The 576,716-nt window shown below is 39.8% G+C and overlaps 1 protein-coding gene across 1 annotated transcript; it reads left to right on the top strand.

Moving 5' to 3' along the window:
* Positions 1–91,801: 91,801 nt before the first annotated feature.
* LOC136678359 (interleukin-1 receptor accessory protein-like 1-B) lies at positions 91,802–570,945 on the top strand. Its single transcript, XM_066656394.1, has 12 exons — positions 91,802–92,409; positions 130,300–130,401; positions 290,300–290,579; positions 326,484–326,670; positions 328,008–328,161; positions 399,657–399,731; positions 516,961–517,093; positions 528,154–528,299; positions 548,540–548,686; positions 561,290–561,460; positions 564,275–564,319; positions 567,101–570,945. Exons 2-12 carry the CDS (start codon positions 130,320–130,322, stop codon positions 567,841–567,843), a joined length of 2,163 nt encoding a protein of 720 aa, XP_066512491.1. The 5' UTR covers positions 91,802–92,409; positions 130,300–130,319; the 3' UTR covers positions 567,844–570,945.
* The last annotated feature ends 5,771 nt before the right edge of the window (positions 570,946–576,716 follow it).

Genomic DNA, 576,716 nt, shown 5'->3' with positions numbered 1-576,716 from the left:
AAAAAAAAAAACTTTTTTTCTGGTTTTACACAGATGAAAACAACAGAAAGAGTAGGGTCTTCTTTTGAATAAATGACAGATGATCTCTTCTTATTTAGGCCTTCTTTGAGCAAACAGCTCCAAGCGCAGCTTTGCTATTAAGCTTCTTATTGTAGGGAACTGGTGCAACAGGCTTGAAAGAGGGCCAGAATCAAACCTACAGTAATGAGATAATCAGCAAGCTCTTTGAAGATAGGATCATTAAGCAGTGGGTCCTCAACTACCCCGCGAGGGCCACTTTGTCTGGGTCATGCACATACGAGGAGTAGTGTTGTTTTGATACTAGGACTTATGGGTTTGTGATAGAGTTTAAGGGCTGTTTTGCACCTGCACTTTTGGTTAAATCAGGGTCTGGTTCGTTTACACCTTTGGTGCGGTTCATTTGTGCAGGTGTGAATGCAGTAATCGTTGTTGGATGCATAACTGCCTAGAATCACTGACCACATGAAAAAAAAAAAAATATATATATATATATCATTCAAATGAAATGTAGTTCGAACAATAATTATTTTAATAATTTCAGAGTAATATTTTTTTTTATCTACCTGCAAACCTCCAGGGATGAACCAGGTCTGAGAGTCTCACTGCCTGTTGCAGCCATCACATTTTTTAATTTGTTCATATTCACAGCAACCAATTTGATCATGAAATAATTGAAATTTATTTCTTTTTACTTTCTTAAAAAATATCCTATTTATTTTTTAAATGTGGTTCCTAATTTAGCTAAAGGCTGTACCTTACATTTTTTTTTTACTCAAAATCACAAGCAGTTAATAGCTAGGACCTACAATGCATTCCGGTCTAATTGTATTAAACTTAACTAGAATGGCAGTTTTCCAAATCCAAATTCTATATATTTGACAGTGACCTTTAGATGCAGGTTTGGACATTAATGATTCCGATTCTTTGCTAGTGGACAGCATTTGGATCTGTTCCCAATGGGACCCATGCTGTTCAGTTACTTTTAGAATTTTCAGCTCAACACACTGAACAATGTGTACCTGAGGTCATGAGTGTGTTTAGACAATTAAGTGTCTGTCATTTTCTAAGTGAACACACAACCCTAACCCAGCTGCCACACCCCCTTCTCAAAACTCATTCCCACGGCAATGCATAGGACATCTGCCAAGAGGAGGTCTTCTTGGATGGGGGAACATTTTAAAAAATTAATTAAGAGAGGTTTTAAAATTAATCAAGATATTCTGAATTAATCAAAAAATCTATTAATATACTAATTAGTTCAATTTAATTACACAGTTCTGGGGTAGATACAGGGTATTCATTAGTTATTCATTAATTAATCTGATACAATTAAAAACACTAATCTTAATGTTAAAAGCTTCATAGTTAAATGATGAGCAATCAAAGTTACTGTAACTGAGCACTGACAATGACACACATTCCTTTAGGAATATGACTATAATGCTGGCTTCAGTTTCACTGTAAAGATGGAGCAAATACTTTAAATGTAGATCAGCTAGTTTTGTCATTGACAGACTGGGTACCTGGACAGGAATATTGTAGTGGTCATTTAAAACCATGTCCCTTTATACTGTCTATGTCATGTGTATAACAAAATAAGTCATATTTTTTTATACACATACACATCTCAGTCATAATTTATTGTTGAGACACTAGTGTCTGGGTGCTCAAACTCCAATTTTATGTACATACACATTAGACTATGATGCACAGATTTTTATTGAAAATTATGGAAAAATAAAATATATTTAAAAGGCACACACTATGTTTTATACATATTGTCACTGTCCATTTATTTCCAAAAATAATAACTTTATAGGAGAAGGAAAATCTTTCTCAAATGTTGGTGGAAATCAATGTAAAAAGTCTTTATTCCAAATAATTTTGGAGCATTTCTAATGGTTCAATCATCATGAAATTTTACACTATGTGAAGGACAGCTGCTGTGATCAAATGTTGGAAAATCAGGAGAATAGAGATGCATGTTTTTAAATTGACAATATACAGTCTTTGTTCATCTGTGAAAATTAATGTTCTTATGTTTAATCCTTCTGATGTTATTTATAAAAAGTGCATTTTTAATGTTTGTTTATTAGGCTGTTGCTTTAGGATTTTTGTAAGTGAAGTTATATTTTTGTGCATTGATAATGTAAAATGTGTCCTGTGCAACATGTATGGCCTATTTATTTCTTCACTGAAGGGGATGCATTAATTTCATTTGACTTCTGTGCAAAATATGTTTATGACTGTATGAGTGTAGATGTGATAGTGTAATACCTGGGATCACCGTAGTGTAGATCAGTTGAAGCCAAGAAATAATCTTTTCTAGGGCTGTGATCATCCTCTTAGGGACTATTTGGTAGCATTGAACATGACAACAAAGCATCCATCGAACTTCTGCACAACAGCTTTCAACAAGTTTCTTCAAATTTATTTCAACACTCAGGTTAATCTTTGTTACATGTTTTGCATCTAAGCAAAGCCAAATGGCACCTACAATATCTGGAGCATCCACGGCCAAGATTTAGAGTCTCTCAAGTGATCATTCACTGGGGTAGATGTACATGATATAGTGAAGGGCAAACACATTTCAACCCATGGTAAGTCAGGCATAAATCAGACAAAATCTGTCATGAACTTTAGTCAGATATAAGGTATTTCTTGCAAGAAAACTTGTAGATTACCATAAAAATATTGGCTCAGTGAATAACGTTTTACTTTTGAATAAACAGACCTTTTGAAAAAACTTTAAATGACTCAGTGTTTGCTAAGCATCACAACTAAATCACTAGAACAGGTTTGCATGATCAGATGAAACTGGTACCAGATTTTTAGGCAACAATATTAAAGTACTAGTATTGATAAAAAAGGGTCACGCTCATGCAGAAATAACCTTCTCAATTACCCATTGTCAAACAATGTGTAGGGTTATTGTCTAAATGAGGTGGGGGAAAATCAAGTTTCCCATGTTTGAGTGTAGAGTTTTAAAGACTTAAAAAATTCCAATTACAATTCCCAAACTTTGATCATTTAGCAAAGTGATACTCACTATTTTTGAAACTACCATTGGTCTACAATTGAGCTGCAGTAGAAGACTCATATGACTGAGACAAGTGAAGATGTGATAAAAAACTTAAGCATTTAATTCTCAAACAATCCAGCAAAACAAATTCAGGATGGAAATTAATCATTCATAGGCCCTAGTCACATACGTAATCAGATTATGTAGGCCAAATATTCTCTGTGCACCAAGAGTACAGGGGGTAAAAGAGGGCACAATGAGCCATTGCTGTGTCTCTGGTTTAGCATCCTTCACCTAATTAGGTCAAAGAATATTTGACTGCTTCACATCAACCTGTCTTACGAACTATAGCATAAAGCTTTGAGGTGCACACGTGCACATTGGCTCAGAATTTCTTTCTGAATACTTATTAGAAATTATAAGTCACATCAAAGACTTGCAGTGTAGTATAACATCTAACACATGACACTCACATCTTCAAACACAGCGGTTATGCTAATGTGTCTATGAAGGAAAACCTTAGTTAGACTAATGATGCTTAAGTCTAGCCTAAATCACTGCTCTCGTATCAGCATGACAAAAGAGCAGATGTGTGGTGTTATAAAAGGCTCCTGCACAGTGAGCTTTTTAATGTAGTTCTGGGAAGTGTGCAGAAAGCCAGGCCTTCCATAGCTCTACAATGCTCAGTCATAGAACATCTAACACAGCATGTCCATCGGTGCAATGCAAAAATTTGACGTTGACTGAATTGCAAAGCTCTGAAGATTACTTTAGATAAAGATTACTTTATCTTCAACAAGGGACTATTTTTAGGCAAAATGTGTATGTTTTGAATATTCTTTAAGAAGCATTTCATTTGGTGAAGACTCTTGACCTGTAGGGCTACTCATGTGCAGTACTTTTTTTTCTATATTTAGATATCAGATTTCTGGAAAAATATGGCCCTTTTGGCCAACATATTTTTCACAGTGGCATTCTCTGTCAGTGTAGATGAGGTATGTGTGACTTCCACCTCCAGTTCTGTAGTCTGCAGAATTAAAAGACACCTCAACACAGTACGTCTTGACATTTGGGTTGTTTACAATCATGACATGCACAACTTCAACTTGGGCAACCTGTCAATCAATGTCGGAAACATCCAGGAATCACAAAGCGAAATAAATGGAGACAACTTAAGAAACAGGAGTTTGGTCGATCAAAATATGTGGCAGAGGCTTTCTATGATCTATCTGACTGTAGAAGAGGATCCCTACAGGTTATATGGCATATAAATTATAGATTACTGCCAGCATACACTGGCCAGACCTTGTGCAGAACATCAAAGTAGATCTCTACCGCTCAACTGATTATGGAGATAAAGCAGGGTGCTTCCCTGCAGTGAACTAGAGGTGTGGAAGACGGAGCAGATGAAAAGAGTGACAGCAATTACTGGGTGGCCCAAAGTGAGACAAGAAACAGAAGGATGAGGTTAGAGAGATTTGAAGAGAGGCTTGGATGGAATCATATGGAAAGTCTCAGGGATAGGGCATTGTGACATCTAGATAAAGTATTTATGGTATGTGTTAAGGCCTACCTTAAAAAATAACTGCAGGTGCCATCCCAGGTTCTGATATGGCAGTTACATACAGTACAGTACATTGCCACTCCCTGCAGTGTACAAACATCAGAGATATATCTACCACAAGCCAGTGGGTCTCAGAATTGGAGCTCTACATTATTTCTAAATGGTATACTTACATGGACTGCTAGAGGGACCTTGAGAACTGGTTCGAAGACGACTGCGATATGCAATATTCAGCATATTGTCACAGCAACGTGGGTGTTTTAAGAGACGAGGAGGCCGATACACATGCAGGGATGGATGCTTATTGAAAAGATGGGACAACTAACATGAACAAACACTGAGAAATCTATAAACATAGAGACATAGAAGTAACCTAAAAACATGGAATAGCTAGACCATCTAAGCTTCATGAGACAAGAACATCTAGAATATCTAAGGATAACTATGTCTTAGTTTCACAAAAACAAAGATGAGGAGCTTACATAGGGGAGCACAGTAGGAAGCACCTGTAAGCTCTGTCACATGACTCTGTCACACAACTAGAGCATATACCTATGAAAACACAATGGGCCAATACACAGCTACAAATTTGGATATGATCTAGAATAGGAATATTTTATGACACATATACAGTATGCACCATGGTCCTTGTTCATAAAATTCAGGACTACATTTGTCAGTTTTATTAACATCACCTGATTGATTGGGGTGATCTGTTCATTTACTAAATAAGTGTATCTAGAATACACCAATAGTATCCGTGATATTTTATTTTCATGCTATATTTGAAGCTACCATTGTAGGCTTTTGTTGTTTATAAAATTTTTTTGATTGTTTAAATCTCCTACTCTAAACAATAAATATAAATATGTTTTCTGTGATATGGCCCATTTAACCTTATATACAGAGTGAATGTGTGAAGTGACCCAGTCCACCACTCTCATTCTTTGTTTTTTTTTTTTTTCAACCCCATCTGCCTGTCTGTGTCTCTTATTTGTTGCTTTTTCTTCCTCTCTCTCTGTCATTCTCCAAGTACCCATTTGATGTCCTCAAGATGCACTAGATTTAAAAGGCATGCCTGCAGGCTGGCAGTGACTATGGTGCTCTTCGAGTGATCGGTGCTGGCTTTGGAATAGAGCGGCTCTGCCAAACTGTGATACAGCAAAACTCACGGCAACGGGTCAGGGAAGATGAAGAAGGATGTGACTCTTCATCCTCATATCAGTGCCGTCAGGAAAGAGTACATGAGAAGCAATCTGTATCTGTACCACTCACAGTCTACAGCTATGTAGAGCTTTCTCAGGCAGCTGGTCGCATAGCATTAAGGAGCTGGATTGATATACAATCAAACAGCTGTGCTGGAGAGAGCTGCAGCTCATAAGCCAGTAGTGTTGTTGGACTGCAGTGATTAAATCATTTACTGGGTAAACACAGTTGGGTAGAAGCCAACTGTGCGCCCCCCCCCCCCCCCCCCACCATTGCAGTCAAATCCTACTGCTTCCAAATTAACACTGAAATACTAGTAAGCTTTTAATTAATAAACAGTAATCATTTTCTTTCCCAAATATGGGAATATTATCAGCTTGTACTCCCCTGTCTTGTTTATTGTTGAACTGTTTTTGAGGTATCATTGGGTCAGTCACTGTAAAAACTACACTATAAAACAGAGGCCTTCAAATCCGGGCCTTTGATCCAGGTTCCAGGTCAATCAGCTACATTAGCAGTTGCAGTTACACCTTGAGTTTTGATAATGATTTTCACTTGCCCTCACCCAATTCCACTGGCCATTTGCCAGTCCATAGCACCTAAGTCACACAAATGGCCACTCAGTACAAAAGGAGCAGGAGGCGATAAAGGAGGAGCTTCTCAGACATAACACACTCATCCTTTGGAACAAACTTGTCCAGCTGAACTGATCTCTTTGATGATTTGTACAGTGAGTTTGTTATGGACTGTCTACACTGTCATATCAACAGAAAGGCAAAGATTTAAATTAGTGATAACAACATCTGAATGTTTTTTTTTTAATGTTTAGAACCGAACCATAGTGTTTTGGTTTACACTTATACATTGCTTTGTCCAACAATGTTTTTGCTGTGGAAATTACATCACGTTGCAATGCATTCTGGGTTCTGATTTTGAAGTGGACATCAGTGTTGACTCATTCACTCATGCCACTGAGGGCTCATATTTCACAGTTCCGTTCATACAGAAATGGAACAACCCTTAACATGGCAACAGAAGGGACGTGGTGAGGCAAAGTGTGCGAGGGCATTTTAAACCACAATTGAAACACGAATGCCATTTTAAAAATCCAGCCTGGAATCTTCATCCAAGGTCTGGATTTGCAGACCCCTGCTATAAAATCGGGCATGTGCTTATTCAACATTTGTCTAATAAGTTGATCAATGAAATAAATCTCTGCTCCTCTGGGAAGTCTATATACTATATCCTAGGAACATGTCAGTAAGAGTTTGATGGCATTTAGGTCATGAGAGAATCAGCTCCTGATGTTGAATAATTAGTTCTGAATCACAAACAACACTCCAGCTCATCCCAAACATACTTGATGGAGCACGAGTTCCACCTCTTCACAGCCCATTACTCAGGTTTTATTACCCTCTAGCCCATCCTTGGCATTTAAAATGATGAACTTAGATTTTATGCAGCTGCTCCAGAGAATCCCATATTGTTACAAGCTTTTCTATGGCTATTATACAAAAGGTGTATGCACTACTGAAGGTGAGTTCACAATTGGTACAACAATACCTGAATTCATATCTATAAGGGATGTCATCATACTTTGCATATACTGTAACTGGGAGTTCACTGTTGTTTTTGTTGAATCATCAGATGATGTAAAGGCTCAGTTTCCATTCCTAGCGAGCATGACCATTCATGCTTTCCAGTTCTGTAAACCTACTCCTGCAAACAGAAGCAATCATTTAACTGGAACATTCAGAGAGAAAGACATACTATGTGGATATTAATGCATATTTGAAGTAGATGGTCATTAGTCAAGGCTTTTTCTTTATGCCAAAAATGGCAGTCAAACAGTCAGTATCCCTAAGGATAGCAATTTTTCATGCAACAAGGTTTTGGAAAACCAGTGATTAGCAAACCTGTAATGGAATAGATTAGTGAAGGGAGACAGCTTTAATCATGTCCAAATTATTCACAGTCTAGAAAACCCTGTTAATTTATGTATTATGTGTTATTTTTGTTTTGTTAATGGCAGAGAGAGAGAGAGACAGGCAGAGAGAGAGAGAGAGAGAGAGACAGGCAGAGAGAGAGAGACAGAGAGAGAGAGAGAGAGAGAGAGAGAGAGAGAGACCCTTACAAGCACAAAGTATCAAACTGATCAATGAAGAAAAGCAAGAAAATGCAAGAAAAACAACAGCTAAAATACAACAAGCACAGACCTAACAGAACTTTTTCCCTTTTTTTTTTTTGACCCAAGACCTCAAGAGGGTGAGGACTAGCTTTTGTTTCCTTATGCATGAATCCAGCTGCCAAATCTTTTTAACTCCTGCTAATGTGACATGTTGGGCAGCTCAGAGACTGCTAAATGTCGAGTACAGTTATGTCAGATAAGTAATGCCTGCATTGACTAGCATCATGCTGCACAATGGGGAGTGGGAGGGCCAGTCAAAGAGCATATTATATTGTTTTGGACTTCAGATTACAGTCAGTCAGTGACGGTTTAGTTGGTAACACTGCTCCCTTCCATGTGGCAGACTAAGGTTCAACTCTACACCAATAAGTCCTTGGGCAAAACATCTAATGTTTACTCATTGTGTAAAGCTCTACACTTACCATCCTTGTAAAACTTTGCAATGCATTATTCCCTTAGCCAGCTTTCTTTCTGAGCTATGTGAACACACAAATGCAGTCGCTATGCAACAGAAATATTCCTGAAATTCCCCTGACGTAAACGTTGGATTTACCAAGATTGCGGCTTATTATGCAAACTGCACATAAAAACCGAACAGCTGTGTCCTGTTCGTGTAGATTGCTAACCATTTGTTTTATTTTTGGCCTTAACCATTAAATATGTGTTCTAAAAGTACACATATTTAGTAAAAGAAATTATGTAGTTTAATAGAGTGGCCTGATAGTTATACTGCAAACATCTTCATCTCTTTCAGCTTTGTTTAACTACAGATGAGAACACGTTCTTCACAAAGAATGCTTCTGCACATTTTAATGCTCATTTACCATTTATTTGTTAGCATTAGCATATTGGAAAGTTTTTTTTACATAAAATATATCCTGTGCAAAACATATGTTTTATGCTTTATTTATTCCAATCTTTTAAACCTCTACAACTGTTGAAAATGTGCAGGCTTTTAGACCCCTTTTAAATATGCTGCCACCTCAGTGACGCTCAGCACTTATGGAGGAGCATGCTGACTGCCCAATTCTGTTATGGTAGTTAACAGACACGAGTGTTGGCATTGTGCTGAAAAATGAGGGTAAATGGAATGCAGTCCTATCCACTCAGTTAGAGCAATGTCTATTATAATAACGTAGGCTTCCTGCTTGGCTGTCTAAATCATCAAACTTGTGGTGTTAGCTAAGGATAGGCTTCCATTCTGAATCATTGCTTTATTTTTGTTTAAAACACACATTTTCAATCATGATCCCGTAGTCTCCAAAGTCTGTATATTTTAACCAAAATATTATCTATAAGCAACATTTATTCTGCCCAAAGTCTAAAAGACTACTGACTACTGACGTGCAGACTGACCAATTAAATGTTTACAGAGAATGTTATCGACCAATAACGGTAGCTCTACAGTCAGACCGTGCAATCTGAAGATTTTAGGCTACTTCACTACTACTCCCCCTTCTCACTCAAGTGAACCTAACGGAGTAGGGGAGGGTGGGACTAGTTTGTGAACGAAACACTTCTCGAAATTCTATGTAAGCTCTAGAAAAACAAAATCCCGGACGTTTGTAAAATTCCACCCGGACATTTTTTTTAAATCTAAAAAAGAGGACATGTCCGAGTAAAACAAGACATCTGATCACCCTAGGTAAGGTGACTTAAAAAAAATGACACTGATGATCACAGGTCACGTCAATTAAATGATTTATCAAATAAAAAGTAAGGATCTGCCCTGTGGATAAGTGAAAACAAAGGCATAGATTTGCTCTAGATATTGGTGGGGACCTATGAATCCACCCCTTGGGTGTTTTTCTTTCTTTTTTATTTTCCTTTTTTTAAGTTTGGTTTTTTCCTTTGTTCCGTGATAAAATGGCAATGTAAAAGATCTGACAAATGGCAGTTTGTTGTGCCTGGAAAGTTTTCCTTACGGTTTTGGCACTGCTAACAACTAAACTACAGAGACTCACATGACAGCAGGTAAAGGCACAGCCAATCACTCTGGCTATATGTGTTACGGGGAGGTATTTATTTATTTATTTTTTGCCAGACAGATTACCTACATGAACAGTACATATTATTTTTATGTTTTTAAGTTTTAGGTTTAAGTAATAAGTAATATCACAAAGTTTAGTCTACTTCCAGGCAAAATATGCGTAGCACTGGTACTGGGAAAATTATCATAGCAACCCATGAAATTTCTCTCATCTAAACATGTAAATACATAAATACATATCAAAAAATTAGATATCCATTCACTTATATAACTGCATATTTCCATTATAAGCACAAACGTTTAAAAATTGTTTCGCCTTCATTTTGCGCACTCTCTGTCTCTTTCTCTCTATCTCTCTCTCTTCTCTCTCTCTCTCTCTCTCTCTCTCTCTCTCTCTTCTCTCTCTCTCTCTTCTCTCTCTCTCTCTCTCTCTCTCTCTCTCTCTCTCTCTCTCTCTCTCTCTCTCTCTCTCTCTCTCTCTCTTTCTTTCTCATGCTCGCTCACTCACTAGACTTCAATGCAGTGCCATATGAGGAGTAATCATGCTTCACAGATCTCCAATACATTTGTGCATCACTGGGTCCCCTGGGCTGTCTTACTGCCAGACATCACTGACCTTCACAAAGCATCAGACTTGCACTCCTTTCTTTGCTTCTTCATCACACCATCCCTCATCCCTTCCTCTATCTGCACATCTATACATCCTTCTCTCTTTCCCTGGCTTTGTGAGTGTCTCTATGTTAGTGAAGGCTTTTCTCTCATGTTTTATGAGCTTATCTCTCTGCAGTTTGACTGCTGAAAACAGATGAAACGGAATGCTATGATATTTGCAGTAGGCAAAATACTGCTATAACTGCTCGCAAAATGTATTGAATCTGTTATTAAGGGAGATGAATGGATTTTCTCATTTGGCTTGAGGCTTTTTGACACAAACCTCACCTATGCCAGTTGTTATCTGATACAGGGAAGAAGACAACTCATTTTGTATGCTTGCTTCATGCCCACGATAAATGCGTTGGAGGCATTTCTTTGCATGAAGTGGTCCAGACTGTTAAAAAAAAAGTTTTTTTACAAACATGTTGTACCCTGAGGGCTCATAGCCAAGCTAGGAATGAATATGATTAAAAATGATATGCAACGATTTTTGCCATAAACAATGTTAAAAATGTGGCTGTTTATAATTTAAATTTAATACAAGTTATCTGGCAAGTTCTCTGCAAATATATAGATAATTAAACTAATTTAATTAATCTAGCTTTTTTGATTTCCATTGTTTTTTGTTATATTTGTCCTGCCAATATGATTTAAGGAAAAATGTATGTAACATGTAGTAAACTCTTATGTTGGGCCTCAGTGCATCTTGGTATAGGAACTTCAGTAGGGCGATAGAATTCAATTCTTACAACAGATATATCAATGGCTTGGTTGTTCATCTTTTGTAGTCTGGAGGCTGGCCAGGACTCAAAGGGGTCACTGCCATCATGCTGTAGCTTTTTTGCAGTGATTCTACAAATTCCTTGCCAAAATGTTAGTGTGCTGGCAGCCATGTCTCAGCACCTCACTGCTAAGCTGTGAGGTAACATTAGTTAATTTAATAATCTTATTAATAATCATTTTAGATTCTGAATGAAGCTATTTGACTGTGGCATGAGCTGATACAACGCAGCATGGTGGCACAAAAGGTTGTGTTGCTGTCACATAGCTCCAGGGTCCTAGGGTTGTGGGTTTTCCTTCTCAAGTGTTCAGATTCCAAATAAAGAGCAAAGTTACTATGGTTTCTGGTGTAATGTCACCCAACAGATGTTAGCAGAGAAGTCACATTTTGTACCACTTACCCATTGTGTGGATCCTTTGTTTTTATTTGATAAACCAATTAATAGACTGTGAGGAGATTGGTGTGTTCTCTCCATGTCCTTTAGGTTTCCTTTGAGTGCTTTGGTCCGTTGGTAGGTGGGTTGGCTACTCAAAAGCATCCCTAGGTTTGAGTGAATGTGTGTCACCCTGCGAAGGACTGCATTTTTTTTTTTCTGAAATGAAGAGTATTGTTTCTGTATCATAAATGCCACTCCAAATCATTCTAAAGGCATTTAAAGGTATTTCATCATTGAAGAAAGCATTTTCACTGCTCAGCAGACCAGGAGACTTTATGGCCCCTAGCCCAAGTTTCGTATTCAACATAACAAACTTAAACTCATGTAAAGCATAAACTACAATTAAATGACTTTTGCCAGAATCTGAACATTATGATTGTTGGAAACTGTCCAAATAAAAAAAAAAGCCTAAAGCTGGGTAGAACTTCAGAAATATTATGCTTGGACAGTTGACCACTCAATTGTATGTTTTGTTCACATGTCAAACAGATTTGTCTCACTCAGTGAACACCCACGGATGAGCCTGTTAAAAGTTTGTTTAAGAGATGTGAATGTGAAGAACTTTTAAAGGTTTAAAATCCCATCACTCATTCTTAAGTTTCTTTAACTTTTTAAACATTTTTGCAAAAAAGTTTTTTATGGAACCACAAGTGGTTCTTCTATGGCATCGCTCAAATAACCCTGTGTAGCACCTTAATTCTGTGGTCATAGGAGATTGCATTGTACTGCATGACGTGAAATTAGCCACAGTTAATTGTTTGAGCCAGAGCACCAGCTATTAATGCCAAACTTAAGCTATTCTTTACGAATAGTTATTTGAGGGTAGTGATTTATGTAATTGATAGTGATATCCATCTGTGGCAGTAACTAAGCAAAATTTTAAAGTGGTGCTTAAATTGTACCAGATGATTTCTAATGCTTTAATATGCTCTGGCCCTATTCAAATGTGATGTGGTGCTATAGCATACAGCAGGCTTTGGGCACTACACTGCTTTATGTCCAAGTTGTCTTTAGGAAATCATGTGGGGTTTATAGACAATTGACACACATTTCAGAGGAAAAGTCAAGACAAACAGGCTAAGTCAACCATCTTGCACACTGCCTTGAGACTTCACCTAGGTACTACCTTATTGTATCTGTTCCCTGAATGAAAGATAAAAAAAAATTGGAAAAAGTGTCATGAAGGACTGGCGCCCCGCCTTGTATTCCCGCCTTGCGCCCAAAGATTCCAGGTGGGCTCTGGACCCTCCACGACCCTGAACTGGATAAGCCGTTACAGATAATGAATGAAAAAATCTCATTGTTTCCAACAATAGCACTTCTGATCTAAAGTTTAGTGTGCTTAATATAAGACACCTTAATTCTAAAAATAATTTGTCATGAGTTTGATGTTTTATGTCTCACCGAATCTTGGATTATACTTCATGAAAATTCATTCATTGTCTGTAATCGCGTATCCAGTTCAGAATCGCGGTGGGTCCGGAGCCTACCCGGAATCAATGAACGCAAGATAGGATCACACTCTTGGGGGGTCGACACATTCACTCACACCTATGGACACTTATGAGTCACCAATCCACCTACCAACGTGTGATTTTCGACTGTGGGAGGAAAACGGAGCACCTGGACACAGACCCAGAGTGGGACTTGAACCCACAAACTCCAGGTCCCTGGAGCTGTGTGAATGTGACACTACCTGCTGCACCACCGTGACACCCACCTGATTTCACATTAAATTAAGCAACCCCTGTAGGTTCTAATTATGTGCATAGCCCAAGGTAGTGTAATTTACCAAAAAACCTTAGGCATTTCATAACATAAGCAGTCCTCTTACAAAGAAATGCTTGGTTTCATTGTTTAATTTTATGGGCCACTACAGCAGTATTCTGAATATTAATTCAGTGGCTTTATTGCAAACTTACTAGTGGGACATGATAAAGAAATAACTGTAGGAGATTTTAATATTCATTTTGAGAATGGAGGTGATCCAAGCAAAAATAATAATTTTCTAGTAATAATATAATAATAATAATAATCCTAGGCTCAGTCAGCTTTGCAAAAAATGTAATGAGGCCTCTACATTATTGTAATCACACCCTTGATTTAGTTTTGACCATGGGTGTTAGCATAGATAACATAACATTTAACATAACATTCCATTACCCGGAATCACTGGGCACAAAGTGGGAGCGCACCCTGGAGGGGACGCCAGTCCTTCACAGGGTGGCACACACTCACACATTTGCTCACATTTATGGACACATCTGAGTCACCAATCCACCTACCAACGTATGTTTTTAGACCATGGGAGGAACCCAGAGCACCCAGAGGAAACCCATGCGGACTCAGAGAAAACACCAAACTCCTCACAGACAGTCGCCTGGATGGGACTTGAACCCACAACCTCCAGGTCCCTGTGTGACTGCTGTGCCACTGTGCTGCCCATAATTGACTCACTGATGAACAATCAATGAACACATCTGAGATGGAAACCTACTTATTTAGTGTAGCTTTTGCTAATTAACTTTTCCTTTAGATCAAGGTTGTAGGTCTAGGGTTTTCATTAACATAGGGTATCGTGGTAAATAGAGACATTGGTGCTATTGTCCCATTGCTCATATGCAATCATTCAGGTTTAATGACAGTGGAGTCAGAGGATACCAGGATGTCTTTGTTTCATTCTGGTTTTCCCTGTTCAGTTAGGCTGTTATAGATAGATCTCATGCAGTTACTATCCACGCTCTTGACATTATTTTTATTTTCTATAGTCCATCCAGAATGAATGCCTTTTCTAAGTTAATGACTGCCCTCCTGTACGGTATGACTCTGATGGAAGATTGACCATTGGGGCCTCCTGCTCACCAGCTTTGAGACCAAGTTTTTCCCACCATCCCTGGCATCTGCTACACTCCACAGCTTCACTCCACTCCACAAAGGCAACTTCTTATATGAGGCATCTGTCAAGCTGATGCAACAATGTTTAGATATCTAATGGCACACATTCAACAAAGACTTTTACTAAAGGCCTTTATAACTCCTACAGACTCCAAGCATGCTTGTATCTTTGCAGTTTTAAATAAAGCCTCAATTGTTTATAATTTGCTTGACCACAGGAGGATGTGCATCCTTGTAAGTCTTGGATTCTCCCAAGGTTTCTTCCTCCATTTGGAGTTTTTCCTTTTACCTGTTGCCCTTGACTTGCTCACATGGGATTATTCATGTTTTTTTGTTTTACTTTTGGAAGTAAAGCCGCTGAAACGTTGTACAAAGAGCCATACAAATACATTAGATTTTACTTAAATCACACACGGTGGGCAGCATGGTTGTGCAGCAGGTAATGTGGCAGTCACACAGTTCCAGGGACCTGGAGGTTGTGCGTTTGAGTCCCGCTCCAGGTGACTGTCTGTGAGGAGTTTGGTGTGTTCTCCCTATGTCTGCATGGGTTTCCTCCGGGTGCTCTGGTTTCTTCCCACGGTCCAAAAACACACATTGGTAGGTGGATTGGTGACTCAAAAGTGTCCATAGATGTGAGTGTGTGACGGACTGCGAAGGACTGGCGTCCCCTCCAGGGTGTGTTTCTGCCTTACACCCATTGATTCCGGATAGGCTCCGGACCCACTGTGACCCTGAACTGGATAAGCGATTTCAGACAAGGAATGAATGAATGAATAGACCACACATTTCCATTGCTACTGAGCCCAGTGCTAGGAAGCTTTTGAGGAGACATTTGGCAATGAGCATGGCCATCCTAAGCTCATGGGATTTGCTCCTAAATGTCTTATTTAATTTTAGGATCTTCTCTGAATATTTTACTGTGAACAATGAAGTGTCTATTTCCACATTTAGTGTAAATTAAAGGAGCTGATTTATCTTATTATTAAGTGTGAATGACTACAAAGCTTTGGATATATCATTATCATTATCTGTAACCGCTTATCCAGTTCAGGGTCACAGTGGGTCCGGAGCCTACCTGGAATCATTGGGCGCAAGGCAGGAACACACCCTGGAGGGGGCCTATTTTTTGAGTCGCCAATCCATCTATCAACGTGAGTTTTTAAACCGTGGGAACGGGACTTGAACCCTCAACTTCCAGGTCCCTGGGGCTGTATGACTACGACACTACCTGCTGTGCCACTATGCCACACGCTTTGGATGTAATATATTTGAAAAGCTTTTTTTTTTAACTTGGTAGAAAACTGCCTAACCGAACACTTTGTTGTGGACACACAACATGATTGATGGACAGGTAAATCTGTTTCTTTGTCTTGACTGGTTGAATGTTGGAAGTTCATGTCATTGTTTCTTTCTCTTGTGTGCAAAGAGCCTGGGGCAGCAACAGAGGCTAGATTTTCTATATATTTTATTGAATGTGAAGAATGTGAAAAATATTTAATATTTTTTGTTTTCCAATATGAGAATATTATGAGATTATTTCGTTTTTTCTAGATATTATTTTGCTTGTTATAATTGTATGTAAATGTATTAAGTAAACTGTATATAAATCTATGAAGTTAAATAAATTGACCATTTGGATTGTTTCAAGCATATGAGCAAATTTCAAATAAGCAAAATCATCTGTCCTCTGTAAGATAATAGATGATTTTCAGTGCTGGTTTACTATTCCCTCACACAAATCTCCTGACTATTTCCTTTTAGTGGAATCCCTGATGCCATAATTGGGCTGGGAATTAAGCAATGAAATGAGTAAACAAAGGTGTCCACTTAAGCAGCAGTACTGGCTCAGACAGCACTGCAGCCTAATGCAGTTTCCATTTCGGCAGTGAAAACAACGACAGGGAAAACGGTTTTTAAGTGTAAACAGAAAGCAGCAAATCATCAGTGCTTCAAATTTCCTAAATTTACATAAATATACAACGCCATTTCCAGAATTGTTGGGACACTGATTACAATGTAAATAAAAACAAAATGCAGTAATGTGCAAATTAAACCCTATATTTAATTGGAAACAGAACAAAAACCAGATTTCAGATCATCTCAGAGAGACCAAGTCTCACTTTCAGAGAATCTGGAGAAATCTCAAAAGCAGTATTAGCTGGCTGTGGTCTTCTGGCTTTCAGTGAAGTAAAACTGTAGTGGAAAGCACTGCATGGGCTCAGAAACACTTCCAAAAACCATTGTCTGTGAGCACAGTTCACTGCTCCATCCACAAACTCACAAATGCAAGAAGAAACAATATATAAACTGGATCCAGACATGCCACTTCTTCTCTGGGCTGGAGCTTAGTAATATAGTCTTATACTTTAGCTGGAGCTAAACTAGTCATATTCTGTCACCCAGTGAAAACAACTGGTGCATTAGGAAACAAAAACCCCTGTTGAGCAGCTGAAATCCTATAACAAGCAAAAGATCAGAAAATGTTCCATTTCAAAACTACAAAAGTGATGGGTCTCCTCAGTTCCCAAATGCTTACAGTGTATTGTAAAAAAAGAAATGAAAAGTTAATGAATGTTTAAAAAGTTAAGTATGCCCCTGTCCCAACTTTTTTGGAATGTGTTACCAGCATCAAATTCCAAATGGGCAAATATTTAAATAAATTAAAACATGATAAGCATTTTCTCAATATCAAATATTCTAAATTAAATCTAGGTTTATATCATTTGCACATCATTGCATTTAATTTTTATATACATTGTGCCTCGACTTGTTTTGAAATGGCATTGTATTCTACATTGTTTATGTACATTTGAATTTGGCTTCATGTTTGTTATGTTACATTTCTGTCAATATTTGTTAAATTAGCGTGGAGTAAGATTACTGTCAAAAAATAAACGTGTACATGCTCATCTACATTCGTACATAAATATTTGATTTGTACACAATAGTCCGTTTTGTGTGTGTTTTGTTAAAATACAACATCAAAAATGTACAATAATAAAGATTTACGCGAACGACTTGAATTATTACAGGTACTACTCTTTTTTTTACAAACACGAATTGGGAATTGAAAAAACACTGTCAAAAATACATCACAGGACTCACAGGCAAAATGCAATGAGACACACAGCTCCAGGGTCCTGAAGTTGTGGGTTTGAGCCCTGCTCCAGGTGACTTTCTCTGAGGAGTTTGATGTGTTCTCCCTGTGTCTGTTTGGGTTTCAAAACAAAAAGTGTGAGTTAATCCATAGGTGTGATTGTGTGAGTGAATTTATCAGTGTGTTTCGTTGGTGCACCCTCCAGGGTGTGGACCTAATTTTGGGCCCAGTGATTCCTGGGAAGGCTCCAGACCCACTGCGATGCTGAATTGGATAAACGGTTACATTTCTTGTAATGATTATATTTTTACCTCCTTTCTTTTTACCATGAGCATAATTGTATGAGCAAAGTCTGCTGGAGCCAACATCCCAAGCAACATCATAAATAGTTAGAGTTAAGTATACATTTGTCCTCTGTCTTAGATGAATGGCAGGAAGATGGGGTCACACCGTGCTTTTCTGAAGGAGAAAAGTGAGATGCAATAAGCTTTTTTTTCTATGTGTTTTTCTTTCTTTTTGCATTTTTGAAGGTGTGCTGGGCTATGCTTTTCTCTGTTGCTAAGCAACAGCTAGAAATAGCTAACTGGTTAACCCAGACCCCAGCTGTGCTAACAATCTATAGCTTCAATATGCAGGCAAAAAGGTCAACTAACTAATAACCATATATTGGTGTAAAATAAAAATCATCATTTTCCATCCTTTTTTTATGTTACGATTCCAATATGTAAAGGATGTTGATAACTTAATTCTCCACCAAAAGCCTACCTTATTGGCCAGCCTATATATATATATATAAACACTAGCTTGAACACCATCTATAGTTTGAATGTGGGCAAGTCCAGGGATAACCAGAGATCTGGACTGTGCCCTACCATACATAAATATGCTGATAAAATTCTTTATAAGCAGCTGATGAGTGTATGTACTGGAGATACTACAGCAGGGAAATGGTAAGTACAGATTGCAAATTTACATTTGTCCACTGCTGCAATTTTATATAAACCCAACTGCCCCTGTATTATTTCCACTCACCACTGAGCAAACCTTTCCTTAATTACTCCTGGAACATTTTCTGTGAAACTGTGAGAAGAATCGAAGAGTGTGGAAATACTTAATTGAGTAGGGTATGGCTGAAGACTCGTGGTTACTCTTGCTGACCACTTTCACGTGAATGAAGGGATTAGTTGAGATTAATGCCTCAGACAGGAATTTCAGTGCAACAGCAGCCTCCAGTTCTGGGATTACAAGCTGACACAAAGTGTATGGTGCTGCATGTTCTAGTGGGTTTCGTCTTCCTAAAGCCTCTTATTCTGTCATCCTAAAAGGTGGAATGCTGCTGGAACTTTGGCCCTTAAGACACTTGCACTTATTCTTTAAAGCTGCACAAAATGGGTGCAGATTTGACTGCACAGAATGATGTGCAATTTATACATTGTCTGATTCAAGAAACAAACAGAGGTATGAACACAGTTTGTGAATCAGCTTTAGCGTGTAAAATTAAGAGCCGCCTACCAGTGACAAATTTATATATCACTTATATGAAGCATGCCCTAATTCATGGAGATTTTTCGGTGTGAGCCAATGACAAGATGGAATTCAGAGGCTGGTGATCCAATTGCTTACTTGTAGGTGGATTTATTTTAAGTAGTAGAATAAAGTGAGTGTATAGGGTGATTATATATATATATATATATATATATATATATATATATATATATATATATATATATATATATATATATAATCCAGGACAAGTCTGGATTGTCTAAAAAACATGAAATGGGTTCCTAAACTGGCGTTAAATACCTCCTCAGAGGTCCTGAAATTGTTGAAAATGTACTAATGCTAAAAAATACTAACAAGACAATCATAGATCATCAGCAGATAAGCAGAAAATGTTTATGATAAGTGCATTGCAAATTTAACCAAATGGCTCCAACTACCAGGCACAAAAGAAAAGGCGAATGCCAGTTAGATTTGTAGCACGTAAGAGTTGTTAATCACTTAAGTTTGGGAAAAATGCTAATTAAGCAATGTAGGCCCAGCCATCCCATTTAATAAGCATACTTAGTATTTTGGTGTACTTAGTACTTAGGAGTTTGGTGTGTTCTCCCTGTGTCTGCGTGGGTTTCCTTCAGGTGCTCCGGTTTCCTCCCACAGTCCAAAAACACATGTTGGTAGGTGGACTGGCGACTCAAAAAGTGTCCATAGGAGTGTATGTGTCACCTTTTGAAGGATGGTTTTGAAGCGGTTAAAGACAATAAATGAATGAATGAGACTCTCTTGTTTCTAACCCCCGCCCCTTGATTTCAGGACATTCCTGTAAAAGTGAATTACAATCTGCAACTGTAGAGGTCCTAGTATTACTTAACCTATTTCAGTATTTTTATTTTTAATTAGTATTTCAGTTAGATTTAACTTGACTGTAGCATATATGTATCATCAAATCCATTTTACTGCCTAATCTGTTTAGTGATATTCAGTGCAGAAATGTTCAGAAAACAATTTGTATCTGATTTGGAAATGTGATTTGACTTTAGGATTTAACAGCTGCAATTTCCAAAATTAAATTCATTTTTGTCATAGAAAAATCCAGTCTAGATACAGGTTCCTAATGTGAGCAACTATAAAATGACTCACAAATGTAGTGGTCTGCTGAAGAGATTTTTTAATAGGTTGTGAAAAGAAACATTGTTTGTGTCATCAGCAGAATTTCAGTGCAAATGCAGAGACCAAACGTAGACTACATGCACATACTGTGCAGATGGTAACTTCAAGCATTTTAACACTTTAAGACATGACATGTATATTTAAATTTTTCTTGACGTCTCGGGTGTAGGTTTAAACACTCCTGTCAGTTGAGCCTTTTCCTACACCAAGTAGTGGTAACTAATCCTCTGTGTAATATGTCTGTATAATCGCTACCTACAGAAAAAAAGCCTGCACATGCCTGTAGTGATAAGTATAAAGCCCACTACTCTGTATTTTCTAAGCAGTGGAAGAATATTGGAAGAGCAGTTCAGTATGCTTGAAGGAAAACTGAGCAGCTAACACCCTCTTTATCCGGGTTTACAGACAACCAATTGGTTAGTCTTCTTCCCCAGCCCAGAAGTGACAAGAGTGCACTGGTAAACAGTGCTTTTCCAAATGCTCAGTAAACTGCTTAATGTGAGTGTTTTGCTTTGGTTCACATTGGAGTCAAAGGTTTAATTTTGGGGCAAAATGTTTGATGAATTATTAGTTGCAACATTACCTAGTCCCTGACTAGAGCAATTAAATAAATAAATAAAACACAAAAGAAACATAAAAACTCTATTCCACTTTTTCATCTTCCTTCACCCCCCTACCCTCCACCCACTTTTTAATCTTTTGGCAGACTGTGCCAGATAGTGGAAAGCTTTTCTCTTCCCTTTTCTCACTGTCTTCGAGTGATTACTTGGACTATGCGGTGGATATATTTTCTGCTCATTAAAATCTCCAGGCATCCCTCCCAATCCCTGTGGTTCACCGCTCAAAGGTTTAACAATACTCAAGAATAAAATCCACATATCACTGAGTGATACTTCATAAGCCATCATTGAATTTCCCTGTTATTGTGGTTCATAATTTGCAACAGATATAGGCCAAACAATCAATGTCTGCTGAATCAGATGCAATTGAAGCATATCAAATATTTAAATATTTTAACCAATCAAGTGTGTTCTCTTTGAGTGTGCTACAGTATTTTAAAAAATATTGATCCATTAAAAGTGATTTTCCACAAAACCTTTCCACAGATGACATTTAATAATTCATCGAAGGAAACGCTTTCTGTGGAGTTTCAAAAGCAATTGTCAGGAACAGGACTCTGACATGCAAGCTAACACTGCTGCTGAAATAAGCCACAAACTACACTAAACTCTGAGGGTCAGCTGCATTCGAATATTTCGAATATTCGAAGATTTTCAACATTTGCTGCAGCCCTAAGCGTAAGTATTGTAATGTCATCACACAAAGTAGAGACTAAAGGCAAAATTATTTCTCGTTTATAGAAATACTGTTAGACTTCAACGCATGCCCCTCTTAATCTCACACCCAGCCTTCTGGAAGAAATCATTTCTTTAACCGGTCTCCATTATAATAATGTAATGTAATGTAATGTAATATGTTGATTCATTAATAATCTGAACATGTGCTTTTGACACTGACAGTAAAGCATGAGCTGTTGTTTTTTTTCAAGTATATTCATCTGTAGGGTGAGTTTTACATAACTCAATCTTCTCTTTAAATTGTGTTGGCAAGAGTTTCCTGCGGAGAAGCATGGCATTGTGCACTGTATCATTAGCATGCGCACTTCATAGCTGCCCTTTTGCTGATGTGGCCTGCTGCACTTTGAAAAGTCTCTGTTGTTTCTGGACTCTGTTTGATTACATTCTGTGCCTGTGCTTCTGACACCCAAGTGGAGTTAAGAGCACAGATGTAGCAAATGGGCAGATGGCCTTTGTCAGCCCATGCGAGCACATTGCTGCTGTGTTTTCTGAATACACTTCACCTCACCTTGCGGGACACTGTGACATTACTTTAAGCAACCAAAGCATTAGACAAAGGAGGGTGAAGGGAAAAGTGAGGCCAGTGTTAATGTGATGCTGATCGCTGTTGATGCTACTTTGATCTCTCTTATCAAGGCATCTCAGTGGTTTGAATTAATTAATTATAACTGTTGTTTTGTCGTTGCTTTTAATCTTTATTATGAGTGTGTGTATGTTTTCTACTCATTTGCTGTGTGTTTGCTTTCCCTTTTTCATTTTTCAGCATCATTAAACCCCATTATTAATAGGAATATTAAGAACTAGCACTGGTAATGTTACACATTTTGTATGCATTGTAAGTGAGTGGACTGTCTGTTAACAACAACAAATGTAGAAAAGCAAATAATTAAGAGAACTGGCAAGCTGGAATCCCAGGGGCACGAAAGATGATGCTTGATAAATTTAATTAAGAAAAAAAGCAAAAAAAAAAAAAAAAAAACATAATCCAACAATTGCGAACTACTGCCAATTTATTATCCACGCCTCATGCAGACTTCAAAGTGAGTACCCAGCCTGTTTGCCCTAAGTATCTAGAACAGTTTGGCTTATTAACAAGGTCACAGATAGGGCTATTTCATAATCTGTTCTGTGTTAGATTTTCAAGTGCTTGACTGACTGAAGAAGAAGCACAGGCTTGCGTTTATGTGTAATGAAAATATTCTGCTGTAGTAAAATATGTGTACAAGATAAGGGACTACTGTGCACTTGCAAATCACTTTAAATGTGTCAAATGGAATTTTGTATTAGAGATTGAATGTTTTTTTGTTTGTTTGTTTGTTTGTTTGTTTTTGCAATACTGAAACTGAATTTTTCAGTACCAGCTGATCCTGGTACTGATTCTATATTTTCTTTAATAACTAATTGCATTGTAAAATGAGCATGACAATTATGCTATCATGTTTAAACTACTCAAGCATTCTACTACCTCACAGAAATTGATGTGCATTTTATTTCAGGCTAAATTTGTTGCTGGACTCTGCATCTTCTGCGTAGAATGACACAGTACCTGTACTTCTGTCAGATCAGTGCCATCTTTAGTTTGCATCACTCACTGGATTACACTGATTGTGAATCTCTCTAAAGTTGACATTTTTGTTTGATTAAAAAACATGCATTTGCTTCAAGTGTGTTTTATACTTGTATATTGTCGCTGTCCAATTAAGAACATGTATCTCCATTTAAGTCAATTTTCTTTTTACTTTGCTATATCATTTGAGCACAACAGCTGTCCTTTACATTGTGTGAAACGTTCATGATGAATGGACCAAGAGAAATGCTTCAAAATTACTTGAAATAAAACATGTTTACAGTGATATACATTGAATGTTAAGAAGGTTTTTTCCTTCTTCTGTAAAGTTACTAATAATATAGGAGATACATATTTTAATGGGCAATATATAAGGGACATTAGGCGAGTGATTTTAAATTTGTATTCAATTTCAGTGTCATGAGGTACAAGAACATTTCTGCGATAGGTTTATTACCATTTAAAGACATAGCACCCTGGATTCTCTACAGGCAGAAAGGAAAGTTCCTGCAAGCACATAGATGTTATCTGTAGCCACATTTCTACTTAAAGACTAAAACATTAATTACAAAGCCAGTGTGCAAATATAAACTTACTTTAGCTGTATTAAAAATGAAATTGATTACCTTTTATTTAGTGTTGTCAAAGACACTGTATTTTATTACACATACTGTAGCTTATATTGAAATTTAATGTAGTTTAGTTTTGTCAGTTAATCTCAGATTTTGGATATAGTTGTTAGTTAATTGTATGCCGAGTTTTGGATTTTGGTTTCAGACATAAATTCCAATAATTGCTACCCCATGTAATTTACAGAGGGCTAAGCACAGCAGAGTGGTCTGCTTGGCATGTATGTCATGTTGCAGATGGCAGTGGGCTGATCCCCCTCATGGAGGTGGCCTGCGGGATCCTAGCCGATTCTCCTTGGAAGATCAGAGGACCCTGCCAAAGCCCCCAGGGTTTACTGGGGGTTACAGGGGAGCAGCTGTCAATGAATTGGAACAGAAGTCATTGAGAAAGAGGACCCCACTTAAAGGGAGAGATGATAAACCAGGCAGAGAATATAAAGGGCAGACTATATAGTGACACTTGGAATTGGGGTCATTAGGATTACTCTTTTATGGTTTACACTGAAGACTGAGAGTTTGGTAAACCTTAATACCATAATCTCTTATATTTCTGCATAAATGAGACTGAAACATAATGCAGTTACCATATAAGTGTTAAGATTAAATAAACAAAACCTAAGTAAACAAATTAATCATAGAATATTATATTTTGCCAATTACTAATTGAGGAAAATGATTGAGTATTTTTCTGTATGTCAAATGATGGACGTACTAACCCGTGTATGAGGGCACAATTTATTTTATTTAAAGAACAGTGGAAGTGTGGAAGTTTATCATCAAACAAGTTTCTCAGAAAAGAATTGTTGTTACTCATCAGGCTGGAAAAGATTACAAAACAAGCTCTAATATTTGTACTCCAGCAAACCACATTTACAGTATCCTTGCCCCTCGTATTAGGTTGCCCAAGAAATATCACTCCAGAGCGAATAGTGTCAAAGTCACTTAAGTCATAAAGGAACTTAGGGTACCATTTAGGCAACTAATGAATAGCTAGTTTATTTGTAAAGGTCCCTTCCCTTTTGATTTGGTATATTTTTCCCCCCAATATAGTCGTATGCAAATTACAATTTAAAGGTGTTAATATAGCTTTGAAATTTGTACAAATTTGACAGGATTTCTATTTATTTGGATTTTTTAACATGTGGGAAAACATTAACATTAAAAATTTAAAAAAATAATATACGTGTTGTAACCCTTGCCATATTATTTATCCATAATATGTTAAAGTCATCAAATAAACAAATAATGAATGTTTGATGCATATTTAATTTTTTGTATATATATATATAATCCATAGAGGATGTGGACTCTTTTGTGGACCTACAAGTATACATTTTTCATTCTCTCAGAAACAATGTTATGACTTCGGTTCAAGCATTGCAAATAAAATCTTTGTAGATGCTGTGTGTGTGTCCATGTACCAGGTTTGCGCACGGGTGTTTGTGGGTTTGCATTTGTATGTGTGTGCTACTTACCAGAGAGCTATGGCCCCTGCTGAGTCCTGTTTGATAAATGTGCTATAAAATCCACAGGAATGTGATGTTGTGTGGTTTTCCTGGGTGCAGACCATGCTGAGCACCCTGCTGAGGGATTTCTATAGTGCTACTAAAGGTCAAGATCCCATTATGCAACTCAGCCTGAGCCCTGCAGTTCAACCGACAGAACAAACAGCGACTTACTGCACCTTTTTAGATGTGAAGCATGTAATGGAACTGCCCTGTAACTCATTCAATCACACACATTTAGTGGGATGAAGATTCTCAAGGGGATTCACATCACATTAACAACACTGTGTGTCCTTGTTCACATGGTTGTCCTGTGGTGCTTGATACAGTGCTTATTTTAGACAATATATAACATGTATGAGTTTATATGGTGATATGAGTTTGTAGAAATGCATGGGCTATGCATCTTTTCTGTATTATTTAATCAATATTTCAAACTGAAATATCAGGACATTTCCAAACCAACACAGTCTGTGTTTTTGTTGCTGATTATATTATAGAATTACACAATATCATGCAAATATCAATATATATTTATATTGATATAATATAAATATAAATCAATATATAATTTATATATGTACAGGGGTTGAACAATGAAACTGAAACACCTGGTTTTAGATCACAATAATTTATTAGTATGGTGTAGGGCCTCCTTTTGCGGCCGATACAGCGTCAGTTCGTCTTGGGAATGACATACACAAGTCCTGCACAGTGGTCAGAGGAATTTGAAGCCAATCTTCTTGCAGGATAGTGGCCAGGTCTCTACGTGATGCTGGTGGAGGAAAACGTTTCCTGACTCGCTCCTCCAAAACACCCCAAAGTGGCTCAAAAATATTTAGATCTGGTGACTGTGCAGGCCATGGGAGATGTTCAACTTCACTTTCATGTTCATCAAACCAGTCTTTCACCAGTCTCGCTGTGTGTATTGGTGCATTGTCGTCCTGATACACGGCACCGCCTTCAGGACACAATGTTTGAACCATTGGATGCACATGGCCCTCCAGAATGGTTCAGTAGTCCTTGGCAGTGATGCACCCATCTAGCACAAGTATTGGGCCAAGGGAATGCCATGATATGGCAGCCCAAACCATCACTGATCCACCCCAATGCTTCACTCTGGGCATGCAACAGTCTGGGTGGTACGCTCCTTTGGTGCTCTTACCTTGCTAATTGAACCTTCACACTCTGCTCTTACTGGTGCAATGGGCAATTAATGAAGATTGGCCACCAGGCTGCTCCAATTTAGCCATGAAACCTCCCACACTAAAATGACAGGTGTTTCAGTTTCATTGTACAACCTCTGTATATATATATATAATATATATAACATGGATTTAGCTTTCAGTGCATATCAGCAAAAGTTGTTATTCACATTACCTAACTTTCTAAATTTTAAATCAAACAGTCATTTATTAATTAGTTTATTTTTTAAATATTTTTGCACAATCTAAGATTCTAATTGTAGTGTTATAGTAATACAGCACTTATTACCACATAGTGGGTCTGAAATTAACATTCCTACACTTTGTGCTGTCACAGTTAGTCATGGACAGGAAGGAGAGCATTACATACAAGCATTTATTTATTTAAAAAAAATATAATAATAATAATAATAATAATATCTGAAACTAAACAAAAGCAGGACACTGTCTACATGACCTAAAACAAACCTCGCTTAACTTGGTATAAACAAACTGAAGGTAACCATGAACTGATGAGAGACAAACAATAACATAATACACCAGACAAAGGAACACAGAGTATATATATAGACAAGAAACTCCTGGCAGGACCACATATGAGACACAGGTGAGAACACTAATGGCAAGGCGGGGCAAAGACAAAGACAACAGAGGAGACAAGTAAAAAAAAAAAAAAACAGCCATGTGCTAAAGAGCATGTGGCAAACAACTAACAGTCAGGAGAAAACAGAGTAGGACACGCGCAAAATAAGGAAAAAGCATGACAGGCACTTAGTCAAACAATTGCAAGAAATCCAATATAGAAAATAGAACTGTAAATATTAAACCAATGAAATATTAACAATTATCATAAATATTACCACTTAAAATATAATTGTCCTCTGTATACAATTGTGTGTTTTATTATTATTATTATTATTATTTATTTATTTATTTATTTATTTTATAGCTATATAAGTAGTTGATGTGATTTGATGCAGAGCTTTACAATTGTTTTACTGTGGAACTTGTCAAGATCTACCTCTACTGTGTTTCTGTTTTTATTTATCTATCCATGTGCTTTTGTTGTGTTTTGATCCTGTTTCCTTGTGCAATACCCCACACGTGAGAAATCCATGGTCATGTGAAATAGAATTAACAGGTATTCTCTGTCCTGCCCATGTTTTAAAGCTTTGGTGTTATGAGATTTACTGTGTGTAAAGGTTTTTGTGCATACTCATGAATCAGTTCTACACTTTTATCATTTATGGAGAAAAGCATTGGGACAGATTTCCAACTCATTGGATACAGCTGCATACAATCAAACATCTAGTTATGCAGCCTACCTTTAACATTTGTGAAATGATGGGTCATTTTTAAGAGCTCACTGAATACGAGTGTGGTACTGTATTATGGTGCTGCTGTTGCAAGTCTGTCTGTAAAAAATCTTATCCTAAATATTCCACAATCAGCTGTGGTATTATCAAAAAATGGAAGTATTTAGGAACCAATGCTTTCCCGACTCAACAACTGCAGAGTTCCAAACTTCCTCTGGCTTTAACATCAGCACAAAACTGAGTGTTCTAAGAGCTGCATGGCATGGGTTTCCTAACTAAGCAGCTGCATTCAAGCTTTAGCATCAGATGGAGTGGTATAAAGCATATTGCCACTGGACTCTGGAGCACTGGAATTGTGTTATGTGGAGTGGTAAACCACACTTCTCCATCTGGCAGAAGAAAGAGTCTGGGTTTGGCAAATGCCAATAGAATGTTACCTGCCTGACTGGTGTCAACTGTAAACTGTGGTGGAGCAGGGATAATGCTGTGGGGTTGTTTTCCAGGGGTTGGCCTAGGTCCCTTCATTCAAGTTCAAGGGAAATCTTTATACTTTAGCATACCAAGATATTTTGGACAACTGTATGAGTTTAATATGGAAGAAGACGGCTGGCCCACGCAAAGATCTAGCTTCAACCCCATTGAACACCTTTGGGATGAACAAGAACAGTTGCCAGTGCCTTCCTCAACAAGGAGCCAGTGCCTTCCTCAGTGGACATCAACGCAGGTCCTCCTGTCACTGTGGATATCATCCCTGATGCCACTGCCCCTCCAAAGCTGGTCCCTTGTGCAGCTTCTTTTCCAGTGCCAGCTACTTGTGCAGCTGCTCCTCCAGTGCTGGTCACTCATGCAGCTGCTGATCCCTGGTGCAGCTGCTCTTCCAATACTCACCGATCATGCAGCTGATTATCTTTATGTAGCTGCTCCTTCAGTGCTGGACCCTTGTGCTGCTGCTCCTCTAGTACCAGCATGTGCAGCTGCTACTCCAGTGCCAGCATCTCATGCTGATGCTTCTGTGATGGATTCCCCAGCAGCTCAGCCAGCATTCCTGTTTCCAACATACACCTGCCCTTTGACCCTGTAATCTGACTCACCTCTGTTGTCTAAGTCAAGGCCATAGCCCCCCTGCTACACAAAACATGATTTCTTCTGTATTTTGTCATTGTTTAACAAAAGACACATTTCCATTTGCATTCAGTCCCCTTAACCCAACAGTTACCTAGAAACATTTTGTGTAGATACTATGTAATTCATGTTTAAGAAATGTTAATATAACTATACATTTTCTCAATTGTTTTCTTCACTATTGTTTGGTTCTCAAGAACAACAATTCACTCATTGTCTGTAACCGCTAATCAAGTTCAGGGTCACGGTGGGTCCTGGGAGTACCTGGAATCACTGGATGCAAGGTGGGAACACACCCTGGAGGGGGTGCCAGTCCTTCACTGGGTGACACACACACACCCAAACCTATGGACATTTTTGAGTCACCAATCCACCTACAAATGTGTTTTTGGTCCACAAAAATTGTCGACCAAAAGTGTCCATAGTTGTGAGTGTGTGAGTGAATGTGTGAGTGTGTTGCCCTGTGAAGGACAAGCGCCCCTTCCAGGGTGTGTTTCTGTTTTGCACTCTGTCAGAACATAACAATGACTCGTTTAACATGGTTTTATTAAACAGAACAACAACAACCACGATCCTTGACACGCCCAGGCTCTGGACACACTGTGATAAGCGGTTACAGACATTACTAATGAAGTTGGAAATATATTTAGCATAGGTTATGATCAGGTGTAAAACCTTGCATAAAAGGCCATTTAACAAATTAGTATCATTTTTAAATACCGATCGACCAGAATGAAAAAGGTTAAATTCCGTCAACCATCTCATAATTAAAAGGTAGTGTCACAGTCACACAGCTCCAGGGACCTGGAGGTTGTGAGTTCGATTCCCGCTCCGGGTGACATTGGTAGGTGTGTGTGCGTGTGTTTTTTGCTCTGTGAAAGACTGGCGCCCCCTCCAGGGTGTATACTTGTCTTTTGCCCAATGATTCTAGGTAGGCTCTGGACCCACCGCAACCCTGAACTGGATAAACGATTACAGATAATGAATGCAAAGCAATTAAGTCTTACTACTGCATGTACCTGGTTGAATATACCTTATGCAAAATCACAATCTCACACACAGATATAGCACTTATATTAATATTACATTAAAATGTAAGAATGGTAATTCCTTCTCCAGTAATTTTTGTTTTTTTAACAGTGACAGCATTTTAATCTGACTGGTTTATTTTGGCCTAATGTGCTGACTTAAAAAAAGTAAATAAATAACAATAATAATAATAATAATAATAATAATAATAATAATTAAAAAAAAAAAACCTTCAAGACTGTGTATGGCCTCTGCTCTGTGGATACGGATGCTCATCGCTCCCTTCCCTGTAATGAGGCTTTTGTGCATAACAAGATAGGAAGTAATGAAAGGTTTGATTGTGTAGTGCAGGTACTTCACGCTAGCCCTCACATTCAATTAACAGGGAGATGAATGCTACTCTCAAACTCATTCCATAATTATACATCCATTTGCTTTTATTTATTTATTTATTTGCTTACTTAGTTATTTATATATTTACCCATTCACTCAGAGGCAATGCAGAGAGCCTTTATTAATAAACAAGTTACTTGATCTTTTAATTGACACTACTAGCCTTGTGGGAGTGAAAGACAAGGTGGAGGGGAACTGATGATTTATGTTCTCAGTGCTGTGTAATAATGGTTTCATTAGGCCAAAATTCAATCAGGAGACATTGGCATTTTCTACTGGTTTTAATTGCCTTATTTGAAGCCCACGTCAGCAGCAGTCTGGCATGGAAAAGAAGTGAGGAGGGTGTCCTCTGATGTCATGCGCTAACATGATGTTATTTTAATGAAAGGTCATCTTCATTTTCTCTTTCTGTCTGTGAGTTCTAACTCTTCATATTTAAAAGCATTTGAGTAAGCTAGTTAACACGCAGGGAGATCAGATACCACATCCAACATTGGTAGGATTTATTTTAAAAATACAGGTGCAAAATACCTTGAAAATACATTTTATATTAATTACTTGCAAATTGATATATTTCAATCGTTTTTGTTTAAGCAAGGATGTTATAGCATGTTAATGCGAATGGTGTACGAGCAACAGGGATAACCACAGCCTTGAGAGGTTTGTCACAAAAAAACTTTCAAGAACTCAAGATTCAAGAATTTGGGAGTTTCACATGCAGTGGACTGAGGCTTCTTACAGTGCATCAAGAGCCACCACAATCAGGCGTCTCCAGGAAAGGAACAACAGCCATAGCAGAACCAGAGGCAACCTCAGAAGCGTCACGCCTGGGCTCGGGAGAAGGAGATCAGTGATCCAAAGTCCATATTTATAGATGAAAGTAAATGTTGCATTTCAAGGTCCTAGAGTCTGGAGTAAGAGTGGAGAGACATAGAATCCAAGAGGTCTTAAGTCCAGTGTGAAGTTTTCCCAGTCTGTGGTGCTTTGCGGTGCCATGTCACCTGCTGGTGTTGGTTCACTGTGTTTTATCAAGTCCAAAGTCAACACAGCTATCTACCAGGAGATTTTAGAACACTCCATGCTTCCATCTAAAGGTCTGCATTCACACGGGTTGTGCACAGGAGCGGGAGCTTAATTTCAGTGTCCTGCACGGGAGCAGGTGCTTAATCATCCCTGTGTCCATGGGAGAGGAACAACATGTAGAAACATCCCTCGGATAAATAGCACTCTCTAAAAATACCACAAAAAATAATTTAATAAAATAAAAATCACACAATAATTGACATGCACAATCGACATACTAATAAATAACTACATAATCATTGGGCACAAGGCGGGAACACACCCTGGAGGGGGCACTCAATAATAAATAAGAAAGCAATACTTTTATTTTAAATGTTTGTGAAGCAACCAAAGAATTAAACGCCTCATGAAATGTGCATTACGGTGCTCCAGTCACTAACTCGTTCATTTATTCACTCACATTTACTAAATAGTCCACAAGGGGTGCCATTCTATGCTTCATAAAAACTACACTGTGGTGTTATTTCTCAGTGATGCTGGTGTGACAGCCTGGCCTCATGATTTTGTGCATATGTAACTAAAAGTGTAGCTCTAGTTACATTATAATATGTACCAAATGAGACTTCTCTTATGTCCGTTTTGATGTACATCACACAAGGTAAAAACATATGCCTGCAACCATGATTAATTGAGATAGCTTGCTTGTTTTCCCTGTCATTTAATAGTACCTCTGAAAAAAAAAAAAACACAGATATTCTTTTGCCCTACTACATCCAGCAAAGCTTAAAATAGTTTTTAATGAAGCTAACACAGTGTGATATTTTGAAAGGTATAGCAAGGTCAGGTTAATAAACAAATATTGCTGAAAATACCCAGCTAACAACTTCCTCCCAACAAATGTTTACAGTTTTCTTCCTCTTTTCATGGAATGCTTGAGAGACAACAATAAAAACTAAGATTTATTGTGTTTGCACAAGTATTGTGAACAGTTTGGTTGGTCTTTTAGTCACATGTTATTTGTTGAATCATGGTTTGCATTGGATCAATTGTAGCCTTTTGTTTACCATCTAGATCACCAGTGAAAAGACAAGTGCATGTGTATTTTTCAGGGAGGGTGTCTAAGCTGGGAGGCAGCAATACTTAAATATGGGAAAGCCAGGGTGGATAATAATGAAAGGAGAATATGAGACAGTCTCAAAGTCTTTGGTGGGGGCCTATGTCTGTCTTGCGTCAGGTTCCAGCAGGGAAGGTAGCAATGGGAATGGGCCTCTGCTACAGGTCTCCCTGCTGAGCTAGGGGAAAGAGGTTCCTCCATCCATATCAGGCTTTGAGCTTGTGACTGGGAAACAAAGCACAGAGAGTGAGAGAGATTAGTGTTTTTCCTCACTCCAAAGCTCCTACTCCTCATTGGCCGACACAAGGCCCTATTATTCCTTTCATGCAGAGCCTCAAGGCTTGCTTCATCATGAAGTGCCAGCTGTGAAAGCTGTCCCTAGCCATTTCAGCCTACTAGAGGATGGTCGCTAGATCTGGAGTGGCTCATATTATGTACCTGGTTGGTGGTGTTTGAGAACCTTAAAATTCATTAATTGCCTGTAACTGCTTATCCAATTCAGGGTCGCGAGCCTACCCGGAATCACTGGGGGCAAGGCGGGAACACATCCTGGAGGGTGACACACACTCACAAATTAACTCACACACTTAAACCTATGAACACTTTTGAGTCACCAATCCACCTACCAATGTGTGTTTTTGGACCGTGGGAGGAAACCGGAGTAACCCGGAGGAAACCCACGCAGACACGGGGAGAACACACCACACTCCTCACAGACAGTCACCCAGAGCAGGACTCAAACCCACAACCTCAGGACTCTGGAGCTGTGTGACAGTGACACGGTTGTGTTTTACTGTTATGCCATTGTGCTGCTCATATTTCTAATATATATTATTGAGTTCCCTGAGAGTCTGCATTGTTGTAGAAGTTATTGATGAAGTTGGGTATTGATGAAGTCTCTGAGAGGCCTTTGTGGATTTTCTTCCTGATCCAAAGCCCATGAAACTTCTATGTAAAACACAGATTAATGTAGCAGGCATTTTATCCCATTTGCCAATATTTTCATGGTAGCATCTAGAGGTCTTAGCCAGTTGGCGTTTGAAAACTGATTATATTCACTGAAAATAGGATATACTGAATGAATAAAAAAAAAGTTTTATATGTAGATTACCCAATCTGTTTTTATGTTTTCATAACTCTGTTTACATTTTTAGGGCAGCACAATGGTGCAGCAGGTAGTGTCGCAGTCACACAGCTCCAGGGACCTGGAGGTTGGGGGTTCGAATCCTGCTCCGGGTGACTGTCAGTGAGGAGTTGGTGTGTTCTCCCTGTGTCTGCGTGGGTTTCCTCCGGGTGCTTGGTTTCCTCCCAGAGTCCAAAAACACACATTGGTAGGTGGATTGGTGACTTAAAAATGTGAGTGAATGTGTGTGTGTGTGTTGCCCTGTGAAGGACTGACGCTCCCTCCAGGGTGTATTCCCGCCTCCAAATCCCAAGAAACATCTTGCCTGTCCAAAATTTGTGAAGAACTCAAATTGGCTGTTTACCACTTCCCAAAGGGATGAGAAGAACAAGACCAAGTACCGTAACAAAATGGATGCTGAGCCAGATTTGTTTTTAAAGCTTACTGATCTATCCTATCCACTGCAACTCAGCCTTTTCACTAAAATTTCAAGCTGCAAATCTATATGTATTCCTACAGCGCACACATTTTGCGTTTATATGTATGTGTTTGTGTGTGTGTGCCCCCTCCAGGGTGTGTTCCTGCCTTGCGCCCAGTGATTCTGGGTAGGCTCTAGACCCACCACGATCCTGAACTTGATAAGCAGTTACAGACAATTAATGAATGAATGAATGTTGTAAAGCAATTGCACATATTATAAAAATGTGTTATTGTCAGATGACATTAGAAGGCAATTACATAGTACTCCACCTTGTACATTATGTGAATCATTAATATTTCCACTCACATCCTGATTTACCAAACATCTATTTTGGACATTTAAGTTTGTACTCAGTTTATATTGCATACCTAACCAAGTACAAAATTAAGCCCTGACATTGGAATTGTTCACAAATCACTGCAGTGCTGATGAAACCCCGTAGAGTGCATGCTCTACATGTGTGTGTGTGTGTGCGCGCATGGCAGAGAGCTGCCACCACACTCATGACAGTAATTTAGACATGAAAAATGTTCAATCCTCCATCAGGGCCTTTCTCTCAGCAGGTCCCCTAGCAAATATTCCAGTTTACCTTTCTTCTCTCTCTCTCTCTCTCTCTCTCTCTCTCTCTCTCTCTCTCTCTCTCTGTGTGTGTGTGTCCAGTCCTATTTTTTAATCACATTTTGTTCAAACAATGCCATGTAACTCATCAATAGAAATATCTTCAATATATTCCTTATAATTGCCTGTAATTATGTAATTGTTTTATTGTTATAAGTGTTGATTAAAAGGAGAAAAAATATGTCTCCCATCCTGCTCATCCATCATTCAGGGGGCTTCTAGGGAGTTCCCTCCTAGATTAGTGTTTGTTTCTCCAGATGATTTAATCAGCCCCTATTATTCATTTCTCCCAAAGACATCTTTTAAAACTGTCTACATCCTCTGTGTATTCTTGACTGTTTAAAACTTTAAGAGCCATTTGTCAGATTAAAAAACTTTGCAATTTTATATGGTGTTATAATTTTATGATGTAGATTTAACTAGATTGTGAAATATCATTTAGTTAAATTCATTATTTTCAGTTGGGAACAACAAGGACCTCGCATTAAATTATTTTCATATTTTGTTTCATCATTGCTTTTTGGGCAGGCAAATACATTTAGATATTGTAATGTATTTTTTCCTCCACTAAACGTTTCAATCTATTTACTTTATGCTATGCATTGTTTTGTACAAAAATAACTGAAAACCTGGGAGAGACCTTCTGATTTTGTGCTTTAAATCAGGTGCAGACAGTTGAATTGTCCCATGATGTCTAGCTTTTGAGTATCTTTTGGTCTACGTCGCTTTGTCAGGCAGATCCTATTTAAGTGATTTCTTGACAGAGAACAGGTGTGGCAGTAAACAGGCCTGGGTGTGGCTAGAGAAATTGAACTCAGGTGTGATAAACCACAGTTATGTTTAAACTGGGGGGCAAACACTTTTTAGGTTTGGATTTTTTTTCTTCCATAATAATAAAAACCTTCAAGTAAAAACGCATTTTGTGTTTACTTGTGTTGACTAATATTTAAATTTGTTTGATGATCTGAAACATTTAAGAGTGACAAACATGCAAAACAATAAGAAATCATGAAGGGGGCAAACACTTTTTCACACCACTGTATATGTTTTACTGTTTCTCATTTTGGACACAAGTAACGTTAACTGATTTTATATCGTTTACTGTCCTCCTCCCTTTTCCAACACGGGCAGAACATCGTCAGTCAAAAATACCTCCAGAAGTTGCATAGTGCAGTTTCTGCAGCTTGACTTAGCAGTTCTCCCTATTAAAGGGCTGTGAAGCATCACAAGGATAATTTTAAGGTAAATATATGACCCGATGTTTCATTAATAGCATGTGGTGCACACTAAGCAGTATCTGGTTTTCACTTCATAGAATGTGTCTAGTGTTTACTTAGTAGTGCTCAATGCATCTGCTGTTCCTGTAATATTATCTGCTGCTCTCTACACCATGTCTTTATAGTTTTGTTATACATTTATCTGCAAGGCTGGTTCATATTATTTAAAAAATCCAATTCAAATTTTAGAAATACATCTGACGTTGTTCGCCTGAGGCTGATTCACCTGCAGCAATGCCCTGTGTAATTACTCTGTAGTGCAGTTGTGTCACTAGATACACTTGCTGCCTGTCGTTCATATCCACAGAAGTTATTTGACAGAGATTGAGGGGGAGGATGCTGTATGTGGCACTTTTTGAAGACACTTTCAACGTGTTTTCCTGCTTACTTTTTAAGTTAATGATGAAAGGTCAATGGAAAAAATTGTGATTGTAAACTTAGAGAAAAATAATCCACATGCAGATAAAAAGTGCCTGCCTGATATTGACATAAGTAAGGCTTTTTATCTCAGCTTTCTCTCCTCTGTTTTTGTTTGGATTTGAACTTTCACAGCTGATATGGGGTTTAGTCATTATCTGAGGACACTTGTTCGCTACTAATTTTGTAAATGTCGATATCAGTTTATTTATCTTAATTGTTGATGTATTGCAATCACCAAGGCTCTTTCAGTAACTAAGTGAGTTTGCTAGACCAGCATAAGCTCATTTTATTTGAAAAGTAAATGCTGAATGACTACACAAGCTGGGCTGAGCTGGCCACTAGAGATTGCTGTGTTTACCCTCTCTGTGGTTGTTGATAATTATGGGGTGGACTCAATTAAAAGGTGCCAATTTTGGTCTCTTACTATTGCCTTGGCGTTGTCACCATGCAGTGACATTCAAACGGGCAAAGTGACATTCTGTATAACTTAATGTCTGTTTCTGAAGACCCCTACATTGTATGATGAGCTCCATTTTGTTTAATAGCTATCATCATGATTCCTCCCTATCTGCAATACATAAATGATTCATTGCATACATGTTGTCTCTATGTTGCACAGTGCACAGGTTTCTCAAAGCTAACATCTATTATATTCTGATTTATCCAGTCCTTTCCCTAGTTTATCTGTGGTCTCTTCAGCCAAACTCAAGGGGCCATGGCCTTTGTGTAGATGCTGTGGAATCTTACACATATTCAGGGAAACATATCCTCCATAATATATTATCTTTTCAAATTATTACATACATATATTAAGAGTGATTTAGCCTTTTTTCTTTTTTTAATCTGTGCTATAGGAACCGCGTATAAGAGCTTTCACTCTTTTAAAGTAACTACAAAAAAGGGTCTGCTGAATACATCTCAGCTTAAGCATTACAGCCAATTCAGTTCTTGTGAAGTATAATTTCAGTGGGCTCCACCTATCCAGGCTTTGCTCCACCAGCTGTTAGATTTGTTTTGTTGGCTTAATATTCAAGTTATCTGCACCAACTTGAATAGTGAGGCAGGAGGCAGTTACATCAAGAACTTGAGTGAATCTTGTAAAAATTCAAAAAGAGAGATTTTGCTCCCTCCTGATTGTTCTTAATCATTTTTATTATCTTCATAAAAATGATGTTGGACAAACTTTCATTAATAACAGTCAGTTAAAAACATCTTTGTTGTTGTTGTTGTTGTTTGCTTGTTTTGTTCATTTGCTTTTTTTTTGCTTTAGCAATAAAGGATGCCCATAGTATAAATATGCTATTATTTTAACATCAGAAATGTGCTAGACTTAAATATTTACCAGTGGATTATAAAACAAAAGTGCTAAGTTAAATTTTAAGGTATTTTTCATGTAAAATATATAATCAGCCACAAAAAAAGGACTATACAATAGGATTTCCCCTATAAGCCTCCGCCTATAACATCTAACACATTCTTTGGAACTGGAAATAAATAATAATAATAGCCTTTATAAAATATTTCTTAAGACCAAATAGAAGATGTCTTCATTAATATTTAGACTTTGAGTTAATTTTTTAAGTCCTATCAGCTCATTTTCATATTTTTTCTAACAATTATTCTTTATATTTGATGATAAATGTGGTCCAAAGTGGAGCAGAAAGAATGATGCAGATTTTTTTCTTTTTTAGATTTATTTTTTCAGGGTTTTTTATTTCTCATGAAGTTTTAGTTGGGACTGACTAACCTTGGCTAATAAGATGTCAGTCAAATCACAGTTAAAATATAATACTCATATCTGTCATGTTGTCATTACCTACAGTATATTTCTGTTATACGCAGCAGGTAGTGTTGTTGTCACACAGCTCCAGGGTCCTGGGACTGTGGGTTCAAGTCCCACTCTGGGTGATTGTCCAGGTGTCAAGTTTGGTGTGTTCACCCTGTGGCCGCATGGGTTTCCTCCCACGGTCCAAAAATTGGTGGATTGGCAACTCAAAAGTGTCCGTAGGTGTGAGTTTGTGAGTGAATGTGAGTTGCCATGTGAAGGAATGGTGCCCCCTCCAGGGTGTATTCCTGCCTTTTGCCCAGTGATTCCAGGTAGGCTCTGGACCCACCGCGACCTTGAACTGAATAAGTGGTTACAAACAATGAATGAATGAACAAATCTATTACAGAATAAAAATGTAAAATATTTTAAAAATTACATTTCCATTCCTCTGCTTTTTAAAATTGTTCAAATATCCATCCAACTCAGTCACAATGTCAGCCACAATTTGGGATTTAACAACACAACACTAATTACATTAGCTCAGAGAGCTGGTTACATGTCTCCAGGCCTTGTTAAATGTGTCTAGTTATTGGCCAGTCAAATTATAGAAGTGTGTGCTATAGCATAGTATAGCACAAAATTATACAGATTCCAGGATGTCTATATTACATTTGCAATAATGCACTTTATTTAAGTAATATAGGGATCTCATAGGATCCTGGCAAAAACTGTTGACAAATAATTAATGTAATCTTCCGATATGAATCTTCCACTATGAAGAAACGTGTTTAATAGTAGCTTTATGAATGATGTCTCTGGAGATTTAGGCCTTGCAATGTTAAATTTGTAGTGGAAAATAATCAAGATCATCAGGTGCATCTGAATTGGTAACTTACTGTAGAACTGGAACCAAATCATGCAGGCTTACATAATCCTCACTTGGCTTGTCTTAATTAGTGCATCTTTCACCATCTGTATAATGACCTACGCTAACTAGCTTGCTTATCCGGCTCATCTCTATTTGTAAATCCAAAGCATTTGTCATGATAATAGTCTAAAATGGCTTGTCTCGTTTAAAATACAACTGGAGCAGCGATTCCCACTTCTCCTGAGTATTCTCGTCATTTCAGCATGTTCTCTGCCCATCAATCCTTATAGCACTCGGCCATAATTAAGCTTTATATCTGGCCTTGGCAGCCTGACGCGTCCACAAATTGTGCACTGAGACAAAAAGCTGTTGTTTACCATTTTAAGGAGCACTGCCTCATCCTGTTAGTGAATCAGACGGTGGTGTCTGCCTTGCTTTCCTGGCAGCATGAATCAGTTTTATTCAGGCACTGCAGACAGGCAGTGACGCGCGCTATGTGCCATCCCCATCTGGAGCCAAACAGCCCATTGCTTATTTGTCCCTCGCTCATCACAGGTGGAGAAAGAGCTCCACTGGGTGAAGCAAACTTGAAGAGTCACATTAACACACGCACCTGTCGGAGAATGAGACTAAGCGCTGATGAGCTGGGAGGGCCACATGATGCTGGCAAATCACAGATATTCCACTGGAGCAAAATATTGCTCAGACTGCAGTTATATGAAAGGCCTCCATGGTATGACCATCATCTTGTATATGCAACGAGCGCACCGACTAAAAATGCAGAGTAGAAATACAACATACCTGAACACACCAGACTTTTCTTTCTGTTTTCTGTTTCGGCAAAAAGAGCGATAAAAAGAGACGGAGAGCCTTCTCAATTCCAGAGAGTAAACAAATTCAAATTGGAGATGGCATTTCAGTCTTTGATGAAAATGTGCAGTTCTTTATGAGTTATGACTCGCCTGAGTTTCAGATGAGGCAAACATTGAATCATTGCACTTCAAACAAGATTCAGGAGCATCTGTAATCCCTGGGAGTTTGATTTTTGGCTTCGGTGCTATACCCTTGAAAAGTGGAGATGAAAGATCTTCTTGTTTCTCTGATATATTTACGTCTTTCTGTCTATTTCTCTTCCTCTGCCTCTATCTCCTTTTGTCTTTCGCTCTCTCTAACCATCTCTCTCTCTTTTTCGCTCCTTTTCTCCCTTCCATTAACTTATGCATTACCTTGAGTAACAAACATTGGATGTTAATATAGCGTATAATTTGACACTAAATATGCAGATTTGTTTGGGCAAACAGCTGATTTTGTATACCCGTGTCACAACGCCATCTGTGCAGGGTCAGATGGTAGCTCTGTATTCACAACAGCAGAGAGAGAGAGGAAAAAAAAAAAAAAGAGAGAGAGAGAGAGAGAGAGAGAGAGAGAGAGAGAGAGAGAGAGAGAGAGAGAGACATCAGTGCGCAGTACTGTGCGAAATCACTCTTCATTTATTCTATTTGCTGTCACAAAAGCCATTTTGCAGATGTTATTTATGAGATAAAAGATATAAGATAATTTGTTTGCATAAGAATCAAAGGTAAAATGGGTGTCCAAACAAACTTGTAGACCACTGAAACTGTGACCATCAGGTGAACTGTGCTTAAACAGTACTCAGACCTCAGCTAACATACCCCTTATAGGTCTCAGTTGGGTATCAACAAGTTTTGTCTATGAGTTAAATGCTGGTTCCACATATGGATGCACCCCCCAGGTACACAATGGGTTAAACCCAAGGTCCATCTGAGCAGACTGCTTGAAAACACACAGTCTCTCTAAATGAAACCACTATGAGCCTGTATGGGCCCCATTTATAGAGAGTTACTAGCCTACTAGGGTTATAGGCAGCTCACCTGGTTTGTGAGAACTTAACACTATGGGTCTCAAAGGATGTGTAGCTGTCAAGAAGCTGTTAAATTTATTCATTCTTTCAATGTTCAGTGTAACCACATCTTTTTCCTTATCCATAGTCAAAAGGCAGGAATACACCCTGGGCAGGGTGCTGGTCCATCAGAGGGCATCACCTCATCACCCATCACAACCTCACACCTATGGACAATTTTGAACAGCCAATCTACATACAAGTGTGTGTTTATGGACTGTGGGAAGAAACCAGAGCACCTAGAGGAAACCCACACAGACATGTGGAGAACATACCAAACTCCTCACAGACAGTGTCCCGAGGTGGGGTTTGAACCCACAGCTCTACTACCTGTTGTGACCACAGTGTAAATCATGAAATTTTATGGTAAAGATGTGTTAAGGGTATTATAAGTTTAGGGAAAGATTCGAGTTAGAGGAAATTTAACCCAAGTTTAAGCTATTAGTACTTAAGGTATATCTCCCACAAAATGAATTAAAGTCTGTGTAATATCTCCTGAAACCATGGAGACAAGACTGTGTGTGTGTGTGTGTGTGTGTGTGTGTGTGTGTGTTTACTTCTTAGTTCAAGAGTATTTTTTAAGCTCCTCCAACAGAGCCTGTACCTCCATCCCCCTAAACCACACACACTCCCTCACAGTCTATCCCCCTCTCCAATCTAAGAAGCTCTAAACAGAAATAGATGAGTGCATAACGTTGGGAGAGGAGCTCCGTAGGCAGCTTCCTTCCCTCTCCCACTCAGTTCAGCACTGGTCAAGTTTGTGTGTGTCCCATTGGAGATCTGGCGGCTAAAATTACTGCCTCTGAGACACACACACACACATGCACTAGCACCTATGCCTGACAATGTAGCATCCTCCACTATGAGCAAGTTGTCAAAAAAAGTGTGGAGGTAGAAAATGCGTGTAGCTTCCTGTGGGTTTGTAAGAATTTGAAGTGAGAAAATGCAGAGGCTCACAAACTAAACTGCAGGAAGCGGTGTGGAGAGGGGAAAAAAAGGAGCGAGAATGTGAGAGAGAGAGAAGAGAGCGCAGTGGAAACTGGAGCTTTCTCCATCTCTTTATTAAGCCCTAATCTTGTATTCTCAGGCCCCTAATGGAAAGGATTCACCCAGCTTTGTGCTCCTTTTTTGGCTCCAGAAGGAAAAAGACAGCACCAGCAGACTTACCGCTCACAGTGACACACACACTAACAAACAGCACACACAAAAACACACTGGTATACACAATGAAAGGCCCAAAAGCTCTCAAACTTCAGTAGACATTTTTCCCCATTTTTATACATGCGGTGACTCACTGTAATGTTTAGAAGTGCTAAGCTCGAGTAGAGAAGGATATATTTACATGAATGTCAGCCCACGGCAAGAGAAAAACAGAGAAGTACTAGACAGAGACACACTGTACCTAGCTGTGAAAGGCATTTATAACCTTACATAAGGAGATTATGGAACACCTCACAGTGGAAGGAGATCCAGAACGTCTTGCTAACATTTTAGCATGATAGCATGCTGTATGCCAGGTTTACCTAACTATAGTATAAAGTAATATGGGCCTTCTGGCCCTCATTCTTTAAAGCTGAAAAAAGTCAACTATCCTGACCATTTTCATATTCATCAGTTTTGTCTTTGGCCAATTTAATTCTCATCAGGTACAAATCTGTAACAGTTTGAAGAATTAAAAAAAAAAAAAAAAAAAAAAAAAACAACCTGTAAAAAAATAGCACACATATAATACACATATATTTTAAAGCAAATATGCACAGTACACATTTGCATTATGTTGCTAAATCTAATACATTGTTTATTTATAATTTACCCAACTGACTAAACAATGTTTATATTTGGCTGGAAATTAAAGGTGAAAAATCATCTACAAAAATGACATACCTCTACATATGAAATTGGTTGATATGTGGCAAATGGTCTGAAAAAAAAAAAACGCATTTTGGGCTAAATTTGGACAAAATCAGACAGATCAAACAAAGCTCATATTTTAGCACTTAATTCTGAACAAAAACTCATTTTTGTGAACAAAAAACAATGTTCATATGATGCGTGGGGTTTGTTGAGTAGTTTTTAAACTGAGTTTTAACACTGCAAACTTCGGTCAGCAGAGAAAGCAATGCAGTCCCTGATGTTCCAGGTTAACTGACGAAGCTGCCAGCTGGACAGTGTCATACAGAAGCTACAAATGCTGAGATTGCGATGGTAAATCTTCAGTTCCCAAGAACCTGTGAACCCATAAATATTGCTTTATATATATTTATTTTTTACTTAAAACATTGGAAATGTTCTAATATGCTACCCCTGGGAAGGACATTCAGGAAGGAACATTCTAGTTAGAAGTGCCACAAATGCATGTATTATGTTGCAGAAAGATACCACACAGACAGCAGGGCAAAACATTTATTGGATACCTTTGGGGCGTTTTCTTTATTCACAAGACACAGATGTCACAAAAATCACAAATTATTTTTGAATTTCGGGGTGAATTTCATAGTATAAATCTGGGTACAGTTGATGAATCCACTTCACTGTGTGAAATCAAACACCAGTCCACCAGGCCTTGTTTAAATATCATTTACATAAATCATAAACTAATTCATGCAGATATTTCAGTAGAGAGAGAATAAATACTGTAGATGGAATCCTGAGGTTTGAGGCCTGAGGGTCTGGGGTGAGTGCACTGCTTGCCCTACTGACCAAACTACAGCATTTAAATTATAACAAAATGTGAAATAAATATATATAAATCTTAGATATATTTAAGATTGTAGAATGATGGGATTGTGTAGTGAGTTTATGTTCCTAAAGTAATTTATTTAAACTATGTATTATTGATATTTTTGATAATTGAATAGCAAATAAAGCTATTTGATAAATGAGGGCCATTAACAGCTTCTCGGGAAAATGTTTTTCTCTGGCTCAAACTCAATACACACACACACACACACACTTGTATCTACACTCACTGTCCATTTTATCAGCTCCACTGACCATACAGCACTTTATAGTTTTTCAATTACAGATTTTGTTTCTCTGCATGCTTCTTATTCCCATTTAACCCTGCTTTTCAGTACTCAGGACCACAAAAGACCATCGCAGTGTAGGTATGATTTGGGTGATGGACAGTGGTAGACAGTAACAAAGTAAATGTAATTTGTTACTGTACTTAAGTAATTATTTTTTTTTTTTTGTGGTGGAATTACAGGTAATAAGAAGGCCGTTTTTTTTTAACTGTAGTCCCTATTTGAGCCTGTAAGTAATCACTTGTTTCAGTTCTTAGAACCATTATGAATTAACAAAATGATTTGTAACAGTTCTATTCATTCTGTGATGTCCAAACCCATGCCTCAGAAAATCTCTGGTGGTGAATTGGCTTCTGCCTGCTGCCTCTGTAGTGTGGAGGAGTTCATATTTTTTGGACTTCCTCAGTTCAGCTTGACCTATGTTTGTTTGACTGCGGACCAGCCACATTGTGGTCTGTGTCGATGCGATGCTTATTTAGTTATATTTCTGGAGAGGTGCGAGTAAGGCTGTGGCGTAGGGTTTGGTTCGATGTGTACCCTAAGGTTGAGGTAGAATTTTAAACTGTACTTAATACTCAAGACAGCTACTTCTGTTGGTTTGGAGGGGAAACACATCGGGTGTATAGTTGATATAACATTCATTGTAATAAATCTTTGGCTGTTTCTGTTGTGTATAAAAGTATTTAGTCTGGCAAGGGCCAAATTGTCATGGTCATATGGCTTTGGTCAAAGCATCTCTAAAAAAGCAGATCTTGTGGGGTATTGTTGGAGTTGAAAGTTGGAACCTCCCAAACATTGGAGGAGAAAGGACAACTGTTGGACAATTAATGGTGGTTGGTGATTAATTAACGAATATCAAAGGCCCACTCTAGTACAAGGTGACTGAAGGCTAGCATGTCTGGTTCAATACCACAGCAAAGATTCAGTAGAACAAGCACTGATGCATTGTGTGTTCTAATACCTTTCTACCACAGCCAATACTAATATTTTCACCAATTATTGCTAGCAGTAGCTTGTCTACTGGATCAGAACAGATGGGCTAGCCTTCCTTCTTTTCATGCATCACTGAGCCTTGGGCACCTCTGACCCTGTAGCCGTTTGTCCTTTTTTGGACCATTTTTCTTGTGTCACTGGATCTGGAGCTGAATGCATGTGTCATTTTTACTTTGATTTATTTCTTCACATTCCAATAAGAGTATGGAATTAAATTAAATATTTAAAAAGTTAAACATTAATTGTGTTAACATCCGTTCACCATCTATTACACCCCTGCCTGTTATGACCTTTTAAAGACATACTTTGAAAATAATTTCCCACTTTAAACTCTAGACTTAAACTTTCAGACATAAACTGCCTGCACTGTTATTTTCCATCAGGTTTAGAGGGATCTCCGCACAAACTGCACAAAGTGCTTCATGCCTGTTAAGACCAAATTTATTTAGTCCCTTCGTTCAGATTAACACTGTTTACTAAGCGGGTTTTCATTGATTCAAACATGAATGTTTACAGCTTCTGCATAATGTTAGCTGCATGCCAGTGGCTGAGGCTTTATTTTAGAGAGTTGTTTTGAGCTAGAGAACCCACAGAGCAGGGCAGAGTGCAAAAAAAAAAAAAAAAAACACACACACACAACACAAAGACGCATTTCTAATCACCATCTACAGGAGGCCAGAGAGGCTGAGCTGTGACTGCCTCTCTCTGGCTGTTACACACCGCTGGGTGCTTGCAGCTGGTGGAATTTCTGATGGCAGAGTATGCACAACACACACACACACACACACATACACACACACAAACACATAGTTACATGCCCCATGCAGGTTGCACTCAATGACTGTATCTCAAACCCAAATTAAACTTAAAAAATATACTATATTATACTATATATATATATATATATATAGTATATTATATATACTGTGTACAAAATAATAATAATAATAATAATTATATATATATATATATATAATGTTATAAAACTGATAATGTAACAAAAAATAAATAAATAAATAAAATTCTTAATTAATTTTCCAAGTAGGAGCTTGGAGCTCTGCTGCAACTGTACTATAACACTCTTATTAAAATAAAGCTTTTTACAACTTAGACTTGTACTTAGGAAATAAACCCCCTCCTGGAAGGGACACTCATGCCCTTAAACATAAATTTTTATGGTAATTTATTATAATATTAATATTTGGGGGCTGTGACACACAAACTTTTAAATCTCTGCTCTTTTACTAAACCAAATCATCTCATCTCTCCCTGTGAGAGATATGAGGGGAGCAAGGGCGCAAGTGCATGTTAAGAGAGTAAGAGTATATCTCCTTCCCAATCACATTGCGAGGTCAAAATGAAACCCCCCCCCCCCCCAAAATCAAATTTAAATTTACCTTGTTAACATGTGTGTGTGTGTGTATGTGTGTATGTTTTTTCATCAAATTGAGGAAATAAATAACATGATTAATTATTTACATTGTATTACAGCCCTGTAATTCCACATGTTGGGAATTACTTTTCTTTAAATAATTTTACTGTTATTCTACATTAGGGAGGGGAAGAGTTGCTGCTTTTTTCTGTGTTTTTAGATGTTTCTCCAGTCACGTTGGATCTATAACCACATTTTTGCACAGTTACAGTAAGGCTACCCAGGGACTACAGGGATCAAAGACAAAAGAGAATTAATTACTATTTCCCATTGGTATAGAATATTAAATATTAATATACACAGTTAAACTCAGCAGTTACATGAATCAGGCCAGTAACGAGTGTATCTCTCCTCCTCATTAATCGGAGCTGGCAACACAGTGGTGCTGTACAGCAGGTTCCTTACCCCTACCATGAGAAGCTGAGCTGTTCTTTCTTTATGGTCACTTACAAACAACCCTTTACCACAAAACCCAGAGGTTTTTAAAAAGAATATCTATCGTCTTGTTTTAAGAATATTGAAAATCAAAGGGTAGCAGCTTTTCAACAGACATTCAGGGCCGTTTTCATGAAAAGATTTTAGAGGACTTCTCTGAGCTGTTTGCCTTTGAAAATATAATCCACTATATATTGTAGAGCAAGAGGAAGAGAACCATCCCCCCACCCTATTTCCTTATGTTCTTCAAGTGGACCATTTAAAATTCAAATATGTTTTCATCATAAAGAACAAATCCCAAAATTCCACTAAACATGAAAACCAATTAGTCATGTTTAATATAATTCACTTTATGGAATTACTTTGTATGCGAAAGATATTCCTCTTGTTGACTTGGTAAGAAAAGCAGAAAGCTAGAGGGGGGAGAGAAAGAGAGAGAGAGAGAGAGAGAGAGAGAGAGAGAGAGAGAGAGAGAGAGAGAGAGAGAGAGAGAGAGAGAGAGAGAGAGGGAAAGAGAGAGAGAGACCCGAATAGCTCATCTCATATTCATGTAATGGCATGAAATTATTCATATTTTTTAAGAGAGATACAGAGTGAACCTGTCTGCTATCAGTGTGATGCATTTAGTCTTGGGTCAGCTTATAATGAGACAGGCAGCCATTTCAGACCAGTATGAAGGGCAAATGAAATCATTTTGGCGTGTGCACAGACATGTGTGCGTGTGTGTTTGAGGTTTCACTCATGTTGTGGGGACCAAAATCTGTTTACACACTCACTGGATTGTCTTTCTTGTGGGAAGGTCAATCATAAAATTTTTAATACGTAGACAGGTTTTAATGTTAGGCTGAGGGTTAAGCTAGTAGTAGAGTAAGCGTAAAGCAATCTCTCTACAAAATAAAGGTATATCAATGTAATGTGCCCACAATCCACACAAATGTGTGTGTGTGTTTAAAGTCTGCAGTCATTGCTCTCATTTTGCTGTATTATTTAAATTTTAAATTGAATTACAAATGAACTAGTTTATATTCTGTTCCTTATTTGTTCTTTATTTTGAGACTAAAAAAATGACATAAAACATGAAAAAACATGGCTTTTTGCTTGCAACAAATGTGAAAGATTAGAATGCAAATGCCACCGCGACCCAGAAGTGGATGAAGTGGAAAAGAAGATGAAGTAGGAACCCAGAGGAAACCCACGAGGACAACTCCTAACAGACACTCACCCAGAGTGGGACTCAAACCCACAACCTCCAGGTCCCTGGAGCTCTGTGACTGTGACACTATCTGTTGCACCACCATGCCGCCCCAAAATAATTTTTCTATCAGTAAATTGTAACCTGAAAACAAATAAATAAATAAATAAATTAATTAATTAATTAATTAATAAAAGTCAGTCTGAAACAAAATCTGATTTAATTCAGTTGGTGTCTCTAATGATTTTGACCCCAAATATTATATTTGGTATTTGGAAGACAATTTTATTTATTTACCTTTAAAATATGTTTATATTTATTCAAATAAGCATTTCATAGCATATTATTCTATTGCCAGTAGTTATGAAGATTGTACAAACTGTGTCTGCACAATTAAAAAGCTGTGACAGCAATGGTTGCCTCCTAAAATAGCAGAAATCAGTCATTAGTAGGAGTGTCTACAAACTATTGGACACAGTGTGAGATCAGTCTTAGTGTGTTCCGGCAGAGAGCCTCACAGACTTGGAAGTACATCAAAGGTAAATGAAATGAAAGGATTTTACCTCGCCTCTTACTTAAAGGCTTATTTTTGGGATGGTCACACAGCACTATCTACTTTCTTCCTTCTGGCTGATTTTATTCATATTGATTTAGAACAAACAGCTATTTGTCAAAAGCCACTTACAAGCAGTATGCAAAATTGCTTTAAAACTCAGATCTGCTGAAACCAAAGCTCGAGCCGCCCTTCTGCTCAGAAAATCTGGAAGGTGAACTTAATTAAGTTGTGTAGAGGAAGAGTTAGCAGGGAACATCTTCAGTGAACTCAGAGGCCCTGTCATTCTGCTCTTGGCAAGGTTTGTTGTTCTTGCAGCTTTTTTCCCTGCTTTTAATCTATTTTTCATCTTCTCTTTAATCACTCTTTCCAGGAACTTTATGGCAAATCTAAAAAGCAGAACACTTGAGCCCTATTAATAGTGGATATCTGCTATGCAGAGCCAATAATGAGCTTATATCTGAGGAACTTATAGGTACTAGGTATGATTTCACTGTGAACACAGCAGACTGCACAGTTTTGTACATTTTAAATATATTGTTTCTTAGAGCTCAGCTCTGAAATCAGAAAACGCTTAATCACAGAAATTATGGGCAGCATGTTAGCAATGTAGGCACTGTTGTCGCCACACAGCTCTAGGGTCATGTGATACTGGTTTTGATTCCCACCTTGGGTCACGGTCTGTGAGGAGTTTAATGTGTGGTGCCCAGTGATTCCAGGTAGGCTTCTGAATGACCTAACAGACACACTGGATGTGTTAGTCCTGTGCTCTACACAGAGAGAGGAACTAAAACATTGTGTATGAGATATGGCTGATTGTTCTGGGTTTCATTATAATCAGACTCTCACCTACAACCCTGGAAGCATCTCCCAAGAGTAAGGAATTAATTATAAGGAATTAATTCAACAATTTTAAGGTGCATACACCGTGGACAAAAACATTTGGTAGAGCACACAGCTTTTAGAATCTCCAATCAAAGGTATGGAATGACGAGGGTCATTTAAAACAGGCTGTAGTTATCTTTGATGGTCCCTTTGCATAGATAATACGGGCTAAATAAATAACAGTGAATTAAAATAAATTGTATGTGATTTTATTTAGGGAAGTATAGGCCAAAGGAAGGGTCATAACTAAGTAAGGATAAGGCAGATGACAAGTAATGGATAATTATACTAGACTGATTTAAATTATAAGCATATTATCCATGTTACTAATAAACAAAGCATTTTCTTTGAACAAATAAATACGTTCTGTAATTTAGACCTCCTGCAACTTATCAAAAATTACATTTTTGTTCAGTAATGCTTCCAGAACTTGAAATCCCATTTGGGAGTAGAATCATAGATTACGGCAAAACACTAGGAATGTTGTAGGTATAACACCTAATATTACAGAAATATGAACAATAAACGTCCATAATTACAGCAAAATTGTTAAGAGCTGTTGGTGGAGGGGAGAAGGTTAGTTTGGATGTGCAGCCTTCTTCAGTAAAATGAATATCACCTAAGTGAAACTTACTCATTCACTCACTTATATACATTGCATTTCAACAATGACACCATGCATCGTGCTTCAAAAAATTCCAATAAAATATGAATTCACAAGTAAACACTACAAAATTGAACCTTTTGAAATGTACATGTGTTTTTATGTGCATTCACCCTTTCAAGCGGGGTGTCCCATCCCACTTGGGTGTCTCAATGTGGTCTCAGGGTGGCTCTACAAATCTATATTAATTTAAGCTGATGTGCAGCCTTCCTGGAGTATGTGGTGAATGTTGTTTGATGCCAGGAGGCATATAATTAATTGTATTGTGCAGATCCACTATCCAATATTTATTTCTCACTGAACTCACTATTTACACACATTTCTATAACAGCAACAGACAGAAATGAGAGTTAAATTAAACTGAGTGTGCACGTTTCTGGTTCTCCTTTGCTACACACACAGTGTATTCAATTCCATCACAGAAAGGTTTGTGTGTTTCACTTTGTATCGACTGCATTTTGGCCTGTCATAATCAGTTTCACATGATGTGTTAATTTCACATGATTTTTTTTTTATTGAATTGATAGATTTTTATCGGAATGATGGTTTCTGTTTCAGTCTTACAGCCCCAATTAAACAGATGCAATACAGTTAGCTGCTTACAGTCACTGCTGCTGTAGACCTACAATAGCAGATTTCAGCAGGTTCACACTGGGAAAAAGGCTAAGAATACCTGCTCAAATACAATCCTGTCAGTAGGGATGTCAGGAGTGGTATAAAATCCTAGTTATCATAGGCAAACTAGTGTGGTTATGGCTGTTACACCACTGACAAGGTAAGCCTTGCTACTGAACTCGAACATGAAGAGGAAGAGGGAATGTATCATTTTTGATCATTCAGGAAGCCTGGTTAATGCATTATTCTCATATTCATTTTAGTTAGTGCACCTGTGACATAGAATGATCTTCAGAAACATTTGACCTCAAAGCAGTTTATTTCTTTGAATGAATTTATATTATCTGCCACACATTTTTATACATCAGCTTATGTCAGTTAATGTATATGGGTATGGCTAATGTATTTTTGATTGTGTAATATTTTGGTTTATGTGCTGCTGTCCTGGCCAACACTTATTTGTAAAAGAAATGTTTAACCTCAATATGAAAACCATGGTAACATATATATATATATTGATTCACAGCATGTAGCCTGATACACACAGCTACATGCTGGGTCTCTTCACACTGCCCTCGTTCCAGTGCAGCCCAGCTTTTTACTCTGTTCTGCTTTATCTGTATTTCCTCTATACAGTGTAGCAGTAGGGCTACCTCCAACTCCCCGGCCCCCTCAAATATATACATACACACGAACCGGGCATTTGAATATTTTTTGCCTCCAACAACAAACCACGACTCTAGAAACGAACCCGAGCCTTCTCCGAGCCGGCGGCTGGAAATGGCCACTGACCCCAATAGGCGAGTCTCCCAGCGCCCAGACTTGAGTGAGCTTTTAAGATTAGCACATTGCAGCTTTAGCAATTTAGCATTAGTGTAAATAGCAGACATCGAAATTCGTGCTAAGTTAAGCCGTATCTACGCTTCGTCTCCCCACATTCACCGCCTACTCTCCGTTATTCCACCCACCCCCCACCTCCCGTCATACAGCCAGTGTTACAACTTCATTTTTTCTTTTTTATTACTGTTACCACTGTATTTCTCTTTTATTTTTAATAACGCTACATGTATTCTTTTACTAATTTGAGAGTGTTGTAAACATATATCAGTGCAAAAAGCGTGACTTTCGGGGTGGGGGCTGGAACGCATTAATTGCTTTTCCATTATTTTAAATGGGGAAAATTGACTCGAGAAACGAACTTTTCCACTTACGAACCGGGTCACGGAACGGATCAAGTTCGTAAGTAGAGGTTCCACTGTGTGTGTGTGTGTGTGTGTGTGTGTGTGTGTGTGTGTATTTATATATATAGTGTGTGTGTGTGTGTAAAATAAATATTTAAATACATGTTTTATATAAAGGTGTATTCTCATCTAAACCTTATCATAGAAACACCACATACTTAAAGTCATTTATTTGGATTTGAAAAGGTTACAGAAGCAAGTTATTTTGCCAATGATATATAACCCATATTTTGTGAACAATATGATAATGCGTGTGCGTTTGAACTTTTACAAGGTAGTATCTAGAAAATGAAAAACGAATGTTCAGGATACATTCCGCTGATATGCTGAAACTGTGACTTAATGGCCTTAATAGCTCTTTATAAATCCATTTGTTATTATGTGTTGCCTGCTGTCCTGAATAAAAAATACTGCACTTGTGAGGCTCTCTGATGAATGATCATGAACGAGCACCTTTCCTGTGTTCTATTCTTCCTTGATGTATTACTGCATGAATTATCAATGTATCTATCTATCTAACTATCTATTATATAATGGCTGTAGGCAGAGGCGGGCAGTGCTGATCATGTGTTGTCTGGTCGTAGGAGGCTGTTAAAAAACGCTGCATAATTTTTGCAGCTGAATGTGCTCTTTACAAGGTCACTGAATCAACGCTCACTGCTCTGTTGTCTGTGTAATATTAGAAAAGCCCCTCGTGATCAGACCTCTTGCCCCAATGAAAGTGCAATGATTTTTAGAACGCTTTACTGCGTCTGTGTGATTCTAGTAGAAATATTCTGAAATATACTGTCTGCTAGGATCACACCGTTTTTTTTTCCATCTGGTATATGGAAATTAGTCAAGTTTTGCTAAAGGGATAATTTCCTGACCTTTTCATCATCTTTCTCTGAGGGATGATGGAGGAAAAAAACATCTTCAGTTGCAAGTCGTAATCTTAAATTTATGCAAACAGCTTTTGGCCAGTAATTAAGTGATTCAAAAAGGGAAAGGTGTAGGATATCAACGATGGCAAGTGTCACTTTACTCTTCTCTTTGGTCTCAGAGCCCTTCTGGCCTCTGGCTGATGCATCAACTCATCTCTATTGTTGAACACGAATCCTTTCGTCTTTCATTAAAGCCTAATTAGCAGCAGATGACTGGCTTTAGCTGAGCAGCCAGCCTGGGCTTGGCTGTGTTGTCTGTGGTGCAGAGGTGCCGACAGGCCTGCCTCATTCCCCTCGTCTCCATAGGCTTGTTAAAATTTGTTTGCGAGTGATGGTGATTCAGCATGGATGAAACTGAATTCTGCCCAAAGAGATCTGCTCTAGCCAGCTGTTTGGACTGAGCTCAGTGGCACTTAAACAGTTTAGTGTAGGAGATATTCTCATTCCAGTTTGTTTTAGTTTGAATTGTGCACTAAAACAGGACGAGTACTGCCATATTAGCCAACTCTATGCTAACAACATATTTAGACATTTACTCGACTTGAATCATTTCCCATACATCAGTAAAAGTTTAAAATGTAATGTTACTATTTTTTTTTCTTTTAGACCTGCATTTAAATTGAAAAAAGGTTTTTTGTTTTAGTTTTTTTTCTCTCAGCAGTGCTAGCTTTCCTCATAGCTTGGTCAGGCCCAAAGTTTAAATAGCGGAAGTTCCAGTGAAGTTCCAACATATTTACAGCTAGTCCAATAGTGAATTTGTTTACTACTAAAATATGATGAGCCCAAAGTATTATGTACGAGCAAAACAAGCTAAACAACCCCTGATGCAATACCAGTAAAATCAGTTACGCTAGCTTACAGAGGACTCCTTCAGCAGGCTACATGCAAGAGACATGGATAAATCAATGCAGAGTGAACTAAGAAAAGCAACAGCAAAGTGGCATGTTTCTCTTCCTTATTGCAACAAGATGAAGTAGTACATAAGTTATAGAGCACCATGCAGTCATTCGTAGCCAATCTCCCTCTCAATGAACTGTGATGAAACCTGGAAATGGCCTCCATCTGATTTTCATGTTTATTGAAAATTGTACCTACGTGAAGGGAATTATGTCATTAAAATAGGGTGATCATATTTGAGTTTTTTAAAAAAAGAGGACACCTGGGGCAGGTTGGCAGCACAAATGCTTCCATAACCATGCAACTCTGCTGCTGAAATTTAATACATAAACAGATACTCGTTAACAAGATTAAAAACAAATGCCTTTTTGGACAGATTCCTTTCCATTCAACATTTGGCCCTAAGCAAAAAATAATAAAATAATATTTTTGTCATTTCCTGACAGTTTATTATCACTGAAACCTGTCATTTTCTGTTTAAACCAAACTTCAAAACTGAAGCCCTGTATTAAAGCGAATTGTTTACGTCAGAAAACTCATGATCGTGACATAAACGGACGCGTTTACTTTTTAACTGTGTTCAGATTTGTAAAATTTAGAGCAGGACGTGAAAGGCTCGTGTGACACAGAAACGCTTCCAAATACGAAGAAAAGTCTATGATAAATGACCTTAACGACTTTCAACACATTTCTGTTCGAGGCTCCAGTAAAACACTGAGATGTGGAGTGGAGCTCAGCTGAAAGTGATGTAAGCGCAAGAAGGTGCGCGCGGCGAAGTGTGTCCCCTTTCTGCTCTGAACTCTGACCCCTTGAACACTGGATGCCCGCGCGCCCCTTTTGCTCATCTAAAACAACGTCATCATACGTTATCGAAGTGCACACTTCAAGAAAGGGATTAGGGCTTATTGTAAGAATTGGGACGGGGGAAGACTGTGGACGGCAAAATCCCGGACATTTTTTAGGTCCCGGAAAGAGGGACATGTCCGACGAAAAGAGGACGTCTGGTCACCCTAATTAAAATTAACATAACATTTAAATGAAGCTGCTTTTGAAATTATTGGGAAGGAAATTGGGAATAATACATTTTTTTTCGATTTTTAGTTATTGCCAGTTCCACCCACTAGCTAGACCTTCACCAATCACATAATTCAAACAAGCTGGAAGGATGAAAGCTAACCCTTACTTCTGAAACCTCTAAAGCCACTTTCCAAAATGCTGCTATTAGAGGAGAATGCAAACTACTGAATTCTGTTTGGCCATAACATTTTACTCCAGAACTCTTCTGGCTTGATGCATGGAGTAGTGTGGAGCAATAGAGTAGTGGTTTGTTGTGTTAGTCACGTGTTTGTTTATCATTTGGAATCTTCCTCCATTTTTTAAGTCACAAAATTCCTTAAATAAATGCAGTCAGGAAAGGTGTTAAGATTTAACCATGTTGGTTAATATATGGAAAATGTTCTAAAATAAATGAATATTAGCTGGTTTGGTTGAAAGCATGGTAAATTGCATCAACAATTTGCACCTCATTCCTCCTACCAGAAGCCTCCAAAATAATTAATGTGTTGAAGCACATCAACAACATGTGATAATAAAAAAAAATGTATTGCAAATCTTTTAGAAGGAGATTAGGGTTTTCTGGGTGCATGCCCCAGGGGGGCGAGCCAGTAGAGTGCTCTTGTGAGCAGTTATAAATAAACCTACGCATGGCAAAATAAATAAATAAATAAAATTGGCCAATTATAATCCTGACTTTCTGCTATCAGTTTTTAGCAGTGATTTTTATTCTTTTTTATTTTTTCTGTTTGGGGCGATGGGTGTTAGCTCTAGATATCCAGGGGATGTGTCTGGGGAACCTGAAAGATCTGAGCAATGATCAAACAACAAATAATTATCCAAATTATCCATTACTTTTGTTGAAAGTGGTCTGTCTACTTACATGTCAACAATGAAAACCCGTCTGAAATTATTTTTACTACTGAGAGATTTTAAAGCTGGTGTAGTTTTCTTAATGTTCATTGTGTACAGATCAGCAGTCAGAGTCATGTTGTCTTTATTAGGGTAAAGGTGCCTGCTGTGAGCAGTTGCATGCTTAACTGCCAAGGGTTTATTCCTTTTTATTGATGGATTCATATTCATGCTTTTGTTTTATCTTTGTACCACTGTATGGTGTTGACAACACTACTGTTAGCAAGTAGAAAATGTACTGTCATGTCTTAAAAATGGCTGATGCATATATGAAATTAGCATCAAGACCAACAAAGCCTTAAGATAATAAGAAGATAATAATAAAAATGTTTTAATCCCACAAGAGTCTCTTTTTGGTGTCACTTTTTGGAAGACTTAAAATGGATGATGAATAATGTCATTTTAATAGTGTTTATACTTCAGGCGTGCATAAATAAAAAAAATGAATGCAACCATTGTGAACTGTAACGTGATTTAAAAGGGAAGATTAAAACTAAAATGCATTCAATCAGTAGTGGTTTTAAGTGTAATTTTGAGTATTTTCAAGTGTTCAAAGACTAACTCATTTCACGTCATTGTTACATAATTACTGGGGTGTATTATGCAGGCATATGCATGTGTGTAGGTGTTAACATATGTGTACTGATGTGTATAAATATGTTTCTGTATATATATATATATATATATATATATATATATATATATATATATATGTATGTATGTATGTGGGTGGGGTGGATTTAAGGGGGCCGGGGAGTTGGAGGTAGCCCTACTGCTACACTGTATAGAGGAAATATAGATGAAGCAGAACAGAGTAAAAAGCTGGGCTGCACTGAAACGAAGGCAGTGTGAAGAGACCCAGCATGTAGCTGTGTGTATCAGGCTGATGATCAATGGCAGATTAGGTCCACTGGAAGCAGAGGAGAAGTTTAGCCGTGTTGGGCTTATCTCCTCCATCGGTGAGGGGAAAGTGATGTATTTCTCTTTAGGCTGCCTTTAATCTGGGCTCAATCTCACCCAGTGTGACTCTTTATCACCTCCTCTGATTCACCACAGACCAACCACATTCTATACTACTCAGCTTTAAGCTGTCCCACAGCCAAGGAGCTAGTGATGGGTCTCCCTGACTCATTCTTTGGTTACAAAAGGCCTTTCCGAAATGGTTGTACACTTGAAAAATATAAAAGCTAGGCTCAAGTCACGGAACAGTGTCACAGAAGGTAGTAATCATACCTGTCAGGCTTCTGCCCCCCCTCTTTGTTTGCCCTGTTCTCTGTCTTGGTTTGATGGTACTTCCATGTTCTGTTCTGTCTTTATGTCCTTCTGTTTGTTTGCGCTCCCCATGTTCCCATCTGCATCTCTGACCCTCATGGTTTTCTGGCCACACCCCTGTGACGTCTTGTTTCGTGTTTATGTTTAAACCTTGGTTTCTTGATTTTAGTGTTTTCTAGTGTCTCATGATCCTAGCTTCATATGTCTTTTTCATTTGCTTCTGGTTCTCCTTGTTGTAGTTTGTCTTAGTTGTTTATTTTCTTTATATACTCCAGTTTTTTAATTGTTTTTCTTGTTGGTTTCCTAAGTTAGTTATAGTTTGCCATTTAAAATGTGCTGTTAGTTTCAGTTTTATTTTGTGTTAATCTGGTGTCTTATATTACAATTTATTCTCTTTATCAGTATTATTCCTGTCTCTGGTTCCCTCCTATGTCTATCTATGAACTTTGGTTTTCTGTGTATCCTATTAGCTTTATTTTCTCATCTTGTCTTCATCTTTGTTTAGTGTTTTAATTCTTAGATCTCTTTAGTTCAGTGTGTTTAGCTTTGTTTTGCTGTCTTATTAGTTCTCGGTAGGTTACAATACTCTGTGTTTATTTCAGTTTTTATCTCTGCATCCTCATTCCTCAAATCCCTCATGACAATACCTCAATATACCCATTACTTCTTTCATATGCTTCTAGGGTGTAGATGACAAATTAACAATCAAAGTGGAGCCTCTGCTTGTTGCATGCACCTATTGAATGCAACACTCTGCATGGGCTGCACTAAAACATGCACTATATGTTGATTTAAGGTAGTAACTCCTTATATGATGACCGAATATCAAACTATTAAAGTTGTATTTATTTTAACATTTTAACCTTCTAACATGGTGTCCGTGAAAAAGAAATATTACTGAAGAATACACACTGGCCTGTTTAGGGCTCCCTGTCTTGACTTGGGGTTTGTCTAGGGACTTGAGCGTTAAGATGTGAGACTTACTTGTTACTCTCAACTTAGTAATTTGTTCCCACCTCTGACAGATACAAAAACATTGCCAAGCATCAGTACCCACTAGGCCAAACACCTTTTTAGCAATACATATTTGAACCTTGGAGTGAGCACTCAGCCTAGTGTCTCAGGTGTGCATGTACGTTCTGCGACTGGTAATCCCCAAGGAGGCAGCTGGCTTTGTTCTCGACAAGAAAACAAGACAACTGGGGGCTTTTCTGTCCTGATGCTGTGTGATGCATATAGTGTGGAGCACACTGGTGTGGGTGGAAATATCTCTATTATATGAGTGAACAATATCAAAGTAATAAGCATCACCTTTGGGAGGAGAGGTCTGGCATAGTGGGCTACACACAGGGGCCACCATATAGGGGGAGTTTGGAATGATTTTAAGGGCCTGTGACTGACAGGGGCCCTAACAAAATATGAGAACTGTTTTCAGTATTAAATAATAAACCTTTAATCATTTAAAAAATATATTATTTAAAACCTTTCTTTCATTTTTCTTGTTTGGCAAATATTAAAAGTGCAGAGCCTCTGCACTGCTTTATTTGCCTCCTACTTGTATTTACATGAAATTGTTGAGTCCACTCTCAAAACAGATACAAATTGTACTTGCAAGCAGTGCACTGTGACTTGGGAGGAAAGCATTATGCTGCATTTGAAAGAAAATAATTGGTTAGAAAACAGAAAAGAAAAAGATGTTGAGAGGAAGTAGTGGTCTATGATTTTTTTTTCATGAAGTGCCTGGCTATTGTTTTAAATAGCCCTTATCAACTGTGTGTATGTGTGTTTGTGTTTTCACTGCCACAGTTGGGTTAAAAGCCAAGGTCAAATTTCATCACACTGTTGAACAAAGACAATAAAGGACAGCCCCCCCCCCCCCCACTTCATTTCAGAGTCTTGCAATTACCAAAAGAGGCATGGTGAGCCTCCATTTAAAAGAGAGGTGTGCTGTCAAGGTAGTGCATGAGAAATGAGCACATAGAGATCAAAGTTAGTAATGCCATGGATCCACAATCTAGCGATGACAGAGTGAACTATTTTTTATTAAGTTGATTTTATGCAGTTACACAATTAATGATCTGAGAACCTGAGACCAAGGGTCCTGACAAATCTTCCAATTTCAAGAATGATACAATTTTTCATGTACTGTAGGTGTGTTCCTGCCTTGAACCAAGTGATTCTGGGTAGGCTTCAAGAAATTAATGAATAAATAAATGAACCTATCAATCAATCAATCAATCAGTGTCCCTGGAACAACTTGTCCCTCTATATTCGCACAAATCCCACCAACCAGCTAACCAAAAATATAAATAATATTTCTATAACCAACCATTGTTAAGATTTTAAACATGAAATCATTCATTCATCTATTCATTCATTCATTCATTCAGTCAGTCAGTCAGTCATTGTCTGTAACTGCTTATCCAGTTCAGAGTCGTGGTTGGTCCGGAGCCTACTCGGAATCATTGGGCGCAAGGCAGGAATACACCCTGGAGGGGGAGCACACACACACACACACACACACACACATTCAAAATAAAAATTGTACAGAGGGAAATTTAGGCACTGTGGCTAGCAGTTGATCAAAGGATGCTGTTTTCTGTTGATATACCTTAATATTTACTGATTAGTATATTTAATAATACTAAGTATAATACTAAGTATCTCAGCTTGACATTTTCAATCTTTCACCTCAAGATCTTAAACATGCAGAGCACGGTATAAAAAAATGTAGAAAAATCTATTTCATATAATGTGCGCAAGTGAGTTTGGTTCAGAGTACGCATTTAACAGTACCAATATGGCCTCGACAGGTCAAGGTTAGACTTCAACGTCCTGCCCATTCAGGCCACTAGAACAAATGAATGCGCAGCACATTGTCTATGTCCAAAGAAAACCATGTTTCATCATGTTCTTTGATTCTAATATTTATATACGAACTGCTCTTTACATTGTGTGAAACTCTTTAAAAAATGGATCAATAGAGAAAGTGCTGTAAATTGATATGACATAAATTATACATTAGATAAACTTGATCTGGAGGTTATTTCTCCAGTAGCTTTCTCCTGTAACACCACAATTTTTTAGATAAAATTGCAATGTGTTAAGTGTCTAGGGTTAGGATAATAAATTTATAGCAAGAACATATGAGTGAAACAGATGTGAATTGCGTACAGTGATAGGCTAGTGAAAGGTCTGTGACCCACATTAAAAAATCTAAAACCTATGTGACCCACCCCCATTCTGTGGTTATGGGTTGATATATGTGCCAGTTGAGTGAACACATGGATGTGTGACTGAGTTGAGAATAGTGTTTTCATCCTAGTGTAATGGAGACTCCATAGCTTTGTATGGCCAGTAATATGAAAAAAAAATGCATGTAATGAACCTCTCAGAAGGGCATTTGTTCATGAAAGAGAATCATATTGCTTTAGAAACTGATTTTGATTAAATTGGTATTTTATCTCTAATAGTCTGACTGGGCCACTATTTTGAAGTCAGGGTTTGCTCTGATAGCTGTGGTGTACAAGGATGATGAAATTTCCAGTTCATTTTGTAAGGTTTGTTGTCCTGTGAAATGCTCAGAATGTTTTGTTTTCCACAAAAGAATCCAGGGGCTCCAAAGCAAAGATGGAACTAAACAGCCATGAAATATCATCAGCTACAAAGCAATTCGCAGGAAGTCTTTGACATGACATGAAGTCACTGCAGTGTTTTGAGCAGTTAGCAACAGAGTAGGCTACTATTTTCTGTCCTCTATTCTCAGACAATAAATAAACTAATAAATCAACATGAAGATGATTAATTCCACTGATTTGTCTCAGAAGTGTTTCCAGTGGAACATTTTGTCCTAAAATTTTTTCCAACCATCACACAGACACACACCTACACACATACGTGGAGACCTGTTTTTCCTTGATATTCGAATCCTATTGAACCCAATTATCATGCCTTGGTTTCTTTTGAGATACTTTTCTTCTTCATTAAAGAGACAGGATGTCAAGGCATTTCACGTTTCACCTGAGAAAAATGAAAGACTTATGAAAGTCAAATGTATGCAAAGTCATCAGGAAAGCCAGCTGGCTTTGATCACTGAAAAATGGAATGGCATAATGGGACTTGAAAGAGTCATCATTACACTACAATGAATCAAGGCCTCACTTCAATTACAATTGCTATTTAACTGGGACTTGCTCTATTTATTGTGATGCTTAAGTGTATGTGGAGAATTCCAATTTGGGCCACAAACTGAAAACAGAAAATCCTAATGATAAAATAAGTCCGGTGATGTAGTGGTTAAAAATACATTTCAGTATGCCCACTGTCTCAAGCACTTTCTAAAAAAACAGACTGATCTGTTAAGGGCAGCTGGTCTGCATTTGTATCCCCAGCAATTTTCAAAAGGCAGTTGCACAGATGGTACAAGGCGCATTAATGTATGAGCTACCTTTCATGCTTCCTACTCAAGGTAATTTATGTTGGGAAAAACACAAAGCAATCCTTCAGTCCAGAACTGGAAATATTAACCGTGGCAACACATTTTCTATACACTGACCACTGGATTGGGAACACCTACCTTTTATCTACTTTCATTGTCCATTTTATCAGCTCCTCTGATCATACAGGAGCAGTTTGTAGTTCTACAGTTACAGAATGTAGACTACCTGTTTCTCAGTATACTTTCTTATCCCCATTTCACCCTGTTCTTCAATGGAAGGACCCCCACAGATCCCCCACAGAGCAGGTATGATTTGAGTGGTTGATCATTCTCTGCACTGACATGGTGGTGGTGTGTTAGTGTTCTGTGCTGATATGAGTGGATCAGACACAGCAGTACTGCTGGAGGTTTTGCACACTATGTCCGCCCACGCTCCACTTCATTAGACATACTGGAATTTATGTACTAAACAGTTCCAAAAGAGAACTATTTACAGCTCTTCTGTTGATATCATATAATAGCAATTAGTGAGGATTATTTTTGTGGCAGATGTGTTTTAAAGAGAATGGAGGAATGAATATTTGCAGAAATGTGTTTATTTCATGCACAGATATGACAACTGTGTATGGCTTCCTTCAGTGTTGCCCAGAGTTTGCCCTCACACACATACAGAGAGACACAGTCACACACACACACACACATACATTATCTTGTTCTGCTAGGCTGAAGGTGCCCTGTCAGAGAGTTTGAGTTGGCACAGTGGACGCTTGATGTCACAATTGTTCTGTTGTTTGTTTGAGATTTTTTTGTGTGTTTTGGATGTACACATTTCAAAACCAGACTCTGCCACCTTGTCTGACTTTGGTTGCCTCCTTTTCTAGCTCCCAATGCTGCAAGGTCAAGTGCTGTAACTCATGGATGATTCAAGTATTTTTGTGAGAGAAACTTGAATAAATGAATAAATCAAAAAAGAACAGTGTAAAGTGATATTCAGATCCGTAAATGTTGAATGTCTTTATTTGTGAAATGAATATTCAGGCATATTTTGTAGTATGGCTCATATTTAAGTTTCCCACCAAATATATTATTATTATTATTATTATTCATTTATTCATTCATTATCTGTAAGCGCTTATCCAGTTCAGGGTCGCGGTGGGTCCAGAGCCTACCTGGAATCATTGAGCGCAAGGCAGGAATACACCCTGGAGGGGGCGCCAGTCCTTCACAGGGCAACACACACACACATTCACTCACACACTCACTTGAGTCGCCAATCCACCTACATGTGTTTTTGGACGGTGCGAGGAAACCGGAGCACCCGGAGGAAACCCACGAGGACACGGGGAGAACACACCATCTCACAGACAGTCAACTGGAGCGGGAATCGAACCCACAACCTCCAGATCCCTGTAGCTGTGTGACTGCGACACAACCTGCTGTGCATAGGCGATTGCTCTAAGACTGCAAGGGAAGCTCAGCTTCCCCTAAAATGTCAAAAAATAAGTGATCAAATATATACTGTTGTGTGTACATGTCATTGAATAAATATGCACTACAACGCGATTAACTTTTGTTCAGAATCAGCTTCTTATCACTGGTAAAGACGCGGCTTTCCTCTCAATCATTCCCGCAGCTTCACAGTGCTTTAAACAGTGTGGATGATGAGCGAAACGAGACGAGTCATTGGATAAATGCTGGGCTTTGTCCCGCCCATCGGACGCTCAGCGTCTCTGGGGGTCTATGGGGCAGTGGGCTGGCCTCGGCAGGCCTGGACGCTCAGCTTCTGCATGATGATTGGATGATCTGTCTGAGGCTAAATCCCTGTTTGATTGACAGCGAAATGAGCGAATCAGCGATCCTTTGGTGTAAAGATCCGTCGGAGCATTACATTTTCATTCTGTTCTGAGTTGAACCTGAGACTTTCTTAATCCTCTTAGCAGCATTTTCTTTGTTAAAAACGACTAGCGACAAATCGAGCTTCTATTTCTGGTGGGTTTTTGTAGCTGCTTGTGTTTGGAGACTGACTTCTATCACTCTTCTGACTTCTATCGCAGTTTCTGTCCAGCGGGTGCTGCTGAGCCCCTCCACCATCACAAAGCACTCACAGGCGGACACACTTCACATGAGCCAAGGCCGTTTAAGCAGCCTAGCTCTGCTGGCCATTGAGAGGACACTAGTCAAGTCCCTGGAAAAGACGCCTTGTTGGTACGACAGGGTCACAGATCATTTTCTTGAAAAGGAACGGAAGGTAGATTTTACGTATAAATAAACTTTTTATGATGTAGGCCGAAATTGAGCTTCCCCTCCTTGAAAGACCAGCATCCGCCACTGCTGCTGCGCCACCAATTATTATTGTTATTATTATTATTATTATTATTATTATTATTATTATTATTATTAGTGAAGTAATGTTGAACAAGAAGGCCTCTTCTCTAATCTCTCTAGTTGAGGTCAGAACTCTGTGCAGGACAGTCATGTTCTTCCACACCCAACCTCTCTCATCCATGTCATTATGGACTTTGCTTTGTGCACTGGTGCATAGTCATGTTGGAACAGGAAGGGGCCATCCCCAAAATTTTCCCACAAAGTTGGGAGCATGAAATCAACCCATCATTTCACAAATGTTTGTAGAAGCCGTCTGCATGCCTAGGTGCTTGGTTTTATACAACGATGGCAATGGAAGTGATTGGAATGGTGAGTGAATATGTTTGGCAATATAGAATATGTGTATAACTCAGCAACAAGAGCAACAAAGATGGCCTTACTTGGTTACCCTATTTCATTTATCTGTTCTGCAGTTTAGTAACTGATGCTTGTCAAGTTCAGTAATTCAGGGGCTCACTGCATACCTACACATTCACATTTATTATTTAACTTCATCACCCCATCATTTATCCTCAGTGCCTGAACAGTAAACACAATTTTTGATTTGTCAGGCCACAAGACATTTTTCCACTTCACTTCAGTCCATTTTAAGTGAGCTCAGGCCTAGAGAAGAGCTCAGGCCCAGTGTTTCTGAATCCTCTTCATATATGTTTTCTTCTTTGAATGAGATTTTTTTGCATCTGTGAATGCAGCAATGAACCTGAGCCCATGCTGCCATTTCTGCTACAAAATCATGTCTGTTATTAATACTCTGCAACCTGAGGGCCTGAATTGCACAGTCAGCCAATATAGGGTCCTTTTCTTTACATATAGAGATATTTTAATGATATTATGTACAGTAGGTGAAGAAATCCTCAGGATCCTTGTTATTTTAAGTTGAGAAATGTTCTTCTTGAATTGTTGCACTATTTACCCACTCAGTCTTTCACAGAATGTTAAACTACCTCCACATTTTAACTCCTGAGGTGTTCCTTTTAAACATAGTCATGTCATGCTGCAAATTAACCTAATTAGTTTAATGGTTTTTAACAATTTTATGGAACATGTTGCTGGCATCAAATTAAAAACAAAAACAAACAGTACAAGGCAAAGAAATGGGGTTTTTAAAAATATATGGAATAAAAAATAAACCCAAAACTGTGCACTCAGTCACATTTTAAAACATGGCTTAGAGGTGAGGGAAACCTCAGAGACGAGAAAAAAAAACCATGTTTAAATTACCTACTAATTACTGGGTAAGTACAGAGTAAGGACCTGGTAAGTAAGCCGTAAGATAAAATAAGTACTGAGTAAGTAAAGGGATGATAGTAGAAATATGTGGTTATTACTTGGTATATCTTTCAAACATTTTACTGGAATCTTACAACATTTTACAAATAAGGCACACTTTAAGTACAGAGTAAGTACCTATTAAGTAAAGTGTAAGATAAAAAAAAAATACAAAGTATGTAAAGGGTAAGATGTTTGAAATATGTGGTTATTACTTGGTATATATTTCAAACATTTTACATATAAGGCACGTAACTATGTTCTAAATTCATCGTACTTCTAAGCATAATTATAGATTAACAATTGAATTAAAATTATGACAGTTTACGCAAGAGACTGTTATTGTCATTTTTTATAAATAAGGAATGCAGCTTATATTTTGACTTCACTGTATTTCTGAATCCCTTCCTGGATCAGGGCCTTGTCGTGGCGGAAGGGCTTGTGTGGTCTCATGACCTCCAGGGCTATGTCGTCGGGAGCTGTTAGCTCCCAGTAGGGTCTCCCATGGCGAAAAGGTCTGGAGTGAAGATCCAGACAAACATGATCCAAAAGCATTCCTATGAGTACACACATTAAAATTCAGTGTACCCTGCCCGGGAAAGGGTTACCGGGACCTACCCCTGGAGCCAGGCCTGGGGGTAGTGTCCGACGGCGAGCGCCTGGTGGCTGGGCAGCCCACGTAACCCGGCCGGGCTCAGCCCGAAATGGCAACGTGGGAGGATCATGTAGGCTCACCACCCGCAAGATCCAGAGTAGGGGTGCGGTGCAATGCCCATCGGGCACAGAGCGGGGGCAAGGGGGCCCCTGGCGTCGTGGAACTTGTCAGCGGAAACTGGTTCTTGGTACGTGGAACATAACCTCACTGGGGGGGAAAGAGCCAGAGCTGGTGCGTGAGGTTGAGAGATACCAGCTAGATATAGTTGGGCTCACCTCTACACACAGTGTAGGCTCTGGAACCAAACTCCTCGATAGGGGTTGGTCTCTCTCTTACTCAGGAGTTGCACAGGGTGAGAGGCGCCGGGCGGGTGTGGGGATACTCACAAGTCCCCGGCTGGCGCCTGTACAGCTGGAGTTTGTCCCAGTAAACGAGAGGGTCGCCTCAATGCGGCTCCGGCTTGCAGAGAGGAAAACTTTGACTGTTGTGTGTGCGTATGCACCGAACAGCAGCTCAGAGTATTCGGCCTTCTTGGAGGCAGTGACTGGAGTTCTAGAGGGGATTCCATGCACTGACTCTGTTGTTTTGCTGGGGGACTTCAATGCTCACGTTGGCAATGACTGGGAAACCTGGAGAGGAGTGATTGGGAGGAACGGACTGCCTGATCTAAACCCGAGTGGTGTGATGTTGTTGGACTTCTGTGCTAGCCATGGTTTGTCCATAACGAACACCATGTTCGAACATAAGATTGCTCATAAGTGTACTTGGTACCAGAGCACTCTGGGCCAAAGGTCAATGATCGACTTTGTGGTTGTGTCTTCTGACCTGAGGCCGTATGTTTTGGACACTCGGGTAAAGAGAGGGGCTGAGCTGTCAACCGATCACCATCTGGTGGTGAGTTGGATCCGATGGCGGGGAAAGCTGCCGGACAGACCTGGTAAACCCAAACGTATTGTGAGGGTGTGCTGGGAAAAGCTGGCAGATGACTCTGTCCGGATGGATTTCAACTCTCACCTCCGAGAGAACTTCTCACATGTTCCGGAGGAGGTAGGGGGAATGGAGTCTGAATGGACACTGTTCCGGACCTCCATCGTGGAAGCGGCTGCATGTAGCTGTGGTCAAAAGCTTGTCGGTGCCTGTTATGGCGGCAACCCAAGAACCCGTTGGTGGACACCAGGGGTGAGGGAAGCTGTCAAGCGGAAGAAGGAGGCTTTTCGAGATTGGCTAGCTCGGGGAACTTCCGATTCTGCGGATGGGTACCGGCAGGCGAAAAAGGCTGCAGCTGTGGCAGTTGCTGAAGCAAAATCCAGAGCATGGGAGGAGTTTGGAGAGGCCATGGAGAATGACTTCCGGGCGGCCTCAAAGAGGTTCTGGAAAACACTCCGACAGCTCAGGAGGGGGAGGGGGGACACTGTCCAAGCTGTGCTCAGCAAGGATGGTGAAACTCTGAACTCGACTGAGCGTATTGTTGGGCGTTGGAAGGAGCACTTTGAGGAACTCCTTAACCCGAGAGACATGCCTCCTGTACAGGAGGTAGGGCCAGAAGTGTCTGGGGGGTCAGATTCCATTTCCTTGGCTGAAGTCACTGAGGTGGTGAAAAAGCTTCGCAGTGGCAAAGCTCCAGGAGTGGATGAGATTCGCCCAGAGTTACTGAAGGCACTCGATACTGTGGGGCTGTCTTGGATGACACGCCTATACAATATCGCATGGACCTCGGGAACGGTGCCTTTGGATTGGCAAACCGGGGTGGTGGTTCCTATTTTCAAAAAAGGGGACCGGAGAAAGTGTGCCAATTATCGTGGCATTACACTTCTCAGCCTCCCGGGGAAAGTCTATGCCAAGGTGCTGGAAAGGAGAATCCGTCCGATAGTCGAACCTAGGATATTGGAGGAACAATGCGGATTTCGTCCTGGCCGTGGAACTATGGACCAACTCTTTACTTTTGCACAGATGATTGAGGGGGCGTGGGAATTTGCTACTCCACTTTACACATGCTTTGTGGATTTGGAGAAGGCATATGACCGTGTTCCCCGAGAGATTCTGTGGGAGGTGCTCCAGGAGTATGGGGTGCCAGGGTCGCTCCGGCGAGCCGTACGGTCCTTGTACTCTCAGAGTTTGAGTTGTGTTCGCATCCTTGGTAGTAAGTCAGGCTTGTTCAGTGTGGGCATTGGACTCCGTCAGGGCTGTGCCTTATCTCCACTCCTGTTCCTGATATTCATGGACAGGGTGGCGCGGCGTAGCCTGGGGCAGGAGGGCTTCCGTCGAGGATCTCGGGAGGTGGCATCTCTGCTTTTTGCGGATGATGTTGTTCTTCTGGCTTCTTCGCACGGAGGCCTCCAGCGTTCACTTGAGCAGTTTGCAGCCGAGTGTGAAGCGGTCGGTATGCGGATCAGCACCTCCAAGTCTGAGGCCATGGTTATCTCCCGGAAACAGATGGCATGCTCCCTTCAGGTAAGGGGTGAGAACCTGCCCCAAGTGAAGGAGTTCAAGTATCTCGGGTTCTTGTTCACGAGTGATGGGAAGAGGGATGGTGAGATTGACCGTAGGATAGGTGCAGCGTCTGCAGTAATGCGGTCACTGTACCGCACCGTTGTGGTGAAGAGAGAGCTGAGCCATAAAGCAAAGCTCTCAATTTACCGGTCAGTCTACGTTCCCACTCTCACCTATGGTCATGAGCTCTGGGTAATGACCGAAAGAACAAGATCGCAGATACAAGCGGCCGAAATGAGCTTTCTCCGACGGGTCGCTGGGCGTACTCTCCGTGATCGGGTGAGGAGCTCAGTGACTAGGGAGGAGCTCGGAGTAGAGTCGCTGCTCCTTCGCATTGAGAGAAGTCAGCTGAGGTGGTTTGGGCATTTGATCAGGATGCCTCCTGGACGCCTCCCACTGGAGGTATACCAGGCACGTCCAACTGGAAGGAGGCCCCGGGGTAGACCCAGGACACGCTGGAGGGATTATATCTCCCGGCTGTCCTGGGAACGCCTTGGGATCCCCCAGGAGGAATTGGTGGATGTTGCAAGGGACAGAGACGTCTGGGCTTCTTTGCTCGCCCTGTTGCCACCGCGACCCTGAAATGGAGAAGCGGAGAAGAAAATGATGATGATGATGATGATGTATTTCTGAATGTAATTATAGAACCTTTAAAATTATTTACTGTGCACCTACAGAGAAGGACATGGTCAGATGCTTTCATTACAGGCACTAGCAGAGTTTCAAGGTGCTTTGTACTCATTAGGTTCAGGACATGTGATTTACCACAGTGATCATAATCACATACTTCGGAGATATTTTACACTGTTTTCTTATATGTATTAAGGCATTATATGAACATAGCTGACTAACGATAAAATGGGTGTTTCTCTTCTGCTCTTCTTCCTTATTTGTAAAATATAAGATACCCGGTAATAACCACATATTTCTAGTATCATACACTTTATTTACTTAGTACTTATTTTATCTTACAGCTTACTTAACAATTACTTACTCTATACTTACCCAGTATTTAGCGGGCTGTAATCTAAAGTCTAACTGCTTTTTGTATTAGACATGTTCCGACATGAGAAACTCTCTGGTTCTCTGGTTTCCTGCCCTCTTCTAAAAGTTAAATTGTGCAGTTTCTGCAGTGCTGAGCCCAGAGTAGTGATGAAAAGGGCTCTATTCTATTCTATTACATGTCAGTGAAATGTCACAAAAATTTTAAAGCTGTAATTTTAAGGTATTAAAATTACATAGTGTTCCTTTAACACTTTGAAAACATGACAGAAATTTTATTTGAAAATGTATAATCCATACATTGACAAACAACTATGGAATGGGGCATTAAAAATAGTGCATACAACTATAGCACACAGTCAGAATCTAGAACATGCAGATCCTCTCTCTCTCTCTCTCTCTCTCTCTCTCTCTCTCTCACTCTCTCTCTCACTCTCTATCTCTCTCTCTCTCTCACTCTCTCTCTCTCTCTCTCTCTCTCTCTCTCTCTCTCACTCTCTCTCTCACTCTCTATCTCTCTCTCTCTCTCACTCTCTCTCTCTCTCTCTCTCTCTCTATCTCTCTCTCTCTCTATCTCTCTCTCTCTCTCTCTTTCTCATATTCAGCATATTTCTGTCTTATTTTCATGGCCAGACTGGCCTCTATGTGCACATATGCTAGTTGTATGTCAAGAGGAGAAAAAGATAGAGAGGATGCTGCCACAGGGACATCCTGAAGCAAGCTGGAACTGGAGAGAGAGAGAGAGAGAGAGAGAGAGAGAGAGAGAGAGAGAGAAAGAGAGAGAGAGAGTTTTCTGTAGGGATGCAGAAGCCTTGTCTCTCTGCCAAATGTTCCAGGGCCAGACTGACACGCTTAAGAGCATGCAGGACTGATATCTAGGTCATCGCCAATCACGCATCACTAACCGCGAATGAACTTCAAACCAACCTGGCCTTCCTCTCTGCCACTCACTTCTTTAAGTCTGCTGCACATTCGCACACACTGTGCCCTTGTGGCCTCTAGAGGGAACAAGCTAAAAATCACGTAATTGTTTCATCTCAATGACGTCATGCAGTGGGGCCCATTTCTGTCTCTCTTCCCTCTCCTCCTTTTGAAATTATATTTAGTTGTTGAAGATTCAGTGTATTTTCTATTACTATAAGGTCGCAGCTTTATTCTTGACACTGAAAATGTATAAATTGTATTTAATTGTTGCTGTGAAAGAACATGAAATGGTACCATTTTAGAATAAGACTACATTTACAAAGGTTTATAAAAGAGTTGGTTTGTTTTGAATGGTTATTAGTTAGGTTGTATACACCTTAAAAGTTACTAATAACCATTAAGAACACATAGATAGAAAGTGACCAATTATTTGCCAAATAGTGAACCAACATCCATCTCCACTCTTAAACTTCAGATCTTGCAGAATACTGACCTACTTTGTTTACTCTCCATCAGTCAATATTAAGCCTGTCAGCTTCATCAGATATTTCGTAATATGTTTAACTATTTAGCTACGAGGTTTAATCAATTAACGACTGATAATGTGGTGTGTAACAAATAAAATGTCTAAATTCACATTCTCTTATTGTTATAAACTATTTCTTTACCTTGACATTTTCTGTAAGTTATCTGTCCTTTATCTGTTGCCTTTTCTATCCTTATGTTCAAAATGATTCTTAATGTACCTTAAAGTGTTTACAGCCTAATTAATAGCCATGTAATATTTTAAACCATTTATAAACCTTTATAAGTGTAGCCTTATTTTAAAGTGGTATTCAAATAAAAGGTGAGTGATCTCTGACTTTTCTGATCTCTGACAAAATAATCAGCTAACACCTGTCGATATGGCACAAATAGAGTGTTTATGGAAAAGGCCAGCCTACCCTACAAATAAGCTTATTACAGATGTGATGCCAGTTGTCTACAGAAAAATGAGCAGCCTATTTTGTACCCCTAAAAGGTGGGGGTATCTAAATAAAAAGTGGTGAATGAGGGTACATCTGATTGTTATTTATTAGCCGAGCAGATGACCTGTCTAAACTGGCTGCCATCACTTTGTGTTTTATGGAGCCATACGGAGATGAAGACAGCTGGCGTAGTTAAGGAGCATCAAGGTCACTTCAAACTTCTGTTTTAGTTTCAAACAGCTCTGGCCAAACTCAATCAAAGCAGCATAAAAATGATACACTGAGGTATCCCCTTAAAGCCTCATTGCTGCATATAGCCTAGTGTACACTCACTGACTCATGGACAGTTGCCAATGCAAAGTAAATAACAAGTATTCTACCTTGTCACAAGAAAAACTAACAATTGCTGTTGATTCTACCAGAAATGAAAGTACAAACAAAGTAATTAGTAAAGAGTTTTGCTTCAAAATTGGTGGGAACTAGTCTCAAGAGCCAAATATTTGCATTGAGCTAGGCATATATCAGTGTAGCTATCAGTGGAGAACACAACCCATTTATATGCCATTGCATTCCTAAAGTTTTATAGCAAGTCATGCTGCAGACTCACTACTTCATTCTTCAAAAACTATAACACACAATGGCTATTTGCGCAAGCAGCAATGACCTTGGATAAAAAAATCATATATAATCGAAAGTATGTGTACCCCAGTTATCTAAAACATTAAAAATAAACTCCTTGTTTCTATACTCTTTTTTCTTTTTAATCAGCTCCACTCCACTCCATGTAGATTGCATTTTGTAGTTCTTCAAACACACACTAGTCCATATGCTGACATGCATACTTTGTTAGCCCTCTTTCACCCTGTTCTTCAATGGTCAGAAACCACATAGAACCACCAGAGAGCAGGCGTAATTTGGGTGGTGAATCCGTGAATTCTTTCTAAGCTCTTATGTGAAAATGGCATGATGTTGCTATGTTAATTTGTGTGTCACTGTTAGTAATGGATCAGACAAAGCAGTGCTGCTGGAGTTTTTAAAACACCTCAGTGTCACTCCTGGTTTGAGAAAGAGTTTCCTGTGTTCACTGATAAAGACTAGAGGATGACCAATGCAAACTATGCAGCAACAAATAAGCAACGGTCTCTGTCTTTACATCTACAAGGTAGACCAAAGTGAGAGATGGGTGTAATTGAGGATACAGTAAAAAGGAAGGGTTAAAAAGCTACAGTAGCACCAGCCCAACACACACTAACTCATCACCAACATATCAGTTTTCACTGCAGTGATGATCCATTGCTTGAATAATACCTGTCCCACCCCCCAGTGTCTAATGTTCAGACACAATGACAGTGATGAGAAACTCTAGCAAAAAAAGAAGAAATGAGAGACACAACCATAGAGAACATGAAGAGAAAGAAGCTGAAACAACAAAAACAAGAGTTTCTGTGTTCTTGCTAGACATTATGTAACTTATCCATCCATTATCTGTAACCGCTTATCCAATTTTAGGGTATTATGTAACTTATTATCATTTAAAAGAACAGGCACTGAAACCTGTTGTTCTGAAAAGGGCTTTGTAGGTTGAGTGAGAATTGCACTGTAGTGTTTGGTCCTTGTGGCTTTTTAACCAGACCACGTCACAAACTTTTAAATAGAACCCCAGTAAAATTTCTAGAAAAGAGCTATAATTTTTAACATTTCAAGGGGACTTTTATATGAAAAAAAAAACAATTCTGGATCATAAAAATGTGAGAGCATCCAACAGAGCAAAACAAACACAAGAAGTGTTAAATATGGCCAAAACAAGAACAGAAAAGAAAGAGAACATAGTGAAAATGGCTAAAACGGCTTGTCTGCTCCTTACCTCTCACTCATGGGTGCCTCTCCTTTACAGTAAACAAAGGCTTGTTCTCAACAGGTGCTGAAACAAGTTGTTCAGAGCAGGGCTGTATAGACAGGGGAGAATGGTGCTGTGTTGTGTGGTTCTTGTGGGCTTTTGATAAAATAATGTAACAGGTGTTTATATTAGAAAACCGATAGGACAGATAATTGTTCAACAACAAATAATGTTTTACACCAAAGCTAATTGCCAAGCAAAACTATAATTCACTTATTTTATGTATCTTTGCTTACCAATGAAAAACACGTGTTTCTTAAAATAGTAACTTTTCAGAAGAAGGAAAAATCCTTATTAAATTTAAATGGAGGTCAAGGTAAAACAATTATATTCCAAATAATATGCAAGCATTTCTATAGGTTCATTCACCAAGAAATTTTTAATGTAAAGTATTATTTACGTAGTAAACTTAAAATCCTCAAAAATGCAAATACATGTTTTTCATTGGACAGCAACAATATTCATTTATTCATTCATTGTCTGTAACCACGTATCCAGTGCAGGGTTGTGGTGGGTCCAGAGCCTACCTGGAATCATTGGGCGCAAGGCAGGAACACACCTGGAGTGATACACACACACACACACACCTACAGACACTTTTGAGTCGCCAATCCATCTACCAACGTGTCTTTTTGGACCATGGGAGGAAACCAGAGAATTCAGTGGAAACCCATGCGAACACAGGGAGGACACACCAAACTCCCGACAGACATTCACCCAGAGCGGGACTTGAACCCACAACCTCCAGGTCCCTGGATCTGTGTGACTGCGACACTACCTGCTGCACCACTGTGCCACCCTCAGCGACAATATGTACTCTTCAGTTATCATTAGCTTACTGAAACTAAGTGCAAGTGCATTTCAGATTAAAAATTCAGTAGTTGATGTCCTCACCTTTTCTTCTGCCATAAGGGGCCATTTTTGATCTGTGTAAAATGACTGTGACATACATCCCAATCATTTCATAAAGCTGGCAAAAAATATTGAAATTGGATTAATAAATTATTTATAAAGCCCCTGGGGACGCAGAATCACATATTTCATTTTTTGCCAGAGACAAACAGTGAGTTTCATATTAAATATCCATTAATATTGGAATTTAAAGTATTTGTTGAAAATGCAGTCATTTTTTCATTTCAGCCCGGTTGATTTTTTGTGTTCTGTGTTGATCTTAGCTGTTAACATGGCTGTAGTAAAACAAATGTGCGTTGAGATGGTGGCAGAACACATCATTTTGCTTGATGTAGAGCTTAAAAGCTTTTAACTGTTTATCTGCAGTTATTTTATTCTATTTCTTTCCCTAGTTCATCAGCTAATTATTAAACCCTGAGACGATCAGCTGTGTTGTGGGAACAAAATACTTGGCAATCTGAAAATACCAGGACAAAGAATAAAACACACCCTCTTACTTCTCTTATACTTTCATTGCTCTATGTATTTCTGCACAGTGACATATGCTGACTATTCTAGTATTCTATATGCAGTTTTGTCTGAAACAGTGCCCTATTCCCTCATGCACTAAATTGGGGTTCACCCATTTCATTTTTTTTTTCATTATTCTATGAACAATATCAATTTCACAATTGCACTGCAATTGTGTAGTGTACCTACAATGTACCATTGGACACAGAATACACTGCATTGTTTGGTTTAATGATACCTGCATAACTCTCAGGAGATTATTAAGAGGAACAATGATGGTTACATATGTAAATTACACATTAATTGAAGACATATATTAAGGCTTTCGAAGGCCTTTCCAGTGGCAGGGTACTGACTCACAAAGTAATGACCCAACCAAGGGGTGGACTGGGACAAAAAAATCAGCTCTAGCATTTTGGACCAAACTGGCCCACCACATTCGATGATGCACACCTTTTCTGTCTTTTCGGTCTTTTGAATGTGTATACAAACTGTGCAACTCTTTAAAACCATGTTGGTGAGTGGTGGCTTTACAAATATGCCTAAAATTTTTGGATTCTCTTGAAAAGAGACATACAGCTGCATTGGCAATAGACAAAATTATATAATTTAAAAAGTGTGATTTTCTTTCATTTCTGGACATTGTCCCAAACCACCTACATAAAAACTGCTTAACACATTTTTCCAGGGCCAAAAAGTAGCTTAACCTTGGCCAAGCCTACTACTCACCCCACAAACAATAATTGTGTAATAAGGAAATTAGAATGCTGCCCACTGACTTGCTGTTATTGTTGGTCAATGGTGGTTTTAAAAAGTGTTCTCACATTTAAATCTATTTAAGGTATAAAAGTACTTACCTAGGCTTATTTTCTCAACCAGTCAGTGTACACAATATCTTGTAAATAGCTGCTAGTGGTAAGGACATTATTAGCTCATTTCACCTGCATGTACAATACCAACAAACTTGGCCATAGAACATTAGCTAAAATTATTTTATTGATGTTTTATCATTTTATCAGATTTACCAAGGTGTACTTGGGTTGCCTACTCATTACATATCCTAAATGTTCTGAAAGCAGTCCAGCTTACTGCAGGTTCTACTACATGTTCCTGTTCACAGTGAGTGCCACTGCTAGAACTGCAGTCGCCTCCACCACAGGCATCAGCCTTGGGAGCTGATGAAGGCCCTGCTATAGAATGTCTGTAATTTTGGCATATTTGGCAGCGTTTGCTTGAAGAACAAGTTTCTTTTTTTCTTGCAGTTTCTCTGTGCCTCCTTTGTGTTTTCTCTCCATCTCAGAATATCCTAACAGATAATATACGTTCATCCTACATTGCACTGCCGAACGCATTACGCAGGCAGGACCAGTGCAAAAGGGGTGGGTGTTTAACAATGCACAGTAAATTCACCAGTATTAAATCAACACTATTAGTGTTAACTTTCCACTGAGAATGGTAAATTATTACACTAACAGTGTTACTTTAAGACTAATAGTGTTGATTTAACACTGGTGAATTTACTGTGTGTGACTGGGCCAACCCAGTGTCAATCGGGCCGCTGATCTACTGGTTTTATGGGCCGGTCAGATATAAATAAAAAACATGTCGGACTGTCGGCCCAAATAGCATTTTGGCCCACTGGGAAAATGCCAGATGGCCAGTCCGTCCCTGACCCAAACCATATAAGTATGTAGTCTCTGAAATTGTTCAATAACTTCACATACGGTGTTCCATAGTGCACTATATACTGATCCCAGTTTTCAAATTTTGGACACAACCTAGGGCTGTGAATACTCATTCATCATTTTAATATTCAGAGGATACAAAGGCCGTCATATAACATGCATCATGCAATCTCTTTCATCACATACATCCAACAGGCATCAGGAGGTGAGGCAGTAATGTTCCAGCTCAGTTAATTACCACAGGAAGTCCTAACAGTCCATGTGGGATTCCAGTATTGTCTCATGATGTGCAGATGAACACCTTGGTTGACTTGCTTGATGTTTAATTCAAATTTGATGTGTGTGCCTTGGAGAATGACTTACTAATGATGTTAACAACAGCTCGAAAAACCCTTCACTAACTGATTAGTGTTTCTAGACCCCTGTCCCTTCCTGTATGACTGTAGGAAATGCTGTTTGGTGGATCGTGTGAAGCCATTTCCATCATAAGAGAGAATTTCAAAAAGACTGGGAATGATGATGGCACAGGAGAGTGGAGTTGGTTGGCATAGTTTTTACTGTGTGCTGCATTTCTCAGGCATAACATACACTATACTGGCAAACATATTCACTTACCCATACAAATCATTGGATTCTAGCGTTCACTTCCATGGCCAAAGGTGTATAAAACCAAGCACCTAAGCATACAGACTGCTTCTACAAACATCCAGTTCAAGAAAGGGTCTCTCTCTAAGGATGCCGTCTTTGCAGCAAGTCCAGTCATGAAATTTCCGGCTAATAAATATTACACAGTCAACTGTCAGTGATATTATAACAAATTGGAAGCAATTGAAAACCACAGAAACTCATCTACAAAGTAGTAAGCCACATAAAATAACAGGGACAGCAGATGCTGAAGCACATGCGCAGAGGTCACCTGCTTTCTGCAGAGTCAATTGCTACAGACCTCAAAACTTTATGTGGCCTTCAGATTAGCTCTAGAACAATGCATAGAGAGCTTCATGGGAAGGGTTTCAATGGCTGGGCAGCTGAAGCCAAGCCTTACCATCCAAGCCAAATGCAAAGTATTGGATGCAGTGGTATAAAGAGACATGTTCTCTTGAGTGATGAATCATGATTCTCCGTTTGGCAATTTGATGGATGAGTTTGGGTTTGGCCGTTGCCAGGAGAACAGTACTTGTCTGACTGCATTGTGCCAAGTTTAAAGTTTGGTGGAGGAGAGATTATGGTGTGTTCTGTTGAGTTGTTTTTCAGGGCTTGGGCTCAGCCCCTAAGTTCTAGTGAAAGCAACTCTTAATTCTTCACCATACCAGGAGATTCTGGACAATTTCATGCTCCCAGTTTTGTGGGAAAAGATTGGGTATGACCCCTTCCTGTTTCAACATTACTGTGCAACTGTGCACAAAGCAAGGCCCATAAAGACATGGATGAGCGAGTTTGTGAAGCTATTATAGCTGCAAAGGATGGGCCAACATCATATTCAACCCTATGCAGACAAGCAAATATTTTGGCAATTTAGTGTACATTGGGATAAACCAACCAGCAGCAAATGAAAGTTAAACATCTCAGCGTCAAAGGCGTTAAAAAAATTCCACCAGTCACAGCATAGGGTTCATTAGTTTGTATTATTATTATAGAGGTTGGCACAAAAGAATTAATGAAAGTAAAGTCTCAATATAAACCCCCCTAATTTTTATTATATATATAAATAATATGTTAGGTATGTTTTTTATTATTATTTAATTTTATATTAATAAGGAAATGAGCCCCTATATTGATATATAGGCTAATTATGAATTAAAAAATATTTTATTCTATTAACAAATATAAAACATTACCTTGTAACACATTGTAACATTCATAGCTTCTGACAATATTCTTGGTCAGGGCTACCTGTTTTGGATCATTTTTTAATTGTTATTTGTGTATATATAGCATCAATGAATGAGAGAATGGACAATGAGCATAGAAACAAGGATATATATGTATACACAAAATCAACCATTATTATTATCACCATTATCATTATCATTATCATCCTTGCATCTACATTATTTGTCCATTTTTAAAGCTTCATTGACCCTACAGGAGGATGCTTTTATTCTACAATTTGCAAACTTTTTTGTCCCCATTCACCCTGCTCTTCAGTGATCAGGAACCCTAAAGATGAATGGTATGAATTGATCAGACAAAGCAGTGCTGCTGGAGTTTTTAAACACTGTGTCCACTCATTACACCCACCTTTCTGTCCTCTGTTCTTCACACCTATGGCCGCTCTGTATAAACTCTGATCCTCTGATTCAGGTCTTCTGACCATTTCTAAGTTTAGGCTTTCTTCTATGGCTAGCAGGTCCTTTAGTCCTTTTGCCCTTGTATATATATATATATATCTTGTTCTGCAAGTGTCAGATGAATATCTCCAAAATAACAACTTTACAGGAGAAGGAAAAAAGCGTTCTTAACCTTTAGTCATCTGAAAAACATTTTATTCCAAGTAATTCTCTAGTATTGCTTTTGGTCTATTCTTCCTGAATGTATCACACAATATGAAGTACAGCTGCAGTACTCAAATGATGTAGTAAGGTAAAAATTGACCTAAATCGAGATGCATGTTTTTTCATTGGACAGTGACGATATGTAAGATACATGAACCTGTTACAGACATCAGAACGCTTTTCTGTCAGAGGAGAAGCATGCTATAAATTTTGTCTAAAACATTATCAATAGGATCAGGATAAACTAACCATGTTTTTCCATAAAGCAAAAAAAAAAAAAAAAACCACAAAAAACACTTGAGTATTTAATATAAAGCACCATACAGATTTCCTATTTATGTGCCTGAAATGTCTGAAAAGTGATCTTTAGAAAATTGAGAGCTTAAACAGAGTTCTCTCTCACTCTCCATCACCTGCTATTGTTTGTGTCTCTGACCCTCTCTTATCCCGCCTCTTCTCTCCTGAGCCTCTTCTATCTTCTCTCCTCTTAGTCTTCTGCCACTTGCCGTCCCTCTCTGATGTTTTCTCTTTCAGCAACAGCCATCAATGTTCCGCTGTTTTTACAGGGACAACATTTCTTTAAAGAACTATCCTCTGAAAGGTTCTTAAGGAAACTGAAAGTGGTTCTCCTGTGGCATCATTCTGAAGCCACCTTTATATTTAAGAGTGCTGCTGGCTCAAGCACTGGGAGAGTTCAACTGACAGCTCAGAAGAGAAACTGAGGGAATATACTGAACTGTTTCCACTGAAATGTACTATAAGAAAGTTCAAATTGCTTTAAACAGTTACTGCAATGAATGTTCTACATTAGGTTTTATCCTCTTGAACTTTCAGACCCTGTGTTTTTCCTACTGAGAAGAAATAAAAAAAAATGAACAAAGAGGAGCCTTCTGACTTTAACAGAATACTAATATTATATAATAAGAGCTGCAGTTCTGGGTTTCACTCTGTCTGGGTTCCTATTAAGTATATATTGGAAGGTTTTTTTCTTTTTTTTTTTTTTTACTGAAGTGCATGGTCTAGGGACTCCAGCTTCAGTCCTCAGAAGGAGCTAAATGTGTGTCCGTCTCTGGGGAGTGAGCCACTGTGCTCTGTTAATGATGGTTTGTAATTAGATAGTGTGATGCCTTGTGTATTGGCATCAGAGCTGGTGCCAAGCAGATAAGCAGAAGAGGGGCACTGTTCTGTATAATCATCCAAGTGGTTGTGTCCTCCCATCATTCTAACAGCTTGATACCTCTGACCCATAGATTAAATAAGCCTGTAATTAGGGCCAAGGGCACTCTCTAGCCCTTTGTGTTTCATCATGCAACACATGTACATGTATGTGTATGACCCACATGAAAGTACTGCTGCACACATTATCCATATGCTTGCTTGAGCATGGCCACTAAACCAGATCTCCTGTGACTCCATCAGCCTTTTCATATTTGTTCCAACATTTCAAACACCAGGTTTCACTAAAGAGGTGAGCAGAACTGTGGAATAAAATGAGCCTTTGGAGGGTTGATATAAATATATATGCATATCTATGAATATTTTTTACTTAGACATGATCATGCTGTTGAATCTTTAAATCATTGTGAGCTTTCAGGAAATTCCAAGAAGACCCTGGTGGCATGAACTCCCCCAAAAGAAATATAAGAATACACATTATGTCTCCAAAATAAAAGTTCATTTGCAAATTCAGTGTTTTTGTGTTGACTGTTTTACTGTAGATTTAAAGCATATACTCTATATATTTTATTTATATGTTAATGGGACAGGACTAGACTTATGAAGAATGAAACTGGTGGGGAAATTATATATATACAGTGCCCTCCATAAAAAGCCTTAAAATAAATTATTTTTTTATTGCAGAAACATAATCTCATAATTTAGAATAAAGCAACCTTCAACTCCTTTAACTCAAGTGAAAAAAAAAAAAAAGAAAAAATCCTGACTAAGAAATAATTATTTCCCATTTAATGACCTGTTCCACAATTATTGGCACCCTTAACAATTTCTTGGAAATAAATGTATTTGAACCATTTATGTCATGTCTACTGTAGTGTATAAAGTGGATCAAAGTATCTAGGAACCTTTAACTAGTAATCCATCACTTCCTGTTTACCTGGGGTATAAACATGGTGTTACAGAGAGGCCTGTTTCTCTTACTCACTCTTCAAAATGGCAGATGTGTGTCGACCTTCATAAATCAGGCAATGGCTACAAGAAAATAGCCACTCACGCAATTATCAAAAAGTTCAAAACATCTGGAATTGTGACAAACAAGCCTGGAAGAGGACACAAGTGTATCTTGCCACCACACACAGTGAGAAGGATGGTAAGAGAAGTAAAAAGTTCTCCAAAGAACTTTCTCACTGTAAGAGAATTGAATCAAAAATGGTAGCATCTTGGGGTTAAGAGGTCTCCCAAACAACCATCAGGCGCTATCTACATGCCAACAAGCTGTTTGGGAGGCATGCACAGAGAAAGCCTTTTCCGAGTTATACTCATAAGCATAAACATGTGGAGTTTGCCCAGCAGTACTGGCATTTTAACTGGGATCATTTGCTTTGGTCAGATGAAACCAAGATAGAGCTTTTTGGCAACAAAAAAGATGGCATAACACCAAGGATGAGTACGCAGAAAAACATCTCATACCCACTTTTAAGTATGGGGAGGATCAGTGATGCTGTGGGCCTGTTTCTCCTCCAAAGGACCTGGGAACCTTGTAAGGTTACATGGGATCATGAACTCTTTGAAATATCAGGACATTTTGAATCAGAATCTGGTGGCCTCTGCCCGAAAGCTGAAGATGGGTCGTCACTGGGACTTTCAGCAAGATAATGACCCTAAACATGTGGCCAAATCTATTCAAAAATGGTTCACAAAGCACAGAATCAAGCTCCTCTCATGGCCATCTCAGTCCCCAGACCTCAATCCAATAGAAAACCTGTGGGGTGAGCTGAAGAGGAGAGTGCATAGGAGAAGACCCAGGACTCTGGATTATTTAAAGAGGTTGTGCAAAGAGGAATGATCGAATTTCCCTCTTTCTGTATTCTCCCATCTTGTGAAGAGTTATAGGAGAAGATTAAGTGCTGTCTTGTTGGCAAAAGGAGGTTGTACAAAGTTCTTACACCAGGGGTGCCAATAATTGTGGCACATATGATTTCATTCAAATGATATATTTCTTAATGTGTGATTATTTTCCCACCAAATAAAGGCACTTGAAATAAAGCTTCTATTTTTTTCTTTTTTGCATTGTTGTCCTATATTATTAAAAAAATGTATTATTATAATAATATATTATAATTAGGAATATTCTATTGCCTTTTTCTTGCAAATATAAAGCAAGTAATAATTAAGCTTTGACAGATTAACATATGGAGTCTATATCTACACACACACACACACAAGCAACATCACTATAATCACTACTGTTGCTAAACCCATGGTAGTAACCCTTTTACTACAAATTGTCTACAGCAAAACAATATAAATGCAGTAGTTGTTGATAGGCTGCTGAGTACAGTAGTAGTTAACAGCTCTTACATATTTGTTAAACTGTTACAAATATGGTGCAAGGTTCAGCAGGGTTATACTTCCCCTGGGATCCAGTATTAGTCGCCATATTTCACCAAATGTTCCATGTCTATCAGCAAACTGTATCATAAATGTGCCACATGGAACATAGTACCAAAATCTCTGATCCATGTTTCATATGTTCTAATACTCACACATATGTGTTTCTCAACCCTAGTCTTGGAGGCACCCTGCCCTGCACATTTATTACTTTCCCTTCTCCCAACACACCTGATTCGAACAATCAGGTAATGAACAAGTCCTTTCACAGTTGCAGTGGCTGTGTTAAAGCAGGGCAAACACTAAAACATGCAGGACAATATGCCTCCAGAACCAGGGTTGAGAAGCAATGGTACTGCTGAAATATTAGCCAAGAGAACACCAAGAGGAAGCGCATGTCTCTGAAACATATTCATGCAAAAATTAGTATTTTATTCCCAGCATTTAGACAAAGGGGTTTGGCAAGCAGGTTCTACCAAATACTTTTGAGGGAAAAAATGTAATACATTTTCCCAGAACATACAGAGCTTAGGGCATGACCAGAATTGATGAGCCTATGTCTTTTTTTTCCAATTTTTTTCTTAGTGCCCAACAGAGAGAGCTCAGTGAAAACCTTAAGTATTTTAGCCTTTGATTAATTAAGTCTTTGAACTACTTTAAACTGTATCAAAGCAGGTTTTATATGTATTGAACATTGGTTAATATTCTCAAAACATTTATATAAATCTCATAAAGAATAGCTCAAAAAATGTTAAAGTGGAACAAATTGATTTCAAAAAGCATAATAAAATGTATATGCCAACATAATAATTTACAGTTGTTTGATGTGGAATGTTTCAGAGCAGTAAAAATTCCCCAGTGCTTAAGCTTTTTCACCTTTTGTTCCCAACCAACTTGCTTAAAAACAAGGCTATAATAGATCCACTATTGAACGGCTACAGCAGCAGTGATTGTGGTGCGTGTATAAGTACATTGCTCAGCAACTGGAAATATTGCACTTGTTTTAGCAGTGCTGAAAAACAGAAATAACATGGATAACTGGAACAAAACCCATCACTCAGGTATAGATATCTCTATCCAAAGAAAAGGACCAAATAGTAACTTTAGAAGAAGGAAACAATCTTCTTATCTTTCAGTTGAAGTCAATGTAAAAACATGGAATGCCTAGTAATTTTGGAGCATTTCTTTTGATCCAGTCATCATGAAATTTTCACACAATGTGAAGGACAGGAACTGTGTTCAAATGATGTAGTAAACTAAAAATAATGTAGATACATTTTTTGGACATACTCCCCAAGCAGAATTAACAAAGGAAAATATGAGGTGTGAGATCTAGGGTAGATCTGTCCATATGAGCCAAGTGTTTGGAGTTAATCAGTTAAAATACCAATAAATGTGTCCCTCACGCAACTCTCACACACACACACATTCACTCACACCTATGGACACTGTTGACTACCTAACAGCTAAACAGAGCTCCCAGAAGAAACCCACACAGACACGGGGAGAACACACCGAACCCTTCACAGACAGTAGCACAAGGTGGGGTTTGAACCCACAACCTCAGGAATCTGGGGCTGGGTTGCGCCACCATGCTGCCCTCTTTTGGGCATATAGTTTAAGCTTTATTCATTTACTGCTGACATAGTGTCCCACTAATGTTATCAGTTTCAGACACAGATCTCTGTATTTCTTCTATAAATGTCTGCTATCGATTAACTTTTTCAGCATGTGATCAGCATTGATATACATCTATTGTGACATGTTCTGGCTTGTGCTTGTCGACTGTGAGAAGAGCCAGACTGAAGAGCAGCCATTTTTTTTTCTTTAAATCAAAGCCTTGTTTGTCCCTTTCCCATTCATTAAGAAGTCATGTTTGTCCTGGGCCTGTGTGACAGAGAGGGTACACAGGGAGGACTCGTGCTCTGAGGGGCCTTTTCTTCCTTGCAGGAGCCCTTCATCGATATTCCCCTCACAGAGGTGAGATTCAGAGGCCTCTGACAGTCCAGTGCAGCCCTGCAGAAATAAAACAAGAGTCATTCAGGCCCTACTCCAGCAAGTGCTCAACCTTTAAAGTCAATACACACCCACACACACACATACACATGGCAAAGGACTTACCACTTCCACAAATGTCATTTCAATATCCACATTTTCAAAAGTTCAGCTTCTGTGGATACTACGTGAATGAGTCTTAAAGCAATGCCTATCCACTCATTAAGATATGCAAGTGTTTGGGCATTGCTGGGCAAATGACATGCTTTGTTAACATTCTAATTGCAAATAACACATCCTCTACAGAGAACATATAAAATATAGAATTTCCCTGCAAATTTTACTTGTATAAAATATTGGGATATTATACATATCATCATCATCATCACCATTCAAATACACTGAATGATCCCTGGATTAGGAACACCTACCTTGTCTCTACACTTGTTGTCCATGTTATCAGCTCCACTGACCATACAGAAGCACTTTTTAGTTCTACAATTACAGACTGTAGTCCATCTGTTTCTCTGCATAGTTTCTTCTCCCCATTTCATCCTGTTCTTCAACTGTCATATCTATCACAGAGCCAAACTCTAGGAGCACTCCTATGTCTGATCCATATGTAATAGCACACAACACATACTCACCACCACGTCAGTGTCACTATAGTGCTGAGAATGATCCACAGCCCAGTCATTCCTGACTGCACTTAGTCTTTTACACTACTGAGTGCCCTTCTAATAATGAAGTAGTATTTTTCTTATACCCTATGTAGTGAGCTAGTGTGCAGTTTAGGATACAGCAGAATCAATGCCCTGTGAAGTTTTTTTTTTAATGTTAGACATTATTTATGATTACTACTTACAAAGACACTGACATTGGTTTTATAGATTATTGTCCTTCATGTTTACAACGCTGAATGTTAAAACACTCATAGTTACAGGTCTTTTATTCTTTCTTTCTTCTTATTTTTACTGGGTGATGAAAGTCTGTCTCAACTTCAGGTAATTGGTCAGGATGTCTGAATCATCCAAAGAAATTTGGTTTGGTTTGGTATGAGGCTCCTTTTACACATACTATTTTGGTTCAAACCAAAGCAAAAAGTCTAACGGTTCAGACCAAACATTGTAGGTGTGAAACTATCCATACTTGTAGGCATAACAAAACTGAAAATATGGATATATCATGGATCATGCATCATGGATTTACAGCATTCTGTGAATCTGTACCTTTATTTTGAAGTTGTTTGGTTGGTGTATAATGGTTTCTTCAAAAAAGGGAGCAGATTCCCAACAGAGTCTGGCCATTAAAAAAAATCCTTTGTTTTTTAGATTTACTGCTGAGGATTTGTGTGCTGGTCTTTTCAAACAGGGATCAAGAAAACACAACACAACCATCAAACATTTTTTCGGGTAAAGCTTGCCACACTAACAGGTGTTTTAAACAGGAAATGTAATTAAATTACAAGAGCCCTGGCTGAATAACACACATTATGTGCCACATTTTATCCTAACATGGCACATTGGGTTTATCCAATCAGGAGGGAGCAGACCACACCTCAAATGGTTCTGGATTGTGTGCACCAAAACATTAACATTCTTTGCATTCATAACAATAGTCAAATGTTCATGCAGAGAGCAAAGCCTGGAGAAATATGCTGAAAAGGCTGAGATTCTCCAATAGCAACATAATATAACCCCTGGAGAATGTTCTCTAAAAAAACTTTAAATGGACGTATTATGGGTGGTTCACTGGGAAAACTTAAGAAAATGTATTAATGGCATTAAGAAATGCTCAGCTTCATTTCCATACATTAAGGCCTGTTTAGACTTTCACTTGTCTAGTATAAATTCTATTCATTTTATAGGTTAAATTGTTAAATAATTTATACAAAATGTATAATTTGAGTAAGAGTGCAAAAATATTTTCACAAGACTGCATTCTTAGCTATCGAAATATAAAAATTGTAAAATGCATTTCAGTAAGTTCACTTTCCTTCAAGTCTTTAATTTTTTGCAGTGATATATAATTAAATTTCAGAAGAATATGATCACTATGCATTAAAAATACACATTTACATGTTTAGTTTTTTTTTTTTTTTTTTTTTATTTTGTTTTATTTCATAAAAACAGCTTAGCACACATCACTAGCAATCCATCATGTTTGTTTGTGGGTTTGTGTGTGTGTGTGTGGTCTTTGGTTTGATGTGCAAAATTATAATTGAAGAGAGCTAGTAAAACAAAAGAGAGTGCAACGGAGACTTGGAAAAACCAGGATTAACACTGTCAAACAGTCATACTGAGTATAACTATTTTCAAAGTTATACTGAATTGCCTTCGGTGTGTTCCTGCCTTGCACCCAGTGATTCATGAATTGGACCCTGAATTGGATAATGGTTACAGACAATGAATTAATTAATTAATGTACTGCCTTTTGTAGCAGGCCGATTGACTTGCGTACTTGTTAAAATTCTGAGGGGAAAAAAATCAAAGATTCTCGAGTGTGTGCTAATGATTTACAAATAAAAGCAGCCTCAGTAGACTGTAGTATATGTAACAAATTTGTCAAGGCTCCTCCAGGGAAATTCAAGTTTTTAACCTCATTATCATGTCCTTTTTTATGTTAGTTATTGTTTATTTGTTTATAATCATGTAAAAAAATGAGCAGTCGATGCTATGAAACTGAAGTGTCCCAAAAATGAGTCTCTTTCACACATGAATGCCAGAGAATTTTTAGAGAAACTCCGGAATATCGGAGATGTCCCAGAGTGTTGTTCACACATGCAGGGCATAGTGGGAGATTTTCTCCGTCGGGCTTGTTCTCGCAGAGGGAGATGAAACATATACTTTAGGCATGCAGGAGAAACTCCGAAACATTTTGCACTCTGACACAGACTTTACCCGGAGTCTTTACTAGGGCACAAGGAGGATAAAGTCTGGGTAAGGTCCAGAATGAATTTTGCGGGTGGTCGTGTTCACGCATACAATCTCCGGATTCTGGATTACCATGCATGTGGGAAAGGGGCAGATTCAGACAGCCAGGGATTCTCATGACATAAACCTATAGAACCAATCCTATGAACTAATGCGATGGGGCTTCTGAGCTGCAGGCCAGCAGTAGAGGTGTGTTTGCATTTTCATTTACATTGAAGGCATTTAGCACACGCTGTTATGCAGAGCAACTTACAAAATTGCTTCACTCTACTCAGAATATATCCTACCTCAAGCTTAGATGTTGTCAAATACAAAAGTCAGTATGGTAATCCTACATACACAATTCTTATATAATACACTTTTCCTCAATGTCATAATCAAGTAACACATGAGTGCACTTGTAAGCCTTAAATAAGGGCTGATTTAAGAACTCTTGATAGGTGAAAGAGAAAAATCTTCATTTGGTGCTTGAAGACAACTCTACAGTTCAGGCACCTAGGGGAGGTTAATTCCACCGCTTAGGTGCCAGGACACATAAAAGTTTGGATGTGTCTTTCATGCATCTTGATGGATGTTGGATCATGTCAAGCTGTACTTGAATTTCAAAGGGCTCTTGGTACAGATTGAGATTTGACAACTACTATAAAATATGGAGGGAGTGGTTAATATTTGGTTTTGTAGGCCAACGTCAGAGTTTGGAATCTGATACTGGCAACTTCAGGAAGCCAGTGAAGAGAACACAGCAGAGAAGTTACAGGGCCAAACTTATGAATATTGAGCCACCATTTTCTGAATCAGTTGCACAGGCCTGATGGTATGCATTGGAAGACCAGCAAGAAGGGTGTCGGAGTAGTCAAGTTTGAAATGGCAAGGGACTGAACAAGAACTTGACTGTTCTCTCTTGAGAGAAAAGTTGAAATCGTCCAGATGCTCTAAAGGAGATCTGGAGATCCAGCTCGTTCTTGCTGGTTTGAGTTTCAGGTGATGGGCCAACATTCATGATGAATCATCAATGAGACTTGCCAAGATGCGAGTTGAAACCTCGGTGTCATAACGTGAAGGTAAAGGAAAAGAAGGGATCAACAAATGAAGAGTATTACTTCACCAAGGGATCAAGGTTAGAGTGAGAAAAAGAGAGGACAAAGTGCCAAGCCTTGTAGAACACCAGAGGAGAGTCAACATGTTACCTGGCAATAGCGTTCCTCCAGGTAGGATGCAAACCACTGCCATGCACAGCCGGTGATTCCAAGACTGGTGATGACTGTATTGAAAGCTGCAGAGAGGTCAGGGAGAATCAGGACTAATGACAGTGTGGCTGATCTCGCAGCATAGTGTTTCTGTGTAACTACACTGAGGGCAGTCCCTGTATAGTGTGCCAGTTTGAAGCCAGACTTTAGATTGTTCTGAGCAGGAAAGAGAAGCTGCCAATTGCAGACAGAATGTTCAAGGACCTTTGAGAGCAAAGCATGAAGTGATACTGGTCTGCAGTTGCTCATGTGCATGCTGTCAGGAGTTGGTTTCTTTTATATGGGGACCACTCTGGCAGTCAGTCTTGAAGGTGGATGGTACATAAATTGATGAGAAGGAGCTGTTTCTTTAAAATTGAGGCAAGAAAGGAGGTCTGGAGCACTCAACTGAAATAGAGTGGATACAGATGCAGAAACTAATGGTGCTTTTCCACTGCATGGAACCTATTCTACTCAACTTAACATGAAAGCAGAAATGGACTCTAATTAGTAAACCTTAGATTGATGCCTCCAGCATCATTATTATTATAGGCATATTGATATAACCCTAATTACTTCAATCATTCTTATACCAGTAGTATAATTATATCAGTACACTGGAGTTCCTCCAAAGGTTTGTTCCTCCAGAATTTTTCCTTGCCACTGTTGCCTTTGTCTTGCTCACCTGGGACTTTCAGATTCACATCATTGGTCTCATTTTCTGATTATTGATTCTGTAGAACAGTTTTTTGAAAACACTGGTTAGTTCCTTGCCCCCCCCCCCCCCCCCCCCCCCCCCAAAAAAAAAAAAAAAATAAAATAATAATACATGGTCACCTACATGAATGGCTTTAGAAACCACAGCACAATGGCAGTTACTGGTTGTTGTTTGCTCACTGTGAATTCATGTTCTGTTGTTTTTTGAGTCTGAACACAGCTCTGCCCATCAATCCAGTAGTTTTTTTGTTGTTGTTTGCTGCACCATCCAGCTCTCGCTGAAATCTTGTGTTGGCCACCAATCCAAATATATTTGAACCTCTTCAAAAACCACAGCGTAATTCTACAAGCTGCCATTGTGGGTTGGTTTAAAAAAACAGATGTGATCACTGCCATAGCTTGAAGATTTTACAAACAGCTAGTTTTTTAAATCTGGCAAATCAGAGTCCTGCAAGGTATACACATAATGGCTTAGTTCCTACTTGGATTGCATGGAACCACAAGCAATCAGGTACTAAAATGTTTCCAGGTACCAGATATCAAGTTTGCCTAAAGGAAAAGTAAGAAAGCCAAGCAGCACCAAATAAAGTGGCATAGGTAAAGGTACGGCAGAGGTAAATGTACCTTTAACATGTACCTTAAACAGTACAGCAGTGGTGTTAAAGTCCAGTTTCTGAAGGTATACCTTCCCTTCTCTAGAAGGAGGGGTGAATATTTTGTACATTTTCTTTATTGAACTGTGTAAAATGAAAAAAAAATAATCGAAGTACAGAAATGAAATGAATACAACACAATTTCCAAAACACATTCATTCATTATCTGTAACCCTTATCCAGTTCAGAATTGCGGTGGGTCCAGAGCCTACCTGGAATCATTGGGAGCAAGGCGGGAACACACGCTGGAGGAGAGGCGCCAATCCTTCACAGGGCAACACACACACTCACACACCTACGGACACTTTTGAGTCGCCAATCCACCTACCAATGTGTGTTTTTGGACCGTGGGAGGAAACCGGAGCACCCAGAGAAAACCCACGTGGACACAGGGAGAACACATCAACTCCTCACAGACAGTCACCTGGAGTGGGACTCGAACCCACAACCTCCAGGTCCCTGGAGCTGTGTGACTTCAACACTACCTGCTGCACCATCGTGCCGCCCTTTACAAAATACAATAAATAATAAAATAAAGTACAGTTAAGTTCCCTAATTAAAAGTACAAATACGTACCCATGATGGAACCATGACAGTCACAGCAAAAGGGACCAGTGACAGTTTTTCTAACAGTGAACCACGCAGAGCACCATTATTTCTGAAAGAAAGTGTGAAGCCACTTTTAAGGTATTTTTCCTGGGAATAAAATATTTTAAATGTGTCATTTAGAAGAACAGAGATGATGCTTTAGAAGTTTACTGGATGATCAGAGGAGGACTTTGAGAGAGTAGCTTGACAGAAGCTTAGCTACATTTCATCACGAGTTGCTTGTAGCTTAAAAGGCTACTGTGGACCTTGCGCAATCTCAAACACTGATGTGATTATTTTGACCTGAATGTGCCAGGTTCGGTCCAGGAAGCAGTTTACACTGAGCACTGGCAACAGTAAAGAAATGGATATTCACTCATAAGCCTTCAGATATCTGCTAATTTATGATTCATAAAGCCTCACAGGCTACAGTACTCTTAGTCGGTTTCTGTTAGAGAAAGCGAGAAAGAAAGAGATGTGGGAGAGAGGGTGAGGAGGGAGAAAACGAGAGAGGAGAGGGGGATATTGAGACCGAGATACTAAGAGGCGGAGAGAGAGAGAGAGAGAGAGAGAGAGAGAGAGAGAGAGAGAGAGAGAGAGAGAGAGAGAGAGATACTGATAGACGGGGAGAGCGACGGAGTTATAGAGAGAGAGAGAGAGAGAGAGAGAGAGAGAGAGAGAGAGAGAGAGACCCGTCGCTGTTTCCTCACCTGCGCTAACGTGCTAACGGCGACTCGCGTGAGTGATGGAGGTGTAGACGGAGCGCGCGCTCTCGTTGCCTTAACCGACGCGCGAGCCTTCTCCGCTGATTCCATTGGGCGGCAGTGCGTGTATCCTTTCGCCCGGACTACAGCGCTGCTGCTCACTGAAAAGAAGGAGGAGGAGGAAGAGGAGGAGGAGGAGGAGGATGGAGTCGACATCTCGACACCTTCAACTTTCATCAGCCGCAGCCGCAGCCGCCGTACGGGACGCGACCCCCGGCCAGAAGACGGCGTTCCAGCCTTGATTTTCTTTTTCGTTTGTTTTTTGTTTTATTTTTATTTGTAATTGTTTTTATTTTGGTTGTTGTTGTTGCTGCTGTTTTGTTTTTCTCCCTCATCTTCTCACCTTCCCTTTTCCGCTCGCGATGGATGCTGGCCGCACGCTTTTGACGTCCGCGCGCTCGAGGCTTTAGGACCGCGGGGACCGCACGGGGGTCTGCGAGTGTGCACACAGCTCGAGAAAAAAAGAAAAGAAAAAAAGCCCCCTCCACTACCCACCACCCTCCTTCAAGGGTCGGATGTGCTAGCGCAGGAGGAATACTTGTGAAAGACCCCACAGCGGCGGGAGATGGCTGGGCTCCGCGGCCGCGGCGGGGGGCGTCCGTGACACGCGCCGCGCGCACCCACTTACTTCTTCACTGAGGAAAGACCCATTCCGTCGTATCTCATCCCATTCTTACTCATCCCTTCAGTTTTCCTGCTCAAGTTGCCCCCCCCCCTTGTCCTCCCTGAGAGAGAGACCCCCGCGCCTTGTGAACACTTTAACTGCGGCCAGCATGCGTCTCTACCCCGGATTAATTCACCCTGGTGAAAACACGAGCTCGTCTGGATAGTTCACTGCTCCATCGCTCCTTCTCTCCCTGCTCTCCCTGCTTTTGACTGGAAGACGAGGGGGGTGTTTAGCGCGCGCTCCGGCGGTGTGATGCTCCCTCTCATCGGGCTCTGATCTGCTCGGATCTGTTTCAGGAGCTTGGTGATTTGGGGGGTAAGCTCATCTTTCATCTTCTCACTTTCTCTGCCTTAAAAAAAACGTGCACTATGTTGAAGTTCAGGGACTCGTTCTGGGGGGCGTCTGAACAGGCACAGCTCTGGCACGGTGCTCTTGCTCCAGCCTCTCCTGCAGTGTCTAGCAAGTTGGCTTCACTCCTTCACCCTATCTCTAACACCACGGGTCTGAGGCTAGTGGAACTTCCAGAGCTTGTTTCTCGGGACCAGTTTTACGCCTAAACCTAGATCATACGGCTGCGTCCCAAACCACATTCGCGTAGCAGCTGCACCAGTGAATAATGCACTTCAGCGGAACCGTGCTGGTGACATCCCAGAATAATGGATTAAAGGCATGCGAGCGACTTCGCCGGGCGTGGGAATGACTTCATAAGGCGTAGGGAAAAAGAAATAGTTCCATATCTAGATCCCTCGCTTCAGTAACTGCTCCATTCGCCTTAATTGCATCATGAAGGGATGGCACCAATCACCAGCCGGTCTCACTTCACTTCTGACAGTGGTGCACTATTTCCTTACAGTCTGTGTGGTATGTGTGTGTGTGTGTGTGCGGTGTGGGACGCAGCCTCAGTGACTTGGTGGTAATAGTGGAACACAACGGGTATTGCAGTTTAGTCTAAGACAGGGTTTAATCCATAGGCAGCAGCGTTTTTTTTAATTTTTTTTTTTCTATTGGAGCAGTGCTGCAGTCATTCCCCAAGTAAATCTCACGCGCTCGGGGTGTTTGGGGCTGGGGGCATTGAAGGGGGAGTCATTAAGATAACGCGATGCATTCATTAGCGCAAGTGTGTGTGTGTGAGAGAGAGAGAGAGAAGAGAGAGAGAGAGAGAGAGAGAGAGAGAGAGAGAGAGAGAGAGAGAGAGAGAGAGAGAGAGAGAGAGAGAGAGAGAGAGAGAGAGAGAGAGAGAAGCAGGGGGAGGGGGCTGTGCATCACTCTCTGACAGCGGTCTGAATGTGTGGCACTGAGTGGTACGTTTATGACAGAAATGCCTTCGGCAGTGTGTGTGTGTGTGTGTGTGCTTCACACCGCGCTGCAAACTTAACGCAGCTCACAAAAGCACACTTATACACAGGTATGCTTCCATGCATTGTGGGGACTTACATTCATTTCGTTGAGGCTTAACCATAACGACTACTACTTTGTGGGGACCAACTTAAATCATGGTGCCCTAAATGAAGACAAGTCCTCTCAATGTGAGTGTATACGCAGGTTTCGGTCCCTACAACTACACACACACACACACACACACACACTAAATCTCCCGTTAGCCCGCGTTGCAGTATTCGAGGTTTAGACTGCATTCTATGGCAAGTCTAAGGCATTACGCACTTAGCTACAGTAAAACACCAGCAGAGACAGAGAGAGGGAGAGAGAGAGAGAGAGAGAGAGAGAGAGAGAGAGGAAAAGGAGTCACGACGCTTGGAGATGAAGATGAAAAATTTCTCTGTCAGAACAATACAGAAGTCAAAATAGATAGTCAAAATACAGCTGGCAAAATAGCCATGTTTTGGTTATTTGGTGCAAAATTCAGAGACCACCCTTCATTTATCTAAACTTATAGAGGGTTTCCAAACACTCAGAGTACTTTACAGTCTCAACCACCACCAACGTGCAGCATCCACCTGCAGGATGTGATGGTAGCCAGTCCGCAGCAGTACACTCATAGCACATCAGCTGTTTTGTTGGAGAGGCAACAGTGTGAGGCTGGGATTGGATCCAGGCCTTCAAGACCCGGAAGCTTTGTGGTGGCAAGACTACCTGTTGCCCCTCCGTGAGAGTTCCAGTCATTAAGTTCATACATTTGAGAGCATCAGGAGAACTCTGCAGGGATATTGCAATTCCAAATCCCATCTGAACAAGAAATTCCACTCTTGCTCCAGCATCTTTGATGGATAGAAGGCTGGAAGTCACTGAAAACTCATTTCAGAAGCAGCTCCCGGTGCATCCTGGTCTTCCAGTTGTTTCGGTGAGGATTACAGTAATGAGGATGAAGGGGTGCTACTACATGCTGGTGAAAGGCTAAGAAACACAAAGATCTGAGACAACCTACATCGAAGCTGCTCATTAGAGTGCACTTCAGCATGGGTTCCCTGGAGACTCAATTCAAACCCCATTTACTGCTGAACTTTAGTGTCCCCCAAGCTGCATTTAGGCTAGATACTGACCCTGACTATCTTTGCCTCAGCACAATTCTTTAGTCCGATCACATTAAGCCCTTTTATCGCCTCCAGTGAACCTGACTGGCCTGATAAAAGCCTTTATATTTCGGAGTGGAACATTCTTCAAATACAAGTCCAATAACCTTCATTGAGTGAGACGAAATTAAAGGACATGCCTCCGAAATGACTCAACGCATCTCTGCCAATATCCATTTTTCTTTAATGTCTCTGCTATTTAGAGGGCACATCTGAAGGATTGTGTGTGTGTCAGGGCTCAGGTATGTATGTGGGATTTTAATGCACTGAGCTCTGATGAATCAGATTCTATTCTCAGTGAAAACGAGGCAAATGTGGACACATTTGCCAAGTTCAAGACCACTAGACTTAAAGCACAATTTAAAATAAAACAGAAAAAAACAGCACAGCTTATATGATGAAATCTTATTATTTCAAATCTACCAGGTGGCACTGACAACTCAGAGTTCATCTGCTAGTCCTTTAAAGCAATGTATAGCGCACATTACTTCTGTTATAGACACACTGCAGTGACTCCAACTGTATTTTAGAATTGATTTTAAAGTCTTTCTACTTGTAGAGAAAGCTCTTAACAGTTTAGCACCCTCTTATATCACCGTTTCTGTCATTTTATGTCCCTTCACGAGCCCTTAGGTCTTCTACAGCAAGTCTGTTAGATATTCCAAACGTCCCCTAAATAAAACTGGGGAGCCTTCGTCCACTACATTCCTCTTTATTTGTGCTTATGTGTAATGCATGCTTTTATTATTGTATCATGTTTTAAATTGATCCATTTTTTTTTATGTGACCTTTCATGTGCCTTGGATTGAATGAGTTGTCTTTGTCCGTTATTTTGTGGTTCTTCTATTTTTGTTGCTCAAACGTAAAGCTGTATGAACAGTATGACATATATAACTTTATCAAAATATTATACTATACTATATTATTATAATTAATAGAGTGAATGTAAGTAATTCATTCAGTCTTTTGGAAACAACCTATCACTCATTCATGCTTCCACAGTTTTAATTTATTACCTAATCTTAATTTTCAGACAATGGTTTTAAACTGTCTAAACTTCACTCCATTGTGTAATGTGTCATCTGAGGGGCAATCTTTTTATTTCTGTCTGGTGTAGTTAAGCCACACAACTCTAGGGACCTGGAGGTTGTGGGTTTGATTCCCGCTCCGGGTGACTGTCTGTGAGGAGTGTGGTGTGTTCTCCCTGTGTCCGTGTGGGTTTCCTCCGGGTGCTCCGGTTTCCTCCCACAGTCCAAAAACACACGTTGGTAGGTGGATTGGGGACTCAAAAGTGTTCGTAGGTGTGAGTGGATGTGTGAGTGTGTGTCACCCTGTGAAGGACTGGCACACCCTCAAGGGGGTGTTCCTACCTTGCACCCTGTGATTCCGTGTAGGCTCCTGCCCCACCGCGACCCTGTACTAGATAAGCGGTTACAGACCATGAATGAATGAATGATCTAGTTTATAAATCTATTCAAATCTCTCATTCCCAAGCACCACTTTATCAGCTGTCATTTCTCTTTAGGTGCAAACTGAAATGTATATATCACACCCCTTTTTCCAGACCTTAATTAAACGCCACTCTGGAATATTCCCCAGTGTATGATAACAGTGTCCCCAGGGCATTGTGTTCTGACCTCACTCATATGCTATGTTGACCTCCTTCTAATATCAAAGTGATTTAGGATCGCCTATAAATGCTATTATGAACGTTTTATAAGCATTTACAAGTATAAGAAGTCATTACAATCAAAGAATGCAAATCTAGTCCGTTAAAGTGCTTAATGAGCTCTTATTTATATGGACAATTTGCTGGAATGATCTCTTACACAAAATGTGAAAACGGGGAGAAGGAATTGAGAAGTGAAAAATGGAGAGGAAACAGAAATAAGGTGTGTACAACAGCATCCTACTTTTGAAATGGTTTTTATTCTGTTGGTGTAGAAGAGAGTTTTTACGGGAACAGGAGAGAGTGAGATAGGAAAAAAGAGAAAGAGAGTAAGAGGGGCAAAAGGACAGCATAATGAAGAGAATATGCTCTGGGAGTGCAGAGCTTAAACAACAGCTTGTTCGCCTTTGGTGCTTAAGCCTGTTTGTTCCATCCCTCAGGCCACTGAAAGATACAGCACCCCAATAACAGCTCACTGATCTCGCAACAGGCCTGGGATTCTAACAAGCCCAAAAGTTCATTCTCTATTATTCTCTGCTGGGCTGCATTATAGAGAACCTGCAAAAATGAAACCCAGGCAAAATATAATCGCTGTGGTACAAGCAAAATAATATACCACACTGTGCAAATGGCAAAGACCATCCTTCATTTATTTTCATTCCCATTGGCTGAGCTGTTTATCAGCACAGGGATAGATTAGAAGTTGGTTGTAGATTCTTTTCAATTCCAGGTATTCCCAATCCCAATTTACAAATTAATTCTGGACTCCTGGGTGGCCAGTTCATTATTTTAAAAACACAAGAATGTGTCTAAACATTATTATTTATTTGATCTGTATTTTTTTTTCTTTTGTCAGTAACGTCTTGTACTTGACTGCTGCACATCCTCTCAGACTCATAGCATTAAGCTGTCTTCTCACTTTGGAAGAATAGAGAGAGTCTGCTGTGTTATTATTATTATTATTAAATTTTTTCATAGATTATTGAATGGTTTTTGTTAACTAAATTATTCAGAACCATCTCCGGAAACATAAATAACTTGTACATAACTGCATGTAGGAGTGGAAAGTAAATAAAAGAAAGAACACATAGTAGTTATTACAACATCAATTAATTAGTATTGTAAAATTAACTTCATCTAAATGGAGTCAATGAAAAACTATATATTCTTTCCATAATAGCACTTATGATCCCATGTTTATGGCTATCAATAGATTCTACCTCTGTCTTGTACAGTGTTAAAAATGATGGTCCTTCAAGGGTTCTTTAGTAACGAAAACGGTTCCATATAGAACCATGAACACTAGAAGATCTCTTTGTATGATTAAAGTGCCCTTTGCATTGTAAAAGCCTTCTTCATATTCATGGAAAATGTGCTAAAACTTATTACAACAACCTTTGGTATGGTGCCATACCAAAACCCCTTTTCTAAATGGTGCTGAATAGAACAATCCATACCACATTATCTATCAATCTAAAGAACCCTTTCACTGGGCAAAGTTTAAGTGTTCAGGGTTCTGTATAAATCCATTTTCTTTACCAAAGAACCCTTAAAGAAGCATCATTTTGAAGTGTGAAATCAATGTAGGTGTATACAATGCAAATAAAAATTTAAGGCATCCCTAGTTATTGTTAGTAACCAAATCACCTGAACATGGAATCTGAGCTGTTAAAGACTTGTCAAATTATCTGCAAAGTTTATTTATTTATTTTGGATGAATCTAAATTAGACTGTACAGGCTGCAGAGAACTCAGCAGCATAGTCTAGCCTCCATCTTCAAACAAGTTCATTAGAGGGACTGTAGTAATTGGTTTATATGTGTGCGAGCCTGTTCGTTCGGACTTTTGTGCGCACATATGTGTGCATGTCTGTGAGTAAATGGAAATGAGGATTTGCGGCCCACTGCGGAACACCATGTGTTGAGAAGAGAGTGATTGGACCAATTGCTGGGGATTTGCGAGTGCAGCACTGCCATGGGGACTCTTTAGATGTCTCTTTATCTTCTCTGTTATATTTGTAATTATTGTGAAAGGCGCTGATGGTGCTGGCATTTCATGAAGAGCATGGGCTTTGGGGATAGGGAAGCCTGCCTGCCTGTGCGTCACAAGGCACGATGAGATGGAATATGTGCAGGAGTGAAGCAAAGCCAACCCAAGTGCTCTCGATGCTCATATAGATTTGATTTTAAGCTCTCTATGGGAAGGAGGCAGATTTCAAATAATCATCCTTTGGCTGTTTGAGGGGCACTTAGTGCTGTGTTTAAGATTTATATACACACTTATAGATAAGAACATAATTACTGCCATGAAGCAAAGAAATGATGTTCTGAAATAATAATTACATCTGAAAGAAAACAATAATTATTATTATTATTTTAAAAATCAGGCTGCTATCTAGCAATAGTTTGCTATCACTAAGTCACAGAAATAATTCAAAAGCATTTACTCAAGCTGACATATACGCTCCTGGCTGTAGGTTGCTGATACTGGACTAGTCTTGTTTCTTGTGTACTCGCTGTGAATTTCTGGTCTGCTAAATGTTCTGGAATTACCTGTCCAAATCGGTGAGGTAGTACACAGCTGCTCGATATGAGGCAGAGGTTTTATGGCCCCTGTCTACCACATGCCAGTTCCTTAGATGCAGTCGAAATTTCAGCGCTGTCTTTTTGAACTCCTGTAGCCCGAACAAAGCTGACTCATTCTTTGTCAAAAAGGAAATGCAAAAGAAATACACAGGGATAGTGCTGATCTATTCATTTGTAACTCCAAAGCTGTTAGAGAGAATGCATATAGTGGGTGTGCACAATGGCATCATTTTAAATTATGGCATTTGGCAGGTGATCTTATCCAGCATGACCTCATTTTTTAAAATCATGTTTCAGAGGTAGGTGTTAGAAGTAGTGCTGTGTAAGGAGGTGTGGAATTTAGGTTTATTTCTTACTTGCTGGGTTGTGTTCTTTTGTCTGTGTCTGTCATGAGCAGAAAATATTTGAGATGTGGAGACAAGTGGTATGCCACACCAACAGCTAGTGGATATATACAAATATATAAATTGCAGTTATTTGCTTCTCTCCAGTCTGTTTGCATGTTGGAACCAGTCTAATTTGTTTATGAAGCCCTGGTGTCAGTAAACAAGTAAAAAAACAAAGTGACTCAGTCAGACATGCTAGGCTTACTCTCTCCCTGCTCACTGCAGTGAAATGGCAAAGCTACCTCCAAACTTTGAAAGAGATGAGGATATTGCTTTCAAATTATTTAGGTAGGAACCCACTCTACATTTTGGAGACTGCTAACTGCATGTCATAAAACTAAACAACTCGATTTACAAGTTTCTGTGGTAATTCAAACAGCAAATAAAAACTTAAATTAAGCTTCGGCCAAATACAAACACCAGTAATGTTTTCACTTCTAACATAACATTCCGCCCTAAAAGAGCTTCTGAACGTAAACAAGCCAGAGAGAACTGCAGTTCCCACAATTGTTGAGGTTCCCTTTAAGACAAAGGAGATTAAAGAGACAGTATACATGGAATTACACAAAACTAGAGCACCATTTACCATTTGTACTCAAGCCCATTATAACATGTTCACCTATTTCACCGGCTCCACTCATGTTGAAAATCGGTGGATGAAAGCTCCCAGAGGATGGAAGCACAGGTCTATCTACAGCCATCACTGGATGTGGTCAGAGAGATAACAGTGATTGATTGTGTGGTTAAGTAAGGGTCACGTTAACCCTGTAGCTACAGGACTATGAATGAAGGATTCCTGTTACTATTTCAGCCTTAAGCAAAGCATTTATCCCAAAGTTACTTTCAAGGGAACTACCTGGTAATTACCGTCTGTAGGTTTCTCTTGAGATCCTGCTAAAAGAATAAGTGCGAGCTTAGAGGAGGTTCACCGTGGTTTGTGAGCAGCTCTGGTAATTACAATAATAATCAAAGAGATCAGAGGGCAGCCGTGTAGACAATGGCTCTAATGGAACACATCAAGTGCTGTATCTTAGTCATCTGAACGGTATTTGGGAAGGAATGAAAGTGCAATAATATATGGAAAAGGAATGCCAGTGTTGTGCTGCAGTGATAGCACTGTGGTGAGCTGTAAGCAGGGCTTTGGTTAACATTACAGGACTGAATTAGAATTTAGCTAATTAATTGCTTGCCATGCCATGCAATTTAGGACAGAATCTTCAGGACATTGTGTGGGTTTAAGAAAACACAGTTTGGTTTATTAAAAGAGACCAATAGAGACATTTACCTGCTACAATGTATGACAGGAAAACATGGGGAAGACTGAGCTTCAGGATGTGGCTCTATAGGAAAGCATACAAACACCTGTCTCAGGATTCTTACATCCTGATCTTGAAAAGCTGACATTGTGTATACAGAGATATGCTACTACTAACCAATCAAAATGACCACACGATAAAAAAGTATCCCACGACAAGAACCAATCTTGCAATCTCTGCAGGTATTACAATAGGAGTTTAAACCCAGCAGAACACTGATAGCAACCATCCATTTGTTTTGGGAGTAATACAGTCGTCCTCTGACACAGGATGAGAATCCTGTAGAGTGAGAAATCACACAGCAAGTTTTCATCTACAGATCATGAAATCACTATATATCAACCTACCGATTTTGCTCAACAATAGACAAAGAGAGATCACTTGGTTAGAATGTGTTCACATCACTGGAGCTTACTGATTTACTTTTAAAGGGAGTCATACTGTTCAATTCAATACAGCTTTATTTACTTAATGCTTTTTTGAATGCAGCAGTACTGGCACAAAGCAGCTTTGCAGGGGTCCTAGCCTCAAGTGAGCGTCACTAAGGCGATAGTGGCAGAAAAAAAAAACTCCTTCAGAACTAGATAAAGAAACCTTAAGAGGAACCAGGTCTCAAAAGGGGGACTCTTCCTCTTCTGGTTGACACGGGGGCAAAGCAACCAACCAAAAGCAGATTTAATCACACAGAAAACCCTCTTAACTGTAATTCAAAATTGACCTTTCTAGCCCCACTGGCACTGTTAACGCATGCTTACTGTCACCAGTTCAATATAGACTTGACACATTACCACAGTACACATTACAAACCTGCATTACATCAATATCTACTATAAAATCATCTCCGGTATAGCTGAGATATGAGGATACCAATGGAAACCTTTTTGCTACTTGATCCAGTTCATCACATCTATGGTCAAACATCTAGGAGAAGAGGCGAGAAGGGTAGTCAAATGGAAAACAAGAGCTCAGGGGCATTATTCTGTACACTTACACACCATCCACTCATACAGAATAGCACAGATCACAGAAGATGTAGGTGAACATTTGGGTTTCGAGACTTCAGCTTCTTTCAGAGACTAAGAATTGCAAAAAAATAGGAAAGGAGCCGGCAGAGAGCCTGGTGATTGTGAGCTGCTGCAGTAAGAATGACGCTGGTAATGGGCTGTCTCCTCAGCGGCCTCCGGCCCTCCTCTTAGAACCTCTCACTGACCGTCATTTAGAGGAGTCTGCAAAATGTGCACTCACTTTTACCAAGCCATTTTCATGGACCAGTTGTTTTTCAGTTCAGGGCATTAGAGAGGAAATATAGGCCAGTGGTGTCATCTTGATTCCTTGCATTATTCCTTTCATATACTCTATAGCTTGTTTATATACAGACCTTTTAAAAGTAATTTTCTCAAGAAAAGAAATTCTGTAGTCTCTGATATTGAGATGAGGGCATTCCAAACCACTGACTGGCCTGAGATTTTTTTTTTCCTCTCTGTCTTTCTTAGTGGCTCTGTTCTAGTAGAAGCAAGCTAGTGTTATGGCGTAAGTGTTATATCTAAATCTTTTCCCCACTCTCAGCTTACATGGCTTACTTTTGAAAAACATAAGAGTTCATCCCAAGACAGTGGAAAAATGAAATGCTGGTCAATTGTTTCACACAGAAATAAAGATTGAGGTGATGAAAGTGTTATACTACTGCCCAGATGAAATTGCATTCAAAGGTGTAATCAAATCTTTTTCTTATTTTTTTCCACCTTTCTTTTCCCTGAGGCTTGGAGGGCTAAAGTGGATGGGTGGATGGTTTTGTCAGTGATGAAACTAGCCAACCATTGCTCAAGAGAACAATGAAATTATCATTTTCATTCTTTTAGCTTCCACACAAAGCTCACTTTTTGTAACATCCACCTGTACATGGCTCCCTGATTAAAAAATGAAGTTGTCGTATGTGCTGTATTCTGACAGACACATTGCACACGTGCGGAAAGATCATAGAAAGTTTATAGGCTATAAGTTTAAACAAGAAAAATGGGGAAATCTGTTGAAGGATTTTTCCACCTGCTCACAATTGCCGCTGGCAGCTCTGGTTACTCATTCATGAAGGTTTTCTGTTTGATACACAGCACATTACAAGAGAAAGATAAACCTCCTCCCTTTTGGAAAGCATCCTTGGATTTATTGTGGAATCAGCTGAAGTCTATAGCTGCCCCTGCAGTACAGATAACTCAGCATTGACCAGCACATCTTGTCTATCAGAGTGATGTTTCACAATGGAGAGAGCAAGATGAGAGAGAGAGGGACAGTTTGACACAGAGAGAAGCAGAAGAAGATGATAATGAAGAAGAAGAAGCAAGAGAGGGTGAGAGAGGGAGAATCTATAGCAACTACCAACAGAATATGCTTTGTAAATCATTAAGGTGTTCCTGAATGCAGTGCAGTGAATAATGGGTTATGGAGTCACGCTTTTGATGTATGTTTCTAGAACATTTGATAAATGGTAAGGCATCTTATAACACCAGCGGCAGCCTCAGCTTAAGTCTGCTATCACTGTATTTTGAGGATTCATTGTAAATGGTGTGTAGATGCTCACTTGAACCCTTGCCTAATCTATATTCAAGGCCCTTAGGCTTTAGGACTTCAGAAGTGGCCTAATGATTACTGGAAACTAAAAATATATACAGCAGGTCCTCTGTATCTATGGGTGGTTTCAAACAACCACAGATAGAAAAGTACTACAAAAAAATCCAGAAAGCTCAAAATCTCTGAATGTGGAGCGCTACTCTGTCATTGTATAACTGTAGGTGCCCAACATTTCACAGGTTCTAAGTCACTCAATATTTGAACAATGTTTGCCTCACATATCATTGGTTCGTTTCCTCATTTGCTCAATATGTACTATGTAGTTAAGCCTATGGTGGTTTCAGTGGCGGATGCTGGTCTTTCAAGGAGGGGAAGTTCAATTTCGGCCTACATAATAAAATGTGTCGGTTTATTTATACGTAAATTCTACCCTCCGTTCCTTTTCAAGAAAATGATCTGTGACCCTGTCGTACCAAAAAGGCGTCTTTTCCAGGGACTTGACTAGTGTCCTCTCAAAGGCCAGCAGAGCTAGGCTGCTTAAACGGCCTTGGCTCATGTGAAGTGTGTCCGCCTGTGAGTGCTTTGTGACGGTGGGGGGGCTCAGCAGCACCCGCTGGACAGAAACTGCGATAGAAGTCAGAAAGAGTGATAGAAGTCAGTCTCCAAACACAAGCAGCTACAAAAAACCCACCAGAAATAGAAGCTCGATTTGTCACTAGTCGTTTTTAACAAAGAAAATGCCGCTAAGGGGATTAAGAAAGTCTCCGGTTCAACTCAGAACAGAATGAAAATGTAATGCTCCCACGAATCTAAAGGATCGCTGATTCGCTCATTTCACTGTCAAGCCCCCCAGAGACGCTGAGTGTCCGATGGGCGGGACAAAGCCCAGCATTTATCCAATGACTCGTCTCGTTTCGCTGCACTTCGCTGCTTCACTATTGAACTCTGTGGACGCTCAGCGTCCTCACTATTTAAAGCACTGTGAAGCTGCGGGAATGATTGAGAGGAAAGCCGCATCTTTACCAGTGATAAGAAGCTGATTCTGAACAAAAGTTGAGTGCGTTGTAGTGTATATTTATTCAATGACGTACACACAACAGTATATATTTGATCACTTATTTTTTGACATTTTAGGGGAAGCTGAGCTTCACTTGCAGTCTTAGAGCAATCACCTCTGGGTGGTTTGTACTTAAACACACAAACTGATTTTTCTCATCATTATTCCCTAAACAATACAATACATACATTATATATATATATATATATATATATATATATATATATATATATATATTTTTTTTTTTTTACATTGTATAAGATATTAATTATAAGGAATCTAAGGGTAATTTAAAGTATATTGGAGGATGTGCGTGAGTTATATGTAAATGCTACCCTGCATTGTATAAATGACTTAACTGTCTGTGGATTTTGGTATCTGTAGGGGGTCCTGGAACATATCCCCCATGGATACTGAGGAATGACTCTATTACCAATTATTACAAGACTTAAACTCTGCAAACTATTGTAGTGATTGTCTTATTTCATTACATTATTTTTGGAAACCAAAATAATATAATTTCGAATTGCACAGTCATGTATTTTCCACCATGGCATCTTCATTTGAATATATATAATCATTCCCATTAATAAGGATCGAGAGATGGACAGGAGGCTTTTAACATTATAGTGTTCCTGCGTTAATTCCGTATTTGCAATCATAACTCATAAATCTGAATTTCCAACCTCGGACTTGAAACATACTAAAAAAAACACCCTGTCAAATATGACATCCCCAAGTTCAGCAAATGATGTAATGTTAACACGATAGGTCCCAACAGTATGAAATTAGAACTCTCTACATTTAAATGAGATATTTAAGCTTAAACAGTTGAATTTACAAAGAGGGGAAATTGAAAATAACTATTTTAAAATGGTATAATTCCAAGCTGTAATGTCCTGCTTCTAGCATAACTGATTTGGGTCAAGCATCCAGTGTTTTGATTTCCAATGAAAGGGATCAAATTCATGAGAAATAATCTCATTTTTGACCATTGGGAAACTACTAACTTTGAATAACAGTTGTTAGCCTCAAAGTTTGTTACTAAATTCAAATGTCTGTATTTAATCTAAAATAGCCAATGGTTCTGGACATGCTTGCAGTAGGTAGCCTTATCATGAAGAGCGTGTGTTTGTCCTATTGTTCCCCAGAAGACACATTCATGTCCACACTGGGCAGTAAAATGTATCAGAATTAAAATTTTCTGTATGCCCATGCTTTTAGTTACTACATAAAGACTCATGGGTATCACCAGAGTAATGCAGTGTGAGTATTAATAAGATTAGTAGATTAATATCAGGATTTTTATTTACTTATTTATTTTTTCTTCCATTGAAAAGTTAACAGAAATTCAACTAAATATACATACAATTCAAATACATTTTTCCACATCCTTACACCTAGACCTCAGGCTAACACTACAGATAGTCAACATGTAGTTTATTAACAATTCGAGAGTTTGTAGAAAAGCTGCAGGGAAATATCAGAGCAACGGATGACCCAATTTTACAGTGACTACATCGCCTGAAAAAGTAATGTCAGTGCAATCATCTCTCTCTTTTGGTGGATGGGGGGGAGGGTGTTTCAAGGCAGCCATTTTCAGCTTGTGAATCAAATAACCAGAGAGAAATCAAATAACCAGACACACTACTGTGAGTCATGCCTTATTCTTGATTTGTCACACATAAAACATGCAACCAATCAGACACCCCTTCATTCCACACTGAAACTGTACCTAATCCAGACATAATTGGTGGGCATTGTTGAAAGACGAAGAGAAGGGATGGATATGTTATGAATAGATATATGTGTTTCTTTCGAGAACTGAGAAAGTTTTATTCTGCATGTATACAGTGATCTCTCCAAGGTTATGGCCCCATTGTAGCATTCTCCCTGTAGATTTCACTGTAGCTGCATTTCGGTTCACCACATTTATGAAGAGTTTATATTTAGTTTCTGGAGACCCCTAACCCCTTGGTAGACAAGCTTAGAACTATATATTGTGCCCTCATCTGCATCCCCTGACATTGTGTTTGTTGTGAGACCATACAGAGTACATATGAGTAGTCCTACAGAATTAGATACAGAATTTCTGCATTGTAGTTTTGTGAACATTTCCTAACAAATGTATTCACAGAAATGATAACTGTCCATTTTCAGATATATCATTCATTACAATATGACCACCTCCTACACCTTTCTACACAAACTGTCCATTCTCTCAGCTCCACTGACCATACAGGAGCACCTGTTGCTCTGCATACTTCATTTCCCCCCTTTCACCCTGTCCTTCAGTGATAGGGATCTCCACAAGACCACCACTGAGGAGGTATGTTTTGAGTAGTGGATCTTTCTCAGCACTGCAGTGACATTGATGTGGAGGTGCTGTGTTAATAATCTGTGTTTCTTTGACACAAGTGGATCAGGCACAGCAATGCTGCTGAAGTTTTTAACCCTGTGTCTACACACTGTCCATTCTATTGGACAAACTTAACTTTTGGCTCCGCCCTGTACATGTAATATTTGTCACCCTCAGGTTCTTCATCAGTGAACACAGAACGTTGCTCACAGGATGCTATTGGCTGGATACTTTTGGTCGGTGGGCTGTTCTCATATCAGGAGGTGTTTGACACCATGGATAGTTTCTACAGCAGCAATATATTTATATAATTGTCAGTTGCTGATCAGTGCACTGAACAGCTCCTTTTAAAGCCAATGCAATTAGACATCAAAATTCTATCCAATAGAAATATTGCATGCGAATGGGAAATTCATAGACACACTGTGTACACACTCACACTTATATACAAATCCATTCACAAGTGTGTCACTCTCTGAGCACTGGAGCAGTACAGGAGGTGGTGCATATGAGAAACAACATCTATTGGGTAGCTACCTGGTGCTGCTTTCAAAGGGAGAAGGAGTAGTCGCATCAACGGCTCCACACAGCCGCCGTTTGACACTTCTCTATCCTGCAGGGAAAGCATGCTGACTGGAAAGAGGCAGCCTAGAAGACGAGTGGAGAGGCACTGATGTGGAATGGCTGATGTTAGGACAGCTGAGGGGTCAGTTCGTGCAGAAGAATGTGGTGAAGTGACCACGACAGTTCAGTTTAAGCCAAAGTGAAAAAGTGCTGACAAATCCGAGAACATTGATTTTATGGCAAGCATGAGTGATATCAAATCCATGCATATAACCAATTATTACAGAGAACAATAAGCACAGCATTCCGAAACACAAATTAAGTAGAACTCTTTGTGAGCGCAAAAGCAGTCCCAGCAGGTTGTCTTAGCCTTTTCTTGTGATTGTTGCAGGCTTTTTGAGCTTTGTATTATTTGCATAAATATTTGCACAGTGGGGAATTAGCTCGGCCAAACTTAGCTTATAAATGTCCTGTTAACATGAATAACCATAAAATTGAATTTAGCAGGAAACATATAGGTACAATATTTAATGTCATTTAGCTATTTTGTTTAAATCTAAATTAACACACAGAGACTTTCATCTTTTAAACACCTTCATTGAACTACTTGTATTTTTCTCTTATATGGCCTAAATGACGAGGCAACACTGGAAGCTTCTGCAAATATTTTGTGTGTTGATTGCATTCATGTTGGGAATTCAGTTGTGCACACCCAGCTAATAAAATCTTCAGAGAAAAAAATGATAAAATGGGATATTCTGTATGAGCTGCAGGCCCAAGGTCACAATTCCCAAAGCCAAGCTTTAGTTAGAATTGGTTAGGTTGTACTGCTGCTAAGTTCAGAAAAAAACTTTTGCTGTAAGTTCAGGTGTTCTCATATATTATAACCTGTACTGTTTCTTGAAACCTTGTTTGATCTTGCTTTGGATTAAGAGGGAATTTCCAGTGGAAAACCTTTCCAGTGAAGAAGTAATCTTAAGCTGTGTCAGGAACATCAACTTATGCTGTATTAGAAGTAGTGCTAAATCTAGCACATCATTCATAGCACACCCACCCACTAAGAGGGTGATACCTTACACAGTCAGAAATGGTATGGCATTATATAATACATGATTTTCATATTAAAATTTCATACTTACTTTTGGGCTTTTGTTCACACCTGCAGCTTGGGTGGTCCAATCACAAGGGACTGCCAAAAGTCTTAGCTGTTTAGCTGTTTACACCTGGCATTTTGAATGCATCTGAAGTGAGCATTCGTAATTGGATTTCTTACATGAGTTCCTCTGATGGAAGTGCTGAGAACATTTACAGTGTCACTCTTTTGCTGAACTTGTTTCAGGACAGATATGTCCTGAGAAACACATTCCTACATGGGCCGTTACATTCTTTTCAGTTGTTTTGCTAGGCCAACTTCTGAATGAATAGGAGAGGAGATATCAACAGAAAACAGGGCAATGAAACAAACTTCATTTGGGCAATACTCTGGTGCTGTCGAGGATGCATCACTACACATTACCATTCACACTAATTCACTGATGTGATGTAGCCAGATGCTTTAAAAACCACTAATGAAAGCAGTTTGAGTTATTACATTGTATCAGCGTAATGCGGTTCAGTCTATTCACAACTGTACTTAGTGCTGACCACTTAGGGTTCGATCACGACACCAGGGCGCATGCTAATGGCACATGTGAACAGGGTTTTGGTTATGATTGCATTCATGTGATTTATTTCATTATCCTTGAAATAATGTGCACATTTGAATGAGAGATTGACTGATAATATGAACCGATATGGGGGAACATAATCATGTTCCTCATGTTTTAAGCTTGAGGCGAACCCTTACACGGTCGTGCCTCCTGGGACGACACAGGGCAAAACAGACACACACACATTCACTCACACCTACGGACACTTTGGAGTTGCCAATCCACCTACCAACGTGTGTTTTTGGACTGTGGGAGGAAACCGGAGCACCCGGAGGAAACCCACGCAGACACAGAGAGAACACACCACACTCCTCACAGACAGTCACCCGGAGGAAACCCACATGGACACGGGGAGAACACACCAACTCCTCACAGAGAGTCACCCGGAGCGGGAATCGAACCCACAACCTCCAGGCCCCTGGAGCTGTGTGACTGCGACACTAACCTGCTGCACCACCGTGCCGCCCCAGTGTAAAACATTGTAGCTTAAAAATAATGTATTACAAACATAATCTGTGAAAATAACTGCTATTGGTCTTTCTGGCATGAAATGTTCACACTATGTAAATCTGGTTATGAGATTTTAATGCAGCAGTTATAATATGCAGTTGTATTCCAGCACTTGTTTTTTTTGTTTTTTTTTTTGTTTGTTTCTCTGTGTGTGTGTGAATGAAAAAAAGGAATGATTAATAAGATTTTCTTCAGGGAATTATTCCCATTTGAATACCCATTTACTGTTTACCTGCTGAGTTTATTATATTAGGGAATATAAAACACAATATATGGCCTGTGTTTAAGTTTTAAGTGCTAAAATTAGCCCAAAAATAAAAGTCAGCAGCAATGTGTGCGTGTGTATGATTGTTCTGTTTAATTAAAAAGCCTATAGCTAGAAGCTAGATGTCATCCTTACCTCAGTTCACATTAAAATTTCGTTTTTTTCGCTAAGAATAATAAACTAAACATGTAATATTCCCCAATGTGTTCAAATTGTCATATTCGGCTCTTAAAAATGTGGAACATATGTGTGACAAAGTTTAAAACCAAGTGTGTATACAATCTATGCATTATTCCTCCGCCCTCTCTAGAATGGGCTTCAATTGACTTCATGGATGTGTGGATTTCTCTACCAATCTTTTTTCAATTAAAAAGGTGTTATAGTTTCCTTTCCCAGGGGCTCTTGGGACACCGGTGTTCCGTATATTGTTGTTTTTCAACTGATTTGGCTGATTAAACATGAGTGCCACAGTGGCAGTTCATCCAGGCTGTGCTTCTCCTCAGAGATTTCTCTCACTCTGGGAGCTGCTTTTGTGCTCGCATGTTTGTGCAGAAAACTCCATTTTGATTTACCATCTAATAAAGACCAGGGAGCCCTACCTGTCAATCAAATCACCCAAAGAGGGATGTGGAGATGAAAAAATGTGGTGACATTTTTCTTCTTCTTCTTTTTTATTATTATTATTTTCCCCTCATCTCTATTATTTTTACCAACTCACAGCCTTAACAGGGAAAACCGAACACCTCGTTAGTAAAGATGGAAAAATATAACTTGAACATACTTCTGTCTTGCCTTGTGACATGGTGCATGCAGAGGCCTGCAGGAAAGAGCATTTGCGGAAATGGACATATGCTATTCAGCAGTATTAGTGACCATTAGGTCCTCTTGTATTCTAATAACAAAGTCATGTCTTATGTAACAAGCTGATTTGCAATTATTCACAGTGGCCCAACCACAGCCATCCACATGCAGTCGTCTGCATGAGCATCGTTTGTACTAACAGTAGGAGAGGGAGTCCGTTTCACGCTCCATTGACTGATGTGGTTAACTTCTCCCAGATCTGGCCCCGCCATGATGGATGATGGAATAACGCACCAGTGCTGTGGGTGCGGCCGTTATAAATCACAGGAGCCCCACATCCCACTCAGAGCCTGCCCTGTGCAGCAGTACCTGTGTGTGTGTGTGTGTGGCAGCCGTGTACCAGGCCTCTATGTCACTCTGCACTAATGAGTCAATGGGAGTCTGTCTGCTCAGCTGACTCTCAGCAAGGGGCTGGTGTTAAGTCACACTTACTCTTGTGTAGGAAGTTGCGCTTAGTTGATTTACATAAGGAGGCCATTTTTTTTTTTTGCTTTGGCTCATGAAGCATGAGGTAATATAAAGGTTAAAAAATGGAAATCAAACTTTAAAGAATGTACACTGGTGCAGTAGAATCACAGCTTACACTCAGGTTTGGAGTGGCCAGTGGATACGAGTACAGTCATGCACCCATATGCTCAAGTCATATGACCTACTTTAAAATAAGTTAAACAGCCCCTCCACTGAAAAATACGTTTTTAACCTTATAAACATAATTTGGGATGTTTTTGTATATTGTCACTCGCCAAGAAAAAAAACATGTATCTAGTTTTTTACTGATTTACTACAGCGCTTACTACAGGGTGGGCCATTTATATGAATACACCTTAATAAAATGGGAATGGTTAATGGTGATATTAACTTCCTGTTTGTGGCACATTAGTATATGGGAGGGGGGAAACATTTCAAGATGGGTGGTGACAATGGCGGCCATTTTGAAGTCAGCCGTTTTGGATCCAACTTTTGTTTTTTCAATGTGAAGAGGGTCATGTCACACATCAGACTTATTGGGAATTTCACAAGAAAAACAATGGTGTGCTTGGTTTTAACGTAACTTTATTCTTTCATGAGTTATTTAAAAGATTCTGACCACTTATAAATGTGTTCAAAGTGCTGCCCATTGTGTTGGATTGTCAATGCAACCCTCTTCTGCCACTCTTCACACACTGATAGCAACACCACAGGAGAAATGCTAGCACAGGCTTCCAGTATCCGTAGTTTCAGGTGTTGCACATCTTGATGGTATGATGTGGTATATGGGGTACAAAGACAGTGGGAAGAGAGACAGTGTGGTTTATGGGGTACAAAGACAGAGGTTTCATCAATGGAAACCTCAAGGCTACTGGATATGGAAAATTGCTACATGATGATGTTTTTTTCCTCTTTATGCACTGAAGCTGGCTCGTTCCATAAGTTTTTCCAGCAAGATGATGCACCACCACATTATGGGTGTCAGGTCCAAGCATTCCTAGATGATGAACAGTTTCCTGGAAAGTGGATTGGTCGTCGTGGACCAATTGAATGGCCCCCAAGGTCTCTCGATCTGACCCCCTTAGACTTTTATCTTTGGGGTCATCTGAAGACAATTGTGTATGCTGTGAAGGTACGAGACGTGCAGCACCTGAAACTACGGATACTGGAAGCCTGGGCTAGCATTTCTCCTGCGGTGTTGCTATCAGTGTGTGAAGAGTGGGAGAAGAAGGTTGCATTGACAATCCAACACAATGGGCAGCACTTTGAACACATTTATAAGTGGTCAGAATCTTGTAAATAACTCACGAAAGAATAAAGTTACGTTAAAACCAAGCACACCATTGTTTTTCTTGTGAAATTCCCAATAAGTCTGATGTTGACATGACCCTCTTCACATTGAAAAAAACAAAAGTTGGATCCAAAATGGCCGACTTCAAAACGGCAACCATGGTCTCCACCCATCTTGAAAAGTTTCCCCCCTCCCATATACTAATGTGCCACAAACAGGAAGTTAATATCACCAACCATTCCCATTTTATTAAGGTGTATCCATATAAATGGCCCACCCTGTACATCATTTGAACACAGCAGATGCACTTTAAATTGTGTGAAAATTTCATAATGAATGAACTAATAGAAATGCTTCAAAATTACTTGGAATAAAACCTTTTTTCTCCTTCTCTTATAAGTTACAATTTTGGAGATTTATTCCTTTGGATAGCAACAGTATGCTGAAAGATGTATCAGGAGCTAAATGATTATTCAAAGCCACAGCCAAGCATTTCAGCTTCAAACCTGCAGTGTTTCAAAGGCAGTCTCAGAAACAGATTTAGACAGCCAGGTTTTCCTAAGTCACAAAGCTAAAAGACCAATCTTGTCAACTTGTGAGATTTTTCAGCTGCAGGCAAGCAGTAAATGGGTAAGTGGACACAGAGTCAGAATTAGTTGCATATTGATTCACGCATATGGGTTTAAAGTGTGGATTTACCTCTAAACAAGGTTTAAGATATTAGGGTTTGTTTATATATATATAACTTATAAATATGTTTTTCCCCAGATGAACAGATGAGTTTTAGGGGGTTAAAAATTAAGTTCATGATTCAAAATTCAAAAAACACTTTTTATAAAATTCTGAGGATGTTTCCTTGCCATCTGCTCAATCTCTTTTCTGTTTGCATGCTTGAAACTGGTCTAATGTTTTTACAAATCCCAAGTGTCTGAAAATGGGTTAAAAAAAACAAACAAAAAAAAAAACCTTTGTCCGATATATTAGGCTTTCCCTCTCTCTGCTCATGGCAGAGCAAAGGCATCTGAAGAATTTAGGTAACGGAGAGAACTCTGAAATTAAAAAGCATGAACTGAGATAAGAATATTGCTCTATTACTGCTGTATAGGTGGGTAATATTGACTAATTATTGCTGTTTTGAATTACTGAAGGTGAAATGTCTCCAAACCCCTGGAGACGGCTAACTACATTACAAAACTAAACAACTTGAGTTACAAATGAGTTTCTGTGTTAATTCATTCATTCATTATCTGTAACCCTTGTCCAGTTCAGGGTCGCGGTGGGTCCAGAGCCTACCTGGAATCATTGGGCGCAAGGCAGGAATACACCCTGGAGGGGGCGCCAGTCCTTCACAGGGCAACAAACACATTCACACATTCACTCACACCTATGGACAATTCTCCAATCCACCTACCAACATCTGTTTTTGGACTGTGGGAGGAAAACCGGAGCACCCGGAGGAAACCCACGCGGACACGGGGAGAACACACCAACTCCTCACTGACAGTCACCTGGAGCGGGAATCGAACCCACAACCTCCAGGCCCCCGGAGCTGTGTGACTGCAACACTACCTGCTGCGCCACCGTGCCACCCTGTGTTAATTCAAGCAGTGAATATAAACTTACAGACAAATTAAACTTCAGCCATGTACAAACAACAGTCCTTTCTTTTTCCCCTCCACCGACGTGGAGCTTCTTAACATAAACAAACCAGAAAGAACAGCATTTCCCCACAATCTTAGACATCCCCTTTAAATAATGACTGGAAGGGGGATGCATTTGTGATTTTCTCCTGCTATGTTTACCACCATTTCTGCATATTGAAACAACATTATATTAAGTATGTATATATATATATATATATATATATATATATATATATATATATATATATATATATATATATATATATATAAAGTGTATATATATAAGTATGTCCAGTTATACTTGCATGAAACAGGTTTTGTTTTGCTCCAAAATTCAACTCATAAAAATGAATGTGTCCATTATTAATATTCAGAAATGTGTTCCCTGTAAGAAAAATATACTTAATTGATTGAAAAAAAGTAATTTGACCAGGGGCATCTAAACTATTGCTTACCGATGTTTATTAAGGCTGTCACAAGTAATAGATCAAACTTGTTTACTTGGCTAAACAAACAGTCAATTAAAACCAACCTCCTTGATGAGAGTGATTAGTTGGCAAATTGAATTAGTTTGTTTTTATATAATTTTTATAGGCTACCTCATTCATCTATGACTGATGAAGCACTTCCGTCTTGTTTTTATTTATTTATTTACACCCCCCCCCCCCCTCACAAATTTAAATATGATGCCCTTTGTTCAGATTTACAATGTGCTTTAAAATTATTTACAAAAAATTATTTCCATCAGTGTTGCGACACGTATTTCTTCCAAACTTGCTGGACATTTTAACATCCCTGCATGATCACTATAGACCTCGCTTGCCAAAGCATTTACAAGAGTTTTGGCTGTTTTTGTATAATTTTTTTTTTTTTTTTTTTTTTGTAGGAACATTTTAACAACCTTCTGGTGAGAGCCTAGAATAAAATGTAGCCTTCCTCATAAAAAGTGAAATGGAGAATGGCAAGGAAAAAGATCTGGGCACCAGTGTCACCCACATGTAAGAAGCTGAGCAGAATCTTGCTCAACAAGGGAGCATAATGGGCCATAAAACAGCGAACGGACTGAATAATTCACGTATTGAATTTCAATACTGCAGTGCTTGTTTGGAGAGATTTGGGCTGGATTCGCTTATCTTTTATTAAACACACGTTCGGCAGCAGAGGAGGAGACACTCTCACTGTCCCCCAGCTCCTCGTTCCTGCTACATATTTTGCTCTCTCACAGCAGTGAGTAGTTATGGGGTTGCAGCTGATGGCCTCCCTCATGCCCTCCCCCCAGGCCTGGAATACATATCGAATCAGCGCTCTTGATTAGGTTTAACTTTATTTCTGCCTTGCTCAGATACCTTACTGAGGCTAGGACTGCCTTCTGATGAGAAATGAGTTGGGCTTGGTGTGTGTGTGTGTCTGTGTATTCACTTTATTGAGCTGAGATTATGAGGGATTTGAGGTGAAAATAGATTACAGAAAAGAGATGTGTCTATAAGTGGATGTTAACTGAATTTTGATAAGTAATGGTACAGTGTTTATACAGCTTTTCCGCAAAGAGCTACTTTATGTGTGTGGCACTATGTAGCATGACTGATCTCTTTAAACTGAGCTTAAACTGAGATATGATATAAAAACAAAAAAAATAATAAAAAATCTAGTTGGATTTAATGCTAAGGTTCTGAGAAGATTTGAAAAGGGCTAAATTATGATAAAATAAAATTTTGGTCACAGCATTTCCAATTCCATTTCCTTGAAGAGGGTCTAAGGAAAGGTCACAGGTGAACTGGGAACAGGGGCTAGCCTATATGTTCCATTTAGCTGAATTGGTCTGTGATAGAAAGGTGTCAGAACATGGGGCTCTCTCTTGCATCAGTGGTTGACTGATTGTGTTCCTTGGACCACTTCAGACTTTTATTTATTTTTTTAATTTTTTTTTTTTTAATTTATTTTTTTTAAAGATTTGCCACACAAAAGCGAGACACTCTCCCTTTAAATGTGCTAAGAACGACACAGTTCTATGATATTTAATCTTAGAAATAAAGGTATCTAAACCTTTCTTGGTCTGAATATGCGGTTTCAAGCAACTTAAATTGATTTACGCTTTTAACATATAGTTTTACATGTTTTTTAGGCTTTAAATATGGTTTTTTTTTAAACACTCACCTACATTAGAGGAAATCATCCTTTAAAAATCCTTTTCTATTTAAAGATTCTTTGAGTAACTGAAAGTAGCTCTCCTAAAGCATGCATTTAAAGTACTTACTTGTAAGTACATCTGCTCTAGGACCAGAAATCTAACTCTCAGAAGGAAGGTGATGGACCATGAGATTGATTAGCTACAAGTCTGTTAGAACTTGACCTTCACCAGTCAGGGAAAGAATTACCTCAGCACCTTAGGGTGTTAGGAGATATAAATAATTGGCCATTTTAGAAGTTTGAACTGGTGTATATATCAATGGACCTTGGAAGAGCTTGTAAATAGATGAAGCCCAGTCTGTATTTCATACTTCATCTTCTATGATGTTACACTGTGGTTCTTGGTACTGAATATCCATGCTTATCATATTCAGGCTGAGTCAAATCTTTCAGAATACTGTTTACTTTTTCAATAACGCCTTTGTGAAGACTAGCTTTTAAAACAGGGATTACAGGAGGCTCATGCTGGGAATATGCAGCACTTTTTAACCCAGGACAGTTATAACCTCCAAGAATGAGAAATTACCAGTCTTAACTAGCTGTTCCAATGATTTCCAAAATATTTAGTCTGCTGTTTTATGACATCAATAATTATTTTTGAATGGTATATTTGTAGCAATAGCTTTCTCGATAACAAAATATTACTACGGTCTAATACTAATAAACAACAGTGCTGTTGATCAATGAAAAAAGCAAAACTAAATCACATAATTTGCTGCCATTAATCGTGATTAATTGCATCATCCATTCTTAAGACTGAAGCCTTTAATAAAGAATATTTAAACGTAAAATAATGTAATGTAGCGTAGTTGAAGCCTCTAAATAGGTAGATAAATCAGTTTTTCTAAGCTTTGGTTCAGTCATATCTCATCTAAGAACCACATGCTGTCATTACATTGTGAAGACACAGTGACAGGCTTAGAAGGGTTGATATGATGACACCCAAATATAATCCAGCCACACAGACATGGATTTAACAAATGCTTTGGGAAATTAAGGCAATAAGTGAAGCTATGTTCAATTTATAATTACACAGCTGCCAATCATGGAGACACATCTTGGCACATAGCTTTGATAATTTATTGTCAGAGATTTTCTAGGTGCGATGCAATTTAAAATCAATTATGCTACAACAGCTCCATCATGTAACTGCTATTGTAGAAAAAGCGAAAACTACAGCTGAGGTCTAAACATAATAGGTATCGTCTTTGCAATGAGCATTTTGTATTTAGTGCAGGGTTTTCCAGCACACTGTCTGAATAAATGTTAGCCATAGTCAAACTCAAATAGCTCTTCAGAAGAAGCAGTCGAAAGCAATATAACAGCCTTTTCTCTGAGCTGTTGAGAGCCGAGTAGACGAATGGACCCGTTTGTTCCTGGGGTTCTCTTCCATAATGGATTTTGCTCTTTGATCCGTGAGAAGGGACCCGGCAGCCCCATGTGTGGGTGAGTGAAGTGGGGGTGCCAGTCTCCAGGTAATTTATCAAAATGAAGCAGGGTACACGTGCTGGGCTAGTGGCAGGTGGCCTTGGCATGCTGAGCAGCTCCTCTCTCATTAGAACTGACCTCCAGTGGCCTGGAGACCATGACCAGCCAGCCGCGGGGGCAGCAGGGCAAGTAAACTTGAATACCCAGTGGCATGCATCATTCACCCACAATAAAAGCATCTCCCTCTGTGCTTCCATCCTGAGTTCACAGTGCTGTGACTACCTTTGGAGGGAGGAAGAGAGAGAGAGAGAGAGAAATTGTGTTAAATTATTGTACTGTCTGACTAATTTTTAAGGATTTTGGGTCATGTTTGTGCAAAGTCAATTTCGTTCTTTTACATTTCTAAAAGAATTGCAATATTTAAAGCCTCCTTTGGAAGAGCCCTCATACTTCTCTCTGCATACATTTCTAAGGAGCAGAACAAGACACTGAGTACAAAATCACTTCACCATGAATATAGCTTTTATGACTGGGTGAGAATCATCCATTTAGCCTAGTTCATTTTCTCTGTCTTTGTGCCTACAAGGACATGTTTCAAAATATGCAGGATGTATAGCCAGTGGCAGGTTTGTTTTGAGGTAAGTCATATGCATGCTAAGTTAGAATGTTTACATTACAATTCCCAGGAAAAAGAGAGTAGGTTGAGGGGCACACTACAGTTTTAGTGTTTACTTAAAGAGAACATGGTGAATATTGCACTAAACAAAATGGTGAAAGATTATTATTAATGGTGGAGTATTATGGTATGACTAAAGCATAAACTGGTGATATGTGTGATATTATTTCATTTAAGTAGAAATGTTCAACAGAATTACATATAAATGTGTACCTTATGAATGCGTAGTAACGCTCAGCCATATATTTGATCAACAGTGAAATAAGTAAAGATTTATATGACGTAAAGGTAACAGCATAATTAATGTCATGTTTTCTTAGACGCAAGAAATACTCGATACTAACATGTACAGCTTCTAAACCTTATTTTGTGACAAGGAACAGTACAGAGGTTTAAGGAAAATATAGGCCTAATATACAGATAGGAAACCACTGCTACAAAAAAATAGAAGATAATTCCTTATAGTAGCAATAAGGCTACATGTTTATAAGCACGCATTCCTGAGTGAATACATTTGTTTATGCTCAGGATGGTCCCTCACTGTTTCTTGGATGGTGGAAGCCAAGGACATATTATACTGCCACTGTACAACACTCCTTCTGTTCCTCTAAACACATGGCAGTTCCCCATTTTGTGTGAGACTTCTAAATTCGGACTTGTTATTATTCATTTTTATTTGGAATTTTTTATGAATTCCACAGATTTTTGAGCAGTCAATGAGGGATCTGTTTGTAGTGCATGAAGTACTGCATGTGCTATGTCTACTGTTAAGATACGCAATATGAAGTGTTATTCATTTGTATTATTTATAATAATTTTCATGTTATTTTTCGTATTTTATTTGTGCTATTGCTTTTTCATGCTTATTTAATTATTTTCAGTAATACTTCATGTATAAATGTTTGTCATGGTCCACTAAAATATATATTGTTCTTTACTCTTTACATACTTTGGCAAAATTGCACTTAAACAGTCATGTCAACAAATTTATTCTGAACTTAAATTACATTGAGAGAGAGAGAGAGAGAGAGAGAGAGAGAGAGAGAGAGAGAGAGAGAGAGAGAGAGATCTTAATCTTAAAACCAGCTAAAAATGTTGCCAGTTTTTTTAATTAAATGCATGCCAGTGAAATGTACAGCACGTACAAACTGGTGCTCCATTTAAGGTGGAATGACAAAATCAAATAAGAAACTGGTGAATAAGGAGCCAACTTAACCTTAAACTTTATCCAAACACTCATTTGACCTGTGCTTCCCTGGTGCTGTCTCAGTGAATGAGAATTAACTTCTGCTGTTTGCTGAGGACTATGCTCCATCAGCTAAAGCCTGAGACCCTATCACAGACGTGATATTAATGGTGGTAATTCCCTTGCTCATGTTTACATGTGTTGTTCAGTAAAACCTGCATAATTTAAACATTGCCTCCCATAATACCATTCTGTTACACTTATTTTTGTGCCATTTTGTATAACAGGAGGAAACTGCATCTAAAGGAATAATAATAATAATAAATAAATGAATAAAAAAATGTTTTGTGTACTAAGCCTTACTTCTAGGCTAATAATCTTGCCATTAAATTTAGCTCTGTGGCTCCCAGTCCTAGTCCTGTCTACTGCCCTGTATAGTTTTCTCCTCGCTCCATCACACCCACTTCAACATCAGAAGGGGTTGTTAATTAGCATTTTAGTTGCATCAGGTGTGCTGGGAGTCTCTAAAATGTGCAGGGCACAAGCGCACCATGACTTAGAACGACTGCGTTAGTGTGACCATATGGCCTCTATTCTCTGTAGCTGTGTTTCAGAGCCTAGGCTGCAGCCGAGGTAAGACGTGTCCTCAGTAGGACTGTCCTGTATATTGTGGCGCATGCACGGCTGGCTCTCCTTTTTAATTTAAGTTGCAGTTACAGCTGTATTTACTGATCAGTGTTGTTAAATTTGAACAGCAAGTTATTATTTATGTAATGTTGGTGCATTTATGTCAAGTTTGGTGTAGCGTACTCAGACTTCGTGTGGTTCACCGTGAATCAGGGTCTTAGTATTGATAGTTGGCTTCCAGTTTTTTCTCATTGGTGGAGAGAATTGGTTTCATCCACCTAGTACTTTTAAGTGCTATAAGTACGTGATAAGCCAATAAAAGAGCATTTTGCTGGTTAAAAATTCTGCCTTCTGCCAAGTCTTCCCTGTGCACGCCACAAAATGTCCTTTTTTGGGACCTAAAAATGAGTCTGTCCAAGATTTCTAAACCACCAAAAATGTCCAGGATTCGGCTTTAGCTGTATGCAGATTGTACTCCGTCTCACTTCTTCCCCTAAGCCCTAAATAGTCCCTTAAAATGTGCACTTTAACTACTTTTGATGACTTTGAAGGGTGAGCAAAATGGGCAATATAGAAGGGCCCAAGTGTTCAAAGAGTTGTGAATAGAATTGGGACACAATTCGACTCACGTTCTTTCAGCTGTGTACATCACTACTCGTTAAACACCATTCATCCCGGTCTGCTGCCAAACGTTTTACTCAACACTCCCACATCAATGTATTGAAAGTTGTTGAGATAATTTATCAGTCTCTTGTTTGCGTGTGGAGGCATCTTTGACCCATGAGCCTTTGTTTTTGTGCACTATATTTGACAAAACCGAAAGTCAGTCCCTAATACACACGGATACACTGGAAAAACTGACTTTCTGAGGAGTTTATCTGCTTGCTTTTTTTTTTCAGGAAAACAGGAGAAAATCTCATTTTAAAGCCAGAAGGCCAGAGGGTTACTCAGTACGTCAAAAGAGGCTGTGAATTACATTATATATGGCACCATTTTATCATTCAGGCCCTATAGAATTTATAGAAATGTCAGTGATATCCTGTTGCTTAATCAAGTACATATTACTTATAATTAATACAATTTAATAGGTCTGCTTTCAGAAATGTAAAGAAAAACAAGTTTAGCCTGTTTCTGCGATAGTGAATAAATTGTGTGTTCAGTTTTGTAGTTTGGTATGAACAGAAAATAAGAGACTTTCCACAGACACAAAGTTCAAACTATTTTTCATAGTTTATTTGTTATTATTTTTGTTGTCCATTGGAAAGGAATATGATCATCTGGCCATAAAGCCACCTGCTAGTTGTCTTCTTAAAGAGTATGCGTTTGTGTTTACATTTATCAACCTAGTTATTCTGTACAGTGCAGGTGTTTGTCTGCCCTTTGCTGCCATCCTGCCCCAAGTGTCCTCTTTTTTGAAAACTAAAATATGGCATAGGAGTATGACTTGTGGAAGAAGAAACATAGCCCAGCTTCCAGAAAAGGGAGTTGAAAGAACAAATGTAGCTTATATTTTTGATTTGCATTTCAAATAATATATCCTATATTAATTATAAGCTGGCTTATACAATTTTCTATGTTTTAGGCCTTTCTTCACTGAGCTGTAGTCTGGCTGTGTGAATAAACCGCTAGCATACACTCTGCAGTGCACAAAACTATAGTTATATCAGTTTAAGGTGAAAAGACATCTATTTTGCACAAATTAAAACTAAACACAAAATGGCAATAGGGTTTACTGGTGTTTAGCCAGGTTGTTTTAATCTTGCTTTAATATGAGTGTGTCCAGATCCTTGTAAGCTGCCTTATTACTCACTGCCGCAGAGGCAGCTGTCTTGGTCAGTGCTCCAGCTTACATGCAAGAGAGATTATTGAGACACTGTAGTTAGACAGTGATGATGTTGCTGCCCATTCCTCTTACTTGCAAATCAGTCACTGAGCATTTCCTACAGCTCACAGTCATCTGAGAGTTTACTCCCTTTACCTCACATTCACCTCAGAAGTAACACCCTTTACTTCACTGTCACTAGAGTTTCCAGTTAACTTCACAATAGAGTTTACTCCCTTTACCGCAGTCACCCCAAATGTTGCTCCCTCTACCTTATTATCACCTCAATTTACCTCACAATCATCCGAGTTTCCCAATTTACCTCATAGTAATCTCAGAGTTTACAACCTGTGCCTCACAGTCACTTCAAAGTTCACACTGCTTTTACTTCAGTCATCTCAAAGGTTACTCCTTAACTCATTATCACCTTTACCCTACAATCCCCTCAGAGTTTACTCCTTTTACCTCACAGTCACCTTAGTTTGCCCCTTACCACATAATCACCTGAGAGTTGAACCCATTTACCCCATAATCTCCTGAGTTTCCTCCCTTTCCCTCAGTCACCTCAGAATGTAATCCCTTTACTTCACAATCACCTCAGATTACTCCCTTTACCTCAAAATGTGGTATTTTACTCCCTTCACCTTAGTTACCTTAGAGTTTACCCGTTACCTCAGAGTCACCTCAGTTTTTACCCCATTTACCTCACAATCACTTCAGATTTTACCACATTTTCAGCTCACAGTCACCTCAGATTAATCCGTTGCCCAGCTCAGAGTCACCCAGGATTATTATTATTTTTATTTCTTTATTTGAGTTGGGGTGGGATATATTGATTAAAAAAAATCTTTCAACATTAGTACCTAACTGTAAACCAAGATGGTGTTTTTTATATCTCATTTAGTATCTCAGCAGGTCCAGATGTCTCTTTGGATTTAAGGCCAAAGAGAATTTAATCTTCAGTTACCTACTCAGTAATTGTAAAGTCTAATGGGTTCTGATCATGTTTAATAGCTAATTCTGATCTGTGATTTTTTTGATCAGACTAAATTTTAAATTAGCGTCCATGGGTTGTGAGTGTACTGTACTTGTTCTGTGTGCATATATATATATATATATATATATATATATATATATATATATATATATAATAGATATATACTGCATCGGATTTACTGTTTTACAGTAAAGGAAGTGTATGTTTTATGTTCTCTCTCTCTCCCTCTCTGTCTCTATCTCTCTCTCTGTGGAGCGCTTCCTCTGCATTCTGGAGACACAGCTGCTGATAATCCTAAATAGAATAATTCAGCAAGTGGGGGGCTGCTTGTGCTGCATGCACGTGGGAGTGGTGTAAAGGGGGTTGGGGGCGGAATTTCAGCATGGGTGTATGTGTGTTCTTGAAGTGTGAGTAGTGAATCTTCCACACAGTTTCTCACAAATAGAAATGTTAATAACTTGCAAAGGCAGTGGGAACATCAATTTATCACCATGCTCCAAAGAAAGGAGGCATGGGGAGAGAAACCTAGGAGAAAGGAGGTGAGACTGGCAGTTGTGGGGAAGGAGAAAAGGGTGTGTAAGCGAGGTAAAATCATGTATGAAACTATACGGAATATTCCTCAGGGCTCAAGGTCTCTCTCGCCACTTTTTCTGACAGACGCTGCAACTGTGTAATTGAATTGAGCAGATTTCAACGGGAAGAACGAAGGGGGAGGGGGAGAGATGCTAAGACAAGCTAGAGAAAGGAGGGACGACCAGAACAACCTGCATAACAGCACAGACACATACAAAGCATTGTGGGATATTTTCCTTGTGCTGGAGCCAAACAGGGATTGCGGAAGCTCCTTCCTCATTTTTCAATTATAGCAGATTGTTTGTGTGCAGGTTTCACAGTCTGGAAATTGCAAAATGGAGGTTTAGATTTGAGATTTTCTTTATTTATTCGGGTATAAAACCCATAGGAGCTATTGTCAATTGCCAATTAAACCATATCAGCCTGCTCAGTTTTATACACTCAGGCAATATGGCACAAACATACGAGCTTGGTTCTGTTCTCAATACACAATATGCATCACAATATTTAATGATTTTTATTAAACATATCTTATACTGCGTTGCACTAAATTAAACAGGCCTCAACATGCTCTATTGTAATTAAACAGGCATTAAATACTGACAGTACCTGTGCAGAGATCAGCTCTATATATATATATAGATAGATTGTGTGAAAGGTTGTTTGCTAGCACAAAATATTGGTTTGAAATGGTGTTATACATTGCTCATGCTCAAGACGAAATTAATAACATATCTTTTGAATACTAAAAAAAATAATAACAATTCAGTACAATGAATGGACATTTATATGATTTGGGCCAGTGCTTGAATCCGTGATCATGTAAAATCTACAGTAACAGTATGTAAACATCTTTGGAATAGTTTAAGTTTGGCAAAATATTACAAAGTTCACTCTATCTACTTTTCAGCTAACGGCACTTGCTACAGTCTGTACCACCTGTGCTTAAAGGCTAAAAGTTTGGGTAGCACAGAGAATTATTTTGCAGCATGCAGGGGACTACAAGCTGCATATGTGTGTGCAAATGGTGTTCCAGAGTAAGGAAAGCTGAGGTATACATTTCTTTAAATTTATTTTGCAAAAAGCAGCAACTGCTTTTCATAACACTAATTTTGTCAGATGTTTCAAAATGTGCTACAGTTAGCACTTGTATTCGCAGGTTAATCACAAATAAATATGGGAATATAGCAGGAAGGTAAGAAAATGTTGTCAGCCACACTGGGACTTCCTACAGACTTGCCAAGGAAGAATGCTGGTCATGCACAAACATGTGAAGCATGGTTCAAAGAGTCTTGTGAGCAATTTGCCCCTTGATAAACATCTCACTTCAGCGTGTAGTAAAAGCTGCGCATGGTCACTGACCATTTCCTCACAAAGAGATGTGAATTCATTGGTCGAGCTTTTATAAAGTTCACTATTCTGACGGAAGAGTCTAGGACAGTGTCGGTGCCTCAGGATGAACGCTGCAGTGCATCCATTCTATATCAGGAACCACACCAGTATGTTGTAATGTCATTGCTCTGGCACCATCTGCACAAACTCCCATTGATGCCATTTCTTTTCAGTCCTGTACGTCTGAAGCTGAAGTATGTTCTCTTCTGTAGTTTATATTGGTAGAGATTTATAGAACAAAACGTCTTCATACGTCATACCATCAAACTCATCTCAAGTAAACAAGCAAATTGGCTCAATCTGAGACATTTGTAAACTGCAGGGAAAAGTAGTGACTTATTTTAATTTGCTTTATCAGTGTTTGTCTGATATTATCTGCTATATTAGCAATTCTGAGAATGACTTGTTTCATTTGATATGGGCACCATTTGGAGCTGTTTAGCACTCATAATAGAAGTCCTCCTTTTCGCAAGTGGTAAACAAGGTTTTTCACCAATTGTTTGGGGATTACCCACTTTCACAATCGGCAAGCCAACATGGTAGGATGCTTTTGGGCTTTGGAAACCCGGGTGGCACTATTACGTATTGTTTTAATTTTCTACTGAAAAAAGCCTACAGGTTTATCCTTCAGATGAGCACGTTCAGTGTTCAAATGAGTGCCATAATTTTATGCTGTTGTTGGGCACAAGGCATTGTGGTCTGGGTTTTTCCTCCGTTCCACTCTAGGGGACAGCGCCGTCTATCTCTAAATTAGCATCAGCTCTAGCAAAAGGGAGATGAATTTTCTGCCTCGCATTCAACATGTGCGTTTGACTTACCAGCGATTGGCTCATTATCTGTTGTATTTGCCACTTGATACCATGTAGGAAAAACTGTGTCTCTGTGGTGGTACCCTCAATGGTTCATACTCTGTGCCTTTAATTAGGTAACCTTATTGTATCTTATTCTATTATAATTGTACATTTTACATTGTACACCACGCTTCATCTCCAGGACTTATGTTATGTTCTTTTACTTTACACAGTTCTATAATGAAAACTTATAAATATTCACCTTTCCTTCTAGAGAAGAGAATGTAATAGAAATTTTAGGGAACAAAACTGGACTCTAAAACCACTGCTGTATCTTTTAAATGTCCATTACACTGCTTATTGCAGTTTGTGGAGTTCGCTATTTGCTCAGTTCGTCCAAAGTGACCTAGTAACAGGCCTTTATTGGCTAACATAGATATGTTTTGTTTACATCCATTCTGTCTAAAGCACCTTGAGAACCACCTGGTCCTAGATGTATGTCAGGATGTATGTTGAAGGACAGCCTTTCAAGTCAGTCTTTTGTCCATCTGTATTTTATTGCAGAGTACTGGAGGAGATATACCATGCAAGTTCAAATATAGATATTAATTTCCATATTTAAAAAAAAAATCTGTATTTGACCCTGCACAGCATATGTCTAACAGTAGTCAGCAACAAGCTACAGATGGACAAAAGACTGACTTGGAAAGGCAGTCCTTCACCATACATCTAGACGTCACCATACATCTCTCTCTCTCTCTCTCTCTCTCTCTCTAACCCCTCTCTTCCTGCACTCTCTCCCTCCCCGACCTCCAGCACTGTAACTCCCATCTCTACAATTAACAGCAAGATCGGTTTCCTTGGAAACAACAGCACGGTGTCTTGCATATTCAAACTGAACTCCAGCACAAGCGCTAGCTTGCAGTTCGGCAAATTTTGAATTCTATCATATTACAAAGCCTTTAATCCTTGTTTATGCATTCCACATCAGCGATTCCAGCACATGATTCCTGTCCTAACTCTGTTTGCTTCATATTAGAGATGGCATTAGTGATTGAATCAGTAAAAATAAAAAAAAAAACATCTATACACTGACACACGCTGCAGAGGATTGTTTTATTTTTCTTTTTTTTTTGTAAATGTCATAGATTTTTGCTTTGTAAAGTTGGAAATAGTGTGGCTGTGTGATTAGAGCATTTGTCTGTCATTCTGTGTGTCTCTAATCACCAGAGAGCGAAAGCAAGGGGAAATGAAGGAGCCTCAGCCCCCTTTTCAGATGTGCTTTTGTTCAAATGTTTGCACCCTGCCAGAGGGGCAGCTAATTAGGAGACGATTCAGAGTGCTGAGGGTGAGTGAGTGGGCGAGAGGGGTGGAATTGGTGAAGCAGGCCTTGCACAATGGCCCACTCATAGAGGACTGTGCCTGTGCTGTCATTCTTGGATGCTGGCCAGTTCTGGAATGGCACCACCGCTGTCCCCTGAGGCTAACTTTGACTGAAGGGGTCCCGCCCCCCCTCCCCACCTCCACCCACCAAGCATCCTCGTTTTCCCCTGTCACAAGCGCCCAAGCACACTCTCAATGCACTTTGTATGAGTAAAGTCTTTGTCAGGCTGAAATGTCAAGTCAAAGTTTTGTAACATGGTGGCGGATGTGTCAATTAAGGTGACAGGTTCTTTTAAAACGCCTGTTTGCAAGTCTTAGTGCTCTTTCAATTAAATTCTCTTTCTCTGTCTTTCCCTGTCTCTCTGGTTCACTTTCTCACACTCACTCACGTATCTGTCTAGGCTAAATTTAATTGGGTTTGGTTTCTGTTAATGGTTTATTAAATGCTCATTTACCCCAACCAGTCAAAGCATTAAAACATCCTCCTTCTTTCTGCTTTCCTTGTACATTACAGCAGCCTCCCTTACCATGAAGGTGCACTTCGAAAGTTCTGTAATTGCAGAAAGGAGTCCATCTGTTGCTCTGCATAACTTGATAGACCCGTTTCAACCAGTTTTAAAGGTCAGGACACCCATAGGACCAGTACAGAGCAGGTGTTATCTGAGGTGGACCAATAGGTCTGTCCCAAAACCTAGTGAGCTGCGTAAGTAGGCACTGACTACGTAGACCACTGTTTAAAGGCCTCAGCATACTTCTCTCGAAACGAAATTCGCGATATTTGCAAGGTCGCATACTTTCTGCGGGTTCGTTTTGCGCGCGCTCTCCTCTACTGCAGATGCTCTGAGAACCGCTCCTCAATGTCTTCCATGTTTGTGTTGTGACATGCCTATTTGTACTGACCAATGAAAAGCTTTGTCGCGTGGCGTTTTTGCCGCGGAGTTCGCCCAGCTTCAGTGCGCGACACGGTGAGCGAAACCCTTGTACGTTTTCTCCTATTTTTTTTTTTCTCATATTTTTTGTCGAAGCCAGGCGAACGTCGTCTCCGCAAGAAGTATGCAGAGGCCTTAAATCGGCCGCGTTCTAACAGTTATCTGACCGCTTTAGGTAGATTATTGAGACACTGTAGTTAGAGAGTGATTGCGTCACGGCTTATTCCCGCCCACAGCACGCGACCGGTGTTTATTTACCTGAGCGGCTAGCGTCGCCTCAGCGTGTCAGCACGATTATTTCTAGTCTTCCCGTTTTTTAGGGTTAGGGTTCTCATAAATTTATCCCAGTATTCAGCATATTTAATCTTTTTAAGAATTGGGACAGGCTACTTTTAGGGAGCACCCACACTATGACGTAAAATGTAGTCAGCTCACTAGGTTCTGGGACAGACCCAATATCACCTGCAGATACCAGCATACATGGCATGTTAACAGATTAGTGGACCCAGAGTTTTAAACACAATGTCACTGCTGGACTGAGAATAGTCTACCAACTAGAGCTATCCAGCCAAAATGTCCTGTGGGCAGAGTTCTTTGTCTGCTGATGAAGTGCTAGATGAACACTGTGTGGCACCAAAGTGGAATAACAAGGCAGGTGTGTCTAGAAACATGTCAGGGTTGCTGCAGCACTATGAATGATCCACCATCTTAAAAAAAATATACAGAGCAACTGATGAACTGATGGTCTACAGTATGCAATGTCAGTGGAGCTGATAAAAGGACAGTGAGTGTAGAAACGAGGTCAATTAATGTTATGGCTGACCGTTGTACTTCCTTCATGGCTTCAGAAAGTTTGTGGTCTGTTGTCAGTTAATCTGTCTAAACAGTATCTACTTTGGAAATGAAAAATTACTAAAGAAATGCCACTTGGACACTCAGAAACAAAGCTGCAATCCATAGTCATTCTCTCTATCAAGTGTTATTAGACTCAAATGATAATCGGGTGTTATGTGATCTGTTGTTTATGTCAAATAATAGCAACATGGTTTCTGACACTGTTGTTTCAAAGGGTCCTAGTATTGAACTGTTAGGTGTGGAGACATAACCCTAGTTTGAAAACAGGCCTGAAAGAGTAATGGCCTAGTCGAAGATGGCATCAGGCTCATTACATGTCCTTTCAGTCCACATGTATATGGCAATCTGCATTTATTTTTATGACTGTATGCATACAGTATAAACACTGATCAACCCTAACATGATGATCACCTCCTTGTTTCTACACGCACTGTCCATTCTCTCAGCTCCAATGACCATACAGGAGCATTTTGTAGTTCTACAATTACAGGCTGTACTCCATCTTTTACTCTTCAACGGTCAGGACTCGGGACCCCCACAGGACCACTACAGAGCAGATATGATTTGGCTGGTGGAACATTCTCAGTGATTATATGTGTTATTGTGATTTGTGCTGTTATGAGTGGATCATACACAGCAGTGTTGGTGGAGTATTTAAAAACCTCTGTGTCATTGCTGCCAGAACTATCCAGCCAACAGTACCAGTGACCACTGATGAAGGACTAGAAGATGACACAAACTGTGCAGGGATATAAGGCCTACTCTGAAAAAAAACAAACAAAAAAACAACAAAAACAAAAAAAAAACCTTCAGCAGCACCACTGTATCTGATTCACTTTTACCCTTGTAACAAACACTAACACATTGTCATCGCCATGTCAGTGTTACTGCAGCGCAGAGAATGATCCACCCCCCAAAATCATACCTGCTCTGTGGTGGTCCTTTTAGGGTCCTCACCATTAAAGAGCAGGGTTAAAAGTATGCGGAGCAACTACAAAATGCTTCTGTGTGGTCAGTGAGTGTAGAAACAAAGTGTTTATAATGTTATGTTGCTTGGTGTATATGAAATTGCATTTAGCTATGTTGGAAAAGCATTGCAAATTGACAGTATGAAGTACATTGTTGTAATGGAGAAAATAATCAGTCTGTGCCTTTGTTTCTCACAGATGCTTTTGGCAGGGGGTGGATATTCCTGGAAAAATGTATAGCACAAAAGCATATGGAAATGTTTGCGTTGGCATACAGACATGGGTTTTTATGTTTTGTGACTCAAAATACTGCCTGAGGAAATGTATATAGTCATTACCTAATTTTCTCTTTGATTGTGCGTGGTCGAATTTTTTGACTGTGATATTGAATCAATTAAAACAGTAAAAGTTATTGTAGCTTATACTGACATGCAATGTGTAAAATGTCATTAAAATAGCATTTTATAAATTTAACTGATTAAACTTTGGTATAGTGTTGATAGGGTGTTTGAATATTTTTTGAGTTCCAGTTATTCATAAAATATTACATTTACACATCAGAATCCATATCAGATTTTGAGTTTAACTGTACTTTTTCTTTTTTGTTTCTCTGCAGGACATTGAGACGGGGAAAAAATGAAAGCACCCATCCCTCTCCAGTTTCTTCTCTATGCTACAGTAATTAGGAGCTTAAAGGTGGTGTCCAAGCGAGGCTCAGGTAGGACCAGTGTGACTCTCTTTAAGACCAGAAACACATTAAGATAAACTCTTAAATTGCAGACACAAGTGTCAGGTCTTAAAATGTCTATGTATGGTTTGGCAGAGAAACATAACATTTGTAATACCCTTTTGAAATAGAATGCTTGCCTCGTGTATGAACAGTTCAGAAGTATTATAGAGTAAGGGTGTGGAATTAGCATGTACGGAGGTGACGTGTCCCCAGCAATATCCAGCGATTATTGAATTGCCCCCACCAATAATCTGATCCCCTCTAAAAAATAAAAAAAAATCTGCCAACGTCTCATTAACCTAGAAGTGAAGAAAGGGTTAAATCACATTCTCTGCTCGAGTCCTACCTCCCTGTAATTGGTGGGGCTGTCCCCACCAATGTCAAGAGCAGATCTACACCATTGCTATAGAGAGCATGGAATAAAACGAAGAAAAAATGTGTGAGTGAATCTCTGTGTCAATAATGTGTGGTGGTATAATCTATGATCATAGGCCACCTATGTATTCTGGCTTGGTATGAGTTTGTTTGTGTATCATTAGCAGAAGTTCTGTTGCAGGTGTAGGTGAAACCTTAAGTAATCTTGCTGCTATCACACACTGAGTGAAAATATCGTTTGTCTTCTGTGCTGCTACTCCAGATACAAAAGTGTATGTATGTATGTGTGTGTGTGTGTGTGTGTGTGTGTGTATGTGTGTATGTGGGTGGGTGAATGTGATTTAATAGTGTGTTTAGCTGCTAGCAGACACTGTAGCATATCACTTAATAGCAAGAGATTCCTCTCAAGCGCCTCTTTTGTTTGCGCAATTTCCTACTTCAGCTCCTTCGGAGGTCTTTAACTATGTTAAATCGAAGTGTAATAACACTTCTGACAACACTGTCTGAGCCATCTACAATTAATCTCTGCCATTAATTGATTATTAGTAGCTGATTAAATATGGTCCACGCTGCCTTTATAAAAGTAACCTCATGAGGTTATAAGTAGTCTGCTGCTTTTGTGATTCAATTATGACAATCCATGTACTGTTCAGACTTGGCTTGAGTAATTTGAATATTCATGTATTTTTTCTATACGCCAGAATTTGTTTCCTGTTTTCTGACAAAAATCATTGCATTTATGTAATCACTTTTAAACAAAAGGTTTTATCAGTAAAACTAGAGAATTAAGAATTATTTAATGATGAGTGAGGCATTAGTCTGTAAAACAAGAATGTCAGACCCTTAAAATAAAATATAAACACAGTCTCATTTCACTGTATGATTATTATAAAGTAAACTTTTAATTATTTTTTTTTAAGTCTGAAGCAAAGGAAGTTTTTCAACAAAAAACATTAAAACACCATTGGCTATTGTTTTGACGGTCACTAGTTTAGCCCTAGCTATTCACAGTAGCTGAGAGACTAAGGCTGAATCTCTGATGGCTCCCTGCTCCCTACATAGGGAACTTCATAGGTCATACATTTTGGCTGATGTATCCACATAGAGGGTTGTGGAGCTTAAGGTTGAATTCATGATGTTCATAGTGGAATATGTAGGGAGTATGGATTCAAAGACAATGGTAGGCTAGGTAATGGTTTAGCTAATTCCTACTAGTACAGTGGTTATTAATCCTGGTCCTGTTGGGCCACTGCCCTGCATTATGTAGTTTTTACCTCAGTACATCACAGCCACTTTAATGCTGGAAGAGCTTGTTAATTAGCTCTTAGGTGCATCAAATATGTTGGGAGCAGTGGAATATCTAAAATGTGAAGGCCAGTGGCTCACCAGGACCAGGATTTAAACCACTGCACTAGTATATGTCCTTGGGAATGGTTGTAAATTTCAATCAGTGGTGGACAACCTATCAGACACAAAGAGCCAGGGGAAAATTATTAACACAAGCTGACACAAGCTGTGTATTTACACAAATATGTGTGCACACAAGTCCCATCCTACAGCGGCCACAATCGCAAACTGAGACAATTCCAAGAGTTTCAGTTCCAGACGAATCAATTCTTTGGGAGTCGACTCCTCTTCACTGTCTCTGTTTACTCTGAGTTTATTCCACTGCTCTCAATGTGAATGGCTTTAGAACCAGATATTCCAGAGCGATATCTGCATGTCACAGGACTATGAGGGATGAAGAGAGTTTTTTCTTTTTTCTTTTTAATAAAGAGTGACGACACAATCCACTTTAAACCACAATCTCCTCCTACTCATAAAGGAAAACCCTTGTTCTTCCCCAGAATCCTGTGACACAGTGGCAGATACTGTGGGGGCTTCTTTTTGCCTTTGTAAAATGATTTCAAAGTGTGGTTCTAGGGCTTTTCTGCTGAGAGAGAGAACAATGGGAAAAGGTGAAAGTGAACACAGACAGTGTTCCTTACCACAGCCCCAGAAACAAACAAAAATATTTTCCTGTTTTATTTCTATCTATCTATCTATCTATCTATCTATCTATCTATCTATCATTACACTTATATAGCGCCTTTCTAGATACCCAAGGACGCTTCACAATCCACACTGCTCAGAACGCTCAATCCACACACTGGCGAGAAGCGGCAGCCAAACGCGCACAGCGTACTCTCAACCAGGAACGACCGTCCACCTGGAGGACTGCATCGGGCATTAGGATTTCACCCAGGACAGAGTGCCAATCCATATCTGGGCTCACACACATTCACTCACACATACACACTTATTAACTCACAAACCAGGACAGTTATTAGACAGAAGCCAATTCACCTACCCTCCATGTTTTTTGGACTGTGGGAGGAAACCGGAGACCCCGGAGGAAACCCACGCAGACACGGGGAGAACATGGAAACTCCACCCAGATGGGACTTGAACCCAAGATCCCAGCGCTGGGAGGCGAACGTGCTCACCACTATTTCCTTGCGATATTCTGTTTAAAAGTCAGAAAATGGATTAATTCCCATTTTCCAATTTCTAAATTAAAATCAAATGACCCAAAGGTTCATGCACCAAACAGCTAGGCCTGTATTTGTAATTATGAATGGGAGAGAAGCATTTGTACAATTAAAGAGCTGCAGGTGGCTCGCAGGCTGAGGGCTGGCCAAACATGTCTATATGAATTTAATATAAAACACAATACCTCACTGAGTTCTCAGTCCTGAATGGCATTTATGTTTCTTCTATAGTTGTTATTTTATTCACAGTATAATTTAATATGTAGACGTTAGCAGAATCAAAACATGTCTCCATTTATTAAAGCAGCTACACAGACTTTGCAAACAAATCTTTTATTGCCACTAAGCAAAAACAAAACAAAAAATGGTCAGATCCGTCTCTGTCAGGTTACAGTACGTCTGTTTCAGCAGCTTTTGTACTTTCTTTGTAAAATGACTTTATTTGTAAAATGATGTTTTTTTGGGGTTTTTTTTTTACAAGTGTATTTACTGATTTACAGAATTCTTGTCTTTTGTGTGGCCTTTTCCAACCCTAGCTTTATACATTTGCACGTGATGCTTCAAATAACTCTACAATGTTTTTTCCTGTTGTGGCTAAACAGTTAATGAGATGGCGGTTCTGATGACAGCTACAGCATATACATGTGCACACAAGCCTGTGTGTGTGGATTTGTGTGTGTCCTTACTCATACACGTACAGAGGTACAGAGAGGTGTCCCGCCTCACGCAGAGGTCCAGATGGCCTCTCTCCTGGTACAGAGCGGCACGCGCCTCCACTGTCATTATCAGGACTAATCTGGGGCAGCGGGGTGTGTCGCCGCGCCATATTGGAGTTGTCGCGTGGGAACACATTCAACGAGGAGCCAGGGGAACATATTGGACGTGGCACCATAAGGGTATCGCATCAGATATGGTGAATGCTGCCTCTGATGATCCGATCCCACAGGATGTAAAGTTGGAAACCACTCTCTTTAAAACACATGTTCATTTTTCTCATCAAGTTGACTTTAGTTAGTCTTGATGGCACTGGGGTCGATATCTGCAAAAGTCCTTTTAAATTTGAAAGATTTGGGAAAAAGTGTATCTTAAAATATAATATAAAATATATAGTAAATATATCATGACTTTTACACAAGTCTTAACCTGTACATTTAACATTTAATGTTCTGTGTAGAGGATATGTATTTAAAAGGTTTTTTTGACCAGACCTGCTAAATTTTTGCAGAGGGCTGTTTATTTTCCATTTTTGTAACTAAGGTGAAGACAGATATATAAAACACTTAATCATTTACAGCTTGTCAGGAAATCCTCTATATATTATGTATTAAATGCTGTGGCAATAAAACTCTCAGAGGTCATATAATGACCTTTTTTTACAACGTCCTCGTCTTTTTATATGTACTCAGAAAGGTCAGGGTAACATTGAGTCCATTGATCATGTGGCCAGCACTAGACATAATCACTCTCTCTCTCTCTCTCTCTCTCTCTCTCTCTTTCTTTCTTTATACTACACTTACCTGCAAAGTCTTACATTGAGATGGATAGAACCATTTTTTTCTGAACAGTTTTATGGATATTTGGGATATTGCATGTATATAGAGGCATAACTATTGTATATCCTTAAATTATGAATGAAAGATGATGTCTGTAAGAGATTAGCTCTGCTGGGAGATGTCAATGTAATGCAAACCTATAACAAGTATTAATTGTAGTCAGCTCCAATAATAATTTGTTATAATATTTTAATATTCTACATTGTTCCGCATGTAAAGGAAATAGTTAGGTGCTGACATGTAGAAATGATGTTATTCATTTTCCTGGTGGGAAATCAGAATGAAACTGGGCAGTATGATTTGTTGAAATCACAGCGTCTTCTGAAGCTTTTGACCTCACAGACAGCACAGTGGGATTTTCACAAACCTAAAACATCCCTGACTCAGACATTTAGCTAAATGAGAAAACTTTAGATTATTTGTTGCATACTGATGTAAAATCTTGAACAAATCTCTGGCTTTATGATGAATTTTAATGGATGTAATTAACATGTGTATTGCCCAGGACTAATTATAGTTCAATTTGGCAATCATGATCAGAGACGTGCAGCTTCAGTTGAGTTGAGACTAACACTTAGACTGATTGCAGTCTGATTCAGCTGAATGCGGTATCCATAAATGGATCACTTTAACTCTTTGAAAATTGTAAATATTTTGGCTGCTGTTCTTTTAGTTTGCACATTGGCAGCCCTGGAAAACAATAATCCTGTTTTTGCTGCGCTGACATTTTCTGTCAGTTTGCTGGATCATCACGTGTAGAAGATACTGCAAGATGTCTGAATGACTGGCTGCGTCTTTCTTGGCTGTGATTTATGAGAACTTATTTTCAGTCCGGGCTGCGTCTGTTGAACTCTCAAATATTATTTTAAATGTTCAAATATTGTATAAAAATTTGATCAAGGTTTTAACCAGGTTTAAACTGTTATATACTGGTGCCTGCTTCAGCACATGATCCCAAACATCAGGTCATGGACTGGTACTGAGCTGTGAGTCAGTGGGTACCACAACGCAAAAGCTGCCCACTTACAGGGAAGTAGCAGCATGAACATCCCTTTTTAAAACAAATTGCCATTAATATTTTTATTAGGTGTACAAGTAAGTTTAAAGCATTTTTGTGTAACATATAATTGTAAAATAAAATTCAATTAATCTCTATTTTGTCTTTTAATAGTAACACGTTCATAATATTAAAAATGGCAACTGTCATTTTGTTAAATGAATAAATAAATAAGTAATAATACGCTTATTAATTAATCTTGGTTGACATTTTCAAACTGCAACTTAATTTTTGTTGAATAAAATGACAATTGTTTGAACAACATCTGAATATTACACACACACACACACACACACACACACACAAGAAGCTTTAAAACTTATTTGTACACCTAATCCTAATGATATTTTTAAGAAGACTATATAAGTCTATATTGTAACGCCTTTTGAATTAAAACATACACAGAACCAGCTGCAATGGCCCCATTTTTGCACTGTGCACTGTTCATGTAAGACTCTCATGCAAGATGTTGTGCTCATGCTTGGATATTCAATGCAGTTATTATTTGTCTCTGCTTATGCTCCTCGTTACTGGAGATGTGAGACCAGGAGATCAGGCCTGAGATTGGCTGAGGACTAATTGGCTGTGACCTATTGGCTTACACCCCCACCCAGTCTCCTGGACTCTCTAAAATGCCAGGGTGTTTTCATCCGTTCTGCAGTCGTGAAAAGATTGGGAACCAATGAACAACTTGCAAGTACTCGCTAATTTATTCTCTGTAACAAATACCACTGGTAACACAGCAATCCACAGATTTGAGAAGTTTTTAATGTGCTGCATCTGGAGTTTAGCCCAATGCTGTCGCCCCAAACCATTGAGAGTCTCACAAGCTGTGGCAAATCTCCATCTTAAATGAGTCCGGTGTGCAGAGCTGGCAACTGCACTCTGCTGATGACATGTTACTCATTGGCTTGGTAAACAACAAGTTTTGCCATTGCCGTGCGTGGGTTCATAAATATGGTAATTGTGCTGGTTATTCAAATGCCGTTTCCCCCCCCAAAAAAATAGTTTTAATGATCAGATTTAATAAATTTTACTGAATATTTGTAGCAGCGCTTCCAGTGCAAGAGATAATGGGTATTTTCTCTGCATCTGTCTTTGTAGGTTGCGTGTTGAATGTTTGCTGCAGTCGTTTGCCTATTGTAGCTGTGTTCTGTTTTTTTTTTTTTGGGGTTGTTTTTTTCTGTTTTTTCCCCCCCTTCAGTTTCTAAATTCCCTCAGGTTCTTTTCCAGGTGTTGGCTGAACAGAAGAATCGGAGTCTGGGGACAGGAATAGGGAGCTGGTGTGTAATGAAATGGAGGTTGGGGAGGGGAAGGACAGAAAAAGGAAGTGGAGAGGAATAGGATAGAAGGCATCACTGTCGTGAGGTAGAAGTTGTAATGAAAGAGGGGAAAAATATGAAATAAAACAGAGTAAGACACTGCAGGAAGAGAGAGAAAGACTGGTGGTGGGAGAATGAAAGCGTGTCAGGGAAAAAGAAGGCAGGATGTTGTAGAGTGAGAGCAAGAGATGCAGATGGGAGTTAGTTAGGTAGAGAACGAGTGATAACACTGGAAAAACAAGAGAGAGGAAAAGGATGAGACAATGATATGGAGATATGTAGAGAGTGAGATATTATTTTAGATTAGCTTTTTTGTTCTTGCTCCTATTACAGAGTCTCCCATAAATAAACAGATATGGTTATATACAATGTATCTATTTTCGACTCCAGGAAGTTATAATTTTCTCACATTTTATTATGATTATTCCTGTAAGGCCAGGCTTTGATGCTAAATTTACATTTTATAACCCCCTTTCTTTTCCCTTCAAAGTGTTTGGGCACTGTTCCTCGCAGGTAGAGCTCAAAATTGTAAGTGCCTCCCTCTGAATTCCAAACAAACAGTGCTAGTCCTCAGTAAGATGTATTTTCTTCTAATTTAATGCTATAAAATGGCACTGTGGAGGCAGCGAACAAGGCAGGGATTTTACATAATCGTTCATATTCTTGAATCACAGTGGTATGCATCAAAACAGTTTTGAAAGGCCTTGTCAATATAAGAAATGGCTCACATGGATGCACTGTAAATTATGATCCGATAGGGTTCTGCAACTCATGCATTAAACATAGACAGAATGGTCTTTTGTGGCTTCCCTTACTTAGAAACAGTATTTGATAGCACATTATTTTAGGGTTCATTCTTAAGAATTTAAGAAAAATGCTACAGAAAATGCAAAGTAAACAAATAAAATAAACATATTAGTTTGAGTCTGTTCCTGCTGCAACACTTCGAACTATTTGCAGTATGTGATGTTGCAAAATCATCAGGGATAAAGTTGATTGGTTTATAGAGAAACAAGCATCATTTTAATATATTTCACATTTGTATGTCCAAATTTTGATGAATTTCTACACAATTATTATTTGGCATTTTCGTCCATCAGTGAGTCACTCCTGATCACCTTCAGTGCCAGTAGCCTCAAGGCCAAGTTATGCTTCTGCATCAAATCTACACCAACAATCTAAACAATGCATAGGTCCCGCACACAACAACTGTGATTGGCCCGCAGTCGGACCAACATGGAAAAAGTTGAGGATAGAAGCCCAGGAATGTGATCTCCTCCACACTAGAGAGACTGTAGACAGCAGCAAACTCATGGTGCGAGATTTTCTCAGAAAAAATGTGGAACAAGAGAAAAATACGATGCCTCCAAAAAAACTAAACAAATTAAATAAAAATGCTCGCTACGAGGAGCAGAAAAACACAGTAAAAAAAGTGCCAGCTTTGTATTTTTTTGCTTTCTTGCAGATTATGCACTGTTCCAATTGGAAACCCTACCCCCTAAATAGTGCACTTTACAGATTTCTTAAACTAAAACTATTACAGCACTATATTGTTTAATACAAAGGTTTCATTCCTCAATACATTCATTCATTATCTGTATCTGTAAATTATGCAGATCAGGGTCACGGTGGGTCCTGTCGCCCATACAAAGGGTTGAGGAAGATATCTGTGATTCAGCCCTAGTGGATTGGCAGTGTAATTACAGAGTGACACAGACACCAATGCACAAGTATATAGTATAAACAGCGTAGGCTCTGCATTGAGTCAGTGCAGAAATATAAATCAGTCTTCAGCAGGAAGTGGTTCAGCATGTACTTCTTCCGAGATATGTGAAGCCAATCCACTTCTTCTTTTTGAGCTGCTTCTAATTCAGTGCCACTGACAGGTGCCAGTGCTGGCTAGCACCGATGAGCAGAGAGAAGGGAAGGGAAGAGTCTGCTCACCCAGAGAGTGAGGGTCAGTGTGCTCTCCAGAGCCCCTTTTCAGAGATGCACTACAAGGCTGAACTTTTCTGGACATTACCTGGGGGAGCTGTATGTAAGAATGCAAATGTATGAATCAGCTGTACCCGACATTAAACAGACTTGAACATTAATCTCCTTAGTACAAAACCTGAGCTATGTCTAATTGAGCCCATGTGTGAGAGAATGTCATTGTCCAGAGTTTTCACAACACAGATGAAGACACTTCTACCATTGCTGTGTGAGCACAAAGACATGAAAAAAAGAATGACTTTGGGGGTCCATTAGATGATTAAACTTCCACTACACTCACTAGAAGTTTTTAATAGGCTACATCGTTCATTGTCATATACAGGATGCCTCTTTTGACCATGGAAATCATGGTACGGAAAATACATATTTGATTGACGTGGAAAGATGGCTATATTTCTAGGGAACTCTGACCAAGGGCAATGTTTTTTATGGCCTAATATAAGTCAGGCCAGATTGTCTCTGTAATGTATGTCTTTGGACATTTCTGGTCCATGCATGCTCACTGGGCTCCGGCATGCTCTACTCACGCTGCACACTAACCCTCCCCCCAACCAAACAGAGCATTTCCAGTAGGTGAGAACATGTCTGACACAGACAATCTCCTGCTGTGCGCTACATGCTTGAAAGGGCAGTTCCAGACAATGTCGGGACCTGGTTCTCTGGATGTTGTCAGGAGTTCATATGTAAAAACAGCTACTCTTGGCCTCGGATGGCTGAGGTGTCACAAGGGATAGAGCTTGAATTCTGTTGATGATAGAGCCAGCACTCAGACGGTTTCAATACTCTGAGCCCCCTGTAGAAGGCTCTTTGAAATGGCCGATACAAGTGATATACTGGACTTTACATATGATTTTATTCATGTATTTTTCCTCAGTACTTGAAGCGGTTTTGTCTGATTTCTGGTCTGTCATAAAATAAATTGTAATACATGGACCGATCACTGGATTAGGAACACTTACCGTGTATCTACACTCATTGTCCGTTATATCAGATACACAGATCATACAGGAACACTATGTACAATAATTCTACAATTACAGACTGTAATCCTCTTGTTTCTCTGCATACTTTCTCATCCCCATTTCGCCGTGCTCTTCAATTGTCAGGACGTCCCACAGGACCACCAGAAAGCAGATATGATTTGGTTGGTGGATCATTTTCAGCTCTGCAGTGACACTGATGCGGTGGTGTGCTAGTGTGTGTTGCACTGGTATGAGAGGGTCAGATACAGCGGTGTTGTTTTTAAGTTTTTAAACACTGCGTCCACTCCCTGTCCACTCTGTTGGACACATCTACCTCATCGGTTCCACACTGCAGATGTAAAGTCAGAGACAGTGCTATGTGCTATTAAGTATAGATAATATGGTATTACATAATTTAAATCAAACCTGTGCAGGTTAATATTCTCTCAACGTTTTTGTCATTTGCACACACTGACCTGCTCAGCATTTTAATTCATTTTTTTTGGTCAGTCTCTCCTTCTTTCTTCTCCTTACCAGTCATGTTCCCTCCTCTCTTATTCCCTCATCTTCGCTCCTTTTTCCCTAACCTCCCTCCTATCAATTGTTTAGAATGCTGATGCTGAATACGTGCTTGATCAAGCAACACATTTTTTTTTTTTTTGTGCTTATTGCAGCAAAGACCACCAGGAGAGAGAGGGAAAAGAAGCCTTTCTTCCTCACTGATTTTCTTTGAGAGAAAGAGAGAAAGACTCTACATTTATAGCCTGTGAAGCACAACGGCTTAAAGAATACATTAGAAAGATCAGAATTATGCTCCACCTGCGTATATGTGGTCATGCAGAGCTTGGTCAGTGCTTGCTGTTCAAATCCAAGCTACCTTTGAGTCCAGTGGATAAGAGGGAGACTGCGTGAGTGCAGAGCCAATTCCTATGGGTAGGCAAGCATTCGCATAAAGGGAAAGAGCTCCTTTGACACCAGTACAAAGAGCACTTTTTCACCTCACTGTAAGAAGACAGACACATTTCAGGTTCATGGTGTACTTTTAGAAATAATTTCTACAAAAATGTACAATTTCTGCATGAAAAATTACACTTTCTTTTTTTAATTATAATTTCATTTATTCTTTTTTGCTGTTTACCTCACTGTGGAAAAATAGTATTGTGCTGAAATTCTTGATTTAAATATGCACACCATTTACTTTTAGCCCTCCTTACAAAGCCACTTTCCACTCCAAAACAAAAGAACACGCACTGCCTGACTACAGCTGGAGAAGTCTGCACCAGAGAAAGAGCACTGGAGAGAGGACCTTTGCCAGCACTTTCTACTTATGCCGTTATTTTCTTTCTTTGTTAAGCATTGAAAGCTGACTCTGCTTTTTGCAATGTGCATGTAGTGTGTGCTGTGTGAAGGATTCTGTTCATGCACTAATGAGTACACAGGCAGACTACAGAGCCTGCATGTGGACACGTCGTGAAGAAGGCAGGTAGTCCATCCAGTCATTTAATTCAGATCAGGGTTTTATACAGTCCTGCAGCCCCCAGAGGTCACCATCACTAGTAACATCATCATCATCATCATTGTGATTTCCACAGAAATCATGAAATAGGTGCAGGTATTAGGATTATAATTATCTCCTGGCTGAATGCCATCATTTCCTCACAACAGAATTCCAATATCTAGCATAAAACCTTCACAATAGATTAGACACTGTTACTGCAGCAAAGAGGAACAAAATCCCAAGTGTAAATACTTGGTTCTTCTCAGTGGTTATTCCTGGTTTCCCATTTGAGGCTTGGTTCTTTTGGTTCTTCTCAGTGGTTATTTGTCTTGTTCTAAAGGAGGTTTTTGTTTAAGGCTTGGTTCCTCTTTGTGGATTTCAATGTAGTGTGTTGTCAAGGTTATCAATGTTTAGATGCTATTCCAGTGGTGGCAGAAATAATCTATGAATTATTATTATTTTATTTGTTTGTTTGTTTGTTTATTTTACATAAATATTTAACTGTTGCCACCAGCTAGGCCACAGAACGCATGCATCTCCTTGTACAAAATTGTAATTTAATATCTATGCTCAAGTGATGTTCATAAAGCTTATTGGATCATTTACATGTGTCAACAAGTTTGTTGTGTAAGACTGCTTTATTACTAACATTAAATATCATTCACTAGAAAGCATATAATGCAAATCATCCAACTTAAATGTTTCAGGCAACAATCTTGTTGATTTAATACATGTTGTTTGTGTGGGATGATGTACACATTTAAATGGAGTGAGTTCATTGCATTAGTTTCTTCAGTGTTCAGGATGTTCTCTCAACTGAAAAGTTATCCACTATACGCTGTGGATGGTTTGGCACACACTTTGTCACATTCTGTGATTTGAATTGGTTGCCGTACATTATGAACAGGTTACACTCTGTCCCATTTACTTGAATGCATTGGAAATTGATAGGCACACAATAGCTTATTTCCCACAATAGCCCCTGTATTGGAACACTATGCTGCGGCCCAGCCAGAGCAACAACACAAACCCATTTATCTTCTTAATCAGTTCAGATCCATATCTTAATCAGATCAGATTCCAGGAGCTTCCAGGAGATCGTTCAGCAGAACAGCAACCAAACACGAAAGAGTGAGCTCGCAAAGGTTTTTCATGGTCATACAAGTTTAAGAAAGTGGCCATTAAATACAAGGTTTTATTTTTATTATTTTATCAGCACCAGGAAGGATGCATGAAACACGGATTCGACAGAGAATTAAACAAAAGCCTCCAGCAGAATGTGATATATCAGTTCTTGTATTACTGTATATACGGCCACTCTATTTTGTGCAGCCGACTTCACCTTTAACTCCTCAGTCCTTCCAATCTTAAAACCAACCAGCTGCAGCTGTGTCCCAAAGGCAGTTATTCCCAAAGATGTCACTGACATTGTTATCCTTCAAAGAGACACTAACAATCTTACAAGCAACTGCCCATACAGACCTTAGTTGCTTTGCTCAATCTCTTTCTCATGTGAATTTAAGAGAGTGGAAAGAGGTATTTCTGAGGTGATTAGATATAAGAAAATAGTCAAGAGAAACTAAGTGAGCCTGCAGGAGTTTTTCTCTATTTAAAGACATATAAAAGTAAGCAATAGTTTTAATCAACACCTCTACAACACCCAGTAGCCCTCCAAAACTCTCACTGTTATATAAGCTTAGAGAGAAAGTCAAGCTGAGCTCTTATTCATATTATAAATCAGCATCTGTCAAAGGTTAGAATATATTACGCAGCAAGTAATGATCTGTTTTTGAAGTTCATGTGTTGGAAGAAGACAAGATTTGATTGGGGCCAGATTATGATAGTCATATTGTTTTCATCTCCAAAACATGTCCAGAACGACAGGTCTTGTGAAGTGTTCCCGGTGAGCAGTAGTCAAATTGTACCCAAAAACAGGTAGCACAGATGAACCACATACACGGTCATGAGCACCCATGCGCAAGTGAGTGAAGGTCTCAGCATGGGCACACAGCCTCATACACAGCAAGCTGCAATGCGCTGTGTGTTCTGACACCTTTCTGTCAGAGCCAGCATGAACTTTTTTAGCAATTTGTGCTGCTGTAGCTTTCCTGTACAGTCAGACCAGGTGGGCTAGCCTTCACTCCCCTTGCACATCACTGAGCCGTGGGCACCTATGACGCTGCTGTTGGGTTCACAAACATTTTTTGTTGCTCACAGCAAATGCTGGTTATTTATAGTGAGTGAACATTTTAAAGTGAATGGACCAATCAATGTTTTGCAGTGATGTAACGTGAAGTGCCATTTTGAAAGATGGATACATCTCATACAAAGCTCCCCTTCCTGTGCTGGAGAGAGTTTCACAACACCTAGAAGGACAGAAGGCCAATGCCTCTTCGCGTCGGTGGGTAGAGGATTCCACTGTTGTGCATAATGAAGAGAAAAAGACCATTATATTCTGTGAGATACATTAGCACTTTCATCATCAGATCTAAAGGAAAACTGTTAGCACATTAGACTCTAGTACATTTCTCTGCTCTTGTGACTGCATCTGAGTGAGGTATTCATACATAGATTATATACAAGCTTTAGTACTCGTCTTATTTCACTTATGCTTTGTTGTAGCATGTTAGAGACTACAGACACAAGCCACATTATTTTATCCCTGTGCTCTGAGAATGTGACAGATTCTTGGAGCATGTTTTATGGCCTAAATTATTTCTCTAGTTTGGTTTAATATTCAATAAATCAGTCTTCCGTGTCTGAAAATATGAGTGATCAGTGAGAGATTTTTCCACGCCAGTGAAGCCAAGGGAGAGTCCCAAATGTATCCCTACACCCTCCGTAGGGCATAGTGTTGGTCATAAAATAACGTAGTAGCATTTTATGTCAAAAATCATTTTTAGTCAGCTATAAGTATCATGTTTCCCTGTCAAATTAGTGTCTAATTACCGTCTGGGTGCTGTATTATTAGTTTTAATATCTGTGATGTGCACTATGTAGGGAGTGTGGCACTATTTGGGACATGGCCTCTACTTACTGACACAGACAAACAGCTCTGTTTACAAACGTGACGTGGATAGATGGGTCAGGATTCGATACTTTTGCCATCTATATGAGGACTAAAAGTGTTGACAGAAACAATAAAACCATTTACACAGCACAGTTTTTGTATTAGTGTTTTTAAGTAATAGAAAGTGAAATCAACCCTAAGTAGGAATTGTCTTAATTCAGTTAGTGTAAAAATCTTTAAATTTTATAACCATTTCTTCTTTTTTTCTCATATTCTTATATTTAGAAGAGACCACGTATTGTTATGTTACAATGTATGGTACCAGTCAACAGTTTGGACACATCTTATTATTAGTCATTGGTGGAATAAGGCTATTCGCTGTATACAAGAACTGTGTACCAGCCCTAACTCTATACAACCCAAGTTATGGTCTCAGACACATTAAGAAGGCGTGCAGTTCTACAAATTAACTCTTGATGAGGCCACAGCTGTTCACTGAAAACCATTCCAGGTGACTTCCTCATGAAGCTGATTGAGAAAACACCAAGAGTGTGCAAAGCTGTCATCAAAGCAAAAGGTGGCTACTTTGAAGAATCTAAAGTATAAAACATATTCAGGTTTGTTTAACACTTTTTTGTTTACTACATAATTCCATATGTTTACATACATTTAATGTCTTCCATATTCATTTACAATGAAAGTAATAAATAATAAAGAATACCCATTGAATGAGAAACTGTCCAAATTGTGACTGGTACTGTACATTGACAATATGTGGAAAATGGCCCAAAACAAAGGAAAGCCTCCCTGAGTGGGCGTCTCCAAACATTTGACTGGCACTGTATTTTCTGAGTCTACTCCCTGCAGCTGATGCCACTAAAAGTTTCCTGAAACTGTCCATTTAGGCTACTGCAATTTAATCTCAGCCATGACTCCAGCTGTATTTAGGCACCCAAGTCTCAGAGTGTGTTTCAGTGAGTACTGTTATGTTCTGATCCCATCCTACAGTAAACACCATACCTACAGCTCTTCTTATTACGTTTACTGCTGTGTGGTGATGCCGCAGGCTAGATCATGTTGCCGCTGCTCAAATGTCATTTGCTTTTCCACCGCAATATTTACCCACTCTGTTCAAATAGTGTTTGCAGTGGGCAGTAATGCTCCCGGTTACAGCGTCTGTGCTGTCACGCCTGATGGAGAGGAGCTCTCAGCAACGCTGATGGGAAGAGCCAGGCCTGCTTCCCATTAAAGCGCTTGGAAATAGAGCTCTGGACGTCTGTTCATTCAGCCTCGCCGCTCGCTGGCTTCCGATTTTTACGCTCTGCCATAATTTTGCAGGAATCGTCAAGGGCGTCGCTGACACTCCATTTAAAATGACGGCATCAAGACAACAGAGGACCCCCCCCCCCCCAAACCTCTTTCTCTTTCATGGCGGAAGAGGATGTCAGGATCGATACTTCAGTTAAAAATGGATTCCACTTCTGACCCGAGTAGGGCCACTCATGGTCTGACCAATAAAACGGCAGGCGCTAATTGGAAGAGACAGTGATTTTTAACAAGGGGCATCAGCAGCGCACAAATTCAATTAGGGCTGTTCACTTGACTTTGTAATTGATATTAAAGGATGTTAAATATGGCGCAGAACTGTCAGCATTGACAAGGGGAGGTTATTTCCCGTGAGGAGAGGAGATGCCCTTGGTGTTAGGTCTGCAGCTGTGAATGTGGGTGTACTGCTTGACCATTGTGTGTGTGTGTGTGTGTGTGTGTGTGTGTGTGTGCGTGTGTGTGTGTGTGTGTGTTTGAAAGGCAAAGACAGAGACAGAGAAAAGTAAAAAATGGAAACTGCTGCATTACTTCACTGCTCTTGGTAACATGATTGAAGGGAAAACAAGCTAAGGGCTGCGGCAGTGTCTCTGTAACTGTTAGGGATTAAAGCAATGGCTTCACACTTCTTCTTATCCCTTACATTGGTGGGAAGAAAGAAGGTGATGTGTTACAGAATAGTCTGTGAGCACAGGAAAAAAGTTAGTAGAGGAGTTTGAGAATTTGGCTTCAAGTTTGAATTGTAGTGTCTCTAACCCTTTGGCGCACTTCCAGTTTTTGGGAAAGCGAATGGTAGAAGCCCTGAGGGACGGCACAGAATATGCCTGCCTGTAACCCACATACTGCAGCCCTTACTGAGACAGTGCAGGGGAGGGTGTTGCAAGCATATGGTGACACAATTGGAACAAATAAAATTTGTGTGCGCCAGTTTTAGAAGCTGGGGGATCTATTCCACAGATTAATATATAATTAGATTCCCCCCTGGGTCAATTCTCTCAATTCCCCACCAGTTGCCATATTGATTGCATCTTTGCACGGAAGTTGCCTATATATCTCCTCTTTGTGGAGCACTAATTTTCAGGGGCTTACTTTCAGCAGCTGACGGTGAGGACTTTAAAGGGGATTGCTGCTCCGGGGTAGTTTTTGTGCTGTGATGCGATTGACTTTGATGCATTTAGGCTGTGTAAAATTTACAGTGTCTCCTCGTGTCCTATTGATTGGGGCTCTCTAGATGCTAATAGCGGGTAATGCTAATGACTTTAATGGTAATAATTGCTAAATAGGATCAGGTGAAATCACGTCGAACCAGCTGTTTTGGGGTTTAGCTTTGAGCGATTATACACAGTTATGTACAAATCACAGCACACAGGCAGAGAGAGTGAGAGAGAGAGAGAGAGAAAGAAGAGAGAGAGAGAGAGAGAGAGAGAGAGAGAGAGAGAGAGAGAGAGAGAGAGAGAGAGACTGTGTGAGAGTGTGTCCTCTCTCATCCTCCTAGTCGATATTTCCGATTCTCTCAGTGGTGATCATCGGGACTGCGAGGAGAGAGGGAGAGAGAGAGAGAGAGAGACAAAAGGAGAAATTGATCTCATGATACTGGAAATTAAATGGCGGATGCTGTGTCTATGCTTTCCTTTCGACCACTGCTCACTTTGCCAAGAAGCTACTGCCCACTGCCAGCCAGCTGCAGAGGAGGGGCTGGAGGGGTGGGGGGGGTGGGGTGAGGTAAAAGAGAGGGGGGTGGAGGAGGATTCCGGGGAGAAGAGAGCAGAAGTAGGAAAGAGGGGAGTGAGGCTCTGGCAACCAAGAGAGAGAGGCATGTGAGAAAGGCTGAAAGAGGCGAGAGAGAGAGAGAGAGAGAGAGAGAGAGAGAGAGAGAGAGAGAGAGAGAGAGAGAGAGAGAGAGAGAGAGAATAGGAAAGAAGATGAATGAAGGAGCAGAGAATGAGAGAGAAAGAGAGCGAGAGAGAGGAAGGAAGGAGTGAGACAGAGGTTGAGTAGAGGCATGTGATAGACCGAAATGCTGAAAGAGTGAAAAGTGGAGAGCGAGAATAGGAGAGAAGGTAAGATGAATGAGAAAGGTAAAGTGAGAGAGCAAGAGAAAGAGGGGAAAGGAGAAGAGTGTGAGAGGGATGGTAAAAGAGGATAGAGAGATAGGCTAGGGAAAGAGGCTGAGTAGAGGCATTTTATATAGAGAAAGGCTGAGAGAGAGAGAATTGGTGAAGAGGTAAGATGATTGAAAGAGACTGGAAAATGAGAGAGAACAATAAGGGAAAAAGAGAGATAGGCAGGCAAGAAAGGAGAAAAGGATGAGAGCGAGATAGGAAAAAATGGGGAGAGAGAGAGAGGGAAAGTGGCAAGGTAGAGAAGAATGAGAGAGGGACAGAGAAAAAGAGAGAAGGGAGATGGGTGGCAGGGAGAGAGTGTGATGGTGAAAGAAGGTAGAGAGAGAAAGAGGCACACAGAGAGAGAGAATCTTGAGATGCTTGGTTTTTTCATAGCTGCAAAAGGTGATCAGTCTGTAGATTTATTGTGATGTGGTGGTCCCAGAGGACTGGTTTTGTGCGTTCCAGCACAGACGCTGTGCTAATTTGGTTGGGAAGAGGCCTATAGGGAGCACTGTAACAGACTGGCAAAGATTATCTGTAAACTTGTGAAGAGGAGATGTTATTAGGCACTCCACACACACCAGATGCCATGGGACTGATGCAGTGGCTCTGAGTAGTTAACTGTGAGGGGAGTCCTTAGACACATTTAACACATTCATAGCCCTCTTCAACCTGTGGTACAGCCACGTTTATTGAAGTTTTTCTTTAATTACTAACCGAAGATTTTGATGTTGTGTCCTTTTTGGTGGTGAACAAAATAAGCACAAATCACTCTGTAAGCACTTAATCTCTATCAGGGTTGCGAAGCCTACCCAGAATCATTGGAAGAAGGGCAGGGGCACCCTTGGATGACATATGCAGTGTGAGTATATGGAATTTGCCATAGCCAATCATCCTATCAACATTCTTTGATGTGGGAGAACAACCAGAGTAAACCCAAACAGACAGAGAGAGAACACCCAGAACTCCTTACAGACAATAATGCAGGGTGAGGATTTTTAAAAAATCTGATTCATAAATTCAAATCTTAAAAATGAATATCTCAAAAATATGAATCAGGCCAGAGGTCAAGCCTCCGGGTTTCTCCGTAAAATTAAACTTCCACAGAGTGATCAAAGGCAACATTACCCAATCACAGCAACCTCTTCTCACAGCTGCCAATCAGAGTGCTATATCACCCTGTGTGCACTTCGACGTGGTAGAACTGTGAGCAAAAGGGGCACAAGTGTTCAAGAGATCAAGCAGTTGGAGAGCTGAGAGTAGAAATGGGGCAGTGATTTAGCTCAATTTTCTTTTTTTTTTTTTGCTAGAATAACATAACGTTATAGTTAGTTATCTCAAATCTAGATAAGCAAACGTCTCAATACAGAACACCTAGGAGTTTCTCTTCTCCTGGTGGCTGTACAGATAAATTGCCTTTACCTTTTAAAGAACATCTGACAGGAAATCGTGGCTGACATGCTTAGGGGAGGTTGACAGTTTGCTGTGAAGAGCAGGCTGGGAACTGGAATGCACCACAGATTTTGTGGTTGGAGGAGCGTGTCCCATAATCAATACGGAAGTGTGTCTTCTTTTAGGGGAGAAAAGCAGCTTTCAAACAAGGTCTTCATCCCCAAACTTTCCCACCCCTCTTATCTCTCTTTTCCTTGAGGAAGATGAGCAACATGTCTGGATGAGTGGTTTGGGAGTAATGGCCCAGTCTGACAACGTGTTACTCAAATGAGCCCGAGGGAAGATTGCTACACAGTGCAAACTCATTTCTCTCTGCACACGTCCAGTTTAGTGGGTTTAGGAGACGATGGGCGGTACGTCACCATGCCCTTTTCTCGGATGCATCGCCTTTCTGTTTTCATTATTTAGTATTTAGATTCGATCATAAATGTGTAGCGTAACAATAAAACAGCATTAATAACGTTCTTATGAATTGCTAGTTTGGCTATTACAGCTATAACATTAACACTAATGCGAATATATATATGGACTTAAATAAACACTAGGTAGTATATTTCCCTTAAAACTACAGCTTCAAAATCACTGCGATGCTCCACTGACTTGTAATAGGAAGAACAAGTAGTAATAACAACTAATGACAACATTAGTTGATTAGCCAGATTAGTCAGATTAGCAGTTTAGTTTTTGGTTGTTTTCTGTCTTTATTTATTTCCTAAGTACTGATGTACAGGCTCAGAGAAGCTTCCTAACAACCTCCACCAGCCTGCTTGTACTTCCAAAATCTAACTAATTAGCTGTTTCTTAATGGAGCTTGATTATCTCTCTAATTAGATATGGGGCTCACATTCTGGTGTGGCCTAGAACGCCCTATCTCAGTTGCTCCTATTTATTTTGTTCCCAGTGTTCCTTGATTCTTTCTCTGACCGGCTGGCTTTTTGTAAGGCGGGAACACTTTGTCTTATGTGCTGTCCTGTCATCTCTGCCTTGCTGTTGAATTCATGTTCTAAAGAGTGTTTGAGCTATGATCACAGCCCTACAGTAAATGTCAGTGGGTGAATGTGCACATACATACACATTTGTGTGTGTGTATGTGTGTGTCACACACCAGACTTCATGTGTGGTGGGGGATATTGTGCTAAGAGAACTATTTTTACACCTGGTTGGCAGGTCCATTGGCTTGTGATTCATAAGGGCAGAATCGAATTGAACCTGTTGACTCTTGGTGTCTGATCCTTGGGATAAAGCTGTCTGTTACACAGGGCTGGAAGCCTGCTCTTATCCTCCCCGTATACTTCCATTTTCTGTAAGCCACAACAAAGCACCAACATACACCGTGACTTAGACTCAAGTGATTAATCACTTGAAATGCAAATTTATTCAACTGGTATTGTTCAGCCTGATCTGACAAAGAATATGTAATAACGAGTGTGATTTCATCAGGTTTCATACGAATGAGGTTGGAAGAAATGCCATGAATGTTAAACCTGTCCCCCAGCTGTAATCCTAACCGCATTTCATAAGAGTTGGTTTGGGGGAAAAGATATAAATGCGGAGTCATGGGATTCTGTGGTGGCATTTCTTTATAAAGACTTAACAATGTTAAGGGTCACTAAATCTTAGATAAAGCCAAAAAGGCAGCTATTGACTCTTGAAAGCTTGCTTACAGCTTCACATATAGCTAACAACTCTCAAGGAAGTTTCTAATGACTTTAAAACCTACAGACTCTCAGGGCTATTTGAGACCACATTTTGCTGGGCAGAGACGCAGAGGGCAAATTCTAAACATAAGGTTTAAGTCATATCAAGGATTTTTGTATTTATTTAAATTTTTGTTTAACAAAATTAGACAATAATGGCTTTAAAAAACACTGGGTAACATTAGTATTTTTACTCGTGGGCTCTTCCAACATTTGTAGTGGGAGGTGTAGAGGTTGGTTTCCTTCCATCCTCCAAAAGTTACATAGTGCATTTTATTCAAAAATCAATATTAATGCAAAAAAATACCATTCAATTTAAGCCAGCATCATTCTACATCTAGCTATATATGCCTTGGCAAGTGGCAAGCTTGGGGGGGTGGGGGGAAGGTGGCAGCATGGGACGACATCAGACCTCATTTGATTTGCATTTGATTGGAAATTCAGTTTGTCAGCACAGTGCTAAGCAGCTGGTAAACATGTCAAAGCAGCAAAATCTGCTGGTTGGTTGCCATTGTTGCACTGTGGTGATGTCTAATGGCTGCATGGGACTGTGAAAAATAAGACAATCAAAACATTCCCCCATTGGCTAATGACAGGCCCTACTTGAATTTGAAATGGCTGTATGATATATTTGAATTCTCCATACACGTAGAGTGATCAGTCACAAGATTAAAACCTCTCATGGGTGACGTGAATGACATTGATTATTTGGTTACAGTGGCACCTGTCAAAGTGTGGGATGTATTAGGCAGCAAGTGAACTGTCGATACTTGAAGTTGATGTGCTGGAAGCAGGGTAAGCCTAAGTGTCTGAGCCACTTTGACAAGGGCCAAATTGTGAGGGTCATTTGGTTTTGTCAGAGCATGTCCAAAACGGCAGCTCTTGTGAGGAGTTCCCAGTGGTCAGAACCAAAGGTGGTCCAAGAAAGGATAATTATATATTGGTGACAAAGTCATGAGCACCCAAGGGTCACTGCTGCGTGTAAGAATTGAAGGCCAGCCCATGTGAGCTATGGCAAAAAGGTGCCAAAGGTGTGTTCTGACACCTTTCTATCATATCCTGTATTTATTTTTTCAGGCCTGATGGATTTGCCTTGGCTCCTCTCATGCATCAGTGAACCTTGGGTGTCCATAACCCTGGTCCATTAGTCGCCCTTGCTTGGGCTAATTTTGGTAGGTACTGACCACTGCAAACTAGTAATATCCCACATTTAACCCCTCTGGGGTTGAAGAACACGCCGGTTTGCGATGTTTCTATTAATATCTTAGCGATAGCACAGCGCAGAAATACAGTTCAAACACTCGATTGCATGTTATCACAACTGTACGTGATACTGTACATCCCGAGTTATGAGCCTATGAATAAGCTTGAGACACGCCTCCTCTGCCTCTCGCCGTGTCTAACTGGTGGATTCGCTTGTTTTTAAGACTCTGATAAAACTATTTCAATCGCCAAAACAATTCATCCACATGTTTTCATAAGAAATATAAAGATTATCTAAAATCGAATTTAAGTTTTTCAGGGTTAGAGACAGATTATCTCTTCAAAATATACTCTAGGTCACTTGGGCCTCTCTTAACGAGAGATTGTTCTGAACATTTTTATATAAAACGTGGGCAATATATTATAATGCAAGTACTTTAAAGACGAATTTCAGAAAATTGAGAAAAATTTGATCCTTCTCAAAGTCACTCATCCTCACACATGTCCATTTTTCCATGCTTCCAAAACCTCAGCCTACGGACTGACGGTAGTCTTCCTGTCTGATGTATCCCTCTCCTTGACAGGTGCTTTTGTAACAAGACGATGATTGTTACTTATGTCGGTGGTTTTAATCCTGTGGCCGGTCAGTTGCAGAATGTAAATCAGTTTTACAGCACCATCCTGAAATCAAGTGGGAAGCAAAGAGATGTTGGGTAGTTTCCTACCTTCCTCCAAATGTACATAGCGCATAGTGCAGAACCTGGACCAGCAATGGCAGAAGGTCTATTCTCCCTGTTGTGTCAGTGAAGCTTCACAACGATTTTGAAGCTGTAATTGTAATGTAAATATACCACCTAGTGTTCCTTTAAGAGAGCACGTTTTCTTTTATTTTGTGTTTTGTTTGGTTTTGCTGAACGTCTGCTCATTTTCACCACCTTAATTTACTCAGCCTAGTTCCTATTTAGGGCTCAAAGCTGCACTGCGGCCTCCACTCTTAAAACTGCAGATAAATGAGGAATCATTCAAGCCTCCTAAATATATTCACAGTAGAGAGCAAGAGAGGGACTGAGAGAGAGAGCGAGAGACAGAGACAGAGAGGCAGAGACTGTTTCTCTGGCCAATTCCGAGGATTATGTGTGTTGTTGATAATGAGCTTTCGACAGGGAAAGGATTCAAATATGGAGGAGGCCATTACTGCCTTCCCTTGTCGCCTAATTGCAGAAAATCCAGTCCAGCTTTCAACAATCAGAGAGGTTTGAAAACCAAGAAATGCTGGAGCACCGGTACAGAAGGAAGCTTTGCCCTCTTTCTTTAATGTGGCAGAGGAGAAAAGGAAGTGGCAGATTTTCTGGGCCTTTTGCTGCTGGCTCGTCTAGGTGAGCTGACACAAACCTGCTGGCATTCTGAGACTAGCAGGAGGTGAAATGGAATGCTGGGCCGGAGAGGGAGGCTTGCACTTTCTTTCACAAATTTCATGTAAGGCTCTTTCTTTACCAAAGCGCTCTTTCTCTCTCTCTCTCTCTCTGTCTCTCGTTTTCACCCTGCGTGGGTGTCTCTGACAGTGATGTGTGGGGCCATTGATTACTCCAGCAATGTTACTGATGGCCATGGGGTGGGATAAGGCCGGAGGGGCGGCTGTGAAAATAATTACCCACTAAATCCCTAATCTCATTCACCCACTGATAACTTTCATACCCCGTCCCTTTTTTCTCTGCTTTGCTCTACTTCCCTCACTCGTGCAGACATGTTCTCTCACTTGCTCAGTCATACATGCTTGCCTTTTTCACTTGTTCACTTATTCGCTAGCGCTCTCTCTTTGTCGGCTTTAGTAAGACTATGATTTTCATTTGTCTTTATCACGCTATAGAAAGGACCTGAAAAGCCAATTGAAACTGTCTCGTTTAAGAAAATATGGCATTGCTTTACTGCTGTCATTCCGTGCTCTTGATCATTTCCTTTTACGCTTACATTGATTGTTGTACTGACGTTTCTGTGGGAAGCCGGTGTTTATTTCCCTGCTCTGTTTGGCTCCATCGAAACAGCATTCCGGCCCACAATAGGGCTACAGGAGCCATATGAACTGCAGTGCCTAATCAAGGATTGATCCATTGGCATCTCAATTATGCAGTCAACTCCTGCAGGTTTGGCTGCTGTGAAACTTAATTCAGCCTTCTTGGGCTGTGCGGGAATTTGAAATGAGGTTAGTTTCTTATTGATTCAGGTAGAGGCATTTTCTATTGTTATGGCAATCTGCTGAAGGATGTAGTGTAATTGAAATCAGCATAATGACATCAGCCATTAACGCAGGGCAATGTCATAGGCGGTGTTCCGCAACTGTTACGGAGTAGCATTTCAAATTGCTTTCATACATTATGTTTGTAGGAACTGCAGTCAGTAAGGCTTTTTTTTTTAAACATTGTAAAACATGTGAAAGTGTTATTGAAGTAGGAAATTATTTAAATGTTTCTTCAGTTCAAATAAACAAATTAAAAAAAAATAAAAATAAATAACAATACATTTTTTGGGTTGAGCTGACTTAAATTATAATTATATGTTACAAAGGCTTTAAAACCTGTTCTTACAGCAAATTTGTATATGTTTATTTATTTATTTTGTAATCATAAGTAACAGTACTTACATCCAGTGTAAAATAGGCAGGGAGAGGGGGTTAAGGGACAATATTATGCTTTTAAATTTACTTAAGTGATTGGCTTCGTTTATAAATCAAGTATTAACTCTAGGGGTTGAGATTTGGAGTTTTGTTTTATTTAAACAAATCTATGTACTATAAAACTCCAGAGCTCCGTGAAGTAACTACAACAGAAGAATTATCAAAATCTGATGAAATTTTGACTTTAGAACTGGATCTTGTATAGAACCTGAAATACATAATGGGAAATATGTAGGGATTGTAATGCCCTTTGCTCATGTTAGCTGAGTACATGCTTAAAGCATTGAAAGGCACATAGTTGAGTGCTGTTGTAATTACAACTACCTCATCAACATCTTACATTTTAAATTAAGAAATTTCATTCAGAAATGTACAGCTCATGAACTGCCTGTAGAAACACTCCCCCATGTTCTGTGACATCACAAACACAGTCAAGCTGGGACCTTAATTTGCAGCTGTAATATTGATTTGGAAAATTACTATTTGATATTTTCCCCCAAATTTTTCAACCATTTATCATATTAATACAACAGCACAAAGTTTAGATTCAGGCACTACCTGTTTTTGCTGCATTGCAAAATATATCCTAAATATGTCACTAAAAAATTCAGTCAGACTTGAATATTTTTGTTTGGTTCTGTTTTGTGACACCCCCAGGGCCAACCCCTTATTCTCTGATTATCAAAACTCTCAATTATGTATTGAATGGTCAGTAAAAGATTAAGGCCTCAGACCCTGGGTTTTGCATTCATTCATTCGTTTATTTGTTTATTTATTTATCATTTACCATTGTAGTTTACTGATTGCAAATGGAAATTCCAGTATGTACCCTGCTATTAATTCCATTATAATTTTGTATGACCATAGATGTCATAACAGCCTGAGATTTTCTTTATTAACTTCCACAATGAGACACAGACAAAGACTTCCAGAAAATACCAAAACCAGTAGAAGCACACCATAATTACGCAATTCCATTACACATTTACAACACAATTTGAAGTGGCACCATTTTGATAAGGCCGCAACACTGTGCCAGCATTGTGATAACCCGCCATAATCCTCCCCTTTCTTTTCTTTCTCATTGCTCAGCCTTGACAACTCATTGGCTTTTTTCCTGCTTGATGTTTATCGCCATAACAACCATAATCAGCAGAGCAACGGATGACTGGAAGCTGGGTGCTTTGCACATCTTGGGAGGAGATTGAACACGTTTTTTTTTTTAACTAAATGTGACATAACATTTGTAGAGTATCGAAAATTCCATGAAAGTAGTGGCCTTAAATCTTAATTCAGTGACCCGGACTTAATGAAACCCAGCTCATCTTGTTAGGTTTGGTGTGGTCTGGACATCTTTATTTAAGTATTAGTTTGGTTTTGGTTCAGGACCATATTATTAAGGATGTCAAAGCGCATTTGTGGCGTTTAATATATATTTAACCCTGCTTTTTCTGCATCGTTGCCTTGTATCTTTATGTGGTTATAAATTTAACAGGTGTTATGAGAAGGAATGTTGAGTTTCATTTAATCTCAGGTCAGTTGTAGTTTGGCTCAGGTCTGATTCAGCCAAATTTTTGCCGAATTTGCTTTCAAATTTCATTCTTTGTGCTTTGATTCCGATTGGATCAACTGCCTTACATATTAATGGTATTATTAACCTTTACACATGTTTACATCTCCATCAGTATCCACTATCAGGGATGCAATTTGCTGATGTAAAGCAAATTTAAATGAAAGGTGCACAGGAAGGCTGTAACATAAAAGCAAGCAGGAACACACACTGCTTGATCTTATTTGTAACAGGGATATAGCCTCATTCACTGTAGAGTGGCCGAAAGGCATTGTAATGGCTTATTGAGTGTAACCAAGAGTTGCAATGAAGTGAGTGGAGCACAAAACAAATGGGACAAACTTATTATACCCTGATGAAAATGCACAAAGAACACAGAAGCTGTCATTACAGACAAGTGTAAGCAGCTTATGAATGGCAGATCACATACAAGGACGTTTCCAGTCACAAGTGAATGCAGCCACCTATAGTGTTTAAGACCTTTAGCCATGTAGGTCAATGACATTTAGGGGTGAACTGAAATCAGCCAAGACTGGAGTCCAGAGCCCACCTGGATACATACGGTACAAGGCAAGAATACAACCTGGAACAGGCACCAGTTCCAGGGAACCACCAGGGCATCACACACTCATGCACTCACTCTCTTCCACCCACCCACCCACACCTATGGGAAATTTTAAACAGTCAATCCACCCTTTCTATGGGAGGAAACAAGATCACCCATGCACACACTGGGAGAATACACCAAATACTATTCCTAGACAGCCCTATAATATTGCATGAGCAGAACTGCTCTCGATCTTTGAAGAAGCACAAGGTGTCCCTCGCAAATTCTCCCTCCAAGGCTGGCAGCTGTGGTGGCATACAGAGAGACAGACAGTGGCTGGAAATGGGCAAAAACGTGCTGGGCCGATAACTGAAGTAACAGAATAAATATAAATAACTACTCTGAATTACATACTATTCACAAAATAGTAATAATTTATACTGACACTGTAAATTAAAAATAGATATCTCCCAAAATAGCTAGTTTACAGGAGAAACAAAAAACCTTCTTAGCTTTAAATGGAAGTCAATGTAAAAATATTTTATTCCAAGTAAATTTTGGAGCATTTCTACTGGCCCATTTAATCTGACGTTTTACCACAGTGTGAAGGGCAGCTGCTGTGTTCAAGTGATATAGTAAACTAAAAATCCACAAAAATAGAAATACACGGTTTTAATTGAACAGCAATGATTTTCCAATGAGTTCATAGCTGTGGAGCTGCATTGTCAAATTTAATGAAGCCTAGTAAGCTTGTTTTTTTTTTTTTTTTTTTAACATTATCATGTGAACCATGTTTTTTTTAAAAGGCTGCTTAGCAGGGCGTGGATAGCTTGACATTCACATTTGAGTCTGATTCATGTGGGATTTGATGGAGTGCTGTTTCAGTGGCACCATGCAGGCAGTTTATAAAGTCTTTACAGCAGTGTGTGTGTGAGAGAGAGAGAGAGAGAGACAGAGAGAGAGAGAGAGAGACAGAGAGAGAGAGAGAGAGAGAGAGAGAGAGAGAGAGAGAGAGAGAGAGAGAGAGAGAAGTGAAAGAGAGATAAACAAGGCCATGAATTATGGGGCTAAAATGACTGCCACAATAAACCTGTTTTGTTCCAAAAGCACCAATGAGCAGCAGGCTTTTTTTTTTAACTTCTTTGTCTTACAGTTACTGGGCCTTTGATGTTATGATAACACTGTTATGAAAATGAAGTGTTTGCATACGTTTACATATATTTGCATAGGTTTAAGCAGCATTAACATGGGCACAAATGGAACTTTATTCGTTAGCAGCAAGTACATTAATATCAGCTGTACATATATTTAGAATACATTTGAATAGGATACATTTAAATTATACAGGCTTTATATTTTTGTATTAGTCTTCTCTTAGATTCCTTTTTTTTTTTTTTGGTGAAGTGTTTCCACATTAAATTACAAAATCTGCACCCGCATTTTCAGCAGAGAACAATGTATTGCCTCTTTATTGTAAGAGACCCCACTACCCCAAACATCAGAATATCTTCTCAAATGTGCCAGTTGACTTGTGTTTATGACAACATCGATTTCGTATTGGTTTACAGATTTTTGTATGTTTGAAAGCCTGATGGATTATTGCATTATTTTTGCATTATTTTTCAAGGGGTAAAATCACAGGCAATGATATAAGACAGATGGAATTGCTTGAGATTGCTAAAATCACAGAAGAAAAGTAATAAGCTGCTTCTTGTTAACTTGATGAAGCAAGGGGCCTAAAATGATATGACTTTGCACCATCAGAATGAATAACAGTCATGCTTCTGCACAGGCTGCGGGCTGGCTTTATTTGTTTGGCCCGTCAGGAATTGAGGTCTCACAGAGGAAAGCGAAGCAAAGCCCGTCGTAGGAGTCTCAAGACAAGACAAAGATACACAATCACGGTCATTATGCTGCTTTTGTTGTTTTATTGTGAGTAAACAGCAATGGCTCGTATTTCACATATCTGACACCTTAGTTATGTACTGCTTGTACAGACGAGTAAGTCCAAGTGTATTTGAGATCTGTTTATGCTGAGCGTGCCAGTGATGCACATAAATATCTTTTAATTGTGGATCTGTATTCACTTCATAGGCCAAGGTTTTGGTTGTCAAGAAGCTATTCTCCTGAAGAAACAGAATTACATAAATGCGTGTGTGATTTTTTTTTTGTGCCTAGTGCTTGTGTGTGCAGGCCCCTGTCTGTTTCTGCCTCCATGTGCATGGTTGCGCTAAGCAGTGTATCTACTCGCGAGTGTGTCTCCTATTCTGTTTAAAGTGAGTTAGCTCTGAGTCATCAGCCACCCTAAGCAGCACTGCTAAAGAAGCCCGCTGTTATTTGGCTGTCAGTGCACTATCATTTAGCATTCAGCTCGCGTCCGCCCGCTAGCACTGTACTTTACAGCTAGAATTCCACTGCTGCCTTTTCTTTCCCTGTTCTGCACACACACACACACACACACACACACACACATATATATTCTGACGCATTGCCTATCATTTACCGATTAGATCTTTATACTTTTGTTCTCAAAATACCACTGTATCCTGCCGCTGATTCTCTCTTTACACATACAGAGCTCCTATAAGACAGTCACCTTCTCTAACAGCAGGGACACTGCAGACTTTTGTATGTTCTGTATATAATTTAATAACATTTTAAGTTTTTTTTAAAAAACTATACATTCATTCATTGTCTGGGACCACTTATCCAATTCAGGGTCACAGATGCTCCGGATGGAAGGTAGGAACACACCCTGGAGGGGGCGCCAGTCCTTGCAGGGTGACACACGCTCACACATTCACTCACACATTCTCACATATGACATTTTTGAGCCAGTAGCCAGTCCACCTACCAACGTGTGTTTTGGACTGTGGGAGGAACCCGAGAACCTGTAGGAAACCCACACAGACATGAGGAGAATACACAAAACCCCTCACAAAGGACCCTTCAGGACCCTGGGGCTGTGTGATGCGACATTGCCTGTGGCTCCACTGTGCCACCCTTTTTTAAGCCCGAAGTTATGCATTTCCCTTATTTTTAACTAACAAAGCAAATCCATTTTTATCTTACTGTGATTTGGCTTAATTAGGGATGCACCAGTAGGGGAATTGTGGGCTAATGTGGGCTAATACTGGTAGTGATACATAATACTGTATAAAATCTGGAAAATGAGATTAGATCAACCTGAATTAGCTTTGTTATTTAATTTATAAAATACTCTTTTTAAGTAATCAACCCTAGCTGAAAGTTACGTTTAAGGCTTTTAAAATATTTGTTTATTTAACCTAAACAAAAAATAAATAAATAAAAGTAAATCTCAGGCCTGTACTGTCGACTCCTCAGGGTCACATCTCAGCTCAGGTATGCTGCTGTGATTTTAAACCTTGTGCTCACTCACTGTCCACTCTATTAGACACACCTACCTTGTTGGACCACCTTGTAGATATAAAGTCAGAGACAGTAGCTCATCTGCCGCCGCATGGGATGCTGGGTAATTGAATGTTGTTGAATAGATATGTTTGGGTGGTGAACTAAGCCCAGTCCAGCAATAACACTGAGGGGTTTAAAATGTCCAACAGCCCTGCTGTGACTGATCCACTTGTACCAGCACAACACACACTAAGACCACCACCAGGTAAATGTGACTGCAGCGCTGAGAATGATCCTCCAGCCAATTCATATCTGATTTTTGGTGGTCATGTGGGGGCAAAAAAACAGGATTAAAGGGGCAAACAAAATATGCAGAGCAACAGATTATCTACAGTAGGGATGGGTGGTATCCACATTTTTCATACTGTCAGTGCACACCGACACACGTGTTGACAGTAAAAACCCATTTCTGAGAGAGAGCAAATTTCAGCAACTGGTGCTGAAAGAACAGAAAAATTCAGAAAAAAGCGAAATAAGACGGTTTTACAATGTTTAGAAGCACAGCTGGCGCTAAAAGGCACTTGTGATTTAGCACACCACAGCAGATTTTTCAGCAAACTGAGGCTCAAAACACACATATTTAGAGGATAAAGCCTTATACCTGTGAGCACAAAGTCGAGTGAAGGATTTTCTGAGAATTTCTTCCTTTCTCTTTTAACCCAAATTCAGCGCTAAACTTACAACTGCAGTGGGCTCCTGGGCTTGTGTTTTTCTCCACCGTTTTCAGACCTTGAAATCAGCCGTCATTGAGCTCCCACAGCGCCCACTCCCTGTAGCTCTCTTAAATACACATGACCATTTTAGCCGACACAGAACCGAAATTTGACCCACCACACACACATCATAAATACCACCCTCATTTTTAGATACCGTCCACGTTTTAAAATACCGTGGTATACGTTATTATCGTTATACCGCCCAACCCTAATCAGTGTGCTCCTGTGTGGTCAGTGGAGCTGACAGAATGGATCATAAAGTTATCGCTGATGGGTGTATGATCGTTTATTATTGTTTTATGTATCTGTAGTATATGAGACATGCCAGAGACAGCAATTGATATGTGTTTCTCTGACTGACACTGAAATCGATGCAGATTGGACTGCATTAAAGTCGGGAAACTGTTAGTCAGGCATCCAGACGAACTTCAGGGTAATCGCTCTTCCAGGATTAAGGAAAGAAGCCTTCGAACTGAAGAGACAGTTACATAATTAAAGGATCTTTATGCGCATCCCTGGCACATTCAGAATAAACAGAATTTTAAATCCACTCCTCTGGGCAGGGGCAGTGACCCACTACAGAGCTAGTGTGTCAAATCTGTGATTTGTGTTTTTCCCAATACAAAAAAAGGGAGCAGAAAAAATGAACAAGGTTTAGTGCCAATGCTACATAGTTTCTGCATGAATTTTACCTGATAGACCTTAAAGCAGGTGTGCTCGGTGGGTCGATCGCAACTGACCAGTCGATTGTACCATGTAATTTATTTGATGGCACCTCATTTATATATCTGCCTTTTCCCACATGAAAACAATTAAGTCCTAAGTCGGTCCTAAGTTCCTGCAGCAGTGTTGAGCCCTGCGTAGCGACAACAGAGGCTCTATTCTCCATAATACAGTTCAGTGGAGCATCACAATGATTTTAAGCTTTAATATTAAGGCAGAAATACTACCTAGTGTTCATCCAAAGTGTCTGAAGTATCCTAGTTATTCATTCTGATGGTGCAAATTTATCTTAATGTTTTTTAAAAATTACGTTTACTTATAGATTCACATGTAATTACCTGAATGTTCATTAGAGGAGGTCACTTTCTGAACCTAGAACATAGAAGAAAAAATGTGCCTTAAATATTCTTCCTTGATGTAATGCCCTGGATGATCGTTTGCAGTGATGTGGATGAGGTAATGCAGAGGAAGCAGAAAGTAACTAACTTGCGCACACACAACAGGGATAAATAAGCAATTTATTTTTCTGTTTTTTATGTTAAAACAACCCTCATAATAAGGAGTGTTTCCACAAAAAAGATTAAATGAATAAAAAAATAAAACACAAGCGACAGTTTTGCTCAATTGCCTCTTCAGCACAAGCGAATTACTGAAATAGCAATTTCCAAGCAGCCCTTTCAGTTTAGTATATTATCATTGGTGGCTTATGGACAGCAGATATGTGTGAAGCAGTCCCTTATTGCTTTTTCCACAGACATAATAATGGCGAGAATTGTGTTTACTCATTATGTGCAACGTTACTTTAAACTGTATTTCAGTACCCCGCGCTAATGTCTGTCACAGGTTTATACAGCACAATGCTTAATACCATGCACGCTCAACTGGGGTTCTATAATGCATCTTGGGGTAGGGGTGGGGTGAATAAACGATAAATGCTTGTCTGGCACTTCATCAGAGACTGCAATGTGATTGTAAATTCTTTGATATAGAACATTCTGTATGATCTGAAGCTGTAGTTCCAGTGTACAGTTTCTGGGGAACCCTTATATCCTTTGTGTGTTTATGTGTGTGTGTTTGGGAGAAAGCCACCAGGGACACAGGGAGCTCTATAATTCCCCCATTTAAGGGTTGGTGAATGGAGGAAGTTGGTGAGCATGGAGAATGATGAGTTGTCAGCCTTCGTCAGGTCTGTCAAACTCGCAGCATGTGGCCCTTTTCATCTCTTTTTTACACACTTGCTCTCACACACACAAACACACAAAAGTTAAACCAGTTTGCTTCCTTGCCTCCTGCTCTTGCTCGTTTGCCATCGCCTTGTGTTTGCCATGGCAGAACAGTGTGTTCTTGTTCTCTTTATGATGCTCGTTTTAAATAGACTGGGCTGCCTGAGAGAGAGACAGAGAGAGAGAGAGAGAAAGAGATAGAGAGAGATAGAGAGAGAGAGAGAGGAGAGATAGAAGAGAGGAGAGAGAGAGAGAGAGAGAGAGAGAGAAGAGAGGAGAGAGAGAGAGAGAGAGAGAGAGAAAAGAGAGAGAGAGAGAAAAAGAGAGAGAGAGAGAGAGAGAGAGAAAGAGAGAGAGAGTGAGAGAGAGAGAGAGAGAGAGAGAGAGAGAGAGAGAGAGAATGAGAACAATGGCAGTGCTAATACTTAAGTAATACATAAACTTATAAAGTATTTGTTGATTAATGACATTAAATGACATCTTGCTGCTTGGTGATTGTTGACTCGTACCCCGTGTCCAACACTATGCCCCATTCATTAGTGCATTATTTTGGGGTTCTGTGTAGTAGTGTCTGAAAACATAGTGATCCATAGTGCACTTAAATGATCCCACAATACACTGCAAAATGTAATTTTTAATTTTTTTCGGACACTACTACAAAACGTTGGAATCCTAAAATAGAGCATTCTATAGTTAATAGGGACACAGTTTAGGACACAGCACCAGAGAACAGTCATTCATGAACTTCCTGAATTCAGTTTCCTATAATAGTGCACTCTAGAGTGAGTAATACAGGGAATAGTGGATAGGGAGCCTGTCTTAGTCTTCATTAGCCATATTGGCGTGTTTGGTTGATCTACTACTTTAATGTGAGAGGAAGCCACTTCCAAACATATTAATAAACCTACTCTGGTCCACAAAAACAGATGGATACAACAACTCTGTTAAACAAATCTGCAGTTGGAAAAGCTCATATTGCTAACAGAGAATAATATTTATAGCTGCTGATAAACATAATTTAACAGCCATCACATTCTTTGTTATCCATGTTAGCATGTTTGGATAAGCTGCTACTTTATTGTGAGAGGGAGCTGCTTCCAAGCATAATAAACCTGCTCTGTTCTGTGCAAGTGAGAGAAACTGAAACACACGCCGACTGTATTAAAGAAATACTGCAGTCAACAGTATATAAACTGAGTGAACATTTATAGCTGCTGATTAACATTATGCAAATGGACCCATGCTAATTGGTGATAGCTGGTTCTCATTCTTTGTTAGTCATTTTGTTTATTTCCAGACAGCCAGCATATACGGATCCACAGGCTTAAAACTGTCGGCACACCACTGACTGTAGGCTACTTCTGGCCCTCTATCCCACCACTAAGTCTATTATTGTCTTGGTTTGAGCAAGCGAACTAGTTTTTAATGACTACAAACTGATTTTAAATTTTACACTGTTTTTCTTGAAAAGAAACCAATACAAATATTAGCAACAACTCCGGGAGATACAGTAATGAGTGGGCCTGATATAAAATGATTACACTGAAAATGTTAACACTGCGCTACATTAAACTTATTTACTAATCTGATTTACAAAGCTAACGAGAAATAAATAAAGAAAAAAAAATTCAATTGGACTGTGAATGGAATAATGTCTAACTGTGTAATTTTGTCTAAAATTCTCTTTAACGATCGTTGTCCAAAAAAAATGCTTTGCTAAACAACAATAGACCACCACATTCTACTCAATAAACCAACCGTTGTCTTCTTACTATAAGGGTTTAACTGAGATGATGTTTTTAATATTAAAGGGAGCTGTTTCCAGACAGAGTCATTCTGCTCATGCAAAAGTAAAAGACCAAGAGACCTATTTCACACTTTAATTAAAGCCATAGGTCACTAAAGCTAATACTGCTAACAATCAGTGAACGTGAATGGCTACTGATTAGCATTATGCAAAGTTGCAGGTTGTGTGTAGTTATTTCATGTAAAAAGGAGTCAGGGTGTGGGCCCTTTAGTGTTTTTTTTCTTTGGCCTTCATTTACTTGTTGTTTTCTCTGGTTGAGAATGAGCTGGGGCTGTACAAGCAAGCAGAAGCCAGGTTTGGAGAGTTGTAGCAGGGCAGAGACGGCACACTGTGGACCTCCAGCACACCTCCCCTCTCTTTTCTTCATTTACTGGAGCGGGATGGGAGAATGCCATTCAGCTGCTAATTCAGTCACTGCCTTTTCTAATGAAAAGAAAAGTGCCTGGGATTTCCCTTGCTTTCAGAAAGACCTTTCTCGGGTCAGCTGCCCCGTCTCCCTTTCTCTCTCCGCTCTATTGTTCCAGCTCTTTCTGTGGCACTTTTTTAAATTGCGCTCTGCACTGTCTAATTGGATTGGTCATTTTTACTTCCTCTAAGAATCTAGGGCTGTTATTTGGGGAGTAGCACCAATGGGTTTGCATCGTTGCACACTGCATTTGAATGGAGTTGATTTATTCGGATGGCCGTGTTGTGTATTTCTGTGTCAAATTTACTGCAGTGCATTTTTTTTTCCTTCTCCCATGCAGCAGGAATGTTTATCGCCCTCTGTTTCCCATGATTCCCTCCATCGTTTAAAATAGCTGAAGATGCTAGATGATTTCCCCACAGTGCTCAGATCAATAAATTCTGCATATTCATTAAGTTCCTCTGTCAGATTCAAGGCCTCTCATTGGGTAGGCCAATCTCTTCGCATCTTCCTCCGCCTCCGCCTCCTCTCTCTCTTCCCTTCTCTTCCATGGCCTGAATTTACAGGACACTCCTTCATTTCATCCGTCTGTTTATGTGACGCTGAGTGACAGAACATTACAGGACTGTAAAATTGAATTAGAGGTAAAGTTCCCACTTGCTGGGTTTTGATGGCTGTGAAAGTCTTTACGGCCCTCACTGGTCTTTTTAACTGATTAGATTCCATTAATGTGGAAAACATAAATAATAGAAGAGCTGCTCATGCGTTCTCCAGTTTCTGCTTATAACCCTATCATCTCCTATATTGCTGCCCAAGCCAAAGAAGAACATGAAACAGGCTCATGAGACGAAACATGCCTTTAAAATGAACTCAGCTTTTCTCGAGTCACCCCAATCTGAAAACACTGCCCCCATACAAACACACACACAATAATTTGCTTAACCAATACTGACTAAATCCCTCGGTGTGAATTGTTAGATGCTGAGAAACAGAATATTCTGATTTGTCTCAAAATATTCTGACATTATTCTCAGAGTATTCTTACTTTACCTCTTGAAATATTCTGACTTTATGTTTGGAAAATTGTGACTCTGGGTGTGGCCACATGTCTAAATGGTCCAAACTGAGTCAAGGCAGACACTGTTAATTCACTGCGAGTAGGAGCCGGCACGCGAATAAGGCAAGGCGAGACACACAAGACCCTGCCGCAGCCCGATCTAAAAAACGGAATTAAACCACACCCCACCATCGACAAACTAAACTGAACAGCCACTTTCACCTACGCTGTGGAGTTGAATTTTTTCAGCATCAATTGTCACTGTTCTGATGTTGTAGCTTTATTTTCGTGATGAAGTTTTGTAAGTATCATTTCCATTTGAATGCCTGCAACATCAGAATAGTTTTGACTGCACCCTGTTTGAGAAAAGCTGACCCAACACTACAGAGGATGGGATATCCCCTTTGTTAACTCTCGTGAGACCCAGACTTGACTGTTTAATACTATACTGATGCACCACTGTGATGCCTTTGCAGGCATTTGCTACATAACCTATTGATAGGAAGCTTATCTATGAAATGAAATGAGAATCCTCCATCTGTCTCATCTCAGTGTTAAGTGGCTATATTAATCCATCACATCAGTGTGGGCTGATTTAGACCAGTCATTTTTAGCCTTGGTTTCACCCGTCTTGCAATTATTTAGCTAAGCATTCTAAGTATATCTGGCTCCAGAGTCATCTGAGATTGTGATTAATGTTTCCACTCAGTTCTGTTTAAAGGGAATAGCCATTATATTCTTGTTCATGCAACACAAACACATTATAATATCAGCCAAGCGCTGTTATCCACCCACATTCCTTTAAAAGGTATCAGTAGAGAGTGCATTAACTAGCCATGTGAAAAGCATAGTTTTAAATAAATGCTTCAGTTTCTCCTGATGTTATTGTTTTCTTCTTCTACACCCACCCGGCCCTCCCCTCAACCCCCAACCATCTGAGCCTATGCTGTCGTTTAGTAATGCTTAGTATTGATCTGCAAACAAGCAGAGGTCACAAGAGACAAGACACGTCCAGAGCTCAATGCAAAGAGAACATCAGTCTATTGAAGATGTAGGCTTTCTTTATCTTTCTCTCTCACTCTTTCTCTCCATCATTCTGTGTGTCTCTCTTTTCTCTCTCTGCAACATAACATTCAGTGCCTCAAGGATAAGTATTTCACAGTTAAAGAAGCTGCTCCAAGTGGTGCAAGGCCAGGTCACTTCTACAAAAACGGTGGGCGCATTCTGCAGACTTTGTGGGCCGTGACTTCTAGCACTCTTAGACTTAAACGCACTGTTAACATGGTTCACTGACTTATCTTATAGATCTTTCCTCTGATCATTCCCTCAGAATTAATTTTGCATTGCTAAGCTTTTCAGGTATTGCTATATTAAACTGCCTTATAATATTCCCTATCAATTACTTTTACATTCATTTGACAGCTTTAAGTCTGAAATTAGAAATTCAGATTTTTAAAAAAAAATTATTTATTGTTTTATTTTGATTATTTATCTTCTGAGTAGGTTAATTATCACACTTATGAAGAATGGGATAATTGACCATATTGTTTAGTTTTTTTCAGTCTATTTGCATTTTTTCCGCCGTCTGTTTAAAGTTTTTACCTCATATATATGTTATATTAATATATTAATAGGGCGGCACGGTGGCGCAGCAGGTAGTGTCGCAGTCACACAGCTCCAGGGGCCTGGAGGTTGTGGGTTTGATTCTCGCTCCGGGTGACTGTCTGTGAGGAGTGTGGTGTGTTCTCTCTGTGTCTGCGTGGGTTTCCTCCGGGTGACTGTCTGTGAGGAGTGTGGTGTGTTCTCTCTGTGTCTGTGTGGGTTTCCTCCGGGTGCTCCGGTTTCCTCCCACAGTCCAAAAACACATGTTGGTAGGTGGATTGGAGACTCAAAAGTGTCCGTAGGTGTGAGTGAATGTCTGTGTTGCCCTGTGAAGGACTGTCGCCCCCTCCAGGGTGTATTCCTGCCTTGCGCCCAATGATTCCAGGTAGGCTCTGGATCCACCGCGACCCTGAATTTGATAAGGGTTACAGATAATGAATGAATGAATATATTAATATATTTTTTATATATTATATCTACAGGGGTTGGACAATGAAAGTGAAACACCTGGTTTTAGACCACAGTAATTTATTAGTATGGTGTAGGGCCTCCTTTTGCGGCCGATACATTGTCAATTCATCTTGTGAATGACATATACAAGTCCTGCACAGTGGTCAGAGGGATTTGAAGCCATTCTTCTTGCAGGATAGTGGCCAGGTCTCTACGTGATGCTTGTGGAGGAAAACGTTTCCTGACTCGCTCCTCCAAAACACCCCAAAGTGGCTCAATAATATTTAGATCTGGTGACTGTGCAGGCCATGGGAGATGTTCAACTTCACTTTCATGTTCATCAAACCAGTCTTTCACCAGTCTTGCTGTGTGTATTGGTGCATTGTCGTCCTGATACACGGCACCGCCTTCAGGACACAGTGTTTGAACCATTGGATGCACATGGTCTTACTGGTGCAGTGTGGAGTTAATGAAGATTGGCCACCAGGCTGCTCCAATTTAGCCCTGAAACCTCCCACACTACAATGACAGGTTTCAGTTTCATTGTCTAACCCCTGTATGTGTGTGTTATTTATTTATTTATTTATTTATTTTTATTATTATTTTTTTTTATGCTGTGATATGGGTTTTATCCACTGTGAATTGGGTTTTTCTTACATTTGTATTATTCCCTCCAGGGACCTGATTTTTTTCCCTCCATACTTGATGAATACTTTATTTTTGTGTAAATTTTCAACATTGTGTCTCTTTTTTGCTGGTTGTGGAGTTGAAAAAATGTACTAGCACTGCTAATGTTCATGTGGTTAACTCAGTCTGCACCATCTTTGATTTTGTAAGTCTTGTAAATTTGAATTGAAGTGGCGAGGAGAACCAGGGCAACTTTTCTTCTGAACAAGGGACCACCTTGCAACCTGCGGAACCTGAGCAGGTTATCCCAAGAAACAGCCAATTCTGAACAGGCGCTCTAACAGAGTGAAAAGCATGGCTCGTGCACCTCCTCTTGTACCGCAGAGTTGATGTTTGTCTCTTGGGAGTCTCTTGGGAGTTTGGGTTCAACCGGGTGCAAGCCATGCACTTGATTAAGGTAGAGACCACCTTGCTTGCCTGGTTAGGAAGTTTCATTTGCCAGACATTCCCACCTTTTGGGTTTTTGAGTTTCTTTGAGAGTCCATCAGGCTTGGTCTTTGGTGGTGCAAGCAGACCAGTGATATCACCTTTGACAGATTCTCTGTATGCTTTTTCAAAAGATGAAAGTTATGATTACAGTGTCCATGCTGTGTTGTCATGGTTAAAATAGTGCGGTGAGCCATGCTTTCTGATGTACCTCCCTTACCTTCATATACGCTGCAATCTCTATTAGTTCCTTCTAGATTATTATGCATCAAACTTTGACATGGTGCATTGATATTGTGTCAGTCATGGCTGGTATCCAGTAACATTGCCCTATTGCCCAGACCTAGTTTACAATCTTTATTTAAGTTGAATTAAAGCTGTTATATCCGTTGTTTCCACATAGAGCTATTTTATTATGTTATACTGACAAGTCAATCTCAGTTTGTCAGTATAACCTTGTGTTTGTTTGTTGTCTTGCTCCAGTGTTGACCAGAGGAGGATGTGTTCCCCATTGGAGTCTTGATTTTCTCAAGGTTTCTTCCTGATGTAGGTTCCTGAGGGAGATTTTTTTTTCCTACCACAGTTGCCTCTGGTTGCTCTCTTGGGGCTAGGACACAGAATTCAGTGAAGCTGCTTTGTGAAAACAGCAGTTGTATAAAGTGCTCTATAAATAAAATGGAATTTAATTTAATTAATCCTTTACTGTGAGTACAGCTCCTTTGTGAGAAAGTCTGCTGTAATGAGGTCTCTGCAAATGCAATTGAACAGATTTGAATTGAACGGAAATTGTTGCAAGCAAATGGAAAAAATGGAATAAGTCACCTATTCATAAGCAGTGTGAGAACATCACTGATTGTTTTTTTGTTTGTTTGTTTATTTGTTTTCTTTTCTTTTCATTTCATTTTTATATAGCTGCATCTTGAAAAGTATAGGAAAGAATATGCTACATTCCCAAAGGTTTGTGGACATCCATCATTTTTTCTGAAATTAAGATATTAATTGGTGGTGTGTCCTTCCATTTGCTGCAGAGAATCCCAGAATTATTGCTTATGTGAACAATGAGTGCATTTTAAGAAGTTGAATTCGCATGTTAAATGAGGTATGTTTGATACTAGGGCTGTACCATATCGTATTGATGGCAATAATATTGTTATATTTTTTTAAACTAAAAAAAAAAAAATCATGATAATCGTGATATTCTGACTTTTTTACATAAATTATTATTATAATACATATATATATTATACACAACATTATTCTGTGTTTGTTTTGATATTTATTATGAAACTTTAAGGTTACTTTTTGTATAAATATTTTCTTTTGCTGTTTATACACACACACACACACACACACATACACAATTTTCTGCACTTTGGTTTTGTGGTAGATTTTTATGCTACATTATTTTATACAAAATCAGAATTCACTGATTTATTTTGTCCCTTCTTTATATTTTAATATTTGAAACTGTTACATTTGTAGTAAAATACATGTTTCAATAAATCAATTAATTATATTGATATATATTAAATATAATTTGATGTGATTAATATTAATATAACATTTATTTAGTTGCATTAGTGTGTTCTTTAAATTAATAAAAGTATTTTCAGTGTTTTGTTCATTTTGCCAAGAATATCATTATCGCCAAAAAACCCTAAAATATTTTGATGTTATTTTAGGGTCATATCACGCACCCCTATTTGATACTGATGGATATTTCAATATAGTACAGTAAAAATTATAATCTAATGTCTCTGTTGTTTCTCATTTAATGTTCCACCCTGGACAGATTTGTTGTAGTTGTAGTGTAAAGGGACACTACTCCATTTTGGAGATTTGACCCCCAGCTTTCTGTTATTTTCAAAACTGATCAGTGGTGTAATGCCAAATATAGTAATTCTAGTGTGCTTGTGTATAGTTGCTTAGTTTTTATTGCGTCATGAGCATTCAGAATACAAATACTGCAGAAATATGCAATAGGCTGTATATATTTCTATGTTATTGGGATACTTGGATAAATCAAAACATTGACATGCTTCATTTTCATGATCCATGCTTCAGTTTCTTCACATCTTCAATCTTGTTACAGTTCACAGTTTCATGTAAATGGACCTCTATCACATTCTCAGACTGGATCAAATTCCTGAATGAATAGGGTAAATGCAACATTAGAGCTATCTGAAACCTGCCGGCATAAATCAAGTACTTTCAAGACAATGCTTATCATGAATGACTGAGCCCAGTTATGACATGTAGTAGTCCCTAGAAAACTATAGATGAAGTGTATGCATAGCACATTCTCTTCCAACAGAGTCTGCTTTGGAGACGAAAATGTATGAGAGAATTACTAAGAAAGGGAAGAAATATCAAACAAAAATAATTTCAAAGAGTGGGTGCATTGAAAGCTAAAAATAATTAAGAGAAACTAATCCCATAAGAGGTTATTGTCAGAAACAGGCCTTAGGATATGCTATTTTGACTTTCTTCAGACATCTTTGACAAAGCAAATAAGTTGCAAGGTAATTGCAATTATGAAGCAATTATCCTCAGGTTCTGTGTCTCTCAGCTTGCCCGTTGGCTAGTGAAGCGTTTCAAGTGAAGAGGACACGGATAGCCCAGAGTTAATCAGACCAGAGCAGTCGAGCACTGCTCACATCCCCCCCACAATTAAATGCTTCTTAAGAGGTGAGGAAAAAGGAGTTCATTTCCGACTCTCCCAATTATGTGTGTTTACATCATCAGCACGTTGTACATCTCCGCATAACACACACAGTTTCACGGATGTGAACATGCTGTAATCTGTTCGCATTGGCCCGCCCTGCTCTGTTTTTTTTTTCCTTTCTTTTTTTTCCCTCCTCTACTAGATCAAACGACATGGCAGAATTGCTTCCCATGCTACATTTCTAAACACTTTTGTGAGTCCCTGATATGGGTAATAATACATCAAACTGCATTCGTATGCTGATGACTTGTGTGTAAGCATTTTCATGCCAGAATGTCATAATAATACTGTATAAGTGGTGATAAGGCCTCCTACCACCTGCAAATCATCATGTGGTGACTTATACCTTACAACAAAAGAACATTACGCTGCATACTGAACCTGCAATCTACAATAGTGGGGATTTTTCCATATCTTGGAAGCTATATATTCTGAGTATCCCATTATTTTCTATGCCTAAAACATTGAGTATCTTAATATGTTGTGAACATTTTTAGTCTGTGAATTTAAAAAAAAATGTCCTATAGACTGGCAGCATATCATTTTTTAAAATGTCTTGGTGTACTGTAGCATGTATTTATAAGAACTAGTCTTTATAGGAATTAGTCTTTATAGGAACTAAGAGGGCTAGTTTAAAACAACAATCCCTGACTAGTATCCTTTGAGGCAATGGTGGCAGCTCATTACATTTAAGTCGCAGAACTCTTCGTTATGACACATTTTACTACCAATGATTGTCTATGGAGAAGGCATGGATGTGTGGGTGATTTCATAGACCTGTGAGGGATGTTTGTGGCTCTAAAACCTGAATTCAATAAGTAGGTGTGGTGTCCACATATTCTTCACCATATTCATGAGTGGCAGTGATTGTCTTTTTTCAGAGAGCAGCACTGATGTTAATGAATGGGAAAAACAGATGAACTTATCTGTTAGATGGACAGAGTTTTACCACACCCACAAACCCACCTCCTCTCTATGTCAGTGGTATAAAGATTGCACTGTGTGTTATTACGAGGAGAAAAGGACTGTTAAAATTGGTTAGGCACATTAGAATTTTCGTCATAGGATCTAATGGGAAGCTGTTAGCCGTCAGACTCTAATGCATTTCTTTGCTCTTTTGTCAGAATCTGAGTGAGTATTCATACACAGAGAATAATGTTTTATCACCACTATCTACCTAAATTATTCCTCTGGTTTGGCATAAAATTTAATATAGTCGTTCATGTCTTAAAGTGTGCATGATCAGTGATGTCGCAAAGCCAAGGCCAAACCCCAAATGTCTCCCTACACCCTTCGCAGGGCACAGTTGGTCATAAAATAATGGGTTGTACACTCAGGTAGTGTGTTGTATGTCCAAAATAATTCTTAGTGTGTGTATAAGGATCGGGTCTCCCTGCCGATCAAGCATCTAATTGCTGTCTGTATTGTTAGTTGTTACCTTTGATGTGCACTATGTAGGGACTATGGCACTACATTGTGACGTGGCCTGAGCTACTCAACTGACTGACAGACAAACAGAGCTCAGACATGACGTGGATGAATTGGTCAAGATCTATACTTACTATTTGAGTTGTGCGTTTGAATAATGAGTAGGTCCCCAGTATGGCGGCTACTATGTACGGTGACATAAGCTGCAAACCATGATTAGTGTACCTACAGTAGGCAACTTTAGCCTGTCCATTTTCTAATGGTTATCATTTCTGTCTCAAGTGGCTTTTGAACCCTGATTTCACATGTAATCTGCAACACTGAAGGCAGAGCAGGTTATGACTGGAGAACTGTGTAACTCTGGGAAATGTAACTATGATAGTAGTTCAGCAAACTGAGTTGAATAAAAAATATATAAGTTAAGATTAATGTTAAATTATCAACAGATTTGTGATATGTTAAACTTAAACTAAGGTTCATTTTCTAACCCTTAAATTCAGCTCCACACTTGCCCTAATGGCAGTTGTGAGCATCAACAACATATTCACATGACACAAATTTCAGTTTGACTGAACCCTAAGCAAAACACTAGGAACGCCACCAAACCTGAAATATATCAAGACATCTGTCAGATAAACCAGACTACCTTTCATGAAAGTAATGGCCCTTCAAATGCAGATACACTCTGAATATATCTTAAGATGTTTATGGGACAAGGATGTATTGCTGAGGATCAATAAAGAGCAGTCAGCTTTTCTTTGGGAAAGCAGGAAATGAGTGAAAGGGAATGAAGATTAAATAAGTAGCATCCTTTCCTGCTAGGACTGGCCTATACCAACATGGTCCGGCAGAGCCCAGGCACCAGTCTATTAATTGCATAATAATGTAAAAGTAAGGGTAATGATCCTGCATTCCACTCTATGCTTGTCATATGACACTCACTGAATGTCAGAGAAAGGATTTTGCAGAAGCAGTATGGGAAATGCCTGATGGCAAAGCCTATTTAGCACATAGCAGGCCTTCAAATATTGTAAGGTTGTGGCTGTGTGGGGGTTCTCCAATATGGCCAGTGGAGCTGATAAATAGATGATGAGTGTAGAAACAAATATTTTACTATTTAGATTGACTGGTATATGACTGGGTATGCTTGTTTATAAATATCCTGTGAAATTCCCAGTTGAAAGCAGTTAATAGAAAGTTGAACATTGTGCAGCTGTGAAAGCTCTTGCTTGGTTTACGGACAAGTGCTGTGCCCTGTTCACTATATAGTGCACTATTTTGGAGTTCGGCCGTTTTGTACTGGTGTCAGGAAACACAGTGAATGATTTTCAGTGCAATTCAACAACCCCACAGTGCACTGCGGTATTAACAAATGTACAAATGTTGTACCATGTGGACAGTAGATACCCATAATACACTGCAGCGTTTAGTATAAAACCCACATTAGGTAGTACCCGAAATCATACACTACCCTCATGAATTCAGTTCCCTATAACAGTGCACTGCATAGTGAGTAATGCAGGGAATAGTAAGTAAGGAGCCATTTTGTATTCACTGTAGGTCCCTTTGGCTTAAGCTCTGAAATGATGAAAATTTTATCGATCTTGAATTTAAACACCATTTTAAAATGGCTGATGTTTAATGTTGTGCATTATTTCTCTAAAGGGCAGCTAGTTTATATAAAATAATTTCTCAGTCACTTGGTAAGTTACAGGAGGAACAGCATGTGTGGAACAATACATCATCCATAAATAATTGCTATCAGCACTCCATAAATTCCATTGACAGGAAGGAAAACTGGAAGGTCATCACCCTTTCAAATAAAGCGCAAATCACTTTAAGGCAATTTTGTCCCACGTTTGTTTACACCATTTGCTTGTCATCTGGAAACTATCATTCTCATGTAAAAGTGCCTTAGCATATCAAAACCAAGGACAAATGAAACAGAGAGACTGCATTTGACATGACCAGCATTAAGAGTGAGCACATCTGTGCACAGCACATGGTATCATATATATCAATAACATACACAGATCAACCATACATGTTTATAAACATCACCTTGTATCTACACTCACTGTTCATTGTCTAGCTCCACTGAAAATATCTGTAAATTATATGGTGAAAAACTGTAAAAAAAAAAAAAAAAAACCTTGAATACAGTTTCCGTAACAGTGAAATAACGTAAATACATTTATCAGCCGAAACACCAATTTTTGAATCTCTTTACTGCAAAATATATATTATTTCAAAGTTAAATACACTTGCACTGTGCTTATAGTGAAAATATTCTGCAATATTCATATAACAGACAACATTGTAATTTTTGATTTAATTATTGTAAAAAATACATTTTCCCACAAACCATAAATACAAAAACCATTATGGGCAGTGCAAGTGGCCAAGGACTGGGAGGAGCTGAGACTCATGGGGGAGCTCCCCGCATGTGATTTTCAGAATTTCTTTGTTTTTCTCTTTTGGCTTTTTGATTTTGGGTTGCATTCGGGTGATTATTTTGTGTATTTGTGTGTGTTGCTTCTTTCGGCAAGACTTCCTTTTAAGGGCTGAATATAGAATGCTTATTCGCCGTATGGCCCTATCTCAGTCTCCATTCTCTCATTATTATTTACACATTACTATTTACACATTTACTTTATAGCAAATCAAATTTTCTTTGTTTTTTGTGTAAAAACTTTGGGGATGTTTACAGTGTATATCTGTTTTTTTAACAGAAAAGTGCTGTAAACAAAACAGCTCTTGAAGGTAAAATTTATGATTGCCAAAAATAATACTGTAATGTCGTATACATTTAGACTATATATTTTATGGTGAAATTCTGACAACCACGGCTGCCATTTTTTTACAGTAAATTTTACGTATTATTTTTTACAGAGGAACACTTAGTAGTTCTACATTTACTGGCTGTAGACCATTTGTTGCCCTACATACTTTGTTTATCCATTTTCACGCTGTTCTTCAACAATCATTGTCCACACCCAACCACCACAGAGCACGCTTGATTTGGGTTGTGGATTGTTCTCAGCGCTGCAGTGACACTGAAATGGTGGTGATGTGTTAGTGTGTGTTGAACTGGTATGTTGAACTGGAGTGGAACAGACACAGCAGGGCTGCTTGAGTTGCTTTTTTTAACAATGTGAGGGTTTTAACGACAGGGTGACAAAAAATTAAAACATAGAAAAAGAGGGGATTATGGCTTGGGGTCTCAGCTACAACTGCCATTGTGGTACAGTACATTCAGATCAGTGCAACTGCTGAGTAGTTTTCGAATGCAGCTTTCCATACTGAAATGTGCCACAGCTGCCCACTAATAGCCAGGCTAACGCAGATTTGTGCAGTCCAGTATGCTAGCTACAGCACTGGGTATTGTATGGCACACACTTCTCACTGGACCCCTGGGCTAGCATTTGGCTTTCGCCATGCTGCAGTTGTTCTAGATCTCTGATGCTCTCTATGGCCAGAGGACTGAGGCTGCCAACATCTGGATTACTGAGAGCCATTAGCATGTGAAGCCCTGTAATGCAACAATATGAGGGGGATTATTCATTCAAAGCCCTGCTGAATGAAAGGGGCCAGCAACAAACACACTCTGTGTGTGATGCTCTGCATGAACTGAAGCTCTGTGAATGGCTTAGCAGGGTGATTTGTTTTTATGGCGATATAAAGGACAACACATAGCTCCCCCTCCATACAATAGTGCATAATAGAAATCACTACAAAACGAGGGTCTGTAATTAATAAGATTAAACATGCGAATTAGTAGGGGATTGTGTGAGAGATGTCACTGTTCAGCAGAAAGAAAGAAAAAGAAACTACAGATAAAAATAGGCTCATGAAGCGAAATGAGTGCACTATCCTGAGCAGCCACTGTTAGTTGCTATAGGAATAGGGATTCTCTCTAGTAGTGCAGTAAAGCTGTGAGAATGGTTTCAGAGTTGGGTGGTATGATGGTAATAAGGTATACTGCTGGCAGATAAAGGACACAGTGTCATTAAGGCGAAGCAGTGAATGTATGAATTAGGGGTTGGCGATATGGCCCTAAAAAAATACCACGATATTTCAGGGTATTTTGTCGATAACTATATTCTTGACAATATGAAAAAACACTGACGTCATTATGTAAACAGGTCAGAATATCACAATTACATAAGTTTATAAAAAAGTTATTTTTATATGTCATTGGTCTTAACGTCTGTACATTTCTTAGATCTAGCAGTAGTTTATTCAATTCCCTGGAAAAAAAAAATGTTCACTTGATGAATGACCGTTTATTTCTATCATCAGAACATCATTTTCCATTGAGATCTTTCTTCAAATTTGTCAAAAGGAAAAAAAAATCACTCAGGGCTGAGTCGTAGGGTGCAGACTAATGTCTTGGAATCTACAGTCATCCACAGTATGATGCTCAGTTTTCATCAATATACTTGTGTCAGGCATAATGATTTAGTTTTCATAGTGCAACAACAGTAATGATCGAAACATGCTGATGCTTTATTTATATACTTTCAGAAAGTGTAATTTTCTAGATACATTACAATTTTACCTGCAGATCAATAGGTGGAGGCTACATAATTTAAGGCCCCTCATATATAAGTGTGTGAGGGAGGGAGGGAGGGAGTTGCAAACCAGTACCTTTGCATCTTTAAAGTTGTCAGAAAATGAAAATGATAATGATATACAAAAAAAGCAGTTCCACAAGCTACCTTGGGTTGATTAAACCTTGCATTGTTTGCTATGAGAGCTGTCACAGAGCGATTAAACCCCACTCCATCCACTTCACTGTCAGAAAAACTATCACTGTGGTGGTACATTTTGCTGTCAGTATGGTGGTACTCTAAAGGGTACATATTCAGTACCTTTAAATAGGGAACATACGTGATTGTACCTTATTCTATTATAACTGTAAGATTGTGTTGATTTCATATTCCTCAGGACTTAGGATTTTCATTTTTCACAGACCTATGAAGACCTAATTTATAAATATATACCCCTCCTTCTGGAGAAGAGAATGGGATGTAGCCGTAGGTAACACAACTTCAAATCCAATATTGTTCCTTTAAATGTACCACCACAGGTCAATAGAACACAGCACCATCTGTGGAGCAATTTAATCGTGCACTGTTCGCTCTACCACTGCATGGTACCTACTCTATTTGACTCAACACTACCTGGCTTTTTTTGTGTTTCCATTATGCAGTCTGGTTCCTGGATTTTATCCAAATAATGATGGAAGCTTGTAAAATTATGCTGTGGCTAGTGAGAACAAGGAATGGCAACCTACAGCCTAAACTCGCTCAGATCTCATGTGTGGTGAAGCTGTATTCAGTCCGAAAAAAACAGAAACAACAGGCGAATACACGATGAGTAAATAAGACTTAACATTAACACTGCTGTTTCCAAAGCCATCGGTTCCTATTAGAGATGGCTACAAAATTTTAGGGGCAGCAGTGACCTGGTTCCAAAACAGCAAGTAGAGCCAAGTAGAGTCCAGTACAGTAGGTATCCTGCAATGTAAAAATCATCATCTGTGAGTTACCACTGGGTGATTAAACCACACCCACTTGGAAATGTTATGATAAAACATGATACAGCTCAATCCTAATGGGTAGTATTTTGATTGACCTCCTTTCATTAGAGGTTTTACACAAAACAACTGTTCTAATTGAGGGGTGTTGTGTTTGCAGGATCCTGAATAGCCCCTTTAATTAGTCTCTTCAGGTAATTGGTAGAGAATTAAAGTGCATGAGATATTAAAAAGATGATAGGCACTGCCTCAGGGCCTGTCACAGGAAAAGTATTTCAAAATGAAGCCCAATTTCCGCTCGGTGAACGATAGTCTTTGCAGAGGCGGGTGAGTGAGTGTGTGAGTGCGAGAGAGAGACAGTGAGTGTGTGAGTGAGAGAGAGAGAGAGGGAAGAATGGGAGAGGAGGATTTATTTTTGTTTTCCTTGACCTCTTTCCAGAATCCAGAATGAAGTCGCTTGATGATGGCGAACCTAATTGGGTCGACAGGCTGCAGTATGCGTCTTCCCCACTCTGTCCTTCATGTCCTCTCTCTCCCTTTCTCTTCCTTCTCTCTCTGTCAGCCTCACTATCTGTCTCTCCCTTGCTCCTTCTCAATCTCTCACTCTCTATCTCTATCTCTCTCTCTCTCTCTGTTCCTCCCTCCCTCTCATCCATTTGCACACTGCTTTCACACTCACTTTACAATCTGTTCTGCTTTCTTTGTTCCATGCTCTGTTGCGGTTCCAGCCACATTAAAATATATGCAGGTTACAAACACATCTAACTGATTTGGGAATAAAAGGACATCACAGTGTACATCGTTACACAGTCTTGTCATTACGTTATTTTGAATCCATAAATTAGTTGTCCATCCCACTGGTTTATTTAATGTATTTTGGCAGCATCGTGTTGGTCAAGGAAAATAAATAAATAAGACAAATGAAATCTCTTTAACAAGTATTGTTTTCTAGAAATAGGCCGAATAATCTCATAACATTCATATTTATTGCTTTACATGAGAAATACCTGATAAATTGACTAGAATAAAAACTTTGAACTAATAATATGGTTGCAGACTTGATTCCAGGTGATACCTCAGCCATCCAAGGCCAGGATTCCTAGATAACCCCCTCCACACACACACCCCTTTCTTGCTAGCATGACCGTCTGTCATTTGACATGACTGGTCTGGACAGTTTGTGTTTTCCTCGGATGTGCTAAACTGTCCAGTGGCATTGCATCAAAGGCAGTTCAAAAAGAAGTAGTGGGCTGGCTCACGTGAAGCAGAGGAAGCTTGTGTACAGAGATTCAGAGGAAGGGTGGAAAATGAAACCTAAGAAAGTAAAATGTATTTAAATCTAGTCTAAATATCTAGTATTACTTGTAATTTTATAAAATTACTTTAAACAGGTAAAATAAGTTAGAAATAAGTTGAATAACCTTATTATATTATTTGTTTGCAGTGTGAATTCTAACTGTGGAGAAAATTGGGGAAAAAAACTGGGGACGAAAAAAAAATAAAAAATCTTGAGTGGATGGGCTAAGGTCTGTGGCCTGCAGCTGTCTGAGAACTTTCATTCATTCATTCATTGTCTGTAACCGTTTATCTAGTTCAGGGTCGCAGTGGTTCCGGAGCCTACCTGGAATCACTGGGCGGAAGGCGGGAACACACCCTGGAGGGAGTGCCAGTCCTTCACAGGGCAACACACACTCACACATTCACTCACACACCCTGTCTGAGAACTTGTCTATGTTAACTAGTTGTGTGAGAGAAAGAAACATATCATTACAGAGACTCCTTAATAAGATGGTCAGTACGTTTAGATATATACTGACCGTCTTGTTAGAGTTTCTCTAATGTTTCTTTATTTTTTCTCCCACAGCTAATTAACAAATACAATACAATGTTGGGAATAGGACACTATTGTATGTACAACTGCTCCCATCAACCCTAGGTACCCTCCAAACTCACATCATGTCTGTGATGGACACTATCTTCTTGCACATTCCTAAGCTGCCCAATGCTATTTTTGTTTAATGCTTAAACTATATATATTTGTTTGTTCCAGTGGGTAAGTGATTGCAGAAACAATGACGTGTTCATAATATTGTGGCTGATTGGTGTGTGTGTGTGTGTGTGTGTTCTTATATATTATTTTGTAATATAAAGGGCAGCAGGTAGTGTCACAGTCTCACAGATCCAGGATCCTAGGGTTGTATGGGTACGTCCCGCTCCGGGTGACTGTCTGTGAGGAGTTGGTGTGTTCTCCCTGTGTCTGCATAGGTTTCCTCCGGGTGCTCCGGTTTCCTCCCATGGTCCAAAAACACGTTGGTAGGTGGATTGGCGACTCAAAAATGTAGGTGTGAGTGTGTGATTGAATGTGTGAGTGTGTTTGTCACCCTGTGAAGGACTGGCGCCCCCTCCAGGGTGTATTCCTGCCTTGCGCCCAATGATTCTGGGTAGGCTCTGGACCCACCGCGACCCTGAACTGGATAAGGGTTACAGATAATGAATGAAATGAATGTTAAAGCACGGATCTCATTATATATTTTTACCTTAACATGTATGCATGTTTGCAGGAGCACATGCCATCAAAGAGTTGTCACAGATGAAGTTTATAAGTGCAGAAGAAGTGGGCAGTCACAAAATATCATCAATTAGAATGCCTGCCTGTTTCCACGGAAACCCAAGCTTAGACCGTATTGAGGCTACTGTTAAGCACTTGGAGGGTAGATGCTTTAGAGAGAGAGAGAGAGAGAGAGAGAGAGAGAGAGAGAGAGAGAGAGAGAGAGATGATAAGGATTAATATGACATTGCCTTTTTGTTCTAGTCATTAGAAAATGAGACCATACATCAGAGGGTCCAAGATTAGAGGATATCAAAGTTACTACGACACACTGACCATCCCTTGGTTGATATGGATTTATCAAATTAATTCACATCAACTGTATTAAAGTCCCCTGTCAGGTGGAGCCCTTGTTTTTATCTGTAAAGGAAGAACACTGATGGGTACATCTAGTGTGACAGTTCAGAGCCTTTTCTGCCATTTTCTGAAACAGAATCTGAAAGTGAGAGAAAAATGTAATCTTCTACTCTGGTGGTTCCAGAGCCAACCCGAAACAATTAGAGGCAAGACAGGAATACACCCTGGACAGGATGCTTTGACCCAGTCAGTCACACACTCTCACCAGTTTCTCAGAAATATGTCTTTTTGGATTTTGGGAGGAAACCAGAACATCCGGAGGAAACTCATGCAAACACGGCAGCACGGTGGCGCAGCAGCAGGTAGTGTTACAGTCACACAGCTCCAGGGACTTGAAGGTTGTGGGTTCGAGTCCTGCTCCGGGTGACTGTCTGTGAGGAGTTTGGTGTGTTCTCCCTGTGCCTGCGTGGGTTTCCTCCGGGTGCTCCGGTTTCCTCCCATGGTCCAAAAACACACGTTGGTAGGTGGATTGGTGACTCAAAAGTGTCCATAGGTGTGAATGTGTGTGTGTCACACTCTGAAGGACTGGCGCCTCATCCAGGGTGTGTTCCTGCCTTACGCCCAATGATTCTGTGTTGGCTCCGGACCCACCGTGACCTGGAACTGGATAAGAGGTGACAGATTATGAATGGATAGACATATATATATATTCAGTTCATGAAAAATAATGAATATGGAAGCATATTTTTTTCCTGAAAATGTAATCCATGCATCACGCTTTTGAGAATTTCTCAGGGCAGTTGACGTAAGCTCTGTTTTATTGATTTTATATGACCACAAATGATTTTATTCATGACTAGTGCCTTTGAAGCAGCAATGGGTTCAGATAGGGAGGATAACTGAGGTGCAGTATACAAGTCAGCATTGTTGTTCATTCTTTCTGCTTGTGTGTGTGTGTGTGTGTGTGTGCGTGTCAGAGGAGATTAAACAGTTCCCTGCTATAATCTTCCTCTTGGAGTGGTGCAAGTGTTCAAACCATACTGACAACTCGGTGTGCATGTGTGCGCGTGAACCCAGCAGATGCCTGCTAAGCCCGGATGAGGCACCTACACCAAAGGTAATCTCTGTTCCCCAGCCTTTGTGAGTGGAAGGGCATTGGCAGCCACGCTGAAGCCCCAGCACACACACACACACACCCATGTAATTCTTGCTAATTACTGACCGCAACCAGATAACAGCTACTTGTGTTCAGATAAGGTGGAGGCGGGAGAGAGAGGGATCGTGTTGGGGTGGATAGGTTCGGTTCAGGGAGTTGCACATGTCCTCCAAAGTTTGCTATTGCCATGGTTGCTGCAGCGAGATGTTTAGCTCTCGCTAATCCACAGAGCAAAGGTGGCATTGGTGCCCTGCCAAGATTCCTGCAGCCTACACACATACTTCCTACACCAAAAAAACTCACAGACTGAAGGTAGCACCTAATTAACCGTTGGCACCAAGTGCCAATTTTGACAATGTTTGGTTTTTGTTTTGTTTTTGTTTTTTCTTCTTTTTTTATTGTTAAGCAGAGCAGCTCTGCTTAAAACCTTTCCTCCCCTGTTAGGGATTATGGATTTGGATTGATATTATGACACTGCTCCTCATATCAGAGACAAAGAGAGGATTAGAGCTGTATAAGGAGCTCTATTATAGCATGCCAAGCTAATGCATATACTCATATACTGGGCTAGTCGCCCCTCTGTTCCCCATAGCTATAGCAGAATGGGATCAGAGAGGTGACGCATGGGATTCCTCACCCTTGACACCTCAACTTTTTCACTTCCAATACCTCCATTGATCAGTACATAAAACATTAACTGTATCTATGACCTTGAGGTCTGCATTCATGTGAGAACCCACAGGACTTCGCAATATCTTGCAGCACGCAACTACATTTCAGTGTCATGTGGGGGAGCAGGCAGTTAACAAATCCAGGAGTGAGACAAACATATACAGGTAGAAAAATCAAGAACATAATAAGTAATAATCTGTATAAAATAATGATAATCACACAATAATTATTGTGCATAATAGACCTAATGGAAAAAAGTAAAAAGTAATTAAGATATTTCTAAATATCTGAGAAGCAACCAATCACGTGAACTTTTGAATTGTGTGTTATTGTGCTGCAGAAATGATGGAGCATTTTAGGATACATTTGGTGAAATTTCATTTATAGGCTAGGTTTTTGCTAAATCTTTTCTTTTATTAATAATTATTTGTTAAATTGTGCTGGATTTATATTTGTAGTAGTATGGAGTAAGCCTATAGGCTGCATTTCTATTTATTATTATCTGGTTAAAATCGCCTATGGCATCTTCTTATGTAGGTGCATTTTTATAGACGCTATTTAATTTTTACTATGTTGTCTCAATGTCCTATATTTAAATTCTTGCTTTGTGATTATTCAAAATACACTGCCTGCTTAAAATAAATTAACTGTGGCCTGAAGTCCACTGGCTAAATTATTTAAAAATAAAATTTGGCGCAGGCGGTGGTGCAGCAGCTAGGGACCTGGAGGTTGTCGATTCCCGCTCCAGGTGACTGTCTGTGAGGAGTGTGGTGTGTTCTCCCTGTGTCTGCGTGGGTTTCCTCTGGGTGACTGTCTGTGAGGCGTGTGGTGTGTTCTCCCTGTGTCTGTGTGGGTTTCCTCCAGGTGACTGTCTGTGAGGAGTTGATGTGTTCTCCCCGTGTCCATGTGGGTTTCCTCCGGGTGACTGTCTGTGAGGAGTGTGGTGTGTTCTCTCTGTGTCTGCGTGGGTTTCCTCCGGGTGACTGTCTGTGAGGAGTGTGGTGTGTTCTCCCTGTGTCTGTGTGGGTTTCCTCCGGGTGACTGTCTGTGAGGAGTGTGGTGTGTTCTCCCTGTGTCTGCATGGGTTTCGTCCGGGTGACTGTCTGTGAGGAGTGTGGTGTGTTCTCCCTGTGTCTGCATGGGTTTCGTCCGGGTGACTGTCTGTTAGGAGTGTGGTGTGTTCTCTCTGTGTCTGCGTGGGTTTCCTCCAGGTGACTGTCTGTGAGGAGTGTGGTGTGTTCTCCCCGTGTCCGCGTGGGTTTCCTCCGGGTGCTCCGATTTCCTCCCACAGTCCAAAAACACACGTTGGTAGGTGGATTGGTGACTCAAAGTGTCCATAGGTGTGAGTGTGTGCGTTGCCCTGTGAAGGACCGGCACCCTCTCCAGTGTGTGTTCCCGCCTTGCGCCCAATTATTCCGGGTAGGATCCACCACGACCATGTACAGACAATGAATGAATGAATGAGTGAATGTTAAGTGGGTGGTAGGACCAGGCTGAAATGTCTCTGCTGAGGGCAGGGCTAAAAATCCGGGCCCGCACAGATCCCTGTTGTAATCTTACAATGAATTCATTGGCCCACGTGTAACTGGCTTGTCTCAGTGTTTTGGGTCAGTCATTTTTCCCACTTTGGAAACACAAGATGTTCTTAGCTCCTAGAGGGTGCATGTTTGGCCCTGAGAAGCAGCAGGAGCAACCAGGGACTTCATTCAATAATTGTCCCTCTCATCAATGATGGATGTGACTTTGAGAAAGAGGGTATCAATTTGAAAGGACAGGCCCATGTGTAAGAATGATTGAGGATGAGGGAATGGTCTCTTGTAACGGCACCCACCCTGGCTAATGCTGTTCTGCCAGCAAGGCTTTTGTTTTTTGGGTGGTTTTCCAAGCAATTTATTTATTATTATTATTTTTGTTTTTCTTATATGCACATTTGAGCTTTAAAGGTCTTGTTAAAGTGTCCTTACTGTGTCCACGTTCTGTGATGGTATTACACTGCAATCTACAGTGTTTCACTTGGCTGAGGCGTGGGTGTGTAACCACGGGTTACTGTGGAAGCTCAGGAATCTCACCTATTGGTGGAGAGTGGCAGGAGAACAGGGAGAGTGTTATAGCAGCAAATGGCCAGTGACCTGAGTTGGGGCCTTGCTCGGCCAGTTTCTCTTCTAGAGGTTTTTTCGCTCACCCACTCATGAAAATGCTGCTAAGCCCTGTCAATGTGACTGCTTAGATCTTCACTACTCTCAAGAGCTAGAGAGAAAGGGGGGGGGGGGGGGGGGGGAGGGAGAGAGAGAGAGAGAGAGAGAGAGAGAGAGAGAGAGAGAGAGAGAGAGTAGAGGCTGGAATTGGGAGAGAACCAGCAACAGAAAAAAGAGGGGAAAAAAGGTACTGTGGTGAGAGGACAGGCAAAGAGAGAGGCAACAGGGGATGTGAGGCAGAGAAGTGAGCTCTATTAGAGATGAGATTGCAGGGACATAGAGGCAAAACGCTTGAGTGGTTTTCTGCTCTGGTGATACCATTCTGGCTCCATCTGACCCAGTTTCCGGAGCTGTGTAGAATGCTAAATACTCACACTAGAAACCTGGCTAATACGCTGGCCGGTCATGTTCAAATGTTTAGATGGTGGAAGCAGTTGAATTAAATCTGCTATTTCATCTAACATCAATGGTGAGCAGGTCTCTCTTTGCCCAAGCTAAAGCAGCACTTTCTATAAACTATTTTATAACAGTACATCCCCTCTTAAGCAAAGGCAAATACCATTCCAATTGTGCTATCATTTTACATTGCCTAAAATACACTCCTAATGATATAATAGTTAGAGAAAATTACGCCGTAACCATCAGACGCAAAAGGGCCAGCTGTGTGAATGGGTTGAATACATCACCATTGGCAGTAATTGCTAGAGTGCTTCTGTTACCTTGGGGAGAAGAGACTATATTCTGTGAGACCTGCGAGACTAGATTCAGAAGAGACAGGCCATCCCCTCTACAACTCTAACACTGACAGAATTGTCTTCATAGCACCATCAGAGAGGCCCTTTGTGTGCTGTAGAACATTGTAGAGAAGACAGTGCTATATTTACTGTCTTGCTACAGTGCTGCTAGTTGTCACTGGGATTCCATAATATCCACTGGAGACTTTTCTTTTTCTTTTTTTTGGAAAGGTTTTATCCTTCGCTTGTGCCACGTTCAAGCCTGTCTCCTGAGGGGAAAATGTAATCAACCAGTATTATTTATGCCTTCAATTAACACCTGCACTTGATGGATCCACTTAGCAGTCTAATCGCTTCAATTGAGCTAATTAAAGGTGTAAGTGGGGGTGGGGGGTGGGGTGTGTGTAGGGCACTACTGTTGCCCCCAGGCCATCTAAGAAAGAGACTAGATTGCGGATGTGCTTTCTACACAATCTGTCATAGACGCTGTTGCTCTTTAGCTAAACGCTGCTATTAAGTTTTCCAAACTATCACAGTATTCAGGGAGGATTTAGCTACATGGAGTGCAGCTGCTACCAGACCAGCATCAAAGACAGTGGAGACTCAGTGGAAAATTTAGCATTTTCTATTGGAGAGTCCTCTGCCCTGCCATTTGCACTGTACTTGTGATGGTTTCATTTGTTCATTCATTATCTGTAAGTGCTTATCCAGTTCAGGGTCACGGTGGGTCAGCCTACCTGGAATCACTGGGAGCAAGGCGGGAACACACCCTGGAGAGGACGCCAGTCCTTCACAGCGCAACACACACACACACACACACACACAGACACTTTTTTAAGTCACCAATCCACCTACCAACGTGTGTTTTTGGACTGTGGGAGGAAACCAGAGCACCCGGAGGAAACCCATACGGACACGGGGAGAACACACCAACTCCTCACAGACAGTCACCCGGAGCGGGAATCGAACCCACAACCTCCAGGTCCCTGGAGCTGTGTGACTGCGACACTAACCTGCTGCACCACCGTGCCACCACAATTAGGGCCAGTCCTTCACAGGGCACAATTAGGGAACAATAAAATATAATTATTTTATCCGTTTCAGTTCAGTCACAGGAACTCAATTGTGCCAAGATGTTAAAAAAGCAGAAAAGTATGAAGAAACCAATGCTGTCATTTGATCACTGTGACATCCTCCGACTCTGCTTCTACCCGTAGGTACCATGCTTCTGGGTTTTAGGACTGAAATTCTTTCTGCCAGCAGGTGTTGCAGGATGGACAGATGGGCAGCATGTGTATTTCTGGCTGAAATTCAGAGAGCTCCTCATTCCTTATATAGTGAAATAGAGGACATTTATGTCTACAATGCACACATGCAGATATCACTAGGTTTCAGATTCCCACATATTAATTAATATAAATGGTGTGGTACTAGAAGTATATAATGCATTATTAAGCTCTAAATTCAGTAATTTCATGTCTTCCGTGGCACACTATAGGGAGTATGATGTAATTTGGGATTATGTCTTTGTCTGTCTCTCTGTAGGATGTACAATCAAAGCCCCCCTACCAGACAGACTTTTAAAAATGGAAGGAGGAACATCTCAGCTTTCAAAAATATCCAGATACGTATGGACGGGCCCTAAGTCAGCACTTATAAAAATATAAACATTAACAAAACATCACAACAGCTGTTAATGTCTCCGTCGCACAGGTCCAGAGACCTGGAGGTTGTGGGTTCGAGTCCCGCTCTAGGTGACTGTCTGTGAGGAGTTTGGTGTGTTCTCGCCGTTTCCTCCGGGTGCTCCAGTTTCCTCCCAGAGTCCAAAACACATGTTGGTAGGTGGATTGGTGACTCAAAAGTGTCCATAGGTGTGAGTGTGTGTTGCCCTGTGAAGGACTGGCGCCCCCTCCAGGATGTGTTCCCGTCTTGCTCCCAATGATTCCAGGTAGGCTCCGGACCCACCGCGAGCCTGAAATGTAAAATGTACTGCAAGTGTAAAAGAGTTAATATGGAGTGTGTATATATATATATATATATATATATATATATATATATATATATATATATGAAGTTACATGAACAAACATACCCTATGGCTTACTGGTTGTTGGTCTGTTTGAATAATACATAGAGTTGCTGACAACAGCAATGAGTGAACAGAACCCAAGTGTGCTCCTCTGGGGCTAAATACTGACCCAGGCCAGATCTTCTCTTCCACTTAGGATGTGAATGGTGCTTGTTCAGCCACACAGCCTCACTCTTGTTCCTCCATCACAGCAGCAGAGAGGTAGCATAGCAGGAGAACAGGGTTCTAATTTTTTCCCATTTGCATGTCTTTCTCTCTCTCTCTATCTAGCTCTTCTCATTTTTGCATTTACCTCCAAGACCTCCATAATTTCACTACTGTAGGGCAGGGATGAATAAAGTGCACAGTAAATTTGGAGATATAGGAGATCATGTTTTGCATAAATAAACCTAATGAAACCCTCCTTCCAGAATCCTTTTACTTTATGCTAATATCCGCTAGCACTTTAGATAAACTCTCCATCCATCAAGCACACCTTTCTCCACAGTAATAATAAAGCAGCTCCGAAAAAAAATTAAGGCCAGTTGAAAACATGATCAAAGCTGTCGAGTGTTATCATGGATAGCGTTTCCCTGGCGTTTGGTTGTGGAGGTTAGCCGAGCGCTCCTGGCTGGCTCCTGCCCCAGCGTGAGGGTCCTGGTCAGGGGCCAAGCAGGCGAAGGTGCCCCACGTAGCCACGGTAGCTCTAAGATTAGCCTGGGGAGTCATGGCTGGCTTTGAGCTTTCCTCGACAGGGCAAACAGGATCTGTTTGGTCCAGATAAGACACTCACACTTCAAAGGCACTTTTAACCCCACCAAGAGATGAGCCCTCAATGCACCAAGCTGGTTTTGTTTGTTAGTTCTTCCTTTTTAATTGGTTTGCTTTATTTATTTATTTGCTGTTTTTTGCAAGCGCAGCCACCCCTCCCTTCTGCGTTCACATAGGAGTGTGTTTTTACAGTCGTCTTAATGAACCTTGCTGTGTTCCTGTTTTATAAAAGGACCTGTTGTGTATGTACAAGCACATGGAGAATTTTAATGCGATTGATTGTTGTTTGCTGTTTGATTGTTGAATATCAATTACATTGTTTAGTTAATAGGTAAAGGTCTCTTGCAAAATACATTAACACTGATCCTTTGAAGTACTTGATTGAATCATTCTTTTATCTGTAATTGATTCATCCTGCTCAGGGTTTCGGTGGGACCAGAGAATCCCCAGAATAACTGGGTGCAATGTTGGAACACACCTTGGACAGGGCACCAGTCCATCACAAGGCTCTATACACTCACCCAGTCACTCACACACTCACCTGTGGGTAATTTCCCAAACCAACATGTGTGTTTTTGGACTTGAAACCCATGCATTCACACACAAATCTCTTCATCGACAATGACCTGAGACTGGGATTGAACCCTGGAGCTGTGTGACAGCAGCACTATATGCAGCTCAGCCCTGCCATACCTTTTCATTACTTACTGAAATTGAACATGTACAATTCAGTTAGTACAGTAGTTGAATGAGCAATTGAATGAAATGCATAATGCATGTCACTTGTAATAATAACCCTGTAAATGGGATTTGTTCATTTATTTTGTTTTGTTAAATAAATATTGCAGTTTGGTATTAATTACAGTGATATACATTCATCTGGAGTTCAAAACCAAAGAACATGTGTTTTGGAGTTGTGTTTTGGAGTAGGAGGTGGGGGCTCGAAAATATTCTCAACTACAAAAGGGGTGGGGGTGAGGGTGGGGGTGCACTGTAAGTTAAGTTGAGTATTTTCCTCAAGTTTACTTTTTAAAGGAAAGAAAAACCCAAACTTTTTACTTGATTTACATTTGTCCAAGATCCTTGCTTTTCATTACTCTCACATTTACACTTCAGTGCACATTCAATTCGCTATTCATATCCAAGTGCTTCTAGAGACCCTTCATTGTTTGTCCTCATTTGTGCTGCTGTTTTCTGTTAGTCACACCCCCACACCTCATGAGTTCACATTTTAAAAGACGTTCATAGCCACAGCCATTTGCAAACAAATAGGGAACTAGCAGGTGGGACAAACTCAAGTTATGAAAGAGAAACACTGATTGCACAAATGCTGAATGACATCATATTTGAGTGCATTAACATTGTCCTAGACTATTTTCTATGCAAAAACCTGACCTGCAGTATCTTCATGATTGCTTGAGTAAACACCTAAACATAATATGGCTGAAATTTAAATGATGGACTATCCATCCATCCATTCATTATCTGTAACCCTTATCCAATTCAGGGTCGCAGTGGGTCCAGAGCCTACCTGGAATCATTGTGCGCAAGGCGGGAATACACCCTGGAGGGGGCGCCAATCCTTCACAGGGCAACACACACACACACACACACACACACACACACACAAACACATTCCAAATGATGGACTACCAGAAGAATATTAAGTCATTACTAACCAGAGTTTAAACATATATAAATACCAGCACTAGGCCTAGTTTGAGCTAGTGTACCTCAATAGCTCCCAAAAGCTTCTGTGATCCAAAATAATTTAATTTTGTAATTTTGCACAACTTTGTGTGACTTTTAGTTGGCTTACTACTTCCTGGAATTGTCACAACTGTGGTTCTAATCCCAATGTTTTTCATAGCAAATATCACACTCTCCTATCTCATACGTGTGAATATGAACGTTTTTGCACGTTCTGTGGCGGCGGTAACAGTCACTAGGGCACTGTACAGGAAAGTGGTCTTGAACAGCGAGGTCTTTGAGGGTCTTCAAGCAGCAGAAGTCTTTCAGTATTATCTTAATTTACTTGGTTTTGGAAAGGATTCTTAAAGAGTATTCTGTGAGTCAGTGGGATGTGAGTCATATGGTCTATGTTTGGAAATAGATCATAACCCCATTCTTCTCCGCCTATAATTTTGAGTCAACCTTAAAAACTTTATGCCAATTAAAACCTTTTACATTTGCTTTAAAGTGGTCTAAATATGTCCGAAGGTTATTTTATACACTTAAAAAAATAAATAAAGCAGAAAAAAAAAGAAAAAAAGCATATAGTTTATAGGCCCCTTAAGTGTACGTGTAAATCTGACTCCACCTTAAATAAATTAAATGAACCATTACATTTTCTATTACCGTTTTCTAAAAGGTGTATTTTCAACGCATTATTTTCTATAAATTCTGAAAACAAATAATGCGAAAATATCCATCCCATATAAGCGCAAGTCGTGTCCAAACGTATGAATAATTTTAATGTGTAAAAAAATAGCTTAGCTTTGAACTTAAGCACAGAAATCACTAGCCCTGCAAATTCATTTGGGATTCGGCCTCGGCCTCAGTTTTGATTCTCTCTCTCTCTCTCTCGCTCTCGCTCTCTCCTCCCCCCATAATGAAACGAACAAAAATAATTCATTTAATGTTTTTTACAGTTTTCACAATAGTAATAAATAAAGAGAAATACACCTACGTATTTTACTTGGCGCTGTGTCCTGTTAGTCATTCCGATCAATAATCGATTTTACTCGGCTCTAAGGTATCCTTGTTATTCAAAGCAAAACACGTGCGGAACTACACGTATTTGACTGAATGCAGAATCGTGTTGATGTACGTGTATTAGTGGAACGTTACCTACTTTGTCTCCAAGTCATATCAATGACCAATCCGTCTATACAAATGGGATATTTTTATTGGGTATGATATTAGATTGACTGAATGTGGTTTTAACTAGAGTACTGGACAAAGAGTTGCTTAATGGTCAGGTGAGGCTGAACTCTCTTTTGGAGATTCCTCAATAGTAGCCAACAGAACACAAACAAATTGATTCAGCACTTAAGTATGTGAGGTGATGTTGCCAGAAATGTTCCAGGTCCTCTGGTCGAAGCAAACAACTAAGAAAATTATTTTGAAAAGGCATAAAGCTTCAAATTCGTATAACTGTATTGCAAGCCTCTCAATGTTTTTAAAATAATAAAAAGCTTTATGCCACTTTGTTTATTACAAATAATATTAGATTAACTGAATGTGAATGTCTTTATTAAAGCAAGGGCCAATATTGTTACTGGTCAGGTTAAGCTGGACTCTCTTTTGAAGATTCCTCCATAGTAGCTTACAGAACACACAAAAATAACTGGTTGAAATGGTATATTTGTGTGGTGATGTTGCCGGGAATGTTCCAGCTCTCATGGTCAGAGCGCACAACTAAGAAAATAAAATGGCCAAAAGCTTTAAATTCTTTACATAAGTTCATAGGCTGTTCGACAGAGAGCATTAGACAAATTCAAGTGTATGAACAGCAAAGTCTACTTCAGAGCCTTTGTTTTACACTGTGTTTCTTGTATTGTTTTCTGCATAATGCAAAGAAAACTATTGGTACACAAGGCTGTAAAAGATGCGTCATTCCTCATCCTTGAAATATCTCAGATTGTAGGCTGTATTCCTAGGTGGTATTCAAAGTATCTTTCTGATCTGAACAGCTTTCTCTAATGTAAGGACCAAGAAATGCAGCCTACCTTGGCTGCAGCCTTGGTTTAGATGTTAGATATTGTGTGGGATCGCCAGTTTTGGGATTGGGATGTGATAATGTGAACAGTTATTAGTTAATGTATAGATGTGGCAGTAATTTATAGGTGGCAGTTTATTTAATGTAGATAGAAACAAAAGGGGACAAAGAATGTAATGTGGCAGAGTATTTAATGTTTCACAGCTTTCATTTTACAGCCATCAAGCAGCTTATAACTTTATAAAAAAATTTGCTGGGTTTTCAAAGTCAACTAAATTTTTTCATAAATTTTCCATTACTAGTTATTATTATATTAATAATATATTTTGTTTGTTATTTCACACAAGTATCTCACTGCTAATATCACAGTCATTATCATGAATACAGTGAAAAACGGCACTGACATGATAGCACAACATTCTATACCCAGTGGTCAAATCAATATTGATCTTTCCATTGGTATTTCCCTTTGTGACCAGCTGCATTGGAGAATTATAATATTTCCTTCTCAATGGAAGAAACTTCACATTGTAGTTTTCACTTAAACATCATTTACGGTAGTGCTGGTTTCCTTATACCTGTCTCTTTGGGTGATATTGTTAAGTTAAACTTGTCATTTTCGTCATATCAAGGGTCAGTTGTATAAACACAGTGTGAGGAAATGTGAATGAAGATACATAGACGTACACAGATACACACTCATTCTCCATGGAGAATACTGCTTTTCTTTAGACTGGAGAATGCTGAGGTGACAAACTTCATGTCAGAATGGCTTCTATTATTTTCGGTGAATTTATTTATTCTCCGCTAGGCATTTTAACACACAGTGCAGTGCTTCCAGGCTCTGGGCTATGCCATCCCTTATCCAGTGTCCCAGCAGGCCTTCTCGTCAAAATAATTATGGACTCATTTTGTATAGAAACAGGCACTGTATCTAATGCTCTGCTACGCTAGAGCTATTTCCACTTCACTCTGCCTGTGTGTCTCTAGCTGACTCTCGATGGCTGCTCTTTAGCTGTCTTTATCCTGGGAGTTTGGAGCGATAGCAAAAATGTAGCTTAATGCCGCAATACATTTCCCAAGACATTTTCATGAGACATGATAGATGTTTAGATTTTTTTCATATGGCATATGAAAGATACAGTCAGGCATGTTTAAAATCACTGTTAGTAACTAAGTATAATTATTTTTCTATTTTATGTTGTAATACAGTTCACTCCATCCAATTCATCAAAACTAATTATGCTCTCACTGATTTATCGGATTGTTAAGACAGGGCAAAACCTTAAATAACTATTATAATAGCTTGAGAGCCTCTTATGCAGTGTTTAATAATGGCATCTGCAGTTGATCTTTTATATTCTTCACTTGCTTTTCTCCGATTTCCTTTCACAGCCTGCTATTACCTTCTCTTGTACTGCCACTTTGTTCAGTCGCTTCCTTTTGTTTGACTCATTTGACCGTCCTGTTTCTATTCACTATTCCCTATATTATTCATTATAGAGTGTACTTTTGTAGGGAACTGAATTCAAGAGGGCGGGGAACAATTTAGAACTCTACTTGCAGGTTTTTTACTAAACATCAAAATGGTTTATGGGTAATTTGTCATCTGCTAATGTATATGGGTTGTATAATACTTTGTGCACTGCATTGTGGGATTGTTGAGTGCACTGAAAATTTCCACTATATTTTCGGGCACTATTTCAAAATGGCGGAATCCCAAAACAGTGCACCTCATAGTGAATAGGGCACAGTTTCAGACACGGAGTGTGTCTGGCTGCCTCAAATGGCCTAGCCAGACCTGCAAATGCTGAAGGGTTGCTTCCAGAAAATATTTTTCTGTTTTTATTTTTAGGTGTGAAGCACCTCATGGCTCAAAGGTTACATACTCACTCACCCAGGGATGCAAATTATGCCTCAATTTCACCTCAAGGAGCAGTATTTTGGATTACTGTTCCACAAGTGGTTACTTCAGAGTTCTTTTTATCTGGGCCTTGTATCCATGCTCCAGGCCAGGATTTTAAAATGGTCGGCTGATATGACAATATAGCTATAACTGTTAATGCACCTGACTAATATAGTGGATACCGCCAGCTATTTAAATATTCCAATGGAATATGTATCCAAAATCTGTATTTGAAGACTTAAGGGCTATAATGTTATTGACGTGAGGTCTGGATTTGGTGACCTCTGTTATAGCCTCTTTTCCACTGCATGGCCCAACAGTTCTAAGCACAATGTGCAAGTCTTTCTGTAGTGTTTCCACACTGATTTGCTTTGATGCTTACAAACCAAGTTCAGCCTGGTTTCTCTGACATAGTTAGCTAAATGCATTTACAGCTGAGTGGGGCTGGATAATGACATAGGGATTTGCAGATTGATCCCACATTTGCTTTGTCAACATCACTGCATTTTTCATTGCCACTTTCCTATGGAAATGAAAACCGTAACCTGGCTCAAGAGTCTGGACCAGCAAGAAGCGGCTATGGTAACTGTACGGCCCTGCAATGGGAAGAGAGGCCTTTCTGTCTGTATTTACTGGAAGCTCCAGTTGAAAGACCCCTGAGGTTCTGAGCTAAGCTTATTGTGGATTTAGAAGAGCTCTTCTATGTTTACACTCAGTAGTCAAAGGGTACCGTGTCCAGTTTAATTTTAATTACTCACTCTGAGAAAGCACATACATATTGTAATCAGCAGGGCCGGCATTACAAATATGTAACAAGTTTGCTGGGATTAAACAAAAGGAAGACCACAATGATCTCAATGTGTGCATTAAAGTAACACTCAGTAATATTTTGTTATTTTGGCTCCTGGGCTCCCTCTACAGTTGAAGAGTGTAATTCACTTTTAGAGCACTGTTCTGAAAAGGAGTTGGGGGATGTATGGTTTCTTACCGTCCTTCAAAATTTACATAGTGCAGTTTCTGCGGTGTTGAGCTCAGATTATAAATGACAGATGCTCTATTCTATTCTTAAGCTGTAATTAATTTATTTAAATTTATTTTTAAAAATTTTAAATAAAATGATCAAATACTAGTTCACTGTATTCAAATACCATTTATTAAATATTATATAATTATATTATAATAAAAATGTTATTAATTCACTGTATTTAAAGTGGGGCTTAGATTAAGGGTATCGTAATACATCCATATACAATGGAACCTCTACCTACGCTTTCAAATTAGTAAAAAAATACCTGTAGCGTTACTAAAAATAAAAGAGAAATACAGTGGTAACAGTAATAAAAAAGAAATAATAAAGTTATAAGTGTTTTCACAGCGCTACCTTGAAGACGTGACGACTGGCTGGAGCAGTAACACAGGTACTGGCTGTATGACGGGAGGTGGGGGGTGGGTGGAATAACGGAGAGTAGGCGGTGAATGTGGGGAGATGAAGCGTAGATACGGCTTAACTTAGCACAAAGTTCGATGTTTGCTATTTACACTAATGCTAAATTGCTAAAGCTACAATGTGTTAATCTCAGAGGAGGCTCGGGTTCGTTTCTAGAGTCATGGTTCATTGGTGGAGGCAAAAAAATTCAAAATGGCCGGTTCGTATCTTGGAAAGTTTGTTAGTAGAGGCATTCGTTAGTAGAGGTTCCACTGTATATTGTATTGACATAGGTTTTATTGGTGGCACTTTTAATATTGCCAGAAAAAAAATAATATTTTTAATATTAAATATATAATATAAATAATATAATATTTTTTTAATATTAAATTTTATTTAATAACACTTCCGTGATGGCTGATGAAAAAGCGCAAGTGCCAATGGCACATGCCATTAAAAATGAGACCATCAGTACACCCCTGGACTGACAGGACAAATTGAGGCAAGGGTTGTGAAGGAAAGACCTTTCTCTTCCCTCAACATTCACAAATGAACTGTTCTTGGGCAAGGCACCTAACCTCTGCCTGCTCTCTGAGTGCTGCAGCTGGACTGGTTGCCCACTGCTCCAGCAATGTGTGTTTGTGTGCTAAAAATTACTTAGTAATGTTTATGTGTGTTGGCCACAGATGGGTTAAATGTGGAGTCTTAAATTCCCCAAGGGGATTAAAGGAGTATCACTTAAACTTAACCTCAAAACTTAATGTTAAAAGTGCAGCCGAACCAATGTCCGTACAGCTCTGGATGATTAACTCGCTTGCAGCCAGTAGTATTTATTACTGAAAACAAGTTCATTTGAATAGACTACTTAGCTACACTGAGATTGAAGAAATCATTCAGCTGAGCAATTAAGGTAGATGTAGTTCATGTTATGCTTTTAAAATGTGAAGCATCTCAAGGAACTCATACAAACACACTCGCATTTAGGAATTGCTCCACAAGGGGCAATGTTTTTACCATGCTATTTACCAGGTTATTAAGGGCTATGCCCTATAGACACTATGTTCTTGTTTTTTATTGACACTGAGATTCAAATGTGCCATTCCAACTTAAATCGTTCAAACATTACCTGTAGATATGCTAGAACGTGTGGTGTAGTTAGTAGTACTGCTCCAACCGCAAAATATATTAATTTAGTATCAGCTCTGTTCATTGGGAATCTGTTTCTCATTGATCAGGAAGTTCCTTGTCTTTGTCCCTACCTTTTTAAAAAGCTACGCCTGTGTTTCTCAATGTAATTGAAATTTATAGCAAATAGATATTACAGGTAGAGTATAATGCAATACAATCTCAAAGTAGTGCTTTGCTGGTGCAGCTGGCTTTCACACACTTGCTGTATGAACCAGCTGCTTTATCAGTTGTGTTTTTGCTCTGTGTTGCTTGGATATGACTAAGGCTGTGGAGAGCGACTGTGGCTGAACAAGAGTCCCTCTGGCCATGTGCATGTTAGTGTGTGACTGGTTGCATGACTTTTTGCTTGCATGTGTGTGTGTGTGTGTGTGTGAATGGTCCCAATTAACTGTGTTGTAAGGGAGAGGAGTGCAGAGCAGATAGCAGCTTTGGTTTCCTCCTGGGTTCCCAGGTTTTGGCCACTGTGAAAGCTGGGAGCAGTGAAAGCCCAAGATGTCTTATTACGCTGCAGATCTTGTTTTGTCCAGGCCTCAGTGATTACTGGCACACTATGGCAAGGAAGGTGGAACAGTGTTCTATATTAGAGATGCTAAAGAACACATCATTCTGTACAAGTAGGTGTTTGTGATTGCTGCAAATGCAGATGGCCCTAAATGTGCATCTGATTAGTAAAACTGTCCAGCGCAGATCTCGACAGCTTCATATCATGTCTGACTGGAGCACATATAAAATGGCATCACTTGCACAGAAACAGACCACTTGAATTTGGAGGTCTGAAGTGATGATAGCTTCTTTTGATTGCAAAGATGAGACATTTAACAAAGCATTAGTGCTACAATGCATGATGTACCGTAGTGAAAAAGTCTAAGACTGCTTTTCGTGTATTCCTATACTGCTCAAAACACTCATTAAGTACAAGCTACTCATTTATCCTGAGGTAACTGATATAACATAATTCATTTATATGTAGTGAGACCCTAGTGCTCCTGAAAACTGAGTTAAATAGCAGATTAAATGCGACTCCTAACAACTGTGCAAGACATGGTAGAGTGCTATAACGGTCAAATCACATTAACTATGAGAATACAGCATTGGGACTGAAAGGAAGTCATTACTGAAAAAAGGGAAAAAAAATGTGTTATATATATATATATATATATATATATATATATATATATATATATATATATATAATGATTTCAAAATACTACATCTTTCTCTCTCTCTCTCTCTCTCTCTCTCTCTCTCTAACAACAGTAGTCAACATTAGCTGTTTGAGAGTCTCCATGAGTGTCACCCTTGATGGGACCCTGAGGAAATGAAACTCATCCCGCAAATGAGCCATTCAGTCTTCCAAACTTTCCCTGTCTCTCATCTTTCCTTCTTCATCTCTTAACTCTGCTCTCTCTCTCTCTCTCTCTCTCTCTCTCTCTCTCTCTCTCTCTCTCTCTCTCTCTCTCTCTCTCCCTCTTGTTCAGTCATCACGGGATAATTCAGTTGTATTGGATAAGGGAGGTGAACTGCGCTATGCACAGCCTCATCATTCACATTAGACGGAACAGGCCTACTTACTAAAGGCACATGAGTGTGAGTGGAAACTTTTCACCCCTAACATTTGCTCCACGCACGGCACGTGCCACATGTTCTAAATTAGAACGCCTGACTAGTCAATTAAGCAATTTGAACACTGAAATGAGCATGAGGATGACAGAGGCATGGAAAATGCTAATATACTACACATACCTACAAATGATTTGCTTTCTTCTCTAAAAGAGGAAAGAATTTTGTAAAGGAACATTTCATTTTGTCATTAGTTAGGCATACTTCATCATTTATTTCCTATAGAGCAGCTGCTCTCCATGCTTCATTAGGAATATTCGGCCCAAAACTAATGGAAAATGATGGTGGAATGTAAAAGGAGGTTCATTTTTAGCATGTGTACAAGCCTTGAGACAGGGGGCAGCTTTATTGTCTAAACTACTGACATAAAGCTTAATGTGTTTGAGATGTGCAACAATGTAGTAGTTGTGTGTTGTATTTCTTCGCGCTGACACTTTGTAGCCATACCCTGACGGCATTGCCTTCACCAATGTTTGCTTTGCTCCACAGTTGCTGAGACACAGTTTGAATCAAACTTCAATCCCTCAGTTCTCTCTCTCTCTCTCTCTCTCTCTCTCTCTCTCTCTCTCTCTCTCTCTCTCTCTCTCTATCTGTGTTTGCTCACTCAGTCACTTGTACTCACTTGTATGCAGATTCTTCCCCACACTCCAATATTCTGCACAGTGTGCTGAATGTCCTTGGAAAAGGGACTAAAGTTTTGACATGTAGAACTCGCAAAAGTCCTGACTCTTCCACATGCCATAAGAAGCGAGAGTAAAAGAGCGAGAGAGGGCTCAAACTTCATACATCGCCTACTGGTAAGACACATTAATCTTACTTTATTGACACTGGTTCTCTGACTTCTCTAACAAAGCGTGCAGTCTTACAGGAGAATAACTGCATGAGAACTGACTTACACCAGCAGAACTCATTCCATCCGTTTTGATGGGAACTACTTATTGTTTCTCGACATGGACTGCGCATATTGGTAGATTTCCAGAGGCATACGAGGGGTCACCACTTCCCGACACTGCTGCCCACTTTCCCCGTCCCGTCTTTACACGTCAGAGATTATAAATGACTCTGCCACACAAGATTAATATTACTGGCTAGAGTTTGTTGAGCGGAAAAGCGTTAATGAAAAAGACGCTTTGTGTGGATTTTGGAAGGGGTGAGGGAAGGGCTTTCAGCTGGGAGGACTCTCGACTGGAACCCGCTTTAACCCAGTCAAGCTGCCGGCTTTTGAATTGCCTGCACCAGGCTTTTCCTGAGTGCAGAAGTTCCAGCAGAGTCAAGTGTAATCTGGGATCATTACATGCTGAAAGTTTCTTTTAGAAAGTTTTTTTTCTATTTTTTTTTCTTTTTTCCAAAATTGTCTTCACAGTTCACTTACAGCCAGGCTGCTGAGAGAGTCTTATTTCTTCCTTTCACAACCACACTCCAAGCCTGCAATGATTAAAGCAGCACAAACTTTTTCCAGAACATTCTACAGTGTTTATCAAGTGTGTCTTGCACACCATGCCCTCCTAATACTTCAGAATGACGCTTTTTATTAATCATTTACCTATGTATTCCATAGTTGTACTCAACAGTTTATAAAAAGTAATGGTGCGCATTCTCTGATTATCGTAGTTTTTTCAAGTTCTATAATTTGATCATACATTATGTAGAGTCGTGTATGTTCTCATTTTTACACATTTTTACCTGAGCTTTAACTCGGAAAGTGTAGGAAGTTTAGAGACTGTGTCTTATGTTTTCATCAGTGGTTTTAGTCGTTCAAATGATGGAAAGAGGATGTTACAGCCATGTAAACACTTCCACACATCAGAGGAGATGAGTTCTGCCCCAGAGCAGATAGTATAAGCTGTACAAATGGGTTTGAAAGCGCTTTTGTGTAATGTATAATTGTAACACATCTTTTGAACATTCTCCTACACTTTTTTCAATTTTAGTGACTGTTACATAGGTTTTAAAATGACAATTGTCATTTTGTTCATTCATTATCTGTAACCTCTTATCCAGGGTTGCGCTGGGTTCAGAGCCTACCCAGAATCACTGGTCACAAGGCAGGAATACACCCTGGAGGGGGTGCCAATCCTTCACAGGGTGACACACACACTCACACATTCACTCACACCTACGGACACTTTTGAGTCACCAATCCACCTACCAATGTGTGTTTTTGGACTGTGGGAGGAAACTGGAGCACCCGGAGGAAACCCACGCGGACACAGGGAGAACACATCAACTCCTCACAGACAGTCACCCGGAGCATGTCCCTGGAGCTGTGTGACTGTAGCACCACATGCTGCGCCACCGGGCCGCCCTCATTTTGTTTAAGGGAATAAAAAAGGTATGTTCCTTTAATTATGTTTAAAGGAACACTTGGTAAGATTTGGAATATTTGCTCCCAGATTCCCCTTACAATTTCATAATGTGATTCATTTTTATAGCACTCTCCTACAAAAGTTACATAGTACAGTTTTTGCAGTTCTGAGCAAACACAGAGGCTCTGTTCTCCATAACGCAGGTTAGTGAAGCATCACAATGATTTTGAAGCTATAATTTTAAGATAAAAATATTATGTAGTGTTTCTTTAAATTATATAAACCAAAACTACTTTTGGATACATAATTATTTCAAGAAGCAGTGCCATTTCTATGATGGAACTAATAATGAATGCATTGACAATTGTCATTACTTGTTGAATGCTATAACTGTTGTCATGTTTAGTTGTACACTACAGTTGCCATGAAACGAGTAAAAGCACAACGGAAAGTCTGAATTATAATTGCTAATTGTTATAAATGTTACAAATGCTTTAAAACATATTCGTACACCTAATACAAAACCCAACTATGTCATATAAGAACCACTTTAGCAGCGAATATTGAATGTTTTATTGCCTTTGAACTCCATACTGCTTTGTTGGGGCCCTTGCTTTTCACGTTGCCATTTTGAGTAGCTTTCCTCAAAGTGAAAGCAAGTTTTGATGTATTTAGCTGTAACAATACTTAATTGCAGGTTACTGCATTGAGAGAGAGAGAGAGAGAGAGAGAGAGAGAGAGAGAGAGAGAGAGAGAGAGAGAGAGAGAGAGAGAGAGAGAATAAAAGTACATCTCTGTTTGAGAAAGTGCATTTCAGGGCTTCTGGGCAGTTGTTTCATGGCAAGGTTTGCTGTTAAAGGCATTGTACTGATGAACTTGAACTGAAAAAGCTCATTTGTTGTAGTTGTAGACAAACTGCGTGTCCTATTGAAATACTGCTCCTGCCAATACTGCGGTCTTTAAATAAATTCCCTGAGTGTCATTGATAAATGTTGAATGCAGCACTGCAGGCTGAGCTGAGGCAGATATGGTATATTTGGGTAAAGTGCAGCCCAGCAGCCTCTGCTCTCTGCAGCTGTGGATTTCATGCTTGCCTGACCGAGTAGCTTCACACTGGCCCAGGCCATTTCAGTTCTTCTTCTCATCAGTGCTCGGTTTTTCTATTTCACTCTGGTTCACTCTTCCCCTTTTTTTCCCCCGTTTTCCTTCCCCTCCCTCTGTTTTTCTGTCACTTTCTGTCATTTTTTTCCCCCCTGACACATGGTCATCTTTTGCTTTATTTTTCAGCTTACACTTAGAGCCTGAGCTGTAGATTGAGTCTCTGCTGAATTGTCTGCCTCCAATCTCTATTTTCTGTCCTTGTGTGTGTTTCCATCTCCATCTTTCATGCCATGTTTCTCTGTTTTCCATTTCCTTTCCTCCCCATCCTCAACCCAGCCCCTCCCCAGCAGCTCTTTCCACTGGCTGTAGATGGTCTTCTTATGCTGTTTTGTCCCTGCTTCTGCTTGGGCTTGGTCTGTATGAATGGTTGCTCTCTCTTTCTGGGAGCCTACGGCCTTACATCAAAGACCTGTTCTGGTCTCTGATGTTCAGGCCGTGCTGTAAATGAGTATGTGTGTGTGTCTCTGTGTGTGTGTGTTTTCCTGTTGTCATAGTTGCTCGAATCAGTTACAACGCTCCACCTACCTTCTTGTAACAACATAATTATTTTATGTTAGATTATTTAAAGGATGTTTGACTTGCAGCCACTTGAACCTGTATGTGTGTGTGTGTGTGTGTGTGTGTGTGTGTGTGTGTATGTGTGTGTGTGTGTGTGTGTGTGTTCATGTTTGTCTCATTCATGCACATGGGACAATCATTTGGCACTACGTATGTAAGAACTGCTGCACTTTTGCTTATTCTCTTAAAGAAAATATCCCCCCACAAAAGATTCCAGGCACTGGATCTCCCTTTAAGCATTTCCCTGATGCAGCATTTGCACTGAGTGGAAGATGCGAGAGGGGAAGGGGAGCCAAAGAGAGAGAGGAAGAAAAAGAGACAGATGACATATTGAGGGTCAGGCAGCAGAGCTGGCCAAGGAAGACTGACAGTCACTTACCTTTACTGTGACAAGTTAAAGATACACACAGTCAGTCTCTCTCTCTCTCTCTCTCTCTCTCTCTCTCTCTCTCTCTCTCTCTCTCTGTCTCTCTACTCTGTTATAAAAAAAAATTGAAATTATTGGAAATAACATTGAGATTCATCATGAATATGTGGTTAAAATATAGTAAAAAACAAAGGGATTAATTTCATCAAGGATTGCCAAGTCTTGCCTCCAAATCTTTTATTTAAAGGAGATCTAGAAAGAAAAAAAAATTGTATGTTTGTTCCTAGGCTTCCCCTACAGTTGCAGTGTGTGATTAACATTTATAGCACTGTCCTGAATTCAAGGTTGAGGTGGGAGGGAGGGGAGATGGTTTTATACCCTCCTCCAAAAGTTACATAGTGCAGTTTCTGCAGTGCTGAGCCCAGAGTATCAATGAAAGAGACTTTGTACTCTGAAGCTTCACAATAATTTTAAAAGGTAAAAATACTACCTATAGTGTTCTTTTAGTACATCGACACTAGAAAGACTGCAATTTTCAGAACCTGAGGACAAGTCCCCCACTCTTGCAGCCCATTAGTGGACTATTAGCTACCATTTGTTATGTAAATGAGGCAAAACAGAAAGACACATGAGTTCTCAAAGAGAGATATATAGCTATAGGTGTATCTATCTGAGATATATATAAGATTAATCAATCTATATAAACATTAATTTCTTTTTGGCTATAGCTTAGCCAAAAACTACAATCTCCTGGACAAGCAATGAGACAAAAACAGGTACATATTGTAAAAAATAATGTTCTAACAAATAACACAATTTCAGCTACTGATGAGTCCTGGAACAGTAGTATTTAACATATTTTGCTTAGCTTGAAGCCACAGTGAATAAATAATAAAACAAAAAAAAAAGAGAAATTATGTGCCTAGCATGTTAGCTCACCTGTTTGTGTTCATTTTCAGGTCCATTTTCGTTTTGCAGTTTCAGTCTTGCCAACATCATCTACAAATATTAAAACAGACTATATAATATGAGTATAAATGTATATAAAATATTTTTTAAAAAGTTTGAAACTACAGAATAAGGACACACCACAGAAACCTTGATGTTTATTAGCCATGCTAATACATGCAGTGTGGAAGTAGGTACAGGGAATAAGCCCTCTGCTTGTTATGATGTTCTCTGCCCACAAGGGAAACACAGTGTTTGATCTCAAGCAGTAATTTATTCATATATATGTAAAATATACATAGTATATATATATATATATATATATATATATATATATATATATATATATATATATATATATATATATATATATATATATAACTTACAGGAATATTCTCAGCTGGGTTTGTTGTATGCAACTGAAATCTGACTGATGATTTTAATTGTGGTACACATCCACTAATATTACCAGATCACAATGAAAGCCTTGAAAATTGCTTTGTTTGGTTTATAAACAGCTTTTGCTCATGGTTGAAAAGCTGCATTCTTTTTATTCTCTAGATATTTTGGCTACAAAATCTAATACAGATTCTTTCAGGCTTTAGTGCCTTGTCAACATCCTGATTCTGGCAGGCTCCCCATTGGCTCACATCACACCTGGATTTGATCGAAACATTTAGCACACATCCCAGACTTCATTTATTCTTCAGTTTCGCTCCGTGTTGGGCTACAGAATTGCGTATGTCACATATTCTACAGCGGTCCCTCTCTGGAGACGTTGTTTTCGATCTGAAAGTAAGTCGATGCATTTGTCTAAATTTTGAAATTTGATGCGCTCTGAAAGTCTAAACTCTTCCACTTTGCCATGGGGGAGAAAAGTCATACACGGGGAAGTTTCTATTTCCAAGAAACCTCCAGCTAAAGGAAAAATCTGCATTTCGCATGTGCTTTAGGGAACCAGAGGGAGGGATTGTTCATGTGTATTGTGTAAGTGTGAGTGCGTATGGATGGGAGAGTGGTAAACAGAGTAGAGCGGTGGGACTGACTAGAGTAAACAGAGCAGAGTGGTGGGATTGCGTGGGTAGGTTCTCTCCCTGCAGAGCCATAGGGCTGATGGAGCTCTGCCGCATGCTCAGCATCCATCACTGAGATTGGGGTTCCTGCGAGGGCAGCACCCCCTCACCACCATCATGCCAGCTCCATATGTCTCATACAGCTGTTCGGCTCTCTTCTCAGCAACCCTCCCCCCAGGTTTTTTTTCTCTGTCTCGATGTCTCTCTTTGTCTCTCCACAGCTCCGAGTGTCTCTCTGCCACCCTCTTCGCCACTCTAGATCTTTCTGCATCTCTCCAAATCTCTCTACATCCCTCTCTATGCTTCCCCACCCCCTGGGATTAGATCATCACCTCCAGTGTGCAGGGCTGGCAGGAACATGGCCAATAGGGAGGCCTTTTAAAACGCACCCCCGCCTTGGGCTGTTTGGCTCGCTTCGGAGAAATTGCACCAGTGTATCTTTTGATAGACGAGAGATTGGAGACCTCGTATTACTCGTGTTTATGCCTCAGAAAAGTGTTTGGAAGGTCAAGACAGACAGTTTGCTGATGAAAGGAATCGCTCTGGGGAAATTCAGCAGCCTGGCAGGCCCGGCTTCAGGGGAGGGTCCAAAATGTCAGCTGGCAAATTTAGTCTGATGGCAATAAGTTGAAACATAATGCGAGTGAACTGTCTGAAGGGAAAACAGGCAGAATACTAAAACCCTCATTGATGAGGTTGTCTGCATGAAGAAGACAGGAGAGAGAGAGAGAGAGAGAGAGAGAGAGAGAGAGAGAGAGAGAGAGAGAGAGAATGAGCAACCATAGCAAGAGCTTGAGAGGAGGAAGAGTTGAAGGATGAAATGATATGAGGAATAGAGGAAAACAGACAGGAAAGAGTAGGAGGAAAAGAATGCTGAAGTAAAGACTTGTGGATGAAAGGAACTGCCCACATGCCTGCAAAGCATTCAGAGGGAAAAAATGATTCCAACTTTTACTGGTTGATTGCAATCACAATGAAACCCTTAATATTCTGTCAATGTCAACATCTTAAACAGACTAATTAACTGAAGAAAAGCAAATATGTGTATCTGATCCTTGTGATCCTTGTTATTCTCCATTGTTTTCAAATCTACAGGCTGCAGGAACTCTGAAACAAATCACACTACAGTCTCCTTCTTCTGTCTTCTTTAAACATATATTTTGCAGTGGGGTCATGCTACTTTCTACGGTGTTAAAGAAAGTTGATCCGGCTCAGCTGGCAATTGGTGATCATGCCAGACAAAACCCCAGTGAAGTTCATGAACTAGGGCTTCCTCAGGCAAGCTATAAGGAATCAGGGAACCTGTCTGAGAATAAGATCAATATTAGAGGCTGCTAAGGCATAGCTAGACACTGATTATGGGTTTGTGTGGGTTATTTTAGATGTCAGACATGCTTATATATATATATATATTCATGAATTCAAACTGAGCGGTGCCTAAAACAACAACCAGCAACAGCAGATACAGCTCAAGAGCAGAAGAAAACCAGAAGGGAAAATGCTCAAAACACTGCAGGGAATCCCAGTGAAGGGCAACCCTAACTTGTCATAGACTTCATCTGTAAGTTGCTGCTTTCTTTTTTTGTGTTTGAGGAAATTTAGTTTTTTTAGTTGAGTGTTTCTAAGTTTCTGAAGTCTCACAGCCCTGAGGTGCACTATGCAAGGTGTGGTCCTGCCTTGCACTCAGTGATTCCAGGTAGTGTTGTCACGATACCAAAATTCTGACTTTTCGATACAATACCTGTCTAAATGTCTCGATACTGATACTGAAATAATATTATCGCAAAAATCTAAAACATAAGGAAAGAGTAAGGTACTCTCTCTACAAGCTGAGGGCGGTCAGCAAAATTGCTGGTATCTGTTTGTTAAGTGTGACGCCACACGGGACATTTCCCCATTTCTGGGTGCAATCGCGCCTTCAGTCCCGTGTCATACATTCATAAGGCGGAATAAACTCAACAGAAAAGGAAGTGCTTTGGCAGCTTTTTCTGATCTGTGTGAGCTGCCATGCAGACCGACTGTGCTGCTCAGTCTCTAGAGCATACAAGCCACGTTGAAGCTTGTGTCTCCCAGAGAAGCCTCAGTCAGTCCTGGTGTTCTAATGAGTTGTGCTACCGGTCATGCTTTTCTATAAAAAGTAGCTAAGGGTTTTACCGAAAGTCGTTGATGTTAGACAGGTTTCGTGATTTTTAAATAACTCGCTAGAAGGTCTGGGAAGTCGCTACAACTAGTGGCAAAATCATTAAGGCAGTAGAGGAGGCAAAGCTTTGCAGGCACACTGCCCCCTGTGGCACTCATTGGAAATACAGCTCTTATTTTAAAACACTGCTTCTTAAAGTACATGTACTCATAATATGGGGTATTGTATTGTACTGTTTTAATGACAAAGTATTGAGATATCTAAGAACACATATATATATATATTTTTTTTTTTTTTCAGCTTCCATTAGACCCATGTGACTTGTCAGTGTCAAAGAAACACCGCTGCATTTTTAAAATATTCCTATATTGAGGTATTAAGCATCATGTTCATACAGGAAATTGCTGTAAGGCTGTTAAATGAGAATTTATTTTTGCTCTGGTGATTCTGTAGTTAATCTCTGGAACCTGGCAGAGGATCTCTAATGGACAGCAGTAATCAATAGTATAAAAACCCATATGCTCAATATCTACAGATCAGAATGATACCGTATCACAGTTTTTATTTCTTTTTGCATTGCTCACAGGAGGCCCTTGTAAGATAATTCTGAGAAGCTTTATTCATGGACAGAGATTTGTGTTTGTATCTCTAAATTTTTATTTCCCATTTGTTTAAATCCCAGTGCAGAGCTTAGACTCAGCCCTAAGCTACTTTAAAGATACACTTGAAAATGCTAGATTTACAAATAATGGAACAAAGACAGTAGGAACTGACTAGCCGTATGCAGATGAGCCCATACTAACCGGTCCCCAATATGTTTTACTGCCATATTGAAAATTATGAATGAAATATTTCTTTAAGAACAAATGCCCTGGCAAACCCAGACAGTAGCAGCTGGCAGAGAAGAGTCTACATTCCCAGCCTGGCTGCCCCCAGTGCCCCAGGTCTCAAAAACCAGAGGGAGAGAGTCCACAGCCTGCAGCTGATGGTAGGGAGCAGGCGCAAACTCTAAGCTTGACTGAAATTACTAGGCCTCAGGCAGACTATGGGGGGTGTAGTAGACCCTCTGTTCTGTGTCTGAGAGAAGAAGCTTCAGCCAAAATCCTAGCTTTTATCAATGATGGAAGAATTAGTAGATAGCAGCCCTAATGAGCTGAAAGAGGGGGTCATGCCCATTCAGAAATTTGACAAATGACAAAATATATAGTTCAGATATCTGACATATATATTAGAATAAAGGGATTTCACTTATATCCAGCATATATTTCTCACATATGGCATATAATGCCAAGTTTTCAAGTAAGGGACATGTATATACCACCTATACATATAGACTGATTTTATGCAGACCACTAAATCAAGGTCAACTGTCATTGATTTGGACTGTTGCCCTGTCAAGTGTGTGTTACTGATCTGGGCCTTGTGATTCTGGGTAGGCTGTGTTTTTACTTACCAACAAGAATATGTTTGATCCATATATTATGCAAATACTTATACATATATCAGATTATGCATATATCAGATTACCAAATAGATGGTCCCCTACAGGTCTTGGCCTAAACGAATAGTTCTTTAAAAAAAAAGCTCGTGTAAGAATGGAACAGTATATTATGTAACGAAAAAAAAATATATATTGCAATGGACCAGAAGTGCTTCATCTATTGCAAAGCTTAAAACATTTTTTATCACTTTACTTTAAAGAGCGTTTGAGATTTTATTTATTTATTTATTTTTCCTCCTTGTTTACCTTGTGATTCGTATGTTTCCCTGAAGCTTTCTGTCTTGTTAGTGTAGCATTTTTAATTGATTATTTTAGAGTCAGTCACAGAGCAGGTAAGATGTCAAATCTGACGTATTGATACCTCTCGTGGTGTCAGTTCAGCAGCAAGGCTCTGAATAATCACCAGCAGCATTTGTCCTTAATTAATGCTTCTTTTGCTTTGTTATTCAGCTGGAGATGGAGACTAATGCAAGAAAGGCTGGTTTTACAGCAGCAGTGACTGCAGCCAGGCTTTTTCCCCTCCTCTGCTCTTCTACTGGCACCAGCACAGTCATGCAAATATGCCAGGCCTGAATTGCCTTTGATCCACTGCTGCTGCTAAGCTGTGTTGTCATAGTCCTATTCACAGGGAAGGCTATGCATCATCTCTGCCGAGCAAGACAGAGAGCATAAAAATAACTGTGTTGTTTGTTGCTCGCACTCTGTGGCAGATGTTCCAGAGACATATAGAATAGGCCGCGAAGACAATAACCATTAGAATCATATTAGAGTTTGTCTAGTGGTGCGCTCCGGGCCATAAACTGCAATTAAATGCAAAATAAAATATTTATTTTTCGTCCTTGCTGCAGTGGAAGTGATTCCAGATTCGTAATGCGATGCCTCTTTAGAAGGAGCCAAACTGGTTTCCGTCGGGTGGTTTGTGTCGTCTGGGGAAAGCAGAAGGTAAAGCTTTAAAATGCTAGCGGAACAGAGGCACCGACTGCGTCTGACTGCAGGCTTCATTTACTTTTGGACGATTGCTGTATACACATTTGCTGCCGATATCATTCTCAGTTAAGTGACACGAGGGGGTCTTTGTAGCGCAGACAAATGAGTGTATTAAGGGGAGGCTGGGCTCTAATAGAATTGATCCATCCGGGAGAGTGATCAATGTGTAATTTGATGCTGGCTGACCCAGGGAGTTCATCACTGCATGTGACCTTTTCTTTCTTGAGCAACTTTAATTTCGTGCCTCGCTCTTGTGCCGCTCTCACACACTCAATGAGAGATTAGGACTCTGGGACACAGAGAGAGACACACACAGGTGGTTGTAAAATGGCAGGGGCATGCTACCACTCATGAGCTGAATGGACTGGGAGGTATTCTTGGGTTTAGAGCTGCTTTTATATTTTTTCTTTTTTTTTAGGATTTAGCTCTGGAACCTGTTAATCAATTGTACAACTGACACTTCTAGGAATTCAGATAACCCTTTTCCACCAACGTGGAACCTGTTTGGTTCCCAGAAAAGTTTGTGAGAGCTGTGACAGAGATTGTGGGCGTGTCAAGCTAAAGACGCTCCAGAAAGAGCACAGAGCCTCAAATAAAGCTTTAAACCACAGTGGAGATGGATTCATTGTGGAACTCGTTGGAGCTTATTTGCATTGTGTTACATATATAAATAAATGAAAGGAAATGAAACAGAAACATACTCTGTTTACTGTGACACCAGGCACATTGGCTTAATTTCTCCACTGTTCACAAGCTCCTCAGGTTCATTTACACATGTATGTCATGTATCTTTACGATTAGACCCTTCTGAAAAACATCAAAACCATGAATCGTTCCTGAATCTTGGATTCCATCAAAAGTCGTGGAAATGTGGACTGTTCACTGGAGGGAATGCCAGGTCTCCAAGAATTATACATGGACGTATTACTATTTTAAATACGTCCATTTTTATTCACGGTTAACAAATTGCTAAATAGTGCTGTAAGGGATCCATTGTCCCCATATGCTGTGTTCTGTTTCTAAGCTCTAACCTATCAAGAATCCTTATAATGACTGATCTATCATTAAGCAACAATGCTTATTGATCACAGGTCTGGGATAGATTACCAGACTCAATCACCTTTCCAGCTCATCTTAATGTGACAGTTGGAATCAGGTGATGGATTTCAACAATGCAGCAATCACAGTCCCTCAATGCATGATAAGATGGATATGTAGTGTTGGATGAAATGTCACAGCGGATGTTTCCTCATTCTGTGTATGAGGAAAAAATAAGTTAGTTTTTTGGGTTTTTGGGTTTATGATTGTTTTTAAGATTTTATAGTTAGTTTATAAGTCTTTCAATGGGCTATAGATCTCTTATCTATATCTCTGAACTGATACAAACATAGATTCGATCAAGGTCACTCAGATCTGCTGCTCTATGGAGGTGAAAATTTGTGATTTAGTATATAAATAATTATTTACCTAAATGATTAAAATAGGAATTAGTTCATTAATCAACCTGTAAAAGATCAGAGCTAGTCCTGCCCACTGACACTGACAGGTCATGTTGAAAGATTTAATTATTTCATGGTGCATAGAAGGGGCAACCATGAAATAAATGAACCATGAAATAATTAATTCATTTTATAAACGTCATAATTAATACATTTATAAGATTGTTTTATACAACAATTAAATATATCAAATATACTGAATTGGTGTATTTAAGCTTCTATTTTAAAATTAATTAATTTAATCCAACTTTTACTGAATTAGTTCTAAATTATCTAATTATGTTATTTAAGTATTTTTTATTTATTTAGCTTTTTCTGGTTGTCCTTAAATCTAGGTTGAAGCACCCCCCGTTGTCTGTTTTTAAACCTCACCTTAAACCCTTATTACTATTATATGGCTTTTGATTGTTTGTGAGTTACTATTATGTCTGTGTCTATTTCTATACTTGTTTTCATTCATTCATTCATTATCTGTAAGCGCTTATCCAGTTCAGGGTTGCACTGGGTCCAGAGCCTACCTGGAATCATTGGGAGCAAGGCGGGAATACACCCTGGAGGGGGCGCCAGTCCTTCACAGGGCAACACACACACTTACACATTCACTCACTTTATAAATAAATCGACAAGGACATTTAACAAAGTATCAATTAACAAAGAAAAACACACTATAACCCTGTTTGTGATGGTTTGTCCCTTTTGAAAATGCAAATGAATTTGGGTCAAGTTTGGGTTTTAAATGTATTCCCGTCAACCTTCTCGTTTTTCCCAGGACTCTCCCTTATCTTACCCTTCCTCTCTCCTGCTGTCCTGTTTAAATATTTTCCCATAAATCTTCTGTAATTAAAAAAAAAAAAACGCTAAGAAAAATAACGTTGATGGTAGGTATAACCAACCATAAACCATAACAACATCTTTGCTGGCATTTAGTAGAACAGTATGTAGGCGGCAGCATGTAGAACATTGGTGGTAACAAACAGCAGCTGCCAATAAAACGAGGAGAATAAGAAGAATTACAGAGAACAACAGCAGCACAAACGTTCAAGGATGAATGAACACGAGTGGAGGATAGTGTACCTGCCAAAGAAGGTTAAAAAAATTGGGCAAGTATCTCCTTGTTTGGGAGGAGGTTTACCACTACTTAATGAAAAGCAATGTTGGACAAAGCCATGCAACAGTAAAAATGGAATGTAACTTTATCCCGTATACTCTCTCTCAGTAACACTCTTACCCATTCACTCACTCGCACTGATCTATCTATTTTCATAATCACTCTCTCCACCCAGTTGTCTTAACTATCAGTAGCAAAAACCAGTGTTTACAACATTTCACATCAGTGGTTGCACTGATATCATAGCCCTTAGGAATCTTGGTCTATTATGGTCATTTTTGTATAGTTCTGATTTTGTTTTTATCCAGTGTTTTCCTGCCCTGCGCCCAATGATTCTGTGGGGGCTCCGATCCCACCGTGACCCTGAACTGGATAAGCGGTTACAGACATTGAATGAACGAACATTTAAATTATGATATTTCCATTTCTACTTTTCTGTACTTTTAACTGAACATGACAGCAGTCATTGACTCCTGAGGGCTAAAACAACTGAGTGCCTAGAACTCTTAAACTTTGTCTATTGGTAAGGGGTGTGTGAATAATGGTAAATGTGGCATGATGGCCTGAGGTTGGGGCACAGGTTGATTACATGAGGTATATATATATATATATATATATATATATATATATATATATATGGGAGGTTGATCCCCTAGTGCAGAGACAAATCCGAACTACAAACTACATCATGTAAAAATACTGTTTTTAAAAAAACTGACTTTTGCAACTTTTAGTTGGTCAGTGTTAGAAGTTTGATTCTGAAAAGTTTGGAGTCCCCCAAGAGATTCACAGCACCCACAGAGCTGGTGTCTATGTTTGTGGGTATTTTACATCACACACTGGAAAGTGAGTCAGAGCACTTATGAGAGTGTGGTGAGATAACTCACCGGCCCCCTCATCGCTGCATCTTAATCTGTGCAGTTCTCAGCATTTCTCTCTGTGTTTTTAACCATTCTCCTCTCCTGTGTCTGATGAAAGAATTCATCCCTTGGCTTCCACCTGATTTCTCAGACAATATCTGCCTATTTTAGGGACCCTGCCCCAACCCCTTTCTCCTCCCCTCTGTGTTAAACACGTGCTAATACCACTCCCTCCCACACTCTTGCACTCCCATGGCTGTGTGTAGATCTGTGCAACACACTAGAGGTTTTGTGGTGGACTTATGTAGAGGTCTGTCTCCTACTTGTAGTGTAGCTGCAGGCCTGGCAAAGCCAGGAATCTGGAGGAGGATCCGTCCACGCCGTGTCCGCCGGGACTGATTACATCATTGTGTGGGTTCGAGCAGAGGCCACTGTAAAGTTCTAGCTTCACATGTAGTGGATGGTGTTAAGGTGCCAGTTGGGAATTACAAACACGATGAAATAGAAACTAGAAGCTAAGTAACTACAAAGTTCCTATCAAACTGTATTAAAAGCATAATGAAAATAATACTCAACCTTGAAAGTGTTGTACTTGAAAATGTCGTATTTCGTCCTCTGTTCACTATGGGGAGAACTTTCTAGGTACATCATGATTGAATTTCCTTTTGGGGTGCTGAGAAGCAAATGAAAAACAATTATTCATTCATTTTGAAGGACTAAATTATTTTTTTATTTAGCCAACACTCTGCACATTTAAACTAACAGTTTATAACCTAGCTTAACCCAGTGAATGCTAATCAAACTATTTGCAGTTTGACATTATAACTTACAAAATAGAAATGAGTCACAACAGTCTGCAATATAATCTGTCCACCCACACCATAACCATTAAATTTTGATCAAGCATTGATGAGTAATCCAGCTCAGAAACCCATTAAAAATGGCTTGAAGTCACTCCATTCAAAAATAAGGAAAGAGCTAACTAACAAACATGATCCACAGAACAATCAACAGGCCTTTAACTACTAAACCAGTGAGTAAACCAGTTCAAATAAAATCTAAAATATTTTTTAAAACTAAATTGTTAGCCTACAGATATGACTATTCTGTTGTATATTCTGATGGAATTAATGGGTAGCCCAGAGTCTCCTGAATATAAATGAATAAAAATAGCTACTATCCAACTTTACTGGAGTTACTATCCAGAAATTAAATCAGACTCTTAATCTTAAAACACATAAAACAGAACTAAGACAAAGGTAATTATTAGTTGTTGTTTTTTTCCATATCACCTCACCTAATTTTCAGATTATTTTTAATAAGACATTTTATGTTCATATTTCATAAAAAAAATAAATAAATAAAAATAAAACATTTTTAAATAAAACAATCTGTCAGGCCTGGTATTGCCAAGTTATTCTACTTTATAACTTTATATGTATCTTTTTACAATCTTAGAGTAGAAAATCATAATGCATGTCAGTATTGGTTCTTCTGGCAGTTTAACTATTCACATTTTTGTAATGTTCAAATTATTACTTTTTCCCCAAGTATAATGTACCTGTACTTTTTCAGTCTGTGGTATGGGGGCTGGGCGTTGAATCTTATACAGTTTGGTGAATTTCCTGCTCAAATTACTAGAATCTATTAACTCTCATGTTAAGTATGTCTTTTGGAGCAAGAAAATAATCAACCTGTTCTGCACAGTGGTCTGTAGAAATTGTTTGTATGACCATTTGCTGTGTGTTTTTTATAATGGCAAAAGCAGACACATTTCCAGAATTCATTTAGATCTCTATTTATCTTTAAGGGTCCATATGTCTAAAAATGCATGTAATAAAGTAATGGGTTATTGCTTTATTTGATTTAGTCACTGCATCATTGGAAGCACAACATCTAGGTTTGTTTTATTGGTCTGTTCTGTATGATCCAGTGATCTAGCTGTTGCCTGGTCTAAACATACATTTGTAGATGTTTTACTAAAAGACTATTCCCAGTCTGGTAGCTTTCCCCGCCATCAGATCCAACTCACCACCAGATGGTGATCGGTTGACAGCTCAGCCCCTCTCTTTACCCGAGTGTCCAAAACATATGGCATCAGTTCAGAAGACATAACCACAAAGTCGATCATTGACCTTTGGCCCAGGGTGCTCTGGTACCAAGTACACTTATGAGCAACCGTATGTTCGAACATGGTGTTCGTTATGGACAAACCATGACTAGCACAGAAGTCCAAGAACATCACACCACTCAGGTTCAGATCAGGCAGTTCCAATCATTCCTCTCCAGGTTTCCCAGTCATTGCCAGTGTGAGCATTGAAGTCCCCCAGAAAACAATAGAGTCAGTGCATGGAGTCCTCTCTAGAACTACACTCACTACCTCTAAAAAAGGCAGAATAATCTGAGCTGCTGTCAGGTACATATGCACACACATCAGTAAAAGATTTCTTCTCTGCAAGCCGGAGCCGCATTAAGGCAGCCCTCTCGTTTACTGGGACAAACTCCAGCTGTACAGCCGCCAGCTGGGGACTTGTGAGTATCCCCACACCCAGCCCCTCACCCGGTGCAGCTCCTGAGTAGGAGAGAGACCAACTCCTATCAAGGAGTTTGGTTTCAGAGCCCACACTGTGTGTAGAGGTGAGCCCAAACGTATAGTGAGGGTGTGCTGGGAAAAGCTGGGAGATGACTTTGTCTGGTTGGAATTCAACTCTCACCTCCGAGAAAACTTGTTGAACTACATGTTCCGTATGAGGTAGGGGGAATAGACCCTGTTCTGGACTTCCATTGTGGAAGTGGCTGCATATAGCTGTGGTCAAAAGCTTGTCTGTGCCTTTTACGGCGGCAACTCAAGAACACGTTGGTGAACACCGGAGGTGAGGGAAGCTGTCAAGTGGAAGGAGGGGGCTTTTCAGGCTTGGCAGGCTCAGGGAACTTACGATTCTGTGGATGGGTACCGGCAGGCGAAAAAGGCTGCAGCTGTTGCAGTTGCTGAAGCAAAATCCAGAGCATGGGAGGAGTTTAGAGAGGCCATGGAGAATGACTTCCGGGCAGTCTCAAAGAGGTTCTGGAACCCACTCTGATAGCTCAGGAGGGGGAGAGAGGACACTATCCAAGCTGTGCTCAGTAAGGATGGTGAAACTCTGAACTTGAGTTCTGAAGGCACTCGACACTGTGGGGCTGTCTTGGATGACACACCTCTACAATATGGCATGGAGTTCGGGAACGGTGCCTTTGGATTGGCAAATGGTGGTGATTCCTATTTTTAAGTAAGGGGACTGGAGAAAGTGTGGCAATTATTGTGGCATCACACTTCTCAGCCTCCCTGTGAAAGTCTATGCCAAGGTGCTGAAAAGGAGAATCGGTCCGATAGTCGAACCTAGGATTTTGGAGGAACAATGCGGATTTCGTCCTGGCCGTGGAACTATGGACCAACTCTTTACTTTTTCACAGATGACTGAGGGGGCGTGGGAGTTTGTTATTCCACTCTACACATGCTTTGTGGATTTGGAGAAGGCGTATGACCGTGTTCCCCGAGAGATTCTGTGGGAGGTGCTTTGTGAGTATGAGGTGCCAGGGTCGCTCTGGCAAGCAGGTCAGTAAGGGCATTGGACTCGGTCAGGGCTGTGCCTTGTCTCCACTCCTGTTCTTGATGTTCATGGACAGGGTGGCGAGGCGTATCCTGGGACAAGAGGGCTTCCATTGAGGGGCTCAGGAGGTGGCATCTCTGCTTTTTTGCAGACAATGTTGTTCTTCTGGCTTCTTCGGACGGAGCATTCACTTGAACAGTTTGCAGCCAAGTGTGAAGCGGCCGGTTTGCGGCTCAACACCTCCAGGTCTGAGGGCATGGTTATCTCCCGGAAACAGGTGGCATGCTTCTATCAGGTAGGGGGTGAGAACCTACCCCAAGTGAAGGAGTTCAAGTATCTTGGGTTCTTGTTCACAAGTGATGGGAAGAGGGATAGTGAGATTGTCCGTTTTCAAACTACTTCATTTTACTTCACATTTAAGTATATTTTCATCATACAGAAATGTCATTAAAATTGATTGAACTCTGTATTTAAAATGACCTGTTGTTGCTATATGTATTTTTGTGAATACAGTGGAACCTCTACCTACAAACTTGATCCGTTCCATTACCCGGTTCGTAAGTAAAAAAGTTTGTTTCTCAAGTCAATTTTCCCCATTTAAAATAATGGAAAAGTCACCCTTTTTGAACTGATATATGTTTACAAAACTCTCAAATTAGTAAAAAAAAAAAAAATACATGTAGAATTACTAAAAATAAAAAAGAAATACAGTGGTAACAGTAATAAAAATTAAATAAAAAAGTTTTAAGTGGTTACATATTGCTACCATGAAGACGTGACGACAGACTGGAGGAGTAACACAGGCACTGGCTGGATGACGGGAGGTGGGGGGTGGGTGGAATAACGGAGAGTAGGCGGTGAATGTGGGGATACGAAGCGTAGATACGGCTTAACTTAGCACGGATTTCGATGTCTGCTATTTACACTAATGCTAAATTGCTAAAATTACAATTTGCTAATTTTAAAAGCTCACTCAAGTCTGGGCGCTGGGAGACTCGCCTATTGGGCTCAGTGGACATTTCTAGCCGCCAGCTCAGCGGAGGCTAGGGTTCGTTTCTAGAGTCATGGTTCGTTGGTGGAGGCAAAAAATATTCGAATGCCCGGTTTGTATCTTGGAAAGTTCGTTAGTATAGGCATTCGTAAATAGAGGTTCTACTGTATATGGGAATATATCATGTATAATAGGAAGGATTTATTCACAATGATTATAAACATTGTGGATTGAAACGGATGTTTTATGTACTTAACATACTAAGTATGTGGCTTTCCTAGGAATAAATCAAGGCTTGACATGCTCATTAGCAGTTCAAGCATGATCTGATAATTCTATCCCTGCATATCAACCCTGACATAGAGTTTCTACTCTCGAAGTACTTCATGTTTTGGTGCCAACTCAAACTTACTTCCTGGATTTCAACAAGGTGCTGTAACCACTGCTCAACAAGCAGCAGTACTATGGGATTGAGAATTTGCGAGCCTTTCAGTATGGTTCTGACAGTGACTTTACTGTTAGATCCAGCTCGGCTACGCTTACTTCAACAGGATAAAGGCACCCAGAAACCTAGAGAGGACTTTTGCTTTTCTATGGATGTTTCACCAGAGGGTTGATCTGTGGGCAGGGCTGATGTTCCACCTGAGATGACTGACAGAGCATTTTCCTGCGTCATCCACCAAGAGTCAGCTGGTAAGATTTCAGTTACCAAGCTAATTTCCTTTCCTCTTCACACTGAGCTTTCCATTTATTGTTTGTTTTTTTTTTGGTTCTCAAGATAGCAACATGGCATGCTTGGAAAAATAATGATTTGCTCAGTATTCTCTGTGTGCATTTATGCAAGCGCACGTGTGTGTCCCACTATCCCTGTGTAATCAGTTGTAAAATGTATGTTTGTAATGATTTCTCGTTTTTTTTCCTGCTCTTTGTCATACTGAAAATTGGCAATGCGCATTGATCCAAGTAAACAGGCCTAGGCCTAGCCCTCTAAACCTGAACACATACATAATGTTACATGCTTCAGTGTTGACCTCAATGTGTAAAAATAGGAGCAGCACAGTCCTGTCAATGTACCAATTTTTTTTTTATTTTTTTTTATGTATATATGCATTTTGAAAATGCTAGTTTTGGAAAATGTGTCAGTGCCACTTTACATCAGCTATACTTGCACAGCATTGTAATATTAACACCTATTGGGGTACAGTAAGTGTCGATTCCTCACATCTCTTGGAATACTGGGTTCAGTATTTGCTTCTGGGTCACTATCTGTCAGGAATTTGGTGTGCTCTCCCAGTGTCTGCCTGGGTTTAATTCGGCTGATCCGGTTTCGTCCCACTGTCCAGAATTGCAGCGGTAGGTCGACGAGCTCTGCAAAACTGCTCATCGGTGTCAATAAATGGGTGAGTGTGAGATGCTCTTTGATGACCGGTGTTCCTACCCAGTGATTTCAGGTTGTGACCCTGATCAGAAGACGAACAGAAGATAAATGAACATATTAGCATAAAGCTGACCTCAGATCAGAATGCCTAACCTGTACTAATAGTGCTCAGATTAGGGATGTGCGGTATCCACTTCTTTCATACGGTCAAAAATCTCAAAATATTAAGTAGGTGTATGGTAGGTGGGAGGGTGCTGGACTTAGCTTACATCTTTGAGCACAAAGTCTAGTGAAAGGTTTATGGAGGATTGTTTGTGCTCAAGTATACAAGCCAGACATGTCTCAGAAATCTATACTAGTTGCCCTAAGTATTCAGCCTCTTTCCTTAGCATGTAGGTTTCCCATTTGCATGTGAAATGTAAGACAAAAGATTACTCAATGAGACCTAGCAGCACTAATGGATTTCCCTTCTCTGTTCAGTCTTGCTTCTCTTGTGCAAAAGTATTCATAGTGTCTCAGTGGCACAGGTCAGGCATGACAGCAATACATTTAAATGGATTCGGAATGAAATCTCTCGTGGTGGCAGGGGATGGGGTTTGGGACTTCTACTGGAGTAGGGAATTATGAGTGTGTGGTGCGTGTTTGTGTACATTGGTTTATATGATGATGCGTTTGGTTTTGTCCTTGTTTTTTATAGCTTATTTTCATCTCTTGTTTTATCAGGGACTTTGAACACATATTCCAAGTAGGTTTTATTGGAGTTTTCATGATGGCTTTGTTTTGCCTCTCTCTCTCTCTCTCTCTCTCTCTCTCTCTCTCTCTCTCTCTCTCTCTCTCTCTCTCTCTCTCTCTCTGTCTCTCTCTCTCCACCCCCAACACGCTCTGTTTACCTCTGTTTGTCTGGGGGCACAAAATAACCAAAATTAACAAAGGAATCACCAAAGACTTCACTGTGTTGGTGAATCACTGCAGACTCAGCTGTGTTGGTGGGAATTTAAAACACTGTAGGGCTGTGTAGAGAATTCGCTGCCGATATGCAATATTATTCATGTACATGTACAGTCAACTATAACATTACGGCCACCTCCTTGTTTCCACACAACTCCATGTTCATTCTCATTGTCGGAGTTCTACTGACCACACAGAAGCACTTTGTAGTTTTATAATTACAGAAAAACACTCATTGTTCCTCTGTATACTTTATTTTCTCCCTTTCACCCTGTTTCTCAATGGACAGAGCAGGTGTGATGTGGTGGTGGATCATTCTCAGCGCTGCAGTGACACTGACGTAGTGGTGGTTTGTTAGTGTGTCTTGTGCTGATATGGATCAGACACCGCATTTACTCCTGGAGTTTTTAAACATGGTGTACACTCGCTATCCACTCTGTTAGATACATCTACCTCATCTGTCCACCTTGTAGACATAAAATCAAAGACAGTAGCTCATTTGTTGCTACACAGTTTGTGCTGATCGTGCTCTAGTTATTTATCCGTGCACACAGGATGCTGTTGGCTGTTTGTTTTTTGTTTTTTTTTGGGGGGAGGGGTTTGGGTTGGTGGACTATTGACACTGCTGTGTCTGATCATCTGATCAGCAAGACACATGCTAACACACCGCAGCGTTAGTGTCACTGCAGCTCTGAGAGTGAATCTCCACCCAAATCATACCTTCTTCTCTGACCATTGAAAAACAGGGTGAAAGATGGCAAATACTGTACATAGAGAAACAGACGGGCCCAGTCTGTAATTGTAGAACTTCAAGGGGCTGTTATTTATACAGTAAAGAAAGATAAGATTAACATTCCAAGAAGAAAATGTAACATTTATTTGCACAAAATTTATCCTTAAACCAACTGTGTGCAACAATAAAATAGAAGGTGTATCCCGAGAAATTTGTTTAGCTAACAGGTCCATACATCGAGTGATCTCAGCTTTAAAAGCTTTTAATAAAATATTTAATTATTCATTTAAAGCAAAGGATTAAACACAATGAAATACCAGTGGACCTATAGCAGTGTAACTGTTCAGTACAATAATATAAAAATGAGTGCTTCAGCACTTTCTTTCTGCATTTACACACTGCCAGAGGTGGAAGAATCGGAGCCGAACTATTTTTTTCTGCACATTCACCAGATTTTTTTTCTTTTTTTTTAAGAACAAAGGGTTGCTCAGTATTTTTTCTGTATAAAATAAATGCATCAGCAATTATTCATTTGAAATATTGCCAAAATTAGAGCGTAGACCCGAAGACAATAATAAACAATAAAACAATAAAACATTCATTCATTGTCTGTACCGCTTATCCAGTTCTGTGATACCTGGAATCACTGGGCGCAAGGTGGGAACACACCCTGGAAAGAGCGCCAGTCCTTCACAGGGTGACACACAAACACACACTCACACCTATGGACACTTTTGAGTCACCATACCACCTACCAATGTGTGTTTTTGGACTGTGGGAAGAACCCGGAGCACCCGGAGGAAACCCACACAGACACTGGGAGAACACACCACACTCCTCACAGACAGTCACCCGGAGCGGGACTCAAACCCACAACCTCCAGGTCCCTGGAGCTGTGTGACTGCGACACCTACCTGCTGCGCCACCGTGCCGCCCCCAATAAAACAGTAATTGCAATATTATAGTGCATCACAAATCCTCAGTTTATAATGCTGCTTTCAAGAATGCTATGCTTGCTACATCACTACTGAACGGGTATCCATCAAAACCAGTTTATTTTTGGACTATAATTTTGCTGAGGAAGTATCTTTAAAAACACCCAAATTGCCTGCACTTGAAATAAATCCCCCCACCCACACCCAAACCAAAAGGAATATAAATTACTATATTATTCAATATGCTTTGGTGTATCATATTAAGCGACTTAAAATATAGGTGACTGCTGGAACGCTGTGAAAGCTAGTCCTATATCAAAGGCTGCAGTGCTAAATATTCCTTCTGTGTAGTTAAGCAGCAAAAATGTGCTTCCCTGGCTCTTTTCGGACGGCATGCAATTTGGGCTAAATTGGTTTGATACAGACTCCTGGTGCATGCTCTCTCTGGCACAAGCCGTGCTCTCTGTCGATGACTGGGAAGATTAAAAGTGCACTCTGGGGCTGCAATTCATGGCTTTGCAGTTTAGGTCTCCATGTTGCCTGGGCATCTTTTCGGATATGAAAAATGTGCTTTGTGTGTCCCGGATTGTGACCTTTAAGTTTCTTGGGTGTTGATCATAGAAAATGGAGTGTGTGCACTTTTCCCCTGTTGCTGAGCTATTTGGCTCCTTTTAGCAAGGGAAGGTCCAGTGGAGCCCATATTTGCAGGGGCACGTGAGGGTGCCTTTTAGGATGAGTGTTCAGGGGATTTGCCTCAGAGTTCGTGTTTCTCATTGTGCAAACTTCACTGTAATTCATAATGTAATATGAATTCTTAATGTTTGGAGGGCATTCCAGGAATGAACGTCTTGGCTGTGGAGTACATTAATGGAGAAATTCAGTGATTAAAGTAAAGTCTTATGGTAATGCATTTTATTGTGATAGCCATTACGTCTTTATACCCTGTGCAAATCTGGAGTGAAATTAACAATCAAATTTTTACACAGTAAAAATAGTAGATCCTAAAGGATAGTAGTCCTAAGCTGTTCTCAGAATCAAGGTCTGGTTCATGTGCAATGTGAAAACACTTTTTTTTGGATGGTTTGGAATTTCAGACCAATCACAGGAACCAATATAAAACACATAGCTGATTTATCTCTTGGCCTTCACTCCAATAAGAGCTGAAAAAAAAAAAAAAAAAAAAAAAAAAAAAAAAATATATATATATATATATATATATATATATATATATATATATATATATATATATATATATATATATATATATATATAAACTGAAGCACCTGGTTTTAGACCACAGTAATGTATTAGTATGGTGTAGGGCCTCTTTTTGCGGCCGATACAGCGTCAATTCGTCTTGGGAATGACATATACAAGTCCTGCACAGTGGTCAGAGGGATTTGAAGCCATTCTTCTTGCAGGATAGTGGCCAGGTCTCTACGTGATGCTTGTGGAGGAAAACGTTTCCTGACTTGCTCCTCCAAAACACCCCAAAGTGGCTCAATAATATTTAGATCTGGTGACTGTGCAGGCCATGGGAGATATTCAACTTCACTTTCATGTTCATCAAACCAGTCTTTCACCAGTCTCGCTGTGTGTATTGGTGCATTGTCGTCCTGATACACGGCACCGCCTTCAGGACACAGTGTTTGAACCATTGGATGCACATGGCCCTCCAGAATGGTTCGGTAGTCCTTGGCAGTGACGCACCCATCTAGCACAAGTATTGGGCCAAGGGAATGCCATGATATACCAGGCTAAGCCATCACTGATCCACCTCCATGCTTCACTCTGGGCATGCAACAGTCTGGTGGTACGCTTCTCTGGGGCTTCTCCACACCGTAACTCTCCCGGATGTGGGGAAAACAGTAAAGGTGGTCTCATCAGAGAACAATACATGTTTCACATTGTCCCAAGATTTGCGCTCCTTGCACCATTGAAACTGACGTTTGGCATTGGCGTCAGTGACCAAAGGTTTGGCTACAGCAGCCCGGCCGTGTGTATCGACCCTGTGGAGCTCCCGACGGACAGTTCTGGTAGAAACAGGAGAGTTGAGGTGCACATTTAATTCTGCCGTGATTTGGGCAGCCGTGGTTTTATGTTTTTTGGATACAATCCCGGTCAGCATCCGAACATCCCTCTCAGACAGCTTCTGCTTGCGTCCACAGTGAATCCTGTTAGATGTGTTTGGTCCTTCTTGGTGGTATGCTGACGTTACCCTGGATACCGTGGCTCTTGATACATCACAAAGACTTACTGTCTCGGTCACAGATGCGCCAGCAAGACGTGCACCAACAATTTGTCTTCTTTTGAACTCTGGTATGTCACCCATAATGTTGTGTGCATTGCAATATTTTGAGCAAAACTGTGCTCTTACCCTCTGCTAATTAACCCTTCACACTCTGCTCTTACTGGTGCAATGTGCAATTAATGAAGATTGGCCACCAGGCTGCTCAAATTTAGCCATGAAACCTCCCACACTAAAATGACAAGTTTCATTGTCCAACCCCTGTTTATATATATATATATATATATATATATATATATATATATATATATATATATATTATTCCCAATTATTCTGTTGCTCCAAAAAATACAGCTCCATTGCCCCAAAGCCCAATGCTTGGGGGGACATATTCCCCTCTAGTCCACCCTTAACTATGAACATGGAAAAAAAAACAGCTGAAATGAATGTAGGTCTGCAGGTCTAGGGTATTTTCTGCCTGTTTCACTTAGCACATGCATTTAGTCATTGTGTGCTTGCTGCAGTGCTTTATTGAACACACACCCATTGTTTGCTGTATCTTGTGGAATTGCAGGAGCAGAGTGTTAACTGTAGTCCCCCAGTATTTGTTTTAGTTTAATGACTCTCTCCATCTGAGAAATGCAAATGTCCCCAGATTTTGGATGACTTCCTGATGTAACAGAATAGAAGAAAGGTTTTGTTTCAGCTCCTCTCCTCCATCTTCCCACCCTGTCTTTCTGTTCTCTCTGTCTTTTATATATTTTAATACAGAGAGGCCTTATGGCATTGGGGTTGTGGAGGGTGATGCAAAATATGAGGCGGCGTATGAAAGAATTCCGCACATACCATTGGCACTCATTCATGGATTTTATGAGATGGCTGATATCCTGTTTATATCTGTTAGTGTGTTCTCTCTCTCTCTCTCCCTCCCTCTCTCTCTCTCTCTCTCTCTCTCTCTCTCTCTCTCTCTGTCTCTAACTTACTGCCTCTCCCTTTCTCCAAAGCCCTCATTACTAAAATAAAGGAATAAACAAGAGCAAAGCAAAATTAGGCAAGTCTAGTTTAGCCGGACAGCCATTGTCACAGAGGTGTTTCTGGCATTTCAAAAACAGGATAGCCCAAAATACATACCCTTGTCACTGCAAGGTCTGGAGAAGCTTTGGAGCTTCATATCAATGTCTTTGTTTGCACATGGCATTTAAATATGTGATTGTGTGGTACAGAAATTATCTATATTTCTGCAGACTAATAAATGCAGAAATGAAAAAAGGAGCACAAAGTTTTGTTTATAATATACACCACTGGCATCAGTGTTTTTCTTGTTCTTTTTATTTAAAATGCCAAGTCGAGGCTCTGGCCAATGCACATGATGATGTGCCAAACACAGCCCCAGAAACACACACAAATGGAGCGTGTTAGTTACTACATCTTATTTCCTATTATTCAGCCACAGTTCTTGCTGAAGAACCTACTGTTCTTTGCTTCCAGTCGGGAAAGATTTTTTCTGGTTCGCAAACAGGTTTATGTCGGTGGAAACATGCCAAACGGTTCCAAATATAGTTCATAAACTGGAATGTGAAATATGGCTATGAACTAACATCAGTGAATACCTCAGTTAATTAGAGTAGGCTATTAAATGCTTAATAGGACTATTCTAAATACCATTTCAGTCCCATTGTAAACATCTATTTGTCTGGATACATCTGGTCTTGCCTCCTCTTTCACTAGAGCAGTTTGCCTATTGGATACATAGCCACTGCAGATCAGCTTTAGCTGCTGCCAAGTACACAAAATGTCACCATCACTCCTAGCGCTAATAATTGTGCTGCACTACTTTATTACCAGCCATGTCATAAAAGAACTAATTCTAATGTCCACTGATACTCTTCCTCATAAAAGCCCTGTAATGATGGCTTTGCAGCTTCCAGAACTACTGACTGCTGGTAGAAATATATTGTTGAATGAACACACACACACACACACACACACACACACACACACAGCCTATATATATATATATATATATATATATATATATATATATATATATATGTGTGTGTGTGTGTGTGTGTAGGACATATACTTACATATAAAAGAGAGAGACTGAATACAGTACTCAGTGTTTGATGGTAAATGCTGCATACTGGATACTGTACTCTATTTATCTGTGAGGACTGGCATGCAGTGTTTACTATATTTTCAGTGCCCATCTCCGATACACTAACTTTACAGAAGGTGTTTTCTCAGTATTGCTAGACCTTGCCCTCTGCTCTCCTTTAAGATGCTGGGATGTTGGCGCATGCCTTCATTACATCAAGGTTACATTACTGCAGTTCTCTATTTTATGGCATACCATCTAAAACGCTTTGCCGTCTTCAGTACATTCAAAATCCCACTGTCAGAGCCTTGGTCTTACACTCGAAGAGATCCAACATCAGCTTCACTGGCTTCCAGTTACAGAATGCATCTGTTATAAATTCCTGCTGTTGACCTTTACATCGGTCCTCTCTTACATCCATATGAATTTTCACGCAAACTAAAGTCTTCTAATTCTGGTCTTCTGGTTTAGGCTTTCTTCAATGGGTGGCGGGTCTTTTAGTGTTGCTGTCCCCACGATTGAAAAGCATCCTTGAGTATGTGAAATATGCAGTATAAATGTAACATTATTGTTATAATTATTAATACAATTATATAATATATATAAAAAATGCACCCATTGTAAAGGCAACGGGTATTTTCATGTAATAGATAGATAGATAGATAGATAGATAGATAGATAGATAGATAGATGTACAAGATTTAATTCAAGAAGAGCTAGTATACTGGTGCTATATAGCATATAACAAGCCATCTCAGTAGTATCTTTAATTATTAGCTAACTGATGTCAGACATGCGTACAGATGTGCCGTTGGCTAGCTGTTTCCATGGTAACGTCAAAATCTGATAATATGACAGGCTAAGTTTAGGCTCATGGCATGAAGGCAAAGCGCAAATGTGACCCTGAGTGCATAATATATAGATTCATGTACATTGATGATGAAGAGCAACTGACACCCCGATGCTGTTTATTCAGTTATGTGTTCATTTTGTAGGCTTTACTTATTTTGTGTGTAAATACAGTTATGCAATTATGATATAATTTTGATTCATATTCATAAGAATCAGCCAGCAGTTGTGAATATTTATACTCAGCTGTTTATTAATGTCCTGTGAATGCATGGCTGAAAATATTTGTATATTTTATGTAAAAAAGTTGACATTGTATGTGTGTTTAATAGCCTTTCAAATTTGCTTGCTTTTAACTCAATAAAAGTAGGTTGAGACTTAATGAGCATGGGGAAATGTGGGTCCCAAGGTGAAACCATTGGAAAACCCCTGGAATATACAACACCAACATAAAATGCAGTAGTATGCATTTTAAATACAGCCATTGACTTTAAATATCAACATTTTGATTATTTTTCCCCAATATTTTGGCCTGCTACCAAGGATCCAAAAGGTATTTGGACAAATATTTCATCAGGGACGTTTGGACATAAGATCATTATGTCAGAAAACAAAATGCCAAACCAAGTGACATTTATTTGAAACAAAATATTCAAAGACCTTTGAAAAGGCAGCTGTTGTGTTTCAGATCATTATCCTACTGAATGATCCGCTTCTGTAATTTGAACAATTTCTTTACCAACTTTGCTTGCTTCAGATTCTATTTCCAACTCTGTGCTTTACAGTAACAACAGTGTACTCTAGTTGAAACTGTTCTCTAGGATTTCTCTGCACAGAGTCTACAATCACTCCAGTACACTCCCTCAATCCAAAACACATATTGGCAGGTAGGTTGGCTATGCCAGTGACTGAGTGAGTGTGTGACGTCCGTTGTTGGACTGGTGCCCTCTCCAGAGTGTGTTACTTCCTTGCCCCAATGATTCCAGGTAGGCTCTGGACCCACTGTGACCCTGAGCATTGGTTAGTCTACAGAAGGTGAAGTTGAATCTACAATAGTTCTGTTGAGGTTCTGTGAAGTTTTGTAAAGTTATTGCTTTATGAATAGTCCACAGAGCTTAAAATACATTTATCATTGGTTTAACTTTCAGATACAATGTCAAACGTCTTAGAAAAGTCATTATTTTGAGATAAAATATCATTACTACAAGATACAAAAAAGTCAACATAGTTGTTCTTTAGTATTTGGGGTGGATTTATTTCAGGATCCCACAAAGTTGCCAAAATCTTTGGATAATTTGAATGCAAGTAATGTAACGTAATCATCAGATTTCTTATTATACAGCCCCAATTCCAATGAAGTTGGGACGTTGTGTAAAACACAAATAAAAACTAAGTACAATGATTTGCAAATCCTCTTCAACCTATATTCATTTGAATACACTGCAAAGACAAGATATTTAATGTTCAAACTAATAAACGTTATTGTTTTTATATACACTCATTTATTTTCTGTGGAATATTTTCAATCCACAACTAGTTTTTGGATTGGAAACTATATGTATATATATATATATATATATATATATATATATATATATGAGTACAGGTATGTATATGGGTGGTGGGGGTTAGTAGGAATCAGATTTTGTAATACTTACTGCAGGAAAAAAAAAGACCAACAAAATTTATAAATAAATAAATTTAACTTGTGTGCATATTGTGTAGTTGAAGAAAAGGCTTAGTTAATATGTTAACTAATGTAATATTGCTCTTGCAAGGTTCTGCAGACATTTGAAGTCTATCATAGTGTAAACTTCATATTACATTTTACATAGTGCATTGTGAAGTTTAATATCTGTGCAGACACACACATGTGCTTACATACACATACACAGTGTGGAATCTGTGTCCCTCCAACTCAGCTTTCCTCTTGACCCAAAGCCCAGCTCTCACTGCTGGACTTTCCGCGGGTCACACCACTGCAGCTTGTCCGCATCAATAAGAAATGTGCTCAACCTCACAAACGAAGCCCGGGAAAAAATGTGGGGGGGAAAAGAGGAGAAAAGCACTTTTAGTCGTCTGTTCTGAAGCTGTGGCTGACAGTAACGCTGTCTTTCTATTTCATTTTTTATTTTTTTTTCGTCTGCACTCCCTCTTCCAGTATATACAGTATACATATTTATTTATTTCTCCTCCTCTCAGAGCTGGCCCTCCTCCAAGCCTGTTTGGCTTTATTCATTTTTTATTTATGATGGGGAATACTGCAGTGTCAGAATGTGGCTGCCTGATTTTATTTGTTTTTCATCGGGGGTGGACATGTACTTTGTCTTGCCACGCTCACCATCCTCCATCCAAAAAAAAAGAAAAAAAAGGAAAGAAAAGCAAAGCCTCCCAGCATGCCCTGCACATTGGCTTGCACCCCAGACTTCTGTGTGGGGAAAGCGTGTGTGTTTGATATTCGGTGTCACACTGATTGGAGGGGAGAGCAGTCATATTCTCGAGGAATAATAAAAACAGTAAGACACAGAGTGTGTATATAAACAACAATAAACCCAAATGGAGGATCTAGTCTAGTGCATCTTACACACATTAACCTTGAGGAGTCACGAGAGGCCTAAAAGAAAACTGCTAAATGATGTAGAACTTGGTGCAGGTGGGTAATGTGTGTCTCCTAATGTAGAAGTGACAGGTAAACACACATGAAATAAAGAATGATCCAGTTTGTCCTGACTGATTAGGTTCAATTTCAAATAACTTAAATGTACATATATATTTTAAAGGGCTCATATCCAAATGCACATATACATACATAGCCATTTCCATCTGCTCTTTTTCCCCTTTATTTAAAGGGCAGCTTCTAGGGTTGGGCAGTATAACGAGAATACCGTATACCACGTAATACCACGTATACCAATGAGGGTGGTATTTATGACGTATGTGTGGTGTGTCAAATTTCAGTTCTGTGTCTTTAAAAGACGGCTAAAATGATCATGTGCCACAGGGAGGGGGCACTGTGGGAGCTCAACGACGGCTGATTTCACAATCTGAAAACGGGTGGAGAAAAATACAAGCCCAGTAGCCCACTGCAGTTGTAAGTTTAGCGGTGAGTTTGGGTTAAAAGAGAAAGGAATTAAAGCTGTAAACAGACATAATTCTCAGAAAATCCTTCACTCGACTTTGTGCTCACAGGTATAAGGCTTTATCCTCTAAATATGTGTTTTGAGCCTCAGTTTGCTGAAAAATCTGCTGTGGTGTGCTAAACCACAAGTGCCTGTTAGCACCAGCTGTGCTTCTAAACAGCGTTGAACCGTCTTATTTCGCTTTTTTCTGAATTTTTCTGTTCTTTCAGCACCAGTTGCTGAAATTTGCACTCTCTCAGAAATGGGTTTCCATCATCAACACATGCATGGGCTGTGTTTAGCTAAAATCACTCGACTTTGTGCTCAAAGATATAAGGCTCAGCGCAGCCTGACAGAGAACCTCCTCCCCACTGTAATACCATATACCGAGATAATATTTTGAGACGGTTTTACGGTATGAAAAAGGTGGATACCACCTATCCCTAGTAGCTACATCCCCTAACTTTAGCTCTACTTGTAGTCAAATTTCTCCTTTGTTTGAAAAATGCTCTGAAGTGGGAGGGACTATTGCGAGGAGAGCTGTAGATTATTTTATTATTTGTTTCCTTAATGACAGAGAAATACTACTGCTGTCAAGGATACCAATGTGGTGAGGAAAAAGTGCAAGTACCTTTATTCCAGTACGAGTGAGGCATGGAGAGACGTGGGCAAGGGTTGGGAACACTGGATCACTAATCTGCATACGGTGAACCTGAAGGAGGGTTCCAAATTAAACATTTTTTTTAATGTATATTTTATTTTTATAATGTTCATTAGTTTTGGATAGCAATTAGTGTGGATGCTTTGTAAATATCATAACCCCTGGTTCACGGTCATCGTAAAGAAGTCCAAGACTATGTTTCTCTACCATTCTATACAATTTACCATTTATCAAAATCCTCTCAACGATATTATTATAATAATATATAATAAATATAATAATAATTATATAGTTTGATATAATGAATAATTGTATGTGGAACTCAAGTTTTGTTTGCTGCTGTGCTTGCTATCGCTACAAAAAAAGCACAATACAGGCCTTCATACCTGGATTCAATGTGGCAATTTCAGAGTGAGCTTGTACACAAATTCAGAACAGACTTTGGATTGCTGAGGGCTTATTATGAATTTTTTTTTTCAGAGCAGCAATAAAAGGCAACTGAAGTGTGAAGTACATTCCCATTCAGGTATTTTGCAGCTCTGAATCGTAGTTTGTGTCACAAGCAACATAAATGAATCTTTGGATTTTGGGTTGCGTTCTTTTCACTTATGAGCTTATTATTATTATTATTATTATAAGAGAAGAGTAGATTAAAAGAGAGACGGTGATTATTCAGAAAGTGATTCGCAGCCTTATATCCTTAGCCAAACAGAAACAAATGAATCTCCTCGATATTTTCAGTGGAGAATCTCAGCTTCAGAAGCAGAGTCAGATATGAGCTATACTTAAAGGGAACGTCTATGATTTAGGCCAGTTGCGTTTCTCTCTGGTTGTTTACATTCTGAAGCTGAGAGAGAGAGAGAGATTTTAAGTCACGGTATTAAAAACAATTATGTGATTTTAAAATAATTGGTTGCGCTGCCAGTAATCGTAAGGTAGGTGACTATGTTTGCAGCACAGTACCAAATGACCCAGGGCACAGTGCACGTCCTGGTGGTTGGGAACTTGTGTCCTAATCGACCCTCAAAGTCAGCATAACTCTGTGTGTATGATCAGACAGCGAAGCAGGCCTCTGCACATGTGCTGCTTTGGAACTTGCCCAAAGTGCACGCCAGCACCATATAAACAGACTCAGGAACAGTTGGTCAATTCCTCTCCCTGCTGAAACCGTAATGAAGCCAATTTCTGTTCAAACCTTAGTCAAACCATTGAAAACAGCATGTTTTTCTTCCAATCAGTATCCATGCCTGCAGATGCACACCTGATCCCGTGCTCCAGGTAGAATGTAAGTCAATGATTTGGCAGTCAGGAGAATGACAAGTTGCAAATTTCTTGTGGCAATGCTGCCTTCATATGCTGTGCCAGGCAGCTGGCAGGTAGCAGGCAAGCTCGAACACTGCCAATAAAGCCCTGCTTGACACAGTGTAACCTAAAATGTCAACGTGCTGCTTACACGAACACATATACACACACACGTGCACACGCACTCGCACAAACACAGAGAGAGTTTCCCGATTTTATGTAAAATACCTACTCAGCATGTGTATATTAAAAGATACAGAAATTAACAATGTCCTGGTAGACTACCACACTCATTTGCAGTGGGTGTGGTTTGTTTCAGGTACTGTTAAATTATGCATTAATGGAGGTTTGGATATTTCAATGGTTTACTGAAATGGCTCATATTTATATGCAAAGCACCCCATGAAACTGGCTTGTAACTCAATCAAACATATATTCACACATCCACATACACAAGGTGATGCCTTTCAATGCTTGGCATCAAAGACACAGTGTGTCCTTGTTTTATCATGTTTCCTCAGCATTTGAATATAGTACTGTTCAAACGTTTTGGCTGCAAACAGCTATTGGCACAATAACTATTACATTTTGTTGTGTACATTTTTTGTTAATACATTTTGCATTGTTACCTCTTGTTCTGATTACTAACTCTGTAAAGGTGCTTTGCGACAACATCTGTTGTACAAAGCACTATACAAATACAACATTTTGATTAGATTTGAGATGTTGTGAATGTGTGGATGGTACTAAAAGGACTGGCGAGCCTGTATATTAATTCATTTGATAATTGAACTGAAAAGGGGCGGCACGGTGGTGCAGCAGGTAGTGTCGCAGTCACACAGCTCCAGGGACCTGGAGGTTGTGGGTTCAAGTCCCACTCCAGGTGGCGCTGTGTGAGGAGTTTGGTGTGTTTTCCCCGTGTCCGTGTGGGTTTCCTCCGGGTTCCTCCCACGGTCCAAAAACACACATTGGTAGGTGGATCGGTGACTCAAAAGATGAGCGGTTACAGATAATGAATGAACTGAAATGAATGTTCACATTTAATTATGTTTATATTAAGGATACATATTTCAGATAACTATATAGAAAGGACAATGACATCATTTCTGTTATTAAAACTTCGAATGTGTATGTGTAGGAAGTAGTCATAATGTTATGGCTAATCTGTGTGTCCTTGTCTCTCTTTTTCTTTTGACATCTTTCTCCTTCTTTTTTCCTGCTCAGCTGTTTTCTTAACATTAGCTGTTTTACAAAACGGGGGCTCTTGGGTATTTTGAGAGTAGTTAATGCATTGCTAGTGAAGGGAACTGTTGCACCGCTTGACCTTGTATTGTCTGCTCTCAAAAAAAAGAAAGGATCAATAGCTGAACAAAAAACAGTGGTTGAATAGCAACAAACAAGACAGGCATTGTTTGGATTTCATGTTTTAATTGAGCCTTTTGTTTCTTCTTTATAATGAACAGAGAGCGACAGCCTCTCAGAGTCAGCGTTTCTGAGCGAAAACATGTCTATTTGGCCAACATTCTATTTGGAGGATTATAGCAGATTTACAAACCACATTAATCACCCAGTCCTTCACCTAGGGACCTACTTTTAATCTTAATTAATTTCTGATAATTCCCTATTAGCATTAGCAATAACAAGAGAAATATTGCTAGGGATCAGCAGTGGCTGTGTGTGTTTTGAAGACAAGGAGTCCCTGGGATGGTGGGCTGTGTGTGGAGATGGAGAGAAAGAGAGAGGCTCCTGTTGGGACAGATGAAGCAGACAGGATAGGGAGATTATTAAGCTGAGACTTGTAAAGGCAGGAGACAATTGGAGCATTAATCGTTGTGTTTTCCCTGGTGGAACTTCCTACAGATTTTTTTTTATATAAGCCAAAGTAGCGCTTATTTAGAGACTCCAACATACGCGCACACACAATCACTGGTCATCCATCACTGTCCAGCACACACCGAATTCTTCACTCAGTCCACAAACCTTTGTTCCTTAGCTTAATGGTATTGTAGCTGACACTAGCAGTGTGATGATCCCAGAGCAAAAGCAGCTGATAAATATATAAATATATCTTCAGTCTGTTCTTGTCTTTTGTTTAAAGCTTGGGAACTGTATTCTAGTGAAGGGTCGAAGAGAAAGGCCTCTGACTAGTGATATTTTTCTGACCCTGAAGCCTTATTCAGATTGGTTTGTTATATGGCGGTCCAGGTCAGATATTTTACATTCATTTGGATTTAGGTTCTGGATGATTCTCAGCGCACTGGCTGCTTTCTTCACTTTGCAAATGATGATACTGTTATTGCACAAAGATCTGCCATAGCATTAAAGCCTCCTCTTATTTCTACACCCAGCTCCACTGCTCATATATGAGCACGTTGTAGTTCTGCAACTGCAGGCTGTAGTCCATCTGTTGCTCTGCATACTCTGGGTTCATTCATCTTCAGTATTTAATAATCTAATCTCCCCAGATTTAAAAGGATATTCATTCATTCATCTTCTGTAACCACTTCACACACCTGGGTCCAGAGCCTGTCGATTATTTCACACAGCCCTATCTAACAACATAACAATTAGTGGCTTTGAATTGTGGGAGAAATACAGAGCACATGGAGGAAAGTCACACAGACACAGGGAGGACACGCCAAACTCATCACAGACCGTGACCTGAGGATAGAATCTAAACCAGGACTCCAGGACTCGAGCTGTTTGACAACAGCACCACCATGCCACCCTGAAGAGGAAATCGGTTTAGGTAAATTAGTGATCAAATAAATAAATAAACAGCATAATTAATTAATAAACAGGCTCTGGCCTATTAATATAGGAGACTCGTCATCATTGTACATGCTGTCTTTTCTCTTTGTCACTGTTTGTGGACTTTGGCAAAATAAGTTGACCTTGTTAATGAGACAAAATGCAATGAGAGAGCTACACCCTTGCTTCATTTTCTGAGTGATTTGTTTTTATACTGTCTCTGCCTTCCAATGACGGAATGTAAAAGAGACTTGGACTGCACTTGAAATGGTTGAGCAGGGGTTTAAGGACCAAAGTACAAGCCTAGTATGAATTGGGATAGATTTTGACTTACCCCTACTTTAGTCTCTCTTTATACTTTTTTTCCAATTCCCTACTTTTATTAACTCAACCAGTTTATGTTCTGTTACTCTGTTGGCAGTGAAGCTGCCCAAGGTTATTGTCAACAGTGCATTATGGAAATTTGATTCAGATATAAAACTTCTGGAATGTTGTATGAAAGCGTTAAGGACTGGGTTGCTGATAAATAGACTACTTTTTATGACAAGTGTCACTGTTGTGTAACAGCAGGTATTTTCATTTGGAATACTGAGTGTTTTTCAGTTCTACTAGTGGCTCTTAAGTCTAGGTCAAGTTTAGATAGAATTAACTGAGATTGACGTAACTTCGGGATTCAAAACGTTATGTTTTGGGGTTAGAGCAGACTTTATATTCAAGTTTGTACTAAAATGTCAGGCCCAATTTAAACTGGATATACTGCTCACACATTCTATGATGTATTATCCAAGTCCCACATGCTCTTTCATTATACTCTGTCACCAACAGCAACACTCAGAGTGGAAATCCTAAAGCCCCAACACACAAGCAGAGTCATAACCAAGGCTACATTCACATTACAAGACTGAAGAGGTCAGGATCTGATTTGACAAATTCGGATTTCCACACAGCCCTGAACAAAAAAGGGTTCTGAAACACTTTTGAAACACTAAAGGCTAAAAATAAGGTTTGTATGTAGTGTGATACATATTTACCTAAATCTGAAAACTAATATGTCTATTGGCCTGTGTGCATGTGCCTAGAGCTTTCACCTCAGCAACCACCGGCAGTGCAGCAAAAGAGCTATGGAGGAGAGGCTCAAGCTGTGTTCCAAATAGCACCCTACTCCTTAGTGAACTTCACAGCAGTGGTGGATGCTGGTTTTTCAAGGAAGAGAAGCTCAATTTCGGCCTACATCATAAATGTGTCGTTTATTTATACACAAATTCTACCCTCCGTTCCTTTTTAAGAAAATGATCTGTGACCCTGTCGTACCAACAAGGCGTCTTTTCCAGGGACTTGACTAGTGTCCTCTCAATGGCCAGCAGAGCTCGGCTGCTTAAACGGCCTTGGCCCATGTGAAGTGTGTCCGACTGTGCTCCCACCGATGTTTACACCAAAGGATTCGCTCATTTCGCTGTCAATCAAAAAGGGATTCATCCTCAGACAGATCATCCAATCATCATGCAGAAGCTGAGCTTCCGGGCCAGCCGAGGCCAGCCCACTGCCCCATAGACCCCCAGAGACGCTGAGCGTCCGATGGGCGGGACAAAGCCCAGCATTTATCCAATGGCTGGTCTCGTTTCGCTGCACTTCACTGCTTCACTATTGAACTCTGTGGACACTCGGCATCTACACTGTTTAAAGCACTGTGAAGCTGCGGGAATGATTGAGAGGAAAGCCGCGTCTTTACCAGTGATAAGAAGCTGATTCTGAACAAAATTCGCGTTGTAGTGTAGAATTATTCAATGACATGTACACACCACAGTATATATTTGATCTCTTATTTTTTACATTTACATAAAGGGTAAGCTGAGCTTCACTTGCAGTCTTAGAGCAATCGCCGCTGCTTCACAGATTATGAAAACTACAACACAGAGACAGGGAACTAGATCGACTGAAAGATGTGAAGCTTATAGCCGTTTACAGTTTTGTAATTTGACACACAACACATTACATGATTGCCTAAGTTATTTTATGACCTACAGTGTGCACTACCAAGAGTGGAGAGAGACTAAGTGCAGCAAGCCGGCTGGCTCATCCTAATCATGTAAATTCAGTGAGCTGTTAGCTGTCTCCTGAGCAAAATGCATTGCACACATGAGCTAGTAACATATGTGTTTTTACAGTTTTAATACAAGGCGTTGTCGCACAAATATGTTTTTGTTGTTCGTGAAGGAGGCAGCATGCGTAAAGGCATAATGTGTGCATGTGTTCCGCTGCAGAGACAGATTCGTTCACATTACAGACAGGTTCAGGCCACTTACATTTATGAATGTGAACCAATAATACAGCCAAGTAACATCTGAGTGAGGCTCATAATATGAACATAGATTAAAATAACACAGCTGCTCTCATTTTCACTAAATAGCACTTCTTAAGTGGTTGGGAATGAGCTTTGGACAAATAAGAGGTCAAGTAGGTAGAATTAAAGTAAGAGGGCTACACTTTACCGCATCAAGTTTTTCTCAAGTTGTTCTAAGCCGCTTCTCAGTATTTTCTCAAAAAGACAACTTCAAAAGGAATGCAGTTATCAGCCTGAGTGCCTTGGCGTCTAGCCATAGATGCATGTTACTGTTTTTCTGTTTGTCCCTCTGTTTAGTTTTTTTCAAATACACACAGCCCAGGCTCGGCTGCCTCCAAACGGACAGCTCATCCAGGCTGACCTGTGAGGAGTCCGACTTTGCTGGAGAATCTTTCCCCTCCACGGAGTGCGAAATGCGCGAGTGTTTTGAGAGACAGGCATCTGTGATGAATAACTTATGTAATGTCCCGCGGCCATGGCCCTCGCAGACATGATGAGCAGCTGTCTCAAACACATTTAATTAATCCAGCGTTCGCTTGCACTTGCGTGGGGCGGTGGGTCCACTCTCAGCTGCCAGGCTCTTGCTTATCACACCAGCTTCTCTGAGAAGGACAGGAAAAGGATGTCACAGCAAGTGATGGATGGAGAGAAGTGCTATTAGGATTGGAATGTTTGTGATTTGGGCCATATTGATTAGTTTCTGTCTGAATAGGATTCTGATTGGAATTAGTTTAATGCTTGATTGACTGTCCTGGCGAGCCGATCCGTCATTATACTTTTAGGCACCTGAGTGCACATACGGTCATGACATGGAGAACCCGTTAAATGGTTTTCCCGTCACTGTGTCATGCTTTCACGCAGGTGGTGACACTACTGCAGCGTGGTGTCTGCAGTCAGAAAGGTTTAAGTATAAAATTCTGTACTGAGTGCCACTTTGAAAAGCATGTATAATGCACCAGAGCAGGTTTGCATATTGCATACGTGTGCATGGGTGTTTTAGCGGCTAGGCCAATTTAATACTTTGCAGCTCCACAATGGCAGACAGGCTGTTCTACTTGTGCTTGTGCCAGAAGCTGAGGAACAATGGTCTGTCAGTAGAAAGGGGAAACAAGAAGGAAGGTGTGTGTGGAGGACAGTGTTTTTTGAGGTGCTAGAAAAGCAAAGAAAGGGCCATAAAAAATCCTTATTTTAACTGTAGTAGCAGGGGTTCCTAACATTTTTCAAAGTTTTTTGGGGTGAAAAACTTTTCGTGACCTCCCAGCTCACCTAATAAATGGCTAAGGAATGGCTATTCAGCAACTGCCAGTTTTATACTGGTTTTATTGGGGCTACAATAAAGAATGAAAGAGAAATTTTATTATCACTGTTAATAAAGCATCAGTTGTTTAACTATTAATGAAGGAAAACATTAGGGGACATGTGTAAAGCAGGGCGGCACTGTGGCGCAGCAGGTGGTGTCGCAGTCACGGTGGGTTCAAGGCCTGCTCCGGGTGACTGTCTGTGAGGAGTGTGGTGTGTTCTCACTGTGTCCGGTTTCCTCCCACAGTCCAAAAACACACATTGGTAGGTGGATTGGCGACTCAAAAGTGTCTCCTAGGTGCGTATTGCCCTGTGAAGAACTGGTGCCCCCTCCAGGGTGTGTTCCTGCCTTGCACCCAGTGATTCCTAGTAGGCTCCGGCCACACCACGACCCTGCACTGGATAAGCGGTTACAGACAATGAATGAATGAATGTGTAAAGTAAATGTGTTTATACAAGCCAGGCATCCAGGAGAGAGAACCTGAAACTCATATCTGACAGTGCACACAGACACACTTGACAATAAAAACCACTGTGTCAGAGAGTGAAGTCTAGCGACTAGTACTAGAGGAACCAACAAATAAAACAATAAAAAAGCAAAATAAGGTTCTGTAGCTAGGCTTAAATAAAGGAGCAAAACAGGCTAAAGACACCAGCACAGACCATGTTCCAGCAAACCGAGACTCAAATCACACTCATTTAGAGAATTAAACCTCCAATCTGTCAGCACAAGGTTGAAGTGAAGTGTTTTGGAGTGTTTTGTCTGATTTCAGCTTCCTTCCTCTCTCATTTAAGCCAATCTTGGCACTAAATTCAAAAATGAGTTGGACTACTGGGCTTGACTTTTGAGCTTGATTGTTCTTCCCCCATCCCCCCCCCCAACCCATTTTCAGAGCATGACATCAACAGTGAGTGAGCTCCAACACCAGCCCTCCCCGTGGCTCTCTTAAATGGACGAGTGACCTCATTTTCCTTGTACCTAACTTAGACACAGAACAGAAATTTGGCACATTACACATGACACAATTTTGAAATACCCCTTTCATTTTGAGATATCATCCACATTTTGAAGTACCGCGGTATACGGTGTTACCGTTATATAGCCCAACACACGTTTTCAGCAAGTCAGCCAAAATCTACCAATTTAGAAAATGTCTGTTTCTAAAATGCAGCCAATACAAAGTGATGCATACAAATCCTTCTGAGATAATGGAATACAGGGCACGTGTAACAGGGAGAACCAGCAGCATACTGTTTAGCATTCAGTGAGATACCTTCGGCATACGGGGGGTGGGGGGGGACAGTAAGGCTGGTCTGAGGGCTCTTTGGCGTGCTTCAGCATTTTGGGATATCTGTATTATGAAGACTGATATCACAATGCAAAATATAAAATGGTATATTGTGCTGTACCAATCAGTGAAATATCTGTGGCATAGACACAGCCCCGCGAGATGATGTGGAGCGTCTGAAGGAATAATGGCCAAGTTTTATTCAGGATTTGGGCCTCAGTGGACCAGAGACATGTCCTTGAAGTAACTACCATTTATCCACTTCTGTGTCAATGTCCATATTCCCTTTCTTTATCTCTCTCTCTCTCTCCCTCTCTTTTCCTTTCACACTCACAGATGCTAGAGGTGGGTCAGGATCGCTATTCTTTGTCAGTTTTAAAGGGACTGGTGATGGCAGGAATAGCACTGGCTCCCAAGTTATAGATCGATGTGGGACTGTGAGAGTTTGAAAAGGAGTTCTTCACTGTTAATAAGAAAGGATGTGCCTGCTACACAGAGCAGATAGAGTGGAAGGTGGAATGGGAATTCTAGAAAGCTAAACTGAACTTTGTATTGCTTCCATTTTGATAGTAAACCATACGATTCATTTATTCATTATCTGTAACCCTTATCCAGTTCAGGGTCGCGGTGGGTCCAGAGCCTACCTGGAATCACTGGGCGCAAGGCGGGAATACACCCTGGAGGGGGCGCCAGTCCTTCACAGGCCGACACACACTCACCCATCCACTCACACATGCACACCTACGGAAACTTTTGAGTTGCCAATCCACCTACCAACGTGTGTTTTTGGACTAAACCATATGATATAAAATATAATTAGTTGACACAATAAGTTACTAGAGATTTGGTAATTCAACCAAAATTAAGTGTAATAAATACTCCCCATTTACTTAATACTTCATATTAACTCTCTTAAAATCACTTTAAACTTTTCACATTCATTCATACATTGTCTGTAATGATAATTATAGTGTGCAATTACCGCTCATTGTACCACATACAACAAAATGTGTCTTCGGCATTTAACCAATGGCAGTGAACACACACCCAAAGTGACAGGCAGCCGTCCCTGGTGCCTCGGGAGCAGTTGTGGTTTCTGTGCCTTGTTCAAGGGCACCTCAGCCATGGATTGAGGGAGGAGGACAGTGGTGTTCCTTCATTCCCACCTTCACTTCCACCACTCCTAATCGTGGGAATCGAGCAAACGACCTTTCCGTCCTAAGCCCTCTTCTCTAACCATTAGGCCACGGCAGGTGCTGGACACACAGCGACACCTAACAAGATGAAGTGGTTACAGGAATTGAATGAATGAGCATTTCTTATCTAAAACATTTATTCATTCATTTATTCTTTATTTCATTCATATTTCATATTTGAATATATTCATATTTCATATTCATTTATTATTTATTTATTATTGTCTGTAACCACTTATCCAGTCCAGGGTCACGATGGGTCTGGAGCCTACCTGGAATCACTGGACGAACACACCCTGGAGGGGGGCGCCAGTCTTTCACAGGGCAAAAATCTAAAACAGCAGCTAAATATTATATGATAAAGTGTACATATAATAAACACTTTTCCACCCATAATAATGATTATTACACCATATAATGTAGCTAAAAGTAAGTAATGGTTAGCATAGTCACTTAACTTCTATATTCACCTTCTGGCCTATGATTAAACCCTTCAAAACTCTTTTCTGTTCATTGGAATCACACATTTAGGAGGTATTTCAAAGACAAAAATCTTCTTCACGGCTTACATTTATATATAACTCTACATTTCACATTCATTCAATATGCGTGGATCTGTGCATATGTAATTTTTCCCGACCTCTATATCCACCCACCACACCACTTTTTAGCTGCAAAAACCCAGCCAGCAAATTGATGTAATATTATTATTTTTTTTTTTTTTTGCATTTATAACAGAAGATGTCTGAAACTGTGTGTTTGAGCCTGTGTGTGGAACACTGCAGTTTGCTTAGCCACGGTAAAAAAAATAATAATAATAATTAAATAAACCCTTGATTTTCTAGTGGAAGTATTTGAATAGCATTCCATAGATACACGATGCATCATTGTAATTTTCAGCTGTCCATGCATCTTGAGAGATTTACTTTGACTTTCAACATACCTCAGTCAGTTCAATTTTAGTACCCAAACACACTCAGAACACTACCACCCTCTCTCTCTCTCTCTCTCTGTCTCTCTCTGTATCTCTCTCTCTGTCTCTCTCTCTCTCTCTCTCTCTCTCTCTGTCTCTGTCTCTCTCTCTCTCTCTCTCTCTCTGTCTCTCTCTCTGTCTCTCTCTCTCTCTCTCTCTCTCTCTCTCTCTGTCTCTCTCTCTCTCTCTCTCTCTCTCTCTCTCTCTCTCTCTCTCTCTCTCTCTCTCTCTCTCATCCCATACCCCTTTGCTAATTGAGATGTAATATCTTGCTGTTATTTACAGAAGCCAAAATACCAGCACAGTCCTCAGCTGTTCCCAGGTTCACCTTTGCTATTTCTGTCAAGTGTCAAGCACCTATTTCTTTTTCAGCGAGATGGTGTTAGATTGAACGGAGCAGCAAAAATGGAAGGAAGAGGAGGAAAACCACTCAGCTCATTAATAATTCATCCCATGCAGATGATTTTGAAATAATAGTTGTAAACATCCCTTCGCTCGCTTTAAATCGGAGGCATTATCTGTCAGGCAGAAAAAGAGGCCTGATGACTGCAATGTAGTAATTGTGGATGTGTGCCCCTCTGGAAAAAAAAAAAACGGGAAAAAGGCGGAGAATAATTAGCTAGCGCAAATGAAAAGAGCAGCTTTATTACTTTGCACTTGGTTTTTCGCCGTACTTTAATCATCAGCACACATGTGCTTGCACACCCCGAGGACGGTGGTCCGCTTCTGCTCATGCTGCCGAGGTGTGTTTGGGTTTATTTCAGAGGCGTGTTCAAATGATGAATGAGGCTGAAATCATAGGCTGTCACCAGCCACCTTATTTTAACTATAATCACATTGTTGTGTTTTTTTTTTCTTTTTGTTTTTCCTCCTTCATTCGCTATAAATGGGATAAGAAAAATACCCTGCAGAAGTAATATAGGAGAAGAAAGAGGCTTTGGTGGGTGATACAGTAGAGAGAGAGAGAGAGAGAGAGAGAGAGAGAGAGAGAGAGAGAGAGAGAGGAAATGAAAATGCCAGAGCTGGAGTTTAGGGAGATTTCGCATCTGAATCTCTCTCTACCGCTCACTCTCTATTTGTTTTTGGGCCACAACCGAGTGTGAAATGTGGCGGGTGGGGAGTGCCACTGCTGGCTGCATTTGCACATTTCTCTACCTTTTCACGTCTCTTTCTTTCTCCCATCATCTCTCCTGCTCCTTTTCTCTATCCATCACTCTTTCTCTCGCTCGTTCTGCCTCGCCCAAACCGTTTTCTCTCTCTTTCCCTTACATACCCAGTCATTCACTCTCTCTGTCATTCTCTCTCCCACTGTCTCTCGTGATAACCTTTTCTCGTACCCTTATTAACCCTCTCTCTCTCTCTCTCTCTCCCCCTCACTGCTTCTCTCTGCCTCTGTCTCTCTTGATCACTTCTCCTCACATTCTCTTACTCACAGATTTATCTCTCTCTGTATCCCTCCCTCCTCTTTCCCTCTGTTATTTTTAATGTGTATTTGCAGCAGCTCTTCTGCTCAGTAATAAGGACATGTGATGCGTGAATTTTTTATAATGTTATATAAGAGCCGACAGCCCTGGAGACCCGCGGCCTCCTTTTTGTTCATTTGCTTTAAAAACAAGCAGGAGAAGGAGGAGATGAGAAGGAGAGGAGGACGACGACGACGAGTAGAGAGGAGCGTGCGAGGGGAACGATGGTTCTATTAAATAGCAGTGCTCTCTCATCTATGCTATTGTGTGGTGATGCCTAGCAAGAATACTCTAGGGCAGCAGTCACTGCCATGAGAAAACACTCATCAGCAAGTGCTATGCTAATAGAGAGAGAGAGAGAGAGAGAGAGAGAGAGAGAGAGAGAGAGAGAGAGAGAGAGGGAGAGGATAGGTAGTTTTTATAAAGTCATAGTGCTCGGCATTGTGTAGTGGCTAACACTGATACTCTCTGTGACAGACTTGAGTTTGAGCCCCAAACCAGGCATCCATTCCTACCAATATAAGTGCCCTAACTCTAATGCTCACCTACATCTGTCAAAAGCCAGTGAATCGAATATGAATCAGATGAATGTTACTATTTGTGACTGAATCATCTGTTGATTACAGCTGATTATGAAGTAATTCAGACTCTGCTGCATTTCCCTGAGCAAGAATCCAGAGTCTTTTCAGATCTTTTTCTGCAATCACATGGAAACAATCAGGTTTGTTACAAATGTGGCTTTGTTATTGTAGGTGACTGTGTGATATGTATGATATACTCTGTGGTGCACCACAAGGATCTTTACTTCTTTACTCCTAATAGATGATGTGATTTGCATCTCACTTAATACTCAGTTTATGATACGATACAAAAACAATGCAGTTAAACAGATAATGATTGAGGGAAGCCCTGATATGATTTGATTCTACAGCAATACAGTTCAGTTTAGTATTGACATGATTCAGTTCAGCATTGCTACGATTTGGTTCAACATTGATACAGTTCAGTTCAATATCGATACAACGTGACTCTAAATCGGTATGATTCAGTTTGACATGGACATGAATTGGTTCAATATTAATACGATTCTTTTCAAGCTTGTTTCAATATTCATTCATTCATTATCTGTAACCGCTTATCCAGTTCAGGGTCGCGGTGCCATTGGGCGCAAGGCGGAGGGGGCGCCAGTCCTTCACAGGGCAACACACACACACACACATTCACTCACACACTCACACCTACGGACACTTGGGAGTCACCAATCCACCTACCAACGTGTGTTTTTGGACTGTGGGATGAAATCGGAGCACCCGGAGGAAACCCACGCAGACACAGAGAGAACACACCAACTCTTCACAGACAGTCACCCGGAGGAAACCCACACGGACACGGGGAGAACACACCACACTCCTCAGTCAGACAGTCACCCAGAGCGGGAATCGAACCCACAACCTCCAGGCCCCTGTGTGACTGCGACACTAACCTGTTGCGCCACCGTGCCGCCCCTTGTTTCAATATGTTTCGGTTAAATATATTGATGTGTTCTAGATTTCCTTCTATAAGGAAAGGCCATTTGAAAAACAGTGTTTAACTGACTGCGTATAATTGCTAATGCTAGAGTAAACTATAGCATCTTTAGCTAAAGCTGCAGGGCTCCCTTTGGTTTACATTACACCACGCCACCTCCATAAGTGTGTAGCTGTGTTTGTGGTGCTGTACTTTATTGATGTGTTGCGTGGTTTGCTCAAAGCATTGCTTTTGTTGAGATCTCCTGCTGAATGTTTTCCAGTGTTTCCAACCTGATATGTGGCTGGGCATTGCAAACTGTTTTCTCCATTTTTCTGTGTGTAAGCAACATCGAATCTGGGGGGGAACTCCCTGGGGGGGTACTTAAATATTTTTTTAACATGAGTTGAGTAAATAAACTGGTCATTTGTCAGTGACTGATTTAACTTGTTTAAACTAGTAACATTAAACTAGTAACTCCATTCTAACATGCAACTTGAGTGAGACCTTATTTAAATTTACAAAAATTTTAAAGGACCATGCTTTTGTTTGTTGTCAGTCTTCATACAACTACATAAATACTACTACAAACTATGTTTATAACTACAATATTACATATTATTTACTGTCACTCCAGTGACATCCTGTTGCTTTTAGAATTGACTAAACAGTGCCTCATAAACTCATAGTTTTTATTGTGATTTAAGGTCGTCTAACACTCAATAGCATATCCTTTATATAGGGTTTTAAAGCAGCAGAGAATATTTATTTATTTATTTATTTTTCTATGCACCAAAATTCTGGAACACATTTCTAATAGCCACCAATTAAAAATTCAAATTTTATTATTTATATTGTTTTACTACACTAACGGCTATATATTAACGGCTATACTTATTGTTAGTATTACTCTCCCTCTCTCTCTCTCTCTCTCTCTCTCACACACACACACACACACACACACACACTGCCTAAAGAATATGTAAACTGTGTGTATGCTTGATAAAGGGAGGCACTAAGACTCCCTCATGTGCCTGTCTGTATTAAACACATGCCTATGGTTTTTCTCACTCTCCATTTTCTCAGCATTTTTGGGAGAGCTCGTTTAGATCAAGATATCGATCAGCTCGTGCTTACACACACACACACACACACACACACACACACACACTGCTTGTAGCCATGGTTACTAAGTGTGGCCGGCATGGAGCTGGGCCCGGGGGCAGCTGTAGTGTGAGTGAGCAGCATGAGCGTGCTGTCATGCAAAACTAATGTTGACTGGGCAGCAATGGCATGGCCACAGTCCGGGCAGACACAGAAACACACACACACACACACACACACATACTTACACATGCTCTATGTCTCTTGCAAGTTCTGTCTCTCTCTTACTCTCTCTCTCTCTTTCTCTCTCTCACATCTCCCTGCCTGTCTCACACACACACACACACACACACACACACACACACACACACACACACACACACACACACACACAGCCATACAAACGCACATTCCTTCTTTCCAGCTCCATTCCACTTCAGCATGGATAGAGTGGATTCTATTACAGTATACAATAAATGACAAAACAAGCTTCACTGACAGAGGTATATACCACGTCTGCTTTAGTATCACGCAATTATGGTTTTATATGAAAAAGGCTGAGAGTTTGTGATTAAAATGTACTCTGAGTATGGGAGGGGCCGGAGAGCTTGCCAGGCTTTTGCCATAAAAAAAAAAAAAAAAAACAATTTTGTGCCTTTGTTCCCTTGCTTTCTACCCTTGTGCAGCACAGGACTCTTCCATACTAGCAGCCCTTGACCTTGATGAATAAGAGTCAGAGAGTCTCTAAAATGGGTGCTTAAATTTATTCAGCTTGCTGGACCTCAAATATCATTACTTACTCGCTGAGCACTACAACAGGCATCATAACAAACGCTGTGAAAACTATATATAAATCAAAGGGAAAGAAAGAAGTACAAAGTCATATCTGTACAAGTACAAATAGGTAACACAAGTAATAAAACCTGTGGGATTTAATTAAATAAACAAACATACCATTGAAATGCCTCAAAACAGGTGGGTTTAGACCCCGAAAATATTAAAAACAAATATAAAAGTTCACAGACACAACAAAATACACAAACACAGGTTGTACACACAACATCAGCTAAGTACCTCACTCCATTTCGTACCTCACTCCATACGAAGAATTCAAGTAAGAAGCTGGTGAACAATGCCAATATGGCTTGCGAACTGACACATTTAAGGTGGAATTGAATGATTGAATAGGGAAATTGTGAATAACAGGCAAGGATCTGCCTCCTAAAATACAATAGCCTCAACTAGTCTAAATAGTTATGGTGGATTTAGACAGTAAAGGCTTGTAAATGCAGGAAAAGACAACTTTTTTTTTTTTTTTAAATAAATTTGCCTTTAAATGGATAAAGAAACTTAATCACAAACATGGTACTTTATGGAACTAAAATTGGTTCTTGTATGGCACTAGCGATTTATGGTACTATATATGAATATTTCTTCAGTAATTTTTGGTGGATCATTGTGTTTGCTGGCATGTTTGACGTCAATATTTTAGTCACTTGCTCTGTTCTGTTTCTCTGTATTGTCTGTTTGTTTGAAAACAGGGTTTTCATTTTATGTTTTATTTATTTTAGAGGTGTAAATGCATTATAGGGGTGTAATTTCATTAAATCAGTGGCATACATTTGTTTTAACAAGACAAAAACAACAATAATTTCTGTGTCAATATATCGACCACAAAAGAATGGCTATTATGACAGGCCTAGTGTAGACCATATTTACCAGACTAAGATGTTCATTGAGAATTCTCCCAGTTACCCAGAATGATGTTGAAGCATGCATAAGCACCACTCTCAACATTAGGGTTATATCCAAACTTGGAATACATTTTGGTCTTTGCTAATAATTAAAAAGAGGGCACATGGGATTTGTTACACACAACTATCAGGTCAGAAACCTTCCCAGACTGCACCTTCAGAAGTTCCACCATCGTCCTATCACAGTTTCTTAAAGTTCTCACACACACTATTTCTTGTTCTTTTAAATTCTTAATTTAATTTAATACCAGGTGGCCCCGCCATATCTCTAAGTGCACAGGGCTGATTGAGTTGAGCTCATTGGCCGTCTGAACGAGTGCAGCAGATTTATATTCATTTGCAGCAACACTCCTGCAGTCTGGACCTCTGGTCTGAAGGCAGCCATCCATCAGTGATTCCGAATAGCCGATTGTCAATGATCCACGCCAGACTTGGCCTTCGGATCAATTCAGTAGGCTACTTTGCCTTTGTCCAGCCAGGCCCAGGCCTTTCTCCTTCCCCTAATGCCCTATACGGATTAGGAATGACCACTGGCGTTATTGACTATGTTCTGTTATGTCCATGTCCTGCGATTACTAGTTTACCGTAAGCCTTATTTGAGTCAATGAGCGAATGGTGTGCTCTGTAGTAGTTAACAGATGATCTGCTTTAGTATGGCCAGCATTTTAAAAAGAGATTATCTGGGCGTGGAGTTATGTGAGCATGCTTTGTTTTTAAAGTACATATCAATGCTGTGGAATACTTGAGTGTCATTATATCAGACACATTATTTGTTCAAGGTCACATTGTTTCCCCCTTTTATGTTTACCCCTGGCTAAATCTAAACTTAACCCTGCAATTTGACCTCTATTTTCTTTAAGGCATTAAGTGTTACTGGCAAATTAAGTACTCAGAAGTGGGGAAAAAAGGAGAGAGGAGAGGAGAGGAATAAGCAGCACCTTCCGGTTGGTACTAATTGAAGAGGCGGATGTGTAAAAGGGGTGTAGAAAAAACGAGAGAGAGCATGAGAGAAAAAGAGTGGGGGGACGGGGGAAATATGGCAATCCTCTTTAAAATATATCTCCGGAGCTGACAGAAAGATTAAGCATGCTTGACAGCAGGACTGCATTACCCAATATTGGGTCCTGGACAAGCTGGAGAGCCAGATAATTCATCCGCTGAGGTATAAGATTGAGTCGATTTGATTTCCCCGTTATTTATCGCCCTACATTGTGCTTGAACCGCGCTGATTGTTAATCTTCCCTCTGCAATATTTTATGCTAATTTACTGTTTCTCTTTCCTTGAAACAGGGCCACACAATCCTGGTCTGTCCTAGCTGGGAAAAACTCTGACACTGACAGATAAACAGACACAAATATTGAGGTAGATTGAGATTAGATATGATAGATACATATTAGACATTAAATAGATTGTTGTCCCTATCGTCACTTATTGCTTACCTGTGTAACAGGATTTAGATTTTATATTCCAGAGTTCTTATTGAGCTGCATTTATTAGTAAAAAAAAATTAATGAGTCTCCGTAACACCCTGGACTTCTGGCCACCACACAATTATTATTAGAGCGTTATTGTTCCCTTTATTAGTTTAGTTTCATTAAGCACCACGTCATATTTGCCTCATCCCCCGCCCCTCCCCCCCTTTTTTTCCTCATAGGAACTACAAATCAGTTAATGAACATGCCATTTAAAATGAAGATGAAAGTGTCAGTTAATTATCTGAGAGGAAAATGCTGTGAGGCAGATTAATTCTAATAAAAAAATAAATCATTATGCTGTGTGCAAACTGTCGGATGCAGGTCTGCTGAATTTGTTTACAGAGCCCTGCTAGTAGGAAATGCTAACAAAATGGTAGCCTACTGCAGCTGGAGTGCCAAAAAAAAAAAAACAATATATAAATTTTATAAATATTTTAAAAATATTTTAATAAATACATTTTTAAATCTTTTACTTAAAAAAGAAAAAAAAAAGTTAATTTGTCAGGACATACAACGAGACATTTTATCCCATTCATTTGTGGATTTAAAGCTCCTACCAAACCATTAACTCTGAAATAAAACAAATAAAACAACCCAGTCAGTTTTTGTGGTTTGTCTAAGTCTGTAAACATGGGATAAAATGACAAATTATGATTCTGCAGATATTTCATAATGGTCACTGCCTTCTCATTTGCATCTTTCCATTCACAGCACTGGACCAGCATTTACATGAGACTGCAAAGACCAGGTTAAACAGAGCAAAGCAAACACAAGAAGCACCGAGAATTTAGCTTATTGATCAAATATGTTTCTGCTCCTCACTCCTAGGCGCTTGGGCTAAACTGAGTGGTGACTTATTGTCATTTAAAGAGACAGGCACTGGAACTGGTCATTCTGAACAGGGCTGTTTAATAAGGTGGAGAATGGTACTGTGCTGTTTGATCCTTGTGGTATTTTGAGCAAAAATAAATTTTGTTAAGACCCCTGAGAACAGTTGTAACCTGTGGATTAGAGTTATAACATGTTCTCATTTAGAGTTACTGTAAAATAAATATGTATACTATAAATATAAATATGAAACCCTATTCTTACTCCATAGTGTTTAATATAATGTCAGCTCATCCTTTGCAGCTATAACAGCTTCAACTGTTATTAGAAGGTTTTCCACAAGTTTAGATGTGTGTTTATGGGAAATGTTGACCATTCTTCCAGAAGCTCATTTGTGAGGTCCGTCACTGATGTTGGACAATAAAGCCTGGCTCATAGTCTCAGCTCTAATTCGTTCCAAAGGTTTTGAGGTCAGAACTCAAGGTGTGCAGGCCAGTCAAGTTCTTCCAACTGAAAGGGGCCATCCCCAAACTTCTCACAAAGTTGATGAACATGAAATTATCCAAAATCTCTTGGTACGCTGAAGCATTAAGAGATATGTTTAACCCCACTGCATTCAACTTGCACTTGGTGATTCAAGATTTGGATGCAGCTGCTTGGCTATGGACACCAATTCCGTGAAGCTCTCTACACACTGTTCTTGAGTTAATCTGAAGGTCACATGATGTATGAAGATCTGTAGAAATTGACTCTGCAGAAAGTTGACACACTATACGCCTCAGCATCCACTGACCCTGCTCTGACACTTTGTGGTCGAGGTCCTGTCATTCCCGGTTGCTTTCACTTTGTTATAATACCATTGACCGTAGCCAGGAAATTCCACTACTGGACTCGTACCACACTGGAATTTACTGAACTCCTGAGATTGACCCATTTTTTCACAAAGGTTTGTAGTAGCCGTCTGCATGCCTAGGTGCTTGCTTTTATAGTGATTGGAACACATTAATTCAGTGCTTAGGATGGGTGTGAATACTTCAGGCAATATAGTGTATTTTCAGATTAACTGGCATATAGCAACAGTAATGACCAAACTGGACTTAAATATATAAACTTTGTCCTGTATGGACATAGCTTATTACTCAGCAAGGGGACAACAGCTGTAAAAGTGAAGATATTTTTTAATGTCTTCGCTTAGCAGTGCATTTCTTCTCACGGGGACCTAGTAAACCTCTGCTAGCTGTTAGCATGCTGCTATATATGAAACAGTAGGGGTCTTACTGGAGTAGGGAGGGGTTATGAAGAATTTATAAGGGCCTGTGACAAGCCTTAATCTAAATTTTTACAGCCTCCATTAGGAACCGATCAATGTGAAAAAATAAATCGGCCTTGTGTTGGAGAGCTGCTGTATTTTTTTTTTTCAATGATGGAAATGCAAGCAATGTGCAGGCAGGCTAGATATGAGATACGGGGAAGAGGATGGGGGTCATGCATGTGTATGATGACAAAGAGAGAGAAGGGGCATGGATTCATGGAAATGTCTGCGACAAAATCTTATTGAATAAATTCAGTAATTCATTTCTGAAAAATAAATAATAATAATCCCTAAAATGTTCTAAAACAGAAAAAAAAAAACGTGAATAACTGACATATATACCACAGACATATACACATGCACAGATACAGTGGAGACACACTTTTAAGCTAGCTAGCATGCCCTTCATTTTATTTGCTACTAAGAATGAAGTGTCCTGTCTAGCTGTCCAAGGCTGCACCGGGCTAATTTAAGCACATACTAATTTACCAACTTACAAACTTTTTAGTTTATGCATTTACAGATAGGTGTGCAAATAAAAATAAAAGATTGTATAATAAGATCCTAACCTGACTGGTTAGGATCCCTGGTTCATGATTTTATTGCAACATTCAGATTGATTAATTTAATATTTATATACTATTGATGAAATAATAAACGAATATACTTGTGTAATTGGTGTGTGTTTGTAATTCAGGGGCCTAAGGGCACAAATGTTGCCCGTGTGTTTGTGGCATTGCTGCATGTGTGTCTTACTGCTTGAAATTCTAGAGGCATGTCGTTTGCAACCATCTGCACCAATTTGCAGCCTTTTCCCCCATGGTCTTTATGGCATGTGTGTATATTAGCCTAACCTGAGTGAGAGCGATAGGGCTTAATCTAACACCCGGCCCTAAAACACACCATTAACTACACACACTGTTTAACGCACCACCAGAGGAAATGAGGGGCGAAAGAGTGGGGCAAATCGAGGAGGAAAGGATTGTGTGCACTTTAGTCCAATACATTCACTCATCCAGTCAGCCCTCCATAAAGCATCAGCCAAATGTGAAAGTCTGGGAGAGATGATAGATAAATAGGTTTGATGTCCACAGTGGCTTTTAATCGCTGCCAGTTCCATACACATTTAAGACTATTTTTCTGAGAAGTTGTGGGGAAAAAAAATACACTTTGATGGTCGGAACATCAATGTTTTGTAAGGAAACTAAGATTATGAGAAATCCCTAGACTGCTAATTAATGCTACTGATTGTGGATTTTGCAGAGTAAAAGCCTGCCAAGAATCTATTACAATCGACTTTCATGGAGGTTTAGGTTTTATTAATTAAGCTGTTTACTTTACTCATTACCATCATTATCGTGTCAAATTTCAGGAAAGGAGCTCTTAAATTTAAAGCTGTCAAAATTAATCAAACAACTTCTGCATTCTCTGATAGAGATGGCACTGTTTCAATACAGGTATCTCTATTAGGCTGATATAAGCAGAATTAATCTGGTCTAATCCTGTAAAACAGTAACCCCTTAATAGAACACATTAATAATATCTGATAACATGGTAGCTGTGTATTTCTTAGCTGTGTATTTGCTGTGAGGAAGTATTGTGTTTTAGCATTGTGAAAAAGATAGCATATACGTTTAAATGCTGCCTATACACAACAAATTCACCTATGTAAAATCAATACTGTTAGAGTAAAAAGTGGTGTATCTGAACACTGACGCTGTTAATTAAACAATAAGAATGGTCAATTAACACTGGCACATTTCCTGTGTATGTGAAGGTCTACAATTAAAAAACCCTCAGTAGTTTTTTTAAAGAAAACTGGAAAGCAGCCCTGGAATGTGAGGAGTATGTAATAAATGTTGCCGCTTGTGATTCAGTTGCTAAATGTGAGTGAGTGAGTTACAAGGCCGTTGTAGTTTCCAATGTGAGGTGTTTCACATTGAAATATTGAATCGAGACCAGCTCAAGGTCAGTGATGGACTTTGTTGCCTTGGTGTATTCCTCGCATCCAGTGATTTCAGGTGGACACTGTGACCATAGTGGCCCTGAGCAGGATTAAGCAGTTAGGGAAAATGCATGAATAATGCTCAAGGTTTGAAGCGATGATTCAATATTGTATTTATTTTTCCCTATTATATATATTATATATATATATATATATATATATTTTTTTTTTTATTTTTTTTTTTTTTTTTTTTGTGGATGTATTCGTCAAACTTGTACGTGTCCATTTGTACAGTCAATAGGGGGACAGCCCTACAGGGTTATTACAGTGTACAATCTGCCAAAATGACATCACATTGAGCAGCGTTCTATGCCACCTGTTTATTATAGAAGTAATAAACAAAACACAGTGTGTGTGTGTGAGAGAGAGAGGGAGAGAGAGAGAGAGAGGGAGAGAGAGAGAGAGAGAGAGAGAGAGAGAGAGAGAGAGAGAGAGAGAGAGAGAGAGAGAGAGAGAGAGAGAGAGAGAGAGAGAATGTATAGGAAGAACAACAGCGAGTACAGGAAAAAATGAGACAGAAAGCTAAAGCAAATAAAAAAAAGTTAGGAAATGACTAAGGAGAGAAACAAGAGAAAAATAAAGCACTGTTTAAAGGAAGGGAGAGGAGCAGCATCAGGAAGAGTCGTGTCATCACTGTATGCCCTGCATCTAATCAGCATTCATGTATGCAGCTGCCTCCTTCTCTCTCTCTCTTTCTCTCTCTCTCTCTCTCTCTTTCTCTCTCTCTCTCTCTCTCTCTCTCTCTCTCTCTCTCTCACTCACTTACACACATATACACAAGCACACACTCATCATATTCATGAGAAAGGGGGTAATTTATTAGGAGTTTCCAGTCTGCAGGGCTGTGTAAGTCTGTTCTGCATAGGGCTGTGTGTGGTGTGGGGGCAGCAATCGTAGGGTAATCGCCTCTATAGTCCCCATAGTCATGCTCTTCCCAGCTAATCCAGCCTGACCTTGGCTGGCTGCAGCATGAGACACTGCAGCACTGGATTAATATGCGCTACTTTAGCAAGCCAGAACCTTTCTCTTTGTTTCATTTTTCTTGCTCTCTATCCTTTTCCTATTTTCCGATTTCTCCATTCTCTCTCTCTGTCTCTCTCTCCTCATCTCTGTCTCTTATTTTGCCTTCCACTGCCTTTTCTGAAGCAGTATAAACTATCTTCAATTCTTGTGAATCTCCCTCTCTCTTCTTTCTCTCTCTCTCTCCCTCCCCATGCTTTCTTCCATCTGTCTTTCTCCTCTTCCTCTGCACTGATGTCTTAAACAATCTCCTTCTACACTATTTTATTTCTTCCTGTCTTTCATCTTTTGCCTTTGTTTTCTGTCCCGCATATCAATCCATCTCTCTCACTGCTCCTTTCTCATATTTGTTCTTTTTTTTTTTTTTTTTTGCTTTTTTCCTGAATGTGTTTTACTCTCTCTCAACTGCTCCAACACTCCCTTCCAATTTACTCTGCCAGTGAAAAACGAACAGTATAGAACAGCATAGAAAGAAAGGAGAGCACCCATTTCTTAAGCAAGTATGTCATTTATAAGCCATGACCAGAAGAACAAAACTCACCTCTTTAATTGTATTGTAAATGCCGTATACACTATGTATCTATGCTACGCTAGTTACTAGTTACACGTATTGGTTACTTTTCAGGCAGGGGCAGTATTCACAAGGCACCAAACCTGCGTATGCAATTAATGAGATGAGAAATGATGTATAAAAAAGGCTCATTGCAAATTCTATTCCAAACCATATATAAACCATTGTTTTTAAACAGATAAAGCCCCAGAATAGAGACCTGAGAAAATGAGGGAACAGAACAGATGGAGCAGCTAAAATGCTGGTGACATTTATTCTTATGTAAACAAACAAATGCAATGCAATAAATGCAATGGACAATATTGTGGTCAGCAAAAAAATATTGCGGAAATGTCCCTATATTGTATGATAAGTCGATAATGTAATTATTGTGACAAAGGTTCTGATGTGACACCACTCACTAAATACACTAAATAAATAAATAAATAAATAAATAAAAGATTATCTCCAATTCCACTCTGTTAGATTCTAGCGTATCTGTCTACATCACACAGAACAGACTGCCCAGGTCTGACACATCACCTGAGAGATGCCTGTGCTGATGTGGGGAGGGAGAGGGGGCCATCCCACCCAACCAGAGGGCGAAGCCAATTGTGCTCTCGTAAGAGAGCTGGGCCACTCAGGAGCCCCTGAACTATTTTAATAGTAGTTTCCGTGGCAGTACTGTCACTGTAAACATGTGTAATAAGTGTCTCGCCTGTTTTTGGTTGACTTGGCTGGTGTTAATTACTCTGTTCATTTTTTTTTCCACCAGTTGAGATGATAATGAGTCATTCAATGAGAGATGATTGATCCTACAGGGAGGGTAAACAGAGAGAGGGTGGAAGAGAGAGAAAGAGAGGGGGACCCACAGAGACAGATAAAGACTATGACAGCTATGCTAATATCAGACACAGCTCAGAAAAACACACTCACACGGTTTATGCAAGGAAAGTCCCTCTGCTCTTGAATACACAGGCATACACTTAAAATAAACATTAAAACTGAATGTGAATAAGGCACTGGTTACAGTGCATTGCCTGTGTCTTTTATATTCCAAAGATACTATACACCTGTATATGATCCTTATGAATATGGAAGTGAATTATTAACTAAAACAGACTTTAAAAATAAAGGTTCTACAAAGGTTCTTTAATAAAGAATCTATATAGAACCCTGAACATTTGAAGTACCTTTTACATGATTAAATGGTCTTTTGCATCATGAAGAAACTCTTTAAAAATCTCTTTAATCAAGTACTTTGAGTGTTCAGGGTTTTAAACAGAACCATTGTCTTTACTAAAGAACCCTTGAAGCTATGAGACATTGGCCTCTCACTGGGTATAAGTGTGAAATATACCAGGGAATTGTTTTTAATTGATTGATTGTTTATAATTATTTACAATTACATACGTATTTATCATGATTTATATGTAATTCGTACATTAAAACAGTATTTAAGCATTATTTTAATACATTTGGTTGTTTCAGGCAAGAACTTTATATTATAGATGTGGACATTACAGGGTTAAATTTATGTTTGATCATTTTTAAGAAAGTCAGACATACTGACTTTGTATAACTTCACAGACCAGTTCTGCAGCGGCAGTTCCTCTGTAATAACAGGGCTGATTAGACAAACTCCACTCACACGTATCGGCAGTAACGTTCTGTTCTTTCAGAGAGTGAGAGAACATCACAATGACATCCTTTCCCTCACAACAGGGAAATCCGATTTCTATAACTGGTTTGTGTTAATTTGAATCCAATTGGAAGTCATTATAAAGATCCCATTTTAAGCCCCTCAAACTGGTCAAGGGCGCCGACTGTGACCTTGATGTATTTTCGGTGGTTTTGGAATTTTAAGTAGCTAGGCTACACTCCAGGAGAGTTTTTTTGTGTGTGTGAAGCATTTTTATATGGAAGCAGACGCTGCTCTGTTTCGAGGTTACTATCAAATACTGACCCAGGGTCAGCCCCTTGCTATCGTTCCTGACCTCATCCATTTTAAAAGTTACACTGCAAATAGGCCCCAGGTCAGAAGCTTGGGCCAACTTTTGCTAACAGGGCAAACACAGCTCAAGCCTCGGTTTTTTCCAGTGCCAAAAAAATGCCATTTAAACCCTATAAGAGGAGCAACGAGATAAAGATCAGTGTTTTCCTACCCACAGGCTGTTGATGTTGCCCTACAAGAAGTGTTCTAAAGGCTCTTGGCTTACATAGTAAACTGCTCTCCAGTGTTACCCTTAACAGCCTATTATGAATTTGTGGTCTGCAAAGCTAGCAGAATGTACTCCATGTTGGCTGGACTGTGGATGCATTGTTTAAAGGGGATTTAAAGGTTTCTAGGAAATGTTTTAATCTGTTATGTGTCATTAGAGATGGCAGCATAGCATTCTTTTTCAAGACTGATATTAAACCCTTGAGTACAGATCCAGTATTTCTTTAAACACAAATCGACTTTATAATGACTTATTGTTATACTTAAAAACATGTACACTGAAAACATTAGACAAGGCTTTGCTTGTACAGGATTCAAAACTGAGTATAAACAAAAGAAACTAAAGCACAATTTGGACAGGATTAGATTTTCACGGGGAGGTGGGGTAATGTAATTTTACCACAGGACGTCTGTAATGTTTATGGCCTATTCACGTGGGATAAGAAATCTCGGTGTAAATGACAGTGCTGGGAGTGGCTACTTGATTGATGCACTGCTGCCACACACTGTTTCTCATCAGTGGTCAGAACCACCACAGAGTGGGTTATTATTATTTGTGGGGGGTGTCATTCTCAGCTCTGCAGGGACATTAACATGGTGTTGGTCTCTTTGTGTGTGTTGAGTTGTAAAGAGTGGATCAGATACAGCAGTGCTGCTGGGGTTTTTAAAAACACTTTGGTGTCACTGCTGGACGTCCAAAGCTGTCCGTTCAAAAATGACCTGTGAGCAGGGTCCTTTAAACACTGATGAAAGACTAGAGCAGAGGTCTTCAACTCCTGAACTTTGATCCAGGTTCCAGGCTGGGATTTTAGAATAGCCGGAATGACACAATACCTGACTAATCATGGTACTTTATAGCAGCTGCAGCTATAAGTGTCATTTCAGCTGGCCATTTTAAAATCCTGGCCTGGAACTGGAATTCAAGGTGTGGATGTGAAGACCTCTGAGCTAGATGATGAGTATAACCAATATTTAACTTGCTAGTTGTAATAATAACAGGTTTGAAAATCATCAGAATAGATAGATGTTCATAATATGTGTTGAATGATGGCTAATCTTCACAGTGATATATTTAAAGCTGACAGAATTCATGCGTCTGATGATTTTGATCCTCACCTTTTTGATTTGAGTGCTATTTGTTGTAGAGCATGTGAGGTTTACCACAGACTTGCCCAAAACCAGGGTGTTTGTGCTGTACACGACTTGACAAATTGTCTCCTCATGTACCTTAGTATTTGAGAAAAAGCTCCTTATCCACAGGATATGATGGAATGTACACACACATCTATTTGCACAGGAATGCTACAGTTTGCTGGTATTTCTAAGCCTTGTTTTATAGCAAAGGAAGTCATCGTTCTATGTTACGATTTTACATTATTCCACCTTCCCAATATAAATTATTCTTAAAAAGCACTGTATGGCAAGAGACCAGTCTGATTTTCGTGCTGTAAGAACTGACAGAGAATATTAGTTTATAACATTATCGTAATGCAAACTGTTGACTAATGACACACAATTTTTTATATTAATTTTAGTTCGTTAGTAATTGATCAAATGGGACAGAAACTAAAAGCAATTAAATAAATAAATCAATAAGCATAAGAGGAGACAGAGTTTTGATAGAAATATATGTCACACCTGCTGTGCTGCCGCTGATGTCATGAGATGTGCTTTCCAAGTGGCGCCCACTTTTGTTATTATGGGACGGCCTTGCAGCGTGGGCAGTTCGTAAATGAGAGCTATTCCAGCGAGTTCACAAACAAATTCATCACTTCCTTCTCCCCCCGGCCCTACAGGGAGTCTGTTATTCTCTACGCCGACGACAAAAAGAAATATTGGATTATCAACTCATTGGGTTTTGACCTCCCATAAGGCTTCCTGTGAGGGGTTATTCTTCTATTTATAGTGGGCTGCTTTATCACTGCAGCGCTATATGTCACATCTCACAAACGAGTCACGTTTGCAATTCTAATCTGTCCTTTTTCTTCAAGGCTTACACAATAGACATGCAGCCATTTGTCTTCTTGGGATAAAACACCTTTGATCATTTTTATTTATTTATTTGTTTTTTATTTTTTTATTTTTGGCCCCCTTAAAAAGACTCTTCCCTTTTTAAGAGACGGTTCATTTATTTGGCAGGCATTAGTACTGTTTTAAAGGGATGCCATGCTTGATAATGAAGGCTGGCAGGGATATTGTGTGCCATCATCTGGCAGGGACTAGTCTTTTGGTGTGTGTGTGTGTGTGTGTGTGTGTGTATGAAGCAGAGAGAAAGAGAATGTGTACATCCGTAGACACAACCCCATTCTTTGTCCTGCTGCCTGAATGTAAAATTGGATGGCTGTTGAAACAGGTCGCTCTGAAGCAGGCCCTCGTTTAGTTTGCCTCCAGAGCTCACTGATCAATGAGCTTTTTTTCTTCCAATTTACTCCCTCCAATAATGAGAACTGCTTTTTTTTCCCCCCACAATGGTGCCTCACAGAACTCCTTTTTCTTACTCTTCAGCCAGTATGAGGCCAAAGCCCAGGAAATGAATCATGTATATGCAAATGTCAGTAACTACTGCCAAGATCGCAATTTTAATTCTGCTTCAATTTTTTCCCCACATTTGGCAGATTTATTAAAAAAAAAAAACTTTATACCTGCAGTGTAACTATAATATAATATTCTGCCATTGTGCATGTTCTAAGGGTGGTGAGATTTCAAAATGTTTTTTTTTTTAAATGCATTAACATAGGCAGCAGTCATTCTTCTGTATCGGGGGCTGGTTCCAGGATCCCCCACAGACATGGATTCCTTATATAAGTCGGCACAGTATTTGCATATATCCTACACACATTCTCATAAACTTTAACTCAACACTAGATCGCTAATAATACCCACTACATTGTAAATGCTATGTAAAAAGATGTTACAGTGTACTGTTTAGGCAACAACGACTAGAATAAAAAGTCCGAACATGTTCAGTACAGATGCAACCATTACAGTGCGTCAAATGAAAAAATGAATTAACTGTACTCAGACAAGCAGTGCTGAGGAGACTGACGAGACTTTTAGATGCAAATCAACCTCATGGAACTGGCTTATTACTCTCTCATTCACTCACTGACTTACTCATAAACAAACATATATACATAATCACTCACTCACTCAATCACTGACTTTGGGGGATGGTGTAATTGTGTTTTGTATCAATGAAAATTATTTCTTGTTTTTTTTTTGTATATTTTAGATCCACAATAAGTTGAATTTACACTGCAGATCGAGCTCGGTATATAATAATATCCAATCCATGCTCACACTTGCTCGTGTATACCTCTGTGGTGTGTGTGTGTGTGTTTGTGTGTGTGTGTGTGTGAGAGAGAGAGCGAGAGAGAGAGAGAGAGAGAGAGAGAGAGAGAGAGAGACTCATCAAGATGTGTCTTTGATTTAGTTCTGTTTCAGCTTCCATTTGTTTGACTTCACAGATAAGGATGAAAAGACGGCCAAAAAAAAAGAAAAAGATACTGATCATGAATTGAAATGTTTTAACTTTCTTTTATCACGTTAATTTAATAGATCAAAGATGCATTTTTGCAAAGCTTGTTAAATATGTTCCTGTACAAAATGGAATGCTCAGTGACACCTTTTGTTCTTAAAGATAACACCAACAGCGTTTTAGCCCTGTCTCATTCTCTGTGCTCCTTCAAGATTCTGGGTTAGCTTCTGCCTGTCATTGTGATGTAATAGTGGGTGGGGCACTTTCAAATAGATCCTACATGAGAACGGTGGACCCGCTGACCTTACGCCATGTGACTTAGACCTAGCTACCCTGAGACCTCTTTCATAGATTAGCTGGAGAAGAGACATTACTCTCATGAACAGACATAATCAAATGTAGGGCTGGGCGATATTAATACCATGATATTTCAAGGTATTTTTGTGATAATTATATTGTTGTCACTATGAAAAAACACTGAAAAATATATTATAGACCATAAGAACATACTATGTTAACATAATAATTAGTACCAATTTACAAAAAGACTAGGCTTAAAAGGGTTTTAAAATGGTTTATATTCTGTCTATTAATGCTTATTTACTAGATTGTAAACATATTAAAAGTCATTAATAATAATTTATAAGACATAGAGAGGGTAACAGTGACCTGTTATTTGCCAAATAGTGAACCCACATCCATCTACACTGTTAATGACCCTGGGAACACTTTTTTTTTCTTCTTCTTCCTAAACTTGGGTGTTATGTGAAAGGTTCGGCAAAGTTTAAATAAAAAACACAAATCAGAAATATGATAAATCCTCAATAATGAGAAGCACTGTTCTCCTCTCAATGTAGAATGGGCAGTCTTGGAAGTGGGTAATGCTCATGTTAGTATTACCCTGAACAATCACAAAACTACCATAGCCACGCTATGAAGAGACTGGTGAGTTAGGAGCCATCTTAGTGAGCTATCTAGTATTGATGCTCGATACCACCGATTTCCTTTCCAGTCTGATACTGAGTAAAATTCAGGCTAGTATCAGCGATACCAATCTAATACAGATACTTTGTGCAAATCTCCTCAAACTTGTTTGAAACTCACAAAGACTTTTATTCTGGAAAACAAACTAATACAAATATTACCAACAAATATGAAAGATATAATAATGAGTAAGTTTGATATAAAATGATAATGCTCAAAATGTTGACACTGTGCTGGATTCAAATTATTTACTAATCTTATTAATAAAGAATAACAAAAGAACCTAACGAATGAAAAAAAAGTAAATTGGATTGTGAATGGAAAAGTGCTAAAATGTGGCATTTTGTCTAAAATTCAGTTTAATCACAGATAGTCTGCTCAGAAAACAGTGGGCCAGTGGGCCTCCAACTCTGCCCTCCTTGCTTTTAGGGCCCTGCTGAAAAAAACAGCATGGAAAGATCAAGCTAGTCATGCTGGTTTAGCTGGTTGACCAGCTTAACTCTTAACTGGCTTAGGGTATGTTTTTATTTATATTTAATGGTTTAGATGGACTAAAATCATAATCAACCTGACCAAGCTAGACAACCAGAACGACCAAGTTGGACCATGCTGGTTGACCACCATGACAAGCGAGACCAGTATGGAAGCAAATCTGTCTCATCAGACTTTGAAATATTACCACCTTTGAATTGTAGCACTGTCATAATTTCAGTGCAAAAAAAAAAAAAAAATCAGTGCTACAAATTCAAAGGTGGTAATATTTCAAAGTCAGATTTGCTTCCATAGACCAGGCTGGTTAACCAGCATGACCAGCAACATGACCAGCACCACCAAGCATGATCAAAATCAAATGCAACATACACTATGCCGGTCAAGAGCTGGTTAATCAGCTGGCTTACCAGCATAGGGTATGTTTTGCCTAAGTGACCAGCTTTCCATCCACCTTGACCATCAAAAACCTGATCAGGACATCTAAAACCAGCTACCAGCTAAAGCTGGTCTTATGCACTATATCAGCTTCATAAAGAGTAATTTATTTATTTATTTATTTATTTTAAACTCTAAAGTATATTGAGAGACAGAACTAAAATCGCTCCCCACATGACCCCGTTTATGTTCAGCCATTGCGTCTGTCTTCAGACTGAGTGACTGACTGCCACTGTGCTTTACACACCCAGGCGGAACAAAAAGTAGTTCCCACTCACCTTGTATCGTTTAGACAAGATCTCAGTAGTTTAGTTACTTTCCACTGTGTTCCTGTTAGTGATATACATTACTTCAAATGACTGAAGTATCATAAGCATCAATATTTTGATTTGAGAATCGATTTTAGAGCATAAAGGTCTGGTATCGGAGATATCGATATTTCAGTATCAATCCACACATCACTAATACCCAGCTATGCACCAAGCTATTGGGAGGGAGTGAAAGACATAAACAGAGCAAACAGAACACCAAAAAATACAGAACGAGCATGAAAGGAATAAGTCCAGCAGAGATAGCAGCAGCTTTCGGTCGGTGTGTTTAACGGAGTATCAGCGGAGATAGCAGCCGCACCTGGCTGGTGCGCAGAGCAGAGTAGCAGCGGGGAAGGCAGACTCACACGGTTGGCAGTACAGCGGAGATAGTGGCCAAAGTGGGCCGGCGCATACAGAAAAGTAGCAGCGGGGATAAAAGCCAGATTGGTTGGAAGTACAGCAGAATAGTAGTGGGAGAAAGCACCAACTTGGAGACACTCTAGAAAGTATCCAGTTCATACAATTATATAACATAAATATAATAAAATAAATAATCACATGAAACCACACCACAGACACATAAAGGACAACAGACGTCCGTAGGTTTGTACATAAACGGCTTTATAATGCCAATTCTACCCGCCTGTGCCATTTTATTGTACATCTTGTGTAAAATGACAACCCCAGGTAAGTGAAAAAAACCTGCGAATGCTCTGTCTCGAGGCTTGGTGTTGCCATGGAAACGTAAACAGCATTCTGTTCTCCAGTGATAGACAGCTGTCAGTCATGTATGGTCGTCAACTTCAGCACATATTTGTTATAATATTTGACCACCAAGTTTAATCAGTTATATGCAGATAGAATGTCTTTTAGACATCGATTATAATGTGGTGTATGTACCTTAACATTTGAAATGACTAAATTCACATCTTTACAGTAAGTCCTCTGACAATTTCAGCATTCGACAAATAAAAAAAAGAGGTCACTGTTGCCCTTTCTATATCTGAGTTACAATATCTATAACATTAATGACTTTTAAGGTATTTACAAACTAATAAATAACATGTGATGAACAGATTTGTCAATAATTTATAAGTATAGCCTTATTTTAAAGTAGTTTTTAAAAATTGTAACAAGAATGTAAATGTAAACTAATAAATAATACAAGATATGAAAGTGTAGATAATGTAGTGCATGCATTTAAACAGTAACCATAAAGCTTAAAGCTTCACTATAAATAACAAAACAAATAGAGAATAGCTGCTCTGCTGAGTGAGTGTGGCCTGTCGGCTTGGGTTAGAGCTCACATTGGCTGTTGAGCTTTCCTCGCTGCATTTTTGACTTTCCTTGTACTCTGCTGTGTCACTGTTTCAGCTGGTGAAAGAGATTAGTTATGTTTTCACGGTCTGTCCAGTCTTACATATGACTATGTTTTTGTTGCATGGGCTATTTTGTAACTAATCCACCTCCACACTACTGAAGTCCCTCCTCTTTGTGGAACAAACTCCTGCACCTCAGAGCCATGTTCTGCAGCACTTGTGTACCATATTTTGCATAACTCTATGACGTCTTTATGTCAGCAAGTCAGAATATCACCATTATCGCGATGGGAGTTAAAAAAAAGATACCGATATTATTACTAACAGTAGCACAGCCCTAATCAAAGGAACACAAGAAGAACTAAGTTCATAAATCATACATTTGTTATGTTCTTTTTTTAAATTATACTGATGTTACTCTTAAACAAGGCAGTGTGTTATTAATGCTGGACAGCCAGACTGCACCAATTTTGCAGCAGTTCATTTTGGCACAAACAGATGAACTAGAGACATGTTTGATTAATGAGCACACTGTCCTGCTGTGTTTGCAAGTGGGATACAAAACATAAACATAAGCACCTCATGCAGTTTCATTCATTGTTGTTGCAGTTTTGATGTTACTGTAAATTAGGACAACTTGGGGGTAGACTGTATTAAAATCTCTGCAATATGCATTAATTTGGTCAGATTGCATAGGCCAACAGGTGCACGCATACATACCACCGTTTTTCAACTGTGCGGTGAAAGCACATGTATAATACTTCTATCTGCTAGCAGATCTGATGTTATAATGATTCACCTAGAGTATAAAAATGTGATTATGGTATTCTTGCAAGATGGAAAGCTTGTCCTGTTATGGTTTGGAATAAAGACTTGTATTCAGTCACTTTTTTCCCCCTCCTATTAATATTTGAACAGAATTTCAGTCATTTGGTTTCACAAAACTAAAGGCTGCAAAGCTGAGCTGACTATATCAGTAACACTGTTCATAACAAATATTTAGCATAGGAATCTTGTTATTTTTACGTTTCTGGTATTTATTCAGGCACCTGACACAGAAATATGAACACAACTATGTTTATTATAATCTGAAAAGACACTTAGAAACTCTGTAAAACTGAGCTCACTTGGAGAAACAATAACAAATAAAATGGTAAATTAGAAATAATAATAATTATTATTATCATTATTAACAGCAATCATTGTACCAAAGTAAACTAAAGGAGCTCTTTGTAGTTTTACAGTTACAAACTGTAGTCCATCGGTTGGTCGGTATTGCTTGTTTGCCTCTTTTCACCTTGTGCAGAAATGAGGAAATGATCATACTGTTATGGCTGATCATTGTATAGAGTAAAGTACTACAAACTGTATACAAATTTTAATATTACGGTTTGGTAGGCTAGTACACAAACCATACTGTTACATACAAACAGGAAGTGATGAAGCTTGCTATTCCAGCGTATGTCACGGCAAGCCACCGCCGCCAGAATAAGTGCATGACCGTACTTAGTAATGTTCAGTTTTGTGCTTTCGTTGTTACTTTAGTTATGATGGTTTTCATCATGGAGCTTGCACTTGCATCTTGTCTCCTTGGCAGCCATTTTACAAGAACTGTAGTCAAAAGTCATGCATTTCGACCATTACAAACAGCATTTTCAGAACAATGCAGAACATATTTTGCTATTTTTGTTATTGCCAGTGTGGTTTAAAGTGTATGATAAGCACACCACAACCATCTTTGTTATTTATATTATTATCATAATTTTAAACATCTCTATTTCCTATTAATTAATAACTACATTTATTCATTTGCTGATTAATCATAATGGATGCTGTGTTGGAAATTTGTCATCTGTATTTGGATGTCGCTGCATTTAGAGGTTCAGTTTATTCCTAAATTTCTCTGTACTGTTGAGTAACTGTTGCTGGTGTAGTCATGTGATCATACTTGGCAGGACGGGGAAGGCATTCAGCAATATTTTGGTCCTTTAATAATGTATTTTAAATTGTAGGGCTATATAAAGAATTCAGACATATTTGTGTGTGCGCTTAGTGTCACATTGTGTAGGCAGACAGTATTCCATCCTCCCTGCTCTGTAATTGAATTGCCGCTCTAATCAGTGGCCAGGAGGTAGCCAGGTTTCAGCAGTTGACAGTAATGTCCTCTAATAGTCATCAGGCTCTCTCTCACGTTCCAATCCACTGAGTCCCCTCACTGTGCTTCTGTGAAGTGAGTGTGTATGTGTGGTGTGTCTGTGTGTGTTTATATGTTTGTGAGAACACGTTATGGGGTTTTCGTGAGGACATTTGGTTGGTCCTCATAACTTCTATTTTTTAATATATATTTTTTATATATTTTTTTAACAGAACCTGGTACTCTAATGTGGAAGAACTAAAAATATATGAAATTATATGTTTTGGTTACTGAGGTTAGGGTTTGGTGTAGGTGTAGTATTCATTAGCTACACTAATAATTATTTCAGTGGAGGTCCTCACAAGTATAGCAGAACCAACACATGTGTGTGTGTGTGTGTGTGTTCCAGAGATAGAGTATGAGCTTTATGCAAGCAGTTGTGTGTGTGTGTGTGTGTGTGTGTGTGTGTTAGAGAGAGAGAAAGAGAGGGAGGGAGGAAGTGACAGATAGAGAGAGAGAGAGAGAGACGGCATCACTGATTAAGGTTGTGATTTAACACCAGTCGTTCAGGATGTGTTCAGGAGAAGAGGGATGCTGGTTAGTAGGCAGAGGCTTGAATGTGAAATTGTCAGATAGCAGTAACTGCAGGAACCCAATGGCGGCTTTAAGCTTTCTCTCCACTCCAGCTGCCGGGGGACTCTTCAGTCTGTTTTGGAATACACTGCAATCTGATTGGCTCCAGCAAACCCTCCCAGTGGGTAAACGTTACAGTGACTGGAGTATGCTCCAGTGACGCTCTTCATTTTGTGGCAAATTTGCCTTTGCTTTTTTATGTGATTAGCCACAGGAAAATGTTATGTCAGCATATAAGAAGCATCCTTACACATGCTCACTGCAAAGATGTGTAGGTGGGAATGTGACCCCCAGGTACAAATGCGTTATGCTTTAGTGCAGGCTTGGGTTGGCAACCAGCCATCTTGCCATGACTATCAGTAGATTAGTCCACATGATCCTCCTACACCCTGAGAATAAACTGTACCTTTCTTGGTACAAATCCTGTCAGTGGGGTGGTATCTCAAGGGTACATTTACAGTGCATTTTATTGGGAAATATAATAAAACCTTATTCCATTGCACTTTTACTTTAAATTTGTATTGATTCCACAGACCCTATATTGACATACATAACATAAGCTGAGTTTCCATCCAAAGAATTTGCTAATGTTATGCGCAATGAAGAAATTATAGCAGAAAAAAAAGGCAAAACAAGTTGTGTTTTGATCCACTACATATTTTTGCAAAAGACCTCAGATGATGTAAACACATTTGATCAAGGGAAGCATTAAAATGATTGTGAATGACAAATTTGAGTGTGTTTTTGCTTTGGTCAGAATCATTTTTTAAAGCTTCATGGCTGTGTTGTAGCTCAGAGAAGACGGGTGTCTTTAAAGTGTGAGTAGGAGAGAAGAGGAGCTTGTGTGCAAAATCACTACTCAAAATGGTTCTGGGGGCAGCACTGCCTTCGAGGCAGAATCAACGTAACTACTTACCAGCCAACAGGCAGCAATGAATATTAAAATAAGGCGCCATAAACCATTAAAGCTCTGCCTAGACCTCAGTGGTTTTCTCATTCTGACTGCTAGAAATGTCTCTGGAAGAAATACATGTGCAATAATGCAGAATGTTAAAATGCTCCGCTGCCTCTGTGGTAGATTCTGAACTCTAGATATGTCTGCTGCCTAAGAGGAAGCTGCAAATGTTATACAATCAAATTCAGCTGCCTCTGCGGCAGACCCCAAAGCACATTTTGCACACTTGATTTGACTGCTGTCTCTGAAGAAGCTTCAGAATGATATGCAATAACTCTGAGGCAGCAATCATGAGCTGTTCAACTTTGTGTTAGAATCTGCCTCAGCCGAGCATTATTGTATAACATGCTATAGCTCCTTCAGAGGTAGCAGTCATAACTCAAATGTGCAGGAAATACTTCTTCAGAGTCTTCAGCTTCCTCTGAGGCAGAGTGTTGTATTATCCACTATAAAATAAAACAAGTACTGCGTTTTTTGGCAGCACTTTCTTCAAATTATGGAACAGTATTAAGTGTAAAGTAGTGCTGGGCGATATGAGCACAAATCAATATCATGATTAATTGTACATTTTACCACGATTACGATTAATGAACGATTATTTTGTTTTTGTATTTTTTACCCTCACAGTTCAGTGAGAGGTTTGTACTGTAAATCTGCTCCAGTATTAAAGCTGGGGTATTTTTTCTAATGTTGCTGGGAGTCTTTTATGTGAGAGCACAAAAACCACACTAAATCCAGCGAGTCAGACTCAACGAGCGCACAGAATCATGAAAACTGAGCGAAAACAGCGACAGTGATATAACTCCGCGCTCTCGTTTCACTGTTTTCAGTGCGCGCTCACGTTATTTCCTCGCTTCAAAAATTTGAGCTCGCTCTCGCTTCTCGGTTTTAACAGGAAATACATCACAGATTCAAAACCTGGTAACCGACTCCTAGTGATGGCACCCTTGTAAAAACGTGAGCGCGCACTGAACACAGTGAAACGAGAGCGCGTAGCTACATCGCTGTCGCTGTTTTCGCTCGGTTGAGTCTGACTTGCTCAATTTAGTGTGGTTTTTGCGCTCTCGCATAAAAGACAGTGATCTCACCCCATAGAGCTTGTTCCTCTCTTGTTTTTTGAGCACTGTTTATATTTGGTGTGTGATGGTGCTGTGGTCACTGAAAATGTTTTTCCTCAGCTTAAACATCTGACTTCTTTTTGTTCAGTGTCGTCTTAATTCGAGGCTCGGTCTGCCTCTGCATTTAGGTTGCTTCCATATAGCAGATAGCGGCAGAATCACGTAACTACAGCTTGGTAGCGTGGTTTTAAAGGGACAGTACATGAAAACACAGTGGGGACATAAATAATCTATATAATAGAATATAAATAATCTATATAATTGATATAGACAAGATTATGTCGATTAGAAGTTCTGATAGTCGATTTCGATTAGCTTTTGATTAATTGCCCAGCTCTACTGTAAAGTAAATAAAGAAAATTATTTTACACACATATTTGTTCCAGAGACATTTCTGGCAGTCAGAGCAGGCAAAAATGGCTTTACAGGATTAGGGCATGGCATTTAAAAATCTCCACCCAATGAGTGCTATCCAATCACATTCACCCCTGCATTTTGGCTGAAAACTCATTATATTAATCCAGTCTTAAAGGCAGCACTGCCTCCAGAATCATTTTGAGTAGTGATTTTGCACATGAGCAAAGAGGATACAGCGGAGTGACCAATAATAGTCTGAGGTTGTGAGCTGTAGGCACGAAACCAGCTGAAAAGTCATTATTTATTTTAAAAAACCCTTTCCCATCACTGTTTCTCATTTTGGCATTTCGATATGCCAAACTTTTCCAACTCGTCCAAGCATTAAAACCTTTTTGTAATATTTTGGTGTTTGTTTTTGAAAATTTGGGGCTTTTTCCATTGTTTTTTTTATGCGCATTTTCAAAATTCAGTTTATGGAAAACCAACTATACACTCTAGCCAGACTTCCTGTTGTATTGAAGGTATGCATGAAGGTATTGTACTTTTAAAATGTAAAGAATGCCTCTAAAGTACACAGCTGTACTTTTTAGGCCACATAGATTTGGCTTGTTCACCCACTCACACATAACATTTAATAATGTCTCCACAAGGGGTGCTATTCAGTGCCTCGCATCAATGTTTGTTCATGCATAGCATTCTGGAGTCGCTCTTCTAGTGGGAGCTATTAGCATGCAGGTTGCAATTGTTACTCTTTTTTGGTTGATTTGGCAGCCATTCAGCTTAAAGGACACTCAGGAGATCAGGAGCACAGCATGAAAGTAAACACCATGGATTAGAATTAGACAGTTTGAATATGTGGTGATTACAGTGTAATCAATAAAAAGAATTATTGATGGCATTAATAAAGCAGGGGACTAAGATTCTTCAAATTTTCATTGCACATTTAACACACACACATATATCTATATATATATGTATATGCTCTTGTGTCCTTTATATTCAGATTAACACGTTCAGTGTCTGTTGTAGGTCAGGCTTTCTCTTACACGTTTCAGAAGAATCACTTTGTGATTATATTCTGTATATGTCTATAAACATATTTTATATTTGTTATTTTATTATTACTTTTTGCTACTATATCTCCATTAATGTAACACATATTAAGACTGCCCTTGTAAATATTATATACATACTTCGTATATAGACATTTTATGTTCAGTAGTCTTTCTGTTTCATTCTGTCTAATGTACGTCTGTTATTTTGTACTAGGTACTGAAATGCTGCACTTTTTTGGGGACCTCAATAGAGTTTTATACCATCATGCAGAACCAAGGGGATTGATACCTAGGCCATTACTGGACATTTAATGGAACACTAGGTAGCATTTTTAACTTAAAAGTACAACTTCAAAGTCATCATAATGCTTCACTGACCTGTAATAGGGAGAATAGAGCCTCCAACCGCCGGGCCGGGCTCCCATCCAACCGCCCCCCCAAGAGATGTTTTGGAGGCACAAGTGGGCCTACACAATTTTAGTCGGGTATATTTTTAATGCTGTGGCTGCTGAAGTATATAGATAAGGATGAAGATTGCTGAGTGTATCAATAGCTGCCTCGTAGGTGATAAGGCATCAATTTCCTTAATTTTAAGGAAAGGAACATATATAACATCTTGATGCTGGACACTGGATTGGGCATAATTCCTCAAATATTTTGTCCAGATTTAATTTTTGGGCTTCTCAGAATCAAGCTCTGGACATTAAAGAAACAGTTGGTAGTATTTCCACCTTATAATTACAGTTTCTGAATCATTGTGATACTCCAGTGACCTGTAATAGAGAGAATAAGGCCTCTGTCTTTGGGACTGCACTGTGTAACTATTGCTGGAGCGTAGGAAACCACCCCATCCTTCCCCCATGTAAATGTGAATTACATTCTGCAGCTGTAGCCCAAGAGCAAAAATACCAAATTTTACAGTGTTACTATTATACTATTAGTGTTTAATACTACAGTTATAATTATTAAATGATGATTTATTTGGTCACAGATCTATGTATAAATTGTATATCCACTATATTCCCACTGTTGATCTTAGTATATTGGCTGGATTTTACTGAACCAGGCATTAGAAAGCATTGAGCTACTACATACCTTTTCGGGTAGATAATCTGCCTTACAACACAGACACACGAAAACAAAACACACCCCATGCTTCAAAACACTTCATCATTCCTCTTCCTTTCTAATTCCCCCCCTTCTCTGATTCTCTTCCCCACTCTCTGACTGATGCTCTAGAGGGGAACAAGAGGAAAATGCGGACGAGGAGAAAAAGGAAGGAAAAAAAAAAAAAGGTCAGCGTTGAGTTATCTGCGCTGACAGAAGTCTTGTTCGGAGCTTGGGCGGCGTTTAGCGGACATATGCAGCCCATCGCACCGAGACGTTCTGCAGATTAGGCAGGAACCTCTGGCCCTGTGCAACTGCACTGCTCTGACTTTCTTCAAGCCCTTGAAAACTCCATTTTCAAACTGCACTCCCAAACTCGTTTTTAATGGGTTTCAGTCTTTTGGCTTTTATTTTTATGTTTTATTTTTTGGAGCTTTTGTGGACCACAAACATTCTGGTGCTGGGGAAAAAAGAGATCTCGTTTCTACAAGATTTTTTATTTTTTATTTTATTTATTTATTTATTTGCTTACTGACATATTCTGTAGGATTCTGAGTGCTCTGCCTATGTTCTGAGGGAAATATATATATTTTGGTTTTATGTGAACATTTCTCTTTTGTTTAATACTTATTGGTGCACATTTAAAACATTTAGGAGACATCAGTCCCTCACAAGATTAAATCCACCGACAAGGCTGGTATATGAGGCAGTGTGTGAACAGTCAGTTCTTGAAGTTGATGGTTTGGAAATAGGAAAAGGGGCCAAGCCTAATTATCTGACCAAATTGACAAGGGCCAAATTCATATGCCTAGGTAACTGGACAGTGCATGTCTAGAACATCAGGTCTTTTGCTTTGTGTTCTCAATATGCAGTGTTTAAAATCCACCAAAATTCATCTAAGGAAGAACAGCTAATGCACAGCTAATGGAGTCATTGACAAGTCTCGTTTCAGTAAATAAACCCTGACAAACACAATCTCACAAAAGAGCTTTGTTAGCACAGTTTAAAAATGTTTAAGGCAATGTAGATATCTCCAGAGAACTACTGTTCTCACAGCACTACTGTTCATTCAAGAGCTCTGTATCTTTTAAGGTGGAATGGTATGTTTGAGTAAGAAATTGACTGTTGTTTGTATGTAGCTGACGTTTTTGAATTACCACAGAAGCTCGTTTGTAACCTGAGCTGTCTGGTTTTGCAGCACTTCCTATATGTGTTTACTTTCACGTAGTTAGCTGTCTCCTAGTCTCAGTCACAGATTGTGTCACCCACAATTAAACAGTCTGATACCTTCAGTGTGTTTAGCTGGCCTTAATGTCAGGATGTATTGATCTCATATACACACACTTCTGATTCTGGTACTGGTCAGACATGGATCAAAGACTGCCTCCTTCTACATGTCATGCCATCATATTTTGAATAGATTTCTGATGGATCCTTTTGCTTGTCATTCAAATTTCTTTTCCTGCAGCAGTAGGGGGTGTTAAGACACTAGCGGTGTCACAAATTAGGAGTCAATTCCACTTTGTCGATTAATTGAACTGTAACAGCAAAGAATAGAGCAATGTATGGATGCTTGTCAATGATCTGAGGTCTCTCCACTGTCGAAACACCTCCAGATGCCATTTCTCGTGGCTCAGCCAGTGAAGCAGAGAGAGAGCTTCTAAGCCAACAGACCCTTTAGTCTTTTCCCTATTTAAAGAGCTAGGGCTGTTTACAAAACACCAGAGCTTTTTCTAGTGCAAAACCAAACCAGAAATGGTGAGAAATCATTTTCCAAATGTTTTTAAAAATGTTTTTGCCTTAAAAACATTGCCTTTAATGTGCTAATGCCCTCAGTTAAATGATTCAATTTTTCATAATATGCAATTTCAATTGAATTTGGACCAAAATTAGTCTTGAGTTACTTTAGGGTTCAGAGTTTGTTGCTGTGGTCTTATGCCATCTTCGGGTTCAGAGCAAGGCTTCAGGTTTGATTGATCTACACTAACTGAATGACATAGAAGAACTAAAGACAGAGGAAGAGATGAATGGAGCTCAAACCAAGCAAACAAATGGCATAATAATCAGATAATCATGGTACAATAATCAGATAATGGTCCCTACATCATTTTGCAGGATGTCTCATACTTCACAGAGAAAAAAAGACCAGAGTTCAACACATTTTTTTTTCTTTCCCCACTGGGGTATCTGATAAAGAGGCAGAAGCCAGAGGGGACTTGCCGGTCATGTTTATGTGGATAGGGAAATAACAATAATTTTTCATGCATTTGCATATAAATGATGACTGCCACACATCCGCAAAGGCAGAGGAAAAGAATTCAATTTCAAATCCAAATTCATATCTATTTGCATAGCACTTTTAACAACAGGCATTACCATAAAGCAGGAATACAGATCCAAGCCCCAAGCGAGCAAGTCAGGGGCCAACCGTGGCAAGAAAGAACACCCTCAGAGCAAAGAGAAAGAGCCTTGAAAGGAACCAAGACTCAAAAGGGAAACCCATGCTCCTCTGATCAACACAGAGCAGCAGCAAAATAACACAGCCAGAGCAGCATTAATAAAGACTGATGGCTTGACATAGTGAATAGACCATATAGTGAATGTTCAGTGAGGAAAATAAATGAGCCCGTCAGTGAGCAGAGTTATTTAGATTAACCAATGAAAAAACAATAAGTCTTGTTATTATCGGCCTGTAAAAAAGATCCTCACAGAGAGTAGAGTGACAGACATGAGGTGTGCTACGTAAAGACCGAGAATGGGCATGGGTTTTAACATCATGGAAATGAGTTATGTGGAGGATGAGGACAGTCTAAAGATGTGGGGAAATTTGTGTGACAGAACTGGTCATTCAAATAGCAAAGATAGCCTCAGATGACCCTCAACCTGTAGGCTAAAATGGGCTCTGACCTTGATCTAAAGCCATTAGTGCTAAATCTCGGACCTGGGATTAGTGCACTTGAATTTCCTTGCTTAAAAGCTCGAGAATGATTGACACATTTGGCACTTATAAAAATGCATAGTTCTACTTCTGAAATCCTCTTCGGAGGGCTGTGCTTGACTTGATCATAAAAATGCACATAATGTACATAATGTACCTACCTGCATTATTTAAAATTTACATTAACTGTCTTATTAAACTCAATGGTCAAGAAGCACTTTGTCTTTGACAGCTATGGCTTATTTTTAGTAACCCCCCCCCCCCCCCAACCCCTTATTTGAAAACAGGGCTCCAGGCTTTGTGTTGCTTTTTTCAGAACAGATGAATATTTGCTTTGCACCTTGCATATGCACTGGCAGCTTGAACAGGTGAGCACCTAAAATCAGCTGACTGCTTTAAAGGTCACAGAACACACACACACACACACACACACACACAGGGGGACAAGAAAATTGTGATTGGCTGTGAGTGAGGTAAACCTCACTCAGCAATTTTCCCCAAGGATATAAAGTATTTATAGAGACACAAGGGGCGCGTGTGTGTGTGTGTGTGCTTTTTTCCCCATGATTCTAGGTGACAGTGTTCTCTAAGAAACAACCTGCATACCCTCAATCACAGTTACCCTCAGCGTCCACACAGGCAGGCACCTTATATATATATATATATATATATATATATTTCCCCTTCTTTTTTAGAGGGGGGTGTTGCGTTTAACAAGTGTTTAGCAAGAAGGGAAAAAAGGTGTGGTCATTACATATGCAACTATATGAAAGCCTCAGTTTCAAGTTTCAGTGAATTAGAGAGAGGATGTGAAATATTAAATGTTAAATGCAGCGAGCCATATATGTTACAGCAGCATGGCTGTGTAATTAGAGAGTGGTGGGGGCTTAATTAGTCTGTGAAGTCCAGCCCTCTCATGAAAGATAGTCTCTCGTGAAAACTGTGTGAAGAAATGGAAGAAAAAAGGACCGTTGGGTCCCAGAAGATTTTTAAATGTTGTTAAATGGAAAGGTGAAGTTATGCAGCTGTAGACATGTACTTGATATCAGTGGCATCAACTAAAAAATAATTTATGTAATGCATTAAAAAATAATAAACAAAATATGGATAAAACATAATATATAATGTATATGTGCTGCTTTAAATGTGATGCGGGGCATCACAGATTTTACTAATCACTGCTTTCTGTTTTAAATAGCATTTCACAGACTGTCCCAGTCTCTTTGAAATTGAGGTCTGAATATGTGTGTCCATGAGTGATTAGCTGGCACTGCATTTGTGATGTGAATCCAGGAAAGACAGAATTTGTTTCCTCTGGCAAACAGCTTCTGAAGGAGTAGAATTTCTCTTGGATGTGTGCCAGAAATGATTTAAAGTGAGACCGGTGATAAAATCCAGTGTTTGTGTGTGTGTGTGTGTGTGTGTATGTGTGTGTGTTTTAGTGAGTCTGCTCTGCCTGCCAGCCACATATTTATTGCAGTGTTAAAGTGCAGTAGAGAAGCATTATCATGCTGCATTTCTCCAGGCTAAGACCTGTCTGCTCTCGGACACATCGGCCATGCATGCGCCAGCAGAATGGCAGGAACATTACTGTCCATTACACTCTCTCCATGCTTCTTTAATTCGCACGCACAGACATAACACACATCTCACTCCTCGCTACTGACACACACTTCCTATTGCTCATCTCTCCATTTGTACTGTCTCTCTGAACCTTATGAATTTGATGCATGTCGTTCCTCTTTATCATGCACCGAAAAGCTAGACACACTTAGTTTTATCTCATCTCCTACACAAGAGGAAGATACGTTTGGCTGTATTTAGATATAGACCTTAGAGCCCATATTGTGACGTATACCAAAATAAGTCATTGCCCAGGGATCTGGATTTTTACTGTATGGTTGATAGCATGACAACATCAAGGAGTGGGAATCAAGAAGCCCCATCCCGAAAGCAGTTAAATCATGAGTTAAACACCTTAAGAGATTATGTAAGTTTAAATGTGACTAAAAGTATTACAAGCACATTAAATGAATTAACTGAATATTTTTCATATGAATAATAATTTTAAAGAAATAATTTGGTGAAAAGGGCGGCACGGTGGCGCAGCAGGTAGGTGTCGCAGTCACACAGCTCCAGGGGCCTGGAGGTTGTGGGTTCGATTCCCGCTCCGGGTGACTGTCTGTGAGGAGTGTAGTGTGTTCTCCCTGTGTCTGCGTGGGTTTCCTCCGGGTGCTCCGGTTTCCTCCCACAGTCCAAAAACACACGTTGCAGGTGGATTGGCGACTCGAAAGTGTCCGTAGGTGTGAGTGTGTGAGTGAATGTGTGTGTCTGTGTTGCCCTGTGAAGGACTGGCGCCCCCTCCAGGGTGTGTTCCCGTCTTGCGCCCAATGATTCCAGGTAGGCTCTGGACCCACCGCGACACTGAATTGGATAAGCGGTTACAGATAATGAATGAATGAATGAATTTGGTGAAACTTCAAGTTTTACATGATTTTCCAATTTACCCCAATGAAGTACGTACTAAAACATCTATTTTAGAGCTGTAGCTAGAAGCCTAAGGACGGTAACAAACACTCAATTGTCACTAGTCACCCAAATATTAAATACGTGCCCAGAAACTTCCCTCAACCTGAATCCAAGGCAGAATAGAGTAGTCTGCATGAACTGCAAATTTAAAAAATGAGCAGATTATAAAATGACAGTTATCAGACGGCTATTTTGGATGAGCCACAATCACCTGTTTCCTTACCACAGTTTATTCCAGCCTCCCACAAAAGGTGGAATAGGATTAAAACGTAGTTCCACTTTTGGATAAATGTGTGAATAAGTCAATCTGTGCAATTTTTTTATGTAAATGTGTTTAAAACAATTTCACCTACATTATAGGGGGAAACATTATCGGGACACACCTACTAATCATTGAATTCAGATATTCATTCAGTCTGTTTTACAAATATTTGTGGAAGAATGGAGGGTTCTAAAGAGCTAACTGATTTCAAGCATGGTATTGTAACGGCGCTGTTGTTGCAGCAAGGCAGATTTTGAAATTGATTTCTTCCTAGATATTCTATGATCAGCTGTGTTCAAGTATTAGTGGAAGCATTTAGGACCACAGCAACTCAGCAAAAAAATTGGCAGACCATATAAAGTTATAGAGCAGGAGGTGCTCAGTGTGTAAAAGTCACCAACGCTCTGCTGAGTCAATAACTGTAGAGTTTCAAACCTCCTCTGGCATTGACAGCAGCACTAAAGCTGTGCACTGAGAGCTTCATGGCATGGGGTTCCATGGCTGAGCAGCTGCATTCAAGCCTTACATCATCAAGCACAATGCCAAGCATCGGATGGAGTGATGAATCACACTTCTCCATCTGGAAGTCAGATGGAAGAGTCTGGGTTTGGCGAATGCCAGGAGAACGTTACTTGCCTGACTGCACTGTGTCACCTGTAAAGTTTGGTGGAGGAGGGATAATGCTGTGGAGTTTTTTTTTTTTCAGGGATTTGGCCTAGGCCCTTAGTTACAGCAAAGGGAAATATTGATATTACATTGAACTGATATTGACACAGTTGAATAATGACAAACTTGTATGAACAGATTAAGCAAGACCCTTATCTGTTCCAGAATGACTGTGCTCCAGTGCACAAAGCAAGGTCCATAAAGGCATAGTTGAATGTGTTTTGTCTGGAAGAACTTTAATGGCCCACACAGAGCCCTGACCTCAACATCACTGAACACCTGAGGGATGTTCTGAAATTTTGACCCAGACCCTCTCATCCAACATCAGTGTCTGACCTCACAAATGCTCTTCTGGATGAATGGACGAATAAATCTCACAGACACGCTCTAAAATCTTAAATTTACCCAGATGAAAGTCGTTATAACAGCCAAGGAGAATGCAATGCTATTAATAGCCATATATAGCAAGATATTAATGCATATGGAAGCTGTTGGGGTGATTGTTCAATTCAAGGGTTTATTTGCAATGTTAGCTACAGCTTTAAACTAAAGAAGGACAATCTGGACACATAATAAAAATAATAAGAATATTTCTCCTAAAAGTTACACCTTCTATGTAGGAAACAGTAAAATGCTCTCAGTGCACTAGAAGCAATAACAAGCTAGACATCAGCACACACTTATCATCCATTGCCAGGGACTAGTGCAGTGATGCAGTTCCTCCAATCAAAATCATCCACCATGCATATCACTGTATAAACAGGCAGTGTGGCCACGCCCCCTACACAGCAGAACACTCCAAAACTCGTGTTGGGAGGAAAATGTTAATTGGGTTTAATCAAGCTTAGCTATGTGTTTGTGCGCTGCCAGCAGGATGATACAGTTTCCCTGGCACTAAAATGGACGTGAAATGAATGATAACCCAAACGGCTTACATACCCGCAGAAGAGATCTGAGCAGGAGTAAAAAAATAATAAATAAAAATAAAATATGAGCTGAGAGAAGGAAAAACAACAGTAAGAACTTACTTTGTAATCTCTGCCTCTGTAACTATGTTGAAAATATCCTCATGAAAATTGTCTAATTGAATCCATTTTCTTGGCTCTAAATATTTATATATTTCCAACTGAACAACCCCTCTTCTTTTGCATGTTTTATATTCTTTCCTCTCTCTCTCTCTCTCTCTCTCTCTCTCTCTCTCTCTCTCTCTCTCTCTCTCTCTCTCCTCCCTCTCTCCCTCCCTCTCTCTCTCCCTCTCTCTCTCTTTCTCTCTCTCTCTCTCTCTCTCTCTCTCTCTCTCTCTCTCTCTCTCTCTCTCTCTCTCACTGAGCTTTAACTACTCAATTAAACTGCTGACATTTTCAACATCCCAGATCTAAAATGAAAAATCAATGGGTTGCCCGCAGGATGTTTTTACAGCTTTGATTCTTCATATTAAATGGACTCCAAACCAGCAGCCAGAGCCAATCAGATCTCTGCTGTAATTTCAAACCTCTGCTCCAAATCTATCTGAAGGAATACTTTTTGCAAATTCACCCCCAACCCCAACCACCTCCACATCCCCAAAACTTTTGAGTCTTTATGCAATACATTCTTTATATAACAAACTTGAAAGAGCTCAGAGTCTCATAAAATTAAAGCTAAACTTAAGAATACACACGCACACACCATCCAATCTTTATTCTAGTAGTTTTTCATAACTGATATGTTCAGATTGACTTTTTTTACCCCCCCCATGGCGAGTTCGCAAGGTCCTTGCATAGAAAAACATTAGCGCAGAGCATTATCATTTCAAAGCTGTTTTATCTGAACTACACTGGGGCCTAATGGCTCTCCCTCAGAGTGGCTTGACAGTACATGGCCTCACCTTCACCACTGTCATTTTAGTGGACGGAGGGAGGAAAGACAGAGCCAGAAAGCTAAATGAAGGACAGATAGATTAGAGAAGAGTGCCCAATGTAATCCTTAAAGGCAGTAATGTTGCCAGAAGGGCATCAGACACTCCAGGACCTTCACACAAGCCCAGAGTTCATCAGCACGGATGCCCTAGTATTTGATAAGTTCTCATTAGTGTGTCGGCTGTGATAAGTTTATGACATGATGATGTTAGAAGTTTATGAGTGGAGACATGCACATGAAGTTTGCCGTCGTGGGCGTCTTGCTCGCGCAGATAGAGAAGACAGTGGTGATAATTAAGGGAGATAATTACGCTTTATCCGTCTGAGCAATTGCTTGTTTTAGTTACAGATTGCCACGATGCCTCACAGTTATTACAGCACACAAAACGGGTCTTAATTAGCCCTAGCTTGATTAGCAAGTTTTGGCTCCACCCTCCGCTACCATGCCATGTCACCACGACAGCTACTCAACTCGCACAACCCTCTTTTGTTGCCATAGCAATGGAGACCTTGGACTTTTATGTGTGTGTGTCTGTTTTCCCTTTCATTTCTCTTCAAAAATGTCACTCCTGCACTCAGACACATTGCCAATATCTCCAGGTCTATCTATGTATCTATTTATTTATTTTCCCATTTCCATTTGCAGATCCACAGCGGGATAAAGCTTTCTCGGGTTTGGCGGATTTGAACTAATTCATAGGCAATGAGAGAATTCCTCTACGCTCTGCACTTTTTTTCTTCGTTTTAATACAACGCCTTTGTGGAGGATATTGTTATGCCTGTTCACGGCCAAACGAAAGCGTACGTGTCCCTTGATTGTCCAGGTCACTCTCGTTCACGTATACCCCCTGATTGAGAATGAGGATCCTGTTTCTGATTCCCTCATTGCATAAAGACGTGGTCTCGTAACAGAATGGTGAGTGTTTGCGCAAAGTGCACTTGACCCTGAGGCCTCCCAGCACTACGCTCTCTGAGTGTGTCCTTTTGAAAGCTCCCTTCTATAATTAAACCCAGGGAAAAAATGAAGGAAAAAAAATAAGGAAAAAAGAAAAGTACCAATATAAATAAATAAAATTGGTGTGATTGACTGTACCGAAAGTAGCAGAGATGAATAATGGGACATGCTTTCCCTTCTGTTAATTAGCTGCCGAGATGTTTCTTTTGTAAATAAAACATTCACGGAGACACAATTAGCCGAGCCTGTTGAGCTCTCGGCAGCTGGCCTCACCAGCTGTTCCAGCGGGGAGCGGAGCGAGGAATGGGATGGGAGGGGAGGGGAAGAAGGAGAACGAGAGATAATGGAAGAGGCAGAGCAGAGGGTTGGACCGAAAAGGGACACGAGATGACCCGAGCACAAGGAGCTGAAAGGGTGCGATTATGATCATCACCGTCATTAGCCAGTGCAGCTGTTGGTGAGCAACGGCACTGACCAGCAGGGCGCACAGGAGCAAATCAATGGGCATTTGCTTATGGTTTTCAGCGCAGATTGACACTGAGCATGAAATGTGACAGGCTTCACCCCTCTCCGTTCTTTGAGAGATGCCATAGAAGAACCACTTTTGGGTCCCTGAAGCACCGAGATAAAGAAATAAACTTCGATAAGGTCGAGTGACGTGTTTTAAACTTTAAAATGTTCTTCATACTCTCACATCTCTGAAACGTTTTGGTTCTTTATGGAACAGTGGTTCATCTATGGCATCGTTCAAGGAACCCTTTGTAGCACCTAATATTAAATTAGGCACCGACTACGTAGGCAGCTGTTTAAGTTGGTAGCGCTCTAACTGACGTCTGTCCTCATGAGGCCGATATTTCAGATGCTCTACTTACAGAGTGATTGTGTCATGACTTCCCATTTCTATTGCAGTTTTAATCATTTCTTTGCTCTGAAGGGAGAGCGAAATACGCGGGAGATGTGCTTGCGTTGCGTCATGGGATTGCCTTAGCAGCTGAAGAGCGGTTCGATGCTGCCTTAAAATTCGGCCAGATTAAATTATCTCTGCAGGCAACATATTTAAGGTTTCGAAAATTTGGGACAGCCTACATGTTGGGAGCCTGCACACTATATTGTAAAACACTCTCTATGTAGAGAACTCTCTAGGTTTTTGGATAGACTCGCAGTTCTTGAAATGGCAACGAAATGTAACTGTGTAACACAGGAGAGGTTACTTAAACATTTGAATTCATAGAAAACTTGGAACACATCTGTGTGTGCTTTTAGAACAATCATTTCTGTGTTCTCTGTGTACTCATCAAGCACACCGTCATTCTGTAAATGAGGTCACACATACATAGTCACATTCACAAACTGTCATCTGACTGCTTCCAGGATGTTCAGTAAATGTCATTTAGAGACACCATCATTTAAAGGGAAGGGCAGAGCTGTGTAGGGAACCTTCCAGACCTTATAAGTGTTTGTGACACACGTCACACTGGGTTCTTAGGGGCTACTGCTGGTAGTTAGCTCACTGCAATGGTCTGCACGATATCTACTTCTGAGGCATTTCCTGTGTGCTGTGGCCTGTATGTAGCAGACTAGTAGAAATGTGTGAAATACACAATTGCCTGGTAATGCCATTGCTAGTTGACATTTGTACCACAGGTCTAGGATGATGTCTGATTAGGCGTTTAATGTGGTAATGGACAATGAGCATACTTGCCCAGGAACTGGGGACCTTTGGTCTTTTCCATCTTTAGAGCTCGTGGTTGTTAGTGAAATACTGAGGCAAGAACATGATGGTTCTTTCTAAGTCTGATATCCAAAGATATAAAAAAATATATATGAATTGACAGATAATAACTGTACTGATATTATAGAAAACATATGGTTCTGGAGAACTGCCAAACAAACTCCCACTGTGGTTTGCATTCATTAAGAAGCTGAGCAGCTTTTAAGGTGGAATGGTATGTTTGAGTAAGAAGTCGACTCTACCTTGTGCAAGTTTAACTTCTCTAAGAATTTATTCACGGTTTGAATTATCAGGGAAACTCATTCGTAACTCCAGCTGTTTAGATTTTAGCACTTTCCACTTTAAGTTAAAAAATATGTCTGAAGCAGAAATAGAGCAACATCCTCAACACATTTCATGCTTTTTTTAACGTTTGGTTTCTCCACAGTCCAAGCGCACCCTGATGCCTGAGCCAGTTTGGAGCGAGCCATTTAGATTGTTTACCATTTACAAACACTGGAGCTTTTTCCAACATACTTATAGACCATAGAGCTAGCAAGTGACAAAGAAACATATTCTGAATTTTATTTTAAAAATGACAATATATAATAATAATAATAATAATAATAATAATAATAATAATAATAATTAATTAATTAATTCATCCATTCATTATCTGTAACCGCTTATCCAATTCAGGGTCGTGGTGGGTCCAGAGCCTACCCGGGAATACACCCTGGATGGCGCCAGTCCTTCATAGGGCAACACAGACACACACATTCACTCACACCTACGGACACTTTTGAGTCTTAAATCCACCTACCAACGTGTGTTTTTGGACTGTGGGAGGAAACCAGAGCACACAGACACAGGGAGAACACACCACACTCCTCACAGACAGTCACCCGGAGCGGGAATCGAGCTTCCAGGTCCCTGGAGCTGTGTGACTGCGACACTACCTGCTGCGCCACCGTGCTGCCAATAATAATAATAATAACAATAATAATAATAATTATTATTATTGTTGTTGTTGTTGTTGTTGTTATTATTATTGTTATTATTATTATTGTTTAATAATAATAATAATAATAACTTCAGCAGCCTAACATTCACGTTCTCCAGCAGCTAATAAATACCTCAGTGGATACTGGTTAATTCTCAATCCTATGCAGATGTGAAGCAAATACACACCAGTACTAGTACCAATGTTTATGATATTTGGTAAAGTGCAAGGAAGTTATATCTGAGATACACGCATTTCACTGTTGCTAGAAGTAGTACGAAAGGCAATTTTACAATTTACATTTACATTTATGCATTTGGCAGACGCTTTTATCCAATTTACAACAATCTAAATGTCAAAATTAGCCAAAGGAAATGGTTTGCTCACTTTGCTTAAGGAAAGAGGCTGCCTTGAATGTTGTAATGATCTAAAAGTACAGCTACTTAAAGTGCATCAGTAGACCTGGTTATCTACTCCACAAATGTAGTTCTCCATAGGGTTTTGCTCACATTAGCTTCTTTTGTTATCGCTGTGAACAGAGATATTTTTGTAGTTTAGGATCTATCTTTTGCCAGCTCATGGAATTAGGCTTGTTATCACTACACTACTCCTGCCTCTGTCTCAGACACTCTATTAGCAAGTCACTGGCAATGTAGAAGAGTATATCACACTCAGTTCATCTTAAATATGACTTAAACTGTCAAAATTTTCCTGAATTGTTAGTCTATATACTTTTTCATTTCTGTTCTTAATTACACGGTAATACACGAGAGGGAGTGCTGTAACAGGATATATTGGCACTGGTGTACTGCAGTCATAGCATCCAAGTGCCAAATACTAGAACATCAGTGCCAATATCTCACACTATAGCACAAACCTGGAGTTTATTATAGCGATTATACCACAGTTCTGTTGTTGCTGTTTATTATTACATTTGAAGATGAACAGAAAAGAAAAATAAATGTAAAAATTTACTCCCAATCTTTGTTTTTTGAACGGACCACAAACACAAATATATCAACTGATATCAACTGATAATTTACTAAAAAGAAAATGTATTTACATTCAGCAAGTAAAATGGGTCTGATCCATAAGGAAGGCTTGTACTAAGACACATTATTCTACCAACAAAATAAAATTAGAGTGTTCCCATTGTGCAATTTCTAAGATATGAATAGAGGTTGTTTGGATCTCTATGATTTATTAACATCACATTTTTGAGTTTTGAATATTTACAGGGGGTTCCTCCACGTCATTCATAGGGAACATTCATATAACGTTGCTCCATCTTTCCTGCTTGACAGAGAAGGTCATCGGTAACCCTTAAGAGATGTTTGTTTCCACTAACATTCCAACATCAGATGGGCTCTGAATAGTTGTTGCTCACAAGTTGTGCTTACTTCTTTGCATATATGGAGCAACATGTGAGAGTGTTGGCTTACACCCAGCGGCACAGTACTATAGCACACAGCACCTGACTAATTTGGCTGCAGGTAACAAGCCGGGCATTAACCGGCAGCCTGTTCACATAGAGCTCAAAACGTGACAGAGAGCATTTTTGTCATATGTTAAAAGATAAAGTAACATATATTTCTCCATATGTTCATCCCTCTGTATGAAGAACGATTCTCAGTGAAGTTGCTTTTCTTCCTTCCCTCGTCTACCACTGGGGGGCAGCCGTGGCCTGGTGGTTAAGGAATTGGGCTTGTAACCGGAAGTTTGCTGGTTTGATCCCCAGAGCCGGCAGGTCGTGACTGAAGTACCCTTGAGCAAAGCACAGAACCCCCAACTGCTCTCCAGGTGCCATGGCTAGGGCTGCCCACTGCTCCAGACATGTGTGCTCACTGCCCCCTAGTGTTCAGTAGTGTGTGTGTGTGTAAATGTGTGTTTCACTGCACGGATTGGGTTAAATGCAGAGGAACAAATTCCTCTCTGTGCAAGCACAGTGGCCAAGCAAGTGATTCTAATTCCAATGTCAAACCACACGTGTGGTGATGATTGATCCCATTACAGCAGTATATATATATATATATATATATAAAACGTAAATTATACAGATATGTGATGGGTGTATTCTACATTAATTATATATAAATAACACATCCTAGATCTCACTGAATGAAATATTTCAGCTGAAAATATTTATTCATTACATAGTGGAATGCATTGATAACAAAAAAGACATACAAATTTAAATTATTATCCCATGGTGGTCTGGATTTGGAATCATACTCAAAATAAAAGTGGAAAATCAATTACAGGCTCATCCAACTTCTGTGGAAATTCCTTAATACAAGTTAAAATGAGGCTCAGTAGTGTGTGTGGCCTCCATGTGCCATATGACCTCCCTACAAAGCCTGGGCATGTCCTGATGAGGCGATGGATGTCCTCCTGAGGGATCCTTAGGAATGTCCTGGCGTTGGGGGATGAAACAGGACACGATGTCCCAGATGTGCTCGATTGGATTCAGGTCTGGGGAAAGGGCAGGTCAGTCCATAGCATCAGTGCCTTCATCATGCAGGAACTGCTGACACACTTCAGCCACATGAGGCCTAGCATTGTCTTGCAGGGCCCAGGGCCCACTGCACCAGCATATGGTCTCACAATGGGATCTCATCCCGGTACCTAATAGCAGTCAGGGTACCTCTGGCTAGAACATGGAGGGCTGTGCAGCCCTCCAAAGAAGTGCCTCCCCACACCATTACTGACCCACTGCCAAACCGGTCATGCTGGAGGATGTTGCAGGCAGCAGAACGTTCTCCACGGTGTCTCCAGACAGTCACGTCTGTCACATGTGCTGAGTGTTGAACCTGCTCTCATCCGTGAAGAGCACAGGGCGCCAATGATGAATCTGCCAATCTTGCTGTTCTCTGGCAAATGCCAATCACCCTGCACTGTGTTGAGCTGTAAGCACAAGCCCCAATTATGGACGTCGGGCCCTCATACCACCCTCATGGAGTCTGTTTCTGCAGTTTACGCAGAAACATGGCTATTAGTTTCCTGCTGGAAGTCATTTTGCATGGCTCTGGCACTATTCCTCCTCTTCCTCCTTGCACAAAGGAGGAGGTAACGGTCCTGCTGCTGAGTTGTTTCCCTCCTCTGGCCCCCTCCACGTCTCCTGGTGTACTGGCCTGTCTCCTGGTATCTCCACCATGCTCTGGACACATTGCTGACAGACACAGCAAACCTTCTTTCCACAGCTCGCATTGATGTGCCGTCCTGGATGAGCTGCACTACCTGAGCAACATCTGTGGGTTGTAGACGCCGCTTATGTGACCTCTAGGGGTGAGAGTGCTGACAAAATGCAAAAGTGACTAAAACATCAGCTAGAAACGGTCTGTGGTCACCACCTGCAGAACCACTCCTTTATATGAAACTTTGCATTTAAAACACACACACACACACACACACACACAATCCCAAAAAGTCATGGGCAATGAGCCAATCAGTGACCAGGGAGAGCAGAACACAGCAATGATCAGGAGCCACGTGAGTGTATAATTTAGTTTTTTTTTTTTTTTTTTTACTTTTCCCAAAGACATTCCTAGGCATTGTTGTTGGATGAGTTTTACATTGCAGTGACTAGTGGAAGGTTATTATTTTAAATGAGCCCCGGGTGGTGATGAGGCTGGACTAAATGGGCACTGCCGCTGCACTTAAAGAATCTTATATTAAATTCTGACATGTAGTTACAGCTGTATGTCACTAACCAAGTATTATTATTATTATTATTATTATTAACTTGTTATATAATATAATATTTGTTTTATAATATAGCACTAATGCAATAGAGTACATATTTCATTAAGACTACTAAAGGAAAATTGTTCATTCATTCATTCATTCATTGTCTGTAACCCTTATCCAGTTCAGTGTCGCGGTGGGTCCAGAGCCTACCTGGAATCATTGGGCACAAGGCGGGAATACACCCTGGAGGGGGCGCCAGTCCTTCACAGGGCAACACACACACATTCACTCACATTCACTCACACCTACACACTCACACCTCACACACACACTCACACTTTCCTCCGAGTGCTCCGGTTTCCTCCGACAGTCCAAAAACACACGTTGGTAGGTGGATTGGAGACTCAAAAGTGTCTGTAGGTGTGAGTGTTTGAGTGACTGTGTGTGTGTTTGTTGCCCTGTGAAGGACTGGCGCTCCCTCCAGGGTGTATTCCCACCTTGTGCCCAATGATTCCAGGTAGGCTCTGGACCCACCGCGACCCTGAACTGGATAAGCGGTTACAGATAATGAATGAATGAGTATTCTCAAACACCACAGAAGTACATTTTTTATAGGTTTTTTATAAGGCCCTCTTACAGGAACAATGAACCTTTTTTGGCTCTTAAAAGATAGAGCATAAAATTACACAATTACACAATGGAGAGTGATATTGAAATATTATTATAGAGCAATGCATTATTGATCTGTCCATAGAATGATATACCAATAAGGTCTTAATGCAGAACCGGGGCTTCTGCATACACTGGAGTCAAGAGGGGCACGACCGGTGACCCATTGTCTGTCCACTGTGATTGGTGCTGGACTATACACTGTCCATTTACTGCTGTGCCACTTTCACTGTCTGTTTGACATCCTTCCCACTCAGTCACTTCCAGGGTCTTTCCCTCTGTCGGGCTGTATGTCTGTCTTTTTCTTTTATTCTCCCATGCTCCCTGACTCTCACTCACTCTCTCTGTCTCCTTTCTGTTAAGCCTTTTATCTCTCTCTCTCTCTCTCTCTCTCTCTCTCTCTCTCTCTCTCTCTCTCTCTCTCTCTCTCTCTCTTTCTGTTTCTGTTTCTGTATCTGTCAGTATCTCTCTCTCTGGCTCGTATTGGGTCACAGCTGGTACCGTTGCTCAGCCTCTGCTGGATGCTCAGTCAACTGCTATCCATCTACACACAGCTGCAGGCAGCATACACACACACGCACCAACACACACACAATATAATGAGCCGGTTAGTCTCTGCTGCCTGCATTTCTATCTTGCTGATCTGCTGTTGTACCCCAAACGTTAACACTGAATGAGTGAATCCGCCCCAGACAGTATTTGCAATGCTTTTTGTATTCCATTAAAATCTACCCTGTCAAAAAAAATGTCACTGTGGGGGTACCTTTTGCTGTCACTGTGGTGGTATGGTCAAGGGTACATATCCATTACTTTAAGTTAGGGAACATAATTGTACCTTACTCTAACTGTAGGTTTTAAATTGCCGTTGATTTCATACTCCCCATGTTATCTCCAGGACTCCAGGATTTTATTTTTACACAGGTCTATAATGATAAAGTACAAATATTCAGCTCTCCTTCTGGAGAAGAGAATGTAATGTACCTTTATGGAACACAACTGGACTTTTAAACCAAAAACTGTTTCTACTTTAGTGACCAATGGTGTACCTCTACCATACATTTTTTCTGAGAGTGTAAGGTCGAAATATTTTAGCATTTATTCTGTAAGATCTCACCCAATAAAATATTTAAACCATTATTTTGTTCCTTATAACAGCGAATGCCCTCATGGTCTTTGCATGTTTTAACGAATCATTTAAAACAAAATTTATTGTGGGAAATGTAATTAAATGCTATTTAAGTGTTAGAACTTATCATCACTGACACTCTTCCATCTCTTTTGTTAACAGTGGATGGCTGCACGGACTGGTCGGTGGACTACCTGAAATACAAAGTGCTTCTCGGGGAGCCGGTGAGGATTAAGTGTGCGTTGTTTTATGGTTATATCCGTGCCAACTATACCCATGCCCAGAGTGCAGGCCTCAGCCTCATGTGGTATAAGAGCGCTGGGCATGGGGACTTTGAAGAGCCCATCTCCTTCGATGGAATCAGGATGAGCAAGGAGGAGGACTCCATCTGGTTTCGACCAGCTGAGTTACAGGATGTTGGCCACTACTCCTGTGTGTTGCGGTAAGAATACAGGAACATATGTCTTTATTGAATACATCACAACCTACTATAGAGTTGTTTAGTGCTAATGTTTTGTATTCAGGCAGCATTTGTTTTGTTTATGTTGTCACAATCCTGAAAAATATATGTATATATTTATTCATTTATTTTGTTTGTTACATACACCTCCTGTCCAATATTTGTAACACTCAGGAGAAGCTGCAAAAGACTAAAGTGGAATGTGTGTTGGAATGTGTTGGAAGCAGGAAAAAAGGGAAAAAAACATAAGGATTTATATCTACAGGGGTTGGACAATGAAAGTGAAACACCTGGTTTTAAACCACAGTAATGTATTAGTGTGGTGTAGGGCCTCCTTTTGCGGCCGATACATCGTCAGTTCGTCTTGTGAATGACATACACAAGTCCTGCACAGTGGTCAGAGGGATTTGAAGCCATTCTTCTTGCAGGATAGTGGCCAGGTCTCTACGTGATGCTGGTGGAGGAAAACGTTTCCTGACTCGCTTCTCCAAAACACCCCAAAGTGTCTCAATAATATTTAGATCTGGTGACTGTGCAGGCCATGGGAGATGTTCAACTTCACTTTCATGTTCATCAAACCAATCTTTCACCAGTCTTGCTGTGTGTATTGGTGCATTGTCGTCCTGATACACGGCACCGCCTTCAGGACACAGTGTTTGAACCATTGGATGCACATGGTCCTCCAGAATGGTTCGGTAGTCCTTGGCAGTGACGCACCCATCTAGCACAAGTATTGGACCAAGGGAATGCCATGATACGGCAGCCCAAACCATCACGGGTCCATCCCCATGCTTCACTCTGGGCATGCAGCAGTCTGGTGGTACGCTTCTTTGGGGTTTCTCCATGCCGTAACTCTCCCGGATGTGGGGAAAACAGTAAAGGTGGACTCATCAGAGAAAAATACATGTTTCACATTGTCCCACAGCCCAAGATTTGCGCTCCTTGCACCATTGAAACTGACGTTTGGCATCGGCGTGAGTGACCAAAGGTTTGGCTACAGCTGCCCAGCCGTGTGTATTGACCCTGTGGAGCTCCCGACGGACAGTTCTGGTGGAAACAGGAGAGTTGAGGTGCTGTGATTTGGGCAGCCGTGGTTTTATGTTTTTTGGATACAATCCGGGTCAGCACCCGAACATCCCTTTCAGACAGCGTCCTCCTGCGTCCACAGTGAATCCTGTTGGATGTGTTTGGTTCTTCTTGGTGGTATGCTGACATTACCCTGGATACCGTGGCTCTTGATACATCACAAAGACTTGCTGTCTTGGTCACAGATGCGCCAGCAAGACGTGCACCAACAATTTGTCCTCTTTTGAACTCTGGTATGTCACCCATAATGTTGTGTGCATTGCAATATTTTGAGCAAAACTCTGCTCTTACCCTCTGCTAATTAACCCTTCACACCCTGCTCTTACTGGTGCAATGTGCAATTAATGAAGATTGTCCACCAGGCTGCTCTAATTTAGCCATGAAACCTCCCACACTAAATTGACAGGTGTTTCAGTTCCATTGACCAACCCCTGTATATATATATATATATCAGTGGCGGATGCTGGTCTTTCAAGGAGGGGATTTATATGTGTCAGTTTATTTATACGTAAATTCTACCCTCCGTTCCTTTTTAAGAAAATGATCTGTGACCCTGTCGTACCAACAAGGCGTCTTTTCCAGGGACTTGACTAGTGTCCTCTCAATGGCCAGCAGAGCTAGGCTGCTTAAACGGCCTTGGCTCATGTGAAGTGTGTCCGCCTGTGAGTGCTTTGTGACGGTGGAGGGGCTCAGCAGCACCCGCTGGACAGAAACTGCGATAGAAGTCAGAGTGATAGAAGTCAGTCTCCAAACACAAGCAGCTACAAAAAAACCCACCTGTAATAGAAGCTCGATTTGTCACTAGTCGTTTTTAACAAAGAAAATGCCGCTAAGAGGATTAAGAACGTCTCCGGTTCAACTCAGAACAGAATGAAAATGTAATGCTCCCATCTTTATACCAAAGGATCGATGATTTGCTCATTTAGCTGTCAATCAAAAAGGGATTCAGCCTCAGACAGATCATCCAATCATCATGCAGAAGCTGAGCATCCGGGCCAGCCGAGGCCAGCCCACTGCCCCATAGACCCCCAGAGACGCTGAGCGTCCAATGGGTGGGACAAAGCCCAGCATTTATCCAATGACTCGTCTCGTTTCGCTGCACTTTGCTGCTTCGCTACTGAACTCTGTGGACGCTCAGCGTCCTCACTGTTTAAAGCACTGTGAAGCTGCGGGAATGACTGAGAGGAAAGCCGCATCTTTACCAGTGATAAGAAGCTGATTCTGAACAATAGTTGAGCGCGTTGTAGTGTATATTTATTCAATTACATGTACACACAACAGTATATATTTGATCACTTATTTTTTGACATTTTAGGGGAAGCTGAGCTTCCCTTGCAGTCTTAGAGCAATCGCCTCTGATATATATATATATATATATATATATATATATATATATATATATATAATGCATTGTTAAGTGCACTACATAGGGAGTATGGACTGATTTGGGATTGAACAGCTTTGATTCTCTCACGCTTTGAAAAAAACAAAACACACCCTGGACTGGCAACAATTTCTTTATTCGAGATGGGGTAAAAAACGGAGTGAGGACAATTTTGTTACTCACTTTAAACTTATACTATGTTTTCAAAAGTATTTTATCTGGATACATGCGGACAGTGCTTTAGTTGTGACACATTTTACATGACTCTGTACCCAGGAACACTTCTTGTCCTTCTATGGAACAACTTTGGTAGGGGCTAATCATGTTCTTACAAAGCATTGTGACCGTCAGAAATTGGCCTTGTCCAATTCGTTAAGATACTTATGCTTGACTTTTTTTTTTGCTTCCAACACATCAACTTCAAAATCTGACTGTTCACTTGCTGTTTAATACATCCCACCCCTTCACAGGTGCCACTGTAATGAGATTAGAAATTGTATTCACTTCACATGTGGCTGATTGCTGTATATTTGGATGCATTTACCCTGTGAGAATAACAATCTAATAATTAATTGTTTTGTAATGTTTTTATGTAAATGAAGTCATTATACTGGGTGCAGATTAAGGCTTGTTATATTCATTTTTAATAGCCCAAATTTACGCTGGGACCAAAGCAGAATAAGAAGCAGGAGTAACTACTGTCTGAACTTTAAAGGGTCAAAAGATTTAAATTGTTTGTACAAATGTCATGCATTACATGGCTTTACATTTCATAGCTTTACTTGTTTTATTGTTAGATTGGTTGGTGGATATTCTCCTGTTGGAGTGTAAGGAGACAATTGGTGTTGAGAGCATTCCAGAATGAGGAAAGGTCAGCAGACTGAGAGTTAGTTGCTAATGGGAGCTTTATAAGTGCCAAGTGCCAAGGCTTTATTTTAAAGATTGCAGTGCTCTTGTATCTGCTTGTTTTGTTGTGCATTTACTATGTAATCCATTGGCTGTGGGGAGTTGTATCTCTGGGCCTCTCTCTCTCTCTCTCTCTCTCTCTCTCTGTAGCTCTCACTCTCTGAGTGCTGTGCTAAGGAGGAAGGGTTACTGGAACTCCCTCATAAATCACAGTCCTTTAAAGTCCTCCCATGCCCATTCCTAATGAGTTCTTCCATTCTATAGCCAGAGGAGCCGTGGGCAGAGGAGCCGCTACAGACGTTCTCTGCCCCATCACAGCCACTGCCTCACTTAACATGCTAAATTAATTCTTCATTCATCTCTCGGGGACTGTAAGGCATTAAGGGCCATTGACAGATGCATAACTCAGGACTCATGTCTGGTGTTTCTTTGAATGTACATAAGGAATTTGTGCATGAGAGAGAGAGAGAGAGAGAGAGAGAGAGAGAGAGAGAGAGAGAGAGAGAGAGAGAGAGAGAGCATCAAAGTTAGTTAAGAGCCTCTCCGTTATACTACTCCAAGGGTGTGAATTTAACTGTTCATCTCTTCCAGTTCTCTCAGAGCAGGGTATGAGATGAGCGCCTCTCTGAGAACAGCTGTTCATAGAGAACGCTAAAATGTGCTTTAATCCTAGCCAAAAAATTACAGAAATCATAAAGCGGAGACATTTTCACTTGTCACATGTTCACTCAAAGTCACATCAGACGCTGTACTGTTTGTAACATAAGTCTGTCTCAGGAATATTCTGTCAGAATAGAGCCTCCCAGCAGCTCCCAGCACCTGTATTAGTAGGAGAATGTGGTGCAATGCTGTTAAACAGTGTTTTAGGACTCTAATGATGCAAAAATTGGCCATTTTGATGTACTTAGTTAGGTGTACTCTCTATTTTTATGCCTCTGGATTTAGTCCTTCTGGCCTTTCGGTGGGTTGGTCTCGGTTTGTTTTCTCATTCATTTTGCTCTTTTTGTAATAGTCCAAATTGCTCATGTCTGTCTCTAGTTTTTTGTATAAATTCAGTAAGAAGCTGAAACTGGGCTTTATTTATATGGATTTCGCAAAACACTCAAAGGTTGCATTCCCTCCCTGGAAGAATAGAAGCAGGGGAATGCTGCTCAGCACTTTCCTTACAGACTGAACTACTGTTTATTCGTAGCCCATTTTGTATTTTTTAAACACAAATGTATATTATTAAAGCTAAATCAACTTTATGTAGTTTACACATGAACATATTCGATTTTCTGATTTTTTGTTATTAATTATTTAATTTCGTAGTAATTTTTTTCAATGTCATCTGGCGTACCACCACTTGTTGCTTCATGTGCCACCTGCGGTATGCGTACCACAGTTTGAGAACCACTGCTCTAAACCAAAACTCGTACATACTTTGAGATCAACAACATTATTCCCAAGGACAGAGCAAATCGATGCACCTGTTTTTGCAGCACTGATTCCTTGATGTTACTCATAAAGGATACAGTGACAAATTAATTCTTCATTTGTGCTAAATAAAAAAAAGGTTTTTTTTGTTGTTGTTGAATAAAAATACTACACAACACGGCGGCACGGCGGCTTAGTGGTTAGCACATTCGTCTCCCAGCGCTTGGGTTCAAGTCCTGTCTGTTCTGTCTAATAACTGACCTGCTGTGTGAGTGAATGAGTGTGTATGTGAATGAATGTGTGTATGTGTGAGTGAATGTGTGTGAGCCCAGATATGGATTGGCGCTCTGTCCTGGGTGAAATCCTAGTGCCCGATGCAGTCCTCCAGGTGGACGGTCGTTCCTGGTCGAGAGTACGCTGTGCGCGTTTGGCTGCCGCTTCTCGCCAGTGTGTGGATTGAGCGTTCTGAGCAGTGTGGATTGTAAAGCGTCCGTGGGTATCTAGAAAGGCGCCATATAAGTGTAACAATAGATAGATAGACAACAGTTGCCAGAAAATGAAAAAAGAGCAAAAGAGAATGTTTGAATTTTGAATTACCATGATATTTTACACAACAAAACACTTTAAAACTAATATATGCATATTCATGTAGGTCTGAAAAGTTCAGTTGGCCTCTAAAGGTCTGCTAGGCTTTCAGAGGAGACTTCTGTAGGAATGCCATATTCGGTTCATCAAGGTCTTATGGATAATTCTTCATTCAGAGTTTATTTTCTTACTCAGATGCTATTTCTAAGAAAATAATCACTAAAGGCTTAGATGTACCTTTATACCTTCACTATAATCTGGTATGACTATTTAATTAGTCCCAGACTCTGTTTTCCCTCACCTCTCTGGCATTGTCCTATATCTGGAACCCCCAATTAAGGTATTTATTCCCTGGAGTTATGATCCATGAATCCTTGGCTGTTTGAATCAACAGTTGAATCCTGTTTCACCTAGCCCCAACCCTCTGTTTAACCTTGGCATAGAGTGTCTTGATTCTTGCTGGGATAGGGGGTAGGGCAAAGTTTTAGTCTGACGTTCCCCTTGAAACAGAGATATTTTCAAAAGCACACATATCACTGGCAATATGGTGGTGCAAGGGACCAAATAACTATGATAAATATTGTATTGTCTTCTTGTAAAGTAGTTTCGATTGATTATGACACATTTCTTTATAAAAAGTAAAAAACCTTTCTTGTAGTATGCTGATGTCTCTGTAGATAGCAAGTATATATCCAGTGCCACCTTAAATGTTGAAGCAAATGCATCCTGGCGTCTGAGGCTACTGCAAAACTTATGGTGGACCTTGAAGGTTTGAACAAAATACTGCCAAACAAGCTAAATTCAGCTTCATATCACAGAAGAGTTAGGTGTGGGTGATAATATATGATTGTGGAATGCTTCTGGAAGTATACGATGCTTTAATTATGAAAAGTCCAGCAGCTCTTTTCTGACATCACTGCAGACTGGAAGAGCTGCCGAGAGAGCATTAGTCTAGTAGCCTGTTAATGAAGCATTGTTCACCATTTCTTGGGTTCTCATGATGTATCAGGCTCTAAAAGGCTCGTCCCGTATCGTAGGGGAAGATTTTAACTTTTAACCATTACAGTACCACGGGGCAAGTATCAATTATTAGGGCTAAAAATAAGAGATGGGACTTACCCGACCTGTTTGAAGCTTCTAGCAAGTAAAAGCACACTGTTAATATCATGATATTTATTAATGGGGTCTTTAACAACGGAAGTTGATTTGATTTTTTGATACTTAGATACTAACTGTAAAAAATTGTAGTGTATTGCATATGAAATCTGTTACTAAAGATTACTGCTTGTTGAGATTGTCATAAAAACTTTCATAGAGGATCTTCACTATTCCCCTCTGTAAGTGAGAGAGGCCTCTTTTAGACCTGCTGCTCACAGGGAGCATTAAACATCGGTTGTGTAGATCTTTAAGAGAAATCAGCATGATATGATCGCTCAGCTTTTATCCTTCAAGCCCAAGCCCAGCAGTGGGCTGATAGTTCCTCGCCCTGCCTACCAGTATGCCCTCCAGCAAGCAATCATTGGAGAAAATGATGTGGTCATTTTGTGCAACAGACGGAAATGTCCAGTGTGTAATTACAGAAAGGAATGGAAGAAATGCTGCATAGTAGGGCTTCCTACCTGTCTTGGTTTGCATGTTTGCTTTTGGGAACACAAAGTACAGTCATGGTGACCTAGATTGTCAAGAAACAGGTTACAGTGACAGAAATTATTAAATATCTGTCGGCCATTGCACCTGTTTGTACTTGGGTGGATTAGAGTGTGCCCATGCATGCGTGTGAGGAGGGGGTGGGTGGAAACAGCATGAATGTTTTTATATATTTGTGAGGACCTTGCAAGGATAGGAATATGCCAATGCTAATTCTATTTATTATTATTATTATTATTATTATTATTATTATTATTATTATTATTATTATTATTTTGTTTTGTTTTTTGTAATTGGTACTTCAGTGTGAAAAAAATAAAGAGTGAAACAATTTACTTTCGGTTACTTAAGTTAAGGTTAGGGTTAGGTGTAGGTGTAGCATTAATTAAGTACAATAGTCGTCATTTCAACAAAGGTCCTCACAAGTATTGCAGAGCCCAACACTGTGGGGTGTAAAACATGTTTACAACTTGTTAACACACTCACGTTGAGGGGAATTGTTTTTCTTGTAGGGGCCACTAGCTGGTCCCCACTATGTAAAACATTACATTTTACACTGAAGACATGTTTTAAGGATGGAGTAGGGATAGGATTAGGGTAAGGGCTTTGTGTTAATCTAGTAGCATTTACAGAAAAGCCAATGGTAGGGCTCTACATAATGAATAGAATCCAACATAATGTCCCTACAATTTTGTGTGTGTGTTTGTGTTGTATATCCTTATGTGTATATCTGTCTGCCCATTTATGACTTAAATGTCCGCATTCCTCATCTACTCGGGTCAGAAGCAAACCCACACCTTGATCTCCTTCTCTGTCTGTCTCTGTCCCTCCCTGAATCAGCAGCCATGGGCCTAGTGTAATCATTCTGGTTCTAGTTATTGTGCAATCGCATTCAAAGTGGGGCGAAGGAATTTGATTTGGATGAGTGTGTTGCTTTTTAGCTAGTCACAAATGCTTAGGCTAATTAGGGCCAACACTTACTTAAGCAGAATTGCAAGGAATAATCCCATTCTGTATTTGTGCCTCCGTTCCCTCTGTCTCTCTCCAGCTCGAGGAAAGCTTTGGCACCACTCTGAGGGCTGAGGGAACAATGGGCAGTGACAGAGGGAAGAAAGAGAAAAGGGCTTTTTTTTCTGCACTGACTAGTCGCATAGGCCTCTTTTCCACTGCAGGGCCACGCTGTACCGTTCTGTGCCGTAGCGGACCCATTGGCCCGGTTACGTTTTTTTTTTTTTTTTTTAATGGTTGCTAAATCAGGAGCAAGAACTGCATGGCGTCTCATAATAATAGTGAGATGCTAATAATATAGCATGCTAAATAAGTGGACTAATGTTCCACTGCATGAATACCGCGAACGAAGGTGGCAAATAAAGGTGCTTAACTGCAGACACATGCAGGATGTGTAGCCAACAGTAAGACTTGTGTGGTCAAGGCATCATATAATACACATTTTTAAAAATATAGGGTGAGATTGTGCTTTTTTACTCAACACAAATTTTGCAGCAAAATATTTAAAGAGCCAATCAGTGGATCCCTACCTCCTGCAGAATGGTTCTGTTGCCCTGAGTAGAGTTAGGTAACTGTGCTGAGAAAATCAGGCTTAAATCCACAAACCTTAGCTAATGGAACGGTTACCTTCAGTGCTCAAAACCCCCTTTAGAGTGCTTCGGCCCTTCCGCGGAAAAGAGGACATACAGAGCACATACAGACTTGCTTTTTTATTGATGCAACACTGCCTGTATGAGGACATTTTCAAAATTTATTCTTGGGAAAAAAAAAAAGAGAAAGAGCAAAATACAGAGAAGCAGAGAAAGAGAAAGAGATCTCTCATCAGCTTACGGAATAGACCAATGAAAGGTAAGGTGCCTATAGGTCAGTAGAACTCAGTAATGGATGGATAAGCTCAAATCCTAAGCCGCTATTGTAGATTTCACTGCACGCTTCCTGGACTTGCAATTTCATCTGCACTCTACGACAGAGTCAAGGTTGAACTTTCCACCGTAGGCTGCCGTTTAGGATTGAGCAATCATCTGAAGAAGCGGAAACACTCTAATCCTTTATTTTAAAAGACGCTCTCCAAAGAATCAGTTATTTATCACAGCCCTTTGACAATTTAGTCTGAATCCTTGGATGGAAATAACACAAATAAAAATAGCCTGGAGTTAGTCAGCACTGAAGGCTGGCACACTCACTGCGCTAAGCTGTAGGCTGATTTGAGGAGATAGAGGGATCACTGGAGTTTCTCCACGGGAGACGCAAGCTCTTTCAACTCAACTAAACTTTTTCACTGGCCCGCCACGCTAAATTTCTGACGCTCGGCTGTGGAGTCCCGTCAGTGGCGGTAAAAAGGAGGAAATCATACATTATATGTATGCATAATTATATGGTAATAACTTATTAACCTCTGAGGTAAAGGGTGTCTTCTTCTGAAAGGCTCATTAGGCCTCTTCATTAAAGGGAAGGCTGATTTTAGAGGAGTAGAGGAGTCTCTTTCTCGCCTCTCTCCTCTCTCTCTCGCTGTCTCTCTCTCCCCCACTCTCTCTCTTTCTTTTTCTCACAGAGGGGGGAACGAAATTTAATATTCTACGCTTCGTCCACTTGCTAAGTTAACCTTCAGTTAGAGCTAAAAATGTGCTTTGATCCTAACCCAAGAAAAAAAAAAAGATTATGAAAATCACAAAGCGGAGAAATTTTTATTGCTTCTTGCTGACATTGTCACATCTGAGGCTGTAGTTTTCTAATGTAAATGCCATTCAGATTAGCTTTGATTAAAGGAAGCTGCAACAATGAAGCTTATTTTTAGCATTCTTTAAAAAAAAACACACAAACAGCCATGCAAAATGGAGGAATATATTGAATATTTATCAATCATAATTCCAAAGCTTACTGTTTACTAAGACATATATGGAGACTTTGAAAATATATATTTTTTTCAGTCCAGCTCCCAAACCACATTAATGCCAACTTAAAAAAAGTATGCCTCATTAATCGCCTCGCTTCCAGTGAAATCCACTGGCACATCAGCCACCAAAGCAAAAGCATATGGAAATACGCTAGACAGTAATAGGAGCTATAAGTTGTTATCTGAATATGGCTGATAAAATGCGGCTGACCGCCATCAGCAGTACTGATTGGAAAACCTCTCTTTCTCTGCCAGACGCTGACAGGGATGTTAACATATCGAATTTGGATTAGGCTCCAGGCACAAAGGGGCCAAGACAAAAGAGGGGGGAAATTCTCATTTAGGAAGCAGGGGGATTAGAACCTACAGCTTTATATAGAGGAATTCACCATGGTTTTGCATCTGCAGAAGAAGAGGTCCCAGCAACAATAACCTCAATCTTGTCCTGCTGCTGTTAGGAGCGCATATACACTGCTGTAGGTGACTTACAGTTGCATTTTGTTGCCACTTATGCATATGAATAGTGAAAATATAAAAGCTGGAGGAAGAAACTCTTCTTTTCACTGTCCTTGAATGTGGCTGTAAAGGACAGCACCTGAAATTTTTGTTTACCTTGAAGATATGGGTAAGTATGTTATTTTGTGTGTGTGTGTGTGTGTGTGGATACAGGTGGATCATTCTGTGTGTGGGAGTATGTATAGTGTTTTGGGTTTTTTTTTCTTGCACTTCTATGTAAAGTATGCAGTTTTGCATAGGAAGAATAAATCATTTAGACAGTGCAATTGTGCTGAGGAGGTTCCAGTACCCTCCCAGCCCCCCTATTAACCACCCAACCCTCACACTCTGCTTTAAAGGGCCCATATCCTGAATTTTTCCCTTGCTTGATACTCAGTAAAAGGGTATTTCCAATTTTTGTGTGTAGATTTAAGATTAATGTACTCAATGTATCAGTGCATCAGGCTACTACACAAAATATTAACATACTACACTCTTTCTTACTAACAGGGTGTGATGAACTGTTGCTATGACAACACATGTCATACCAAGCTGCAGCTGCAACTCTGTCTGCCGTTTTAGTTTTAACGGCGGAAACTCAAATATCTCCCTTCACACTACGTAGTGCACAGTGTATGTCATAAAATAACAGTTTCTGCACTGTTTGTCAGATAATAAAACCATTTATATTTCTTTCAAGCTTCACATCTCTCTAACATTTAGTGCAATGTCTGTTTGCAATGCACTATGTAAGGGGTAGTGCCCAAATTTTCCTGATGTGAGAAGCCCCTCCCTTTCCATTTTTGATTAGATTGTGGGACAGTAGTTCTAAGTGTGCATTGTGGAGTTTTTAGTACACTCAACTTTGACACTTATGATTATACTACACACTGCATACTCAAACACTAATTAGAATTAGTATTAATTGTGCAATTGGGACACAACTTTTTGACTCTCTTGTATGTGAATTTTAAAGAGTTTTGTAGTTGGCTAGTAATTAATTTAACCACTATCACAGCCATATAAACAAATCTATAAATAAATTAAAATTTCTAAACAAAACTGGAAAGGAAAAAAAATCCTGTTTGTAAAACAATCCAAAGAAAAACTTAATGACCTCTGCTCTTAACTATAAATGGCCTATAGGGAATCTTGCATTAGAATGCACATATATAATGAGTGCGTCGCAGGCAAAGGTGTAGATTTACATTTAAACCACTTTATAGACATTAGGGGATTTGGGAAATAACTTCAAAATATGTCACTTTGAAAAGAGAGTTTTTAGAGTTTTAATTGATGACTGGAGGGGGGCTTTAAAAGTTGCTTAGATGTAACGCTAAACATTTGCCTTCATTTAGTGTGTGTAGATATATGAATATGCAATTAGTCCCAGACTCTATCTCCAAGTACCCCACTGTCACTCTCCTGCAGCTACAAAGTCCCACCCTGCAAGCTTACAGGATAGGGTCCTAAGTTTTAGGAGGTAAGAAGCCCTGGATATCTGAATTTAACCGTTTAAGACTCTCTTTAGTACACTGCAGCTAAAAAGAATGGATCTAAAAGTCTGCAGGGTTTTTTCAAAGCTTGAGTTGATGTTCGAAAGGCATAAAGGCAAACATTTTGAACATTGCTTAATATATATTTTATTGATACTAAAATATAGTTCTGTATTTTGACATTAGACTGACTTCAGCTGAAATTCAGTGAATTACACACTGTGTCATTAATCAGAATATTTCCACACCACTGCAAGGGTGTATTGTGTTAGGATGCTTCTAGATTCTAGCATCCTAATCATGACCACAATAAAGCGTTAGGTGTCGCTCTTTCTTCCCTCTGTTATTGTTTATTCATTCACTGCTGACAGTTTGTTAACACTGTAGTTATGTCTATCTACAAATTAAAAAAAAGCTATTATTTGCATGGATTAAAATTGTTTTGGGACTATGATTATTTTCCACAATGATTCTATTTCAAATCCAGCAAACAGAATGTGGATTAAGTGCATTTTTATCAAAGCAACTAAGATAAATAAACAGACTGAGAGATTTTTTTTTTTTTTTGCTTTTTCTTTTTAATTATTCTGCAAATAAGATAGTCCTTTGTCAGATGGACAATATTTGGTTTTCTGATGTTGTGGTAACCATCAAATCTGTCTCTTATTTATCCTCTCATAGAATACATTTTCTTAAAACATGGCTGAAACACAGTGTTTGTAAATGTGTGTCACCTGTGAACTGGTCATCATGTGCTACTACAGATCCATTCTGGGCTCCACACGATGACCAGTGGTTCCTAAATGTCAGTTAGCTGATGTAAGTCTAATTTGTGAGAACTGGTCAGGATAACACTTGTAAAAACAAGTGTTAATTGCCGTTATACAGTATATATGAAAATTAATTGTCAGCTAAAATTTCCCGACCATGAGGGCAGCTGTGGCCTAATGGTTAGCGGACCAGGCTTTGTACGGTAAGGTTGCTGGTTCAATCCCCAGTACAGGTGGGAACCTGCATAGCTGAAGTGTCCTTGAGCAAGGCCCATAACCCTCAAAACGCTTCCCAGGCGGCGAGGATGGCTGCCCACTGCTTTGTGTGTGTGTTCACTGCCCCAATCTCTGGAGTGCATGTGTGTGTTAACTTCCACAGATGGATTTAAATGAAGAAGTCAAATTTCATTCTATGATTGTGCAATGATCCTATAGATTGACACATATTCTAATGACAGTCTAAGTCATAGTTAGTGCTCCTGATAAAAAAAAAAAAAAAAAACACCACATTTTGCATGCTACCATTGCAGTGCTGCAGTGAGAGTTTCAGTATTGTACAGTATTAATTATGTTCTTTTACTCATACATAGTTGAGATTGACATGTTGTTCATGAATTATACAGCGGTTTTAGTCATTGTGCCATAAAGGGACCATCTACAAATGTGGGGAAACACTGTTCTTTCTGGTTCGTTTATACTCAGAAGCGCCACTTCTTTTTAAGGTGGAATGGTATGCTTGAGGGAGAAATGACTGTTGTTTGAAGTGGTTGAAGTTTACCTTGTCTGTACATTTGTATTCACTGTTTGAATTACCACAGAAACTCATTTGTAACTTGTAGCTCGCTCCCAAATTTGGCATCAGTTCCACCTTAAGTAAGCTGAAACAGCAGAAACAAGTCAATATTACCTACTAATTGAGCAGGATTAGAGTTCTGTCCATTGTCTAAAAGCTCCAGATGCCTTTACTGTGCAGCAAGCAGAGAAAGAGAGAGAGAGAAAGCCTAGCGTATGGAACAAGACACTATGTTTTTTAGCCATTTAATGGCACTTGAGATTTAGAGGAGTTTTGAGCATGCAAACAGACTGGAGAGCTAGCAAATAGTGAGGAAACATCCTCAGAATTGTGTAAAAAGTGTTAAATATATCGTGAATGACACCTTTTAAGACTGATGTGCAGTTTCAATATATACCTAGTCCAATCAGCCTGGAGGTTTTGGGTTTGTTTCCCGCTCTGGGTGACTGTCTGTGAGGAGTTGGTGTGTTCTCCACACAACCCATGCGGACACGGGGTTTCTTCCGGGTGCTCCGGTTTCCTCCCACAGTCCAAAAAAACCACACGTTGCTAGGTGGATTGGCGACTCAAAATTGTCCGTAGGTATGAATGTGTGTGTGAGTGAATGTTGCCCTGTGAAGGACTGGCGCCCCCTCCAGGGTGTGTTCCCGCCTTGTGCCCAGTGATTCCAGGTAGGCTCTGGACCCACCGCGACCCTGAACAGGATAAGCGCTTACAGACAATGATACCTAGTCCAATCACGTGATGTGGTGATTTTCAAAATCAAAAATGCGTCAAAACACCTCTCTCTCTAGGCAAAAACTTTTTTTGCAGTCTTATTTCTTCTTAAATAAAATATGCAGTAAGTGTGTACACATAGATTTCCACAAATTCACCAGTGTTAAATCGACAATATTAGTGTTAAATCAACACTGTTAGTGTAATAATTTAACACTCCCAGTGTTAAGCTAGCACTAATAGTGTTGAATTAACACTGGACAATTTACTGTAATTTTCAATATGAACATACAAGCTAAACTGCTATAGACGGCATGGACACAGATATATGTAGATGTTTTGAGTTTTGTGAGGTGATAAAAACTATATTCATTACAGGCTTTAATTCATAGTTTGCTCAGAATTGATAAAGACCAAGCAATTTTGACGTATTGTGTCAAATACTTCCATTAAAATAGTAAAGAAGTCTCTTGCCTATGAAATAACACAGCAACAACAGGCAAAAGACAAAAAGTACATCAGCACATTCCCTCACACACACACACACATACACACATACACACAGTAAGGGGAGGGGGGTGCTGAGGGATATATGGAGTCAGTGTCACAGGTCAGCACTGTATTTACAAACACACCCCACCAATCTGGTCCCTGGAGATACACTTACTCCTGACACAGAAATGCTTTATGTGCCTCCAAACTGTGTGTGAAATCAGCCTTATAATCTTCTGTCAGAGTGTGCGTGTGTATGTGTTTGTGTGCGTGCGTATGTGTGTGTGTGAGAGAGAGAGAGGTGGAGATGGGTATTGAGGGAGCAGTGAATGAGTTTTGACGAACGAAGGCGAGAGATGTGTTGTGGTATGGTGGCTGTATAGATGTACACTTCAGTAACACTGTCAACTGCGCCTCTCTGAGGAATACAGCGCGGTGTGAATTTAGGCTCTTTTTTCGTGGTGACGGACATCTGCTGACATACAGAAGCTGACTCTGTGGTGACACCTACCCTGGACGAGAAACAAATGAAGCCATTCTGAGCTAAATGCAATCTCGCCTCCTCTCCACCTCCCAAGTTACAGCAGCCAGTTCAATGAGACAACATGGTGTGATCCTAGATTTATCCTCCATGAACATCCAGTGAAATATTGTCTAAGAACCTTGAACAACTCCTGAAATGAAGATTTAGCTTTTGTCTCGGAGCTCCGAAAAGCTCAGCTCTTTTCCTTATGGTGGAGTGAAGCCAGCTCAGAGATGACACAAGTGTAAAAAAAAGGAACGTTCTTGGCAGGAACGGGACGGCTGTCTCAAATCTGATGAATTTGTTGCAGAGCTCTGTGCGCATGCCTTTTATTCCATATGTCAGCTAATGTGCAAAATAATCACAGGCGACATTGTTTGTCTTAGAGTTCTCGGGGATAGGTCATCGGGATGACAGCAGAATCCGTTCCCACTGACCTGACAAGAGCTTTACTCATGCGGTACGTTAGTCATGCTTTAAATCTCGGACTAATCTACTGTGGCAGCAAATGACAAAGTGTGTAGCGCTGAAATGTGGATCTGCCGTAACGGAGCATAGCAAAACCACCTGACGACGTGCTGCGTCTTGTCATGGGCTTTTTGATTTTCTTGATGTAGTTGTAAGATAACATAAGGGAGAAGAGAGTTTTTATTGTCATGAGTAGAACTTAAGCCTTCCCAAGCAGCAGGGCATATATTTACAAATGCAAATTTACATGGGCAGTAGAATAGTCAGCAATTTGGAATATAAACAGTCGTTGGGGTAGATATTGCAAGAGAAATTACAGTTAGCTGAAAGTTACATCAGAACAATGAATACAAATTGAGTAATAATAAATAACACAGGTTTTAAAGTGACAGTGCGCTTGCTGCGCTATAAGTATTACAGAATGCATAGAGCATAGAGTTGTGCTATGTATGTGCAGAGTAAGTGTTCACTGATTGGGAACCCTCTCATTCTCTGGACGTAAAGAGAAAAAACTAATTGTTATCTAAACACAGCTCCTGAGACTCAAGGTCCTGGTTCGAGTCACTGTCTGTGAGGAGTTCGGTGTCCAGTTTTCCTGACATCTATGTGGGTTTCTTCCAGGTGCTCCAGTTTCTTTCCCCAATCCCAAACACATGTTGGGGATGGCTGTGTGAAATTGTCCACATCTGTGTGTGAGTGATGTTCTGTATTGGACTGACGTCCCTTCCAGAATGTGTCCCTGCCTTGCACCACAGTGACCCTGATCAGGATGAAGCAGTTACAGATTTAAAGTGCTTCCTGTAAAGTAAGGCTAAAATGAAAATCTACATCTGCATCCTTATTTGCCCCGTCTCACTGTGTTCTTTAATGGTCAGGACCTGCACAAGACCACCACAGAGCAGGTATGATTTGGGTGGTGATTCTCACTGATGTGGTGGTGGTGTATTAATGTGTGTCGTGCTGGTACGAGGGGATCAGACACATCAGTGCGGCTGGAGTTTTTAAGCCCTTGGGTGTCACTGCTGGACTGAGAATAGTCCACCAGCCAAAAATATCCAGTAGTGTTCTGTGTCCACTGACGAAAGACTAGAAGACGATCAACACAAAGTGTGCAGCAACTGAACTACTCTCTCTACATGGTGGACCAATGAGGTATATGTGTCCACACATACCAGCAGAGCACACGCTCTGAACACCCATCACCACATCAGTGTCAATGCAGCACTGAAAATGATCCACAACACAAAGCATATGTGCTGTGTGGTGGTCTTGTGGGGGTCCTGCTAAATATCTGCCAATCAGTTTAAAACATGGTTAAACACTTCCAAAACCACTGAGATGTTGACTGGCATTTTCTCCAGGAACCTATGTAGAGAGAGTAGAGCTGTCTGTAGGAATGGACGGGCAGCTTCACTTTCCCCATCCCTTTCCACAACACCCCCACACTCGCTCTTCACGTTGGAGGAACTATGACGGATCTTTCCTGCTGCCTGTGTGTATGTGCGTGCTAGATAGTTATGGATTCCCTTCGTGCTCCTCCATTCCAGACTTTTCCCTGCCTGGCTCCTGTTGGTGTTTGCAGCCCTGCGGGAGCATGCATGGATTGGATGTTTGGCAACAGAGGCTGACGGCTATCTCTCAGGCGGGTGACAGAAAAAACGCTCCACCATGGGCACTCCCTCACTCGGCTCAGGGCGGCTCTGCACACAATAGATCCTGCTCACCTGTCACATCACACACACACACACACACACACACACACACAGCATGGACTGCGGGAGGTGCGGTCATGCATGATGTATAGTGAGGCACATTTGTTATGGCTGGGGAGGCATATGGGTTGAATGGGCGAGCAAGACAGCCTCACATGACATGGATAGCCATGCTGTTGGCATAGGAAAAGCATTTATATGACTGTATTAGGCAAGGTGATGGAGATAAAGAAAATGTGACATTACACAGCAAAATGGCAATCGTGTGGTACAATATTTCATGCTATACTGAAGGAGAATCCAGCACTCAGGTGCTTCAAAACAGCTACTCATGCATGGACAAATACAGTTGACTTTTAAGGTGGGACACCCCTGGTCAATTGGCCTGATTCCTATTAATACTTAAAAGGCGTCAATGTCCTTTAAAACCTATAAAGAAATAACACATGAAAAAAAGGCATTTTTCTTTGCGATGGTCAGTATATTCCTGCTATGATTCTGTCTACACTCGAGTTGTTGTTGTTTTGGAACACTGAAAGTGGGACAGACTGTTCCAGACTTTTTTTTTTTTTTTTTTTGTATTTGTTTCAAAAAGGAAACTGCGTCACAAGAAAATGTTTGTAATCAACGAAAGCAGAAACACATATCCAGGACGTGCCCCCAACACAAGGGATGAAGCATTTTCAAGCATGCAAAGGCTGTTATAACAACTGGACACTTTAGCCTCCTACAATGTCTTTTCATGAATAAGAAAAGCAATGAAGTCATTGTGAGGTAATTTGTCGCTGTGTCAGAAATGGTGCCCTACTGTACTAAACTATATATTGCACTATTTTGGGGTTCAGCCATTTTGTAGTAGTGTCTGAAATCTAAGTGGACAATTTTCAGTACACTCAAAAAATCCCACAATGCACAGCAAAACAGTAGTGTACAACCCATGTACACAAGCAGATAGCAGAGTATCTGTAATCCACTGCATTGTTTGGTAAAAGTCCTGCATGGAGTAGTGTCCAAGCTCATTCACTAGCCTGTATATTCCAATTTTCCATTCCCTGTAATAGTGTACTAAATAGTGAATAGACAATAGAGACTCGCTTAACTTTAACACAGTTAAAGTTGTTTTAACAGAAGATTCAACCAAACTAGCAAAAGTGCTTAGAAATCACCCTATACATGTTTGGAAAGGTGAAAATGTGAAATAAACATGAACCTTCTCTGTAACACATCCCCTAGAAGGAATCAAAAAATGCAAGTTTCCGGTCAGTTTCAATAGTATTTGCTTTTTAAAACACTTGGGGAAAACGATGAATCAACAACACCATGTTGTGTTGTTTTTCAGTGCGAAAAATCTAGCAAACAAATAGTAATTGTTTATGTTTATAACAATATATTTTGATAAAACGTATGTCATTTTTTCAGTAGAGTATATTCTGCAATACCGATGTTGATTTGTTGTGAAAATGATGTGTGTGTGCACATGTGCAAAACATATATGCATGTGCATAAATGGAAATGAAGAATAACTGGTACATAATATTATTTGTGTATTTTGGATTTACAGTATTATCATACAAAAAGAACAGAGGCCAAAGTTTTGATATTTTATTATTTGATTTACAGTATTATTTAATATAGTAGCTCAGTGTTAGATCAATGCAATACAAAAAAGGCATTATTTCTTTGGTTTCTGTCGATGGAGACATGATTAGGGATAGTTGTTTTTCACAGTGGATAGTATTTTTTATTCTGATATTGATTTATTTAGTTCACAACTGTATTTTGCTGCAGTGTAGACTAAAGTGAACAAAGGTCAAACTTAAATATATAAACAAAATTAGGGGAGTCATTTCATGTCAAAACTAATAAACTTTATATTATAATATCATACTATAATATGTCATACAGTTCTGAATCACCCTGATATTTCACATATGACAAGCCTAGAAACTTTACAGTAGAATCATATTGCGACACCAGGATTCTCTTAATATATTATCTCGGGATCTGGAGCGTTTTCCACCCCTAGTGTCTGTGACTGAGAAGAGCAAAAGAGCTTGTGTGTGTGTGTGTGTGTGTGTGTGTGTGAGAGTGTGTGTGTGTGTGTGTGTGTGTGAGAGAGAGAGAGAGAGAGAGAGGGACCCATTGTGTCGATTGGGAGAGGGACATGGGGAAGTTTCCTGCTGTAATTGAAGAACACACAGCTAACTGTTGTTGGTAGAAAATGACAATGATATGGTTGAATACACAACACTGATATAAAAGAACATAGAATATGGGGTTTTGGCAAAGCTGCCTTGCAAAAACATAGATTGCAAGTGCATATCTCTCATCATAATCAAAGATATGCATAAACATTTTTCACCCTGTGTGTGTGAGAGAGAGAGGGGGAGAGCGTGAGTGAGAGAGATGGGGAGAATGAGGGAGGAGAGGCCCTGTGTTGATTAGAACGAGACATGGGGAGGTTTCCTTCAGTAATTGATGGAGTCCCACAGCTAGCTAAACTCATTACCAAAGTGCTGTTTGATCAAAGCCTCCCAATCAGCTGCATTGTTAGGCACACAAGTCTAATCTCTTCAAACAAAAGACAACTCCATATTCAGCACATACACACATACACACACACACACACACAGGTGTGGCAATTTGGCCACTTGTCAAGAGAGTATCATAACAGGCTCCCGAGTTCTGCATCTTGCTAACAGGGTCACAGACACAGTCGTCTTGGCCACGAGTCACTGCTGCTCTCAAGATTCAAGGTAGAGCTGCGCAGTGTATCAATTCTAATAATATTACACACTGCAATATGGCTTTTACAAAACGGATATCCCAGAAGCCTGCAGTACGCCGGTGCTACATAACAAAATGTTCCTGTTCCAGAAGAGTGACTCTTGTGGGTATTTATGCCAAGATATGTTATGGTAAAAAGGTGGTACAAGTAGTGTCTCAAGACTTTAAATTAAGAATCTCTGTCCTAGTCTCTGTATCATTTTTACTCTGTCTTGTCTCAGTCTCAGGGAAGGTGGACTCGGACATTACTGCCAAGACCAACCCAGTGCAGCACCTCCTTTAGAAACAGAACTTTTTTGTCCTTAATGGAATTTCAATAATACATTCAAACCAAATGAAACAGCTCTTTACCCAACATTCATTCATCCATCCATCCATTATCTGTAACCCTTATCCAATTCAGGGTCGCAGTGGGTCCAGAGTCTACCTGGAATCATTGGGCGCAAGGCAGGATTACACCCTGGAGGGGGCGCCAGTCCTTCACAGGGCAACACAGACACACACACACACACTCACTCACACACTCACATCTACGGACACTTTTGAGTCGCCAATCCACCTACCAACATGTGGTTTTGGACTGTGGGAGGAAACCGGAGCACCCGGAGGAAACCCACACAGACACAGGGAGAACACACCAACTCTTCACAGACAGTCACCCGGAGCGGGAAACGAACCCACAACCTCCAGGCCCCTGGAGCTGTGTGACTGCGACACTACCTGCGGCGCCACCGTGCCGCCCCCTTTTCCCAACATGTGCAAATAAAATCTGTACTCAGTTTAGTGAATATATGCTGTTTTAAATAATCTGACACAGCTGTGTGTATAGTGACTATGTCAAGCCAGAGTAAGCTGACTGTAAGTATATGGAAATGCACAGTTGTTAATATAGAGCTGGAATGAAAGCTAAGCGCCTAGTGTAAACTAAACAGACCTCTCAAGGAGTGTTTTCAGACACATTTTAAAGTTTGATGTGGTCAGTGTGTTTAATTTGTTTCCTACCATAGTTGCATGTTGCCAATCGTCAGTCATATCCCACGGTGCTCCCGCTAAAGCCTTGCTACTTGGTCTGTTTAGACTTTGCTCGCCGATATCACACTTATGGATGGTGACACGCCAAAAGAAATGGCGGTGTCCCAAATCAACAAAATAAAGTGGAGAGATAGCGACAGAGAGAGAGCTCTATACATCACTGCGCCCAGCTGATGATGGAGTTTAACCCTAGCTTATTTTTTTGAGTCTGAGTCGAGACGTGAATCATCAGGGATGAGTTACAAGTCGAGTCTGAAGTCTTTGTATGTGACTTATGTGCAACTCAAACTCAAGTCCTATTCTCCATGGAAGTTTAGACAGCAGGTGGCAAATAGCAGTGACTAACATTGAGAAGATAATTGGGTGGAAATCCAAAAAAAAGGCATAACATTATGTCCATCCACATAGCAGTATTATCTATGCTTTCATGGCTGCTGTCCTGTGGATGATAATGCCTCCCTGCTGCATGGGTTTGACCTTTTCACAGCAAATTGCAGAAACATAGAGCTTCTCCCCACATCGTTTAACCTTCCTCATGTATTTCACAGGAATTACTGCCTGTTCTCTATGTAAACCTGCTGCTCCTGATCTCCCAGTCAACGACATTCCTATTAGACATAGCAGAGCACTTTCAGCATGTGTGTAGTGAGGATGGGTTGATGGGTGAGTGGGCACCACTGGGGCGGCCCGGTTCGATTGGAGTACAATTTAATCTGACGGAGAGAAGCATGTGTAAAGGTCTGCGCCAATCTATTAGATACCCTTCATGCCGTGCTGATTGGATATTTGTTTCGTGCTTGTGCTTCAATTCCATTTGATTAAGTGAAGCCCAAACCTGTGGGCATGGGGAAATGTCAGCAGAACATGTTTGGCAGCAGGACGCTATTGGTGTATTTGTGTATCTGACAGTATTTGACCAGGGGCACTCACACATTTCACATATTGCTATACAAGAATTCAAAATCCAAGAATACAACAATGGTAAGCAGCTTTTCTTGATTTCCTTGGCCAGATAAAGCTGTTTAATTTTGTAGGATGTTTTTCTGTGTGGCCACAGAGTGCAGCCTTTGTTTCTGAGAATGTGAAGGATACAGCTGCTATGTCCTTAGGAGACCTTCAGTCAAACACCCAGCCTTCAAAAACAATGAAAAAAAAATTATATATATATATATATATATATAGTTAGAAATACAACAGAAACTACTGAAAAGGTCTCTCCAATCTCCACCACAATCCAAAGGCACTCATACATCGAGCCAGAACTTACTAAAAAAAAAAAATTCTTGTATAAAGCTGGGCTGAGTGATACATGGGCAGAAATATTTCATGATACATGAAAACTTTCACATTATTCATTCATTCATTCATTATCCAGGTCAGGGTTGCGGTGGGTCCGGAGCCTACCCGGAATCACGGGGCACGAGGCTGGAACACACCCTGGAAAGGGCACCAGTTTTCGCAAGTCGACACGCACGTTCACATATTCACTCTCACATTCACTCACACACTCACACCTATGGACACTTTTGAGGCGCCAATCCACCTACCAACATGTGTTTTTGGACTGCGGGAGGGAACTGGAGCACCCGGAGGAAACCCCCACAGACACTAGGGAGAACACACCAACTCCTCACAGACAGTCACCCAGAGTGGGATTGAAACCCACAACCTCAGGATCCTGGAGCTGTGTGACTGCGACACAACCTTCTGTGGCACCATGCCCCCACTTTTCTCATTACCTGTCATGAAACGGAGCCCAGGATTTCTAGGGGAGCCCCTGCACGTTGTAGTTGAAAACACTCTACTGTCACTCTATAATAGAATATCATACATTAGTCTGACACTGATGAATACAATGGAAATAGCCAAAAATGAAATACCATGAATGTTTTATCAACTATTACATACACCCAAGGTACTGCCCCTCCAAACCAACAGAGGTCGCTTTCTCCTGAGTATTAAGCCCAATTTATGCTTCTGTGTTGAACCTATGCTGTAGGCATCTCATCCTGATGTGCACCTCTCCGGAAATGTAACTCGTCGCATCTACGCAGACTGTGATTGGTCTGCAGTTGGCTGAACATGGCTCAAGTTAGTCAAGTAAAGAAGCCCATAAATATTAACTCCTCTACACTACACTCCCTAAATAGTGCACTTTAAATATTCGTAAAACTAATACAACTTCACCTCTACATGGTGTACTACATAGAGTTGAAGATGATGTTCAAAATTCAGCCCTAATGGTTTGGTGGTGTAATTGCAGATCGGCACAAATGCTAAGCTATTATATTGGGTCAACGCAAAAGCATAAACTGACCTTTAGTGTGTTCTCTGCACCAGAACATGTTTTATTTTACTCTTTTAGGAACACTAGGTAAGATTTTGTGTTCTGCTCCTGGGGCTCCCCCTAGTGTAGTTAATTCTTACATCACCATACTGAAATTAGTAGGGAGGGCAAGGGAAGTGGTGGTTTCCTACCCTCCTCCAAATGTTACATAGTGCAGTTTCTACAGTGCTGATCTAAGAGTAGTAACAACAGAGGCTCTATTCTCACTATTACAGATCAGTGAAGCATCACAATGCTTTTGTAATGAAGCTGTAATTTTAAGGTAAAAATATTACATAGTGTTCTTTAAGCTTTCTGTTGTGTCTACATAGATGCAGAGTTTAGTTTGCGACGTTTCATTATATGATTTTTGGGTTTTGGAATATTTCATCTGGTTTTGACCTTCTTTGACATATTGTGTTGAATAAATCTCCAGCTGACTCTCACTACTACAACTGGTGAGTGATTTGTCACATTTACAGACTTAAGCCAACTCCTCAGTAAGGAAAGTAGCAAAATGATCTTATCACGTCCATTTGTAATTGACGCTTTGTAAGAGATAGGAATAACATTGTGGGAGAGACAAAAATGAGTAAAAAAAAAAACACCCTAAATATGTATTAGAACTAAAAATGAATTTTTTCCTGTTGATTCGTGTTTTTTTTTTTTTTTTTTGGGGGGGGGGGCACTGAAATAGGCAATCACTTCTCAAAATATTTTCATTATTTTAATGCTTTGTCTGGACCCACATTACTAAAAATCTGCTTTGTCCTTTATTGTTAGAATATCAAATTTAATCCAAAAATTTGAGGTCGATTTGCAAGCTCTACTCAATCAAGCTTTGGACCAGAAAAGTGACATTAAAATGGACACTAGCAGTTACTTAGGATTTATTTTTTTTTCCAATTTTATATATATGTGTGTGTGTGTGTGTGTGTGTGTGTGCAAGATATAGAAAGAGTAGGTCATCTCACTGAAACTGTGAGTCAAATGCAGTGATACTGTCACACTGTAGATACCTATACATCCTGCTCTGTAAGCCAGGGTGGGATCGTCAGCGGCTTTGGGCATGCGCAATTCATCTGCAGTTTTTCTGCAGAGTGGAGTGGTTGTGGGTCTCCTCTCTGCTCTGACTGCAGGTACTGGGAGACTGGTCGCCTTTAAGTGCTTTGGGGTGGGGAAGGGGCACCCGCTGCTCGTTGAGGACAGTAAATCCAGAACAATATGTGCTGTCACATCTGAGTCTCCAAAAGGCTCCAGTAACACCAGAAAAAGTTGCTAGATTTGTCGCTAGTTGCTTTTTTGAAAAAGAGTTGATAGAGGAGTCTGAATACTCGCTAAATATTGCGACAATGTCACTAATTTGGCAACACCGGTTGTGCAGAGACCTGCGTGGAGCAGAAGGATTTGTTCACATTACGGTTTGATTCACTCAAAAACAAAACTAACTGCAGATTTTTATAACATAGTGGAGTAAAATGTAAGATACTTGCCAAATCTCTCAGTGGGGGAAATTGTTGCAATAACTACTAAGGTGACATGTTCACTGGACAAATTAAGAGTTAGCTATATAAGTATATAACATTGCACTGTGGAAAAAAGAGCCTTAACGTGAGAGTTTATGAGAGGAGTCTTGGGCAATTTTCCACCATCTTTAAATTGCCCCAAAAAAGAGGCAGGACTGTATGGAACACAACCTAACCTCTGATTGGACTGTGATACTTAGAGGCGGGACAAACCGTCTGATAGAGCATGGTTAATACAGAGCCATGGGTTTTACCTGAAGTAGAATTAAAGGGGAACAATGTACTGATTTTTCCGGGGATGTTACACTGTAAGCAGCGGAAAATTACACTTTTAAACGCAGGCTGTATTATAAAGAGTTACCCAATCCATCTACCAGTTATGTCTTTGAAATGTGGTAGTAAACTGGAGAGCCAGGGGGAACCCGTGCAGATGGGGAACACACTCACTTTCTGACAGTCAGTGACCCGAAGAGAGGATGAAACCCAGCACCCTGGGATATTGGAGCTGTGTGGCACTGACGCTACCTGCAGTCTCTTAAAATAACCTTAATAAATAAAATTCACCTTGAAAATAATTGAGAGGATAAATGGAGTTATTATTTCAAAATTCATATATGTTTCTGCCCAAATGCAAGAATGTCAAATCATAGGCATTTTTCCTCCTTTTTCGTATGAATTCTAAAGATATATATATATATATATGAACATGTAGGTTACATAACGTCTTTCTTAGTGGTGTGTTGGACAGTCATATTTGTAAGTCAAAAGCCATTTTACCCAATCCTCCCTTGGCTGATGATTTGCCCTTATGCAACATGCTAAAGATTAGATTATCTTGTGAAACATATGGAGAGTGAAGTAAGAAAAAAAAATAGTCAAGCTTTCTCCTAAGCATGCAGCTTCAGTCATGCTGGATGAAGGAGATCTTGGCAAGCTTACAGTAAAGCCAGATTATAATATAAAACCTTATGATGGCTGGACTCTCTGTGCTTTTTGGGATTTTAAAAAGAAAGTTATCATTACATGACATTTAAAAAAAAGAAAAAAAAAATCAAAATTCCCAGGGATGTGTTTATTTGCAGGAAGGCAGCAGCAGACCAGGTTCCCTCCATTCCCATGCTTATCCGGTGATTTTCCACAGGCAAAACTGTTTGTCATTGTCAGCCCTAGAACGGTAATTTTCCAAAGGTTTCTTCCTTTCAAATCCTCAGCTCAGTTCTTATTCCTCCAGGTGTGGGTGGGGAGAAGCTTCTTGCCGGCTGGGTCTGAGCGTAGCCCAGAAAGACACTATCTGATAGCTCCCGCACTGACCTTCTCAGTATCTGATGTATGGCTTTATCTTCCAGACAAAATGTCAGAATGCAGTTCTTTAGCTAAATCAAATTGTTCTGGCTGCCACCCCCTCCCCCTCATGAGCCCCTGCTTTGCCAGTGTCAGAAGTCAAAGTCGACCGCAATGTTGTGGCTGTCACTCAAAGGCTGGCTGTTTTGAAGAGAGTGAGTGAGAGAGAAGAGGACGGTGAAAGACAGTGAGAGACAGAGAGAGACAGCACAGACAATAGTAAAAACATTAATTCATTCATTCATTGTGTGTAACCTCCACCTACCAACGTGTGTTTTTGGACTGTGGGAGGAAACCCACACGGACACGGGGAGAACACACCAAACTCCTCACTGACGGTCACCTGGAGCGGGACCTGAACCCACAACCTCCTGTGTGACTGGGACACTACCTGCTGCACCACCATGCCGCCCAGTAGTAAACATGTTTACATAACAGCTGTCGATAACCAAATAAAACATTCTCAAACCATTTCTTTACAGTAAATAATTTTGGATTGTTGCTATGTTCAATAAGTCCACTTTAAGAGTTTGATTAATTGATTATGACCCACTTTAAAACACAAAATTAATTGATACATATTAATCATCAATTCCTAAAAAAAAAATAGTAACGTTTAAGAATATTTTGTTTTCTAGATTCTATTTTCTGGAAATAATGTAATTATGCACTAATCAACCATAGCATTTCTGAAAACACAGTTTTTTCTACACCCACTCATTCTCTCAGCTCCACTGGTTATACAGGAGCATTTTAAAGTTCTACATTTACAGACTGCAGTCTGTATGTTTCTCTGCAAACTTTCCCCACCCTTTCACCCTTTTCTTCAAAGGTCAGGACCACCACAGAGCAAATATGATTTGACTGAATGATTCTCAATCCTGCAGTGGTGGTTGTGTTTTGCTGTTATGAGTGGATCAAGCAAAGCACACGTTTTTAAACACTCTGTCCATTCACTGTCCACTCTGTTAGACACACCTACCTTGTTAGGCTCTTTGTAGATGTAAAGTCAGAGACAGTAACTGATCTGTTGCGGCACAGTTTGTGTTGATTGTCCTCTAGTCCTTAAACACAGGACACAAAATGCTGTTCTCTGGATTTGAGGGGTTTAAAAACTTCAGCAGCACTGCTGTGTCTGATCCACTCATATTAGCACAAGGCACACTAACATATCACCACAATGTCAGTGTCACTGCAGCACTGAGCCAAAACATACCTGCTCTGTGGGGGTCTGTGTGTCATAATAATACGGTTGGTCAGGGTTTACAGATCATTTTAGTCTGCGAGTACATAACACAACTACTTGCACTGTTGATGTGCCCAAGACTGTGCCATTTAGACCCTTTTGATTTCAATTAAGTTAAAAGAATGAATCATAAAAACAACCCAAAGGACACATCCCCCTCTAATATGACGTGATGAACGCTATTCAGGTGAGGAAGAGCTCCACTAACCGTATGCTTTTTCTTCTAAGTCCATGTCGCTAAATCAAGAACATTCAGAAACGATATTTTAATGTAATTACATTTCACTTATTATAAAGGACAAATGAGACTGAACCAGTTTCAACCTAATTACAAGGACAAATGGTCCTTTTGACCCAATAAACAGATTATCTGTATGACATCTTTCAGGGTTAGGGGAAGGGAGAAAAATACATGTTCATAACTCTCTTTATATACTGTCCTGACACTTCTGCTGACCACAATCATTGATTTTTGTCTCTTACTGAAGCATGCAATATCTAAATATTTAAATTTAAAACTCCATGTCTATAACCTAATATTCAGCACCGTACAGGGAGCACTAAGAGAGACAGACTTTGGATAAGGCTGAGATAGGCTCCTTCTAAGCTAGGCTGGGAAATTAAATAATAATGAAAAAAAGCAATAAAAATCTTGGCGTTAAGGCATGTCGTTGCCTTAGATTTTATGAGACATAAACTGTGCTTAAAGAATGCTAAGCATGTAGTCACCATTTTGTCCACTGTGTCATGGCAACACTGTAATAGAAATAATAATTGTGTTTAAAATGAACACATATTTATTCATTCCTTCATGTTCTGTCACCTGGTTATGGTCGTCGATTGTCCAAAACCCACCCAGAGTCATTGGGCACTCCCCGACAGAGGTGAGACTAAACATCACATTTAAACTTTGTATAGCACCAGTTGCTCAGAGAAGACTGGTCAATCAAGGTGAAATGCAGACATCCAGAACAAACTAGAAGTTTGTAAAATCTCAGAGACCACAGTAGTGATCACGTTTGTTTTAATCTGACTCACAATGCCAGCTTGTAAAATGAATCCCTGATCTTTTAAAGAGGTTCAAAAGTTCCTTGGATTAGTGGCCGATGAAATACTCCAGCTAGAGCTGGATGGTGCTGTAAGAAATGGAAAAACTGTACTGATCTCTCCCCCAACAACACACGTGAACACACAATGAGTAAACAATGCTTAATTTTACCGCCACTGTTGCTGTGGTTTCCGAAGCCTGCGGTTCCTGCTAGAGATGCAATGTCGCCAGCTACAGGGAGTTGTGCTAATGCTAAACCAACGAGGCACTGAAAAGCAAGTAGAGTCATTTAAATTCAGTACTCTGCAGTGAAAAATTTCCATTAAGCTAACTGAGAGTGAGCAGCCATTTTGTGTGAGTGAGAGTGTGCAAGCAAGAGAGAAGCAAGTTCTGTGAGGTCTAAATATATGACAGTTGAGGACTACCATTAATGTTCCACCAATATTATAAACCGCTATCATGTACTGGGACTTCTTAAAATCAGAAACGGTCACACATTTTACCTGCCAGCCGGTCTTTAAATCACCAGGGTGCGAGTGTGAATGGAGACAGCGGTGGGGAGTGGAGATGGGTGGTGTGTTAAATGCAGGCTAAGTAGGGGACATTTGGCCGGATTCGGCTCCAGCAGCACATCGTTAATCAGCTGGGCTCTGTGCTATCCTGCTTGAGTTATGCTGCATCCACATTGCAGGTAGGGGCCCCGTTCCTCCTCTCCCTCTCTTCCAGTGCCCCCCGTGCAGGCTGACCTTCCACTGGGTCATAAATATTGCACTGGCCATAAAGGAGTGATTTAGGAGGACGCCGCCTCCACCACACCGGCTTCACTGGACTGAACAGATTGTGGCCAGGAAGATCTTTACAAACCATCCCTCGAGAGACTTGTTCTTCATCTCTCTCTGGATCTCTTTCTGTTTCTCTCTTTCTCTCTCTCACACACAGACACACACTTCTCTGTCAAATGGCCAGCTGGGAATTTGACTTCTCAGCAAGACATGTACATACCAGATCCATCCCTCTTGCTATAGAATGCCAATATCAGAACACAAGCATCTGCCAGGGTCAAACAGCGCATGTCAAACACTATGTCTTTCCCCCAAAGCTGATTACCACATACAGTGCTGCTTTAAAAGTTTGTGAATCCTTTCGAATTTTTTATATTTCTGTACAAATTTAAGCCGAAACTCAAATCACATTTTCACACAAGCTCTAAAAGGAGAACTAAATCAAGCAAATGACATAAAAATACTAGATTTGAGCCCTGCCCTATTCCATGCAGTCCTGGGGTAATTCTCTGTTTCACGGGGGGTCCTGTGTAGTTTTATTTCCATCCGAATCAGCCATGTCTGTTTTCCCCAAACGTCCTCAGAGAAAATCACAGGCTGAATTATCAACTGTTTTTCACTAAACTCAGCGGTCGTCTGATAATTTGAATCATGCCCGGGTGCAAATATCTGTGTTTTAACAGGCAGACCTCACTGTGTTTAGTCTCTGAGCATGCGTTTCCATAGATACTCCCAGAAATCGGAAGAGTAACTGAAGCTCATATAATTAGAAAAATAAGATAAATGATTTAAAACATACGTCTCCTTCTTTTGAATGAATGAATAATTTATTGTCATTGCACATTGTACAAATAAATAAATCAAAATCAATAAGCAGACAAAGACAATACGATGCAGACTATATACACAAATAAAAACATAAATGCAAGTTTAGTAGTTTGGAAGGAATCACTCCTCTTATGTACTTTAAGTGAAAGTAAAGAGACAAAACTAGCGAAAAGACACGTTGATGTATCTTCAGAGTGCCATGGAGGCTAAACGGCTGTTGCTGAACTTTAGTCAGTGCTGTGCTGTGGGCTTCAATCCTACATCTACATTGATTACAGTCTTCTAATTAAGGCAAATGAAAAATTCCCCGCAACAAAAGAAACCTCATCTGCTGGATGTGTTTGAATGTAGCCACAGCTGTTTGGATCTGTTTGTCCTCTTCAGAGCCAGTCGGCTCCAGTGCATGGCGTCCTCTCACTCCATCTTAGTCTGCAAGCAAAGGGACTGCATGGCAACGAAGAGGAAGTTAATGGCCTAGCCTAATGATTTAACCAGGCGAGGGTTGTGGTCCACAAGCTACCTAATTCCCATACAACAGCTGCTTTGATCCCGCTAATTATACGTTATTAATTTCCCCCCAAGCTCCTTAATGCCTGACACAAAGGTTCAGGCGTGATCATGCATTATAGAATTGCAGTTACTTACACCTTGACATATTTTCATTCTGCATTACAAAGTATTTTTTAATGAACTGTTTTACCGTTACATAGTTGTAAGATGAATGACTCCAGTTGCCATATCTCTCTCTCTGCTTTAATTACTATTGGGTCTACTGATATAACGATTTTACTTTATGTTTGCATACTTCTGTTTGCTTCTTTCTCTTGTCCTATCTCTCTACTTCCCTTTTTATCTCCCCTCTCTTTTCTCTCTCTCTCATTCTCCTTATCATCTTTTCTCCACATCTCGTTCACTCTGTCCTCCCTTTTTCCCTCTTTTTCGCCCATCTTTCCCTTACTATCTTATCTCTTTCTCTGTCTCTCTCTCACCCTATCAGCTCTCTCTCCCCCACCTTTCCCTCTCTCTACCTGATCTGTCTCCCTGCCATGAAATCCTTCCCTCCTCATCTCTCTCTCTACCATTTCTCCTTCCCTCCCTTTCTTGCTCTCCCTCTTTGTGTCTATCCCCATCTCTCTCTCTCTCTCTCTCTCTCTCTCTCTCTCTCTCTCTCTCTCTCTCATTTACTTTCACGCCGTCCTCCAACAGTTTATCTCAGCAGAACATTTAGGAATTGTTAAGCTAGCACAGTAGCAGACTTAAAAACACAAAGTATTGTTTATTTGTATTTATGTATTATTGGTGGAGTTTTTTTCCCCCCCAAACAAATAAATGCTTACTGGCCGGATAAATACTTTTCATATCATTCTCTAAGATGCCAAAGCCTTCTGCACAGCCCTCTATATTCTAGGTTACAGTGCTATTTCTGCTTACTAAATAGTTTAGCATTATTGTCTCCACTTAACTCACTTCCCAAAACAGTTGGAAATAATGAGGTTACTTTCCGACTTCATGAAGGTAACTGTAGAGCTCCTAGTATTTCGCCCACTGAAAGGCCTCATGCATATGGATGTCTCCTTTCTCTCCATTTGCATTCTCCATTTTCAGACAAACGTGGAGGTCATCCTGACAAGACTCGGTCAAATGGAAAGTTTTAAATGTTGAACACCTTACTGACAAGTGAGACAAGTGAGGGAAGAGATGAGGAAGAAAAGCCTGCGGTAGTGAAGCTAAGAATTTCCATTACTTGGGGAATTTGAAGGGATTTGCAAATTTGCAGAGCCACTTTCGCCATAACATACATTTATATACACAGATGTGCAGACACACACAAATACAAACATACACAGACACACACCACGCAATATCAGCAGTGAAGCACATATCAGCACCATCAGCAACTCAGCAGATTTTCCAACAGAACATTATTCACTACACCCACCCCGAGTGGAAGCTGAACAGTGAGCCGTCACTGAATTTAACCTTTTTTTGTCACCTGATAAAATATATCTTTTTTTTTTTGCCAGTAACAGCTTATTTTTGCCCAACCATCTTTTTCCTGCCCATGATAGACATTCCAGAGCACACACATAGATACACACAAGTAATACCAATTTTCCATTACTTTATTATTATTATTTCATTCCAGCCTGTCCCCAGAATCCAAGCAATGTCAGGTGTACAACCAATTCTTTTATTTCACTTATCTTCCTGAGCACTTTTATTACCAGCCTGGGGAAAAATAAAGATAAAAAGAAGCATAAAATATATCATCTTAATACTTGAAGGCTTTTTCTTCCCAATACATTATGTGTAGCTTGATGTTTAATTTGCCTCAGGTTTGAACAGATGAAATGCACCAACAAAATAGCAGTGAAAAAAAAAAAAAAATACAATAAAAATAAATAAATAAAAGGAGGGTGGTGGGTTGTGGAATGTAAGTGATGGTTTTATTGTTTACAGGTTGTTTATAAATGATCTAAATCTATTTATTTTATGCTACACGAAGTATATTGTGTTCCAAAAGTGCAGAAAACTTCCATGTTGATGTATTTTACAATTATCATCGTGACAATCTCATTACAGAGGTAAACAATGCAGTGTTAGGAGTCTTGCTCAAGGACATTTATTGGTTTAGCATGGCACCCTTACCTGCTACACTATGTTACTATTCTAAATTAATATGCCCATAAATAAAAGTCGTATTTGACGACTGACAACAAGAATTGTGTACGACTATCATTATATGCCCAGCTTAGTAGGATGGAAGAAAGAAAGAAAGAAAGAAAGAAAGAAAGAAAAAAGAGAAAGGAAAACAGAAATGGATCAGAGAGGCAGAAGGCAGAAGCATGAGGTGGGAGTGGAAGCAGGTTTGGAGAGGCGTTGTAGGACAAAGAGTTGCCCTGGTCCATCGATCACTCATCCCTCTTCGGACACACTCCTTGGTTCCCCATGGGCAGCTTGAGCGGCGCTGCCCAGAATATTTAGCAGCAGCAGGGGACTCAAGGGAACTCATTTGCACAGGTGTCCATCTGCTGTGCCATGTCTCTTATAATCTCCACATCATGTTGCATTTGCATCTGCTCTTCATAAAACAAAACAAAAAAAGAAAAAAACCTCTCCACATAGGCCCACACTGCGTCACTGTGCTGTGTTGACCAGTTCATGTTCTTTTGCTCTCCTGAGTTGCCAGGTCTGCCTGCAACAGCCTGAACATAATCAGCTTTTCCTTCCTAGAGATTAAATGCTAACTTTGCTCATTATCCCTCACCGATCAGGCTTGCAGACCTCTAGACCTTATCTGGAACTCTGTTTGCTGCAGGGTTAGCAATGGGCTATTGAGTTCTTACCGCATGTGGCAGGCTTGTTAGCAGTATTAGCATAGACAGAGGCATATGGTCTGATCAAATGCATTGATCATCGACTGCTGTATTCTCTCATTCCCTCGAAACACTGTTTCACCCAGTCGATACCTGTCCATTGATCTTGAAGGTCGGTGGTGGCTTTTTGCTCAAAGATCAGTTGACTGAACCGAGCTGTAGTCCGTGTCCACACTAGCTCTCTAATCACAACCAGTCAAGAAGTCCAGAGCTTAGCGAGGATAGCTAGCACGTGGTTAGGGAAGGGGATGTGATGATTGAATTTTCTGGCTGCTCAGTGGCTTGAAACATGCTTGCTGCTGGCTTTCCCTGACGGCTTTCCCTTGTATGATGGGCTGCGTCTTGTTATTGACAGGTTTTACAAGCTCTGAACCAGAATTGAGTTTATAAGAGGCGACATGAAGTGAAATTACACTCCAGGGTTAGCAGCGCCACATGCCTGGCTCCAGAACTTATACCTAATGCCGGTTCTGTTCTCTCCTGTTTAAACCTAGCTGTTCAGCTGTTTCTAATCCTTTTCCCCCTTCCTTTCAAACTTTTGTCATGAGTGAACAGTTACAGAACATCAATTCTGGCAAGTAATTTTCTGCTAGCTTGCACTGTATCTGCATAATATGCGAAAACAAAGGCCTCAATCAATCTTCGGTGCTGTTGACTATCATTCCTGCCTCCGAGCATTAGCTTCTCTCTCCCCCCTCCTTCTTTTCATTCACCTTTTTTATCCCTCCATTTTATCCTCCAATCCAAACCGTCTTTTCAGTTTTCTTAACAGATAAAGTAAGACGGGCCAGGTTCATCTCCCCTCCATCATTGCTGTTAATGCCCAAATGGTTAGACAAACACAATGCATTTGTGTAGGCATTTGAAAAATCTCCAGGCAGCATGCATTGCCAGGCAGAGGGAATGGTGTTATTTTCATGTTGGTGTTTTGTAAGTGTAGCATTATCCAAGGTTGTATTGTAGTGGTGAAAAATTCACTATAGGGTTTAAACTTGTTTCGAAATATTTAATTTCTAATCCACAATCATTTTTTTTCCTCACAAACTGTGAAATAAGTAAACAGTTTAAAAATGAGGAAAGCGAGAACAGAGGAAAATAGTTACTACTATTTGCTACTCACCTCGAGGCTGTAACGCGGAACTGAATTGTGGCTCGTTCTCATTTAAAGGGACAGTTACTAAAACCTGTCCTTTACTGAACAGGGCTGATTACACAGGGGAGAACAGTGCTGTGTTGTTTGGTCCTTGTTTTTATCTGTAACCAAAAATGTTACAGAAGTTTAATCAAGACCTTCGTGTTCACTTGTGGAAAAGTAGAATATGTCCTCATTAATCCAGCTCACTAAGCAGTTGAAAATTGGTTTGGAAAACAGGTGGACTTCTGAACTTATTTGTATATTTAACAGACTTACTTGTTATTTATATGAGGTAAATTGTGAAATTAAACACAGAGAAGCTCCAGTGACACTATAATTAAGGAAGAGTTATTGCTGACCCAAAGCACAACTGCTTTCTGATAAACTTTTGCTCTGTTGAAACAGTACAGAAGCATTAAACTAATATTAACATAGTGTAGAGAGCACTTTTTTCCCCTCCAAAGTTAGTTCAAGAATGCATAAATTATATGTAATGTCAGCGAAGTGAAAATACACAGCCGCTGTCTAGGCTGGTATCGCAGCATAATAAGGCTGCCATGAAGAGTGGGGCTTCTGTTACACCATGTGGCCTTGTTAGTGCATACTGCAGAGTGTAGTTAACCAACCAGGCTACAGTCGAGACCTTTTATTTCAGAATGAGCATGAACCATTAAATTGTGCACTTACAGTTTGTTTGTGCTCTTCCCATTGCCCACCAAAATTATCTTCATAATCCTCAAGTCCTATGCTTTTGGAGAGTTTTTTTTTTTTTTTTTTTTTTGTTAAAGTAGCATTCGAATCAAACTGGACTCTGTACCTCCTCTCCACTCTGGCTATTTCTGAGGTTTTGGGTCTATCTGATACAGAGCAAAGTAACAAATGCTGGTAACAATATAAAAGGTAATAAAAAGAGAAATAATGGCTGGCTTTTAGTTTTTCAGCAGCTAGGACAGAAGCGAATGGATCCATAGTATGTGTCCTTTTCTTTGTGATTTTGAAAAACAGAAAGCAGAATCATCACAGCAAGTCGTTAATTACATGTTTAATTACTTTTTGCTTTTTTCAGAAATTCCACATACTGCATGAAAGTCTCCATGTCGCTGATGGTGTCAGAGAATGACACAGACCTCTGCTATAACTCCAAAATGAAGTACCTGGAGAAGGCTGAGTTGAGCAAAGGGAAGGACATCCTCTGTCATGACATAGAAGACTATATCCAGCCTGGCAAGGACCCAGAGATTGTATGGTACAAGGTAAGACACATATTTACAGTGTTCTGTATCTTCATGAACCTGTGTATTGTCTAAAAATTTTAATTCCACAAAGTATTCTACAACTTGAGTTTATTTATGCACTGTTTTTTACATTTCAAACTCCTCCGTGTGACTGAGGAATATAGAAGTTACACAACATTTATACGGTTGTCAGTCAAGCACAAGGGGAGACTTGCAAAGCAAAGGAGAAGCTAGACCTCAGCTAGACCAACTTACCCTAACCAAGCCTGTGTTTTGCAAACTTTGTTAGGGATAATTGCTTTGTCCGTATCAATCCACAGGTTTATAGTTAAATACAATTAGCCCTTAGATTGCTAACATAGCAAGCTAAAGCTAAAGTAAATAAGCAAATGTGCAAGTGATGGAGTATGCAGATGGAGTGTGTTATTATATGAGCTCAGTCTGAGCATAAGGTTAGAACTGAAATACTCAGCATATTTTCATTTTTAAAACAAATTGCATCTTTGATATTAACAAACAACCTGTTGCCAATGTCTTGTATTGTAGTAGCAGGTTGTGACTGTGAAAACACATGATATTATATTTGGATGATTTCTGCCCAGTGCAATGAAGATGCCCTTATATTTTGCAAACCTAAACACACACACACAGCCAGAAATGGAAAAGTTATGGCAGTTTATCCAGAGCCTCCGCTGACTCTTTCTGCCCACGGCTAAGTGCACACTGGAGGAGAAGGCACATTGGTCAATTCATCAAAAGTAGATGAGTGTCGGATTAGATGGCTGCCGCTCCTCTTTGGTTTCTCCGTGAATCAAATTAAAAAAGGGATAATGACTGTGGACTGGGAAGCCCTCTGGTTATTTTCTGCGGCTCTATAACAGGTTTGATTGAATCCAGGTCCTCTGAATGCAGGTGGAGTCTGCCCTACTGCGCAGCTAGCTAAGGACAAGTTCAAATGAGGAGACAGAGTGCAACAGTGAAAAGAGGAAGAGGGAATAATGGAGAGATGGACACAGAACCAAATAACCTTTGAGCGTTTGAGGATTCCCTCAGAGCTCACTGCCACAATAATGAACTCATCTCTTCAACAAGCTGGGAATTAATAAGTACTAAATACGCTGATTGACACACACACACATTAGGCATCCCTTGCCAGGGCCACCATTCAGAGCTGAAATTATAGCTGTTGTCAAAACACTGTCAAGTATGAAATTTTAATGCAGCTGTTCTGTTGACATCGCTGAAAGGCCTTCCAATTCAAGTCAATTTATTAACATGTCAGCACAATGAAATGTGAATGCTGGGTTATCATGAACACTATTGTATCCCAGCCCCCTCTTTCTTTCATCCAATAGGAGTGTAAACCCAAGCAATGGCGGCAAAGCATCGTCAGGAGGAGAGATACCCTTTCCATTAAAGAAGTGAAAGAAGACGACATTGGAAATTACACTTGTGAATTAAAGTTTGGAAACTTTCTCGTCCGTAGAACCACTGAACTGTCAGTCACAGGTAAGGCATCATCTAAAGTCTTTTACACATCCAGGGGAGTCAATTTGTACAAGGCCTGTGGTTCCCGATTTTGAGTCGTAGCCGATGGCCCACATTTACTACTGAAACAGAGTAGAGTAGTGATTTGCTTTTTGGAACTTGTCGGTCTGAGTAGTGCTGTCTTGGACTGAAGAATGTGCAACGCTTCACACTGTGTTTGATTTTTTTACAATAAATTTAAAATGTTAAAACAGAAAATTTGTCCCAGATAGGCTGTTCCCAAATGAGGCTAATTATGACAGTGGGTCTGCAATGGGAAAGACATGTTTTAGAGCAGGGTTGAGTCAGAATTTGTAATAAGTCATACATGTTTAACATTTTGAATGTTAAATAAGATATTTGGCTTCTCTTTAACGTTATATGTTCTTATATTTAACAACGATGAAAGATCTAAACTCCATCCTCCTCCAGAGGGAAAACACCCAAATCCCTCTGTTTCTTCATACGTGACACAGATGCGTTGTTTGTGTGGCTGTGTGAATAGCAAAAATGGCACCAAATCTGACTTTCACATGGGATTTGGGCTACTTTCATATGTCGTACTGAAATCTAATCCAGATCTGATGTGTGGCAGCTCTGTGTGACTTTTACACCAGTCCATGAATGCAGTATGTTTTAACTTGAGGAAATGGAAACGGCCTGGTCAATGCATTTTTAGTTTAATATAAAGAGACTGAGCAAAGAAAAATGTGTAATACACATGTGTAATGTGTTCGTGTCACTCATTCATGAGAAAATGATATTTGTGGAAATAGATATAGTGTGATAAAGAGTTATACATTTCTTAAACCCCTGTTTATTACATATTTTTTACTTAGGTTTTAAACACATTTAAACCATTAATAGTCATTTGTAAAATGTAGTCATTTCATATGTTAAGGAACACACCAAATTATAATTAATGTATAAAAAGACACTGTTGGTAGTTAACTGATTACACATGAAACATATCAATAAATATGTGATAAAGCTGAATAAGGCTTAATTTCAACTGATGGGAAGACAAAGTAAGGTCAGTATCTGTTAATATCTGAGGATTAAGAGTGTATATGGATTTGGGTTCACTATTTGGCAAACAATTTGACTGCTGCCCTATCTGTCTATGTGTTATAAAGGGTTATTAATGACTTTTAAATATTTAAACACCTATTTCATAACCATTAATAGACAGGTTTTTATTAGTGTAGTCTTATTTTAAAGTCTTATTATAATTTTTTTCAGTTATGTTGGTCTTGTCGGTATAAAAGCTGCTTAAATGTGAATCAAGGAAATAATATGGAAATAAACTGACTTTGCTTCTGCTCATCCCCTCCTTTTTAGAGACCTCATGATTGCAACAGATCTGGCAAATTTGCACTTAGAGGGAAAGGAACATTCACATGCCTGGCCAATATATAATCAGTGACTTTTAGAATCTGTTCTTTTTTAATATTTGTATATGTCTTTAATTTATACTTTGTTTATTCACATAGAAATCATTTCTAAAAAAAAAAAATCTAAGGGTCGTTTCGTGATACAGAGCTTCACAATAATAGAGCAGTCAAGTTCTGTTGGATGGAACAAACTTTAATTGAACCTCGCAAGTCATTAAGAATAAACTGGAATTAAAAATAGACCTCAAGCCTAACTTTTGGGCACCCCTGGCCTAAAGGAGCCACCAGCAGAAAGAAAAAAAAAGATCCAGACAAAGTCTCCAAAACATAAGCGGTGTAAAATATAGTTAAACAGATGGCATTTATATGAAACCAATTCTCCTGCCTTTGGGCACGGGAGATAAATTAATCCTCCTGTTTTGGAAAACAAAGAATGTGTATTGGCCTAGACCGCACATTCCACAGGAGTATTGAATTCTGTAAGGTATCTGTATAGACAGTGCTAGAATGCCACGTGTCAAAATAGACCCAATGCTTATTTTTGCACTTCAGGCTTGGTGTGAAAGGCTATGCAGATTAATATTGAAGCTTGTTGCATGTGGCACACACCACACTTACCCTTTCTGGTGTGCACATCACTTACATAGACTTCAATAAAATGCTCACTTGACTGAAAGAGATGAAAGACCCTGTGACGTGAGGAAGTATGAAAAATACATTTTAACACAATATCATTGTTTATCGCGATAATTCTGGAGACAAAATCATTTGTCTAAATTTAAAATTATCACCCAAACCTAGACAAGCATTTGTAATGTGCCCATATTTGTACTTTAGTACTGCAACAGCAGATGCTCTTGTATGGTTAAGGAACACTATATGGTGCCCTACCATTATCCTTTCTTATCCAGTATAATATTTTCTTGCTGTAATGGACCTCACTTAAAAATGCAGATGTCTAGAACATAACAGATGTTTAGGTTTATTTATTTATTTATTTATTTATTTATTTATGTAACCAATTATAATCCATATGTTACAACTCCATGTGATCTAACTCCATATGATATTGTAGTAGAAAATTTGCCTCCATAGATCTCAGAAAGTAATGATCTAAATGTAATATGCCGAGAGCATAAGGATTCCTCAGTGGAGGAAATTGAACTGTCCAAGGGCAAATGGTCACTGCCGTTTGATAGAATACCAGGCCAGTGGTGATGGTGTCACTGGGACAAATATGGCATTCCTCCCCTATAATAGAGATCAGCAATCAATTTTACAACATAATTAACCTAGATATTAACACATTCATTACATGAGACCATCTGTAGCCACAACCTTTTTTTGTGTCCCTGAAATGTACCAGGTAGTTGACTGTATGCCAGCACTACTGTTACACTACTGTCCAGCTGTCAATGATAAAGAAACTAAACTATGAGTATGAGCTAGTTGAGAAGTACATATTTATTGCTGTTTATTATATGCAAAGCTAAGAAGATTGTGATTTGCTGTATTTGTCAAGCTACAGGCATCAGTGATCTCAGTGACCTTGTGTGTGTGTGTGTGTGTGTGTGTGTGTGTGTGTGTGAAAAGCTGAGTAGAGCGTTCCTTTTACCAAGCTTCATGTGCCTCAATTTACTTGGATCTAATATGTGTATCTATATTCAGAAAGCAGTCATAAAATAAATCACTCCCCTGGAATTTTCACATTAAATATTATTCAAAAGAATCACTAGGGAAAGCTCTAACCCTCTTTTTTTCTTCTACTTGAGCTGGATGGAAGCACTCTAGCAAGGATGTTATGGTCAATACGCCCCTGCAGCACTGATTTCTAGTGGCTGTAATTAACTAAGCAGTGGAACAAGCTCTAAGCTACATCAGCAGTTCAACTTAACCCACACCATTGAAATATTTACGTTTGAACTTTAAGGGCGTCATGTCAGAAAGCACAGGTGACACTCAGTTAGTGATTATCTGCCACTGATGAGGCCCAGACGTGATGCATCACCCGTTTAGGTGTTCGAGTTTGTGCAGGTGCGTTTGGCTAATGTCTCAAGCGGGCGTGGGTATGTTTAATCAATAGCCAGTCGTCTTAATGCTGCTGACAATGAAAGTAAAGCTTCCCCTTAGGTCGTCTCCCATTGTTGTCTTAGCTCATTGTTATTGAGCCATTTCTTAGGTTGGCTCGCCATTGACATTTGTCTAACTCAGCCTTTGGAGATGTTTAGAATTCGCAATAAACAACATGCAGTGTTTCAACTGTTGTACTACGTGTTGTACTGTGGTACACCCTTCTGCTTGTGAATCAGTCTTAGGGGCATATGTTTGTGTCTAATAACTAGCTCGTTAAACACTAAGTATATTAAGTTATTAAACATTGAAGTTGGTGTTGCTCTGCCTTAAACTCCATATGGAAAACAAATTAACACTCAAGAAATTTCTGTGAATTGTATGCATTTGTTTTTTTGCACACTTTCTTGAACAAATAAAAACAGTATAAATCTCAGTTTTGCACCATTGGTCAAATAAGTATCCACATTTCTTCCACTAATATACATAGGGTTTGCTGAAAATATGAAGGCATTTTGTAAACAGCTTCTGCAGTCCTTAATTTAATATGACATTAAGACGTTGTCTAGAATTGAATGATTCATTAATGAAAGTCTTTAAAATGAACATTCTTATGAGAAGCATATGCTCTTATCTTTATATCCTGGAGAAGGGTATTTCACAGAACTTTAGTGGCATAATATATATGTTTGTTATGTTATAGTGATGATGTTATTATAAGAAATTATAACAAAACGTATAATGCTCAGCAATCATTCATTATCCTGTTTTGTGTCTGACTTTCTTTTAGAAAATATTTACAATTTTTTTAAATAATATATATATATAAAACGCTCTGACTGAAAGCATTGGCTGTTCTAGCTGTTGGAAAAACACTGGGCCATTATGGGAAATGTAGTTTCTGTAGTTCTGTTTAGCAATCCTGTGTATAATTGACTTTTTACCACCATGATTTTAGTGGGGCACAGCAACATGTTACTGGGGCACATGCCTAATGTGTCTAATGATGCCCAAGTCAAAATAAAAATATATTTTTAAAAAATAAGAGAGAGAGAGAGAGAGAGAGAGAGAGAGAGAGAGAGAGAGAGAGAGAGAGAGAGAGAGAGACTTGGTGGAAGATTCAGTGGAAGTGGACCCAAGGGAAAAGACTCACTCTTCCCACTCCATAGAGTCCACCTCTACTATAGCGACCCACACACTGCACACATGAGAGAGTTTTAATGGCAGCTTCTGGTCTCTCTGTGAACATAACAGTGATTACTTACTCATTAAACGGCTATTGCAGCATTTTAACAGTGTTTCCATTTGAGCTCAATATTTAAATTAGTAAGTATATTGCGTAGAGTGGAGGTGGTTACACTACAGAAATACACCATGCTAAAAAGTAGCTGAAGCACAAGAATACTCAACCCCCCCCAGTGAAATCACCAGGCTTTCGTTAAGCCTTAGGAGTAATATATCCATGTATCCATATGAGAAATATGAATAGTTCATGAGAGATTATAGATGTGAAGCGCATTCAAAGCCAAGTACTCCTCCCTCTCTCAGTTTCCCACACTCCTTCCCCCACCAAATTCACTCTTTCTGATCATATTTATCCACAGTGGGCTAACAGATTTTTAAAAAGGAATGTCCATTCCTATCTTGTAAATATCCCAGTGATTAATTAGCAGGCTTTATCGAATGTGCGATGGAAAAGGTGGGATGTTGTTAAAGATTATCCATCATAGAGAATATTAAAATCTTCGCTCAACTCAATTTTCATTTTGTTAATGCATTGACTTGCTGCATAGATATAGGTTACAGGTCAGGCAAACTATTTGCAATTTACCAGCGTGAGATCGTCAGTGATTATGCTGCAGGCTAAGGCTGAACGGATTTCGTTAAAGGCCAATTTCAGCAATCAATCATGACGTTCATCACATCAGCCCCAGTCTCCTCCTCCCTGGTTTCATTATTCGTTCTCCGTCTCTATTTTTCTCCCATTTTAGGTCGAGAGATGAGCAATTACAATTATTATGCTAAACATAAACATCCCTTTTTTTTGCATATTCCAATCATCGGTGAATCAAAGTGAGAGCCAGAGCATTATCTTTCTTGATGTGTTCTTAAATGAACCCGCCAATTACTAAGACAGGACCTGATTGCATGTAGGTTATTTAAATGGCTTTAGTGGCAGCCACAAGATGAGAAACAATTGACAATCACAGTGTGGGATTCTATCAGCAGGAGCTGTCACTGACGATAGATTGGGATCTGCCTGGATTTCATTACAAAAGTTGCACTGGAAATGTCAGCATATACTTATCTAGAAAAGATAAGCGTTGTCCTGGAGGGCATCAGCTTTTTATGCATCTATGGAAAACAGGTGAAGGCAGTGCATGCCCTGACTTGACTTTTCCAGAGTTGGACATATATGGGCATGCAGATAATTTGATGGCAATAGAAGTGTTTTAGAATTAGGGTGCATACTTGACATTTGCGTACTGAACTCAAACTTCAAATCAAAAAAGTTGAGTGTATTTAGATATTCACAATACACACACATTGTGTCCCCACAATATCACTACCCATTCACTACCCATTCACTACCCATTCTGCTGCATTCCATTTGAACTTGGATGTTGGAAGTGCCCATTTCCGAGCAGGGTATTTAAGCTGGAACACAATTCAGATTTCCTCAGAATCCAAGATGGCTCCCTGCATATTAAAAGTATATAAAAGCAGTCGTAACATAGATTTTATTAGCGCTTCTATATATTTGTATCTCAATAAAACAGTCGAATGCTCAGCACTGTCTAAATGCAAAATGTGGGCGTATTTTCATGAGGTTTGGATGCATAAAATATCACTTAATATGCTAATATCAACTGTTATTGCTAACTGCGCTAACCGGAAACATGTTAATTGGAACGTGGTGAACTCGGAGGTGACGTTATTCCCAGCTCTCACATCTGACTTACGAGGTAAATGGAACACAGCATAAAATTCTGATTGTGTCCAATAAAAGTTTTACTTTTATTCTTTATTCTAGTTTTGGGTTAGAACAAATTGCTTATAACTTCTGTTGGTGACAGCGGTTTCCAATGCTTTATGCCTCCATAACATTGAAATGGTGTAAGCCGGCTATATCACTTCATGTTAGAACAAATGTATATGCTACATTATGTTATATGCAAAACAGCTACATGTTAATATTTTTTTTCATTAACCTGCCAAACATATACAGGTAGTACCGCCTTTCACACCTGTGTGCCACCCAGCTTTATCAAGGGTGCTGTAAAAATATTGTGACGTTGCTGACATAAAAATAAAAGCGAACGTTACAAAACTTTATCTTGAAAATGCAGTTTCAATGTCGTGACGAGGCCAGAAATAAAATTGCAGCTGGGCCTGAATAATTTTCAGCTTCATAGGGTGGCAGGGGGTTTACTTTCACTCTGTCGATGTCAGGGAGGTGTGATGAGTAGATTCAGGGAGGCGGACACACTCGCTACAACACAGACTTTAATAATGAAATAACAAAACAAACGAACTATACGAGAAACACGAAATAACATTAACGAGCAGGAACGAGAAACCACAAACGAGAAACACTACGAAGAAACGTGAGCGTGAAACAAACACAATGAAATCATGAACCAAACAAAGAAACAAACCAAGCAACGAGAACGAACAAACAAACTCAAAATGACCGATACCAGGAAGTGAGGGAAGAGGGCTTAAATACATGAACTAACTAGACACACCTGACACAGATAACGAGGACAATTACTAAGAGGCGGAACAAGAGGTGGAGCGAGTGAACATAAACAAAGCCATGTGAGGAGAAGGAAAACAACGAACAGAGCCACATAGAAAGGGGAAAACAAACCAGAAAGTGTCAAGGTGTGACAGTCGATCGGGGGTGACACACTTCACGTGCTTTACAAAATCAAAGCTGATCTCTAAGATGAATGAACAGTGGCTGACTGGATGTGGCCTTTGTCCTGTTTGGACCTGTTGGATCTGTGGCCATGCCCCTCAGTCAGAAACCTCTAAGAATGAAGAATATTTGTGTATCTATGTATGTATGTATGTGTATGTGTGTGTGTGTGTGTGTGTGTGTGTGTGTGTGTGTGTGTTTTGGCTGTCTAATGGATGCAATTTTTTTTTTTTTTTTATTTGAGTTTAATTCAAATTTAGAATATTTTTAAAGGGTGCTGAGATTGAAAGCTTGAGCAACGCTAGATAAGTACACAGTATTACAGTATTGGTGTCTGGATGCCCTTAGATTTGAAAGATTGATGATAGCTATGTATTCAAGACCACTAACTATCCCTCCCTCTAAGATCAGAGGTAGTGTCTAAAATAATTAATTCCCCTCAAGTTCCCTGTAATAGTGCACTTTTTGGTGGAAAATAGAGGTAATAGTGAAAGGGGGAGCCATTTTGGACAGAGCGAGTGTTGAAATCTGGGTGTTATCTTCTGATACTTCATGAGCTCTGCAAGGCTGATGCAATCCAGAACCATTGGCTGGAGTAGAGCTGAGTAGTCCTTGTCCTGGAGTGCCACAACAGGGCACACGGTTGAATGTTTATCCTGCTCTTACACACCTGATTCATCTTATCAAGAGCTTAGTAATTAGCCCATGAGTGGAATCAGGTGTGAAACACCTACACTGTGCCTGGCAGAAGCCCTCCAGAACTGGAACTGCCCGTCCGTGGATTAGGCTGGAGCATCATCCAGTAGCAGTGTGTTTTATCATTGTTTCCCAGTTTGAAATTGGAAACAGGGAGCACATGAGGCCCAGGGCCATGTCTGCGGTTACTGATTACACTCACTCATTCTGTGGCTATGTTTACAAAGCAGTCTGATTACTACAGCTATTAATATGTGTCTCTAAAGTGAATGATTGGCTTCTCTAATTCCTATAGGGCCATGTTGCAACAAAGCATTTCACAAGAGATGCACTGCAGTCAAACGACAGTCTAATGAGAACTAACGATCCGGATTATTGAATTTGTGTCACAGGTTGGGTTTTGCTCTAACAGAAACATGCTTTAATATTTTCTCTGCTGTACGTTTAAGTGTATAAGGATCTTGCGATTGTAAGAGGTAGTGATACCCGCTGCTGGACTTTCAATCCCTGGAGGTTTTCTGCTCTTCCCAGAGGATGGGTAGAAGGATTGGTGCAGTAAGTGTTAGGAGTCTTTGTGTTCGTAAATAGAGGGAGCCCATTTTATATATATATATATACACAGGGTGGGCCATTTATATGGATATTAATAAAATGGGAATGGTTTGTGATATTAATTTCCTGTTTGTGGCACATTAGTATATGGGAGGGGGAATATTTTCAAGATGATGTTGTGACCATGGCGACCATTTGAAGTCGGACATTTTGGATCCAACTTTTGTTTTCTCAATGGGAAGAGGGTCATGTGACACATCAAACTTTTTCAGAATTTCACAAGAAAAACAATGGTGTGCTTGTTTTTATCGTAACTTTATTCTGTCATGAGTTATTTACAAGATTCTGACCACTTACAAAATGTGTTCAAAGTGCTGCCCATTTTGTTTTGTGTTGGATTGTCAATGCAATCCATCGATGTATGTATGTGTGTGTGTGTGTGTGTGTGTTTGTGTGTGTGTGGGGGGGTAAAACTATACTGAAATATGGGAAAGAATAACGATAATGATGTAGTACTTGATTAAACATTAAAGATAATGCTTAAATTAGTCTAACTTTAAATTTATTTTTAACCCTTATTTTTGCCTTTGTACAAATACTGTTTATATAGTGGAATAAATTATATGACATGTGCTGTGTTACACTATATTGCTAAGTAAATCCTGTAATACATCAGTATTTCACAGAGCCACTTTCCCAGGCAGTGCATAAGTGCTTTTATTCCTTTGACATCTCCAACTCTACATTTCCGAGCTAGGAGAGGTCAGTTTCAATTTGGTTGTCTTTAAGACCTCCTAAATTTAATATTCTTTCCCTCCATTGTGGACTATTAAAAACATACATTATGCCCTAAATGAATTTGAGGCGGTTTATGATTATGTTATTGAGCAAGGCTATTGGTTTAATCTCCCGGATTAAAAATCTAAGTGATAAAAGGTGCATAATTGAAAGCCTTCTCGTTGGAATGTTGTTATAGCTGCCCTAAGGGAAAAGAGCTTAACCGCCTTACGATTACGACTCCCAGCTGACTGCAGTGATCTTGAGTTGGTTGTGGTACTGCTAGGTAAAAACGGAGGCGTACCTGATACTAATTCTTGCCTCTCTGTATCCCCAGCGGATATAATTGTTTGTCTGTAAGCTGTAAGTCTCATGTGCAAGCATGAAACAAAATGAATCAGTTAAAGCAACACTAGGTAGTATCTGAGCCTTAACATTACACCTACAAAACAATTGTAATGTTCCATTGAACTGTAATAGGGAGAATGGGGCTTCTGATTTTGCTAATCTAGGTTTAGCACTGCAGAAACTTCACTGTGTAACATTTAAATGATGGTAGGAGGAAGCTAGTATGAGCTAGAACATTAAAAGTGGACAGACTATTTATTTTTACCCTTCATTTCAGAAGCTATATGAGCATGTATCCTGCAGCACTGCTGTGTCTGATCCACACATACCAGCCCAGCACATACTAACACACCACCACCACTTCAGTGTAACTACAGCCCTGAGAATGATCCATCAGACACATCATACCTGCTCTGTGGGGTCCTGAGATTTGAAGAACAGGGTAAAAGGAGCCTTACAAAGAATGCAGAGCTACAGATGGACTACAAAGAGTATCTGCATAGTAAGTGAAAATGATAAAATGGACAATGATTGTAGAAAAGATTATGTGATTTTACCATTATTGCTGTAAATATTAGATTGTAGATTTACAGCATTTTTTTTATATTTATTGCAGGAAAAAAAGTGTAATTTGCCTGATTTGGCTTTAAAGTTTTAGCAAAATTAATAATTTTGCTTAATCCTTTAGTGCATTGACAACTTGTCTTGTTATCTAACGAGACCACATTCCTTAAAGGTAACACCGATGATTCTGGAGAACTGCTGTTCTCACAATAAACCAAATTCCACCTCCTGTTTGTTTTCATTACAATGTGCCACAACTTTTAATGTGGAACCGTATGTTTGAGTAAGAAACAGAATGTACCTAGTCCGTAGCTGAAGTTTTTATTGGCTGTTTATATTACCACAGAAACTCATTTCTAACTCGAGTTGTTTAGTTTTGTAGCATAGTCTGTGTACATTTTCTTTCATGGAAGTTTAGCGGTCAAGAGTCAGTTCCACCCTAAGTTAAGAAATACACCTGAAACAGCAAAAATAAGTCAACAGTACCCACCTATGAGCAGGAATAGAGCAACACCCTGAACCCTTTCATGCTTTTAAACATTCGGAAGTCTCACCACCATTCAAACACCTCCAGATGCTGTTTCTCACCCGGGCCTCGAAACAGAGACCCTTAACTTATTTTGCATTTACTGATCTATTTTTAAAAATTTTATGAACAGTGTGTTGGACTAAAATCACAAACATCGCCTTTAATTTTATGTGGTTTTCTTATATAACATTTAAAGAGATTTGCAATGTTGATGGAAATAAATCCATAAAACCAGTTAAATATCTGTCAGGCTGTAAGCAATTCCGAAAACAAAGGAAGAGGTGCGTTCTACATAATGTTACACCCCATATAAATTTTATAATTCTAACATGAAATAAAGATTTTGGCATTTCTTTTCTTTAATGCTGTTTTTTCATTCTCTCTTTCTCTACTTATTTATTTCTTTTTTAACCATTGAGATTCATGCATGTGTAAGAGCCAAATTTAGAAATCACTTCTAATCCCTGCTTATTTCTCTTAAGTGAGATAGCTTGTTGATCTGTACTGCCATAATCTGTTAAGTGTGGGCTAAGATTGGGAAATTGAGTGAGGAATATTGATCCACTCATAGCTATTATGTTAATCCTAGCCTGGGGGAAATCAGACCTGGAGAACCTTTTCTATGTTACAAAGCTGCTCATGGATCTCCAGTTTGTGATTTGAGAAGTCATTTTTTACCACCCCACAAAATTAATTAAGATGCTTAAATATACATTTATAACATATCCATCCATATGTGGATATCTTCAGGGCATTTCAAATGATTGCATATGTTAAGTGGGTTCACATGGTCTGAAGTGCAAGATTAGAAAAGGGTTTGCTGTCCTTATATTGACATGTTTCATTGAAACCTTTAGCATATTTTAAATATGTACTAGATGATTTCCTGCCCCAGGGGGCTCCTCTGATCGCACTTTCCCTTGTTCTGCCTTTTCTCCCTACGTTACAGAGGTCATTCCAGGCCTATTGCCGAGGTTGACTGATTACCATATGAAGGATGGTGGACCATAATTGCTCTTTTAATTGATAGAGTATAATTAGGATGACCAAAGTGGTCCATAGTCTGGAAAAAAACTATAGAACTCTTATTCAGGGCAAGATGTCCTTTGTGAGGCCACACTGGGTCTCTTTTGTGTCAGTTTTGCTTCTGGTAAAGAGTGTTAGATAAGGGCCATTCAGAGCAAATAGCATTTCTCCGTCTTTCACTTCATATTCCAGCCAGTGTTGAAACCACAGGCGGCGAGAGGTGAAACAGAGGGGAATGAGCCGGTGTGTGTAGTTACATACGTTTTCAGACCAAAAATTAGCTACCATATTAAGAGCAATACAGGTCCTCTCTTTGTAAAGTACTTTTTACTTAAGCTACATGTTTACCTATTTTTTTTAAACTGACCATTTCATGACATTGCATTGTATTCTGTAATTAATGTTAGATTTAAGAATATTTATTTATTTTAATTTAATGTTACACTTATGTTGCACCTTTCTAGACACATAAGGACTGCATTGGGTACTAGGTGATATGATAGAGTGCTAATCCACACATACAGACATTCATCAACAAACACACTCATTCACTCACACCAGAACAGTTTTTTTAGGGTCAGTTCACTTAACCTCCATGTTTTTGGACTGTGGGACGAAACCAGAGACCATGGAGGAAACCTATGCAGACACAGGGAGAACATGGAAACTCCACACAAATGGAACTTGTACCCATGATCCCAGCGCTGGGAGGCGAACATGCCACAATAGTGCAGGAAAGCAAAAGTGCGGCATATCTTCAGCCCACATAAAGATCTGTATATAATATCAATCAATGTAATATTTGATCATTATTATTATTATTTTTATTATTATTAATTTTCATTTATTTATTTATTTATTTGTTTATGTGTTCATTTATTTATTCATGCTGTCTTTTTCGATTTTGCCACTGTGCAAGATCCCAAGCAGGGTACTTAAAGATGAGTCACGACTCTGCTTGTCTCAAGTGTGGAGATAGCAATCGCAACAATATTGTGTGTTGTGCCGATGACTCTCTTAATCCTCCCTGACAGAGCAATACAGTTGTCCCCATGCTGCAGCAGCTGTGTGTTGGAAGCATTAGCATCAGAACTCATAATCATAAACCGCGGTTAAAAATTTCAGGGATATCGCTCCCATCTGTGTCCTCCTCTCAGCTGAGAGCACATGCCACGACTCGCTGGAACCTTCGACCCTAGCTGGCATTCAAATGTTGATCACCCCCGCCCCCCACCATCACTGCTTTGCTTTCTTATCTATGATTTCGATGTGTCATACGGATACATACAGAAGGTATGGAGAAGCGGAGAGAGAGACAGACAGATGGAAAGAGAGGAGAGAATTAGGTCAAAAAAAGAAATGCTTTAAAAAGATTAAAGGAGGACCAGAAGGGCAGTTAGGGTAGGGTAAGATGGAGTACAGCTAAAGTGAGAGGAATACAGGTGTTTAGAGATGAGAAAAGACCTGTTTGATGTATGGACGGATGTAGGAAAGACAGTGGTGAGCAGAAAGAAAAACTGAAGAGTGAACAGCAGAGTTTAGTGGTAGATGAGAAGAAGCATCTTTTGTGCCAGGTGTCAGGTGCTGTCCCAGTAAAGTACGTGTTTATTTGATACTTTTATGGAAATGTATGAGAAATGTATGTATATTCTCAGCCTTAGACATTTAAAGGACGATCACACTTTGTATATTACAAGAAATAAGGGCAGGTTACAGCGGGTAGTGCGTGATGTTAAGGCAAGCGGCGATTGTGTGTGTGTGTGTGAAGTGTGTGAAGTTTCCTTTGCCTCTTTAAACAAGTGTTATTTAGGGGTATTTTAACAATAACTTCATAGCAGTTAGATGAAGACATGGGCCTTAAAGACATGTTGAAGGATATTTACAAACAAAAAATGTAATTAAATACATATAAATGTTAATTAAAGTAACACTAGGGAAGCTTTGCTGTTTTGCTTCAGGGCTCCCCCTACAGTTGTACAGTGGAATTAATTTTTACAGCACTGTCTTGGAGTGACAGTGTTTTCCTACCCTCCTCCAGACGTTACGTAGTGCAGTTTCTGCAGTTCTGATTCCATAGTAGCAATGACAGAGGCTCCATTTTCCCTATTACAGGTCTGTGAAGCATCAGTGATTTTGAAGCTGTAATTTCAAGGTACAAATACTACCTAATATTCCTTTAATTTCCGAGACTGAAATACTTTAAAAGAATTTGTAATGACGAATCATACTGACCCAAAATGAACTCAATAAAATGTTGTCCTCTATCTTTGGCACGTTACTGTATTTCAGGTACAGACTGATTTAAAGACAGAGTAGGACAGGTTGTTAGTGGCAAGGGTTGAAGTGGAAGATAAAGGAGAAGAGAGCACTCTTGTCTTGAGCACTGCAGCTGGAGCGCTCTGCTTACTGGAAGAGCTCTTAAGTGTGATAGATGCCCATGTGATTCATTACAGCTATTTGTCATGTGTGCAGGCACACATTTTCATAAACACATTACCGATGGAGAGCCCCACGGGCCGACGGCGGCAGACTGGACCGCCCCGCAATCCAGCAGCGCTTTCACAAATGTCCTATAGCTTTTTCTGAAGGCTGAGTCAACACCTCCATGTAGGACAGCACAGCCCAGAGGAAATATCTTCCAAACATGAGCTAAATCCACGGAGAAACTCCAGTAAGGTTAAATACATCTGTTAGCTGTAATGGACGAGGACCCTTGTGATAAATATTAGCATAATGTCACTGTCACTCCAACAGAAGCAAGGCAGCACTGGATCCTGAGTGGCTTCTTTCTCTCTCTCTCTCTCTCTCTCTCTCTCTCTCTCTCTCTCTCTCTCTCTTTCTCTTGCTCTCTCTCTCTCTCTCTTGCTCGCTCACTCTCTCTCTCTCTCTCTCTCTCTCTCTCTCTCTCTCTCTCTCTCTCTCTCTCGCTCTCCTGTTCCCTTCTCTGTCTGCTTTCCCCTGTTGTTTTAAGCTACCTATATATATCTATATTTTTCCCTTCCAGTGTTCCTGCTTTGCCTTCATCTGTGTCATGCAGTCAGAACATTTTTTTTCCTTTTCCTTCTTACTGAATAATTATATACATATATTATCTCATACTCTAGAAAACAAGCCCATTATGTCATACTGCAGACCCTCGAGACAGCTCTTAAAGCTTGCAATCTGAGATATAAACAGTTAGAAATTGAGAAAAGCAGAAAGAGAGAGAGAGAGAGAGAGAGAGAGAGAGAGAGTGTTGGTGTTTGGGTGCTAGTAGCTGGACTGCTGGTATGGTGTTTTTTTCTTGTTAGCGTACGTTTAAATAGGCTTTTAGCTCAGCTCCCTCCTCCCTCCGACTTCATAGCAGCTCCACTCCCCCTCGCTTTGAACGAACACTATGTTTAGGCCAGTTAATAAGAAACCAGCTTGCTGATGAAAACTCACCAGTAGAGAGAGGGAGATACGTAGATAGACACATATATAGGTACATAGATAGATACATAGACAGATAAATCAATAATAGATAGATTCATACATACATTAGTGACCCGAAGGAAATGTAGTAGAATAGCAGTATGCAGAGCCCTCCTCTTTACCCTGGACCCTGTTTAGAGCAGTACTGGGACACCCTCCGCTTTGCACATCTTCAGCTGTGTTCATAACTATGGTTTAAAATTTGTTCTAGGAATCACTGTATTTTATTATATGTGTTTCTTATTTGTATTTATTTATTTTTAATTATGAAGCAGTAATTGGTGTACGAAAGTGTACGAAAAGCATTGGCTCTGGTGAAATGTGAATTCAGCCACTGATTTATTTATCTTTAGTAGGTAGAACACAGTAGAGGTTCTCTTTGCCCGTAACATATTGTTTTTCTAAATTGATTGATTCTGCTACGTGAGCTGTTTTGCACAAATGTAAGTGAATATATGACTGAAAAAGAGACGCAAGCATAAAGATACAGCAGCATGAACTTGCCAGCTTTAGGATGTAGACAGTACACATGCAGCTCTTACTAAAACCTGCAGAAATGTGGGAGGGTTCGAGGTTTGCTGAATCAATGAAAGGATGAAAGTGAAAAAGCATACTGATGCAAAACTGAGTTTGGCTTTAAGCATTGCAGACAGTTGAGCGTAACGTTAACACGAGCAAAATCAGATAATACTGTCTAACTTTAAAATTTAAAACGGGCTAAGAACAACAGTGGATCATGGAAGGTAAACACACTGCAGTGTGCTCTTGCTTAATTGTGATGGTGAGGAATTAAGTGTAGCATAATGTGAAGCATATTATCCTTCTCCAGAGGAATCACTGTAGAGGTCAAAATACTTTTGTTCATTGACACTCCTTTATATTTTAAATTACATGAAAATATGTGGCACCCAGCACAAGATTGTATCTACCTTTGCTATTTTTTATCTACCATTCACTTTTCAGAATATATGCAAATTTTCTATGTAATTGGAAGAGCCATTAAAAAGAACGTACATGATACGTGAGAAGTGCCTGACCTCTTTGTTTTCGTTCAGAAGCACTGTGTCTTTTAAGTTGGAATGGTATGTTTGAGTAAAAAAACTATTACATCTTGTGCATGGTTAAAGTTGAACAGCTCATTTGTAACTCGAGCTGTTAATTTTGTAGCACTTTTGGTCTGTGTTTACTTCCATGGATAGTTTGCATAGAGAAGTAAATATTACCCATCTAAGGTGCAGGAATAGAGCAACATTCTCACAACTTGTCATGCTTTTCAATGTTCAGAGGTCTCTATAACATCCAAACATCTCCAGATTCCGTTTCTCGGATGTGGCCAATGGTGGACAGAGAGGAAAGCTGAGCCATTTCAGGTGGATCCAAATTTTTTATTTCCCATTTACAGAGCCAGGGACTGCCAACGGACTGAACTTTTAGCAAATGATGAAGAAAAATGCTCTGAATTTGATTTAAAAAAAAAGTGTATTGGATTAATATTGTGCACATCGAGATGCAAGGTTTAATGGGAAATGGAGTGACAGGTCGTCCCCTAAGACTTTGAGAGAGAATTGTCCCGTGTCATGTTCCCATCCTAAGATATCAAAAGTTGAAATTACTGATGAAAAATCTAAAAGCTTCCCTAAACTATTCTCTATCCTTCTGTGACTGTACAAGAACCTGAGTAGCTCCAAGCAAACACAAGTTCGGTTCTTTTTTCATTTTTTTTTTTCTTTTGACAGAAAGTAAAAGAAGAGTTTTAAAATGGCCGCACTGGGCTTTGAGATGCACCTGCCGCTTTGATGTATGTCAGAGCTTTGTGATGAGCAGGCACTTTCCCAGGCACCACAGTGCAGTGTTAAATAAATGATTGGCATCTTCAGGGGGCGCCTCTTTGGCTGGAGCCACTGTAGGAGTCGAGGGAGATGTCTAATGCAGCCCGCTGGTTGCGTTTTTGTTCACTAATGCACTTACATTTAGAACTCATTAGCAGAGGAATGGTGCAAATGATGTGTTTTTCAAACTCGTTCTTTATTAATTACTTACGGCTGTCCTTCTGAGGGAGGGAGGAAGGGAGGGGGAGAGAGATAGAGAGAGGAAGCGAGAGTGATAGCAAGAGATGTTTGGGAGATTTTGAGACAGTTCAAAGGTTCACACTCAGACATATTTACACATTTTATTAGGTATGCCTAAAACAAAGTTGTAGTGGGGCACACATAGAATTTAAAGGGGACACTTAGTAAAAAGCCTGTTATTAATGTACAAAATGAATTAAGTGGGAAATTAGTCTGCCATGGATGAGAAAGAACCAACTGATACTAAATACACTAACTCCATTGCTTTTGTTAATGTACCCTTTCTTGAACAAATAACAATAGAAAGAATATACAAAAACTATACCCACTTTTTCTTCTGACATATACACGGTACATTGAAAATGTGATAGAATTGTGTAATCACTTACCTTCTGCCATTCATATTATAACATCGTCTAGATTTGAATGATTCAGTATGGATAGTCTTTAAGTGAACATGTTCATGAGAAGTGGGTACTGAATGTCAGAATGCATTGTGATATATATGTAATGTATATTTTTGGTGGGTTATACGGTTACAAGTGGCTATAACCAAAGCATATAGCTATGAGCTATCTGTTGTGTGGCTGACTTACTTTTAAACATTTAATGTCCATTATTCCGTGAAGTAAACTGTTTCTGACTGAAATTCTATATATCAATTAATTATTCTTCAGCTGCACAATGTAGTCTGTTAACACTGTTGCTAGGCAAAATGAGTGTGAAATGTATCTATATTAATGTGGGGTAGCCACTCCTTGAATGATATGTTCGTGTATATTTAAGGTTTTTAAGTTGAGCCGAAAAACAGATATTTGTCCTCTTCCTGAAGGGACTCTTACACTTGACTGAGCAATGTGTAGCACTGTTTTTCCTGTCCCAATAGTTTTGGTGGAATCGAATATAACTGACTGGGTTTAATACTGCGGCTCAGCCAGTCATAGTTTAGGACTGGAACTATCCATTCTATAATTAACTTTTTACTGTCACGACCTTAGTAGAGAAAAAAAAACAACATTGTGTCTAATGACACCCCTGCTTTTTTTTTTATTTGCAACACATCTGTTGCCTGGCTGTTTATCACTCATCCTTTTCCATGTTATCCATGGAAAGATACCCCTGCATGACCACTCCAGAACAGATGTTATTTAGGTGGTGACCCATTCTCAGCACAGCAGTGATTTTAACAACATGGTGGCAATATTGGTGGGTGTTGCACTGTTATGAGATTGATGTGTCTATCACCTCTGTTGGGATTTTTCACATACCTCACCCTGATAATTTTTAGCCTGTGGTGGTCCCATGGTGTTCACTTTCCACTGATAGACAGGATAGAGGGCTGCTGTCAAGCTGTGCTTAGCAACAGATGGGCTACACTCAGCAAATGTGTACCTCCAAACTGCACTTATCTGTTAATACGGTCAATGACTGAAGGTAGAAGGAAGGTGTACTCAAGCTGATTGATCGTTGGTGTAGGTCAAAACTCTTGATATGCATAGCAGCACACTTAGATCACTTAGATTTTCAGCCAGCTTTAATTTTGGCTCATTATGAGATTCACAATTAGATCTGGACCCAAACCAGTTTGGAGTGGAATGAAGTGGAAATCTTTGATGGCTGTAAAACACTTTTTTTTTTTAAGTGTCCATCTGTTGCTTTTCATTCCCACCTGTGCGATCAACCTGCTCTAATAAAATAATTTGTGTGGATTTTAATTATTTTATTAGATTTCCTGCAAATGCAGCTGTAAAAAGCCATGACTGTTAAATTCCTACGGCAAACCTTACCCATTTGTAACGCTTCATATGAGCTGAATTCCTATGAATTTGCATTCGTAGCACCCTACTTCCGTGGATATAGTATGATTCTCTAGAAGAAAACTCAAGCATGTGTCACAAATGTCTTTTTTTCCTGTACAGAAGTCTTCTGAAACATCACCTCACATCACCCCTATATCACCCATGAGGATGTGAAGCGAGTTCCAGCTACAGTGACACTTCTACTCCTGTGTAAGGAGAAGTGTTCACACACTAGTGTTACTCTCTGTGCTTCCCTGTCTGATTCTTTGTGCTCTGTGACTGTAGACATCTTTCTATGATCTTTTTTTTTTTGTGGAATTCAGTATTTCAGTGCATAATGTCCAAACTGACATGTGCACAGAAATGTCAGATTAAGTGTTAATTTATAGTTATGTATAAAGTTATGTCATTTTTAGCATTGCTGAATGTGTTTGGGATTACTTGAATTACAAAATGCAGAAAAGGCAACTTCAGAGACTGAACTGTGGAAAGTATAGATTAAGGGACATTGAACTGGAAAACTGAAAGCAAAAACTAGGAAACATGAACAATAGGCAAGGAATATATTTGTAAATTCATATGTTATAAATGAACATGTATAAGCTTTTCCTGGGTTGTCCCTGATTTTCAGTTGGAGTTAAAAACAATTACTAATGTCCATTTATTATTATAGCAAAATTACTGTTAGTATATTACTTACTTTTTCATTTAACTCAGCTCTCCTCTGGTCATTTTAGTCCCGTCAGGATACCAACCTCCATGATCTTCCAGGTACATGTTGCCTCATGTTTTGGAGGTTTTAATGAATGAATGAATGAATGAAAATACATGACTGCTGTCAGAAGCCTTTTTTAGTGCAAAACCAAAACAAAAAAATATTCAGTCATACATGGCATTAATGGATGGACACAACACACAAGCATGTATCCAAACAGATTCTCTCATTGATGATTATGGGTTATGTTTTTAAATTGTTATTGAAACCTTGGTTTGCCTTGAATTGACTCTTATTTCAGCGACTCTTCTCTACTACAGTGTCTTCTTTGTTATCCAATAATCCTGATCCATAGTAAACGCAGCCAGTAGACATTTGCTCGCTCTGCAGTCATTTTAATGCCATCCGTATTCATGAGTTTCATCACTGAGGAGACATGTAAAATGTCATTACAAATGTGCCCCTGATAAACTAATCCAGTCCCAAAAGGGCTTTAGAGTCTTCTTGTGTCCCTTTTGCCATTAGTCGGATGAAATTACCCTAGGTGCCTGCAGTGGGTTCTGGTTATTGTCATAGGTGACCGCAGACCACTCTTTTCTCTCCAGGTGTCCTCTGTTGCCTTATGCAGGGGTCAGGCCTCAGGAGTCTCATTGTCACACTGATGCTTCACAGTCACGTGCCCTCGCTTCGGCATATTCCAGGTGTCAAATGGTTTCCCGGGAAACCAGAATCGAAATAGAAGAGAGGCAGCGGTAGCGCCGTTGCTGTGGTAATGAAGCAAGGGTGGAATCCGATGCCTCTGATGTTCAGAGGTACTTTTAGCCGCCTAGTCATTCGGGGCTTGGCTTTCCTTTGTCAGCCGGAGAGGAATTGGAGTTCCCATAGACTGCTCTACACAAGTGATTGCAGCAAGTATTGCCAGAAGTACAATATGGACATAGCTTACTGTATGATCTGAGTCATTTAATACACACACACACACACACATATATATGTATATATGTGTGTGTGTGTGTGTGTGTGTGTGTGTGTGTGTGTGTGTGTGTTTACGTGAAAACATTTTTCTCATTCGTGTTTCTTTGGCTGCACAGGGACTGAACATCGTTTCTTTTGAAGTCATGCCCCTCTTACTTTAATAAAACCTACACCAATCTTGTTGTCCCTTGGTATCCCCCCATACTGTGATCTCTCTCTCTCTCTCTCTCTCTCTCTCTCTCTCTCTCTCTCTCTCATCCACATCTCACTCTCCCTATTCCCACTCCATCTCTTTCTTCACAGCTGACGTTCTAAGCTCCCTGCTCTGATTGTGTGGGGGGATGTATAATTAGCCCAGGTGTTAGAACACCTGCACGTTAAAGTTCTAACTACTGGCTGTCAGCTTTGTTGCTGGAACCTTTCTCAACATACCTTCACCTGCTAGCATAGTGCTTGCTTTGTTTTTGATTTGTTAAAAAAAGAAGAAAAAAAAAGAAGGATCCACTAAGTGCAGCACCGTCTGCCCAGGGTTTGAAATGTTTGTTATCATAAAGTCGTCTGTACGGTTGTTTCCTTAATAGGAACTCTTACAACGTTGATTGTAATACAAGCTGTTGATGTGCCTCCTTATGGCAAAAGAGGGATTTAAAGACAGCAGCGCTGTTCGTCTTATGAGATACATGCTGTGATCTGTATGCGACGTTGGCTGATTTTGTTACTGTTTGTTAGGCTGTGTTTAGACCAAGCAAACACTCGTAAAGCTTATCAAACTCCATCAGTTAAGAGCTACTTGACTTGTGTGATGAGAATTTCAAATTCAAATATATTCCTGACACAGTGTTGATTCAGGGTGACACACAGAAGGTTATACATTTTTCAGCAATGGCAGCTCGCCCATTTAAACAATTTTGTACTGCTTCATAAAATTAACCTGGAAAGAATAATCATTCATAATGCTGGTAAGTGGCAGCACAGCGGTGCAGCAGGTGGTGTCGCAGTCACACAGCTCCAGGGACCTGGAGGTTGTGTGTTCAAGTCCCGCTCCGGGTCACTGTCTGTGAGGAGTTGGTGTGTTCTCCCTGTGTCTGTGTGGGTTTCCTCCGGGTGCTCCGGTATACTCACACAGTCCAAAAACACACGTTGGTAGGTAATTTGGCGACTCAAAAGTGTCCATAAGTGGGAGGGTGTCACCCTGTGAAGGACTGGTGTCCCCCGTGTAGGCTCCGAACCCATGGCAACCCTGAACTGGGTAAGTGTTTACAGACAATAAAAGAATGACAGATAGTAAGTCCGAATGGTGGACCTAAATGTCCTCACACCCACTTCACCAGATTGGCCTGGTCCAAGTTCTTCATATGTGGGTGGACTGTAGGCGCACTGTGTAACTAACAAAATAACTATATCAAATAATGTTATCAATTATATTTGATGTTAAAGTTCACCCCTCCATTCGGTCCGGATGAAATGATAGGATTTTTTTAGACACAGTCCCTCTTTTATAGAAAAGCATTTTTTTTTTTATGTCGTCAGAGCAGACTGCTGTCGGGATGTAAAGAGAATTTCCAGAAATATAACACAAAGTGTTTTTTAAGAAAAATCACCTACTCCATCTATAAAGATGAAGGGAAATGGTCTCTCTCTCTCTCTCTCTCTCTCTCACTCACTCACACACATACACACACACACACACACACACACACACACCAATCAGCTGCAAAAGCTTGTCTCTGCAGTGCTGACGCTGAGGTATTTTCAGCAGTGACCTGCGGCAGAGGTGTATGGGGATGATGTCAGAATGAGGGCTTTTACAGTCATATAATGAGGCCGTCTGGAGCGGCTCTCTCATGGACACTGTTGTCATTACTTTCTTACTGCACAGCACTTGTTTTCTCTCTCTCTCTCTCTCTCTCTCTCTCTCTCTCTCTCTCTCATATCTGTCTCACCTCCCCCCTTCCCAATGTCCTGCCTTGCTTTGGACAGAGATTGCTTTATGTTTTTTTGTCTTGCTTTTGGTTATTTTCTGTTACAGAGATACACACCTTGGTACACTGCTGTGAGATATTCATTGATTACAAACAAACAGTATGCTCTCTCTCTCTCTCTCTCTCTCTCTCTCTCTCTCTCTCTCTCTCTCTGTGCCCCCCCCCCCCCGTCCCCCCCAAAAACCATTTTTACAGCTGCAGAAAGGGCCTCTCAAAGATTATATGAGTGAAGCCATTTTCTCTCATTCTCTCTAATCCCCTCACTCACTGAGACAAGCTCTGCATCACAAGGCTCAAAGAAAGTCAGCCACATAATTACAAATAAAAGACCATTTGATACTTTCTTTATTCTAACTGTGCTTTCATTGACACAAGTCCTTGGAGCACTTGTAGTTGGCTGACCTCTATTACAGATAACATTTACATAATATTCCATTATCCTTTCTAAACACTACCTGCTGGGTTTTGGCCATCTTTACCCTTATGTGTTAAAGGGAATATATCTAAACAACCCTGTCCAGCGTGTGTTCCTGACTTGTGGGATACTGGGTAAGCTCCAGTATCCAAATTTCATTCTTTTTCTTATTTTTTCTTCTTTTTTAAATTTGAAACATATTGGTACTGATGTATTTATTAATTTATTATTGAAAATATTTGAGGGCGAAACAGTGATGCACCAGGTTGTGTCGCTGTCACACACTGTTTTCACCGAATGCAGAATCAACATAATGCAACTAATTATTACAAAAACTAAAACACATTAGAAGTTAGAAATACATGATTTTAGACAAATGTTGGCTTTTCAATACACCATGTAACACTAGAGCAGTTCTAATCTTCTGATATTTCTGAGTGTCATGTGTCATGATGTTTTTTTAAAACACAGAAATGCAAGTCTCTTTAACCATGCTCTAAATGAAGTGTCGCCCCTTTAAGAGCTGTGAAGCTGAATGGATGATGCTGTCAGGATAACAGCTGTCCTGAGGGAACCGTTGATTTCACACTTGCTCTGTGCATCTCACACAGGCCACAAGGCCCTGTGTCCAGTATAGTCCTGTTTAGAGCCAAGATGCCTAAGCAGCACACATCTTTGCATCCATATATGCATCCAGTTTTGAGTGTTTGTCTCATTAACTGTTCTTTCTCCTTCACACTGTTTTTTTTTCCTCTCTCAAACACACACACATGCACACATCTCTCACTCACAGAAGTATGCAATGCCCAGTGGAATCTAAGTGCTAATGAGTTGTGTGTACTTGTGAGCTTCCTTATGACTTACATCTGGGGATCTCTAATGAGAATGACGTGTCATATAATTAATTCCTATTCTTGCCAAATTAACACTCCATTAGTGTGCGAGCAGTCACAGTGCACACAGCGGTGCTAAACAGGCACCAATGGCAGGGAAATCGCACATTTGTTCCATAACACCCTCCAAAAGTTGATGAGAACAAGGAAGGAGTGATAGCTTGGCCTCTCTTCACCTTTATCATCAAACGCATCATCTGCAGCCTTTGTATCTGGGAGAGAGTTGACAGTAATTCTCCTTTTTCTGCTACGGAAACCTTGATATATGTATATATCAGGACTTTAGAGAGCGGTTTTAAACCAATACTCTTCTTCGGGACCGTTTTTCATCACCTTTTGCTAGCCCTCTGGTCTGTTTGCTCACTGGAAGAGGTCCGATGTTTGTATGCAGCACTGGCTCTACAAATGTGAAACAACTAAGTGTCTCAGTCTAAACTGGTTCAGGCATTCTCTATCTCAGCCACAGCTGAGAGGAGGCATTCGAAGACGTTTGGACGGTGGAGAGACCTCTGAACATCGTAGAGCATAAGAGGAGATGAGAAAGTTGCTTTTTTCTGCTCTGTAGGTGGGAAATATTTACTTAATTTTGTTGTTACAGTTACATTACTTAAGGTGGAACAGACTCCTAATTCAGGAGACTGAAGGAAAGTAATGTGCTACAAAACTAAACAGCAATATGCAAGTTAATCTTCCACCACAAACAAGCTACATCTAGCTTCTTACTCAAACTCCCTGATAGTGTAGCTGCTACACATCTCTGGGGTCCAGGGCTTGATCCTGGGCTCGAGTTGCTGTCTGTGAGGAATTTGGTGTGTACTCTGGTTGTCCAAGGGGATTCCTGGTGCTTCAGTTTTCATCCCACAGCATTAAAGCCTAGGTTGGTAATTTGACTGGCTGTCCATAGATCTGAGTGAGAGTGAAAGGGTGACTATGGTATGCCCTATGATGGACTGCTGCCTTTTCCGGTTGTTCTTGACTTGCCTCCAAAAATTCCGTTCTGGATCCACTTTGACACCGATCGGGATAAATGGGTTAAAAGGGGGTAAATCCTTTTGTTGGGAATGTATGCAAGGAAAAAGCTATTTCTATCATCTAAACACACATGAAAGTGTCTAGAGTTTGCTAGATTCTACTGGAACTATGATCAAATGGGATTGATAGTTATGCAAGAAAACCACCTCCCCTCTGAAGATTAGTCAGGACTTGTGAGCCTTTTTAGGCTACTTCTCCTCCAAACTTTGTTTGTAGACGAGGTGTCATGTACGCCCTGAGGTACACTGAGAAATTAATTAAATGAAAATATGGCTCCCTCTGGCACAAAGACAAAATCTCATCTAACATTATAAGTTAAGAATCTCTACAGTCAAAAAGAGGTCGCAAAGAGTACACTGAGAGAAAACTAGGCACTGAATGGGTACATTATTGTTCACTTCTACCTTTAAAGATACCAGCATTGTTTTAGAGTTCAGTTGTGTCCTAAAGGTACATTACATTGTCTTCTCCGGAAGGAGAGGTGAATATTTGCAAGCTTTCATTATAGAACTGTAATAGATAGATAGATAGATAGATAGTAAGTAAATGATGTAGTTAGCTAATCCTGGAGATGAAATGGAATTTATGAAATCAACACAACTTAAAATCTACATATAACATCTATCTCCAAAATAGTAACTTTATATGAGAAGGAAGAAAACCTTCTTAAATTATTATCAGTGTGAGATTACCAAGAAATGTATATTTGCACCCATAACTGCAAAGGGTCTAACAATTATAATTATGGCTATGTAACAGAGGGGGAATGGATTTGTTGTCTTCCAATATCTGATGCCAAATTTTCTGCTGCTGTTAGCCCATCACTTGATATCTCATGGGAGTAATCTTCAAACAGGCGCTCAAATGGTGTGTGCTATTGTTTGCTTCATTTAGATTCAATAATGCATGTAAATACAGTAACAGACATGCTAAATACCCCAAGGGGAGACACTGAAGCCTGAAAGTGAGTCCAAAGTCATGCAAGTCAGGGAAAAAATGGAGGGAAAAAAGAAAACAAATCTTGTTTATTTCTATTTCAGGTAAAGTGGGCTGAAAGAGTTGGGGGTGGGGGCCGGGGGAGCATGTGATACTGTGTTGTTTGGGGAAGGGAAGGAAAAGGAATCTCCTGAATTTGATTATAGACTGGTGTGTTCAAGAGCACCCCGGAGGGCATCTCTGTTGTCTGAGTTGTGTATCAGCGCAGCACTTTCATTTTCTTCTGAATCGTTTGATTCTGACCACATTGCGTGTCCTCACAAGGACGAATGTGCAGCTGTCTGATTAATCTCAGTCTGTTGCATATTTGTGTCATAATTTGACAGAAGACAAGTGACGTCTGTCCTGAGCATGAGCAAACATTTGTGAAATGTTTGGAAAATATATGCAAATGCAAATGGAAAAAAAAGGCATTTCTGGGGGTATTTTTCAGGCAGGATTACAGAGTCATCTGGGCAAGTTAAAGGTGTTCCCAATTGTAATAATAACAATTGTAATAATTAAAATTGTAATTTTTAACTTCAGAGGACATTTCTTTACCATTTGCTAGTTCTCTAATCTGTTTGCACACTGAAAAGAGGTCGGATGTGTTTACAAATTCCAAATGACAGTAAGCGGTTAAAAAAAAATAAAGGAGTTCAGTCCGATATGCTAAGCTTTCTCTCTCTCAACTCATGGCAGAGAAACAGCATCTAGAGGTGTTTAGACAACCTTCAAATGTTAAAAAGCATTAAAACAAATAGGTATTGCTCTATTCCTGCTCCATAGGAGGGTAATTGTGACTTATCTTTGTTGTTTCAGATTACTTAAGGTGGAACTGACTCGAAATTTAGAGATGACTAACTAACTGAAAGTAAACAGAGACTGAATGTGATACAAAATTAAACAACTCAAATAACAAATGAGTTTCTGTGGATAAAAATGTATAGACCTGTTCAATTTCAGCCATGTACAAATAACAGTATTTATTTATTTTTTCCTCAAACATCGCGCACTTCCTTAAAATGTGCAGAGTTTCTGAACATAAACCAAAGAGAATGGCAGTTCCCCAGAATTGTCAATGTTGTTTTTAAGTCCAAAGTATAAGGCATTTAATAGAAATGTCCTGCTCCTCTCCCCTCCGCTTTTGTGTACAGGGAAAAACTTAAATTTTTGTCAAATTCAGGACACAATTTTGATTTATGAGCTGCTCAAATAAAAAGCAATGCAATCGGACTTGTTTGTTGTTGTTGTTTTGTTATGTTTAGTTTTCACAATGGCACGCGCTGATATTTGGACACATATCACATTTTATTATTAATTTTCCCAAAAATAACCCATTGTCTTCCACAAAACATTTTTACAAAGTTCTCTTAGGCTTTCTGTAGAAAAATGAAAAATATACGTAATGCAAATTTAATGAACAACTCATAAAACGAATAAGTGGTTGATAAATAAACCAATATTTAATGTTTGAGCAGACTGGGTATCAAGTTTAATTCAGTGGTTACCATTACTGACTCTCCCTCTGTCACACACACACACACACACACACACACACACACACACACACATACACATATTACCCTTCATAATCTGAAATATTACTTCTTTCTATTCCACAGTCAGCCGGAGTTGATGTGATTGAAATTGATTGTGTGGCTTCTAGGCTACATTGTTTTGACAAGTGATTTTAGTGACCCTGGAATTTGCCCAGCCAAGCAAAAGGGGGAGCAAAACTGTGACTTAAGGCATGTTTTCCACCTCTTAGGCTTTGCTTTATTTATGAAATACAACCACATGTGACTAGAATGTGAGGTTAGAACAATATTTATTTATTTACTTTTCTCTCCAGCCCTCCATTTGCAGTCTGTCAGCCCAGCCCCCCCCCCTCTCTCTCTCTCTCTCTCTAGCTCAGTAGCTGTCAGTAGGGGCTGTAGGTATCAGGCTCTGTGGGCTGTGTGCAGTTATAATTGCGGGTTGATTTGTAGTCTTCAAGGGTCATCATTTCGGAGGAGGACAACCTTACAAAACCCTAATAAAGGGAACCAACAAACCACTTTTTTCTCCCCTTCCCAACTGATCAGCTTTCTGGAGCCCCCTTCAGGGGACCAGGGCTTTACTGAGGGGAGTAAATCAATTCTTTATTTGGCTTACATGTGTACGATTTTGTCTTGTGGGCTTTAGGCGGAAATCTTAAGGCTCTTGCTTTCCTGCAAGCCAGCAGGAAGCTAATAAAAGAACACAATAACAGCATGGCCATGTTCCTCCATTTGAGCTTAGCACATTTCCTTTCAATAAGAGAAAATAACGCCATATTTTTCTGTGTTACCTGGATGACTTCAAATACAGATGAGCTCTGGACATGCAGTCTTTGCCAAATTAGTTTTGTACTTTATTTTTTCCACCTTCAATTCCAGGGAGAGAAAGAAAGGGAGGAGGAGAAAGGACAGGGAGAGGAAGGGAAAACATATTTTAAGTTCAGTCTTACAGCCAGACTGCTTTAGTTGGTACCAGTATCTGAGAAAATCTAGGTCCTAGCTTATGTGAAGCACCTTTACAGAACTGGCTAGTAACTCCCTCAATCTGGAACCACTTCACAAAGGCGCTTTTCAGTGCTTCACAACTTGTGTCCTTGTCCTTTTTCTATGTACAATTAAAATGTTTCTGTTATTCTTACTACAACATCTTTATACACTTTCAGAAAAAGCACGGTACAAGTACATTATTGTCACTAAAGGCACACACCGTGTAAACAGTGGTTTAACGTCCAGTTGTGTTCCTTAAAGGTGCATTACATTCCCTTCTACAGATGGAGAGGTAAATGTTTGTAGGCTTTCATTATATAAATATGTAAAATATAATTTCTGGAGATTACGTGTATGAAATAAAAGCAACTTTACAATCTACAATTAATATAGAATATATTACAATTATGTTTCCTAAATAAAGCTACTGTATATGTACCCTTGAGGGTACCACAACAGTTTTCCTGAGAGTGTAAGGTTTATTTATTTCCTTCCTTCCTTACTTATTTTTGTGTATACACACAGCAAATTCACCAGTGTTAAATCAACACTATTAGTGTTAACTTATCTCTGAGAGTGTTAAATTATTACACTAACAGTGTTAATTTAACACTAAAAGTGTTGATTTAACACTAGTGAATTTTCTGAGCAGATGTGTGAAACTGAAGTAATAGAATATTCATTCATTCAATCGTTCATTCATTGTCTATAAACGCTTATCCAGTTTAGCGTTGTGGTGGGTACCCGGAATCACTGTACGCATGGCAGGGAACACACCCTGGAGGAGAGGCGCCAGTCCTTCACAGGGCGACACACATTCACTCACACCTATGAACACTTTTGAGTCACCAATCTACCTACCAACGTGTGTTTTTGGACCGTGGGAGGAAACCAGAGCACCCGGAGGAAACCCACGCAGACACAGAGAGAACACACCAAACTCCTCACAGACAGTCACCTGGAGCGGGACTTGAACCCACAACCTCCAGGTCCCTGGAGCTGTGTGACTGCGACACTACCTGCTGCGCCTGCCCCCCCCTAATAGAATATTGTTTACTTTTTTGCATTCAGTTTTAGAAATTGCACCAAAAGGGGTGCAATTTCTCACATACTCATCATGTTTAGAAATTGCTTCACAAGTACAGTTTTTGGCCTCAGAGACAGTGACATTATTTTTCAAAATAGGAATAATGCAACTCTCATGCTGCATGCTATCTACCAGATTTCCTTGCTGAAATGACTTGAACATCAGCCCCAGATATGCTAAGGTGAATGACTATATGAATGCTATACGTGGTGAATTGACTTCAGGGTCTGGGAATTCCTTATTAAAAATTGACAGCACATCTTCAGAGATCTATTGGATCTGTTTGAATGCAGAAACATGTCTGAACTGTTACTTGAAGTGTTATACTGGAACATAGAACTGAAGAGTCATATTCACTGTGTACCATTTTCTTTAGCACTTGACCGAGTATCTAAGGAGTAGGCGGGGTCATGAAATGTACATAGATTCACAGACCTGAGAGTTTCAAAGGGATCTGAAAGCACTGAAACTGTCCCTATGCAATCAATCCTCTCTTTTCATAATCCTCCTTTCCCTGGGTTCTCTCAGCACACTATATAATGGCCTCATGTTGTGCCCCCTGTCAGAAATGAGAAATGAAATCTAATTTAGTTACTCACACTGCCTAGCACGGGTTGGGGCTTTGAAGGCATGTGTGATGTAGCCGGAGAGCAGAGAATTCCCCCGTATATATGCTCTATTCTCACTTTGCAACAAAAGTGAGGGATTGAGTCAACCTGTTGCAACATTCATAGAGTACTGCTCGGTCACAGTACTGCACTGAGATCAGTGTTAACTTTTTAATTATGATATGTGTCATAAATGAGCACAGGGGCATGAGAGTGCATTGTTTTCCCAGCCTGAATTTTACATCTGTCCACATTGCCTTGTGCAAAGAGTAGTTTATTTTACTCTTTTCTTCAGCAATTATTATAAATGCTCTTTTGACACTTCTAGGTTCACTAGTCATCTTTGGGTACTACATTATATGACTGTACATGAATCAGCCATAACATTTAAACTACCTCCTTTAATCAGTTCCACTGACCATTCCTACAATTACAGACCACCAGTTTCTCTGTATGCATTTTAACCTCTGTTCCTCCATGTTCTTCAAGGGTCAGGACCCCCACAGGACCACCACAAAGCAGGTATTAGGCAGAATGTCTAATTGTGGGTCCAGAGGATACGTCCGAAAGGGTGCAGATAGCTCTTGACAGTGAATGGTTGTGAATGGCAATGCCCTTTGTGAGAAAATATGGATGTGAACTTTGACCCTCACCTCAATTTTAGTGTTCACACCAAGAAGCTTCTATAATCCTGTTTTCTTTAACTTAGAAACATCATTGAAATTAAACATTTCCTGCCCCCTTTAGACACTGAAACACTTATTCAAGCATTTGTCTCTTCCAGGTTGGACTACTGTAATGCATAACCAGGACAAAGCATAGGGGGCTTATTATACCAGTGCTGGCCTCTCTGGACTGGCTGTCTGTGAGATACAGAATAGATTGTAAGAATACTGGTGTTAACTTATCAGGTTTTATACAATAATATCCCAGCTTACGTTGCTGAACTTTAGGGGTGGAATCTCTATGGTCTTCAAACCAGGGTTTATTAGCAGTCCCCTGAACTTCAAAGGGGGATAGGGCCTTTGTAGTTTATGCCCTCTAACTGTGAAATAAGCTCCCCAATGACAATACAATATTGTTTTTAAGAAAAGTTTTTTTTTTTTTTTTGCTATTTGAAGAATGATTGATATTGGTGATTAAAATGTGTATGAATGCACATGTATGTGTGTGTGTGTATATTCACACATGTAAATGTCTTGTATTGTACAGCACTTTCAGACTTGTTCTAGAAAAGTGCCATTTAAATAAAGATTTACTTACACAAAGCAGGTATCTTTCAGATGTGACTCATTCTCTGCATATGTTGACACAGTGGTAGTCTACAACAACCTACATTAGTGTAAGTTGTGGTGGCATGAGTGGGTCAGAAACAATAGTGCTGCTGGGTTTTTTAAACAGTGTCAACTTTATGTCCCCTCTGTTGGTGTATTTCCAGGGCATGGTATCGGCTCAACCTGACTCTGCTTGTCATGGCTCAACCTTCTTTTCCCTGGTCGCTTATTCACTATGATAGCCGGTGTCATCACAAAATCCTGCCTGGAACCGGAACCACAGGCTTTGAAAACCACTAGATAGCTGCAATGTTAGTCGCTGTTTACTCGTCATGTATTCAAGTGTTGTTTTGGGGTTTTTTAGACTAAACATGGCACGTAACCCCAGTTCTCACAGATCAGCAGTTTTTTTTTCATTGTTTCATTGTTTCATTGTTGCTCTCCCTGGAGTTTTTTGTCGGCCACCAATCCAATGAACTTTTGAACCTCTTTTTTATAACAAATATTATTAATAGTATTATAACAAATGTGACTGCTGCTGTAACTTGGAGATTTTATAGATGGCTATTTGTGCTGGAGGTCTGCATTTCTTAATGATTGACAAGCCTCTCAAGCCAATCAGGGCTTTGCAAGGTTTCGTTTAGTACCTACTCTGCTTGCTTCAAATCTGGCGCAAGCAGGAACTGATAGGTATCGGCTTTCCGGGACCAGGTACCAGATTTGAACGGGAATACCAAAAGCCGAGCCGAGCCAAGCCATTTCCATGCAGTGGGAAGACACTGTAGGTGACATGCCTCTCTAGAAACTACCTAGAAGAATGTTGTTTGGTCTATGGACATTATCACAGTTTACACTGACGGGCCTACTAGTCCTTGATTTCAGCTGGGAACTAACTTTCTGGTTTGGGAACCAATTTTCATTGGTAGAAACACACCAGATATTTCCAAATTATGTTTATGAATGGGAAAAAGGCTATGAATGATATTGTCTACATTCCAGCAATGGAATGATTCTGACAGTTTGAGCAGTTGTGTTCATTTTGCCTGTGTTAGGCCCGTGTCCATTTTTCAAATGAATAATTTAAGTTTTATTGATGTGCAAGCCTTGACTGTCTAAACATATTTGAACGACATTTGTGATCGCTCAAAATGTTCATACAACACGGTTTTACAGAATGATTTATTAAAAAGTCTGTTTATATCACTAAAGATCAATGTATTGTAGTATATACGTCTGCATAATGGATTGTGAAAATATTGTTACAAAATATAAGCTACTGCGATGTGTTAGTTTGTTAAGACATTCAGTAAGATGTTAATCACATTTGTCATGCATTGGCATTCATCTCCCTGCCAACAGAAGCAGCTAGTGTTTGTGCCAGCGGTTACTGCATAACTGTAAAGCAAATCCGTACTGCACTATTTCTTACTAATAGGAGCAGCAGGTTACATTACACATGATGATTTTCATGTCTTTTCCATGACCTTGACAGGCTGTAATTTGCACTTTGTCGTCCCCTCTGCCACGCGACAAGTGCTAACCAATTTGTAAAGCTGTAATTTTTCATGTTTTCTCACCTCTCTTATAAAATGAGAACATGTTGCATGGACTTGAACTGCTCATAAACATTAGTTGATTTATCACCTCTTCACTTATTGTTTTGTAGGGGCTGTCCTGTGTGCCCGGTGCATAACTGATGGTGGTAACGGACCAGTCCATATCTTAATGGACAGAGGGGAGTGTCCATTGGGATTTCCCTGTCAGGCTGGATTATCACCAGTTTGACACCTAATGGTTTAATCCCCCTCCAGCCATGACCTCATTAGTCTGATGTTCGGATGGGAGTCTAAAAGCGCCGCTGGTCAGCTTCGCTCGTTTAAGACTTTGAACGATGGGATTTCCTTGTGTATGTCCCCAGAGCAGAGGGAAAGCCATGATGTCTGCTTGTAGCGGGTAGTGGAAAGGCTTAGTGATTTCAAGTCATTGCTGTAAATGGATACACTGATAGAGTAGTGGCAGTGTCACAGTGTGGTTCAAATTGTGATGATAATGTAGGGCATATCAGGAAAGGGGCTTGGTAAAGCTCAGGGTTATCCTCCCATCTGTTTTTGGTTTTCTCACCCATAAAACACATCGATGGCAGCATCAGAATTTCATTCAGTGCCCAGCAAGCGTGGCATTGATGAAAACAACCACAGCTCAAGAAACAAATATGAAGTCAGAACTCACTCTGCTCAAATGTTAGAACTTGACCTCTAGTGTGGAGTTGTCGGAACAGTGAGCCACAGGCAGCTTGTTGGAAAGCGTGATTTATTTTATGCTGGCTTCTCTACAGATGCTCATTTCCAACAGAGATGTTTACAGATTGAGGTGAAGCTGTCAGACATTGAGGGCTAACAGCAGGGTATTCTGTTTACCCTTATGTTTTCTGGTAGGGCTATTGCTGAATAGAATATTTACTTTATTGGAGGGTTTTGGGGTTTGAGCAAGATTTGATGTCTTTATATATATATAAGCCACACAGGGGACTGACCCTGACCCTGACTGACCCAGGGGACTGACATGTTTGTACGCAGATGAAGTTTAACTTGTCTGTAAATTTTTATTCACTGTTTGAATTACCACAGGAACTCATGTGTAACTCCAGGTATTGAGTTTTGTAGCACGTGTAGTAATGCAGTTAGCTGTCTCCAGACTTTGGAGACTTTTTCACCTTTAGTGATCTGAAACAGCAAAAATAAATCAATGTTACCCACCTATAGAGCAGGAATAGAGCAATTGTCATTTTTGTTCGTGCTTTTCAACATTTGGAGTTCTCTTCGTTGTCTAAAAACTCCAGAACAGTGAGAGAGGGAGAGAAAGCCTAGCATACCACACAGACAGCTTATGTTTCTACACATTTACAGACACTGGGGCTTCATAAACACATTAGACTTGTTTCACTTTTCAGTCTGTATGACCCTCCAGCTAAAAATTAACAATTGTAGTGGCATTTAAATATGAAATGGTTACTGGTTTCACAGTAAGCATGGTCAAATTCCTGAATTCCATCTTTCTTTACTTCCATTTTTCATTCTTTCACTCTTTTCTTTAGCTTCCCATACTTTGTCTCACCAGTTTAAAATGTTCCACCTGTTTTGAACTGCTGTGACTGATTATAACTTGTCCCATGCCCGTTTGGGCTGGATGCCCTTGTGGCCTTTGCTGGTGTTCTGGACTGCAGCCCTGTGCCCGCTGGGTGCTGCCATCACACACTGACCTGTTTAAACAGCTGTGCGGCCTGGCAGGGCCTGTCTCTAGGGATTAGCACACTGGCACAGCGGGCACTGGCCCTGCCTATAGCAAACAACACTGCAGGCCTTATAAGGCCACACTGCATGCACTGACAGACTGAGCATAACACATTGTCAGGCCCAGATCACATCTGCATGCATTTATGCTTGAGTACCGACCTCTGTGTGCGTGTGTCTGTTTGTGTGTATGTGTGTGTGTTTGTTGGTGTGTGTGTGGTTACAGTCTGAATATCACAGTTCTATTTTTTATTTTCTATTTTTATTTTTGATTAACTAAAATTGTAACTTCAGTACAAGCTAAATTTATTGACCAAATGATGTATCAGTCAGACCTTAGAGTCCATTTTGTTCCCGTGTGTTTATATGCAAATTTAGTGAAACACACACCTGTGGATAGGGGCTTGTGTATATTGTCTCTGTCCAAAGAAAAACATCTCCATTTTTGTTTATTTTTTATTTTTTGCATTGTTTCTGGTTCATTTGAAACACAGAAGCTGTCCTTCACATTGAATTTCATATTATTATGAAATTGATATTTCACGTTGCACCAATAGAAATGCTCCAAAATTCAAACACTCAAACCCTCCAGGAGGTTTAAATACTCCTTGGGCTGTTGGTCAATGAAAATCTCCAGTGAAAGCTGAACATGTAACGAGGGAAACTGATCTGTGAGAACTCAGCCACAGAGCCGTGTTCAGTTCAAAAAACAAAAACAAGAAGGGAATATACAATGTGTAAACATTTACTGTAACTTTAACTTTAGCGTTATTGTGGTTTTCAAAGCCAGTGGTTCTCGTTAGAGACAGGGATTTGGAATGTCATGGCTCCATTTCGCGGGAAAGTTGTGCTAGTGGAAAAGTGACCAGTTAAAAGCGAGTTGAGCCGAGTTGAGTCAAGCTACCGATACTATGCAGTGAAAAAGCACCATATATGGTAAGTGGAGCAGTAAAATGGACAGTAAGTACAGAAACAAGAAGGTAATTTTAATGTTACAGCTCATAAGTGTTTGTGTTTGTTTGTGTGTGTCCAGACAGCCTTCCAGCTTTGATTAGTTTATACCCATTATATGGACAGTGAACTAGAACAGACATGCAGTCCTAATACAATCGCAAGCACTCACTAATTCGGTAGCAGTGTACCAGTGCTGATAAAATAAAATCTAACAAGTAAAATAGTCCAGGGTTACACTTGGTCAATGAAAGTGTGGTTCGCCAGCTATGTGCGCCCCACTCCCTGTGCTCCTTTTGGCTGCCGAACTTGTTTATATTATGAAACCTCAATTTGAAGGCTCTGCATTATTCACGACAGCTGTGGTGTTGTTTATGGAAGAACACTGTAGCCTGTCTCATTCCTTTTGGCAGAGGTGTGTCCGTTAGCAGCTTTCTGTTAAATAATTCACCGGACCCAAGCGCGATGCGCAAGTTAAAGGCAACACTTGAAAGCCTGACATATTCACCCACATCATTCCAAACTGCGAGATAAGTGGGGAAAGCATAGCCCGTTGGGTCAGGAGGCATAAACAAACATATACTTTATTAAATATTATCAAACGGAAAAGCTTGGAGTGCTGCTCGTATTTCAAAGGGATGTAGATGGCTTCGGTAAGCCTGCCCGCCAGGAGGTGATATGCACATGGTTGTGTGATGTTTTCATGTTTCCCAGCGTTGAAAGGGTGCATCTGATATCGTCCTCTACTTGGCTCATTGGCACTGTGAATACATCTCCGTTATATGTGATTTGTCAGTAGTGAAGTTAAGCTCTTAGAAAGAATATGGCAAGAGATACTTATCTGCTCCAGACCAACTTTTATCTCACTGGATAAAGCCTTGTCTTTATCACACACTGCTGAAGGACATGTAACAACTTGTTGCCTGGTATAAATGACCAAAGTTCAAAAACACTCTCTTAAATGTAATGAGAAGGAGTGTGTTTAAAGTTATATGTGGGCCTGTCATAATAACTACATTGCTGACTTATTGTAAGTCCTGCTCCGGGTGACTGTCTGTGAGGAGTGTGGTGTGTTCTCTCTGTGTCTGCGTGGGTTTCCTCCGGGTGACTGTCTGTGAGGAGTGTGGTGTGTTCTCTCTGTGTCTGCGTGGGTTTCCTCCGGGTGACTGTCTGTGAGGAGTGTGGTGTGTTCTCCCTGTGTCTGCGTGGGTTTCCTCCGGGTGACTGTCTGTGAGGAGTGTGGTGTGTTCTCCCTGTGTCTGCGTGGGTTTCCTCCGGGTGACTGTCTGTGAGGAGTGTGGTGTGTTCTCCCTGTGTCTGCGTGGGTTTCCTCCGGGTGACTGTCTGTGAGGAGTGTGGTGTGTTCTCTCTGTGTCTGCGTGGGTTTCCTCCGGGTGACTGTCTGTGAGGAGTGTGGTGTGTTCTCTCTGTGTCTGCGTGGGTTTCCTCCGGGTGACTGTCTGTGAGGAGTGTGGTGTGTTCTCTCTGTGTCTGCGTGGGTTTCCTCCGGGTAACTGTCTGTGAGGAGTGTGGTGTGTTCTCTCTGTGTCTGTGTGGGTTTCCTCCGAGTGACTGTCTGTGAGGAGTGTGGTGTGTTCTCTCTGTGTCTGTGTGGGTTTCCTCCGGGTGACTGTCTGTGAGGAGTGTGGTGTGTTCTCCCTGTGTCTGCGTGGGTTTCCTCCGGGTGACTGTCTGTGAGGAGTGTGGTGTGTTCTCCCTGTGTCTGCGTGGGTTTCCTCCGGGTGACTGTCTGTGAGGAGTGTGGTGTGTTCTCCCCGTGTCTGCGTGGGTTTCCTCCGGGTGACTGTCTGTGAGGAGTGTGGTGTGTTCTCTCTGTGTCTGCGTGGGTTTCCTCCGGGTGACTGTCTGTGAGGAGTGTGGTGTGTTCTCTCTGTGTCTGCGTGGGTTTCCTCCGGGTGACTGTCTGTGAGGAGTGTGGTGTGTTCTCCCTGTGTCTGCGTGGGTTTCCTCCGGGTGACTGTCTGTGAGGAGTGTGGTGTGTTCTCCCTGTGTCTGCGTGGGTTTCCTCCGGGTGACTGTCTGTGAGGAGTGTGGTGTGTTCTCCCTGTGTCTGCGTGGGTTTCCTCCGGGTGACTGTCTGTGAGGAGTGTGGTGTGTTCTCTCTGTGTCTGCGTGGGTTTCCTCCGGGTGACTGTCTGTGAGGAGTGTGGTGTGTTCTCTCTGTGTCTGCGTGGGTTTCCTCCGGGTGACTGTCTGTGAGGAGTGTGGTGTGTTCTCTCTGTGTCTGCGTGGGTTTCCTCCGGGTAACTGTCTGTGAGGAGTGTGGTGTGTTCTCTCTGTGTCTGTGTGGGTTTCCTCCGAGTGACTGTCTGTGAGGAGTGTGGTGTGTTCTCTCTGTGTCTGTGTGGGTTTCCTCCGGGTGACTGTCTGTGAGGAGTGTGGTGTGTTCTCCCTGTGTCTGCGTGGGTTTCCTCCGGGTGACTGTCTGTGAGGAGTGTGGTGTGTTCTCCCTGTGTCTGCGTGGGTTTCCTCCGGGTGACTGTCTGTGAGGAGTGTGGTGTGTTCTCCCCGTGTCTGCGTGGGTTTCCTCCGGGTGACTGTCTGTGAGGAGTGTGGTGTGTTCTCTCTGTGTCTGCGTGGGTTTCCTCCGGGTGACTGTCTGTGAGGAGTGTGGTGTGTTCTCTCTGTGTCTGCGTGGGTTTCCTCCGGGTGACTGTCTGTGAGGAGTGTGGTGTGTTCTCCCTGTGTCTGCGTGGGTTTCCTCCGGGTGACTGTCTGTGAGGAGTGTGGTGTGTTCTCCCTGTGTCTGCGTGGGTTTCCTCCGGGTGACTGTCTGTGAGGAGTGTGGTGTGTTCTCCCTGTGTCTGCGTGGGTTTCCTCCGGGTGACTGTCTGTGAGGAGTGTGGTGTGTTCTCTCTGTGTCTGCGTGGGTTTCCTCCGGGTGACTGTCTGTGAGGAGTGTGGTGTGTTCTCTCTGTGTCTGCGTGGGTTTCCTCCGGGTGACTGTCTGTGAGGAGTGTGGTGTGTTCTCTCTGTGTCTGCGTGGGTTTCCTCCGGGTAACTGTCTGTGAGGAGTGTGGTGTGTTCTCTCTGTGTCTGTGTGGGTTTCCTCCGAGTGACTGTCTGTGAGGAGTGTGGTGTGTTCTCTCTGTGTCTGTGTGGGTTTCCTCCGGGTGACTGTCTGTGAGGAGTGTGGTGTGTTCTCCCTGTGTCTGCGTGGGTTTCCTCCGGGTGACTGTCTGTGAGGAGTGTGGTGTGTTCTCCCTGTGTCTGCGTGGGTTTCCTCCGGGTGACTGTCTGTGAGGAGTGTGGTGTGTTCTCTCTGTGTCTGCGTGGGTTTCCTCCGGGTGACTGTCTGTGAGGAGTGTGGTGTGTTCTCCCCGTGTCTGCGTGGGTTTCCTCCAGGTGCTCCGTTTTCCTCCCACAGTCCAAAAACACACATTGGTCCATTGATTCCGGGTAGGCTTCGGCCACACCACGACCCTACATTGGATAAGCGGTTTCAGACAATGAATGAATAAATGAACAAATGACTTATTGTACAATATATGTACATTCCTGCAATTTAATTTTTTTTTGATGACTTCAATATCGCCCTTTGTTTTTACTGAAATGTTTGTTTATGTAAAAATGGATATCACCTGTATTTAAGCCACTCGATCTGTAATGTTCTCTGGTCTCTCTGTTCTGGAGCTGTTATGTAACTTTGTATAAAAGCAGTGGTTTTATTTTATTGATAGTTTATTTATTTTGAACATTTGTCAATGTCAAATTAAAACATGTATCTCTCAAAATAGTAACTTAACTTTAAACAGAAGTCAAAGTAAAAATATGTTTTCTAAGTAATTTTGGAGCATTTCTATTCGTCCATTCATCATGAAATTTCTACAGGAAATGTACTGTGGTCAAATGATGTAGTAAACTAAAAATCGACAAAACAGGGGATACATGTTTTAATCGGACTGGTTTGATATATTCCAATTTCAATGTATGAATATTCTAAGTACATTTTTGCTAGAAATTATTGCTCTTTAAAGGTGTGCAAATGCATTATTCCGCACTTATATTATCCTTATATTAGTGGCATAAAATCATCTTAAATGACAATAATATTATTTAGCACAGTTATTAATGGGTCATATATTGATTGAAAAATAGAAATGGCTATTAATACAGGCCTAGACAGTTTACTTTCTTGACTTTTGTAAATTCTGCCCTGGTTTGAGTTTGTGGGGCGCTGGGGCAGTCAGTCTTGAGGAACGCAAAACCTCAGCAGAAAAATATAAAACTGTGTTCCTGTCCTTACGCTCCATAGAAATGGAATGTTGACCCAATAGACTGGGAAGAAGAAACACGGAATATGGCTGAAATTTAACTTGTCTTTAAGTTTATTCACTGCATGAATTACCACAGAAACTTATTTGCAACTTTAGTTGTTTAGTTTTGTAGCACTTTTGTTAATGCAGTTAGCCATCTCCTGGAGTTGGGAGACATTTCCACATTAACTAATCTGAAACAGCAAAAAATAAGTCAATATTACCCACTTATAGAGAAGGAACAAAGTGATATTCTCATCTTGGTTCATGCTTTTAGCGTTTGGAGGTTTTTCTGCTGTGAGCACAGAGAGAAAGCCTAGCATACCTGGCTGAGACACCTTTATTGTATTTTATTTTATTTTCATTCATTTATTCATTCATTATCTGTAACCGCTTATACAATTCAGGGTCGCGGTGGGTCCAGAGCCTACCTGGAATCATTGGGCGCAAGGCGGGAATACATCCTGAAGGGGGCGCCAGTCCTTCACAGGGCAACACACACACACACACATTCACACACTCACTCACACCTATGGACACGTTTGAGTCACGATCCACCTACCAACGTGTGTTTTTGGACTGTGGGAGGAAACCGGAGCACCCGGAAGAAACCCACGCAGACACAGGGAGAACACACCACACTCCTCACAGACAGTCACCCGGAGGAAACCCACGCAGACACAGGGAGAACACACCACACTCCTCACAGACAGTCACCCGGAGCGGGACTTGAACCCACAACCTCCAGATCACTGGAGCTGTGTGACTGCGACACTACCTGCTGCGCCACCGTGCCCCCCTTATTTTATTTTATTTTATTTTACCCATTTACTGATACTGGGTCTTCTTAAACACATTAAATAAGTTTCAAACACGCAAACAAACTGGAGAGCTAGTAAATAGTAAGGAAACATTCTCAGAATTTTACAAAAAGTGTTTTATATATATATATATATATATATATATATATATATATATATATAAAGTACTTTAATTTTAAATATAAATTAGAAACGGAAGGGACATTTCATATGGCCTGTGCTGTATGCAGACAGAGAGAATTATTTATGCAAGGAAATGAACTCTATTAGACTGGGTCAGTGTGTGATGCCCTGTGAATGACTGGTGCCCTGTCCATTGTGTGTTAATGCCTTGTACTCAGTGATTCTGGAGAGGCTCTGAACTCACAGTGACCCTGATCAGGACTAAACGTTTACAGATGAATGAGTGAATGAATAAATTCTATTAATTTTATATATGAAGCACTTCATGACTGGCTTCTCTCTCTCTCTCTCTCTCTCTCTCTCTCTCTCTCTCTCTCTCTCTCTCTCTCTCTCACACACACACACACACACACATACAATTTTATACTTATTCCCTCACTCACAGGAATTACTCAGCAATGGGAAATATGTCTCACATACTCATTCCCATTGAATGATTACTCCACGAATGGATGCTGCTGTGCTTTGTAACAGTGAAACGTTGTGTCTGTGTGTAGTCCCTGTGGATTTACTGTAGTTAAAAAGATGGCGCAGATGCTAACGGGACATTCTGCTTCTGTTTTTTTGCCATATTCACCATGTCGACAAAGATGTTGTCAATTAAAATTCAATTCTCTGTACTTATATCAAGAGCAGATATTTCGTGAGGTAATACAATATGTGAAGAGAAGTGTGTGTGTGTGTGTGTGTGTGTGTGTGTGTGTGAGAGAGTGTATGTGAGTGTGCATACCAAGTATACATCACATTCTGGGGACTTCTCTCTATTTTATTATTTATTATTAATTCTTATTATTTTATTTTATATGTATTTATTTATTTATTTTTGAGTACCATCATCTAGTTCAGTAAATCATTAAATTTTAAGGTGGCCATAAATGTTTTATGGCAAGGTTATGGTTAGTTTAGTAGTTATTAAAAAAGTAAAGAAAAAAAGGTAAGGTTAAATGTCCACAAAATGAGTGGAAATCTATGTAATTATCCCACAATTCATAAAAACAAACGTGTGTGTGTGTGTGTGTGTGTTTGTGTGTGTGTATGTTTGTTGCACAGTGTAGCTTGATACTTAATGTTAGAAAGGATACTTTTCTGGGAAGAACAGATGGTTTCTGCTCAGTTCTGATTCGGCTGCTGGGATTCTCTGAGAGAGAGAGAAGGGGGTGGGTGGAGGAGAGGTGATTGAGATGAGTGAGTAGGTAAGCAGTGATTGGCCTATATACAGTTATTGTATTAATGTTCAGATAGATGTATTCAAACGGATATATGGATATACGGATATATTACTCCCTCTATTGCTTTGTTATTATTAATTCCCGTTTTAACTAACTTCCTTTTCTTTGTGTTTTTCCCTTTTTTCGGTCACAGAAAGATCAGCGTTCGCAGTGAGGCATTCAATTAAAACAAGCAAGCAGCACCGTTTGATATCAGCTAAAAGCCATGAACATGAGTAGTTGCCCTTCAAAAACACGCAGCGCAAGCTTTCACACTCACTCGCCCATTTTATTGTGGAACGGAAATGCACTCCATCTCTTAATTAAAGATTATATCACATCAATTTTTTCTGCATGCAGAAATAGGGGGAAAAAAAGGCCATTACAAGTGACTTCAAAGAAAGTTGTTTTTTTTTTCTTCTCACTATTTCCTTAACAAGAAGAAGTGGAATAATTTCTCTATAAGTTGTCTAACAGAAAATGAAGGGGAAAACTTATTTGCCGGAGTAAGATTGACATTTTTAATATCCATTGCACCAGGCTATTGGATTGGGAGTGGATACGTGGCTGTGCCTTTGAGAAAATCTGCTGTGTGCTACAGCCACTCTGTGCTGCAGCGGTTCCCTTGTTAGTGGGAAAACAATGCGCAATTAAAGTAATCATGATTAATTACCGCTCACACTCCGTTTACACATCTGCTTAATTATAACTCTAGAAAAAAAAAAACACTTTCAATTTGTTTGCGTTTGCAAGGAAGTGTTGGGAACATCAGCTGGGCTGGTTCACTTTTTGGAGTATACTATAAACTAGTACTTGAGTATGTCATATATTGCATAGTCAAAGTTGAGTGTACTAAGAAATCCACAATCCAACAGGAAGCAGAAAGTGGGGAGCTTCTCACATCTGGAAAATGTTGGCTCTGTCCCTAATAGTGCCCTGCGCCCTACATAGTGCACTTCACAGACAATAATACTACTACAGTAAGACAGTGCTCTAAATGATAAACAGAGGAACGTGAAACTTATGTTGAATATAAAAAGTTATATTATCTGACAATAATGCTCCATTATTTCACTGTGAACTACAGTGTGGAAAGAGATATTTGAGTTTCAAACTTTAAATAAAATGGCAGAGAGTGTTGCAGCCGCAGCTTGGTATGAAGTGTGTTGTCATAGCAACCGTTCATCATGTCCTGTTAGTAAGAAATGGTGTGGTATGTTTATATTTTGTGTACTAGCCTGCAAAACTCATACTTTCAGGGTACATAGTGTATACAATATAGTGTTACTGTGTAGCACACAATTAGCATGCAGCCTGTGGCTTTGGCAGGTGCAGAAGCTAAATATTAAGCATGGGATGAGTTTAGAGATGCCATGGAGAACGACTTCCATTCAGCCTCAAATGGTGCTTTTCCACCACATGGGTCTGGTTCTACACGACTTGACTCGAAACAGCTTGGCTCAGCACACTTAAAGCTTGTCGCTTTTCCACTGGCAGGGCTCCCCTGCGAAATGGAGCCGGTGACGTCACAAAACTCAATCTCTGGCGACCACAACAATGTTGGCGATAAAGTTAGGCGCTGTTTACTCATCATGTATTCACATGTTTGGACTAAACATGGCTCCGCGACCCATTTCTCACAGATCAGTTTTACTTGTTGCATGCTCATCTTTCACTGGAAATGTTCGTTGCTCATCAGACCACCTTTTCAAAACACCCCGAGGTAAAGTTACGAGCTGCTGGTTTGAGTCAGATTAAAGTAAAGATGTTCTAGTAAAGCTTTGAAAGCTGTTGTAACTTAAGAGATATAAGAAGCGGTGATTTGTGCTGGATTTGAATGAGCTCTGCATTTAGTGGTGATTGACACGTCTCTCTGTCTAATCAGTGCTCTGCAGGGTTTACACCTCACCATTTAGTACCTACTTGGCACAGTTAGAACCTGGAGTGAACTGGGACTGAAAACTTACCCGGTACTAGGGACCAGGTACCAGATTTGGCCAGTGGAAAAGCAAATAATATGTGCAGAGTTCAGTAGAGACGTGTAGGTTCCATGCAGTGGAAAAGCACCAAAAGACCTTCTTGGAAAATGGGGATCACTGTCCAATTAGTGCTCAGCAAGGATGGTTAAACTCTTGATGTATTATAATATATATAGTTATTATAAACTAGTATTTATGCTATAAAGTTTACATAGTACATCCCCATCAATAATGCCAGAGTTAGAGGGGCTTTGAGCAGTGGAACTTTGGATGGATAAAAATCCACCCAGTAGCATTAGAAGCTACTGAAGAATTTTGGACATATTGTGTAGTTCGTTTTAGAGGACATTATTCTATGTGTCCTAGCAGAGCACAGCACCAGCATTTCCACATTCCAAGATGACAGCGAAGGCCCTTGCTAAGGGGGGTGGGATGTTATGGGGCAGTGCCCCCACATTAGGCAATCAGTACAGACAAGATCTGACAGAATGCAAGGTTTAAATTATGCAGATTTAACTGAACCCTTCACTCAACTGTTTGTTTCTAATTTCCATACGCTCTGTTATTTTAGAAATAAATGATAGCAGACCGTTTCTTCATGATAAGTTTTATTTATCTGCATGTTCTTTAATTTCTCCACCCTCTCCTCACCGCCTGCCTCAGAAGCAAAAGTGGTCTGACCCTCCTGCTCGCAAATCTGTCATAGAATTGACATGAGAATTGTTAGCTGTACAGACCTGGCTAAAATTGAGGCTTTCCAATCATGGTGGTCTTGAAGTGGCCCAAACGCTGTAAATACGCTGTATTAATGAAAGCTAGGTTGCTAACACTGTATTTGCAGTCATATAATGTTCTATAAATGTTCTATAAATGACAAACTGAAAGCACAAGAACTTCATTCAGTGAATGCTAAAGTGTATGCTAAATGTCACTGTTTGGAGTTGTCATAGAGTTGTAGTTGCAGCATAATCCAATACCCCCCATTATCCCCAAATGCCCACCCATTCAAATGGTTCTAGAGATGACCCCAATGAAAAATCTAATGTGTCTGTATATGACTGATTTTGCAGACATGATGGGACGCTGGGAGGGTGTGACTGACTGGTCATATCAGCAGACTTCAGCTCAGATACTCACATTAAAAAAAACAAGTGAAATGATGAAATAGGTACGCAAACTGTGGCTGACACGTTCTTCCAGTTTTTGGAGGAAGATGGGCTAAAATGTGTGTGCACAATCTCAGAGGAATATTTTCTTACATGATTTTTTGTCTAGAGAGATAATAGAGTTTGGTGTTTCGCCTGTCCATCCTTTATTACTGCTCCAGTTCTTTTTGGGAGACTTCCTTTCCATTTTTCCAAAAACGGATAGTTTTCCATACCTCAAAGTTCAATCTTAGAAGTTGGCTGTATCTATTGCTTTCTCATAACCCCAATAATGCCATTCAGTGAAGCACATTCACTGACTGTGAGGTCTGGACACAGGGGTGACCAAACAACTTTTCACAGTGGAAGCAAAGACAGGAACACCTGTCAATTCTTTTTTTTATTTTCCTTTCACATGTGAAGTAATAGTGGAGCTTAATTTTCTTGATTTTATTCTCTGAAAGATGAAAGCTTCAGTGATGTTTATCTGAGTGGGATGATTTTAGTGGTTTATCAGGTCTTGCACAGAAGCCTGTTTTCTGGACACTGTTTTATCACATATTTCCCTTTGATTTCCCCCTTTCTTTTGCAAGCAGACTCTCAGACATGACACCCTTGATATAAATGTATAACATACACTGTTATTTTATGTGGATATTCAATGAATGAATGGCACAGTTCACTACTGTGGTGTCTTTTGCTAGTGCTGTGGTGGTACCCTTAAGTGTACATTTTAGTACCTTTAATCAAGGGGCATAATTGTACTATATTCTGTAATAATTTGAATGGATTTTGTTGAAGTTGATGTCATACATCCCATTTCATCTCCAGGACTTGTATTATGTTCTTTTATTAAAACCACTGTTGTACCTTTAGTGACCAACAATGTACCTGTACTTTTTTCTGAGAGCGAATCTCTGTCAAGCAATAAATTGAATCTGAGTGATGAATCTGACCAGTGATGATTTATACCAGTGATTTATTTTACAGAATAATGAAGTACTGGTAAATCTATACTCTCTCTAAACCAGCTATTTTCAAAGAGCTGACGCATTTATTTAAACTCATAAGCAACAAGTTCTGTAAATGAAAGGCCTTGACTTTATAAAAGACTAGGCCAAGCTTGGATTAATCCATTTTTTTTAATTACACAGCAATATGTAGCTTATGCCTACCAAGACATATTGAGAGGCATAGGGCTTTGTCCTAAATCCTGCCTCTCACTTACCCACTGTGAGGAGGACAGGAGGAACTATGGAAATCGATAAAGCATTTTCTCTCTCTGCTTCTTGAGAATCGCTGCAACTGCTCCATTACATAAAGACAAGGGGCCTGTGGAAGGCTGAATGAGTCTGTATGTGGGTTAGGAAAGGGGGAACGGATGTGTTCATTAAGTCTGACCTACACCCACAAACACAGCTGGGAAGTAGCATGGAAAGCCTCTGTGGAGGACTTTTACGGTGCTTAAATCTAAAGTCAAAGCGAAAAGAGAGGACTCTAAGGCTCGTTTAAAAAGGCTAAATCACGTCGGCGAGTTAATTAGGTTACCTTGCACAGGAAGTGGCTCTACCAGGGGAAGGAAATGGATTTCCTCTTAAGGGTGCTTTGCACTCATTAGAAAGGCAACCAGCACCTCAAGTGCAGGCTGAATCTGTTCGCGAACCTTCCACTTAGAGCAAAGTAAAATGATACCCTCTAACCAGTTTCTACATGAAGAACCCAGAGCGCGTTCAACAACAACAAAAACAACTGTGTTGTGAGCACAACCTGATAAACCACAAGCTCAATATAAAATAGAATTTGAGGGGATTCTAAAGAAGATAATATTACAAGTTTTACCATCATCTAATTGTAAATAATTATATAAATAAATAAATAAATAAATATGGACAGCACATTGGCACAGAGTCGCAGAAACCTGCTCTGGTTTCCGCCCATAGTCCAAAAACACACATTGGCATCCATAGGTGTGAGTGTGTGAGTGAATGTGTGCGTGTGTGTCACCCTGTGAAGGATGGGCACCCTCTCCAGGGTGTGTATATATAAGTTTATATATATATATATATCAGTAAACAGTTTGTATGCCAGCTCTAGTGAGTTGGGAGGTGTCTTTTAGTACTGTACATTTGGGTTACACAGGTTGCAAATCATTCATTGCTTATACAGCCCTGTACCAAGACAGCCCTGTTCTCCAGGTTCTCCAGGTTTCTCCTCAGCAGAGGTTCCAACAAATATTCCATGTGTTGTAATGGAGATGTCAGTGTAATGTCAGCCTGTGCGGCTATGAGTTACAAATCAGTTCTACTTCTACATTTATTTGTTTATTATTTGCTTACTAATTACATCATTATTTTACATTTAACCAGGCAAGTCTGTAAGAACATGTTTCATTTACAATGATATGTACGCCATAGAATGACAAATAACAAATATCAACTATTACCTTGAGGTTTGAGAAGTGAGCTTGAGGTCTCTGGTTCAATTCTGGTCAATTTTTTTTGGTCAATTCTGAAGAATGTATATATGTATATATATATTCAATAAAGTTTCTTTAATATTAATATAACCCTTTGTTGCAATAGTGTATTCTTGAAATTAATACAATTATTTTCATATTGCCAAGAATATTGTTATCACCAAAAATACCCTGCAATATCATGCTATACATCTATGTGATATTTATCTGTGCCATATATATATATCACAAAGGACTTCTGGGAAACTTCTCTAGCACAAAATTGCTGTTGTGGTTGAGTAGGTGATATTTAAACTTTTAGACGGATGCAAATACACTTTCTTTGGTTCCCACTCCTTTCACACCTGGATAAATGTCAAGTGGCCACACTAAGTCACAGCATTTAGGTCATAATCAGCCTCCCTGGCCTCAGAGTTTCTCACTGTTGATGGAAGTGATTGGTGTCGTAGCGTGAGGCGAGTACCAGCGTGGAGAGAGCATTACAGCTAATCAGTGGGAGAAATGGCAGCGGGCTGCTTTCACATGGATGTGCACGCACCCCACCAGCGCAGCATCCCACAGCGGCTTCCAACAATGGTGCACCGCTGCTGGAGAGGAGCTGTTCTGATCTGTTCTTCAGAAGCACAGAGGGGTAATCATGCGTGGCTCGTGAATGTCTCTCTCGCTTTTTAATGAACGAGAGGGAAGGAGACACAGGAAGAGAGAGAGGGAGGGATATGGATATGTATTCATGATTTCCCCTTTTCTCAAAGGAGCCTCACCGGATCTGTTGTGAGGTGACTGATGACTGTCTGTGTGTGGGAGACAGAGCGAGAGATGCAATACACAACCTGAACACAAGACAGAAGAATACTGCCTGTATTCTGCATTAATGTTTTCACACTAGGGCGGAAACTAACACGCTTTGCCTCAGTAATTGGTGAATCTGTCGAATATTTTACTCATTAACCAACTAATGTCATTAATTTACCTGATGAATTAACTTAATTAACAGCACAAGAAACTAAAGTTTGCAGTTAACCATAAAAATATTAACTCTTTTTTTGTTGTTTACTCTACTGTCAGTGGTAGTTTGTATGGATGTTTTTTTTACTGGGGAACCAACACAATACATTAATATTAATCGGAGATAATGATGCAATGAAATGAAAATTCTTGGCCAAAACAAACCTGAAATTCAGGGCCTTTCTGGTGCATAAGCTTCTTATTTAGATTTCTTTTTTACCCCTAAGTGGTGTAGCAGTTGCATTCTAGTGTCTACACATTTTAATAGCATATTTTTTGGCACACAAAAACATAAAGCATATAGTTTTTTTATATCATTTTTTCTTATCCTTTTTCATGTCCTTTTTTAAGTTGACAAACCACCTACCAATGTATGTCTATTTGACCCTGGTAGGAAACCTGAGCACCCGGAGGAAACCCAGGCTGATGGAGAACACACTAAACTCACAGACAGTCACCCAGAGTGGGACTTGAACCCACAACCTGCGGGACCCGGGAGCTATTGTATAATTATAAATATTATATAAAAATAGTGTAAAAAGTAAGGAAATTTCAGTTCGGTACATTATTAATTTGTTGTAACAAAGCTTCTTGGCAATAAATCTTATACCGTTGGAAAACCTGTTAGTTTCCCTTTTAACACTAAAAGCGCTAAAGGCACGAATTTTTTCGTAAGGCAAAGTTCCCCCACACCCCTGCTGTGAAACAGTTAGTGCCCATTGTTTTGCTAAGTAGGAGCGTTAATTGGGGGATGGGATGGGGAGCAACGGGCTGCATTCTGTGCTTCAGATGACAGTAGGAGTTGGCCATGCAGAACTGGGACAAAGCGTTGGCTGTTTGTATTGTAGCTGTCATACGCATTTATGTTAAAAAATAAAAAATAAAAACCTGAATGCGCATGACGGCTAAAATACAAACAGTGCCCAAACAATAAAACATGTCTTATAGACTTCTCTCGTCCGAAGCTTGTATTTGGCAGGAGATAAGCTCTTGCAATAATATGGTGCAAATGCGGGGTGTGTGAATGACAGGATATATGCATGTTTCTGAATGCCCGTTTGCTTGATGCTAGCCAAAAAGCGGACTCTGCAGAGTTCAGTAAGAAAGGAAACAATTTCACCAATGAAAGGCCAAGAAATTAACCAATAAATCAAGATCCAAAATTCAAAGAAACAAAAGCTAATTCTAAAATAAACTGTAGCCAGAAAGCAAATATTCTGACTAATCTCTCTCTCTCTCTCTTCCTCTTTCTCTGGAGCATCATACAGGCAGCGCGAGCCACTTGTATTATGCTGGCTAAAAAACAAACTGTACTAAACACTAAAACATGTCACAAATACACTTTCTAAGCACTCATCCGAAGCTGCTATTTTGTCATTCGTTAGATTATGGGGGTTTTTTTGGTCACATTATGGCTGAGACATTTTCTCCACTTTTTTTTTTTTTTTTGATTCACTGTGGCTTCAAGCTACGGAAAATGCTAAACACTACTCATTATTTTTACTATATTTACTATTTTTGTCTCACTGCTTGTCATTTTTTTAAAATATAAACTATAGCATGTCGACTAAACCTCAAAACTGTACAAAAACTTTCATAAATGCAACAGTGTTTACCAGATAAATATATTGATATATTGTACCAAGTCCAAGATAAAGGTAAACATTGCAAGTTTTCTATATATATATATATATATATATATATATATATATATATATATATATCACAATTTTCAAACAGATTGAAATACATACAACTACATCTATATCTTTCTGTTATATCTATGATATGTGTAAAAGTGTAAATGTGTGGTGCAATAAGAAAAGAATAATTTGCACCAAAGAAGGGGAGAGAAATTGTAATAAATAAATACACCTATAGCTATATATCATTCTTTGCCTCTTTGAGAACTCATGTGTCCTTCCCTGCTTTGCCTCATTTACATAAGAAAGTGTAGCTAATAGTCTACTAATGGGGGATTTCAGCAGTAGAGCTGAATATGTGGGTTGCGCCCATGAAAAATTTGCCAAATCCTCTCTGCCAAAGCCAAACAGCTTATTCTACCATTGACTCATTTGGTGTGTGGTGGACTGGATGGTGGACTGAAGTTTGATTGAAGTTTGAAGAAACAAGACATATTGGCAGTTTAACAATTTATTAATTTAACAAACCGGAGACTTAGTAGCGTGTGGAAGAACCATACACAGCCATAACAGCTGGTGCCTCCTCCTCATGCTGGTCACCAGCCTGGTCACACACTGCTGTGGGATGGCAGCCCATTCTCCATCCAGCATTTGTCGCAAGTCAGCCAATGTGGTTGTGTTGGTCACTCTGGCACGAACAGCACGCCCAAGCGAGCGTTGTCATCTTGGAGGACAGAGTTCCCAGACTGTAGAGATATGGATTGCCACTGGTGGCAGAATTTCGATAACTCACTGCATTGAGCCTCCAATGATGACAATCCTCATTTTTCCAGTGAGTGAGATGCCGCCCCACACCCTCACACAAAATAAGCTGTTTGGCTTTGGCAAATTTTTCATGGGCACAACCCACATACTCAGCTCCACTGGTCATCCCACAAATGCATGTTCTTTACAAATGTGGCACCATTTAAAAGGGAAATTAAAAGACTTTCCAACGGTATATGATTTATTGCCAAGAAGCATTGTTATGACAAAGAAATAATCTACCAAGCACAAATTTCCTTACTTTATGTGCTATGTTTACTATATATATATATATATATATATAAAATATATCACACTATATACTATTATATTACTATTATATTCACTATAGTGTCTCTAGAAAATGTGTAATTTTACTAATTCATCATGGACATTTTTGTAAAACATGATATCTAAAGAACTAAAGATATATAAACTGATGCCTAAAATATTGGTTTACAATCATTTAAAACCTTAAACATTATATTAACCTCAAAATAATGTAATAAATTATCATTTTTGCCTCAGGCATATTTTTAAAAACACTTTCACAACAGAGAGTTACATTCATTATCTTCTGAGGCCAAAGAGCATCCAAGGATTTTACAACTTTACCAATTTTCCATTAACTATCAACACTGTTAAAATAAAATCAGAGCTTTTCTATTACGGTTTTCAAATTCAAACCCTTCCGAATAAAATATTTAAATGTCTTAAAATAAGTTATGTGAACTCTTCGAAGATAATGTGAAATCAAATTATTTCTTTCCCAGACAAGCAGGCTCTTCTCTTTTCCAAACTAGGAGACAAATGTATTTTATTTTAGGTACACTAGCAGACTGCTTTCTTTTTTAGACTAGCAGAGTGCTCTCTTTTCTAGAATAGCAGACTGCTCTGTTTTTCTAGAATAGCAGACTACTCTTATTTGTAAACTAACAGACTCATCTGTTTTCTAGAATATCAGACTGCTGTCTTTTCTTGAGTAGACAGCTGTCTTTTCCAGACAAGCAGACCATTCTCATTTCTAGAGAAACAGACTGCTCTGCTTTCCAAGTCATGTTGGATTTTGTTAAACTATGTACAGATGTGTGGCTGGAATACACATCCCTTTCTGGATGCAGAGTTGGCAGCTGTTTTGATTGGTTCGACCATACACAGCTTTATCAATTTATTGCTGTCCCTGCTGAAAAAAAAGTGTTTCTTTGTGTTTGTTTGTTTCTGTTGGTTCTTGAATCACTTTCTTTCTGTTTCCCATGGATATGGAAGTCCTTTATATCAATAAGTAGATTAAGTGATTAAATTAAATCAGGACATTCTTGCTGAATGCACCTTTTTTCTTTTTCTTTTTTATTCTCTCCATTTCCCAAGACATGCAGCATACAGGGCACTCCCTGCCAATTCCAATCTCATTATACTTTGGGATTGGTTTACGCTTCACGTTCACTATGATCTGAATTTTATATTTGCATCCCTCTTCAATCTTGCCACACCAAGCGTATCAGTACTGTCTACATAAAACAATACTACTGGCTTATAATTGTAGTTGTATTGTTCAGTCAATTACAAATGCATAAATAGCTTAGTTTATGACAATGGTGAGGTTGATTAGTATTGCAAATAATGCTATTATGCCTTATGCTATTTTCTCTTGCTTTACCTCTTGCACAGTGTAATCAAAATCCAAATGTCCATGAGTGATTTCCGCTTGTGCAATTTAGTGACTTACATATGATCATTGATTACTGCGCAAAATCAATCCAGTGCAATCCAGAGAATTAGAAGATTATATTAACTTTCAAGAGAGAAGTATGGTGAAATACCCATGTAATACTTCAGAACAACTGAAACAAAGGCAGATGGTTGACACAGGACTGAAAATTACAGAATTATATTTAGTCATTAAGGCATCTATGTAATCCTGGCTCGGTGGAACTGGTTTTATGAGGACAGCTGGACATATGATTTATAATTTGTGTCAATCATGTGTTCAAGATCCAAGAAAATTTCCATTACAGGCCTAATATCATTCGAAAACATGACACCCACCTCTACATGCAGAACTGAAAGTCCTCTGAACTGACAACAGACTCAACAGATTCAGAATTGATTGAAAAAGAAAAACAAAAAAAAGAAAAGAAATAAAAAAAGACAAGAAAAAACATTGATTTTCCGATCCAATACACTTTTATAAAACTCAGAGAATGTTGCCTCACTATTTGTTAGCAATTTAATATATTTGTTAATTGGAAAAATGTCTAGCATTTTTGCACACAGCCCTGGCTATGGTAAATGGGGAAACAAACAAGGCATCACAGTCCAGAATGACTCAGGCATTCTCTCACTGTATCAGCCACAACCCTTTCAATGATCTGAAGAGGGGAGACCTCAGTACATTGAAAAACATTAAAAGGGATAAGAATGTTGCTATATTTCTGCTCCTTAGGTGAGTAATATTGATTTATTGTATGCAGTTTCAGGTGCATTTCATAAGGTGGAACTGACTCCAGATTCGAGAGAGTGCTAACTGCATGAAAGTACACATAGACTGCACACAATTAAAAACTTCAACCATGAACAAGCTACTGTTGGTTTCATATTTAAAGTGTTCCACATTAAAAGATGCACCAATTTACATTATTTAAAGTAGAAATCACTGCAAATTTAGGAGAACATAGCCAACATTGCCTGAAAGTAAACAGGTCAAGTTACAACTGAGTGGAAATTCAAACAGTGAATAGAAACTTAGACAAGTTGAACGTAGACACAAATGCAAACATTTTCATTCATTCATTATCTGTAACTGCTTTTCCAATTCAGGGTCACGGTGGGTCCAGAGCCTACCTGGAATCATTGGGCGCAAGGTGGGAATACACCCTGGAGGGGGCGCCAGTCCTTCACAGGGCAACACACACACACACACACTCTGACACTTTTTTGAGTCGCCAATCCACCTGCAACGTGTGTTTTTGGACTATGGGAGGAAACTGGAGCACCCGGAGGAAACCCACGCGGACACGGGGAGAACACACCACACTCCTCATGGACAGTCACCCACAACCCACAACCTCCAGGCCCCTGGAGCTGTGTGACTGCGACACTACCTGCTGCACCACCGTGCCGCCCCAAATGCAAACAAGCTACAGATTTTTTTTCTTATTCAAACAAATTTTTTCACCTTAAAAGATGCAGAGAGTTACATTACTCAATGTGTAACTGAAAGCAAAGCCAGGAGACCTTAACTAACTTTGCATGGAAGTTAACAGTTCACGTTACAAATGAGCTTCTGTGGTAATTCAAACAGTGAATACTTACATACCATACCGAAAAAACAGAGCTTTAGAATGAAAGCAAATGGGAGAGGGTAGCTTATTTTTGAGAACAATAGTTTTCCTAAATGGTCTATGTTACATTTAAAGAAGACCTATGCTCTTAAAAATAGATGTGCTACAAACGGTTCTTTGAATGATGCCATAGAGGAACCATTTTTGGTTCCTTAAATAATTAATTTTGCTAATAACTTTTAAACTGGTAAAGAACCTTTACATCAAATTATGTGTTTTTGAATCATTAAAGAGCTCTTCACACTCACACATCTCTTTAACAGACATGGTTCTTTATGGGACACAGTGGTTCTTCTATGTCATTGTTAAAAGAACCCTTTGTAGCATTTAAATTTTGAAGCGTGTATGTAGTGGTACAAAACTGGTGGAGAAAACTGGGTACAATTAAAATTATATAAATAAAATAGAAACAAGGATTGTGAGTGCTGTTCATTAGTGGAGACCCTTATATCAAAAGACCATTCCAGCATTTGTCTCTTTCTACCAATGTAATGAAGAGCTTGCTCCGACAAAGCCCCTCTACTTGAGACCAAAGTACAAAGCCTTTCTATTTTCAGTCCCATAAGTCTCATGAAGGGAGTGCGAGGCTTTAATGAGGAGGAAGTAGAAAGTGGTATTTAGGATGGACTCATTTACTGAGTGAAGCACCTCGTGCCGCAGAGAGGTTCGATAAGATATGGTGGAGGGTCACGGTGGCTGACGGGATAAAAGCGGGAGATCCAGAAGGTCATGTGGTTCATTTAGTAAACAAATCCAAAGGGTGCGCTCATGCTCAAGCCTTTTGAAGTCACTCTATTGGTTCAATAGTGGGTCGATGGGCCATTGCTGCCTTTCTCACCGCAGGTGTTTTGAAGTTGCCTCCTCTGCTCAGAAAGCAACGTGCATGGGCTATGCAAACGTAGCCTGTGACAACTTGTTTGTACATTAATGTAGAGGGGAGGTTTTTATAAACCCACAGATGTGTGACATGAACCGACAACCCTAAAATGGCTGTAACAACTCCAAAACCATGTATATTTGAAGCCGCTTTCTAATGTGTGACTCTGCATATTTTTTTAAGCTTTGAAGTTAAGGGATAACAGGATCCTTTGAGAAAAAAAAAAAAGCGAAATACAACTTGGAGAGCGAGAGCAGAAGAGTAACCAAAACACATTATAATCAAGCAACAGATTTCTCACGCGTCTGCCTCCGTTCTTTGTTCTTTGACTTTCTTCTGAGCGTGTCCCTTTGCTAATTCACAAAACCAGTGGGACCCAATTATATTTGGGAGGAGGATGCTGGCTCCCTCGCCTGCTCGCTCGCACCTAACTGGAACAAAAAAAAAAAAAAAAACTGTAGTTGCAGGAGTGCGCATGTTTAAAAGTGGAGTGCTTTTATAAGGCTCGGCGCTGGGTCTGGCTGGGTTCCTGTGATGTTTTGGCAGCCGTAGGGAGAGTAATTTCCTGCTCTTCTCCAGCCTGACATTTGTTAAAGGAACCCCCCAGAGAGCCGCTCTCCAACCCCTGATGGTGATTAGTACGCTTGCTACGCAGTACAGCCACCCAGAGCAGCCTCAGTCAGCAAGAGTGAAGCGATAGATAGGGGAGACAGGCAGACCGAGGGAAAGAAGGTAAACAGAAAAAGAGAAAGGGGACTAAAGCCAAAGAGGGAGAACCTTAATGAGAGAGTCAGAATCCAAATGAGACACACACACATAGAGAAGTTAGGCTTGAGTGCAGAGAGAGAGTAACAAAAGACATAGAAGGACAGGAGTGAAAGAGCAGCAGGGATAGAGCATGCGACACAGAAGCATACTTCACGCTAATAGTTTGAATTGGGTAGGATTAGTGGTAAGGTCAGAGGGGCTCATGTTGAGATGCTGTTACCTTTCTGGCCCACGGTGATGTGTTGGAGGGTAATTATGAGATAAGAAATGTATTGATTGCGCTGTGATACGGTTTCAGATGGAGCTGTAATTGAATGTGGTATCTGAGCACATGCTTCTATTGAACTGACTTTAGTGCTCAATTTCTCCTGGGATAAAAACAGATACTGAGAGTCTGAAGCGCTCATAATGGCAGTCCCCTCTATGCATAGATCTAGTAAGGCTAAATGATGTGGAAACGCACTTCAGCAATCTATACAGAACATAATAATGTACTGCCATAGATCACCAGACTAAGAATGACCCCACATTAAAAATAGCTAGTAATGAAGAATTGACATGGCCTTTCTGAGGTGACCATGTCCTAGGATCGATTACAACCAACATACCCATCACGTCATGTCTTTAACCGTGTAGCTATGTTTTTGCACTTATACCACACATCTATTCTGAAAATAACACAGTGTTTTCTTTTGTAGTTTCTTTATATTCTTGTTTGCCGACATGGAGTACTGAAGTGTGAGGAACAACACCCCAAAAACCATCATATGTTTTGTGTAATACAATAAAAACATGATACTGTGATTTATTTTATTACCTTGAAACTTTATTTAGCTGATTAAATCACAATGAAACATCTCCCATTGTTTTCACTGAACAGCTTGGTAGTATTTTGTAATTATGAACACATTTAGAATTTAACGTATGAGACACACACCCAAATATTTGGGACAGAGGCATTTTTACCACTGTGTCAAATATGTGTTTTATTTTTTTTATATGTTTGTTTGTTTGTTTGTTAATATATTTTATTATTGTTGTTTGTTCAGAAAAATAATTAAACAAATAAAAAAAGAAAGTTAATTATGTGTAATTATTTGGGAACTAAGGATACAAATTGTTGCTAGTAGAATTTTTATTTATTTATTTTTTGGCTTGATACAAGATTTCACCTGCTTAACATTCCTTCATCACCATTGTGTGACTGCCCTCTTCATGATATGTCACAGGAGACAGCAAACTGTGTCTACAAAACAACACTGAGGTAGCACGTACCGAATTAGGCCTAGTATTGTTTTGCTGGCCCCTGTGTTTGTTTGTCATGAAAGGTGAAACATGGGCTGCTCTGACCGCAACACACGTTTTTTTTCAAAGCCACTGCCTTTTGAACCTTCTGAGATGAGCCCAGAGACTTCAGCAGTGTTTCTGCATAGAACTGATGTATGCCAGGATTCAGGTTGCATTTCTTGATGGGGTGATGGACTGTGTTATGTGACAACAGTTTCCCCAAAATACTCCCAAATCCATGAGGCTATATTTATTACAGCAGTAGAGTTTCTCTAGCAGTGCCATCTGAGGTCACGAAAGGTCATGCACAATTGCCATACCCAGACCAACGACAGTATATATTTGTGTCTCATTAACTCATATTTACCTGCATATTGCGGAATGTTTTAAATGTAACTTGAATATTGAATATTTGCATATGTCTTTTCCCAGAAATGGGATTGTAATAATTCTTAAACTGACCGATATTGGTCAGTAAGAAGTAAAAAATATTAAGGGGATATGCAGGTGGTGATGGATAGAAGGCACTCATGGGTGTATAGGTTTAATTAGCAAATGCGCCAGGCATTTGATTTGTAAACCCTACTATCTAAGAGAAAGAGAGAGAGAGAGAGAGAGAGAGAGAGAGAGAGAGAGAGAGAGTTGAGAGGATGGTTTGAATAATCTGCCCTCTCCTGGAGCCATTATCATCATCAGACTTTGCTAAAAAAGGAGAAGTAAAATAAGGTAAAATGCAAAAAAGCATGAATGTGAGAGGGAAGTTAGAAGCAAGCTGGTAGTTAATGTAACGGAAAAAGAATGTGTAACAGGGCTGAACACTGTATTCGTTCTTAATTGTTGTTGCAAAACTGCAATCATAAGTTTGTGATATGCAAATTAATCTGTATCCTTGTGTGTGTGTGTGTGTGTGTGTGTGTGTGTGTGTGTGTGTGCATGCTGTGAGTTATCTGACCAGTCACAAATGTTCTTTGGCTGTTTGCAGGCAATGCCTTATATTTGTTGCCCTGGTATGCATGGATCAGACACGGAAATTTTCCTGGAGTTTTTACAAACTATCATATCATTCTTTTAATGCAACCTAAACTTGTCAGGCTCATGGGGTGGACTGACTGCGGCGGACGCACTTGCTAAAACACAGTACTTTATTTACAAAGAATATAACCAAACAAAGACAGACAGACTTGATAAATGACCGACAAAAGGAAGTGAAGGAAGAGGACTTAAATACTAGACACAGACATGATACACCTGGACAGCTAACGAGGGGGCAGGTTAACAAATGACACAGACGAGGAGGTGGAACAAAGTTGGGACTAGAACAACAACAAACATAGCCATGTGCTAAAAGAGCACATGGCCGGGAAAACAGATATGACGAGGGCGTGACAAAACTATTATGCCTAAAAAAGCCAACATTTCCATTTTCATTATTTATTTATTTTTTTTAATCTTTTCAAATCATTATTTTCTAATATTTCAATGGGGTCAACCCTCACACTAGTGTGAAATGCAAAGGGTATGTGCAAGATCTGTATGATGTCCTAGGACACTCACCAGTTGCGGTGTAATCCTGGAATCCTCATGTTCCTTCACAGACACACACACACACACACACATCTTGTAGCACAGTGTTGGATCAGCAGCACAGAGTGTACAGTGCTGCAGCCGGAGCTCAATATGAGTCATATCCCACTACACTAGCTGAGAACAGCCAAGGCTGAGGATGGATTTTTAACGTGTGTTTGTGTGTCAGAAGAGAGAGAGAGAGAGAGAGAGAGAGAGAGAGAGAGAGAGAGAGAGAGAGAGAGTCTGTGTATATAACCTTTAGTCCCACTGAGGTAGGATAGTCTTCTTCATTGCTCTGTTTCTCATGTACTTGATAAATTATACATTCATGATATTGCAGGGCAGCGTTTGGTGAAAGTGAAAAATCAATATAGTGTTTGTGTTACATTCATGTTGATGAGTTGACTCAGGAAAGCCTCGGTGCTTCTGTTGAGAGAGAAAAGAGGAGAGAGAGAGTGCTGGGGTGAGAGAGCTAGGGGCAGCCATGCAAATATCTCAACTGGCAATTCATTAGTTTTCCCCTTTCCCCTGCACCTCTCCTGCAGAATAATGGCCCCGAAAATATGGCAGTCACCACTCTCCCAAGCAGAAATTGGATTTTGGATGAATGATCACAAGTTTAACATTCATCAAGCCCTCACGTTTTAAATCCCGGCTCACCGTAGCCTGCGATCAGAGTGTGGGGAAATGAGGAGAGGACTGTGCTTGGTGGAGCCCCTACACACACAACCATACACACCAGACATATCAAGTACAGCTCATCTGCTCTAGGATCACACACACTTATCCGCCATATCCTCAAGGTTGATGCTTGAGTGTTAGTAGTGATGACCAGTATGTCCTCTATCCTATCATGGGTATTGGTGCGGTGGTAGCAGTATTGACAGATTAAAAAATACTTCAACTGCACAGTATGAAGAACTATCTAGAGTGTCTAACTAACAACCCAGTTTCACAATGGCACTTTAAAATGGTGTAAATCTGATTCTAGAGGGGTGAAAGTGCATGTATGTCAATGTCAGTATGTTAAATACAGTATTAAAGATTCCTGAGTGACTGAATGGGTGGTGCAGCAGGTAGTGTCGCAGTCACACAGCTACGGGATCCTGGAGGTTGTGGGTTCGAGTCCCGCTCCGGGTGGCTGTCTGTGAGGAGTTTGTTGTATTCTCCCTGTGTCTGTGTGGGTTTCCTCCGGGTGCTCCGGTTTCCCCCCACGGTCCAAAAACACACGCTGGTAAGTGTATTGGCGACTCAAAAGTGTCTGGAGTGTTTCTCTGCCTTGTGCCCAATGATTCTGGGTAGGCACTGGACCCACCTCGACCCTGAACAGACAATGAATAAATGAGCGACTGAATGGGTCATGATGAGTAGAGCTCTTGGTTTTGAGTTATCATCTCCATTTTTGTAGATTTTTTGTTTATTACATCATCTGAACACAGCAGCTGTCCATCACATAAACGTCATGATAAATGGAGTTACAGTAAAGTTACAATTTTGAAGATACACATCTTTTTCTTTGGACAGTGCTGATATATGCCTCTACATGAGTTTTTGTGGGGACAGAAAAAATTCATTTTACTGTATTTATTTGTGTTTTTTGTAATTATTATTATATAAAACAGGCTTACTGAGAACATAAATTATTTTAAATGCACAGTAATGTACATGTATTCAACTTTGTTAGATGACATCTTTGCATATATAGCCACATTTTTACCATCAGCCTCTACAGGCTGAAAAAGACTGTCTGGGATTGTGGGGAAACATTGTACTCTTTTTTTTTTTTTGTTTTTTTCGTTAAGAAACGCTGTCTTTTAAGGGGGAACAGTATATTTAAATTCACTGAGGAAACAATGGAATTTAATAAAAAGTGCTTTTTGAATAAATTCGCAAGTATCACGTAGAGTTTCTCTGGGTGTATATAAGGTTTGGGGGGGACCTCTTTTAGCAAACTCGTTTAGAGTAGCAGCATAGGGCACTTAAATTTATTAATATGAATTTAAGAATATATTATATCTGAAAATATTGTAATACTGAATTTGATCAGTCCTTCCCAGCGCTAGTGTATAATTTACCAGTGCAGTGAATTACAGATCAGATAACTTTGCTGGGGCACACAGGCATGAGCACAGCATGCTCCATTTTCTCACTCAGCGTGTTCAGGAAAGGGTTTCTTCTTGCCTTTTTCCCTTCCTTTTTGGCTTTTGGATTTTGTCAGAAATGAGACGCCTCTGTTGCCAAATCGGCACATGTCTGCCTGCTTAGCAGAGGATGAAGAGCAGCACATGTAGGCCTAATCATTTTAGTCCCTGCTTGAGTCCGCTTTTCATGTCTTCATGAAACAAAATAATCAATGCATATTTCAGAGAGAAAGAGCTAATTAAGATAATGAGATTTTCTCTGTGGAGTGGCGCCTACCAGCCAAACGCGGGGGCTTGTGTTTCGAATTGAAATCTGTAATTGATGACTGTGTGTGAGAGGGAGAGGGTGTGTTTTGTGTGTACACATGTGCCTGTGTGAGAACGTGTGGGTGTGCGTTTCTCATCTCTCTCATTTTGGGATAGTTTGTTGCCTGCGTGCAGGACAGTCTCTTCTGCTTGTTTGTCATGTACTTGCATTTGTCTTCATTATGAGTGCATGATGAAGCAGCGTTTCACAAAGGTGAAAACACGGCCGTGTTAACAAATTAGGAAAACGAAACACTCTGCCCCGCTGCTCAGCGTGTCCATGGGAAAAGAAAAGTGAGCCAATGGGCTGCAAATAAGATCCGACATGTTGGGCATTTTATTATACAGGAGGGATTGGGAAAAGAAATAAAAAAAAAAAAAACCCTTCCAGTGTCTGATAGTAAACATGAATGCCACTGAGGCGATGCCAGTGACACACACACAAATGTATAAGCAGCCGAATACCAGACTCTAGCTTTGCACCGCTTGCAGAGCTTGATATTGACTACCACTCTGTGAACAATATGGAAGTGGAAACCAAATTACTCCCTATCATGTTCTCCCAAATGGTGTAGGCAGGAGAGAAAAAGCATTTCAGGGTTGCTTTTAGATGCCTTATTTTGCCAAGTGTGACTATCATACTTCACTTTGACTCCAGCATCTACAGACAGTATAAACATAAATCAGCCAGGGCTTGTAAATATTGCTGTTCAAGAAATTTGCTATCATTTTTTTCATCCAATGAACAGCCTATGCATTTTATGTTTTAAATATGCTACAGTATTCTGTAAACTGCCCTGTGTGGCAGTACTTGACTACTGAAAACCAGAGGCATCGCTAGAGATTTAAGAATGGGTGGCTAAGGGGGGCTAGGCTTGCAGCAACACCAAAGGTGGGTGCCGAAACACCTGTTAAACACCTACCTTGGGGAGCTTACTTTGTCTCATATGTTCTGTTTCAGCAGTAAAGGAAGAGGCGTCTGCTCTTCCTTCCTCAGGGATTGTGGCTGCTTCTGGAACTAACATTGTGCATTTTACGTGGTGGTTGTTGGGCTGAGGTTAATCCTTGTCGGGTTATATATAATCCTTGTTTTTTGTGCTAAAAAATAAGCTTGTCTTTTATATAGATGACTGCAAATATAGAATGTTAGCTAGCTAGCTTTCTTTAATTTAGCAGATGTACTGTTTGGGCCACTTTAAGCTCACCTCTTTTCTGAGGGAAATAGGTCTGATTAGCTGTATCAGTTCAGTTCTGAACATGTACTTTTGTGCCCAAATGCTGGATGATTCTGTATTTTATGAGACAGCTTATGTAGGCAGAGAACGCAGGTGTATACCCCTAAAACAAACAGGTCTACTGATGCCATTGCTGAAATGATTGCTCATTTCATACACTGCTGATTAGCCAAAATCATTAGCTGGATTAAGAAAGTGTTTGTTGCTAAATCATTGATAATTTCCTTTGGCAAGTTCATTTTTTAGAAGTACAGTACACTTTATGAGATGGTACATTTTTATTCATCCCTATGTTACTAATTTTCCTGCTAACACCAGCAAAGCTGCATTATTCTTCCTACTTTCCTACTAAATCTCTGCAGTCACATGGTGCTACCAAACTGAGAAAGGAAGGGTTTAGCACAGGATTTCTCTGAGACATTGGAAGCAAACCACTGAATCTTTTTGAACTGCTGCTAGTATAACTGTAACAGACACCATAATTGTAGAAGCAGCAATGATTTGTACATCAGTGTAACAGGACAGACCTAACCTCCATATCTGTGGCTGCAGCAAACGAACATCACCAAAGTTTGCCTAAAGGCACTAGCAAGAGCCAATTCTGAGTAGGACTTTAATCCCAAAGTATCCAGTATAGTATATTGGATATATGGCAAATATAATTTAAAAAATGTGATTAATCTCAGCAAAATGTGTGACTAATTAGTTTTATTTATTTATTTATTTATTATTATTATTATTTTTATTGATTGACAGGTGACAAATGTATGAACAATTTCAGACAAACATTTCAAAGTCTCATTGTCATGCAGAAAATAAGGTAACACAGTTGTACAATAATCAAGGGGCAGGCCTCGTGCAGTATCACCAAACAACTCAATACACTTGATGATGCACATAAAGCAATGCTAACTGCTGAATTCTGTTGTCCTATCATATGTTCTCACTGGCTGGAATTGTGCTGAGTGATGTGGAGAGAGGGAGGGCCATCTCATTCATCATGCCAAGGCCAATTATGCTCTTGTGAATTCCTGGCCATAGAACTAGCTACCTCATAGAGTACAACTTTATCTGTAACATAGACCTCACTATATAATATTCACACTAATTAGGAGCCCCAATAAAACAGTTTATCGTGTATATAATAATACATTAATCAGATGAAAAGCAAGCTTTTTCTTCTACACTTTAATCAAATATAGTTCATTTATTATCCCATATAGTTAGAGTGTACATAATTATAGCACTTGTTTTACATCTGTAGAAAATGCCTAGGTATTTCTATCATTCTAAAGTTTCACTAGGAGAAATCACTACCACAGTGATTCTAAAGTTGAATTTCTGCTTCAGTAGCGTAAAGTGGAAACTCCTTCAAGCTTTGACTTAATCTCTGTATTTCATCCAAAGCCTTTCAGTCTTGTTTGATCCGTATTGTAACAATATCGTTTCTCCTAACTCAGGGAAAAACTGGCTTTCCTTTAGATATGATCAGAAACCTAAAAAATGGCTTGGAGAGCTCTCTACTGCAGCTTGGCCCAGTGTATCACACTTTCCCAAGAGAAACCTTTTTTGATCATTAGAGCAGAATGACCTTGACAAAGCACAGAATGTGTTGCTAGCTTTTGGAGGGAGAACAGATAAAAGGCATCTTGACCTGAATCCTCTTAGCATCAAAATAAATGCAGGTAGTTTAATATGATACAGCACTACCCAGAGTATAGGGTACAAACTCTTAAGCTGTTATAAATAAATTAATTAATTAATTAAAGGCTGAGAAATAGCTCTGCCGATTCTTATTATGAACAAATGTACTCGTGACTCTTCTCACTGAGCATCATATTTCATGCATCGTATCATCAGAAAAACTCCTTGCTCCTAAATAACAGTTGTTCAGGAGTGGAGAAAAATGGGCAGACTCCCTGGTGCTTTGGCCTCATTATCACGAAACAAGGTGCTTAGATTTGATTTCTGGCTCTTGGGGATAAATCAACACTTAAGTTGATGGCAAACAGAAATTATTCAGACTGATGTCAAAACTTAGCAAATTTTACTCCTAACTGCCCAAACTCTTGGTCATAGGCTTGATCTAAACTGTAGACATAGGAGAGGTACTAACTATAGAAGAAGCCCAACTAAATTATTTATGCGCCCTGAACAAGTGAGCATATATGTTTTTGCATCAAAGCTGAAGCATACTTAGCATGCATTCCACTGTGTGTGTGACTGGCCCAGAGCCTGTTTGAGCTGGAAATCAGTGTATCTTCTGGAGATCAGCCATGGTAGCATGCCAATGCTGAACATGATTGGCCAGTTCCAAGCCTAGGCCAGGCAGCTGAGGATGCAGCTGGTGCGGCTCAGTAGATGCGTCCTGATTAACCTCCTGATCTAGCACAGGGGAGAACACAGCTCTAACCGGCATTAATAATGAACAGCATTCTTAGCGAAGATGGAGGGGCTGTTCAGAATGCTTACTGCTGTTGTTAGAGTAGAAGCTAGTATTCTAATGCAGAATACAACTCCAGAGACTATTTCCTACATCTTGACATGAGCATCCGGACCCACAGTAAATTAGTAGAACCCCCCCCCCAACACACACACATTTCTCTCTTGCATGCAGTCTCCGTTCATATATTAAATAATCTTTTTGCAGGAAGCAGTAGAAAATGAAATATCATCTTCAATGTACAGAGAGAGTTTTAATGTCATTTATTATGTGTTATTCTATTCTGTATTCTGTAGCTCAACATTATAGTCCTCCTCACTTTGACAGAATTCATGATTATGTATGTTACACCCATACGGTCACTTACGTAGCTTTTACGTCGTTTGTCAGTTTGTATTTATTCAGCACAAAATGAATGCCTCAACAAGTGTTTTACTATTTAACCAGAGAAAAGTGTACTAACTTATTACTCACCAAAACAACAATGCTAAATCTAACTTTTAGCTTGTTGCTCTCTTCAAACAAGGCTTATTTTGTCTTTTGTATAATCCATTCTTTGCACTCAAATGTTAAATAGAAGACCAAAAATCCAACCCAGACTGTGTGTAAAAAAAATAAATTAATTAATGAATAAATAAAAAAAAGAATAAAGAATTAGCGTGACTTTTGAGATAAAGGATCAGAAAGTTTCATTTTCTTTAAAGGAACGCTATGCATGATTTGGTGTTTTGCTCCTGGGCATCCCCCCTGTGGTTGCAGTGAGTAATTCACTTTTACAGTACTGTCCTGAAATCAAGGAGGAGAAGGGTGTGGTTTCCTAATATCTTATAAAGGTACATAATGCAGTTTCTGCAGTGCTGATCCCGCAATAGCAATTACAGTGCCTGTGTCCTCCCTGTTCTGGGACAATAAAGACCTCAACACAGAGCAGCACCTGAGACAAACCAAAGGAGGAGCAGAATTTATGAAACCTACTTTGTGTCAATAATTGCTTTCATATTTATTTAGCATACATTTGAATATATGTAAATGTTATACGTCACAGTTAATTCTTCCTTAGTGTGAAGCCTGTCATGCTACTGATTTGTTGTTGAGAAAGTAGTAGTTGCAGGAAACCAGAAATAAAAAGTACACTCTGCAAGCCTTCTAAGCTCTATAATTTAGGGTTACGCTGCCCTTTTCCAGCACTAGACACTGGTAGAGGTCACAGAAGAGGCCTGGTTTAAAAGCCTCTCTCTCTATAATACATTCGGCTCAATTAGGCAACTGATTCTGAACAGTAGAGCGGCACTTAGGCCAACTTCTTATCATTATTCTGCAATTGCTTATGTTCTTCAATGTCATCTTCATAATGCAACATTTTATTAACAGGGTAAAAAGTACATGCATAATGAGTCTCCTCCCCTGCAAAATATAAAAAAAAGGAAAAATATGTCAAGGATTGAGAGAGAAATCCTCAACTCTGACCATGATTGGGCTTGCTAATTGGCCTGTGTTTTTCTGCCAGAAATGTTTCACTAAGCCACACTTACAAGGAACGCTTGGGGAATGAGAGAGAGAGAGAGAGAGAGAGAGAGAGAGAAAGAAGCAGACAGACAGACAGAGACATTAGACGACCCGAGTGCTGTGCTAAAAATCATCCAGAAGGCAGAATCAGTATTCTCATATGCACTGTATACCTCTGCTGTTACCATAAAGGTCAGTCATCATATCAGCAGAGCACACGCGTGTATTTAACCTGCCGCAACTCTGCTATACACTCTGCATTACAAATGTATCTGCATCATAAGAAAGCAACGGGAGGGACACAAGGTGCACATTTTAAGTGGCAGTGCTCCAGAGGGGGCATGATCCATGCTGATCTAATATAAACTATGAATTTCGAGTGGTTTCTTTGCCTCTAGTGCAGCCCTGTGCGGTATGATGGCCATCAGATGTCAACTTGGACCTTGTGGGGGTCCTTAAATGGGTAATAGGTCAAGGTTAGGTGTTTGGAGGGGTGTTTAAAAGGCATCAGATAGCAGCACATGATTTTTTTTCAAACAAACTTCATCCAAAAATGTTGGTGTAGTAAATTTAAAGTGAGATTGTCTGGTTTATAAGATGGTAGGAACTGTTGAAAATCTACCAGTACTTTTGGTATATATAATAAATTTAGTGTTATAACTGGTGTAATTGTACTACCCTTTAAAGCACATGTTTTATGCTATTCAGCCAATCAGATCTCTGCATTATGGTGAGAACTGTGACTTGATTTAATCACGCACACACACACACACACACACACACACACACACAGGGCAGTGCTCCAGACTCTGCTGTTCTGAGGCCAGTAAAAACAAGCCCATGGGAGGAAATTCCAAAAACTCTTGGGGCACTTTCATAATGACAGCGTTGTGTGCGGTAAAACCAGAAATATTATAAATAAGGAGACCGAGCACCATCTGAAATATGGAACGGAATTCTCATTACACTCAGCATGAAGCCTGTTTACTAATAAAATCTCTCCCTTTAGCAAAAAGAGCCAGTCAGCTTGCTGGTTATTGATAAAGTCCCACCCTCCAGCAAATCTAGCCAATCAGCTTGCAGGATATGCTGCGAGCGTAGGACCGTTTAACTTACTGTGAAGCAAGTCAATCACAACTACACGAGAAGTCATAGGCACCTTATATTAATACACACATCTTTTTCAAAAGTATTGTTTCATTTTTAAATTAAATGCAGAAACGGACATTTTATTTAGAGTATTGGTTATTTATAATTTTCCCAATTTCAATTTAAAAACTGAAATATAAATATTTTTTACTGTAAATGTAAGTAGAATTGAAATTATGTTGTTGTAAACTATATAATTCTTTTATAAACCCTCTAGGCTATTTCGATATACAGGATATGGCCCTGATCATAAAGTTAGACATTATTATGTTTCATTTGCTTGAGAAATGTAACACTAACAGCAATATTATGTGTTTAAATGCTTCTAGTCTTAGTGCAAGAGGCATGGTTTACTGGAAGTGAAGTAACAGATGGCTTATTGTGATTATATAAACTGATATATAATTCTGATGTCATTTCATTTTTCATTTAAAATATTTCTTTCAAGTTACATCCAAGGAAAGTGCTTATTGTATGTCACAATCAGCTTCAAAATGTATGGGCAATATATTAAAACATGCTAATGAGTGGGGGTTTAAACGGGCCATGAATATTCATCCAACCCATGCACATTTGATTGTCAGGCGTGTCTACAGTTTGACCATATAATCTAATGTGGCACATTGTAAGGTAGATCAGAAAGTTAGGAAAGAAAACTTATAAATAAAAACCTATTTAAAATCAGGAGAGAAATTAAATTAGAGCGCAAATTAATCAAATGTCAAGATACAGTGGGAGCTTATTTTCTCTTTGGCAGTTCTTCATCTACGTAATCTCCAGGTTCTCTGGCTTCCTCTCACTGTCCAGAAACACACGTTGATAGGTGGATTGGCCACTCTAAAGTGTCCAAAGGTGTGAGTGTCTCAGTGAATGTGTGAGTGTGTATCACACTGCAAATGACTGATGCCCCTCCAAGGTGTGTAATTCATAAAATATATACTATTTTATTATTTCGGATGGACCTTTAAAGGTATAAATGATGACTTTAGGGCGGCATTTAGGCGCAGCAGGATGTATCACAGCTCTAGTGTATCTGCCCCAGGGTCCTGTGATTGTGGGTTCGAGCCCTGCTCGGTGTGCGTTCTGTTAGGTGTGCTCGGAGTTCGGTGTGTTCTCCCTGTGTCTGCGTCGGTTTCCTCCCAGTGCTCCTATGGTACAAAAAATACATGTGAGTAGGTAGACTGGCTGTGCAAATGTGTTCATAAGTGAGTGTTCCCGATGAATCCGTGTGGGCTTCAGACACACCATGACTGAACAGAATAAAGCAGATAAAGCAGAAATCAAATGAATTAATTGACTTTAGATTTATTTTATTCTTAATTCGATGTATTCATTCGAGTTACTGGGCAGAGCTTAACTGTAGGTTGCATAGGCAGATATATTTACACGATATATACAGTACTGTGCAGATGTATTAGGCACCTAAGGTAATTAAATATATATTTAAACTAATGCCTTCTCAGTAAGAGTGGTGGCTATTTACAGTTATATTTAATTACAGTAAATACAACAAAAAAAGATATAAGAATAAGAAATATAAGATAGAAAAATATATATATATAAGAAAATATATATAAGATAATATTTTCCTTTAAAGTTGTAGGTGAGAGTGAGTTTGAAGAATAATGTTTTGTTCAGATTCTCTTTGATTGCATGAATTTGTTAAATCAACAGCACATCATTTAAAGTCATTTATTATTTATTAATCTGTAAAAACCTCAAATAATACGGACTGTCACCCGTATTATCACCAGGAGAGATTTGGAAAAAGTTAAACCAACACATTCACACACAGAATATCACATGTGAATATGGAATAATGTTATTTGGTTTTATTCTAATGTTGTGCGTTATTCGTTGTTTGTTTGTTTGTTTTTAGCAAAATAAACACTTACTCCTCAGATTAACAGCTTTTTAAATCTCATAATCTCTGGTGCCTAAAACTTACAGCACAGTGCTGTATATTTTCTTAACATTACAGAAACAATTAATTCCCTTCTATAATTACAGACTGTAGTCCACCTGTTTCTCTGCAGAGTTTCTTTTCCTCATTTCACCCTGCTCTTCAGGACCACTAGAGAGCAGGTACGTTTTTGGTGGTGGTGTCACAGATGTGGTGGTCGTGTGTTGCTGTGTGCTGAACTGGTTTGGGTGGATCAGATGCAGCAGTGCTGCTTTAGTTTTTAAACACAGTGTCCGATGTCCACTCAGTTAGACACAGCTACCTCATTGGTCCCCCTTGTAGATGGAAAGTAGATGTATTCTCAGTCCAGCAGTGACACTGAGGTGGACTACAGTCTGTAAATGTAGAACTACAAAACGCTCCTGTATAGTCAGTGGAGCTGATCAAATGAACAATGAGTGTAGATATAAGGTAGGTGTTCCTAATCCAGTGATTGTTCAGTGTTTATGGCCTCAGACATGAGGAGACTAAGTAAAAAAAAAATAGAAATCAGTGTGCATTTGATTGTATTAATTCATTGATTCCCTTCATTTTTTGCAACATGAAAACATATGGGATTTTTTTAATACTTCGTAAGTGTTCTCTGTTGCAGTAGAATATGTGAAATGACAACTTGAGTGTCTCTGGCATCGGTACTTTTGACTTTGGCTCTGCTCCATGCAAACTCTCACTATTTGCTAGAGTCCACGCCAGTAAATTGGAGCATTTCTGACACCTAGTGCTTGTGAGATTTGCCGCATGGTGACAGGCCGTAATGTGCTAAGATACGTTTACCTCCCTCTACATCCCTCTCTTTGTCTTGATTTTTATTTCTTTTCTTTTTTTTTCCACAACCTTGATCTGTCTGTCCAAATAACAGTTGCAATAGGTACAGGAATGTATTATTTAGAACCATTCTCCTCCATCTTTATCAAACGTTTGAACTATCCTCTATTTGGAGGGAGATTCTTTTCTCCGAAGCGGCCTACCAGCTGAGAAATCCTTAGTTGGCTCTCTGCTCTTCCAAGCCACTATAAATAAGAATAAACCTTCTCCTGGGTTTATATTATAGTGCAGTGCTAGTTTGCAGTCAGCACGCGCTGCACAGTATCTGACCTTAATCCGTGTTGGTTCTGTGGCACATCCCTTGCCTTAATCACTGACGTGTTGCGTCCCTGAAGGTACTGAAACCATTAGTCGAGTTGAAATGGTTGTCAGGCCAAGTTTGGAAAAGCCCATTACATTCTGCGCCTTAGAGAGCGTGAGTCTTATTTATGCCTTCCCCTCGGTGCCTATTTTACCATGTCTGTATTTTCATTCCTCTTCAGTGGATTGGGCCCGGGTAATTTTACTCTCCACCGTGACTAAAGGTGGGTTGTTTTGTTGAGTGTTGACACTGAATTAATGTTATTTGTGCATCTTTCTTTCTTCTTCTCCCTCTTTTACAGCCCCTTTGACCGACAAGCCTCCGAAGATCCTCTTTCCTGCGGAAAACAAACTGACTGTCATGGAGATGCAGTTAGGTAAGAATGCTGGGGATTTCTTTATGCAGCTTGTTGATACCTGCCTCATTGAAACTGCGCTGTCCTTTGAAAATGCCGCTGGGGTCCACTAGTTTCCTTCTGCCAAATGAATCACGTAAATGATAGACATTAATAATGACCCTGTCTGGAGTCCCATATGGTAAAAAAGTGCTTTCTGCGAGAATGTACGTGTGACGCTTTGGCCGCGCTGGCGGCCGATTGTGTTTTGCCCATATTGCTGGTGTCCTGGCATTGTCCACCGCCACATGGTGTGTGACGCACTGTGCATGACAAACAGCAGAGGTGCAGTGGGAAGCGGGAAGTACGAGGTGTGTTTGATGTTCTGGATAATGCAGGAGACTTCCACCTTTTTTTATCAAGACAATGGGCCTTTATATGATCTTGCACTTGATGCTAGTTTGCAGGTGTATGAGTGGCACTGAGCATGAATGACAGGCTTTAGAGGAGCTAACCAGGCTTGGATCACCGCTGCCTCATGGGAACAGGCTGGCCAAGCAGCAATTGGTCAAAGGCAGGTCTATAAAAGGAATGAAAATGGTCCATTATGGCTTCCACCTTTGAAAATTAATTTGTCATGGTCTGTGCACATCGGAGAAGGCCGGGGAGAAGCGGCTTTGTGCCGAAAATGCCTGATAATGCTTCGTTAGGAAGAGAAAGATGGTTTAAAAAAAAAGAGAGAGAGAGAATGGAGGGTAGGGAAACGTATCCTTCTAAAGACAGGTTTAAGAGCACTTCAGAGCGCTTTGGAAATGACGTAACGTGAATTAATACGCCTCCAGTTTCGATGTCAGCGCAGTTGAAAGCGCTGAAGGATGACACGCAGCCTGAAGGCAAAATGGGGGGAATCTCAGATGAGTGGCAGCTCCACTCCGCATCCCCGCCGCGAGATCAGCCAGTGCTTACTCTGGAAAATAAGCACAGCTTCATGAAATATATTGCAAAGGACATGAAAGCGATGCATTTGCCCAGACTCATCCAGCCCTGCGCTCTTATACACATAGTGCATGAAGACCTTCTAGTCCTCATGGATATTTTCACAATTTATTCTTACTATTTAAGATACTTGGAGAAGTGCTTGATATTCATTTCTTCATAAAGTATGGAAACATAAATGGCCACATTTGACAGTTAATTAGGCGTGGGTACCCCAGAGAGAAAGAGGGAGAGCCACAAACTGGAGAGAATGAGAAAATGAGCAAGGCTTAGCCAGTGAGATAGAAAATAAGGAGAAAGAGAGGGAGTGAAAGTCACAGAGTAGGGGAGAGGGAGAGGTGGGGGGGGGGGGGCGATGGCAAGTGTTAATGTAAAGAAACCACCCCCAAGCTCAACCGCAGGAAACTAAGTGATGAATGCAAACTGCTGGTCTGAATTAATCAACACCTATTTCTTGCTTCTCTGTAACCCCTGCCTTTGTCCCAGGAGATATATTTCTTGTGCAATCGATTCACAGCTGGTCAGTGGATCAAGAGCTACAATATACTCTATGAACACTAGTCAGGCTTAAAGGCAACATAGACGATTCAAGAGAACTACATTTCTCACAACATAGAAGCTCTTTTAAAGTGGGACGTTGTGTTTGAATAAAAGTCGACCGCGGCTTGTTTGTGGTTGAAGATTCTGTATTAGAAATATACAAGGCCTTATTATGGCAGAGCAGGCAACAGAGGAAGAAGGTTCCTGAGCCATTTCAGGCCAGGGCTGCGTCCAAATACCAGACCTTTTTCCAGGGTGCAAACAGACCAGAGCGCTAGCAAATGATGATTAAAATCAAGAACACTGCTTTTAGCTGCCCACACTCTGCAGTCTAGGAGTTGCAACATAAGTAAATGAACATTTTTGATTTCAAGGCATTTGACAAAGCTGCAGTGGAAGCACAGTAGCAGAATGTTCTTTGGTGATTAATGTTGCCAATAGGACTGTAATAGTCTTTCCACCCACCCCTTCCAGTGCCCAGTACACTGGGACTCCCAGTCTTATCCATTACTGAATGTTAGAAATAAGCAACACTAGCACTGACAACAAACCAAATGCCTAAGGCTCTGATGAAACCATGCACATGCTGTGTGATTACTTCATGTAGCTGTATGCCAGCTTTAACCTCACCTGCTGTTGAGCCCTTTTTCTCTGCTTTGACGCAGAATGAACTGCTGATGTTTGTTGACAGCACTTGCAAATATCCAACGACAGTGACTTGTTTCGGCGCCTGGTTCCCGCCTCTGAGGCATGCTCAATTTGGGCCGGTCTCAGCTGGGCTTGCCAAGATGACGAATGACAAGCCTTCAACCAAGTGTCACTTGCCCCTGAAGGGCCGTATATCCCCAGCGCTCGCCTCAAATGGACTTTACGGCAGAAGATTCTGCATCGGTCAGGTTCCGTGTCTTTGCTATAGATCAATCGGAAAGTACCAGAAAGTTTTGCCTGCTTCTGGTTTGTCACTTGGCAGGAGCTGATATGCGGGTTCTGTCTGTGGCTGTTCTGTATCCTTCTGCTGTGCAGCACTATGACATTCAGTTTTAGTATGAGTCTAACCTCACTACTCCCACTTAAAATCTTTGTATCTCTATCTAAACAGATAGAGTTACACCTGCCTTGTGCTTTTAATGGCCTTTTATCAGATACACCAAACATATTGGTGCTCATTTTAGATATATTAGGTGTACAAATTTAAACATTCTTCTGCTCTTTTTTCATTTGACATTTTATGGTACCTGTTGTGTAGTATTATAAATGACTGTTGTATTACAATTACATTTTTAAATCTAAAAATGAATTATTAATACGTTACATTCACGATTGCTAAATTACTAAAATCAGGTTATGTTACACACCCAAATAAAATGCGCTTTAAAACTGTTTTACCCCTAATATAATTACAGACTGTAGCCCATTTATTGCTGCACAGTTTAACATCTTTCTACCCCATACATCAGTGGTTCTCAAAAACTATCCGCAGGGACCCAAAGATGGTCCATTTTGTTGTTCTATTCTTATCTGTTGCATCTGGAGTGTCTGGGAATCCCAGAAGACGGGTTAGAAAACGCTTGCAATTCATCAGTGATAAAAAAGATTACCACAGGGCCACCACTCACCAGATATTAATTGAGTGCGCTGCTGGAATGAGTGTATTTGCTTTGCATTGCTTTTTCATTCCTACTTATTCTTATGAATGTCCATGAATATACTGGATTGAAAATAGATAACCACAAATATCCAGGCTATAAAATTATTTTAATCAGAATCTGACCATTGATGAAGCATTAAAGCAGGGGTCACCAATCTTATCAGCAAACATCAAAGTCAATCATTGTTTTGCAGACTGAGACCAATTAAACAAGTGGAACTTGGATTTGGCATGAAAACCTGCGTACAACTGCAACAGATAAAGTTGGTGTTTCTTCAACACTGACTACCACAAATTTGCGAAGCCTGTAAGGTGAGCCAACAATGCGAATGCAGTAGGTGCTTAGTGTCGATGTATTAGAGAATTTCTTATAATCTTTCAGTCTGTTTTCCATCAGCTAGAGGTGCATGATCAGAATGGGTCAATGTCAACATCAATTTAATATTTTAATTTTGGTCTGTCTGTGTTGCTGCTGTGTGACATATATAATGTGTGCCAGATACATGCACTCAGTGGCTGTGTCCCAATTGCGTACTACAAAGTACAACATACAAAGAAATGTGTTTTCCATATTTAACCCATCTGTGACGGTTTAACCCACGGTGCTGTTGCTTCACTCCCACCCCCCACAATTTTCCTGCCAATCGTAGGAATTAAACCTACTATAGAGTATATGCAATGTACTAATCTTAAACAACTGAGTTCGACAGATTTTATGTCAGATAATAAAACAATTTATATTCGAAATAAGCTTCATGTGCCTTTGTGTAATATCTACTTCATGGTCTGAGTGTAGTATGCTTTCAAATCCCAACGTAGGGAGTAGGGCATTATTTGGGACACAGCCAGAAGGCACCAGATGTGAGAAACCCCTCTTTGTCTTCTACACTCAACATTGACACTTTTGACTATAATACACACTACATACTCAAACACTAGTTAGAATTAGTGTTAAGCACGCAATTGGGATGCAGCTGTAGTGTGATTCACATGCATTCAAATGCTGCTGCTTCACTTACCCCAAACATCAGGGCATAATTAATTATGAATCATGGTGGTGAACATCCATTTGCTTTTTATTTAATGATCCATATTTAATTAAATGTGTAGCTAATGTTTAACTCAATAATATAAAAAGCAAGTTTGATGTGGTAGAGAGCGAACAGCTTTGGCTAATAAAGGCAAGCCTTTGACGTTGGGTCTTGGTTCACAGTGTAGCTCTAAAGACCAGCTGCTTGGTGTCATACTGTCGAGGAAAAAGCACAAGTGTGATTCATTCAGATGTCCACCAGCGCTTTCGACACGGGAATCAGCCAAGCTAGGCAGGAGACCAGAGTGGCTCGCCAGAGTAGGGTTAGTGTGTGTGTGTGTGTGTGTGTGTGTATGTGTGTGCATGTGTATGTTTGTGCTCTTGTGCAAGCTAAGCTTAGGGGATGGAGGGTTTTACTGCTCTGGACAGTCAGCAGATGTGGGCATTCTTGTGGAAAATGAAGAGAAAAAAAAACACAAACAAACAGACAATAGTTGAGTATTATTTCAGTAGCTAGTGCCCATCAACTCAACTGGACAATTGATGACCACCAGTCCCCCATTCCCCATCTCTCTTTATCTCAAGCAGAGGATACTGAAAGGAATATAACCCTGCAGCCACTTCAAACTGAGAGAGAGAGAGAGAGAGAGAGAGAGAGGAAGAGAGAGAGAGAGAGAGAGAGATGTTTCTGGAATTGTGGTTGTGATCTTTTGATTACGCTTCACATTCAGCTTTTTATGTAGAAATCATTCTCTGTCATCCTTTGCCCCATCCCTTGTGCCCCGCTGACATTCTTGCCTCACATTCTGTGCCATATACATCCTGCTTTTCTTCTTTTGACTGAATTTTTTCATTTCCTCCCCTAAAAGCTCTTATTCGTCCCCCATATCTCTCTCCCCCTCTCGGGTGCACACACTTGCCTCACGCTTTCTCTCTCTCTCGCTGTCTTTCTCTCTCTTGAGTGCAGTCTTTCATGCTTGGTCTCTCATTTCTACTTCTTTTCCTCTTTCTTTTTCTTCCACTTTCTACTGCTTTATCTCACTCATTCATTCATTGTCTGTAACCGCTTATCCAGTTCAGGGTCATGGTGGGTCTGGAGCCTACCCAGAATCACTGAGCGCAAGGCGGGAACACACACTGTAGGCAGCATCAGTCCATCACAGGGCACCACACACTCACACATAGCAAGTCCACCTACCATCCACCGTGGGTGGAAACCTACACAGACACAGGGAGAACACGCCAAACTTGAATATATATATATATATATATATATATATATATATATATATATATATATGTATATATGTATGTATGTATGTATGATTCTCGCTCTTTCGGTGTCCCTCTCTCTTTCCCTCGAATGCACACTCTTGCATGCTTTCTCCCTCCTTTATCTCTTCTCCTTCTATTTCTCCCCTCACTCTCTGTTTCTCTCTCTCTCTCTCTCTCTCTCTCTCTCTCTCTCTCTCTCTCTCTGATCAGGCAGCGCTCTCTGCCTCTTTGCTGTCATTCTTCACAAACACCCCAAGCGCCTGCCTTCCACCCCGCGACACCTGACATTCAGCTCCGGCGATGATTTCTGACATCAGAGCGCACCAGAGGCTGCTATAGTCCAGTGCATGAGTCACGCTGTAAATGGCAGCGCCACTTCCCTTTTCTTTCTGCCTGACTGCATGACTTGAGAGATAAAAACAAGGAGGAAGTGCAGTTGTCAAGAACTCAACAAGGGCCCTATTGGCAAGTGGGTCAACGGTGGTTAGGGTAAATTGTGCTTCATTCTCTCTTTTTTTTTTTTTTTTTTTTTTATTCAGACGCAGTGATAGCCCAGCATTGCTTGTTGCCCTGATGACAATGAAGTCTGAGAATGCTTTTGTATATTGGTGCCAGGACGGTTCTGAAAAGCAAGAAAAATGAAGTATTGCTTTAGGGCATCTGAGGACCAGTCCGATCCATTAATGTAATGTTCTTTATTTTATAAGTGATTGAGGAGATTTTAGTTACTGTGGTGATTAAAAGGTTTATTTAAAATAATAAGGGGTGGCACAGCGGCGCAGCAGGTGGTGTCGCAGTCACACAGCTCCAGGGACCTGAGTTGTGGGTTCGAGTCCCACTCCAGGTGACTGTCTGTGAGGAGTTTGGTGTGTTCTCCCTGTGTCCATGTGGGTTTCCTCCGGGTGCTCTGGTTTCCTCCCACAGTCCAAAAAACACACATTTGTAGGTGGATTGGCGACACAAAAGTGTCCATAGGTGTGTGTGTGTGTGTTGCCCTGTGAAGGACTGGCGCCCCCTCCAGGGTGTATTCCTGTCTTGTGCCCAATGATTCCAGGTAGGCTCTGGGCCCACCGCGACCCTGAACTGGATAAGGGTTACAGATAATGAATGATTGAATTAATAATAATAATAAATGATTTTATTATTATTATTATTATTATTACTAACTTTTCTCATATCAGAGCTATAATACAAATTCGTACACAATCCACATACCTCACACATTAACTGGAGTTAGTATTAGTGCATATCCTTTATTTGTCTTGGTTGCCAACTCTAACCTGTAATAGAGAGAAGAGCCTTTGTTGTTGGATCTGCAATTGTAGGGGGAGCCCAGGAGCAAAATAATTACCAAATGGTACTTAATTCTGCATGGTACTTAATTCTGCTATGTGTGAGTGTTTCTTTTTAACAGGTCAGTGGAGCATCACAAAGATTTTAAATCTGTAAGTGCAGAGAAAAAATGCTATTTATTGAGGGGTTTTTTTTGTCACTGTTACATAAAAACAAAAAGACACATAAGGTCTTGCACTGCAGTCATTTTCTAACAGATAGTTGAAGGTGACCAATTTTGCAATGAGCCTAATAAAAACAGCCTTAAAATTCACTGCAATGCATCTCCTGGTTTATTGCTTTATTAAGACAGGGATTCTCAGCATAGTCAAACAAGACCTAATGCTTTCATTTACTTCTCCTTCTCAATCAATAATTCAAGCAATCCCTCAACCTGTTATTCAAGCACTTTGAATAAATAAATAGACAAATAGTTTATAGTCCTTCATTATCTCACAAACAAAACTCTGGGCTGTGGTGTCCAGTGGGCTAGAATCAGTGCTGACCCAGCTGTATCCTAATGGAATGGTTATCAGCAAATGAGCTTGATCCTTTTTCAAATTCTTGGTTTATTTTCAATTTCTCTTAATATAATGCCATTATCCACAACCAGCTCAAAGACTGTCCATTTTCATAAGGTACCAACGTCGTTGTGACAACGTGAAATGAATTGGTAAGATATTAGATTGAGTTTCAACCTGGTTTGAGCAAGCTGTCTTTTGTGTAAACATACAAATGTAAAATATGAAAGCTTTATGTCTACTTTCTGCTGTGCTATGTGACTGACATGTCACTACAACCGTAGAGAAATGATTCTCTAACAACTCCTTGCAACACTCATGAGACACATTTCAAGTAAAACAGAAAGCAGCACCAATATTTTACAACAGTCAATCCAGTTCAGTCCCTTCCAGAGTTCAAATAGGTTGTTTGCAAATGATGTCATGTCACTGCACGAACTGCAGAGGGCTGGAAGTGATTTTATACACTGGGAGCTCTATCACATGCTCTCATAAGGCCTGTGGTTTACAGTCGCTCAAAATCATTTCGTCTGATAAACTAGGAGCTTGTATCCAGTGCCAAAAGTTGTTCATGAGGAAGAAAAATGCAAGAATTCGACTGAAAAACAGCAGCAAAAACGGCTTTCGAGCTGCCACCTGCGGTCAGGGTAGCTTGTTATTCAGAAGCTTCTCGTTCTAATTTAGTTGTATTTCTTGTAGATGTGGTTTTAAATCTATAACCTGCACACACAGCACCAGCACAGTTGTGGAAAATACAGATTTCACTTCTCACAAATGCATGAGGCCAAAGTCAGCTTTTTAGGGCTTACAATGAACCCTGGTGTGATTGCTCTGTTAGTGAGATTCGTTAAAGTAGGTGTGAACGCTCACTTTCGAACTCGGGTGCGCACCAAACAAGCAGACATAGACGGCCTGAGAGGTTCATTACAATTGTGATTGCCATACGAACACAAAAAGTTAAAATAAAACAACGAGCCGAGGACAAACCTATTAACATATTCTCTCTGTAGCAGATCTTTTTGTTTCATAAAATGGAGGAATTTCCTCTGCTGGTTTGACATATTTATTCATTTTATCACCTCTCACTGTGTTTCCAGTTTGTAAAACTACCTCCTGGTAAACACATTACGCCCAACTCTAATGACTGGTTCAAAAAATAAAAGTCAAATATGCATCATATGTCACTTTATTTATTTATTTATTTACTTCTACTTACTTACTTTTTACTTTGGTTCATAAATGTGTCAATGTAAACTCGAACTACACCATTACTCACCAATTTTCAATCAGGTTCCCATTCCACCTTAAATGATGCTGAAGGCGCCAGAATGTACCTATTGCAACATTTAAAGTGGAAAGGGATTACTGATTGATTGTGTGCCATTTAAGGGAGCAAGTATGGTAAGTTCTGTGGGTGTCCACTCCTGATGGAACCGTAACGTTAATGTCGAGAGGCATCATATTGCTCTGATTTCGTTTCTCGGTTTCACCACAGGACAATAAAAGTCCACACAACAGTCGATACCAAGGTAGACCCAACAGGTGAAAACAAGTTGTATGGCTCAATAATTTTGTAATTTTTGAGACAGATGATTAAAAATGATCATACATAAAAATTGATCTCCACAACATATGTTGTGATCTTGTTTGTACATTACTCTCATTATATCACCTAAAATTAGACAATACAGGCTTCTTGCCTCCATCTATGCCTTTCTGTCCTTCTCCACTTGCCCTCCATCTGGATTTCATGCATTGCTGGAATCACTTGATTGAAAACAACCTATACAAGATGTTATTTTCAATATTTGCAACAAAGAAATGTCATTCTAACACAGGGAAATCAGTCAGATTTGATCCTCATAATTACTCATTATGTCCCAAAGTTGTAAACACTTGCTCATCCTTTGTGTCCCAATCTGAAATCAAGGTCATTACTAGAACGTTTGACACCTGTGTTGCACTAACAGCCTCTTTTCTTCTGGGAATGCTTTCTTTTTCTAGATATTGGCACATCCCTGTGAGAATCTTGTTGCATTAGTCAGGTCCAGAGGATTAGATCTTGATCACAACCACAACTCCAACATGTCCCAAAGGTAGTGGATGGTTTTCCACCACTCCCAAAAGCACAGATCTATTGCTCTCAACTTTGTTGGGTAGAGATGGGGGATTATATACCCCTCAAGCAGACAGTAAGCCGTGGGTATGGTAGACTTAGGTTCATCAGTAGTTGCTCCAGAGAGCCACATTCTGCAGGCTTTCAAGATGCTAAATGGTTCACAAATGTTGGTGCACTTTAACATAGATTAATTAAATAAATAGTAGACATATCATGTGTATAGTATTCAGCACAATGACATTAGGGCTGACTGAAGAAAATTTAAACACTATAGTTATTCATATTAAATTAATTGAATATGAAAATCATATCAAATTGTTCTGTCTTCTATATCTATCTTTTAGTATGTAGTTGCCAGTTGTTCTTTCAATTGTGCAAATGTGACATTTCGTGGCATATAGTACAAAGGAACTGGTGCAGAATTACTTGAAATAAAATCTCACTGTACATTTAATTGCATTAACCTTCTACTGTAGTTTCCCTTCGTGAAATAAGAGGATTTCTAATGACTGCAGTGAGCTCTTTCCTTTTGTGGGGAAACCGATTCATTCAGTACATCATTAGCAAAGATTAGTTCCCCTTTGATGAAGTGTATTTAATACTACGTCACATTGTCCTTATTGTTATTATACAATTAAAATCAGCATAGTAGATTTTGCCATACATCTGTATCTTGAGCTCCCTATGCTGTTTTTTTTTTCCTTTACCAAGCCCACTGGAGTCAAGTGCCGACACTTGGGTAAATGTCACGGCAGTGGAGCGTGCACCATTGTGGCCACAGGGGGCTGTGTGGCGGATCAATATTACATCATTTCTCTCAATTAGGGAATGCTTATTGTTTGTCTGAGGCATTCCTACCCTCGTTCAGCCTGGCTGTGAAGGGAGGAAGGCTAGAGTGAGGCAGAGAACCGGAAATGATAAGGCAGGCTGCACCCTTTATATGAAAGCTGCAGATGGTGGGGGAAGTCATTTTCAGCATATGGAAGATCAATAGATTCATCCAGTTCGGGAGAAGGAGGACTGGTAGTAGAAAGGAACGTAGTGCAATATGATCAACAAACAGTCACATCTGACTCATTCACACCTTGCTTTTATATAAAAGCTTGAATGTGATTCTTTGTTCACAAGGGGACCTCCCTCATGCGTTGAATAATAGTCTGCTTCTCCATTCATTTCTTCCTCAGTAGTTAATTTAAGGCTGGCCAACATAGCTGAAATATAAATAATGATATTGTTCAATTTCAGTTGATATATATATATACATACTGTTATTATACGGTAGTGCCAGGTAGTGTCAATGTCACACAGCTCCAGGGATCTGGGGTTGTGGGTTCTATTCCACACCTGGTGACTGAGGAGTTTGGGGTGTTCTCCCTGTGTTCCCATGGGTTTCCTCCGAGTGCTCCAGTTTACTTCCACGTTTGTGTGTGTGTGTGTGTGTGTCGCGCTGTAAAGGACTAGTGCCCCCTCCAGGGTGCATCCCCACCTTGCGCCCAGTTCAGGGTAGCTGCCAGAACCACCTGAACTGCATAAGCGGTTACAGACAATGAATGAAAGAATAAATATACAATTCTTAATACTTTTTTACGACTTCTTTAATAAAGAACAAGAGAAAATTGTGAATTGAAGCAAATTTTCATAGAATTTTTAAAAGTGTTATTTATTAATGAAGGCAAATAGTATAAAAACAACATAACAATAAAAGCTACAGACATAAAATACATTTTATTTATTAAACTTTTGCCAAAATAAATAGTTATTTGCATTATGATAATTGTTCAGATTGATTGAGAATATGCTATGAATGTTTCTATATAGCACCTTTTAGAAAAGAGTTCAATATGACACCAAAAAGTGTTCTTCTATTGTTACAAGCTTGACATTGTAACAACAGAAGAACCGTTTTTGGTGCCATGTAGCACACTTTTCTTAAAAGTGGTATATAGAACCATCTATAGCACTTTTTCCATCTGTCTGAAGATCCCTTTCATGATGCAAAGAACTCTTTAATCATGCAAAAGATTCTTCTAGTGCACGATTCATTTTCTTGACTAAATAACCCTTGGAGAATCATAATTTTTAAGTGTGAGATCAACTGAGCAACACAGTGGAAAAAAAAAAAAAACTTTTGAACTCAGCAAAAATAAAAATAAATAAATAAAACATAAACTGTAATTTTCCAGTCCGTTTTGCATCAAGATGTAATAAACTCTATTAAAAAAAACAACAAATTCCCTCTACACAAATGTTTTATGTAAATCTTATATAGTAGAAATGGCTTTATTTCAAACTGAGAGCAAGGAAGACGAGTTGGTTCACGCTCTTTGGTTTTAACTCTGTTGCATATTCACACTTGGTCTGGACGGTTATCCTGCACAGTTTACACCCAACAGTGTTCTGATCTAGGTCAAACAAACAAAAAAGACCATCCTGGCTTTCAAAGATGCCTCAGCATCAGCCTTTGTTTTCTCACTCACCCTGTTTCTGTTGTACCCAGAGGGAAAAACTGTACACTGAAGTGTACTTAATTTAAGTATAGTTCCATGCACTCATCATTAATGTACTAAAAGTGCACTATTTTCTGTGTAGCATGTATTTAATATGCTAATTATGCATTGTTAGTGCTAATAAAACATATACTTAAATACAATAGTACTATGTGTACTATTTTGAAATAACATTAATATTCACTTAAATACACTGAAGTGCATTGTTCTACTACTTTTTACTGTAGTATTTTTCTAAAAGATATTTGTGTCAACTTTCAAATAACAAATCAATCAAAAATGTAGATAATACATATTAAATATGCTCTAAATATGTTCATAAATACATTTAGTGTAATATAAATGTTATTATATACTCTATATTATAATAAGTATGGCATACACAAAGTATGTTTAAATCAAGTCCATTTCACCTTTTTTATGAGTTTGTGTTTCTGCAAATACAATAGCAACAAATATAAATGTATTTTAATACATCTTCGTGTGTCAACATAGTAAAGGGTATTTAGGGAAAAGAAATGATTCTATATAGAATGCTGAACACTCAAAGAACTTTTTGCATGATTAAAGGGTTCATTGCATTGTGAAATGGATCTTCAGATTGATGGGGGATGTGCTGCCGATGGTTCTATAAGGCAAATGGGTTTATAAAGCACCAAATTGATTTTCTATAGTTATGATGTCAAGTAGCAACAGGACTCTTTTTTTGGTGCCAAAACCCTATAGAACCATCAACAGCACATTCTCCATCAGTCTGAAGAGTCACGCCGAGGGTCATGTGGGTACTGAAGTTTTTATATACTATCTTTATATTTTTTAATTATTATACTTAATTATACTTTTTAAGTGTGTTCTTTATGAAAGTTCACTAAAATTTATCTTATATTTAAATATTTAAAAGCCCACTATTAGTTTATATTTGTAGGGTAGTAAAATTTATCTGAATACACCAAAGGTCAAAAAATGTACATGTATTTATTACATTTGTAACATGTGTTTTGCTTGCTCTTATATTTAGCAAATAAAATTATTATGTGGTTGAAATTTACTTAATAATATTAAAATATGTTTCTAGTACATTGAAATATATAATTGTTATTTTTACCTGGGTTGTCCGGTACAAGATGTAACCAAGTGAAAAAACCTGCTAAATGATGTTTTTGTATCACTCCTATCAAATGCTATTATCAAGAGGTATGAATGGCTGTTTAACGGGAGCATATTTAAAGTTTGTTCATGGAGCCAAAAGTTGTGTATTTGTGCATTCCTGGCAGCTCATATTTAATGCATATAAGTGAAACTGTTGAAAGTTTTATAAAACAGTTTTCTTACCGATAATATTTCTGTTATGATACATATTGCTCTTGTTTTATCACACAGCCCTGAGATCATTCTAGAAGCATTAGCATATTTCATCCTAATACCTTTAACACTTTGTGAAGATGCTGATTGTTTGTCATTTCTTTTCAGTGAAGCCATCTCAGATGCACTGGATTGTAATTGCAGAAGAATATAATTGTAGTCTTACAATCTACTTGCCTTTCACCAAACATGTTATAATACATAAGAAGTAATCATCAGAATATGATTTACACTTTATTGTGTTTATGGTGTTCCTTCACTACCCATTAATATATCTTGGATATATAATCAATCATTAAATTCTGTTCCATAAAGAGCAGTTAGAGAAATGGAAGCAGTGGTGAATGCTGAGTGAGAGCATTCGTTTGGGGGTTGGGTTGAACTTTGGAAATTGGCTTTATTCCTTAGGTAAGCATTCTCGTTATTTTCCTGCCTATTGTTTACAGAAGAGTCATCGAGCCTGTTTCTATTGATTGGGGGAGATGATAACTTTAAAATGGATTTGATTTTTATTTGTACTTTTCATTTTTCAGCAATCCTATAAAATTACCGTCATTGCAGGTTTCCAAATCAAATCACTGCTCTTTTTCAGAGGTTCTCCAGTCCACATAAGTCAATTCAAACCACTTTTGCCAGATACAATTATGTGGTTTTCATTATCCTGGAGAAGATGAAACAAGTATTGTGTTCTCCAAAGGTAGACTGCAGGAAGTAGGGCAAGGTTTTGAAGGTCATCTTTGGTCAATGTGTCCTCTTAATCTTAAGGATAAATGTATCCTCTTTGCAGAAATAGCTGGTTAAGTTTTGTGCCAGAGATCTTTGGTCTTTTGAACTGAAGTAAAACTCTCCTTGTCCCTCTGTAACCTCTTTTAGTCTGAGGCTTCAGAGCTGCTGAGAACAGAGAACAAACAGCATGCACAATATATTACTCTGCCCAGTCTTGTGGATTCTGCTGCCTTAACACTCACATCCTTACAAGCTTGCTCTTCGTTGTCTGATCATATTCGGCTAACCACTGCGGCCACTGTTGCTAGATGGACTAACAGTGTCCTGATGAGATATGGAGATATTAATGTCTGTGCCTTTGTGAAGTAAAACTCTCAGATGTATGCTCTAAAAAGTTTGATAGTGTAATAATATTTTTTTCTGTTTGTTTGTGTTATTTAATTATATATTAAACCCATATTATATTCTTGATTTTAGATTTACATTAATAAAAATTTTGAAAAGATAATTATTTATTGAGTAAACTTAAGTAAAGTTGTAAAAGTATATTTCTGAACTATAATCTACACTCTTAGAAAAAAAGGTACGGTAGAGGTTTAAAAGTCCAGCTTTGTTCCTTAAAGGTACATTACATTCTCGTCTCCAGAAGGAGAGATAAAAGTTTGAAATCTTTCATTATTGATCTGTGTCACATAATATAAATCCTGGAGATTATATGGGGCATATGAAATCAACACAATTTTAAAATTTACAATTATAATAAAATAAGGCATTGTTCCCTAATTAAAAGTACAATCATGTACCCTTGAGGGCACCACCACAGCAAAAGCTACCACCACAGTGACACATTTTCTGATGTAGTAAGTGTATGTAGTAAGTATAATTATATCAATGTACTAATGGTACATTTTTAATATTTCTTGGGATCAAATTGGCCCATTGTTTAGTTTATAAAAGTATACTTTAAGTGTAAATGTAGTAAACTTGGAGTACACAGCTTGTTTGCATCAAAAATAAGTTTCATGTTGTACTGTAACTACACTAAAAGTAAATTAGTTTATAGTTATACTTTACTAGTTATATATTTCTGTCCTACTTATAATTGTAGTGTAGTAATATGAATTAAGTCTGTTACAAAACTCTCAAGCCCAACTTGGTATGCTGGTACACATTTTACTACACAAAATATGTAGGAAGATACATGAATATGTGGCAATCCAGAGTGAAAAAATCAGCCTTAAAACTTTCTCTGACCCTAAACATGAATACATTTCACCTTGGGACACTCTGGAACTGCAGAGTTCAGGAAGTTAGAAAAGCAGTGTTTTGGATGTTTATCTCTAACAGAAAACTGCTGTCTTCTCAGCTCTCCTTTGGGTAAATAACAAAGTGTTTGAGTGTATGAAACAGCGCCACCACTGTATGGGGGCTCACTTTGTGTGCATACAATCGCTACAAGATATGATGAACAATGTGTCTCCAACATACAAATGACAACCTTACAATTTAGACGTGCAGGTTGTTCAAACCTTGGAAGAATATTGTCAATAAAATCATGCACATGTGTATCTATTTCTGTGTTGGTTAACACTGCGTAAAGTTTCACCCATGTACTATTAACTCTCAGCTTTTACACCCCAAACTACAAGCCAAATATACATAAACATTATGTGTAACATTATTCAAGTAGAATTAAGTATAACTGTGTTTAGTATATCACTGATAAAAAGTAAGCTGAAAACGCATTTGCTTATTTTAAGTTTAAAAGCAGTATACTCCTAACACACAGGTATAATTGTTGCATTTATTGTACTTGTGTTTACGAAGTCTTTTTTAGAATCTGAGAATGAAATAACATTGAGCATCTCTCTTGCTGTCTGTCTGTTTCCTTCTCTCTTTTTCTCTTTCCCTCACTTTTATGCCCTCGCCCACCCACCCACTGCAGAAGCACCAGCCGCCGCAAATAGCAGCACCGCAATTCTGACACCTGCCGTACCCGCTGTTCCTCATGCTCTTGGCAATCTCTTAGTCATATATTAAAAGGCTCAGTATGCAGAGAATTGATGGTCTACTGAATGGGACACTAAGCACCTACGCAGTGTCATGGGGCACCTATCTGGTTTGTTTTTTTCTTTTCTTTTCTTTCCTTTCTTTTTCTTTCCTTTTCTATTTTTTTTCCCTAGAACTTACAAAAATGTCTACTGTGCTCCTGCTGCTTGCTCCTGAAGGCTTTGCATTTATTGACGGGTTTATGTATTTATTTATTTTGCAGATAACAGCAAATAAAGGTCAAACACACCGGAATATTCTTGTTTATACTTATTTATATGAAAAATAAAGCGGAATCAATACTGAGCTTTGTGCATTTTTCAAAATAAAAAACAGCAGCAAACTTGCATAATATTATTTATAAAACAAGCAAAAAAGTCTCATGCTGATAAACCAAACATCTCATTAAATTAAAATATGAGGGGATTCGTGGCACGTCCCTTAACTCCACCTCTTCCAATCAAGATTACATGTAACACACATTGAGCCACAGTAAGCAGCCCCCAACTCCCCACTTTTCTCACAGCTCATTGCCCTGAGAGGCAAATATTTTTTGGGGACTTGAGCACTAAAATAAACATCAGAGAGGATAAAGCTGTTATCCTGCACTAACTCCTCAGAGCGAGGAGCTGAAGAGTGACATTCTCAGAGGCAAGCCAGCATGGAGAGACAGCTTTCCCATTCGCTTTGAAGGCATGCTCCTTCACTGACTGGTTTACATGAGTGAAAATAATCGGAGCAGCAGCATCCATCTGCATAGTCATAACAAACTTTCCCTGTCTCTGCACTTCAGTTCTGCTGCTGGTATTTTCATCTCATCGCATTTCTGTGTTTTGGCTGTTGATATAATTGTTGAGATGTGCAATGGCTCTTTTTCTTCAAATCTAGTGGAATTTTACCCTGATTCAACTGATAAAACACTGGCATTTTCTTTAATTAATTTTTCAGCATTCCAGATGCTGATTTTTTTTTTTTTCTTTTTGCAATTAACCTGAAAAAATGACTTCATAATTTCCAATATCAGTGGAATGGAATATGTCCAAAATCTGTGTGCACTTCAGTGTACACCTGAGCATTTGGTTACAGCATCAACTCCTTGGTTGATGCAGATTCTTCATTGAATATCAGTTTTTTCCAGTCTTCCACACTCCACACTCCATGACATTTTTTCTTAACCCACTGTAGACTGACTTCAGTTTATGCTTTAGTGCTGTTTTTTCCTTTGCTTTTTTTTAAATGCAAATTCCATTTAATTCTGATGACTTCTTACAGTTCTGTCACAAACACTGGCGCTGATTAATGCCCATATTTGTTATGTTTTTTTGTTTGTTTGTTTACACCATAAGGCTGATTATAATGCTGATGCTTCAATGTCTCCCGTTATATACCCATTTGTTTTTTTCTTTTATAGCCTACCCGTTTTTTTTGTTGTTTGTTTGTTTGTTTACTTGGTTTAGTTTTTTTCTTTTTCCACACTTGTTGGCAGTGTTGAAGGAGTTTTAAAACTATTTGCATTGTTTCAGTTGTTCCACTTGCTTCCCAAAGGCTTGCAAACTAATTAGCATTTTAGATCCTTTTTTTTAGACTGTCATTTTTTATTTTGGAAATGCAAGAGCATCCTTTCATGAGGTGATCTCTTTGTTTTTTCTTCAACGAATATTTGATAAACTCCATATTTTTTTCTTCCTCTGCTAGATTATAATATGCAGGGGGGAGGGTTGCACAACTAAAATGAAGGTTTGCATTTGCTGCTAAGTAAACAAAAAAAATGGTGACCCTACCTTTTAAGTTGTGATTCAGTCCATACTTTCATTTGTTTGTTGGTTCATACATTCTTTCTTTGTTCGTTCATTTATATATTCATTCATACATACATGCCAGAGGTTGTTTCAAATTACTTTACTTTATATGGACCACTTGCACCATGTATTGTGTCTGCATTCCAAACGACATGTCTGTTTACGTCCACCTAGCACCTATCATCCCTTACCCTTCAGATCTCCTCACCTGTTTCATTAGTTTGCATCGATTTTGCACATAGTCTTTCTGTAATAAGTGTTTTATTATTGTAGTGTGTTTTACAGCGTTTATTGTTATATATCGTAGATGTCCGATTAAAAAAACGTATCTCAATTTTTAGCGGTTTTCAGTTTTTTTACATGTGTTAATGTGGGCATTAATGACCAATGAAAAGCTGAAAAATTACTATTAGGATTAAATATGCTGTTTTCGATCAAGTATAGTAATGATAGACTCATGGATTGAATGATAGAAACATGGATTGATAGTGGCAGTGTTTCAGGTTACATGGAGGTGGACGTGGCTCGGTGGAATTCACTAAAAGAAATCTGCATTTGTCAATATTTGCTGCCTACAATACACGCAAGTCCATTTTACATATAAAATTTTTGGACATTCATTCATATCTGTAACCGCTTATCCAGTTCAGGGTCACGGTGGGTCCAGAGCCTACCTGGCGCAAGGCGGGAATACACCCCGGAGGGGGGCGCCAGTCCTTCACAGGGCAACACACACACTCACACCTACGGACACTTTTGAGTCACCAATACACCTACCAACATGTGTTTTTGGACTGTGGGAGGAAACCAGGGCACCCAGAGGAAACCCATGCAGACACAGAGAGAACACACCACACTCCTCACAGACAGTCACCAGGAGGAAACCCACGCAGACACAGAGAGAACACATCAAACTCCTCACAGACAGTCACCCGGAGCGGGAATTGAACCCACAACTTCCAGGTCCCTGGAGCTGTGTGAATGGCTGCTATGCCACCGTTTATTTTTTTACTGTTACCTTCAGAGAAATATAATCTTGTCCTGTTCCTGAAAAGTTAGTTTTTTGGACATGCGTGTTTTTAATCAGACAGCAACAATATACTGTTTTACTTGTTCAAATATTTAATTGCACTAGTGTTAGCCTAATTGTTTAATCATCACTTAAAACAGTATATACAACAACACTTTCTATAAAATATATTACAATAATAAAAACACTAATAATGAAAAGACTATTTACAAAATCGATACAAACTAATGAAACAGGCGAGGAGATCTGAAGGGTAAGGGTTGATAGGCGCTAAGCGGAAGTAAACAGACGTGTTGTTCGGAAAGCCGACTTACATCACAGTACACGGTGCAAGTGCTCCATTAGCTGCTATTATCGATTATGAAAATATTCGAGTCTTTAAAACTAATATATGTATCTGTGAAACAATTCTCATATTGTTCTAAGTATAACAGCCCACAGGATTGTATCATTTTGCAATTAGAGCTGTTCTGAAGGCCTCTGTGCCCTATACGGCTGTATGCCCTCATTGTGATTGTTTGCGGATACCTGCAGCTCCCTGTTTGGTACAGCTAGAGTTAGTAGGCAGCATGGTGTGCTGTGATGCAAAGCCTCAGGAGCGTCCAGGAGGCTGAAGCTGACGGCCAGAAAGTGTCCATCTGTGGCCCCACACTCCAGCGGGTCCGATTGTGCGACTCGGACTGCGCCGCCTTAAGCCGTTCCTGCTGCTTGGCCAGACAATTAAATTCACAATGTCATGGTCTGTGTCACCTCCTCTCTCTCTTTCAACTATCCTTGTCTGTCTGTCTGTCTGTCTGTCTTTCTCTCTCTGTCTCGCTCACACTTTCTCACTGACACTTTCACTTCAACAGTGAAAGACTTGTTCTCTCTCAATCTCCCCAGATGTTTTATCTCTTTCTCTTTACTATTCCCACTATCCTCATGTGTCAAAGCTATCTTTTCAAAAGGGCTTTTCATCGCCTCTGCCTTGTTCTGCTGAGCAAGGCTATTTTACGTAAAAGTATAGCTGCTCTTCCTCTCAAAGCTATAGAAACATACCCCGCGGAGGGAGGAAAAAAAGCACTGACACTGCTATTAGGTATCATCAACACAGCACTTGTTTCTTTAAGTTATGCACTTTAACTTCTGTGTGAGCTTCTTGAATAATGTCACTCCCATTGCAAATTGAATAGAGAGGAAGTGAGTGCAGTGAAAATGTGCTGTTTCAGTTAAGTCTGGATCATAATTCAGCCTGCAATTTAACAACATCAAGGATGCTACTCACAGCTCTGCAGATCAGTGACTGACAAAAACAACTGAATTATTTTTTTTGCTTCTCTTGTAAGAAATTGGTGTTGTTGACCATGATTTGGGGACCAAATATTGGAACAAGTGCTGCCGACCACTGAATGTTCATGTACACTAGGGATTGCACTTTTCATTTAATATACTGCTTAAAGGAAACCTCTACCATTTTGGGGAGCTGCAGTTCTCTCTGGTTTGTTTATGTCCAGAAGCTCCCTGGCATTTAAGTGGGAAAAGTATGTTTGAGGAAAAATAACGACAGTTGTTCATGTTTCTATACGTTTTTATTTACTCTTCCAATTACCACAGAAACTCATTTGTAACTCTAGTTGCTTTGTTTTGTATAGCTTTTGGTCTGCCTTTCATACAGTTAGCCGCCTCCTGAATTTAGAGTCAGTTCCATCTTAAGTAATCTGAAAATGCAAAAGTAAGTCAATATTACACACCTTTGGAGCAGGAATAGAGCAATATCCTCGTCTCTGTTTGTGTTTTTCAACATTTGGAGTTCTCTCTGTTGTTTTATGACCTCCAGATGAAAGAGAAAGCCTAGCATACCCATTTACATTGGGGCTTTGTAAACACATTAGGTCAGTTTCCAGTACCCAAACAGACTGGAGAGCTAGAAAGTGGTGAGGAAATATCCTCCGAATGTTATAAAAAGTGCTAGGAACATAGCCTTAAACCATCTGATAATGTATGCCCTTCTTAAAAAATGTATACACTTCTTAGAAGTGTATGTAATTAATCAAATGGGTTGTTAGAAATGACACCCTAGCCCTTTTACCTTAAATTACGGAGATTCATTGGTTATACTTATCTCTGTTTAAATTTTGAATTTTTTAAGTTTTAAAGTGCAGCCTATAAAGAGATATTACAGAGATATTACATCATTTGATCTTCCTACATAACTTCACATTGTGTGAACATTTCATGATGAATGGACCAATAGAAATCATCCAAAATTACATTTTTTTTACATTGACTTCCATTGAAATTCACTTTTTTGGATATACATATATTTCTGTAGACAGTGATGATATGTGGAGAATTCTCAAAATAAAAATAAATAAATAAATTGCTGGTTTAGCTGAATGCATCATATGCCCAAGCTGAGCACCCACGTCACCTTGCCTTAGAGCACAACAATCTGCACTCTCCCACATGGCCACTGAGGCTTAAAGGGCAAACATGCCTCAGAAAAAAATAAAAATAAAAATCACATACAGGGCAAGAAAATTTGTTGGACAGCAAGACAAATGCTCAGTTTAAAATCTGATGATAAGATGCTGGTATAACTTAGACACATTTGACAAGTTTGGTGGTCTAAGTCTTGGCCTTTTCATCTGGAGATTGCTAGTTCGATCCCCAATGACGCCACAGCCATCCAAGGCCGGGAGTCCAGCAGAGCACCATTGGCGTTCCTATTACTGTGGACATGATGGCGTCCTTTCCCCCTCCTTTACACAAGAACAGTGATAGAAAGTTCAGGTGTCGGTTGGTATCACATTTGAGATCTGGATGTTTAGAATCCACTTCCATGTGCATTGATCTGTCTAGTGGCATTGCATTAGCAGCCATCTGAAAAGAAGCTGTGGCTGGCTTCAGACTTCTCGGACAGAACACATTTTTGCATTTTACCCTCACAGGTTGCTAGTGTTGTGTGTGATTTGGGTAGTAGTAAATAACCAGTTGGAATTGGGAGCAAATAATGAACGATCCACCGTGACCCTGAAATGGATAAGTGGCAAAGAAGATGATGATCATAATGAACAATCTCAACAAATACTCTAATCACTATACTTAAACACTTATAGGGCCTACATTCACAAAACCTCTGACTTTCCCTGTAAAACCAAACTATTGCCTCGAAACAGTTCAAACAGTGCTCAAAACCAAACAGTGTTGTCAAATCAGAGCCTGAGTCAAACAAAATGAAAAACACCATTTAACAGTCACTACACAGAACATAGAAAAAAGGAAAACACAATGATCAAAGCATAAAACTTTAGAAATAATCTTTATTGTCCACAAAGGAAAATGCATTTCCAACAAAACTCCTATACATTACAACAACAAAAGTTCTGGGTCAGGCCACAGGACTTCATCTACATCACAGGCCACATTCTCCCTGGCCAGGTTGCGTGGGAAATAAATCCTGGTATGCTGGATCCACACTTGACATGCATCCACATCTATGTCATTACACGCCAGCAAGAGATTTTCCCTGGTTTACGGTTGCCGGTCATAAACCTTCCAACGCCATGAAGAGAAGAACTTCTCTGTTGGGTTGAGGAAAGGGAATTATGGTGGAAGGAAGGCATTCAGAAATTGACATTGAACCACTCTGACCTGGATAGCATGGTGAAAACTGGAGCCAGCTTCATCCATATAAATATTTTCATGTGGTCATTCTAAAGAATCCAGTTGAAACACTGTCTATGGAAAAATACATATAGCTTTGTAAGTGGTACAGAAAGACAGACTTATGCTGTAGAGTAGAATGCAGTATTGAACACCTACTTGTAATCTTTGCTCTCTGACCATCTCTGAGTTGGGTCAAAGGGTACTCTGTAAAGTTGCTTCATCTCCATTCTGTTGTGTTTTAGGACACGATAAATGATGGAAGCCTGACATTATTGATGCCTTCAAAATTCACATGGTCTTCAATTCAAATTCACCTCTTCTCCTCTCTGAATCTTCATAGTGAAACTTCAACAACCAGGGCTCCTTGTACTGGCTTATATCGGTTTCTTCACATCATTAGCCACATGTGATCAATTTTGAGTTGCTGTGTTTAAGTTGAGACACCTGTGTTTTATTTGAATTTCCCTTTTGCTACCTGTCCTCACCATTATGGAACCCAATTGTGTCACAGTGCAAAATGTGTTTTAGTGCAATTTGTAGGATATTTACTGTACTTAGTCATAAAATGTCCAGGGTGTGTGATCGTAGATTAAGGAAACAATCAAAGCTAAAACACAGCTGCCTCTCACATCATAGCTAAAGCAGTAATTCTCATTGAGAAGTGCCCGGTCTGGAGCTGAACTCTTATGATCCTGCCCTCCGAGGTCCTGCCTGTCATTCCACCCTCTGTCCAATCATTTTACAGTCCACCATGAGGACAGGTCTACAACCAGTGTCTTGCAGCCATGAAATGACCAAGTGAACAGAGTTAATGTTATATTTTACTGGACCCAAACAGCCCCATTGCCCTGAAAATCTCCATGAAAATAGATGGAGTAAAATGAGAGGAAATACTGGCGTTATGTTTGAAATTGGAGGCAGTTTACAAGCGGAAACGCTACAGAACACAGCCAGACCTGGCTAATTTTCTCCTGAACAAGTAACAGCAAATAATTTCTGAAAAAAATATAGAAGTACAGACACCTATGTATAGAATAACAGGAGTAAAGACCTTAGATTTTTTGTATACAAAGAAAATGAGGCATAGCAATGATTGAAACGTGTCAGGACTGTGTTTTGTGTTTTATACGAAGAAGGTGAGTAACATGATTTAAAAGTGTAAATACCATTGTTTGTTTTAAAGAAATCAATGCAGAATTATGTGTGTTTCTCTGTGGTGTGTGTGTGTGTTTAAACAAATTAAGGAGTAAAAATTGAGTTTGAAAAGCCTTGCATATTCACCTATTTAAGGTGGAACGGAGAAATCAAGCTTGGTAGTACACAGGAAATATAAACTTTTCTCTAGTAGGTAGATGTTTTAGTGGCATGATGTACATTTGGTCTTGTGTTTTAAATGGATAAAATGGGAAATAAGAAGTTTTTTAAAACAAGTTTTGTTTATAAACCTAGCTTAGCTTTGCATAGCTGTGTAAGGTGGAACTGAGTATTCAAAAAGAAGCTGGAAACTCAAAGACCCATTTAAGGTGGAACTAAATGCTTGAAACCGAAAATTGTGAATAGAAAGCAAGGATCTGCCTTCTAAATGACATTTTTGGTTGAAGGGAAAATAACATCAGCCTTGTCTAGTCTAAATTTTAATGTGGTTTAGACATTATATTCTTGTAAGTGCAGGGGAAACGACAGTGGCTCTTTATATTTTTGCCCTCCACTTAAGTAGGTAAATGTTTACTGAAATCACAACAATTGGTTTGTGTGCTTTAAACGAATTAAATAAAGTAATAGCTGCTTCAAAAGCTATAGTGCTAGCTTTGGCTCTTAAGGTGGAACAGAGGATTCAAGAACATGGCTAGTAACGCCATTAGGACTCGTAAAGTAATACTGACACAAGTAAGGTGGAACAAAATGTTTGACTACGAAAATTGTGGATAAGATCTGCCTCCTAAACGACATTTATGGTGGAAAGGAAAATCGATAAGTAACACTGCCATGTCTAGTTGAAATATTTCAGGTGGATTTGGACAGAAAAGGCAAATGGCGACCGCATGTTCACTTTTTTGCATAGGTACATGTTTGAGTGAAATGATAAACACTTTTCTATGTTTGTATGTATGTAAATATGTTGATTAGGGCACATTCTTCTTAGATATTACGGTCCAAGGTCTTAAACTCTTGTTCGTTCAGTTTTCCTCAAACTGGCAACCTGCTCGAGCGTCAGTTCTAGGGAGGAGGGGGAGGAGGCAGCTTTTGAAACTCTATTATAGTTCCAATTTTAAACGCTTGGTGCCAGTATTACATATTGCTCCTTTAAGGTTCTGCCAAAAGAATGACCATTTCAATAAATAGATTTGGTTCAGACCCCAGGGTTTAGTGTTTTAGCAATGGAGAAAAACTATAAAATGAGTTCCACCACTCAGAGACAGCAAAGTTACCATGGAGATTTAAACCACAGGTTCTGGTGCCAAAACGACAAATATATGTACAATTTAATGTACAAAAACACTAGAGATCAATATGTGATTGATCTCTGTTGTCTGTCCACACTACGTGTTTCACCTGTGTTATGTATCTTCTTCAGGCAGGAATACTGGCTCCTTTGCTTCCTTATCTAATAAAAACTTTAAATGCTGATTGTAAGGAATAACAAGGGCACAGAATGTCTTGAATGCTAAGCACTGAATATCATTCACTTTTTGGAGGAGTTCCTAAAGTTATGTGAGAAATAGTCCAATGAGGTGGTAGGCACTGATACCTTAAACTCACTGCTGCCTTAAATACACTTTGTTTAAATTCAGTGCCACATTAAATCCAATGTTATTTAAATTTTCTGCCACCTTATATTCAGTTACACACCTTAATGTGTGGTTGTGGTTTACCTTATTTTACCATAGTCTGAGAGTTGCTGAGCTGACATAAAGATGATTTATTTCAGGCCACAGGGAGAGAACATGAATCTTAGCATAATGTCAAGCCGTTCCAGAAAGACCCAGCACACAATTTACAGTTTGATGGACACAAAGAGACCTGGAGCCTGAACGTGTGAAAATCTGGATGCACTAATTAGCATTCGTTATCTCTGAGTGTGTGTGTGTGTGTGTGTTTCTCTATGTGTGCGTGCGCATGTGTCCCTGAGGTGGGTCCAGTGTGTGTTCATCAAAACGAGCTCACTTTGTACCAGAGCATAACATCTGCTAGCCCCACACCTCTGGGAGAGCTCACAGTACGGTGAAAGAGCAAGAGGGTAGCAGTCTTTTAAATCCTTTCAAATGGCTGCTACAGTGAACGCATGCTGAGCAGACCGCACAATACACCTCAGTATGATATCGGAAGCTGTGCATTCAAAGCTCTTCTCCCTCTGCCCTCAAGCACACAGACACACTTGTTTTGCACCTTGCCAGGATGTGTCATACGTCGGCTACAGTACTGTGCAAAGGTCAGAATATGTACATTAAATGTATGAAAACACACACACACACACACACACACACACACACACACACACACACACACAACCTAACCCTAGCCCTCTACCCTTCTTATCTCAGTCACCTCAACTTGTCTATCCTCCTGATGATACAAAAGGGAAGGAGGGGGCACCTAAGAGGGGAATTTTGATCGCTGTATTTTATATTAATCGTCTGTAGTGTCAAGCTGTTGTTTCTCCCTGAGCAGGTATTGACAGAAGCGTCACAGGGAATTCTTAGACCCCTGGGTGATGGGGGTGTCCTAAGAGATGGTGGCAGTGTCCCTCCTATAGTCAGGCACAGCCTGCACATGAGAATGACACGCACACGTAGACACACATTTCAAAGCTCTCACAGAAAGAAGATCTTGAAATAGTGAAGCACTTCTTCATGTCTGACACAATCAGTTTTTAAACTTAAACAAAAGGCTGTTCTAAATACATTTCTCACATTTTAGATTAGATGCTGATGAATTGTTTTCTATAATGCTGACATCAAACATCAACTTGATTTAAACAGACTTGTTATATGGCTGATATTACCAGCATAAATAGGATTTGCTCCATTCATTTTAATATACAGAGCTCTATTATTGTATTCATGTGGTTCTGGCACTGCTCAGTCCAATAGCACACAGGTCTGAGTTTGTCTCAGTTGTTGGGTAGGGCTACATAATTTACCCTCTGCACTGCTACAAATTGCAGTGACCTCTGCATACTGTAAATATATCGTTTTATGACCCCTATGTGCCCCCTCTGGCTTACTGGGGTAGTGCAAGCCAATGGGTTGTGACTGAGGAAATTGGCTGCATATGTGGCCTGTAGCCCTGGGATAAGAGCTGAGATTTTCATTGAGAAGTCAGCGTTGCCCGAAAGTTTATGGACATTGGCTCATTATTTCTCAGCATTTCTTCCAAAAAATGGGATGCTGTTTAAAATGTAAATGAAAACAAAATGCAATGATTTGCATACATCATAGGCACATTTTTATTATTCACAATAGAATACATATCAGATGTTGAAGTGAGACATTTTATCATTTCATGATTAATTCATTTAAAACTTGATGGCAGCAACACTCCATTGGTGATTGAATCTTACTATTGTTTGCATGTATTTACACAGCATCCCATGCTCTCTTTTTTGGAATTGGGGTTGTATGATTAAAGGTATTAGTATGTGTTTAGTCCCCTTGTTGCTGTTTCTGCTCTTCTAGGAATGCTTTACACTAGATTTTGGAATATTTTTATCATAAGAAGAGTTCTGAGGTCACAAGTTCAGGATCACAAACACCACTCCACCTCATTCCATAGATGTTGAATGGTGCTCTAGCCACTCTGAGAGTGGTGTCTACAAATTTTTGAAAGTATCATGAATGCCTTACTTGTTACACAGGTGCAGTAATGACTAAAACGCCTGGAGATTATTGATACTGGAGAACACAGAGTTGGAGGATTATGTTCAGAATTGGATAACTGGTTATAGTTATTGTATTTTTTTAATGATCTATGATGTTCTCAACTTCTACTGGGCTTAAAACAGGCCATGTTTAACTGCTTCCAAACTTTTAATCATTAATACTCATCACATTTATCTCCAATTGTGGGCAGTATCTTTACAAAGACTCAATAAATCATTTCATGACAGCATGATAAAAAGCTACTTGATTCAGCACTAAATGTATATCTGGGATTTTGGGAGTGTGTTGGGAGCTTAGCAGACAATACCTTGTAAACTCAGATACTTTGGGAATTGAAATGCGTAACAGTGTGTTCACTGTTGTCTGATTCTCCGCTTTATTATGTGCCATACACTTTCAATAGCAAACATATCTGGAATGAAGGTAGGTTGGTCAAGCACACACACTGTTTTATCTTGGAGACGTGGAAGAAACGTGGCTTCAACTGACCACAGAACTCATTTCCACTGTCTTTGGTCCAGCTCAGTTGACTTTGGGCCCAGACAAAAGTCAGTGTTTCTGTGCAAAATGAATATGTTGTTGCTTCTGTGTATAATACAATTTCAGGTTGCATTTCCTGATGCAGCGTCCAAGGGGTTTAAGTGAAAATGGTTTTGTAAAGTCCTCACGAATCTTTGTGGCTATGCCCGGTAGCATGGCAGTTTCTCCAACAATACAGCATGAATCTTTGATGAGAGCTTCATTGTTTGCAATCTTACACTGAGACACATTGACTTAGAACTGACTGATAATTCTCTCTTCATAAAGTGATGAACTATGATCCATCCTTGCTTGCAATTCTATGGTAGATGCTCCCTTTATATCCTTTTTTGATTACCTTACCTGTTACCAGTTAAACCTGTTAACCCTAGTGTATGTTTTGAAGTCCCAGCACTGTAATGAAACCAGTATGGAGTGGGTTGGGAAGGGGAATGTTTCCAACCCTTCTCCAAAAGCTACATAGTGCAAAATTTAAGTAAAAATAATATGTTATGTTCCTTTAATAACATTTTTAATAAACAATTTAAACGTTTTACAACATTTTTTAAAAAAACATCCCAATGTCTCTGGAAATGGTATTTGTAGATGTAGCATCAAGTCTGTGTCCTACAAGTTGTGGGGGTGAGTATGCAGTTGCTCATGACTGTAGTGGGCCAGCACACCCCTTAGGGAGAACCTAATAACCATCACAGACTGTATAAAATGCGCTGTATATATGAAATCTAATTTCTACACAAATGTAGAGGAAGCCAGAAGCACATAATTCAATTTTGGCCGACTTAAGTCTCTGCCTCAAGCTGGAATTCTCCAGTCATTGTTTATACAACCGCCAGCATTGCTTTTACATGTGATCAGGATTGGAAAACAAGAGCACTCCATCTTAACTGGCTAATGTTGCAATATACTTCAGCTGGGTGGTGGTCTCTGGCAGAATTGCATAGCATAATAGCAAAACTTCCCTGGACTTTTTCTTTGATCTAACTTATTTAAGTCTCGTGTTATTTCTGTGGATTGGGTTTTCCCCCTTGAACTGAAGTTTACCTGTCCTACTTTCCTCAATCCCCAAAGTGGTCATGAAGTGTTTGGCAGAATGATCTAGATTTCCATGTGCCTTCCCTGCGACCAGTCAGATTTTGACATGTTGCTCTCTTCATGCTCCTGTTCTATCGTAACACGTGTATTTGGTTCCCCATGCTTGCATCTATATGATTCATACTAAAACCTCTCTCCTCCTATGTCTCAGTCTCTTTCTGTTACTCCTCTTTTCTTTCCTACCTGAGTACACCCCCACTCCAATCCTTTATCAAACTGCCTGGCTTGAATCTTACCCCATGCAGTCATTCTGGCTGTAGATGACTAGAACGCATCAGTCCCAGAGGCCCCCTACATTATTGATGCCTACTGTTCTGCAAAGAAAAGAGGGAAAGAAATGCATGACAAAGAGAGGGAGTGGGGAAAAACTTCCTGCCAGTTACTGAGAACAAATTACAGTTATTTGCAACTGCAGCTGCACATACAGAGCTGGATGGTCTCAGAAATGCTGTGCTACATGGTTGTGTTAGCTTTAATAACACTTTTGCCAATGCATTGGAGTAATAGACTGTTTTTAAAGCCTTTCAAGTCATTCCAGGTTTCCTTGTTGATAATAGCATGAGGTTGAAAGCCTATCTGAAAATGGTCCACTGGTATGTACACTTGACTGAAATCCGAAATCATTGCCTGAAGAGGAGAGCAAGTCTGTATGTGACTTTTAAAAAGCTAGTTCAATCTCATGTTAATATGGCGGGAAATGATTGAGTTAAAGCCACATATATTTGAAATGAAAACAATAAAATGAAAACGCAAGCTTGATTTTGCCATTTATTTATCCACACGTGCAAATGTCACGGTTAAAAAAAAGCAAATTAAATGACAAACACATTTTATTTATTTTATCACAGATGACCCATGTTGGAGTTAAAAAATGATACTGCAAATTAAGTGATTTAATTGAATTTTCAATTTTGTCATTATATTTGCATATTGATATCAATTTCCTGCAAAATTCCTCCCATAAACCTATTAGTGCTTGTTTCAATGTTTTCCTAAATGCTTAAACCATAACCCTTCTAAGAAATCCTTGTGTTTTAAGTAACAAATAGCTGTGTACCAGAAAACAAATACAAAAATGAGTGATGTCAACTGATTAAAAATATAATCATCATAACTATATTCTGTGATAAATCATGATGCTAGTAATTCCTTGTAGTTTTAGGCAGGCAATAAATAAATGTGGAGAATGGAACGCACAACAAACTGACAAGAATAAACTTCTTTTTATTTATTATAATAACCTCTGTAGATTTGATGATTTATGAATCAGAATCTCCTAATTTGCTGAGTAAACATTCCAGGGAGTGTTTCAGAATCTAAAAAAAAAAAATGGATGCTTTAATGGAGAAAATGAAAGCTACTGCAGCTCAGCTTGTGGCTCAAATAATTTCCAGCTATTTCAGCTGCAGCAACTTTACAAGAGATAAATGGATGCATAATATGAAGCTAGATTTAAGAAAACATACTGAAAGTCTCACAGCAGCTGTTGGTGTGTGTTTGTGTGTATGTGATAGAGAGAGACAGACATATTTGAGCACAAATATAATGTAATCTACCTTCTGAACTCAACAGTAGCTATGTTTACATTGCTGAATAAAACTGCTAATATGTGTCCAGGCTCTGTAAAAAGGATGAATTTTGGGAGGAAGTTTGGTATATTTGGTAAAATTATTAATATGGGTTCAAAAAATAATGCATACATTTCCAGATTAATCACATACGTTAACATTAACACAAATATAAACATATTAGCTCGCTCCTGTCTTTTATAGAACATATTCTGTTTTCATGTTTGCCTCATAAGAAAGGCAGAGAGTGTTTTATGGTCTGCAAAGCTGAGGAAAAGGCTATATTTCCGTATGTCCATTCTGTATTTTCAGACCATTCAGTCTATTCCTGATAAAGCAAAGTCACCATTGGTAATTAAATGTGCTGGTAAATGTTCCTCCTCATCAATTTCAGATATCGTGTCCCTGAAGCCTCTACTACTGTCCCTCACTCGTCTCATCACCAATCACCCACAGCCACCAGTTCCAATAAGGCAGATTGCAGCTCTCCTCCATCAATCGATAGTCATTACCCAGGTGAGCTCGGTCTACAGGGGCTGTCTGTGACCTCTCCTCCACTAGCCAAGCGGCCATGAGACTTAAAGGGGAAATCAGATTTAGAGGAGATGGAGAGGGATTGACCCTTATGTCTTTTAAGGCCAGTGGAGGGGGGAAAAAATCAGCGTTTGGTTGTGTAGCTCTTGTGTGAAGTGGTGTGGTTGAGTGAAGTCCCTGAACATATAGGGCTCCATTTATGTTGCTTATCCTTCCAATCAGCAGATGAAGGCTGTTCATTAAATACAGCTAGGCTACTTTAGAGACCCAGCTAAACCTCCCCTTTCCAGTCCTGGTGAAAATGTTCCTTAGAATCTAGACTGCCATGTTTCAGAATCTGAGTGCATACTTATCACCTTTTAAGAAACATATATATACATATATATGCTAACGATTAAAGCATGTCCAGTAATTAAATACTTGAGATATGAGTGCAATGGCGGTTCTACACTCTCAGAAAAAAGGTACAGTACAAGTACATTATTGTCACTAAAGGTACAAACACTGTAAATTGACCATTGAAGGTACAACAGTGGTTTTAGAGTCCAGCTGTGTTAAAGGTACATTTTCATTATGGAACTGAAATAAAAGAACATACGTCCTGGAGTTGGAATGGGGCATATGAAGTCAATAAAATGTTTAAATTCTATAGTTTTATTAGAATAAGGTACAATTATGTTCAATGTTCCTACAGTAAGAACATATGCCCATTCTTCCCAGTGGATCAGAACTGTGTGTTTTTAGGACTGCAGTGTGGCTTTCGGTTAGCAGGAAATCTCTGTTTTTTCTCTATATTATCAGCTTTTCTGCCCTTTACAACGTTTATAACACTTTCTTTCAACTGCCCAGGTTTGTTTTTATTGTCAAACTTCAGGGTTTTTTTGGAGATTCCATATGTTTTCATAGTCACAGACTCCCTGCACCTCATGCGATCTAACAAGTGTAGAGGTGCAAGCAGAATGAAATGCCTGTGGGTAGTTCCCAGTGATTTTATATTCTCGAAATGTTATTAATTCAATCTCAAAATCCTGTAAAAAGTTTTAACAAGTGGCTATTCCTAATTAGAGCATAAGTGACACAGTTTCCCCATTTACTGTTGCCATGGGAGTTAAGGAGGTCTTGGCATTGAGCAATAATCCAGTGACTGACACGCCGATACGCCAAACACAATAATATCCTTTGGGTCATTAACAAGTTTCAGTTAAATTACCTGATGGCAATGGTCAAATTATCAGCACTGACTCAGACTTGGAACCTAGAATTCTAATTGTACCATCTTCTATACATGGTAAATATGAATGAGTGAAAGACAATGGAGTACACTGGTTGAAGTGTGCACAGTTGGATTCCATTGCATTTTCTTCAGACCTTAATCTGTCTGTTGTTCTAAATACTTGTCAGCCAGCTAACTGGAACCCAGCTCCAATCTCTTTCTCAAGTGTATTCTGTTCATATAATATGTGTAGGACAGAAGAGCTGTACCGCCCTGCCCACACCATGCCAACACCACTGAACTGATTTCCTAAGGATAAATTCTAAACAAAACAATATAGGACTTAAAGTTTCAGAAAACGTACATATGTAAGTGTATATTAATTGTCATTGTTTGTACATTGTTTGTATAGTCATTACCGCGACCCTGAATTGGATAAGTGGTTACAGATAATGAATGAATGAATGTATAGTCATCGAATTTTACCTAGGTTTCTTGTAGCATTAATAAGTAAATTATTAAACATAAATTTATTAACACAATTTTCTCTGTGCTGGTCCTGTGGTTCCTGGTCATTGAAGAACATGGTGAAACAGGGCTAAAAAAGTAACTGTAACTGTAGAACCTAGAGTGAACCTATATTGTAAGGGAGCTGATAAAATGAACAATGAGTATATATATAATTGCAGTTACACAAAATAAGAAGACAAAATCCTGCACTTAAAGCAACACTAGGTTGTATTTTACCTTAAAATTACAGCTTCAAAATCATCATGACGATTCTCTGACTTGTAATAGGGAGAATACAGAGCCTCTGTCATTGCTACTCCATACGCAGCACTGCAGAAACTGCACTATGTAGCTTTTGGAGGAGGGTAAGAAACAACAATGTATATATGTATGTGTATCTAAATTACTTGTGTGTGCTCATTTATATTCCATATTGATATGAAATGCATTTGGTATTTGTGGTTCAGATCATTTATTTGCATCCCTCCCAGATGCAGTATTTGCAACTTAGTTAAGTAGCTAACAGAATTACCCCAGAGGCCTATCTGTGTTTCTCTATCAGTGCCTTCTCAACTACTCCTGCTCTGTTCTGTACATGTAAGCGTTTCCTCAACTCCCAAAACATCTTATTAATTTTCAGGCCCTTCTTGCAAATCAAGCTTTATGCAAGGCCCAGGACTGGAAAACATTGCTCTCTGTAAATAAACACTGCACCCAGTGTACAGCAGAAGATTACATCTTTTCTGCTGCGCTGGGCCTTGCCCATATTGTCCAAGATAATGACTTTGCTAAAAGTGGGAGCGACAGATGTTTTGCTGTTATTTTATGCCCACTAGAGTTGTGTCTTGTGAACAACTTATTTAGAGCGACAGATATGAATGTGTTGCCATGGGCACCTGTGTGATGATGTCATCAAAGCAGGCCACCTCCACCTGCTGCAGTGACTGTTGCTATAGAGACAGTTTGTATGGAAGTGTGGCAAGAAAGAGAGGGATGTGCGAAAGGTGTTTTTGTTTCTTACATACACTGCTTAAGACTCTATTGTGTGTGCAAGGCTGACAGTTACATTTTTTATTTTATTATTATTATTTTTTTTAATAATGAAAACATATCACTCCACAGATTACATTTTTAAATGGTATGCCTACTCTCTTTCACTTTTTAATCAATGTGACTTCAAATCCATCAAGATTCTCAGCACACATAGGTCTATATTCCATTTTTAAGAGATATTTGTTGTTGCTTTGTGTATTTCTATATAATGATGATCAGATGTGTGAAGCGTAGTGCATCAGAATGAGCTTGCAGTATGTCTCAAAGTACTCTTTAAGATAAAAAGGATGCATCTAGTAAATACTTATACTTATTTAAACGTATTTGTGGAGAAATTCAGTTCAGGTGGCGCAGCAGGTAGTGTCGCAGTCACACAGCTCCAGGGGCCTGGAGGTTGTGGGTTCGATTCTCGCTCCGGGTGACTGTCTGTGAGGAGTGTGGTGTGTTCTCCCTGTGTCGGCGTGGGTTTCCTCCGGGTGCTCCGGTTTCCTCCCACAGTCCAAAAACACATGTTGGTAGGTGGATTGGTGACTCAAAAGTGTCCGTGAGTGTGTGTGTTGCCCTGTGAAGGACTGGTGCCCCCTCCAGGGTGTATTCCCGCCTTGCGCCCAATGATTCCAGGTAGGCTCTGGACCCACCGCGACCCTGAACTGGATAAGCGGTTACAGATAATGAATGAATGAATATTGATGCTGTTTAAAGAAAAACAATCTCCAACATAGTAACTTTATAAGATGGAAATCAATGTAAAAAGATTGTATGGAGATACAAGTTTTCCTTTTTGTGTTTAATAGGTACCCCAACTAGAAAACATAAGAGAGGGAAAAAGACACTCTCTTAGTAGTTCATCTAAAATCTGCATCTTTTTTTTTTTGTGTGCAGTCTAATTAAAGTTAGTAAAACAATATCTGTGACAAAAATGTCATCTCTCAGTAGGAAGTTAATCCAGAAATGTAAATGCCCTCTTCAAAATCGCCCTGTATAAATATATTCTAAAACCTGTTTAAGGACACAAGGACTCAAAAGTATTTGTCTCACTCATTTGACATTATGAGGCCTTCAGCTCTGTGGAGATGTTTGAGAAACCTGCTTTTAAAAAGTGCAGTAAACAAGCTCTGTACAAAATAAAAAAAGAAAGAATAACAAGTTCAAATGGCACCATAGGCCTCACTTGATAAAACCAAGCCGAAATCTGTAAGAAGCTTAATGTTCAGTTGATCTCATCTTCATCATTAAGCTTTAGACTTAATGATGGTGTACCTATGACATATGTTGCCCATTAGTTTAATACATGTTTGTAATGATATTAAGCTTCTTACAGATATTTGGGTGGTTACTGATTTTAGTCTAATATTTTGCTAGTAGATTTTTGTTTTTTGGCAGTGTTTGAAACCTTTTCCTAACAACTGTCTTCTGTGTGATTAAAAGGATTCTCCTGGGTAACGAGTTTTAAGACTGGAACAGTTATTTACTGAAATCCCATCTAGAAAAATGCAATTTTGATTTGTGTATTGTGCTTGTAAGCGCTGAATGTTTATAGCTATATAAGTATTGTAATGTCAAAAGCTTTTGAAGTAAAAGAACAAGTTGTATAAAATAATTGAATGAATACTTAGTGAATTATGTACCAATCAGGTTTTTTTTCTGATACTTATATTTTCCTAGCAAATAATGTTAAACAATGCACACTTCAAGTACATTATAGTTATTAAAATCAGCCCAGTGTGTCTGCTTGACTGAATATCTCACATTAAGAAAGAAATTGCCTGCACCCAAGCTGCTTCTTATTTTTTTTTTTTATTACTAAGCTGACAAAAGTTGTCTTCACAAACAGCTCATATAAATTCCACCTAGTGCAGCATTACAGTAGTAAAAATAGAACATTTCAAAATGAGTAATTTAATCCCAATACCACTTTGAAGTGCTAGAGTAGCTTAAAATTCAGTCACAACAAATAAAAACCACCGTTTTGCTCAGTCCAGCAGAGTTACTGCTGCCACTTAAGACTTCTATGAAAACTCTGCAGAGGGCTTTTAGTTTGAAATGACAGATACAGGAAGAGAAGATGTGATGATGCCCAGTGATGTGATGACAATGCTGGCCAGCAAAGTCAGATCACAACAACATTTACAAAGCATTCTACATTTTAGAAACAACAACCCTGGGGGGAATATTCTCATTGGTCACAACCAGCTCAAGGAGAAGGAGGAGGGAGTGTAAGCTTGCCACCTAGAGGAAGCGAAGGGTCGGATTTAAGCTGATACAGATCAGTAAAATAATGTTTCGGCCCTGATACTGGTTTTTGAGATTGGATCGGGACATCCCTAGTGTGCAATTTTAATAATTCAATAAACTTTTAAATTATTAAATAACCCAAAGTTCAAGCCCAAAATATTCATGTATATATTTCTTTTTAAATCACTTTTATTTTTCAGTGGATATTATTTCAAACTCATGTTTTCACTTAAGGACCCAAAGGAGGAGCAGCAGATCACAGAAAGCCCAGAAGAGAGGATTTTAACAGAGGAGTTTTCTACTGCCTTCTTCGGCCAACGAGGACCCGGTGTTTAGCAAGTCGTGGTCTAGTTCACTCCGCTCTTTAACCATGCCATTTAATCATTTTTGAGACTCAGCTAATATTTGTTAAATTCAGAGTAAATTATTTGTCTTAAGCCTGTAACAAAACTGGGGAGAAAAATGCTCCTAAGGTCTACCCACTTGCTTAAGCTTTTCACACTGGCCCATCAGTCACAAAAAATAGATTTGCTCCTGGTTTTCACATTTGCTTTACCAGTGCACAATAAAGGAGTTTTTTTTTCTTCTTCTTCTTTTGGCAAACGGAATATTTTGGGATTGAATGTGGGTTATTGAATACTTTTTAATTGCATTTCTTCACAGTGATGACATTATTTGTGTGGGTAGAATGTTCAAATAAACTTTTCACTTCTAGAAAATAAAAACTGTTTAAATTGCATAAAATTGCACTTGAAGTTCAGTAAATATTCCTTCAATTATAGTTATACAACCTGTTAACTTCCAAAGGTTTTGTCATTTAAATACTTTAAATATAGTAGGGCTGCAACCAATGATTATTTTGATAATCGATTAATCTGTCAATTATTTTTTTCGATTAATCGATTATTAATCGGATAAAAAGGAAGACAAGCCAAATTTGGTTTCCTGTCTGTTACTAACATATTCAGGACACCATCAGTGAGAACAGCTGCTTGCTGTAGTGTGTAGATCTTCTTCAAAACATAGTCAGCAATGCTGGGCTGTTTTTATCTGAGGTGAGAAAGAAAGTGTAGATATGAACACACACCTTTTTTAAGTTAATAACTACTGATCTAAAATGCAGACAACAATGCAGGCAACTTGAAATTACATAAATGGATATTGGGTGATGATGCCATGTGCTGAGAATAAAAGGGAACGCATGATCAGATATGGTTAAGATATTTAAGATTTTAGAGAACTAATGTTGTAATTATATAAGGAACACACAACCTACTATTATTAAAAATTAGTGTTTACATGAAGAATTAACCCAACCGTTACATTCATTTTATATTTATCAATATTTAACACAGTGTATGTAACGTAATATACACTTATAATGTAATATACACAATATATTGTGTGATACTCAAACACTAACACGCAATGCCAGTCAGAAAAGACCTTGAAAAAGGCTTTAAATATATTATTTAAAAAAATGTTTGGATTTTTTTTAACTCTGAATGTAACTGCCGCCACATTTAAGGTGGAAGAGAAAACTCGGGGGGAAGCTAAGGCTTTTTCGCTAAACGCGAGTGTAATATCAATGTACTAAGAAAAACAAATGTTGTTTAACTACTGTAGCAGGCTCTAGTAACATTTTAGTGAGAGAAAAAGTAGAATTAACTTACTATACTTCATCTCTTTCACACATAGCTCCAACAGGCTTCATTTTCAGGTGCTCATGCAGTGATGTTGTGCTGCTGTGCCATGCGAGATCAGCTGTGCACATTTTGCACCTAACGCTGTTCCTTGAAGGCGTTAATGTAAAGTGTTCCCATACTTTTGATGACTTGGGTCGTACATTTTTCCCTCTGCTTGTGCTAACATTATCCTCTGCTGTGACCGCCTCCGCCATTTTTCAAACCCTTCTTCCAGAGTTCGTCACGTGTAGCAACTGTACCTATGTGTATAATAACTTAGACCCAACTAATCGATTATTAAATTAGTTGCCAACTATTTTAACAATCGATTTTAATCGATTTAATCGATTAGTTGTTGTAGCCCTAAAATATAGCCTACTTTTTGTACAAAACTTTCTTGTCAACAGCGTTGAATAGTTTTATACAGTGAAGTCTAACTGAATAACACTGAACTTGTAGATCACCTGTAAACCTGTACAACACCCAGAAGCAACCAATCACCTGTCTTATTTGCTGCTGGTGTCATAACAGTACTACACATGGCAATCTGGCAAAAAAAATGATCACAAAAAATAAATAAGTAAATAAATATTTGTGGTTGTCTTTCAGGCCCAAAAAATGGCATGACTTTTTGAAAAATAATAAAAATGTAAATTATGCTCATGATTAAGGTGCAGAGAATCGGTTTGATATTTTGTTCAAATTTATTGCCAGGTTTTTTTTATCTCGCTCTCTGTCCTCTCTGCGTTTTACACAAAATGTGTCCTGTTTTTACCTGGAGGCCAGCAAAATAGGCCTAGCATATCTGCCCCTGCCATAGAGAACACAGGTATTCCTTGGATTACAGAGATTTGTATCAAGCCAGCTATATGATTTTCACCGTGCTTGTGCACTTTACACATCGATTTGAGTTGCTCTGAAAAGAGATGGGATTGAGTGACAAGTATAGAAGCATAAGTGTTTTACCAAATTCAGCTGCTATTTTGTGTGTGTGGAATGTTTTGGAAGGTGTCTGGGAGAGCTGACACTTATCTAGCCTGTCACACTTGTTTGCCCATTTTGTTGTCTTGTTGTCTTTTGTAGACAGCCAGGTCAGATATGATTCAATAGATGCAATAGACAGTGCGTGCTGAGCACCTGTCTCGCTCTCTGATTGCCCTGCACTTGACGATAATTTCATCATGAGTTTCACTTGATGTAACCTGTCTTCATTGCCGAAGGTGGTTTGTCTTCCTGTCTTTTTTTTACTTTCCTTGTGTTCTTGTATTCTGAATATTTCATACAGGGCAGAGTGCGCATGGGTGGGCACATAGAGCAAAGCTGGAGCTGAAGCTGTTGCATTGGAACCTTTGTGGATAGGAGTTGCTTCACAGCCAGTACTAGCTTTAGGCCATTCGGAAGCATGTTTGGATTTGACAAGGCTGGCTGCTTGGTTCAGTTGCTTTTGAAGCAAATTCTCATTGCAGTTGTAATATGAGCTAAATTAACATTTCTAGTGAACCACCAGCTCTAGAAAAAAATTGCTGTAGGGGTGGAAGCGATGAGAGCTCCAGCAACTCAAGCCAGAAGATAGGCTCTTACAAACAATGCTCTACACCTACTTTGTATCTTCACTCATTGTCCATTTCATCAGCTTCACTGATCATAGAGGAGCACTTTGTAGTTCTACAGTTACAGACAGTAGTCCATCTGTTTCTCTTCATAGTTTCTTATCAGGAGCACCCAAAGAGCAGGTATGATTTGAGTGGTTGATCATTCTCAGCACTGAAGTGACACTGACCTGGTGGTGTTGTGTTAGTGTGTTGTGTTGGTACAAATGGCTCAGACACAGCAAGGCTGCTTGATTTTTTCAATGCCGGATTGAGAATAGTACACCAACCAAAAATATCCAGCCAACAGCGTCTTGTGCCCATTGATGAAGGACTAGAGGACGACCAACAAAAACTGTGCAGTAGCAGATGAACTACTAGGTGATCTACATGGTGGACCAACAAGGTAGGTGTGTCTAACAGAATGAACAGTGAGTGGACACAGTGTTAAAACTTAAGCAGCACTGCTGTGTCTGATCCAGTTGTACCAGCACAACACACACTAACACACCATCACGTCAGTGTCACTGCAGCATTGAGACTGATCTATCACCTGACCACTGAAGAGAATTGTGTGTATTTCCAAACTAAAATGACTAGAGCTTAAAGCTTAAACCATACATTCAGGGGTGTACATTTAATTTATTTACAGTTTTTATTTTAATTACAGTTAAATTTCTCAAGAGCAATTCCTAAAGTACTGTTGTTTTACCTCTAGTACTAACCAGTAATACCAAGAATCTATAGAGTAGAGTTATGGTATGGTGTGGTATATGGGGTACAAAGATAGTGGGGCCATTCTTCATCAATGGAAACCTCAAGGCCACTGGATATGCGAAATTGCTACATGGTGATGTGTTTCCCTCTTTATGCACTGACGCTGGCACGTTCCCTGAGTTTTCCCAGCAAGATGGTGCACCACCACATTATGGGTGTCAGGTCTGAGCATTCCTAGATGAACAGTTTCCTGGAAAGTGGATTGGTCGTTGTGGGCCAGTCGAATGGCCCCCAAGGTCTCCCGATCTGACCCTCTTAGACTTTTATCTTTGGGGTCATCTGAAGGCAATTGTCTACGCTGTGAAGATACGAGATGTACAGCACCTGAAACTACGGATACTGGAAACCTGTGCCAGTATTTCACCTGTTCAGTGTGTGAAGAGTGGAAGAAGAGGGTTGCATTGACAATCCAACACAATGGGCAGCACGTTGAACACATTTTATAAGTGGTCAGAATCTTGTAAATAACTCATGAAAGAATCAAGTTTTTCTTGTGAAATTCCCAATGAGTTCGATGTGTCACATGACCCTCATCTCATTAATCATTGGTGGAATAGGGCTATTCACTGTATAGAGCTGTGTACCAGTCCTAACTTTACACAACCCAAGTTATGGTCTCAGACACATTAAGAAGGCGTGCAGTTCTACAAGTGAACTCTTGATGAGGCCACAGCTGTTCACTGAAAACCATTCCAGGTGACGACCTCATGAAGCTGATTGAGAAAACACCAAGAGTGTGCAAAGCTGTCATCAAAGAAAAAGGTGGCTACTTTGAAGAATCTAAATTATAAAACATATTCTGGTTTGTCTAACACTTTTTGCCAGACCGCCTGCTGGACCGGCCTAGGAGAGGCATATGTGCTTACTGACTGACTGACACCAAATGTTGAAACACGCATGCGCGAGTAGAAACCGTTAATTCACAGAGACCGTATTTCATAGAGAGAACTTAAGGTGGCGCTACTACACCACCTGTTGTTGGTTCAGCCATATTTCACATTCCAGTTTATGAACCAAATTTGAAAATGTCCGGCGGTGTCTCTTTCCCCTGGACAAGTACTCTTTTTGGGACCTAAAAGCATGTTCAATTGGTCAGAGAGTTGAAAACTGAATTGGCACACACTCGCGCCGCGGTGTGGCTCAGTGTTTTACTGGCACCTCGAACAGAAATGTGTTGAGGTAATATTTATCATAGTCTCTTCTTTATGTTTGGAGAATGCTTCTGTGACCCAGCTCTTGGTTTTCTACTATATATTTAACAAACAGAAAGTCATCTTGTCTGTCCCTATAACGACAGGAATACACAGACACATCTCACCGTTACTGACTTTCTGACGAGTAAATTACTAGTGATGTGTCGGTCGGGAACGAACCGGTTCAAAGATCCGGCTCTTGTAAGTGAACGATGAGAGCCGGTTCCCGTCTAAGACGGAGCCATTTTTTTCTAAGGCTTGTCATTCAACCAATCAGAGAACAACAAGCAAAGCTGAGACACTTGGTTTTCCTGAATGCCAATCTGCCTTCCAAAAAAATAGTTGAAGAAAATGTTAAATCAGTTCAATGTTTGTTGACAGTTGTGGTTGTTTTAATCACTACCGTTGAATGCTGCTGTTTTGCACTTTGCAGAGTATTTGTTTATTTTATTTCCCAGAAATGGATGATTATTTAATTTAATAAGCTATTTTGTACTTTTGGGTTCCATTGGCTGTATTTTACAAATGATTTTTTATTAAGGTGTTTATATAAAAATCCAGTTATTTATACAATTGAAAGTGTGAGTGCAATCATTCATTCATTCATTCATTATCTGTAACCCTTATCCAGTTCAGTGTCGCGGTGCGTCCAGAGCCTACCTGGAATCATTGGGCGCAAGGCGGGAATACACCCTGGAGGGGGCGCCAGTCCTTCACAGGGCAACACACACACACCTACAGACACTTTTGAGTCGCCAATCCACCTACCAACGTGTGTTTTTGGACTGTGGGAGGAAACCGGAGCACCCGGAGTGAGTGCAGTCAGTGAGTTATTACAAGACAGCCATAAAAAAATTGTCCATTGCAACACTATTTATTATTTTTAATATTGAACAATAATATTTTGTCCATATCGTCATGTAAAATGTAGGTAATATTGTTCTTTACCAGTGGAAATAAGTGGTAAAACAAAGAGCCATTTAGGAGCCGAAAGAGTTGGCTCTTTATGAAGAGCCGAGCCAAAAGAGCCGAAATTCCCAGCACATTAAAGCCAGAACACCAGAGCGAGGTGTTATTCAAAATAAACGAGGCTGTGAATTTGTTACAGCACAGTTTTATCAGTCGGACCCTTATAGAAATGTAAGTCAGTAATTAATATCTAGCTCCCAGCGATGCCCTGTTCCTCATCAAGTAAAGATTACCTGGATGATAAAATGTGAAGGTGCTTGGTTTAGAAATGTTCAAAAACAAGTAATAAACTAATGTTATTGTTTATTACTTGTTATTATTGTAAACACAGACATTGATATGAAGGACCAAAGCCTCTCCAGACCTTCTTCTTCCATATTTATTTACAATGTAGAAAAACAAAAACAAAGAAAACAACATTGAATGAGAAAATACTGGTACTGTACATTCACAATATGTGGAAAATTGCCCAAAACAAAGGAAAGCCTCATTAAGTGGGCGTGTCCAAACATTTGACTGGTATGGTAAAAAAAATTATGTATACAATGATTATTGAGGGGACAACTCCTTTTCCGAGGAGGAGGGGATGTGCCTCCTTAGATTTACTCCCATGCATACATTCAATTATGCATTCTTCTTTGCATTATGCTTCTGTAACCAATTCATCCTAATCAGTGTTTTGGTGTGTCTAGAGCCTATATCACACAGCCATTGCAACTTTATTAATTAGACTATAAAGATGCTGCTAAATATTGATATTTAATTGAAATACATATACATTTCCTGGACCTGACTTTAACCTGTCTGTATCCTACTGATATATCTATATATACTTCACAGATAATCACCGGTGTTTGTTAACAATGTTTGTTTGCTATACAGGAATGGAACATGGTTGCCTTGACATCATGCACAGCTTCAGCTCCTGATGGGAAGTAACCATAGTCGTCGCATCCTGTAGAGCTTGCTGCAGCTTGCCACTGTTGGCTGGGATTTCTCAGAGCTAAATTACAGTGAAGAGCCTAAAATGGGGAGCAATAATTGTTGGTTTTGTGTAGTTGAATAGGGGGCTATGAAAGCATGTGGGACCCAAACTGCTCTTTAATGAACAGATTCCATCTCATTTAGTGACACAGGCTCAGGAAGCCGACATTTCTGGCAATTCCTTCCTAGGCATCTTTGTTCCTCTCTCTCTCTCTCTCTCACACACTCTTTCTCTCTCTCTCTCTCTCTCTCTCTCTCTCTCTCTCTCTCTCTCTCTCTCTCTCTCTCTCTCTCTCTAAGATGTTTGCTTTGTTGAGAGTACACCATTAGTCCTTCTCTGTGCTCAGTTTGTGTTTACATTTACATGAGTTTATATTACATGTGGCACAATGTGGCACTCACTCAGATCTTTCACAACGGACTAAAAGTCAAAACAGAGTATTTAGTATTTATTTATTTAATGCATAATAGTGTAAACTGTTTAGAAAAGAGGATTGTAAACCCTGGAGAGTTCCACTCAGCTGTGAATAATGTCCCGGACATGGTGCATCATAAAAACCCAATGTAAAAAGTAGGCTGTGTGGGGGCACTTCTTCATTCAAACAGATATTTTTTGGGTTGAAAAAAGTTATTTCACATGGACGCCTCTTTCGATTCTAAGGACTACTAATATCATCCAAAGTGGACTTACAATCTATGTATCCACGTAAAGCAATGAAATTAATAATGAAATGTTTGTTCATATAATAACAATAGCAAATATCAACAGCAGTCGACGCTTCAGATAGGAAACTTTCACTTATACAAAATTCTTGCTTAATAACATAAAGCTGTGTTCCACATAGAACAGGATAAATATATGAATTTTAGAGGCTTCATTAAAATTCATTCATTATTAGCTAGTTTTTTGAAAATATATAACTGAAGTTTTTATTTTTATTATATTTTATGTATGAATTAAAACACTTCATGTTTGAAATTTTTGCTTATACAAAATTCTTGCTTAGAGCTCCACAGAATTCTAATCAATGGGACGATGAAAGAAAATCAATGTATTGCTAACAACCCTTGCCCAGTTTTATTAGAATTAAAATCTTCACTGAAGAAGGACCTGAGGGTTCCTCACTGCTAAAATACACATAGAGTTAACTTTTAACTTCCCATCTATGGAGCAGCAATAAAGCATCATCATCATCATCATCATCATCTTTTCCGCTTAGACCATTTCAGGGTCACAGTTAAAGCATCATCTTCATCTCTTTTCATGATAATATACATTCTGTATTTATCAATTTATTATGGGAATTGTAGCCCCTTAAATGAAATATGAGCATTGTTCACAAAATTGTCATGTGGCTTAGGCCACGCTAACACTGAGTGATTGAAACATGAGGAGAGACGCTGATTCAGACGAACAGAGCTAAGTAGTCCTCATTATGGAAGTGATGTTTGATGGATTCTGTCATGGGGGCAATAATGGCTATGCCTGTAGGTCACACTTATAATCTGGTTAACCTTGTCTGTCGTGATTTTCACTTGCCACTCTTTCCTCATTCGACCCAATTATCCCCGCAGGGCTCCAGGACAAAGTGGACACAGCTCATGGCAAAATGCTCACTGTCCAGCGTCAGCACTTTATAACAGTTCATGCAGTGCAGTACTTGTGGTGGCTGATATTAGTAAAATATCATGGTATTTCCAAATATATCACAGTATAAGGTGATATGTATGCTTGTGCTACAGAAGTTAAGGAAGATATTTTAGTTTTCTCTGATGTAAGCATTTCCTGGAGTGTCTGCAAAGGCTAGATCTTTTTCATAAGATTTGAACAGGATAGACATTTTGATTTTAATGATGTGCTTAAATTAGGGCGGCTATATAATAATTTAATTAAAATAACCCCCAAATGAATCTTAATAACTTCTGTATGAATTTTATACCATGTCACTGTTGCTGTAATATTCTTAGGCCTATGACTTCATAAGTCTAATGATACATCTATCCAAACAGGATACGTGGAAGTAAATAAGCAACCAAGGGGAGAAGCTTTACCACAAGTGTATTCAGCTTAGCTCTGAATTCACCTCTGATGGAATCTAGTCTACAGCACATGTGTGTACTCAGCTGTGAAAAGTAATTAGTTAATGTGACAAAAGATTATAGCTGAGTAATTTAAATAGTAGCACTTCTTACCACAGCACTCATCAGTGTAGCTTACAGCAGTGGAATGGGCAAACGACTCATGTGGTCATAATTCACAATTAGATTATGTTAAAAGAAATTATATTAATAACCAGTTAACTGCATTTATAAACATAGGTTTCTCACAGGATCAGCAGTTTCTTTCTGGTTTTTATAAGCAATTTTGAAAATTTACCATGATTATACTGCATATACATCCACAATCATAGACAAATACAAAAATGAATTATGAATTTAACTGCATTTTTGTATTTATTTTAATGTAGAAAGCTGCTTCATTAAAACTGATGCAAGTAATGTGGAAACCAGGGAGTATTCGCTTATTTTTGAAAATATTAAACTCAAACGGTCCACCCCTTCAAAAGTTCAGCCCTTCTTTAAAAGCCGTGCCCTCAAAATACATGAATGTGCTCTGCCTGACTACAGAGAGAAGGAGTTGTAAAGAGAAGGGCAATCAATGTTTTCTGTGTCTTTATTTTCTGGATTTGTTTAGCAATGCAACCTGGTGTAGTAATCTTTCTCTGCCATTCTTATACAACTAGATTATTAGATTTCAGCGATGTGTATGTAGGGTCATGTAAAGAACTCCACACAGGCACAAATGGGTACACATTCACACTGCAGAGCAAGCGCGTATGGGCAGGTCCTGAGGTATGTAGGCAGACAAGCAGGTAGACCATCCAATAATTTAATTCAGATCAGGGCTTTACAATCCTATATGACCTACAGGTAATGTGTTATTTTCTTATTTTTAACATTGCATACAATTTTATTGATTGCCATTGGGATGTAAAGATATTGGGGTCAAAGCCAAGGTCTCCCTGTGGGAGAAACAGGTGGCCCAGAAAGCAAAGAGAATTATTAATCATCCTGAATTTGTTGTGGTGCCGTGAGATCAGAGTTAAAATGTGCCTTGTAGAAGACCAAATCCCTACTACAAGTCTTTTATTCCTTCAGCTATCAAGCTGTTAAATGTTGACATTAGTGTTTTTAAATGATTGTCATATTGGTTGCTTGTTTTGCACTGATTTTAGTTGAATGTTATTGAACTGTGTACATTTATCTGTTGTCTCTGACATATAACTGTTGTATGTGAGATTAAATTGCGTATTAGACAGGGTAAGTTGCAAATAAATTGCCCTTTTGGGATTAATAAAGTAGTCTGAATTGAACTGAAGACTATTTTTAAAATGATTCTGAGATCAACAACCTACTCCAGCTTCTAGCAAAATTAAGATTAGACTAGTGTTAAGATTTTGCGTTTGCTCAGCTGTACAACAGAGGTGTATATCACGGTGAATATGTCAGTTATAGAATGCAGCATTGTTGGATTTCTACAACTGATTGTTAACTGCCGTGATAAGAGATGACAGAACCATTCTCACCTGATCGGTAGGCCCTTTATTATCCCCTGATTCTTGTTTTACTCATAATGGTTGACTGTGTCTAAGTTTGTATAAATAGTATGACTATTAAGGTGGTCATGCTTCAAGCTGGAGCAGCATTGACCCTGTGCTGACTACGCCTTGGCTACACTCCTGCTGTATTTGCTGTTGAGCTTCTAATAAAAACACACAAATGGAAACTTAGGGCAGGATTTTGAAGTTTAAGCTATAAGAAATGATATTGTAGGGAATGGTTTTTATTCATTTATTTATTTATATGTATTTTTAGTTGAAGCACACATGGTGATTAACTAAAATTCCAATGATCAATGCTGCTAACACTCCATGCTCAGTATGTAATCAGCTCCAGAGTGTGTTAATGATATATCGACCCATCCCAACATGAAAAGTGCACACTGGTTAGCACTGAGGTCAGCAGACCAGCTCTCAGGTTATCTAGTATATATGAGTGACCCAAGCCCTTTAAAGTTCAGAATATAGTTATAGGATTAGGCATTAACTATGAGTGGAGCATACCAGTTCCGACCTTGGATATAATAAAGTCCAATGAGCTCAAAAGACTTATTTTGTACTAGAGCATTAATCACATCTTTATTTGACTTTAGGTTTCCCGGAGGCTACAGCAAGGCCAGCCAGACCTCCTCAAATTAAAAACATACACAGTGTCTCACTGTTATAATAATCACACTTACTTTTTTCTTGCTTTCTTTTTTTCAATATTTAACACACACACACACACACAGAGTACTGGTTTAGGGAAAATAATGGACGTCGATTGGTGTGCCAGTTCTTCCCAGGACCTGCCTCCATGAATATGTATCAAGCCGCCTTAATTTCATTATATATTTACGGACTGTGGATGCCTGGGTATAAAACATGCAGAGAAGGCTGCAGCTCTGCTCCCCATTATGTAAGCGCTGTAAGATCTGGAAGGTTTTTAATGTAGAAAATAGAACTTTCCCTCCGTTCCTCTGTCACTCATTAAAAAACAAAAACCTTCACTTCTTAGCTTTGCACAAGCAAGCTGACAGTCTTCAGACGCAAAGGTTTAGACGCATTTGTTAAAATCATTCACCATCACTATGCGTGGTCCAGGTGCTGTGTGCTAAAATTTAAATGGATACAGTGTACAACCCTCCCTCACAAAAAAAAAAAATGTTTGGAGCATGTTGAATTTTAGGGAAGCGTTTGCAATGCAGAAGTGTGGCTTTGCTTAATGGCCTCTGAGCTGGAGCCCTAATGCTGTTAGGGAGTTATGGTATAAGTAGATTGCTGGTGTTTTGGAACAGACTGCAATGCTGACCTAGTTTTTTTTTTTTTTTTTTTTTTCTCTCCTTCCCTTTTCTCACACTTTTATCTCCGACCAGACTTCCGAAAGCAGAACGCTGCACACAGCTCATTAAAGCCATGGCGTTAGAAGTTCAAAATAAAACACTATTGCTCCCCCATCACATTCCCCACATCTTGTTTTCAGAACTACATACAGTCTTTGGACCAGAGAGGCTCAGATGGGCCAGGCAATACAAACTCCAAAGAGTAGCATTGAAAACTGTCTATAATATCTCTATAAGGGCAAGAAAACAATTGCAGTGTTGAATTTCCCAAGCCCTGGCTTGGAATATCGGGTGTTTGAACACATGGTTATGAACCATCATTGACTTGTTCATATATGAGGCTGTTTGCATTTGACAGCCTGTGGGTGACCCTGCAATTAATTGCATCACTGAGGCAAGTCAACTTATATTCCTGTTATTGTAAAGCCAATACGTTGAGCTTCTACTGAAGCTTGCAGTCACAGATCCCCTAACTGCCTCTCGCTTGAATGGAGCTCTGAATGTTCTTTATTGCAGTAACCATTTGAACAAGGTCTTGTTTAATGTCGCTTTGTAATGGCACGGATCCTCTCTCAGCTCAGCTACAGCTACCTTTGTCAACCATTCCTTATTTTGGCACCCCATGGTCACTGCTATAATAAGCTCTGAATTCTGTTTAGAAGGAAATATGGCCTTGTGTGCTGCCAGATAAAGTGAACTTTAGAAGTGAAGTACTCCTTTTTTTTTTTGCTCTCGCTCTCTTTCTCTCTCTCTCTCTCTCTCTCTCTCTCTCTCTCTCTCTCTCTCTCTCTCTCCTTCTTCTTCCTTTCCCCTGAGGCTCTGTTAGCAGTCTGTGGAGGCACTCAAGAGATGTACTCCATCCTCAATGTTTTAATTAAGAGAAATATTACATATTAAATGTCCTCTTATTTCATACTCATGTGAGTGAAGCGCATTAACCCTCAGCAGACCAGTCGCCCTCTGTCATTTCGTCTGTTACACACTTTCACTTTTTCATTTGCACTATTTTTCAGTCAGATTTTCTATCTTTAACTCCTTGTCTAATCTATTTTTCCTCTCCTTCGTTTTTTATTCCGTCCTACCTGCCTTTGCACTTTTCTCTTTTTTCCACTCTCCACCTTTCTTTGCTCTCTCTCTCTCTCTCTCTCTCTCTCTCTCTCTCTCTCTCTCTCTCTCTCTCTCTCTCTATCTCTCTCGTTTTTCTGTCCCTAAATCTCTTTCCACATCTATCTTCCCATATATTTTTTTCCTGCCTATATCTCCCAACACCTATATATATATATATATATACGCTCCACAATGCCCTATAGAACCCAGGCGTTTGGTAATCTCCTTTAAGCAGCACGGTGTTAATTGCTATGGGCTAAGTCAGTTCTAAATGTGAGAGTAGGGTCAACTTCCCTCAGTGGCAGAGGAGAAGAAGGTTATCGGCCCCATCAGCTGCCTGTGGCCCTTTTGCTCAACCGTGGACCTGGACCTGCACCACACACACACGGGGGTGGGGGGTGTCATTAGCCGACGGAAAGCCCCTACCCCAGCGAGTGTTAATTGTGTTATTTCATAATTTGCTTCTGCTGCACAGGTTCTAAACCAGCTTGCCAAGTGATTGGGAGCCACATTAAACAAGGGAAAACAAACAGGGACGTTGATTGAAAAGCTCTGCAGGGACCAGGCCTAATGGACGTAAAGAATAAAGGGGGGCTGACAAGGGCTGAAGGCAGCAGGGTGGAATGGGGCTTGAGGGCATGTCGGACAGGAGTGGTCAGGGAGCTTCATCTTCCTGAAACCACAGAGCAGATCACACTGTTTTAGAATTGTGTTCCCTTTTTAAAGAACACTGTGCATTAGCCGTTGATTTTTGAGCAGGCAGCTACTTGCTACTTAGTAGAAAGCACTGTGGGGTTTTTATGTAAGAGTAAAGGAACAGCTTTCTTACATTCTGCTTTGGTCCTGCTACTTGGACTTATTCTCATAATCAGGATATTATGCAGATTTTGAAGCAAGTATGAAAGTAGAGGGGGGTAATTTAGTCATTGTGCTACTCATATATGCGCATTTGTTTAAAAAAAAAATATTTGCATTTGAATATCTCAAGGGCGGCACGGTGGCGCAGCAGGTGGTGTAGCAGTCACACAGCTCCAGGGACCTGGAGGTTGTGGGTTCAAGTCCCGCTCTGGGTGACTATCTGTGAGGAGTTGGTGTGTTCTCCCTGTGTCCATGTGGGTTTCCTCCGGGTGCTCCGGGTTCCTCACACGGTCCAAAAACACACGTTGGTAGGTGGATTCGCAACTCAAGTGTTCGTAGGTGTGAATGCGTGTGTGAGTGTGTGTCACCCTGTGGAGGACTGGTGCCCCCTCCAAGGTGTGTTCCTGCCATGCGCCCAGTGATTCTGGGTAGGCTCCTGAGCCACCGCAACCCTGAACTGGACAAGCGGTTACAGACAGTGAATGAATGAATGAATGAATATCTCAAGGTGAACATTTATGGTTCAAAACAGTTTATCGATTATTATTGTCTGCTGCTACTGTAAATATGTGATTATTTGGTTTATTTATCTGATGTATCTTTTTCAAGTATACACAGTTTTACATGCACCCACTGGACCTACAGAACAATACATTGTAAATGTTGGCACAACTTGACATTGTGCAGTCTAGGAAGAATGAACAATGATATGGAGGAGGTGGGAACCAAATCAGTGGTGAACTTGTAAATAATACTTATTAATAAGTAATACAATAGAGTACATATACACAATAAAATGTAAAAATATAACATATGTAGGTGATTATTTGCAATATAAAAATGTATATTTGCTGGTAATTTTGTTGTTGGAAAACTGCAGTAGTGATGAATTAGAAACTATTTCAAGTTAATGTATCACTAAACCTTGATTATGTGTTGCTTTCTATTGAGGTACATTGGAATCTTGTACATTTATTTCTTTATAGTATATTATTATGCTTTCTTGCTCAATATGGCTTTCTTAGTACTAGTGCTAAGTTCAAGTGCAAGTGTTCTTGTTTATGATACAGATATATATTTCAAACAATATCAGTAGGTTCTGTTCCTACATTCTGTTGTCCTGCCTCACAAAACCTGCCAAAGCACTGTGTACATACTGTTCATATACCTCATTTACAACTAACCCTGTAACGATAGGCATCCATATATTTGAATAACGAATGCCTATCTACAAACATCAAAAGTTTAGTGAATCAAAGCAGAGCAGTGTTCTGTTTGTTTTCAATTGATGGGAAATGCTAAGAGAGAGATCAGTGTTGCTGTATGACATCTTCCAGTGTGGAGGAGGAAGCGAGCGGCCAGGGCTGCAGACCCCTGCTGTCGAACCCACCTACACAGCTGCGCTAGGGCTTGGTTCTCAGGAAAGCAGTGGGCTTCACTGGCTCTCTGCTGGAGGCCCGGAGTGGGGCTTAGAGTTCAGGTCCCACAGCCTCATTGGTCATCAAGAGCAGGGAACAGTCACATTAGAGCCCCGCAGAGCTTTTGCAGAACTAAGGGAAAATGAGGAGAAAACAGCAGGACAGCAGGTGGGATAGAGAGAGAGAGAGAGAGAGAGAGAGAGAGAGAGAGAGAGACTGTGTGTTGTGTTCACTGTTCAATCAGAAGTGTTACTTTATTAGTTTATTTAATTATTTATGGGAGGAAGGGGATTTATAATCACTTTTCTTTTTTTATTTAATTATTTATTTATTTATTTATTTTGCATTTTACCCTCTATCAAAATATATTATATGCAGTCCTGTGCAAATTGTTGCGCAGCCAAGAAAATATGCAAAGCTATTTATCTCTGCAGTAAGTGTGCTTTTGCCTGTAGAAACACAACATAGCATTAGAATAAATGCAAATGAACATAAATACAGCAACACATGGCAAAAGTGTTTTTTATTTATTTATTTTCAATTAGAAGGAAAGATTTAAAAGTATAAAAGTTTGGAGTTCTCTGTGCACCCAAGGCTTTGCGTGGACTGATTAAATTCTATCAGCAGCACTCCTGTTTGATTTTAATGTAGTATTGATTAGTCAAGCGTGGTATAGTGGTGCAACAGGTAGTGTTGCTGCCAGCAGCCCCAGGGTCCTGGCTTCAGTCCCTACATCAGGTCAGTGTCTGTGACGAGTTTTCAGAGTTCTGCATTTGTCTGTGTCCTATGGGTGCTGCGGTTTCCTCCGACGATATAAAATAAAATTTTTCTGTGGGGGTTACCTGTTTAGAATGGTCTGTGTTATGAGTGTATGAGAAACTGGGTGAGTGTGTAATGCCACCCCTGTCATGGTGTGTTTCTGCCTTGCCTATTAAAATACACAATTAGTGGTTTCTATATCTATTACGTTACTTAATTCCCTGTGATTCTGTGTGTGTGTGTATATATATATATATATATATATATATATATATATATAGTGTATTTAATAGTTATAGTTTACATATTCCTATAGTGTATACAAATCAATTTTTATTGTGTGGATTCTGTAAAATTCCACTCGGGTCGCCCCCTAGTGTTGATCATTTGTAACTCAAGCTGCTTAGATTTGTAGCACTTTCTGGAAGCATTTAATTTCATGCCGTTAGTGGTCTCCCAAATCTGGAGTCAGTTCCTCCTTAAGTAATGTACCTGTAACAGCAAAAATGGGTCCATCTTACTCACATACGGAGCAGGAATAGAGCACCATCCTCATCTTTTTTTTATGCTTTTGAATGTTCAGAGATCTTTCCACCATACAGATGCTGTTTCTCGCCTGTGCCTGAGCCAACAGCACACTGAGAGAATGCCTGAGCCAGTTAGTATTGAGACAGTTAGGTTTGTTTCCCAATCACTGAGCCAGGGCTGCGTACAGACACTGGACTTTTTCCCAGCACAAAAAAAAAAAAAAAAAACAAGACTGGAGAACTAGCAAATGGTGAAGAAACTTTCTCAGAATTTTATAAAAAGATATGTCTTGGATTAAAATCACACACTGTAAGTAATTGTTAAAGGATGTCAGCTGGTAGCTTCTTATCTACAGTGGTGGTCACCTCTGTCTAAGAATCATCAGCTAGTACGTCGGCAAATGGAGTGCTTTACCGCAGAATCACTCTGTTAACTTTCAGAAGTGCTGCCTTTGTAATTCCAGTGATTATCTTTCACTTTCATCCCATTGGTTTGAAGGTGATCCAACTCCGACACTAATGACTACTTTCAAAACTTTCCTCTTTTTCGTGGTGTAGGTAAAAGGAAGCAAACGCGCTTCCTTTTCTCTCCTCATAGCCCTGGCCCCTCCTCAGAGATAGTTGCTGTCCATGGCAGATGAAGGCAAATTGCTTCTTTAGTGACAATCACAGCTGCTTTGAATAGTTCACCTCATTTGTAACATATAATTAGAACTAAATACTGTACCGTGTTCCTCGCAATGTTGTTTTCTGATTGTGCCCAGATTTTTTCCCTCTTCTCTTTTTCGCTAATTAAATGACTGGACAATCACGGAGCTGAATGAAACTTTTTTGCAAATCAAAGCACACACATCACTTTTCTATAAAGGCTGCATATAGCGTTTGGAGGTACTTGGACGCTGATGCCAGGTATTACAATAGCATTTTTATGTTCAGAATTTGTATTTGTGGTGTACTTTCTTTGACTTTGACTGTGTCCCTGTGCTGACCGCTATGATGTTAGTTGAAAAATTGTTTAGTTAAAGACGTCACGTCGTAAATCATGCTTTGTAATCTGATTCATTGAAGCAAATACACAGGACAGAAAAGAAATAAAATCACCTCTTTGTTTTTAGAATCATTGTCCATTTCCAGTTAACATCAGTTCCAGTTAACGTGTAGGAGCTCTTTGTAGCTCTACAATTATAAAAATCGGTCCATCTGTTTCATTACATACTTTGTTAGCCCACTTTCATTTTGTAATCTATGATCAGGACCACAGAGCAGGTGTTGCGTGGATAGTGAATCATTCTCAACACTGCAGTGACACTGATATGTATATCGGGCTGGTACGAGTGGATCAGACACAGCAGTGCTGCTGGAGTTTTTAAACACTACGTTCACCTTGTCGGTCCACCTTGTAGAAAGGTGTCAAGTCAAGGCTCATCTGGTGCTGTGCAATATTTTTTATTCCTGTAGTCCTTCATCAGTGGTCACCTGACACTGCCCTCAGGACATAGTTGGCTGTATATGTGGCTGTGTCTGATTCACTCTTACCAGTTCAATGGACACAAACCACCAATCACAAGTCAGTGTCACTACAGTTCTGAGAATGATACAACACCCATGTACAGGTGCATAATCAAAAATAATTGTAAAAATTGGTAAACATGTATGACATATTTCCAGCCTTTGTTTTAATTTTGAGCAGCATGGCTCACAGTGCATGAAGCAATTTCTTTTTTTAGTAGCACTTAGTATATCACTATTACCAGTATTATCATGTTCAGTTGCAAACAAGGCACATGTGCTCCCCAAAAATGTTCCAGTTCAGTGTGGCTATATGCATACATGCATTAACCATTAACACACACACACACACACAAAACAATACACTCATTGACATTTGAATTATCATGAATGATATCTAAATATCGATATTATCACACCTAACCAAACCCTAAGCTTGACTTCAGAAAGAACTGTGGTTTCTGTTTTATTATTTCTCTCTCTCTCTCTCTCTCTCTCTCTCTCTCTCTCTCTCTCTCTCTCTCTCTCTCTCTCTCTCTCTCCCCCTCTCCCACTATACACCCAGAATTAGAGCATTTGCCAGCATCCTAAAATAGGTTTGTGGAACAATGAGAAGTGACTAAAGGGAAAATGCAGGGCACGGCTCTATCAGAGGCTTAACCCAGACCAGAGAGGCAGGTGAGCAGACTGGTGTGCCGTCAGAGCCAGGGTGTTCAGACCTCCCCTGTGAGATATTCTACTGATCCATAGCAAGGCTGCCTTAACAGTAACCGGCCTGTGTGCTTCAGCCCTACACCAAATTACCTTCCACAGGCCACAGTTTGGGACATAAGTGGAAATGCCAATCACTGCCACTAGCCCCCACCTTTCTTTTTCTCTCCCCTCACTCTCTGTTTATTTGCCCAACTCTCTATAACTATTACCCAATGCAGAAGTGCAGTAGTTTACAGCTGCATGACTGCTTCTTGTAATTCAGTTGTGTTCATTAATTTTGGTGGTGTCCTTATTTATTTAAATGGCCATCATTCGGTCATCCTCATACACTGACAGTATTGCTTTTTTGTTGATTCATACATGTGTTTGTCTTTTTTCCTGCTCTTGAATCAGTGACCTCTGCTGATTAGCTTGATTCCAATCGAGTTCATTAGTCCTGTTCAGGCGGTTAAAAAACGACTCGAGCGAGCCCTCCATTCTCGTTTGCTAATTGTGTTTGTTGTTGTCTGTGACTCAGGCGAGACGGATGTCTTCGTATCACGTCCGAAACAAAATCCTGTTTTTGTATTTTGTGATCATCGCTCTTTCTATCTCGATGAATATGCGATTCACCTAATGAGGATGCTAATTACCAGTGTGCCAGTCTTTCAAAATCTAATTAGAGGGGTGGCAGCACTGCCATGATGACATACCACACAGAGGACTAAATGGCTGGAACTGTATTGTGTTTCAGTTTTGTATTTATTTATTTATTTATTTTTTTTCTCTTCCTAAGATAGAATCCTAGGAGAGAAACAGAGAGGGAGAGAGAGGTAGAGAGGACAGTGCCAGCTACCAGTAATAATGAAGTCCTAATCTACTGCTTGTAAATAACCCAGTCTCACAAAGACACACACACACACACACATATTCTGAGTAAACGATCTGCGGGATTGCTTCTTGTGAGTTAATCATCTCTCTTTATGTTGTTCATTTGTCAGTGGTTATTGTTTGTAGAGGTGGTGCTGTTGCATGCTGCGTCTGAAGTGTAAGGCAAATCTGTTTCGGCTCGTTGTTCCTTTCCATAAAGGATTGTCATCCAGATTTACGCTCATAACAGCCACGGTGATGGAAGCGCTAGCCAATGTAATTTGTATGATTGCGGTGTCACAGGTCATGATAAACATGCTTTTTTTACTTACAAAGGACCGGGTGCCGCTCCTTCCATGTTTCATTTTATACGTCTTAGAATAAAGTCCTCTGAATTCCTATTGTAAAACAGGCCTTTCATGACGTGTTTGAAAATGTTTGAGCATTATAACAATATGGCATTATAGGCCCACCTTTGTGTGAGTTTTGAGCTGTAATTTCATACCGTGATTGAGGTTATTTCATTTTAGCGGTCAATGTCAAAATGTAAATTAAAGTTCCCTTGTGACATTTAACTCACTCTCCTGGTCGATGGGGAGCTGGAGCTACACATGCCTCCCCTCGGGTGTTCAAATTTGAAAATCCCATCCGTCAGATTCCTATAACATTAAGTCCAACAGAGAAACAGTTTTCATGTGAAAGATTGAAGTATTAGAATGACGTGTGGATGTCATGCAAGTTTCATAATGATTTGTTGCACGTGGTAGTGATAGAAGAGAAATGAAAAACATCATAATATTTGAAGACATTACTGGACACTTGCAAGCAATTTGGATGTTTTTATATTTGTAATTTATTCTAATCAGTATAAACTATTGTCCTGTTTCCCCACTCTAAACCCTGAGCTAAATGTATAGAGCAGCACCCCTTAGCAGTAAAGCTGGTTATTCACATTTAAAGTAACACTAGATAAGATTGGGTGTTTATTGCTCTTGGGCTCCCCCTACAGTTGCCGAGTGCAATATATATATATATATATATATATTTATAGAACTGTCCAGCAATCAAGGTTGAGGGATGGAAGAGAGGGGGTATGGGTCAAGGGACTAACGCTCCCCCAAAATTAGCAACCACATAACAAATTTTCTGCAGTGCTAAGCTTGGAGTAACAATTTCACAGGTCAGTGAATTGCAAATGTAGGTAAAGGCACAGCCAATCACACTGGCTATATGTGTTACAGGAAGGTAGGACTCAAGTAGAGAATGTGATTTAACCCATTCTGCACCTCTAGGTTAATGAGATGTTTGACAGATCAGGTTTGATTTTTTATGTGCAGTAGGAACACAAAGCACTCTTGTTTCCCAGAAGTGAGAAAGGGAGCTATATTAAGTGGCTGTCTTAAAGTGACTGTATTAAAAGTATAAAAATAAAATGCAAGGGCCTTGACTGCTTTGCTATTCTGTGTTTTAAAGAGGAGATACAGAAAATCTACAGAAACTGTTTGGATTTAGGTGGCATCCATTGATAATTGCATCCCAGCTATTCAACTGTGCACAGACACACATTTTTTTAACCTTCTCCAAAGTAAAGCATGGTCAGTTGAATAGGACACTGTGGAGCGGTTGCTTATGAGCTTAAGATTACCATGCTCAGTGACAAGCTATTTGCTAGATGTTAGTGCTGGGTGATATGAGCGCAAATCAATATCATGATTAATTGTACATTTTACCACGATTGCGATTAATGAACGATGATTTTGTTTTTGTATTTTATATATTTATCCCATTAGGTTTGCTCTGTGTTCTGGACTTGAGTGATGGAAACCATCTAATAACATTGGCATGAATGGAAGTGCCGTTTCTGATCCTGAACTATAGGCAATAGCACCTGACCTCACTAATGCTTTAAGGATGGCTACAACTAAATCCTCACAGTAACAGTGAAAGTATTAGCACAAACCCTTCCCAGAAGTGTAGACTGTTCCTGCAGCAAACTGTGGACAAACCCTTGATAGCCTTGATTTCAAGACAATCTCTGGATAAGTGTATGTCTTCTGAAGAGTATAATAAAATGATACAGTAGTTCATTATCCTGCTCTCAGTCAATAGATCTTTATTAGGCCTCCTAGGTATATGAATACAAACTAGAGCTCATCATATTCCATGTTTTTATTCATTTTACCTCTGGCCCTTCATCAGTGAACTGCTTCTGGTCCACTGTGGTCTTTTAACATTTAATATATTAAGGAAAACCTAAGACTGACTGCAGACCTCCAGTGACAGACCCCTGTCCTGAGCACCAGCAGGAGGACCCTGTGATGTCATCGGATGTGTCTCACAAGAGGCAGACATAGGTAATTCGTGTATAGGAGTGTTTTTGAGCTGTTCATGTACTTATATCGCCTATCCTGGTGTATAGGGGTTTTTACTGATCTATTTATTGACTAATTACATATTCAGTGTATTGATGATGTATATTTTTAAGAATTTAGTTTACTGCTTATTGTGTTTGAGGTTCTTTTTGTTGTGGATTTCGCCTGCAGCATATTCAAGTATAATATGCTTCAAATATAAAATGTGATGAGATGTTTTCTGCTATTGTGGCAGAGAATTAAACTATACATGCCTGTGGGAAACCATTATGCAGTGCATTATATTGTATATAGTGTATTATTATATATCTTAACAGATGAGAGAGGGTGGAAAACTTACTCCACTTTAACCTTAAAGCTTATTAATTCTCAATAAATATACTTTGTTGGAAAAAAAAATAAATATTATATCTTATTATTATTATTTGCCTTCTTTTTAAAATGAAATCAGTCAACTTTCTTGTAAGACATAGCAAATAACTAGTTACATCATAATATTTCCCAGATATCTTTTTAAAAATAGTGTGTGAGGATATTGTTTCATATCACAAGAAAATAGCAACAGCATTTATTATCATAATTATATACATACAAAGTGCACCTATATTGTAGACATTCAAGATGAAATGGCCTACAAGCCAGGCGTATCTAAAACAGTGGCAACTGACTATATCTCCTTTTTATGCACTTGAACTGAAGAACTTACCACTCAAGTAGTTTGTCCTCACAGCCAGCTCCCATCAGCTGACAAACCAATAAACCTCTGCGCTCCATCAACTGCTTAAAATCCTGTTTTAGTCTGTGGCTGTGCCCTTAGACTGACGAGGGTGACGAGATCCTCTGGGGGTAAATAGCAAGTATGTTTGTTTCTGAATTTATGGAATGGTCTATCGGAGTAATGAATGATCCACCTTGTGCCTTGCAGGTAATACATTTCCCTTTACTGCCTCAATTATCTTTCCCATAAAAGAGTCCTGCACAGCCAGCACAGTGAGGAAAACATACTTCCACTGTTTAGGAGTGCAAGCGGAGGTATATGTGCCATACAGGCTAGAATGGGCTTCTTTGTGCTCAGTTCAGGGTACAGAATATGCTTAATGTTCTAACAGTGTCTAGACAGACTTTGGATTTTGACTGTAGTCATAGAACTTTGCTTCAGTAAAATGAAATTAATAGCTTATTAATCTTAGCTGATGGAAATGTTGTAGGGTTTGGTAGGGTAACTTTTGTAACTCAAGTTAAAACCTCATTTCAAAATGGTGGTTTTGGAATTCAAGACCATGACCAGGTTGGTGGGGACGAGATGGACCTCAGAGAAAACTACTTCCCAAGTAGCACTAGAATATGGGTGGTATCATTGTAACACAATAATGTTCTGAGTCATTCTGCCATTTTTTTTTTCACTTTTGCTTTGCTGGAAAAATTGCTCACTTATGCATTCTGCCTTAAAATGATCAACATACTTTATGTAGGTTTCTGATGACATCCATAATGTTTTCACTTAAATTTTCTTCTTTATAAACTCTTGCATGTACTTAGCCCTAGGTTATGATTGCTCTCCTGCTAAGTGTGGGGGTCATATTTTTATTCAGTTTATTAAGGCACATAATTGCATTCAAAATGAAATCTATAAAGTCTTCTTCAATACAACTACAATCTTAATTTCAGCTCATTTAGCTTAGTGATATATACAGATACGCACAGAGCCTTCTGTCTGTAACCTGGGTTCATTCCGACCATATTTGTGCACGTTCTTAGAAAGCTTATGGATATGTACAGAACTGAGCAGTACCACAGAACACATTGAAGAAAAAGCAGCCGAAAATTCACAATGGTATAATAAGTGTAAAGAATTTTCTGTTCACTTGCTGTGAAGTATTTAACTTTTTTTTTTCATTCATTATCTGTAACCGCTTATCCAGTTCAGACTTGTGGCAGGTCCGGAGCCCACCCGGAATCACTGGGCGCAAGGCAGTAACACAGTCTACCGCTAATAAACCACCACTGTTTACACTGCTGTTTCTGTAGCGACTGCATCAGCTGCTCCTGAACCAAATATTGGACCTAAAATATCAGACCAGTGCCAAATATGTAGCCTCAATCTTGTCCAAATATTTTAATTGTATCTGACCTGAGAATGCGGTGCTGGTATTCATCAGACATCATCATAGTGCTGTAGTTTTGTACCGATTTGTTAATAATGTTTCTTCTTGGAGGACATCATTGAGCGGGCACTTACTGAGAGACCATTTTCTAAACATTAAGCCTGTGACAAGCTTGAACCACTGACCACTTGGTAGTAGACTATGGGCTCAATTACTGGTCATATGGCGATGCAGCGGTGGCCTTTTTGATAATTGTGACTTATGTGTAGTGCACCCTATGCCCTAGAGATCTCCAAGTTTGTAAAGTTTTTCCGTCAAGTTTTGTTATTTTTCAGTTCTGACAGTTCTTTTACACGTGAAGCTCCTAACAGACCAAATTTGAGCAGGTTCTGATGTGAACATCAAAAACTATAAAAGTTATGGTCAGATTTTAAACAGCGCTAAGTAATTAGCCTTAATAAGTAAGGGACTCTCTTTACAGTAAAAGTAATCAGTGATTTCAGTAAAGGCTCCTTTTAATAACTACTGAGCACATGATCTGTCAAACCCTCCGTAATAAGTGAAGACAATTGTGTTTTGCTAAAAGCCTGATGGGAGTGAAAATATATGAACCTCACCCGTTGCCATAGAAACATTCACATGCATAACACATGAGTTTGTAGGGCTCCAACATACCGCAGAATATCTTGCTTTTGCTCCAGAATAAATTACATCTTACCAAGGTTGTCATGACAGTTTCCAACATAAAAAAACACTCTGTGCATACTTGTCAGCAGTCCAGTTTAAGCATCAAATTACTTTCACAGTTTTCTGTGAAATGCATTAACCAATGCAGTCACAGGCCTTGGATAAAGCTTTTTCAAATACACATGTACAGGTTTGCTTTTAGCAAAGGAATTCATAACACAGAGACAGCATGAGACTATGAGACTCTCTCTCTATCTCTCTCTCTCTCTCTACATATATATATCAGAGGTGATTGCTCTAAGACTGCAAGTGAAGCTCAGCTTCCCCTAAAATGTCAAAAAATAAGTGATCAAATATATACTGTTGTGTACATGTCATTGAATAAATATGCACTACAACGCGCTCAACTTTTGTTCAGAATCAGCTTCTTATCACTGGTAAAGACGCGGCTTTCCTCTCAATCATTCCCGCAGCTTCACAGTGCTTTAAATAGTGAGGATGCTCAGCGTCCACAGAGTTCAATAGCGAAGCAGCGAAGTGCAGCGAAACGAGACGAGTCATTGGACAAATGCTGGGCTTTGTCCCGCCCATCGGACGCTCAGCGTCTCTGGGGGTCTACGGGGCAGTGGGCTGGCCTCGGCTGGCCCGGACGCTCAGCTTCTGCATGATGATTGGATGCTCTGTCTGAGGCTGAATCCCTTTTTGATTGACAGTGAAATGAGCGAATCAGCGATCCTTTGGTGTAAAGATCCGTGGGAGCATTACATTTTCATTCTGTTCTGAGTTGAACCGGAGACTTTCTTAATCCTCTTAGTGGCATTTTCTTTGTTAAAAACGACTAGTGACAAATCGAGCTTCTGTTTCTGGTGGTTTTTTTTGTAGCTGCTTGTGTTTGGAGACTGACTTCTATCACTCTTTCTGACTTCTATCGCAGTTTCTGTCCAGCGGGTGCTGCTGAGCCCCTCCACCGTCACAAAGCACTCACAGGCGGACACACTTCACATGGGCCAAGGCCATTTAAGCAGCCTAGCTCTGCTGGCCATTGAGAGGACACTAGTCAAGTCCCTGGAAAAGACGCCTTGTTGTTACGACAGGGTCACAGATCATTTTCTTAAAAAGGAACGGAAGGTAGAATTTACGTATAAATAAACAACACATTTTATGATGTAGGCTGAAATTGAGCTTCCCCTCCTTGAAAGACCAGCATCTGCCACACATATATATATATATATATATATATATATGTGTGTGTGTGTGTGTGTGTTCAAGCTAATAGTGTTTACAGGTGGATTTTGATTCACTCACGGAATAAAGTGGTTCTCTCCTCTTTGTGGTGTCTAGTATTGCCCCAATAGATTTTATCTCAAAGATATAGCACAACCTGGGAGAAAGGCACTTTATTTTAAAGTGACAGGTACTGGATTTGCTGAAGAGAGTATATTTAAATATGCTTGAACTCTGCACATTTAAATTCTCTCTCTCTCTCTCTCTCTCTCTCTCTCTCTCTCTCTCTCTCTCTCTCTCTCTCTCTCTCTCTCTCTCTCTCTCTCTCTTTCCCTCGTTCTCTCTCTCTCTCTTTCCCTCGTTCTCTCTCTCTCTCTTTCCTCTTTCTCTCTGTTTTCTGCTCATGGAGCAGATCCAGAGTTAAATGAGTTTTCTTCTCCACCTGCAGACTCTGCTTCAAGGCCCCTTCTTGAAAAATCGGTGTCCCCGCCTGAAAATCCCTGCATTTCCAAGGCACACACTGCTATTTGTGCAGACGCGAGGAAGCCTGACTCCAGGAAACAGCGTTACTTAGCAGACAGGGTGTCCAGGCATCACCCTAGGGGGAGAGATGGGACATATCAAGGGCCAATTACATGCTGCTAGAAAAAGCCTTTGAGTGAAGCCAAATGCCGCTTTAGAGTCCCCCTTTCCCCCACAGACTCATTAGAGCAGCGTCCTCTGCCGAAACAGAGCACTGCCATTGCTTTCTGTGTTTGCGCGTGTGCACCATTTCACCTTCCACACAATGGATTTCACTTGTATCCTCCATCATTGTGTTTGTGGCCATTGATGGGTCAACTGGGTTTGGTTGAATCACTGGGTTTGAAGAGCCTCAAAAGCTATAGTGAAAAAGATTATTTCTACCTTAAGTTTTTGCATTCATCAGCCTTTGCATCAAATTAAACTGGTACAAATACGTCAGTAGTTACACCCTGTTAAATATGAAACTCCTCTATTTCTTGTAGGACACTATTAGATGTCACCAAGCCCCTGGTGGTCAGCCTTAGAATAGCCTGCATGCAAATTCATTAACTAGATTGAAATCTCATCCTGAACTGTGACTGAGGCCTCACGCGCACTTTGGCCTTGCCTCCACGGACCTGTACCAAATACCACGACACATGGCGCAGCAAATGGGTAATTACCAGCTCTCCACAGGAGCCGGCTGCAGTGTAAGATGCTTCTGGTCTGAGGCCTAGGCCCAGGGTCCCCTGAGCTCCCTCCGCTGGAAAATGATCTGCAGTTTTTTTTTTTTTTTTCCCCTTTTCTTTTTTTTCACAAATACCAAGGGAGGCCATCAGGCCCTGTTAGTGAGTAAACAACACTATTCCCTCCTATACATTCTACTACCAGGCCCTATTGTTAGGCCTAATTAATTTGTTTACCTTCAACTTGATGTGCCTGGAGTTTAGTCTTCTCATGTCTCGGGTGGGTGGTTGAAATTATCCTCCTGCTGCCTTGGATGGCAGTGAGTTTATGCACTTGGAATGAGTAAGTGAGTGAGTGATTTTTTTTTTTTTACTTTTACAATACTGTATTGTGGGCGCACATTAGCGCAGCAGGTAGTGTTGCAGTCACACAGCTCCAGGGACCTGGAGGTTGTGGGTTCAAGGCCTGCTCCAGGTGACTGTCTGTGAGGAGTTTGGTGTGTTCTCCCTGTGTCCGCGTGGGTTTCCTCCGGGTGCTCCTTTTTCCTCCCACAGTCCAAAAACACACATTGGTAGTTGGATTGGCGACTCAAACGTGTCTGAGTGTGTGAGTGAATGTGTGAAGGACTGGCAGGTGTGATCCTGCCTTGCGCCCAATGATTCCTGGTAGGCTCCTGACCCATTGCAACCCTGAACTGGATAAGTGCTTACAGACAGTGAATGAATGCTGTATTGCTGTGATTCATCTTTCATGATTCACTTTCTAAAAAGTGTTTTCAATTGTCAGATTTTACCTTAGAACACACTGTTTTAGTTAGTGTGCCCAGGAGCAGTCGGTAATACTGACAGCAAACATTTAAAATGGGTATTTAACTCAAAATTCAAAACTCTGGCCCCCTTCCCCCTCCAACCAAGACATGAAGTTCACACAGGTTGCTAGGTTTCAGGAAAACAGGACATGCATGAAAGAGTGCAAGACAGGTTTAAGAACTTTAGACCTTCATAGCTATAAAGAACATGCCATAACCAACCTGTTTACACAGAAAAGTATACAACATTTGAAAAACAAATCTGTCTACTCTAGCGACGAGCCGCTCATATTTGACTTTCCATTTCCACAAATTAAATGTTTCACTAGACAAGGCTGATGTTATTTTCCTTGTAGATTTTTCCTTTTCACTTTAAATGTCACATTAGGAGGAAGAGCTTTGCTGCTTAATTTCCGTATTTAAACATTTAGTTTCAACTTAAATCAGTCAGTTTACGAGGATAATGGTTTTTATTATTTGCCAGCTTGTGAGAATTTTCTGTTCTACCTTAAATAAGTGACTATGTGAGGCTGAAGTTAGCTTTTGAAACACAAGTCTTCTTCCTCACTTATGTTTAAAACTCACAAAGCACAGTGTTTACACATTTTATCTTGCCATGAATTATTCCTCACTTTCTTTGATTAAAACATACAAACCATGCATTTTTATCCACAGCTGTATATTCATAGGTTTTTAGAAATGGCTTGCGTATCTTATAGTCTTGCTGCATTGTAAGCATTGTAATACATTTTTGAAGGATGCAGAGGCTTTTTAGGTCAGGTCAAACATAACTTTATCTCTGTTTCGCTTGCATGTAGCATGCTGTGATTGTCTGCTATTGCATGTCAACCCAAGGTGTGGAAACTGTACTGAGGATTGGCAAGTGGGCGGGAAAACCAATAGAGCTCAGCTCTGTAACGGAAACTCCTCAAATTAGAACATACTGGCTGCAGAACTGCTTAATCTTTGATGACATACCCTGATCATGTTATGTTTTAGTACAGTAATAATGAAATATTTGTTCCCTCGTGGGTTTTACTGCTCTGGAACTGAGCTAAATGTTTGTATCCTGAACAGGGCGGAATAGGTGAAAATATTAGATCTTATAATGTCACAATATCATTGAATTGTAAGCAGGCTCTCTGCCTGTTGATCTTCCATATATGGTGTGGAGCTGACAGGTTGAATCTTTATGTTGTTGATATTTATGGGCATAATTAAAACATATCAACTGCTGTTTGTATCGTGTGCGATTTATTGATGAATGGAAGAAGAGATATTGTTTGAAATATGCTTGGAATAAAACCTCTCTCTGTTAAGATACATCTGATCCAGCCCCCGCCCCTATGCTTCCTGTACAAGATCTTGGCCTTGTCCCACCTACAACATCATGCTTGGCCATTCCTTGACCACCTTCTACTTCCTCATACTCATATATCACTAATATTCAATCAATTCACTTTTACTTGTTTTGTTGTGTTGTGCTCGGGTGTCGACCCAAGGAGGATGGGGTCCCCCGTATGAGTCTTGGTTCCTTCCAAGGTTTCTTCCTTGTGCACTGAGTGAGTTTTTCCTTGCTACTGTTGCCCCTGGTTTGCTCATAGGAGGGTTGGACCCAGATGAACTGATGAACTGCTTTCTGAAAACTTGCTGTAGTGAAAGGTGCTATATAAATAAAATTTGATTGATTGGTTAAATTCAGAGTTTGTTAAAATTGAGAGTTGGGATTTTTTATGTGGATTTTGGAGATGAGTTTTGGTTTTCATGGTGATATATTTACTAAATGAAGTGATATTGCTTAAAAGCCATCACCTAGGCCCAAACAGCTACTACACACTTTTATAACCTAAAAAGAGCACCATGACCTTGTTTTGAAGTCTGTGTATATACTGTCTAACTATGTAATACACCTGATATTTTAAGGGGTTAGTTAAAGGACAAAAAATAAATAAACACATAAAATAAACCACAAGGATAATACAGAGCCACATTCTCCCAAAACAGAATCGCTCTCTCTCAAAATCATCAGCTGCCCCAATCTGTGCTCTGCAGCCAGCAGGACTTTCTCCTCTGCAAATTAGCATCCTGGGCTGAGAGTGTCCTCCTGGGGGCGATAAGACGTGCGCTCTTTCAGTGGGCCCTCAGCCGCCAGCTGAACCCAAATCAGCTGCAGCTGCATTAGCGCTCAGATTAGGCTTGTATCGTGGAGGACCCTACACACCCTCGGCACCGGCCGCCTTTTACAGCGAAGGCAGCACCACCGCAGGGGCAGGCATGGCCCGTCAGAGATAAGATGGAGTGAGAGAGGGTTCTAGGAGTGAAGAGACGGAGGTGTCAAAGTGGAAGTGTGTGTGTGTGCGCGCGAGTCGGGGCGGGTTGGTGGAGGGGGGGAATTAGGGGAGGGGGGTCGTTCTAAGGTGTGCTGCGGTAAGTGGTTTAAAGCCCTGATACCTTTTCTTATGAAGAGGCGATGGGGTTTGTGCATTGTGGGGGCTGAGATTGGGCTTTTGAGAAAATGGTGTCGAGTTGAAAGGGCAGATAAGTCTCGAAAAGGCCACGAGGTCTCAAATTGGGACAATGTGCGCTGTAGAGAGGAAAGGGAGGAAGAAGGCGAGTTTGGAAAAGAGAGATAGAGAGATACTGGGAGCAAAGAAGGGGAGCAAGAGAAATATAGGAGCGGTTCATTTGCCGGTCTTCCCTGACTCCTTGCGGTGCTAAGTTAAGCTTTCTAAACAGCCACCATGCCCTGCGTAATTGCGTTATGAGTCAGAGTCTCTGCTTGAGTCACTTCAGAAGCAGAGTGCTCTGCGTTTGCCTAATTGATGCTGAATCTGTGGGAGCAGACTGTTTGTTACGTAATTACCCAATTCGGCACGATAAAAGATTTCTTACCTTTGAACCATTTATGGGCCTTGTTCATTTTTCCACCTTTCATTTCCATTTTAATCGCAGTTAGACTAGAAAAAAAATGCAATCCGACAATCCACGGTAATTATCGCTAACTCTAATAGCAGGCTGATAATGGTTGTCTTTTTTCCTGTTGAAAATGCTGAATAAATGTTCCTTTTTTTTCTTTTTTTTTCCTTCATGCTCAACAATAAAGCAGTACTGATGGAGTTTCCTCGCTTAAAACCAGCCTATGAAAATGTCGAGGAGATAAGATGGAAATAGCATTTTAATCAGACCCTGTTGACTCCTCTTTTTTGGGGAGGGGGAAGCTACAATTTGCTTATATTTAAAGGAGATTTGTGAAGGTACATTGCATTCAATTCCACCGTATACTGCTTTAGCTGCTAGCGAGTTGATTCCAGCGCGAATAAAACCCCCACTTTTTTTTTCCTGGCACTTCCAATCCTTAGAAAACATTTTAGACGGCGCTGTTTCGAGCCCAGTGAACACTCCATATCTGCCTGTTGTTACAAACAGAGTGATTATGGCCCATTGCCTCTTTAACATACCATGTCTCTTCCTTGGGCTGAGCTGTTTACGCTGGCTGGCTGTTTATTAGCACTGGGTGTAGGAGCTTTGTGTTTAGAATGAAGGAGTGAGCAAGAGAGGGAATGAAGGAGTATGCAAGGAGGTGAAAGAGGGAGGGTGCACGCAACCGAGCGAGATAGGGAGGGAGGCAATGAGTTAAGAACTAAATGAATGATCGAGTAAGTGGGCTTAAATTAGTGTGTGCTGTCTGAGAATCTGAAGAGTGTCTTCTTTTGACAACCAAAAGCTCTCTGTGAGGACAATGGCCTGTTACATGAATATGCTTTTACATATGCATACATTTTTAATTGGAGGAGGCAGCTAGATTTTTTTGGTTATGTCAGCCCTTGAATCAGTTCTAACCCAGGACGTTGGTCTTACGAAACAGTACTCTGGTTATAATGTTTATGTAATGTTCATGTAATGTTATGATTTATATTTTCTTGCCAGGGTTTGATTTGCATGTGGCACTGACCATCTCTGGTTGAATCACGTCTGAATCAAGTAGTGAGGGGTGAGTCTGAATCAAGTCTGAATCATAGCCACCACCAGTGACTGAATCAACTCCTAACTGTATGACGTCTTGTCATTTTGTCATTGGGAAGTAAAAATGCCCCCTCTGTAACCAAGTAGCTTGAATTAAGACGTATTGATATAACTGGAGGCTAAATAGTCTCACGCTTTTCATAATGTCAGTTCATACGAGATGTACTGTGAGTAAAATACTGTAGGGAAATCCCTTAAAGCCTCTTTAGATGCTGGTGGAATAAGCTTGCTAGCAAAGCAGGCACTTAGGCGCTGTCCACACTGAGAGTTGACATTACGTGGTGTGTCTGTTTCTTGCTGAAATGGAAATTGTGTTAAAAACATTTTAATAAAAAAAGCATAAAGCCGTTAGATTTCAGATTCCCACATATGAATAAATAATAAGTATTAGTTAATTGTTATAGGGGCGGCACGGTGGCGCAGCAGGTAGTGTCGCAGTCACACAGCTCCTGGAGGTTGTGGGTTCGGTTCCCGCTCCGGGTGACTGTCTGTGAGGAGTTGGTGTGTTCTCCCCGTGTCCGTGTGGGTTTCCTCCAGGTGACTGTCTGTGAGGAGTTGGTGTGTGCTCCGGTTTCCTCCCACAATCCAAAAACACAAGTTGGTAGGTGGAGTGTCCGTAGGTGTGAGTGGATGTGTGAGTGTGTGTTGCCCTGTGAAGGACTGGCGCCCTCTCCAGGGTGTGTTCTCACCTTGTGCCCAATGATTCCAGGTAGGCTTTGGACCCACCGCGACCCTGAGCTGGATAAGGGTTACAGATAATGAATGAATGAATGAATAATTATGTTATATTAGAAATATATAATGCACTATTAAGATCTAGATTCAGACAGTTCATGACTTGCACTGTGCACTGCATATGGAGTTAGCTTCGTGGTGTTGGGATTTTTCATTTTAAGAGGTGCTACGGCCCCCTACCTGACTGGCATGATGGTCTGGATGGGGATATTTCCAATTTTCTATTTGTGTGTGTGTGTTAGACAGTGCCTTAGTCCATGCATGAAGAGATAGCGCAGCTTGGTTCAAGGTCATTTGGTGTTGCTTGTCTGTGTGTGGGCTATGGTGTTTGACAAAGGCCCTGGCTGTGAGTATGTGCTCAGGGATGGGGGGTGACACGCTGGTTAGTGTGTCGGAGCCACGGGCATGGAAACACAAGGTCATTACAACAACATTTGTCATCGTGCTCTCCAAAACCTCCAAATTAAATGGTCACTAGCCTCGAGTCATGTGTGTGAAATTCTCTTTCCTCTCTCTCTCTCTGTCTCACTCTCATTCCTATCCTCCTTCTCCTCCTCTTATTTATCCAGTTCCCTTTTTCCAGGCCCATCCAACTTTTTTTTGTTTGTTTTCTTCAGTTGTTAGAGCTGAAGCGGCCACACTCAGCTGAGGGCGATTTGTCTTTGCGCTTGGGAAGTGTGGGAATGAAATAAAAAAAAAAAAGTAAAAGAATTGAGTATTAAGAAAGGATTTGCATCCACGTTTGACATGAATTCATTTTCTTGTGTGACTAAGTGGAGTAAGCTGAGGGCGATATGAGATTGTTTACAACCGGCGCAGGCCAGGACCTCAGCGTACTGTGTTAGAAAAAAATAAAAAAACATTATTTTCTTTGGTCTGCAAAGGAGAGCAAAAATGGAAAGCACGCTGACAGACTGACTTTGACAAAGCAACACAAGCTGTTTGCGTTACCCCTCTTCGTCAACAATTTACTTTGACGCTCCAGCACTGATGATTACAAACGCTGTCTCCAAAAGCTTTGGGCAGATGCGGTTTTTGATATACTGTCATGATTCAGAGTTACATTTGCTTTTCTTGAGGCAGAAGCAGCTGTAAGTCAGAGTCGAACCTGCTGCGGTGCTTATCCCGAATCAGACGAGTGCCATTCAGGACCCGAGGCCGTATGGGAGAGGGCCGCTGTGCTAATGCTGCTTCATCTTTATTTGATAAGCAGGGCCCTGTGGAGAGGCCAGAGATGATATGGTGTGATGTTACTGATGATAACAGAGGGTGCTTTTGTCAGGACAGCCGTGCTGAGAGCAGGCGCAGTGGAAACATTTGTCTTTACCTTCCTGCTTCTCGGCAGGGTTCATCCCCCGCCCTCTCTCTCTCTCTCTCTCTCTCTCTCTCTCTCTCTCTCTCTCTCTCTCTCTCTCTCTCTTTCTCTCTCTCTCTCGCTCGTGCCTTGTCTGGCGAGCCTTGTAGAACCGTGTATCAGCAGGAAGCGGCTAGTTCTGCTAGCAATCCATCACAGAGGCTAGAGGGTCCCCGGAGGCTGTGGTCATAGACAGCTAGATCTGTTTGTTTTGCACGATCGCTGCTGCCCAAATTGCCTAGGCGACACATTTCCGCACAACAGGCGTCATTAGCCAGGGACGCAGGTGTTCCTCTACTTCCTGACCCCAAATGCAGGCGGTTTGTGTCCCAGGGCAGTGTGGCAGAGCGTCTGGAGGACCGCAGGGAGAGATATAGTGCAGAGTAGCCTTACAAATGATGCACAGGTAATTATCTCTGTCACCACACAGAGAATACCACGGGCTGCTAGCTTCTGGCCTACATCTCGGTAGAAAGAGATGGGGATATCTTTTTAATGATGCAAAATAACAACACAGCGTGCTCATTTCTAAACACTGGCCGTTGTACTGAGAGTAAACCATATTGAATGTGTTTGCTAACTTTACACCTGTATTGAACTTTTAGTAGGGTATTTTGTTGGCAGGCTTAACAAAATTATCATTCACATAAACAAGGCCACGCTGGTGACAGTGAGAAACATTAGCGCCACTGTCACATCGCCCCTTTATGACACTCAGATAAGCTGTGAATGGCAGTTCGAGTTTGACACATGGTTATGGCGTTTTGCAGTCAGAGATGCCGTGAGGGAATGAGATGGGTATTAATGCTTGTGTGTGTGTGTTCCAGTGTGCTGCTCCCTCTACCGTGATTGAAAAGGCCATTACAGACACAGCTTCCCCTCATTGTGACTACAGAGAGTGGAGAGAAAATAGCAATTACCACCATGAAGCTTCTGAAGCAAAGCATGCAGAAATGCAGCATGATGCCCACATGCGCAGGCTTATGGAGATAAAAGCATACAGTTCTGCACACTGAAACTTAAGCACGTGTAACAGCGCGCACACACATACACACACACACACACAATGCCATGCCATTATTTCTCCTTTTTCTGTGATTGCTCTCTGGATAGTCTAATTGCTAAGCTGATGTTAATTAGTGGAATGCATTCAGTGGCCATGCCGCTGCCCCATTTTAGAAAGTTTTTAGGGCTCAGGATGGAAGTCAGCCATGGCTGGAATGCTAATAAGGCATCCCTCTTTTTTTCTCTCCACTTCTTTTCCTGACATTATTTTTTTCTTTTTCTTTTTTTTTTCAAATTTTCACCCAAATCATTAGTCATAGCCAGTTCCACCCAATTAGCCAATTGGACTTCCCCAATCACACACAATGCCACCAACCTCGGAGGGTGACAACAAGCACGTTTCCAGCTGTGGAAGCCAGTTGTCTTCACTTAGACCCTTGGCCTCAGATGTCTGAGGCATCACCGGAGATCAAACCAGGGATCTCCCGAAGATAGGGTGGATCCTTAGACTGCTGCATTACTCTAGTGCCTTTCTGATATATTATATTCTATAAAACAGATGTAATAAGGATTTTTTTAATGGAAAAGACCAGATAAGGACTGCCTCAGAGGATGCATGCAGACTGAAACAGAACTTGTTGAAATGCGTATGCGCAGGAAGTGGCTTTTGCCACAGCTACAGACAGGAGAGGCTAATAAATCTCAGGTTGGACAAAGACATGTCGTTTCATGTGGGTTTGTATTTATTTTTAAATATAGTTAATGACTTGGGCAAACTCTAACAAAGTACATACTTAGTGGGTCCCAGTGAAGTTAGAATACGGCTTGTGGCTCCACTAAATAAATTAGATGGCCCCAATATTGAAAATTGTTTTGGAAAAGAGTAAGATTAGGCTTCATTTTATTTTTATTTTCTTTTCTTTCTTTCTTTCTTTCTTTCTTTCTTTCTTTCTTTATTAGCAGAATAAAGCCTTTCCATCTAAAATAGCCAAAAGGAAACAAAAGCTAAAGCTCAGGTAGACTAAAATTGGGTCTTGTCTTTGCTGCAAATATAATTTTAAAGGGCAAACGTGTGAACATAATTTGTGTTAGTAATGCGTTTGTCAAACCCAGCTCTCTTGTTTTTAAGTTGTTACGCTGAATAAATATGTAATTATGATCATTTTAAAGGAACCTTGTTTCTAAAACCTTCTCATTCTTAGAAACATCTAAATTCATTTTAACTTAAACACTACACTGAAAAAAACCTACTTTGAATTAATTTAATTATTTTTATTTATTAATTATTTTACCTCAGAGGTTTGCATGAAATTATCTTCATTGAGAGATGTGAGCAACGCGAGTAACGTACTCATTTTCAAGTTATGTATCTGGATGTAGATTATTTAATTTCATGCAAACGTCTGACATAAAAAAAAATAGTAAATTCAGAGTGTAATTATTAGTGTACAAATTACGCACATGTCCAAATCCTGCTGAATTCTTTAAAATTAGTCGCCTTGCCAATTTTACATGCAATAAATCAATCACACAAAACATTTTTACTCTGTAATTTGTTTTCATTTCTACATTTGTTAATTCTTCCTTTCATTTTCCTGTACTACAGTATAAACAGCAAATCTAGGCATGTTTTTATTTATTTGTTATTTATTTATTTGCTCATTTGTAGTCTGTTTCGCACAGGAGTTTGCTGGATGAGCATTGCATGGAGATCTGTCAGATCTTGCTTCACATGTAGCACATTTGCAGAAGACATCCACACTGCAAAAGACCCTCCATGCAATGCTCATCCAGCAAACGCAATTGTCTTGTACACTTTCAGCTACATTATGACATTAGAAATTCTTCGAAAATCTGAATTTCTCTAAATAAGAAAGACTTGCAGAAGAATATTAGCAAAGGGAAACAAATTCAGTGACAAAGTGGTAAAACTAATACTACAGCAACGCAATTCTCTTCATTGTTCTTGAAGTGAATTTGATTTCACGTTGCTGTTCATTTGATTTTGTCATAACGACATTCATTATCTGTAAGCGCTTATCCACTTCAGGGTTGCGGTGGGTCCAGAGCCTACCTGGAATCATTGGGCACAAGGCGGGAACACACCCTGGAGGGGGCGCCAGTCCTTCACAGGGCAACACAAACACTCACACATTTGCTCACACACTCACACCTACGGACACTTTTGAGTCGCCAATCCACCTCCCAACGTGTGTTTTTTGGACTGTGGGAGGAAACCGGAGCACCCGGAGGAAACCCACGCAGACACGGGGAGAACACACCAACTCCTCACAGACAGTCACCCGGAGCGGGAATCTAACCCACAACCTCCAGGCCCCTGGAGCTGTGTGACTGCAACACTACCTGCTGCGCCACCGTGCCGCCCTGTCATAACGACATGTCTTGTTTTTTTTTTGTTTTTTTTAATACACTGCATCAGTTATCCTGCAAAATAAAAACCAAAAAATGACATTGTTGGAAGGGGTCTGTTCCTGCCCACAGACAATTGTAAAAATGTAAAAATGCCCAATCTGCCTGTTCAGACAGTGGCTGCATTGGCATGTGTAGAATACGCATCAGATTTCAGTGGCCCAAATCAGAACGGAAAATATCAGACTCAGTTTGTTTACATATAACAATTCTGTCACATAATGTGAAAAAACTGTGAACGTAGCCTTTGTGTTTTTGTGTCATGTCCTTTTGACACAACATGTGCGGGGTTACCTTGGCAACCTTCATGGTAAAATTGGCTGTGCTAGAGTGCTCAGGTAGAGAAGAAAGGCAGTCACGTTAAGAGATGTTGCATCTGTACTGTGCAACAGCATGATTCACACGGCAGTGCCCCAGAAAACAGGAACAGAGTTTTAATGCTTTAGTTCTACTGTTCTCGGCAAAGATAGCTATCTATCTGTGTGATTCTGAAAATCAGTGGCACTGTTACCACCATAAAACTACAATCTTTCTGCACCTTCATACTCCACATCTTTCTCTCTGCCCTAACATACGCCATACCCCTACATCCTCTGTTTCCTTTATTCTGACTCTACAAGCTGTATATCCTACTCTAGCCCTACATCCTCTCCTTCATCTTCTCTGTACCTGCAACATCATCTCATTTCCCCCTGACCATCCTTAAAGGTGCAGTAGGTAAGATTTGGTAGTTTTTTCCCCTGGGCTTCCCTACAGTTGCAGAGTTAAGGGGTGGGGGGGGGGGTTGTTCCTATCCTTCCTATGTGCATTACATACAGTGCATCAGTATTAAAAACTGTACATTTAAGTTTGTGGTGCAGCATTGGCTTTATGTGAATATATATATATACAGTCTTTGCTAGGGGAGATCTTCAGGGGTATTACTTGAATGTCATGAATATGTAAATGCAACTATAATTTTTAATACAATGTCCACAATGTGGTTGTAACTGTCAATTATTTTATTGGGCCCAGAAGTTCCATGTTATTGCATCACCCAAATAGCAATTAACTGTATCAGATGGACTTCATGGCAGGTTGTGCACCTGAGATTTTCATTTATTCATTCATTAACCAATGAAACCGCTTATCCAGTTCAGGGTTGCGGTGAGTCCAGAAGCTACCCGGAATCACTGGGCGCAAGACAGGAACACATCCTGGAGAGGGAGCCAGTCCTTCACAGGGCAACACACACATTCACTCACGCACTCACAACTATGGACTTTTGAGTTGCCACACACCACAGTCACCCGGAGCGGGACTTGAACCCACAACCTCCAGCTCCCTGGAGCTGTGTGTCTGAGCCACCCTGCCACCCAACTGTTTTATATCACCTTTTCATTTTATTATGCTGTTTAATGATTTAGGTACTAAGGATACCAACTGTTAAAATTGACTTTTTGTTCATTCTGCATTGAAACAGGACTTCAGCTGCTCAAAAGTCCATGGCTGCTGTTATCTGATTCTCCTCTTCATGATGCATCATAGAAGATAGACTCGACTGACAGCAGTACTAATTTCTACTGTTTGTAGACAATCTGAGATGAGCTTGGGCCCAGAGAACTCATTACAGTTTCCCTGTAGAATAAATATGTGGCTTCTTGTGTATTGAAGTTTCTGGTTGATTTTCTTGAAGTAGCTGTGGATTGTGTGATGTGGCAAGGGATTCCCAAATCCATTTGACTATGTTTATCACGGTAGCATGACAGCTTCTAATGCCATATCATCTGAGGTCTCAAAGGTTACACACTTTTACAGTGTTGCTCTATACAGACTACAGACATATTGCTCTGGATTACCGCAATCTTTTTTTTTTTCTCTTACAATATTATGTACAGTAGATGGTGAAATATGTTGAAATCTTTCAGTGGATAGTTCAAATGTTGTTTTTGAACTGTATGACTGTGCTCTTATTATGTTTGGCACAAAATGGTGAGTGACAGCCCATCTATGTGTACATGCTGTGAGCCTTTGGAGGAAGCTAGTTTTGTACAGAATCCGGTTCCCCATGCCTGTGACACATTCACCTGCTTATTATGGAATATTTTGAGATTCAAATGTATCCTGAATATTCTATATAACTTTTCACTCTTATTTCTACCTCTGTCCCAAATTTTTGGACTGTGTTGTAAACAACAATTCTAAATTTGTTTGTCTTTACCAAATAAGATGTAGTTGTTTACTGAAAACACCGAAAAGCTTTTCCATGTGCTTTTTCAGGTAAAATACAGTTTCAAGAGAATTAACATCTCATGTACATGTACATTTAGATAGGACACGTGTAACATTAATTAATTGTCTATAACCGCTTTTCCAGTTCAGGGTAGCGGTGGGTTCGAAGCCTATCTGGAACCACTGGGCGCAAGGCAGGAACACACCTTGGAGAGGGCGCCAGTCTTGCACAGGGTGACACACACTTATATATTTACTCACACACCCACACCTATGGACACTTTGAGTCGCTAATCCACCTACCAATGTGTGTTTTTGGATCGTGGGAGGAAACCAGAGCACCCGGAGGAAACCCACGCTGACACGGGGAGAACACACCAAACTCCTCACAGACAGTCACCCGGAGCAGGACTCGAACCCACAACCTCCAGGATCCTGGAGCTGTGTGACTGCAATTCTACATCTTGCGTGCCGTGCCGTGCCGCCCCCACACGTGCAACATCACTACTATAAATGGTTCACGAGGCAGCTGTGCCTTCAAGGCAGAAAGAACATAATTGGTTAGCAGCCGGAGATAAGACGGAGATAAATGTGATAAGTTAAAATGCCTTGGGTGGAGAGTTTCAAATACCACACCATAAACCAGTAAAGCTCCGCCTAGACCCTTGTGTTTGCCTGCTCTCACTGCAGAAACATCTCTGGAATAAATGTGCAATATTACTTTCTTTTTTAGATAATGTGCACTTATTTCTGTTTTAATTGTTGTTGAAAGTATTGCAAAAAATGTTATTTTGTTTTATTTGAATGGAGGATAATGGAGGCTCTGCGGCCTCTGAAGCAGATTCCGAAGAAGTATTTTCCTACATGTTTTTATTACGACTGCTCCCTCTGACAAAGTTGAATAGCACATTACTGCTGCTGAGGAAGCAGAGCACTATTGCGTGTCATTCTGTAGCTTCTTCAGAGCTGTAGTGTGCAGAATGTACTTATCTAGATTCTGCCTCATAGACCGATTAATTTTATTGTATAATATTCATCAGCTTCCTCTGAGGCAGCAGTTATAACACAAATGTTTAGGAAAATACTTCTTCAGAATCTGCCTCAGAGGCACAGAGCATTATAACGTTCTGCAGCTTCCTAAAGGCACTAAGTTACATATCCTCTATTCAAGTAAAATAAATACTTAGAATTTAAAAACACTTCTAACAAATTATGTAACAGAACTAAGTGTCTAGTATATTGCACATTTATTTCTTCCAAAATCATTTCTGGCAGAGTTCAGGCAAATCACAAAGGTCTAGGTGCAGTTTAACTGCTTTCTGGCGCTGTATTTGAAAATCTCTACTACATTTTGAGTAGTGATTTTGCACGTTAGCTTTCGACATTTTCCAGGTCATTAAGTGTAAATATGTGGCCTATTCTATGACTTCTTGTTCATGTACCATATGTCTCAAACTGCAATTTATTGTTTTTATAACAGCCTTTAAAGTTTAGTGTAAATGCATAAACACCAGGCAAATCTTTAAAATGACCGCTTACCCTTTATCCATCTATTTCTCTGGATACATTCCTACCCCCATTTCACCCCGTTCTTCAATGGTTAGGACCCCACGTGTCCCTCGCAGAGCAGGTGTTATTCTGGTGGTGGAACGTTCTCAGCACTGCAGTGATACTAACTTGGTGTTTTACACACCTCAGTGTCATTTCTGAAATGAGAATATCTTTGTAGATGTTGGTACATGGCAGTAATCTTGTTTCTTGGCCTTATACATTCCCAAGTTCGTGTTAGGACCTTGTAAGTTTTGTCTAATGTCTGTTTGTCTCTCTCTCTCTGCCTTACAGACCTTGTGTTGCTCTGTTGTTCTGTGTTCAACAATCCCAAGACTCTTATTCTAGGCTTCAGTGACTGAGGTTCTTATAGTTTAATATTAAAAGCTTTATTAGTGTTCTGTTGCTCCGTGGCTGAGGTTCTAGTCCCTAAAGAACACTACATTATGAGTATGATAATACCCTGTGTCTGTGGGTACTCTGCATGATATGGAGGTAAATGTTAATAGGCCCAGAGTGCCAAGAGAATAATGTAACAAATATGTGTGCGCGTGTCGGGTGGGGTGGGGGGTGTTTGTGTATTAGCCATTATGCAAAGATGTGAGATAAGCATTATGAGACTAGAATATGGGAATGCATTGATATATGGGAGCTGATAATATGCTGGGAGGAGTGTTATCCCTACTTATTTATTTATCTCTTTTGATAAGAAACAGAGCCTGTTGGACACAGCTCTGTAAAGGCCTTGTTTACCACATAGTGTTTAAACTATTTAGAGATACACAGTGTTATCGTAATAGATTCAATATTGACAGGTATTCATAATAATTATCTGTAAAATGCAGGGGCGGGTGGCATGGTGGCACATCAGGTAACCCTGGAGCTGTCAGGATGCTGTCTGTGAGGAGTTTGGTGTGTTCTCCCTGTCTGAGTGGGTTTCCTCCAGGTGCTCCAGTATACACCCATAGTCCCAAACAACATGCTGGTAGAGGAATTAGCTGTTTAAATTGTCCATAGGTGTGAGTGCGTTATGAGACTGTGATAGACTAGCATCCCGTCCAGGGTGTGTTCCTGCCTTGTGTCCAGTATTTCCACATGTGCGCCGGCCATGCTTTTATGATCGTTTGAGTCTCTTCTAACCTGTCATAACTCTGTCGTAACTGAAGCATGAAGCACACTGCACAGGGCACTTCAACAGCTCTCTTCTCAAACACACATCCTTCTTGAAGGTAAAATGTGGCTGCCATATGAAGTGGCTCATGCTAGAGAGATGATTGATGTCTAAGGGGGCGTAGACACGTCCTCTTTTGCAGACCTCAGCACTGCTAACCATTGGCTGAGTCACAGCAGTGAGTGATTTATAAGCCAATAAGGGGGCAGAAAAAAACACAGGCACTCCCTATTTATGGCCTCATTGGAGGAAACAAAGTTTGATTGCAATGATTGATGGCAAAGGCACTATCATATTGGTTCAAATAGACCACTCACAAAATAATTGGTTACCTGTACGTTCATAGAAGATACAAGTCTTGTCTATCTCATGAAAACACACACACACACACACACACACACACACATGCAGAGTGACTCTGTAACTGTGAAACAGCATCTGCATACAACATATAGCCATGCATCCACTCTGCAATATGCTCACAACACAAACAAACAAATGAAATGAAATCCTTGCCCCCTCCCGTGCTGTGCTATCCTCTTCACATGCTCTCCCCATGGAGCCTCAGAAGTTTGTTTGAAATTCAGCAGCCTTTCTTCTCACTCCTTCCAATCTAATGGACCATTTCTCTGGCAGCACACACACTGAGGTCTTCTGGAGACCTGGTAGCGGTGCATACACACACACAGGCGCACAAACACTCCATGCACAGATGAGACATACAGTAACTTGACAAAAAACCCATTTGTGTAGGAAGTGGAATGTAAATAAAAACAACAAGGTGAAAACCGTTGTGTACAAATTTGGAATGCAAATTTAAAAATTTAAAGAGGAAATGGGACTTTAAACAACCATGTAGGACTTTTTTTTATCTGATCAACTGTATCTGACATACATAGAGAATTAAGTTGTTGTTTTGTTTTTTTCCTCTAAATTAATCTTTTAATGGGCGGCACGGTGGCGCAGCAGGTAGGTGTCGCAGTCACACAGCTCCAGGGACCTGGAGGTTGTGGGTTCGATTCTTGCTCCGGGTGACTGTCTGTGAGGAGTTGGTGTGTTCTCCTCGTGTCCGCGTGGGTTTCCTCCGGGTGCTCCAGTTTCCTGCCACAGTCCAATAACACACGTTGGTAGGTGGATTGGTGACTCAAAAGTGTCCGTAAGTGTGAGTGTGTGTGTGTCTGTGTTGCCCTGTGAAGGACTGGCGCCCCCTCCAGGGTGTATTCCCGCCTTGCGCCCAATGATTCCAGGTAGGCTCTGGACCCACTGCGACCCTGAATTGGATAAGCGGTTACATATAATGAATGAATGAATGAATAATCTTTTAGTTAAGCGGAAACCAGTAAAGCCATGTGCACGGTGTAAAGAGATTTAGGAACCTAGAAGAGTAAAACAAGTAGCACCATATCACACTGGAAACTTCAAAAAGCTTGCTCATTATAAGCATAAAGCTCAAACCAATATGAGACCATAAACTGAAATAGGTACCTAGGGTGTAGTGCAGCGTAAGGAGAAAAAAATATACAGATTTTACTTTCCCCCAAAAAATGCTAACGTAGCTAACTGTGAATGGAAGCTAGTGCAGAATCATCTCGTTTGCATAATGCTGACTGGGCTGATTAGCTTCCATTCATTATTATTACCTGTGATTATTAGTCGTTATCTTTATTAGCAATTGTTGAAGTATTTCTTTAAAACATGAGAAATTATTTTCGCCTCAGATTCGATGTGTTAAGGCTAGGCTTAGTTAAGTGGCTCTGTTGAATTGCTACATTGGCTCACATTTTGCTGTGTTTTTGTTTCAGTCACTGCACAAGAGCTCAAATCTGTCCTGTCATAAATGTGCCAACATTAATTGATGAAACGCTATTGGACATGCTTTTCAGAAACATACTCGCTAACAAATCCCATAATAATATCTTTTATGTGTGTTTTCCTTATGCTAAGCCTCCTGGCCTAGATGCCTTGTGGGTAGTTTGGGATCTGTATGGCTACCAAGGACACAACAGGAATTAGCGTCTCCTTACAGGTGGATTGGAAAGATATCCCTATCTCTCTCTCGCTCTGTGTGTGTGTGTGTGTGTGTGTGTTGTGCCCATAAGCGATTGCTTTTATCTATTTCCATCAGCAAGCTAGCATTAGTGACATTTAGCACAAGTGTCCACCTTGGGCATTGTACAACAGCACAGCCTAGCAAGTGTGTATGTGTGTGTCTGTTCTACTGTTATTACATTTTTTTTTTAAAGCACCCAGGCTGATAGTGGCTAAGATACCTTCCAGGTCATGAACCTAGGTCACTGCTGCCTGTTGTATGTTGACAGTCACTGTCTTTATTCAGCCTTTTATAACCTCTAAAGTCAGTGCGCTTCCTCCAGCTGACCTCAACTCAGTAGCCCCTGGCCAGGTCAGTCTGGTGATGTGTCTGCCACCTCCACTGAGACAAACCTAGGTCATGGTGAAAGAGAAAAGAGAAGTCAGTCTATTTCTTCACTGCTCATGTAGTGATAATAGTTGAGTAGCTGGACCCAGCTGTCATACAATCATCACTCCATCAATGGATTTGAGATTTAATCAGCGCTGAACTTTCAACCATGCCAAATTGTACACCCATCGTGACCCACAGCACCCGGTTTTGAATCTGCACTCAACTGTAGCAAGATAGAATTATCTGTGAACGTAGACACTACCAAATTGAGACAGAATAAAACTTCATATTTCCATTCATAGTAATTCTTAATGGAATGCTCCAGCACCTTAAAACTGTCTGTTTTACATGATTCAAACGCATAGGGTCATAGGGTCAGAAACTTGCAATATGCTGAGGCAACTGCTTAATAGACTAATATACACATATCAGCGATAACATTTAAGCCACCTTGTTTTTGGTTTTTTTTACTCTCATTTTCCATTTTATCAACTCCACTGACCATTTCTGTACACTAAGTAGTTCTGCTGCTCTTCATATTTTGTTATTTCTTTCACCCTGTTCACCAACAGTCAAGACCTCCACAGGACCACCGCAGCTACTGTCTCTGGCTTTGCATCCGATCCCAAATGGACCAAGGTGGATATTTCTGGTTGGTGGGCTATACTCAGTCCAGCAGTGACACTGAACACTTTACACCACCATCACGTCACTATCACTGCAGCAGTAAGAAAGATCCACCACCCAAATCGTACCTGCTCTGTGGTGGTCTTGATTATTGAAGAGCATAGTGAATTGGGTGTAAGGATGTATGCAGAAAAACAGATGGACTACAGTCTGTAATTGTAGGACTAGAAATTTCAATTATATGGTATGTGAAGGTGGCTTTAATGTTAAGGCTGATACGTGTGAGTCAACAAATAGATTTCAGTCATTTCAACTAAGTGCAGAGTAATTATCAGCTTTTTGTGGTGTATTCTCATTCTAGCCTCAAGGAGCTCTGGTTCTGGAGGGCCAACAAAAAATAAACATCCATGACTCCAGGGTATAATTAATTAAGCAGTGTACATCAGAGAAGTAAATTGATAAATGTCTGTTGTTTAAATTTGGGAGACAGACTAGAAGCAACCAGAACATTACCCAAACCCAAGAACTATTCATGTCGGGTTTGGTCAGCTGGAGAAATGTTTCCACCCTGTTTTATTTTGTGTTGGACTGAGCCAGAGGCAAAATCACTGTGTATAGGCCACTGGCAGAAGTCAGTCTTATCTGACCACTGGATGTCTGCTCTGTCAGCTACAGGGATTGCAGGTGTGTGTGTGAGCATCTGTGTTTGTGTATATGCATCTTTGAGAGGGCTCTTATAGATCACTTAGGCTTACTTGAACTGAAGAGTCTTGAGCTCACACTGATGCACAATGCCTCACTCTGTGGACCAGGCGAGATGTTACAAAAAAGAGCCATAATCATTATAATCATAGCTCAAGCAGCCTCAATTTTCTAAATGATAAGACACTCTGATTGTATAAATAGGTTTTATGTATTGCGCAGACAAGGCTATATGTTTCAACAGCAGTCTTCCTCAAGTGACAAAGCAGGAAAGGAAAAAATATCCACTCCATGTTCACCGCAGGGACCACAGTGGAATATATGGTAAGAAAAGGGGGATAAAACAAATACATTAATAATGCAACAGTAGAGTCATGATGTCTTTTTAGACGGGCTATTTGACAGACAAACTGATACAGAAGTGAGATACGGACATGTTTAAAGATCAGGTGTTTTGCTGTTTGTGTATTTTAGTGTACTTAATGTGTGGGGTGTTTACTGCAGACGGTAATGCACATTAAGCACTGAATGTATAATATATGACTGAGCTTAGGGCAGCAGTTGTTTAGAACAGTGTTCTTTTGGCTTAACAGCATTCTTTAGTTAGAGTCTCATTATTCTACACACCATTAGACCAAGCCCTGGAGCTAATGCTTCTCCCTCTCTCACTCTTTCTCTCACTCATTTATTTTTCATCATTAATATCCCCAAACACACCTGCTTTATTCCCCTCCTCCAGGCTCCACCCACCTCATTTCCCACTGTTTAGAGTTGTGACAGAACACTCCCATCATTTTGACATTAGATTTTGAAGCCGTTTTAACAGCTTCATAGCGCTTTAAAACAGCTTTAACTGCATTCAGCGCTGAATATATTATCCTTCACTTCAGTTCAATCTGAAGAAGATGCACCATCTCTCTTTGTTTCTCTCTCTCTCTGTCCCTTCCTCTGTATCTCCAAGGTGCTACTGATCCATTCTGCTGGGCTCAGGGGCCTTCCAAAGTGACCCGTGTCCGTGTGCCCATTGCCCGGGTCTCTGGCAGACTGTATCTGTGTGATGTGTGCTGTGTGATGTCGGGCCAGGCGCTGGCCACAGTCCCGGCGTAATTCTGTGTCCCTTGTTGTCCACTACGGTGGCCACTTCTCTGGCCCTCACTCCTTCAGTCTGGCCTGCTATTGTGTTCAGAGCACGATCTGCTCTTTCACTTCCCTCTAGCTCTTCTTTTCCTCTCCTATTCTCTCTTCTCCTGTCTTTACCTCTTCTTTTCTATCCTCTCTGTTTTGCCATTTGTCATCGTTTACTCTTTTTTTTCTTCTTAGACATTTTATATGTTCTATCTACTCCTCTCCTTTCAGTGATTTTTAAAACTTTTTTCTTCATTTCCTTCTATTTTTATAAAAAATCTCTCTTATTCTGTCCTCTCATTTCTAATTCCCTTCTTCCCTCACGTTTCCTTTCTTTATCTCCTCTGCTGTGCTCTCTGCTTCTCTCCACCTCTCCTCTGCTTTCCTTTCCCATCCGCAACTTTTCCTCTTCTGCTTTTACCTGTTCTGCTCTTCCCTTCATCTCCTTTCTTTTTTTTCCCTCTCTGAATCATCCTCTGTGCATTCATAAGCAAAGCACTGTAGGCCTTCTCTGTTCTCTCTTTCACTGCAGCTTCTCTCTCTCTCTCTCTCTCTCTCTCTCTCTCTCTCTCTCTCTCTCTCTCTCTCTCTCTCTCTCTCTCTCTCTCTCTCTCGCCCCGTATGAATAGGCTTAGGTGAATTTCCATTCTCTTTCAAAGAGGCTAGGCTGTTAATGAGCTGGAAATGCATGCCGTAATGGAGAGCATTGTATATTGCTGTTGTTTATCAGGGGCCTGTCTAATGGGGCACTGGTGCAGGTATGGGAGGGGAACTCCCTATCTGCAGTATGAAACACACACACACACATACACACACACACACACAAACGCACAATTGATTTCCTTGTATTTACATACTCACACTTATACACAAACAGACATACTTTGCCTCCCTCTCTCTACTTCTTTTTCATTCGCTCTCGCTCAAACATGGACAGGGGCCAGAACCACAGACATCATGAGAGATTTTAGGAAACAGTGGTAAATAAGCTGGTATCAGCATTGTGTGTTTGTAATTCTGCTCATATCCTGAGATCAGGGAGAATGGATCACTGTGGGCCAGTCAAACAGCCCAATTAGGCAAAGAATAACTTTATCCCCATAATGAAGCTACAGGCACACAGCACAAAAGACGAAGGGATTTACTTACAGCATCTCCGGGTTGGATTTATGAATACTATGACTGTATGCAGAAATCATAAATGCATAAACATACTCACATAGAGATCACTAATATATATGCTATGGCTACCACTGATAAATTATTATTGTTATAGTACATTTTATTATTATTATTTTTTAATTTTTTAATGACTGTTTTAACCAATCAAACCAAGTGTGAGAGCAAATTATGCTTATATTTTTACAAAAGTAATTAATGTTGGGGCAAATGATGCAGGCCATTTTGTGAAATTACTAGTAGCACTAGTGTCCTATATATATGTTAATGATGTAATTATTATGCTGTTTCTGTTTATATTTATCTAAACATAACATGGCTGCACAATGCACACATCTGGAAATGTATTATTTTTGAATAATTACAGCCATAATGTGTCTTTAATTTGTTCATTCATTCATTATCTGTAACAGCTTATCAGGTCCCCTACCTGGAATCACTGAGCGCAAGGCAGAAACATACCCTGGAGGGGGCGCTAGTCCTTTGCAGGGTGACACACACTCACATATTCACTCCCACACACACCCCTAGGGACACATCTGAGTCGCCAATCTATCCACAAGAGTGGCCTTCATATTCAGGATGATCCAGAAGGGAAGGAAGAAATCTCAGATCCCTTGCCTTGTTTTCTCCAGGCTCATTAACCATTATAGGAAAAGATTCAGAAGTGTTATCCTTGCAGAAGAAGGGGGCAGAAAGTACTAAACGGATGGCTGACAATAGTTGTAACATATTGAAATTATTTAAGATTTGATTATAATTGTTTATTTTTATATATTTTGTTTGTTTCTTAAAGTCATTCTGATGTATTTTAGACAATAGAGAATAATTGTGCTCATGGTTTAGTCTCACGGTACATGGCATGAATAGAGGGCAGAAGCATTGGCCGAGATCAGATGATTTTAATATCAACAAAAATAAATAAATATAAATGGTAGAACTGAGCAGTACAAACCACAAACACGTTAAAGGTACGTTGGGTAAATTTTAATAAACTGGAAGTAGTAAAGATGTTAAATTACTATAAAAAAATGATCCTTAGTGACCCATAGTGGACCTAAGTAGTGGATCAATTCGTAGCACAATAGTGATGGTAAAATACCTGCTACATAACAATACAGTTTGTGTGTTGTTCCGTGTAAAGGGGTTGAGTCCCTTGTGATGAACAATGCAGAGCTCAGCTAGAGAGCTATTAAGCATGAAGAGACCCTCACCTGCTTTTCACATTAAACACACTCTAGAGAAATACATACACACAAACATTCAGATATACAGACACACACCCCCACACACTCAAATATAGCTAATAAGTACAATGCATACTCTCAGACACAATTCCCGCTAAGTGAGATTCCTAGATTGAGGTGGATAATGTTGTGTGCCACTTGAATACACGTAACCTAAAATACGTGCTCATTGCTTATTCTGCTGTATATGGGAGCCCATAGGCAGTCCTTAGAGTCATATTCCAGATGATTTTGCCCCTGGCAACACTGTCTGGAAACAAAGAAACGTAGACTTAATATGTCATCCCTTTAGTTTAGTCTTCCCGTGCATAAGCTTTAAGCTGGTCATTGTTTCAACTCCAGCTGTCTTCATACAGATCGGCCACGCTGGTAAACACAGCCCTGCTGACCGTTTGCCAAAGCAAGATTCATTCAAGGACATCTGAAGGACAAACACAGACAAGAAGAAAAAAAAACGTGGAGGATTCTCACATTAATACCCTAATCAAGCAGGGAAGCAAGCACTCTAAATCAGCAAGACTTGTTCAAGTGAAGGCGAGGTGTTAGCCTGTCACGCTAAGTGCCCCCGCGTCATGGCAAATAATGCAACAGGGAAATTGCTGCAAGCAACTATTCACAAAAGCCCTAGTAATTCCTCACGAGGCATATCCCACCATGGAAACTGGCGCAAGATTAACCCCAAAACGATGAGTCAGACCCTCTCTAACCTCTTATAATCCCTGACAACATCATTGTTGTAGGGTCTTTGTTGATCTGCATTATTGTTCTTTGTAGTGTTTCTAAATGAGGAACAGTCTATTCAAAGGCGGCAATGTTTTGTGTGCCTTTTTATGTAGCAAGTACTTAGGTTTGTTAATGTGTGTGTAAAAGGGCAACACTTAAAGTCAGCATATAGAAATCTGGGGAACTGCTGTTCTCATAGCAAACAACCCCACCCCAGTTGTGTTCATTCTGAAGCGCTGTATATTTTAAGGTGGAATGATATGTTTGTGTAAGAAGCTGACTGTAGCCTGTTCATGGTTGAAGTTTAACTTGCTTTTAAGTTTTTATTCACTATTTGAATTACCACAGGATTTTGTAGCACATTGGGTCTGTGTTTACTTTCACGATCAGCTAGCAGGCTCCTAAATTTGGAGTTAGTTCCGCCTTAAGTAATACTTCTGAAAGTGCAGAAATAAGCAAGTATTACCTTTATATGGAGCAGAAATAAAGGAACACCCTATTCTCTTTTCATCCTTCTCAATTTTGGAGGTCTCCCTACCGTCTAAACACCTCCAGATGTCATTTCTTGGCCATGGCTCTTGGTCAGCAAAGAACCAAGAGAAAGCCTGAGCCATTTTATTTCCCTTTTACTGAGGTACGGCCGCTTAAAAACATTTTTCCAGAGCCCAGAGAGCTAGCAAATGTTAGAGCTAGCTTCTGGTCTGGCATTTTCCTGGCCAAGACGTGGTCTTGGCAGCATATTCCTCACCAAATTACCAATATAAGCCTCCACTTCAATGGTACCTTTACATATCTGCAGATCACTCATGCCATGGCCATTGATGCACCCCATGGCATCACAGAAGCAGGTTTTTTGCACTTTTCATGCTAAGAGTCTGGATGGTCTTTTTCACCTTTCAGAGGGAATCCAGCATCCATTTGTCCCCAAAAACAAGCTGAAACATGGACTCGTCTGACCACAGAGCACTTTTCTACAGTCTTGTTTTCTATTTCAGATGACTTCCAGCCAAGAGGACTCGCCCACGTTTCTGCGCAAAATTAATAGATGGTTCCTTGTTTGCATAATACACTTTCAGTTTGTGTTTCTTGATGCAGTGGTGGACTGTGTTACATAAAAATGATTTTTCCTAAGTACTTCAGAGCTCATGTGGCTATGTACATCATATTAACATGACAGTTTTCAAACAGTACCACCTGGTCGATAATTGGCTTCTATCTCAACGTTTTTAGTGTGTTGCAGATGTGTGTTTCTTTTCCCATTTCTAGTATTATTAAGAATGCTCTGATTCACCAGCTTACTTTTCAGGAATACCAGTTATTAATATGAACTTTTAGTGTTTTAGACAAAAATATTTTGCCTGTTCGCTAACATAATTCTTTCTTATAACCTCTCACTGTCCATTCTCTGTAGGAACGCTCTGTATTTTTCCAATTACAGACTGTAGTCCATCTGTTCCTCTGCATACTTTGTTTGCCCCCTTTCACCCTGTTCTTTAATTGTGGTGGTGATGTGTTAATATGTGTTACAATTGTAAGAGTCGATCAGCCACAGTAGTGTCTAAAAAGTGTTCTGTTTCTAAAATGATGTTGGAGTTTGCTAGTTTCATTTCAACTTACAATTGCTATAAAGTAACAACCTTGTTTTCAAAGCAACAGTAGCATGTAAACAACATCAGCTGTAATACAAACACACGAGAAAGACTAGAAAATTACTTATGTGTACTGTGCAGCTACTGTCTCTCACTTTGCATCTACAATGGTAGGTGTGTTTATTAGAGTGACCAGTGAGTGTACACAGTGTTTACAAACTCCAGGAGCACTGCTGTGTCTGATTCACTCACACCTGAGCATCACACATTAACAAAACACCATCATGTCCTCCCTCAGTTTTAAAGCAAACATTGATAGGTGAACTGGTCATTCAAACTGTCCTTTGGTGTGAGTGCGGGGGTGAATGAGTGAGTGTGTGATGCCCTGTGATGGACCTGCACCCCGTCCCGGGTGTGTTCCTACCTTGTGCCCAGTGATTCTGTGTGTGCATTCTGCAGTGCAGTGTATGTGAATAAAACAGAGCTTCATTTCTTGTGTTACAAGTTGCTTGCTTGCAGTTGTTCCAAACCCAGTGTAGTGTTGCAGATGAGGCAGAAAGCACACGGTGACTCATTCACCAGAGAGGCTTTACACTGCAATGCATGAATAGAATCCAGACTATTAGACTCAGGAATAGGTAGAAGCCAGAATCTATACATTTCAATATGCTGCAGTAGTGTAATACTGGCTGACTTCCAAGTGTGTATTTCTGTCAGCATGTGTGCCTAGCAGAAAGAGATGCAGCAGTGTGTAAGTTTGTGTGTGAGTGAGCATGCATGCCACAGGGAGGATGCATATGCACATTAAAATTTAGACTTTACTACCAGTACTAGGTTTAATACTGAGCACAGATACAAAGTTAACAATTTAAAGACCACGTTCCCACAAATATCCTTACCTTCCAAAGAAAAACATGTATCTCAATTTTTGTTGACTTTCAGTTTACTGCATTATTCGATGTCACATCTTGGCACTTTCTTGTTTGTTTTCCCCTTCCATGTGGCTCTGTCTGTTTGTTGTTATTCTTATCTCCGCCCTCGTTCCACTCTAGCTCCACCTTTGTTCCGCCTCCTTGTCATTGTCCTTCATTATCTGTGTCAGGTGTTTCTTGTTAGTTCGTATATTTAAGTCCTCTTCCCTCACTTCCTGGGATCGGTCATTTGTGTTTGTGTTGTTGTGTTGCTCTAGTCAAGTCGTGTCGTTTTGTTTCCTTCTGTTTCCTTCCTTCTCCCTGTAAAGCCGTGCCATAGTCATTCATACTCATTTGTATTGTGTTGTGTTATTGTAGTCTCCTGCCCCAGTCCTGTAGTGTTGTTTCTTGCTCTATTCCTATGTTTCTAAGTAGTGTTATTTCGTGTTTCTCGTCAAGTTCGTTTGTTGTGTTATCTATATATTAAACATCTGTGTTGTAGCGAGTGTGTCCGCCTCCGTAATTCCACTCTTCACGTCCCCGTGACATTCGAACACAGCAGCTGTCATTCACACTGTGTGAAAATGTCATGATAAATAGGCCAATAGAAACTTGGGGCCAAAAATGAATGGGCCAATAGAAATGCTCCAAAATGACTTGAAATAAAATCTTTCATATTGACAGTTGAAAAGTTAAGAAGTTTTTACTTCATATGTTGTGGAGATACGTTTTTCTTTGGACAACACTGACATACTTAATTAAAATTTGTGAATTTCCAAATATCCCCAGATCTTTCCCTTTTGGAGTAAAAGATTCTCCTGATCCTTGATGGGATATTAATTCATTCACTAGGCAGAACTGAATGATGCTACTTTAAAAGTATAGTCAGAAATCCTCTTTAAGACTCTCATTTGTGACTTCAGTGCATCAAAATGGAAGTGAGTGCGTAAGGTATATCCTTTATTTCCTCAGCCCTTGCTGCTTGCCAGACCACCATTGTAAATAAGAATATGTTCTTAATGACTTGTCTGGTTAAATTAGACCTAAAAGTAAAGTGTAAAAACTATAAAAAAATTTAAATAAATAAACAAAATGTAAACAGGATATATTCATGGAGACATATGGTGAGGCATCTCATAACCCAGACTCATGTTTATTTGATTTACCAGTCCATCTTTAAGCCACGGCCTGTCAGTAAATTTTCGTTTGCAGATTTTTTTTTTAAAAGTGTGTTTTAAAACTTTAAGTGATTTAACAGTGAAGTGGGTGTTACTCTGCCATGACTGGGCAAAGTATAACCAATAAACATTAATAAAAATGTTATTTATTGCATTTATTTTGTTTATATGTATGTTTTTGATCAAATAAAAACGTAAAGTTTATACATTTCCTCGGTTTTGCACCATTTGCCAAATGGTGTACCTCCTTCTGTTGTGTGCTGTTACATGCTCTTACTATTATTTTCTGTGGACAGGGAATATCATACTGTTTGCTTTTGTGGTGTATTGTGCATTTTGGTAGGTTTTACTGTTATAAGAGGCTATAACCACAATCTGTCACTATGAGCAATAATTACTTGTCTGCTGACTTACTTTTAAACATTAATGAATGTCTGATACTTTGCGCAAAAAAGAAATTAAAACTAAACTGGTTCAGACTGAATGCGTTAGCTACTCAAGCATTGCCTGGAAATACACTGAGGCATTATGGGAAAGGTAGTTCCTGTAGTGAGTTTGCATAGTGTATTCTGAAGTTCTGCTCAGCAGTACTAATATAGGACAGGGACCTGATTTCACTGTCTCCTCTCAGTGTTTCTGCTGAATGATTTGGGTTAATGACAAATTATAAGGTAAACATAAGATGAAAGTGAATACACTGTTATGTTTAGATTTTGTTAGAGCATATGTATGCGAAATCAGTTGATTATTGAATTACTTGCAGATAATTTAACCCAGAAATATGTGATACAATGATGGATATCCCATTCAATAAATACTCCTTTTTTGTTGATTTCACCAGCTTCTTGTCTTATCCATGCTGTAACATGAATTTGTGTTTGTCTCCCTTTTGCTAAAATAACATCTCATCTTCTGAGAAGGCTAGAGCCAACATTAGATGTTAGAACATTGATGTGAAGAATTGATTGCATTCAGCCAATTAATTAGTTAAGTTAAATGGTGATGTTAGACAACATATTATGGATCATAAATGCAATTCCAAAGGAATTGAGGACATTTAAATGCAGCAGGGGGTGTAGGGGATGTTGCCTTGCTCTACAGCCAATCAGAGTGCAACTCTCGGCTTTTAACATGTCAGTCATTTAAAGGAACACTGTAGTCAATGAGAAACAAGTGTAAACATCAGAAATAAACTCAGCACATCAGAATAAAACACACCATACCTAAGGGTTTTTACTGTTTGGTGAGGGGTAAATGGCTACTTCGTGAGGGACAGGAGACGAGTTTCTCACAGAAAGTAAAGAAAAACACTAAGATGTTGACATTAGGTCTACACAAGATATATACACTGTTTTTGCAGTAAATATGTTCCTTATGGAGAGCTTGGGGTCTAAAGAGACACTGCTCCAGCTTGAATAACTTCAAATCAGTAGGAGGTATCAACTCCAAATTTTACCTGATGAAAGAAAACCAGTGGAGACACAATTTTAAAAAGAAAAAAGTAGTGGGACTCATGAACTCTTCAGTTTATAGTCACTAACATTATTTTTTCCAAAAATAAGACAAGCGCCTACATTTTTTTTTTTTTTTTGTGGTTTTCATATGCTTTTCACCACTTCATATATATTTCAGAAACTCTAAACCTCTAAACTTTTACAAATTTGAAGGGTTTTCTGTAAAAATAAATCATGATAATGCCTCTAGTTTATTCACTGCCTGAGGAATTGGAATACTGCTGTCTAAAAATTGGCATCGGCATCGGCCATCAAAAAACCCATCAGTCGATCAGTCTATATATATATATATATATATATATATATATATATGTGTGTGTGTGTGTGTGTGAGGACACCATCCCCTTTGCTCTTCACCCGAACACTTATGTGCGGATGCTGTTTCTGGACTTCAGTTCAGGGTTTAACACCACAATTCCACAGCATTTGGTAAACAATTTGGAATCACTGGGCTTCAGCAACCCCTATGCAGCTGGCTACTAGACTTCCTCAATGAAAGGCCACAGTCATCAAGGGTTGGACAGAACGCCTGCAGTGTCGTCACCCACAGCAGAGCCCCTAGTGTCCCTAAGGCCGCACTTATCACATTGTGAAATTCGCGGACGACACGACAGTGGTGGGCCTTATCAACAATGACAACAACCTGGCCTACAGAGAGGAAACGTAGTTGCTGGTGGGTTGGTGCAAAGCGAATAACTTGATCCTGAATGTGGATAAAACAAAAGAGATCATCGTCAACTTCAGGAAGAACCAGCCCGGCCATGCTCCACTTTTCATCAACTGTAGAGGTGGTCAACAACATTACATTTCTGGGGGTGCACATCACAGACAATATCATCAGGTCTGAAAATACCGTGTCACTGGTCAAGAGAGCACAGCAGCGACTGCACTTCCTGCGCAGGATGAGGAGAGTCCACCTGCCCCCGCCCAGCCTTAGAGAGCATTCTCACGATCTGCATCTGTGTGTTGTGGAGGCTGCAGAGGAGAGTGGTGACGACAGCAGATAAAATCATTGGGACTTCTCTTTCCTCCATTCAGGACCTGGCATCAGTGCGCTGCATATCCCGAGCCAATAACTTCATCAGTGACCCCTCACATCCTCACTGTGGACTGTTTTCTCTGCTGGTCTCTGGAAAAAGGTTCCGGAGCATTCGGTGCAAGGTTCTGTAACAGTTTTTTCCCCCCGTGTCATCAGACTGCTGAACTCATAACGATTTAAGGTTTTATACTGGACTCCATGCCCTTCTGTGCAATCATTTCTTTACCTCAATAAATATTTATGAACCATTTTTAACTCCAGAGGTCACTTTTTTCACTATTGCACTTTATAATATTTTTGCTGCTGTATATTCAAATATATATATATATTTCATACTTTTTTATTATTTTGAAATTCTGTGCTGTCACTTATACACTTCATAGTTTGAAATCTGTGCTGCTGTATATTTCATTTGACATGAAATATTTTTTGTTTTATATGTAAATTCCTGTGGTTTTCTACCTACTTTTTAAATTCCATGGGAGCCAACTGCAACAAAATGTCGTTCTGCATACCCTTGTGTATAAAGAATGACAAAGTTTAGAGTATTGGTCCCCACAGTGTTTACACACAGTCCACAGAGTATATCATAACTCTTTTCTAATGACTCCCGACTCAAATCTGACTCGTCAGTGTGAAATCATCCTCATTATAATCATCATCTCTCTCTCTCTCTCTCTCTCTCTCTCTCTCTCTCTCTCTCTATCTCTCTTTATTCACTTTATTTTGTTTATTTGGGAGACAGCCTTTTAAAATGGCACATCTCTATCTGTGAGCGTGATATAAAAGTGATAATAGTGTAAAGCTTGACATTAGCAGGAGCAAAATGAATGAAAGCTGGAAGGAACGAATGCCCAGAGCATATATACTAGAGTGCTGCATGAGTATGCTGCTTGTACAGTACTACTATCAGCATGTGCTCTGTGTGCTGGCATGTTTTATTCCAGGAACAAGACAATACCCACAAATGCACTCCTCATGCAAACACACACTCTCTATGTGTCTAGGAGATACAGGTTTTGGAACTGGTTACTTCCACAAGCTGAAATAACAGGTCAAAAATACAGTAGCTAGGAATATTTAACCTTTGCTTAGCCCATTCTTACCTCTACACACACATGCGCACACACACACACACACACACACACACACTCTAATGCTGACAGGGATTTTCACACACACACACACACACACATTTTCTCTCCTCCTCTTCTCCTTTTCTGTCAAGTGCTCATCAGGAGCGATTAGCCAGGCCTGGGGAGGGAGGCCGCTGCACCAATCACGCAGAAATCTGCCATGCTCTGGGGATTTGGGGCAAGAAGAAAAGAAATGATGGATTTGAGATCTTTTGAAGCTCTCAGAGAGAGAGAGAGGGAGAGAGAGGGAGAGGGAGACAGAGAGGGAGGGAGAGGGAGAGAGAGACAGAGAGAGAGTATGGTGTCAGTCAGTCGAGTAGATTAAAGGGTTTTAGTGCTCCTCTTCAGCGTTCTCATATACACAGCTGAAAGGACAGGACTCTCTCTCTCTCTCTCTCTCTCTCTCTCTCTCTCTCTCTCTCTCTCTCTCTCTCTCTCTCCCCCTCTCTCTTTCTCAGTAATCCACCAATTCCAAAGGATGTTGCTGCATGTTGGTGCTACGTTGGAGTTGCAGTCAGTGCTCTCCTCCATACCATGGAGTACACACTTGTGCCTCACACCCACTGGTGATGCACTGCATTCTGGGACAAAAGAAAAAAGTAAAAAAAACAACAGCCAGTGATTGACATGTCAGCACTTCCTGGCTCAGAATTTATGCAAGCACCATGGTTACCCCCCTTAAAATGTTCTCTCTCCCGCACAAGGTCATAATTTAACTTCCCCGTTGTTTACTTTGCCCTGATAGCTTTGCTTGTAATTTATTGTATAGTTTTAATTAAATGGATTGAGAGGAGCTTAAGTGCCTGAGGTTTTTAAGACAAGCTATTTTTTAGGAAGCACAAGGTTATCTGAATTCTCAAGCCTGGGCACAGCACCTCCCGGGTATAAAGCACCGCCCATAAAGTCGAATAGGCTCTAAAGTCTGGATGTCTGTTAGTGGAATTAAAATGGTTTACAAATGTCAGACACTAAGATACACACATACACACTATATCCAGATGTATCCAGACATCCCTTTCTAATTAGTGAATTAAGCTGCACTCGTTGCTGACATGGAAATTAAACTGCACTCTAATAGCTTGTAAAGTCTCTTTAGAAGAGGATTCTCTGGAGCACATGCACATGAGACAAAAGTCGGCATGCCCATTGGCAAACATTGGCTGGAGTGATGCAAAGCCCTTCAGCATTGGGCTGTGGAGCAGTGGTAGAGTTCTTTTGTACAAATGTTTTGTGACATCCGTGATGCAGATTTCAATTTTCCTACATCTCATTTCCTGATCTCACTGATGTTTTTGTGGCTAAATGCAATCACATTCTCACAGCAATTTTCCAATTACTAATGTAAGGTTAGTACAGGCTAGAAAAGAAGAAGCTGTTACTTCATCAAATGGAGACAAACTTCCTGTTAAAGGCAATGCCTATGATTGTAGGGAACTGCAGTTCTCGCTTTATGTTCACATTCAGAAGCCCTGTGTCTTTTAAAGTGGAACATTGTGATTGAGGAAAAAACATGTTTTTTGTACATGGCTTAAGTGAAACTCTGTATGTTTATATTCACTGTTTGAATTACCACAGAAACTCATTTGTAACTCGAGCTGCTTAGTTTTGTAGCACTTTTACTCTGTGTTTAGTTTCAGGCATGCAGTTAGCGCTCTTCCAAATTTGGGGTCAGTTTATATAGCATCAAACATCAAACTAGATGTTTCTTTTCTTCTGGACTGCTGTGTTGAAGATGAATGAAGAAGTTTCTTCGCAGACACGTCTTGAGTTATCTCTCTCTCTCTCTCTCTCTGAATTAAAAATGTGTATGTTTATAGACAGACATACTGTTCCACCTTAAAAGATGTGGAGCTTCTGAATGTAAACAAACAAAGAACAGACAACCATAAACGTCCCATTTAAGACTGATCATTTTCATCTGAATTACAAATGACACGTACATAAACTGTTCCAGTCAAAATTTACTGTAATCTGATACGCTTCTAAAGCAAATTTTCAAAGTCAAAACACTTGTGAACCACAATTTTATATGCCACAGCTTCTTGATTAGACTGAGATCTGAACTGCTTTTCAATTCTGATTTCCACTTGCCACTTTGAGGGCCCACTCATAAGTACATAGCATCTACGTCACACAAGTGGCCACTCACATCGCACAAGGAGGATGGGGCCATGAGGAGTGGCTTTTTCAGTCGGAACATATTCACCCTCTGCAATAATCAGAAACATGCATCTCGCTGAATTTTTGTGATTTGCATATTATATTTACTGTGGACTGTTTGCAGAATCATATCAATAAAATTCTCAAGATTTCAAAGGTTAATTACAAGAGCTGAGTATTGAGAATGATTAATTTTTTGAACATTTATAAACTAGACACACACACACACACACACACATTATATATGTATATAATATATATAGTAATATAGAACATGTTTTTTGCCAAGTAAAGCATTGTGATTTAAGAATTTGTCCAAATTTGTTTTTGCCATTTGTTTTGGAAACTGCATCACGTGGCAATGAATTCTCTGCAAATTCTGCTTCTCAAGTTGACATAAGTGTTCAAGTGGGCTCATCTAACAAACTTCACTTCAGTTAATGCAGAAAAGGAAGACGGCGTTAGGGATTGTGGTGAGGCAAAGTGGACATGGTCAAGTTAAAACCAGAACTGAGACAAAAGGCTGGACTTTGGTCTGGTCTTGGCCCTGTGCTTTTGGTCATTGTACTGCTTGAAGGTGGAAGTTTCTTCCAAGATTTTGTTTTTAGGAAATGGAGGGCAGGTTGACTTCCTGCAACATTTTTCAGCCATATGATGACCTCCCCCATACTTCACAGTTGGGATGGTGTTGGTTAAGGAATAGTTAAAGAGTTTTAGGAGGAACCACACACACACACTCCTTGTTAATGCAATTCCCTTTTCCTCACAGTTGATCAAGCATTGCTCAGTGAGAGATCCAAAGTGTTCTTTATTATTTGGTGCCCTTTTCCATATTGTGCATGTCATTTTCATTAATGTCTTGAAGATATGCCAATCTGACTAGAACATTTTATTCACTGGAAAATTATTTACTGAAGCCAATACTTTCAGTTAGGGCAATATCTTTCTAAGAACATATGTTTAGACTATTCGATTATTCAAGTATCTGTATATATATATAAGAGAAAACCTTGAGGCCAGATTTCTAGCACCTGCCCTGACCATTCAACACATGCTCATTGCACCCACAGTGCAGTATCAGAGAGTCCGTCTGGCTCTGTTGGCCCACTTTCCATGCTGTGTGAATAAAGGAGATGCAATGCCTTCCTCTGCTTCTTCAAGCTTTGTCAAAGCATGTAGAATGACCCTTTTCCTGTATGCTTACCGCTGCTTTGGCCAGTGGACGCTCTGGGCTGTCCTAGGTGGAGTTTGTCAGATGCGAGCTGCTCTGATCTCCTGCATGATAGCTGAAAGTGTCAGAAAAGACTGATAAAGAGAGGAGACTGGAAAGGAGCAAAAATGTGTAAAGGATTTACAAGACCTGGAGAGGAAGCTTCGTTGATTCAGATAGATTGTGAAATTGAAACTGAGCTCTGAAACCTACTATAGCTTAAGAATTTCCTGCTTAAAACTGAGCCCAACCCAAGCCTAGCAAGATTTGGTCCAAACCAGAGTGGAATACCCTAATCAGACACCCACCATAACCATCTAGAGAGCAATATTTAATGAATTTATTCATTTTCTATATATAAAAATGCCCAAGGTTTTCTGTAGTCCAACACAATACCACCAGAACACTTTCTATACTGTCGTCTATTCTGTTACCATATAGATGCACTTTGTAGCCCATCTGTTGTTCTGCATAATTTGTTAACCTCCTTATACATTGTTCTTCAGTGGTCAGGACCTCAACACACCAGGTATTGTTTGGATAATGGATCATTTTCAGCAGTCCAATGAAAATTGCATGGTGTATCTTTCGTAGGTACAAGTGTATCAGTCACTGAAGAATTATTCATTCATTCATTCATTATCTGTAACCCTTATCCAGTTCAGGGTCGCGGTGGGTCCAGAGCCTACCTGGAATCATTGGGCGCAAGGCGGGAATACACCCTGGAGGGGGCGCCAGTCCTTCACAGGGCTCACTGAAGAATTAAATTCTGTATACTCACTGTCCACTCCATTATACCTACCTTGTTGATCCAATTCGTGTGTGTAAAGTCAGAGAGTAGCCCAGTAGCTCATATGTTGCTGATAAGTTTGTGTTAATCCTTAATCACATTCAGGCAATGTGCATATATAAGGAAACTGGGGCTGACAAAACGGACAAAGTTTTCAACTTTTACTCACTGTGCCCCCAGCACAGTGACATATCTCTGTAACTTTACATGTCCTCCCACTTTGTGGCTGATGTGCTGTGGTTCCTAAATGTTTCCACTCTTTTATATTACCACTCACGGTGGTTTGTGGAATACCTAAGAGGGAAAATATTTCTCAAACTAAATTGTTGCAATGGTGGCGTCAGTGAGAATAACCCATTCTTTCAAAAATAGATACCTTGTAGCTATGGGAGGGAATGAAACATTTGCATTTAATGATTTGGTGGTGTGTCCCAAAACTTTCGTCTATAAAGTGTAGGTAAACTTAAGCAAGAAATGTCCAGTTAATCAAAAGCATTTTCGCACTAATATCAGAGCACAGAACGGAGAGTATCGTTTCAACTCTCTGACAGCTAGGATGATCTTGAGGTTACGTTGCCTTTGGGAACGTTTAGCGTGAGTGCTGCATTTCATGTGCTCTCATCATTTCTCTGTCTCTCTCTCTGTCTCTCTCTCTCTCTCATTCCTAGCCCCACCCACTCTCCAGTAAGCTTTTCTAACAGTGCTCTCAGCAGGAGTGGCTGCCTGAGTAGCCAGCGCTCACTTTTTTTCCTCTGATGGTTGCTATGACTTCCCAGCATCCTGAGCCGAGTCCCTAATAACCTGGGAGAGAGAGTTAGCGATGCAGAGAGAGAGATGAGGGATTATGGAAACCCCTTTATTTTAGTTTATTGCCTTTGCAAATCATCTTCTGTGTCAGGATGGAGGAAAGGAGGTCCTCACTATTCTCTACAATGTTCAAGGGGGTGGAGAGACTAATCTCGTTAATGAAATTATTAAGAAAATACATAAGGAGTATTAAGGAAAATACAGTTGCAGTATATGCTTATAAGCAGAACTCCCAGAATTCAGCAGTATTTACTGCTCTACACATATGCAACACCCAGATATACCCAATGGCTGTTGTTAAGTACACTGCGCATTGTTAAAGACATTGTGATCCTAGAAGGACTCCCTATAGAGCTGCCAGGTTCCTCACTCTGAATTGTAATCATTTTGACCTACTGTTTTGAATTGCAAACCTCGTTATGCCTGTTCAAGAATTAATTTCTGAGCCCTCTGTACGAGGCCACTCCAGTGAGGTAATGCCAGCCAGCCTTGTGTCAGTGCAATTTCCGTGCTTTAGGTGGACGTCTGGTGAAACAGCACTTGTGAATGTGCTCCACGGGGCCGACTTGAGTACCTTTCTTTGTTGAAACAGGAGCGAAGGACAGGAGCCTGTTGATCTTTTAAAATGTCAGCCTGGCTCTAGCAGAGGAATTCATTTCAGCAGTGGACGCATTCTCCTGCATTTTTCCCTGCCTCACTTTTCCTGTGGATCTGTACATGGAGTGGCATTGATTTTAGGCTACACACAAACACACATTGGCTCATTCATGGAGTTTGTTGGATTGCTGTGCTTTTGACCTCGTACAGGATGCTCCTCACGTAGTGTGACCCAATGTGAAGATAACTTCATTATTTCATTATTCATATTTAATAGCATTAATCACAATTCACAATGCAAGTATTTCCTTGTTTGTTTTTTGGAAATAAGATATAATTAGAGGAAACCATTCTCTTTACTTTATTATTACATTTCATTATAGTTTTTATGATATTTGAATGAGGATCTTTTAATTTGCTGAGTAAATATATTTCAGGGAGAGTTGCCTTTACACACAAAACGAAGTTCAGACACAAGATTTAATTGAGACAGTTGCACACAGCTCACACATTAAAACATCTCCATGTTCCAGCTTCACTAAAATATCATAAAAACTAATTTGAAATGTTATAATGAAATAAAACCAGTTGATGTACACATTTATACATTTATTAATTTAACCTCCCTTTCAGAAGAAAAGAAAATACATGTTTTTTTAACTTGCTATTAATCATGGTTAATCACATGCTCTGCATACTCTGTTTGCACCTTTTCACCCTGGTTTTCAAAGATCATGACCAGCAGGGTGGACCAATTAGATAGGTGTGTCTAAAGGAGTGAACAGTGAGTTGGAATGCCATAAAACATAATCACGTTAAAAAAAAACACATCACATTGACAGCAATGTTTCACCATTCCTTTGCTTTTTAAAGTCTTATTTTATTGTTATGTAATATAGGAATAAATGTGACTTAACTGATACATAACAGGTTTGTCTTGTGTTTAGAATGAAACTCGATGAACAATGACAAACTTCACTGTCACCTTCCTGTGTAGTGATACACCACTTGCTCACTACTCCCTACTACGTCTGAAGTTCCCTATGAACTGAACCCTTTGGATAAATGTGACCTTCAATCTTCACACACACACACACACACTATGAACACAATAGCCCAGTATATTATCGTGAAGCCACAAACACTCTCCAAAAGCATGGCAACAAAGAGAAAGGCAGTGGAGCCAAACGCTCCTGTCGCCTGGCCATATGTGAATAACAGCAAAAGTGGCATCTTGAATGGGTCTTGTTAATTGAAAAATCTATGTACAGCAGAGGCTCAGAACATGCTGCGAAATTAGAAGACAAAAACACAATTAATATGCCACGGAGACCTTATTAAGGAAAGAAACAGCAAGATCAAGCTCTATTCAAAAGATAAATGAATAAACACACACACACACACACACACACACACACACACACATATATATATATATATATATATATATATATATATATATATATATATATATATATGCATATCTCTGTGAGGAGTTTGGTGTGTTCTCCCCATGTCTGCATGGGTTTCCTCCCACGGTCCAAAAACACATGTTGGTAGGTGGATTGGCGACTCAAAAGTGTTTGTGTGTGTGTGTGATGCCCTGTGAAGGACTGGTGCCCCCTCCAGGGTGTTTATTTATTTATTTATTTATTTTTAGATTTTACGTTTGACACCACCTAAACCCATAAACCCACACTAAAATTCTAGTATACGCATGAAAGGACTTTCTTTAATTTGGTCATATGTAGCAATTACTGTCTCATTTGAGAGTTTCTTTCAATTATTTTAAGTGTTTATTTAATGAAGTACTGCCATGTCTTTTTTATATCTTGACAGTGAAATTCAGGAATTGTTTAGTATGCCCATTTAACCAGCAAGTACAAAAAAAATCCTTTTTATCTGCTGTGCTTTTGATACTGTAGTTTTTCAATGCTGATTTTGCATTAAACTGATATGCAAAAAGAGATCAAACAAAGGTTTTTAAAGAAAGAAGTACAAATATCTCTATGTTTTAAGATTGCTAATTTAACCCTTGTGTTGTCTTGCGGGTCAAAAGTGACCCACTATCATGTTTAGCTGTAGAAAAAATACCTTAAACTATCTTTTTCCAACTTGAAATTTTATGACTTTTCCTAAAGAGACCCCTTCATTAGAAAAAATGATACTTTGTTTTTGTTTATGTTTCCATGTGAGCTGTACACCACTAGGGTACAAAGATTGTCTTATGGGTCATTTTTGACCCGTGAATTATAAAAGCATTTAAACACCAGAAAAAAGTTCAAAGGCCACACACAAATTCTCTCTAATACACACACACACACACACACATAAAAGAAACTCCGGCCTAATAACACATGATCAGTTCTTAGGTCGGAGTTTCTTTGATGGGACCCTGAATCAAAGTACCCCAGTTGGTTGCTTGCTGAAGCCATGAATAGACATTTCAGTGCCCAACAGGTCCTGGATGAGATATTTTCAGGAGCTCTGGAGGAACAAGAGGATGAAGATGTATCTGAAGAGGAAGATGGGGAGGAATGCAACCCAGAGGATGATGCATCTTCAGATGAAGAAGAAGAGGAATTCCCTCACGCTGAGAGAGAGACTTTTTTGTCAAAGAACGGCAAAATTACATGGTCCTCATCAAATTCAGACAGCAACCAGGGAAGAACAGCAGCATCAAACATCATAAGGATGACTCCAGGGCCAACAAGGTATTCGGCTGCCCATGTCCAAGACATTTTATCCACCTTTCTCCTGTTCATCAAACCAGCCATCGAAAAAATCATCCTGGAAAACACAAATTTGGAGGGTTTCTGGAAATATGGAGAAAACTGGAAAAAAATGGATGAGATTGACCTGCGTGGCTACATAGGGCTTTTGATGGCAGGAGATCAACCCAACCTGGATGTCAGGGAAGAAAAACAATAGAAGGATGTTCCTTGAGCAGTTGGGAAAGGCTCTTGTCGCCCCATGTATTGAGAGAAGGGAGCGCCTGCCCTGCACAGAAGCCTCTGCAGTCATTGTGGAAGCTGTTCAGGGAGTTGCATCTTGTCCTGATCCACCTGAGTCTGCAGCTGGGTCACTCAAAAGAAAAAGGTGCCAGTTCTGCCCCTGGAAGAAGGACTGCAAGACAAAAGCTGTGTGCTGCACATGTGAGAAATACATCTGCAAAGCCCATTCTCATGTTCGCACAAACTGTCCTACATGTGCTAAATACAGTTTATGTTGAATATTGTTCACAAAATCAAGCAACATTTTGCTGTTTTGTTAGTGTTATGAGAGAAATATTTTTATAATTCACTTCCTAAAAAATATAAAATAAAAACTGTTGACAAAAAAGTTCCAGATTGTTGACTGTATTTTCCCTTTCAATATAATTAATTCAGAAGTAATAACTTCACATTTATATTATAGCAATAATAAACCTCTACTGTGTAAAAGAAAACTGTTGTGACAGTGTAATCTTTTTCACTGGTGATCTTCTTGTATTGTGTAATAAGCTTTGGTAGGGCGGGTCATTTTTGACCCATAGGACAAGGGGAGTAAACAGAATGTGAAGATCGCACAAGGGTTAAACAAAAACAAAACTAAGTGCTTATCCACTTGAATTGCTTTGAATGGTTCAAGTTTTTTTTACAGAGCCCTTTCTACAACCAACACAAACAAAGCGGCTTCAATAAATGGGAAGATTTTGTTTGGTTAAAGGCCCAATCTTATCAGTCTCTCAGTGGCCATGAAGGTGAGAGAGTCTGACACATACAGATGCTTCCATGGGAGGTGAACTGGGACCCCAAATCTTGAGGCGCGTTCTGGAGAGTAGGTGGAGCAAGTAGGTGCTACATTTTGGAAAAGCTAGTCAGAAAATATTTCTCAAGATTTTGGTCAGTTGTTCAACTCAGTGATGGTGCTTACTAGCTTATTTATTTGGTCTCTCAGTGCATCCAATACAAGAAGATTTACTGTAACATTTATACTGTAATAGGAAATGCAGAAATACAGACAGCTACAGGAAAGCTACAGTTCTATGTGCTGACATTTTTTCTGAAGCCATACATGTGCCATAACTCTTTCAGTTTGATAGGGTTAATGTTATTCCTGTGTAGGTAATAAATATGCAATCAGCATCATCCTGAAATTAACACGGTATTAAGGAGGCTTCCAGACACACCCTCAGAATTGCACTGTTAAATACGGAAATAGGGAAGGCATTTATGAGTTTTTTGAAAACAATGCTGTTTCCAAAAATGGTCATGCACTGCATTGTCCTCTTATGATGGCACTGAACTGATGCAGCCTGAAGCCTCTCCCCGCCTCCCTCTGTCCTTCTTTTCTCTAAGTGCTAAAAGCTATTAGGATTTGAATTGATCCCACCACTTTTTCAGCAATAATAAAATATGCCCCCCCTCTCTCTCTCTCGATTTGCTGAGGAGTAATTGAGCGTCTACACATATGTTCATTAAGTCGGGACTGTGAAAGGAGACTGCTCATTTGAGTGTAATCCCTTTCTTTTAATGTTCCTGCTGGTTTTCATATCTGGCAATGTGTCATCTTAGCTGTCCAATACCATGTTGACTGCAGGCTGTTTCCAAGCGGCTGTGGGTCTCTCTTTCTTTCTCACTATGGAAGAGAAGCCCAAGGAAGGCAATGGAGATAAGAGCATGCAGGCAGAGGGAGCAGACAATCGCGTTAAGCCATGGTCACCCAGGCCAGGGGTGTGGATTTAAATGAATCGCCATCATCCGGATGTTAAAGTCACTCCATGGTACAGAGTCACTCCAACTCACTGACTCACTAAGGCAGCATTTCTCAAAGCGTAGGTATTGAAGGTGGGGCGCTAGGAATCTGAAGAAATTAATAATAATAATAATATTTTGTACTTACATAGCGCTTTTCAGGAACCCAAAGGCACTTACAATTTGTAATACACAAGAGGAAGACAGAACAAGAACACCATGATACATACAGCAGGACAGGACATAGTGGAAGAACAGATTAGGCTTGAAGCAGACTATATGCAAGTGTGAAAAGATATGATTTAAGATTAGATTTGAATGTGGAGAGAGAATTAGATTGTTTAACCAGAGGAGGAAGAGAATTCCAGAGTCTAGGTGCAAATCTAGAAAAAGCTCGGGCTCCAAACCCTTGCAGGTTGAATGGAGGAATGGTGAGTAACCCCTCAGTGCAGGACCTGAGGGTGAGGGAGGGTTTATAGGGAAGAAGGAAGATCAGACAGATATGAAGGAGCGAGGTTGTTAAGAGCTTTGTAGGTAAGTAGAAGAATTTTTAATTGAATACGATATTTGAACGGAAGCCAGTGGAGATGTGGGAGAGCAGGTGTAATATGGTGATGCATGCGAGTGTGGGTGAGGAGACGCGCAGCAGAATTCTGGACCAGCTGGAGTTTGTGAATGGAGGAGGAGCAGATACCAGCAAGAAGAACATTACAGTAATTCAGATGACTGGAAATGAAAGCATGGATAAGAGTTTCGGCCGCAGATTGAGAGAGGGATGATCTGATTTTGGCAGTGTTATGCAAGTGGAAGAAAGATGTTTTAACAACCATGTTGATGTGGGCACTGAATGAGAGAGTGGAGTCGAGGATTACTCCCAGATTGCGAACAAGAGAGGATGGAGAAACCTCTATATCATCAATGTAGAGAATTTTTATTTTTTATTGAGAGTTGACTTGGTGCCAATAAGGAGGAGTTCAGTTTTCAGTGATTAGCATGAGAAAGTTTTGTTTAATCCAGTTCCTGATTTGTGATTAGCAGCTTTCCAGGTGAGCAAGGGTGGACCTTAAATGGATTTAGTACTGAGGTAGATCTGGGTGTCATCCATGTAACAGTGAAAGTCAAGTTTAAAGTGAAGTGGTGCAGTATATGTCCAAGTAGAAGAATATATATGATAAACAAGACAGGTCCAAAGACTGATCCATGTGGAACTCCCTGATGGGACAGTGGCAGTAGAGGACATATGACCAGAAAGGGTGACAAATTGCTTTCTATTTGTTAGGTATGATATAGTCCAATCCAGGGCAGTGCCCTTGATGCCCAGATCATGCAGCCTTGACAGAAGAGTAGAGTGACACACTGTGTCAAAGGCTGCACCTAGGTCTAATAGTAAAAGTATGCTAACCCTAACAACTTTGACTAAAGCTGATCGGTGCTGTGGAATGGCGAAACCAGACCAAAAAGGTTCAAAATATTATTGGTCACTAAGTACTTCTGTAGCATTTAGCACTTTTATGCCTATTTTTATTAATGCCTTTCTCTTTTACCAATAAAGCTTACTCAGTAAAAAGCACCCATTCCCAATTGATTCATTAATAGCCCTTAAACATACGGTACATAAAGACCTTTAGATAGGAGACCAGAAAAATGTAGCTTGCCTGGAGCCAAAATATGCTTTTTTTCACAAAATTTTATTTTGAAAATGCGTCAACGAGACTAACGTGTTTTGGCAGCAAGTCAGACACACGGTGGGTTTTCTTTCAGCCTTCGTTAAGGCATCTGTTCAAATATAAAGCTGCTACAAACATCAGCTTCACTGGCTTCACTTTCAGAGTCTGGTTTATAAAATTAGTTTTTTACCAGCTCTGGGCTTGAGGTCAGTAACGTGAGCACAACACATAACAATGATGGTTAATTACAGTTATGAAAGCGGCTTGTATATAACTGTTAGGGAAACAGAGGAGGATCTGAGAATTAGTTAACGTTAATATGAGCTGTGTTCAGGTTGTGAGAAAGCGGCGAGTTAAACATGCAGCGAGTTAACGTTAGTCTCTGGCCATGTCCCAAACCGCACACTAAAATAAATAAATAGATAGATAGATAGATAGATAGATAGATAGATAGAAAAGGTTTGAGAACCACTGCACTAAGGTCAGTGGCAGAGCTGGTTAGTATAATGGTTCATTTCAGATTCTGAAATACTTTATTGATCCCAGAGGGAAATTGCTGTTGTTACAGTTGCAACCATTTATGTAAAGAATAAACACTAAAATAATCATTTTTAAAAAGAGAAATTTAAAACAAAAGAGAAATAAGGCCCGTGGACTCTTTCTAGCCTGCACTGCAGAGTTCTGTATCACAGAATTAAACTGTATATTCAGCCTCAGAACAAACGTAGCATTACCGCAAATGTAGGTGATCAGCCAAGACATGTTTGGTGTCTCAAACTTAATGGATTCTGCAGTTACAGTGCTAATGAGGCCAATAAATAAAGCTTATATATTGATTTATTTTCATTCATTCATTCATTCATTATATGTAACCGCTTATCCAATTCAGGGTCACGGGGGGTCCAGAGCCTACCTGGAATCATTGGGCGCAAGGCGGGAATACACCCTGGAGGGGGCGCCAGTCCTTCACAGGGCAACACAGACACACACACACATTCACACCTACGGACACTTTTGAGTCGCCAATCCACCTGCAACGTGTGTTTTTGGACCGTGGGAGGAAACCCACACAGACACGGGGAGAACACACCAACACCTCACAGACAGTCACCCGGAGCGGGAATCAAACCCACAACCTCCAGGCCCCTGGAGCTGTGTGACTGCGTGTGTGACACTGTGTGACACTAACCTGCTGCACCACCATGCCACCCAGATTTATTTTCAAACTGTAAAAATTCATCATATTCAACTTGCATCAGATAATGTCAGGAAATCTCAGATTTTCTTATATCTATATTACTGTTACCTATAAAATGGAGAAATATACATAATATACCTAAAAGATTAATGGAGGCAATTTGGGCAGATTAATTTTTGCTTACGCTTTTGCAGGTTTACAATTATTTCATACTTCCGGAGAATCCGTTTGATCCTGGATGGCCAGTGTCCAGCACAGTCTGGAGATCTATCAGCTCAAACACTCTTGGTTTATCTAGATTTACATAGTATTGTTTGAACAGCAAAAACATCAACCAGTGCTGGTTTCACGATCTTCAAAACTGAAAATGCCAGAAACAATGTATGCAAATCTGTTTGATATTTGACTTCATAGTGGTTTTTAGGCAGAAAGCTGATGTGCTAGCGACTTTGGCCTCATATATTACATATTCAAAATTTAGTTTTCTGCCTATAGTGTTCCTTCCAAATCATGGACATCATTTAAGAGCACCTAGCCTAATTTACCATTACTGTAGTGAGGTAATGATGTATAATAATTAGTCCTGGATCAAAGAAGGCACTCCAAATAATCTCAAAGACATTTAATGAGGTGCCAACACACCACAGAACACAGTTTCACCTCTCCACAGCCCAGTGCTGGGGAGCGTTATACCCCTAGTCAACACTTGCCATTAAACCAGTTGACATAAGGATCATGTGTCACCACTCCAGTGTCCCATTCTATGCAAGACTTTTCCATGGAAAATCATCCTGTGTTTATGCAGTTTATGTGAGCTACCATGAGTGGACAGTCAAGATGTGGAATTTATTTGAACTGTTAAAAAGGGGTCAGTTAGCTCCAGCTAGAAAAGTTCTTTTTGAGCTGGAACCAAAAAAAGTAGGTCCTTCAGTGCAAACTGTGATGGAATCCATGGGCGTGTGGTACTAACGAAGCTCCAGAAAGAGCACAGAAATTTGAGTAAAGCTAAAGTTGAGATTGCAGTGAAGCTGGACAAGAACAAGAGAACTGGATGGGTGTGTATTTTTTCATTTTAAAATAACGCAAAGTAAAATCAGGAAAAACTGCATTATCTGATTTCTTATATGGAAATGTGTGAAATAAAAGGAAATAAAACCAGAAAAATGCTCCGTCTATGTGTTTTCTGGGCCTGTCAGTGCGATTTTTTGCCTCCACTACAGTTCACAAGCTCAGCTTAACAGACATAATCATGTATCACTGTGATGTGACCCTGCTGTTTAATCATCACACTTTCCTGACTCTATCCATTTATCTGTGGCTCATGGGTTGAATTCAGCCACAGCAACATGGGAACCAAGCAACCACGCAACAAACAATGCTGATGACCTTTCCTTGGTTCCTATCAAAACTGGTGGAAACATGGGCTGGTTCAAGAATGGAACTGGTTCAAGAGCCAGAGTTCTTCTGCTGAAAAGGGCTGACTGGGTCATACCGCCATTTTTTTGTGTGTGTGTTATGAATGTGTCTCCAGTGCTTACTCATTATTGGATTTTGACAGGAGGAAGCATGGTATTGGTATGATCTGTGTAAATGTAGAGGTTGGTGCAAATATTTAGATCACAAGGACTGTTTTAAAAAATAAGTAAAGAATGAGAGAGAGAGAGAGAGAGAGAGAGAGAGAAGAAAGTGAGAAAGGACTATGCAAAGTGGATGCTTTTGTATCTGCTGTGACCATGCATTAGGTCACACTGCTTTAGTGAAATGAGGTCATACGCATCCCAGACCCCATCCAGAGTACAGAAACGAAATATGAATTGATGGACCTCTTACATTCATGATGAGCGAATCTGTGAATGTAATTTTTCACTCAAAGCTTGCTTCAATTTATCGGCTCATTATGAAGAACTCCACGAGCTGCACAAGTGTTTTTAGCACAGGAAAAACACGAAACCGCTCCGTGCAGGAGGCCCATGCACACTATGGAGAGAAAAAGGGAGTAGACTCTTGGTTAATAAGTAAGAATGCTTACATAAAAGAGCTCAGACTCTCTTGTTCTTTTTGGGTTTTTTTTTTTCACTGACTAATTTTTCATTAGGGCTAATTCTGAACAGTCCTCAGATTCTGTGTGTGGGTGTGAATAAACCAGAAGCTACATTTCCGAGGTGAGACACAGCAATTAGAGCTGTTGATGATTCACCGTGTAACTCAATAATAGCTTGGTGGTTGAGGGAAAGAAAAAAAGAGGGGGGGTTCTTCCTTTTGAAAATATCTGCATTTTCTTTCTCTCTCTCTCTCTCTCTCTCTCTCTCTCTCTCTTTCTCGCTCACTCCTTTATATTTCTTCTTTCTTCATGAGACTGCAGTGACCTCTAGTGGTGTGGAGCAGAGCTACACACTTCCCTTCCAAAAAAAAAAAAAAAAAGGAAGGTTTCTGACTCAGAAGCTTTTCAAGAGACACCTGTGGTGACACATGTTTCTGGAAACAGAAGTCATTTAACACAAAATGTTCCCACTGAGTGAGACACAGAGGTTAACTCTCAACAGTTATTACTTTGATAGCACAGGTGGGATTATTTGGCAGGGGCACAATTGAAGAGAATCCTCCTCGTATTCTTGCAGAGGTTTCAGTGTGTATGAGTGTATGATACCTTATGGTAGACAGGTGTTCTGTATAGTGTTTGTTTTCACCTTTGCGCTATAGTTAAATGACGAGGATTGTTTGCCGTTGCATCATCCACATATAGGCTTCTCATTGGTGGTGACTGAGGTGGCTCTATAATGTTGTGTATGATGTAAAGCTGTGTAGAAATGTGCTAAGTGTAAGGGTAAAGAAATATGGTCTTGTTTTGTTTGTTTGTTTTAATTTTTTGCATGACCACATTGTGCATGTGGTTATAAAGAATTAGCATGGACAGCATTGCAATATGCAATGAAGGGTCTTGTATCTTCACTCATTTTCCATTTTATCAGCTCCACTCACCATACAGGAGCTCTTTGTAGTTCTACAGACAGATACAGACAGTAGTCCACCTGTTTCTCTGCATACATTCTTCCCCGCATTTCCTCCTGAGCTTCAATGGTCAGGACCACCACAGAGCAGCAGCTATGATTTGGGCGGAGGCGCATTCTCTACGCTGACATGACACTGACGTAGTGGTGGTGCATTAGTGTGTATGTGTTGTGCTGGTATGAGTGGATCAGACACAGTAGTGCTGCTGGAACTTTTAAAGCCCTCAGTGTCACTGCTGGACTGAGAATATTAAACCAACCAAAATTATCCAGCCAATAGCGTCCTGTGTCCACTGTTGAAGGACTAGAAGACGACCAACAAAAACTCCAGTAACAGATGAGCTTATGACTTTCCATTTAGGTCGGTGTGTCTAACAGAGTGGACAGTGTTAAAAGCTCAAGTGGCACTAATCTAAAAAATATGATATGAACGTATGCAGAGAAACAGGTGGACTACAGGCTGTATTTGTAGATGTGCCCAATGTTCCTGTATGGTCAGTGGAGTTGATAAAATGGACAATGAATCTCCTACCCTCCTCCAAATGTTATATAGTGCAGTTTCTTTAGTGCTGAACCCAGAGCAGCAATGACAGAGGCTCTTTTCTCCCTATTACAGGTCAGTGAAGCATCACAAGAATTTTGAAGATTCAAGCCTAACAAGCCTTTCTTTATATGCAACTTCATTACTGATTTTGGCCTAGCTGACATGTAATTCAATATTATCAGCATACAATTGTAAGCAGAGTTGTGTTTATGGATTATATATCCTTAGGCCTGTAAATAAATGCAGAAAATAAAGATTGATAGATTGTGCACAGGTGCTGCAGGTAGTGTCGCTCTCACACATCTCCAGCGGCCTATTTCTGTTAAAGTTATGGTACTATATCACTTACCTTTATAAAATACAATGCACACATGCATTCTGTATATGTGTGAGTTGTTTGTTGCTGCATTCAGTTGTATGTGGCTCAGCAATGACATACCAAATGCACGTCTCAACTGCTGCACGTCACGATGTGCATCCGCTGTCAGAAAGCCATCCCTGGAGAGAGTGTGAGCAAAGGAGAGGGAGTGAGTGAGAAAGAGAGATGCTTGATCCTAATACCCAGCAGAGATATGTAAAAAGGCAAGTGATGAGGAGTGGGGCTGAGGGGAAAGGGTGCTCCCCCGGGCGTGTCAGATTACAGCTCCGCCGTTCAGTTCACAATCACTCTCATCCTCTGTTATTCGCAACATCTCTCTATCTCTCTCTCTCTCTCTCTCTCTCTCTCTCTCTCTCTCTCTCTTTCTCTCTCTCTCTCTTTCTCTCTCTCTCTCTCTCTCTCTCTCTCTCTCTCTCTCTCTCTATACTCTAGCCCTATTTCTGCTAAATCTTCCCATGGCTCTGATCAATGTATTCACTAAAGACCTGTTGTACCTGCACCTCCTGCTCTACACGAAAGCTTAATAAGAACTGATCCTAGTGCAGAGGCCCAGTCACTGTAAGACTGCTCCTACAGAGAAACACAGCATTATACTACTGCAAATTCTGAGCTTGCAATATGATAGACTGAGAATGAGTATTCCCTGATATTTGCATTTGCATCTCAGATCTCTTTGAAGAGTATTCTATCTGTAATATAGTAACAGCATAATTTTTTGGTTTATTTCTTACTGCAAATAAACTCAAATGTTTATACATATTGGTGCATTTTCCCAATATCTAAAAATACACACTAATAATGAAATTCGTTATATTAAAAAAGTTGATGCTACAAACCGGATTCCAAAAAAGTTGGGACACTAAACAAATTGTGAATAAAAACTGAATGCAATGATGTGGAGATGGCAAATGTCAATATTTTATTCGTAATAGAACATAGATGACAGGTCAAAAGTTTAATCTGAGTAAATGTAGCATTTTAAAGGAAAAACATGTTGATTCACAATTTCACAGTGTCAATAAATCCCAAAAAAGTTGGGACAAGTAGCAATAAGTGGCTGGAAAAAGGAAATGGAGCATATAACGAACAGCTGGAAGAACAATTAACACTAATTAGGTCAATTGACAACATGATTGGGTATAAAAAGAGCTTCTCAGAGTGTCAGTGTCTCTCTGAAGTCAAGATGGTAAGAGGATCACCAATTCCACCATTGTTGCGCAGAAAGATAGTGCAGCGATACCAGAATGGTGTTACCCAGCGTAAAATCGCAAAGACTTTTAAGTTATCATCATCAACCGTGCATAACATCATCAAAAGATTCAGAGAATCTGGAACAACTGCTGTGCGTAAGGGTCAAGGCCGTAAAACTCTACTGGATGCTCGTGAACTCCGGGCCCTTAAACGTCACTGCACCTCAAACAGGAATGCCACTGTCAAGGAAATAACAGAATGGGCTCAGGAATACTTCCAGAAAGCACTGTCAGTGAACACAATCCACTGTGCCATCCGCCGTCGCCAGCTGAAACTCTACAGTGCAAAGAGGAAGCCATTACTCAGCAAGCTCCAGAAGCTCAGACGTTGGCACTGGGCCAGGGGTCTTTTAAAATGGAGTGTGGCAAAATGGAAGACTGTTCTGTGGTCAGATGAGTCACGATTTGAAGTTCTTTATGGAACACTGGGACGCCATGTCATCCGGACCAGAGAGGACAAGGATAACCCGAGTTGTTATCAACGCTCCGTTCAGAAGCCTGCATCACTGATGGTATGGGGCTGCATGAGTGCTTGTGGCATGGGCAGCTTGCATGTCTGGAAAGGCACCATTAATGCAGAGAACTATGTTCAGATTCTAGAAAAACATATGCTCCCATCTAGACACCATCTCTTTTAGGGAAGACCCTGCATTTTTCAAAAGATAATGCCAGACCACATTCTGCAGCAATCACAACATCATGGCTACGTAGGAGAAGGATCCGGGGACTGAAATGGCAGCCTGCAGTCCAGATCTTTCACCTGTAGAGAACATTTGGCGCATCATAAAGAGGAAGGTGCAACAAAGAAGGCCCAAGACGATTGAACAGTTAGAGGCCTGTATTAGACATGATTGGGAGAGCATTCCTATTTCTGAACTTGAGAAACGGGTCTCCTCTGTCCCCAGACGTCTGAGTGTTGTAAGAAGAAGGGGGGATGCCACACAGTGGTAAAAAATGGCTATGTCCCAACTTTTTTGGGGATTTGTTGACGCCATGAAATTTTGAAACAACATATTTTTCCCTTAAAATGATACATTCTCTCAGTTTAATCTTTTGATCTGTGATTTGTGTTCTATTCTGAATAAAATATTAGATGTTGGCACCTCCTCATCATTGCATTCAGTTTTTATTCACAATTTTAGTGTCCCAACTTTTTTGGAATCCAGTTTGTATACCATTATATTGGCAATACTGTTCTACTGCTAATAGAAAGCTGATCCAGTACAGTGGGCCTTTCTCCCCTGGTCTGCTCTTACAGTAAAACAGAGTAACAGAAAACTGATCCTAGTTCTGTTTGAAAGGGGAAATGCAAGTAGAATATGATTTTATTGTCATTTTATACAGTATGAAAAAAATGAAAACACTGAATTTAACACATGCATGGCAGTAAATACACACACAGCTGTGTGCAGCAACGTCAGCACTCAAGATAGTAACAGCCTGGGGTTAACTGTTAAGGTACTTCAGCCTGGAATGTTGACGATTGAGAAAACACTCCTACACTTCCTACAAACCCCGCTCCAATTTCTCCTGCCCATCCAGGGGAATAAACCAGAAGCCTGTCCATAGCCCACTTCTCTAACTTTTAGGCCTCTATCTCAGTCCACGGCAACAGGGTGAAGGTATAACCGAAAATGATACCATTACAGTCATTTTCAGCAGTGAAACATTAGGTAACTAGTCTGAAAACAGAGCATGCCTAAAGGGGGACTCAGTACTGTTCGGAAAGCCTGTAACACTGAAAAATCCCAAGCTGTGCTGCCTTTGAAAGTAGCTGTTTTGTTGTGTGTGTATTGACTTGTAGAGTGCGTGCATGTGTGTACATGACTTGCAGTAGTTTCTATGGGTGTGTTTTGTTTTGTTTTTTGTGCGCACTGTGAGTCCTGCAGTGCTGCTGCAGTATTGGTTTATTTAAAGCACATATGCACTTTGAGTAGCACATAACATCTTGAGACATGCTCTCTCTCTCTCACACACACACACAAAACAGGCTGTCTGAGGCGTTTGGACCTCTCATGTTGTTTACGGGGTCAAAGGAGACCCAGAGTGCCGCATTCAATGGTGGACCGCAGCGTATTAACCTTAACATAAACAGACATGTTTCAGCTTTAGAGTGCACACTCTTCTGTCTTCTGCCCCAGAAACTAAAGATTTCATATGAATCACTGTCAACCGTATCTCAAAGGCTTCTCTGTGACGGAATAGCCAGCAGGGGCTTGGAAGTACTTAGAATTCTTCTAAAGTTCTGTTGGCTCTCTGAATATTTTGTTGTTGTGTGACTGGTTGGCTTTACATGTTAAATATTAAATATAGACCCTGGCTTGCAAACTGCAAGATTAGATGCTGATGAGTAGCCTACAAAACATTTTTGTGCGTCAGCTTCTGTCAGTGCTGGAGGAAAGCTTTAGCACAAGTGATATCTCCAAGCAACTTATTGAGTGATAGAGGGACAGGATTGCAAAGAATGAATTGGGAGGAAATTGGCCTGGCCTCAAACAGCAGCTTTGCAGCATTATTAGCCCTACAGCTGAAGCTTCTGCTATTACCCATCGATTGGTGTTGTCGATTGATGTTTGGGTAGGAAGTGGATGCTACATAAATACTCCATTACTCTTTTGCTATTTTCCTTTTTGTCATTATCTGTCCCTCTTATAAAGACATGTCTGCTAAATTTGCAATGATGACATGTACCAATCATGATTACTTCTGTACTTATGTCTATTAACTTTATTTAGCTGTAGCTCGAAGCTAATTGGCCAAAATTAGCATGTTAAGTGAGTTAGCAGGTTTCCAGTACTTTATGCCTGTTTTTGTTTATGTGGCAAAATAAATCATGAGGGCCTGAACACCAGAGATACAAAGCCCTATTGTTTTCTGTTTATTTCTTTAGTTAGGTCTTTATTTAATTTTTCTCTCATTTTTGAGGCTTTTCTAATGCTTGAGGAAAGGCAAGTTTGTTTATAGAGCACCTTTCGTACACAGTGGCAATTCAAAGTGCTTTGCAGAGTGATACAGGAAAATTACAGTAGAAGAATTAAAAAAAAGTAAAAGAAAAACAATTAAAAAGCTATTAAAATAAAGTTAAAACAGAATACATATTAAAAATAAACAAAAACAATTAACAGCTATTCAAATATCATTTAAAACAAATTAAAATATTAAATATATAAAAATATAAAAGACAATAAAACAGAGTAATATAAGAAAGGACAGTTATTAAAATAGTACTAAAAAATAAACTAAATAGAGCTACATCTCTAATTCAATCGAACTGCAACACTACTCAGAGACACAGGAGAACAGAAAGGGCTTGAATACTCAGCACAGGCCTCAAAAAATAAATAAATAAAGGCAAAAACAAAAATCTAAAAGTTGTATAGAGTATGGATTTGGCAGTGGTTTAGGAACTCCATAGCTCCCCCAAATGCAGAAAGTGGTCAGGTTGAAGCTGGTCGAATATGCAAATTGGGTATGGTGATTGATCTCATTACTCCAGACAAAGATCACTTTGTTTTACCATTTTGGAAAATTTTGACAAATTTCAAACATTAACACAGTGTTTTCAAAGGGTTACAATGTTCAAAACCTCTAAATGTCTCAGGTCTACTGTTGTTTTGAATAAATTTTGATTCATTTTACAAATGAGCATATGCCTGTCTCTTTGTCTCTATTGCGCCATCTTTGCTTTCAATGCATATATGTCCCCATTGCAATGCTTTTTTTTTCCTAATGAGCCAACTTTTATTTTATTTTTTGGCCTAAAAACATACCAAAACATTACAGTTCGCAAAACTTTAGCACAGGCAGCGTTTTGGTATTGCAACACAATTCATATACAAGTGTATCTTGATCTTATTATTTAGGGCATACAATTGGAATAGGATGAACAACAATTAAAACAGCACATTATTGAATAAACCAAATTATTACATTTGGATCTTGCTTAAGGGCGGCACGGTGTCGCAGACACATAGCTCCAGGGACCTGGAGATTGTGGGTTTAATTCCTGCTCCACGTGACTGTGAGAATTTTGGTGTATTCTCCCTGTGTCTGGGTGGGTTTCCTCCAGGTGCTCTAGTTTTGTCCCACGGTCCAAAAACACATGTTGGTAGGTGAACTGGTGACTTGAAAGTGTCCGTAGGTGTGAATGTGTGAGTGTGTGTCGCCCTGTGAAGGACTGGCGCCCCCTCCAGGGTGTGTTCCTGCCTTGCCCCCAATGCTTCCGGGTTGGTTTCCACCGCGACCGTGAACTGGATACGTGCTTACAAACAATGAATGAATGATCTTGCTGATTCCATTCTTAGTGCAAACCACTTAATTTGAATTTCAAATTTATTTTGGTTATTTTTTATTTATTAGTTCAATCTCTCTTTACACAAACACATAAATGTACAATATATTAAAAAGCTTATTTCACCCGCCGCTTAGTCGTTTTACAGAAAGACCTGAAATTACGTTTTGTTTTGTTGTGTATTTTTTAACGTCTGCTAACAAGACCAATACAGGCAGGTTTGTGGCATGTCTAACCGATGCCCCTTCGCACTTATGAAGAGTCTGACCCTTTGTGTTTTTGTGTCTGCAGGCAGTCCAGTGAACCTGACGTGCCGAGCGTTCTTTGGCTACAGCGGCGATGTGAGTCCACTCATATACTGGATGAAAGGCGAGAAGTTCATTGAAGATCTGGACGAGAGTCGTGTCAGAGAGAGTGAAATCAAGTGAGACTGGATTTCTCTTCTTTGGCTTCTCTGCATGACACAACTACACTGAACGATCACTGGATTAGGACCACCTGCTTTGCATCTCCACCCATTGCTATTGAATCAGCTGCATAGACCATACAGGAACACTTCCCCTGCTCTTCAATGGTCAGGAGGTTGCCCTCAGAGCAGGTATGATTTGGGTGATAGATCATTCTCAGTGCTGCAGTGACACTGACTGAAACTCTAGAAGTACTGCTTTGTCTGAGCCACTCATACCAGCACAACACACACTAACACACCACTACAATATCAGTGTTACTGCAGCACGGAGAATGAACCACCACCCAAATCATACCTGCTCTCTGGTGCTCCTGAGGGAGCCCTGACCATTGAAGAACAGGGTGAAATGGGAATAAGTATGCAGAGAAACATGTGGGCTACACACTGAAATGTTATGGTCAGTGGAGGGTGATGAAATGGACAGTGAGTACACATACAAGGCAGGTGTTCCTAATACAGTAATCCTTCAGTGCAGAATACTATAGTTCTGTTTAAAACAAGAACTGAGTAAAATCAATTCATTTCAAGTTCATTTCTTCCCCAAATGTAGTAAATCAGCCAAGACAAGTCTGTTATTTGAATTTAATAGGTACTTACAAAGGAGCAAAAAGGCTCATTTTGTTTAAGTTTGAGAACTAGATATATATTTGTGTAAAGTATACTGTGATGAGTGCTGAATTGAATAGTGGGGCTGTGAGAGGGTGGGTTTATGGTCCTCTGTGCAGTCTTAGTAGACAAGCATTAAATTGAAATGTGCTTGTTATTGTATGTTTTGACTGTAACATGTAGGGTAATATAGTAGGGCAAAAAAACATAGAACAGGTTTTGCATATCTAAATTCATCACTAAGAAGCAGCTTGAAGCTGCTTGTGTTAACTCTAAGTGGCTGTTATGGTAGCCTATTGGTTTTTATTGGGTGAACCAGGCACACATTGAGCAGTATTGAATGTATAAAGCAAGGCACCACTGAATGTCAACTATATGAGTCTCAACAATTTACTGCAGGTCCTTGAAATCAGCTGCATCTTTATGTAATTCCGCACTTTTGTTCTAAAACTGTTTGTGCAGTCATAGGTTTCATTTTCTCATGGTATGCCTTTTGCACCATGGCATGAACCCACCCTTGAGGCCACGGTCTGTATTATGTATCTTTATATGGCAACTACAGAATGAGCTAAGACAAACGTTTTGTTGCAGTCAGTGCAAATATCTCCTTCACCACCTTGAGCTGAGTAGAGGGATACTGTGAGATGGCTCCTTCTGAGAGCGAGGTTAGACAGAGATGGCTGCTCCTCTTCTGATTGTTATCAATGTTTTATTTGGGCTATTAATAATGTAAGGCAGGCATGCAATCTTTATCGTAGCGTGATAAGACTGAAGGTACACAGTGCTGACAGGCTCAAACAAGATCAGGGCCGACCAGCCCACTGGAGACCCTGAGGACTGAGCAAATGTAGATGAAATGTATCATACATTCTAGAATACTTCAGTCTAGAACAGACATCTTAAGCCAGTTCACCAAATAACACAGTGCTTGAGCAACTCTGGACAGTGCGAATGGATTGCAATATGAAGATCACAAAAAAACAAACAAAATGTCTGCCCTCAGTTCATTTGCCTCAATTTTAAATTTTGTTAAAAAATATTAAGATGTGTATGTGATGTCATGTAAGATGGTGATGTCAAATTTCTTGTGTGTTTCTGAGGCTTGTATATTGTTCATATCAATATCGGAATTATATCGTATCGGCCGGAATTTAGAAATATATTGTGATATCCATATTGGACATATTGTCCAGAACTATGCTACGTTTTTTTTGCATGTGATGTCTTGACTTCTTTCATTAGCCTAGACGCACATTCATGACCAAATCTCCCATGCCTAGAGCAGAGGAAATTATTATTTTTTTCATCATGCTTGGGTACAGTGAGCAATGAGGTGGGGGGAGTTTCTAAAGAAATGCCTTTGTCCTGTATGACATTATATTATGAGCGTGAAATTGTTCTTTGGTGCTTTTGAAGTGCTTCACGCTTAGAGAAGTCTGCCCACTAACTCACTCACACACACGCATGTCTAGGCAAATTTGATTGATTAACTTTATTAACCTTTCTGACTTAAGATTGGTCTTTTTTTTTCTTTGATGAAATTAAAAAGGCAAAATCACCTGTTTTCCAGATCAGTTGCACATAATCATACACACACTGAGCATACACATGCTGCCCCACCCACTGTGCCCATTGTTCCCCAGGCACACCAAATGAAAGCTAATGCAAAGGTTAACACCAAAACAGGGTCAGATAGTCAGTGAGAAGGGAGAAAATGAATCGGTCAATGGAGTGACATTTAAGAAACATATCTCAGTTAGGCCAGCTAGGCTTAGAGCACTGGAGCGGCTACACCTTCCGCTGGCCTTGGGGAAAATCTGACCAATTAGGGACTACGGATGGAGTGTGCGGGGGAGTGCATGGTAGGATTATGGTCAAGAACACAACCACAATTTACAGTGGTAGTACCATCATTTTGGTGCCTAATACAAAAAAACAAACAAACAAAAAAAAAAAACTAATCTAATGTGATGTAGCTACTATATTTATATTTACAGAGAGACAGATGTCCACTGCCTGCAACCTTTCTATAAGCAGGGTTATAGGAGTAACATGTGTAAGAACATAACTATTAATTTCATGAATGCGTGGAGCAGAAAGTACTAGCATACATGCTAATTATATTAGGTTTAGCAACCTAGCTAGCAAAAAAAAAAAAACACTAATAAAAGCTCTTTACAAAATGTTTTTTCCTGAAACACCGAATGACCCATCAGCATAACATTGTTTAAATTCTGGTGGAATTAATAGTCATATAGTAGAGCTTGTCTGTAATTTTTTTTTTTTTCACCTGGAAGTGTAGCATCTTCACTAAATGTAGTGTGACCAGACGTCCTCTTTTACCCGGACATGTCCTCTTTTTTAGACTTAAAAAAATGTCCGTGCAGAATTTCACAAACGTCCGGAATTTTGTTTTTCTAGAGTTTACATAGAATTTCAAGAAACGTTTCGTTCACAAACTAGTCCCGCCCTCCCTACTCCGTTAGGTTCGCTTGAGTGAGAAGGGGGAGTGGTGAAGTAGCCTAAAATCTTCGGATTGGACGGTCTGACTGTAGAGCTACCGTTATTGGTCGATAACCTTCTCTGTAAACATTTAATTGGTCAGTCTGCACGTCAGTAGTCCTTGTTTACGTCAGGCAAAGCTCATGTACCTACCCTCATCTCGAGCAGGTATGCCGAAACGTAAATGTAAGTTCTCGGTTGAATTAAAAAAGAAATTCCCATGTTTTGTGTAGCAAATGAAGGTGTAAAGACCTAAAAGCACACAAGTTCAGCCAAGCATACAATGGCAGCAAAATGCATCCCATAGAATTTCACTCTTTCCATATGTTTTTATTTATTTATTACACAAATGACAACCAGAAAAGATAAAGCAGCTGGAAATATGTTTAATTTTTTTACTAAATGCTAGATTTTTTTGCACTTAACTCTGGATTCTATAAAAACAAATTGTCGCTCTCCAGATAAGAACATTCATTCATTCATTCATTGTCTGTAACCGCTTATCCAGTTCAGGGTTGCAGAGGGTCCAGAGCGGACCTGGAATCATTGGGCGCAAGGGGGGAATGCACCCTGGAGGGGGCGCCAGTCCTTCACAAGGCAACACACACACACACACATTCATTCACACCTACAGACACTTTTTGAGTCGCCAATCCACCTACCAGCGTGAGTTTTTAGACCGTGGGAGGAAACCGGAGCACCCAGAGGAAACCCACGCAGACACAGGGAGAACACACCAAACTCCTCACAGACAGTCACTCAGAGTGGGACTAGAACCCACAACCTCCAGGTCCCTGGAGCTGTCTGACTGCGACACTACCTGCTGTGACACCCAGATAAAAACATATATATCCATATTTGACTATTTTTAATTTATTACATCAATTGAACACAACAGCAGTCATTCACACTGTGTGAAAATTCCATTATGAATGGACCAATAGAAATGCTCCAAAATTTCTTATATTGACTTCCACTGAAAGTGAAGAAGGTTTTTTTTTCCTTCTGTGAAGTTGCTGTTTTTGAGATACATGTTTTTCTTTGGACAGTGCTATGAGAATACTTTTGGTGCAATTTTCTATGGGTACCAAAGTACCAAACTGATGTTATTTTTTTTTTCCAAACCACGGGGGAGAGAGAGAGAGAGGGGGGGGGGAGAGAGAGAGAGAGAGAGGTGGGGGTAGGTGGGCAGTACAGCAGTGGCAGTAGGAAAGTTGATTGAGAGAGAGTGGAGTGCATTAAAATGTTGACTGACAGGTTGACAGATTGGCTATATTCAGTGTGTGAGTGTGTGTCTGAGCGCATATATGCTCATGCATTACCTTGCACACTGAGCAGTATTTATCATTTACCCTCTGTGTTACTCTTAACTACTTCAGGCTTTGCACTAGGAATTTTAGATTATTTGCATGACCACTTCACTTCAACCCTCCAGCTTTATCAACATGCTAACTGCTAGCATCATAAGTCTAATCTTAGCCTAATGAAACAAACATACTCCTGATGCGCCACTCTGCAGCAGCTTATTCTGAGATAGCGTCTTCAGCTGGAGGTTATGGCATTGTGCCATACCGGAGATCAAACAGTGTGTTTGCAGTGCGGCTGCCCTCTGGAGATGTGTCAATCATGGCCCCCCTCGAGAGAGCCTCTCACTGCAGCTCCCACTGCTGCAGAGCCATCAAAGCCTGAGTCTCCATTCTACTGATCTCATGAAGCTGCTTTCCAGAGTGCGACTGAAGCCTTGGTTATTACTCTTTGACACATGAATGGTGTGTGTGTGTGTGTGTGTTTCATATTTCATATGGTAGCCTGAACTGAAAGGACAATATGCATGATACTGGGGGATATGAAATAATTTAATTTATAGCTGGATGCTTCTTCTCTGTATGATATCAAGTGGCTTCTGAGGTGTGTGGGTGGGTGAGTGTGAGGTTTTTTACTGCTATATTGCCTGCAGTGTCAAGGGCTTGAGCTGCCTCAAGTTGAACACATGAACACTCACTCTTGTCTTTACACAATGGGCCTTTTATTGCTGCTGGGGCTAGCGTAGTTTAATGGATTTACCACTGGTGTGTTTTGGACTACAAGTGTATTTTTCGCTTATTTGCAACCTGTTCCTGTTTTGTTGATAATTAATTGCAAATAGTAAAAAATAAATAAATTATCATATTTAGGCCAGTACCTGACAGATTACTAAAATTCTAATAGATATTTGCATAATAAATGTGGTAAATAAAATCACAATGCAATGGGACAGGTTTGCATTTGCTTTACCTGTTATTTGACAACGATAATACTCATGCTCACAAAATAAAAGTACAGGGTGGGTCATTTATATGGATACACCTAAATAAAATGGGAATAGATGCTGATATTAACTTCCTGTTTGTGGCACATTAGTATATGGGAATGGGGAAACTTTTCAAGATGGGTGGTGACCATTTTGAAGGCGGCCATTTTGGATCCAACTTTTGTTTTTTTCAATGGGAAGAGGGTCATGTGACACATCAAACTTATTGGGAATTTCACAAAAAAAACAATGGTGATTCGTTTTAACGTAACTTTATTCTTTCATGAGTTATTTACAAGATTCTGACCACTTATAAATGTGTTCAAAGTGCTGCCCATTGTGTTGGATTGTCAATGCAACCCTCTTCTCCCACTATTCACACACTGATAGCAACACCACAGGAGAAATGCTAGCACAGGCTTCCAGTATCCGTAGTTTCAGATTTTCTTTATTTCTTGTGAAATTCCCAATAAGTTTGATGTGTCACATGACCCTCTTCCCATTGAAAAAACAAAAGTTGGATCCAAAATGGCCGACTTCAAAATGGCCACCATGGTCACCACCCATCTTGAAAAGTTTCCCCCTCCCATATACTAATGTGCCACAAACAGGAAGTTAATATCACCAATCATTCCCATTCTATTAAGGTGTATCCATATAAATGGCCCACCCTGTAGTTTGCTGTCATATCTTATTCAGAGCATTAAAGGAGCAATCTGTAGGATTTTTACTGTACTTGGTCATAAAATGTCCAGGGTGTGTGATCATAGTTTAAGGAAACAGTCAAAGCTAAAACACTCTTTGAGAAGTGCCCAGTCCGGAGTTGAACTCTTATGATCCCGCCCTCCGAGGTCCTGCCTGTCATTCCACCCTCTGTCCAATCATTTTACAGTCCACAGTGTGGCCAGGCCTACAACCAGTGTCTCACAATATATATCAGAGGCGATTGCTCTAAGACTGCAAGGGAAGCTCAGCTTCCCCTAAAATATAAAAAAAATAAGTGATCAAATATACACTGTTGTGTGTACATGTCATTGAATAAATATGCACTACAACGCGCTCAACTTTTGTTCAGAATCAGCTTCTTATCACTGGTAAAGATGCGGCTTTCCTCTCAATCATTCCCACAGCTTCACAGTGCTTTAAACAGTGAGGACGCTGAGCTTCCACAGAGTTCAATAGCGAAGCAGCGAAGTGCAGCGAAACGAGACGAGTCATTGGCTAAATGCTGGGCTTTGTCCCGCCCATCGGACGCTCAGCGTCTCTGGGGGTCTATGCTTCTGCATGATGATTGGATGATCTGTCTGAGGCTGAATCCCTTTTTGATTGACAGCGAAATGAGCGATCCAGCAATCGTTTGGTGTAGAGATCCGTGGGAGCATTACATTTTCATTCTGTTCTGAGTTGAACAGTAGACGTTCTTAATCCACTTAGTGGCATTTTCTTTGTTAAAAACGACTAGTGACAAATCGAGCTTGTGTTTCTGTGGGGTTTTTTGTAGCTGCTTGTGTTTGGAGACTGACTTCTATCACTCTTTCTGACTTCTATCGCAGTTTCTGTCCAGCGGGTGCTGCTGAGCCCCTCCACCGTCACAAAGCACTCACAGGCGGACACACTTCACATGGGCCAAGGCCGTTTAAGCAGCCTAGCTCTGCTGGCCATTGAGAGGACACTAGTCAAGTCCCTGGAAAAGACGCCTTGTTGGTACGACAGGGTCACAGATCATTTTCTTAAAAAGGAACGGAAGGTAGAATTTACGTATAAATAAACCGACACATTTTATGATGTAGGCCGAAATTGAGCTTCCCCTCCTTGAAAGACCAGCACCCGCCACTGATATATATATATACATATATAGTCATAACTAGCTCTAGCGTCGACTCTTAAGGTGGAACGGAGAATTCTAGAACCTGACGAGTAATGCCATTAGGACTCGTAAACCGACACAAGAAAGGTGGAACGACATGTTGTGAACGAAAATTGTGGATAAGATCTGCCTCCTAAACGGAATTTATGGTGGAAAGAAAAATCAATAAGTAGTGAAAACACCAGCCTTGTCTAATCTGAATATTTCAGGTGGATTTGGACAGTAAAGGTTTGTAAATTCAGGGAAATGGCGACCGCATGTTCACTTTTCCGCGAAGGTAGATGTTTTAGTGAAATGGTGAACACATTTATGCGTAAATATGTTGATTATGACACATTCTGCTTAGCTACGGCCCATGTTCTTAAATTCGTCTTTCACTGGTTCCTTCAGTTTTCCTCAAACTGGCAACAAGTTCGAGCTTCACTCGTGGGCAGGCGGCAGACCGCTCTCCTCTGTTTTGAAACTGTATTATAGTTCCGATTTTAAACGCTTGGTGTCAGTATTACATACTGCTCTTTCAACAACAGTTAAAAAAAGCCTTTTGCACAGTTTTTTTAGTAAAAGAAGAACTTCAAGACATTTTCTGTCCTAAAAATGTATTAAAACAAACTCACACAGTGCACATCTATCTGACATGCTTCTGAAATCTTAAAAAATAGCATGACAGAGATTATCCTCAGCTCTCTCAGTAGGCTTGACCTCTGTAGCATTCCCAGCAGCTTTTTTTTTAAATGCCACTTTAAGTCTGTAGTGCTACACATGGAGGAGTTATCAGCACAGCTTTGTCCAGCTTTGTCCAGCTTTGTCCAGCTGTGCTGTAAAATCAGCGAATCAACTAAACAGGCCTTTGATAATCACATAATTATTATTATAATTATAACTATAATTATAGTTATTGACCTTCACAAGCCTGTGCCTAGAATGGGAAATTCTGCAATTTCATTAAGTCACCAGACTATTTTCATAAATGTAGCACACGTGGGCTCTTCGTCTCCACACTTAGAGTAAAGAAACTGTGGATGGGTGCTCTAGCCTCCGTTTGCCATAAACAAAACCTTTTTCACGAAGCTTTTATGCTCAGAGTGGTGTGTCAGCATATCTCTGCAGTATGCAGTTGTCAGTTTGTTAAAATGGATCCTAAGGCGAGATTGTCATCCTAGCCTCTGGCACAGTGTGTGTGTGTGTGTGTGTGTGTTTGTGAGGCATGCAGAAAAGCAATGGCATACAATATTATGGAAAGTACTGTTAAAACAAAGTGTGTAATCTTACAAAACAGTGCAGTAGAGGGAAAGACCCACCACATTATATTTTATCATGTACAGTTCAGTTGATCGTTTAAAGGAACACTAGGTGAGATTAGGTTTTTTTTTTCCCTGGTACTCCCCCTAGTGTTTTTCATTTTTCAGCACTGTACTGAAATCTGCGGTCTCCTACCCTCCCCCAAAATTACATAGAGCAATTTCTGCAGTGCTGAGCTCTGAGTAGCATAGGCTCTATTTTCCATATTACAGGTCAGTGGAGCATCACATTGATTTTGAACCTGGAATTATAACATACAAATATTACATATTCTGCCTTTAATGTATGGGTTACCAACCACTGGTTCATGGGCAAGTACTGGTTCCTTTGGACCTGGGCAACAAAAACAGCCATCTAATGGATGGAGGAGTAGAAGTGTAACTGCTGAACAGCACTTTTTAAAAATATTAGCATTGGTTAATTTTGTTTGTTTGTTTGATTTTCTAATAAGGCTACAAAGTACAGTAATTATAAGTGAGTATTAATATATGAATCACATCTTTAAGGATTAAAGACCAAATTGAACCTGCCACAGTGGCTGGGAAAACGCTTTGCTTTTCTGTCCACATATTTGTGTGAGACCAGGTTTGTATGGTGTTATTTATTTTATTGTGCTATATTAAATTAAAATGTGAAAGCACTCTTCATGGAGCACTCAGGGAGTTTTGTTGCTCTTGTGCAAAATAAATATGTGCTTGTTCAGATTTTCACTGCTAGTGCTCAGATTTATTTTGCGTGCTTGCAAGCCATTTTATGCTCTGGCTTGGATATTCAGTGCCTTTAATATTTTCCTCTGCTTAAACTCCTCATACCTTGAGGCCACTGAGCCTGAAGCCAATGTTGAATCAAGCTGGAGACGGGGATATATTCAAATATGGAGAGAGATTAGTCTCAGAATACTTGACAAATGCGTAAATGTTAATCCACAAATTAAACACACACAAGTCACAAATATGTTTCACTGTTCACAAATAAATACATCCTAATCAGTGTCTCTCGGTTTGCAATTTGTATAAATACAGTTACATTCATAAATACATGTCTTGGGTTTTCACAGATATATCATCATTTGATGTGAAAATAAATACATTAGTTTAAATTTACATTGCATGTATTTGTAAAGTCACATTCTCAAATTTAAAAAGCATTTATAAAGTGTTGAATCTGCGTTTGTGGATCAAGTCGTTTCCTCTCACGGGGTTTTGTATTTCTGAGACTTTTCTTTCACATTTCAGTGATAATAAAACATATATTGAATTCCCCAATAGCTCATTCTAATAGCAGGAAATGGTCTCAGAATTAGCGCATGTGTTAGAGTGAAGATGAGAGAGAGAGACTGCATCCAAAGATTGGTCATAAGCTTTAAAAGAAAAATATTAAAGAGACATGCCGTACATTCGGTTCCACATGATTACGTTAAGGCCATCACGCCATGACTGCTTCGTCTCAAGCGCCACAAGCGCCCTGCCTGAAAATACAGCTGAGAGTCCTCATTTGATCCAGACAGGTCAGTTCAGTTTCTCCTCTTGCTCTTTGATAGATTAACATCTTATTAAGAGGGGCCGGTCCTGGGTCAGCACAAAAAAAGCCCTGAATAAAAACAGCAGGTGATGGGTACACAGGAAGAGAGGCCACATTTCAGCCATTATTAGCCCTTCTCCCACAGCCCGCATGCTGTAATTTGTCTGATTTACTCCCTGTGCGCGCATCAGCGGAGTGGCGATGATTAATCGTTATTAAACGAACTGGAGCGTCCTCCGGGGAGGACGTGATACAATGCACTGGTGTTCTGGCACTCATCTGTCCTGTGTTATTAGTCCCACGTGCCACGATGACGCCACAATGGCATTGGAAATATCAGTAAACAGAATGGAACAGAGAGAGAGATTCAACAGTGGTGGGAAGCTTCATTTACTTTATGGAATATTATGTTTTCTCTCCTTCTTCTAACCAGACTTAGTTTCCATGGTAGCTGCTAAGAAAAGCTGCTTTTTTTTCTCTCCTCCAAACCTCATTATGGAGTAATCTTCCCTACCGTGCAAGAAAAAGCTTTGCTTTCTCTGTACTGATTTATATAGCCTACAGTATATTCTTATTACTTACACTCATTAATACACAGGCTACTTCATGGCTGTGGGTGTTGCATATATCGTCTTCTACGGATCAACACTGCATGGTTTGCTATGTACATGCCTCTGCATCTATTGATTGTCATGGATACTATCACAGTGGATCTAAGCGATTCATTAGCTGAAACATTTACCCGTCACTGACGACAGTTATAACCTCACTTTGCCGCGTGCTGTTATTCGGCTGACTAAGCAAGCTAATATGATTTCTGTTGTTGTTGCCCTCATCTGATGAGTGCTGGGATGCATTACAGTAATACTGAATAGGCACAAGCTTCTTTTCAGTCACTTAGCAGTGTCGGTCCTGTTTTGTGTCCTGTAGGACTCTGCGTGAGCACTTAGGGGAGCAGGAAGTGTCCATCTCTCTGACCATAGACGCTGTGGAGGAAAGTGACCTGGGAAACTATTCCTGCTATGTAGAAAATGGCAACGGGAGACGGCAAGCTAACATCCAGCTCACCAAGAGGGGTAAGAAACCTGCTAACACACACATGCACATGACCCATACTACAGGATTACAGAAAATCTTATCCCCATATTGACAGAGTGAGATAATGGCCATATCTGAACTGTAAGAAGATCAGAGAGGTAAAAGTATGGATTATACACACTCCTCACTGCAGGATAATCTGGGAAACCGCCTCAGAATTGGCCCAGTTTTCCTGTGGTGTAGGCACGAGTAAATACAGGTGTTAGGGGTCAATTTCAAAGATCCTAACACACAATAACATCGCCCTTGAGTCGCAAAACAAATTGTTTGCGGTTGTTAAATAGTTGGTGTGTGATATTAATAAGTATTTTAATAGGACACTTTTTAATACTTTGTTTTCAGTGCATCAATACCTTAAAAATGCTTCAATATTTTTCCTGATACCTGGGCCATTAATGCTCTGCTGGTGGTCCAAATACATACTGTAAGACTATATAATTTTAGGCCATAATATGTCAGCCTCTGCCAAAAAGGTTGACACTTGAGCATTGAAAAATCATTGTTTCAACAACAAAAATGATCCTAAATAAAGTCACAGAACACTCAGGTATTTGCTGAATACCTCAGCAAGTAATACCTAAGGGGGGCTATCTTTTAGAACATGGTCCAGAACATGGTCGCCATCTTAAAAGCAGGTGGTCATGTAGCCTATCAAAAAATAAAAGGGTGTCCTGACTTCTGACTCATTAAAATGTAAAATATGCATTCACAGAGAAATGAGTGCAGGAACTCAAAATCAGAGTTTGCTAATGACCCTCCCATTTGAAACTGATAGTGTGCTTTGAAGAGAGCTGTACACGGGCAAAGACACTGGAATATCAAAAAATAGAAAATATTCAGCACAAATAATTTGTTTTGTTGCCCTTATATATATATATAAAAACAGGTTATAAAAGAGTTATAAAAACTCTTAAAATGTCACTTGCATTTGAAATGTTCTTTTTGTAAATTATACATTTTATTAAATTATAGATTTTGAAAATCTATAATTTACTGAATTTTTATGAAGGATAAGAGTATTTCTGGACACATGCACAGATGACTGACACATAACTGAGAAATTGTAAATTACTGATAACATTTTGTCTGTGGCTTGTATTAACACGGAAAAAAAATGGTTTTACCCATTTTACCGGCCCTCTCTGTTACCCTCAGTGTTAGCCTCTCGTAACAGACAGATAGACTCTGCAGTTTTTATATAATTCACAGAGAGTTGAGATGTGTTTGTCGAGTGGGATTACTGGGGCTGAGCTGGTGTGTTCATCCGTCCTCGTTTCACATTTAACTTCAGTTAAAAGTTTTCCTTTCAAGTTTCTCTTCACTTCTAGGCTTGTTTTTATCTTGTAAAAACAAAATAGCTTGTAGTTGTTGTTTTTTTTTTTTTCCCCTTTTCACAGTATATTTACTTAATTATAGTGCTGTGCACTAGTCAGAGACCACCCTTCAGTTATTTAATTTAAATGCAGGTTTAGTATACTGAGATATGGTGCAAGTTTTATTTTTTTCATCTTTATTGAAATATTCTGATGAGATTAGTTTAGTTTAATTAGATTAGTGTCACTTGCATAACAAAAACAAAGGGAAAAAAAGATTTTTCAAAACCAGGGGCATCTGTGTAGGGCCTGGTAGGCTAGTAAATCTATCACCATTAAATAATAATACTTACAAATATTTAATTGGCTAAAATGTATCCTTTTGACAAAATCCAGCGTCAGCTTGCTTGTTGTAATGGGCTGTGAGAGATCATTCATTTATCTGTTAATTCTTTCATGTAAAACACCTGGAGGAAACCCACACAGACACAGGGTGAACACACCAAACAGAGAGTGACCAAAGACTGGGATTGAACCCAGGTCCTCGAGATCCTGAAGCTGTGACACCTTTAGAAAATATTCAGCCAAGTGTAATCCAACGGTTTTAAGTGCACAAAGAGACCCTTGTGAAAAATTAAGTGTACTTATTTTTTATGCTAATCATATGTTAAGTTTATCATGCATCTAATAGTATAAGTCGTATACTTCTAATTTGCGAGTATTGCAATTTGTAATATCATGCTGTATATTATATATTTTATGTTACAACTTCCTTTTTATTAGCGACTATTTGGACATGGTGTGTTTGTGTTATTATTTTTACTTTATATTTTAATAATAATTTAAACACAGTTCTAATGTGGGTTTTTTAGATTTCAGTCAGGCAGCTTAGAGAAATTTACTTCAGTTGTATTAGAAGAGCAGCGACATATGACTACTACACTATGTATATTTAAATGTAAATTAATATAATTTAAATTACATATTAGAAGGAGTTTGGTGTGTTCTCCCTGTGTCTGCATGGGTTTCCTCCCACAGTCCAAAACACACGTTGTTAGGTGGTTTGACTACTCAACAGTGCCCATAGGTGTGAGTGAATATGTGTGTGTTTGTGTGTGTGTGTCGCCCTGTGAAGGACTGGTGCCCCCTCCAGGGTGTGTCCTTGTCTTGCGCCCAGTGACTCTGGGTAGGCTTCAGACCCACCACGACCCTAAACTTGGTTTCAGACAATGAATGAATGTATGAATGACGTATTAGAAGTAATTTAGTACGTATTAGTGGTTCCAAATTAGGTAAGTAAACTATTTTTTTCTTCACACGTGGATCCTTCATGCATTGAACAGTCGATCAAGTCGCCCCACAACATGAATTTCTTTTTCACTCATTAAGAGATAATAACTTCTTGAAAAATGACAAATCAAGCAAATCTTCCTTTTAAAAGAGATGCAAAAAGTGTCCACCACAGAGGGTGTTCAAAGCCTGCTGTTTTTCTCCTTTTTTATGGGGGCGTTAGCCAATGCTAATCAGAGCTTACAGTCAATAACTTGTTCACTGATCTAGTGAACACACACACTGTGCACCTGCCCTTCACTGCTTCCCTTTACCTCTTGCAGTCCCAGTCCCCAGGGTATTTTTATCTCCAGTGAAAGCACAGTCCCAGTGGTCTGTCATAGGCTCTCTGAGCCAGGAAGGAAGACTAGCATGGTGTCTTAGAATTGTGTTGTGTATATCTTACACTGGAATGTATACAATAGGGTATTTAATACGTTGTAATGCAAAAATGTGTTCTACATGCTTTTAAATTCAATGGCAACAAAATTGACCTATTTTACCTTGTTAATACACATTCCATGAATCATATTAAGTACAGTTGATTGTGACATTTAAAAGCCAGACATCTTGTTTTTCAGTCATTTTGCTTTAAACCGTACTTGGGCTATAACAACAAGTTGACATAATTAAAAAAAATTTTTTTTACAATAATATTATATGATTGAAAGAAATGGACCATGGACACACTATTTAAAGGATAGCTGATTGTGATTGGGGTTCAAAGCCATTGTAAAATACAGGACATACTCATGCCTCACCTCACCTCACAATAACACGCCACTGTTTTAAACTCCATCCATCCATCCACCACTTATCCAGATTCGGGTCGCGGGGAAGCAGTCGGAGCAAAGAGACCCAGACCTCTCTCTCCCCAGCCACCGCCTCCAGCTCCTCCAGGGGTATACCGAGGTGTTCCCAGGCCAGTCGAGACATGTAGTCTCTCCAGCGTGTTCTTGGTCTGCCCCAGGGCCTCTTCCATGTTGGACATGCCCAGAACACCTCACCAGGAAGGCATCCGGGAGGCATCCGAACCAGACGCCCGAACCACCTCAACTGGCTCCTCTCGACGTGGAGGAGCAGCAGCTCCACTCCAAGCTCCTAACCCTATCTCTAAGGGAGAGTCCAGACACCCTGCGGAGAAAACTCATTTCCGCCGCTTGCACCTGCAAACTCATTCTTTCGGTCACTACCCAAAGCTCGTGACCATAGGTGAGGGTTGGGACGTAGATCGAACGGTAAATCGAGAGCTTTGCTTTTCTTCTCAGCTCTCTCTTCACCACAACGGACCGGTACAGAGCCCGCATTACTGCTGACGCTGCACCGATCCTCCTGTCAATCTCCCGCTCCATTTTTCCCTCACTCGTGAACAAGACCCCGAGGTATTTAAACTCCTCCACTTGAGGCAGGATCTCATTTCCAACCTGGGACGTTTTAATCTCAGTCAGTTTAATTCAATTCTCTCCAAAACAGGGGCTTAGTTAGAGGTTTATGAGTGGAGGGTGTTGCTAGGCTTGCGGTATAGCTCCCCTAAGCAGGTCTAACGATGTCAGTGGTCGAACAGCATGATATCAGGACAGAAATACCGTGCTACAGATTGTTCGGACAAGTTAATGCTAGTCAAGCAGCTTTTTGGACCTTAAGACTAAAAACACAGCCCCCAGTGAACACTTCCTGCAACTGTCTTACTTTACAGTAAGAGTTCGATTGCAGATTTTAGAGGACTACTGAAAAACCTTAAAAACACATGAACATATTTTGTTTTATGAAGTGGCTACACCACATGTATATAGCTAAAACTTTGTGATCATGTTGCCAAGTTGTTGTACACAATGTTAACAAACTACATTGTGTGGTGGAAGAGTAGTTTATTGTGAATGTATATTTGCAAATTGATGAATTGAACATTGGCCTGTTTTATAGAATTTTATGTTGGCAGCCATTTTCTAAAATCAGTATGCCACTTGAAACCTTGTGTTACAGTGATTTTATCACAGGGATGAACGTTTTAGGCACACTGCTTCACATTGTGCCAAAAACACCCTTCCCTGTGATAAAATTGCAATAACATACAGCCTTTGATGTGTTATTACTTTAATATACACCGATCGGCCCTAATAAAACCACCTTCCTAATATGGTGTAGGTTCCCCCTCATACCAACAACAGCTCTAACCCACCAAGTCTTCCGAAGATATCAGTGGTATATTGAAGCATGAGGTTAAGTCCTGCAAAGTTCCGAGCTTTCTGTGGATCATAAATGTTTTCTATTATATCCTTCAAATGCATGATCAGATTAAGATCTGGGGAATTTGGGGCGAAGTCACCATCATAAACTCTTACGTTCCTCAGACCATTCCTTAACAACTTTTGCAGTGTGGCTGGACACGTTATCCTGCTGAAGAATGGGAATACTCTTGCCGTGAAAGGGTATACTTTGTCTGAAATAATGTTTAAGTAGATGGTACATGTCAAAAACCATCCACATGGATGCCAGGAACCAAGGTTTCCCAGGAGAACATTTGCTCAGAGCCTAACACTTAACTTCTTCCCACATTGTGTCCTGGCTTTATTTTTTCCCCAGGTGGTTGACACGGCTGTCCACATGATGTAAAAGAAAACATGATTTAACAGACCAGGCCACCTTCTTTAATTGCTCCATGGTCAAGTTCTTATTCTGAGTCTGGATGCACAACCTCATACACAGCACATTGCAATCCATTGTGTGTCCTCACACTTTTCTAACAGAACTAGCATGAACCATTTTTTCAGAAATGTATGCTACAGTGGCTCTTCTTTGGAATCAGACCAAAAAGAATAACCTTGAACATCAGTGAACTTTTTTTTGTTTTCCCTCTTTGGATGACATTTAATAGATACAATCCACAGCATTCCAGAAACCCCACAGAAAACCTGCCATTTTGGAGATGCTCTGAACATTTTGGCCCCTCTCAGAAGCACTCAGATCCTTGTGCTTGGCCATTCTTCCCTTTTTCCGGCACATCAACTTTAAGAAATGACTGTTCACTCTCTGCCTGATATATCCCATTTCTTGAAAAGCGACACTAAACTGAGACAATCAGAGTTATTCCCTTACACTTTTAGTGGTTTTCATTTTATGGCTGATTGGTGTACACTTAGCCCATGGCAGAAATTTGGTATGCTGGGATAATATCATAAATATGATGAGATATTATTACAAAAAAGTGAAAATATGCCACTAATGTCTTGGTTACAGCAAATTCAGTCGTAGTTAATGTGATAGATTATGCAGCATTAAGTGAATTAACCTGCATTTTGAAGCTGTTCAACTAAACTGCTCACCTTAAGTACACTAATACATAAAGATTACCTCAGCTGTTTTTATCTGACATGGCTGATGCGGATGCACCATTTGAACATCTGGACCAGAGCTGATATTTCATTGAATGCCCTTGAAGACCAGTGTGCCGCACCATTTACATAGTTGGCAAAAACAACTTATTTGACAAATAAAAAAAACATTAAACTCCAAGTACCAAGTACCAAATTTCATTACATGGATAAGAAGTCTATTTTTACCATTATTATTATTATTAATATTATTATTATTATTATTATTTTATTTATTTTTTGTAAGTAAAAAATACTAATACCTGCTTGCGTGGCCAGTCATTACAAATGTTTTAAATAATCATATTATGGGCCTAAACATAGGGATGTATTTTTCACATATTATAAATGGATTGTTTATTGATTTTTGTACTATATCACTATGCATATGGATATGGAGGAATAATAATAATAATAAGCAAAATACCTTTTTTTTCTTTCTTACAACAACAACACAACTGAAATTAAACACACTGCTAGGTCAAGGACCCTACCCTTTTCTACATACTTGTACACCTTGGTGTGGAAGGAAATGATTTCCAGTTTTGAGTATAACTAATGAGACATTGTGTAAGTCCACGATTTCACGAATCGTGGTTTGGTTATTTTAAAATTTTGTTCAGAACACTGCATTGTGAATTTACTGGGAAACAATTTGAGCTGAGTGTGTTGTTTCTCCCACTGTGTTCTACCATAAAGCTTTCTCACTCACCGTCCAACCGCTCTCCCTCTCTTTCTCTCTCTCTTTCTCTCTCTCTCTCTCTCTCTCTCTCTCTCTCTTTCTCTCTCTCTCTCTCTTTAAAATAGAGTGGTTCTCTATAATCAAAATGATTGCACTCTTTCTTGTTGAGAGGTTTAAAATGGTATCTGGGAGGGCAGAGGGGCGGGGGGGCAGAGGGGCGGGAGGGGGGGTTGAGGGGCTGAGGGGCAAAATATATATAAAAAAAAAAATAAAAGCAGCACAAAAGAAAAAATATCCACAGCCACTTTTATCTTCCCCATCTCAGCTCTGAGGAGGGAGAGTGTGTGTCTTTTTATAAATCTGCTTCGGAGCAGTCAGGTTTGTCATGTATCTTTTATATATTTTCCATATTTATCTCAGTACCACATGTCCTCAGCACTAGATGGTTGTTGTGCACTGTTCAGCAGGCCTGGGCCTGGGGGTCCTAAGGTAATGGAATCTCCTGCAGTGTGTGTTGAATGCAAGAGTGAGACAGACAAAAGTGAGACAGTGAGCCATTTGTGATGACCCTGCCTATTTTGATGCTGAGAAGAAATTTTAATTATTACTCATTAATACTCGATAATGCATTTTTTTGTGGAGTAGAACAGTTTTTTTCTTTGCTTTTGATTGTACTCTAAACACAGTGTAAGAGTCATATGGAGCTGAAAATGAATGAAGTTGACCTCTTTAGGTGTAAACCGGAACTTTGTGGAAGTGAGGTTAAGTGTAAATGTAACACTGCTACTTTGGCCGGGGTAGTAAGCTGAACTTCACACTGGGAGGTCATAGCAGACTCACAAGTCCATAAATGTTGCAGGCTAATGTATGAGCAATTTGAAAATGTCTCCATATTTTTTAACAGCACAGCAACTGAGCAGTTTAGTTATAAGCACTCACGCCCAAGTCAAAAGTCGAAGCAATGAATCATTCCACATCCATATCTGGCTTTTTAAATATTAATGCCACCTCAACCCAAGAATGAGGCATGGATGACAGCTCCTTGTCCAAGAACAAAGAACTACTTGTTCATCTTCACTCACTCTCTCTTTTCTCTCTCTCTCTCTGGAGATACACAGTGGTGTGAGATGCGCTTTCTCTCTGAAGAGTTAGAATGAGGCTCACCCGGTGGTCCCTACAGATCTTTGTAATACTTGCTGAATAACTAAGAAGTGCTGCTCTATGCAATTTGAGCTATGGCGACCTGCTGCGGCTGCTTCTTTTCAGTTGTTCTGTAAGAATTTTAACTTGCTTTTCACGTTTCAGCGAACAAAGGCTGGTTTTGAGAACGAGTGTCAGGAATCGTTAGGTGCAGCTCTAGTAGAAGAGAAGAAACATTTTATACACAAAGTGAACATGCCTAATTGTACATTCATTGACCTCTTAAAGGGAACATATACAAGTGTGATGAGTTGTAGTTCTCTCTGATTTGTTTACATTCAGAAGCACCACATGTATTAAGGAGGTACGGTATGTTTGAGGAAAAAAAAAGACTGCTTGTACATGATTGAAGTTTAACTAGTCTGTACGTTTGAAATACCACAAGTATTATAGTTTTGTAATCAGAAACAGCAAAAATATGTCAATATTATCCACCTATGGAGCAGGAATAGAGCAATATCCTCATCTCAAGATGCTTTTTGAGAGAATGCCTAGCATACCGGACTGAGACCCTTTGTTTTTTTTTAGCCAAACACTAGGGCTTTGTAAAAACATTAGACCGTTCCTGAGCATGCAGATAGACCTGAGAGCTAGCAAATTGTGAGGAAACACCTTCTGAATTTGATAAAAGGTGGTTTTGATTACAATTGTGAATGTGGCCTTTAATGTTTCCAGCATCATAAAATTAACAGGGCTGTATATGGGACATTACAGATTTTGTGGAAATAGGCACCAATCCAGTGGGAGTGAGGAAGACCTCATTAGCATCATTACTTTTGTAGCTGTTTAGAGCTCCTATAAGTTTAATAATAAAAGAATCTGGAGTTCAGTGGTGAGAATGTGAGGTGGTTTATACCTGCACACACAAACACACAAAGAAAACTCTGTTTCCTCACAGGCCCTGGTCTCATACATTTTATTCATGATTCTCCTGTTCAACACCTGTGTTAGCCAGCTGTCTGTTGTTAGTCACCATTACGTTTGCAGTTGTTATTTGTGTCTTGGAGAAAACCTTGGATTTTCAAAGACATTTTTTTTCAGGGGCTTTCTCGTGTCCTTCTTCAGTTTTCATTGTGTGGAGTGGTTCTGTGGGAAAGCACAGCTTTCACAAATACAGCCTCCATTTTTCTAACAGCTGAGTGTTTTTTCCCTTTCACACTCAGGAGAATTCGGTGCTGAATATTTTTACATAGCAAGTCATTTCACTTTTAAAGTTTGGGCTTTGCGAAGCGCTTTGATGGCAGCCCTTTCATTTGCTGCAGTATATTAAAGGATTTGCTTGGAGAAGAGACTCCGGGAGTAAACTGCAGGAGATTATTCAGGGCCTGCTGGATTGAAACATCTCCGGATCTCCTGGTCCAGTCTCTCCAACAGTGCCATGAGCGCACCCATCATTCATTTCCAGTGCTTGGATGTTTATTTCATGACTCTGAAATTCTACTATTCATGAGTTTTATATCTGGAGGGGCTGCAGTCATGTTGCTAAGTAGAAATCAATATTTTTTCATGTTACAATATGAGCTCAAGCCAGACCTATGGTATAAATTGCAGTCAAGTTCTTTACATACCAATGCTTCTATTTACACACACACACATTTTTCTCTATTCTCCTGCTCTCTTTCTCTCCCTTCCTCCTATACTATAGGCAGAGAAACATAGTAATACCAATACTATGAGTTCTAACACTTCTAACAGTGTCCCTGGAGGGGACACTACTACTACTACTACTACTAATAATAATAATAATAATAATAATAATGCGTAAACAATTTTTAAATTGATATTTCCTTTTTATGATTGTTATTTCATATTTTCTTACAGAAAAACATTATTTCATTTTATTATGTTAAAAGAAACCTTATAAATAAACATCTAAATGTATTTTGGTCTAGTCTCTGGCTAGTGTGCTGAATGAGTTTCTAATTGTGCCTAGATTAAGGTTAGGTAAAAAAAAAAAAAAACACTCCCCCGGCTTCATTGCCTTGCTGAAAGGCGTCTCAGAAGAGCTACAACCAAATTGCTCTGGAGAGAAGTAACAGAAAGGCCGTACAGCCAGGAGAGCTCAAAAAATAGGCCGTATAATTAGAGGATGCGTTCAAATTAGAGAACAAAGCGGCTTTGAAGATGCATTTCTACCTGTTACATATTGCTTTCTTTTTTAACGTTAATTAACCGTTGCACTCGTACGCTCAGTAATTTGTGCCATTTAAAAGAATGACCTGGTTTCTTCTTTCCTCTCTAATGGCTCTTAGAAGTAATGAAGTCTTTCTCTTTGCTCATTTTGTTTCTTAATGCCCCCACTTGACCTTCGGAGTCAATGACCACAGCCAGCAAGAGCATGTTTTCTTTTTTTCTGTGCCTCCGGACCTTTATTTTCTCACTGCAGCAAAATACTTAGGCTTGAGGCTCACAAGTGGCGCAGCAGTCTAAGCTTAGGCTTTATCAGGAGAGCACCGGTTCAATCCATAGTGATGCATCAGCTATCTTGGAGGTCTTGGAGGAAGATTGTGCTTGCCTTTGATACTCAGATGATACTCAGATTTACTTGGCCCTGTCCCCAAATGACTCTGATCCAGTTGACTTATTGTGCCTTGAACACATCACTAACAGAATTGGACACAACTTTCTGCAGTTGAATAAAGATAAAACAGGGATTTTTCTATTTGGGAACAGCAATGAGAGACACATATTGGCTGCACATCTGGACTCGAAAGTCCTCAAATCTACGCAACTTTGGCACATAAATGGACTCAGATCTCAGTTTTCGTGTCATGTTAAAGCAGCGACTAGATCAGCATTTTACCATCTTAAGAACATCAGTATGACTAGAGATTTTCTGACTAAACCAGAGCTGGAGAAACTTATCCATGCCTTTATTTCTAGTGGGATCGATTACTGTAATGGTCGTTTAATTTCTAAAAAAAAAAAAAACACCATCAAACGGCTTCAGCTGATTCAAAATGTTCTCACCAGAGTTCTCACTAGGAGCAAAAGGAGAGATCATATCACCCCTGCTCTTAAATCCATACACTGTTACAGAATAGACTTTAAGGTGTTGTTACTTGTCTATAAATGTGGATCAGACACAGCAGTGCTGCTGTAATTTTTAAACACTGTGTCCACTCACTGTCCCACTGTAGTTAGACACACCTTCGTTGGTCCACATGTAGATGTAAAGTCAGAGACAGTAGCTCTGTCTGTTGCTATACCGTTTGTGTTGCTCGTCCTCTAGTCCTTTATCAGTGGACACATGACGCTGCTCACAGGATGCTGTTGGCTTATTGGATAATAGTCCAGTCCGGAGGGTCCTGACCATTAAAAATCAGTGTGTGTGTGTGTTTATATGTGAAAATGTAACAGGTGAAATATATATATGTGCATGTGTGTATACATTCAAGGACTCCTACATTCCCTTTGCTGCTCTTTCCTTCTGCTTGTGCCAATCGATGCGTTCCATCTGACTGAGCGATCTAGCCGATTGTAAATCTTTCAGGCGTTTGCTCAGCTTTGTACTGCCGGTATGTAGGCACTTGGTTCCCTGCCACCTGCCACCTCTCTCTCTGTTCCTTTGCTACTTGTGGTCTTCATTGCTTCTGCTGGCACTGGCAAATCTTATAATAAGTTAGAAATGGTGCCAGATGTGGCCAGACAATTTGGCAACTGGTGACAGTACTCTGTTTGTTTCTCAGAAGACAGGCTTCTGCCTAACTTGAGCTTTAGTGCAAAATAAACTCAAGCAGAGATGGGGGATATAAAAAAGTGGAGTCCTTTCAAGACTGGAGGCAACAAATGTGGACCCTGGCTTTAATGGTCTGTGTACACTGTGTGTGTGTGTCTACAGTAATTGTGAGTGCAGAATGGCCTTGAATCAGAGAGAACAGGGATGTATTTGGGTTTGTGAGCTTAATCCTGTAGTGCACAGGGATATGGTGTATGCACCTTTTGGATCTGTGTTACATTCTTATTCCCATTTCTCACAATGCTCTCGAATGGTCAGGACCCCTACAGGGCCACCACAGAGCAGGTATGATATGGGTGTTGGATCTGTCTCAGTGCTGCAGTGACAAAGTATCAGACCCTCTGTCAGCTTGAGGGTGGAGCGTCTGTGGTTTTTTTCAATTTCTTTTTGAGCAATGAAATGATGTCAAGATGCCACTGTCCTCCTCATTTGTGGTTGTTGAGAATAACAAAATGAGCACACCACACACTTCCAGTCAGAGGACATATGAGGTTATGAAGGGTAGAAGCCGAGAATAATATTAGGTGTGATGAATAAACATACACAAAATCGTTTGTAAGCACCCAGGCAATAAAACCACAAAAATACTTCACAACTCACCTTCGAATACAGTTCAGTCCCCACATTACTCGCGTCCATTACACTGTTCAGCAGCTTTTTTGGTCACTGGAGGAAAATTTCTCTTCTGTGGAATTATTCTTGACCACCTTTAGTTTCTCTGCTCATACCATTCCTTGTAGAGTATAATATGGATGTTTTGCCGTCTACTGCCTTTCAACACTGATTGAGAACAGCTTTGTTTAGATTTCAAGGAAATTCTCTTTTTTTGTGAAACTCAACATTTGTTGTTTACATTTATAGCCATTTGTTTTGCAAAACTACACGATATTGAGGTTCGAGATGCTATTGGATGAAATAGTTTCTTGCTGTTTCACCTCTGAATGGCTGTGTAGCTAAAAAAAAAAATTCACTTTCAGAATGCCTTGCATTGATCAAATCTCAAAGCAGATTCTTTGACAGGATAGTGGATAGTTACAGAAGCATTCAGTGATTTCTCGCTGTGCTCAGACCTGAAACAGAAAGTAAAACATAGAAGCACTTTTTTGTGTCTGATTACTTATTTTAATGAACATTGAATTGTATTATATTGAATATGTAACGAACCAAGTATTATCCCTAATTTGAAAGAGCACGAAACAAGGAACTATGAACTAACAAACAGAAAACAATTAAATGACTTGAGACAAAGCCAGGTCAAGAATACAAAACAAACATATAAGAACAAAGAAGAGAGAAAAAATACAAGAAGAGAGAAATCCCATCAGAGACTCAGTTGCTGTAACGGTCTTTTCATGAGGCGTTCATTAGGAGCTTAGCAGGGCATGTCTCAAATCAGTCCCTGTTCCCTACATATTGCACTAATATTAAATGTTTAAACCCAAGCACAAAATGTTTAAAATTAAGTCAAGCCAGAGGTGGTTCAGTATGGGTATATATTATTTTAGAAGTATAATGCACAGTTTGGCTGGTTAAAATCCAAGTTACCTCACTACTTGTGGTGAATATACAGGGAACAAAGGGAACATACAGAAATCTGAGATAGTTGCAGCTCGATCGAGTACACCAGGTTAGATAAAGACAAGCATTTTGGGCAGAAGTATGTTAATCTGGAGTAGTTTATTCAGCAGATTAGCGGTGTGGGTAGTTTACTCAGTAGGTTAGTCATATTGTGAGGTGTTAGTGAGCTGAGGCTGATCCAGTCTGAGCAGAGCGTGCAGTGCAGTGCAGTAAAGTTTGTTACTGTGATGTAGCAACAAGCTACTTGTTGAGGAACTATAATTTGGCGGAAGGATTAACAAATTTCATTAACATCTTTGATGCCACATTAAAGGCTCCATTTATATTTTTCATAATTTATTTATAGTATAAAAGCAGCTGAGCGATCAAGCCGAGGTAACTGTGGCAAGAAAATGATAAAACTCCCTCGGAACATCTGGAATAAACCTTAAGAGGAACCAAGACTCAAAATGGGAACAGGATGTATAAACAAATGGCAGTTTAGAAACAGAAACCAATATGAATAAAAACTTATAGTGTGTATAGTGGTCTATTAAGCCAGGATCTGAGTGTGTTAGTAACTGTATAAAGAAATAAAGGTCAGCAGGTGAAAAGTGATTAGTTCTAGTTGAAACCCAGTCTCAGTGGTCAGTTTGTGAAATGAAGGCGAGACACTCAGGAACATATCTGCATTATAAAAGAGAGAATTATATAAAATAACATGGTATTTTCATAAGCATTTAAAAGCCTTTGAAACACTGCATTGTGGGGGCAGGAGAAGTTGTTTAAGGCTTTATATTACCTTATAAGTAATGTTATATTACCTCATATCTGTTAATTTACACATGACAATGGATTATAGTGTGAGCTTCAGAATTCAGCGTGGCTTACTTCTCATAGTGTGTCTGTGATCTGTGTCTTGGCTCCAAGCCTCATTTTTGCAAGCTTTAAACAAAACACACCCTCCCTTTCATTTCCCAGCCACGCAAACACACAAGAAGATGCATTTGGTGTCGGGAAGGCAAATCAGGCATCTTCTTTTCCATTTCCTTGACACGGAGCCTGTGAACAATGAACATCATTTGTCTTCCCCCCTCCCTTTCCCTCCATCCTATTGCTCGAGTCGTCCCTCCTTTTTTACTTCCCAGAAGAAAGCGGCTCGGAGAAAGGGAGAATGGGGCACCCCCTGGCCCAGACGATTCCTCAGCAAACCCCAACATCAGCAGTGACAAATCGAGATGGCAGCAGCATCCCCAAACAGACTTCTTCACATTTAGGATGGGAAGAGAGAATGAGAGAGAGAGAGAGAGAGAGAGAGAGAGAGAAATGATGAATCGCGTGATGTCAAGTGGCTTTGTCAAATCTATCGGCACATAAGTGAGGCGCAGCCCTGCCAGCCCACAGATAATTTGTCTTAATCTAGCCATGGAGGCTGGGAAAGAGCCTGAGATAGAGAGAGAAAGAGAGGAAGGATGAGCATCTTTAGGTTAATCTCACAGCACTGACAGACACGTAAGATATGGCTAGGAGTCATCTGAACTGTGTAGGGAAGAAAGTGGAGAGAGTGAAAGAGAATAGGGAAAGGATACATTAGAAGATTGGATTGCACATAGGTGATAAAAGTGTATTTACAGTGTATGAATTGTCCTTTCTTTAGGTCATGTTTGTCACGCTTGTGCACACAACACAGTCTATTTGGTGTAGGGGGAGGGGTGGCATCTAGGCTTCTGCTGATTGACAGTAATATCAAGGTTAAGAGGTAGATCCTATCTATCAAAATAGCTTTTCATTCATTAATTCATTCATTCATTATCTGCATCCGCTTATCTAGTTCTAAATAGCTTTTGGCAATTTAAATGTCAACAACTAAAGCAAAAAATTACAAAAATTAGCATGGCTGTGTGCAAAATGGCTCCCTAATCCTTCATTAGTATTGTGCTATGTATGTAGTGAGACACATTTTTCTTCAATATGTAAGGCATGCTAGAAACACAAGAGAATTTGTGTCAGTTGCTTTATAACAACATAAGAAAGCATGTTATACCAGTTTTGAGAAGCTAGGTGCTACAAATGCTGTACAAATTTTGAGAAAGGAGCAGTCCATCTCAATAGACCTCTACAAGAGAAGCAAATTGTTGAGCTCTTCTATATTATTTACAGTTTTTCCATGATTTAATGAAACTAAATATAACTAAAAAAAATTGCTGGTCAAAACTGTTATCCTTATAGCTCACATTAGTAGAAGAAAAATTGAGGAAGAACAAATATATATATATGTTTTTGATGAGTGAATCTGTACAAGTGATGCTAGAGAATTTTCTGTTGTTGGTGTGTATAACAGGAGAAAGGAGGAGGAGTGAAACTTTAGGTTGAACTGCAGTCTTGGGCACATAGTTTCAACTTTTTATTTCACCGTGCCTTTCAGGGCTTCTGTAAGTATGAGTATCCACTGTCTGCTAGTGTACAAGGGTTGGACGCAGGGAGTGTCTCACATTTCCCAGTGAGCTGCCTTATTAACTACTGCTGACACATTTACCTTTGTAAGTAATCTGCTTTCCAAATTATATCCCACATCATTGCTTACTCCCCTCACTTTGCAACACTGGCTTTTACTCCCCTTGGTTTCTCTGTATTTATCACTGTTTTAAACACGTTCTCCTTGGAGATATAGGAAACGTAGGCATGAGGTTGACCTGCCATTATCAGATGCTGAAATAAAATAAAAAGGAGCATTGCATTTCACCCTTACATTGAGCTTCTCTGAGGTAAACTTTCCTCTAAACACTCGGAGGGGCGAAGACAGTAAATACCCTCAGCCATCTTCAAAATAAAAGTCTTACCGCACTACATCAATGACTGAGGAAGCAGCTGATGCTTACTTAAAATTGCATCATAATAAAGATCTCAGTAGGAGAACAGCATGAGTAAGAATTGGGACAGCATACTAGTTGGGAACATGAATTTTAGTACATAATAGGCTGTCTATGTAGAGCGGAGCGCCTGCGTTTGAGACAGACCTCAAAATTGCTTAAACTCTATCCATCTTAGGAAAGCAAATTCTGTGCGTCTGCGGTCCGCAATTTCCAGTTATTTTAACTGCTAATGATAACTGCAGCAGCATGTGTGTTTCACTTTTCACAATTAATTTGCAGTTACTTCCCAACTCAGACAGGATTAAATATCCTGGAGCTCCTCCTTGGTCTTTGTCAGTGACATGTGATTTGTGCTCATGATGTCACCAGCACGCCATTATTGCAGTATAGTCAAGATGAAGAAGACACATTATTTTTATACTTAGGCAGCAGTGAGAGCACTCAAACTGGAGAAGTATGACCAACGTAAGAGGATTCCACTTACGGATAAACCCAGCAAAGGATACCAGGGACTGTTACTTGGATACATTTTCAACTTTATTTATTATCATAACAATATTGCTCCTTATGACCAGACCATAAATTTGAAGCGCTGAACTTACATTAATGCCTTCAACCTGTACTTGGGTATTACCAACCATTTGGTTAAGGCATGAAGTGTGTTTACCTGTGAAAAATCTCCTGAATTCCACAGCTGGGTGCAGGATTTCACCCGAAGAACTGTGACAATCCAGGTTCTTCCAAGCTGGCTGTAATCGAGAGTCATTCTTTCATTAAAAATTTCTCTTGTTAAAGCAGGAGTGTCCAAACTTATCTGCAGAGGGCCGGTGTGGCTGAAGTTTTTCATTGCAGCAGGTGTTCAGTTGTTTGAAGACAGACTGACCGATTAAACAAGTGGAATCAGGTGTGCTCTCCTTGTTTGGAGTGAAAATCTGCATTCGCAGTGGCCATCTGCAGATAAGTTTGGACACCTCTACATTGCAAAATCTTACAGTACATATTTAGGCTGTGGTGATGACGATGGTGAAGTCATGTTATAGTGAATATTATCAGAGCTTGACCTATTCTTAACCAGAGCCGCAGTTCAACCTAAATATATATTTAATAAACAATATTGTCTCAAACAGCGAAGAAGCTCTTCAGATTAGGTTTAAAACCTCTGGATTAAAAAAAAAAACAACAGAGCCCCTCTGTATGTCTGTTAATGTTTTTGTAATATTTGTACCAATATGTGTTGGTGATTATTATGGATAATTCATTCATTCATTCATTCATTATCTGTAACCCTTATCCAATTCAGGGGCGCGGTGGGTCCAGAGCCTACCTGGAATCATTGGGCGCAAGGCAGGAATACACACTGGAGGGGGCGCCAGTCCTTCACAGGGCAACACAGACACACACACATTCACTCACACACTCACACCTACGGACACTTTTTGAGTCGCCAATCCACCTACCAACATGTGTTTTTGGACTGTGGGAGGAAACCGGAGCACCCGGAGGAAACCCACGCGGACACGGGGAGAACACACCAACTCCTCACAGACAGTCACCCGGAGCGGGAATCAAACCCACAACCTCCAGGACCCTGGAGCTGTGTGGCTGCGCCACCGTGCCGCCCCATTATGGATAATTGTACTCACTATATGTATAGTTACATTTATATGTATATTACATATAATTGTAGGTTTAATAATGCATATATCGTTGTTATATATTTACATCTGTTTGCATTTAATGTATATTTATGTTTATACTCAGACAAGAGAAGGTGCCTACCTGATGACCCCTGTGAAGAGCTAGTGATGCAGTGGGTAGTTTGGGTACTCAAGGGCTGGGTTCAGTGAGTAAACGTAGTTGTTAAGGGTAGCTGGTTGCTGATCGGATCATAAATGATCTTAGTGTTGAGGGTAGGATTCAACAACAGAACATGTTGTGGCTGCAGGTAGGAAGAAAGTGTGGTGGGCCCTATGCAAAGCTCAAATAGATTGGTATAGGATATTTATATCTTATGTATAATTATAATAATTATGTATTGTTTCATATGTATAATTATATTAATCAGAGGGCATATTTGTGGAAAGGCGGATTAAATTTTGGGAGCTCATCTGTCATCTCCCACTCACTCCAAGAGATGACACTGAAAAGTTAAACCACTCTGCCTTATTTCTGACCACTTCTTCATGCCCTCATCCCTCTAGATGATAACTCTGTGGTTGAAATTCAGTGTTTCTGTCTGTGTGGTATATTTTCTCACTACTTTTAATTCTGGCTAAATACTAACACAGCGAACCAGAAGTCTCACACAGAAACAAATAAGAGCCATTACTTACATACATGTTTCAAATTAAGGTAGATGTTGCCATTTGAGGCAACATGTTTTTATGTGTTTATAATTGTTCAACTGACAAAAACCTTGATGCAGCATAACTAAACATGAACTTGAAGACCCAGCTGCCTTTATGATCTTTACACTGTAAGGATTACCTTACACCTTTTATTTCCATTAATATGTGGTTTAGTGTTGTGCAGTAATATACTATATCAGTCTGCTTAAAATTTTAGTTTATTGTAGTCAGATCTGCATCTGCAGCACTCCCTTCAGGTTCAAATAGGAAAAACATCATATTATGCACATTTGCAAGCCTGCCCCTGTCGCCGACTGTTAAACTTCCACTTGTAGGAAGTCTCCCATGTGCATGTTTTCTACAGCATACCTCGCCATATGGGAATTTCTCTTATGGTAACAAAACTAACAGCACAGCAGAACTGCAGCATCCCTCACAGCTGTCTTTCTCACTTTTCAAATCTAGCTGAAGCTAGTGGGTGTAGTTGCTCTTAAATTTAAGATATTGAAAAAAAATAGTAAGCTACAGTTACAGAAGTCTTTGGGTTAGCTGAACCCAGTCTGCATATTATTTTACCAGAAGAGGTTTTAGGCTATAAAAGTGCACTTTAACCAAGCCACACTAAACTTAAACGCAGTTAGCCTAGCAGTTTTGGAATACAAACTTATTTCCCCTCCAGTTTAAGCTGTTTTAAACATTCGTTTTAAACATTTTTAACTAAATTTAAACAGGTAACAGGTAGAGAAATATGGTGCAAACATGGGCTCCTCTGACTGTAGGTTAGCAAAAGATATGCAGTTTTTCTGTTTTTTTTTTTGTTTTTTTTTCTTTTGTGCCACATGCTGCATACAATTCTATCAACAGTGGTTTGGATGCGTTGGAGGTGTTAGCATTTGGCACATGATCTCAGAATCCTAATGGGCTCTGTCCGTGTGTATGCAGGCAGATGTTTGTGTCCATGTGTATGGACTTGTATGGGCTTGTATCAAGAAAAATGCTGTCCAGATTAACATTCGTCAGTCAATGGTCCATGTCTATACTCTAAACAGTCCAGCAGAACAGCCAGCAAAACATGAGAGTATTAGGACACACACACACAAAGTACCACTTACCTGCTTCTTACCCTTATATGATCCACATTCTATATAAATCCTTGCAGTGGTTTTATTGGAAAATATTTTCTGGAGCAGTGATGAGTTAGACCTAATTTGATTTTCCGTAAGTGGATTGGAAGATTTAGACCGTTGCAATTTATTCTTTGCAACAAAACCGTACAACCACCGTTCTTTCACATGGGAAAATGTGCTTTAACTATGTCGAATTGGCAGAATGGCTTAAATATGTCCCTGCTTTGCTTCCCCCACTTGTGTGTGACCGCCTGCTATATTACCGAGGTGACAGTTGCGGTGAGTGAGTGCTCTATATTCTCAGACTCCAGAATATTCCCTTGCTTAGCTTATACGGCTGTTGCCATGGCAACTACGATGATGATAACTAGAGTGGGTGGAGCTTTCGATCAACTCTGGAACTGGCTGCCTGAGCACTAATTATTTGCTCCCACTGGTTTACAGTGACCCCAGAGCAGGCCACCCCCAAGCAGAGTCCAGCGGTTTCATTTAGTGTGTGTCAGAGGATTTCCAATAATCAAATATTCATTCAGTGGGCACAGTAAATAGTGAGAGATAATATTGCCTTTTCATGTCTTTTAAAATTTCATCAGTAACATGCAGTAGAATAAATTAAATCTCTCTTTCTCTTTCTGTCTGTTTGTGCATCTGTCTGTCTGTCTGTCTGTCTCTCTCTCAGCAGAACTCATGTATACAGTAGAGCTGGCAGGAGGACTGGGTGCCATTCTACTGTTGCTGATATTCCTGGTCACCCTTTACAAGTGCTACCGGATTGAACTCATGCTCTTCTACAGGAACCATTTTGGCAGCGAGGACCTCGATGGTGGTAAGATAAATGACCTATGATCTTATTCAGCTGTATTTTATAAAATCAACAAATGTAGAGCAATGCCCAACCTACCACGTTCTGGATTTAAAGGCAATGTTCACGAGTTTAATTCCATACACTTTTAAAAAATTCAGAGAAAGATTCCTCACCCTTTGGGCTGTGCATTGGAAAAAAGGTCTAGTGTTTGTACATAGCCCTGGCTCAGTAAATGAGAAACAAACTAAGTTTCTTGGTCCGAAATGGCTCAGGAGAAACAGCATCTGGAGGCTTTTGGACAGTAAAGAGACATCAGAATGTAGAAAAGCATAGAAAGAGGTGAGGTTGTCGCTCAATTAATGCTCCATATGTTATGTACCTTAAAAGGTGCAACGTTTTGCTGTAGTATTTTCTATGTTGCCTTTATTTTTTGAGCAAGGTTAATAATTGTTTTATTGTTTGACATTGATTTTGCCGAAATGAAGATGGACAGCCTTTTGGCTCAGTGCAAACAAAACCAAACAAGAAACCTCTTTGTTCCTCTTCCCTCAGCTCTGTAATCAGGCCTGAACTAAGTGACGGAGTCTTGTGGCACACCGCCCCACCTCAGTCCATGCCACACTTAGCTTCCTCCTGAAGCCCTCCTCCTGGATCAAAGCTGAAGCTGTCTCCTTGACGCATCCCCAGAGGATGAGTAGAGGGAGCTGACTAAGGCCTTGCCCATGCCTGTGCCATGCTTCCATGGAAAAATGATGAGCAGGGGATATAGTTTGAACTTTGACCCAGGAGGGTGGGCTCAGTGAGAAGCACTGCACAGACTAAGGTGGCACTGCACTCACGTTGGCCCTGATTACCTGTCACTCTCAGTGAGAAACACATAGCAAAGATGTGCTGAGATGGTTTTATAGGTCAAGAGTGCCACAATATTGCTGCTACAAATTAGATATTTTGTTACTTTTTTTATAAATAATTTAGTTGAAAAATCTAATAAATCAGAACAAACAAAACTAATTAAATTCAATTCTATGTTGTTTGAATCAGACATTTTTTCCAAACTAAGTAAAAATAAATTAAGCCAAAGAGGCTGTCAAATGTCAAGTTTGTTACTTTGAAGTAGAACAGTAAATGTCAGCATCTTAAAATTTAAACATATTTTCTGTACATGTTTTGAGATAGACTGAGTACATTGAATTTATAAAAACAGGATATGGATCTCACTTGTTGCTTATTTGTTGAAGCTTAGCTGTGGGGTGTGGGTGACTGAAGATTTTGGAGTTTTCTTCACTGGGTGCTCTGGTTTCCTCCCACAATACAAAAACACACGTTGGTAGGTGGATTGGCAACTCAGAAGTGTCCATAGGTGTGTGTGTGTGTGTGTTGCCCTGCAAAGGACTAACGCCACCTTCAGGGTGTGTTCCCACCCTGCGCCCAGTGACCTGTATTTATTGTCCAAATATCTGATATCACATTTACGAGACCATTATTTTTTACCCATTTTCAGGCACTTACAAGACTTCATAAACACATTAGACAAGTTCTGAGCAAACAAACAGACTGGAGAGCTAGCAAATAATGAGGAATCTCCCTTAATGATAGCCTATGAACCCTATGCATATAGCTATTAAAGATAAAAATACACAATGAAGATTTATTTAAGCTTTTTAATTTATATTTGTTAATCTAATGCATTATTATTTGATGTGAAACCAAAAAAAAAAAAACCTTGAAAACCTATAAATCAATAATAGGAATATGTTTTTGCTGATGACTCAGTTTTCTGCCCAGAGACAGCGTGAGATGACGTCATTTGAGTCAAAACGAAACTAAAAGTAAACGCCGTCTGTTTGTTCCTTCGCAGCGTCGTCTTTCTTGATAATAGCGATTATAATTACACCATTTCATGACGAATATGACACACAAATTTTGAAGGAGCACCTTGGTTTTTAGGTGTTTTTTCACACTGGATTACTCCCAGAGGCTTCACAGCACCGCGATGAGAGCGCTATTTTTAGAAACGGTAGGATCTGCGCTTTCTAACGGAATACGGAGCTCACAGACGCATTCAGACATTCAAGACTTACAAAGCTGGTTATATAAGGTGTGTTCTACCCCGCAAATTGCGGGGTTAGACTTGTTTGGGTTAATATTCGCGAAACTATCTGACATTATACTTAACCTAAATATGTGATGTACTGTAACAACTTGATAGTATTTCCTAGCATTGTAGGAGATGCCGTAATAAACCAAGAAATTTAAAATAGCAATATTTTAAAAACCTTTCTAATGATTAACACTGGATTGTTTAAAAATCTTAAGAACGCTGACCTGTGGCTGCTTCACTTTGGCCTCTAAGGAGCAGATATGTTTCAACTCCTTTGCTCTGTTTACTTCTCCCAGTCTCAACAGAGAAATCGCAAGCAGTTTATTTGATGAATGGTGTTCAGTGGTGCGCCTACCTCACCTTGACATTCCATTAAACAAATTGAATGGTCCATGCACTGTAGGTCAGGACTAGGTGAACTAAATATTTCACCTCGTGTAACAGATTTAATATTTTCTCTTTGAGCTGTTGGAAATTGTCAGGTCTTTTCATATGAACTACAATAAATAATGAAAAAAAATTATCCAAGCTAATAAAGAAAGAATGTGCTTAACTTGCTCTGTGTCTGGATCAGAGTCTAGGATGTCAAAGAATTCCTGTATCAAAAAAGCTAGAAGTTTTCTGAAGTGGGTGTCAGTTCAAGGTTATTTGTTATTTCCTCTAAGAGCCGTTGGCAGGCTGCTGAGCTGAAATACATTAGAGACAAAAGATAGAAGGACTGAGAGAAATATTAGTCAGCAGGCAAGTTCCACCACGCATAGAGATGTCACTAGGCTAGAAACCCCCCCTTCCTTTTTGCAGCTCTGAAGCATTGCATGCTTTCTTTTGAGGCACCTTGATGACTGGCATTCCAGGCATTTCTATGAAAGTCATTACTTCAGGAGCTAGGATGGGGTCCCAGTTCGGGGGCCTGAGCATAATAGATGGCTCTAAGACAGATAGAGGTGGTGAAAAAGCTGGATAAGGATGGAGGGGAGTTAACACCGGTGCCTTGAACTTAATTCCAAACAGCGATTGTCTCCTTTAATTGTGCCACTCCGGTAAGCTCAAGGGAGAGGGAAACAGATTTTCAATTTGCTCTCAGTTTAAGGGGATCAGTTTCAATAAGCCTGCAGGCCTTGCCCACAGTTCCCCAAAGAGCTGCACACATCCCAGAAACACTGAGGTGATTATTCCCCTCCCCCACCTCTATTTTACACACTTGGCCTGTCCCCCTCAGTGCTTGAATGGACTTTTCTATTGGCTGAAGAAACTGCCACTTAAAGATCATCACTATTTTTTTCTATGGTACTCTAAAATGGAAGATGTGGGAACAAAAATGGAAGTGCCTGGTCTTAGCACTGAGAAGCCGTACAATTGCCAGAATTACAACCTGCCAACTTAGCTTGGACAAGAATTTGTGTAAATTTTCACAAACTATCAGACAAAATACCTCTCCTGAGCATTACACAGCCTTGTGCTACAGCTGGTACTACAGCCAAAAAAACAAACACTTAGCTAATGTACACACACACTGTGTATATGGCTGCTTTAATACTCGGTATCTTCGTGGCTTCAAATTTCATGTCTTTGTCATTTCATGGGAGTTTCCTCCACCTCTAGACTTCCTGAAGCAAGATCAGCGTGTGTAACCTCCCTATGTGTTTACTGAGCACATGATCTGTGTAAACATGTATTACCACTTGTAAATGATCAAATAAGATACATGTAGACAACACAAATTAGAGTCCGTTTAAGTTTCCACCCAGAAATCGGAGGGCTTTGGGGAGGTGAAACAGATGAGACACAATTCACAGAATTCATTCCAAGTGGTCCTCCTCATGTAATATATACTCTCTGGTCACAACAGCAAAAAGGGACTTCACATGTGCACACAATGAGTTCCCATTCAGTCATCTAAAAACGTACCTTTGTTAATCAAAACTATATATTTATTTTGAAGAATAGAATCCCTATAAGTGGCTCAGATGTCACTTCAAAAGATGGCACAAGATATATTAATTTATAATGAGTCCACACCATCGCCACTTAATCCTCAGTCACCCCCGCATTGGTCAGGAAAAGGGGAAAAAAAGAAGAAAAATAAAAACAGGATGAGTGACTTGAAGTTAATCCATGGATCAATCAGTCTCTTCAAAATAGCCTTGAATGCACTTGGAATTGCTATCAGCCTTTTTTTATAAGTAGGAGGAAGATGTGAATCATTGGCTAGAAGCAATAACAGAAGGACATATTTGGTGGAAGTTTGTTAATAACATCCAGAAGCTTCCAGAAGTGGGTCTCTAGTGGTTATCATTTGATAAAGTTGAACATTCATTCATTCATTCACTATCTATAACCGCTTATCCAGTTCAGGGTCACGGTGGGTCTGGAGTCTACCCGGAATCATTGGGCACAAGACAAGAACACACCCTAGTCCTTCACAGGGTTAAAGTTGAACAGTTTGTGGTAAACCATGAAGTTCATAAAGTGTTGTAAATCTTGAATTTGGTGTATAATTCAGCGCCATGGTTTTTAGGGAAATAAGATCTCCAAGTCATTCTACTAATACTAATAACAAAAGTGTTTTTTTTTAACTCAGGGAGAGACAATATTTTCAAAGAGAACTGAATTCAAGGGTGCCAATCACATCCCCACAGGGTCTAAGGCTTTTGAAGTGTTTTGAGAATCTGAGACGGTTTGCCTGAGCATTCTGGATAGTGTCCACATTGAGGTCTCAAATGCTCTTTTGTTTTTGTGTTTGATACATTTCAACAATGTGTAATGGTCTTGGAGAGAATTGGAGCGCTTTGTTTGCAATCTCCATGCATCTGTTAAGTTCATATTCATCCTGAGTACTACACAAAATCAGATTTAAAAGCTATCCAAATGGGGGATGTGCCTGAGTGTGCCAAAAAGGTGCTCCAGCACTGTGAACATTTAAATTGTTTCCAAATCCTCAGTAAAGGAATAATTTATTTGAAATGCCAACAAAGCTAATAATGGAGAAGCAAAGAAAGCAAAAAACGACCATGCATGGAATGTTTCCAAATTCATGTGCATGCTGGACTTGAGAGTATCAGACCGAGGGAGGTCTCAGAGTGGTTCTTTCACACATGCAGCACACAAAGGGAGATTTACTGTTTCAGACTTGTTCTCACACTGGGAAATGCTGCATGTGCTTTAGGCATGGGGCAGCGCTTGAGATACAGCATGATTCTGGTGGACATTAGCAGTTCTATTCACATATGTGCTCACTCTGACTTTACCCAGGTCTTTACTAGGGCTATAGTGGGATGAAGTCCGCATAAAGTCCGGGACAGATGTTTCAGGTGTCTGGAAAATTTCTGGGTTACCGTGCATGTCTGAAAGGCTATTGTGTTACATTTATAGGTTGCCATCAAAGAATTCTCTGTCTGTGACTCATAACAGTATCTGAGTAAGCAGGAAATATATGTTTGACAGAGAGCACCATACAGCAGGGTAGAAAGTGCTATACTGAAGGAATTTGTGCCCATTTGTGGGACAGTGGTGTAACCAATATTTAATCCTAAAAGTGACTTAATCACATTTTAATCTTTCTATCTGTTTGCATTAAAAAAACGTGAACGTCTGGTTTGCCGTTGTCAGTTTTAAAAGTCTTGTTTGTTAGTAATGAGCTGCCATGTGTTTTATTTTATAACACTGTTCCTGATCATTAGTAACTCCTAATGACAACACAGTAACACATTGTAAATTCGTAATGAGTTAACATGTGATGCTGTTAAATTACAAAAAAGCAACACAGTGAATTCATTATCTAACCACAATATCTTGTATATTTTAAAACATTTCTTAAAGAATAAGGAGGTAGGACCTGGCAATGTGTGAACTGAATATTTCTGTAAGCCCTCTCTTTGACCATATCTTCCATTCAATGAAACACTTAAAAATAGGAAGTGATGTTTAAGGTTAATGCTGCTTTAGGGGGGTGGGGGGGTGGGGGGGTTGGGGCTTGGGTATAGTGTCTCCAGCTTCCTTTTATACAATAATTTTGATTTTGAACTGCTGGGAGGATGTATTTAAATTATAGTTTTTAGATGTGACCAGTGATTAATGAGTTGTTACTGTTCCTACTGAGCAATTAATCATTACACTCAGTAGTTAATAAGAGTGATTTGGTTGTTAATGTAGTGCTAACCATTAGTTCCTACTGCATAGTTATCTATTAAATACCTATTAAAAATGGGCAGCCGTGGCCTGGTTGCTGTGGAACTGGGCTTGTAACTGGAAGGTTGCCTGTTCGATCTGCAGAGCCGGCAGGTCATGACTCAAGTGCCCTTCAGCAACCCACTGCTCCGGGAATGTGTGCTCACTGCCCCCTAGTGTTCACTAGTGTGCGTGTAAATGTGTGTTTCCCTGCACGGATTGGGTTAAATGTGGCGAACCGATCCCTCTGTGGGCAAGCACAGTGGCTAGTAATGTGATTCTAATTCTAAATACCAAATGGTACTGCAAAGTGTTAGTGCCATTGGTATACGGATATATACTTGTATATTGCAAGCTATTCTAAGAAACAAATTTGTTCTCTCCGGTGTCTGTGAATGAATGGAATTCCAATAACTGAACTCAGAAAAAAAGTAAAGTAAGTAAATACTAAGTGCTCAGACAGGCATCTTTTGCCACCTCCTTTTATCATGCTGTATCATTCCTGACCACGTTGTAAACTCCTGTTCACATGCAGCCTTCAGTGCCACAAGGGAGCACACAGATATCTAACATTGGCAAGTTCAGTGTGCTGTCCGTGGGTGGAATGGGCGTGGATGCGTCAGAGCTGCAGGCCGACTGTGTGCGTGTGTGTTTGTGTGTGTGGGGGGGACGCTGAAGAGGTTAAAGGTCCCGCGTGTGCGTTTGCACAGTTCCAAATCTGAGCTTTTTCGTAGCCTGATGACGGAGAGAGAACTGTTGGAAAAGCAACATTGATTATTCCTCCTCCAAATTTCAGCCTCCTCTTGTGCTTTTGCAATATCCTTTTTGTCTTTTCTCTTCTGTCTCTCACTTTGCTTCCTTCTCTCTCCTTCACAAAAGGGTCCTTAAATAGTGGCTGAGATCTGTCTAACTTTCCTGTTACCCCATATGTTTCGTTTTTAAACTACTGATTAATCAGTGGTTCTTTAGTAAAGTCACTAATATTATACTATACTAAAATAGCCAGTTTGATATACACCAACCAGCCAAGTCATTAAAACCACCTTCTTGTTTCACACTCCATTTTATCAGGTCCACTAACGACATAGGTGCACTTTTTAGTTCTAGAGTTACATACTGATATCCAGCTGTTGTTTCCACCCTATTCAGGCCAGGACCACTGCAGAAACTTCACAGAGCAGGTATGATTTAGGTGCGGGATAATTCTCGGTTTCATGATGTGTTTGTGTATGTTGTGCTGGTGCACATGGGTCAGACACAGCACTACTGCTGGAGTTTAGTGTCAGTGATGGCTTGAAATTAGTCTAACAACTAAAACTACCCAGCCAGCAACATCCTGAATGTGGAGTACTGTGTCCATTGATTAAGGACTAGAGAATGACCAATACAAACTGTCCAGCAGCAAATGAGCTACTGCCTCCTACTTTACATTTACAAGGTGGATGAATGAGGTTGGTGAGTCTAATACGGTGGCCAGTAAGTGGACACTGCTGTCTTTGTCTTTTCTGAATTTTCCATTGGGATCTATAGTTTTGTGTATCCATGTAACTATCACACACAAAAGTCTAATATTCATTAAAATATGGGTCTACGTAAATGTTTCTATTAGGTTTTCCTCACCTTATTTCAGTAAACATCTAGATACTGTTAGAAGTAAAGCCTGAAATACTGGAAATAACCTAAAAATTGTTTTTACACAAAATATAATTGCTCTCTAAACTTCAGACACAAATGTCTATGTCTTCCTAAAAAAACCACAAAGAGAAGTCTAAGTCTTGTGTAAGGCCTTGTAATAGTTAACAGAGTGTAACTAACTTGTAGTGATTTCTGAGCTGAAATATGAGTATCAGGAAGGATATGAAACTGATCTTCTCTTCATTTCTATAGATGACACCTGAAATCAACATTGTAATAAGATTAAATTATTTGCAGTAAACGTAGTGGAAGCACCATATGAAAGTCACTGTATGGGTTTGTCCACCCCACGCCTTTCCCCCACCGCCCCCCTTCCCCCACCATTTGTTGCAGATGCAGGCAGGAAATGTTTGCTCTGGCTTCAGACACAGGGCAAAACTTCTCTCTTTTAAACCTAACCCTTAGTTTAAGCCTACATCTAACCCCAATCTCAACATGAGCCAGCACCCAGAAGCAATCAGTCCACCCAGTCAGGGAAAATGGAAATACTGGCAGTAAAAGAAGGCACGTATATTGAGACTGAGATAAAGATGTGCTGAAATGGAGGAGGAGTGATTTGGGAATGAGGGTAGTACTGCTAGGAGAATGGTGAAGAGTGATAGAAGAGTGAGAGAGAGTGATGGCTCTGTCTGTAGCCTGAAATGAGCCATTACAGCAGCATATGGGACGCACCTGCCCCGTGCCTTATGCCTCCGTGCTTCTACTCCAGCGCGGATGACGGCAATCTGCACCGCTAGGCAGAGAGTGGTGCTAAACTCATGAGAGCCTAGGAAAAAGTTGGAGTTCTCATTACAAGATCTGACAGATTGTGTCTTTTTTCACTTCAGAATCTGCAAGAGACAGCGGCTTCGTGTACGTATTCATACAGAACCATTTTTGTCTGCCAAGAGTTTGAACCAAAAGAATATACACAACTTTGATACCTGCAACTTATGAATCCTTTCAGTTCAGATTTTATAAAATGTTTTGTTTATCATTGGTACATACTCAATATTTGTGAATTTTAATTTTATTTTATTATTTCTAGAGTCTAAGGAATTAGAGTCTATGTTTCATTACACTGGCATTTGTCAAAGTAATGAATAAATTATGTATGAACAATCAGTTCTTGAAGTTGATGTGTTGGAAAGAGGAAAATATATACTATATATTCTGAAAATGATTTAACCGAATTTGGTCTTGATTTTGACCGCATCCCTATAGCTTAACCTGAACTCACTTGTCTCCTATGGTCTTGACTACATGGTATAGGCCTCGCATTAGCTTCCCAGCTGCAAACACTTAAAAACAAATGTCAGTCACCAGGCTTGACTGAATGACTTAATTTGCAATAAGGCCCAATATTTGCCTTGCTTCAACTTGAAGCCAAGTGGCAGTGTTCAGTCCGAGTGCTTTAGTCACAACATAGACTACTGCTGTGTTGTTCATCATAACGTGATGAACTTATTCAGTGTGCACGTTTTCCTTCATCCATCTCAGCCTGTAAGTGAGCTCAAGGTTTACTTTAATAAGAGTGAGAGACAGTTCACCCCTATTTTCTTCACCTTCCTCTCTCTCTGTCATCCCTTACTCATGGGTCCCCTCCAACAGACGGAGGAATGAGGGCTGGGGCCAGATTAGTCCTTTGTAGGAAAGAGGGATGGGTGAGGGAGAGAAAAGTTAGAAGACAGAGTGTGTCTGGAATGAATGGTAGAAGAGAGAATGACGGAACAAAGGGAGGAGTCATAGAAAAATGGAAAGAGATCGGAAGGAACTAGGGATAAGGCCAGGGAGAGTTTTGGGTAAAAAGTGGGTGGTAGGAGAGTGGATGTGGAGAAGAGTCAAAGAAAGGATGTCGAGAACATAGAGAACGCGTGAGAGAGTGATGTTGTGTAAAGAGCTCTCCTCAGGGAGCATTTGTCTTGTGCTCTTTGCTCCCTGAAGAACGTAGTCTGCTGTATCCTTCCTCCACATCCTCAGACATTAATTTCCTTGTGTGTGTGCATGATTAGAACCACCTTACTCATAGGGCCCAATCAATAGTGTGGTTTGTCTATAAAATTATATATTTTATTGAATATTTATAGCTGTTGGCTGAAATAAAGCTGATACTCTACTGTCATTTTTTTTTATTTTTTATAAAAATGTAATAAAAATAAAAAAAGTACATTTCACCCATAAATAACTGTAAATTTTAACATCTGCTTTAAATTAAAACGTGTTCTAAAAAGCAGAGGTCCCCAACCATTGGGTCAGGGGTATCATCCGATCTACTCTCATAAAATATCCCCTGCTAGGACCCATGCTGTAAAGTACTAAAATGTTTCTATGATTTCAGTGACATGTAGTCACAGTAGTCACAGATTCTTTTACAGAAAGTATACATTATAAAGCTTATACACAAAAACAAAAAAAAAAAAAGAAAGAAACTGACACTGGGTCTTGAACTTACTAAAATAGAAAAGTAAAGAGAAATCTGCTTCTGACATGAAATATTAGCAATAAACTTTTTTTTAAAAGTTATTTTACAACATATTTTTAGTGTAGAGAAGCTCTGTATCCATACAACATTCTTCTTACAGGCGTTCAGATATGTGCTGTGTGCGTGTGAAACTTTCTGTGCCACACTTCAATTTTCAGTGCAATATCTATGTATTAAGAGTATTGTCATTTACATGAGCGCAAAGATGAGTGAGCCTACATCAAACAGGCATGACAGGAGAAATAGGAGAATTGAGGATAGTCCTCAGCCATTAAGAATTGGTTAAGGACTGTGAAACTACCATTCTTCTCCTCATTGTCATTGGCAGTTTTAACATTGACAGATTCAGCAGCCTCGTGTTATGGGGAGCGGTAGTCACTAGAATTTAAAATTGCAGTTGTGTGCTTTTTTATAACTGTCTAATTTAGTTTTATAAAAATAAGCAAGTGATTTTTCAATTAAGAATTAAAAATGGAAGTTTTGTTAGTTAAAGGACAAGTATATTTCATTATTTTTCAAATGAAATGAGCTTTAAATGTTATTTATTCCACCAAATCAAACAAAAAATAAACAATCTCCTAATATATCAATAAAGAATTTTAGATCAAATCAGGCATAAAAATTGGCACTCCACTATTGCCAGACAACTATCAGATGTTACAGTAACCAGGATCTGCCTGTGTCAGTCGGTCTGGACATCAAAATGGAATCTTATGAAAGTCCACCATAAGTCATGGGCTTCTCATGGTACTTTTTTCATCTTAAAGAGTGAGAGAGATTTCCCTTTATCTCTCGACCAAGATGCTTATCCATATCTTGGGTAGGTGGTGGTGACATGCTTGAAAATAAAGACAAGGTGTCTCAGATGTAGATCAGTGTGAGGTGTGACAATGGTCAGAAACTGAAATGTCAGTTGGGAATATTGTACCTGCCTTTATTGTCATGTATTGTTTATGATTAATCCCAATAGACGAGACACACTAATATATACACAGGCTGGACCTAACAGCAAGGTACAAAGAGCTCACTATTTTTTTCTTTGAGACTAGAATGCGCATGGGTTTTTCCTTGAAAAATTATCTGGCAATGACAGCTGTTTTTCAGACCATTTGAATGAATTGCACAGATTCCTATTTTAGGAATAAAAAATGCCTCAATAACCATTAGTATTGGATCTCGCACTACATCCTAAGAATACGGCAGCCACACTTCATTAGTAATTACTCCCTGGGTACCGTTTTATAGGCTGGGATGTAAAAATAGCAAACTGTGATATAATAAGAGCTACATTCTGCACACAAACCGTAATTTTTCATCCTCAAATAAACAAAAATGGCTAAGAGATGGCAATTGAATGCTCCACTGTGGTAAGATAAATCCAATTCATTTGGTCCCACCTTGGACAAAGAGGCCACCGTTGTCGATAAGCCCCCACTCCATCTCCCTCCAGTGGCTCATTTTGAATGAGTTGCGTTCAAACACTCTGTGTGCAGTGAGTCAGCCTGCAGGCCCTGTGCTTCCACAGGTCGCCTCGGTGGTAAGTGGCCAACTGTTTAGAGAGGGTCCGAGATCGATGGCTCCTGCTGTTCTGGCTCGATGTGCATTAGCCTCCTTTTGTGACCGAGAGGTGCTCACTCCTGGATATGCTGATTTTCTTTGTTATGGTAAATGGGCCAAGTGGAGCTGGCACAGGATGTGAAAGCTTAATACAACTTGCGTGTTCTGCCAATCTTTTGATTACTGCCCCGTTTCCCCTCTGCTACAGTGGGTCTCTATACAGCATAGCCCACACAAGTACCATGACCAGAGCAGCCAATGGAATTATACGCCATGTCAGTATGTTGTTTTTTAGATTTTTCATTAACATCAAAGTGTTTTGTTTGTAGAAATGCACCCCAAATTTATTATTATTTAATTAATTTATATTTATTTGAATTTGAGAGTGGCACAGTGGCCTCCAGGGTCCTAGGGGTTGTAGGTTCAAGCCCAACTCCTTGTGTCTGCATGGGCTTCCTCCTGGTGCTCCAGTTTCCTCCCACAGTCCAAAAACAGATGTTGGCAGATGGATTGGCAACTGAATGAATGATCAATGTACAAACACAGTGGTTTCTGAACAATGTACAAAAACATTTGGTATAAACCCAGTAGTGTTATGTAAAATAATGTGTTTTTTTTTTAAACGTGTGTTTGTGTTTTGCAGAAAACAAGGACTATGATGCATACTTGTCCTACACCAAAGTGGATCCAGATCAGTGGAGCCAGGAAACCAGAGATGAGGAACGTTTTGCACTGGAGATTCTCCCAGATGTTCTTGAAAAACATTATGGGTATAAACTCTTCATCCCTGACAGGGATTTGATCCCTACTGGAAGTAAGTTCACCTGGATGTGAGCCTCTGCTCATCTGTCTGTCTGTCTGTGTGTGTTTCCAGTTTATCAGGTCATCCTATACCATTTATCAGCCACCATTTCAACTATCATGGGGAAAGGGAACACGAAAGACAGCTGCTGTCCAAATATTATTCGAATTTGGCGTGTTGGCTTCTGTTGCACTCGTACGAGTGTATCAGGCATAGCAACATTGCTGTAGGTCTTTACAAACTGTATATTTACAAGCCGATTTCAGACACTCAGATATACCTGTAAGAATTCGTTACCTGATTATGTTGAAGCTACTCTGCAGGGAGGTCACCGACTGGGCATCTCTGCTTTTCCTATTGGTCTTTGTCTAGCCTTTGTAGACAATAAAATGTTAACTACTACCTTAACATTGCTTATCCACTCCCAACATTGTCACACCTTTTCGCCTACAGTGTCAGTGTTAAGTGATGTGCTCAAAAAAGTACTTCGCCTTATAATACACTGTCAACAGCTGTCCTGTGGTGGTCCCTTTTCTTTGTTGGTTTAGTAACCCAAAAATTGACTTGTGGTTAACTGATAGCCCTGATGTGTGCATGTACAAGACAATGAACTGTAGACTGTGTGTGTGTTTGTGTGAGAGCTTGAGTGTGTTTGTGCGTATTTCTGTGTTTTTGTTTGTTTGTATGTTGGTGTACACATGTATGTTTGACCTTGTCTTTTGTCCTTCTGTACATGTGTCTCTCATTTACATTTCACTGTGTGTTGTGCCCTAAACCCCAGCCTCAGCCATTGTGTCAAATCTCATTATAATTTCACATTTGGAGCAGGTTATATAAACATACACTCTGCAGTGGCTCACCTGCTGGAGGATCTCATTAGAATTTCACCATTCTTCCATTGCACCACCTGCTTTCATGAATGCCAGTCAGCTATCAACATTAAAACTGCCTCGGAGCGTCCAAAGACGGCCAGCCTAGCTCTGAATAGCAGCCATCTCTCTCATCACCACTGCTCTGTGCCTGTATTTGCAAAACAGCATCACTGTTTTGGTCCTTTGACAAGATTATGCACCCACTGAAGTTAAAAAAAAAAGCTGTGTTTATTTCAGATAATCACTGTTATAGTGCTGCAATTTTTTATTTATTTATTTATTTTGTCGTTTTCTTTTTTTGTGTGTGTCATGCTTTGCTTCCTACGGTTTTCTCCATCTTGCCCTCTTTGCTTTAAAATCCCTTTGTCGCTGTTTACATGCTGTGTATTTACTCACAGGGGACTGTTTGTTTTTAATGTGGGATGAATGGCGCAAACAGGGCTAAAAAAGCTTAAGCTGACACCTAGCCCTCACAATCATATTTTAATTCATAATGAATATGTTAGTTTTTCTGTGTTAAAGTTGAACGTAGGACATGAATTAGAATGTTATAATAGCCCATTTATTGTTTATTTTAATAGAAGATGGAAATAAAGAGGAATCTCATAGAGGAATCATGGTGTAAAAACATGCTGTCATTAAGTTTGGGCGGTACCACATTTTATCTTACCGTCATAACATTTCAAAGCTTTACTGTATTATACAGTGATAACAAAGGAGGGGGAGGGATTTAATAGGACCAAGGTAGCTCAGAGGGGAGGAGCTTAAATGTGCCAGGGCAGCTTGAAGTGCAGGTACAGTGATGTTTAATCACTTTGCATAGCTCTATGAGGGAGGTACAGTTCGTTCTGACTCTTACTGTGAGCCAGTAAAAAGGATGAGGGCATTCCTGTCTTACCTTGCACTATTTAAAAAGAGGGGCTTGTACCTTGTCTGCTTGTTTGGTAGTTTACTAGATCGACGTGGGTCAGAATTCATGTAGTTATTTTCAAATACTTGCTTTGTTAATGTCACCCGACATCACCTTATTTGTCATTTCCACAAGATTACAATGGAAAGGAAAATATAGGTGGGAAATTGTATTCCTATAACATCATAATTAATAATTGATTGGATAAAGGTCATATCCTGTATAAATAAAGTCTGAGTTACTGCTGAAAATAAACATTTTAAACTGTGTCTTATTGCACAGAATAAACGTACAATCTTAAAAATAAAGGTGTATGGCTTGGACTTAAGATGTTTTAAAACTGGTTAATGTTTTTATTGTTTTTAAAATGAAAATACAGTGTTACATTCACGTATCACACATCATATACAAAAGGATAATCCACTGTAAAGTTCCTCAGGATGATGCTCCCTAAAAATGTCCTCAGGAACCCTAGACCATCTACATCTTTGCTCTGTTGTTGTGCATTGTGAGTTAGACTCTCACAGTAATGTGTATGGCAGATGCTGAGGACATATTTGAGAGCCACTGAAATAGAAAACCAAAGTGGTTCTAGAGCATTATTCAGAAGAACCAACTTTGTTATGATTATTTTTAACAGTGTAGTTTTATTCACGCTGCCACTGGGCATCCCTATTGAAAATCCTTTTAGTCAGGGTCTTGGTTTAATCTGTGTGCGGAAAAAAGTTCTATATGTTGTATCTCGGACTGACTTTAGGATACGACCGTTAAAAAAAAACTTCTGAGACATGCTTAAGCTTCCCCGAACGTATCTCCCACAAGCTTTGTTAGCCCTGAAGCGCCAAGTCCCATATTAAACTGGGATAAACTGGTCATTTTTTAACTCAAAAGCAAATATGCAAAGGGCTAAAGATGAAACCCCAGCCAGACAAATAGAATGGTTCATGCCAGTTTCTCTTTTGTGGAAGTCCCTGTACTATTGTACTGATGAGTTGCTACTGATTCTTCTGATCATGCTTTGAATGTTGAAATATTTATGTTTAGGTTTCACCAATGATCATTTCCAGGATGACACGAGGCTCCTTAGAGGTACTCTTCCCCAGCTTTCACCACTTGTGTCAGCTATCGTACTGTGAGCCTTTTCTGAAACTTGTGGGGGGCAGGGGGATGGGGGGGGGGTAGCGGGTGGCATGGTATTGTTGGGGACTTTGTGGATTGACATTTGCGTCTAAAAGGGGATGTGCTTGGGGCTCTGTGGCAGCTCCAGGGCCGTGACTTTAAAGCAGCTATTGGCTCAAGCGGTACTCAGGGGGTTCGCTTAGTGATCTTAGTAAGTCTGGTATCAGACAAGTCTAGATGCTTTAGGGCAAAGACAGCAAAGAAAAGGGTGTGTGAATACTCTTAGTAAAAAAGGATAACTGGGAGTTGAATGTTAATACAGAAAGGAAAAGAGACATTACATATTTTGCATGACATTCTGGGCCCAATGTGCACATGTGAAGAGGCATAGTACAACATTTTAATGATGCTGCATTATGCACCTTGTCAGAAATGCACATTGCACCAGCTGCTATTCGCACTATGCTTGCGAGGCTTAACATTTTCAGTGAAACAGTGGAGCTGTAAACAAGCTAGGGACAAATTAGAAAATATCATTGATGGAAAGGAAGCAGTGTTTAAAAAAAATGGTATTTGTGCTGAATTATTACATTTCAATTATGGCCTGTCATTCAGACAGTTAAGGCTGTCAAGCTAAAAGAGCAGGTCAAGGGTTTATTAAAATAAACCAAAATCTGTAATAAGCCACACTTTACTATTTCCACCCCCGCTGTGGCTGACCTCACCTTTAACCTGGTTACGGGAGGAAATGTTCTACATGTTTTTTAATTAACACTACATAGCCAAAAGTAAATGGACATCATTTAGATATTTGCTTTGTCTTTATGGATATTACAGAAGCCCTGACATATAAGATGGGGAAAAAAATTAAAGTGTGTTCCTGAGCCTAAGTTTCACACAGTCTGCCTTTATAACACAGCAAAAGTACTTCACATAAAAAAAGGCTAATGGTATATCTGTTTTGAGCAGCAGGTCTTCATACAATCAGCTTTTTATTAAAATTAATAATATAACAGCAACTTCTTCCAGGACTATTAAAATCATCATTTATAATAAAGAAGAGCTGAACAGTTTATCTCACCTGTGGCTGTATAATTTACTCGTTTCTCTACGGTGACAGTCAATTCAGTTGGTCAAAGCTGGTACAGCATGCTAATTCTTTGCACTCCGCTCCTTTGAATTTTTTCCCGAAGCCTGGAAGGGTAAGACAAAAAAGTGCACTTTAACACACTTTAAACTTTTTTCAAAGTACTCTTTATGGCTTCCATAAGATATACAGTAATAACTACTTGGATCAAATATAAATGCTGTTTTGTAAAAATTGGAAACATCTAGGTGCAACCAAACTGCAGATCAGTAGCCCACACAAAAATACGTGTACTGATTGTGTGCTGCGGTATTCACCACCAAATTCCCAACTGCACACAAGATGCATGTTAAGGTTACATGTCTTCTGAGAAAGGACTTTTTTCGCTCTCTGTTTCATTAAGACCTGTGTAAAAAAAAAATCAAGGTCATTAAAGAAATGGCTGTAACTTCATTAAACATCTCTTAGACAGGGCTTCTTGATAAACATCAGTCTCCACTCATGTGACTGAACAGATGAAAATCCCAGCAGCCATGTCCCCCAGACTCTAGTGGGAATCCTTGGGGTGACTAGAGACTGTTACGGTAGCAAAGGGAACAAAAAACACATATTAATCCTCATGCTTTCAGAGTAAGCCCATACAGATGTGATGTTGGTGTCCATATACTTTTGACCATATAGTTTTGTACAAGGTAGCTTTTCAGACAGAAAGTTCTTTAGGCATCTAAAGCCTGTGTGTATGGTGGTCCACTGTCACTGTCCCTTTGCATAGTGTTTTATCTCAAGTGCGTTATCTGTGTCTCTGAGCTTTTGTGATGTGTTTTTTTTTTTTTAGTAAGAATACTGACTAAATAAACACTGCAGAGTAGCTACTTCAAAATCACAGATTTGTTTATCGTTATCAGGACATTCCCAAGTGATTTAAAGACCAAACTTTCCTTTAGAAACACACACAACAAAAGGACACCCAAAGTGATGGCATTAGGCTTTGTAGTTCTGTTCTCTTGTTTTAGCTCCATAGTGAGGTGTGGCGTTTGTTTTGCATTTAAAAGTGTTACTGATTAAGGTCTTTGGTTGTGCTTCAGTTGGCTGAAGCTTGTAGCTTTTGTTGAGCAGTTTAATCGGCGCAGAACAGTAGTGTATTAAATAAGGTTCTTAGAGATTGCCTGTGCTTCCGTTCTTGTTTGATGTTATGTTTTGTGTCTTGTGTTCTCCTCATTCTGTGTGTTTTCCAGTTTTATGTTCAGTGTTTGTTGTTGAAACTATTAAGTGCTGTACTTATGTTTCAAAATGTACCTGAAACAGTGTGGCAGTCTGTTCTGGAGGCTTATCAGTTTTCCCACAAGATGCCACAAGTACAACACATTTCAGGATGTCATTAAATCTGGATATTTCATTTTGTAATCAATGAGTTGATCATAATGATCTATATTTAATTCATATCAAATACTTACAATATTTGCTCCAACTATAAGATATTGTTAAATCATACACTATTCTAATAGTATTTCAAATGATCTTTTCTCTTGTTTTTTTTTATTATCCAATTTCTTTCTATCTTTGAATCCCCATTTCTTCCTCTCACCCTCCTGCTCTTTCTTTCATGTCTTATCTTTCTCTCCCCATACTTTTCCTTGTTTCTTTCTCTCTCTCTTTCCCATTAGCATACATAGAAGACGTGGCACGCTGTGTGGATCAGAGCAAGCGTCTGATCATTGTCATGACGCCGAGCTATGTTGTGCGTCGGGGCTGGAGCATTTTTGAGCTGGAGACGCGCCTGCGCAGCATGCTGGCGAGTGGGGAAATCAAGGTGATTCTGATTGAGTGTGCAGAGCTACGTGGCATCATGAACTACCAGGAGGTGGAGGCACTTAAGCACACTATCAAGCTGCTGACCGTCATCAAGTGGCCCGGGCCCAAGGGCAGCAAGCTCGACTCCAAGTTCTGGAAGCGGCTACAGTACGAGATGCCTTTCAAACGACCTGAGCGAGCACTGTCCGGTGAGCAGGCTCTGGACGTGAGCGAGCAGGGCCCGTTCGGAGAGCTGCAGACCGTCTCGGCCATCTCCATGGCGGCAGCCACCTCCACAGCCATGGCGACGGCACACCCGGATCTGCGCTCCACCTTCCACAACAGCTACCACACCTCACTCAGACAGAAACACTACTACCGCAGCTACGAGTACGATGTGCCACAGTCCGGCACCCTGCCACCCATGACCTCGCTGGGCAACCAGCACACCTACTGCAACATCCCCATGACTCTCCTGAACGGCCAGCGGCCGCAGGGCAAAGGCCAGCGCTCTGAGCAGCAGCAGCAGCAGCAGCAGCTGGAGGAGCAGCACGCCAACAATGCCATGCTGCCTCTGTTGCCTCGGGAGACCAGTATTTCCAGTGTCATCTGGTGACGTCACCTTCCGTCAAGGGCATTGTTTTTATTTTCGTTGCTGTTTGTTGAGGCCCTAGTAATGGAGGAAAAAAAGAAGAAGAGAACTGGGGGAAATAAAAGAAAAGACAAAACAAACGTGGACTGCTGCTGTGAAAATTTTGCACCCCGGATCGCAGCGCAGAGAACTTCAGAGACCATCCAGGAACCCTGAAGCTGAACTCATTTCAGTTAAGAGGAGTGGGTGCGAAAGCCTAAAAACTTGGAGAACCCATCATGTTTCACATCTGCACACTTTTCTCACATGTAGACATGCACTCACACACACATAGGAACACAGAAACACATTAACGTCGCACTCACTCTGACACTTGCAAGGAATACAGGGTCTTGTACATATATTTGAGATTTCTTTGTAGCATTGGTATTTTTTTTCAGTTGTGTTCTTTTACTTGTTTTTATATCTAATTTCTTTTTTTTATTCTCCCTTATGAAAAAAAAAATTGAAAAGAGCTCTGTAAGGTATTCAGACTGGAGTCTTGTATTTTTCTCTTTACTTGTAGTTTGCAAGTGTGGTTTAAACATTTTTTTTTTATTTTATTTATTTTTTTTTTTTTTATAAATGTTCTGGGATTTGTGGCATTGTGATATTTCCTTTGAGAGAACACCATCATTTCTGGTTGTTGTTTGATTGGTAGTCTTGGGTTGGTTTTTTATTTTGTTTGTTTGTTTGTTTTTTTGGTGAATGAACAGTGGGTAATCTCTCAACTTTTAAGAGGACTATAGAACAAAACTTGATTATGCAAAAGGTGCAGAGGCCTGGGAGCAAATCCTCTTCCTGAACGAACGACCAAGCGGAAGACACCAGAGAGGAAACAAAACACCTCACCATGACGATCTAGTGTCTCTGCTATCTCTCTCTCTCTCTCTGTCTGTCCCTCTCTCTCATAAAATATCAATACTTTCTATTAAAAAGAGAAAACAAACAACAGCTTTGCTGTTTAGCTTGATAGTGAAAAATTTCATCAAAAGAAAAAAATCTGTATATTATTTTAAAGGAAAGAACTATATTTTTGTAACAAAAGAATTTGCTTGGAAAGACATACTTAGTCACGTTTCATTCCACTAATGAGAGGTGTAGAGTGAGTTGTTTGCATAACGTCTTACCTTTAATTTGAAAGGAAAAAAAATGAAAAGTATTTTTAAAGTGTTTCTGTCGATCTTAAATCATGGTTGGGCAAAGGGGAAAAGAGTATATTTGTGTTTTTAGGACTATCTTACCCATGCTGACAGTGTCATTTCTGAGTGTGCATAGCAACTAGATATGTATTCAATTTATAATATAAATAACTATATTATATAAATATATATATATATTTAAAGACATTTCACAACTGACAAAAGTGCTTATCATCAAAGCAAAACCATAACTTGAAACAACAGCATCATGTTTTTTTTTTTTTTTTGTAGCTACATATTAAAACCTGTTAACCTCTTTTAGTGCCTCCCTGCTGTCCCATGACAAAGCCCCACCTATCTGTTTGGCATGGCACTGCATCAGGTATTCGTTTAATTCCTGACAATAACTAACTGCCATGCCATTTCTTCTTCTCTAAAGCTCATCTTTGGTGTGAAACTGAAGGATGAACTGAGAGATTATACACCCTTTAGCCATAATATAACTCACATTTTATACTCATTATCATCTCCATTATCCCATAGTTGATAGTTGCACTTTACAGTTCAATAATTACAGACTGAAATTACATTGTAGACCATCGGTAGCTCATTTATTGCTGCACGGTTTGTGTTGGTCGTCCTTCATCGGTGGAAACAGGATGCTTTGTGCTGCATATTTTTGGTTGGTGGACTATTCTCAGTCCAGCAGTGACACTAAGGTCATTAAAAAGTCCAGAAGCACCTTTGTGTCTTATCCACTCTTACCTCTGCAGTCAGTGACACTGCAGCACTAAGGATGATATGCCACACAAATAATACATGCTCTGTGGAGGTCCTGACCTTTGTGGAACAGGGATAACGGGGGAGGGGGGGGTGGGATCTTATTCCATCAACACCCTCATTCATCATTATATAAAGTTGCTTTTGAATGAGGGTCTGAAAGCTACCACCACTGTTATCGCCTAGAGCCTTGTTACCAGTCAAACGGACGTTTTGCTTCTGTCGGCTAGAGAACAAAAACTGTTGTCGGTTCAAAGAGGCAAAACCAAAGCAGGCATTTTGTGATTGTTACCCTGTTATTTTGCATTTTTCCAAACAATCCTTTGTGTCAAGGGCAGCAGAATAGAGATTACGTGATGACAGGCAGCACATTTTTTGTTAAATGTTATGTTTTTTAAACGATTGGATTGGTTTGCTTGTTTCGTTCTTATGAAAGTGGATAATATTCTATTCATAGTATCTGCGTATTGTTATATAACATTAACCATGATTCAGATTTTGTCACTCGCCAAAAGATCTGATTAAGTCAAAAAAACAGATGATATGCAAAACTATGTAAATTAGGTAAACGGGGTGGGAGGCAGGTTTGCTTCTGATCATCAAACCACCTTTGATTCTTCAAATGTCTCCATTAAACTTTTCACCTTTGCCGGATCTGTTGTGGGTATTTTCTACTGGAGCTACACTTCTCTCAGAGGCACTACTCAGAGGCCAGATAAGTCAGAAGTCGTCAAATGCTAAGCTGGCAGAAACCTACATGGAGAGGCTGTCCCATTTAAACCTTCACCAACCAGATTTTTTCATTTGATTTTGTTGGCAGTTTTCTTTGTTTTTTTGTTTCCTGTAACATTGTGTATATATATATATATATTTAAACAAAAATAATAAAAAAACAAAAACAAAAAAAAACACACGGTAATAAGATGAAGACAATCTAGCCACATTCATAAAATACCAATGTCTGCATCTTTCCAAGTCAGTGGCGAGTATTTTCATGAACAATTATGATAAAAGTGATCAAAATGGATGAGGATGATGATGATGATAATAATATATAGCACAGATTTATCCCTGGCACTTTCACAACTCTGACACTAAAGATTAAGGTTCTGTTTGTCTCCTGTTTTTGAATTTTCTCTTTTTTATTCAGTACCTGCAATGTTAATTGAAAAGATACTATTAATAATAATAAAATACACATTTATTAATTGTTCTTTAGACCCTCTTAATTAATGACCATTTATGTTAGTGTTCTGTTCACTGTGTATCATTTACAGTACTGTGCAAACTTATGTTAAAGGTGCCGTATCCGGTGTTGTAAACATTAACATAACAGCAGACAACACACATTTCAGTGTAAAGAGTAAAGGCCTCCTAAGCCGAGAAAGAAGCCACACACCCGCATGTTTGTTTTGCCCTCCAAAGGCACATATGATTCAAGAAAATATATTAACTTAGTATTGGGTGATAACTTCAAATAATAATTGAATGCCATGAGGAGAGGTTTGGAAAGGGTTAAACAAACACATTCACATCCAGAATATCACTACTCTGATTGTAATAATGTTATTTGTTTTTATTCTTATATTAGGATATTACTTTTTGTGCAAATCAACTCTTACTGCTCAGATAAATAGCTTTTTAACTCTAATTTTCTCAGGTGCCTGAGACTTCTGCAAAGTACTGTATGTTACAGTATGAATGAGAGAACGAGTAAATGAGTCAGGCTTTGCTGTTACATCCAGTAAAACCCTCAGCCACCCTGCTTGGATGAGAATAGCCCATCAGCCGAAGCCATGACATCGTCTTTGATGCAAAGCACTGACTAGCACCCCCTTGTGGAGTACACCCACATGACTCTATGCATGAATGCAAGATTGAGTGAATAACAAGGCAGTTGCTTCTAATAAAACCCTCCTGTGCTCATAGACAGCTCTTGGATGATGAAGGTGGCTAATGAAGCACAGCAACCGTCCGTATTTGTCCAACTGTTCTCCTACACAGTGCAACTATATGGTAGGTATGTCTGATTAAATGGAGTGTTGCTTCAAGGTAGATGCACCTAATAAACGGGCGAGTGCCTATGCATTTGTTTATGAAGTACCCAATTGAGTCTTGTGGAACAATTTTTAAGCACATCTGCAGTGTTTCCCTTACCAGCAGTGTGTGAAACTGACAGTAAAACAGGAAACATAGTGTTAGCTGTGTTTACCTGCTCATTACTCGTTTTCTGCAGAGAAAGAGGGAGGGTGGGGGGGCATGTTGTCTGTCATGTTGCACCGCAGCAGTTGGGCCCCCCTGCCTGTAACCATGAGAACCATGTCAGCCTCCCTCCTGATGAGAGCAAAAATGAGCCAGAGGAATCTGTTTTTTTTATTGTGCGTTTTTTCCCCCTTTTTGGAGAAAAGATTTGAGAGTCTGTGCAGAGGAGAGGAGAGAATGACGAGACAGAAAAAGAACAGAGTGACATTCATGAATAAACAAAGGTTTGCACTTGTTTCCTCTTCATAAAACCACCCCTCCTTCCATGCACACATACTCCAGTGCACCCAGGCTCTCCGTTTTAATTGGCCGACTTGGGCAAGTGCTGACCAAAAGGCAAGCCTTCATTTCAGCTCTAATTAAGATAATTGTGTTTGGGCCCCAATGCTGATCACTGCCTGGAGACCGTAAAGCCAATAGTGGCTCTGTTAATTCCCTGATGGGCCACACAAATCAGTTAGCCTGCAGAGGCTCTCACACTAGCTCAGGCACACACACACAGCCTGTCTGTCTGCCCAGTGCTGTGGGCATCAGACTCTCACTTCTGAGAAGCTTGGAGTTCTTCTGATGCCAGGAGACCGCTCTGAATGCTGCAGCTGGAGTTTTTTCGGATTTCAGGATAACAGTTCTCGCGCTCTCTCAGACTAAGAGAAATTTTATTTGAATTGATTTTATTTTAAATAGGCAAAAAAATCGGTACATGATTTAGACTTTAGCATATGTGGTACATTATATTGCAGTATTATTTGTGCAAGAAAAACGTGTGTGTCTATCTTCCTAATGCCCCCCCCTCCGTTTCTCCCTTGCACTCACCAATGCCTATAACTCACAGCCTTGCTGTAAAATCAGGATTCAGCAATCAATAGGATTCTTCATTCTGCTCTGCTTCTCTAGACCTGAGCTGTTGAATCACACAACAACGCACACACAGCCTCAGGTGAGTCAATATACCCTGCAAATAAGTACTCTCACTTTATACATCCACTCAGCCCTCTACAGCTTTTCCCTGTAGCCATACCACGTTCTCAGTGGCATCTAGATGGAGTGAAGTTTGAGTGTGGAATCGAACATGTTGGAATATGATTTATCCCAGGCACTGTCTACTGGATGTTATATATCTGACCAACATTCAATGTGCCCAATGCTCATCCATCACATTTGAAGCCAGGTTAAGTCGAATAAAAATAACAAACTTTGGTTTCCAGTTACATCTATTGTATTAATGCCACAAAGAACCATAGCATCTGACTGGTTTCAGGGCTACGGAGTCATTGTGCCACAACTGCTAGTTTGAAGGGTACATTTCGAAAGGCGAGTAATGTAAATTGTTTCTTTCATATGAGCCCTTTTATTAATACTATCACCATAGTGACAGTGTGACAAATAATTAAATACATTTTCATATAAATATAGATACGCACATGAATTCAAATCTCAGTGTAAAAGAAATATTAATACATCTATGGATTTGCAAATGGATGGACCAATTGAATTCAAACTCAGGATTATTTTGCCATTTTGCATATTATTTTTTTTATTTTAATTTTGCTACTGACATGTTTCCATAGGACATCGACTCACTCTGTGTAAATTTCCATCCTGAAAATGTTGGTCCAGAACTGCTGACCTAAACCAGAGGCGATATGAAATGATGGGACTTTAGTGGGCTGATCTGCACAAGAAAATATATAAGAAATGATGTGCAGTTTAGGTTCCATGTAGACATAGATAGATTTCTTATTTTTGAACTTACCTGAATCAACTGCTTTGAATGTGCAGGTTGTACTGCAGCAGTAAACTGTGTTGGTCTGGGTGGAAAATGTCCTTCGAGCATTAGCCTTCACTAATCACTCCTTCTGTTCTGCTACATTTCCAGCCTAATGTAAAGAGCAGAGGTCAATAGCAGGAGATATTTAAAGGTGCATGGCTCTCATAATCGCACACAGACGCACACCGTCTAAACAATTGCTTATTGAGCATTCAGCCACCCAAGCATGTAACCTTCCTTCTCTGAGACAAACTCACCTTGCTTGTCCTCCACTGATGAGCACTATAGGTAAGGTATCCACTCAGTGGGACTCCAGCACTGGCAGCTACAAGAAGACTGCAAGAATGCGGCCTACAACTCCAGATGTTTTCATTTAACATAAAGCAAACGCCATCTGGCTGATGGATATCATCCTCGCCTCTCCAGCTCCAATCCCACTCACTTCATTAAAGAGCAACACAGGGAAGCATCTTCCAGACAGCCAGCATGAGTGAGAATGACTTTATCACATTAGATCTCTTCTTCTGAAGCTAGAGCACAGCTCTATCGCTCTGTAAGTGCATGTCATTAATAACACCAGTAAACAATGTCAGGAAACACATATTACACGTTAATATATATCCTACATTGTTGTTGTATTAAACATTGTATAAATATGGTGGAAAACCTCTGGTCAAATGACATGTTTTGATGATTTTATAAGAGAAAGTATTTTAATACATCCTCCAAAAAGCAAAATATAATAAAATAAAGTAAAAAGCATCTGTGTGGAAATTATAGTGTAGAGTTTCTATTAATGTTGACATATTTTTAACAACATTCTTCATAATAGTTTGACCAAAGGTCACCTAAACCCCCACGTGTGACTAAACACTTATCGGTCACAACATTAAACCACTGACAGCTGAAGTGAATTAAATAGATGTGTTGAAAACTGGAAAAATAGTCAAGCTTAAGGATGTCAATGACTCTGACAAGGCCCCTACCGGGATAGTTGTAACATTGTGGTCAAGGCAGCTCCCAAACTGCAGCTTTTGATTAGTGTTTCCAATATTTATACTGTGAGTCTGAGCTAATAATCCCTCAAAATATTGTTTTGAAATAAAATAAAATAGCATTTTATTAAGAGCTTTAATGGAAACCATTCTTACTTCATGAATGTCATTTCTATTGCATGCTTCCACCTCCACCACACCATAATGTCTAGAAGCATTTACTGTGAAATGGAAGTAGACAAAAAAAAACAAACAAAAACAAACTATGAATCAAATACAGCTCGGAATAATGGCCAGGCCACGCCACAGACCAGATACAAGGCTAAAACACTAGTGATTTACAAGTCCCTGTGCAATCTTGACAGTGTGATCTTTTTTGCTACAACAGGTTTTTAAAGCAACATGCTAGCAATTTGCCAGAAGATTAACGTAACTGTGCAAGAATAATCCCAGTGTGAGTGCAGCTGAAACAAGCATGCATCAATTATGAAATACTTTTAAGCAAAACTGTGGTGTGTAAAACAGCAGCATTCATGCTGTGAACACGTTGGCTTACTTTTCTCTGTGGAACAGTGCCATCTGTTGACCATAGGTGATGCAGCTTTGAAAGAACAACATGCCATATGTGATACATACATATGACATAATTCCATCTTCAAATTATCACCTTCTTCAGAGCTGCATGTCTCTCACTGTAGAACACTAAAGGCTTTGTGCCTTTGTGATTAGAAATAATGCCAAAGCCATCAGAGCAAAGATGTACCTGATCAGAGGAAAGATATAAACGACAGTTTGATTAGTTCTTCATTTGTTCACATTTTTCATGAACATTTGAATCTAGCACCTCTCTCTAAAGGCTTGCTTTTATTTGTGCTGGGTTGGAGAAAAAGTGCAGGATTTATACACCTGTTTATACATAAAAAGACCTTTTTTACGAGCATCTGTGGGCAAGTATGTGCTCCTCAGCTTTAGCCGAAAACTGGCTTTGACTGATCAAAGCTTAAATCAGTCGGTAAAGACCTAATGCGACCATTGTTCGGGGGTCTTCAGGGAGCACTGACCTTCATGTTGTAAAGTGACTCAAAGCCCTAACTGACTCGCTGAATGTCCACTCCCACCCATGAGAGCTGCTAGGAGACCAAACTGCATCAGTGCTCCCACCGACCACAGACAGGAAGATGTATTTTATGTGTTCTCAGGATGTGGCCCGTGGGGCTTGTAAGGGATGCACTAGATAGTGGTAGTTTCTCCTCTTAAAGCACCATCACAAATCTCACACCAGTCACCGCCTGGGCACACATCAATCTCTTGATTGCGTTGCGTCCTGTGTTCTGAAGAACTATTGGTCTGGGCATTGTGTAGAGGGAGCTGGGCCCACGGATATGGCCTGTGAGGTTTACTTGCTAGGATAAAGGAGTAACAGTATGAGAATGATCTATCTTCTGACATACACAGCCTCAGAGGTTTTCTATTCATCTAGTCAATGTGGGGTTGAGCTCCTGTTTATAGCCAAGAGTTGGAGAAACAGGGAGAGAGATGAACCATTTCCTTGTGCAGTGAAAGTTTAGAAGTGTTGTTTTTCACAAGATTTCAAATGGTACGTGTACATTATATATTTTATACATTCAATAGTAGCCAGTGATAGTGCTCAGCTATACATTAGATACTGTTTACGTATCCTTCTTGTAATAAGTATTCTGCAAATCTCATTTACACCTGTATTTTTATAAACAGGGCAAAAGCCTTTAAGTTGATGATCATGAGTTTATTCAAAGCTTAATTATGTTCTCTCTCTTTTTTTTTTTTTTTATAAAATTCAGCCTAGGTAAGCTGTATTGAGTAATTCAATAATGTAAAGGAATTGTTGGTTGTCATTAAAAAAAATTATAATAATAATGATTAATTAATTAA

This window comes from Hoplias malabaricus, chromosome Y (assembly GCF_029633855.1).
Source record: "Hoplias malabaricus isolate fHopMal1 chromosome Y, fHopMal1.hap1, whole genome shotgun sequence".
NCBI lineage: Eukaryota > Metazoa > Chordata > Actinopteri > Characiformes > Erythrinidae > Hoplias > Hoplias malabaricus.
The sequence above is the reverse complement of the archived record's forward strand: the minus strand, read 5'-3'. Positions and strand labels throughout refer to the sequence as shown.

Coding starts and splice junctions, on each gene's coding strand:
- LOC136678359 (XM_066656394.1), top strand. CDS start 130,320: ATGAAAGCACCCATCCCTCTCCAGTTTCTTCTCTATGCTACAGTAATT. Junction 326,671..328,007: donor CAGAGATTGTATGGTACAAG/GTAAGACACATA, acceptor TTCATCCAATAG/GAGTGTAAACCCAAGCAATG. Junction 528,300..548,539: donor CATCCAGCTCACCAAGAGGG/GTAAGAAACCTG, acceptor TCTCTCTCTCAG/CAGAACTCATGTATACAGTA.